A 478,196-nucleotide genomic window follows, 5' to 3' on the forward strand; every position below is an offset into this window, starting at 1 on the left:
AACAGCAAGATGTCTTTTAAGAACAAGATCAAAATCGTTTATGTTGCTGAGCTCTAAACTACCACTGAAGTAAAATGGTACAACTCCTTGGAGAGTAACTTGGCACTATCAAAATTAAAAGCTACACATCTTTTAATCCTTCCATTCTGTTTCCCAGTATTTATCCTACCTCGGTACTTGTAAACAGACTTATGGTCTCTTCGTAACGCCAAAATTTGGGGAACCACCTAAGCATCCATCAGTATTGTCTATCTACGCAATAGAATACTATGTAGCCATTAAAAAGATTGAGGCAAAGTTATACATATCATTTATGGAATAATAGCCAAGCTAAATAAAAAAAGAGCTCTATCACAGGCAGATAGAGAGCACCAAGAGCCAACTGGAGGAACAATGATGAAGTCCAAGCTGGAGTCTATTTCCTCAAACACAGAGACATCATGTATGGAGCGGGTGGTGGGGGTAATGAGAGTTGGGGACCACAAAAGTCTCTGCAGTTTCACAGAGGGAAGAGTAGCATGACAACAGGTGGGGAATTAGCAAATGGAGAAGTCACTGATGGTACCTTTAAAAGCTGCTGGTGTTTGCAAGGCCCAAACAGATCTGTACTTGTGTGGTGCCTGAGTGGTTCTGGTTTGCTTAATGGACTAGGAACAGATCAGAGCAAGGCAGTAAAGGAGCAGGTAGATAGGGCTAAGAAAATGAGCCTGAAGCAATATGGGTGGATAATCACAGCTATATAGATTTTTAATTAGCTTATCAACTGAGCTCAAAGGATACTGATTAAAAATTTTGATATCAATCAAGAGAGGGACTTCACTGTTGTCTTGTTGTTCAGTCACTAAGTCGTGTCCAGCTCTCTGTGACTCCATGGTCTGCAGCACGTCAGACCTCCCTGTCCTTCACTGTCTCCTGGAGTCCACCCAAATTCATGTCCATTGAGCTGGTGATGCCATCTCATCCTCTGCCACCCTCTTCTCCTTCTGCCTTCAGTCTTTCCCAGCATCAGGGTCGTTTCCAATGAGTTGGCTCTTTGCATCTATTCAGGGTTGATTTTCTACAGGATTGGCATGGTTTACTGTTCTTGCAGTCCAGGGGACTCTCAAGAATCTTCTCCAGCACCGCAGTTCGAAAGCATCAATTCTTTACTGCTCACCCTTTACGCTCACATCTGTACATAACTACTGGAAAAATCATAGCTTTAACTATCCAAACCTTTGTCAGCAAAGCCAGCTTTTTATAGGCTGTCTAGGTTTGTCATAGCTTTTCTTCCAAGGAGCAAGTGTCTCCTAATTTCATGGCTGCAGTCACTGTCCACAGTGATTTTGGAGCCCAAGAAAATAAAATGTCATTGCTTCCACTTTTCCCCCTTCTATTTGCCATGAAGTGACAGGACCAGCTGCCATGATCTTAGCTTTTTGGATGTTGAGTTTCAAGCCAGTTTTTCACTATCCTCTTTCACACCCCATCAAGAGTCTCTTTAGTTCCTCTTCACTTTCTGCCATTAGCGTGATATCATCTGCATATCTGAGGCTGTTAATATTTCTCCTGGCAGTCTTGATTCAAACTTGTGATTCATCCAGCCCAGCATTTTGTATGATGTACTCTGTATATATATTAAATAAACAGGGTGACAATATACAGCCATGACGTAGTCCTTTCACAATTTGGAACCAGTCAGTTGTTCCATATAAGGTTGTAACTGTTGTTGCTTAACCTGCATATAAGTTTTTCAGAGACAGGTAAGGTGGTCTGGTATTCCCATCTCTTAATCTTTCATAGATTGTTGTGATCCACAAAGTCAAATGCTTTCGCGTAGTCAATAAAGCAGATGCTTTTCTGAAATTCCCTTGCTTTGTCTATGATTTTAGCAAATGTTGGCAATTTGATCTTTGGTTCCTCTGCCTTTTCTTTATTTTTTATTTTTTTTATTTTTATTTTTTTTAGCTTTTTATTTTTTAAATTTTAATATCTTTAATTCTTACATGTGTTCCAAAACATGAACCCCCCTCCCACCTCCCTCCTCTGCCTTTTCTAAACCCAGCTTGTACATCTGGAAGTTCTCAGTTCACGTATTGCTGAAGGCTAGCTTGAAGGATTTTGAGTATAACCTTACTAGCATGTGAGATGAGCGAAGCTTGTACGTTCAGTAGTTTGTACATTCTTCAGCATTGCTCTTCTTTGGGATTGGAATGAAAACTAAGCTTTTCCAGCCCTGTGGCCACAGCTGAGTTTCCCAAATTTGCTGACATATTGAGGGCAGCACTTGAACAGCATCATCTTTTAGGATTTGAAATAGCTCAGCTGGAATTACATCACCCCCACTAGCTTTGTTTGTAGTAATGCTTCCTAAGGCCCACTTGACTTCACATTCCAGGATGCCGGGCTCCAGGTGAGTGACCACACCATCGTGGTTATCCTGGTCATTAAGACCTTTTTTGTGTGGTTCTTCTGTGTATTCTTGCCACCTCTTCTTAATCTCTTCTGCCTCTGTTAGGTCCCTACTGTTTCTGTCCTTTACTGTTCCCTTGATGTTCCAATTTTCTTGAAGACGTATCTAGTCTTTCTCATTCTACTGTTTTCCTCTTTTTCTTTGCATTGTTCATTTAAGAAGGTCTTCTTATCTATCCTTACTATTCTCAGAAACTCTGCATTCAGTGGGGTATTATCTTTTCCTTCCTCCCTTTTTACTTCTCTTCTTTCCTCAGCTATTTGTAAAGCCTCCTCAGACAACCTCTCTGCCTTCTTGAATTTCTTTTTCTTTGGGATGGTTTTGGTCACTGTTTCCTGTATAGTGTTATGAACTATCCATAGTTCTTCAGGCACTCTATCAGATCTATCCCTTGAATGGATTCATCACCTCCACTGTATAATCAGTGTCGTATCTTTTTGCATTTTCATACTGTTCATGGGGTCTCACAGCAAGAATACTGGAATGTTTTGCCATCCCCTCCTCCAGCGGATCACATTTTGTCAGAACTCTCCACTATGATCCATCAGTGTTAGGGGCCCTGCACGGCATGGCTCATAGCTTGAATTGCACAAGCCCCTTCACCAGGACAAGGCTGTGATCCATGAAGGAATCACTGGTGTATTAGATATTTTTAAAATCAGCAGCTTAGATAGTGATCTAGCTGGGAAAGATAATAGAATGGATGATAGAAGCAAGATTTATTTTTATAAATATTTATTTGGCTGCGTGGGGCCTTAGTTGTGTCATGCAGGATCTTCCTTTCATTATGCGGGATCTTTCGTGGTGATGCATGGAATGTCTAGTTGCAGGGGGCAGGTTCAGCAGTTAGAAGCGAGATTTAAAATTATCTTAGACTGATAAATATCATATGATACTACTTATATATGAAATCTGAAAAGAAATGATGCAAGTGAACTTATTTACGAAACAGAAATAGACTCACAGATATAGAAGACAAATTCATGGTTAGCAAAGGCAAAAGGTGGGGAGGGATAAATGAACAAAGTACTATATGTAAAATAGGGAAGAACAAGGACATGCACAGAGAGCTATACTCAGTATCTTGTAATAATTTATAATGGAAGAGAAATATATGTATAACTGAATTGCTGTACACCTGAAACCTTGCAAATCAACTATCCTTCAATTAAAAATGTTTTAAAATAAACTCATCCTGACAGATTAGAACAAAATGCCAAAATCAAGAAAATGAAACTTGACAAGGATAAAATAAAACTCCAGATGTAGGGGACTTCCCTGGCTGTCCAATGGGTAAGACTCTCAGCTTGCACTGCAGGAGGCATGGGTTTTATCCCTGATAAAGGAACTAAGATCCTGCATGCTGGGTGGTGCAGCCAAGAAAAATCAATTGTATAGGAAGGATTGGGGCTGCCTTGACAGCATTTTATGTGAAAAAGATTTAGGACTCACCAAACCCAATGTAGTCTCAGTTTCATGAAAAGACACAATGTCAGATCAAAAGAGAGAACAGTGTCACTGTGCTTTAAACTGACCAGTTTTGGGTACCTCATGGTTAAAAAGATATTGATGGGGGCTTCCCTTTTTTGGTCTAGCGGCTAAGACTCTGTGTTCCTAATGTAGGGGGCCCAGGTTCAGCTCCTGGTCAGGGAACTAGATCCCACATGCCACAATTAAGAGTTCAAATACCACAACTCAAGATCCTGCATGCCACAAGGAAGATCAAAGACCGCATGTGCCACAAGTACCGGGCACAGCCAAACTAAATAAATAAATGAGTGACTATTAAAAAAAAAAAGATGAATCAGTGTATGTCCAGGGAGAGATCAGGTTGAAAAAGGATCTAGTAACTTCCCAAGTAAGGAAGAATTTGATGGAGTTTAAAGATATTAGGCAATGGCACCCCACTCCAGTACTCTTGCCTGGAAAATCCCATGGACAGAGGAGCCTGGTAGGCTGCAGTCCATGGGGCTGCTAAGGGTCGGGCATGACTGAGCGACTTTACTTTCACTTTTCACTTTTATGCATGGGAGAAGGAAATGGCAACCCACTTCAGTATTCTTGCCTGGAGAATCCCAGGAACAGAGGAGCCTAGTGGGCTGCCGTCTATGGGGTCGCACAGAGTCGGACATGACTGAAGCGACTTAGCAGCAGCAGCAGCAAAGATATTAGATATTGGGAAGAGAAGAGCAAGGTAGATAAATAGTAACTGTCCTCAAATAACTGGCCTTTTTCAAGCACAGGCTAACAACATGAAATTGCCAACCATCCTACTATCTTGATTTATAAAAGCGCAACTTCATTTGTTTCAACCTAACAGAAGGCGATGTCAACTCCTTTTGCTATGCTGCAGAAGGTAAATGAGAATCAATGGTTGAACAGGGGAATCAATTACATCAGTACAGGAAGGAATTTGTCACAATCAGATGCTCAAGAATACAATGAGCCGCTTCACAAAATTCTCGGTTCTATCTCATTGAAGGAGCCCAGGCAGAGCTGTCTGTTAGGAATATTAAGCATTTCTGTATTTAGTGGGAGACTCTCCATGATCTAGCCTAAGTATCCAACCTCTCCACAGTACAGGGACTACACACGAGACCACTTTGACAGCAACCCTGGCCATCCTTGTGTTGTCTTACACTGCTGTGTCTTTGTGCACGTCAGTCCCCTTGCCTCGAATTGCTCATCTTCTTACTATGTATCCTGCAAATTCTTACTCATCTCTCCACACACTACCCAGGCATGGCCCCACCTGGACTCTAAACAATGTGTCATACTCTTATTTATTCATTTTTGGTCACGCTGGGTCTTTGCTGCTGCACTCAGGCTTTCTTTAGTTGTAGTGAGCGGGGCTACTTTTCGTTGTGCTGCGCAGGCTTCTCACTCTGGTGGCTTCTCTTGTTGTGGGGTACATGGTCTAGGAGCGTGGGCTTCACTAGTTGTGACACATGGGCTCTTATTTGCTCGAGACACGTGGAATCTTCCTGGACCAGGAATCGAACCCATGTCCTCTGCATTGGCAGGTGGATTCCTAGCCACTGTGCCACCAGGGAAGTCCCATACTCTCTTTCATACCCTGTTCCCTGTGCTTACTTCTGCAATGGGACTTAATATACTTTTGCAATGTTTTTGTGTACTTCTCTCTTTCCTACTAAATGCGAGCCGCTTGTGGACCATAAATGTCTCTTTCATTTTCCATATTCCCAGTGATCAGAGCAATATCTATGGTAACTCAATAAATATTCATGAAATGAATGAGATTAGATGTTTTGATTTTATATATAAAAAATTATCATACAAATGCAGTTTGAATCATGTTAATCAAAACTAGTGTCCTTACTACCTGTGATACACATTGATATTTTCTATTTTTTTCATTTTAAAAAATAGAATTATTCTAGTTTCCAAAATTAACTTGGGTTCTCAGCTTTACAACTGAAACACACTGAACTACAGGGTCAAGAGGCAGGGATCTGAATGGAAGATCTGAGAACTTGATAGGAGCTCTGGGCCTTCTTCCAGAAAGATGCATATATGCATTAAAGCAGCATTCAATTTCAGAGGCTCTCTGGACCCACTGAAGTCCTTCCGTGTATCACAGGTGGTGAGAAAGTTCCTTCTAATGCTTCAATCTTATTTTTGTGAGATGCATTAAGAAGTAGTCTAGGAGTATTTTAGAGTCACCCATAGGGAGAGCACAAAACTGGCAGGGAAGGACATAAAGAACAAAGAATAGAGGGAAAATTCTGAGATGGAATAGGCAAGACAGATAAAGACAGATAAATACATGTGAAAAGTTAAAGGAATGGGGATCAGAATAAATCCTGGCTAAGGGTTAGGAGGAAGGGGAAGGTAGGAGCTGCCAGGTCAGGGTTTCAGGCCTGCAGAATCTGATATTCTTTCCAGACAACGGAACTTGGGGTTCCAGCCCTGTAGCTTTCATCTTCTCTCCAGAGGGCTCACTATTCCTTCCTCCTCTTTTTTAGGCAGACCTTATGGAAACTCTGAAACTCTTTTCCTCTTTTCTTCCAGATGGGAAGCTCTGGCAGAAAGAATGTTCTGGCCTGTGTGCAACGACTCCATTCTCTCTGCCAAAGGATAAAGCGAAAATCTGCTTTCTTGGAAACCAGCTCCTGTCTTTAGGAAGCATGACCCTAGTGAAGGAGTGACTGGGACCTTTGTATAAAGGGGAGGTAAGGAAATAATCGTCAGCATCCACTAGCATGGTGGCAGAGGACAGTAATAGGTGAACACAAACGAATGATTTAAAAATGGAATCTCCTGTCTCCAAGATCTCAGCTCACACAGACAACTTACTACATTGGTCTGTGAATCTTAAATAACTCTGAAGTGTTTTCAACAGTCTGTTGAGGAGGAAACAGACATACAACTCGCATTTCCACAGGACAAACAGTGAGAGGGACATGTATGAGGTCTAGAAGCTCCTATTAAGCTCTCAGGAATCTTGGAGATTTTAAGAACTTCTGTGAGGGTCCAGAAAACCTGGAACATTACAAAAGTCCAAAAGTAACTAGACTGAGGCAAAGAGAATGGAATTTGGGGTGGGGTTAGGAGACCTGAGTTAGTCCCTATATAGAATCCTGACTCATTTTGTGATAACAGCCAGTCACTTCCTGGCTCAGTGTTCCAGTCCTCGTCCACCCTTACCCCAGCCCCTTCCCCTGCCCAAGAAAAATAAAATCACAATTTTATTCTCTCTGGAGAAAGTTGAACATGATTATTTCTGTAAAGCAATCTGGAAAATAGCCGATTTCTCAGGGTGAGATGATTTTGTTTACTTTATAACCAGTGTAACCTCCTGGGTGGTATATAAAGCCATGAGGACAGCAAACTTATTTGTTGTTCAGATCTTCAGATGGGCATGGAGTTCACAGGTGGTGCGCTTGCTTCTTCTGTTTTCTGGGATGACACTGTTGTGTTGTAAAGGCCTCTGGAGAAAGGTTTGGGAGATAACTGGGTAACACCCAACTAGGTCAGGGAATGAGTCAGGGCTCAAGGACTCGATACCAACCTCTCCCACTCCTGCCAGGAAACCTCTGGGGTGAGAGATGAGAGAGGAGCTGAGGGGCGGGCCTTACTGCTGCCTGCCCTGGGGCCTCTGGCTTGCGGTTTCACCCTGGTTTGCCCTGCAGCTGTAACGTGTCTGCTGACACGCAAGCCCTGACATGCTCACCCTCCCTCTTTCCCAAACTTCTGCTCAGTCTCAGAAACAGATGGCACATTCCACCCCAGAAGTGACTATAGGAGAGATGAGAAGGGAAGAACAGAACCAGGTGGAGAGGTGGCTCTTCAGAAAACGCAGGGCAAAATACAAAGGACTTTTTGTCAAGGAAGTGAGGAGGAAGCAGAAACTAAACTCACCTCCAAGGAAATCAAGATGAGAAAAAGGCAGAAGAGTGCTATGGCTGGGCTGATACAGAGAACAGAATAGGAACGAGGGCTGAGGCTGAGCAGGACCAAGAAGCACAAGCCTGGAAACCTGTAAGACTTAAGAGCAAAATGGCAATAATCACATTTCTTGTTTGGAGGTATACTCGGCTTTCAAAAATTCATCTTTCTTTCCTCAACACCATTCCCTGTTTGTGGCAATTCTGAGGACTCTCCGCTAGTTAAGACACAATTTTATGTACCTACTGTGTACCAGTCACAAGCTTTCATATAGGATTTCATTTAGTGTTGACTAGAGCCCTACATGGTAAATTTTGTTATTTAAAATGATAAATTTTATTATCCCTATTTCACAGATGGGTACACTGGGCCTCAGAAGAGTTAAATAATGTGCCCATAGAATTCCGAAGTAGCGGACCCAGCCAGTTGAATTCCACTATAGCAAAATGCCTTTGATTTGATGTCAAATTAAATCAAAATAATGTCAAGAGTAGAGACTTTTTAAGCCTTCCAGGAACAGTAAGAAGCAGACCAGGTAAGGAATAGTGAATGGAGATCTCTTAATCTCTGAATGTAAGTACTAAGAAAACCCTGTAACTGTTGGGTTTGCATAGGCCTCTTTGTGATCGGAGATGCCAGTGAAACCGTGGTACCCTCTAGTGGAAGTTTCCTGCATTCACACAGCTTCCACCCCAAAGAGCTGGAACTGGAGAGCATCCCCAAAGAATGGCCAGGTAGGAGATACATGTTCATATGTCAGGGTGCATAGACGGTAAAGGAAAGAACAAAGACCAGAGGGAAGGTATGTTGAGCAATTGGTTCACAAGGGTCCCTAAAGGGAGTCTTTGTCAGGCCTTTATGCATTATTAATAGGCGCTCAACCCTGGTGGCTCTCTGTCAGTAAAGAATCCGCCTGCAGTTCAGGAGACTGAGTTTGATCCCTGGGTAGGGAAGATCTCCTGGAGAAGGAAATGGCAGAACACTCTAGTATTCTTGCCTGAGAAATCCCATGGAGTGGGCTACAGTCTATGGCGTCGCAAGAGTCGGACATGACTTAGCAACTAAACCACCGCCACACATCAGTAGGGGCTGTAGGTTTTTAGGACTCTGGAGTGCTATTTTTTTTTAATGGGGAAAATTAGCAATCAGGGATATGAAGTGACTCCCAAGGCCACAAGGAAGTTAATGTCAGCAATGGTGAGACTAGAACCCATGTTTCCTGCCTCCCAAACCATTCCATTATATCACACTTTCTGTTTGTTGGGAACCCAGCCTATGAGAACAAGCTCCCAGGCTCCTGAGCCTCATGCCCACACTCTGCAGGCACTGCTGGAGCTTCTTCCGCAAGCTCCCAGTGCCAAGATGTCAGATTTATTCCTGTCTCTCTCCTCCTGCAGAGGTAATCCCTGGGAATGGAACTGGGTTAGAAACAGATTACTCTGATCCAGGGGCTTTGCTCTCTCCTCCCTGAACGTGGCGGGTAGGGAGCGGAGTGGGGAAGTCACAAATAGCCTGAAATTCCCTTTCAGGATTATCGCTTGATTTAGCCAGCTGGGGTGAAAGTGGAGCAAGAAGAGGGGAGGGATTAACTTGAGACCTCACTTGAACAGCAGGATGCATTGGCTTCTGTTCTGGCTGAGCCAGGACGAGCAGTATCTCTTCCTAAACATACCTTTAGAAACAAAGAGTCTGAGGCAGGCAGAAAAAGATAAAGGAGAAAGCCTTTGTCTTCAGCTGCAGGGATGAATGGAAGGATGGATGAGGCAGCAGAGCGAGGAGAAGCAAGTCATGCAGCACAGAAATAAGGCATCACTTTGGGGTATGGAAACAATCTACATTTTGATGGTTTTAGCTTTAACATAAGCTTTTCGCTTTTCCCTAGCAAGAGACCTAACACACATAAGGCTTCCTGAGGATTTCCAATTCATATCCAGGTTATGGGCTCTTTTGCTTTAGGGACACTGCACTGGGGTGGAATCTGGGACCACTGATACTATCTGTGTCAGCACAAGGAGCAGTTCCACTTACCAGGACCCTGCTAGGCTCCATCTATCCCTTCCACGGCTATGATGGGGCTTGGAAGCAGTTCCTCTAACTAACCAGAGCAGGACGTGTATTAACTCATTTACTAAGTTAGTAACAATTCTATGAGTTAGGCACTTAATTACTCCTTTTCTATAGTGAGGAAAAGAGGTGGAACTAAGATGTACACTCAGGCACCATTATAAAAGAGCCTTGTCAACTCTCCAAGTGACGTAAAAACTCTGCTAACGTTAGCTAAAGATCGGTTGAGACCATTTCTTAGAAAGTTAGAAGTCGTGGTTTCTATGTCACCTTACCTTGGACAATTCATTTCCTTTGCTCTTCATGCTCTCATCCAAGGGAGGGAAATACAGTATAAACACAGGGCAAGCCTACTGCTCACTTCAATCCAAGTGTCATATTGTTTACTGTAATCAATAAACATATTATAATCAGATTCTTCCAATTCTCCAGAAGTATTTTCCTTGTTCAAATCACCAGTGCTTCTCCTGGAAAGTAGGTTGGTGTTTAGTCGCCAAGTCGTGTCTGACTCTTTGTGACTCCATGAACTGCAGACTGTAGGGCTTCTCTGTCCATGGGATTTTCCTGGCCAAGAATACTAGAGTGGGTTGCCATTTCCTTCTTCAGGGAATCTTCCTGACCCGGGGATCAAACCCACGTCTCCTGCATTGGCAAGCAGATTCTCTACCCACTGAGACAGCAGGGAAGACCAGAATGTAGGTCTACCAGGCAGAATTTCAGAAGTTCCAATCTTTAACATTATCTGCCAGTGTGGTGGTCTGGGGGGGATGCAGGCACAGTGTATGTCCCACTGCTCATGGGACATCCCATCCTCTTTGGATCCATTTAGAATAAGACAATGAGTGGTCCCAGGAACTCCCTGTATTTGGGGAAACACAGAAATCAACTTTGCCTCTGCCTCATGATAGTTTCGGAGAAGGCAATGGCACCCCACTCCAGTACTCTCGCCTGGAAAATCCCATGGACGGAGGGGCCTGGTGGGCTGCAGTCCACGGGGTCGCAAAGAGTCGGACACGACTGAGTGACTTCACTTTCACTTTTCACTTTCATGCATTGGAGAAGGAAATGGCAACCCACTCTAGCGTTCTTGCCTGGAGAATCTCAATGACGGCAGAGCCTGGTGGACACGACTGAAGCGACTTAGCAGCAGCAGCATGATAGTTTATCTGGGATTCTACTGATTCACTTATTTTTTCCCATGATCCACTTAATGAATAAATATTTGAGTGTCTACTATGTGCAAGACTGTTTATTTGCAAGGCTGAGCCCCTAACCTTATTCCTTCCTCTAATTACAAAATGAGTTTCCTTTTCTTGTTCTTATCTTGATTTTTCTGTAGTGTGAACTTCTATGTTTGTGGAATTAAGAAGTATCCTTTTCATGTTAACATCCCCAGGTAGACAGCTCCCAATTTTCCATGCAGTTAATGAGACAGGAAGATAATATGAATTCTCCAAACAGCAGCTATAGAACCCACTTACAGCTGATCTCAGAATGAATTAAGAGCAATTGACTCCCCTTATTATTTCATACAGGTTGATATGAACAAGTTTGTGTTCCCTGAGAAACTGACCACAGGGAAGGCGGAGACAATCTAGGATGTGTTGGCTACCATGTGAGACAAACATAAGACTCTACAGTGAAGCAGACAATTCCAGAAAGACTGTATCAATGTTCTGCATTAATAACCACTCATCATGGAGTGGGGTTTCCTCACTTTTCAGGAAAACCAGTTAAAAAAAACCAATTCATGTTCTATAGGACTTTGTTAAGAAATAAATGTATCTCACTTAAATGCTTAATATATTCTTTAGCATATACATATAACACTGCATGTCACTGTTAATGTGTCATGCTATAGGTTCAAGGCTATGGCTAAGACTTGTGAGAAAATCCTTGGCTTTGAAGACTATATAGGTACTTTCCTGGCAGTCCAGTGGTTAAGACTGTGCTTCCACTGCAGACAGCATGAGCTCAATCCCTGGTTGGGGAACTAAGATCCCACAAGCAAAAAATGTGTGTGTGTGTGTGTACACAGTATAGTCAAAAAGTCGAGATTTAAAACATCAGAACCCCAAATCCAAAAGTAATCTCCCTTTCCTTTGACAGTTGTTAGCATTTTACTTGGACCTTTGTAGCAATTGTACAGCTCATAGATCCCAACTCATTGCAAAATACCATAGGTAAGTGTTCAATAAACATTAACTGGCAGAATGAGATAAAAACCTAAGGGTAAGTACGCAAAGTGCTTATTATTTACCTATGGTTACAGTACTGGATTTTCCAGGATGATCCCAACAACATGAATCCTTTAACCACTTAATGTTAAGAAATACAGTACAGTAGTCAGTGCATGGGTTCTGGAGTCAGACTGCTTAAACTTGAATCCCAGTTCTGCCAATTATCAGCTGTGTGACCTTAAATAAATTACGTACTTAATTTTGAGGCGGCACATCTTGTTGTTATATACAATATTACTCTTGTTTGTGATGAGGATTGAGTTAAAATATATAAAATACTCGGAAAATTGCCTAGCATCTGGTAAATGATTTCTAAGTATGTCATTTTTTGTTAACAAAACCTGTGCCTCTGTCCCTAAATGGCAAACAAATGCTTTTGTCAGTCCACGTGTTTTTTGCTTCAATAAACATAGTTGTCATTAATTGCCTTAATTCGATAGGATATTCTTCTGACGGTATAGACTGGGAAAATAAGAGCTCTGGTTAAGGTCACCCACCATATGGGATACAGACCCAGAAGCTAGCCATTTTCGTCCTTTCTAAGATCCAAGTAGGCACTGAAGAAAACACTTGTCTCAGAAGGGAAACACCTTTTCGTTCTTTACGGAATGGAAAAAAGGTCCAGCTCTGTCCCAAACCTGGAATGCAGTAGCTCCTGACCGTCAGAAACCTTGGTGCGCAGGCGCAGTTGTAGCTCCACGCTCTCCGCCGGGCGCGTGACAACCGTGCTTCCACCCTACCCACAACGCCATCGTACTGCGCTTGCGCAGCCCAACTCCACCCTCGCTCCCTCCGGAACGCGTACGTGCGCGTTCGCGCCTTTCACACTTGGCGGAGGGCGCGTGCCCTGGAAAATTCCACGCCCGAGCTAGCTCCGCCCTATGCGCCTTCTTTCCAGCCTCCGGCTCCTCACTGTTTCCTTCCCAGCTGCCTTTGCGTGAGCAAAATGGCAGCCCACTTGCAGCGGAGTTTGTCTTGCTTATCCAGGGCTGTAGGACGATGGTCTCGGCAGGTGGGTAGGGATGGGGTGGCTGGAAGTCTGGGGGCTGGAGGAGGACAGAGTAGAGGGAAATACTCATTTTACGGTTGTCCTTGGTGAACTTGGGCGATACAGATCGTGCCTAAGTAGGGAGCCTTTGAGGTAGGCGAGACACAGCTATGGCTGAGTGGAGAGAGCCTTCGTAGGGCTATCAGGGCGGGCAAGTTCTCGGGGATTAAGTTTCTCCGGTTTGCCCTGGGTCTCACTGGCGTACGGTTGTTAAATGAGAAAGAAGTAATGGTTTGGAAGGTGGTCTCGCTTCCCGTTGATTTTTTATAAGTGTACTAAATTGATTAGTAGCTGTAAAGGAGGGAGAATCGTTCCTGCCTCAACAAACTTCATGGTCAGCGAGAAAAGGGATCTGGCCTTTAAAGAGCTTATGGAGCTAGAACGACAAAATAAAGTTTACGTTGAGCCTCCCAATAGAATGAGCACAATGTAATCTGAGTAGATGTAGAGATTTCTGAGTTAAGGTAGAGCAGAAAAAAAGAGAGTACTGGGTTGGTGTTTAAGTTCCCCATCACACTGAGCGTTCTTTCATCAGTCTGATCAACCTTGCTTCCATCAACTTTCATCAACTCTGCATTCTTGAGTTGGCATAGCCCTGTAGTATGAAAAGTACTAAAAGAAAGCCTTTAGTAAAGGTTGAGTGGTATTAGTATTAGTAAAAGTTGCTTACTGGCTTTTAGTAAGAGACAGCTATAATTGTTAAGACAGAAGCATTTACCCATGTTGTGTGGCTTTATAATTGTTCCTAAGTCATTCTTTGGATGTGCCCTTTCTATCTTTGCTTACAGTTTGTATAAGATTTTTTCCCAGATTACCTAACCTTTTTCTGCTATCTCCAGCCAATCCTGATGACTCAGTCCTCAGCAGTAGTTCCAGTGAGAACTAAAAAACGTTTCACACCCCCTCCTTATCAACCCAAATACAAAACAGAAAAACAGTTCATAGACTATGCCCGGAAAGCAGGACTGGTCATTCCTCAAGAAAGTTTGGAACGTCCCATACATCTGGCCTGTACAGGTAAAGCCCTAACCCAGTCCCCTTCTGTCAAAGGTCTTCTTGAAAAGTGGAATGATTTGGACTGTGAATGATAGCATTTAATTAACCCCCAAATCAGTTCAGCTTTAATAATTTGTATACATTATATTTCATGAGGTCATCTTTGATGTTGTTTTCACAATATTCCTAGAAGACCAGGGTAAAATTTTTCTGTTTTGTACAAGAAGAAGCTAAAATTCTTTTGAAGACTAAAGATTATCTTACTCTACTTTTTCTAATCCTGCATGATTTCCTCTGCATTGAAAAGTCTGTGGATAGTCTATTTTGTATCCAGGAGCCCTCCCAATTTTTTATGACCTTAAGATGACTTTTTCTCAGTCTTGCAATGCTTTCTTAGTTTTCTCCTTCTCTCTTCACAGCTAGTATCTTTGATGCCTATGTTCCTCCTGAGGGTGATGCCCGAGTGTCATCTCTTTCTAAGGAAGGACTGGCACAGAGGACTGAGCGATTTAAGAAGAATGTGGCATCACAATTGTCGTAGGTATCTGAGACAGCTGGGAGTTAATATTAGAATAAAAATTTTTGTTGCTACTTAATCCAGAGAGGCCATCTTGGATTAATTGTGTATAACTCCTTTGATAACTTGACAGTATATTCTTTCCCTGTAATAGACTTATAATGTATGATAGTATGGGCATTCTGAATCTTAGCATCTCGGCCTTGACTTGTCGTTTTTGTCACATCATTTAGGAAGTTGACATTGAAGTTTGTAGGACACTTTTTTGATCACATATTTAACAATTGAAAGTAGTAATAAGAGAGAGCATATTTATAAGAGAAATACCTGAGATTTTAAGAGAGTAAGAAAAGCCAAAAAGGCTTAAGAAGACAACCTGTTCTAGGGAGCTAACTGTGCTTTAGTTAAGGAGCAGGAGCCAAAACTGTCTTCTTAAAGAGATTTTCAGTATCTGTCACTCTGGCTGTGATTATATCTAAATTATAGGCTCTTTAAGGTTATATATAGATTTCTATGCATAAGTGTATTGAGTTACTGTCAATTCTTCATGTGGCTACAACATTCCTCTAAATACAGATCTTATCATATCAACACCTCTGCCTCAGACTTCTTGTGGCTCCTTATTATCTGAAGAATAAAATATAGATTTCTTCAGTGGTATTCAGGGCTTTTTAAAAAATAATTCAGCTCTTACCTTTCTCTCCACCATTGTCTGTTTCATTTTTCTCATCCTAAACTTTAACATTTCCAAATTGCTAGTTCCTTGACAATTGCTGTGCTGCGTCTCTTTGCACGTCCTTTCCTTTGTCTGAAAAATGTCTTTTTTCCTCAAGCATTGTGTCTGCTGTATTTTGTTTTTTTTTTTTAAATATTTATTTTTGGCTGCAATGGCTTCTCTTATTGTGGAGCACAGCCCTATACTAGGCCCTACACCCCACACTGCATGTGGGCTTCAGTAGTTGCTGTATGTGGGCTCAATAGTTACAGCTGCTGGGCTCCACAGCACCGTAGCTGTGGCATAGGGGCCTAGTTGCCCTCAACATGTTGGATCTTCCCAGTCAGGAATTGAACTGGTGTCCCTTGCATTGCAAGGCGGATTCTTAACCACTGGACCACCAGAAAGCCCTGCTTTTTTTTTAATAATATACCCCTAGTTCTTCCCTCTCCTCTCCCCTCCCCCTTGGCAACCACAAGTCTGTTCTCTTTGTTTCTTTGTTGTTGTTCAACTGCTAAGTTGTGTCCAATTCTTTGTGTCCCCATGAACTGCAGGACACCAGGCTTCCCTGTCCTTTACTGTCTCCCAGAGTTTACTCACGTTCATTGGGTCAGAGATGCCATCCAACCATCTCATCCTCTGTCTCCCTCTTTTCCTGCTCTCAGTCTTTTTGAGCAGCAGGGTCTTTTCCAGTGAATCAGCTCTTCGCATCAGTTGGCCAAAGTATTGGACTTTCAGCTTTAGCATCAGTCCTTCCAGTGAATTTTCAGGGTTGATTTCCTTTGGAATTGACTGGTTTGATTTCCTTGCTGTCCAGGGGATTCTCAAGAGTCTTGTCCACAATCAAAAGCACCAATTCTTCAGTGCTCAACCTTCTTTATGGTCCACCTGTCACATCCATACGTGACTACTGGAAAAACCATAGCTTTGATTATGTTTGTCTTTCATAGATATGTTTCTTTCTGCCCTTTTTTTTTTTTTTGGCTGCACCACTCAGCATATGAGATCTTAGTATACTGACCAGAGGGATCAAACCTGCACTTCCTGCAGTGGAAACTCAGGGTCTTAACCACTGGACATCCCTGTGTTATATTTTAGACTGCACATATAAGTGATATTGTATGGTATATGTTTTTCTCTTTCTGACTTACTTTTTTAAGTGTGATAATCTCTAGGTCTGCTTTTAAGCCTTCCCTGGCTTTTGTTGGAGTTGCCTTTGTTATAACAGTATGCTTATTTTTACTATCTCCAATAACTCTGTATTGTGATCATCTCCTCTCGTGTATTTCTCTCCTGGCTTGTGAACTCTTTGGTGGAAGAGTTCATGATGTTGATGAACACAACACTTATTGTCTAGGGGAGGAGACCAGTTACTGATTGTACACACATAATTACAGATAGGGTGAAGTATGAGTGCCATGGAAACACAGGACGGGGAAAGATAACTTTCCCCATCTGGGAGTTCAGAGTAGGCTTCTCTAAGAAAATGACATTTAAAGCTGGGATCTAAAGGGTTGCTTGGAGTTAGCTGAGTAGAGAAATGTGGTGAGGAATAGCATTCCAGGGAAACAAAACAAGGCTTTGAGGTGAAAAGAGTGTAAAGGAGTTGATTTTGTCAGATGCTTTTTCTCTGATCATTGACATGATAATGTGATATTTGTCCTTAATTGTATTGATATGGTATATTACATTAATTGATTTTTTAGTGTTAAGCCAACCCTGCATTCCTGGGATAAATTCCTCTGAGTTATGGTGTCCCTCATCCTCTTAGTACATTTTTGGTAACACTGATTAGATCAAAATTCCCTGTTTACATTATTATAACTATGAAAATGCTGTTGACAGCTGAGTCATGCAGTACATTACTATTGCATTTCCTTTCCTGCATAATAGTTTTTTATTTTCCTGGCATTAAGTGTCTTTTTTTCTCATTTCCTTGTAGAACCCCTGGTTGTGTTAATTTTCTCAATCTCATCATAAAGCCCTTCTGGAGCCTTCTTACCTTTTTCAGTCTGGATTGGTCACCCTTCAGGCTCACTGTACATTGTAGGATCTATTTTATCATCATCCTGCTAATCCATTTGCCTTGCTCTTATATATAGTCCCTGTTTCCTGGATTTTATGTCTTTCTCCTTCATGGTACATTCAGTTATTTTGGTGGTACACGTTCCCTCGCAGCTTCCTGAGAAAGAGTGGAAGGTAAATAAATGAAATGTTGCAAGGCTAAGAAAAAGTCTTTCTTTTAGTCTCCGACTTCATTTATAATTTCCCCATAGGGCTTCCTGGTGGTCCAGTTGTTAAGACTTCACGCTTCCCCTGCAGGGGCCACAAGTTCAATCCCTGGTTGGAAAACTAAGAACCTGTCATGCTATGCAGTGTGGCCAAAAAAAATAATTTGCCCAGATATGGAATTCTGGACTGGGAGTCATTTTTTTCTCCATAAAAAATACTCCTCCATTGTCTTTCTAATCTTTCTAACTTCTGATGTTGCTAATTAGAAGCCCAATGTCTTTCTGACTCTTGAACCTCTGTATGAAACCTGTTTTTTTCTTCCTTAGTGCTTATAGGATATTTTCTTTGATGTCAAAATTCCAGAAATTCACTATGAGAAGCATTGGTTTTTCTTTAGAATAATTGATTTAACCGTAAGTTAGAAAGCTGAATTCATAGGACTTGGCACATTCAAAAAACAGTTACTGAATAAATGGACAGACATTAATGGAGGTAAAGTAAGCTATTAAGTTATGGAAATTGAATGACATCTTTAAAATGATTCTCATGCTTAATTTTACAGAATCCGGAGGATAAAAGAAAGTGACCCTAATTTTAAAGTAAAGGACTTCCCTGAAAAAGCCCAGGATATCTTCATTGAAGCTCACCTGTGTCTAAACAAGTATGTGAACTCCCCGTCTTACACCCATTATGTTCTCAGCAGCTATTATTCTAGATGGTTTTTTTTTTCCTTCAGGTAAGAATTCTAGAGTGAGAGACCTTCCTCTTTGGGAAATAATTGGAGCCTGGAGCTATCCTTGACTTCTCTCACTGCGTCTGGGAATTTTCACCATTTGGTCTGGCTCAGCTCTACTGGCAAGTGTTAGGACTCTGCTTAATGGCAGCTGTTTTCACCCCACCTGATCCCTAACTCATCTTGATCCTTTCTGTGTGTTTGTCTTTTACTCACTAAATCGTGTCCAACCCTTTGCAACCCCATGGACTCTAGCTCGCCAGGCTTCTGTGTGTTAAACTGTCTCTCAAAGTTTGGTCAGATTCATGTCCATTGGGTCAATAATGCTATCTAACCATCTCATCCTCTGTTGTCCTCTTCTCCTTTTGCCTTCAATCTTCCCCAGTATCAGGGTTGTTTCCAATGAGTTGGCTCTTATCATCAGGTGGCCAACATATTGGAGCTTCAGCATCAGACCTTCCAATGTCTGATTGATCAGACCTTCCAGTCTCTGATTACTCAAGGTTGATTTTCTGTAGAATTGACAGGTTTGGTGTCCTTGCAGTCTAGGGGACCCTCAAGAGTCTTTTCCAGCATCACAATTCAAAAGCATCAATTCTTCAGCACTCACCCTTCTTTATGGTCCAGCTCTCACATCCATGCCTGACTACTGGAGAAACTATAGCTTTGATTTCCACATACCTTTGTCAGAAAAGTGATGTCTCTGCTTTTTAATATGCTGTCTAGATTTGTCATCTTTTCTTCCAAGGAGCAAACATCTTTTAATTTCATGGCTACAGTCACTGTCTGCAGTGATTTTGGAACCCAAGAAAGTAGAATCTGTCACTGCTTCCACTTTTTCCCTTTTTGTTTACCATGAAGCTATGGGACTGGATGCCATGATCTTAGTGTTTTGGATGTTGAGTTTTCAGTCAGCTTTTTCACTCTTCTCTTTCATCCTCATCAAGAGGCTCATTAGTTCCTCTTCACTTTCGGCCATTAGAGTGGTATCATTTGCATATCTGAGGTTGCTGATATTTCTCCCAGCAGTCTTGATTCCAGCTTGTGATTCATCCAGCCCAGCATTTCGCTTGATGTACTCTGCATAGAAGTACATAAATAAGCAAGGTGACAATATACAGCCTTATTGTATTCCTTTTCTAGTTTTGAATCACTCAGTTATTTCATGTCCAGTCTGTGTCTTCTTGACCTGCACACAAGTTTCTCAGGAGACAGGTAAGGTGGTCTGCTATTCCCACCTCTGAGAATTTTCCAGTTTGTTGGGATCCACACAGTCAAAGGCTTTAGCTTAAGTCAATGAAGGAGAAGTAGATGTTTTTCTGAAATTCCCTTGCTCTGTCTATGATACAGCAAATGCTGGCAATTTGATCTCTGTTTCCTCTGCTTTTTCTAAACCCAGCTTGTACATCTGTAAGTTCTCAGTTCACATATTGCTGAAGCCTAGCTTGAAGACTTTGAGCATAACCTTACTAGCATGTGAAATGAGCACAATTGTTTGATAGCTTGAACATTCTTTGGCATTGCCCTTCTTTGGGATTGGAATGGAAACTGATCTTTTCCAGTCCTGTGGCCTCTGCTGAGTTTTCCAAATTGCTGACATATTGAGTGCAGCGCTTGAACAGCATCATCTTTTAGGATTTGAAATAGCTCAGCTGGAATTCTATCACTTCCACTAGCTTTGCAATACTGAAATCAGATTGACTATATTCTTTGTAGCTGAAGATGGAGAAGCTCAATACAGTCAGCAAAAACAAGATCTGGAGCTCACTGTGGCTCAGATAATGAGCTCCATATTGCAAAATTCAGGCTTAAATTGAAGAAAGTAGGGAAAACCACTAGGTCACTCAGGTATGACCTAAATCGATTCCTTATGAATTATACAGTGGAGGTGACAAATAGATTCAAAGGATTAGATCTGATAGACACAGTGCCTGAAGAACTATGGACGGAGATTCATAACATTGTACAGAAGGTGGTGATCAAGACCATCCCCAAGAAAAAGAAATTCAAGAAGGCAAAGTGGTTGTCTGAGGAGGCATTACAAATAGTTGAGGAAAGAAGAGGAAAGGCAAGCAAGCAAGGGAAAGATACACCCAATTGAATACAGAGTTAAAGAGAATAGCAAGGAGATAAGGCCTTTTTAAACGAACAATGCAAAGAAATAGAGGAAAGCAACAGAATGGAAAAGACTAGAGATCTCTTCAAGAAGATTGGAGATATCAAGGGAACATTTCATGCAAATATGGGGACAATAAAGAACAGAAATCATATGGACCTAACAGAAGCAAAAGAGATTAAGGACAGGTGGCAAGAATAGACAGAAGAACTATATTTTAGAAAGTTAATGATCAAGATAACCACGATAAAAAACAAAAAAAGATAACCACGATAGTGTGGTCACTCAGCTAGAGCCAGATATCCTGGAATGTGAAGTCATGTGGGCCTTAGGAAGCATTACTTCAAACAAAGCTAGTGGAGGTGATAGAATTCCAGCTGAGCTATTTAAAATCTTAAAAGATGAGGCTGTTCAAGTCCTTCACTCGATATGTGAAACAATTTGGAAAACTCAGCAGTGGCCACAGTTGAGTTGCTATTTTGTTATTGGATTGCAGGAGCTCTTTATGTGTTCTGGATAGTAATCCCATATCAGATATATGCTTTATAAATATTTTCTCCCATTTCATGTGTTTTTACTTTCTTGGTAGTGTACTTTGATAAAAGAGCATTTTAATTTTTGTTAAGTCCAAGTTACATGTTTTTTCTTTTGTTGCCTGAGTTTTTAGTGTTAAGTCTACAAATTGTTGCCAAATCCAGTGTCATGGAATTTTTCCCCAATGTTTTCTTCTAAGAGTTTTATAGATTTGGTTCTCACATTTTGGTCTTTGATCCCTTTTGAGTTAATTTTGCATATGCTGTAAAGTAAGCATCCAACTTCATTTTTTTTTTAAATAATATTACCTGTGGATTTATTTGTTTATTTTGGCTGTGTGTGCTGGATCTTTTGTTGCTGTTCTCGGATTTTCTCTAGTTGCACCAAGCCAGGGCTACTCTTTGTTGTGGTGCCTGAGCCTGTCTTTGCAGTGGCGTCTTCTGTTGCAGAGTAAGGGCACTAGGCACACCGGCTTCAGTAGCTGGGGCTTGAGGGCTGTAGAGTACGGGCTCAGTCGTGGCATACAAAGTTCATTGGTCCCAGGTGTGTGGAATCTTCTGGAACCAGGGATTGAACCAGTGTTGCCTGAATTGGCAGGCGGATTCTTAACCACTGGGCTACTAAGGAAGTCCCAGTGGTATACCTTTCTGATTCTTTTCTTTCCTTTTCTATCGATTTTTTAAAAATTATTTTCTTAACGGTTACTTTGGGGATTAGAATTAGTATCTTAACAGTCTAGTTTGGATAATAGCAAAGTTTCAATAGTGTACAAGCAGTCTGCTCCTATGTATCTCTGTCCCTTTCCCTTTGCATTGTTACTGCCACTGATTATATGTTTATATGCCCATAACATACATTTGTAACCGATGTTTTATGCATGTGCCTTTTAAATCAAATAAGAAAAAAAATGAGGAATTACAGATCAGAAGTACAGGAATACTGGCTTTTATGTTTACCTATATAGTAACCTGTACCAGTGCTGATTATTTGTTCTTATTGCTTTAAGTTACTGTCTAGTGTCTTTTCATTTAGGTCTGAAAAACTCCTTTAGTATATCTAATAGGACAGATCTCCTGGTAATAAACCCTCTCAATTTTTGTTTATCTGAAAATATCTACAATTCTCCTTCATTCTTTTTTCATTTTTTTTTTTTTTTTTTTCCTTTTGCCATACTCATGGCATGTGGAACTTCCTGGACCAGGGATTTAACTCATGTCCCCTGACATGGAAGTGCATTAACCACTGAGCCACCGAGGAAGCCCTCTCCTTCATTTTTAAAAGATAGTCTTTCTATCTATAGAATTCTTAGTTGACAGGTTTTCTTTTAGGCCTTTAAATATATCATCCCACTGCCTTTTGGCCTCCATAGTTTCTGATAAGACATCAACTGTAACCTTTTTAAGGTCTCTTGTATGTGACAAATTACTTCTCTTTTGTTGCTTTTAGGACTTTCTCTTTGTCTTTTGATTTTGACACTTGGCACTGTACTGTGTCTCAGTGTGGATTTCTTTGAGTCCATTCTTCTTGGAGTTTGTGGAGTTCCTTGAATATGAACATTCATTTCTTTTACCAGATTTGGAATGTTTTCAGCCATTCTTTCTATTCTTTCTCTTTTTGGCTACACTATGCATTATGCGGGAACTTCCCCGACCAGGGATTGAACCTGTGCCCCCTGCAGTGGAAGCACAGACTCTTAACCACTGGGCCCTTAGGGAAGTTCCTTCAGCCAGTATTTCTTCAAATGTTTTTCTGCCTCCTCTCTTCTCCTTCCGGGATCCTATGATTGTGTGTTCATGCACTTGACAGTGTCCTACAGGTACCTCAGGCTCTACTGAGGTAGAGCCTTCATTTTTTTCTTCATTTTTTTCTTCTTTTTACTCCTTAGATTGGATACTTTGAATAGTTTTATCCTCAAGTTATGTGGCTGAGCTGGTAAAGAATCCGCCTGCAATATGGGAGACCTGGGTTCGATCCCTGGGTTGGGACAATCCCCTGGATAAGGGAAAGACTGCACACTCCAGTATTCTGACCTAGAGAATTCCATGGACTGTATAGTCCATGGGGTCGCAAAGAGTGGGACACAACTGAGCAACTTTCACTTGCTCCTTAGATTGGATGCTTTCAATAGTTTTATCCTCCAGGTAACTGATCCCTTGTTTCTGCCTGCTCAGATCTGCTGTTCAACCCCTGTAGTGAATTTTTTTTTTAAGTCTTTGTTGAATTTGTTACCTTATTGCTTGCTTTTTTTTTTTTTTTTTTAATGTGTTGGGTTTTTGGCCAGGAGCTATGTGGGATCTTAGCTCCCCGACCAGGAATTGAACCTGCGCCCCCTGCACTGGAAGGTGAAATCTTAACCACTGTACTGCCAGGGAAGTCCCTAACCCCTGTAGTGAATTTTTAATTTCTTTCACTGTATTTTGCAGTTCTAGAATTTGGTTCATTTTCATAATTTTTATCTCTTTACTGATGTACTTATTTCGTAGATTGTTTTAGAATTTCCTTTAGTTCTTTTTCCCTGGTTGCCTTTGTCTCAGTGAGCACGTAGGACAGTTGATTTAATGTCTTTGGCTAATAATTCTAATGTCTGGGCTTCCTTAGGGATAGCTTCTGTCAAAAATTTTCTCCTGTAAGTGGGCCATAGTTTCATGTTTCTTTGTATACTTTGTAATTTTTTGTTGGGAATTGGACATTCTGAATAGTATTATGTGGTAGCTCTGAAAATCAGATTGCTCTGCTCCTCAGAAATTGCTGACTTCGTTGATTAGTGCCACTGCCATCCATTTGTGACTTTTCCAAACTAATACTGCTAAGTGTGTATTCTTTGTTGTGAGTAGTAGTCATTGAAGTTTCCATTCCATTATCTCTGCAGTTGGCCAGTGACCTGACAAAGATTTCCTAAATTGTCTGACTGAATAAAAACAAAATAGGTGTTCATTTCCCTTTATCCCTTTATATCTGTTGATGGGAAAAGCTGCTGCAGCCAGCAGGGCTGAAACAGTGGCATGGTTTGTGCTGATCTCTCTGCCATCCACCAGATTGACCAGAATGTGCAAACTCAAATTTTGGAGGGGAGGGTCCCTGCTGCCTGCCCAAGTACCAGCCATCCACTCCAGAACACAGAGCACTGTCCCACAGTCATGGCAGGGCTGAGGGAAAGAGGAGGGTAGGTGGTTTGTACATGTTCTTACATCCAGACTCATTGGCTTCTCCCTTCATCGGGCACTCCCCTGGTTGTTACAAGTATCCAGAGTTCTGAGATTTTGTTTTTCTTATTTATCAGTTATTTCAATGAAGGGACCCACCCCTAGTGCTTCCTGGTCTGTCGTTTTGCTTGATGTCTGTGTCTGTTGATTTTGCTAAGTTGATTCTAGGTCTGTTTTGTAGTGTTGATGATGGAGTATGTTTCTTCTGAGGGAATTCCAGACAACCTAAGTTATGAATATGCTCCCAGAGAGGTTTTCTCTGTGTGTTTCTGCCAGATCCTCTAGGGATAGCATTGGCAAGGTATTAGTTTTTATGTTAATTTCTTAGTTTAGGAATTCTTGCATCATAGAGATACTATAAATTTTGTGTCTACATCTGAGTATGTGTACTTAGGGCTTTAATTTTTCAGTTTTCATGGGGGTTTTTTGGTGGTGGTTGTTTGTTTTTTAGATTTTTTTCCCCCTCTTCAGAGCTCTAGACAGAGGGAAGCTTTGTCTCTAGGTTGGTGGACTATTTTTCTAGTTTCCTTTTCCTGCAGCTGCCAGACTCTTTTGAGGGTCATAGCTTTATACAGGGATTTCAGTTCCAACTCCCTGTCCTTCCAACATCCTGGGTTTTAGGAAAAGTCAAGCTCTAGCCATCAGATCCTATTTCTGGATCCCTAAATCATCTCTTACCTGGTTGTGGTATCAGGTTATGTTCTTTCCATTCTACTTGTAATTTCCTCTTCCTCTCTGGCACCTATGGACTTAGCTTCCTTTCTCATGTACTGCGCTAGAGATTTAAAAATGTGTGTGTGTCTGTGTTTATTATATTCTGCCCAACCTTTCTGGATGTTTACAGTGGTAGGGTAAATTTTATTGCAAACTTACTTATAGGATAAGTTCTATTACAAAATACGGAGTCAGCTCATAAAAGGAGGAATTTATTTCTACTGAAGATTTCTAGGCCGGGAGGTGGGAGGGGGGTTCAGGATTGGGAACTCATGTACACCGGTGGCTGATTCATGTCAATGTATGGCAAAACCAATACAGTATTGTAAAGCAAAATAAAGTGAAAAAAAAACAAAAACAAACAGATTTCTAGGCCAAGATAGTGATGAGGAAGAATTCATTCAGAGGTGCCAGGTGTGGTGGTTGTGGTATCTGTCACCACAACTTGGTCTAGTCTAGTCTAGAGCTACAGTGAGGGGAAATGACTCAGAGTCTTTTTTATTTGGAATAGAAGTGGAAGTGAAACAAACAGAACTAACCTATCACCCCTCTGGCATTAGAGATACAATTTTTCAAAGAGCAGGACTTTAACCACGAAGGAAGTGTTAAATTGCAGAAGACAGGAAAAAAAAAAAAAGAAAAAAAGCAACAAAAATAAATAAATTGCAGGAGAAAGTCATGATTGTGTATCTGAAAGAAACTAATCTGTGGTCTTAGGTTTACCTGAAGTTAGGAACCCTCCTAAAATCTTACATGTACAGGAGCTTGGGTTTGTTGTCTCATTTTCTTACTGAACAGAATCAGCATAACTTGGTCATTCTGGCAGCCACAAAGATGGGATGGAGGGACAGTTTGTGTGGAAAGGACCAGAAATGACAAGTGGTTATCTTTTATTTTTTCCAAACCTTAAGCTTTTTATTTTGTATTGGGGTATAGCCATTTAATGGAAGCCGTTGACTTCTCTGGTGGTTCAGACAGTAAAAGCGTCTGCCTACAATGTGGGAGACCTGGGTTGGATTCCTGGGTCAGGATGATCCACTGGAGAAGGAAATGGCAACCCGCTCCAGTACTCCTGCCTGGAAAATCCCATGGATGGAGAAGCCTGGTAGGCTAGAATCCATGGGGTTGCAAAGAGTCAGACACGACTGAGTGACTTCACTTTCTTTCTGTAGCTGTTTAACAGTGTTGTAGTGTCAGATGAACAGTGAAGGGACTCAGCCATACTGGTTATATCTTGGCTAGGTTCAAGGATGAAAGTGTAAGAAATAAAGCTAAGCAGTTTATATTGATGATGTAGCTTTTGATTGTTGTTCGTGTTGAATCTTGTTCCAGCTTAGGACAGAAATCAGTCCCCATGTCCCAGTGAGGGTCTCTTACCCATCTCAAGGATATATAGTAATTTCAGAGAAATTTCTTTCTGCTCCTGAGATTCGGACATAAATTTGCACTGCTTTTATAGCTCATGGTTTTCTGAGAAATTATGTTATTCTTTATCTTTGTGTCTCTAGGACTTAGTGTATTACCTGGCTTATAGTAGGTGTGCAGAAAATATTTGTAAAAATTAAGGGAATAGTTTTCCACATTCAGGGCCATCTTCAACGTTCATATAGAGTGTAATAAAAGCAGTAGTCAGTGATATAAATTTCTTTCCTTTTTAGCTCAGACCATGACCGACTTCATACCTTGGTAACCGAAAACTGTTTTCCGGTAGGTTCTCATCTTCCTTAGAATTGTGGGATGCCTGAGTAGACAGATTCTAGATAGCACCTCAGTTTTCTTAAGGATCAGTTTTGAGAGTACAGGAAGTTTAAGGCAAAAGGCCAAAGTTCATTATGTTTGGCTGCATATGAAGTCTGGTAAAGGCCGTGCAGTTGAAGATAGAGGAGGTCCCTGAGTAAGCAGTATTAAGACTACAGATCCTGAGGTGAGGGGATGGTCACGTTAGGCCAGCCCTGCACATGCCTGTGCTACAATAAAGGACTTAACCAGTGTGCATGAGGCTTACACTGTGGTAACAAGGGTGCTAGGTACTCTGGGAGACTCCTGACTATGAGGACTTTGTGGTTTAGTTAGAAACTCAAGAATAAGAATTTCATTTGCTCTCAGTTCTGCCTCATCTCCTCAGGCACAAGCATAGCTATCCTAGTCCAAGCAGGTTATTAACCTTTATAAAAGTCTATAATTCCTATAGAAACTGCAGAAAGGTAAGAGGAAAAAAACAAATGTGCAGCCAACAGAAATGCATGCAATAGTGAGCAGATTATGAAAGTGTGTGGGAGGGATAACATATTAGGTAAGCTGGCAGTTTGGAATGAGGTCTTCATTGATTTGGAGAAGGGTCCTCCAGATGGTAATTGGCTCTTGAGTCATGATTTAGAAAGGAAAAGAGAGTTGTTGTAAGGTGAGCTGGAGCAGTAGCTTAAGCAAAATTTAGAAAAGTGAGACAGTAAATAAGCACCAGAACGCATTTGATGGGAAACGTTGCATATTGACTGTGGCATTGCAAGAAGAGGAAGCATGGAAATAAGCACCCACTTCCGTAAGGGGGCGGGGGTGCGGGCAGGAATCCAGCTGAACTCTTCTCTGCCCTCAGGACATGGTCTGGGACATCAAATATAAGACTGTCCGCTGGAGCTTCGTAGAATCTTTAGAGCCGCCCCAGGTGGTGCAGGTTCGCTGTTCGAGTCTGATGACCCAGAGCAACGCGTATGGCCAGGTCACCGTCCGCATGCATACCCGGCAGGTAGAGGCACCACTCTGCTTTCCTCCCAGCTTTTCTTCACTCTCAGGTTGAGCACCTACCTCTGAGTCCTGTATAGCTACCCAGGACTGTGAGTTCTAAGGAAAGGCTCACCATGGTCTTCCTTGCCTTGTCACTGCACCCTTCCCACTGCTGTATGTTAGCTGCGAACCCAGGTGTGGGGATATTATTCCCTCCCCTTCCTGGGATCCCTCCTACCTCCTTCCACTCCCTCCACCCTGACCGCACTCCCCACCCAGTCAAAAACCCTCTAAGAGTAAAGTGTCAGTGGTTGATCGGTTAGTCTGGATTCAGAATTAAACAACTCTGAGTGCTAACCAACTTGATGTGCTTTCATCTTTGCAGACTCTGGCCATCTATGACCGGTTTGGCCGGTTGATGTATGGACAGGAAGATGTGCCCAGGGATGTCCTGGAGTATGTTGTCTTTGAAAAGCACCTGGCAAATCCCTATGGCAGCTGGAGAATGCATGGCAAGATCATTCCCCCATGGGCACCCCCTAAGCAGCCCATCCTTAAGGTAAAGCAGCTCACATGGTTTAAGGTGTGCTAAGTTACTTGAGTCTTAGGTCCAGCTCTTTGCTACCCCATGTACTGTAGCTCACCAGGATCCTCTGTCCATGGGATTATCCTGAGAAGAATACGGTAGTGTGTTGCCATGTCCTCCTCCAGGGGATTTTCCCCACCCAGGAATTGAACCACCCACATCTTACGTCTCCTGTATTGGCAGACGGGTTCCTTACCACTAGGGCCACCTAGTTTAAGACATGGCATCCTCAGCCACTCCTGTTGGGCACCTCCTAGTGGAGAGGGAGGGTGATGCAGCCCCGGGAAGAGGAATCCTTTAGGGATAGGCCTGGAGGCAGGTGTGAATCTCTTAGGTAAACCATGGCCTTGGATAGTAGATAACTCAGCTTCCTGCTCTTTCAGACGGTGATGATCCCTGGCCCCCAGCTGAAACCTGGGGAAGAGTATGAAGAGCTGCAAAGAGAGGCCCATAAGCCTCAGCTAGCGTGACGGCAAGGATGACTCCTGGGGTAAAGCATGGGTGATGAAGCAACTGGAAGCTGTGAAGTCTGGGTGTCTGGAAGCTGTGAAGTCAGTCACCTGTCTTTCTTCACGCTGTAGAAAGAACTGCCTTTGTTCTCTTACCCTGCTTGGGTCTTTTAAGCGGTCTTATCCTCAATAACAACTGCTGCTGGTTGGACCCTGGTGGGTTGGTTCTATGCACAGCAATGGCTCCGCTTCTTTTTTTCCATCTTATATCTAGTTTCTAACTCCAGATGAAAGACGGTGTGTTTCAGAGAACATGATACTGGCTTGCCCATAGCAAGAACTGTCAGGAGCAAACTGGCAGGACTTTCTAATTACAGGGCAGGGATCAGAGTTGGAAATAAAACACTATCAAGTATTAGACAAATTGTGGGTTCTCTACATTTCTCTTGGTTCAGGCTGGAAGTGGACAAGCCTTCAGATGGTAGAAGTGGAAGTTAACTGTGACTGATGTGACTTATAGGAAATCCAGACTTGAGAAAAATAATTAGTGTTTATAAAAGTGATGTCATTTAAGAGGGTCTCTTCTCATACACTGATTCACTAAGTCAGTATCTGTATTTCACGAATGTAAATCCAAAGAAATCATTTAGTCTTCAGCTTTTGGATTTTGTTCTTAATTATCGACTGTATCCTGATGTAATCCCAGGAGGTGTTGGTGGAGGCAGAGGCCATGGGAGTGTGGATACACTTGGGAAATTCATCAGTAAGACTTGGTTCCCTGATTTCTAGCACCTTTTGGAGATGGTGGCTATTTTTGCAGCTCAAATTTGGAGGCAAAGATTCCAGGATATGAACCTGTGGAGAGTGAAACAGCCCAGCCCCTACTTGGGCCTTAGCTCCAGCTGGAGGAGGATGTAGGACTTCACATGCTCATGTCCTGAGTCATCTGAAGTGTGACCGGAAAGTCAGTGTCCCAGCAGCAAGCTTGGCTTGTAGCACTATTACACTGATCAGCCCATGAGGTCTCCTCTTAAAAATTAGAACCTTATTTCTCATATTTATGTTTTTTTAAGTCTAGAGTTTTCTTTTAAGGAGTTTATCACTTGGCTAAGAATTAATCTGTTCTGACCTTATCTTGAGAGTAGAGTCCAAAGAAATGAATCAGGTTGAGAGTAACCTGATGACTGTCTGTAAAGCTACCATCTCAGCAAAGCAGCAAACAGACCAGGCCTCACTGGGGAAGAACTAAGGTTTTAATAACAGCTGCCAAAAGTGCAGACCACAGAAACGAGATGTGTATGCTTAGGGGAGAGGCAGCACCAGTGGGTTAATCCAAAGCAGCCACTCTCATCATGCTACTTAGTCTCAACCCTTTTGGCTTAAAAGTGTACATCAGTCTCCAGCACTGCTGCCCAAATGAGGTTTGGTCATATCCTATTTGCCTGGTCCCCGGATTAAGGCAAAATGAGAAGGGAAGTGCTTTCAGTAGGGTCCACAGCTGGGAGGGTGTGGAGTAAGAGGGAGGCAATCCTGGGTGGGACAGGGAGCAGAGAAAGCACACTTAATGACCAAACAGCATTTTGATTTCTCTGAAAATATATAAAGCTTTCAAATAAGCTATTTCACCCCCACTTCCCTAGATCTGTCTCAGGGGTCTATAGATAATCCTAAACAGCAGCTAAGCAATAGCTGCCACCAGGGAGCCAGAGGATAAGTGCAGTTTTCATTTCCCTTTGGGGTCAAATCCAGCTGAGCGGATGGCCCAGATGTACAGGATTGGCTCATAGGGCTGGGCAGAGACCATCTGCAGTGCTAGCCATGTAGCTGCACACTGGCTGAGGATTAGCCAGACTGCCCCATAGTCTCTAAGGCTGCAGTGTGGCTACCTTGGACTTTAGAGCAGGCACTGTCTTTTCCTTACGTGTCTACTATTAATGTTTAGAAATGTTGAAAAAATAAATTTACCATAACAAATAAGCTAGAAACAACTACAATGGTCAGTCAAGAAAGCATTCTTTATTTTTTCCCCATGGCTTATTTCACAGCCGTGATTACAGGGACGACTTTTCTGTTCCCAGCTAGTCCATTCTCAGTGGGATTGTTCTGAGGTGCAGAATTTGCATTGGTTCTGAAGCTATGAGGGCTTCCCAAATGGCTCAAGGGAAAAGAATTCTTGCCAATGCAGCAGACACAAGAGATGCGGGTTTGATCCCTGGGTTGGGAAGATTCTCGAGTAGGAAATGGAAACCCACTCCAGTATTCTTGCCTGGAAAATACCATGGACAGAGGACCTGGTGTACTACAGTTCATGGGGTCATGAAGAGTCGGATACAACTGAGTACACACACACACAAGCTGTGAGGCTGAGAATTCAGCCCAGAGCAAGAACACACTTTAATTACTGCTCTGGAAGCCTGGGGAAGGGCTCCTAGGTAAGAGGGAGAGCTTAGATAGGGAACAAGGATGTCTGGTCTCTGCAAGTGAGTTATTCCATGCTTTCTCCTCCTTTCTGGAAATGGAGCACTTTTGCTACTTTCTGTGAAGTCCTGTAGCTGCCTAGAATATTTTATTTACATGCAGACTTTTTTCCCCATTGGGTATTTGGTTGCCGCCTTTTGTCTTTTTTCCTCCTTGTGAATGGCATCAGTATCTGTCCAGTTAGAAGGTGGGTCCCTGCCCAGCTCTGCCGTGTTTAGTCTGCCTATTTCCACCCCTCACCTCTGCCAGATCTGGGACGTCTGTGACCAGTGTTTTTCTCCTTTATTTCCCTTTGGTAGTATCACCTATTTCCAGCACCCTTGTTATCTAGGACCGCTTGAGTAAGAGTAGCCTGAATTGGCTTGAAAGAATAGAACAAGAAAGAGCTCCCTAAGAAAGGAGGCTTTGTACTTAAGGATGCCCTTTCCGTGGCCGTTGGGCTCTAACCTGCCCCCACCACTACTGTTTCTGAGGGCAATTACGGTGCTGGCTGTAAACAGGACCTCCTTTCTTGCTCAGGCTTCTTGGGAAAGAGACTGATGTGGGCCTCTTGTTACTGAGCAGGTGAGCTGGAGTGGTTCTTGTCTCAGAAGCAGAAATTTCCCAGGCTCCCGTTGCATTTGACAACAGAGAGGAGTCTCTTTGATGACAGTACTGAAAGGCTAGGAGAATGAGGCAGAGGGGTAAACTCTGCAGACTGTCAAAAGTTGGGGCAGGAAGAAGGGAAGCCCATCTAAGAAGGCTAGCAAAAGGTATGCTTTTTCAACTGTGAGACAGTGTCTGGAAAGGAGAACTCTCCCTCGGCCTGCGTGGGCAGGACCTGGAGCCGTTGGCTTTCCCTTTACGCTCCCTGTCTCTTACGTTGCTTTGGATGCCAGGTGTTGATATGGACGTAAATGCGCTTGATTGACTCTACTTCAGCAGTCAAGCAGGGCAGGTAAGAGGATCAATAAGCAGAAACTGGAGATCCAAAGTCAAAATGACAAGATCTTTAAGGCATTACAGGGACCTCTTTTGAGCCATTTCAGTTTTCCTCCTGATTTGCCTTTGAACTTGAATTAAGTAGCTTCTAAACTTCCTGTGGTGACCTTTTATAATCTTCAGCCCCTATATTGCCAATGCCTTGAGTGGTTTAGTTTCTTCTCAAAAAATATTCTTGGGAGACTTCAGAGAAGAATGGGTCTACCTTTGTGGAAGTGTTGCCCGAGTACAGCTGACTCCCTTTTGTCATTAACAGCTTTACAAGTGATGTCATAGGTGGCTTGTGTTGAGTACTCTGGCTGGATGGGAGGATTAATTAGAAGCAGAAGGTCTGGCTCTTGTCCTCTGGAGCAGGAAGAAGAATTGGAAGTAAAGAGAGGATGGTACTTCCTTTTGGAGTCTGAGTTGCACCCTTCTTGTACAGTTTGTCTTTGGAATAAGTCGACTTCTGGCCTTCTTGGAGAGGAAAAGTGGCCAAGTTTGTTTGATTCAGTTTTTTGGAAACACCTAGAACCTGGAAAGAACCTTGACTGTTCTGAAAGCTAGCCACCCAGTGTATGACCTCACGGATGCAGTTGTTACTCCCAGTCCCAAGGATAGACAGTTGGAGGGGTGAGTTCTTCAAGTTGAGCTTCAGAAGCTACTTCTTGGTCTTCAGTTAAGGAGGAAGACTTCTGAGTCTCAGCTTCTTGGAGGGTTGGGTCTGGGGCTAAGCTGGTCCTCGGCCCAGGTTCTGAAGGGACTTGGAGTTCTCTGACACCCTCCAGAGTAAAGGTACTGGTTGGCTTGTTCACTTTGGGGCGGGGGCTTTTGCTGTCTGGAAGGAAGCTACCCGAAGGTCTCTGGACTAAAAGGCATGGTGGGTTCTCAGGGGCTGTGGGGCAGAGCATTTGCTTCTGAGTTGCTGTTAAAGCCAGGAGACCAGATTCCTCAGATGGGGCTCCAGTTCCCTCCCAGAGACATGTGTCGATGTCTGCCATGGTACCTGTTATTTTATTTCCTTCGGGATCTGTGACTTCCCATTGACACAGCTCCGCCACCTGGCTCCCCATACTGCTTTCTCCATGGGGACTGACCTTGGGTTGGTCCATGGCTGGAGCATCTGGCTGCGGAGAGAGCCCTTCTGACCTTGTGCCTTCCCAAGGGCAGATTGACTCCATCTCTCCGCTGACTTTTACTTCTTCTGAAGAGTGTTCTTCAGTCCCTCCAGATTCTGCCTTTTGCAGGAACATTTCTCCTTGCCCTTGAGATTCTCTGTCCACCTCTTGTTCACATCCCCCTTTCTCTGCTGTTTCTTGGCTCACCTCCCAAGGGCAGATTTCTGTTTTCTTATCAGGGGGAGCTTCTTGCGCTTCCCGTGGACACACTTCCGCTACCCTAGCCCCCACACTGCCTGCTGCCTTGGGACTTTCTTTGCTACTGTCAGAAGCTTGTGGGGCTGGTTCCTGCTTTCCATCTGCCCTCTCAGGCTTTTCCTGAAGGGCCACAGCTTTGTACTCTGGTTTTTCTGGGGCTCTCCCCTTCTCCTCTTGAGTTTCCTCATCTCCATCCTGTCTTGACACCCCTTCCTCAGGGGTTCTTTCGGTCAATTCCCAGGGACAGGTCTCAGCTTTGGCGCCGCTGTCAGGCTTGGGAGCGTCCGTGGCGGAAGTGTCCCACGGGCAGACCTCAGCGAGCCTGTCCCCAGCGCTGGGCAGTGTCTGAGAGCCAGCTTTAGGTTGGACAGGGCACTGACTATGTGGGTGGGAGGAGGAGTCCCTGGGGGCCGTGCTCTCCTGTAGATGGACGGGTTGCAGTTCACTGCTCGCTTTTTCCTGATCTTCAGCAGTGACTTCTGCTTTTTCTGGGGCTACGTGTTCTGGGGAGGAGTCCATTTTTGGGTCTTGTGTCAGGCCCCCTTTCTCTGCTGCCTCATCACTCATTTCCAGGGAGGGCTCCTCTACCCCTCTGCTGGACACGTCTGAGACCTCAGGGGCCTGAGCAGAGGGTGCCCTCAAGTCCTTCTCCCAGGGACACACAGCTTCCTGCTCTGGACTCAGTTGTGTTTCCCATTTCGATCTGTCTTCTCCCAGGGAGGGGAGTCTCCCCTTTTCTAGCATTTTCTCCCTCTGCCCCACTGAATCAGTTCTCATCTCTTGTTCTAATTCCTTCCCAGGGGCTCCTTCATCCACCTCCCAGGGACAGACCTTGACTTTTTCACTAGTAGGTGCTCCTTCCGCTTCCCAGGGACACACCTCCACTGGTCTGCACCCTGCATGGTCCAGCTCCTGGAGCCCAGGTTTTGGCTTGTCAGTGCCCAGAGTGTCTGAATGCCAAGAGGAGCCCCCTGGATCCATGCTCTCCCAGGGGCAAGCCCGTTCCCGCTCCTGGACCTGCCTCTCTGGAGTAGCAACAGCTCTCTCGCTAGGTCCAGAATCTGCAGAAGGCTTCCTCGTTTTGCTTGAAAATTGCCTAATGGCCTCCATTCCCAAAGGCCTTCTCTCCCCAGCTCCAGCACTCACCTCCCAGGGACAGACCTCTGCCTTCTCAGCAGGCAGGGTTTCCTCCACGTCCCAGGGACAAATCTCAGCAGTCTTGCTTTCCACACTGCCAGACACCTGGAAACTGGCGTTGGGTCTACCTGTGTCTTGAAAACCAGGCTGTGGGGTGAAGCTGCCAGGGTCCACACTCTCCCAGGGACAGACTGCTTCCTGCGTTGGCATCTGTCCCTCAGGCTTTGCCCAAGTTGGGCTAGCTGTGATGCCTGATGTTTCAAGCATCTTCTCCTTGTCCTTTTGAGATTCTCTTCCTTTTGTTGCCTGCCCTGATGTCCAGTCCTCTGTCGTTCTCTCATTCACCTCCCAGGGACAGACTTCTGCCTTGGCAGGTGTTGCTCCCTTTCCCTCTGACCTGAGATCTGGTGGGCAGACCTGCGCTGCTCTACTTCCTTTATTGCTGAGGAGTTGGCCATCAGCTTTGGATGAGGAATTGTCTAGATGTGGGCCAGAGTGCCCAGCAGCTGTGCTTTCCCATGGACACACTGACTCCTGTTGTTGGCTAAGTTTCTGCACTGCTTTCCCAGTCCATCCCCCCGTCTCTCCAAAGCTCCCTGTTCTGGAGGTTTCCCACTTTTCCTGGGGAGGTTCACCACCTGGCCCCTGACTCAGCATTTCCTTCCCCACTACCTCATCACCCAGCTCCCAGGGACAGATCTCTGCCTTGCCGATGGCAGGAGTATCTCCCGCCTCCCATGGACAGATTTCAGTGATGCTACTGCCCAAACTCCCCGAGCAACCGGGGGTTCCTGGAGCCTGAGTAGAAACCACAGAGGGGCCCCGGAAATCTGTCCTTTCCCACTGACAAAGAGACTCCAAGCCTTCACCCAGTTTCTGTTCCTTCCAGATGATTGTTTTCTTGGGGTTTTTCTGCTTTTCCTGGGGGAGTTCCTTTCCTCCCTCCTGGGATGGTTTCCCTGTCTCTCCTCCTTCACTTGCCTCCCAGGGACACATCTCTGCCGTGGTGATGTCAGATGTACAAGCTCCTGGGCCAGCGGCTTCCCACCGATGCATCTCCACCTCTCTAGGCTCCACACTGCCCACTGCCTCAGACCTGCCCCTGGCTCTGTCCGAGTCCTGAGGGGCTGACCCAGGAGACAGACCCCCAGGATCGGCACTCTCCCAAGGACAAACTGCCTCCTGACCCCTGACCAACCTCTCTGGCTTTTTCCGAGCCACAACCACCACATCTTTGGGCTCTGATTTTTCTGAGGCTTTCTCCTTCTCACCTTGGGAGGCATCTAGATATTGCCTTAGGGCCTCCTTCTCAGGGGCTCCGCCCACCTCCCAGGGGCAGATTTCAGCTTTGTTGCTACCTTCAGGCTGACCCAGTTCTGATTCGGTGACTTCCCAGGGGCATACTTCTGTCACCCTGTGGTCAGCACTGCCCAGGGGCTGGAGGCCAGCTTTGGGTAGTTCCCGCCACCCCACAGGAGCTTCTTTTACTTGCTTAGCATTTTTGTCCCCAGCTGTGCCCTGCCTGACTTGCCTCAGTGTGGCAGGGCCTGTTTTACCTGCTCCCTCAACCTTCCCCTCCCCTAGACACTGGGAAGTCCTCCTGCCTCTGTCTTCTTGTTCCCTGCTGCCGTTCCGGTGACAGACTTGGAGCATCCTGCTGGTGTGAGCGTTCTGTTGGTTCTGGAGGGACTCTTCGTCATCACAGGGGGCAAGTGCTGCCTGCTTACTCACCCCCTTAGGCCGGCCTAGCCTGGGAGATCTGGGGCATGCCCCCACACCCTCTCCAGAAGCTCGGCCCTTCTCCTCCTTCTTAGGACTCCCTTCCCCGCTTTCCTTCTCTCTGTGTGTGCTCCGAGAACGGGTCAGAGCTTTGATAGCCAGGCCCAGGCTGCGCATGGAACCCTGCTGGACAGGGGTCTTGAGGCTGTGGGATTTAGAGAAGACCTTGGGCCTGTCCTCATCCTCCTCAGTTTCCCCCTGGAGATGCCCATCCTCTGTGTCCATCCCATTCTCCCCAGGGCCCCTCTTCTCTACCGCCACAGAGAGGGCCCTCCAGAGACGGGCCCGAGCTGGGACATGAGACGGGTTGCCTTGCTCTGGCCCCGAGGGGCCTTCCTGAGCCACATTTTGTTTCTTCACTGGCAGTTCTGCATTCTCCCAGGGGCAGATGTAGGTAAGTAGGTTGGGGCTTTGTGGGGATACTGGGATGGGTGCCAGGGCAGGGGCAGGAGCTGGCATCAGAGCTGGGGCCAAAGTGGAGGTGGGAGATAGCATCCCCGGCTCCCCCAGGCCCGGCCCGGACGTGCCCATGATGGGTGTGGAGATCTGGTGCCGGATGGGCGCGTGCGGCACCCTGCTGGCGGCCTCCTCCTGCAGCCGTCCGGAGATGTGGGAGCTGTCCACGCTGCGGCTCTTGGCCGGGGAAGGTGGGGCCGACACGGGGGCCGCTCGAATTCGCTCCAGCCTCCGGGCCGAGGGCCTCCGCGCCGGGCTGGCCAAGGCGGCCTCTGCCTTCCTTCTCTCCTCCCGCTCCTTTGCCTGCCGGTAGGTCTCCTCCAGGTAGGCCTGGCTGGCCACGAGCAGGGCCTTTTCCCTGGAGCCGGCCACGACGCTCAGCGACTTGTGCAGCGAGGCGGGCCGGGCGCGGGGCAGCCGCTCGCACACCGTCAGGTTGTGGGCGCTGGCCGACCTGAAGCCCAGCGCGGGGGGCCCGGCCGCCGACTCGCGGGACTCGCGGCTGTCGGATCGCGGCCCCTTGCGGGCCAGCTTCCTCCGCAGCAGCGAGTCGACCAGAGGCGGGCTGTGGTCCCCGTGAGCGTCACAGTCCTGCTCGCAGGCGCTGCGGGACTTCCGCAGGCCGGGCGGCGCGGCGGGCTCCCGGAGGCTGGCGCTGAGCAGCCGGCGGCGGGAGGAGCCGGGCAGGCTGCCGCGGCCCGCGGAGCCCGAGTCCCGGGAGTGCTGGCGGGCCAGCGCCTCGGGGAACTCGGCCAGGTACCTCATGAAGGAGCGGCCCAGGCCCTGGCGCCAGCTGGCCCGCTTCTTGGGCAGGTGGGGGTTGTTCGCGGCCATTTCCTTGGTCTTGTGAACCTCGAGCTGGGCGTAGAGCTTCTTCAGCTCGTCCTGGGGGCCGGAGAGCGAGCCGGCGTGAGGACCATCCTCTCCATCCCCTGGCCGCGCTGCTCTGCCCCTCAGCTGGTGCTAAGACCCTTTTTTCTGGGGGAACGCTTTCCCACCAAGCCGTGTCCCTTCCTGGCTTTTAAAACACTTAGAAAATTCACCTCTCCGTTTCTGCAGGGCCAACACCAACCTAGTTCTGAGCCCGGCCCACTCAACCCTGAGGACGCAGGGCCCTGCCTTCTACCCAGCGCTGTGGTCTGGTGGGCGGTCCCAGCTTGGCGCCCAGGAAACCTGGGTTTGAGGCTGCTGACCTATGGTATGCCTCAAGGCTATTTTCTTGCCCTCTCTGAGCCTCTACTTCAATAAAGGAAGGAAATCTGACTGCCTAGTGTTGACTGCCTTAAGAGAAGTGGTGTGAGCAGTGGGTGTGAAAACGGTAAGTGACAGGATGGGGCTTTGAAAGCTGTTTCTACTTTGGCACTCTCCCCACAGTGAGCATAGGGAGAACACACCCACTGCTGACCCCCAAGCTGGAGGGTCAAGGATGGCACCCACGTGGCAATAGCCACCTGCCTCCACTTAGGCCTACCTGATAGATTGGGGTCTCAGTTCAACCTATCCCCAGGAGGCAGGACACAGGCAGAACTCAGAGGGTGAGGAGGACACGGAGGCAGTTGAGACAAGGAAGGAAGGAATTGGGGGATGTAAACAAGTCAGATGTGGAGGGGGCTTCAGGGAAGGTGGAGGGATGGACCCAGTGGCTTCCTGGGACTGTTCCCACTGTAGATTCTACAAAACAATGGGCTTTACTGCCAGTCTCTTGATTTCCTACTCTGGGAGCCTCTCATCAGGGTTGCTATCACCATTACGATGTTCTTAAGCAGAAAAATAAGGTAAGGATGTTCTCCTGATGGAAGACTCAGGAAGCACTTCCTTTCTCTAACACTGCTGAGTCCAGGGAAAGAGGACCCTGGTATGGAAATCCTTGGTGGCCATTGGCTGAATTGCCCAACCCTAAGGGCCCTAGGAGCACTAGCTGCCGGGTGTGCTGGGGGCTGAGGGGCTTCTTAGTCTGCCTCTTAAGGTGGCCCTGCTGAGCGGAGGACACAGGTGATTTGAGCTCCACTCATGGTTCTGCCTCTACCTTGCCAAGTGGGCCTCAGGATGTGAGTTTCGGTATTTGGGGGCATCTCTTCACGTGTGTGGTCTCCTTTGTGTAGAAGCAGGAGAAGCAGCTTGGGACAATGGTGGAGAAGAAAGGGAGGCTAGTCTCAGAGGAAAAGCTAGGGGGAGGACAGGGGACCTGCAGTGGCACACAGCCCAAGTGGCAGGGCATCACTGCTCGCTGTCCAGGCCCTAAGTAGCATCAAGAGGAAGTCAGGAGGCCAGCGCCTACCCGAATGTCTCCAGGGTCCAGGCTGCGCTCACTCCAGGCTGAGGCGATGCTGCTGTTGAGGTGGGAGCCTGAGCGCTGCAGGTCCAGCTCGTCCTCGTACACCTCATCCAAGATCTCCTCTCGGGGAGGAGCCCCCGGCTTCCGGAACTGGCCAGGGTGGGCACGATCAGGAAAAGACTCATGTTGGCTCCCTACCCTGTGGCATACGTGTTTGCTCCATAAATCCTCAACCCCTTCTCTGATTTGGGATTCTGGAGGTCCAAAGAGTATTGTCCCATCTCATCCTTCCTGATTTTCTCTAACTTAGAGACCAGGGGTGTCTAATACCCTGTGCCCACAGTTCCTAGCCACATCCTTCAGCCCCCTCGCCTATCTTCTGTAACTGCTTCCGAGTTGATTTTCAGTGTCTGCCAACCTTCCAATTGTGTTACGAGGACCCCCTTCAGCTCTAGCTCTTATTTCCCTTGCCCAGGGATTGGAGACAGAGCATTGTTCCCCACCTCCTACATGCATGCTAAGTCGCTTCAGTCTTGTCCAATTCTTTGCAACCCCAAGGACTGTAGCCTGCTAGGCTCCTCTGTCCATGGGATCCTCCAGGCAAGAACACTGGAGGGGATTGCCATTCCCTTCTCCAGGGGATCTTCCCCACCCAGAGATCAAACCTGGGTTCCCGCATTGCAGGGGGATTCTTTACCATCTGAGCCACCAGGGAAGCCCTTAGCCAACTCCTAAGTGGGCTCCAATTCCCTCTGGGCCCAGGTGTCATTCTCACCCTGACCTGGAGAGGGCACTGTGGACATAGCTGGTCCACAGTGCCCCTGGCCAAAGGGCCAGGGTCACCTCACTTCGAGGCCAGAGAAGACCTCACCTTAGGGATGAAGATCAGAGCCAGTGTGGCAGTGACTGTGCTGTGGGTGTGAAAGAAGAAGAGGAGGAGCGTCCAGTCCGGGTGCAGGGAGGGAACCAGCACAAACCTGGGGGCGAGGTGGTGGTGGCGGTGGGGTGATGGTTAGCTGCAGGTGGGAGCGGCCTCTTCCCTCTCACCTGTCCCAGTGGCTCTCCCCCCAACCCCAGCCCTGACCTCCTGCAGGTGCTCAGTGGAGTGAGGAGGGCACTCTTCCTTCTTCCTGCCCTCCCACCTCAGGGCTCACGTTAATCCCCACTTCCAAGAAGCCTTCCCAGACTACTCCAGCTTGCCCTCTCTGGCTGCTTATAGCACTGTTATGAACCGCCCCGTGGGTTGGTTCTGCCTTCACCACAGGGCCAGGTCCTTGTGGACACGCATAGCAGGTCTGCTGCTGAGACGGCTGAGGTGTGAGGGGAAGAAGGCAGGGAGAATGGAGCCCGTGTAGGGAGGAGAGCAGTGGGGGATGGAATGCGAGAGCACTTAGGATGTTGGGTTAGACATAGGGTACAGGAAGCATGTCTGTAGGGCAGGGAGAGAACTCTATGTGAGGACCCTCCTCACCTTGCTGCGGTGTAGCAGGCGTTGCCAGCAGGGTTGTGGGATGGGGGTACCCTCACCTGGGAGAGGTGAGGAATGGTGTTAGGGTGGAAGGTGTGGTGGGTAGGAGGGCCTGTCCTTACCTGGCTGCGTGGAAGGCAGCAGAAAGCAGCAGCTCGTTGTGCAGGGCGATGCCCATGTATCGTGGCTCATGGAAGGCTGAGGGGACAGCCCGGGTGGCGTAGCAGAGGAAGCTGCCCCAGCACAGGAGCAGCATCTCAGCTGTAGGGAAGGGAGGGAGGGACAGAGCCAGGTACCACCTCAGCAGTCACACCACCCCTTCCTCTGTAGGGGGTTCTGGGGGGAGCCTGGTCCAGGTCCAGGCGGAAGAACCCTTGGAGGTACAGGGCGGGGGACCAGAGTGAGGCTGGACTCTATGGGAGTAACTCACCCACCACCATGATGTAGTCCCAGCGGTCGTGGTGGCAGAGGTAGAAGTGGAGTCCCGTGTGTGTGTGGCCTCGTGTTACCAGTGACGTGTGCTGAATGCCTGGCTCCAGGACCCCTGCCGTCCATACAGCCAGGAAGCCCAGCACCAGCAGCAGGAGCAGCCCCAGACGCCGCAGCAGCCGCCCGCTGCTCAGGTGGGGGCCCCGCTGGGCCGTTCGAGACAGAAAGAGCTGGAGCACTCTACAAGGGTCAGGGCGTGGCTGGTAGATGCAGGGAGGGGGGACACCTCTGGCCATTGCTTCCCTCCCCTCCACACATCCCTGTTCTCCCATCCCTTCCATGGGTCACTGCCTCCTCCTACTGCCCCCCCAAAACAAGTTAGATGGTGGGGAGGGCTACAGGGACAGGAGCAGGCCTTGGGGGCCCAGGGGAGTAGAGTGGGTAGGGGGTCTGGCAGTGAAGAACTCCATCCCATAAATGAGTTGGGGGGGGCCTGGAGGGAGCCGCGTGAGAACAAGGCCCTACCCAGACCCTACCTATAAAGCTTGAGTATAATGGTGCCGTAGACAATGGCAAAGCCCAGCAGCCGGACCCAGCGGAGGGCGATGCAGCGAAAGACACTGGGCTTGAAGTACAGTATGAAGACCTGGTGGGGAGGGGGTAAAAACAATCACTCTCCATTGCATTTGCACTGGGTGCCAGGCCTATGCTAAGCAGCTTGCTGATCCTTCTAACAGCTTCCTCACAGAGACATCATCACCTCCATTCTGCAGAAGAGCAGCTTTGTTATCAGAGAGGTTAGATAACTTCTCCTAAGTTACGCAACAGGTCATAGAGCTCTTTTAAGCCTCACTAGGCCAGCCTGTCACCTGTAGGTATGAGCAGGGGGATTTTGAGGTCTCCGAATCCCCCCACAGGATACAGAGGACAGATTCTAGGGTGTGAAGGGTGCCAGGTTGGGACTGGGGGGGATCCCAGGAGGTGGGGTCAGGCTCCAGCCACAAACTCACAGGGAAGTAGAGCAGCAGGGATCCAAAAAGGATAGCTTCCAGCAGTACCACTCCAGATGCCCGGATCCTCTGTGAACCCAGGAAAGAAAGACGCATGTAACCAGGACAGCGAGAGGATAGAGCCTGGAGGGTGGTGCAGGAGGGTCTCAGGTCTGTTCGAGGGGTCACTCCATGGCCCTGAGCTAAGGCTTCCCCCTATAACTTCAGCTCTGCTTTCTTCATCCACAGGCTCTTAGCTCCACTGGTACTAAGCTTGGCTGAGGCCAAGGTTTCACATAGCCCCTGCAGCCCCATGCCCCTCCCAATCTCACCCTGGGCCTTGCTGCAGACCTGGGCTGGAATTGGAGGCTGCTGGAGCTAGAAGGGATCTCAGGCTTTCCCCCAAGCTTTGGGTCAGACAGCTTCCTTGCCTAGAAACTCCCTTCTCTGTCAATTGACCTTCAAGCTTGGCTCAAGTGTCATGTTCTCCAGAAAGTCATCCCACACCATCTCAGGCGGGATGACTGGGTCCCCTCTCTGACCTGCCACAGCAACTGACGCCTCCATCCTGGCCCCTGTCTTACTGTGTTGTCATTGCTTCTTCCACTCATCTGGGAGCTCCACAAGGGACCAGATCACTTCCCCTAGTGCCTACACAGTGTTTTGAATCAAGTCCAGTGACTTCATTGCACAGGTGAGGAAACAGGTCTGCGGTGGTGAGGTCACTTGCCTAATGTCACAGAGTGAGTTAGATTAAGGATCAAACTTGTATTTTTCAAGCTCTAGCCTTAGGTAGTCTTTGGTCTCCCCCTGATGCTAGAGATTCACAATGGGTAGGACATGTACAGAGAAGAGAGGTGTGGGGCCTTGCTTGCCTTGCTCTGGCGGCAGCGATAGGAGACCAGCATGCTCAGGAAGACGACCAGCATACAGCACGTCTGGCAGGCCAGCACCGCTGCCCTCAGTGTGGGAGCTTCCTCTGCCAGGCACGGCGTGGCATCCAGGCAGCTGGCACAGCCCTCGGCACATGGTTGGCAGCTCAGCAGCCTCCCGGGGCTGCCTTGAGGGGACCCAAATTGCCCAGGAGGCTGGGCAGCACCCTCCTCTGAGCCTATAATGAACAAGATGGGTACAGGGAGAGGGGCGTGGCTGGGACATCCTGAGACCCCAGCCTTCTCTCCTCATGGTTGGCACAGTTCTTATCCTGCCCTCTTAGGGTCTGTGGCCCCTGGGGGAAGGAATGAGGAAATGAGTACTTGCAAGGGAAGGCAGGAGAAGAGGTGATACCAGGCCAAGACTCACCATGAGGTCAGCTTGCACCAAATTGCCATGTTTTAGGCTCATTCTCAGAAGGCATAGACACCCCCAAATTAGACCCTGCCTGTGTCTCCTGCTTCTCTTGACAGTCTGCCCTGGCCCCACAAGTTTTTCTCCCAGTGTCTCACCCCAAGCTGCCTTTCTTCCGCAGATACCCACCTCCAATCAGCCCAGCCTGTAAAACACCTGCCTGTCCCTTACCATTGTTACATACCCAAGGAGTTGCTTGCCCCGTAGAAGCCAGGTCGGCAGTGGCAGAGGTAGTGGCCAAGGACAAAGCCCTGACTCTCCAGGGGGACGCACTGTGGGCCAACAAACACCATAGGTATTTATTTATACGGGGCTTTCCCGCCGGGAAGAGTTGGAGGGCCATCTACCCTCCTATCCACAGCCTCTGGGTCTACGCTGGGGAGCCCCAGTCCAGGGGAAGCCTTCCCTCCCTGCAGACCCTACCCTGACCCCACCATTGTCTCTCTTATCAAAGAGACCTCCAAACACAGAGTTTGGAGATGGATTAGCCTTTTATCCACACTAACTGTGACAGGAGCCTCATAGGTCCCATTTCCCAATCCCCAGCTGTTGCTAGAGCAAGGTGCTGGGGTGGTGGAAGCAGAGAGAACTCTGAGATCAGCCACACCTGTGTGCCTACATCCTGCTTCAAAGGGTCAACATCAGCCTCCCTCTTTGGCACACAGGTGGGTTGAAAAGGCACCCACGGGGGAGCAGCTTCCTCTATTAGGGCCATCTGCCTTTGGTGTAGGACTGCTCTCCCCAGCCCTAATGCCAGGCTAATGCCAGGCTGGTGGGATGCCAAGGCCAGCTCTTTATTCCAACTCCACCCACTGATGTTTGCCCAGCAGGAGACAGAGCAGACCTCGGAGCCAGGCAGGGAAGATAAGCACATGGATGAGGTCAGATCTACTGTAGGGAGTGGCCAGGAACAGATAGCAGTGGGGCAAAGAAAGGAAGAGTCCATATTCAGGCCCCAACTTCACCTAAAAGGTGCTTCTGAAATCGTGGCCCAACTTTCCCCTCTGCTCAGATTGCTAGTAAGCGCTCTGTTCCACAGTCTGCACCGTCAGCCAAATGCATACCCAGAGACATGAATGTGGCTGGGTTTAAAAGTGCACTGGACAATGGGAGCCTTTATGCATCCCTGGATGTATAGCTTCAGACACATGTGCCCTGAAGAGCAGCAGATGCCCAAATCCGTTCCACTTCCCAGCAGGCTGTAGGGCTCGCCTTGGCTTTGGTTCAGCTCAGGAACAAGCATGCAGTCAGTGTTACTGTGGAGTGGATTAGTTCACTGGCCTCCCAGTTTCCCAGTAGTGGGTTTGCAGGATTACCAACCATTGCTTTCCATTATCCAGATTCTCCTGCACCCACGGCTTTGATTTTGCCAGCACCTGGCCCAGGTTCCATCACCTTTACCAGTCCCAGAGCTCTTCAAGCTCCTTCTTTGGTTAGCCTCCTCTTACATGTCAACTTTTTCCTACACTCCTCCTACATCCCAATTCCACTTATTTCAACAAACACCCAACAGAGCATCCTTTGTGGGTTAGAAGGAGCCCAGAGCTCTGTTGATGTGGAGAATGTGGTTCAGGAGAAGGAAAGGGGATGATTAATAGATGCTCAGGAAGTGGTCCTGGGAAGGGATCCTGAAGCACCCAGTACCAGAAGGGAGAGCAGACAGGGAGGCACACTGAGATTCCAAGGAATGAAGCTGGCTGTCTCAGATGGGGGATGGGGCTAGGCTGTAAGTGTCCTCACTTTTAAATAGCCTGGTATCTCACTTCTATCTGTCTCATCAATAGGGACTTCCCTGAAGCCCTGAGAGGCTGGTGTGCCTTTGTCAGCTGCTCCTGATGGCATGATTGGAAAGGGGAAGGGAGGTAGGAAACCCGTACTCCACCCTCTGTATCCTTACCTGGGTGCTGTTGAGATCACACAGGTGTGTGTTAGAGTACCAGCCTGGGCCACTGGCACACTGATTGATGTCCACGCTCTGAAGGTCTACGTCCATCTGCACCTGCCCCCTAGGGCAGTGAATTGGCAGTTAGGGGTATAGTGAAGGGTGCCAAGGTGGACATGTATCCTTGGATCTCAGATCATGGTGCAATGCAAGCTTTGTGCACTTTAGCACAGTGGCTGTAGTGTGCCAGGAGACAGGGCACACGCATGCCACTTCTCCAGTGCTATTAACCCTCACTGTCTCTGCAGCAACAATCCTCCTCCCACTAGATTCTCCCCCTGCCCCACCCCCCCATCCCTCAGCTTTTCAACATCCTAGCATTTCCTGATTTCTATCAATGGGTAAAGGGAGTAGGCAAGACATATGAGAGCTGCGGTTCTGATGATCTGTCTGAAAGGGATTTTCACACTTCCCCACTGTATGTATACACACTCACACTCAAACAGGCACACAAAGCTCAGCTATTAACAACGCCCCACTCTGCCCAAACCAGGTCTGAATTGATCACAGTGAAGGAGATATGGAACTGAGGGGCCCAGATTCAAGAGCTGCCTGGCCCCAGGGCTTTCAACCCCAGCTCTGAGCCCAGTGGGGAAAGAGCTGGCAAAAAGCCAGGCTGCCTGTGGCCAGGAGAGGAACTCTGCTGGGGACAATGAATGGGGACACAGAGCTGGGAAAACAATGTCGATTGTTGAATGTCTAGCGGTATAGTATCCACCTGCTCCCTCCTTCCCATCATGGCTCCCACTCAGCTCTTTACTCCGATTGAGGGAGGAGGTCAGTTGTTTGAGGAGCATCACAGGCTCCTGGGTCAGGACTTGATGTAAGAAGACAGCCATGGGAGTGATGCTGGGACCCGGCCAACTTCTGGGCAGAAAGGGCCATGGTTCCAAGCCTCCCCCAAGGTGTTTTCCTTCACTTGCAGAAGCCTCCTTTTCCAGTTCTAGATTGCTAGGGAGTAGCGGGTTTCACTCCTGGGACACCCATCTGACTCCTCCGAGAAGCCGGTACACAGATTGTCACAGCTATCTTCTTCATTGTACCCATTACTCAGATCTGGGAACCAGGACCTATGCCCAGCTGTGCCCCCATCAGTACACACACACACACGTGTGTATACCTATATGTAAATAGATCGATCGTCCACACACCTGTATATGTTAACACATAGATTCCTAGAGTCAACTGCAAATATACACAGCTGAAGGCAAATACACACATCTGTGTCCCCCAGACACACATGTGCATACCAAGTAGCCTACGCACAGCTAGGAGCCCCACTCCCCCACCACCTCCACAGACCCACAATAGCATCAAATCCTGCACAAACCCGCTTACCTGACCTCCGGGCTGAGGTCTGGCTTGAGTCCATAGAAGGTGGCTGAGAGTGTGATAAGCCAGCCGGGACGCAGTCGACCCTCCTGGCATTCCAGGAAAGGAGGAGACAGTCTCACGTGCTGCACGTCCCCGACATATCCATCCCCCTGTGGCCACTTGGGGCTGCCAAGGCTCCTTAGGTCATTGGTCAGCACCCGCTTTTGCAGGTCAGTGGGGTGCAGGGTTCCAGTTGAGCTCTCCTCCTGCACCCTGCTCCCCGACAAGTCCTGAAGGATGGTCTCCTCCCCAATCCGGGTGGCCTGCAGGGCCAGCTGCAGGTGGCTGGCCCCCGGTGGAGGGTTAAAAGTCAGCAGAGCCCGGTATGCCCTTGGGTCCCCCTCGGCTACACTGCGGACCAGCGCCTGGTACCATTCCACATCCTCCTCCACACTGGACTCCCGGATGTCGTTGGCTTGTAGCAGCATGTTGAGGAAATTGGCGGCCTGGGTCACAGTGCCTGCTGCCCTCCATAGGACTTGGGGGAGCCCTGGTCTGGCTCCTGCCCCAGGAGCTTCATAGCGCTCACTGCAGTTAGCCCCAGACAGCCGTTGAGGATCTCCAGAGTAGAGAAAAGCCAGCGCTGCCTCAGCCCCCTCTGGGGGCACCCAAAAGGGTACAGACCCTGGCTTAACTTTGGAGGACAGTGCAGGCAGAGAGCGGAGGGTCCTTGGAACCCCCAGAGCCCAGCCAAAGAGGAAACAGCAGCCTAGCAGCCCTGCCGCCGGAGAAGGCATGGCCATTGTCCTAGTGTCCATCCTCAGGGCAGCCTGCAGGGCCCTGGGGTCCAGGCTGCCTGCGGAATTTGCTGGCTGCAGTGTTTCCACACCTCGTATCCTCGTTTCCTCTCTTCCTCTCTCTCTCTCATGCTTACGCTGTCTTGCTCGGGTGTTTTTTTTTTTTCCTAACATCATCATCTGGCTTCTGGACGTCAGCATGAGGGCTCTGCTCCCTCCCCTCTCAGTGTGGCCCCTCACTGCAAACCCTCTTAATCCTGGCACACCACTCTTCCCTCCCGCTCTTATCCAATATCCAGACTCCCTCCCCCTACTCCCCGCCGTACATCTGCTCCAGAGAGACACAGAAGGGAGGGGAGACAAGGGACCAGCAGTTCTGTCTCTTCCTCCCTCCTTCCCCCTCCCTCTGCCCTTTGCTCCATTAGGAGAGATGGGCAAATCCAGGATGGGGCGCCATAGCAACCGCAGATGAGCCTGTGCCCCTCTCTTCACTCCTCTGCTCCACTTAGCCTCCTGGCAGCAATTTCGACGGCCATGATAAAGGGCCAAGCTGCAGCTCCCCGCAATCTGCTCTAGCTGCCTGTGCCCCCCCTCACCCTGACACCGTGCTGCTAAACTGGAATTTGAGACTAGGGATAGGGAGGGGTGGGCCAAAGAGCTCAACAGAACCATAATTGGTGTGTGTACAGACTGTGGCAATGTACAGTCTTTCCCATGTGTGTTCTCTCAATGAATCTTCCTCACACCCACCTGTGCTGAATGTTCTTATCAAAATTTCACAAACAGTAAGGCTCAGAGATTCACTTAGCTGCTCCATTTGAGTTGAGACTCAAACCCAGAGCTCTGACTCCCCTACAATGTCCCACCTGGGACATTGGTTTTTCCCTTGTCTTCAGACCTGCAGTCAACTTTTCCTGAGTACTGAGCCTGCTGCTCTTTGGATGAGAACTATACCACTGGCTTTCATGGTTCTCAGGCGCTCAGACTCAGCCTTAAATTATACCATCAGCGTATTAGTCAGCTTGGGCTGCCATAGCAAAATACCATAGACTGGGTGGCTTAAACAATAGAGTATATTTCTCACAGTTCTGGAGGCTACTGAATCCAAGATCAAGGTGCTGACCAATTTGACTCCCTCCTGAGAGCTTTCTTCCTGGTTTGCAGATGTTGTTGTTGTTTGTAGAGACCACGTGTAAAGCAAGGGAAGTTTTTAGCAATCACCACCCAACCCTTCCTACCTGTACTCGGGGATCTGGGGCATCAAAGACTTCAGAAGGAGGGTGGGGCCGAGTGGGAAGGAAAGAAACTACCAGATAACACGAGCACGGGAGCCAAATCAGTGGGTGTCGGATCAGCAATGGGAAGGTGGTGGAAGAGGGGCAAAGAAGGCTGAGGCTTTGTTTTGTGGCTGACTTCAAGAATCCACACTCTTTTGGATCCAAAAACATCAACCCCGTACCATCACCCTGTTATTCATCCTTAGAGACCTCAAGAAAGTCTCACTATAGAGGAGGAAAGCAAGGACCAGAGCTGAAGCAACTTCCCTAGGATCACGCTGTTGCTTGTGATGGAGCAGATGTCCACTACCCCACCCAGGGGAGCCTTCCTTTTCCTGCATCACAGTGGTTAAGATTCTGTACTTCCACTTCAGGAAAACAGGTTTGATCTCTGGTTGGGGAACATCTAAGATCCTGCATGCCAAGCAGTGTGGCCAAAGTGAAACAAAACAACAAACAATAAACGCCTGGAGGTGGGGGAGTCCTGGTGGGGGTGGAGTCGGGTAAGAGAGTAGAGTTTTCTCTCTGCTTCTTTCACCTTCATTTTGTCCTCCTCAGCCCTGTTTTCTTTCTTTTTCGTGAAGACCGTGGCTAACCTCTCCTGCTTTTCTCAGTCTTCTTACCCACCGCATCCCTCTCCCTGTTGGACACAGTAACTGGAAAGCCCAGAGTTAGCACTGTCTGAGGCAGCCTCCTCGGATCCAGAAGGGTATGGATTCTTGAAGTCAGCCATCAAACATAACCTCAGCTGTCCTCTCATCCTTCTTCCACCACCTTCCCATTGCTGATCCGACACCCACTGATTTGGCTCCCGTGCTTGTGTTATCTGGTAGTTTCTTTCCTTCCCACTCGGCCCCACCCTCCTTCTGAAGTCTTTGATGCCCCAGATCCCCGAGTACAGGTAGGAAGGGTTGGGTGGTGTTTGCTAAAAACTTCCCTTGCTTTACACGTGGCCTCTACAAACATAATTCTGCTTTGGAACCCTCATTGGGAAAGTAAAAGGTGGAGGAAAAGATGGAGGCTAGAGAACAACCCCCCACAAAATCCCTATAATGCCTACAGCAAGTGGTCACTGCGGTCAGACCATCACACATCCATAGTTCCCTCCTTTGCCTCTCTGATTCCATGTGCTAACAGAGAGAGGGATGGCAGGGGGCAGGTGTGGTGAGCAAGTGCCCCATTCCATGTTCTTGGTATTACTGGTTACTGTTAGCCAAGAGCCAACAGGACAGTTTTGGTAAAGACATAATAGTTGTTTTTTCCTCCAAGAAGTTTTTCATAGTAACAACTAATGTTTGTATAGCACTGTAGCATTTGTTTCCCAGGTGGCGCTAGTGGTAAAGAACTGACCTGCTTGGTAGGCTCTAGTCCACAGGGTTGCAAAGAGTCTGGCACAACTGAGGTGACTTAGCACACACGCACGTAGCATTTGCATGTTAAGTTTTCATTTAATCCCTACAACAGCCCCATCATGGGGGGATTGACCTATTTTTACAAATGAAACACAGGTTCAAAGGTGTTTAATTATTTGCTCTTGGTAATATGTTCAGAAAGTGGCAGGCCTAGGACTCAACCTAGACAGCAAGCTCCAGAGGGGCAGAGACTGTGCCTGTTTCACTCGTCACTGCACTCCTGAAGCCGCTGCTGAATGAGTGAACTCAAGACCGGTTTAGATTCTGTGTTGTTCTTTGCAAACCTTTAAAACTAGGGTTCTACCACTGCAGAAACAACTTATATAGCCCTCAAGAAAAAGGTATCTATGGACACAAAATCCACCCAACACACACTCACACAAATCCAACTCACACAAAAATATACTTTCTTTACTCGGAACTTATTTTTCAATATTTTTCCCAGGAACTGGGCTACAGGCCTGGATATTAAGGGAAATGGAGAAAGGCAGCATTCCTTGCCCTGGCCTCTGTGTGTTCTCGGCTGGTGGAGATAACCCAGGGGGCAGACATGGCCGGCTTCCCTCTGGGGCCAAGAAATTAGCTGGACAGCAGAGGGTGCTGCAGAGCTTCAAGACCTTGCATTGATGGGGTCATCTGTTCCCCAGCCAGAATTTTCCAGAAATAACCCGGGTTTTCTTTGGGTAATCTTCTTAGGCCTCTGGTGTTCTATGCTGCTGCTAAGTTACTTCAGCCGTGTCCGACTCTGCGACCGCATAGACGGCAGCTCACCAGGCTCCCCCGTCCCTGGGATTCTCCAGGCAAGAACACTGGAGTGGGTTGCCATTTCCTTCTCCAATGCATGAAAGTGAAAGTGAAGTTGCTCAGTCGAGTTCGGCTCTTCACGATCCCATGGACTGCAGCCTACCAGGCTCCTCCATCCATGGGATTTTCCAGGCAAGAGTACTGGAGTGGTGTTCTATGATCCTATAGCAATTTCTCTTCTTTTCTCCAGAAATTTAAGTGACACCTAAGAGGGAGCTGAGGGAGAGAGGGTAGAAAATATAGTCTGGAATCAGAACTGGTTTTGAATTCCACTGCACCTTTTTGGACTGTGTGACCTTAGGCAAGTAACTTCAGTTTTTTTCATAGGCAAGGGAGCTTATTAATTCTGTTGTGCAGAATCAGAGATCAATTTGTATCAGGAGTCTCTCATTAAGCATGGAACAATCATTCCATGTATCAAGGGCCTACTCTGTGCCAGGCAGTCCTTGGCACTGGAGAGTCCATGATGGACAAAATGCAAACTAGACCCCTGCTCTCACGGAGCTGAAGGTTTAGTAGGGAAGACAGACTTTAATCAAATAACTCCACAGACAGATGACAAATCACACTTGTGCAATTAAGTGCAGCAAAAGAGTAGTCTTAGGACTCGGTGAGGAGGAATTACCCAGGCAAGGAGATTTCCCTGAGGTAGGAAGGAGTAAGCTTAACTTGAAGGATGAGTAGGAAGCAAAAAATGGAGGGAAAAGGCCTTTCAAGAAAAGGGAATCACGTATGCGATGGCCATAAAGTGTGTGAGCCTGACCCAGAGGGCTACTGGAACTGCAGGGCAGAGAGAACAGGGTGGAGCTTGGTGAAAGATGAGGCCAGAGAAGCAGGGGTCGGATCACACAGGACCCCATAGGCCTCCTTAAGGAGTTCTATCTTTAGCCTAAGAACAACGAAAAAACACAGAGGGTTATAATCACAGGCTACTGGTGAATATTCAGTTTTAAAAGGTCTCTCTGGCTGTAAAACTCAGAGCAGATGGCTAGACTATCTACCCCTCAATGTACCTTCAGGTAGTAAAGTTGCTAAATACTGCTAGACGATCCTTCCTCCTTATCCTTTGCATCCTCAACATCTCTTCATGGGATGACTGCAGAAACTGGTCTCCCTGCCTCCAGTCACACCTCCTCTACACAGGCTTGATTTTATTTGATCTTCACAGCATGCTTGCAGGTAAGCAAAGGAGCAATCCTTATCCTGAGTTTGCAGATGAGAAAACTGAAGTGTAGTGGTGATGTGGGACTGGCTTGTGAAAGACAACTGTTAAAATTTCAGAAATTCTGTAAGCCAGTTGTTAAATACAGCCAATTATTGAAAATTAAATCATACAAACGTATAATTAAATGTATTAAAAACAAAGGTAATAAATTCCCCAAACTCATCACTTCTTAATAATCTTACTGTTATTATTTACCTATGCTCTTGAGGCTATTTGTATTACTGTTTCACATAATATGGAACTACCACATAACAGTTTTCTCTGTATTCAGTAAAGTCAGGATGGTAGATTGAAACCAGCCTTGGGGGGAATCTTTGCACCATAGAATTGGCAAAGACTACAAAAAGGGACTTGATTTACTGTTTCTTTATCTAGATTTAAGAAAGTGGTGAAGAATAATTCAGATTTTAAATGAATGTATTATGTCTGTAGCCACTACGTTCTGGATAGACAAAGCTTGAGGAAACATTCTTTCAGTTATTTGAAAACTGTTTTCTGATCAGCGAGGAAGTTGCTCCCATAATTGACACTTAAGATGTCTCTGTTTATTCATTTTTTTTCTTACACTGACACAGAGGACATCAACCAATAACCATGTCGCAATTACATTCCCCCCCTCAACCGAAACCAGTTTGGCTACCCATATAGGAGTTTGGCAAAAATCAATGAAAGTATTTTGTGAGAATAAATTGGTTATAAAGAATTTGCAAATGTACATTATTATTTGTAAATTCTGTGCTACATATCCTTTGAGTGAGTGAGTGAGTGAGTGAAGTCGCTCAGTCGTGTCCGACTCTTTGCGACCCCGTGGAGTGCAGCCCACCAGGCTCCTCTGTCCATTGGATTCTCCAGGCAAGAATACTGGAGTGGGTTGCCATTTCCTTCTCCAGGGGATCTTCCAGACCGAGGAATTGAACCCCGGTCTCCCGCATTGCGGGCAGATGCAGGTGGACGCTTTAACCTCTGAGCCACCAGGAAGCATCAGTAGAATTTATGTACGTATATATTATATGCATACATTCCCCTTTTCAGTCGGCTGTTCAACATTTATCAGCACAGCCTGGCTCTAGAACATATTTCTCATGTGTCATTCTATAAATATTCACTGGATGCCAAGGCGGGGATACAGTCAATGAACAAATGACCCGGCCACGGTCACACATCCCAAACTGCATAGGTAGGACCAGAGCCAGAGGTATTGTCCTCCCAAGGCCAGTGGCTCTCTCCCAGGACGATACCAGGCTTTCCAGGACCATCCCATCTTACCCTCACCCGAAGGGGTGGTTTCGCCCAGAGCGCCTGGGAAGTGAAAAACCAGGGTCGGGGTTGAGGACTAAAGCCCAGGCGAGAAGCAGCTCACGACCAATAGCTGCCCAGGCTTCGCGCAACGTCACTCTCTGAAGAGGCCAGGGCGAGCAAGCCCTGGGGGACGGGGCGTGACCACCATCTCCCGGAAGTGACGCCATCTGGGGGGTGGTGCTCGGTGGCGGCGACGCGCGGCCTGGGCTCGCGCTGGGCTCCGCGCGCCCCCGGCCCCCTCTATGAGGCAGAGGCCGCGGCGGCCGTTAGCGCTGTCGCTCCGGGGGCCGCGGCGGGCGGGGCTCCGGCGGGGCCCGTAGTCCCCACCCCAGCCCGGCTCCCAGCCGCCCGCCCTCCCTCTTTCCGATGCAGGGGGCCGAGCTCCGGGATGGCGAGGCGGCGGCGGCGGCCGCTTCGTACCGCGTCCTGAGCCGCCTGCTCGGCTATGGAGAGGCGGCCCCCGAGCCAGGCCCGCCGCCGCCGCCCCCGGGCCATGGCCCCGCGCCGCCACCCTTCCTCGCGCGGCCCGGCCCGCGGGGCTCCAGGCCACCTCAGCTGATGGTGTTCCGCAACGTGGGTCGGCCGCCGGAGGAGGAGGACGCGGAGGCGGCCCAGGAGCCGGGACCCTCGGAACTGCTGTGTCCCCGGCACCGCTGTGCCCTGGACCCCAAGGCCCTGCCGCCGGGGTTGGCGCTGGAGCGGACCTGGGGCCCGGCGGCTGGACTAGAGGCGCAGTTGGCCGCTCTGGGGCTCGGGCAGCCGGCGGGGCCGGGGGTCAAGACGGTCGGCGGGGGTTGCTGCCCGTGCCCGTGTCCCCCGCAGCCGCCCCCTCCGCAGCCCCAGCCGCCTGCTGCCGCCCCGCAGGCCGGGGAGGACCCCACGGAAACAAGCGACGCGCTGCTGGTCCTGGAGGGCTTGGAGTCGGAGGCAGAGAGCCTGGAGACTAACAGCTGCTCGGAAGAGGAGCTCAGCAGCCCGGGCCGCGGAGGAGGAGGGGGCGGCCGGCTTCTACTGCAGCCCCCTGGCCCTGAGTTACCCCCGGTGCCCTTCCCGATGCAGGACTTGGTCCCTCCCGGGCGCTTGAGTCGAGGGGAGCAGCCGCAGCAGCCTCCCCCGCCGCCGCCTCCTCCTGGGCCCCTCCGGCCACTCGCCGGCCTTTCTCGGAAGGGCTCCCTCAAAATCCGCCTCAGTCGCCTCTTTCGCACGAAGAGCTGCAACGGTGGCTCTGGCGGTGGGGATGGGGCCGGCAAGAGGCCTTCTGGAGAGCTGGCTGCTTCAGCTGCGAGCCTGACAGACATGGGCGGCTCTGCGGGCCGGGAGCTGGACGCGGGGAGGTGAGACCGGCTCGGGGGCATTGGGGTTGGCTGACAAACTTACTTTTCTCGTTTCATTTCCCTTTTATTCTACTGCTAAAAAAAAGATCCTGACAGTTCTTAAGATGTGGCCTTCATCAGGAGGCAGAGACTTGGGGCTAAAGGTGGTAATATCGCCCAATAGGTCAGAGCTGTTTGTGGGAGCAGCCTTCACTCCCTCCCACCCCCACCCCGACTTCTCAGCTGGTTAGCATTTCTCTAGTTGGGCGATGATTTGAAACCACCCCGCCCCGGCCCAGCTTTTAAAGTTGTTTCAAGGTATGTGTCTACCATTACCCCTGGCAGGAAGCTTGCTGGAAAGGTGTGGCCTTTGGGGCAGAAAGTTTGAGTTTGACCACCTTGCTTATTCTTTCTGTGTACCAGCAACGCACCCCCTTCACACTCATGCATGCAAATGATGTGACAGACTTGTGTAGTTGTAGGCCAGCAGTCAACTGGGCATCTCTAGTCAAAATTTTAATGTTTTCTTGATTGGTTTCTTAGACATACTTGATATCTCAAGCCTGTGTGCTAACCACTGTGAGAATAGAAAATAGCCTTGTTCTCAAACCTGTATGAGAATTCTAAGTATGGTGTGCATGCATACTCAGTCCTGTCTGACTCTTTGCCCCCCACCAGGCTCCTCTGTTCATGGAATTCTCCAGGCAAGAATACTGGCATGGGTTGCCATTTCCTCCTCCAGGAGATCTTCCCCACCCAGGGGTCGAAACTGCATTTCTTGCATCTCCTGCATTGGCAGGCAGATTCTATACCACTGGGCCACCTGTACGTGAATTCCACCCCAGCTGATGAAAATTCCAAACTTAGGCATAGATTTTTTTTCTGCATTTCTGAAGTGCAGACAGCTCTCTGACATCCAGTGTTAGATTTTCTCTTTTGGTAACTGCCATTGTGGTTTGCACTGCTGAATGGGTTCTTAGAACGTTTGGAATTGGTTTTGGTGCAGCTCATGTGATGGATTCATGAGATGCACCAGTGGCCACAACCCAAGGCTGAAAAACAGGTAGACAAATTGAGAATTTTACTATGCACCAGAATCACGTGGGGAGCTTTGGGAAAAGATCAGATGGGCCCAAGATTTGAATTTAAAAAAAAAAAAACAAAAAACTCCCGCATATGATCTGGACTGAAAATCACTCATCCATGGACTTCTCCTTTCAAAGGAGCTTTACTCCAAGAGGAAAGTATGGGGTCACTTTTTTGTTATTCTTGTTGGCTGCATGGCCTGGGGAATCTTAGTTCCTTGACTTAGGGATGGAACCTGTGTTCCCTGCAGTGGAGTGTGGAGTCCTAATCACTGGACCTCCAGGAAATTCCTGGTCAGTTTGATTTTGTTGTCTTTTCTGAACACCTTGCCAGTGTCTCATCTTGGGATCAGATGAAACCTAAACTCCCTGAAGAAACCAGTAATTTGATGTGTGTTGTCCCTTCAGGTAAACGTATGTTTCACCATTTGCCTCCCAATAAACTCATGCTGGGAGCTCAGGTCTGAAAAAGCGTGTGGCTGCTGAAGCAGCTTTTTTCTGGTAGACTCTGCATTCGATGCTCCACTTAGCGGTGTAGATGAAATTTTCATTTGCTGGGGGCAGGGCAGGATTGAAGCTGTGGGTAATGACCTAGGATAGATTGCTAATTTTCTTGTGGTTTGTCCTGCCTTTGTTCCATATTGATCAGGACTTGGTCTAAGATCCCAGAGACACCAAATATGAGGTGTGGCGTGAAATTAGCTGCAACGTCTAATAGATTAGGAAGAGGAAAAGGCGTATAACATTATACGGTTTTTGCCTTTGGAAACAGAATTCAATGGTCATTGGCGGCTCTGTCACCAACCCTCACGCTAAGCACAATACCGATTTCTCCTGCAGAGCGAATTGGTCTGTAGCTCTGCAAAGAAGCTGAGTTCCGGGCACTGGAGAATTACATTTTTTGGTCCAAGAACTTTTTCTGATGAATTGGAGAAGAGCTAGGTATTCGAATTGGAGAAGAGCTAGGCATTCATGTATGAACGTTTGGTTGACTGCTCTTAGGAGGCAGCATGTTGTACAGAGAATGTGAACATCTGGATTCCATGTAGGACTCCGACATCACCTGTGAGATGCAGGCCAATTTTGTTTTCTTCACGCTTCCCTCCTTTTTTAATCTGTAAAATGGAAGTGATTCCTGTCTTGTTCCTGACCTTATAGGAATAGAGTGAAGGCAAGAGAAATTGAGATGGAATATATTTTTTGCCTTTGGAGGAGAGGTAGTAAAATAGAACTGGTGAAGTTTTTAAAAATGCTTAGGATTTGGTACTGTTAGATTTTCTCGTTAGCTTTTCCATAGCTTACTGTGTGCCAGTCTTGCTGGCAGTCTTGCAGCTGTGAGAAACTTGATAAGTCTGGCCAGGGTAGTTGTGATTTCTGTGGATCTACACCTCAGTAAGTCTGCCCTGTTGGGAGGAAGGATAAGTTTGAATTTTTAGCTTGTTCTCTTGTTTCGATTGGTAGGACCTGGAAGCCGTGAGAAATGTCAGACCTTTGCCAGAAGGTGTATGCCTGCCTTCTTATTGTTGGTTGGAGTTAATTATGAGTCTCTGCAGTCTTTGCTGTATAATTTGGGGCTTTTGCAGTAACCTCTAGGCATGATTCTCTTTGCTCTTCTCAGTATTTGCCTTTCCCACAGCTGTCACGAGAAAGTATCTCCAACGGGCTTTTTTTTTTTGGCTGTGCTGGGTCTCCATTGCTGTGCACCAGCCTTCTCTAGTTTCAGTGAGCGGGGGCCACTCTTCGTTGCAGTGCGCAGGCTTCTCATTGCTGTGGCCTCTCTTGTTCCGGAGCACAGCCTCTAGGCTTCAGTTGTTGTGGCTTGTGGACTCCGGAGCACTGAGTCAGCAGTCGCCTCAGGGTATATGGGATCTTCTCAGAGCAGGGATTGGACCTGTGTCCCCTGCACTGGCAGGCTGCCTCCCAACCACTGGACCACCAGGGAAGCCCTCGCGCCGTTATTTTAAATTTTGTTTATTTTTTTGGCAGTGCTGCATGGCATGTAGGATCTTAGTTCCTTGACCAGAGAAACTAACCTGCACCCCTGCGGTGGAAGCACAGAGTCTTGCTGAACCACAAGGGAAGTCCCCCGATGGTCACTTTACAAGGCTTAACAGTTTCCGTATTTTAAAAAAAATTACTTATTTATTTGGCTGCTGTCTTTAGTTGCGGGACACAAGAATCTAGTTCCTTGACCAGGGATTGAACCCAGGCCACCTGCAGTCTTAGCCACTGGACCACCAGGGAAGTCCCTCATATTTTAACATTAAGCAAGACTTTAGTTCCTTTCAGATACTTTGGAGTCTGCTAAGTTGGCCTTCCTGGATACACTGAGTCTTAGGTCCTGAGGTCTAGTATGAGTTAGCTTAGAGAACTCTTAAAGTGAAGGAATACATGGGCTCACCAGCTAATCAGGTTTCTGTTCTGGAGAACTGGGCTAGGCTGTGTAACACACATATGTTGAAATTCAGAGAGCTGGGCTTGATGCCTGTGGGCTTCGGTGTTATATAGGATTGCTATTTCAGGAAAACCAGTGAAGTTCCCTTGTCTGGTTCACATATGTTTAGCTGATTGTCTTCCTTTGTATTTGGTGAGAAATAGCATTCAACCCGACTTTTTTTGAAGCATTCCATAATACACATTTGGTTGGAAATGGGTACCTTGTTCATTTCTCAAGGTTTTTTTTTTTTTTTTTTTAATCTTACTTAACAGTTGAGGCTATTGCTGGCAGTCTTCATAGTTGTGAGGTGGAAAAATGGAGAACAGTTTTGTAGTGGTTTCCTATCTGTTTGTTTGGGGAAAAAGATACAGTTTTGGAAAGAGAGGCTGCCTTGGCATCAGTTTGGGGCCCTGCTGTCATGAATAGACCTGGCAGACATGAGAAACCCTTTTCTCTGTTTTCTTGAGTCTTTGGGTCTAAGGGAGTCTTTTTGAGAAAGAGCATGACATACTGAGAGAAAAATGATTTTATGGTGTGGTGAAGAGGGTCTGCCTTTATGTTTAGGTTTTGGGTCCATATTCTGTTGATCTTTTCAACTATTTTTCCATGAAGTGGTTGTGGTTGGCAGCTCTGTTTTGGAATGAGCAACCTGGCTTTAGAAGTCTCTGTCCATTTGAGTCTTGTGTCTTTTACTCCTTTACATTTTGCCCACTGACATCATTTCTAAGGTTTTAGACCTTCGGCTGCCCCTCTGGGCTTTTCCCTGGAAGTTCCCTCCATAGGTTCTTTAGTTGGTTTATGGTGGAGTTTTGGATCTGACCTTGTTGCACAGATGTCTGTGTATTGGAACTAAAAATGAGCACATGGTTTTTGTGCCTGTAGCACATGAACAGACACTGGCTTGTGATGTGTTGGAAATGGCACAGGCTGGCTGACTTGGCATTGTATGCTTTAACGGGGGCAGAGGTAAATTTGCGGCTGCAAAACCTGATATTTGGATCCTACTTTAAAAGTTAGCAAAGGACATGTGTAAGTCTTAGGACACTGTAGAAGGGATTTATGGACAAGAGAGAAAGAGCATTACTATGTCATTGTTTGTATTTTAGGTTTCAAGGAATTTGAAAAGTGGCCAGTAGTTATATCAATGTGTTGTCAGCCTGTCTAGTCTAATGTTTTTAACTCCTTTTATCCCACAGATCTGTTGCCATTTAATTAGTAATTTGCAGAACGGAAGTGGACAGAGACATCCTATGTCTTTGTTACTCACAGCACAAGCAGTGCATAGCTGACACAAAGGACTGCTAGCCGCAGAGAAGACCTAAGGTCTTCTGCTTGCCACCTTAGGTATAGCCCACCATGTCCTACCCGACATCACCCTTCAGGTCTTTCTGCTGCTAAGATGCAAGTGGTCTGCTGGCAGAGTTACAGTGGCTTAACTTTGTACCCTAATGCTTGTCAAGGTGATTTGGGGAGAAGAATAATATGGGAATGTCGTATAGAAGGGTTAGTTAAAAATTTTATGTGGAGCCATATCATTCTTGTTGCTTTCCAAACAACAGCATATCTAGCTTAGAATGGTTATTTTAAATGTTTCAGATATACAAAAAGAAATTTATAAAATGTATATACTATAATAATAATGAAATGTATATTTAGGTAACCATCACTAAGCTTGACAAAATGTTATCAGTATCTTTGAAGACCCCTGAGTGTGGCTTCCTGATTACAACTCCGCCCTCCCCAGTGTAACCACCATCCTCAATTTTATGTTAATCATTCCCTTGCTTTGTTTTTTATAGTTGTCTAGATTGGTCTTTTCATGGATGACTGCCATTAGAGTGCTCTCAGGATCCTTGAGACAGAAACTGCTTTGGATTTTTAGACAATATGTCCCCAAAGAGAGAAGGAAGCACTCATATTTGTTATTGGCCTGGCAGCCTCTTAGACCTTCTACCTCTCTAAGCTTCCTTATTTGTCAGAAAAAAACCATTCTGAGACCCTCAAATGGCTCTGCCTGGATTTAGAGTCGTATATATTTCTTTTTCTAGATCCTAGAAACTATGATTTTCTTCTTCACAATGGCGGGAGTGGGGAGAAGATGAGCTGGAGTGAGGAGGCCTCGGCAGGACGTGTGCACTGGGTGCTGCTGTTCTTCAGCGCTTGGCGCTGAGGAGCTTCGTCCTCAGGATGGGCAGATGGCAGAGCATTGCAGCTTCCTTTGCAAAGAGGCAAACAGCCAAACGGCTGAGGTGTGAACCCTCTGAGAGGCCAGTGCTTCAGGTTTCTGCTTGCTGAGTTTAATGTATCGGCAAGTTACCGAATAAAAATCAGCTTGGACATTCTTCAGTCTTAAAGTTAATGTCCAGTGGAATTCATTTTCCATCCCAGACCTCTGGAGTGTTGGGACTAAGCTGCAGACTGCCACAAGCAACTTTTATAAATAGAGGGACTGTGTGTGCTCCTGTCTTTTTCTGGTGCAGCCACCTCTCCTGTGTGTGCTGTGGGCGGGGCGTTCACAGTGGGCACGTCATTAGACTTCTCAAGTCTCAGCATGGAGGCGGCTACAGAGGGAGTGTGAGATGGGTCAGGAAAGGGAATCCAGCATCTCAGCTATTTCTGAGTAAGGGCTTCACAGTATGGTTTTGAAATTCTGTTTGAAGTGAGTTCTGAGAAGCACAGACATCTGTGTTAAAACATAAATGCATAAAGATCTTCCAAAGTCAAATAATTCAAAGTAGGATTTCATTTTGGATTTTCTTTGCTTTTCCCCATCTCTTGGTGCAGTTGAAGTTTTATTTAAACCTTTGGGTGAGAGTAATTTTGGAAAGTGAGCCAGCTCTAAGGTGTGGAGTCAGGCATTTAATTTGGCTGTGGATTTTTTTTAAAAAGGCTGATTTGTTGAGATACAATTTATATACCACCTAAAATTCACCTTTTTTTTGTTGCTTGATTCTGTTAATTTTGACATGTCAAAATCATAACCTCTTCCACAATCAAGATATAGCATATTTTCATCACCTCCACTTCTTTCCCTTATAGTCAGTTCAGTCATCCTGAAGTGATTAGCACATTTCTAGCCAGAAAGACTTTTATCAGTCTTTTGGATTCCTTTCATTTCATTTCTCACCCCCAAACCAGTTGAAATTGGTGCAATATGAAGTTACCTTTGGTGTGTCTTCAGAGATCTGGGTTTTCCAGCTGGTTTGGGAGCAGCATCAAGAACAGGCATGGGGTGGTGGGGAGTCTGTGACTGGCAGCTCAAGAAAGAAGAGGCCACCTTCTTTGGGTGCCAGGCAGATCATCTTAACTTAAAGAGGCTCCCTTGTAGGCCTTTGGCTTTGACTCGTGGCTTGGGGACATTTTGCAAAAATCAGAGGCCTTACTGGTTGAAGATTGCATTATATCCTGTAGTTCTATTCTCAAATCCAAAAATCTTGCCTGGTTCACTTTGGGACCTCCTGCTCCTAAGAGCAGGCCCAGAGGGAAAGCCGGTGCTCTGAAGAGGCACCTATTCAGGTCAAGAGCCTTTCTCTTGGCTTTCCTGTGAGAATCAACTCTGCATCTGAATTTCTTCCCCTAGAAATGGACTTACTAATTACCACTCAAGATGTTTTACTCTTTTAAGGTGATGAGTGTGGAAAGCTCCAAAGAGATTTCTTATTGCTTTGTAGGCTGGTGAATTCTGTAGCCAAATCTATCTAAGGAGTCGCCTTAATTATTTTTCCCTGTTTAAATTTTAGTCTTTAAAGTGTGGTTGACAGTGACTCGGGTTTGCTTTATTTTTCAGTGCATCTGGGATTGAGTGCTGCAGTGATTTGAATGCATGTATGTGCATTCTCCGCCTCATTCTCTGTGTGCTTTCTCACCCCTCAGGAAACCCAGGTTGACAAGAACTCAAAGTGCCTTTTCTCCAGTCTCCTTCAGCCCGCTCTTCACAGGTAGGTGATCTGTTTCTTTTTCTCTAACATCTAAAAGCAGGACTGTTCTGAGACGTGTCAGGAAACACTTGCAGATGCATCGCAGAGGGAGCTGCAGGCATGTCTGCAGTTATTTTCTTCATTCCGTGCCTGCTGGGTTTGGGGTGACACTATTTTTAAGGTGTGGAATGTATTCTTAACTTTGGATGCTTTATAGTTTGAGGTAGAGACTGCTTTCTGGTAATTAGGTGGCCCTGGCAGTTATGCAGGCTTTAGTTCAGGGTCATCACGTGTAAATTAAAAGTAGGAAATACAAATTTATAGGCTCATAGCACATAAAGGACTCTGGAAGTCATACAGCTCCTGTGCCTGCTTCCAAAGGGAGTTCATGGATTATCTAATAAACATGATCCACAATGAACTGGTCTATTTTTAAAGACTTTGGGCAAAGGGGAATCACATGAACTCTTGTCTTACCCATTTTGGGGGCTAACAGTTCTTGCAGCTGTTAAGCGTTCTTATTGGATCTAATTTAAGTCTCCTCATGTAGCGGGGGAACACAGTTGCTAAAGTAAGAAAGTGGTCAAATATCCTTTCACCTTCTCCTTTGAAGGGGAGCTTTTTCTGAGAGGGAAACCTTTTGTTCTGTGAGTCACGTGTGGAGTTTCTGCTTGAATGAGCTGTAGAAAAGGACATCTGAAGCACACAGCCTCAAGTTTCAAAAACTGAGTGCTCCTCACTGGGTGTGGCCGAGAATCCTTTAAACTTAATCCTAGTTTCAAACTCTTTTGGATATTGTGTCCCTTGAAAAAGATGATTACAAGAATTATGATCTGGGACTGGACATTTTCAGGAAAATGTTCAACAGTCTAGTGGAACCCCCATTACTGAGTAGACTGCTGTGAACTGTCAGAACAGGTGAGTTTGGTGCCTGTAATAGGCACCAGTGGAGAAGGAGGTCCTCTGTTCTTAGCCCAAGCAAGGAATTAAAGGATCTTACCCTGTAGCAGAATGTCTTTCTAGTTAGTAGTTGTTTCCCTTTTAAAGTAATGAAACCCACATTTGTAGTTTCAGGTCCCATGTTCTTATTTCAAAGAACCTTAGCTCTCTTGAATTATTTCCTTTAAGTGCTATACTACCTACAAGCTAGACCTCTCTGACCCTTCTGGCACCCTGGGCTCACTGCATTGCTCTGGGCAGCTAAAGCGAAAGTGAAAGTCCCTCATTCCTCTCTGACTCTTTGAGACCTCTTGGACTGTCCATGGAATTTTTTAGGCCAGAATACTGGAGTGGGTAACCTTTCCTTTCTCCAGGGGATCTTCCCTACCCAGGGATGGAACCCAAGTCTCCCACATTGCAGGCAGATTCTTTACTAGCTGAGCCACAAGGGAAGCCCTGGGCAACTAGGCCCTCAGTAATTAAGCTGTGTGATGAATTCCTAGAAGTTCCACTGATGACTTTTGGAAGAGCTTTTCTGCTTATCTTAGTGTTCAAGACCTTTGTTGGAAGGAAAAAAACAACAAAACAAAACACCACAAACTGTATTAGATTCTGAATGCCCAGTTTCTGGTCTTTTAGAGATATTTGTTACCTCATTTTCTTAACTGGGAAACATTAAGATTCTAGCTAGGGGCTAATTCAGCTTCCTACAAAAGAAAAAGGTGTTGGAAATAACACCCTAAGGGCCAAATTAGAGAAATCCCAAATTCTGACTTGTGGATAAGATCTACCAAAACAAACTGACTCTGCGACCTTCAACAGAAGGTTGATAAAATAGCCTTCATTCTCTGGTGATTCATAAGGAGAGAGGGTAGCTGTGCTGGATGGCAAGGAGTGAATATGGTAGAGAACAGAACTGCATAACGTGCTGGAAAGTAAGAGAAACCATGTGTACCTCCCCCCCTCCTCCCAGTTCCTACTGAGAAGCTTCCTCTAAGCTTACCTGACTTTTGCCTGACTGTGGAAGTAATTAATTATCAGGATTATAAATGCACTTTTCAGCCTTTGTAGCCTCAGCTGTTAGGAGTTAGTTGATATCTGAAATGGTTGGGCCTCTTAGGAGTGACTATACTGGAAAATCTCGATGTGGAAAGCCCCATTTAGGAAGAAGTTGGGGCTAACACTGGGACCTTTATCTGGATTCAGCGTAACAGTTCTTATATTTTAATGGTGCTTGCTGTCCTTGTCCATTTGGGCTTGTAAAAAGTTGCTTGCCTTGCTCCCTGAGGCAAAAATTAATACACAAATCTGTAAAAATAAATGGTGTGGGTTCCATTTGAATAAAGAAGACTTCTTAAAGGAATAATGGATTTTAAAATTGACTTCTTAGGTACCTGGACTGGGGGGATTCCAGCCGTGGGAGCGTTAGATTTTGCACTTCCTGAGAGCCATGGACCTCTGGCGTCCCTTGCTTGCTCTCTGCCTCCTTTTGTTTCCTGGCCTTGGCTTTGGGCAAGGTGCTACTGTAACACGCTTGCTCCATGAATCCTTCAGGTGAAACAGTGTCACTTGTGGACGTGGACATCTCTCAGCGGGGCCTGACCTCTCCACACCCTCCAACTCCCCCTCCTCCTCCAAGACGAAGCCTCAGCCTCCTAGGTATAGTTTCCTCCCCTCTTCCTTCTTGCCCTGTGGGAGGGTGAGCTCTATCGACCTGTTCTTTGCCAGGAACCAAACAGACTATTGGGTTTCTAATGATGACCCAGTTATTATATTTCTTGTCCCATTCTCAGCACCCCTCTCATCTCCAAAGTGGTTAAATGGGTCTCTTACCTGCATGCTGTAACATCTCCTGTCCATATATTATTTCAATCTTTATTTATTTATAAAGATTATTTATCTTGTTCTGAATCTACTGCCAGTGGGCAGCTTTGGGGATATCCTTACTTTCCTACTTTCAAGCAAAGGAAACCAGATTAAGATGATTGTGGCCCTCTGTGCAAAAAAGGCAGGGTGAAGCTCAGGCCATTTTGCCCCAGAGGGCAGCCTGATGATCCTTTTCCCTCTCCTCTGCCTTCCCTGTGCGCATTCTGTGCCCATATTTCTGAACCTCTTGCTTTTGTTCTCTCTTCTAGATGATATCAGTGGGACGCTGCCTACATCTGTCCTTGTGGCTCCGATGGGGTCTTCCCTGCAGTCTTTCCCCTTACCTCCGCCTCCTCCACCCCATGCCCCAGGTTAGCTTAGCTTAGAGGCAAGACTTGCAAGAGTGGGGAGTACAAAGTGAAACACTTTTGACGGATGGGAGAGATCTATTTATGGAAATAAAAGAACTTAGGAGAAAGCTTAAATCATATCCCCTTGGCTGGACCAGAACTCCTTGGAAATGAGGCCAAGCACTAGTTATTTTAGCCTGTTTTCTTTATGGAGGCAAATCTGATTTTTGGTAGAGATAAAAGACTGTTGGATTTTTTTTTTTTGTCTCTTTGCTACTGAAACTTGTTTGCAATCCTTGAGTCAGTATCACTTAGGAAACTGCCTTAATTTCAGTAGAGTTGAGGAGGTTTAATATGTTGCTGGTTTTCAAAGTTCTATGGTCTTTCTAAGCTTTTAGCATTTACTGCAGCCTTGTAAATAAGTACCAAGCATTCAGTAGCCCATACCTGCTTGACCAGCCCCCAGTGCCCAAGGAATAAAATGAATGAAATCAGCATTCTTTTCTACTTGCCTGACAAAATCTACTTGCTTGGCAAAATCGTTGCTCTTCCTGGGCAAGTTAAGCGAGTCACTATTTCCAAGGCTGCCTTACCGGCACTTCACTTCGAGGTGGGAGAAGTTGGAATCGCTCTAGGCTGGTGCAGGCCCTGAAGTAGTCGCCTTAGTCAGGTTAGTGAGCTGCTGCCTCCCCCTTTCCTGGGGCTAAACGCCCCCACCCACCCTTCACAGCTTACACGAGCCCACACAGCTTTCTGTCCCAGCCCATCCAGCTCTTCCCCACTGCTTTGGCTTCCACCCTTTCCAGCTTAGCTTCTAATGCCTTGCCCGTCTTCAGTTAGCATCTCTGTTTTGGGGGGAGGGAGGGTCTACTTGAGGTTGGGAACGATAAGAGTCAACATGTGACCACCGCGCTCTTGCCCTGCAGATGCATTTCCCCGGATCGCTCCCATTCGAGCAGCCGAATCTCTGCACAGCCAGCCCCCGCAGCACCTCCAGTGTCCCCTCTACCGGCCTGACTCGAGCAGCTTTGCAGCTAGCCTTCGAGAGCTGGAGAAGGTAGGTGGTGCCTGAGGACTGACAGCTTGCCTCCTTTCACATTTTCCTAATTCTAAGCCAGGCTCCCCTTTTATTTTTTTCAGAGGAAGAGTAGTTTCCTTGTTTCTGTATTTACAGTGACAAAACAATATGTTGCTATCATTAGTTCTATGAGATGTTGTAAAATTGAATCTGAAAAAGACATCTGAACCTGGTGAGAAAGGTTATGGAGAAATATTTACATAGTCTAAGCTGACCTAGGTCCCTCATCTTTTCTTTGTAGGGCTTTGGTAATGGAACTGTAAAGTTTTTCTGTTACTTTGGAGGCCTGAAAGTGTGATGAACCCGATATTCATTGCTAATGGTTGAGGCACCCCTACCAGGTTCTATCTACTGCAGTATTTTGGAAATGAGGGGTTCTTGTGGTCAGAGTAATTGTGCTGAAAACTTTGACGCTTCTGTGTTCTAACTCCTTGCCACTTCTTTGATAGTGTGGTTGGTATTGGGGGCCGATGAACTGGGAAGATGCAGAGATGAAGCTGAAAGGCAAGCCTGATGGTTCTTTCCTGGTACGAGACAGCTCCGATCCTCGTTATATCCTGAGCCTCAGTTTCCGATCACAGGGTATCACTCACCACACCAGAATGGAGCACTACCGAGGTGAGAGGTGCTGGCATTTGAAGGAAGCCGCCTTTCCCCTTTGGCTTTTTCTACCTTTGGTATCTGACTTTCTCATTGGAATGATTCACAGAAATGGAAATGTGAGTAGGTAGGAAAATCTCATCACTCAACTGAATATTGATATATGGGCACTGATTTCGATCACGAGAAATACTGGTGGAGATGGTGAGGAGCATACATGTTCCATTTAAAAGTTTTCTCAGCATCTTGTCTCCTAAATAGAGTCTGAAGAAGACTACTGAAGAACAGAATAAAGCCAGTAACACTCTTCATAGCAGGAAGAAATAACCTAGGACCATGAGACGAATTCTCCCAAGCTTTGGTCCATGATTAAACTTACCATCTAGAGATATTAGTCATGTATATAAAGCGGAGAATTTGTTGATCCTGTGACTGTTCTGTTCTGAATTTCTTTGCCTGGCAGTCACATCAATGATAGTTATGTCTTTTTCTGGTCAGCTTTGTAGTCTTACAGGAAATAGTTATCAAAACTATGAGAATTTGTGGAATCAACGTACTGTCTGTCTTCCTCTGTGGTCAGGTTGTGCTTAATATTCCAGTCGCATCGAGAAGCTGACTTGTTCAGTACTCCTGTCTGGATGGACTTTGCATCAGGATGTTTGGTATTTGATTTGGGCCCCAAACTTGTAATGGTTATTGGTGGCGGGGCTGGCTAACACATACTTTGTCAAAATACCTGCAATATGCTACAAATTTTAAAAATGTGGAGAACTCTGGGGAGTTTTATGGACTTACCCCTCCGATTCCTCTTGTTCTTCCCACTTGTGATTAATCTTAAATGAACTGTATGAGATACTGCATTTCATGTAAGGGGCTCCTTCATGCTCTTCACCAAATCAGGCACCACTGTATCTTTCCTGCTCTCAGCCGCGTTCTGCTGAATTAATTTGGTTTCCTTCTCTTGTTAGGTAGGAAGTAGCTGTTTAGGTCAGCATAGCTTTGTCCATGATTTCCTCTTCCCCCACCTCTGCTTTCAAGATGCATGAAGAGAAAGGAACTCTGGTCCAAAGACTTGAGAGAATTAGTTAGAGACTGTGGGGTAGACTGCTACTTGTTTTCTTGCTGCTCCTAAAAGCAAAAGTCAAATAAATAAAACAAAATGCATTAAATAGCATTTCAGAGTGAAGTGCTTTTATAAACCTATTGAAATTATAAATGACTAGGCCATGGAAATGAATAAATGCTTGACCTCTAGGTTCCAGATAGGCGAGATGCCTATTCGAGAGGATTTTCAAATGGTTCTCCAATTACTTTTTGTTCAAAGGAACTTTTCTTCCTTGAATAAATGGAATTTTTAATAGAAGCCCTGGGCCTTTCAGTTGCCAGTTTGCAATGCAATATTTGTCTCCATCTCTGTAAGTGATCCCGAAAGAGTAGCCAAGGTTCTCAAATCTGCAGTTCTCCTGAGTGATTAGTTCCCTTTTGTGACTCTTGGGTTTAGTGCTTTAGTTGTTGAAGTTTTTTTTTTTTTTTTTTTTTTTTTAAGTTATGGGAGTTCAGATTGCTTTTTGCCTTTGGGATTCTAAAGTTTGGGGTGGGATCTTTGTAACATGTTGGGGTGTGGGATTTTAGAAGTTACAGAAGGAAAAGACTTAGAATTTGATTTGTGTGCTTAACACATACATGAATGAGTGAGATCCACAAAACCGCTGTTCCTGTCTTTCCTATTCTCTGCATACTTGAAGATTTAAATCTTCTTGAGAGAATGTCATTTAAACTCACTTTAGCATAGCTGCCTTTTCTTTATGGTCTGTGGTTTAAAGATTAATGTTCATACTCAACAAAATCTTTTTATATCTTTTTTCTGACTCAAATTTATTATTGTTTAACAGAAACATTGTAAGACCTAATTTATATATTATTAATATCAACATCTTTCTTTCCATTAGTTGTAGAACAAGCAGGAACAGGGACCTCTGACTCAGCTTGACCACAAGCTACCTTTCCAGGAGGGAAAATCGTTAAAATGCTTGAGCCAGCTTCTCATGTCTCCCTAAAGCAAGGTTTCCATTTTTACCTCTCCTTAACTTTCCGTGGCAGGAACCTTCAGCCTGTGGTGCCATCCCAAGTTTGAGGATCGCTGCCAGTCAGTGGTGGAGTTCATTAAGAGGGCCATCATGCACTCCAAGAATGGGAAGTTTCTCTATTTCTTGAGATCCAGGGTTCCAGGTAAGGCTATCGTTAATTATTTATTTATTTAACTTACTTGGGTATGATCAAGCATAATATCCACTCCCCACCCCTCCCCTCCCTCTTCTCTCACAGTTATTCAAAGCTTTATATTAATTATTTAACTTACTTGAGTATGATCGTGCAAGATCTCTACCTCCACTCCTGCACCCAGTTCAGTTCAGTTGCTCAGTCACTCAGTCGTGTCCAACTCTTTGAGACCCCATGAATCGCAGCACGCCAGGCTTCCCTGTTCATCACCATCTCCTGGAGTTCACTCAGACTCACGTCCATCGAGTCCATGATGCCATCCAGCCATCTCATCCTTGGTCGTCCCCTTCTCCTCCTGCCCCCAATCCCTCCCACCATCAGAGTTTTTTCCAATGAGTCAACTCTTCTCATGAGGTGGCCAAAGTACTGGAGTTTCAGCTTTAGCATCATTCCTTCCAAAGAAATCCCAGGGTTGATCTCCTTCAGAATGGACTGGTTGGATCTCCTTGCAGTCCAAGGGACTCTCAAGAATCTTCTCCAACACCACAGTTCAAAAGCATCAATTCTTCGGCGCTCAGCCTTCTTCACAGTCCAACTCTCACATCCATACGTGACCACAGGAAAAACCATAGCCTTGACTAGACGGACCTTAGTCGGCAAAGTAATGTCTCTGCTTTTGAATATGCAATCTAGGTTGGTCATCACTTTTCTTCCAAGGAGTAAGCGTCTTTTAATTTCATGGCTGCAGTCACCATCTGCAGTGATTCTGGAGCCCCAAAAAATAAAGTCTGACACTGTTTCCACTCTTTCCCCATCTATTTCCCATGAAATGATGGGACCGGATGTCATGATCTTCGTTTTCTGAATGTTGAGCTTTAGGCCAACTTTTTCGCTTTCCTCTTTCACTTTCATCAAGAGGCTTTTTAGCTCCTCTTCACTTTCTGCCATAAGGGTGGTGTTATCTGCATATCTGAGGTGATTGATATTTCTCCCTGCAGTCTTGATTCCAGCTTGTGTTTCTTCCAGCCCAGCGTTTCTCATGATGTACTCTGCATAGAAGCTAAATAAGTAGGATGACAATATACAGCCTTGACGTACTCCTTTTCCTATTTGGAACCAGTCTGTTGTTCCATATCCAGTTCTAACTGTCGCTTCCTGACCTGCATACAGATTTCTCAAGAGGCAGGTCAGGTGGTCTGTATTCCCATCTCTTTCAGAATTTTCCGCAGTTTATTGTGATCCACACAGTCAGAGGCTTTGGCATAGTCAATAAAGCAGAAATAGACGTTTTTCTGGAACTCTCTTGCCTTTTCCATGATCCAGCGGATGTCGGCAATTTGATCTCTGGTTCCTCTGCCTTTTCTAAAACCAGCTTGAACGTCAGGGAGTTCATGGTTCACGTATTGCTGAAGCCTGGCTTGGAGAATTTTGAGCATTACTTTACTCTAGCATGTGAGATGAGTGCACCCACTCACCTAAAAAACCCCCAAGCCAGAAAGACTTAAAGCTTTTTTTCCTGGCTCTTTTAGCCTCCACTCTTCCTCGAGCCTAGTGGGTAATGTCCTGTCCTTATATGTTAATCCCCCAAGAGCCTGGTGGGCTATAGTCTACGAGGTTGCAAAGAGTTGGACACAGCTGACTAACACACATATTGAGAAGGAATCTTTGCTTCTCTGATCACATGAATGAGAAAACTGATCCTGCTTCTGATGTCTCGGTGTCATGTATTCACGTTTAACTTTCAGAGGTCTTTCCTTGTCCCTGATCCAGGCATCTCATGTTTACAAGCGAAACAGAGGGCTCTCGGGTCATTTTCATGGGAAACTGGGAAAGTAAAAGAGTCTTCACTAGAAATGGGAGTGTCAAGGAGGCTGAATTTAATAGCACTATTTGTACTAAAATTTCTGTCAGAGAGTACTTTGTTGTGTCCTGTATCCCTGCCAGTATTGAATTCAGAGACTAGTCTCGGTTTGGGAGCACTGGCAGTACCTATCCTGCCCACTAAATAGGGGGTATCTATATCATCTCTGTTGAAGGCTGGGGCGAAGGGATGGTTTGGAGGAATCTGCTTTTATAATGTTGGAAAAAAGTAAAATGAGGAATTTGTAAGATAGAAACAGAACTTAAAATGAGAACATCATGCTTTCCCACTGAATCAAATTAAGATTCTTAAACTGGGTGTCAAGAAATTGCTCTAAAAAGAAGTTATAGGGAAGCCTCCGGCAGAACATCAGCAACATCTGATGATATGAGGAACATCAGTTGAGCCAGGTTACAGGAATGTGTTTTATAATCTTGGTGATTTAAATAAGGCATGACAGGGTGTGAACTGTATTAATTCTCACTTCATTAACTACTTGCCTCAGTGCTGTCGACACAGTTGGGTCTCATGCAGTTGACTTGGTTAAATGGAAAAAGTTAGAATCCTTTCTTATAGGAACTGATTCTGCCTAGCCATTTTTAGAGTTTGTGGCTTTGGGGGGTGTTTATTTAATAAACAAACAGTATCAAATAAACTCAGTATCAAAAATAAGCTACTTCTGTACCTCAGAGAGGGATTCTCAGGTGGCTCAGTGGTAAAGAATCCCCCTGCCAATGTAGGAGACACAGGTTTGATTCCTGGGTTGGGAAGATCCCCTGGAAGAGGAAATGGCAACCCACTCTAGTATTGTTGCTGGGAAAATCCCATGGACAGAGGAGCCTGGCGGGCTACAGCCCATGGAGTTGCAAGAGTCTTATGCGACTGAGCACGTACACTACCCTCAGAGAGCTCTTGGCTTCAGAAAGGGGACAGGTAGGAAGAGAAGGCGAGAGCCCATGGTAAAGTCCATATAAAGCCTGGTGGTGATTGACAGGGACAGGGTGGGTAGTCATCTCTGCTTGTGGGTGGATCCTCTCAGAGGATTCTGGAGTCGGGAGCATGTATCACTTGTAGAGTACTGAGAGACTTCATGGAATCTTGGACTCCTCAGGTGTAGCTCATTTCATTCTACAAATGTGCCTTGTCTGCAGAAAAAATTTTAAGTAAGATTTTTAACGTTGCTGAAGGTTAGTACCTGCAGTGATTGCTGCTATTTGTTATGTGCCTACTTACCATGTGCCAGGTATTTTGTCAGGATCTTTATTTAAATATCTCTTAATTTCTTGCAACAGCCTCAAAGTTAGCTAATAGATTGGTCTCTTGGAAAAAAAAGTTCTTTTTTAAAATTTTGTCAATGAAGAAACTAAGGGTGTCTCAAAAGTGAAGCCACTTACTCTAAAGGTTACTCAGCTAATCAGTGCTGAAGCCAGGATTCAAACCAAGGCCCAACTGACTCCAACTCCTGTGCTTTACTTCCCACCCTCTGCTATGGGGAAAAAAAACAGCAGGAAGCAAGTTGCAGATTGAGTTTCCTGGCATTTATGGGGAGGATGTAAAGAAGTCAGAATTGTGTTTATCTGTGGATAAACACAGTGGAGAGTGGAGAGTGTCTTTCTAGGATACAAGTAGGATATCTATTTGCACTTAAAATTGTAGTCAAGTTGAGAAGGGAAAGCAAATTAGTATTTGCCCCTCGACCATAAGTGACTTCTCTTTGAAAGATTGGGACAAGAAGGCGAGGTCATTGTTCTCCTTACCACTGTGTGCTGCCTCCCTTTGCTTATCAGCGTTCTCAGCATTCTGTGAGGCTGACTTTATTAGGGGAGAGGATTCCCATGAGGAGGTGGTGGTCATTAGATTTAGGTTGAGCTCTGTCAGTTTATACCAGGGATTATAACTCAGGGGATGGTAAAAGGAGCCCTTTGTTTAGACTTTGGGATGCTGATAACTGCCTACAAGGGCCTCGTATTGTTTCATTTAACCCTTATGAGATCCCTTGAGGGAATGTTACAGTCCCTCCCTCCTTTTTATCTTTTTAAAAATACAGATTACGAAACCGATGCACAGTGAATTACAGTCAAGATGCAGAGTCAGGTTTTTCTGGCCCAGATCTAGAGCTGAATGTACTAGCAGCATATCCAGCCTGGTGTAAAAGGAGGCCAGGGATTATAGGGATTATAAAGCCAGGCCTAATGAAAGTTTTAGATGGCACCAAGTGAGGAGCAGAAAGAATTTAATCAGTAGAATAACTAGCAATTGAGGGAGGGGTCATTGGTGAAAAGGATGGCCTCTGAGCTTGGTTTGCCCCTTATCTCTTCTCATGACAGTGTTGGAACATGGTCATGATAAATCTGAAGTTGCTGATTTATCTCAGTCTGGTCCGATTCACAGTTGTAAGCTAAACACCTAACACCAAGCAGCAGTCTCCAGAAGAGAATGTGATTGGATTAGCACAAAACTTCTGATGCTGGGAGAGCTAGAACTCAACTTGAATGTGTTCTTCTTAGTTGGAAGAATCTCCATCATCTCTGAAATGCCTAAAAAGAAAATATTTTTTTGTTTTTTTAATCACACTTTGAGTCAGACACTCTAAGGAAATCAATTGCTTCCTCTTTTGCACCATCATTAAGACTGTAATTAATTGTTCAGTGATATGTTTTCCTTGTATCTCAGATTTCTCGATTCAGTCCTGTTAACAGACATTTGGGGTTGGATATTTCTGGTCTTCAGGGAATAGTTTGTTGTGGGAGAGACCTGGGTGTTTGGGTGCTCAAGACCTGAAAAACATTCTTTTTACTTTTTTTCTGAAAGAGATTCATCATGCCTGTGTGCATGGGTGCTAACTCGCGTTAGTTGTGTCTGACTCTGCAGCTCCATGAACTGTAGCCCATGAGGCTCCTCTGTCAGTGGGGTTCTTCAGGCAAGAATACTGGACTGAGTTGCCATGCCCTTCTCCAGAGGATCTTCCCAACCCAGGGATCGAACCCATGTCTCTTATGTCTCCCGCATTGGCAGCTGGTTTCTTTACAACTTGAGCTACCTGGGAAGCCCTCATGCCTAACCCTGGTCCTTTTAGGGGAAAGAGAAAAGAGCAAAGTGGCTGAAAATGGGATTTGTGCACGCTACCCTGGCATGAGGAGAGGAAAGTTCTTAATGACCACTGTTGTTTCTTGCCTTTCCCTTTCAGCTGCATTGGTGTCTTATGTTGGACTTATCTCCATTTCTGACCTCTTCTGTGAACATGCTTTGGATATCAGAGCTCCAATTGTTTGCTGTGTTTGGGGGCAAACAGTAAACAGTCAAGTTGGCACTAGGGAATATCAGACAATTAACAGGTTTCAAATTGCTGTTTGTGAACCTAAGTCTAAAAATAACACAATTAAATAGGCAAGGATATATGGTCATTAAAAGAAAACAGTCAAATAATTGTATGCTACTATTATCCTGACCTCTTTAAGTGCAAATCCTATAGTACTGTCTTTGGGAATAAATAATTAGGTACATAAATTACTTTTGTCTCTGAAACGTCATGTTGAGTTTAGCAATATTACAACCAACCTTCCAAAAGCTTTCTGTTCATCATAGTCTAATTTACTAAAGACTATATTTAAAGCATATGAGTGAAAAGGTAAAATTCAAAGAGGCATTTGAACCTAGAATCATTTTAAAACCACTTGAGTTTAAATATATGCAAGAGAGAAAGGCATGTGTGAATTTTTTTTAATGGTGTATGAGGAGAGGGCCAACCAGTGGTGGATGAGGGCTTTTGTTGTTCGGTTGCTAAGTCGTCTCCAACTCTTTGGGACCCCATGAACTACAGCACACCAGGCTTCTCTGTCCTCCACTAATCTCCTATCATTTGCTCAAATTCACGTCCATTGAATTGCTGATACGATATAACCAACTCATCCTTTGTCGTCCCCTTCTCCTGCCTTCAGTCTTTCCCAGCATCAGGGTCTTTTCCACTGAGTCATCTGTTCGCATCAGGTGGCCAGAGTATTGGAGCTTCAGCTTCAGCATGAGTCCTTCCAATGAATATTCAGGGTTGATTTCCTTTAGGATTGACTGGTTTGATCTCCTTGATATCTAAGGGACTCTCAAGAGTCTTCTCCAGCACCACAAATTGAAAGCATCAATTCTTCAGCACTCAGCCTTCTTTATGGTCCAACTCTCACATTCATACGTGACTACTGGAAAAACCATAGCTTTGAATATATATGGACCTTTGTTGTTAAAGTGATGTCTCTGCTTTTGAAAACACTGTCTAGATTTGTTATAGCTTTTCTACCAAAGAGCAAATGTCTTTTAATTTCATGGCTGCAGTCACCATCCACAGTGATTTTGGAGCCCAGGAAAATAAAATCTGTCGCTGCTTTCCCTTTTTCTCCTTTTATTTGTCATGAAGTGATGGGACTGGATACCCTGAACCTAGTTGTTCTTACGCTGAGTTTTAAGCCAGCTTTTTCACTCTCCTTTTTTGACCCTCGTCAAGAGGGTCTTTCGGAGAAGGCGATGGCACCCCCCTCCAGTACTCTTGCCTGGAAAATCTCATGGACAGAGGAGCCTGGTAGGCTGTAGTCCATGGGGTCGCAAAGAGTCAGACATGACTGAGTAACTTCACTTTCACTTTTCAGTTTCATGCACTGGAGAAGGAAATGGCAACCCACTCCAGTGTTCTTTCCTGGAGAATCCCAGGGACGAAGGGAGCCTGGTGTGCTGCCGTCTATGGGGTCACACAGAGTCAGACACGGCTGAAGCGACTTAGCAGTAGCAGTAGAAGAGGCTCTTCAGTTCTTCTTTACTTTCTACCATTAGAGTGGTATCATCTGCATATCTGAAGTTTTTGATATTTCTCCTGGAATCTTGATTCCAGCTTGTGATTCATCCAGCCCGGCATTTCACATGATGTACTCTGCATAGAAGTTAAATAAGCAGGTGATAGTATACACTCTTGTCATACTCCTTTCCCAATTTTGAACCAGTCAGTTGTTCCTCGTCCGGTCCTACCTGTTGCTTCTTGACCTGCATACAGGTTTCTTAGGAGACAGATAAAGTGGTCTGGTATTCCCATCTGTAAGAATTTTCCATAGTTTGTTGTGACACACACAGTCAATGTGTTAGCATAGTCAGTGAAGCAGAACTACATGATTTTCTGGAATTCTCTTGCTTTCTCCATGATCTAACAAATGATGACAGTTTGATCTCTGGTTCCTCTGCCTTTTTGTAAACCCAGCTTGTACATCAGGAAATTCTTGGTTCACATACTGCTGAGGCATAGCTTGAAGGATTTTGAGCCATAGCTGTGCTAGCATATGAAATGAACACTGTTGTTCGGTAGTTTGAACATTCTTTGGCATTGCGCTTCTTTGAGATTGGAATGAAAACTGACCTTTTCCAGTCCTGTGGCCACTGCTGAGTTTTCTGTAGTTGCTGGCATACTGAGGGCAGCACTTGAAGAGCATCATCTTTTAGGATTTTAAATAGCTCAGCTGGAATTCCATCACCTCCACTATCTTCATTCATAATAACACTTCCTAAAGCCCGCTTGACTTCACTCCAGGATGTCTGGCTGTAGGTGGAGTGACCACACTATTGTGGTTATCTGAGTCATTAAGATCTTTTTTATATAGTTCTTCTGTGTATTCTTGCCACCTCTTTTTAATCTTTTCTGCTTCTGTTAGGTCCTTACTGTTCCTGTCCTTTATCATCCTCATCCTTACGTGAAATGTTCCCTTGATATCTCCAATTTTTTTGGAGAGATCTCTAGTCTTTCTCATTCTGTTGTTTTCCTGTTTCTTTGCTTGTTCATTTAAGAAAGGCTTCTTACTTCTCCTTGCTATTCTCTGGAACTCTGCATTCAGCTGGGTATATCTTTCCCTTGCTCCCTTGTCTTTTGCTTTTTTCCTTTCCTCAGCTATTTGTAAAGCCTCCTCAGACAACCACTTTGCCTTGTTGCGTTTCTTTTTCTTTGGGATGGTTTTGGCCACTGCGTTCTATACCGAGTTACGAACTTCCTTCTATAGTGCTTCAGGCACTCTGCCAGATCTAATTCCTTGAATCTATTCGTCATCTCCACCATATAATTAAAAGGGATTTGATTTAGATCATACCTGAGTGGCCTAGTGATTTTCCCTACATTCTTCGATTTAAGCCTGAATTTTGAAATAAGGAGCTCATGATCTGAGCTTGTGTTTCCATCGTGTAGTGGTCAGCAGGTCAGCTTTACATGCAGAAAGCCCTGGTTTCGACCCCCAGGGGAACCAGCCCCTGAGGATGAGGGTTACAGTGCTTTAAAAATGTAAGTGCTGGATTTGAAGGGATAGGGGTGAGAAGTCAAGGACCAAGAGAGACTGGCCCTGAATCAGGAAGCTGTGACTATCTGACAGCACCCCCGTTAGGACAGCCACATGGGCAGGTGCTCCGGGAAACTCCTGGAGAGCCCTCCTTTGAGGTTCCCTGGGCTAAACTCTTCCTCAGACAGAGCAAGTGCTCAGGGAAGGCCAGCTCTGTTGGTTCTGTGCTGTGAGCAAATTCTCTAAGCTCAGTAGGCCTCAGTTTCTTCATTGTGCAGTGGTGGGTAATAGTGGTATCTATTTGGGAGCACAGCTTTGAAGACTGAGCTAAATAATTTTAAGATAAGCTTACTTATATAGCATGAAATGTATTTCAATTTTTTTTAGAAAGTCTGTTATTAACAACCATGAAAAGATTTTGGGAGACAATCTGTAAGCTTTAATTTTTTCTTTTCATGGTTTCAAACATCATTTTAAAACTGTTTGAAATTAAACTCCAAAAATAGATATTTTATTTTCCAACAAGTTGTGTCTACGGAGTTTCATTTGATTCAACAATGGTTGAGAAAAGAATTCTTTCAAAGGTTTTGCAACTCAGATTCTTTGTGAGAGCAGTTTGCTTGTTTACCTTCCATAGTCCTTTGTTTATTGAAACAAGAGTATTCTTTATGCACTTGAAGTGTTTCAGTGTCCCTGCCGTTGTGGGTGTCTCCATTCTGTGGCATTGACCCCTGGGGGTTGGAATTTCCCAGCATGGAGCCTGCTGATAACTGTGATGGAACATGAGTGTGGGGCTTCCATTGGGCCTGACTGGCTTTAGTCAGCAGGCACTTGTACACAGAACAGTACCACTTCCAGCTTGCCCAAGCTACTGTAATTGCTTTTAAAAGTATTATCCTGGGCTTCCCAGGTGGCGCAGTGGTAAAGAATCCACTTGCCAAGCAGGAGACACAAGAGATGCTGGTTTGATCCCTGGGTTGGGAAGATCTGTTGGAGAAGGAAATGGTCAACCCACTCTAGTATTGTTGCCTGGAAAATTCCATGGACAGAGGAGCCTGGTGGGGTACAGTCCAAGGGGTTGCAAGGAGTTGGACACAACTGAGCACACACAATTAAAGTGAACCTTTAAAAAAAATAATTAACCAATATGAATATTATTTGGAAGCTGTTTATCTAAAAAAGAGAAAGTATCATCATCTTTTTTTCTGTTCCTGTACCCTACCTAAATTTTCAGAAGTAAGAAGGGTGGTTGATGGGGGTGGAGGAGTAAAAGGTAGCTAAACCTGACTGTCCTAGCTTGAAGTAAGCGACCGTGTGACCGGCCTGTAAAATTTGATCCTAGCTGCTGCCTTCTGCTTACTGTCTCTCAGTTGGAATTTGGTGGGGACCCCTCTTAACAGCCTTTTTGAGTCCTCACCTTCAAGATACTCTAGATGCTAAACAAGTGTCGCCCATTCCCAACAAGGATGCCTTTGACTGTTGTCCTTGGGCCTGAGATTGGCCACTTGGCTCCAAGCAAAGTCTCTAGCTCGGCATTTTTCACTGAGCTGTTTGAAGAGCAAGACTCTCAGTTGTTAGAAGTCAGGCTGGGGAAGCCCCCTGACAGAGGGTGGGCTCCCCTGAGTATGAAATATGGTAGCAGTACTATGGAAACCAAGTTTTGTGGAAGGGCACTTTTGCACTGAAGACCTATGTGAACTGTAAAGAAGCACCGTTTCCCTTCCCTGGACTCTCTTCATAAGGAAGATTAGATACAGTTAGCTGCCTTGTCTCATCTGAATATTTCTCTCGGTTTGTTCTTGAAGGACTGCCGCCAACCCCAGTCCAGCTGCTCTATCCAGTGTCCCGCTTCAGCAACGTCAAATCCCTCCAGCACCTCTGCCGATTCCGAATCCGACAGCTCGTCCGGATTGATCACATCCCGGATCTCCCACTGCCTAAGTATGACGGGGTCTTTAGAGCCGGAGCGGGGATGGAGGGTTACTCACAGTGTCAGTGAGGCCTGCAAGTGGAGTGTACAGGCAGAGCCTGGCAATTCACAGGCATCATTTTTCACTTCTCCTGTGTCTTAGCACTTACTTAGAAATGTCACAATACAGCCAAGAAGGAGGAAGGTGTGTACGTGTGTCACTTTCCCTCTGCAGACTCTGTGAAGCATAGAGTGGAGATGGTAAGAGGGAGGGAGACAGAACTATAATGAGGGAGAAAGTGGGAATTTTCTCAAGTTGGCAGAGACTCTTTGGTGTTGTCTCAACCATATAGGGAATGAAAAGAAGGGAGGGTTGGATAAAGGTGATCTTTCTTTTTTAAGTTCTGTATAACACTTGTGTGTACCCCTCTTGTATTATTCGTAGGCCTCTGATCTCTTATATCCGAAAGTTCTACTACTATGATCCTCAGGAAGAGGTATACCTGTCTCTAAAGGAAGCGCAGCTCATTTCCAAACAGAAGCAAGAGGTGTTGGAACCTTCCACGTAGCGAGGGGCCCCCTGCTGGTCACCACCAAGGGTATGCATACTCCGCCTCACTGTCCGGCCTGGTCTCTTCCTGGGCAGTTATCCTGCACTGGGCCTTGCCCCCTTCCTCCCGCCCCATGCACATACCCCAATCCAGGCATCCGTCCAGAGTGTTGCCACATCTGATTACGGAGTCCCGGGGGGGACATACCCCAGAGGGGAGAAGAACAAATAGACGAGAGGCTTGAGTATCTGCAAAGCAACGTGCGTGCTAATCACTGGCTATATATAAAGAGGAGGACATAGAAGTGCAGCTGTTGCACAAATGACATGTAAAGCAGGAAACCAAAGGGGAAGGAAACGTCATCAAAGGGAACACAAAATGCCCTTAATTGCAATAAGCATGCACTTCAGTGAGAGTTCCCCTGTCCCCTGGCTGGGAATATGGGGATGAGGGAAAAACGGCTTGCTCTTCTGTTTAAAACTCCATCTGGGCCACTGAAAAGTAAATTGGTAAAAAGAATAAATGAATTAACTAAGGAATTCATTTATATAAGAGTGTATCCCATTGCTATACTGAGTTTTATTTATTTGTTTTCCCATAAAATACCTTGGAATACTGGTTTGTACAGATAGATTCTAATTAGTCTTGGGGATTCCCTAGTGGTCCAGTGGTTAGAGCTCTGTGCTTCCAGTGCTGAGGGCTCCAGTTCGATCCCTGGTTGGGAAACTAAGATCCCCACATGCCTCGGGGCTCAGCCAAAAAAAAAAAAGTCTTCTTAAGTTACATTTATGTGAATATTGAAAGTAGAGGTAAGTAGGGAACAGAATAGCCAGAAAGTGGTGACTTTGGTAGTAAGGGTTATGTGTAAGAGCTCACGTTGTAGAGATCTACTGCTGGGGTCAAAGACTACCCTCACCCCTCTCAGTGGGGAGTGTCCTTTCTAAGGACTGAATTCTTCTAACCTCATCTGTTTCTAATCCCATCCCCCATACAAAACAAAGGGGAAAAACCCATAGGTGTGACAGCTTTAGAGTGGAAAGGGGGCTTTAACTCTTCCCACCCTCTCAGCTCTCTTCATAATGGGAGAGAGTGACAACTGGTGTTTTTGTTCCATGGGTGTTTTTGGGCCATGGCTCAGATGACCCCAGCTGTGTGTCTCCTCTTGGCTCTGGATGTCTCTGATCCTGTGCTCTTGAGGGGAGAGCATGTGAGCCAGGACTAGCCAGGGGAAGAGTAATGAAGAGAGATCAAGAAATGGTAACTCCGGGAGGCAGTTAACTTTTAACTTAAAGGATCCTGGGCCGGATGTGCAGTTTCTGTGTCAAATCTTCAGTTAGAGGCATACCTGGGAGATGTATCATGGGTTCTGTTCCAGACCACTGGAAAAAAGCAAATATCACAATAAAGCAAGTCACATGATTCTTTTGGTTTCCCAACGCATATAAAGAGTTTTATCTACACTATACTGTGGTCTGTTAAGTGTGCACTAACATCATATCTAAAAAATCTACATACCTTAATTTAAAAATATTTTATTGCTAAAAAATGCTAACCGTCATCTGACAACGTGGAGTTGCCACAAACCTTCAACTTGTAAAAGCGCAACGAAACAAGTTAAATGAGGTGTGCCTATATTGGCAAGTTGTGTGCGCTCAGAAGTGTCTCCTAAAACATTTAAGGGCTCTGTTGTCTAGGAGGGTTTCTCTGTTTGGTGGCTTTGCAGTGATTAGGGTAGGGAACTAGGGGGACCCACCTACTCATCTGCACTGTTGAACAATAATTGGGACCGTTCAATTAGAGCATTGCTTCTGTAGGTGCTGTGCTTTAGGAGGAGCCTACACGAGCACGTGCATATTCAGAGAAAGGTTAGGGGTGGTGTGGACTGTCCACACTTCATAATGCAGGGGATAAATGATTATCACCGACCAGAGAAGTTTTAGGGTGAGAGGGGCTTGGAGGCCAAAAGAAGTGTTTGATAGATTTTCCTAAGAGTGATCAAACTTATTCTGTGTGGTTCCAGGGGGCAGGGCAGGAACACAGAGTAAGTTATAAACAGAGTTCAGTCTCCAGTTTTATTTCTGCTTTATTTTGTTTTTGGTCGCACTGCACAGCATATGGAACTTTCCTGACCAGGGACTGAACCTGTGCCCCAAGCAGCAGAAGCTCGGATTCTTAATCACTGGACTGTCGGGGAAGTCCTCAGTTTATCTTTAGAAGAACCTTTTGAACAGATCCAAGTATGGAATGGTTTTCTGCAGGAGTTAGTGAGTTCCCCATTTGTTGATTCAGCAGACCTCTATATATTAAGTAGCCAGTATGAATTGGGAAGAGAGTGCTGAACAAGATAGTCAAAGGCCCTGTTCTCACAGAGCTGCAGTTCTTAGGAAGAGATAGCAACAGTGAGTGAGTGAATAGGCTAGTTTCAGTAGACTGTACATGTTGTGAGGGAAATTAAATTGGGTGAAGTTCAGTGGTTAGTGGTAACATGTCATTCATACTTAAGTCTGAATGATCAGGGAAGGCTCTTGTGAGGAGGTGACATTTTAGCTGAGATTTGAGTATCAAGGAGTTAACTGTGAGAGGACCTGGGAGCAGGCATTCTAGGCAAGAGATCCTCTAAGTACAAAAGCCCTGATATGATCAGGCATAGGCTGGGGCTGGCCATTGATCATGAGCGTGGAGGGGCAGTCATGTGTTAGTAGAGGATTGCACCGAACTCCCGGGGTCTCTTTTTTGCTGTGACGCTGGGATTGTTGCTTATAGCAGAGAATAAGCACCCTGCTGTGCTTGCTCTGAGGACCCCTTGAAAAAACAGGGAAGTTCTCTTGGGAACACTTCCCAAGGGAAAGGCCTTTTAAGATATGAAATTTGGCCATTATGATTTCTCGTTGGTCAGACTTGTTTTAATTTCAGAGTTCTTAGTGGCTACTTGGTCTGTGCATGCTGTTTTCCTGGAGAATTTCTTGCCAGGGCGCTTGCAGTTTTGGGACAGAGTGACAGCTGGCACAGTGCCCTTCTTGAATCAGAAGGTTGACGCCGCACTGGCCTTTGTGATGATATGTCAGCCCTCTTCACTGGCCAGAAGCTGCAGGCTTGCAACTGTCTCTGGCCTGACTCGCCAGGGATTCCTCCAGGGACTCAGTTCCTTTTTCGGTCCCTAGAGCAGGTGGGCCTTAGGGGAGAAGAAGAGGGGAAAGTGAATGGAAAATAAAGGGGAAAGGGAAAGAGAGAAGGGAAGCGGTGTGAGGGGCATCTTTCTTTGTCACTTTAGGACTTTTTGGTGACCAGGCTGTAGGCTGCTCAGGTCTCCATGACAAAGGCCACACTACATCCCCAGCAACCTGCAGTGTTTGTGGAAGCGCTTGGCTTTCCAGGCTCCATTCTCCCTTTGAGCTGTACTTCTCTACCTCCAGAGGCTGTCCTTTGACTCCGTTTTGATTCCACTGTATTGAGCCACTCTCATTTTCCCCTTTTTTAACCTAGGCATTTGGTTGCCAAGCTCCAGTTTCAAAGAACCAAATGAAGCTACCATGAAAAGGAGAGTGAGGAAAACAGGAGGGAGTAGGAAGGATTGGGATCCTCTGTGCAAGAGACTGGTTCCCCTCACCACCCTGGGGCTTGGATGAAGCACACCAGCGAACTCTGAGCAGGGCTTCACCGTGTCACATCCAGCCCTGTGCTCCTGGAGCTGGATGAACTCCCCGGAAAACCGGAAGATGTCTCAACACTGTTCCTTTTTCAGAAGTTTTGTTTTGTATATTTGCATTTCTCAGTACAGAAGATTCACCCTAAAGGCAACTGGGGTTTGTGCCCATTGGATTGGAAGTGGTGCCGAAGGGTGAGCAGGTCTGGGGGAGGGAAGGAGAGGAGAGCGGGTTGCCAGTGATGGTCATTCAGCTGGTGCCAACGGCAGAATTCCAGCCTTCACATTGACCTTGAAGAAGGGGAAAGAAGGAGTCAGAGTGCAGATCAAGTTGGGAGTTTCTGATTGAGGAGAACCTACTTCTCTGTAAGCATGGGTAGCTTTAGCAGGAGCAGGAAAGAAAGGAAAGTGGAGCGTCTCAAATAGAAGATGCTGGACAAAACCTGGCACATGGCCCCACTGGGGAAGTAGTGATTCCTCATATACCTTCCTTCTAAGGTTTAGGAACCTAATTTCAGAATCACCTCGCATAGAAGCTGTATTCATTCTGTTCTACTGAATTCTATGACTTCACGTTAGCCCTGTTCCTCTCCCCTCAGCCCCTTCCCTCGAGATAACTTCATTTCACTCTGGTCATGGTAACATCATTCCTATTGCTTCTACCAGCTGTCAAGGCGGTAGTATTTCCATCACCTGAGCAGTTCAGAGCTCCAGTTGCGGGCTGCTGCCGTTAATGGAGCGTGCTTCCAGATTCTTAATGGCAAACGGTACCCATGACTTAGGAGTCAGTGTTCCTTACCTCCATATGTCTGTCAGCTAGTAAGAGGGAATGTGGAGGAAGGTGAGAAAGGGAACTATTGTGCTCTTCCTAGAGAAAGCTCCCTCATGGCTCAGCTTTAATGGGATGTTTGAGGTTAGTGAGAGGGAAGAGAGCATTACAGCTCATCTTCTTACGTTGGTCTGAAACGGGAGGTAGCAAAGGCTTCTTTATTTTCCTGAGTTCTTTCTAGCAACTCAGACATTTTCCTGAGTTAGATCTTGTTTTGCCCTCCTTTCATTGGGAAGTCTGTCAGATGCTGATTGGAGAGTTGCCTCTTTTCCAGATGGAAGTAGAGGAAGAGGGAGAAAAAATGGCAGTGCTTTTCCGAACTGGGCCATTGTCAAATCACATACCAGTATGAGTTTGCTTTTCTGTAGAGTTACTCTGGGGAGAGGTTTGTTATTAAGATGTGAAAATTGAGCTGTTTGATCTTTATTACTCTTTTGCAGTAAGTGTTCCAGTAGACTGCCTCTTTTGGTTCCCCTGTGTTTATACCTGCCTCATCTAGTGAGATAAATGATGTCAGGTTTGTGGTTTCCTGATGGTTTAGGGTGAGGCCCCAGTGTTTTGGTAATTTACAGGACTGCCTCACCTGGAAACATTGACCTTCTGCCTTACGTCCTGCGTGGAATGACCGTTCCTCCTCTTAGCTGAATAGGGTGGAAACTTGCATTGTTACCTGGCTGTCAAGAGGTAACGCACAAAATGAGTTTTGTAGCATAAACACAGCCCACCTCTGCTCTGCTGTGTGGCACCTCTTCTCTCTTTGGCTGTCGTGGTAGTGTTACCAACCAGTTAAGATAGTGATCCCAGGAATTGGCTTAACCAGTGGGTCTTAACCTCTTGAATGTGCAGATTAACTTGCCATCTTGCAGAAAGTGCCACCCACCAAAAGCCTACTGACTGGAATCTACTGAGATCCTCAAGTGGCTGTTTTGCAGCTACCTGAAATCTTTTTTTAAAAAATTACATTTTAGTGTGTATTTGCCTGGCCCTAGGCTAGCTACTGTGGAAAACACAAGAGGTGGAAGACGTATTATCTGGCCTAAGGGAGCTTTTAGGTGACGGCCACATTTGGAGAATGACTCAGCGCAGCAAAGGAGAACCAAGGGCTGGCTCTAAAGAAATTCAGAGTGGGTAAGATCATGCTAGGCCAGATGGTCTAGGAAAGCTCTGGGGCTGTGAGACTTTGGTTTTTAGGTGAGGGGAGGACACTGAGAAGTGCAGGAACAAGAGCACAGAAGCAAGCATCTGCACAGCGTGTACTGAGCCATGCACAGCCCCAAGGTAGAGCAGTGGCATCAAAGAGTCCTTTTCCTGTGCTGTGGGCTAGACCAAGACTTCCTGGTCACCAGGTAGACGTGAATGCTGAGGGGTTATGATGGCAAGGTAGAGCCCAGAGCCAGAATTCAGCCGGGGGCCCCTGCCCCTGCCCGTGGCTGGGGCTTCACTGCTCTCAGCATAGCCCCAGGGAGGGAGGCAGAGCCCTGGACTCCTTGTGGTACCAGCGGTTTCCACTGGAGAATCTGTACTCTCAGGTACAAAACCAAACCAGCTGAAGAGGCGTGACCCACCCTCAACCACCATCCTTTCTCCTGCTGGGAAGGGTGGTGTTGACTGTGTCTATGATCTGTCTGTGCGTGAGTCACAGCCCAGGCGCTACCCTACTTCTTCCTCAGTAGAGTGGCTACAGAACGGAAGTGTGCCAGAGGAGACAGGCTCCATCCAGAGGTGAGGAGGAAGGGCACCAGCCCGGTCAGAGTCAACAGGGAGAGGGAGCAGGAGCAGCTGGCTGTCGTCAGCACCTCCCCTCCACCCGCTGGCCGTACCCCCGGCCCTCTACCAGTTCTGTGTAGTGCTAATTGAAAAGCAGTCTGCAGAAGGAACTCGTTCCTGTTTGGTTGTTGTATTCTCAAGTCACAGACTGGAAAAGGCTCTCACTTCTAGGGACCCTTCATTGGTTGTGGCTAGGTGATGCCAGTACCTCGGATCTGCCCGTTTAACCTGCGCTTGTTTATGACTGATCTACTGTAACCTTCCTCAGGACAAGTGTGGACCACTGTGGTCTAGTGACAGTTACTGCTACAACTTGCTATTACTTGAATTTCGTGCGCTGTGGTCACACAGGAGTGAGGAGGTATGGGGTCTTTGGTGTGGGACTAGATAAATAGGTGACAACTAGGTCTTAGGGACAGTTGGCAATGACCTTGGCCTGGTTGCCTGCCTGTGCCTAGATACAGTGAGTGTGACACACCCTGGAAAGCCAGCCCTGGGCGGTAGCTCCCAGCCTCGTGAGGGCGGAGGTGTGGTGGGGAGCCCGCCACCAGTTTCTTCTGCTTTCATGCTTGTCCATGGGGTTGATTCCACAAGCCCGTTATTAAGGTTGGGAGTGACTTGGGGATGGCCACAGAGCCCCTACACTTCCAGCAAGAACTGGCGAGAGGCAGGGTGGTTTGGTGTTCCCAGATCCAAGGGGAGAGACTATAGCAAAGCTGGGTGCCAGCCTTGAAGCCCTCACCCTGCGACCCAGAAGAACATGGCCTGCTTGAAACCCTTGACCCTGCTAGGGAAATGGCGATTGGAGGAACTTGCCCCCTAGGTTGATTCCCAGCTGCCCTCCCACCTCTCCCTAGGGGTTGAGCCCTGAAGTTAGAGGCCTCAGCACTGGGGTGTACAGCTCTGTGGCTGCTGGAAGGAGGTCTGAAAGTCTGTGTGTGTGTGTGTGTGTGTGTGTGTGTGTGTGTGTGTATCTATCTTTATTTGCAGAAGTCTTGCCACTAATGGGGGTGTGGAGAGCATCTCCACTGAGGGGAGACCTGCTTTTGTTGTCCACTTCTAAGAGAATGACATGCCCCTGTCCCTAAGGGAGGAGCTTTTGAGTTAGACATTTTCCCTATGGGAATCCTCTTGGTTTGGTTCATGGGAAAGGGGGAAGTGGAGAAGTGATTTTTAGCTCTAATTGTCGACACAGCTGTTCTTACGCGGAATTTGTGCTATTGCATACATGGAGCCATCTTTCTTTTCACTGCAGCAGTGTTTATCAGTAGTTCAAAATGATTTATTTGCTCCTGGGGAGTAAAACCTTTTTTATTAAAAAAGAAAAAGAAAAAAAAAAAAAAAAGCGTGCCCCCCCTCCCCCATGATAGCTATAGGATTATTGGGCTACACAGCTCAAGAAGGCAAAGTCAAATCTGCCAGTCCCCGCGACCTATCCTGTTTTGACATTGAAGTCTTCATGCTCAGCACAAAATGGCAGGAGGCCTTGAGAAGATAAGAGTGAAGCCTTGGGAGGTGTGAGGTTAAGAGTTGGAGCATAGAGACAGAGGCACTGGGGACTCAGATGCTGCAGTTAGAAAAATAGAGTAAGGAACTGTATTTAAATTACCAATTCTCTATAATCTACCAGGGAAAGACCTTTCTTTACATGCAGATTCCATACTGTCTTTGTCTTTTTCATGCTTCTTGACCTTCCTGGTAGGTGCCCCTGAATTCCTGTTTCCCATCTCTGCCCCTTCTCCCATTCCTTCCCGCTCTGATCCCCCTCCCAGGAAGCCAGTCCTGCATGCTGAGTCTGTGACATGCCTCCACGCCCATTTCATCTTCTTAAGAGGGTACCTGGAATTGCTTCCTCCCCGCTTCTACCCCCTCTTTCAAAATGCTGAGAGGGCCAGGCAAACAGCAGCCAGTCAGGGCAGTGAATGTCTGCTCGCAGCTGGACTGCGATCCTAGTTGCTCCTGGAGATGGAGTGTGATTGAACTTAAGACACTTCTGGTCAGAACCCAGGAGATCACAAACCACACAGCCCCGCAACAAGCTGCATCCTAAGCCCCCTGCTCAGCTCCGGTGGAGCAGGAAGGCTGGTGTGACTACTACATCCCTGGTGCTCCCTTGAGCAGGGACCTGCCCCTCACTGTTAGGCCCAGAACCTTTTCCAAGGGACAAGCATAATCCAGGCACCGCTCTGTGGGCAGGCCTGTTGGAATGCCCAAACTGGTGCTGCCCGTGGCACAGCCACTGCTGTACATTTTTTGGTTGTTTCTAAGGAATTCAATGAAGAGGGGTGTCAATCTGGACTCGGGGTGGTTGCCAGTTCTTCACCAGAAGGGGAGCCACATCCCCCTGCAACCGCTTCCGTCCTCTTCTGCCACCCCACCCTCCTCCAAGCCAAAGCGCAGCCTGGCTTTTGTCTTCCCATTTAGTTTTTCTCCTTTCCTCAACCGTTTGTGCTTAATTTATTAAAATATTTGCTGTATAATTTATTTTCATAAACTATAAAAAATTACTAAATGGTTAAAATAGACTTGCAGGCCAATCTTAAATGGGGTGGGAGGGTCTGAGGGTGGGGTGGGGAAAGGGAAAGATGTTTTGATATAAACAAAACAAATGCACTTTGGATGTGTTTTGGTATTTTTCTGGGGATAGATGGGGGGTGTTGGGATGTCCCTGTAGGTTAGTTCCAGAATGGGGTGTCTGTATATACTGTATTAATAGGCATGTTTGACTCTTGTAAAGGGACATTAGTAGCTGCTGCAGGTCCTGTTTGGAAAACCCATGTACAATTCCCGGTTTTTTGTAAAGTGTCAGTGCGGGAGACATTTGACTCTTGTGTTTGTATCTCCTTTTTATGATTGCTGTACTGACCCATGTCTTTTTGCGGAAGGGGTGAAAAGAGATTTGAAATAAAAATGTTTAGAAATTGTTTCATGTTATTTGGGTGGTTGTTTCTCAGTCCCTCTCTCATCTCATGACTCCTCACACCATAACGATCCACTTAGGGTCAGATGGCCCACCCTGGCACTCGGGGAATCCCTATGATGTCAGCTAAACGGATCACATCCAGAAGTGGTCTTGTCAGAATTAGAGAGACTGGAAAATTCTTGAGGCTGATGGCCGTTGCTCATAACTACTTTCTCCTTCCCTAGAAAGTACAGGAGAATTCCAGAGAGCTTTCTGGGCCTTTCTGCTCTATTTTGGGAGAGTTCATATTGCATACCATACTGGTCATTCCTAGTTTATATCTAGACTGGCAGGCAAGGTTTTTCATGAGTTTAACCTGTGTCCCTCCTGTCTTTCTAGCCTACTCCCTCTTGAGTGGTCCTCTTTGGAGAGGAAAGGACTAGAAATGTTTATGATTGTGGCTACTTGGAGCCACTCAAATCTTCCCTCTTAACTTTCTCACCCAGTCTGTCTCCAGGTCCCCCACTTAGAAGGTTGGTGCACTAACCTTGGCACATTTTGGAGAGTTTTCTGCAGTTTCTCTGCATCCTCAGCATGGAAAGCACACTCAAGTGAGCTGAAACCCTGATTCTCAGCCGTGGCATTGTCTTAGGGTTGATTAGGAAGGAGTTTCAGGATCCCCGCTGGCCCCACTCAGCTCACTCCCAAGTCACAGGTCCATGTTAAGCATTTTCCTTTGTAATGTTCCTCTTGCTTCATAGTTTGGAGCATTTTTTCTTCCAAAAGGGAAGAGAATTTTCATCAGGAGTTCATGCCTTCACAGAATGGCTATTAACATCGCTAAGACATTGTTTAATCCTAATATGGACCTAATATGGAATCAGTAATTCCAGTGCTCTAATCTCCCCCATTTGGATAGTTTGTCGATCATAAAGATCTCTGCCAACACCAACAGTCAAGAGTGTTAGTGGGCATTTCTTGAAAGTGATGACATAGGTTTTCATCATTTCAAATCAACACTGTTCATATTAGTGATGATGTGTGAGGTTTGTTGGGAAAGAGGTACTAGTCCTGTCTGGCTTGAGGGATAAAGCCATAGAAGAAAAGGCATTCTTTTGCAAAGAGGGAACCCCAGATAAAATAGTCCCTTCCCTCCCTCCTCACCCCCAAAACCTGAAACCACCTCCTTCAATTCCTGTTTCCTGTCTGCTTTCAGCTTCTGCTTTCATTCCATCTCACCGCAGTTGTTTTTTACCATGCCTATTCCTAACCTACTTGAATTCAGTTATAAGCACACGACAGAAACTGCAGGAGATTTCCTCCTCCATCACATCTGTGTCCCCTGGTTGAGGGTGAGATGGGAAAAGTGAATTTTCTGTTTTGGTTCCTCTCCAGTCTCTTAGAGTGTATCTTGTGCCATACGGATTCTGAAGACCAACCGTTTTCTTCTGGTGCTCAGCCAAAGGCACGAGAGTTGACTGCAGCTCTGAAGAAGTACTAAAAACCGAGTTATCATTAATCTCTAATGGAGTCCCTTCCCCAGAGGTTCTCAGGAGGAATTTTGACTGCAGTTTTACTCTGTTCACAATGCCCACTGAAGCTACGACCTGTCATGCATCCTTCCTCTGTTGCCATGCCCTAGTTCAGGCCCTTCCCCTTTTTCACCTGGACGATTTCAGCAGCTTCCCAACTGCTCTTCCTGCTTCCTGTTTCCCCTCTCCAGTCCTTCCAGAATAAAGATGTGCTTAAGTCAGTTCCCTAAATCACTGATGACTTTTAAACTACATACGAAAACCTTAACTCCTCAACCTAATGTTCAAGGCCATTTCTGCTGCTCCCGCCACACTGGATGCACTTGGTCACAATGCATGACTTGAAGTTCCCAGATCATGGCATCTCTTCTCCTGACACTCCATCTTCCCTCATGCTGTCTTGTCTACCTGGAGGACCATTACATCTTACCCTCTTCACCCGAAGCACTGCTATCCTTCAAGGATTTCCCTCCAGTCACCTCTGGAATTTTCACCAGCCACTCTCAGCCAAACAAATGCTCCTTTCTGTGTTAAAATATTTGTTCATGTGTCTGCAGTTACTTGACTATAATCTGTTCTGTGAAGGACAGAACCTGTGTTCTATTCAGCTGTCTCCCTGCCACCGAGCTGGCATAGTGCCAAGGTGATGGTGCTTGAGGAAAGGTGAGGTCAGCCCCCCTCCCAGGAGTGCAGCCTCGTTTTCCTAGTCAGCCAGCCTTGAACCTGTATTTTCATCGTTTGCACAGGACAATTTGGTTATATGGAGTCATGGGGGTTAGGGGTTTAGACCCTCATTGTCAGGCTTCTTGAAAATTTTAAGGAAGGGATTGGACTTTTGGTGGGTGGAGTAAGAGCATGGACTAAGTGATGTAGCTGTAATGTAAGATATTTCAAGGGGGATGTGGACCGCTTCCTCATGTCAGCAGTGTCAGAGAGAATGACAAAGGTGCTGCCCTTTAGGTGGAAGATGCTGCCCATGTAGGGTCAGCAGGCTTTGTCCAGTGACCAGAGGTTGCACTGAACCACCCACTGGCCCCTACTGGATAAGAAAGCCTGCAGTTAAACAGCTCAGCTCAGACACCTCATTTTTTTAGTTTTATTCCATTTAAAAAAACTTTGACTGCAATGGGTCTCTGTGGCAGTATATGGACTCAGTAGTTATGTTGCATGGGTTTAGTGGCCCAACAGCACATGGGATCCTAGTTCCCCTTAGTCAGCCATGTCTGACCCTTTGCGACCCCATGGACTGCAACACACCAAGCTTCCCTGTCCATCACCAACTCCTGGAGCTTGCTCAAACTCATGTCCATGGAGTCGGTGATGCCATCCAACCATCTCATCCTCCGTCATCCCCTTCTCCTCCTGCCTTTGATCTTTCCCAGTATCAGGGTCTTTTTCAATGAGCCAATTGTTCACATCAGGTGGCCGAAGCATTGGAGCTTCAACTTCAGCATCCGTCCTTCCAATGAATATTCAGGACTGATTTCATTTAGGATGGACTGGTTAGATCTCCTTGCTGTCCAAGGGACCCTCAAGAATCTTGTGCAACACCACAGTTCAAAATCATCAATTCTTCAGCACTCAGCTTTCTTATGGTCCAGCTCTCACACCCATACATGACTACTGGAAAAACCATAGCCTTGACTATACAGATCTTTGTCGGTTAAGTAATGTCTCTGCTTTTTTTTGGGGGGGCGGAATATGCTTATATTTTATTTATTTATTTATTTTTTAATTATTTTTTTTATTTTTTAAATTTTAAAATCTTTAATTCTTACATGCGTTCCCAAACATGAACCCCCCTCCCACTTCCCTCCCCACAGCATCTCTCTGGGTCATCCTCATGCACCAGCCCCAAGCATGCTGCACCCTGCGTCAGACATAGACTGGCGATTCAATTCTTACATGATAGTATACATGTTAGAATGCCATTCTCCCAAATCATCCCACCCTCTCCCTCTCCCTCTGAGTCCAAAAGTCCATTATACACATCTGTGTCCTTTTTCCTGTCTTGCATACAGGGTCGTCATTGCCATCTTCCTAAATTCCATATATATGTGTTAGTATACTGTATTGGTGTTTTTCTTTCTGGCTTACTTCACTCTGTATAATTGGCTCCAGTTTCATCCATCTCATCAGAACTGATTCAAATGAATTCTTTTTAACGGCTGAGTAATACTCCATTGTGTATATGTACCACAGCTTTCTTACCCATTCATTGTCTCTGCTTTTTAATATGCTGTCTAGGTTGGTCATAGCTTTTCTTCCCAGAAGTAAGCATCTTATAATTTCATGGCTGCAGTCACCATCTGCAGTGATTTTGGAGTCCGAGAAAATAAAGTCTGTCACTGTTTCCATTGTTTCCCAATCTATCTGCCATGAAGTGATGCCAAGATCTTTGGTTTTTGAATGTTGAGTTTTAAGCCAACTTCTTCACTCTCCTCTTTCACTTTCATTAAGAGGCTCTTTAGTTCCTCTTCACTTCCTGCCATAAGGGTGGTATCATCTGCATATCTGAGGTTATGGATATTTCTCCCAGCAATCTTGATTCCAGCTCGTGCTTCATCCATTCTGGCATTTCTCATGATGTACTCTGCACATAAGTTAAATAAGCAGGGTGACAGTATACAGCATTGACACACTCCTTTCCCAATTTGGAACCAGTCTGTTGTTTCATGTCCAGTTCTAACTATTGCTTCTTGACCTGCATACAGATTTATCGGAAGGCAGGTAAGGTGGTGGTCTGGTATTCCCATCTCTTTAAGAATTTTCCAGTTGTGATCCACACAGTCAAAGGCTTTAGTGTTGTCAATGAAGCAGATGTTTTTCTGGAACTCTCTTGCTTTTTTCTATGATCCAGTGGATGTTGGCAATTTGATCTCTGGTTCCCTCTGCCTTTTCTAAATCCAGCTTGAACTTCTGAAGTTCTGGGTTCGTGTACTGTTGAAGCCTAGCTTGAAGAATTTTGAGCATTACTTTGCTAGTGTGTGAGATGAGTGCAATTGTGTGGTAGTTTGAACATTCTTTGACATTGCCTTTTTTTGGGACTGGAATGAAAACACCTTTTGCAGTCCTGTGGCCACTGCTGAGTTTTCCAAATTTGCTGGCATGTTGTGTGCAGCATTTTAACAGCATCATCTTTTAGGATTTGAAATAGCTCAACTGGAATCCCATCACCCCCACTAGCTTTGTTTGTAGTGATGCTTCCTAAGGCCTACTTGACTTCACATTCCAGGATATCTGGCTCTAGGTGAGTGCTCACACCATCGTGGTTATCTGGGTCATTAAAATCTCTTCTGTATACTTCTGTGTATTCTTGCCACCTCTTCCTAATATCTTCTGCTTCTGTTAGGTCCTTACCATTTCTGTCCTTTATTGTGCACATCTTTGCATGAAATGTTCCCTTGGTATCTCTAATTTTCTTGAAGAGATCTCTAGTCTTTCCCATCCTATTGTTTTCTTCTATTTCTTTGCATTGATCACTTAGGAAGACTTTCTTATCTCTCCTTGCTATTCTTTGGAATTCTGTATTCAGATGGGTATATCTTGCCTGGAGAATCCCTTGGACAGAGGAGACTGGTGGGCTACATACAGCCCATGGGGTCGCAAGAGTCAGACACGACTGAGCGACTGATACACACACATCTTTCCTTTTCTTCTTTGCCTTTCACTTTTTTCTTTTCTCAGCTATTTGTAAGTCTTCCTCAGACAATCATTTTGTCCTTTTGCATTTCTTTTTCTTGGGGATGGTTTTGATCACTGCCTGCTGTACAATGTCACAAACCTCCATCCATAGTTCTTCAGGCACTCTATCACATCTAATCCCTTGAAGCTATTTGTGATTTCCACTGTATAATAATAAGGGATTTGATTTAGGTCATACTTGAATGGTCTAGTGATTTTCCCTACTGTCTTCAATTTGTGTCTGTATTTTGCAATAAGGAGTTCATGATGTGAGCCACAAGCAGCTCCTGGTCTTGTTTTTGCTGACTGTATAGAGCTTCTCCATCTTCGGCTTCAAAGAATATAATCAATCTGATCTCGGTGTTGACCATCTGGTGATGTACAGAGTTGTCTCGTGTTGTTGGAAGAGGGTGTTTGCTATGACCAGTGCATTCTCTTGTCAAAACCCTGTTAGCCTTGCTTCATTTCGTACTCCAAGGCCAAACTTACCTGTTACTCCAGGTATCTCTTGACTTCCTACTTTTGCATTCCAGTCCCCTGCGATGGAAAGGACATCTTTTTTTGGTGTTAGTTCTACAAGGTCTTGTAGGTCTTCATAGAACCATTCAGCTTCAGCTTCTTCGACATTAGTGGTTGGGGCATAGACTTGTGTTACTGTGATATTGAATGGTTTGCCTTGGAAATGAACAGAGATCATTCTGTCGTTTTTGAGATTGCACCCAGTACTTCATTTCAGACTCTTTTGTTCACTATGAGGGCTACTCTGTTTCTTCTAAGGCATTCTTGTCCACAGTAGTAGATGTAATGGTCATCTGAATTAAATTCGCCCTTTCTGGTCCATTTTAGTTCTCTGATTCCAAAATGTCAATGTTCACTCTTGACATCTCCTGTTTGACCACTTCCAATTTACCTTGATTCATGGACCTAACATTTCAGAATCCTACACAATATTGTTCTTGACAGCATTGGACTTTACTTCTATCACCAGTCACATCCACAACCGGGCTTTATTTTCACTTTGGCTCAGCCTCTTCATTCTTTCTGGAGCTATTTCTGCACTCTTCTGTGGTAGCAAATTGGGCACCTACCAACCTGGCAAGTTCATCTGTCAGTGTCATAACTTTTTGGCTTTTCATATAAAAGTTCCCCTATAAGGGATCAAACCTGTGTTCTCTGCATTGGGAGGTGGATTCTTAACCACTGGACCACCAGGGAATTCCTCTGGTGCCCTTCACACAGGCTTCTCATCTCATCCCTGGCTTTCTCCCTCCCCCCTTCCGAGAAATATGGCTTTGTTTCTGGGCCTTTATCCTGTCAATCATGAGGGGTGATGGGATGAGCAGGAAAATAGGGGAGGCTTGTTAGATTTATCCTTAAAAAAGTAAGTATGAGAAGGTTCACAGCTGAGCCTGAGGGAGTTTGGAAGATGTGGAGTGGAGCAGGGGCATCGGGCAGCAGCTATCTTGTTTGAGAGACTGGCAGAGTTAAAGAAGATTTCAAGAAGTTTCACTGTGGATTGGGTGTCATCTCCTGGTGCCCCTTCCCTGTAACTGCCACCTTTTCCAATGTCCTAATGTGACGAAAACAGCAGTAGAGATGGATATCCTTATCTTCTGGATATCAGGCTATTTTTTAAATGGGACACCATACGTAGAAGTGATGGGAGGACAGCTTTAGACAAATGAAACACGTTGAAAGAGTGTTTTGTGTCTTGTTCATCGTCAACTTGTCCTCCACCCCACAACCTGGTGGTGTGCCAGCATGCTGAGGTGCCCCGTGAATGCGTGAAAACCCTGGAGCAGGCCAAAGGCAGCCAGGCTGGAAGTGGAAGCAGCAGTGGGGAAAGGCCCTCTGGGCTGGGATTACCTTTGGGCCTGAATGGGATGCAGTCACACTGCCATGTGAATGCAAGGGGAGAGTCCAGAGTGCCCTGTGGAGCCTGGAGCAGAGCCAGGGGCTGAGGGTGCCGTGGTTCTCAGCCAGGGAGGGGTTTTTGTGAGCCTGAATCACTTGTGTGAAGTTTTCAGACCTCGCACTCACCCCAAGACTAATGCACCTTCCTAGAATCTCGAGAGGTGGGGGAGGGGAGCCGGGGTGGTAAGGACACAGCTCAGATGCATCTGAGGGGTCCTTCCCCTCCTCCCCATGCCTACACCCACTAGATAACACTCCCAAGTCAGGACCCTGGGTTTGAGAGCCATCTATTTATGCTTTCTCTATCTCCTCTTGAAAAGAGAGAGAGGTTTTTGTTTGTTTGTTTGTTTGTTTGTTTTTTACTTATCTCATGTGTGAGTACATGAGATAATGCATGTGAAATGCCTGAGACCCCTTCAGCACTCAAACAATCACGGGCACTAATTATTATCATTGCTATTAGTAGCATTTCCCCTTCCCAAAGGCAAAAAGGAAGAATGAAAAGACTTCAGGGGCCCCATCATGGGAGGCAGGAGGCGCAGTGAGGGATGGGCTGGAGGGAGGAGAGGGGAGAGGAGGTTGTGGGTGGGTAGGACTCTGGGGATCGTGGTGGGAGCAGGTGGTGGGAGCAGGTGGAGCTGGCTGAGTTGTTGGGCTTTTCCTGCCACCTAGTGGCTGCTCTGGGCTAAGCCACCCAGCTGTCCCCTCGGGTCCGGGCGATGGTGGGGGGAGGTTGGGCTAAGATATCCTGAACACAGTTTCAGCAATCCTCTTCTGCTGCCCCCATTTAATATGCACTGTCCCCTTGGGGACCCTGGCCAGTGACCCATCCTCCCCATGGCCCTGGATTTCTCCAGGTGGAAGAGGGGGAAACTTTGTTCTCTTGGCTCCCAACACAGTGGGGAGCTGAGGCAGACACCCAGCGAGGTTGGGGAGGCACCCTCCCACCCCACCCCCACCCCCACTGGCTTGATGGTTGCTGATGGTACAACTGCCCCAGGGGGATGCCAAGCCCCAGGGTCTTCTGGCACTGGGGACCCAGACCTGGATCACTGTCTGCCTTGGGTTTTTCTTTAATTCTATGAACATGTACTACTTTGTGCAGGGCCTGGGTGAGATTCTCCTGGGTGAGATTCTTCCCGTCCCACATTCTCTGGAGGATTCTGCCCTTTGTCTCTAGGCAGGAAGGGGACCCTGAGACTTGCAGCCCCAGGCCTGCTGGTGAAGGGCCCAGTGGGGGCTTCCAAGTCAGCTTGGTGTCTGGGGCTCTTGTCATCTCCCGCCCCTTGTGGGCTGATGTCCTTGTTGCATCATGTCTGCCTCCTGCATTGAAGGCAGCTGTGACTCTTTGGGGCGGAGTCTGACCCTGGGTGTGGGGCTTCAGGAGGCAGCCAGGAGCCACAGGAAGGAGTCACATGTTGGGCAGGGAACCGGAGTCCAGCATCCATAGGGCCCTTGCATCTGCCCTGCTGCTCCTGCTCTCCCCCACCCCCCAACTTTTCCCTCTCAGGGCCTTGTAGCCTCAGCTGCACCAGGCCACAATTGCATCATTCTTGGCTTTGTTTGCAGAGCAGCAGGTGGAGGAGCGAGGCCCCCAGCCCCCCGCCCCCCTTCCCTCTCATCGCCTGCTCTCTCCTGGGTACTCCTCCTCCTTCCTCTCTTCTCAGGCCCCTGGCACCCGGGGATGGTCTGCCTTACCTGGTGACTCTCAGTTCCCTTTCCACTCCTTCTGCTCCCCAGGGAGCCCTGGAGGCTGCTGAGGCAAAGAGAAGGAGGCTAGGGGGCAGGGATCAGCACCAGGCTGGAAACCGCAGCTGAAGGCAGGTGCCACCTTCAAAAGGAGCGCCTGGTTATAGACAGCATTTGGCCTCCCAGAACTTGGGAACAAGGTCAAAAATTGTCACTGGCTGAACTAAGGCTAATAATAATTGACATGAGATGAATTCATTCAGCTCTTTGTAGACAGTACTTAACTTTTATTGATCATTTATGGGGCCTTCAGGGGACCGGGCATTTTATACTCCCATCTCATGTAATCTTTCATCGACCCCATGATGTGGAAACTAGAGCTCAGAGAGGCGAGATTACCTGCTCGAGATCACAGGGCTGCTGAAGAGCAGCCCCGGGACTGGAATCTCGGTCTGCTTCCCCCAAGCCTGACTTCTCAATGAGGTGGAAAGGAGGGCCCTGACCAGACTTGGACATTTTTTTTTTTACCCCCTAAAAGGAGGTTTTGGCCTAAGACACTCTTCAAGAGATAAGACTGTTCTCTTCTTAATCTTATGAAGCAGATAAAATAAGACAACCTGAGCTAGGCCCCGATCCCCATCCACTGCCCCGCCCTGAGGTACTGCTGTTGTTGAAGGTTCTGAACCATGTCCAGTGTAGAATCAGGAATCAGAGTAGGAGCTTGTCAGAGATCCAGCCTGCCAGACAAGAGGGAGGCCTGCACATGTGGACCTCGCAGGCTGGGGCAGAGACAGCTGAGCAGTATCATCCCTTCCCTTCTGTGCACTGGGATTCTCTGTTTGTGAAGCTTCCTGTAGTGCTCAGGGTGCATTGATAAAATAGCTTTGGTGTCTAGCAATCTAGACACCATGACTTTGGCCAGTAGAAGTCCACTCTTTAGGGCCAGATCAGCATCTTAGGGGACAGACAGTTCTCAACCTTGCAAAGCGCAAGCCCAGAACTTAGGCCTGGCCAAGCAACAGTTATTTCAGAGGCCAGCATGGGCTGTTGCTGCCGATGGGCCATCTCCTCCACCTCGCAGTTTTTACTTCCAGTGGCTACTTCAGCCCTGAAAGAGAACCAGAGGGCTCTGGGAAGAATGGAGCCTGCCTTCCACAGCCTAGAGCCCAGCTCCACCACAGCCTGGGAGAGGCCAGATCAGGATCCGGGCAGTATGCTTCTCTGTCTCCCATCTCTTTATCCCAAGACAGACTCCATTTGAAGGGACAAAGGGCCTCATTGACCCCATAGCCTTGTGACCTCACCAAGTCTGTCCCTCCCTTCCCCTGGCAGCCGGCAGGGCACTCACTCTGGTAGCAGACAGGGCCACGAGGCCACTGAGAGGGCATGGCTGGGAAGCCAAGAGAGTCTGCTGCCAGCTGGGTGGGGCAGACTGGGAGTGTGTGGGTAGTGCCCCCCAGAGCCCCAAAAGGAGGGGTGGCCGGGGATGAAGTTCTGCCGGGACTCCTGGCTGCAGTCCCAGGAGCAAAGCAGCAAATGCTCTGCAGGGCCAAAGCATGGGAGGGCAGGGGGAGTCCAACCCCAGCCCCAAACTGGGCTGCCCGGGGGGCTCAGGGCCTCCCCAGCCTGCATTCCTGAATTCCTCCCCCTAGCATGCCCCCTACACCCGGCCTATAAAGCCCCCTTTGTCTGGGCCCACTGAGGATCTTAACTCTCCCCATCTCAGCTTCCAGCCCTCTGCTCCCTCACCCCCTGGTGCTAACAAAGAGGCCAGGGTGCAGTGGGAAGCCTGCAATCCCCTTCATGCCTCCCGGCACTGGCCCAGGGGTGTTGGGCCACCAGCCCCTGGACACCGATGCCCCAGCCCCACTGCCCACCTCAGGGCAGATTAATTCCCACCCCTGTCCACCCGGGACTCCACACTCCTGTCCTGGGCAGCATGCCTGCCTCTCACATGCCTGCGCATGTGATAACCCCTTGGTGTGGCCCTGCCCTCACAGGGGCAGGACAGAGGGGCAGCAGGCAGTCATGAGCCACCCCTGATGGGGTAGGAGGGTCTCAGTGTGGGAAGCAGTCTTTTTGCCACCTCCTTGGCTTTCACCGGAGTTGGTGGCTCCACTGTCCACAATGCAGGTTCCCAACTGGCATCTGGAGCTTCAGATGACCCTTCTTTGGCAGTAGACAAACGGTTCAGCTCCTCCTTCTGCTTGGCACATGCCTGGGGCAGGGAACACGGTAGGCGACAGGAATTTCCATTCCTGTTCCCCACACCCACCCAAGGGCCTCAGAACACGTGTGAAGAGAGGCAATAGGGAGTGGCCTCTCCCCATCAGCTCCTGACCTCCTGGGGTCACAGGGCTCAGACCTCTGCTCATCAGGGTGGGGTCTCCCTGTGGTCCAGGCTCTATCTCTCTGGCCGGCTCTTGGGCAATCACAGTGATCTGAGCCAGGGGTCAGCTCTGTCATCAAGCTGCTTGTGACCTTGGGCCAGCCCCTCTGAGGCTTCTGTAAAATAAGGGGTGGGGCCCTTCCGACTCTGATAACCTCAGAAATGAGGAGAGGGGCTTCCGTAGGAGGAGATCTTCTCTGGACTAACAGTGCCCCCAGGACAGGCAGACCAGGAGACGCTGGCAGGGATGCGCCCCTGGATGCGTGAGGTGTGTGTGTGTGTGTGTGTGTGTGGTGTGTGTGTGTGTGTGTGCGTGTGTGGTGTGTAAGGTGTGTGTGCGCGCGCGCGGCGCCTCTCCCCGCGGGTGGGGTGTGGAGGGAGGGGCGGGCGGGGCGGGGCCTGTGGGCGGGGCCTGAGTGGCGGACTCGGGCGCTCCTCGCGCGCGGCGGTGGCCGGGTGCGGTGCTCACCACTCACTGGGCGCATGGAGGGGCCGCCGCCCACTGCGCCCCACAGGGCTGGCGCGGCGAGGACTGCATAGCTGGCAACAGCATGGAGCAGGTCAGCGGGTGCGGGGCCGGGGCTCGGGTGCGTGTCTTGGGGGGAAGGGCGGGGTGCGGGAGGACTGACTGAGGGTGGGCGCCCTGAGAAGGACACGGCGGGAGGGGTTTGGGGCTTTGGAGCTCCGGGCGGGGCCAGAGCTCTGGGGAGGGGATAGGGCTGGTGTGACATAGAGCTGGTGCGCGCGCGCACACACACACACACACACACGCACACGCACACACGAGTACTCTCCCACCACTGACACAGAGGGAGGCGCTCACCGAGGGCTCACACGCTCCCTCGCTCCCCATCCTTGCTCCAGGAGAACATTTAGAAGCTCCCCTCCCACTCGATAAGGTCCTGGCCCCTACCAGGATCCTAGCAAGCTCTGCATAATAAGGAGTGGCAGAGGTGGGGGTGGCTCTCCCAGGGCATGTAACTACCGCTGACCCTCCCGACCTTGTCCCTTCCCCACCGTGGGACCTCGCGATACAACCATCCCCTCCCCCCTTGCACATCAAGGGGCTTCTCCCTGCCAGGCTCCCCCGCCAGTCCCAGTTACAGCAGCTGCAGCAGCTGCCGCCACCATTTCATGGCAGTGAAAAGATGGGGTGGGTTGGGCAGCGTGTCCACATGCCCCCCAAATGCAGACAAGCTGCCCCAGCCAGGCCCTGGGTGGCTTCCTTTCACACAGTCTCCATCAGAGGGGTCCCAGTGATGGCCTCCTTCGGTCAGAGCACCTCACTCCCTCCACAGAGCTCAGTAAATCCTGGACAAGAGGGGCCGTCCCCTTAGGTGGGTGGGAGGGCCCCTCTATCCTGACTTGCTGTCCCCAGTTCTAAGAGGGGCAGCCTCCTGAGGTGGGCTGGAGGGAGGGGGCTGCCTTGCTCCCTTCCTGGTCACAACTCAGTGAGAGGTCTTGGGGTGGGGTCTGGAGTGGAAAGGTTTTCTGTTTCTGCGTGTGCCTTTGCATGTCCACGCTCCCAGGCTCAGCTTAAAGCTGTGTCTGGGGCCTGGGCTCTGAGACCCCTCCCCTCTGTGGCAGACGGGCTCTTGAGTTGCCTGTGACGGTGGTGAGAAGGGGCACGGAGGGGTGGAGGGTGATGAGTCAGGGGATGGGGTGATCCTCAGTTCTGGGGGTTGGAGGGAGACTCTGAGGAGTCATGAAGGGCTCTCGGCATCTTCCCTGGGCTGGGCGTTATGTGTGGGGAGGGCTGTGGGCTGGTCTAGTCTCCAGGCCTGCTGGGCATCTTGGCTGTTAATTTAAATCGCCCGTGGCAGCTCCCTGGAGCACCAGGCCTGGCAGGGATTCATCATTCTCTGCTGTTGTCATTACTGACTCTACCTTCAACTCCACTCTGAGCACAAAAAAGCAGGGGTTGGGAGGACAGGACTAAGTGCCCCTGAATTGCTCGCATTAAAATAGTTAAATTTATGTTATGTGAATTTCATCTCCATTTCTTTTTTTTAAAGAAAGGAGAGCTAAGGCTAGGGAACACCACTGCTTTCTGCCTGGAGGACCCTAAACACATCTCAATGGGCCTGTAGCTCAGTCTGAGGTGCTCCTCCATTCGCCTTTTGTACGTCTTCTGGGGGTCAGCTGCTTTCTGTTCCCAGAGGCACAGCCTGGCTCTCCTGTGCCCTGGCATTATGGAAGGGAGAACAGAACATGGAGGAGAGTCAGGACATCAAAGGGGCACTGGGAACCCTTGGATATCTGTCCTCTCTGGGCTGCTGTGAAATCCCTGCCAGCTGTGCTGAGGGGTGGCTTTCCAGTCCTTTCTAGGTGTCCTAAAACAGCCCTGTTGAGAAGCGCAGCAGGCAGCCTGTCCCCTGGACCATGACACACCCTCCCCCCGACACCCCACAAGAGGACTCTGACGATCAACACAACCATGGAGGTGCCCACACTGATGTCAGTGCCTGGAGGCAGCCACGGCCCTGCCAGCCCTGTGGGTGTTGCCAGCTTCCTGAATGTGTCAGAAGCATGAGGTGTATGGGGTGCTTCTGAAATCAGAGCTTCTTTCACCACCCCAGGGGAAGCTCCTATTTTAAGTTTCCCATGTGCGGAGCCCTCTTGTAAAGCAGAGAATCCTTTTATAGTGCAAGGACCGCCCTGATGTGTCTGTTTGGTATGTGTGGATTTTGGCATGGAGGGTTTCCTTAAAGGGGAGCATGCCTGGAATCTCTCACAGGGGCTGGAATGGCCGGGTGGAGTGAGTGCCAGGACAGAGGGGTTTGCCCCTCTGTGGTCAGTGCCCTGCCCCTCTTTTTTTCTCTATTTAATTCCCCTCACTCCTTCCCCAGGCTGGCTCGGTGCCAGACAGAAGAGAGGGAAGCAGCTGCCGGGGATTTCCAGAGCTTCCAGGGGGAGGTGGGAGCCACCCCTCCCCACCTCCTTTCGCTGCTCCCCTCTGTTCCTCTCCTCCCGCCATCTCTTCCCTGCTTCTACATTCCCCTCCTCTCTCCTCTTCTCACCACCCCTCATCCTCCCAGAAGGGCAGAGAGACTGGGAGGAGAGTGGAGCAAACCCTGCTCCATGCAGCGACGTGCACGGGCCAGGTAGTGTGAGGCAGGGTCCAGGTGGTGTGTGGCAGAAGCAGGGATGCAGGCCAGTTGCTGGCAGCAGTTAAAAGCCCTCACCCAGAACCATGAATTTAGCATCCTGGAGCTAAAAGGGACAACCTGGCCTAGCTCCTCCCAGAGGTATTGTGCTTGGTGGAAAGAGTAAGGGCTCAGCGTCAGACTTCAGCAATTTATTTACGCTCTCTGAGCCTGTTTCTTCATTATAGAGTGAAGCTAATAATACCTATCTTATAGTGTTGTCATGGGGAGTCATGTTGGTAAAGAAATAATATTTGCAAAGAGCTTTACACATAGTAGGTGCTCAACATACTTTAACTCCATTCCTCTCCATCTTGGCATTTTCAGGCCCTTGCTAGGTGATGTCACAGTCTTCATCAGTTGTCTCTTAGCCTTGCACACACACTGACACACACACAGTCCTCACCACCAGGCCAACTGCCTGGTATCACGCAGTGGAGAGCCTGTGGGGCTGAGACCCCAGCCCAGGGCCAAACTATGACATAGGTTTTCCAACATGATTCCCTGGGGGAGGTGCTGCCAGTTGAGAGTGGCAGGGGTGGGTGTCTTTTGACTACCCCCGACCTGATACTAGGGTTCACAGAATGTGGCTTGCTTGCCCTGCTGCTGGCCCAGGGAAGCAGCCACCTCTCTCTCCACCAGGGTCAGAGGTCCAGTTCTGGACCTCTGGGGCCCCAGCTGTTTGGCAGGTTGCCAGTGCCTCTCAGCCCTCGCCTGGCCAGAGGGCTGTACCTCCCTCCTCAAGGAGTTTCAGATAATGGGATCCCTCTTGTCCAGGATTCCTCAGGGACCTGGCAGCAGGGATGAGGGTGAGGACTGGCATGGACTCGAGTGGACTGAGGCCCTACCCTACACCGTTCAAGGGACTTGATGAGGTCTGAGGTCCCCTCTCCGGGATGCCTGGGGCTCTGCCAGAGCTGGGTCCCCCGCCCTTCCCCAGCTCTCAAGCCTTCAGGCCTCCTTTCCCTAAGACCTGTCTGTTACCTGTCAAGGTCTAAGCCAAGCACGACCTCACAAGGCCCCTGCCTTCTCCCCTCATTATGGAAGCCTCCCTCTGTTTTTGTCCAGTGCTGTCTGTAGCACCATCCCAGCAACCTTTGCTGTGCTTGTTGCCCTCCCTGGAAAATGAGCTCTTTGAGGACAAGCACATCACCTGGTCCATTCCCTGCTACCCCACACAGCAGTTTGCATGTAGCCGGAGCTCAGTAAATGTCTTTGAACTTGTCTGGACTGGGCCACCACCTTCTTTTTTTGTTTTTACCACCTTCTTTTTAATTAATATTTTTTATTTATTTGGCTGTGCCAGGATCTTCATTGCAGCATGCAGGGTCTTTAGTTGTGGTATGCAGACTCTTAATTTGTGGCATGAGGGATCTATTAATAGTTCCCCCATCAGCGATTGAACCTGGACCCCTTGCATTGGGAGCTCTGAGTCTTAGCCACTGGACCACCAGGGAGGTCCTATGGGCCACTACCTTGGGGATGAAAATTTAGGTGGGCATGAGTTGCTTCAAGGGAACAAGCAGAAAACCTGGGGGCTGAAAGCCAGAGGAACAGGTCAGCTCTCTCTTCAGCCCTTCCTTCTAGTCCTGCGCTCCTGCCCTTCTCCACCAGGGGGTGCTCTCTCCCCTTCCGTGGAAAGGCCGGAAGCTGTAGCCAGGTGTATGGTCATCACGCCTATAACCCCTATGACCATAACCCCTATGGTCATCACTCCTATAGTCTTCCACTCATTGCTTTGATTCTTTATCAAATGTGAGCTCTCAGTTGGAGATTGGTGGAGAAGGCCTATTGTTTTCATCTACAGAGGGTGAAACTAAGGCTCAGAGTATGTACTTTTCTTCAAAGACATTTCAGCTACTATGTGGGCAGGATGGGAACTTGAATGTGCTCTTGGTTAGGGTCTCCTTGATGACACCATAAAACCCCGCAACGGCTCCTAGGCCAGGCCTGATCCTGGCCCTGGAATGCTCTGGTCTGGGGACTCCCTGACATCCCCCGCCATGCTCCTCTCCTAGCCCTACCGGGTCTGGGGAAGGCAGGTTCTTCCCCTGGCAGGACGCTGGGTTCCTTTTCCTCTACTCCACTTATCACCCCCTCAGGCTCTCTCTCCCTTGGCTCCTGCTCCCCAACCAAAAAGCCTGCTCAGGTGCCGCCCCCCGCCCCCCGGAATTGGAGCTGTGCCTCAACCCCACTCATCTGTGCTCTCCCCTGTCCCTTCCTGCTGACTCTCTCAGTGGCCCAATTCCATTTCTTCACCCTTGATGCTCTTCCTGACTGCTCTGGCCTCCGCCCCGCCTGTCCCCTGCTCGCCAGCTCTCTCTCCTCAATCCTTCTTGCTGCCTCTTCCTTCCTGCCGGCCCTGAAAGGTGGGTGCTCCTCGGGTCCCATTCCACATCTCACCTCCTCTCTGCAGTGTCCCTGGAGAATCCGAACCTCACTCCTGATCCACGAATGACTTCCAAAGCCATGTCTCTAGCTCAGGCCTCTCTTCAGGGAGAAGGACCCAGGGTTCAAGCTGCCAATCACTACCCCACCAGCAGCACAGCCTATATGTTAAGTGTGTAGACTTGAGCCCAAATGGTGTGTGTTAATCGCCCAGTTGTGTCCAGCTCTTATGACACCATGGACTGTAGCCTACCAGGCTCCTCTGTCCATGGAATTCTCCAGGCAAGAATATTAGAGTAGGGAGCCCAAATGCCTGGCGTCAAATCCTGAGTGGCCTCGGGTAAGATGCTCAAGTTCTCTGGGCCTCAGTTTCCTTATCTGTAAATGAAGATTATATATAATACCTATTTCATAGACCCTTTATAAGGCTGAATTGGAATAATATATACCAAGGATTACTTAGCCCAGTGCCTGGCATGTCCCCTCTCCCTGAGAACACTCTAGACACCTACTATCTCATCCTCTGAGCCATAAAAGTTGGAGTTGTTCTGAAGTGTAATGAAAGTTGCTCAGTCATGTCCGACTCTTTACAGTCCATGGAATTCTCCAGGCGAGAATACTGGAGTGGGTAGCCGTTCCCTTCTCCAGGGTATCTTTCTGACCCAGGGATTGAACTCAGGTCTCCTGCATTGCAGGCAGATTCTTTATCAGCTGAGCCACAGGGGAGCCTACTGGGAGTTGTTCTAGACTCTTCCATTTCCTTTCCATAATACTTAGTTGTTTAACAAGATCCGGGGGCCTCTGATGATTGGTGCCCCCTGCCCAGGTGCAGGGCCCTCCCGTCTGATCCCTTACCTCTGGCTCCTTACTGCCGCCCCCCACCCCCACCTCTGTTCTTTCCCACATCATGCTACAGTGGCCCTAGCACATCTCTGCTTAAATCCCTGCCACAAGCTAGGCTGGAGTCTAAGTGCCTCAGGCCCAGTCACTCCACGGTGACATCCCCACCCACATTTCCTTCCTCATCCCTCCGTGCTTCCTGCCCACGAACCTTCCACTTGGCTCCAGCCACACTGCTGGAGTCTGCTTTCTCCTGCCTCCCTGCTTTTGTCCACAATCTTCTTTCTTGCCATGGCCCACCCCACCCTGTCCCATCCATGACACCCTCTAAAGATCACGGCCGCTTGCTTCTGGAAGCCTTCCTCTGCTTCTGCAGCCTTCCTCTCCTGGGATCTCACACTAGAGTCAGGATTGGTAAGACCAGGACTCCTAAAGGGAAGGAGCTAAGCCTACCTCCTGTCCCCAGGGGCCACCTCCACTCTCCTACCGCAAGGTATATTAGGACTCCCAGTAAACATTTGTGAAGGAAAGAAGCTGAGTGGGCTTAGAGAGGAATTTAGAAAGGGAGGAGTATAAAGAGGATCCTCAGTGAGGGGCACCCTCCATCCCATGTTGGACTTTATTGCCCTATTCCCCAGAGAGTGTGCCAGGAATAGAGTGGATTCCGGGGAGGATGGTGGGATGCAGGTAATGGGATACAGATGTCAGAGGGGATGGGGAACTGAGGTGAAAAGGAAAGATGAGAGAGATGCAGGAGAAGATGGATGGGGGTGCAGGTCAAGGTGCAGGAAGAGGTGGGAGGGGCAGCAGGGTGGGGGAAGAGTGCACTTTCTGGGAAGCGGAGAGGGTGGGGGAGGAGAGCGCAGTGCATTGTGGAGGGAGGAATTGCCTGCCGGCCAGTGTGAGCTCATTTCCTCTCACCACCTCCTGCAGTGTCTGAGGGCATGAGGCTCTGGAAAAAGTGAGTCAGGGGTACCCCAGGGGCCACCCTCCCCCCTTCCCCACACCCTCAGTCCAGTCTGGATCTCAGATGCCACTGCTCCCCCCCTTACACAGACAACCCATTTGTTTTGAGAGGGAAGAACCCCTGAGCCAGGCTTGGACTGTTGGAGCTTCAGGGCAGAAAGTCAGACAGAGAGGCCTGGTTGAAGACTAAGCCAGAGAATACAGGTGGTGTGATGGGTTACAGTTAGATAGCAGGAAAGCTCGGAAGTGGAGCATAATTCCGGCTTCATATGACCTTGATGAAGAGAGGTGAGGAAGGAAGAGGAGTCATTGACTGCCCCTCCACCATTACAAGAGCATCCTTTTCTACTGACTTTCAGAGAAGTTAAAATAAAACATAAAGACTTAACAAGTCAATATCTCCTTCCTCGGGCTTATAGGAGTAGGGGTGGTCTAGATGGTGTCTGGACAACACTGTCCCCCATAGGATCCGAGTCCTTTATCCTGAGGATCTAGGACTTGAGGCTGATCGGCTCTCAGGAGTCAGAGTGGTGATGGTACAGCAAATAGGTTTTATGAGGCTGCTTGCCCCAGAGGGGGTGGGACATTTCAGTAGGCAGAGTTGGCTTTCCCGCTTTCATTGCCTTCTTCATCCAAATCATATTCCTATTTATCTGTGACCTCTGCCTTCCTTTCTTCACAATCTGGGTGAAGAAATACAGGAGCCCTTTAGAACTACAAGAAGGCAAGGGAAAGAGGTACGCATAGGCTGTAAAATAAAAGGAGGTACGAAGGATGTTGTTAGACAGCAGAAGTAACTTTCCAGCAGAAGCTAAAGACTGGGAGACTGTCCCTTCCAGGATCATCAGGGGATGGGCTGCTTGGGGGCAGGGAAGTGAGAAATGGACTCAGGACCCTGGTTTGTTCATTGGGCCCAGCTCAGAATGAGGCTGGGAAAGGAGGCTGTGGGAACTTGTGACTGGAAGGCCTGGAGGGCCTCTGCTTTTATTGTCACCCACTGCAGAGTGGGTCTGTGAGCTGTCTAAAGGCGTGAGCCACAGGCTGGCTGGGTGGGGGCGTGAAGCTCTGCTTCTCTCTTATACCTTCCTCTCCCCTGCCTGCCTGAGCTGAGACTGGGAAGGGAGTCCTAGATTGAGGAACATAAAAACTGAAAGCTCCCGTTACCTTCACCCCCTTCCCCTCCTCCATCTCTGCCCTTGTCTCAAGTGCCATGCGTCTCTGAATGGAAGGCTCCCTAAGTCTTTTTTCTGTCTCTCCCTCTCTTCCGACCTGAGTCTATTCATCCTTGTCTCTGATTTTCTCTGCCTCTCTCTATCTCTGTCTGGTCTCTGCCTCTCTCCTGCTGTCTGAATCTCTCCGTCTCTGTTTCTGATCCTCTCTGTCTGGCTTTGTTTCTCTCTGCTTCCCTTTCCGTTTCTTCCTCCCTGCCTCCCTCTCTCGGTGCTAGCTAGTCCGGTGTTCTGTGCCCGCATCCTCTTTGCTTGCCTGCCTGGATCGTCTTTTCTGGGCTGGGCCAGCCCAAACTGTCTCCCTGAGACCGTTTCTCTTCTGCTGGCTCTGTCAGCTACAACCCCGAACTCAGCCCTGCGGTACGCATCTAACCCAGCAAGAGGCAGAGGGTGCGCCCCGTCTGGAGCGCAGGGGGCGGAGCGAAGACACACCCCACCCTCCGCGTTCGACCCCGCCCCTTCGGTCCCGCCCCTCCCGGGTCCCTGCCTGCGCCCCCAGCAGTGCCCTGGCCACAGAGCCTCCCCTGCCGCCCGATGAATGGAGTCGCCTTCTGCCTGGTCGGGATCCCGCCTCGCCCGGAGCCCCGGCCCCCCAAGGTGAGGGCGCTGATCTAGGAAAGGGGGCGGATCCAGGCGCTGCCGGGGAGGTGGCAGCAGGGCTGGGGTCGCGGCGTCCCCGCTCCGTGGGCACAGCCTGGGGCACACGGCGCGGGCACCGCGGGGCACGGCCGCAGAAACATCCGCTGGTGGTCGGGAAGGGGGCTGGAGCGGGAGCTGCCCTGGGCAAAGGACGGGAAGGAGGAAGGTAGTCAGGGGGTCGGGACGAGCACTGGGCTGCCAGGGCCAGGGGCAGCGACCCGGGCAGCGGTGCCAGGCCCCCGGCGGCCGGGCAGCGAGGGCAGGAGGCCCGCGCCTTTTGTCCGGGTTTTTCAGGCGGGGCGCCTGCCGCCGTTTCCTCTGCCCGAGTTTTCGTTTTCCGTTGGCGAGGCCCCGGCACAGCTGGAGGGAGAGGGAGTGGGGGAGGGGGTTCCCAGAGCGGGATGTCCTTGGCCACTGTGGCCGGACACCCCCTCCCTGGGCCACACTCCCCTCCTGCCGGGCCGGACCACCGACAAGCTGCCCTGCGCGGGTCCACCGCCCCACTGGGTCCTGAGGAAGAGAAACAGGGCCGGGACCCCCGGTCCTTCAGGCGCAGCTGCCCTCCCTTCTGCCCTCTCAGGCTGGCTGTGGGTGGGTCTGGGCACGGGGTGCCAGGGGCATTACTCAGCGCTGGGCTGCTTTGCTTGGGTTCTTTCATCTGCCAGCTGCTGAGGCTGGGGAGGGGCCAGCAGGGGCCTGCGGGCTCCATTGAGGCCAGCCCCCTCCATATACCTCTGAGCCTGACTGCCCAGTTCTGCTGGAGCACCACCCCAAAACACAGTCCCCCTCTTTCCAAGCTGAAGAGTTGAACACTGTAACGTTAGTGGTTTTCAGAGCTGGGGAAAAAAGTTCTCTGGGGGGTCCAGGTTGGGATCAAGGCCTGGGCAGAGGTCTCTTGCTCTTTTAACGCGGCTGGAAGATTTAGGGCTATTCCTCCCCAACCATCTGCTCAGTGTTGAGCTGGGGTCTGGTGCTTTGGAATCTCTGAGCATGGTGTGTACCTCAGAAGCTGGATGTGTGCACAGTTCTCCCTTAATCTGCATCTCTATCCCCGACTCCCCCTCTACCTTTCAGCCAAAAGTGTTTCCTAATTACAAACTTGAATTTCAGGATGGACAGGGGATGGAAGTGGAGGTCATTATCCTTGAGTTCCTTGGATCGCCCCCTCCACACACACTCCACCACCTACTTCATCCCCACCCCCCCAACTATCTCCACCCCAAGCCCCACCCTGTCTGCTGAAGGTGGATGGCATTTGATCTCCTGGGGTCCTCCCTCTCTGCCAGGGCAACAACCCCATTCCTCAGAGTGGCCGCTCTTACTGAGATGCACTCATTGGCATGCAGTTTGAATCTCAGTTACATAACCAGTCATCTCACCTCCAAACACAGCCCAAAGGCCCCCCCGCCCCAGGCTCTTCTACTTGCTCAGAAAGTGTTTGGGTCCACGCTAGGTTTCAATACATAAATCCTTCAATGCTGGATATGAAGGCTTCAAAAGCCAAGCCCTAGGAGCAGGTAGGGTGGATATTAGGGGCCGAGACTATACAACAATAGTGCCGGATCTTCTGATGGGAGTCACGGCACAAGATGAAACTCTGAGGAGGGGGGTAGTATTAGGAAGGTGGCTTTGGGACACCATGGAGAATGGGGCAGGCTTTTGAGGATCTCAGCTGAAGCAGAAAGGGACTGGACCCTGGGAATAGGCCCTGTGTTTAGGCAGCCTGGACGGGGACCTCTGTGCTCCCGCCTCAGGCCAGCTCTGAGCTCATGGGCCAGGGGTGCAGGAAGCCTGACTGGGCCCCCATGGGTGCAGCACTTTGAGTGGGGGATGAGGGAGGCTGCTGGTTACAGAACAGAGAGTGCAGGAGTGGGCAGAGGCATTTATTGCTTCATCCTGTATTGCAGAGATACTTAAGGACTTCATGATGTATCAGATTAAAAGAGGGTCTACAAAGGAGAATGGAATAAGTTACCAAATGAAGGACTGCAGTTAGCTCTTTGAGAGAACTTCTAGGGAGAAGTTTATAAGCTGTAGCATCCCAGGCTAGCCTGGAGCATCATGCAGGGAAGTTTCCTCTGGTGTAGTGGGCTAGGTAGATTCCTATGATGTTGGATTCCAGTGTAAAAATCTGGAGATATTCATGGGAGATGCAAATATATTCAAATGAGCATATACATTAGTGCTTGAAAAAAACGTGTCGTAAGGATGAGGAGTTGCTTTAATAGTAGAGCTGATAGCTAAGACATAGATAGCAATTTCTCTGGGCCAGGATTTATATGTTACATCTTTCAGTCCTCACAAAACCACAGTGATGTGGGTACTATTATTTTATTATCCCCACTTGTCAGTTGAAGACACTGAGGCACAGAGAACCAATAGCGTGGCCACAATCACATTACTAATGAGTGGCAGAGCCAGGACAGGAACCCAGCAGTCTGGCTCAAGTTCACGATCTCACTCCACTACCCTACGTCTCATGACCTGGCTTGTCTGCTGTTACTCCCACCCTGAATCTGGGTCTGTCTTGGACACAGGCCAAGATCAAGGTCAATCTCTTGCTGAATTGGAGCTTGGTGGCTTGTCTTTCAGCTGAGACAGAAATGGGGACAAGATGCCTCAGGATGGCCAAGCCTCAGGTGTCCATCCGTGTTTGATGGGTGGAGAATTGGCTCATTTACTCCTCCAGCCCCCCATCCCACCCCATGCCAACCCACCACACTTGGTCCGTGGCTTGGTTCATTGGTGTTTTCCTTCCAAAGGGGCATCAGCTGTGCTCTGTTGGCTGCAGGGGTTCAAAGGTGAGATATTGGCTTGGTCAGGGGTTTGGACAAAGCCTGGTTTTAATTATCCTGCTCTCTCTCCCTCCCCAGAGAGAGCCATGAATAGGGCCTGTGGGAGCTGGCTCTGCCTTTCCCCTAGCACCCTCCACCCCCTTCGAATACCCGCCTTTAGATCCAGGCCCCCCTCTTTCATGTGAAATTGTGCCAGTTTGTCAGCAGGGCAGTGCCAATCAGTACCAGGCTGATGTCTCCTCCTCACTGCCTCAGTGGGACAGCAGGCTGGGATGGACTCTGGGGCCAGTTGAAATCTCTGTCGGGGTGGAGCTTGTCACCTGTCAGAGTGGGTCAGGACCAGAGGGGCCATCTTGTCCAGCAGTGGGGAGCCTGAGGCCAGAGAGTGGTGGACGGGAACCCAGGGGTTCTGACTCCCAGGCTCCCGGCCTGTGCCTTTCCCCATACAGCTCTGTCCTGGGTGCCCCATTCCAGTGCAGGGTTCTGACACTGGGAGGGAAAAGGGAGGGCAGGGAGAAGCCGGGACAAGTGGACAATGTGTCCTGTTCATCTCTGTGTCCCTAGTGGCCAGCACAGTGCCTGGCACAGAGCTGCCAGCCCTCCATAAATGTTTGTGAAATGCAGGCCGGGGAGCAGCCCCTTCCCTGGCCCTCTAGGGTGCTCTGTGCCAGTTCTGACCAGCATCGGGATGCTTGGTCTACACATCAGTCTCCCTGCCAGACTGGAGTTATTTGAGGGCAAGAAAAATAATCATGGCCACCACTTCCAATGGGGTGCATTGTCCCCATCCCATGTGACGGATGAAGACACTGACACAAAGAATTATATGGCTTCCTGAGGTCACCCAGCTAGTAAGTGGAAGAGCTACGGAGTTGACCATGCTTATTCTAACAGCCTCAGAGGTGCTGTGTTTATCTTGGTATCCACAGAGCCTGGTATACAGCCAGAGCTCTGAGAATGTTTGTTGACTGACTGACTGACTGACTGTGCAGAAAAACCATGGAATCCTGTAGTCTAATCCTTTGGAGGTAACTGGGTTAGAGTCTTGGGAAGGTAGCCTAGAGGTGCACCATCTTATTCTCTGTGCCAGGACTGCCTGAGCCAAACCTGGAGAGGAAAGGAAAGCTCACCCTGGGGACTTACCAGGCAGTCCAGTGGTTAGGAGCTTGCCCCCCGGAACCTGGACAGGAGCTAAGATCCTTCAAGTCGTGTGGCATGGCCAAAAAAAAAGCTCGCCCACACCCTATCACACCTGCCCTCCAAGGCCACTGGGGGCCCCCAGCTTTCTGACTTCTCTCTCGCTCTCACTCCCTCCCTTCCTTCCCCAGAGTTCTAAGGGAGTGATGCAGAGCAACGGGCAGGTGGGAAAAAGATGACAAGTTGGATTAAAGATGGCTGTTCCCTTTTCATCTCTCTGGCCCTGAGATGCTAAGCCCAGATGCCCACTCCATCTTGGTGGAAGATTCCTTCCCTTTCAAGTTGGAGGGTGGATGGAGTAGCAGGTTTGGGACAGGGCCTGGCACAACTAATAATTCTCCATCTCTCACGGGAAGGGGTGTTGGATTTCCAGTCACCTCGAGTTGTAAACCTGAAGCCCAAGGCCACCTTCTCCAGCCTCCTCCAGCCTGTGTACCCCAAGGGAGGTGACTTCTTCCCCTTTGACTCCCTCTGTTCCCCATGGACTGCTTTGAATTAGCATCAAACTGCCACTATCTGCTGGCCACACTTCATCTGCTGACAAAGGCTGGTGGGAGCTAACTAAGAAAAAAGAAGTGTGGGGAGTGTGGTCTGCCTTCTAATATAGACAGGCCAGCGGGAGATGAGAGCCCCAGGTCTGGCGTGGCCTCTGTGTGCTGGGAGGCACATTGGGTGTCTGGCCTTGCCTTCAGCCTGAGGGGGTTCAAATTTCAGCTTTACCCCTTATTAACTGTATGACCTTGGCCAACTCACTTAGTTGTTTTTGGTTTCCGTTTTCTTGTCCCTGAAATAATCCCTCAAAATTGTTGAAAGGATTAAATGAGGTAATACTTTACCTGGTGGCCGACATTTGATAATTGCAACTATTAGCTGAAACTGTTATTAAACAATAATCAGTGGATAGAAATGAAAATGACACACTTTGGGCTCAATAAAGAGAACCCTTTATGGTTGGAGAAATCTGAAGAGCTGTCCTTGGAGGTAATGAGGCCCCCACCAGTGGAGGTAAGCAAGCACAGATCGGACTAGAGAGAATTCAGGCATTGCATGAGGAGTCAACACAGAAAAACCTAAGGACCCTGCTTTGGGATCAGCGCTGTGTGGTAAGAAATTAGAGGAGCAGGTGAGATGTGGTCCCTGCTGTCAGGAACTGGGGAGAAGAGTGAGAGGCTGGCTGCTGTGGTTTGGGCTGGGGGGCACCTCTGAGGAAAGGGAGTCCTGAAAGGCTGCCTGGAGGAGGCCTGGGAGGATGGGTGTGGTTCTGATGGGTGTGAGAAGCGGCCTGGGAAGGGCTTGGTGACTGAGGGGCAGTAGGTGTCTGGACCGCGGGCTCTGCAGTCAGCCCAAAGCTGCCTCCACATCCTGGCTGCCCAAAGGTACTGGGTGAATGGTGGGGGTGGGAAATGGGTAGTTCTCTGACCTCCCCACCCTCGAGACTTAGCTGGACGAGGGATCAGGACCACTCCCTGTGGCAAAGAGCCGGGGCCTGTAAGGAACAGAACTGGGGAAAGAAAGACTTCTCATGCCCAGTGCCTTTGGGGGCGTCCGGGGGTCGAGGGAACAGTGGGGCCTTTGTCCCCGGCCACCGGGAATCTGGCCCAGCAGCCAGCCCTGGGTCTGGCTGGGCCCTCGGCAGGCAGGTCCTCTTTGAAGTGACCCTTTCAAAGCTCAGCCTGAATCCCTGGGAGGAGAGAACTGGGGCGGAGCACGGGGATGACAGACCCACAGCCAAGATGGAAACAGACCCGGCGCCGGCCCCTTCGGGTGGGAGGGCTGGTGGGAGGTGTGTGGGCCGGAGGAATGTGGCCAGACTAGGGGGACATGTGGGAGCCATGTGGAAGGACAGCCGCTTCAGGGTCTTGGCCGCCAAGTGGGGGTTAATTAGGGAAGGACAGAGCTCATTTTGGCCTGGTTTCCAACAGTCCCTAGCTTGATTTCTATCTGACTGTGGGCTCCTAAGTCTGCAGCTTCTTCCTTTTCTATTTCCTCAAAGTGTGTGAGAGCTCCTTGGAGAGAATTGGGTGTAGATGCAGGACTTAGAGGCTGTGTCTGAGAGCCCCCGAAAGGCTAGAAGGGGAAGCTGCAGTGCAGACCCCTACCCGCCACTGCAGTTTCCAGCATTCTCTGAAAGAGAATGGATATGAGGCCGCCCCCACCTCTGGGCCTAGAGAAAGTCCAAGGCCGAGGAGCTAGAAGCAGAGGGGAAGGGACAGGCAAAGTGGGAGGAAGAGGAAGGCTGGATGCCAGGTGAGAAGCAGGTTCAGGCTGCTCAGTTCTGACCCAAGGGGAGTGGACAAGATCCCATGGTCTCCCCAGCTCTGACCTGCTGTGTTCCATGAAAGGGAGGAAAGGAAGGACCGAGTGTCTGTTGGTGGGTTGTTTTGGACTGAGCGGTGGACCGTGGGGCCTTCGGAGCCCAGATGAGACCCCTCCCTCACCCTGAGGCTCTTTTCTGGTTCAGGCCCCTCATCCCCATCTTCCCCTGGCACCTCGGCACTCTCTGTACTTGAGAAGACACTTCTAAATCTCCTTTTCCTCTTCCGAGGGTGTGGCCCCTGGTTGCACCAGGCCATGATGGGGGGCTGCGGGTGGTTCTGGTACTTTCCTGTATCTTGCACTGGCATCTGAAGGGCTGAGCCCTCATTAGCTCTAATGAAGCCTTGGCACTGTGCCCCCCTCTGCCCTGCAGCACCTGGTGGGGGTGAGGGGATAAGGGGGCAGCTGAGGTTGGACCCACAGCCCAGGAGGGGATGGCACGTCTCCAAGAGGGGAGAGTGGGAGTCAGGTAATGGGGGTCACTCAGCAAGGCCAAGATTGCTGGTGGGATGAGAAATGGGTCCCCCTCCCTGTCCCACTGGGATCTTTTCCTCCTCCAGTGGCTTCCAGGTGCTTAGATCCCCACAGTGCTAGGGAAAGCATTCTCTGAGACTGGGTGTGGCCCAGGGTGCTGAGGACATTCCCAGGCCTGGCTTGCATGAGAGTGTCCCTCTCCCTACTTTCAGCCTGGGGCAGGAGAGGGACCTGACGCCAAGAACTGGAGGCTCAGTGCCTGGGCAAATCAGGCAGTGGCGAGATCTTAATGCAGACCAGACCGGACTTTGTTCATTTGGTGGCCGTTTCCTGTGCACTGTCTGTGTTCCGGGCTCTCTCTATGAATGAATATGAAACAGCCCTGCCCTCAAGAGGTTCCTTATCTGCTTCCCCACCAGCCAAAAGCTCCACTAAGGTTTTATAAGGGGTTCTGAGATGTGCATGTATACTATCCACCAGTGCAGACACCCCTTGCCACCCCTCAAATAATATTACCATGAAAATTGGCCAGATCTAACCAGAGAGACAGACCTACAGAAGATTCAAATGGTGTCTTCACCACGACATCATCTCAGTGTAAATGTGGTCACAAAAGAGATGACGGGAGTTGAAAGATGGAAACAGTGCTACTGGGTAGAATTTCTGTAGGGATTGGTTAAAAACCAGTTGGTGATATGATTAATCTCCTTTCTGTCATCTCCTCTTTCCAAATCTATTGTTGAGAATTCTTTGGTGAAACCTCTTTTGATCAGTTTTCAAGTACTGTCATGAAGTGGTTGTACATTTACAGATAATAAGAACCAAGACCGTGAGAGGCTAAATTACTCCACCAAAGGTCATCCAGCATCCAAATTTAAATCTGGGTCTTTCTGAATTCTAACTAAGGCTATCGTGTGTCATGGCTGCTTTCCCAGACAAGAAAGAGCCTGGGAGCACAGTCCCCATCCTGGAAAGGTAGCCACTTTTCCTCGCCCCCAGCTGAGCCTTGAAGTCCAGGTAGGGGCTGGCATAATGAAGGAAAGATGGTCTTTGACTGGGGTCACACAGCTGGGACCTGATCTTAGGTCTCTTGGACTCCTAGCCCTTGGGGACACCTAGTCAGTCATGCCAGAATGAAAGAGGAGCCAGGCTCTGAGGTTGACTGAATCTTTTAGGGGCACACAAGGGGTTGCATTGGGCTGGGGACTGAGTGCCCTGTTCCTGGTCCAGTGTGCTCCCCACTTTGGTCATTGATGAGAAAAGGGGAGGCAGGGATGGGCTGCTGTAATTTTCCAAAAGCCCAGCTGTCAGACACGAGCTCCAAGGAGGAGAGGCTGACCTGGCCCTGAGGTGGGCAGGGAATGGTATCTCAACTGCAGAGCCTAACCAGGGCCTCGACAGAACAGGTTGAGAGGTTGCACATATCATTGCGACTCATTCAAGGGGTGACCGGAAGGACTGTTGGGGAACCATGACTGCCGGGCCACAAACAAGTGTGAGCAGGGGCCCAGCGCAATGCTCGACCGCATTCGGGACACGCTTCCGGGAGGGCAGAGACCCACCAATCAGATAAGCCAGCTGCTCTCTATTTGCATTTTATCTGCATGACCACACCTCTTCGATCCTGCCACTCAGCCTCCGCCCCCTGAGCGTGACTCCTTGGCCTCTGCCCCATTTCGGGACCTTGTGCAGGGCTGGGCTCGGGGGCTGCGGGCGTGGAGGGCCGTCCTGGGCGTCCAGCCTGACCGTCCTATTCATAGCTCAGGGGCTGGCGTAGTTCGCATACTTGGCGTTACTCACGTCTGGCTGGTCCGAGGTTGCCACCCTCTGCGCTCCTCCTTCCCTCCACTCCTCTTTCCTCCCCTTGAACTTCCTGTGTCTCCTCCACCACTTTCCATCTCTGCCTGTTTTCCTGAAGTCTGGGGGTGGCCGAAACCTCGGGAGGAAACTGAGGCCTAGAGGGGGGCGTGTCTCTCAGCCGGGCCTCAAGGGAGAAACGTAGTAATGAGGCGTGTGATGAGGTGGCTGAGAGCCTGGACTCTGCCGGCAGACAGACCTGGGCTTGAATCTGCGCTGCTATCTGCGCTGCTGCTGTCCGTGGCTCCCTGGCAAGTCCCTTAGCTTGCAGTCTGGGAAGCTATTCAGAAACAGTCAAGCTGATACCTGGAGGGTAAGGGAGAAGTTAAAGGAAGGTGGGGGAGGGAAAGACAAATGTTAAATTCCAGGGAGCGAGAGCTGTGGGTGTGGTGGGCCAGTGCTGAGTGGACAAGGGCTTGGCCAGCTGGGGTAAGGGGACAGTGGACCCTGCAAAAGAGACGAAGCAGCTTCCCTTTTCTCCTCACCCCTGCCTCTCTTCTTCCAGCAACCCCACTTTCTGAATCTGGTTCCTACTGAGGAAGGAGTTGGGTGGGGGGCAGTACAAGAAGATGGGCAAAGATCTGAAGCAGCCTCTGCCCCAGACAGACCTTTCCTCGGAATGGGGATTTGCCAACCATCTACCCTCTCTGAGGAGAAGCTCGCTCATTCCTGAACATTCAGAAACAAGTGTGCTGAGCATCCATTCTGGGCCAGGAGCTGACACGGTCCCAGCCTTCCAGAACCTGCAGCCCCGGGGGGAGATGTTGGTCAAAATAACCTCATAAATATATAGACACCATCTCAAGAGTACTGTGAGATCTGACCTGGTCCGGGGGCCAGAGGAGGTGTCTCTGGGGAGTGACTCTTTTGCTGAGAACTGCAGAGTGGGTTGGAACTAATTAGGGTGTGGGTTGATGAGGCAGGGAGGGAGCTGGGCAAGAGGGAACAGCATTCCAGAAACAGCATGTGCAAAGGGCCTGAGGCTGGAAGCATGCCTAGTCTTCAAAGGAACTGGAAGGAGGCCAGGGTAACTAGAGCGCAGAGAAAGGGGGTGTGGTGGGCATGGAACCCAGAGGCTCATTGCACAGGGCCTGGTGGTCCTTATATTTAACACAATGCATCCGGACTGTCAGGGGCCAGAGGGGTGACGGAGACTTGAACAGAGCGGTAGACATGGTGAAGTGGGTGGGCTCAGGAGACGTGTGGGAAACAGAGTCCACTCCTGGATGGTGGGATGTAGGGCCCGGGCTATAACCCCTCCCACTTATCGGTTCCCAGGATGCTTTCCCAGCAACTTTGTCAGACTGCAATACCTACCTTTGTTTTGTAACTGAAGAAATAAAACCTATGTGAACTCGAGGACACAGCCAGAAAAGGACTAGAGTCAAAACCGTTGGCAAGTGTGACCCTTTCTCCAGGTCAGCTTTCTCAAGGCTGGGCCAGAAGTCTCCTTCTCACCAGCCTTCTATCCCACGCCCTTAGGTGCCCTATGGTTTAGCTCAGCACCAGGCTGGGTGGGGGGCCCCAGAGGCCAAGGTGATGTGTGGGTGTGTGTCTTGCTTATCCTAAGAAGCTGCTCTGCTGTTAAATGAGGTAATAATGCATGTGAAGCGTGCCTGGCTTATAGCAAGGGCTCAACAAATATTAATTACTGCTGCGGCTGTCACAGTGTCCCCAATTGCAGAGCCTGGCACCTGGTGAGGGGGAGGATCTGGGGCCGAAAGCAATGCCGTCTGTCCTCTTCAGACCACAGAGCCCAGCCCAGAACCCATCCCAGCTCCCTCTTGGGCAGAAGCCAGGGGAGGTTCTTTGTCCCTGCAGAGCCACCATCCCCTCCACCCTTCCAGCTGCCTCAGGGGCAGCACGGGCTGGATTAGGGAGAGGTTCAGCTCTTAGCCGTGCGCTGTGCGCTGGGGCGTAGGATGACCTGGGCAGGTTGAGCAGGGCCTGGGCTGAGGGGGTGGGTGGTTTCAGGGGTGGAGCTGAGAACCTCTCCCTGTAGGGAGCCCCGTGTGCCCTTGGGTAGACTTTCAGAATCTGCTGAGACCTGCCCTGGGAGGGGATATGGTCTCAGCTTGACTTGGACTGAGCGCTCCCCTGAAAGAAACCAGTGGATGCACCTGTTGTCTCTGCCCAGGCGGTCAGACAACAGGAAGAACTTCTGGAGAGAGGAGTAGGGGACCACAGGAAGAGCCACGCCCAGGGTTCTCCCCCAGTCTCCTCCGGAATGAGCCTTTCAGTGTGGAGTCGAAGAACGGATATGATGACTTTGGGGAAGAGTCACTGCAGGCATCCTCTGGCCTTCAGGAATGCATGCCCCTGACACGATCTAGTCTGAGAAAGGGCTCTGGCCTCTCTCCAGGCCCACTTGACCAACCAAAGTGAGACCCTTCCTGAGGGTCCACAGTCGCTCTGTCCTTCTGCTCTTCTGTAACAGGAAGAGTCTGACCCTGGGCCCTGGTTAGGGGCCTGGACAATGCCGCGGGGAAGGGGAGTGGAGGGAATGAGGGTTCCCTGCCCAGTCTGGGCTGTGAAGGAGATAAGTGTGCCAGACCTGGGCCAGCAGGGGGCTCTGCCGCGTGTGGGACCTGCCGGCGTCTCTGCCAAGACTGCATCCTTCAGCGTGCGGGCGTGGTTTTCTTGGAGTGTGTGCCTGAGAGAGCATGGGAGAACAGGGATCTGCCTCTTCGTGCACACTCTGGTGTGTGTATACATGTTACAAGTGGTGTGTAAACATATGTACGTAGGCTTTGAGGGGAGGGTCAGACCTCAGGGGATCAGGAGCCCCATACTCAGCCTGACTTTGCTAGAAAAGCTCTTCCAAGGTCCTGGCACCTTGGAATGTGGCATTTCAAGACACTGCATCCGTCTCTCTGGCCTCTGATAGCTGGTAAGTGAAAGTGTTAGTTGCTTAGTCATGTACGACTCTTTGCGACGCTATGGACTAGCCCACCAGGCTCCTCTGTCCATGGAATTCTCTAGGCAAGAATACTAGAGTGGGTTGCCATTTCCTTCTCCAACGGATCTTCGCAACCCAGGGATTGAACCTGGCTCCCCCACATTGCAGGCAGATCCTTTACCGTCCAAGCCACCAGTGAAGCCTGATACCAATGCTAAGGATCTACTGTGTGCGAGGTTCAGACTCCCCTGGTCCTGAGACCTCCCCCTGCAGGGGAATAGTAGGGCCCCAGAGATGACAATGGGGGTTCTGAGAGGACACAATGGAAAGGGATGGGAGGGAAAGGTTCTCCCCGAATGCGGTGCCCAGCTGTCCTGGGCATCCACTGTGGGCAGGGCCTGCTCCTGGGCCCCACTGGAGGACCAGTTCATTTGTTCTATTTTCTTTCAATAATATATATATATATATTTTTAAGACTATGGTTCAGTGGCATTAAGTCCATCCACATCGTTGTGCAGCCATCACCACCACAAACCTCCAGAACCTTTTCATCTTCCCAAACTGAAACTCTGTACCCACTAAAGGATAACTTACATTCCCCTTTCCCCCAGCCCTTGGTAGCCACCATTCTATTTCCTGTCTCTGTGAATCTAGGTATCTCATAAAAGCAGAATCATACAATATTTATCTTTCTTTTTTAAAGCAGTGTTGTCTCTCTCTCTCTCTCTCTTTTTTTTTTTTTTTTTTTTTTTTTTGCTTTTTAACCATACCACGTGGCATGTCAGATCTTAGTTCCCAGAGCAAGGATCAAACCCGTGCCCCCTGCAGTGAAAGTGTGGAGCCCTAACCACTGGACCACCAGGGATGCTCCAATACTTGTCTTTTTGATCTGGCTTATTTCACGTAGCATAATGTCTTCACGGACATAATGTCTTCATGGGTCATTGTAGCTCAGATGGTAAAGAATCTGCCTACAATGCAGAAGACCCCGGTTCCATCCCTGGGTCGGGAAGACCCCCTGGAGAAGGAAGTGGCAACCCATTCCAGTATTCTTGCCTGGAGAATTCCATTGACAGAGGAGCCTGGTGGACTACAATCCGTGGGGTCACAGACACGATTGAGTGACTTTCACTTTCAATTCACAATGTCTTCACGGATTATCCATATTGTGGCATATGTCAGAGTTTAAGACAATAAAATTCCATTGTATATATATATATATCACATTTTGTTTATCCAATTCATCCGTAATGGGTTGTTTCCACCTTTCCATAAAGGGATCCTTCATGAAATATGCTGCTGTGAACATCATCGTACAGGTGTCTGAGTCCCTGCTTCCACTTCTTTTGGGCACACGGCCAGATGTGGAATTGTTGGGTCATATCGTGATTCTGTGTTTAATTTTTTTCATAACCACCATATTGTTTTCTACCATTTAAAAAATTGGAATATAATTGTTTTACAATGTTGTGTTGATTTCTGATGAACAATAACGGAGATCAGGCATAAATATACACATATCCCCTTTCTCTGGAGCCTACCTCCCACCACCTGCACCCTACCCCCTGGGTCATCTCGGAGCAGTGGGACTGGGCTCCCTGTGTTTTACAGCAGCTTCCTGCTAGCCATTGGTTTTACACGTGGTAGTGTCAACACCACTCTCTAAGTTCATCCCCTCCTCTCCTTCACCTTCTACGTCCACATGTCCAGTCTCTGAAAATGCAAATAAACCATTTTGCATTCCCACCAGCAAAGCGCAAGAGTTCGAGTTTGTCCACATTCTGACCATCGGGCAAATACTTTTTGAGAGCCTACTACAGACAAAGCACTCTAGCCGTACAAATACATTTCCGAAAATGTAGTAGCTATGATCCTTAGGAAACTCTCAGTCTAGTGGGAGAGACTCAGGCCAGGCCCTGGAGCACTCTCCAATCTGAGGGAAGGACACAGGCCTTGACTGCTGGGAAGAGACTCTGGACTAACAGGGCTGAACAACAACAAGCCTGCTATCAAAGAGAGAAAGCACAGCTTCTTCCTTCTGATGAGTCCCCAGACAGGCCCAGAGATCAGAATGGCTACCGAAAGGGCATGCCTTGAGACAGTCGAGGGGCTGCTGAGTGGAGTAAATCAGGGGTTGAGAGGGCCTGTGGTGTGCCCTAGCCCACGCCGGGGCCACGGTTGCCTGGGCAATGGCCCAGCTGTTTACTTTGTGGCTGGCTCCAGACTCACCCTGCTCTGGAAGTGCTCATTTCCCACTACGAGGAAAGACCCCTCCCTCTGGTGTCCCTGAGGAGGGCACTGGCTCTCCTGCTGGGAGGAGGCCCTGCCAGCCTGGCACCTTCGCTATGCTCCTTGTCCGCTGGGAGCAGGCTCTGTCCTGGGGTCTCATGTTGGCTGCTCCTTCCTCATTCCCAAAGGGCCTACAGACAGGTTCAGGGCCTGAAGAAGTTCTGCTACAAAAGTGTGGGGGCTCCTGATGAGCCCTCCCTGCTTATTAAGGAGAGGTGGGGCACGTAGGGGGCTGGCAGTGGAGATGATGGTGATGTCCACGTGAATAGGTTCACCTGGGTCTGTACAGACCTTCTTGAGCGTCTGTACGTGTCACTGTGTCTTTGTGTACGTGGGGCTGAGCTGTTTGTATGTCTGAACGTGAGTGTGGTTGGGTGTGTGAGTGTGAATATCCAAAAGATGCTGAAAACATCTTGCACTGACCTTGAGGGCAAATGAAATAAGTCAGAGAAAGAGAGATACTGTAAGTATGATTTCACTTATATGTGGAATCTAAAAAGAAAACCCTCCAAACAAACAAACAAAAAACCCAAACCAGGTTCATAGACTGGTGGTTGCCAGAAGTGGGGGGTGGGTGAAATGGGTGGAAGGAGTCAAAAAGTAAAGTCATGGGGATGTCATGTATAGCATGGTGACCACAGTTAATAATAGAGTATTATATGCTTGAAAGCTGCTAAGAGAGTAGATCTGAAAAGTTCTCATCACAGGAAAAAAATCTGCAGTGTGGTAACATGTTTAACTAGACTTGTAGTGATCACTTCAAAATATATGTGAATATCCAATCATGCTTTACACCTGAGACTAATATAATGTTACACGTCAGTTATACCTCAATAAAAAAGCCTTTTAAAAGAAAAAGCAACAAACAAAAGCTTGCATTTATTGAATTCCTACTCAGGACTTCCTTTAATTGACTTAATTTTCCCAGCAACCTATGAGGTGGAACTTAAGTGTCATTCCCTTTTTATTGGTGAGGAGCTGAGGCTCAAAGAGGTTAAGTAATTTGCCCAAGGTCTCACAGCCAGGAAGTAGTAGAGACAGGACACAGACCCAGAACTTCTGGACTCCAGAGGACCCTGGAGTCCACGTGCTAAGCCCAAGCCATACTGCTCCTGGAAAAACTAGGGGATTCGGTGCTGCTTGAGACTGTCGGTCCCCCCTGGATTTCTGGCATCACAAGTGCTTCCTCCTCCCTTTTCTCTCAACTTCCCCTCCCCCAGCCTTCCTGGGGCCCAGTTTCAGAGTGGGAAAAGAGTGTCACCACACCCCCACTCAGGGCAAGACTGATCCTGGATAGGGAGAGACCCTCTGAGCCAACCCCCTCAACTCCCTGCAGGTGAGACCGAGTATGGGGTCCTCAGGTTCCCAGTGACGCGGGTTATCTGCACACTGAAGAATGTTGGGGAGACCTGGGCCTGCCTGGCCGGCTTGTCAGCTTCGCCTGTTGGGGCACGTCAGGCTGCACACAAGCGGTGCTGAGAAGCAGGCATCCGAATGGGGCAGAAGAGTGGAGGAGGAGGGAGGGGGCGCCGCCCTTGAGCGGGGAGACTGGGGCAGGGGTCAGAGGCCCAGGCGTGGGCGGGCGGGCATGCCTTGGTGTCACATTGCCTGCATGCCTGGGATGGACCGGCTGGCAGAGGATTTGCTCTGTCTGTATGTGAGGTTGTGGGGTGGTTATGGTGATACCGACCAGGGTTCTTAGCCTTCCCCAATCAATAAAAATTGACTAGAAGCCAGACAGGAAATTCAGGCAAGGCTTTATTAGGGCCCCTGCTGCAGCAGAGTCTAGAGAGAACAAACAAGTTCCCTTGCTTGCTGCTACCTGAGGAAGGGGCAGGCCTGTTGCTTATATGGGGGGAGGGGAGGGGTGTGTCCACGAGTCAGGCTGGAAGGGTGTCTTAGGTATTTTGCCCACCCCTCTGGTGGTGTTGAATATAGAGGGCATTCGTAATACCCTTTTTTTTCTCCCAAACTCCTGCTTTTCTTCTGGGCTCTTCAAAAGTGGCAGTTGGGTTTTTTTGGTCTCTTTGTATCTTTAGTCCATAATTTTGCCCCAACTGTAAATGTGTACAGTTATTTTTAGTCCCATATAGTTTCTTTGCATTTTGTTGCTGGAGGAGAGCTTTGTCCAGGGGCAAGCACTGCAGCAAAGGGTCCCAGGCCCCAACGTGTGTCAGTGGGTCCCAGTTTGGTCATGTGCAGTGGGCGTATGGAACCAGTCAGACCTTTGGAAATTCCACATAATTCTCTTGGGGGTGGTTGCATTGCTTGTCTCAGGGTTTGGAGCCTATGTTCTGGGAGGAGGCACCAAGCAAGCCAGAGGAAGTAAAAGCAGGCGAATTGCCTAGAGACCCCTCTCTCTCACTTCCTGAACCACATGCCCTTCAGCAGTGTCCGTTCCCTCCTTCGCCTCTCACTTGACCCTTGGGCCCCAGGATGCTCTCCTCTCCCCAGCTCCCGCCCCTGCAGCCTTCCGCTCCACCAGCCCCATCCACCCTCTGGTTCAAAGGCTAACTTGGGAGGCCCCGAACGCCACCCTCAAACAAGCTGTCCCTTTCCAGAGAGAAGAGGCCTTGAATCCCTGACACAGGGGCTCCTTTGGTGTGTGTGTGGGGGGTCTCTGTTGGTAGGGGTGAAGGCATCTGGCTTGGGCCTGAATCTAGAACTGGAGACCCCTGAAGATTTCAGGAGCTAGGATAGCACTGTAAGTGTCCTGAGGGTGAGGTCTGCATTTGTCTTATCTTCCAAGGTGTCCCAGCCCCCAGCATAGCACCTGGCCCTCAGCAGGCACTCAGGTTCCTGAACAGATAAATAAGAGGATAATGGAAAGAGATTTGAGTCAGTTAGAATCCTAGGATGGTCCCAGCTTAGTAAAAGTCAGCCTTGAATCAGTTATTTGTCCTCTTTGAGTCTCAGTTCCTGCATCTGAAAAATGGGTATAAAAACAATTTCACATATCCAGTTCTTAGGGTAAGGATCAAATGAGATAAAGTGAAAGTGCTTTCAAACAGTAAAGGATGATCTCATCTGGAGAGAGGAAGACTGGATGCCCTCCCTTTGGGAGTGTAGTCCCCAAGTCCTCCCCAGGGACCTTCAGGAAGATAAGGTTGAATGGATTTTGCAAGCTGGTCAAACTAGAGGATGATGGGAGAGACTGCTCAGCGGGGTAATTCCTGATTTGGGGGGAGGAAGCCGGGAGGGTGTAGGGGAGGACTCACACCAGGCAGGAAGGCTTGGAATAGAATCTCAGCTACGCCTGGTATTTCCCAGCCCTTGGCCCCCTCCCTGACTGCACTCTGGGGCCCACCCCACATTCCTTTCCCAAAGGAAATGGGGGAGGTGGCTGAGAGGCTCCCCAGGCCTGGAGGATCATTTATTCAAGCTGTGTATAGGTTTCTAGGCCCTACTATATGTACCCTGCACCTGACATCCCTACCGAGGAAGCTGGGGTGGAGAGGGTGGGGTGGGGAAGGTGTCGGTTTGTGTTGGAGGAGGCTGTTATCTGCTTTTGGGGGCCGTGTTGCCCCTGCCAGGAGATGGGTGTCACAGACGGCCTGTATTTCCCAGGTCTCTGCAGCCCGGAACACAAACCTGGTGCTGCTTGTCCACCTCGCCTCTCCCCGCAGCCCTCAGAACCCTCACCCGTTTCGAGGGAGGGAGGTGGGCTCTTGATCTGGACACAAGGACATGTCAGCACCTGTTGCCCATGAGACTCCATGGGGTACGAGAGGGGAGAGTGAGCCCATTTTCTCAGAACCAGGGACCAGACTTGCAGCAAGAGGAAAGGCAATCAGGCAGCTGGAGGGACTACCTGGCTGCCTTCTGGGAAAGCAGGTCAGGCTTTGAGTCAGGATGTCCCTATGGTCATAGCCCTTCATCTGGGGTGGCAGAGTCTGAGGACATCTGGGCAGTCCAGGTGGTCTGAGGCCCTGGCTTTTGGAGGGCATGACAAAGGCAGGAGTGGTCCTGACCCAGAAGCCTTGCTTTTCTAACGATGGGGAGCTTGCTGATGGAGATGCCAGGAGTCCTGCTCCCCCTGACCATGGATGGTCCTTTCCAGCTCTGCCCCAAGCCCTCCTGACTCAGCGCTGATGGCAGCCTCCCTCTTCCCGTCTGGCTTCCGCCAGGGAGGGGGTGGGGGTCTGGCTCCTGCACTGGGGGCCCAGCTAGCAGCAAACAGGAAACAGGAGAACAAAACCGCTCCCGGCCCCACACGCCTCACCCTCACCCTTCCGCCTCCTCCCTTGCTCCTGCCCACCCGCACGGGCCTTTATTTCTCCTCCCTCTGCCCCTTGGTCTCGCGTCCTCCCTGTGCCCCTCTGTCTCTCTCCTCTGCCTCCCACATGATCCTCCATCCTGGCCTGTCCTTTCCCAGGACAGCAGGTGATGGAGATGAGGGAGGGAAGGGATGCTGGCTCTTCTGCCTGGTTCTCCCTTCTGGTGGCTTCCCCTGCAAGGGCCCAGCCCTATGCCTCTCCCTCCCTGACTCCTAGATCTGAGAGCGGAGTTTGGCTGGTCTCTTCCCTGCTGCCCTCAGCCTTCCTTCCCTGGTGTTGGCTAGAGTTTAGGGGTGAGATCAAAGTTGGAATGAAGGAGCTCTGGGCTTGGAGTCCCAGTGCCACCCTCACAGACTGGGTGCTCCTGGGTTTCTATTGGTTCCCTCTCTGAAAACGGCCAGGGCAGCGGCCCCAGACCCCAGTGAGCCACTGTGTGGGACAAGCACACGCTGAACAGTCAAGTGCATAGAAACGGCGGTGGTGACACCCGCTAGCCCAGGCCTCTGCCGACCCCACCCGGGAAGGGGCCTGGGAAGAGAGGGAGCAGGAAGGGGCGGAGGACAGGGTCTGCCGTGACTCCGGCTTCCTGTCTGACTCACGTGCTGGGGGTGAAGTGGGGGCCAGCTTGGAGCCCGCTGTCGGCTTGTGGTGTCCCCTCTGGGTCGAGCTAATGGGCAGGGGGTCCTGGGGAAGAGGGGCGGCTACACGTTCCCATGGCTGGTGGTGGGAAGTGTACAACATGACTGTGAAACAGGGTGGTATAAGAGAGAGCTGCTGCCTGTGCAGGGCAGTGCGTGTGAGAGTGTGTGTGTGTGTGTGTGTGTGTGTGTGTGTGTGTGTGTGTGAAAGAGAGAGACCTGAGGGGGCACAGCAGCAATGCATTGAGTGGATGTGCTGAGTAGTGTGTACAAGTCCTATAGGTGTGTGCCTTTGTGGGTTTTGTGAGTCTTCCTGTGGGGTGTGTGAGTGTGGGTAGGGATGGGTGGGTAGGAGGGGGCCTGGTGTGCTTTTAAGGGCACAGTGGATATGCTTGCAAATGTATCTCAGTGGGAGGTGGGGGCCATTATATCCATGGGAGGGTGTCCAAAGCGTGTGTGCATAAAGAAGGGTCTCCATGCACACCATGTGTATGAGGGGTGTAGTGTGCTTGTGTGTGTGTTTCTGTGGGGCATGTGGACATAGGGAGCATGAGTGTGCCTGTGGGGGGAGAGTGTGGGGTGCCTAGATGTGTGTGTGGCAAGGTGGATTGGGTGTATGTTTACATGTGTACCCATGCGAGTGTGTATTTTCTCTGGGGCGCAGCAAGATGCGTGAGCTTTGGACTGGAAGGAGTATAGCGGGTGCTTGCGGGTACAGAGAGTTTTCCTGTGAGTGGGATGTGCGCGTGAGTGTGTGTGTGTGTGTGTGTGTGTATGCATGCGCGCGCGCCTGCACGGGGTGTGCAGTGTGTGACTGCGGGGGCACTGCGCAGGGCCTTTCCTGTGTGGGTGTGTGTGTGTGTGTGGGATGGGGCGGCCGCGGACAGGGGCCGCCCCGGAGGGGGAGGCGTCTGCCCTGCGCGACTCGCCGGTGTGTCGGGGCTCAGGCGCGCTCGGCGGAGAGGCGTGGGAGGTGCGGAGCCGCTACAGCCGTCCTGCCGCTGTCCGCGCGGGCCGTCCGTCCCCTCGGGGCCCCAGGGCCCCGGGCCCGCGGCTCCGGGGGGCGGGCGGGGACCCCCGGGGCCCGCCCGCCGCCGCCGAGGGGACCGAGGACGCCGCCCGCCGGGCGCCGAGGAGCGGCCGCCGGCCCCCGCGCGGCGCGCCGGGCTCCGGAAGAAGGGCCCGCGGCGCGCTGGGGCCGGGGCGGCGGCCGGCCCCGGGGGCCCCCGCCAGCCGCGGCTCTCGTGGGCAGCGCGGTGTGGCGCGTGGAGCGCGCGGGGGCCGGGGGCTGGCGCTGGGAGCGCGCCGTCGGCGTGGACTGCAGCGCCCCGGAGCCGCGCTGCCTCTGGCTGCCCTGCCTCAGCCACAGCGACCGCGGCGCACCGGGGGCGCTTCCGGCCAGGGTGAGCGCCGCGGGGGCCAGCGGGGCGAGGGGCCCAGTCTTCCGGGACCCATGCCCCGGAGTGGGGAGGGAGTGAGGAGCTGGAGAGATGCAGGTGAGGGCTTCAGAGTGGTGGCTGAGACCTTTTCTGGGGGTGCTGGATGACAACCCCCAGTCTGGTGGTGGCCTGCAGTGGGCTCAAGCCTCTTGGTTTACAGGTGGGAGAAAGATGGAAAGGACCGGGGTTGTTTGAAGAGATGCCAGGGCATGGAATCCTGGAGAGTTTGGGCTGACAGTGACCCTGAGTCAGAACTCTGCCCTCTCCCTGGGAGGGGACCTGGGCACAGAGACACACAGGGTTTTCAAGCGGGCCAAGGAGGTAATGAGTGACCTCAGGGTGAGGACTGACATGGCTGGGGTGGGGGTGGGGACAGTGTTTCTGAGGTCCGAGATCGACCAGGCTGGCAGGGTGTGAGTCACAGTGGGCACCATGCCCAGCGTGAACGCTGTGCTCCCCGGAATGACCTCTTTATGCTCCTGGGGGAGGGGAGGAGCCGGACTCCTGGGTTCTAGCTCCTGGTGTTGCCAGCCCATCACATGTCCAGTTCTGTCTTATTTGTGGCCCTGGGGCCACCTGCCCTTCTCCCACCATCAGTGGGAATTTCTGGATGTCTCTCCTGACCTGAGGGTGGGAGCGTTTGGAAGTGGATCTGGACTAGGGGGCATTACTTGGCGATGTCCCTGTGTCCCCTGAGCCTGCCTCTCTCCTTCCTCTTGTCTCTGTACCTACCTCAGATAGCACAAATGGGGATGTGTGTGTGAGCTGTACCTCTTCCCAGTCTAATGATTTTCCACTGCTGGTCCCTTCTCTATTTCATCTGTCACCTCCCTCCCTGGCAAGATGAGAGCAAGACCCAGCGCTGTCCCAGATGGGAGGAGAGCAGAGGAAACATGCATGTGTACTGAGGTTACATAGCATGAAGGACTGAGGTTAAACCTAAGGAAGAACTTCCCACAGGAGGGCTGCCAAATCTGGTCATTGATGGGGGCTGCAGTGTCTCCTCTTCAGGCAGGGCTGTGGTTACTGTGGCAGGGGGATTACCACACTGACATTCTCAGGCGCCTAGTTGGCAGGGATGGGGGAAGGGGCCTTGGAAGGAAGGAAAAGAGGAAAGAGATAAGGGAGGGAGCGCCAGTGGTGCCTGGGTGAGGAGAGGACCCGAGAGAGAAAGGCATGCCCACTGCCCTTGATTACAGGCCCCTCCTCCCCGGGGAGTGGTACCCCCAGGCAGCTGGCAGCTCCAGGCAGGATGTGTGCTGGGGGAGGGGCGGGGGGCGTGCGGGGACCTGTCCCAGCCACTTCTCATCACTGGGGCAGCTGGTGGCTTAAACCTTAATCCAGGACACCAGCAAAACAATAGGCCCTGCACACAGCCTCAGCTCAGAGCCTGGTGGAGGACGTGCAGCGGAGGCGCTCCACGCTAGGCAGGAGCAGGGGTTTTGGTAGGAGAGGGCAGTGGAGGGTCCCCAGAGGCCCTCTTCTCTTCCTCATCTGTTCCTTGCCAGATCAGCAGAGATAGGAAATCCAGGGGATTTCAGATCTCAGCAGAATTCCCAGAGAATTTTCTCTTCTGGGCTCCTCAGACCCCCGTGGGTGTGTGGGGCTCAGTGGGAGTGTCCAGGCTATAGCCACAAGTGGAGGGAGCTGAGAGGGCATCATTAGACCTTCTGCCTGATGCCAGAAAAGGCGGAGGCCTCCTACGGCCTCCCTGATGGGGGTCGTCCAGCTTTCACTTAGGCCCTTGTGAGGACAGAGCGCTCACAGCCCCATGTGGGTCACTTTCCAGATGTATATATTAGAATGATCTCCCTGGCTAGGAGCTTCGCTTGGCCTTCTCAAATTTTCCACCTGGCTGTGTCTTCTGGAACTGTATGAAGCAAGCCTGTTACTTATGTGGCACTTTAATCTTCTGAGATTTGAGGATATTCCCTCCTCAAACCTCCTGCCCCATGGAGCCCAGCCCCTACCCCACACAGAAATTCCTAGCTTCGGGCTGAGCGCAGGATCCACGCCTTCTGCCAGATGTGTATCTTGGAGGGTGGCTGGCTGCAGGCAGGGGCTTCTCAGGATGAGTGCATTAGAGTTGCAGTACATTAGAGGTGGGGAATGAGGGGGATTTCGTAGTGAAATTCCTGCCGGGTGAATTCCTCACCCCGGAATCTTCTTCCGTCTGCACCCAGCTGTGCCTTTCTTCTGCAGCTGAAGGCTCCTCCTGCCTGGTGCCAAGGAAGAGCCAGGGGATGAGACTGTTGAGGGAGGGGAGGGGCTTCTCGCTCTCCGAGGGGTTTGGATTAGGGGCACCAGGTAGGTTAGGCTGCCCGAGATCAGGGGTTAGTGAACCCCTGAGGGAGCTGTCCTGGCTGTTCAGCAGGCAAACTGCCCTTCACTTTAATGCCCTCCTGTCACCCACTTTCCCTCTGTGTCTGAGCAGGGTACCTGAAGGGAACCTCCTCTCAGGCACTAACCTCCTCTGCCTCTTGCCCCAGAAACACACCCATGTGCCCCCAAACCCTCTTCAGACACCCTCTGCCCTGCCATCTTGGGGAATCCCAAGTACTCCGGTGGGGTGGCCAGAGGGCAGTGGAGTGTCTCCCCAACCCGGCTCTCCACTCAGTTCTGGTGAGCCAACCGGAACTGGGCTTGGCCCCTTCAGCGGACTGTCCCTTGTGACTCATGGTTCTTCGCGTCTTCTTGCTGCTGCTCTTGAAGGATGCGTGTGTGTGTCAGTCTGTCTGTGCCTGTGTGTGTTGTGTGCACATGTCTGTGTCTCTGTGAGCATGTGTGTGCTCATTGGTGTGTCTGCACCTTTGCACATGAGCGTTCTTGTCTGGGTGTTTGTGGTGTGTCCCGTCTACGTGAGTGCGTGTGGGTGTGTCTGTGCCCGTGTCTGCGTGCACGTGTGTGTGTGTGTGAGATTGTGCAGCGGGCACTTCCCAGGCAGGAAGGCTGTGTGTCCAGAGTCAGTGAACTTTGGCTGAACTGAACAGAACAGACACCTGACTTGCTGCACCGGCATTTCCCTGGATGCATAGGTGTCTTGAGGGGACTGAGGGAAAAAAGGAAAAGGAAACTGTTGGGCTGATGAGTGTGGGAGAGGAAGGGAGAGGGGAGCAGGGGTCTGGGCACAGCCGGGTCAGTGGGCCCCGGCCGTCCCCCCAGGTCCCCCAGGCTGCAGGAGGCTGTGCGTGGACAGGCATCTCACCCTTGCTCGCTCTGCTCCCGCAGCTGCCTCTGGGCCCGAGGGATGGGTGCTCTCCCGCGCGCTCCCTCCCCTGGCAGGGCCCACGGACGCTGCTCCTGCACAAAAACCTCCAGGATGGCTTCGGCTTCACCCTGCGCCACTTCATCGTGTACCCACCCGAGTCCGCCGTGCACTGCAGCCTGAAGGTAGGCCCGTGCCCCTGCCTGCCCTGAGGGCGCTTTCAGAGTGACTCCTCTGTGCTCTCCTCCAGGTGCTTCTGTGCCTGGGGAAGCGGGGCACTGAGAGGCAGGGACGGCCCTGGCTGGGTCGCCTGTGTGACATGACAAGCCCCCGATCTGCTCTGGGCTCAGTCTTCTAAGGAGAATGGGTGGTTGGCTTGGGGCAAGGAGCTAGAGGTGGGGGAGTCAGGATGCTCCCCTAACCCCGGGACTCGTGGCCTCTGGAAGGTGAACAGCTTCTCAGGAGATGGGCTTCCAAGGACCCCTTGCCTACTGGCCACTTCTGAGCTGGGTTAGTTGACCCTCCGCGGCCTGAGCTCTAGGGCAGTCGTCCTCACACACCTCCGGGGCCCCTCCAAGAGCGCCCCCGGCCCTTGCTGGCCTCAACTCTGGGCCTAGAAAGAGCCCTGTGCTGGGCTGGGGACCTGGGCCCCAGTGCTGGTACAGCTCCTAACTCACGGTGGATCTTGGGTAGTCTCACCCTCTCTGGGCTCCATGTCTGCTGCTGTCACCTGAGGGTATTTATCTATTTGACCCCTAGGAACCCTTCCAGGCCTAATATAAATATCAGGTTCTCTGAGTCCAGGAACTGGGGCTACTCAAACCGAGCCACGGTATGGGCTGGGGGCAGGGGGTGGTCCCTGACAGGAAGGCTTGAGGGGGGCCTAGGCAGGAACCAGGACTCCCCAGGAGGGCCCAATTCCCTTCCCCTCCTCTCTCCCAGCAGGAGGGGAGAACGATTTATTTTGGGGCCCATGAACCTGTTTCTCCCCTCCCCCAGGGCTGGGACCAGCCTGCACAGCTGTTGAGGGACAGGGAGCTTAGTCGCACCTGCCAGAGAACCAAGGCGTTGGATTTCTCTGCCTGGGTCCGTGTGCCTGCTCGTGTTTCTTTGTATGCACACGTGCATGCGTGGTATGCTCGTCATGTACACGCATCTGTGTATGTCTACACATGTGTCTATATATATGCTTCATGTGTGCAGGTCGCTGCATAGCTCTCACACCCGTGTTTGAGTCTGGGTGTGAGCCAGATCTTCTCATTGGCTGTAAGAGGGGCTGATGGTGTGTGGTAGGAGCACTGCCTCACCCCTTATGCCCAAGGACACCAGCCTCCCAGTTCCCTGGAACCTCGGGTCCTTCCTTCCCCAGAATGTCCCCCCTTTCTGGACCTTGCTCCTTCTTTCAGGGGACCTCCGGAGGGTGGCCCTGCAGATGCAGCTCAAGTGGTCTAGGCTGGGTGGTCGGCCTATGTCTCAGAGAGACCTTGCTCACGTGGAAGACCCCAGGGCAGGGCAAGCCAGGGGCGGGCTCCGTCCCTTTCCAGAACATGCCCAGGGCTGGGAGCCTGCAGGGCGCTCACCCGTCTAGATGCATCCATCTGCCGCTGCCGCCCGCTCATAGTGCTGTCAGCTCATATCAGCGGGCACGCACCCCGCTCGGGAAGGCGGGCGCCGAGGGACTGCTCTCCAGCAGAGCCCCGCGGCTTCCTGTCCTGGCTGAGGCGCCCCAGACTCCTGGGGTCCAGCACTGGCTGCTCTGTTGTCTCCGAGTGGCCCTGGACAAATCACACCCTGTCGTCTGTAAAGTGGGTGATCTGTGGAACAGATTAGACAAGATGACCCCAAAGGTCCTATCCAGTTGGAAGATGCTGCACCCCGCTGGCCTGGCCTGTCTCTCTGATTTCTTCTTGTCTTTTTCTGATTTCTCCCCAAATGCAGTGCCCTTCCCTTCTCACTCACGAGGATGAGCCCAGAGACCTCCCTCATGGGTCTCCTTGAGACCGTTTCTTAGCCCTGCACTTAGATGCTGGAAACATTTTCATATCTACTCTCCCACTCAAGAGCTTCACTGGCTCCCTCGTTCTTTCCTTCCGGACCTGAAAGCTTGAGTCTGACTCTTGTCACTTGCGGGTGTTGACTCTCTTTCTGCTTCAGCTCAGCTGACCCGAGTCCTATTTCTGCCACTGAGTGCCTGCGTACTCTGCTCACCTCACCCTAATGCCTTCTTTCAGCTGGCCTGAAACTTGCCTTAAACCGCCCCCTCCCAGAGGGACTAATCAGGCCTCTCCTCCCCATTCTCTGAGAGCTGATAGCCACTGTTTGCACTTGTCATGCCTGCTTATCTGTGTCCGCCTGGGTCCTGTCTGTGTGTCAGTGGGTATGACCCCTCCTCCACTGGGCTTCGAGCTCTCCAAGGGAAGGGGTCCTGAGTCCCCCATGGGGTTGGGGGCTTTCAGATGAGCTGATGTGGTAGGACTAGCAGGCATGAGAGAGGGCTCCTGTGACTGGGGGACATTGCCTGGGATGTGACCTCCCCGTGGACACCCTTCCCTCCCCCTCTGGCTTCTGGGCTAGTTGAAGAATGATAAGAGGGGAGGCTGATGGGTGGGGGAGCTTGAAGGGGCCCACCTCGTCGAAGCTGGGCTTCCCCCTGTGCTGCCGAGGGCCCACACCTGCCTCTGTCCCCTGCAGGAGGAAGAGAATGGAGGCCGAGGAGGAGGTAAGGAGTGGGCTGGGCTGGGCTGGGGTCCCGCTCTGTGTCTGGCCCTCACCTGCGGGTCGGCGTGGATTCTGCTGCACCCTCGCCCTTGACTGCGGCCCCTGTCTGCTCTTCCCTGTGTATCCACTTGCACATATGCTTACTCTCTGCTCCCTCTCTTTTCTCCACATTTGTCTTCCTCGGACCTGTCCATTTCACACTGGGGGTGGTGTTCTGGGGACCAGATGGGTTTCTAAGCCCTGGCCCCTGCCCTAGAGTTACTCCCAGCCTAGATGGAGGCTCAGGTGGGACCTGCAGGGCCCTGGGGGTGGGAAGGCTGATTGAGGCCTGTCCTTGGGGGCAGAGACACTAGGGTTTTCGGGGTATAAGGGCGGCCCTGAAGTCCTTCTGTTTCCAGATGTGAGACTAACTCCCCTGGCGGTCACCCTTGCTCTCCCAAACGGCTTCCTAGGGTATTCAAGGCAGAACTCCTTGAATAGGCAGGCTTCCCTGTCTGCCGCTGAGGCTTCTACTGGGCGTGTGTGGGGACTCTGTCTTTCTGAATCCCCACTGCAGAGGCCTGTGATGGGGGAGGAGCCACCCAGCCTAGTGCAGGCCTGTTTCTCTGATGGATCCAGCACTTAGCAGAGGAGTAATGCTGGGATGTAGCGTGATGTCATCAAGGAGCGAGTGCCAGTCCTGGGATTGCGGGCCTCTGCATCCCTGACCCTGGGGAAGGGAGTGGGGTGGGAGGTCAGGGTGTCTGTGAGCCTCAGGGCCTTGCTCAGCTCTCCCTGGGTCTGGATGTGGACACTCTCTGAGCGTGCGGGTGTCTCTGCCTACTGGACTTTTACGGCGCCCTTCTTTTGTCTTGTGATGTTTGTGTGTGTATGTGTGTGCATGCCTGTCTGCCTGCCCCACTAGACAATGAGCTCGGGAAGGGCAGGGGCCACGTCTGTCCTTCCTCTGAGGTCTAGTTTCTAGCATGGTGCTAGGACGCGGGAGCCAGTTAAGTAGCGACTCCGTGCGTCCATGTAACCTTCCATCCTCCCAGCAGTGTGTTTTGTCTGGTCCTGTGTGTCCGTGTCCCTGTGGATGTGCGGCTCTGTTTTGTGTCCGTGTGAGTGTGCTCATTCTCTGAGTGTGTGTCCCCTGTGTGTGTAGCTGTGTATGGGTGTGACCTTCAGTAGCCATCCCCAGCTAACCTGACTGCTGCTCAGCAGGACCCTCCCCCCGGCACCGCCTGGAGCCCATGGACACCATCTTTGTCAAGAATGTGAAGGATGATGGCCCAGCCCATAGGGCGGGCCTTCGCACAGGTGAGCTGTCTCAGTTACCTGGCTCATTGTCATCCATATGTGATGCAGGGGGTTTCAGGTGGGGCTACTGACACCCTTTGACCTGCTCACCTGTGACCCTGCCCCTGGTCCCCAGGAGACCGTCTGGTGAAGGTGAATGGGGAGAGCGTCATTGGGAAGACCTACTCCCAGGTCATAGCTCTGATCCAGAATAGGTGAGCGCCCTTGCCTCCCTTCTCCCATCAGAGCCCCCAGCCCACTCCCCGAATCCCTCCACACCCTCCCCCTCGGCCCTGGTGGTGCCCTGGCGACCAGGATCCCTGTTCTCCCAGACCCTGTTGCCTCAGCCTGGCCTGACCCCCTGCCCTGTCTCCATAGCGATGACACTCTGGAACTCTCCATCATGCCCAAGGATGAGGACATCCTCCAGCTGGTGAGTCCTCCCCGCTGTCTGAGGTGGAGGTCCCTGGGTGCAGGGCGGGATATAGCCCTTCTCCTTGGCCTCTCTCCCACGTTGGCCCCTCTAGGAGGCAGAGGAGAGAGTGTGGGGGCACCACCAGCCTGGCACTGCCCCACTGGGAATGCCAGGCCCATCCCCAGGCTGAGGCTGCTGGCTGATTCATTCAGGGCTGTGTTGTGTTGAGGGAGGAGGGCACTGGCTTTGACCAGCAGGATTCCTGCCAGGGTATCTGGAGGAAGGTGGCCCAGCAGGCCCTGCCAGACTGGCACGTTCCTGTGGCTCCTGTAAGATGTCTGTTCCCTGCCCCCTCCCCGCCTGGCCTCGTGTGAGCACGTCTCGGGTAGATACACACACACACACACACACACACACACACACACACAATACTGTTGTGTGCTCCCATTCACACGGCCTACCATGGACCACCCCATGCTCAAGCAGACATACTCTGAGCACAGCCATACCACACAGCCCGTAGCCCACCCTTCATCCAGCCTGTCCTATGTGACAACGCACCCCAGACACAACACACCACACACACAGCCCCTCAGTACGTAGGCACCCACTACCCCACACTCACGACCACAGGCATCACAGCATACCACACACTCCTCAGCATCTCGCCACCAGTGTGTCACAGCACACACTCGGGCTTCTCACTACTGCAGCACGAATATTTAGGACATCACAAACGCTTGCTGCTGTCACAACACACGTGCCCACAGACATCCCAGCCGGCTCCATCCCGGCACCGGCCTCTGTGTGCTCAGCAGCGCAACAACCACACGAACGTCCACAATCGTGAAGCGCAGTGCCGACGCCCCTTCCTTCAGCCCACTGCTCACAGGAGCAGGCACCACAGACGTGGCACACAGTGAGCCCCGCACTCACGTGTGTACCCGTTTATGCCATGCGCTCCACGCCTGATGTGTGCACACACACAGCACACACGCTGCCTCTCTGTTCCCTCCCAGCTCTGACCCAGAGCCCAGAGCAGTCCTCTCTGCCCAGTGCCCAGTTCCCTCGTCTCATGGGTGCCAGCCAGAAGCCAGCTTGCTTGCCCCCAAGGTCACTGCCCCCCGGGAGAGGGGTGCGGGCCAAGCCTGGAGGCCTTGGGAGCCGCCGTGCTGGCTTCTGCCCTGGATGTGCGCTCATAATCACTGTAATCTCAGTGCCATGCTTGGCACCATGCCCCTCTGGGAACCTCCACCCCATGACCTCGATAGTCCCCTTGCCCTTTCTGGGGAGGGGGAGGCAGGGATGGATGGGGCCCAGAGAGCTACCTCTGTCTTCCCAAGTCTCAAAGGCCCTGCCTGTGTGCACCTTTTCCAGGCAGAGGGAGGCGTGCTGTGGTGGGGTGGGGCACTGTGTGTGACTGGGCGGGACCTAGGGCGTTGCTTTCTCTTCTGGGCAGGGTGGGGCAACAGCTTTGAGCTCTGCTGCCCCAGCTCGGGTGGGCAAGCAGCCCCAGCTGTCAGCATCTGGGGGCCTCCGCCGGCCCCCCTCTCCCTGGCTAGCTGGAGGGTGGGGCCCAGGCATTCCTGTGGTTGGGAGCCAAGGCTGGAGGCCAATGGGGCTGCGGCAGCTGCTGACGCCACCGCCGACGCGGCGAGGCCCCTCCACACCCATCCTCCCCTCCCTCCTCCTCCCGCCTGCGAGAGAGTCGGTGGGGGCCGAGGGCAGCCGCCGGGAGGGCAGGCTGGGGGGCCCCAGGCCAGGGCCGGCACAGTGATCAGTGGGGGCTAGCGGGGGCCTGGAGGGTGGAGGTGGGCCAGGATGCCACCGCAGCCGCTGTGATGCAGGGAGTCCGGAGAGCCGGCAGGATGGCAGGAGGGAGAGGTACGTGAGTGTCCTGGCTGGTGTGTGGGTCCTCAGGGGGCTGAGTACGGGGTGTGGTTTACTCACCCTCGTCACGTGATGTGTGTGCCCAGGACTGGAGCTGTAGTTATTTGTGTGTGTGTGTGTGTCTCATTGTGCTTCTCTGTGTGTGTGTGTGTCTCTGGGTGTGTATTTTCCTGTGTCTCCTTGTGATGTGTGTGTGTGTGTGTTTGGTTTCGCCCTCCCTCTTTGATACTTCACCCTGAGCTAGGCCCCTGGGTAGCCCCTCAGGGGCCAGGCGAGGCCAGGGCCACAAGGCCGCTGTCCCTGGGGGCTGCCTCCTTTTTTGGCCGGGCCTGGGCGCTGGCCCTGCCACTCCTCAGCAATGCAGCGTCAGCCTCAGCTCCCAGCGCCAAATTCCAGGCCTGGGGTGGCAGAAGGTGGCGCAAGGTCCCTCAACCAGTCTGGCCTCTCCCTCAAGCCTGGTCCAGAGAAGCAGGGGGTGAGCAAGTCCCTCCCCTGCCCCCCAGTGGCCCAGGAGCCAGGCCCTCAGCTTCCCATCCAGGGGGATGGAGGGACAGCTGGGCTCTCCCAGCCCCCACCCACCCCACCCTGGACACACCCCTTAGGCGGCTCCCTCCCCTGGCATCTGCCACCTTGACTGGTCTCTGGTGGGGTTTCCCAGCTCCGCCCGAGGGTCTGTGGGCACCATGGGACACAAGGAGGCAGGGAGACGGCTGAGGCCAGCATGAGAGGAGGACCCCAGGAAACAGATGTTGGAATGTTTGTGGCTAAAGGCAGTCCTTGTCATAAGCCTTAGAAAAATCCTGGCTCTTTCTCGAGTGAATGTGTGTGTGTGTGTGTGTGTAAGACTCAAAGTCCTCTTATTTCTTTGTCCTCCCCTTGACTCTCTTTGGAGCACGCCTTCTCACCCCCGCCCTCTCAGGACCACCCCCCCACAGCTTGGTCCCCTTCCTTCAGGCCCCTTTCTGGGGGGCCTTGACCTCTAGGGGCTGCTGTAACCCTGCCCTGTGGGGCTTGTTCAGCCCTGCTTACCTGCCTTTGTGTCCCCGGGCAGGCCTACTCCCAGGACGCCTACCTGAAGGGGAACGAGCCGTATTCTGGAGAGGCCCGGAGCATCCCAGAGCCACCCCCGATCTGCTACCCCCGAAAGACCTACGCCCCGCCAGCCCGGGTCTCCACCTGGGCCACTATGGTTCCTGAGCCGCTCTCAGCACTGCCCGGTGACCCCCGGAGTCCTGCTGCCTGGAGTGACCCGGGGCCCCGCATCCCGTCTACCGCCCGCTCCCATCCGGACCACCCTTCCTTGGGGATGAGCCAGCCCCGCCCTAGCCCTGGTGCCTTCCCCCGCCACCCCTCAGAGCCCCGGACGCCTCGTGCCTTCCCGGAGCCTGGCAGCCGGGCACCCCCCAGCAGACTGGAGTGCCAGCAGGCCTTGTCACACTGGCTGTCGAACCAGGTACCCCGCAGGGCGGGGGAGAGACGGTGCCCCGCCATGCCCCCCCGGGCCCGCAGTGCCTCCCAGGACCGACTGGAGGAGGTGACTGCCCATCGCCCTTGGCCCTGCTCCACCTCCCAGGGTGCCTTGAGCCAGCTGGGCCAGGAGGGCTGGCACCGAGCACGCTCAGATGACTACCTGAGCCGGGCCACCCGCTCTGCCGAGGCGCTGGGGCCAGGAGCGCTGGTGTCACCCCGCTTCGAGCGCTGTGGCTGGGCTTCCCAGCGACCGTCTGCCCGTACCCCTGCCTGCGCACCCAGGGACCTGCCCGGGCCCCAGGCCCCAGCCCCGCCTGGCCTGCAGGGCCTGGACGACCTCGGGTACATCGGGTACCGGAGCTATAGCCCATCATTCCAGCGCCGGACTGGCCTCCTGCAGGCGCTCTCCTTCCGGGACTCCCCCTTTGGGGGGCTGCCCACCTTCAGCTTGGCCCAGTCCCCGGCACCGTTCCCACCAGAGGCCTCTGAACCACCAAGAGTTGTCCGACCAGAACCCAGCACCCGGGCCTCGGAGCCTCCCTCCGAGGATCGCCGTGATGAAGTGATCCTGAGGCAGAAGCCTCCCACGGGCCGCAAGGTCCAGCTGCCCCCTGCAAGACAGATGAACCTTGGGTTTGGTGACGAGTCCCCAGAGCCAGAGGCCAGTGGGCGAGGGGAACGCCCGGCCAGGAAGGTGGCCCCTTTGGCCACTACTGAAGACTCTCTGGCTTCCATTCCCTTCATCGGTGAGTGATGGTGCGGGTGGCTTGTCTTGGGAGACTTGCTTTTCCGTGTCCTGGTTGTACTCCACCTACCTGCCACCCGGGCAAAACTCTGGGGTGGGTGCTGATGGGATCAGCTCGTTTCTGTGGCCGTCCATCCATTCATCCATCTATCTTTCTCCCATCATCCCGTCATTCCTCCTCCACTCGACGCATCCAGTCTCTTTCCATCCACCTTTACTTCCCCTCTCCCTCCCTCGCTCCCTTCCTTCTTTCTTTCCCTCCCCCTCTCCTGCCTCCTTTGTCCTGTTCTTCCCTTCTTTCTTTTCACTCTTCCTTCCGCTCTTTATCTTTCCTTTGTTCCGTTCACTCTTTCTTCTTTCCATCCGTCCTCCATCCTTCCACGCATCCAGCACAGAGTTGTGCCAGGCACTGTGCTAGGCTCTGTCTTCTCCTGGAGCGCATGGTCCAGGGGAATATACGATCAGACGAGAACGATCCAGGGGAACGGGTGTGTGATAGGAGTCGGGGAGCTCTGAGAGACAGAGAAGGGCTGGGCTGGGGCACAGTGGCCAAGGAGAGAAAAGAGATTTTGGCTAAGATGAAAGAGTTAGTCAGGGGAAGAAAGTTCAGGGAGAGAGACGAGAATGTGCAAAGACCCCAAAGCGTGAGTCACGACGTCCTTCCAGGTCACCACATGGGTCGTGAGGGGCCTCGTTAGTTGATGAGGAGTTCGGACTTTACTTTGAGAGCAGTGGGATTACTGAAAACTCGTTAGGAATAGATGCGTAAAGGAGAGACGGGACAGTGGAAGGGTCGGTGATTCCCAGGTTTCTGGCCTTGCTGGACGGTAGAGCCTCACCTCCGTATCGGGAAAGAAAAGGAGCGAGACGGGGAAAGGTTTCAGGTTTGCTGAATAAGAGGTGCTCATGAGGGAGCAGGATGAGCTGGGCTGGGTCTGGGGGCTTGGGAAGACTGGGCTGCAAGATCGTGGAACTGGAACCCAGAGGTGGTAACCAGACCTGAGGGTGGTGAGCTCACCCAAGGGCAGCCATGGCAGGTGAGGAGGCACGACCTGCCCCCTGCACCCCAGCCCCCAAGTCCGCTGAGCCAGCCTTGTCTAACAGGGCAGACGCAGCCTCTCATCTCAGTAAGCTCCCAATCTGAAGGTAGGAGGTACTTCCAGTCTGAGGGGGTGACGTGGCACCCACTTCAAGGAGTCTCCAGTTGGTGGAGGAGATAGATGGTCCTTATCCTCAAGAAGCTGCCAGTCTGATGGGGGAGACATACACCATGGCCTCAGAGAGCCATCAGTCTGGTGGGGCAGACACAGTTCCTGCCTCTAGGAGCCAGGGGTGACTTGCCCCCACTCCTCGGTGCCCTCAGTGTGATGGAGGAGGCAGAAGTTGAGCTTGCGTGACCACAGTGGTGGATCAGTTCCCTTGGCAGTGGGCGTGTTGCCAGGAGGGCCCTGGAGGGCTTTTGGAGTCTGGGGATATGGTCCCAGCCTGGCTGTGAGGCTGGGGCCCCGGGGCGGCAGGCAGGTTCAGGCTTCTGGGACCTTCACCCCCCGCTCCCTCTGCTCTCGCAGACGAGCCCACCAGCCCCAGCATTGACCTCCAAGCCAAGCACGTCCCTGCTTCTGCTGTGGTCTCCAGCGCCATGAACTCCGCCCCTGTCCTGGGCACCAGCCCATCCTCCCCAACCTTCACCTTTGCCCTCGGCCGCCATTACTCCCAGGACTGCAGTGAGTGCTTCCCGCAACCCCAGCCCCAGCCGCTCCCTTGCTGCTTGGTCCCACTGGTCCCTGTTGGGCCCACTGCCTGATGGCTGGCCTCCCCCGACTGGCTTCTGCTCCTCCTGGGGTCCCCGGGCCCTGCCTGGATGGGAGGGCTCTGGGGAAGCCGGCTCCCCTGCCCTGCTGATCTGGGTGGCTTTGCAGGCAGCATCAAGGCCAGCCGCCGTTCTTCCTACTTGTTGGCCATCACCACCGAGCGCTCCAAGTCCTGCGACGACGGGCTCAACACCTTCCGGGACGAGGGCCGGGCTCTGCGGTGAGGACCGGGTGTGGCAGGGCTCTTGGCCCTGGGGTCTTCTACACGCGGGGGCAGTGGGCTTCCCCCTGCAGGATCTTTGAGCCTTGGGACTTGTGGGAGGTCCAAGCGGTGCCTCTCATACGCCTCATCCTTGATCCTCACCCCCTAGGCGCCTGCCGAACCGCGTGCCCAGCCTGCGGATGCTTCGAAGCTTCTTCACTGATGGGGTGAGTGGCACGTGTGAGCTGGTGAGGGTGTCGGAGGGCTGGGGTGTCCCACCCCTCAGCTCTGGAGCCTAGCCTCAGCAGCAGGGCCTGGCCTGGGACTCCTGCAATCCCAAATGGGTCACCCGGGTTCCTGTCTCCTTCCTACCTTGGCTCTCCCCACACTCACTTTGTGCCAGCCATGAGACCCACCCTCTCTGGGGGCTCTGTCATCCCCTAAAGACACCATGAGCCCCCTTCCCAAGGCCTTGGCACTGTCCTGCCAAGCCCCCACCTCTCATCTAGAAGGTCCTCCCCATGCCCACCTCCATAGCCGTAGGACTCACTTTTTCACTTTCTCTAGATTTACTTTTTTTCCTCTAGATTTTTTTTAGGCCTTCCATCAGATTTCAGCCTAGCCCTGACTTTCATGCCTCCCTCCACCACCGTGCTCTCCTCTGAGCACTTCTCCTGTTAAGCACTTTACGCACTCATCTCCTTTCTTGCCTGCCTCCCCAGCCTGAATGTAAGCTCCAGGAGGACAGGGCTTTCATTTGTCTTATTCACTGTTTGACCTTGCTGAGTGTCTAACACAGTCCCCACACTGGGAGGCACTGGGTCGGTATTTGTGTGGTGTCTTCAGGGGACAGCGAACACTCTGGAAGGGGGGGCGGGGACACAGGGTTGAGAGTGATGGAGAGGCCGAAGTTTCCAGCCTCAGGACCTTGGGAGACGCAGGATCAATTCTGAAATGGCCTTAAGTGTCTTTTTAAAAAAATATTTGTTTATTTATTCTTAGTGTGTCGATTTATTTATTTATTTTTAATATAACTTTATTTATTTTAATTGGAGGTAATATTTTATTTATTTATTTTGATTTATTTATTTATTTTGGCAGCTCTGGGGCTTTTGTTGCTGTGTGAGGGCTTTCTCTAGTTGTGCTGGGCGGGGGCTTCTCTTCACTGTGGTGAGCAGGCTTCTCATTGCAGTGGCCTCTGTTGTGATGGAGCTTGGGCTGTTGGGAACTCGGGCTTCAGTAGTTGTGGCGCACAGGTTTAATTGCCCCCCCGGCAGGTGGAATCTTCCCAGACCAGGGATTGAACCCATGTCCCCTGCATTGGCAGGCAGATTCTTTTTTTTTTTAATTTACGACGTTGCGTTGGTTTCTGCTGTACAACAAGGCAAATCAGTCGTAACTATATATATGTATATGTATTCCCTCCCTCCTGAGCCTCTCTCCCGCCACCCCTCCCACCCCCATCCCACCCCTCTAGGTTGTCAGAGCACCGGGCTGGACTCCCTGTATTATATAGGGCAGGCAGATTATCAACTACTGGACCACTAGGGAAGTCCAGGCTTAAATCTTTTTGATTATAGATGGGCTAGAAAAGGCATCTTGATTTCTGTTTTCTTCTTCTTGGCCACACCCTGTGGCTTAGTAGGATCTTAGTTGAACCTGCACCCTCAGCAAGGAAAGCGAGCAGTCCTGACCACTGAACCGCCAGGGAATTCCTGGCATCTTGATTTCATTAACACCTTGATGATTCTGTCACCTGGCTTCCTCCTTATCACTTCCTCTGCTTACTTAACCCTCCCTTAACCTGTCACTGCTATTGCTGGAGTCCTGCTGACACTGTCACTTCCTCTGTTAACTCCTTGTGGGCATGACCACCTGCCCCACTAACTCAGCCTTTGTTGATGTTCCTACTTCCCCTGTTTATGTAACTCCATGCAGACACAATCACTTCCCCTGTTTCCTTAATTCCTTCAAGTCTATAAAGTTAAATGTGCTGAGGCTGGTGGCCTGCAGGTCACATAGCCTTTCCTCCTTTCTGGCTTCCCCATCACATATGTCTCATGACAGCAACACAGATAGATCAGAGAAGGCAAGCAAGGCCTCTGAGACCACACAGCACAGAGGAGTGTAGCACACACCAGGCCCGTGGGGCTGCAAGTGGTCCATGGGGTTTCTGAGATGCTGGTATTGTGGGAGCCACCCTAAATTGCTCTCTGTTGTCTCTCTGCAGTCCTTGGATAGCTGGGGCACTTCTGAAGATGCTGACGCTCCTTCCAAGCGACACTCAACCTCTGACCTCTCAGATGCGACCTTCAGCGACATCAGGAGAGAAGGCTGGTTGTATTATAAGCAGGTCCTCACCAAGAAAGGGAAGGTAAGATGGCTGGAGGAATGAGCTGGAGGTGGACGGAAGCTGGCTCCAGCAGAACTCTCCAGTTTTTCCTACACCCACCCCACTGCCTCTGGAGCTAAGACTGCTGCATGAGGGGTAGAGGTTAGATGCCAGGAAGAACTTCCCAGGGATCCTAAAGAACTCATGAAAAAGAGTTAATCAGAGAGATGGTCTTTGCTGTGGGTGGATCTGATCAAGTTGTGCTTGGAATTCTGACAATACTATCCCATGGTTGATCCTTGGCTGGCAGATCACACCCAGAATGGCCACTGGGGCTCATGGAAAATGACAGAGCAAAGCCAGGTTGATTCTTTTAGGGGAGCTGAAGCCCCAGAAGAAAGCAGAGTGCAGCCTTTTCAAGACCATCAGAGGTGTTAGTCTTTATCCTGAAAAGTGTTAGTAGCTCAGTTGTGTCTGACTCTTTGAGATCCCATGGACTGTAGCCTGCCAGGCTCCTTTATCCATGGGATTCTCCAGGCAAGAATACTGGAGTGGGTTGCCATTCCCTTCTCCAGGGTATCTTCCCTACCCAGGGATCAAACCCAGGTCTCCTGCATTGCAAGCTGGCTCTTTACCAACTGGGCCGCCATGGAAGTCTTTATACTAAGGGCTGTAGTTCATGGGGTTGCAAAGAATCAGACATAACTTAGCGACTGAACAAGAACAACAAGGGGCAACTAAAAGCCCCTGGGGCCTCTTCCACTGGGCTTCTTGGGGAGAATGAATTAGACAGGGTCAAAGGGAGGTAAGAAGGCCAAGTAAGAGCTGCTATGGAGATTCAGGTGAGAGATGAAGGGAGCCTGGGCCTCGGCGGGGGAACAAGCAGGATCCCATGGGGCAAAGGTGGAGTCCCTGGATCTGTGGAGTATGAACCCTGGCTCCAGGCAGCACCGCGGGCTGCAGAAGCAGGAGGAGGAGCCACCCCACTGCTGTGCCTCCCAGCAGCACAGGCAGAGACGAGCAGAGCGGTTAGTGTGAACCTGGGCTTGGCTCTTAACTGTGCTGGTGAAGCTCAGGCTGCTCGCTGACCTATGACCCAGTTTCCTCGTCTGTAAGTGGAGTGAATGCTAATCCCCAGATCGTGCATCTTTGCTGAAGATTAAATGAGATGATCTAAGCAAGAGTTTACCTGGGTGCCTGGCCCTCGGGAGCTGCTCTTCTGCTTATTGCTATTGTTTGAATTTTCTATCCTGCCTTCTAGGGTGTCTTGTACTTGGTGGGAACTTAAGCTTCAAAGTCAGACACACTTGGAATTCCTGCCCAGCCACTTATCAGGCACAAGGCAGCTGGTAACCCCCTTAATGTCCGAATCTCACTTTTCTAATCTGTGAGATGGGGACAGTGTTATTCTATTCCAAAGGCTCGTGTGAAAGTGAAGTGAGAGTGTAGTCCAGGCAGGGCTGGCACTCCTCCGTACCCTTGTCTGGCATGTTCATGATGCTGGACAGCCTGCTCGGCTCCAATTCTCTGCTGAGGTTCTACAGATTCAGGGGTGAAGGAGCCAGGCCAGTCCTGCCCTGCTGGGGTTCATGCTGGGTGGAGAAAGCACAGTGCTTGACTGCTGTGATGGGGGCGCTCAGGGGAGCAGCGTGTAGCAACCTATGACCCTGACCTCAGTGGGATGGGAGGGGGTGTCTGGAAAGCTGTGAAGGGTATTTAGGGATCCATGAAGCTGGAAGGGTGTGATCTGACAGGGGAGACGCCCTCCTGGGCAGTCTGGGGGAAAGGTGGCAGGGGGTGCTGGGCGGCTGGGAGCCAGGATGAGAGATGGAAGGCAGGTGTGGAGGTGGGTGCCCGCTCGCTCACAGGCCCATCCCTTGGGGTAAGCCTTTGCAGGTGAGGGGGTGGGGTGGAGGTGGGGGCCCAGGAGGTAAGTGTTGCATCTGTGACAGGCGGAGACAAGGCCATGCTGTTGTCCAGGTGAGCGAGGGGAGCGGGGTGGAGGAGAGGGGACAATTTAGAGAGATGTGAGGGGGAAGAAAAGCTGGGCGGGCTGCAGGCTGGGAGGTGAGGGAGGGTGGAGGAGGCAGTGTTGGTTCCTGGGGTCCCAGCTTGGGCTGGAGGGTCAGTGAATGGTGGAACCCTTCCCCCAGCTGGAGGGGCAGGTCTGGGGAGAGGCAGCCAAGAGGTTCTTTGGGAGCCTATGGCATCCGAAGGCCCTGGCGCATCCCCCAGTGGAGGTGTCCTGGTGACAGAGACTCTGAGGGTGTGGTATCAGGAGGGAGATCCACCTGGGGAGGGTGCTTGTCCATCAGAGAGGACATGAGTGTCTGCAGCCACAGGCACAGGAACATTGAGGGAGAAAACAAGAAACGGCTGGGCCTCAGGAGGAAGTGGAGGATGGAGACCAAGGAGGAGTAGGCAGGTGTGGACAAATGGTCCAGCCCAAGGCTTGAGGTGATAGCTGCTGACTTCTGCCTGACAGTAGGCTGTCCCCCGCTCTGGGAGGCATCTGGCAGCCCAGCCACAGGATCTCCTGGGCAAGGAAAGGACCTGGCCCCTCCCGGGCACTTCAGTCTGTCCAGGACCCAGATTGCCAGGCAGATGTTGTCTGCTCCAGCCAAGTCCAGCCTTCCCCCGGCCCCCAGCCCTTTCAGAGGCCACTGACTATCGGTCAGAGGATGGGATGGGTGGGTGTGACATGTCCCTGGAGCCAGACCCAGCATTGGAGCTGGATGTGACCTTGGAGCTGGGTCACAGCTGGTGACCCAGCTGGGTTACCTCTTATTTTTCCGATATGGCATACTGATGCTAGGGGCAGGGGCCTGACTTGTCCAAGGTCACCTAGGTGGTTTAGTCCCAAAGGGGCTCCTTTAATCTCACCCTGACATTAAACTTCTCTTGGAGGGCCCTGCTGTTTCCTGCTTTGAACATCCCTGCCTGGGTCCAGTAGGTATGGGATGATGGGCAGGGTTCATGGCCAGACGTGGCTGTGTTCACCTGCCAGCCTTGAAGTCTCCTCCTCTGGTTTGTTCTGAGGACAGAGGCTCATGCTGGCTGAAGAGTCGTAGGTAGACCGTGAGCCAGAGGAAAGGTGCCCTCTGTCTAATGGGGGAGATGGAGCTCCAGCCCGCAGGGTGTCGTTCTGAGAACGACTAATTCATTTACTCAGTAAGTATCGACGAGCGCTTCCCCTGTGCCAGCACGGCTCTAGGCTCTGGAGTGTGGAGGCAAGAGGGCAGACGAGTTCCCTGGCTCAGGAGCTTTTCTGAGCTTTCCCGATACGGAGAAAGCTGCCCATAGCCGGTAACCTGAGGCTGCGGTGGGCATTCAGAGAAGATGAACGGGGCGGTGTGGTTGCCTTTAAGTGGGGAAGAAGGAGGAGCTGCCGTTAGGGGAGAAGTGCTTAGAGGTGGTTTCACTAAGGAGGTGATGTTGGTAACACTTGAGCTTAGACCGTAAGGGTGAAAAGGAGGCAACCACATGAAGAAGAAAGACCAGGGGCTCTGGGCAGAAGGAAAATAGCATGTGCAAAGATCTGGAGAAAGGAAAGGCTTGGCTTGTTCACTAGAAAAGGCCCCTATGGCTCGGCGTCAAGAGAAAAAAAGAGGGATGGGTTAGGAGAAGCAGGGACCTGATCACGAAAGACCTTAGATTTGATTCCAGCAGTGATGGGAAGCCATGAGAGGGCGCCAAGCAGGGGGAGCCAGGACCTCACCTACATTTGAAATGATAGCTGCAGCTGTTGCTTGCAGAGTGGGCTGCAGGAGGGAGAGTGGAGACTGGGGAGGTTTGTGCAGTGGTCCAGGCAAGAGGTGTTGATGCGGTGGCAGGAAAGATGGAGAGGGGTGATATTCTGGAAGCAGAACAATTGTGATTTCCTGATGGGTTGGAGTCAAGGTTGAGGAACAAGGAGGAGTCAAGAGCAATCCCCAGGTTTCTGGACAGACAACTAGGTGGATTTGCTGAGCTGGAAAAGATGGATGGAAGGGGAACGGTAAAAATCAAGTGCCCCATAGTGAGCAAGCGGCATCTGCAGTGCCTGTGGGACATGCAGGTGGAGACGCTGAGCAGACGGTGGGAGGCACCGGACGTGGCTCTGGGGAGATGCTGGGCCACGGGTACGTGTGGGCATCAGCACCAGCAGACAGACACAATTTTTTTAAAACGGGCATGGATGGTGTCATCGGGGAGGTGTGCAGGGGGTGGGGGCCCAGGACAACGTTCTGGAGCGCCCCGTCCTTTAGGGCAAGGACTTTCAGCTCAGCATGGTTGGGTCAGATGACTTTTTGGTGTGGGGTTGGCCTGGCATCATCCTGTTTAGCAGCATCCTCAGCCTGCCTCTGCCCACTGCGTGCCATAGCACTTCCCCAGGTGTGACAACTGAAAATGTCTCCAGACAAACATCTCCTGGTTGAGAACTGCTGGTGTAGGGTTGGTTGATGGGGGCCGGGGTGGAGGGGTAGAAAAGGAGTCAGTGAAATTAGGAGGAAAACCAGAAACCGTAGGATCCTGGATGCCAAGAGAGAGTTTGGGGAGGGAAGGAATGACTGCTGGCTGGGTCCTATACCACCAAGAGGCCAAGCAAAGGGCTGAGAAGGGCCTGGACGCTGCCACAAGCTTTGGCAATACCGGGCCCAGGTGGCCTGGTGGGCAGCTTCCCAGGAAGAGGAGACGGAGTGGAGTCTTGGGTGAGGGGCAGAGAAGCAGGGAGAGCAAGCGTGGCTGACAGCTTCTGACTAGCTTTGCCCGCAAAGGGGAGCAGAACGTGGCCCCCGAATGGCTTTAGGAGGATTTTACGGAAGGTGGGTCCTGCTTGGTGGGGGGCCTGATTGCCCTCTGGAGCCCCCTGCCGGTTCTCCGGGGGCATTGCCGATGCCACAGGAGCGTGGATGCTAGTGCTTGAAGAGAAGGGTGGGGACCCCCTGAGGGCACTGAGAACAGTGGGTAGGGGTGTCCCGGCCGCTGCGGGGCTGAGAGAGGTGGGGACTGCGGGCAGAAGGCCGCCCCAGGTGCCCGCGGGAGTGGCGCAGAGCAGGGGGCTCCCGGCGGGCAGTGGGGTGGGGTGCCCACCGCTGTCCACCGCCTGCAGCTCCTAGGGCCCCCTCGGGCTCTGGGGGCGGGGAGGGCAGGCCCAGCCTCTCACCCCGCCCCCCTCCCCTCTCTCCCCCTCCCCGTGTCTCCCTGCAGAAAGCGGGCGGCGGCCTGCGCCAGTGGAAGCGGGTGTACGCCGCGCTGCGGGCGCGCTCGCTCTCGCTGAGCAAGGAGCGGCGGGAGCCCGGGCCGGCGGCGGCGGGGGCGGCGGCGGCCGTCGCAGGTGAGGACGAGGCGGCGCCCGTCTGCATCGGCTCCTGCCTGGTGGACATCTCCTACAGCGAGACCAAGAGGAGGCACGTGTTCCGGCTGACCACCGCTGACTTCTGTGAATATCTCTTTCAGGCTGAGGACCGGGATGACATGCTGGGCTGGATCAGAGCGATCCGAGAGAACAGCAGGGCCGAGGGCGAGGTGAGGGCCCGGCCCGGCCCCAGGCGGGCCAGGGAGGGCAGGGCAGGCTCCGGGCCCCTCTCACCGGCCGGGCTCCTCCCTTCGCTGCTAGGAGCCTCAGTCCCCTCTTGCGTAAAATGGGCCAACAGGAGTATACCTGGCGACTCTGCCCGCCCAGGGTTTGATGTGAAGGGACGATGCATGGGCCAGTGGCTCACAGAGAGCCTGGCGTCCGTAGTATTCCACGACAGGCAGTAACAATAATAGCTGTCAGAGTGACAGTAATTATTATTATTATCATCGTTGTTATGACTGCCTTGGGCAGACTCTGGCACAGAGAGGTCAGGTCCAAGCCAAACCTCAGCCTCTTGGTGGAGCTTCAGGAGGCAGGGGGATCTCCTGTGAAATGTATTACAGAAAGAAGTCCCCCTGGGCCAGAGCTGTAGGGGACGCCCCTGCCAGGGCTGGCCTTTCTGCAGGGGCAAAAACACATTGACCTTGGGAGGAGGCCAAGGGGATTGGCCTTTGGCAGCAGGCAGCAGGGGCTGAGCCAAAGGCTTTGGCAGGGAATCCAGGAGAAGTTTTAAATGGCGCCCCCTCCATGGTGGTGCTGCATGCCAGGGGCTCCTGCTGGAGTATCTGCCTCCACTTACTCCAGCTGCCAGGTGGCTGCACAAAGGTGCCTCTGCACACCTGCAGTTATGTGGGGGTCCTGGGCTGAGAGCTGGGGGCTGGCCTCTGCCAAGAGGATGGTGGGCTTGGGCCCTGGTCCAGGCGTTGACCTGCTCTGACCACAGGAGGGGGTCCTAGAGTCCACTGAGGCCCACCATCTCACTGATCCAGGCTCTGCTGCCCCAGGACATTGTCTGTCCTCGCTGCAGGGAGAAAAGCACCTGAAATATGGGGCCCTTCTCTGCGGGGACTGGCTGCGCTATCCCCAACAGGGTATGAGCTGGGGGCCCCAAGTCACCTGCATTATTGCAACAGCTGCCCCTCCTGGGGCAGCTGGGCTGTGCCTTGCCAGAGCTATGATGAATGCCATATGCATAATTCTGCATCCCAACCCTGAGGTTGCCATATTATCTCTCCAAGGAGGAGACTGAGGCTCAGAGAGGTTAAGTGGATTACCCAAGGTCACATGGCTGGTGAGGGGGTGCTCGGGAGTCCGGCCCTGGTCTTTCTTGCTCCGGGGTCTGTCCCCTCCAGCTGGCAGATGGAGGAGAGGGGGAGGCAAAGCTGAGGCAGGGGCCAGGGAGAAGTCCTGGTGGGTTGGCCATGGGCGCTGATGGGGTCTGCTTTCTCTTTCCTTCCTCCAGGACCCCGGCTGTGCCAACCAAGCTCTGATCAGCAAGAAGCTTAATGATTATCGCAAAGTGAGGTAAGGCCCAGTCCTTGTCCTGGCCACGGGGTGGGGGACACCCCAGGCAGAGGTCATTCTCCTGGCCCACCTCCAGACCTGAGGGCAGCCCCTGAATCGCCCTCTCTTTGGGGCAGGGAGGGGAGAGGGGCATTGAGGCCTCCAGTCCCCAGAAGGGCCTGGGGGGAATGGGCTTGGGGATGGAGGAGAGGTCTGAAGAGATGGGAGGCCAGGGCAGGTGGCATGCTGGGCCACCCCAGTGAAGACCTCTCCCCTCTTCCTACACAGCCATAGCTCTGGGCCCAAAGCTGATTCTTCCCCCAAAGGCTCTCGTGGCCTGGGGGGACTCAAGTCTGAGTTCCTCAAACAGAGTACGGCACGTGGCTTCAGAACTCAGGACCAGCCTGCAGGGAGCAAGGGTAGGAAGGTGGCTGCTAAGGGGGTGGTGTGCATGTGGGTGTGTGCTGTGGTTATCCTCATGTAATCTGCCCATGTGTGTATGCCTGTGAGGGTCTGGGCGCTCTGAGGGTCTCAGGGGTGGAAGGGCCTGGAGCCTGATTTCCCTCCAGGACATCCCAGCTGGGTAGTTCTCCAGTCTCTGCTTGTGTCCTTTCAGGAGCAGGAGGCAGCCTTTTCCAACTTCACACACTTTTGACCATTAGAAAGTTCTTTCTTTGGTTGTACCAGAATCTATGGCGCGCACCTTGTTGTCAGTCCCTGAGCCCATACAGAAGTCCCCTTATTGCTCTGAGGCCTTCCTTCCCCAGGGTGAATACCCTCATGACTTTGGCCTTCTCTGTTTGGATAGTATAATTTCCCATAAGCCCTCAGCATCCTGGTTGCCTTTCTGAAGGAGTCCCCAGTGTGTGAATGTGATGTACAAGTGTCTGTGACCAAGTGTGGTTGCTGCCCCTCTCTGGGCCCCTAGCTCACTCTCTGCCTCCTCCAACCCCAGATGACAGTGTCTCCACCTCCAAAACCCCCTGGGGCATCAACATCATCAAGAAGAACAAGAAGGCAGCTCCCAGGGCATTTGGTGTCCGACTGGAGGAGTGCCAGCCAGCCACGGAGAACCAGGTGGGTTCCTGCCATACTCCAGGGCCAGAGGGGAGTGGGGTGACTGGGGCACAGAGGGTCAGAGCTGCCAGGGACCTTGGAACCAGCTCTCCACCTCATCTTATGGACACAGCTGGGGAAGCCGCCCAGGGAGGGAGCACAGAGCTGAGTCAGAGTCCCTGATTCCCAGCTGGTGCTCCTCCCCAGATCATGGCAAGGCTTTGGTGTGATTTCTGGCTCCCAGACTGGAGGCAGCGAGAGCCTTTAGTAACTACCTTCCATGGGGTTCTGGCCTTTCTCTGCCCCGCTGTTGGAGAATACTGTTCTTTTTTAAACTGTATTTCATTGAAGTATAGTTGTTGTACAATATTAAGAAAGTTATAGGTGAACAATGTAGTGATTCACAATTTTTTAAGGTCATGCTCCATTTATCATTACTATGGAATATTGGCTATGCTCCCTGTGTCGTACAATCTATCCTTGTAGCTTGTTTTCTACCCACTAGTTTGTACCTCGAATCCCCTACCCCTGTCTTGCCCCTGCCCGCCTCGCTCTCCCTACTGATAACCACCGCTTTGTTCTCTACATCTCTGAGTCTGCTTTTTTGCTGTTGTTCTATTCACTATTTTATGTTTTAGATTCCACATATACGTGATATACAGTATTTGCCTTTCTCTGTCTGACTTATTTCAGAGCATAATGCTTTCCAAGTCCATCCATGTTGCTGCAAATGGCAAAATTTTGTTCTTTGTTATGACTGTGTAGTATTACATTGTATACATGTAATACATCTTCGATACCCATTCATCTGTTGATGGACATTTAGGTTGCTTCCATATCTTGGAAGCTTTAAATAATGCTGCTATGAACACTGGGTGCATGTATCTTTTCAAATTAGTGTGCTTTGTTTTTTCCGGATATACATCCAGGAGCGGAATCGCTCGGTCATCAGTCAGTTCAGTTCAGTTCAGTCGCTCAGTCATCTTTGACTCTCTGCGACCCCATGGACTGCAGCACGCCAAGGCTCCCTGTCCATCACCAACTCCCAGAGTACTCAAACTCATGTCCATTGAGTCGGTGATACCATCCAACCATCTCATCCTCTGTTATCCCCTTCTCCTCCCACCTTCAATCTTTCCCAGCATCAGGGTCTTTTCCAATGAGTCAGTTCTTTGCATTAGGTGGCCAAAGTATTGGAGTTTCAGCTTCAGCATCAGTCCTTCAATGACTATTCAGGACTGATTTCCTTTAGGATGGACTGGTTGGATCTCCTTGCAGTCCAAGGGAATCTCAAGAGTCTTCTCCAACACCACAGTTCAAAAGCATCAGGTCTTCGGCGCTGGGTCGTATAGTAACTCTATTTTTAGTTTTGTGAGAAATCGCCATGCTGTTTTCCACAACGGCTGCATCAATTTACATTCCCAACAAGAGTGTACAAGGGTTCCCTTTTCTTCTCATCCTTGCCAACTTTTGTTATTTGTGGTCTTTTTGATGACAATCATTCTGACAGGTCTGAGGCGACATCTCACTGTGGTTGTGATTTGCATTTCCTTGATGGCTGGCGGTGTTGAGCATCTTTTCATGTGCCTGTTGGCCATTTGCATTTCTAGAAAAATGTCTGTTCAATTTTTCTGCCCATTTTTTAATTGGGTCATCTGTGTTGTTTTTGGCCTTGACCTGTGGCTTGCAGGATCTTAGTTCCCCAACCAGGGATCAAACCTGGGTCCCCAGCAGTGGATGCATGGAGTTCCTAACTACTGGACCACTAGGGAATTCTCAGGTGGTTTGTATTTTTGATGTTGAGTTGTATGAGCTGTTTATGTATTTTGGCTATTAATCCCTCATTGATCAGTCATATCATTTGCAAGTATCCTTTCCCGGAGAATGCTGTTCTTACCCTCCCTAACACCCCTGCCCTGCCTGTGTTTCTAGCGTGTCCCCTTGATCGTGGCTGCATGCTGTCGAATTGTGGAGGCACGGGGGCTGGAGTCCACGGGCATTTACCGAGTCCCAGGCAACAATGCAGTGGTATCCAGCCTGCAGGAACAGCTCAACCGTGGCCCCGGAGACATCAACCTGCAGGATGAGGTGAGTCTGACTCGGAGGTTGGTCCATGGGAGGGGGCCAGTGTGGTGTGTTCATTGTACCCTGTGATGTGCCCGGCACTGGGCCAAGACACCAAGATGGGCAAGATGGGACTTGCCTTTGCGGACCAGCTGCAGGGCTGGGCCTCACCCGGCAGCAGCCCAACAGGTGGATGTGGTCAGGGCCTGGGAGCCCTGAAGCAGAGGCTGGCGGGTGACAGGTTTTTGGGCCTGGAGGATGAGTAGAGTTCATGAAAGCCAGGGAAAGCCAGGAAAGGGCCCTCCTGGCAGGGAAATGGCCTGGGGAAAGGCGTGGCCCTGAAGGCTTGCTGGCAGTCACCATGCCTTCTCTGTAAAGGGCCAGGTGGCACGTGTTCCAGGCTTTGGTTATGTGGTCTGCTGTACACTCTCCTCCTCCTTGTTCTCTTCCTTCTTCAGCTTCACAATGTTTGTTACTGACTTGTTTTTGGCTATGTTGGGTTTCGTCGCTGCCCAGGCTCTTCTCCAGTTGCAGCACGTGGGGGCTGCTTTCCAGTTGCGGTGTGGGGGCTTCTTAGTGCCGTGACTTCTCTTGCTGCGTCCCACGGGCTCTAGGACTCGTGGGCTCAGTATTGCAGCTCCTGGGCTCTAGAGCATAGGCTCAGTAGTTGTGGCACACGGGTTTATTTGCACCACAGCACGTGGCATCGTCCCGGATCAGGGGTTGAACCCACGTCTCCTGCATTGGCAGCTGGATTCTTTGCCACTGAGCCACCAGGGAAGCCCTTCTTCACAACATTTTGAAAATGCAAAACTCATTCTTACCTGGAGGACCACACAAAAACAGGTCATTGGCTGGATTTGACCTACGGGCCATAGTTTGCAGACCCCTGGTTAAAAGAAAGGGCGTATATCGTGTTTGCTGGACTGGCCAGCAATGTGGGTGGCTGATGAGATGAGACAAGACTAGCTTGTGAAGGGATCTGACAACTACACTTAAGAGTTTGAAACATGTTATAACAATGGAATATAACCTTTAAAAATTGTGAATCACTATGCTATACACTGGGGGCTTCCCAGGGGGCGCTAGTGGTAAAGAACCCACCTGCCAATGCAGGAGATGTAAGAGATGCGTTTGATCCCTGGGTCGGGAAGATCCCCTGGAGGAGGGCGTGGCAACCCACTCTAGTTTTCTTGCCTGGAGAATCCCATGGACAGAGGAGCCTGGTGGGCTACAGTCCATGGGGTCACGAAGAGTTGGACACGACTGAAGCAACTTGGCACACACACGCTATACACCTGAAACTTATATAATACTGAGCATCAATTATACCTCAATTTTCACGATAAGACCTGTTTAAAGCAGGAATAAAATTACATAGAAGGACTCTGGCTCAGTTAAGATAGAGAAAGCACATTCTGACCAGTTTTTCCTAGTCATTACATCTAAAATTCCTGGACAGGGTATATAAAGTAAATGTCAAATAACTCTGAAAGGTGGGGTAGCAGCAGACTGGGGAGGAAGAGTGCAGCCTTCCAGAGGTCAAGGCCATCTTATGCAAACTCCCAAAATGTGTGTCCTGTCTAAAAATGTTTCTGTGCTTTCATTACAACTTGTCCTCATCAGCTATAGAGAGAAACGTTAATGTCTCTGTGCTCATAATCCTGTTTTGGTATTTCCTCCAGGATTCTACTCTATCATCTCCCCTTTCTCTTGTGCTGTGAGCTCAATCATGTCCTCCCAAAATTCATACATTGAAGCCCAAACTGCCAACATGACTGTATTTGGGAGTAGGGCCTATTGGGAGGTAATTATGGTGAAATAAAGTCAGGCTGCGATATGATAGGGTGAGTGTCCTTGTGGAAGGAGACACCGAAGAGCTCCTGTCTTCACCCTCTCCACCTCATGAGGACACAGCAAGAAGGTGACTGCCTGCAAACCAGGAAGACAGCCCTCACCAAAAACTGAATGGGCCAGCACCTGGATCTTAGATTTCCCAGCCTCCAGAGTTGTGAGAAAAGAAATTTCTGTTGTTTAAGCCAAAAAAAAAAAAAAAAAGAGTTTGCAGCAGGTTAAATGTCAATTATATCACAATAAAACTGGGGGAAATATCCAAATAAACATTTCCATTTGAAAAAAGAGTTTGCAGTAGGGCCAGTGTTTCCCAGAATCCTAAGGTTCCCCAGAGGTGCTGTGGGAGGCTGAGGGCAGGTCAGGACCTGCATCCCTGCCTGAACTAGAGTAACCTGCTTTGCTCTGTCTACTTTTTGTTTATTTATCTTTGGCGGTGCTGCGTCTTCGTTGCTTTGGGTGAGCTTTCTCTGGTTGCCGCCAGCAGGGGCTCCTCTTCCTGTCATGTGCAGGCTTCTCATTGCAGTGGCTTCTCTCCGTGCGGAGCAGGGACTCCCGGGAACTCAGGCTTTACTAGCATTGCTTCCGCGGTTGCAGCGCATGGGCTCAGCAGCCTTGGCACACAGGCTTCGTTGCCCCATATCATGTGGAATCCTCCTGGGCCAGGGATCAAACTTGCTCTCCCCTGAAGGGGCAGGCAGACTCTTCACCCCGGACCACCAGGGAAGTCCTTCTGTCTGTTTTTTTCGATGTCGATGTTTTTCACATTGGGTTTTCTTGGATCATTTTACTGGACAAAAGAGACTCTGCTGGAAAAGATGTTTCAGAAAACCATGAATTTGGGCAGTAAAGTCCTATGAGTCACATACTCTGAAGCTGTATGTGAAGACATAGACAGTCTTCCTGCCCTTGGGAAGGAGCTCGGGAGACAGGATGAGCACATGTGAGAGAGAGGACAAGACAAAAGGCTGGTTCTCATCAGGGACCAGACTGTGTATCCCAGAGAAGGGTCTGAGTGCCAGGACAGAGAGCGGACCCCCCTCTTCGGCTTGGCAGTGGGGAGGGTGAGGCCGAGGGCCGAGGACAGAGGGCTTTTAGTGGCTTCACTAAAGCCTTGACCTTGAGCTAATGGACAGTGGGGAGCCTTGGATGGTTCTTCAGTTGGGAAGGCATAAATGAGAGTAGGGTTTGAGAAGTAGGGCTTTAGCGTATGCCTAATGGGTGTGTGGGCTTTCCTGGTGACTCAGCTGGTAAAGCATCGGCCTGCAATGTGGGAGACCCCGGTTCAATCCCTGGGTTGGGAAGATCCCCTGGAAAAGGGAAGGGCTACCCACTCCAGTATTCTGGCCTGGAGAATTCCAATGAGAATTCCATGGACTGTATAGTCCATGGGGTCGCAAAGAGTTTGGGGTCGCAAACAGTTGGACACGACTAAGCACCTTTCACTTAACTTCAGTGGATGTAAACTAAGGAGGCCCAGAGCAGGATGTCTAGGGAAGAAATTACCCATCTTGTGGGAGAGGGGGTCAGGAGGACTCAGTGGTCCCAGGGGGATAAGGAGGATGGGAGCAGCTCTAGGACTTGGCTGCACGAGAGGGAAGAAGGAGGGGTAGGAAAGGAGCCAGAAATTTGAGCTGCAGACTGGTGGTATCTGTCCCTGGCAGACCTGGGGTGTAGGACAGGAAAGAGGATGTCATGTAGTGACCCGTTGCACTCGGGCTTGTCGATGGAAATTCAATTAACTATCAGTTAAGAAGAAAAAAGCGTTGAGCTATGGACCCATTGTAATGAGTACTATATTGCTGAGTTGTGTGTCTTTGCTGGAGGATTCTGTTGCTTTCTGAACATGCGTTATTCTGAGCAGCTCCTATCCAGGGAGGACTTTGCATTGGGTGATGGCGCCCCCTGGTGCACAGAAGGGACACTGACCCGGCTGTTGATTCTTGAGTTCAACAACCGTTTGTTTAGCCCAGTTTCTCAACCTTAACACTTTGGGCAGAATAACTTTTTTTGTGGGAGGTTGTCTTGTGCACTGGAGGAAGTTTAGCAGCATCCCAGGCTTCTGTCCACTCGATGCCAGTGGCGTGCCCCAGTTGTGGAAACCAAACAGTTCCAACATCCCTTCTTGAGAATTCGTGATTTAGACCAGCAGGAGTTGGCACCAGCAGGTCCAATGGGCAGGCTCATGTTGGGGGTGGGTTTTGCTCACTTCTGTCCCCCACAGTGCCTGCACCAGGGAAGGTATGTTCTTTCTGTGGAGGGATGAATGTCCAAGCCCACTGGGCTGGCTGGAGCAGGGGGCTCTGGGGCTAGGGGCTCAAGGGGCTTAGACCTAGCTGGGGACTCTGTTCTGCTTAGTGGGTATTCTTAGCCCAGTGACCCCTGGTCTGGGCAGAGCTGGGTATGGTATCAGCAGATCCCAGAGAAGGCCAGAACCAGGCTGGACTGGGCTCTAGGGCTGGACCAGCATGGAGGCATGGGCACCAGGGCAGGGCCTGACTGCAGCCTTTTGTCTTTGTCCCCTCCCCAGCGCTGGCAAGACCTCAACGTGATCAGCAGCCTGCTCAAGTCCTTCTTCCGAAAGCTACCTGAGCCTCTTTTCACCGATGGTGAGTTGGGGGCGGACGTGGAGGATGGAAGGGGGAGGGAATACCTGTCTATGCTGCATCCTGACTGCTTTTTAAATTGAGTGTGTGGTTTTACTTTGGGGGTTTAATACAAAAGAAACACATGCTTGTAAAAAAACTTCATCAGTACCGATATAAATAAAGTGAACACAGTCATCTTCCCATTTCCTGTCCGCAGAGGTTATCCTAACACTTTCTGGGCATTTACTGTGTGCCATGCACTACTCCCTACAAATCCATGAGTAGGTACTATTATTTCCACCCCATAGACGAGGGAGCTGCTGCACAGAGAGGTTAAGTGACTTGCCCAAGGTCACAGCGGTTGTAAGTGTCAGAGCCAGAATTCGACCCCAGGCGTCTGTCCCCAGCGTCTAGCTCCTGGCCGTTTGCTGAGCTCCTTGTTAACAGTGCAGTGTGTTTGCCTCCAGACCCTGTTACACAGGGCTTGTCTTGTGACTCAGCTGATAAAGAATCCTCCTGCAATGTGGGAGACCTGGGTTCGATCCCTGGGTTGGGAAGAGAAGGGAAAGGCTACCCACTCCAGTATTCTGGCCTGGGTCGCAAAGAGTTGGACATGGCTGAGTGACTTCCACTTTCCTTTTTCCTCTTACACGTGTGAGACGCACTTAAGACACACGTGCCTCCATAGGGCTTGCAGCTGGGTGAGTCGAGCGGCATGCTGGTGGCGGTTTTGTCTGGCTCTGAAAGGAGTAAAGCTGTGACGGTAGCACTTTCCCGTTTCTATAGTATAGAAACTCCTGCCATGGCCGGCTTCAGGATCCCAATCTGCTGTCACCCACACGAGCTGGGACAAGACAGACACAGCCAGCTGTCAGTCCTGTGAGCGAGTGGCTCCACTGCTTGAGTGGTTCTCAGCAGAAGGAGGCTCGTTAATGTTGCGATTCATTCGTGTCAGTATGAAGAGCTCGACCTTGTTTTCCTTTTAAATCAACCACATAGTGTTTCCCAGCCTGAACAGACAATGAGTTGTCAAATCTCTCCCCTTGTTGTTGTTTAGTTGCTGAGTCGTGTCTGACTGTTTGGTACCCCACGGACTGTGGCCCACCAAGCTCCTCTGTCCATGGGATTTCCTAGCCAAGGATTCTGCAGTGGGTTGCTATTTCCTTCTTCAGGGGCTCTTCCCAACCCAGGGATCGAACCCATGTCTCCTGCTTGGCAGGCAGATTCTTTACCTCTGAGCCACCTAGGAAGCTCAATCACTCCTACTGATGGATATTTAGATTGTCTTCACATTTTTGCTATTTCAGCACATGTTATAATGACTTGCCTTGATTGTGTCCCTGCATGCCTGGACCAGGGTCCAAGAGGTAGATTCCTAGACATGGACTTGCTGGGTCAGAGTCCTGGAAAGCATTTTTGAAAGCTAAAGTCAGGTTGCATGCGGGGGAGCTGACCCAAGTTCCTGCTGCCACTAGCAGTGTGAGATACTTTACTTTCCCATGTCCCCATCACACTGGATGATGTTATTAATATTTTAAAGTTTTGCTGATCAGAGAGAGGAAATGCGTCTCACTATTGTTTTCATTTTCATTTCTGTCATTACTAGGAGATTAACCTTTAATGGATTCTGTACTAAGATACATACATAAACATGAGTGTTTAGGAAGACCTTATGATTATAAAAATATTTTCTTATTTTTCCCAATACTTGAATAAGTATAATTTTTGACTCTGTAATACAATTAAGTTTGTTTGTATTACGTGAGCTAGAAATGGATTTATTTTCCCAACAAGATAGCTAATAGTCCCCGGGACATTATTGACACCACTATCCTTCCCCACTGACTTGAAGTGCTATCAGGAAGATCCCCTGGAGAAGGGAATGGCAACCCACTCTAGTGTTCTTGCCAGGAGAATCCCATGGACAGAGGAGCCTGGCGGGCTGCAGTCCAGAGGGCCGCAAAGAGTCGGACACACTTTTTCACGTAGATCCTCCTTTCAGTTGTGGCCCTTCGTCCCCTTTGCCTGTCAACGTCACGTTGCCTGAGCTGTGCGATCTTTTTAGTACATCTCAGTTTCTCACAGGGCAGGTTCCCTCATCATTCTTCCCTTGGAGAATATTCTTGGCTGTCTTTGCACATTCTCTCATCCAGGTGTATTTCAGGATGAACTTCAGTTCCCTTTTTTAAAGTTCCCCGTGGACTTCTTCTGAGGGGAGGTGGGGGAACCCTGATACAGATGGGGAGGGGTGTTTGGAGGCTGAAAGGGCCCTCCCTCTTTCTAGCTGACCTCTCTTCTAACCTCGTGGTGTCCTTGTCCTGGAGCCTGGGGCAGGGACCCCTCTCCAGGGTCAACAGGCAGCTGAGGTCTCATTTCTTCCCAAACAAGCACCCCTGGGCTACTCCAGGTCAGGCGCACCCCTGAGGGCAGCTGCGGCGGGCTCGGTCACATAAACACAGGATCCTGGAGCCCCCCTGCCACCAACTGAACAGCCTCAGCACAAGCGTGGCCTCCCTGCAGGGCCTCCTCAGCCTGGAGGCCCCCTCTCTAAAGAATCCTCACTCTTCTAGACAAATACAACGACTTCATCGAGGCCAATCGCATTGAAGACTCGAGGGAGCGCTTGAAGACGCTGCGGAAGCTGGTAAGGAGAGGGGATGCTGCTGGGCCAAGGGCAGACTGGACAGGCGAGCGCTGGGGCCCCAGGAGCCCAAGCCCAGTGCCACCAGCTTCCCCTGTGACCTTGGCAAGCCCTTCTCCACTGGGCCTCAATTTCTCCATCTATTCATGGGGGACAGTTAGAGAGTGGGCTCCACTGAGAGCCCTGAGACATGGCAGTGGAGCCCCTTTGGGGGGCGGTGGGGAGGCAGAAGCCCTCATGGTCTGGTCCCATGCCCCTGCTTTCTCCCACCCAGATTCGGGATCTCCCAGGACACTACTATGAAACACTGAAATTCCTCGTGAGTCATCTGAAGACCATTGCCGACCACTCAGAGAAAAACAAGGTGCGTCCAGCTCCAGTTTGAATTGTCGGGGAGGGAAGCCTAGTGGGGTCGCCTCAGCGTATTCTATTCAATAAGCTCCTCCGGGTCAGATAACCTCAAGCTTCACTGGGTCTGCCCTCCGACCTAGTGGGTCCTTCTGTCCCACTGCCCCCACATACTGGCCAGTACTTCTTCCTGAGCTGGCTCCTGAATTTCTGAGGGGCTTCAGAGGCGGAGAGCCTCAGACTCTGTGTCTGGTGGAATCTACCCTCTGACTGAGCTTGGGTCCCTTGCGTTGCGTTTTCGTAAGCAAACCCCTATATCTTCTAGTTCTGCAGGAGGGGAGAATGAGGGGACATACAGGACTCCTGCCAGTCCAGAACACCCTTGGGACATCCAGAGGGTCTTCACTCTGGCCTCGCCCACTGCTAGACAGTGTGGGTGTGCAGGTGGGGAACTGCCCACGAGAGCTGGGCCTGGGGTTGAGTGGGGCTGAAATCCGGCCTATTCTCTACTTACTAGGCACCTCCATGTCCAGCAAGGAGGCACATGGCCCCAGGCCAGGACCAGCTCAGGATGTGGTCGGGCTGGGGGCCAGAGGGGCCCAGGGGCCTGGAGGTCAAAGCTCACAGGGATACTAACACCGATCCTCTTCCCTCCCCTGCCCAGATGGAGCCCCGGAACTTAGCCCTGGTCTTCGGGCCGACGCTGGTAAGGACGTCTGAGGACAACATGGCAGATATGGTGACCCACATGCCTGACCGCTACAAGATTGTGGAGACGCTGATCCAGCACGTAAGCGGCCTCCCTGGGCACTGGCTTCTGCTCGCCGGGTGGGTGTGCCCAGGGAAGGATGTGGAAAATGCTCCAGGGGTGCAGGAGGCCCTTCAGAAGCAGTAGCCTGCATTTTAGGGCCAGGCAGGTGTGAATCCTGAATGCCTGTCCCCAGCGGGACAACCAGGAGGCCGCTGAGTTTCCAGGATGTGTGTGTGGGTCAGAGGGAGGAGGAAGGTCAGGGAGAGGTGCTGCTGGTTTGGAGGCAGAAGGGGTGAAAGAAGGGGGGTGCCGTCAGAAGGTGACCCACGGGAGAGGTGTCCAAGCAGAACCGGGCAGACAGGTGGGACAGCACTCTCCTTGCAGGCCCACTGAGACTTCAGGGGAAAATGGCAATTCCCTGGGGGAAGGGGAGGCAGATAGGGCAGGGCGGATGATGGGCTGGGGCAGGATCCTGGCTGCGTGGTCACCTTCCTCCTTAAGGCTGCCTGGAGGCCCCGCAAGAGCCTGTGGTTTCTAAGGAGTCTTATTATTATCCACCACAGGATGAGAACCCAGAATGGCCAGCAGAAGGCGCAGGAGGCTTTTTTTTTTTTTTTAACTTTTGTAAGCGCCAATCCCAGGGCAGCACTGCCCCCTTGTGGGCGCACTAAGATGTTTCTATGAATCATTGATTTTTCCATTTCCAAATCTTGGTGGGACCTGTGGTTTAACCCACAAAGAATGGAATCAGAACCCTCCTGCCAGGAGAAATAAGATGGGCAACTGGTCAAAAAAAAGGGTTTGCTTCCCTGGTGGCTCAGTAGTAAAGAATCCAACTGCTAATGCAGGAGATGTGGTTTCGATTCCTGGGTTAGGAAGATCCCCTGCAGTAGGAAATGGCAACCCACTCCAGTATCCTTGCCTGGAAAATCCGACGGACAGAGGAGCCTGGAAGGCTACAGTCCACGGGGCTGCAAAGAGCTGGACACAGCTGAGCACATATACATAACAAACAAGAACAGACAAGGAAAGGAACCGCAGCTCCCCCGCCTCATAGACACTTTAGGGAAGGGAATAAGCCAGGTCATGTTACTCCTGTTTTACAGATGAGGAAACTGGGGCTCAGAGGGGCAAAGTGATTTCTTTAAGATCACACAGCTATTAAGTAGCAGCCTCAGGATTTGAAGGCAGGTCTGTCTGACCAACTCCTCTGCTTTACTCCCCACCGAATTGGGGGGCTGACTCCTGGTTCCATCCTGGAGCTGGCTTTTGAGTGACTGAGGTAGTCAGAGTTAGCTGAGCGAGGCCGTAGGTAGACTTTGGTCATGCTGGCTGGCCTTGCCTGCTTCTTTCCTTCCTTGACTGTGTGTCAGAGCTCTGAGCCATAGGAGGGTATGTTGAGGCCTGTTCTCACTCTAATATTGGAACCACCAGCCCAGAGGCCCACGCCAGAGCTGCTGGGGAGGCCAAGGCTGCTGGGCAGTGTCAGGGATCCTGATGAGGCCTTGGTCTAGAGAAGCTTTCCTCCCTTGGAAAAGTTCAGCCCCCCAAACGAGGAACCCATGGAGCCCCCATGAGTGTATGCTTGGTGGGGAAGGTCGTGAGGAAGAGAGGGAGAGTGGCCCCCTGACTCCTAGCGAAGTCCAAAGAAGCCCAAAGCCTTGGTCAGCTGGAGTGTCAGGACCTTCAGGGAGATGGGAGGCCCGAAGTGTGTCCATTTCCCCTACCCTAGGGTCTCAGGGGGACATCCCCAGCCAGTGGCAGCATCTTTTCTGCGTAGGGTGGGAGAAGTAGAGTACGTTGGTCTCCTTCATAGGTGTAATCCCAGCGCTGACCCTGTGCCTGGCATAGAGTGAACCCTCAGTATTGGTTGAATGAATGAATGAATGAATGAATTGTTGCTGAGGTATGCCAGTCTGGGCATTCCCACTGAGGAAATCATTTCTGGGGAATGACCAAACATGCACCTCTCCATTTTCGGCCCCGTTGGCATTAAAGTAATCAGCCCTGGATGATTGTCAGCTGTCAAGAGAGTGAGCTGCCTGTTCATTCACACTGAGCCCAGCCACCCGAGGTGGCCAGGGTCTGTCTAGCACAGAGACTCTTGAGCCAGGGTAATCCCGCTAGAGTCCCGAGCCCAGGCAGGGCAGAGCTTGTGGCAGCAGTTGCTCTGGCTCTGAGCTCCTGGCCAGTGAGTGGGTGCTTGGTTCGTGGGTGACATGACCTCCTGTCCCACTGGGAGTTTCAGCTGTGACCACCCCTGCCTCCCTGCCTGGGGCTCCTGTGTTCCATGGAATTTTTGGACAGCAGAGCTGGAAGGGGCCTTAGGGTATGAGACCTGACCTTGCATTGTACAGAGGGTGGAAACTGAGGCTTGAAGAGGAATGGTGACTTGCTCAGGGTCCCACAACAAGATATGGCCAAGTTATAAGCAAGCCTGAGTGTTCAGCCACCCGGCAGCAAGTCACCAGCCAGCTCATACCCATGGTTACTAAGCCGGCTGAAACCGGAACAAAGACTATGCCGAGGCATTTGTTCATTCATTCACTCAGCAAACGTGGTGATTCCCACTGTCGCGCACTGGCACTTCTCAGCCCAGCGCTAGTGACCTTTGGGGCCAGATCATTATTTGTTGGGGGCTGTCCTGTGGCTGATAATATATTTCGTGGCATCTCTTGGCCAGATGCCGGAGCCTCCCTCCACTTGTGACAATTGAAAATGTCTCCAGACGTCACCAAACGCCCCCTTGGAAGGGCACAGTCACCCCAGTTGAGAAGTACTGATGCAGGGGCTCAGGATACTGCCCCTGGAGCCAGCCTGCCTGAGGCTGCACCCTGGCTCTGCCCCTTACATGCTGTGGGGCCTTGGACAAGTTAGTTACCCTTTTGGTGCCTCTGTTTCCTCCCCTGTTTGTTTCACAGTGTTATTGTGAGGGTTGCGTGAGTTATTATCTGTAAGGCACTTAAAATGCTGCCTGGCAGGTAGTAAGTATTATATAAGGGTGAGCTTATTGATCACCATTGTCCTCATCACCGTCATTATCATTGTCCCATACCAGATACAAATGCAGGTGCTGGCAACACGGAGAGGAATGGAACTCAGACCCTCCTCTGAAGGCGCGCTGCCCAGTGAAGGCAGCACTCCTCCATGCTCTGGGCTCTGTCCAGGGAAGCCGCATGGAAGGACCCAGCCCAGCCCTGGGTGCAGGGCTGCGACCAGAGTCAGGGGGTTCCTGAAAGACACTAGGGTTAGCCAGGCAGAGAAGGGAGAATGAGCATTCCAGGCAGAGGGACCAGCGTGTGCAAAGGCAGGGTGGCCTGAGCTGGTGTGAATTCTTCCAGAGAACCGCGGGCCATCCGGAAGCTTCCCATAGACTTCCAGAAGCTTCCCATAGACTTCCAGAAGCTTCCTGTGGCCTTCCAGGTTCTCAGAGCACTTTCAGGTACTCTTAAACCTGAGTTAGAGGCTGGGTTTTTAGGGCTCCTTCTGGACCGTCTGTCTCTAGGGACTGCACCTTTTAGTAATAGCTAATATTTAAGAGCTTTACATACAGTATTTCTTTTTTGCTTTTTTAAAAATTAAGATGTATTGACGTATTAGTTTCAAGTATACAAAATGATGATTCAGTATTTGTATAGATTGTGAAATGATCAGCATGATAAGTCTAGTTAACATCCAACACCATAGGTAGAAAATTTTTTCTTTGATGAAGCCTTTTAAGATCTACTCTCTTAGCATCTTTGAAATATACAATATAGTATTATTAGCTATAGTCACCATGATTACATCTTCACGACTCATTTATTCATTTTACAATTGGAAATTTGTACCTTTTGACCGCCTTTGCCCATTTCAGTCACCTCCCCATCCCTTTTCCTCTGGCAGCCAACAATCTGTTGTCTGTATCTATGAGCCTGGATTATTTTTTTTTTCAAATTCCACATGTAAGTGAGATCTTACAGTATTGGTCTTTCTCTGCCTGACTTTGAATTTCACTTAGCATAGTGCCCTCAGGGTCCATCCGTGTTGCTTCAAATGGCAAGGTTTCCTTCTTTGTTATTGTTGGATAATACTCCACTGTGGATATATACTGCATTTTCTTTATCCATCCATCCACTGATGGACACTTAGGCTGCGTCCGTGTCTTAGCTATGGTAAATAAGGCTGCAACTAACAGGGAGGTGCATATATGTTTTCATTTCCTTCAGATAAATACCCAGAAGTGGAATTTCTGGATCATATGGTATTCTGTTTTTAATTTTTTGTGAGAAGCCTCCGTACTGTTTTCCATAGTGGCTGCACCACTTTACACTCCCACCAACACCACGCAAGGGTTCCCTTTTTGCCACATCCTCGCCAACACTTATTTCTTGTCATTTTGATAATGGCCATACAGTATTTTATTTTAATCCTCAGCACAGTTCTCAAAGTAGATACTCATGTATCATGCCCACTTTAAAGATAAGTAAGTAGACTCAGAGAGGTGGTTCACCTGAGGAACTGGAGCCCGGAGTGACTGACTCCAGAGTTTGCATTTCCCCCTCGTCGTCTCTCTTTTTTCCTCTGTCTCTTCCTTGTTCCTGTTCTGCGCTGCTTATTTGAGTTAATCATATTCCTGATTATGATGAATAATAACTGAGGTTCATGACCCAAGATCATAATCAACTTTGCAAGTCTCCTTGTTTCCTCCCTTCATTCCAAAGCCCACTCTGCAGCCCCCAATAATTACCACTCTAATAGGCTAACGTGTGTCATTTCAATCCACCTTCTACATGCTAATTTTAAGTATAAATATAAATAAGACTCCGTGTGTTTTAACTTTCAGTTAGTGAGCTTAGCTCATTTACTTTTTTAAATTTCTGTACTGTTAGGACTTAGTCCTGCCATCTTAAATGGCATCTCCTGTCTAGTACATTTTCATTTTATTTGCTTTTTTGGGTCTTTCCTACCTTTGTATGGGTTGATCTTATTTTCCTGATATAAAACTTACACATTTATAAAATCCATGCTTAAGTTGAATGATACAATTGCAAAAAGCCTATAGTCATGTTTAATTTTTACTATCAATTTCTAAAGTTTATCAGTATCCACGTCTTCCTTCCACCACATCTAAGAGTCACGTACCTTACTATATTTTCACCTGTCACTGGTTCCTCCTTATGAATTTGAGGTCCACATTGTCATGGGTATACTTGGTGTCTCTTTGTATCTGTATGTGTGCAATCATTGCTTAGTTTGATAGCACTTGACTTTTCTACACTATTATCCATCCTTACTTCTTAGAACTTCCTGTTCTTTCCTGGATTTATTTCTTTATTTGCTCATGTGTTCAACTAAGAGAATCCTCATGTAGCAAACTTTCTGATGTGTTAGAATAGCTTTATTTCACACTCAAATTTAAATGAGAGTTTAGCAAGATATAAAATTCTAGATTCAAAATCTCTTAAATTTTAGTTCAGAAACACATCAAAAATATTACTTTCATGTCATCTTGTATCTGTTGCTGCCAAAAGTTCTAGTTAAGGCTGATGCCTGTTCACGTGTAAGCAATGTTTTGTTTTTCAGAAAACTTTTAGGGTGTTATCATCAAGATTCTCAAGTTTCACAAAATATATTTGAGTGGGATTTTTATTTTCTGTTCTGTGTTTTCTATTCTGTTTGGCATGTATGAGAACACCCTTGCCTGCCTGAGCCTCAGGGAACCTCCTGACACCTCACTGTAGGCGCTTGCCTTATCTGGGGTTGGGGGCACCACCCCTGTTAGTGTGGAGCCCAGCCTGGGGTGGAATACACACGGCCGCAGGGGCTGGTCTTCTCCCTGCAGCGCAACTCGCTGGCACTAGATGGCGCTGCTGCATCCCTTCTTCTGGTTTGCAATACGGTGTGGCTGTGGTGATGCCCAGGGACTGTGCGTGGTGAAAACCAGGCAGAGAGAAGCTGTCCTGAGCCGGGCATCTCTCTGTACTCGGACCCTCTCCCACTCCAGGCTGTGTTTCCTTTCCACACTGGGTCCCAACTTTTCCATCAGGTGCCTGAGTGGGTCCTCTGAACCCAGCAGTTTGGGAGCTCTTGTCTCCCTGTCTTCCCTTAGCTCCTTCCCACGCTGATTCCATCACTTCCTTTTGTCTCCCCTGCAGTCAGACTGGTTCTTCAGCGACAGCGAGGACAAGGGAGAGAGAGTGAGTGACGCAGAGGGGCCGTGGGGTGGGCTCAGGTTGGTGGTGGGCCCTCATCCCAGGTGGGTGGGGTGGGTAGCAAGTCTGAAGCGGGAGAAGGTTCCTGCCCTTGGGACATCCCAGGCTGATGGTGGAAGCATAGGCCCTCTCCTCAGGAGCCTCCAGTCTGATGGCAGATATAGTCCTCGCTTTCGTGAACCCCAAGTCTGAGGGGGATATAGAGGCCGTGCCCTAAGGAATCTGAGTCCAGGGCAAAGGCAGACCATGCCCTCCAATCTTATGGGGATAGAGGGCTTAGGAAGGTCCAGTCTGATGGAGGAGACACAGATCCTACCCTCAGCGGAGGGAGCAGCGCGGCCTTTAGGGTTCTGCCAAGGTGCTGGGGAAGGCAGGGACATGTAGGACTGTCCTGGAGTCCCTGGCTGATGAGGGGGACACTCCCTGAGCTGGGGAGCCCGTCTGATGGAGGGGACCTGCGCCCTGTCTTCAGGGTTCCCTGTTCCGAGGGGTCTGCAGTCACCCCTCTGAGGCTGTGCGGCCTGACCCTCCTCCTGTTTGCAGACCCCTGTGGATGACAAGGAGCCTCAGTCAGTGCCAAACATCGAGTACCTCCTGCCTAACATTGGCAGGACAGTGCCGCCTGGAGAGCCGGGCTCAGGTGAGAGCACGGGCCCAGGAAGGGGTGGAGAGACCGTGGGATCTGCATTCCTGGGGGCCCCAGATGCCTGGCCAGGAGCCCAGCTGCCCTGCTCCTGCCCCACGGGGCCCCTCCCTGCCCCCACCACTGGGCTGGGCTGTGGCGGGGGCTTCCGCCTCCTCGGCTGCCCTGGGCTGGGTAGGAGCTTTGTTTTCACCGGTTTCTTTCCTGAGCTTTTTGTTTCTCGAGGGCTGTGTCCTGGGCACGTGCCTCTTTTTAATTTTTCTTCCTTTTCTCCTTGCACCCCTCCCCCCTCCTCCCTCTTCTCCCTTGCTCTCCTCCCATCCCCTGGATCCCGCTCTTCTCTTCTCCTCCCTTCCCTCCTCCAGCGGACCTGTTGGAGATTTAAAGGGTACAGTGTGGCATTGCGACCTCGGTCACTAACAGTGGCGGGTGATTATAAGAAGGCTGGGCAGGCACGGGGCGCGGGGCAGGCAGAGCCATCCGGGGCATTGAGGACCTCTCCCTGACAGTCCAGGTTCCCACGCTTGTTAACAGTGTACCGGCCTCCCATCTGAAAGCCCCTTCTCAGGAGGAAGGAAGCACTTGCTAGAGCCAAATCGGGGCCCCTTGCCAGGAAGCCTGGGCACCACATGGCTGCCCCCCACATCCCCCCCTGATGTCCCCCCCCCCACTCTATGACTTTCTCTCTGTGCTGAGCTCGGCCACTTCTGATTATCTGGGTGGAGGAGGCTTGGCTGGTAGTGGGACCCAGCTTCTTCAGACATCAGTGATGCCGCCCCAGAAGCCTGTGTACATCAATAGCCCCTGCGTCAGCCGCCTCTGAAGGCTGGCTCTTCCTGTTCCCGAAACCAGAGCCCCTGGTCACTCAGCCCCTAAGTCCTGCTCCCAGGCCTCTGGCTGTCATAGTAGAGGAGTCCAGGGCCAAGAGGGTACCTTCTGGCTCTAGCCACTAACTCCTCCCACTCTGTGGGTGACCTCCCCGCTTGTGTCTCTGACAGAGGCATAGCACAGCACCCCTAGTTGCAAGAGGCAGGCTGGGGAGGGGGCCAGAGGATGTGGGGGTGGGCATGGCCGAGAGGAGCCCCCCGTCTCTTCTAATCACCTGCTGCCACTCTCCTGCCCGTGTGCGTCGCTGTGTGGTCAGCCCGTCTGCTCTTCTCACTGTGTGCGGGGGAGGGCTGGGGGGGAGGCACCTAACTTGCTTGCTGGAGAGTGTGGATTAACCGCACCTGCCCCCCTTCAGACCCTCAGAGATCCTTGGGTGGGCCTGCTCCCTCCCCAGTCCTGGGGACAGCGCTGCAAGACTTATTTCTGGGTCCTTCCCCACCCCAGTGTTAATAAGGAGTGGAACCCGCATTCCTTCGTAACTCTGATAATAAACAGGGGCTTTGAGCCTGAGGACAGCCTGATCTCTGGTCTGGAGGTAGACGCTTTTCAGGCTGTAATCACCAGCCCTGGCTACCTCCTGCCCCTCTCATTTCCTGCCTGCCCTGTACCCCATCGTTCACGTGGTCCCTCTGCCCTCTCGTGTCCCTGAAGTCGGGGGTTGAGGGTAGGTATAGAGCGCCCCTCTCTGTGCACTGTGTGGTCTCCATTTCTCCAGAGCATTTGTGATTTGCTGTGTGTTGTGGTGGTTTCTGTGAACTGCATCTGATGTTTGGCGTTTTCTCTCTAGTGCTTCAGAGTAACAGGGACAGGAGGGGAGGGGAGAGGCCAAAGAAAAGTCCGCCTTGCCCTTAACCCTGGGCAAATGCAGGTCCAGGGGCCTGATGTCACTTCCTGCCTCAAAAGGAAGTGGTGATTGACATCCTTCTCCGCTCCATCCTTATCCCCCAGGAAATGACATCAGAAGTCCACCACGCTCCCAGGACCTGGGGAGAGCTCAGGTTTCTGAACTCCCTGGTTTCTGAAGCCTTTGAGGAGAGGGAATTGTGTTCGCAAGAATCAGCCTTCTCTTGCCCAACCCAACTTTCATTTTTCTTTTGTTTCTTACCAACAGATTCCACCATCTGTAGTTCAGCCAAGTCTAAGGTGAGTGCCACGGCGATTCTGAAAGTTATGTCCCTGGACAAGCCAGCCCATTTGCTTTTTGGTCACAACAGTTGGGAGAGTTGTGATTAGAACCTTAAAGGTTGTTAGTCAGTGGGAAGGAAGGTGGGAAACACCTGAATGTCCAAGGTGAGCTGAGGTCACTCACCTTGGCAGTGCTTGGGGAGATAACTGATAAAGTAGAGGCTCTGGCTTGGGAGTTTGGTGGCCCGAGGCAGTGTTTCCTGCTGGTTAGGAGCACAGACAGTTGTGGGCCTGCGTCCTGGCTCCACCGCTTAGTAGCTTTGGGACATTAGGCTAGTTATTTAACTTCTTTAAGATCCTCAGCTTCCTCATACTATTTATGAGGATAATATCTACCCTCATAAATGGGGTTAACAACAACTATGAGTGATATAATGATTGTTTTTAAGGTCTTTGCAGAGCCCGAAGCAAATGAAGGGAAATAATAAAGATAAGAACAGAAATCAATGAAACTGAAAACAACGAAGCCTAAGCTGGTTCTCTGAACCAGGTCTCATAGGCAGCTGGTTGCCTGTTCCAGAGCCTGCCCAGTAGGGCAAGGATGCCTGCCCCAGATGAGCCCTGCCTGACTGTTAGTTTAGAGCTTGCAGGCCAGGGGTGTGTCTTAATCAGCTCTGGCTGCCATAACAAAATACTACCTACTGGGTGGCTTAAACAGAAATTTATTTTCTCATGGTTCTGGAGACTAGAAGTCCAAGATCAAGGTGTTAGCATGGTCAGTTTCTGGTGAGAACTGTCTTCCTGGCCTGTAGATGGCTGCCTTCTCACCATGTGAGAAAGAGAAAGTGAACAGGTATGTGTGTGAGACAAAGAGCAAGCTCTCTGGTTTCTCTGCTTATAAGGGCCCCACCCTCATGACCTCATATAAACCAAATTACCTCCCAAACGCCCCACGTACCATAACACTGGGGGCTTAGGGCTTCAACACATGAATTTGGTGGGGGGAACAGTTCTATCCATAGTAATCAGTGAAATCAGCTAAATGTCTGGTCAAACTGGGCTTATTTCTTTTTGGATCTCTAAGCACTGGCTGAGTCCCAGCAAAATCAGTGTGCCTGACCCCAAGCACATTATGTTATCTAGTCATTATATTCATTATATATACATATATGATATATTCGTTATTTATAATATATATTCATTAGTTCATTATATGTCAGATGAAAGCCCAGAAGGAAGGAAGGCTGCTCTAGTCTAGTGCAGAAGTCCACTGTAACCTCTCCAGAGAGCCTCTGCTTGCACACTTCTGGTGACAGGGAGCTCACTCCATCACAAGACTTCTTTGGCAGGGAGCAAATTAATTATAGTGACCTGAATTTAGTTCCTTGTCCCCTCCACCCCTTGCTCATGCCAGACCCCTGGTTTCCTGTAGCCTCTTCTGGACTGACCCCTCAACCTTTATGTGAACCTGCTGACCTCTGTATTCCCTAGAAGTGACCATTCTGACCTCATTGCTTCTGTAACTCGCCAGGATGAGAGTGTAGTTTGTTCAGATGAGCCCAGCGGTCTCTCAAGTCTCCCAGAGAGCACAGGCCAGGAAGGAAGGCCAGGGAAGAGGCCCCCATGCGCCTCACGCTGGTTGTAGCAGTGCTGCAGCTCACACAGCTTCAGGCAGTGCCTTCTAGACTCACACAATGTGGGCAGCCATGGCCCAGGAGCCGCAGGCCTGTGAATCCCGAATCCCTGGCAGACTTCGGTTTTCTCAGAGCTAACTGGTATGAGAGAGGGCTGCAGTCCTGGGAGGCAGCGCTGTGTCTCCATCCCCTACAGGCAGACCTCGTTTTCTTACACTTTCCTTTGTGCTTTACGGCTATTGTGCTTTTTAAAAAAAAAACAACAACAACAACAAATTGAACGTTTGTGGCAACACTCTGTTGAGCAAGTCTATTGACACCATTTTTCCAACAATATTTGCTCACTTTGTGTCGCTGTTCATACTTCTTGTGCTGTTTCAAACTTTTTCATGATAATTATATTCGTTATGGTGTTCTGTGATCAGTGATCTTTGATGTTACTTTTCCAAAAAGATTACGACTCCCTGAAGGCACAGGTATTGTTTAGTGTTTTTCAGCAATGGAGTATTTTTAAATTAAGGTACGTACACTTTTAGACACAGAGCTAGTGCACACTTAATAGACTGCTGTGTGAACATAACTTTCATATGCTTTGGGAAACCAAAAAATTCACGTGACTCGCTTTATTGCGGGATTTGCCTTATTGCTGTAGTCTGGAACTGAGCCTGCAGTGTCTCTGAGGTGTGCCTGTTACACTGTAGCTGCAGCAGGAGGTGGCCTGTGAGAGGGGTGGCAGGGCAGGTCATTCATTCCAGCCCAGCAGGGGACCAGTCCCAGCATCTGCTTCTACTGAGCCTCCTACGTTCATTCACCTGTTTGTTTAATCACTTAACATTTCTCGAGTGCTGTTCGGTGACAGGCACTGCACTGGGAGTTACGGATGCAAACACGAGCCATGTGACCTTGCTCTCAAAGGACTTGGGGTTTGGTACAGATGATGTGGAAACAAAGCTATTCTGATGTGAGAAAGAGCTGCTGTATGTGTATTTTCAAAGGTCTATGGAACAGGTAGAGAAGGGATTTCCCAGCTCAGCCAAAGGGAGAGCTGGGTGGGAGGCTGCTGTACAGAGGATGCTGTGTTTGCACTGCGCCCAGTAGGTGGACTTAAGAGTTCATCCCATAAATAGGGTGGGGAGGGGGGCGCGACTAAGGGCTGCCAGTGTTAAGGTGCAAGGCTTATCAAGGGAAGGGTCTGAATCGCCTGAGTGACAGCTGTGTTCAGTTGGGGTCAGGGCAGAGGGGTCTCAGGCAGGTTGTGAGGGCCCTGTGTCTGTGCTTTATCCTCATGGGGGTCTCGTCCTGCAGAGGCCGGAGGCAGTCAGATTCTTGCCTTAGAAGGACTGACTGCTCTTGAGGAGGAGGGGCTAGGATGAGGCAAGGGTGGAGGCAAGGAGTCCTATTTGGAGAGGGCAGAAAGGTCTAGAAAAGGCATAGTGAGGGTCTGAACATAGGATAATGGGGATGAACCACTTTGGGAGTCATTTCTGGAGAATCTAGAGGGAGGAGGGGAGAGGGAGGAATCAGAGTCACCTGAGGTGAGGACGTGAATCTTGGCAGTCTAAGGCAGGGGTAGGGAAGGTAATGTGGCTCCAGGTAGGTGAGTTTCAGGTGCTGGCAGACCCCTTGGTAGAGGCAGATTTGCAGTTGGAAGAGGAGTTCTGGATGGGGTCGAGAAATAAAGAATTTGGTGTTGGAGAGGGAGACCTCGCGGGCAGGATATTCCCAGGGAGAGAGAAGAAAAAAGGGGCTGAGAACAGAGCCCGGAGAACATGGCTTCTTAAGGGGTAAGAAGTGGAAAACGAGCCTCCCAGGAGACAGAGGAGAGGCCAGAAAGGCAGGATTAAAAACCAGGTGGAGGAGGCAGTGATGGGCAGCTTGGGCTCTGCTAGAGGATCATGGAAGGCCAGGACCAAAAAACACCCACGGGCTCAGCAGTGAGAACAGTGGCAGAAAGCTGCCCACGTCGCAGCTGTAGATCACAATTTGGGAGTGGCTTCAATCCAAACCATCAGGTTGTGCAAGATTCTTAAGCCACTTTTGGCAGCAGAACTGGTGGTTGGATTGATCTGGAGTCGGGGACTGTGGAGGTGGAGAGCTGGTGGAAAAAAAAAGTGAAAATGTTAGTCACTCAGTCCTGTCCGACTCTTTGCGACCCCATGGACTGTAGCCCTCTGTTCGTGGAATTCTCCAGGCAAGAATACTAGAGTGGGTGCCATTCCCTTTTCCAGGGGATCTTTCTGACCCAGGGATCCAACCTGGGTCTCCTGTGTCACAGGCAGATTCTTTACCATCTGAGCCACCAGTGGGGTGCTGGTGGGACCACAGAAATGCTTAGGGTGTTATGGGAAGGGACATGAATTTGGGTGGGTTGCCACAGAGAGGCTGTTCCTACTGAGTCAGTGGAAAGGCAGGTTTCCTGGTGAGACTGAGTGGAGAGGAAGGGAAGGAAGAGTTATGGTCAGAGAAAGGTGCAGGCTCTGGTATCATAACCCATGATAGTATAGGCGAAATGGGTTTAAACTGTCAAGTGTCATTTCGCTGTTTAGAGTCTGTTTAGTGGGCTGCCATTTCCTTCTCCAATGCATGAAAGTGAAAAGTGAAAGTGAAGTCGCTCAGTCTCAACTGACTCAGCGATCCCATGGACTGCAGCCTACCAGGTTCCTCCGTCCATGGGAGTTTCCAGGCAAGAGTACTGGAGTGGGTCGCCACTGCCTTCTCCAATTAGTAGAGCTTGAGTCTAAAAGGATTTATGTGACACTGCATGTGGAGAATGGAATGAAAATTGGGGCGAGGTGAGAAACCAGCCCCCAGGTCGCAGGAAAAAGCTGACAGTCTGGATTAAGACCAGAGGAGGCGCCAAGGAGGCTTCAGAATTGAGGGGGCGGGGGTGGTAGGCTCTAGAAAGGATCTGGTTGGGACAGCCGTCCGGGGGGGAACAGCGGACGGTGCCCGTGGGGGTGCTGGGCTTGGCTTGGCCCTGTCAAGATCAAGTGCTGTGGTGTGGGGGGTGTAGGGGCTGGAGCTTGGAGGGCGCCCCCGGCCCACTGACCTGTCTCCCGCACAGGGCTCATGGGCCCCCAAGAAGGAGCCGTACACCCGGGAGATGCTGGCGATCTCCTTCATCTCGGCGGTCAACCGCAAGCGGAAGAAGCGGCGGGAGGCGCGGGGACTGGGCAGCAGCACAGACGACGACTCGGAGCAGGAAGCGCACAAGCCTGAGGCGGGGGCGCCGGCGCCGCGGGCCCAGGACCGGCCGGAGGGGCAGCGGCCGGGAGCCGCCGCCCCCGAGGCCCCCGGACGCCTCAGCCCCCCGGCGGCGCCGGAGGAGCGGCCGGCTGCGGACACGCGCTCGATCGTCTCGGGCTACTCCACCCTGTCCACCATGGACCGCAGCGTGTGCTCGGGCGCCGGGGGCCGGCGGGCGGGCGCGGGGGACGAGGCGGACGACGAGCGCAGCGAGCTGAGCCACGTGGAGACGGACACGGAGGGCGGCGCGGGGCCCGGGGGGCGCCCGGCGCGCCGGCCCTCGTTCAGCTCGCACCACCTGATGCCCGGCGACACCCTGGCGCGGCGCCGCCTGGCCCGGAGCCGCGCGGACGGCGAGGGCGCGGGCGCGGCCGCCGGGCTGCCGGGCTCGGCCTCGTCTAGCAGCCAGGAGTCGCTGCGCCCCCCGGCGGCCGTGGCGGCGGCGGCGGCGGCGCTGGGCTCGCGGCCCTCGCGCCTCGAGGCGCTGCGGCTGCGCCTCCGCGGCACCGCCGACGACATGCTGGCCGTGCGGCTGCGGCGGCCGCTGTCCCCCGAGACGCGGCGGCGCCGGAGCAGCTGGCGCCGCCACACAGTGGTTGTGCAGAGCCCGCTCACCGACCTCAACTTCAACGAGTGGAAGGAGTTGGGAGGCGGGGGTCCCCCGGAGTCCGCGGGCCCGCGGGCGCACAGCGACAACAAGGACTCGGGCCTCAGCAGCCTGGAGTCCACCAAGGCGCGGGCCCCGTCGACCGCCGCCTCTCTGCCCCCCGCGCCCGGGGACCAGGGAGCCCCGCAGAGCCAGCCGCCGCGCCGCTCGGCCGCCTCCCGCCTCCATCAGTGTCTGTGACACCGCCCGCGCCGGTCACCCCGCCCCTGCCCCGGTTTCCCAGGAGTCGTCTTTGCCTGCACCCCTTCTCTGGTCGCCCATGGGAGCATCCGGGTGCAAGTGGGGGGCGCTGAGGCCCCGCCTCTGGTTTGTGCGCTGGAATTGGTCGGGAGAAGCCGGGGCTGGACACGGAGTGGGAGTGGAAGGCAGGGGCTCCGAGGCTGAGGAGACGGAGAAGGGTTAGGCTACTGGGGCTCTGTGCAGGGCTGCGAGGGTCTCTGTCCCCTGGATAAGTGTGCCCTTCTGGGCCCTTGTGTCTGCACTTAGGGACCCTTATCGGCCCATGGGGTGTGGATAGGGAGCCCCTAAGGCTCAGACCAAGAAGACACTGGGTGATGCTGGCTCCTCACGCCTTTCCTCTGCCCTCGCCGCGCATTAGCCCCTAGCTGCCAGCTCAGGTGGGGGTGTGTGTGTGTGTATGTTGGGGGGGAGGAGGTAGGGCGATAGTGTCCGTGGGGGGCGGGGATGTGTGTGTGCGAGTGTGTGTTCTCACTGTCCAAGTGTCTCCGTAGCCACTCCTGCCACTCCTGCCCCTTTCCTCCCCCGCCCCCATCAGGGCTCCCTGTCTTCCGAGCACACAGGGGTCCTGCTCCCCTGCTGCTTGTCAGAGCCAGAGAAGAGGGGTGGGGCCCCTCCACAGAGGCAGGACTGACACTTACCAGGGTTACTCACCAACCTTTTTCCAATCTTTACATTACGACCATGGGGAGCTGCCTGTGCCCCAGACCGTCTGGGGAGGGTCCAGAGTCCCCCCTACTAGACTTCTTGCCCCTCTTTTTGTTCTTCCAGCTGTGCCTGCTCCTTCCACAGCTAAGGCACACGGGCCCCACCTTCTTCCCTTTAAGAGGGAGGGTAGAAAACATCCTTGGTGTCTAAGTGTCTGTCTCTCACACTCTCATTCACTCACTCACTCTCACACACACACACAGATGGATGGGATCTGCGCTGGGCTGCTCCTTCAGGAAGGGCAGGACCCAGCGCCCTCTTCCCCCCACAGTTGTAAATAGATCTCAGATCACAGGCCTCTCCACCCACGTCCTCACTCATCCCAGGGAAGCCCAGGGGGTTGTGAACCCACTGCCACGTCGATCGGTCCTCTTGTTTTATGCAAAGATTTGCTGTAAAGTAGATTTCTTGATCCTCCCTCCCTCATCCTTTATTGTAAATATTGTCTCTAAATGTGTAACATATTATAAAGAATTTATAAGGATTTTTAAAGATGTTTTGCTCATTTAAAAGTGTTGTAACAGTGTTGAATAGGCCTCTGCCCGACGTCCGCATGTCTCCTCTCACTGTGTCCTTGACACACCTCTCTAGGCGACAACTAAGATTTCCTGCTTCTGAAAAGTCCTGTCTGAACAGTATAGTCTATACCTTGGAAATAAATGGCCTTCCTTGAGGCACGAGTCAGCTGTCTCACTTGTTTGGGAGGGAGGAGAGGGGCAGAGTGGGGCTGGGAGGGGTTGGAAGTGAGATACCTGGCCCACGGAGCAGGGGCAGTGGGGCTGGGCCAGGTGGTGACTTAGAAGACAAACCTCTGCTTCCTGGTAGCTTGGAGGTGTCCTGGGAGACTGGCTTGAGCAATGACTAGGGCACAGAAGATAAGATGGAAGGGTGCTGACCCTCATCACTGCAGAAGATTTTCACGCACCCGCTCTGTTTTCCTGCAGAGACCAGGAAGGGCACAGCCACCTTCCTTCTCAGGGCTGTCTGGACCTTCAGAATGGTCCAGAGGTGCTGGCCAGCAGAGAGGAGGCTTTGGGAAAGCCCAGGGCCCTCCCTTCTGGCCAGCTGTCATCACAGGCACTCCGGATCCAGACAATAAAGAGGACAGTGTGGATTTTGCCCTTTGTCTTATTCACATACATAAGCTTACAACCTGGGATGGGCTTTCTTCCACGTCATGTCTCTATAGTCGCTCCTGCCAGCTTCAGGCTGTCTCTGATGACGCTAGTAGCCATCTGTAGGAAAAACAGATGACAGTCATCAAAGAGAACCTAGGGAGGAGCCTTGGAGCTGGGAAGAGCTTAGTGGCTCACTGAAATCTGCTTCCTTCCTCTACCTCTGTCCCAGAGGTTGTTTTTGATCGGCACATGGGCTAAGAGCTTGTGTTACTGTGGGCTCACACCAGCCCCCAAGGGCTTTATATGTCCTTAATTAATCCTCCAAAACTCTTTGGAGCTATGGTCACAATATTGCTGTCTCCATTTTTATATGTGAGGAAATTTTAAGCACAGAGAGATGACATACTTGTCCAGGGTCACACAGCTAATAAGCGGTAAAGGCAGGATAAATCTAAGCCCAGAAAGACATAAGGACAGGGTTGCTGCCCACTGGGCTTCCTTCATGCTATAGTAGGCTTTGCATGAGAATAGATCAAAAACCAGGTTTCTCTGGTGGCTCAGTCTGCCAATGCAGGAGACAGCTTTGGGCACTGGGCCAGGAGGATCCCCTGGAAAAGGAAATGGCAACCCACTCCAGGATTCTTGCCTGGAAAATCCCACGAGCAGAGGAGCCTGGCAGGCTTATAGTCCATGGGGTCACAAAAGAGTCGGACACGACGTAGCAACTAAACAACGACAGATCAAAACCCTGTGCTTTCCTCCAAAACCAAACAGAAATGAAGACATCCCCAGTAATGAAAAGCAGGCAATTTGTCATCAGCAGCCCTGCCCTATAGAAAATAATGGAGTCCGGTGAGCTGAAATGAAATACACTAGATGGTAACTTGAATCCATAGGAAAACATAAAGGACACCGTTAAGAGGAACATGTAGGCATTATAAAAGACAGTATAAACATTTTTATATATTTATTTATTGGCCACATCACATGGTTTGTGGCATTTTAGTTCCCCAGCTAGGGATCGAATTTATGCCCTCTACAGCTTCCACTGGAGGACTCCGCAGAGAGTCCTAACCACCGGACTGCCAGGGAATTCCCATAAACATCTTTATTTGTAATTCTGCTATTTTTTTGTCCTTAACTCCCTGTTTTTTAAAAGTAGTTGCATAAGATAATAATTACAAAACTGTTGACAGGCTTATAATGTATAAAGATCAAATTTTTATGACAATAAGAGCATTAAGGAGTCAGGAGGGAATGGAGTTATAATGAAGCAAAGCTTTTGTATGTTATGAAAATTAAGTTAGTATTAATCTAAACTTATTGTAAGCCCCAGGGCAATCACTAAGAAAATAACTCTCTCAAAATATTATAAATGAAAAAACAGCAAATTTAAAGGTACACTAGAAAATATCTGTTTCACACAAAAAAGGGAAGGAGTCAAGGACTAGAAAAATAACAAAAACATAAGACATTGAAAAACAGCAAAATGGCAGGCATAAATCCTACCTTATCAGTAATTATATTGAATGTAAATGGAGTAAACACCCTAATCAAAAGACAGAGACTGGCAGAATTGATTAAAAAACATGTTCCAACTACATGCTGTTCACAAAACCTCTACTTTAGATTCAAAGACACAAAATAGTTGAAAGTGAAAGAATGGAAAAAGATACAAAATGATGAAAAGAGTTATGAAAGAGAGCCAGAATGGTTATACAGGTATGAGATAAAATAGGCTTTAAAGATTAAAAAAAAATCATTACTAGAGACAGGAAGGATGTTTTATAAGAGTAAAAGGGTCAGTCTACCAAGATAAAATGATTATAAATATATATGCTTCAAAAAAAGATCTTCAGAAAACGAAGATCATGGCATCTGGTCCCATCACTTCGTGGCAAGTAGATGTGATAACAATGGGAACAGTGACAGACTTTATTTTCTTGGGTTCCCAAATCACTGCAGATGGTGACTGCAGCCATGAAATTATAAGATGCATGCTCCTTGGAAGAAAAGCTATGACAAACATAGGCAGCGTATTAAAAAGCAGAGACATTACTTTGCCAACAAAGGTCTGTATAGTCAATCTATGGTTTTTCCAGTAGCATGTATGGATGTGAGAGTTGGACTGTGAAGAAAGCTGAGTGCCGAAGAATTGATGCTTTTGAACTGTGGTGTTGGAGAAGACTCTTGAGAGTCGCTTGGACTGCAAGGAGATCCAACCAGTCAGTCCTAAAGGAAATCAATCCTGAATATTCATTTGAAGGACTGATACTGAAGCTGAAGCTCCAATACTTTGGCCACCTGAGGCAAAGAGCTGACTCATTAGAAAAGACCCTGATGCTGGAAAAGATTGAAGGTGGGAGGAGAAGGGGACAACAGAGGGTGAGATGGTTGGATGGCATCACCGACTCAATGGACATGAGTTTGAGCAAGCTCTGGGAGATGGTGAAGGACAGGGAAGCCTGGGATGCTGCAGGCCCTGGGGTCACAAAGAGTCAGACATGACTGAGTGACTGAACAACAACAATATATTTTTCTAACAACAAAGCCTGAAGCAGAAACTAACAGAATTGAAAGGAAAGTAGACAATTCGAAGCAATAGTTGGAGAAAATTCCAGTGGTTAGAGCTCCATGCTTTCTCTGCCAAGGGCACAGGTTCAATCCTTGGCCCCTCAAGTTGTGTGGCGTGGCCAACAAGCAAACAAAAATCAAAACAATAGTTGGACATTGTCACTTTCAATAATGACTAGAACAACTGGACAGAAGATCAGTAAGGAAGTAGAAAGTGTGAACAATACTATGAGCCAACTAGATCTAACAATCTCCAAAGAAGCTTCCACCCAACAACAACAGAATACACATTTTCCTCAAGTGTACATGGAACATTCTTCAGGATAGACCAAAAGCTAGGCCATAAAGCATGCCCAGAACACTTACATTACAATTAAAATTTTAATAAATTTAAAAGGATTGAAATCACACAAAGTTTGTTCTCCAAACACAAGGGAATTAAGTTAGAAGTTAGCAACAGAAGGTTTTGGGAAGTTCACAAACGTGGCAATATAAAAGTACACTCTTAAATATCTAGTGAGTCAAAGAAGAAGTCACAGGGAAAATTAGAAATACTCTAAGATAAACGAAAGCAAAAGCACAGCATGTCAAAGCTTATGGGATGCAGCTACATTAGCTCTGAAAGGGAACTTTATAGCTGTAAATGTCATACTGGCAAAGAGAGATTTCAAATCAACACCATAACCTTGCATCTTAAGAAACTAGAAAAAGAAAAGCAAACTAAACCCAAAACAAGCCAAAGGATGGAAATAATAAAGAATGGAAATAAATGAAGCAGGAAATACAAAAAAATAGAGAAAACTGATAAATCTAAAAGTTGGTTCTTGGAGAAGGTCAACAAAACTGACAAATATTTAGTGTTTTTTTTGGTCAGTCTAACTAGGTATTCATCAGTTTTGTCAATCTTTTTCAATAACTAACTTTTAGTTTTATAATTTTTAATTAATTTTCTCTTTTTTTTTCTATTTTCGTCACTTAAAAAAATGCAAATCACAACCACAATGAGATACCATTTCATACTCACCAGGATAGATTAAATCAAGAAAATAGAAAATAACAAGTGTTGCTGAAGATATGGAGAAATAGGGACCCTGGAACATTGCTGGAGGCAGTGCAAAATAGTACAGCTACTATGAAAAATAGTTTGATGGTTCCTCAAAAAATTAAACATAAAACTACCATATGATCCAGCAATTTCACATCCAGCTTTATACCCAATAGAAATGAAAACATATGTCCCAGCAGAAACTGGTGCCTGAGTATTTATAGCAGCATTGTTCATCATAACCAAAAGGTGGAAATAGCCCAAATACCATAAATAGATAAACAAATCATTGTATATACATAAAATGAAATATTATTCAGCCATAGAAAGAAAGAAATCTTGCCATTTGCGACAACATGGATAGACCTTGAGGACATTAGGCTGCAGGAGACAAGTCAGATAGAAAGGACAAATACCATATGCTTTCATTACATATGGAATAAAAAAAAAATCTTACAGAGAACCAACGGTGGTTGACAGAAGTGGGGGTGGGAATGGGGTGAAATGGGAGAAGGGAGTCGAAAGGCACAAGCTTTCAGTTATACTGAAAGTCAGTTATACTGAAAGTCAGTCCTGGGGATGTAATGTACAGTGTGGCAACTATAGTTAATTATACTGTTGTACTGCACAGTTGAAAGCAAAAGAGTAAATCTTTACTAAGAGAGAAAAATCTTAAGAATTCTCATCACAAGAACAAAATTTTCTCTAACTATGGATGGTGAGAGATGTTAACTAGACTTACTGTGGTGATCATTTTAGAATATACCCAAATATTCCATCATTATGTTGTATACCTGAAAATGATATAATGTTGTGTGTCAATTGTACCTCAATAAAGAAGTCTTTATCACTCACCCCACTTATTTCTATAAGTAATGAACAATCTAAAAATGAAATTAAGGAAACCATTCTATTTATAATAGCATCAAAAATAATAAAACACATAGGAATAGATTTAATAAAAGTGCAAAACTTGTACCAAGAAAATGAAAATACCGTTGGAAGAAATTTTAAAAGATCTTAATAAATGGATATTCCATGTTTTAGAAGATCTTATGTTGTTAAGTTGGCAGACTTAACACAATCCCTATTAAAATCCCCATTTTTGGGGTCTTTTTCGGCAGAAATTGACAAACTGATCCTAAAATTCCTATGGAAATGTGAGGGACGTAGAACAATCAAAACAATCGTGAAAAAGAAAGTTCCCAATTTCAAAACTTACCACCAATCAAGACATTGTGCTACAGGCATGAGGCTAGACATATACTTCATAGGAAAACTCCAGATCTGTTTGGGCTGAACTAAAGGAATAAGGATTTTTCTCTGACATGGGCAGGTGGAAAGACTACAGTGGTGGGTCTGAGCTGAAGCAGAGAGTCTGTGGATTTGAGTGAAATTCCTGGCATGTGGCCAGGGGTATGAGGTGGAGCTTCCTGCCAGATGTCATTAAGAGTGCTGTCAACCAGTCGGCATTAGGGAATGTTGAGGGAGCCTATGTCAGCTAAAGGGCACAGTCGCCTTGGGCCCAAGGCCCTGGCACTGTAAAGGATGCTTTGCTGCCCTGTGAGTTTAGGGTCACTTAAGCCATTCAGAGATCAAAGAGGAAGAACACTCCCAGGGGACTGAGAGATGTGCAGATGCTGGGGGAGAAAACATGTGGACTTCCCAGGTTCCTATTGGTAAAGAAGCCCCCTTTCTACTAGCAGTTAGAATCTGGCTCTGAGACCAACCTGAGGTCAGTCAAATCCTTTGCTCAGTCACTCTCCCCATCAGTAGACAGGAGGTAATGATACCAATAGCCCATATGGTAAGGATTAAATGAACACTTAATACGTCTGTTTGTGTGCTCAGTTGCTTTAATCGTGTCCAACTCTTTGCAATCATGGACTGTAGCCTGCCAGGCTCCTCTGGCCATAGGATTCTCCAGGCATATATACTGGACAGGGTTGCCATGTCCATCTCCAGGGGATCTTCCTGACCCAGGGATTGAACCTGTGTCTCCTGCGTCTTCTGCATTGCAGGTGGATTCTTTACCCACTGAGCCACCTGGGAAGTCCTTAATATGTGTAATGATGAGTATTAAAAGCACCAAGAAAGCATGGCTAACAGGAGAGATGGGCCGTGGGTCTGAGTCTTAGCTCCATCACTCTGTAGCTACAAAGTCTCTAAGACTCAGTTTCTCCTCCCTCAGCCATCAGATCGTTCACTGTGAATGAGTTTGGCCGTCATCTGCACCCCACCCTCACCCTACCTCATCACACCACAGCCATAGGTAAACTCTGAAAACAGCATCAGATCATGTCACCTTCTGACTCGACCCTTCTATTGGTTCAATGGCCTGAGAAGAAATATACCTTCCTTGCTACATTTGCCCAAGACCAAGACCTCCTGCGACGCTGTGCCCCCTTGCCAATTCTCAGTCTACTTGGTTTTCAGTCATTTTCTAGAACCCACAGATAACTTCCTACCTCAGGGCCTTCTGTGGGGGACACCCAGCCACCAGCTCCCAGACAGCCCCCTTGTCGATTCTGAAGACCTTCCCTCATGTGACCTCAGGGCCTCTGGTCATACTCTCTGAGGTGGTCTTCTTTACTCAGCCACCACCTTTGCAGGCCTGCTTGCCTTCCTGGGGCATGGCTCACTGTCTGTCATGATTTTGCTCAGGAACTTCTGTTTTGGCTGGGTCTCCTCCTAGGCGCTGAGCCATAGTCCCAGTGAATCAATAAGCAGCGCCCAGCCAGGAGTAGACAGCTGGGAGGTGTTTGAAGGACGGATGAAGTGCCTGGCCTAACTCCTGCCATGCACTGATGGTCTCACTTATGACTTGATCTTGAACTGTTGGTGAATGGGGTGATTCTGGAAGATGAAGGGGTTTTGGCTACTTGCCCAGCTTGCTGGAAATAGGATGGGAGAGAGAAGGCAAGATCTGCTGCCTTTTAAAAAGGACAAAAGGGGTGTGGTCTGACTTTCAGTCAGATCTCAAGGGCTACTTGGCAGGTGGGTGACCCAGGGAGGGGGCATTCCCTGCGGACAGCAAGCACATCCTCAACCTAAGTGTGACTGGGTTCCAGCCGAGGCCTGGAAAAGGGTGGTTCTAGGCCACTGCCATCATCTCAAGGGATGGAAGGGATGGTTTTACAGGAGGAGGTAGAGGAGACCCAGTAATACCCCAGGTCTCGGCCACGCTGGAGAATGCCTAGCAGCGCAGCCTCAAGGATGATTAGAACACACCGGGACAGTGGCACAGCCCTCAGAATTCCAGGGAAACCTGAGAAACCCAAGCAGGTCAGCTGGCCCACTTGACGGCAGACCAGGCTAGACTCAGATGTGGTAGCCTGGAAGGGTTCAGGCAGCTTGCTGGCTATAGTGTCAGGGCTCAGGGCCCCACCCAAGCAGCATCTAGGGAAAATCTCCTGTCAGGGGTCTTCCAATTTCAGAGGCAACCATGGTGTAAGAGGAACCAGTAGGCCTTTGAGGAGGACGAAGCAGAAATGCAATGTGACTGGAGCTAAATCTTCAGACTAGGTTTTTGCAAACTGTGGGTTCTGACCCTTTCAAGGGTCATGAAATCCAGAGTGGGCTGTAACCAAATGTTTACAATTTAACTGAAAATCGTGGAGTTCATAGTATACAGCAGGTGCTATTTCACTAAATATGTGGGTGTTTGTGTACGTGTGGACATGTCTAAATCACTGAGATGAAAAATGGATTTCTTACTGAGATACAGCTGAAAAAAACAGTTTGAAAGCTGATGTTCTTGATAGGATGGATGGAGACCATTAAAGGGTCAGCTCACCCAAAGGGCAGGAGGCTGAGGCCCACTCCAGGGAACAGCTGGAGGTAAGCAGACTGGATTTAGTTTTTGGGGGAAGGCATTGGTTTTGGAGTCAGGCAGAGCTGGACACCAATGCTGACTGTGCATCTGACTAGCTGTGTGATAGTCGGTAAGACACCTGCCACGCCTGGCTTTGTCACTGGCAGGAGTCAGTGATGCCAGAAGCATCCTCGCTGACGGTGGAGTTGGCACCCCATGACTTAGTGGTGTTCCTCTCCAGCGTCCAGATGATGTTGGCTCTCAAGGGCCCTTGAGGGCAGCAACAGCCGCCCCCCAGGCCCTGATTCCACCTCTCCCACTTCGTGCCCTGCCTGCTAAGTCTTCTGCCCACTAAGTTGTAAGGCAGTTGGCTGCCAGGAACTCCCCCTCCCCACCACCCGCCCCAGCACCTTCCAGGGTGAAGATGAGAAATAATGAGACAGCAGCCTCTAGGAAGGAGATCCAGGAGAGGAAAAAGAAACAAGTTTTATTTAAGCCCCAAACACTCAGCTAGAAAAACCAAAAAGGAAAGTGCAGGAAAGTGGGGGAAGAAAAGGGACATTAAAAAAGAGACAGAGAAAACACAGCAACCCTTTTCCATTTAGAAGTTGTCAAGTTACACTGACAGAGGTCACAGAATACCCACAGAAGCCATCACTGCTACACCGACATGGGCCCTACAGGGGACAGGGTGGGTGTGAGCCGGGCTTGCCCTGGGGGGTCCCACCTGGGACCCCTCGCAGAGCCTCAGGCCTGAGGCTCCTGGGGAAACAGCTTATTGTGGAAGGGGTGGGAGAGAAGCCCCCCATGCGAGTAACACAGCACAGTGGGCAGGGGCTGGGGGGACCAGGTACAGGGGTCCCCCCAGACGTCTTGGTTTTCTCTTGGTCAAGCACACATTGATGGACAGAGCAGTGAGGCGCATGCAGCTGGGGGGGCTTTGACGTGCTGGGGACTTTGAGAGGGCCCAGGGGCTGGGGGCTTGAGAGGGGAGCCAGAACCAGTGGTGCAGGGATGAGGGAACACACACTCAGGCGCTTCTACACTTGGGGTCTACACACATGTGCATGCACGCACCTCCATGTACACCCCTCCATGGACACATACAGGTCTCACAGCTGCCACGTCTGCACACACATACTACACACGTTCTTACACACCAAGCTCCTCCACGCCAAGGTGCAGCCAATGCCCAGGCTGGTCACATGCACCACTGTGGGCATGCCTCCCTGCACACACGTGGGAGGTCATGTCTGTGCATGCTCATGCTTCCTTTCCTCTGCACACCGATAAATGGACTAGTGCCAGTGGATACACACACACACATACACACACACACACAGAAGTTGCGCACAACTCCTCCTATAAATGCGCTGGCACCAAAGTGAAAGGTACAAATTCCACTGGGCTCCACATTAGCAGTGGGTGGGGTGGGGCACATGACTCCCTCCATTTGCCCCCTAATGGATGGACACGCCCCTTCCCCTCCCCCACAAAGGGACATTCAACTCAGGACAATGACGGTGGGGCAAACATTCAGGGCACAGGGCTGAGGGTGGGAGGTGGGGCAAGGGAAAATTAGCAAGCAAAGAGTAATGGAGTGGAGGGAGGAGGGGGCACCACTCCCCCCTCCCCTCCCAGGTCAGGGGGTCTCTGTACAGCCGAATCAAACCAAACCATTTCACTGGACCACAGAAACCAGGCCAATGCGCCCACCCTCCAGCCCCCTCCCCCGCCAAAACAGCGGCCAGGGAGAGTGCTGTGGTTTTCTTTTTTTTTTTTCTTTTTTAAATATTTATATATATTTATATTACGTATATTATATATATATAATATGTAAATATATTTTTAAAACAATATAAAATGTTAAGACACTTCACTTAAATGTAAAGAGTTGCCTGCAATTAAAAGTAATTGCATCATTTATGAGGTCCTTTTTTTTTTTCTATTTTCCAGGGTTTTTTTTGGGGGGGGGGAGGGATTTTTTTTTCCTCTTCTTTTGTTATTTTTCAAAAAGGCTTGCTTGCCTTTGTACAAAAATGATCCAAAGCTAGAAAACAAGGATGAACCAACAAAAACAACAACAAAAAAGGAAAATGAAGTAACACAACCCAGTGTCCCCTCCCTCCCCAACCCTCAACAGCTCCCCCTGGCTCTCCTCAGGCGCTAGGCCCCAGAAGGTTCTGCTCCTTCAGTGGCTCCTTCTCTCTGTGCTTTCTGCAGGGGGTGATTAATTCCAACCCCCTCCTCCCCTGTGCTTACTCCACTTTGTGCTCCAAACAGGAATCCTGCTCCCTGGGGACCTCTCTCCATCCTCCTCCTCCCCCACCCACAGAATCTCCCTGCTGGCCCCTCACTGTGCCCTGCGGGTGGCAGGGGGGTTGCTGAGAGCCAAAACTGATCTCTCCCTCCCCTTCTCAGGACCCCCACCAAAAGCCTCACTGCCCACAGCCTCTGCAAGGTGGGTGCCCATGGGCCAGAGGTTGGGGGCACTGGCTGGCTGGTCAGGCCTCGAGGACCCTTGAGAATCTCACCAGGGTCACCAGCTCCCCATTTTAAAAACCATCTCTAACGCCTTCCCTGAAAACCCTCAAATCTCAGAGAGGATGGTTAAAGGTCAAGTCAGCCCACATGTGGGGTCAGAGCTGTCCTTGCTGCCCCCCATCAACCCCCTCTCTATTGCCCCTACTTCCCTCACAACCAGACCCTTCCCACCCTCTAGGCCTCCAAGTCTAATTTGCTAGGCCCTTCATTCTTGTCCATCCCACCCCATTAAATAAGTTAATGTCATTTAAAGTGCTAAATTAGGAAACTAAAAGTACCAGATACCCCTCCTCGGGGCTGCCCTCTCCCAAGGCAGTGTCCCCAGCATCAGGCTGTCTGCTCAACCCACCGTCCACAGCCAGCAGTCCAAAGGTGCCCCATTCCTCCCATTGGCACGGGCCAGGCAGCTCCTCACCGCAGGGAGGTGGTTCCGGGAAGCCAGCTCCTCTCCAGGGACATGCAGATTCAGTGGCGTCACACCACCCTGAGGCCCCTCTGACTCTGGCCTCCCTCTCCAGCCCACCTGTCTTGACTCCAGGCCCACCCGGGCATGAGTGGATGGGAGCAGAGAAGCAGCAGAATTCAGTCATGTCCCGAGGGTGGGCAGGTGGGGCGCCTCCAGGGCCAGAGTCTCCTTACGTCCAGTTTTCTAGCCTGGTTTTGGGGTTGGTCCAATGTCCAGGTTTTCCTCCAGGAAGGTTTCTGAGGAAGGGGAAAAGGGAGTGTCTTGCTGCTCCAAGTCTCCGTGGCTCAGAGTTTGTTTGGAGTGCTCTTGGGAAGGGTGGGAGAAAGTGAGAAGGGAGGGCAGGGGTGCAGGAACTTCAGGATGAACCCGGGAGGGAGTGCGGGGAGAGACAAGGGAAGGGGGATGACAGGAAGTGCGCCATTTTGGAACAGGAAATCAAGGGAAGGTGGTGTGTTTTGGTCTTTAGTTTTACTGGTTTGCTTTTTTTTCTTTCCTTAAGAAAAAAAACACAAAAGTGAATCATTCAAAAAACCAAAAACACCAACAGGGGATGGGCAGAGAGAGCTGAGAGGGCCAACATCCATGGCAAACCCTTCAGAGATTCTGGACAATGAGGTGGTAATGAAGGGAAACAGAGGAGAGAGAGATATGGCAGGGAAAGGGGAGGAGGGCAGGCTGGGGTGGGGTTATAAGGAAGCTTCTAGAAGGAGATGGAAGAATTCCTCGCTCCAAAGGAAGTCAATACGGGGATGGAGGTTCTGGAAGCCGAAGGCTTTTCTGAGACTGGGCTTGAGGTCTCATTCGAACCACTCATCTCTTTAGATGGTTTAGTGGCCTAGAACAAAAGCAGAGGTTGGGGTCAGAGGGAAGAAGGGGAGCCTTTGTGCTGGCCCCCAGTTAGTTTTTTTAGGTTCTCAGTTATCTGTTTTACACATAGAAAGTGAAAGAAAGTGAAGTCACTCAGTCGTGTCTGACTCTTTGCGACCCCATGGACTGTAGCCCACCAGGCTTGTCTATCCATGGAATTTTCTAGGCAAGAGTACTGGAGTGGGCTGCCATTTCCTTCTCCAGGGTTTCTTCCCGACCCAGGGATTGAACCCGGGTCCCCCGCATTGCAGGCAGATGCTTTACCATCTGAGCCACCAAGGAACCCCAATCTTTAATACATAGTAGTGTTTACATGTCAGGCCCAATCTCCCAATTTATCCTACCCTACAGTTTTAAAAAATGAAAGATCTCCACAAATCCAAGAGAAAATTAACTGCAAAAACCAGAAACCAGAGGAGCATCTGGAGAGAGTGGTCCTCTGAGACAGGGGAAGAAGGCGCCAGAGCAGGGGTAGAAAGGGGAACACAGGGTTGGAACAAAGGGCCCAGGGTGGGTGGTAAGTCCACGGTTACTGACAGGAAAGACAGAAGGCAGAAGAGAGACGGGAGAAGCACAAGGAAGGCCAGCCCAGGACCAGAAGGGGGAGTAGGACAGGGAGCAGAACCAGACCAGGTCGGGTGGGGGAGAGGGCAAGGAAGGAAGGAGAAATGAAACATTAGCTGCTGAAGGGGAGGCAGGAGGGGAGAAGCAGCCCGACCAGGGCCCCCTCCAACTTCAGCAGGAGGTCTGCTGGTGGAAGCTGAAGAGTGAACTTGTCCTCCTGGACCCTCAGGACCCCCATGCCCACCCCCACCTCCTGCCCCACAAGTGTCCCTCCAACTTTGAGCTGTGCCTTGGGGGTAATGGGGAGCCACCCCCTCATGACGTGTCTGGCGCTCACAGGTTACCTCGGAGAGTCAGAAACAGCTGTGCCCCCTCCCCACCTCCAGCAGACCCCTGGCACCTACACTGGTCCTGGAGATGTGAGAGCGTTCTAGACCCATCTGCATCTCCTAGAGGGGACGACCTCTTACAAATGCAGATTCCTGGACCCTGCCCCAGGATCCATCTGTCCTGTGAGATCAGGCATCTGGGTTTTAGGCTAGCGCACCACGTGATCCTGCCGCACAGTTAACTCTGAGATCACTTGGGTTAGGGTAACATAGACCAGGCTTTCTCCCTGTAGCTGTCTGTATCCACTGTCCCTCTCTGCCTTGCTTAGCTACTACTAGTGTGATAACCAAACTGCCCTGATTAAAGAAAAGAGGGACGAGGACTGGAAGCAGAGTGCTGTGGCACACTGCCAGAGACGTCCTGCAGGTCCCGCCTGGGCATGGCCACGCCACTTCTCCTCGACCTACATAATTATCTGGCTGCTTGGCAGCCTCTATCAGATGCCTTGCAGGGGGGTGGGGAGGTGGAGAGCAAGGTGCCCCCCGCCACCAGGAAGGGAAGTGACCGCAGGCATCTGACTGGCTGACAGTAAACAACCTGCCCTTGAGGTTGCTGATCACATTTCTTCTTCCACATGGGCACAGCGAACTATCTCTGGATTTTGCTCACCACACTGTGGTCTGCAGTCTACATTTTCCGCTTTATGAAAATCCAGGCATGAGTTCACTGTTTGGGTCTTCTAACTCCTCTCATCCTGACTGTGGCTGCTCACCCCTTTCTCAGAGGGGTTCCAGGCCCACAGCCCCCACATCCTTCGAATCATCCAGCCCTTTGTGGAACCCATGTGCCTGGCATGGCCTGTGTTGGAGGGGTCCCGGTACCCTGGCCTGGAGACGGACTCATTTAAAGACAACCAGGAGCTCTCTTACTCCCTTGTCACTTAACTGTGGGCTCCAGTCCTGCCCCTCTCCTCCCACCATTTCCCATTTAGAGTCTTTTCTCCCAAACCCAGGGGGGCAAGGGGGCATGTCCCCTTCCTCCTGAGTCTCTTCACATCCCCCTGTGTCCCAAGTCAGCTGTTGGTTCCCTCCTGTTGGTCTTCTTTGATCTCAGCTTGCCTCTCTAGTTACGAGCTTTTCCCATTCCTTCCCTTTAGCATTTGTCAAGAGCCTCACTCTGTCCCAAACTTTGGTCTCTCGAACACCTCCCTCCCAGCTTGTGCTGCCCCCTGACTCCTGCGTTCACTCAAGCGAGGTGTCCTCATTGGGAAGATGCCCCCTCCCTCCCTGTTTTCCCATAGCTGGTGCAAGGCCTTTAAGCTTCATGGAGCAGCAGCAGCCACCAGCTTACATGGACACCCCTGCTTTTCATGGACACCTCTTCTACTTGCTCTGTGAGCATGTTTTGTAACATCCTCTCAGGCCATCTTCCCTTCCAGGAGAGTGCCCACTTTTCTGAAACTGAGGGAACGTGTCCAACTGTGCCCAGTGACCCTGTCCTGTGCTGCTCAGAGTTCCCAACTGATACAGCTGCTGCCTCTGAAGGTTTTCATTGCTTCCCTGTCACCAGCCAGTCCTCCCCCATTGCTCTTAATTATGTCCAGAGAAAGAGCTTTGCCACCTTTGTGACAGGCAGAAACCTCATACACAGATGGTCAGCTTTTAGCTGGGGGAAACAGGAATCATTAGCCAGAGCCACCCAAAGGGTTGAACCCCACACCCCTCCTCTTCCTGTGGGCCAGAGTCTAGCCCTCTCCAGGCACCCTGAGTGTGCTGACCTGTCCCTCCAGGCTATGAGACACAGATTCCCATGCAAGTACAGGTTATCTTGGGGCTTCCCAGGTAGCTGAAGAGTAAAAATTCTGCCTGCCAATGCAGGAGACACAAAAGACTCAGGTTCGATCCCTGGGTTGGGAAGATCCCCCGGAGTAGGATATGGCAACCCACTCCAGTATTCTTGCCTGGAAAATTCCATGGACAGAGGAGCCTGATAGGCTACAGTCCACGGGGGCAAAGAGTCAGACATGACAGAGTACCATTACCCATGTAATAACAGCTCATCTTGATGCTGCCAACCCGGTTGGTGCCTCCCCCAGGGTCATTCCCAGGGCCACTGTCCCCAGCCCACATGCCCTTCTTCCTTATTATTTGCCTGAATCAGGCACTGGGTTGCCAGAAGAGGCAGGGCTTCCTCTAGCCCGGGGGGGAATAGAACCAATGGCCGTTCAGGCTGTTCCTTCTAGCCAGTGACTGATCTGGGGATGGGCAATAAGAAGAGAGGGGACATCAGTTGGGAGTCTCTGGGGAAGGTTCTCCTGCTTCTAAAATGATCTGTGGGGCTTCCCTGGTAGTCTGATGGTTGAGAATCTGCCTTATAATGCAGGGGACACCGGTTCAATCCCTGGTCTGGGAGGATCCCACAAGACACAGGGCAAGTAAACCCGTGGGCCACAACTACTGAAGCCTGCGTGTCTAGAGCCCGCGTTCTGCAACAAGAGAAGCTGCCACAGTGAGAAGCCCGTGTGCCGCAATTAGAGAGAAGCCCTGACTTGCTACAACCAGAGAAAGCCCTGGCAACAACCAGGACCCAGCAGTCAGAAAAATTAAATAAATCAGTTAAAGTCAAGCTTTAAAAAAGAAATGATCTGTATACTTACAGCCCTGAAATGAAGGCAGCCATACTGGGGGGCGGGTGGGAGGATGGGCCAACAGAACCAAAATAGAGAAGGAACCCAGGTCCTGATGTCCTTGACTATACGAATTCCCCAACCCTGGAGCCTCACCTGCTGCTTCTGATAAAACTTTTCCTTGCTATTTAAGCCATTGTGAATTGGAATTTCTATTATTTGTGGCTAAAACGACTCACACAGCCACAAGTGAGGCCAAAATTGCTCCCTTGATGTCCTCGTCAACAGCATCCACATCATGAGTGGCAGCTCCCCCAAGGCTTGGTGACGCCCACAAAGTTATGCTTCCCACCAAAGCAGCAGAATCCAGCATTAGGACAGCAAGATTTGCACCCGGCAACTCTGGCTTTAAGTCCCAGCTCTGCCACTTCCTAACTGTGCGACCTGTGGCAGGTATCTCCCTGGATCTTCATGTTCTCACCCTCTAAGCAAGGAATAACAGACCCTACAGCATCAGAATCAGGTTGAGATGCTGTTCACAGAGCCCAAGACCCAGTGCCTGCACTCAGGACGCAGGCAATGAATGGTAGCTGTTAGTGTATCATTAGTATATTAATATTTCAAGTCTGCATTGTCTATTTCCACTTGGATTGGGCCTGATCACTGGCAAATTCATTCATTCATCCAACCACTCATTCACCTAGCCAACAAATATTTACCGAGTGCCTGCATGTGCTGAGAACTGTTCTAGGTGCTGTAGGCATGTTGCAGGGACAAAGTGGTTAATGCCCATATGAAGATATAAAGTTGTTCTGAGCATTAAACAAGATATACATGCTTAAAATTGGTACAGAAAAGGAGTGCTATCTTCTATTTTTCCTCACATTCCCAACTGATTTCTGCTCTGAGGCCAGGTTGGTCAACCCTGCCACCCCTTGGCTGACTGGCCTCTTGTTGAGTCTGGCCAACGGAGGTTAGGACGGGGTGGGAAGAGAGAAGGGGGAACGTTTCTTCTCTACTCCCTCCCCACTTGGCGTGTGTTGCAGGCATGCTGTGCCCTCTGTAACTATAGCACCTACTGGTTAGCGCTCACAGGACTCCCTAAACTGTACACCCCAAGGTCCCTCTCCCCAGGGAGGTCCAGCTTCCAGCTCTCACTGGTCCCTGAGTGCCTCAACATCTCCCGTTGTTCACTTCATTATAGCCTCATCACTAGAGTCATCCAAGGAGATACATTAAGTATTCAGCAGATTGCTTAGCCCAAGTAGAAGAGGGGGTGTTCAGTTTTCATGCCTGCACCAAGCCCTTGATCCTCGTCCCCTGGGAATCTGGTTCTTATCCCACCCCTGAATCTGTTTTAATGTAGTTATTTGTTTATTTTAGACAGCGCTGGGTCTTTGTTGCTGCACACTAGCTTTCCCCAGTTGCAGCGAGTGAGGGCTACTCTCTAGTTGCAGTGTGTGGACTTCTCACTGAGATGGTTTCTCTTGTTGTGGAACACGGGCTCTAGAGTGCAAGATCAACAGCTGTGGAGCATGGGCTCAGCTGCCCTGAGGCATGTGGAATCTTCCCAGACCAGGGATCGAACCCATGTCCCCCGTATCAGCAGAAGATTCTTAACCACCGGACCATCAGGAAAGTCTATCCCACTTCCTTGAGCACAACATCCAAACACTTTTCCTCAGTCATTTCCCCTGATTTCTCTGTGATTCCAGGCACAGTTGTACCCCTTTCTCCACTCTTCTGCCCCAATTCCTGTGCTGGCCCTGGCGCTTCTATTCCTCTCCCTTTCATCACGGCCAAGGCCGTTTGGAGCTCCTAGTGTCAGAGCCAAGAAGTGAGGGAGAGGCCTCTGCCCAGCCCCTGGCCCTGCCAAAGGGACCATGCAGTTGAGCACAGCGGTGACTCCTTCTCTTTGGAGAGCACTCTGTGGCTTTCAAAGCTATTTCCCACACCCAGTATTACAGGAGCTCAGAAGCCTGCCCCTGGGTTCTTGTCCCCATTGTACAGATGAGAAAAGAGCCTGCAGAAGGCAGAGGACTTTGACCAGGGTCACAAACAGAGCTGGGAGGAGCAGTGCCCCAGCTGGAGGACGGAAGGCCAGGTGATGCAGGGCGGCTGGAACAAATGGAGGTGAAGCATCAGGGCAGTCAGTGAGGCAGTTTTGATTTTTTTTTTAATCCAGCTGGGGCTGCAGGGCACAGGTGGCAAGCTGGGGCAGTGATACAACCCAATCAGCGTTTAACAATAACCCTCCTCACCACGCAGGTCTGGGAGGATAGGAGAGAGGTCACAGAATTTGCAGGGAAACCTCAGGAAGGCTTGCACCGGGTACTGACGCACTGGCTGATTTGTTTCTCTGCCTCTTTATGATGTCTCTTTACTAAAACATCTCTACAAGAAACGCAATACTTCATTAGAGAAAAGATGCTTTTTCTTAAAGAGAAAGCATTTACTAGAGAAGTGAAAGGGAGAGAGATACAGCCAGACCAGTCATGTGGGAAGAGAGAACCACGGCATCCCTGAGGGAGGGGGTAGCTCAGGAGACTCAATTGGGGCATGGGTGGATGCCTGGGGCCGGTGACTTTCCCGAGGGGAGAGCAAGGGGGCAGGCTTGAGCTCAGAAGAGAGACCTGGGCCAGAAGAGATGGCAGCTGGTGCCCAAGGAGAGGAGTGTGTGGTGTGAGAAGAAGCTGAGGAGGAAGGTGGGCACAGAGGAGTGAAGAGGTGGGCACAGGAGAGTCTCCCAGAAAGGAGCCAGGAGGCGGGAGAGGGCTGACAAGGGAGGGGGATGCTAAGAGGAGGAGGGTCCCATGGCCCCCAGTGTGTGGGGGGCAGATTGCATGCTCAACACGCTGCAGAGAGGTGGGCAGACTGTGGTGTGAAGAGGCCACTGGAGACCTAGCCCAGCCCAGGCGTGAAGCTCGGAGTGGGCCCGGGCCGAGGAATGAACGCAGGAGAGGCGATGGAAGTGACTGGAGGGGCAGGAGACAGGGCAGCAGGCAGAGGAGCTGGGTGCCGGGGGAGTCGGGAGTCGAGATGGGGATCCTGATTACAGAGGAGGGAGATGCCCGCTGAAGAGACTGAGGCAGTGTGTGCCAGGGTAGAGGGGTTGGGGGGTGGAGGGTGAGAGGTGGAGTGTCAGACAGTCTGGATTTGAAACCCCCTCCACCACGTGTCAGCCGTGTGACCTTAGTTAAAGCCTCAGTTTCCTCATCTGTCAAGTGGGGATAACAAGGCCCTTCCTCAGAGTGGGGAGTGTGCTGTGGGCTAACCAACGTGTGTCTGGCAGAATGTCAGCTGCTGTTCTAGACCCTGAGGAGAGACCAGCCTGGACAGGGCAAGAGAACACGGTGGTGACATCAAGAAGAGCTGGGGTGCGTCTGCGGACCCGCGAGGAAGACAGCGGGCCAGCAGGGAGCTAGTGAGGGGCCTGGCTGGCCCGTCTCCACTGGACTCTGAGAACAAGTGGGCCTGTGTGCCCAAGGCGGCTGCAGAGCCGTGTGGTGGGAAAAGCTTTGAGATTCTGGGGTCCCAGTCCTGGCTCTGATGCCATCTTGCTGTGGGCTCTTGGGAAGTTCCCTTCCTTTTCTGAGCTGTCCCCTGGTCTGACAAGGAGGTGACTGGATTTACCCATCTCTAACCTCCTGCCTCTGAGCCTAGAACCTTCTTCAAGTCATAGCATCTGGACATTTCCTTCCCCCACTCCCACCCAGCACTTAGAATACAGGAGCTGCTTGGAAATACTGAACCACATGAGTGAACTAAAGGTCTTTCCTGACATCTAGGCCCGGGGACCACCCTGCATCTTCTGATCAGGCCACAGGTGGGCCATGGGTGAGGCTGCCACCTCTACATACCATCCTTTAATCTGAAAGAGGGTACAGCACCCTCACCACTCCTATGCACCCCGCTACAACCCAAGCACAGGACTGAAAAGGGGATGCAAAACCGGTTTCTCCCTCAGTTGGGAGGTGGCCTAAAAAACCAAGAGGGAGGCTGAGTTGAGAGGGCCAAGGAGCAGGTGGGACCTGAGCGCAGAAGGAAGGAGGCAGAGGAGGGGGAGGAGTGGCAGGAAGACCAGGAACAAAGCCCCCTCCCCCACCCCAGGGCACCGGCCTTAGAAGGGCCCAGGCATTGGGGTCCGCTCACTCTGCCTTATCCAGGAGCAGCTGGGGAGATGGTCCTCTCTGGCCCTGAGTGAGGGGCCTTCTGCATAGAGGAGTGATCAGTGATCTGGCTATGTTCTCAGAGAGGTACTGAGAGAGGAAGGAGAAAAAGGTTTGAGGGACCAGTGGGGTAGTCCTGACCGGCAGGACCTCCCTGGACAGCCACAGGATGGTGGGCACAGGAATACTGGCGGGAGACAGCCAGCGCCCAGCAGGAGTGCACAGCACGGCTGGAGGCTGGAGGTGAGGTAGGGGGTGGGGGCTGCGTGGGGCCGCGGCCCCGCCCCCGAGGCGCCCAGGCTTACCTGCTGCTGGGCCTGGATCCTCATGTACTCGGCCCTCTGCTTGCCATGCTTGCCTTTGTCGGGGCTGCCTGCCTGGCCCTGGGCCGCCTTCAGCCGAGAGGCCCCTGGAGTCACCACCTTCATGGGGGGCACGCTACCACCGCCGCTCTGCACGGAGAGGAACAGGGTCAGAGCTGGAGATGGGATCACACAGGCTTCCTAGGTACAGTAGACCCTCTGAGACCTGGAGAACCCTCCCCGGCTTCATACCCCCATCCAGGACTCAGGCCCACTCTCTGAGGTCAGGGTTAAGGCTTCCCCGCAGGGGAGAGGTCAGAACCCCAGTCAGATTCCCAGAACTCCCAAGTGAGAGCTCTTTTGTGGTTTCCTTGAGTGGCCCAGCGGCAGCTGGTGCCCTTCTGGGGGAATGGTTTTTAAAGTAAGGGTCCCTGGCATCATTCCCACTCCTGGCAAGGGGCTCCATCCTGGGCCCTGGAGAACATACCCGAAATTTGGGAGACAGGTCTTTATGAAAGTGAAAGTGAAAGTCGCCCAGTTGTGGCCGACTCTTTGCGACCCCAAGGACTATACTGTCCATGGAATTCCCCAGGCCAGAATACTGGAGTGGGTAGCCTTTCCCTTCTCTAGGGGATCTTCCCAACCCAGGGATTGAATCCAGGTCTCCTGCATTGCAGGCGGATTCTTTACCAACTGAGCCACAAGGGAAGCCTAAGAATACAGGAGTGGGTAGCCTATCCCTTGGCCAGCAGATCTTCCCGACCAAGGAATCGAACCCGGGTCTCTTGCGTTGCAGGTGGATTCTTTACCAACTGCGCTATTAGGAAAGCCCAGGGGTCTTTATAATTGCCAACAAAGTAGGATTGGTAGCCCCAGGCCCACATTTTCCTTTGAATGGGAGGATAGGGGTGAAGTCTCCCTAGAGATGGACCAGTCCAGCCCCCTTGAACAACTCCAGGGACCAGGCTCGCCCAGAAGGGCTTTGGGGATCCAGAAGCGCAGGCAGAGAAACCACAGAGACAGAGAAAGTCAGACAGGAGAGGAGGAGGGGAGTGTGGGGATAGAAAAGGGGGGAAAGAACTTTATTTGTTGGTTTACAGATACAGAGCAAAGGGGAGAGTCCCTGGTCCCCACCAGCGCTGGTTAGGCTGATCCCCGGGCAAGCCAGCTTCCCAGCCTGCCAGGGGCTCTGCTTGCAAACTCAGCCTGGCACCAGGCTCCCGGAGGGCGGCGGGGCTGAGAGAGGCTAGAAGGAGGAGGGGGACTGGCGTGGTGCTCCTGCAGCACCCAACTCCCTCCAGCTCTGAAGACAGAGAGACTGGAGCGGCAGGCAGCCACCTGGGGACCAGGGGGCAGAGGTGGGGGGCTGCCAGGGGGCCCCGTGGCAGAGGCCAGGCCCATCTGGCTCAGAGTGGCTTCCAGCTCCCGGAGTGTCTCCTGCAGGCTGTCTGTCCGCTGGGTGATGGCAGCGCGCTGAGCCTTGCACTCCCCACTGCAGGGGGGTGTGTGGCGGCCAGAGTCCTTACGGGTCTCCTCTGGGGGCATCTCCGCAGTGGAGGGTTCTTGGGTCCGCTCTGGGGCAGGTCCCAAAGGACTGGGGATCCCGGCTCCTCCCCTTTCTGGGCTGCAGTCCCCTGTCACCAGTGTCTTCAGGGCCGCCCCTTCCTTCTCTAGCATCGGGCTGTTCCAGGCCTGGGAAACCACAGCCACCATCCCTGGCGGGGCCGGTGGATTATCCCGGCCCAGGAGGCCGCTGGCCAGGGTCCGGGGCCGTGGGGTGGGGGTTGTTCTAAGCCCAGGTTCCTCAAGCCTGGTCTCTGGTGGGGAAGGAGGGTTGGGGGCACATTCCGTCAAGACGATCCGGGGGACAGAGAAGGGCCTCGGGTCTGCAACAGCCTGAAGGGAGAAGAGAGATGAGGAAGGGTGTGATTCCTGTAACCAAACACCCCCGCGTTGGGAGGGGGGTGCATGTGGGTGAGCCCAGTCCCTTCCTGTTGCAGACGGGGAAACTGAGGCAGGGGAGGGTCCCGACTGAGTTCACCCAGCAAGCTAGAGGCAACGCTGGACTAGAACTCAGGCCTCTTTTCACCACACCCTATCGTCTCCACCTCCTGGCAAAGATGCCAATTTACTTAGAAGCACAGATGCGTGCGTGCTAAGTCACTTCAGTTGTGTTCGACTCTTTACGGCCCTATGGACTGGTAGCCCGCCAGGCTCCTCTGTCTGTGAGGATTCTCCAGGCGAGAACACTGGAGTGGGTTGCCATGCCCTCCTCCCCGGGATATTCCCGACCCAGGGACTGAACCTGAGCTTCTTATGTTTCCTGCATTGGTAGGTGGGTTCTTTACCACTAGCACCACCTGGGAAGTCCCACTATATATGTTTACTTCTCAGCAGCCATGTTAAATTCTGGGAGCAGGTCTCATGGTTACTGCCAGGAGTTTGCCCATCTGTGCGATGGGGTAACAATGACACAGGGCTGGTGGAGGATGAAATGAGCTCACGTGGGCATGTGCTTGGAACAGTGCCTGGCACGGTGTAAGTGTTTGATAGATGTTAACTATTCGTTACATAGAACTGAATGTCCAAGACCCGCAGCCCCATGAGGGTGGAGACCAGGTGTTGGCCTCTGACCTCAGAGAACAGGTCTGACATCCTCATCTTAGGCCAGAGATTCCTCGTCCCCCCACCCTGCTTCTGGAGCTTTCTCTGAGGGCTTCACAGCCACAGTGGGCAGGGCTCGGCCAAGTCCTCTGCTGCTCCAGGTTGGGCAAAGCTAGAGCACCCGCCTCTGTATGAGCGTCCCTGGCTCTGGCTTTTACGGGGGCACAGAGAGAGGCCCCCAGTCACCCCTACCACAGCTGAGTGAACTCTGATCTCTGAGCGGAGTCTTATACCAGGAACTGCCACATATGCCTTCATCTTTAATCCTTTCTGTTCCCCATGAAATGGCTACTATTTTCACCACTTTACAGATGAGGAAACAGGTGTGTGAGGGGGTGTCCTGTAATTTACTCAAGGTCACTTACCCACAGCTAGCTAGTGGCAGAGCCAGGACTTGAACCCAGGAAGTCTGACTCCAAGTCCAGTGCTCTTGCCACTAAAATGAGCCATGGGGAGATTTGTGGGGGGCAGCAGGGACCCCCAGCCCCCCTCCCAAGGGAACCCACCCAACTCTGCCGCCTGCTTACCTGGATGTGGGAGGTGCAGAGTGGGAAGTCAGTGAGGGCGGCCCACGCCCACCCGGCTCCACTGCCTGCCGGCGCCGGATGCAGGGGGCAGCCAGCCCGAAGGGCCAGTGGAGGGGCTCTGCCCGCTGGGCCCCTTCAGGAGCTTCCAGGGCCAGAAAGGAGTAATGGCTGGGTGCAGCATGCCCAGGTGCTGAGGGCACAGCCGGCCCAGTGCAGCCCTGCCACACCGCTCACCCCCAGACGGCTCCTTGGACTGCTCCATGCCCATCCTCTGCCCAGCAGACAGCCTGTCTACCTGTTCACTGCCCATCTGCTCCCCCCGCCAGGGAGCCAAAGCACAACCAGGCCTCAAGCCAGGCTAGAGATCAGGTGAAAGCCAGCACTGTGGGCCCAGAGAGCCACACAAGACAGGTGACCAGGTGTGTGCTTCCCCAGACCACAGGCCCTCCTGCTCCAACCTGACTGGGCAGAAGGAGAGATGCTCAGACCACTGCCCCCCGACTCCCCCTCCCCAAGCAAGTCCCCTGGGATGCAGACAGTAGGTTACCCGCAAATTCCCAACAAGGAATAAAAAGGAAATAAGTGCAGCAGGACAGCAGCAAGGACTGAAGTTAGAGTGAAGGTAGAACTTCCCAATGCTGAAAGACAGAACCAGCAGCCAAGGAAGCGCATGGATTTCTTCCATTCCAAGCTCTCTGACCAGGTGGGGCCATGGGGTGGGGAGAGAGGCTGTAAATGAGCCTTCCTCCTGAGTGTCCTGGCCCCGGGCACAAGGCATAGATTCTAAGGGGAGAAACAGAGCCCCCGCCTGGCACAGGCAGCAGAGTGGGGAGATGGGGGCAGGTACTAGGCAAGAGTTCAAGATGAAGTCAGGTTTTGAGTTGGGCCTAAAGTCATGTAGCAAGCAAGATCCAAACTCCAAAATTGGACCCAGGCAGACCCTGGGCTTCGAGCCAGACCTAAAACTCTGGCTGTGGATCAGAATGAAATACCCAAACCACCAGGGACCAGGCTCGGAATCAAGCCTGTAAGGAAATGCAGACCCAAGGGGCCACCAGATGCCAGGCTGCTGGAGTCTCGAGAGGGAAGGAAGGGTGATGCTCCCGTCCTGGGAGCGGGGAGGGGTGGTCCGCGGGGTGAGGCTGTGGCAGTGGCGGGACTTGGGCAAGTGACACATTCTGGCGGGTTAGCGTGAGAAGTGAGGAGAGGAAGCGTGGAGGCACAGGCAGAGAGAGCGCTGTGAGAGGTGGGGGGCAGCCCGTTACCTTCCATGTGGGGCCCGGGGCTGAGCCCCTGGGGGGGCCCAGGTCCGGGGGGGACAGCAAGGTGGGGATCAGCTGGCGGCGGGGCGTGGGGGGGAGGGGAGACACTGAGCTTCTCTCAAACACCTGGGGAGCAGAAGGTGGGGGCAGGTTTGGAGGAGGGGGTACAGGAAGGAGGGGTGGCCTGGGTGGGCACGGGGACCCTAGCCTCACTCCTTGGCCCCTCATCACGGCCACTGGTTACTCTGCCCTGCGATTCACCTCTTCCCAGAGGCCCTGGTGGTCCAGGTCTCCAGCCTCTCGGGGAGGGGCGCTGAGAACACTTGAGCCTGGGGGACTCACAGCACTGAGAGGGGCTCAAGGCACATGGATGGAGATTGTTAGAGCTTCGTTCTCAGAATACTAGGGAGTGGGGTTGCAGAGCAGAGGAGGTGTCTGGGCAGTAGAGGGTCTCAGAGACTGCAATAAAAAACTCAAACATGCAGGGAGGAACTTACACCCCCTCCCCCATTGTACAGTGGAGAAGAAACTGGGGCAAGAAGGACAGAATCCAGAACCAGCCTCAGTGGGGAGCTGGGAATCCAGCCCCTCATCCTAGCCTGAGCACCCCACCCTGAGATTCACATGGTAGGGAAAGGGGGGACGCCTGGCTGATGACGTGGGGACCCCTGACCCACCTCCAGCTCTGCGATGATGCGGTCCTCATCATCCTCATCCTTGATGGCAGAGGCCATGATTGGGGGCGTGGAGGCCGGGCGGGCCACCTCGGACACAGTCCGGCGCAGCTTCACCTGGGGCTTCTGCACCTCCAGCTCCTCGGACTCGGCCTTCTGCAAGGCCCGGGTCTCATTAGGCCAGGCTCTGTCTGCCTCCAGCCAGCTCACCTCTTAGGTCCTATCCCTTCCAGACCATATCCCACCTGCCCACCTAGCTCCGCATTATCTGCCTGGCCCCTTCCCAGGGAGGAAGCACAAGCCAGCAGCAGAGTCGCCACCAGCCAGCCTCCTTTCTTCCCTTCCACTTCCTCTGAGAGAGAGGGCCACTCCAGAGGGTCTCCAGAGGTCCTCTCAGGCATCCCTCCCACTCAACCCTATGTACCTGTCCCCTAGCCAAGGTTGGGGGTGGTACCTTGATGAAGGCCGAATCCTTCTTGCTGGTGACCACGACCTCTCCAGTGCGTGTGGTGGTCAGGCCATGGGAGGAGGGGAAGCTCCGGCGGGGCGGGGGCGGTGGTGGGGACTTGGAGGGCTTCTCGGTGCGGTATCGGGGCACTGTCAGCTCATCTGCAGGCAGCCAAGGGGCTGGGGTCAGCCCTGGAGTCTGTGCACCACATCTGACTCCAAGGTTAGGGTAAACCTGGCTTCCTCCTCCAGGGAGGAGGAGAGGGCAAATCTCAGGGAAAGGACACAGGCCCTCTCCTCCTCTCCTACGTCCCCGTGCAATCCAGCCCCAAGCCCTTCACTCTTCCGCTTACAGCACTCATCCCTTCTACTCAAAGCCTGGTCCAGGGAACAACAGCACTGGCAGCACCTGGAGCTTGTTGGAAATGCAGAAGCTCAGGCCCCACCCCAAGATGCTGAGTCAGAATCCACATGCCAGCAGATCCTGGGTGATTTCACATGAACATTCAAGTTTGAGAATCACTACTCTAATCCACCACTTTCCCGCCCACCCCTCAGCTCTGCCCTGGCACAGATCTTCATCCTTCCTCCATCAAGAGAGAGTAGTTAGTACCATTGCAAGAGTCTGACCCTGCCCACCAGGCTCTCCCTGCTCCCAGTTCTTCCTTGGGGCTATTTCCTGGGCAATCTGCAGAAAAGTCACTCAAGCCTGACATTCCTCGCCCTTTGATCCCCCAGTGATTCCCCACAACCCCCAGCCTCTGTGCCTGCCAACCTTTCAGCTTTAGCTCTGCTTGCTACTCTCGGGCCTGGACCCAGCTGAGCAACACCAAACACATACCTCCAGGCATTGGTACATGATGTTTCTCCCTGGAATGCCCTCTCTCACTGGTCAGGGAAATGCAAGACTCCAGTGAAAAGCCCCCTCCCATGGGAAGGACTTCCTGCCCTCTCAGGGTCTCCTGTAGAACAGCATTTAGCAGCTGCCTCCTATTTCTGGTTTACACACTGGGTATGGCCTGGGACAGATTACTTAACCACATGGAGCCTTAGGGTCCTCATCTGTAAAATGGGAATAATTACTGTATCCACCTCCTGGACTTGTTGCAAAATTATAAACATTAATACATAGAAAGCACTTGGGGCTGTTTTTGCCACACAGTAAGTGCCTGATAAACACAGATGTTAGTATTATTCTCCTACTACATTTCAAGCTCCTTGAAAGTAGTCATCTCCTTATCCCCAGCACCTAGCCCATGTGTGCGTGCATACTAAGTCACTTCAATCGTGTCTGACTCTTTGCAACCCTACAGACGGTAGCCCGCCAAGCTCCTCTATCTGTGGGATTCTCCAGGTAAGAATACTGGCGTAGGTTGCCATGCCCTTCTCCAGGGGATCTTCTCGACCCAGGGATAGAACCTGTACCTCCTATGTCTTCTGCACTGGCAGGCAGGTTCTTTACCACTAGCGCCACCTGGAAAGCCCTAGCACACAGTGGGCACTTAACAAATATACAGGTGGCAAGAACGAATAAATGAGTGAGTGACAACTGCCGTTTCCTACTTGGGCTTCTGCTTCCCCTGTGAGCTCACAGGCTTGGGGAGCACCGGAACCCCGTCTACATCACTCAGGGCTGCACCCCATCTCAGCACAGCCTGGCTCCTGGCACACATGCTTGGACAAAACGTGCAGGGGGACGCCCCTCTGGATGAGCTTTCTCATCCTCCCAGTGTGACCCTCAGCAGTTGTGGGGAATCCCTGCATGCGGTCCAGCACTATCCCGTCCATCTCGGTCTCCCGAGTGGCCAAGGGGCAGGCCAGCACCGTCCTTCTCTAATAGCCCACCCACAAAGATTTTCACTCCCAAGCACCTCCCTCATCCACCTGAGAGTTCCTGAGGCTGGGGCTCCCCTCCTCTGGGCTCTTTGCAACCCCCTACCTGCCCCGTACCTGAACCTCTCCTCCCACTGGGCTCCGTCCGGGGGGCTGCCTTCTGGCCATGGGGGGTCTTGGGGGGTTTGTGGTCCGGGGTGGGGGCTTGGCCTGGGTGGGCCTTGCTCGCACAGTCTAGGTCAGGGATGGCCTTCAGCAGCTCCGCCTGGGTCTCCTCCAGCAGCCGGTTGATGTCCTTGGCGCTGTACTGGGTCAGGGCTGCCCGCTTCTCCTCCCAGTCCCGCTCAGCAGCCTTGAGAGGAGGGCCAACAGTCAGCACTGAAGCAGCTGCCCTGCTCCTGGACTTCTGGGGCCTCAGTCACACATGCAAGGAATGCAAAGGAAGCCTCCCATTTGATCCGAGCCTCGGGCTTCTCTTGAGTATTACATGCCTTTGCTGCGAGCCTGGAATGCCACTTCATAACCAAGTACTCTCAGGAGAAATTTAGACCTGCTTTTAGACATTCTATTCTGTTTCATTGAGCACATAATCTTTTCTTGTGCTAACCCCGTACTGCCTTGATTATCATAGGTTTATGATATGCTTTCCTGCCTAGCAGGACTGATGTCACCCTCAGTATGCTTCTCAGATTCCCCTGTCCCCCAGGAACAAGTCCCCACGTGTCGGCACTGGCCAGCGTAGGTCGGTGGTAAGAATGTGTGAGCCTAGCTCCGGCCCCCCCATCCCGGGCCCAGCACCTCAACAGACACAGCCTTGTCCACGCTTCTCTTGCCAGGAGCGTCCAGGCCTTTGGTGGGGTTGCCCGCCTTGGGGGCTGGAGGGGCCCCCTCAGTTGGCCCACTCAGCTCGTGGAGGTTCAGCGGAGGGCTAGGGGGTGGCATTTCGAAGTCTAAGCTCTTGTTGAAGTCCGTCTCGGCCGTCATCTTCTTAGGGGACTGACTCAGGAGGTTGCTGGGGGGTGGCCACACACCCTCGTCCACTTGCCTGGGGTGGGAGAGTTGGGGACAGCTGTGAGGTCAGCAGGGTCGTGGCTCCCTGGGAAGGAAGCCTGGCATGGGGGAGGCAAGGTGTGAGGGGGGCTCTGGGATCTTGCAGGACAGATGGAAGGGCCTGGGGAGGGGTGACTGCATCTGGGAAATGGGAGCGCCAAGCCTGCAACATGCAAGGGGTCACAGGTCAAAGTGCAGAGCCAGTCAGCACACCGCTGACCTCTGTGGGGAGTCGGGATAAGGGATCTGGGCCCGGTGTGTGACCCCATGGGAAATCGCAGGTCAGAGATAGGAGGTCAGGGATAGAATGACCTTCGGATCTGGGCCAGGGTGTCCGTGACCCCCCGGCACCGCTTGAGTAGCCCATCCAGGCGCTGGGGCTCCTCCTTCAGGAACTTCACCGCCTCCACCTCCACACGCAGCACTACCCGCATCTTGCTCTGCAGGCCTGGGAAGTGAGCTGAGGCGAAGGGGAGGAGTGAGCGGGAGGAGGGAGCAGCTCTGGACAGTGGGGAGGACAGGCAGTGGGGTGGGGGTGCCATGCCTGGGGTGGGGCTGGGGGTGCCCCCAGGCTCACCCTTGAGCTCGGTCAGTGTCTCCCCGAGCTGCTTCAGCACCAGCGCCTTCTCTTCCAGCTCGGGCCCAGGCACCAGTCGGTGGTTGTGGGACACATCCCTCTGGATCTTCTCCACCGACCTCTCCAGGTCACTGCAGTCACAGAAAGACCTTTTCAGCCCCTCAGGCCCCAGCCCAGCCCCTTGAAACTGAACAGCTGGAAACAAATCAGGCCGCTGGTCAGATCAAAATTAAAAGCCATCCACCAGGCCACAAGCCCAGGTAAAATCAGAAAGCCAGACCTCAGAGATGAGACTTCAGAAGCACTCCGTAACAGGTGCCCCAGGTCCTCGTGTTGAAGTTCTCATCTTTGGCAGTATCAGCCAGAATCTCCCTTCCTAGGATTCACACCCTCTGATTCTCATTAGCCAAGGACACAGCAGAGAAATTGGCAGCTTTTCAAAGAACTGGAGGCAGGTGTGTGTGCTTTTTGGGGAGGCGTCCACCTTTTCTCAAATGATCCAGACACAGCCTCTTTCCTCAATGACAAAGCTGCTTCCTATTTTCAGATGGCTTATGCTGAGCTTGTGTCATTTTAACACCCTACATCTTTCTGAAATGTAAATCAGACCAAGTCACCACCGCCTGTGTTGAACCCGAAATGGATCCCGACATTCTGAGGGTAAAATCCAAACTCTTTAAGTGCAGCCACAAAGGGCATGGGGGTAGTAGCTGAAAATTTGGGTCTGGAGTCAGACAGATCCACATTCCAACCTGCACTCTGCGTGATGCAGAAGAGATCTTGGAGAAGTTACCGACTGTCTCCAGATCTCAGCTTCCTTATCCCCCAAAAATGGGGATGGTAAGAGTTCCTCCCTCCTGGGGCCACTATGAGGATTAAATGAGCTGAAAAGCAATTAAATGAGCTAATGCATGGGGTCAGTCCCTGGGAGCTGCTCTTATTTCCTCTCTAGCCACAACCATTTCCTCCCCATCTGGTTTGCTTCTGTTTCGAACCATCCAGAATTTCTCTGAGGTCCTTGTATGTGCTGCTCTCCCTGTTGGTCATTCTTGCTGTTTGCCATGCTAGGTCTCCACTGTGGCACGCAGGCTTAGTTGCCTTGACCAAGGATCAAACCCAGGCCCCCTCCATTGGGAGCGTGGACCTTATCCACTGGACCACCAGGAAAGTCCCTCTCCCTGGACTTCTATGATGCCATTTCCTCTACCCAGAACACTCCATTACCACCACCTCCCCACCCCCCACACACACGTGTGACTAACTCCCACTCATCCTCCGGTCCCAGTGGGAAACTCTCCCCTTACACTTGGTGTTGGGGGTCTGCTTCCTGCCTGGAGCTCCTGTTTGCTGGGCTAAGCAGTTCTAGGCAGAAAATAAGATACCCTGTCTTTCTGATTCCGCTCTGATTCCCAGCACCTGGCAGGGTGCCTGGAGCAGAACAGAGGTCTGGTAAGAAATTATGGAAGGAATGAATAAGTGAAAGAAGGAATTACTGCCCAGGTAGGTCATCCCAGTCCTGCATCTGAGTCACTGATATCCCTGACCCACATGCAGGACATCACATACATTCCTGTCAAATCCCATCTGCTGGATTTCAGCTCAACACTCCAGGAAGGAACAACTTTTGAATCTCAGTTCTACCATCCAACAGATTTGCTCCCCCTCAAAGCTCTGTGTCATCAGCAAATCTTATCAGCATGCTTTATATATCTTCATCCAACTAGTGGGTGAAAAAACAGACCACACTGGAGCCAAGGCCAAAATCCTGTGTGTCAGCACTACCAGTTAAAGAGGTATCTTGTACTAAGTGCCTACAGCATGCCAGGCGCACATTCAGCCCCTCACTTTATCCTCACAACAAATCCTGGGAGTGGGAACCATTGTTACCTCCAGTTTACATACAAATAGTAGCTCAGAGTAAGAAATAGAGGAAAACAATAGAATGGGAAAGACTAGAGATCTCTTCAAGAAAACTCGAGATACCAAAGGGACATTTCATACAAAGATGGACACAATAAAAGACAGAAACAGCAAAGACCTAACAGAAGTAAAAGAGATTAACAAGAGGTGGTGAGAATACACAGAAGAATTATACATAAAAGGCTTAATGACCCAGATAACCACGATAGTGTGGGCACTCACCTAGAGCCAGATACCCTGGAGTGCAAAGTCAAGTGGGTCTTAGGAAGCATTACTATGAACAAAGCTAGTGGAACAAATAGCTCCAGCTGAACTATTTCAAATTCTAAAAGATGATGCTGTTAAAGTGCTGCAATCAATATGCCAGCAAATTTGGAAAACTCAGCAGTGGCCACAGGACTGGGAAAGGTCAGTTTTCACTCTAATTCCAAAGAAAGACAATGCCAAAGAATGTTCAAACTGCTGTATGATTGGCTTCATTTCACATGCTAGCAAAGTTATGCTCAAAATCCTTCAAGCTAGACTTCAACAGTATATGAACCGAGAACTTCCAGATAAAAGGCAGAGGAACCAGAGATCAAACTGCCAGCATCCACTGCATTATAGAAAAAGCAAAGGAATTAAAAAAAAAAAATCTACTTCTACTTCATTAACTACACTAAAGCCTTTGACTGGGTGGATCACAACAAACTGTGGAAAATTCTTAAAGAGATGGGAATACCAGACCACCTGACCTGTCTCCTGAGAAACCTGTATGCAGGCCAAGAAGCAACAGTTAGAACTGGACATGAAACAATGGATTGGTTCAACATCGGGAAAGGAGTACATCAGGCTGTATACTGTCACCCCACTTATTATTTAACTTACTTGCAGAGTATACATCATGTAAAATGCTGGGCTGGGTGAATCACAAGCTGGAATCAAGATTTCTGAGAGAAATATCAACAACCTCAGGTATGCAGATGACACCACACTAATGGCAGAAAGTCAAGAGCCTCTTGATGAGGTTAAGAGAGGACCGTGAAAGGTGAAAGTCAACTCAGTCGCGTCCGACTCTCTGCGACCCCATGGACTATACAGTCCATAGAATTCTCCAGGGCAGAATACTGGAGTGGGTAGCCTTTCCTTTCTCCAGAGTATCTTCCCAACCCAGGGACCAAATCCAGGTTTTCCACATTGAAGGTGGATTCTTTACCAGCTGAGCTATCAGGGAATCTCTTGATAGAGAGTGAAAAAGCTGGTTTAAAACTCAACATTCATAAAACTAAGATCATGGCACCTGGTCCCATCACTTCATGGCAAATAGACGGAGAAAAAGTGGAAACAGTGACAGACTTTATTTTCTTGGCTCCAAAATCACTGTGGATGGTGACTGCAGCCACAAAATTAAAAGATGCTTGCTCCTTGGAAGAAAAGCTCTGACAAACCTAGACAGCATATTTAAAAACAGAGACATTACTTTGCCAACAAAGGTCCATATACTCAAAGCTATGGTTTTTCCAGTAGTCACATATGGATGTGAGAGCTGAACCATAAAGAAGGCTAAGCATGGAAGAATTGATGCTTTTGAACTGTGGTGTTGGAGAAGACTCTTGAGAGTCCTTTAGACTGCAAGGAGATCAAACCAGTCAATCCTAAAGGAAATCAATCCTGAATATTCATTGGAAGGACTGATGCTGAAGTTGAAGCTCCAATCTTTTGGCCACCTGATGTAAAGAGCCTACTCAATGGAAGAGGCCCTGATGCTGGGGAAGATTGAGGTCAGGAGGGGAAGGGGACAACAGAGGATGAGATGGTTGGATGGCATCACTGACTCAGTGGACATGAGTTTGAGCAAACTCCAGGAGATGGTGAAAGACAGAGAAACCTGATGTACTGCATATGGGGTTACAAAGAGTCAGACACAACTTAGCAACTAAACAACAAGTAGCTTGGATACTAAACTACATTCCCCAGCCTCCTTTGCATGTAGAAGTGCCATTCAAATAAGGTCTAGCCAATGGAATATGAATGGAAGTGGTACATGCTGTTTCCAGGTCTGGCTCCCTAAAATCCTCCCATGTAGGCTCCTCCGCACTCACTTCCCCTTCCTGTTGGCTGAAAGACAGAGACCCTGTGGGTAATCTTGGAAGGCACATTGAAGACGTGCCTTATTGGAAGGCATTAGGCTGGGTCCCTGAGTGACTGCAGGGAGGAAAGCCACGAGGCCCCCCTTAGGCTCAATTAGCACCTCAGTCTTCCTATGGTACAATCTGCAAAAGTTTGGGGGCCCATAACCTGAGCAGGCTCTGCAAGAAAATCCAAATCAGAGCAAGTCTAGACATTGGGATCAGAAAGTGGTGGGGTCTTCCAGACCCAGGTTTAGTTCTGAAACACTTGAGAGGTGAGGACCAGGGCAGAACCAACTACAAAATGTGAGGTGGCCCAAAGCAAAATAAAGATTTTGCCCCTGGTATAAAAATTAAGAATTTCAAGATAATGACCGTAGAGCACTGAACCAAGTACGGACCCTCACAAGCATGGGGCCCCGTGTGAATAACAGGTCACATACATGCCTATAAAGTTGGTGCTGGGCTGGGCCATGTTACACTGCAAAGGCCAAAAGTCTCAGTCAGCGGAGGCTGCCTCTAAGGGCAACATCTAAACAACGCGCTTGGCTAGAGCTACAGGTGAATAAACCAAGCTGAGCGGAGCACAGAACCAGCTGTAACTTCCAGCAAGATGCCAGGGCAAAAGGAAGGGGTAGAGTGAAGCCAAGGAAGTGGACAGAGGCTGGTGAGCTAGGACAGGGGAAAGGATGGGCCAGCAGGCCATCCAGTGCCCGGGGAGGCTATGGAAACTAGGCAAGGAGGCCCCTCCTGGTCAAGCCAAAGCCACTGCAGCACCGGTGTGCAGCCCAGTCCAGATTCCACCCCAAAAGCCACCTTCGAAGTAGATGGAGAATCCTGCCGGAAGCAATGTATCAGCTCCCAAGCTCTCTAAAGTGAGCAGTCAGAGCGATGGGTTTGATAGCAGGGCAACCCATAGGGAGACTGTGTATTCCTGGAGAACTGAGGCCCCAGGAAGCTGAGGACCAGACACCCATATGACAAGAGCATAAATACATTCTTTCATCCTTCCTGCCTCCTCTGTACTTTTATATTTCCTTTTATTTTTCTTTAATGTCTCAGTAAAGTTCCCTTTGAAAATTCCAATCCAGTTCCTCTGTGCTGAATAAAAAAGGGGGAAAAGAGGACAGGTATGTTAGGTAAATGGAATTCCCTGGGTGAGGGGGGGGAGGTGGTGGTAGCCATCCGTCTACTTGGAGATCTGACCGGAGCTGTCACTCAGCTTTCACAGCACGGGTGATGCAGTTGACTGCCACACCAGCTTATTTCCAAGTGAGATGTCCCCTTCTTTCATTTCAACCACAAGGGGTCATGGGAATCTTGCCCTGTGCGTCACTGAAATGAACATGGACCTCCAGGCTGTATGGGCTCTAGGCTGAGGAGCAGGGACCCTTCTCAAGGAGCCCCTTGCAAGTGATACAGCCAATTATGACTTTGGTGAGGAAGCTGGGTTCCTCTGAGCAGTCTTCTTTGGGTCTGAGTCATTGACCCGTAGAAGCCAAAGCCCCCTCTGGAAAGAATTGTGAAAAGCTTAACCTTGGGCACAGGTGATGAAGCTGAAGCACAGAGAAGGGCAGAAACTGCTCTGATGGCCCAGCTGCTCAGAGCTGGAGCTGGAGCTCGGCCCCTCATGCCCTGTGCTGCCAAGAGGGAGACCAGGCGAAGGAGCAGGGCCTCTGTCTCAGACCCAGGGACTGACCAGGGAAAGCTGCAGGGGGCTGGGACTGCTCACTCAGTGGACGGACAGCGGACAGCGGAAGGCAGCCTCTCCTTGCATCGGTGCCAGACAATGGAATCTTGGCCAGACAGCTATTTACTAAATTTGGATCAGAGGACTGTCTTCTGTTAACCCTTGCATGTCTAAGTCTTTGGGGGCGGGGTGTTCTCTACTCCTGGAGCCCTGTTTCAGCGGCAGTGGGAGGAGGAGGGTTCTCCTTGGCTACATCTGGTCTAAGAGCTGGTGAGGGTGGCTACCGTGACCAAGCGGGCCCACCGGAACACTCTATTCGAGGATCAGTATGCAAGGATCACAGGCCAGAACGAAAGCAGGCAGAGGACAGAAGTGAAATCGGGCATCTGGAAACATGAGAGTAAGCCTGCAGGCCACGGGGAAGCCGGACCTTGGACCATTAGGGAGTAAGACCACAGCAAAAGCAGGCATCAAGCCAGAACAAAAGAAAATAGGACTCCTGCCAAATGGTCAAAGGTTTGTGGGTCACAGAGACATCAGACCACAGAGGAGATGAAAACCAGGCTTCAGAACAGAGCCACGTCACCTGGGAGTCAGAAAGAAGGGAGTTGCGCCTCCCCGTTATCCCAGGTTGCGGGCCAGCGAGGCGGCACTCCCAGCCCTCCCCGCAGCCGCTGCGCCCAGCCTCACTTGAGCTGCTGGGTAATGAGCTCCTCGTCGTTGAGGTAGCGCAGCCGCTCCTCCTCCACCAGGGTGCGCTGCCGCTGCAGCGGGTCCTCCTGCCGCCGCGCCGCCTCCGACACGCGCATGCTCAGCTCCGCCTCCGTGCCCTTCAACAGCGCGCGCAGAGACTCCAGGTTCTGTAGCTGCGGGACGCAGATGGGCCGGTGGATGGGGGTGTGAAAGAATGGAGGCGCGCTGCGGGGAGAGGGCTGGGAGGAGGCGGGCAGAGGACAGCCCGACCACGGGGCGAACTCCATGGACGATACTGCTGCTCGGCTGTGGCCGTGAGCAGCAGCGAAAGGGTAGGGTGGTAGGGGTTACAGGCCGAGGGTTACTTTCTGGGGAAGCATAGAGGCAGGAGGAGAATGGCTTGGGGATGGTGGAGGGAGACAGGAGTGCCAAGTTGGGCAGTGCAGAAGGTGCGGCTGCTTCGCTGTGGCAGTTAGCTGCAGCGAAGGGGTCGGGGGAAGAGGACAAGGTTTCTGGGGAAATATAGAGGCCGGAGAATGGGGTAAGGGATATTTGAGGGCAAGAGATGACCCTAACAGGGCCCTGCCCACCGTGGGACTGCATGGCTGTGGCTTCGATGAAGGACTCAAGCACTGTGGTTTGACAGAGTTTCCTTGGCTGGGACCGGAACATAACTAACACTTGAACCTAGTTCTAAGGCCGAGTTGAGGCGGGGGCGGGGGGGGGGGGCGGTAGCCGACATCTTACCCATTGCCCAGATGGCAACTCTCTGCCCCTTCTCCAACCTGTCTCTATTCATTATTCTCACCTGATGGGCCCCGGGGCACTCTCGAGGAGAGGGCACATGGATGCCAAGCTCCTGACTGGTAGGACCATCTGCCAAGCAGAGTAGGCTGGGGAGGGCTGTGTGGGCTTAGGAAGGTAGCGCTGAGGGGATCTGGGGGAAAGCCTTCCGCCCAAGGGAGGAGAAGGGGGAAAGAATGGGAGAAGGGAAGGGGCTGGGACTGCCCTGAGGGATACTGACAGGAGGAGGGGGCTCAGTGGGGTAGGCTAGGGCTCCAGGAGGGCGGGAAGGATTCAGGGTAAAGGAAAGAGGGCACGCCAAGGGGGACACGGGCCAGGGGTGGTGGCTTGGTGAGGGAATAGAGATTCAGCGAGGTGACGGGAGTTCGACGAAGGTTTCGGAGAGCAGCCCAGTAAACCGGACTCGGGACGGGGCAGACTTGGGAAGGAGTTTCGGCAAGTAGGTGGGTTCTGGTAGGGCGGGGTTTGAGGGGGCGGGGCCCCGGAGAGGCGGTGGTACCTGGAGCTTTCGCAATTGCTGAAGCTGGCTGCGCAGGTCATTCGTGCTGTTTTGCAGGCCACGCAGGTGCAGCTGCATCTGCAAACGGTTGATGGCAGTGGGCTGCCCCGCAGGGGTGCTGCTGGCCGGAGGCGGGGGAGGGCCGGACACTGGGGTGGCCCCGCTGCTCCGGCTGCCTGACCCGCAGGCTGCAGACAGGGACCACAAAGATGGGAGAAAGGGAATAAACCGTGAGCTGGGAGAGATCGGGGTAAGTTCTCTCCCACTCGTGGCCCCACACAGTAGCCAGGGAGAAGCATGGCTCTGGCTCCCTGCCCCAACCAGTGGCCAGCCTTTCTGAGGGGAGCAAAGCACCAGGTGAGACATCTTGGGCTAAGGTGACTACTCATTTACCCACTGAAGCCTGGTGACGTAGCCCCTTTACCGACTAGAAGACCAGAGAGGCTAAGAGAGGGCAAGGACCTCTGGGGGAGGGAGAAAGGGCCACTCACGTGCTGAGGGGGTGGCTGCTCCATTGGAGCCTTCAATCTTCTCACTGTGGTACAGGGAAAAGATAGCCATCACGGGGTCCAGGCTGGCCCCAGACCGTCAAAGCTGGGTAAGACTTTAACATAAACTCCTCCAGTCCCCTGGCCTCAGGATGGAGCCCCCGAGAAGGGAAGGATTCACCCCAGGCACCATGATGAGACATGGGGAGAGCTGAGCCCAGGGCTCTTGCTGCTCACTTTCCCTTCCTCTTGCCCCAACCACAGGCCTTTGGCAGCGGTGTTGGGAAAAGAACCTCACCTGGGGGTCTCAGGCTCCGAACCTCGCAGTAGGGCACTCTGCACCAGGCCTGTGAGGCTGGCAATTTGCTTCTCCATGGCCTCCATGCGCTCCCTAGGGAAGATGGTAGCCTTGATCAACCCCATCTCTGGGCATGGGGTCCCTCCTGCCCAGCCCCCCTCTCCTAAGACTGATAATTAGAGAACCACCAGCACACAGACAATTCAAAGGGCCTCAACACCTAAGGATCAAGTCCACGCCCCTCCCACACACATAACAATGGAAATGCCCTTCCCCATTTGACAGTCACCCTCTCCCTCTCCAGGCTCATCTCTCATCACTAGCTCCCTAATGGGCCCCACCCAGGCCTCTCTGGACCTCTGCACATGTATGCCTCCTGCTAGGCATGCCCTTCTCCCTACCTCTTCTCTGAAGTCATCCCAGAGTACCCAACTGCCTTAGAAGTACACCCTACCAAGGGAAGAACTATTTTTTTCTTTTACTGTGTCTCCCCCACTAGACAGGGCAGGAGCTGGGTTTGCCCAACTTGGCATAAACAGTGCCCAGTGCAGTGCCTGGCACACAGGCCACAAGAAAGCTATGTGAATGTGTCATTTCTCCTCACCTCTCAGTGGTGCTGCTTGAGGGCAGAGGGGGGCAGGTCAGTGCCATGGTTACCTCCTCCAGCCTTGCACCCTTAGCAATAAGCTGGATGATAGGCAAGAGTTCCCCAACTCAGAGGCTACTTAAAGAAATGTGCCCTTCTCATCCCCACTTCTTAAAAGCACCCCCTCCCCAGTGGACTTCAGCCGGCCTTGTGCTGGACAGCTCTCATGGCGGCACGTTTGGTGCCTGAGCAGGAAAGGCATTAAATAAAGAGTTCTTCAGCCTCAACTCGAATTGGGGAAACTAAGGCTCAGGGACCAGATGCAAATCCAGGTCTCCAGGCCCCTTGTCTGGGGCCCTCTCATCCATCCCTTGGGGCTGGCAGATGAAATGTCTGTCCTGTGCTTGCCCTGCCGCAGCCAAGATACTCTGGTGACCCCGCAAGAATACTCCGGGTCTAGGACTCCCGGGTCTCAGACACAGCCCCGTCTGCCACGGATTCTGCCGTGCCCCCTCTCCCCGCCGCGCAGCCCCGAGCCTCGCTAGCTCCCTCCCTCACCTGGTTTCTGTGTCCTTGGCTGGCGCAGGCGGCCCGAACCCAACAAGCGGGCGCTCCCCAGGCCCGGGGAAGAGCTCGGGAGGGGGCGCTCCGGCCGTCGAGGAGCCCCCGGTGCTGCGGGTCTTGCCTCCGGGGCTCTCGGCGAAGACCGACGAGGAGCCCGAGTCTTTGCGGAAGGACTGGCGCACCGGCGAGCCGCGGCTGGGCGGCCCCGAGTAGGGGCTGTGCGGCGGCGGGGGCCCACCGGGGGGCGCGGTCACGTCGGCCAGCTTCTGCGGCGACGAGGGCGGCAGGCGGAAGCCGAAGCCGTCGCCGTAGAGCGGGCCGCCGCCCGCCGCCTTGTACAGCGAGTCCTCCAGGTCGGACTGCAGCGCGGCGGCCGAGTAGGTGCTGAGCGAGCGTACCGAGCCGCGCTTGTACAGGCCACCGGCGCCCGGGTAGGCGAACGGGTCGCCGGCGGCCGCGGCCAGGCTCAGGCGGCCTTCGTGGAGCAGCCCGTAGGGGTCGGCGTAGAGGCCCTCGCCCTTCACCAGCACCATGCCGCCCGCCTTGCCCGCCAGGTCCTCGTCCGGCTTCACATCGCGCCGCTCCAGGATGGCGCTGGGGCTCGGGCTGACGCCCGGGGCGGCGGGGGCGCCTCCCAGCCGCTCAGCCGCGTGGTGCACCGGGCTGCCGGCGTAGGAGGGCGGGCGCCCCCCGGCGTACGAGAGGCGCGAGCGCGACGGCGAGCCCGAAGGCAGCCCTGATGGTAGCCCCGGCGGCGGCGAGCCTGAGGCCAGGTGTGGCGCCGGCGACAGGTTGTTGAGGCGCCGAGTGGGCGACGACTCCCGCGACGCATACACCATCTCTCTCTGTGCAGAAGACAATCCCAGAACCCCACGAGCCGGTCACAAAGGGGATCCCTTGCCTCCTGTTTAAGGAGTCAGCAGCTCCCCGCCCCAACCAGACGCTGAGGAAGTCCCTTCTGTTCTCTGCCTTCCCACCCTCCTGCTGCATCTTCGACCCCTTTCCCATCTGGGCTCCCAGGACGGAAGAAGAAGTAGAGGGCCAGGCACCAGAGAGAAGAGCAACCTCCAGCTCACCCCATGGTGGGGGATGGAAAGCAAAGAAGGAAGGGGTGGTTCCTGAGAGCTGTCTCCTAGGATATTTAGAGGCAGATTTGAGAAATCCTGATCTGACCAGAGGGAAAAGTGGCAGATGAGGCGAGGGACACCTCCAGGACTCCACAATTAACGAAGGCCATCCTCTGCCTCCACGTTCCCTTCTCCAAAGCTGTCCCTGGTCCCTGGTGACAAGTGGCTAGACTCTGCTCCTGGACCCATCTGCCCAGCCTCCCCCATGCCCTGGGCCACCCCAGCCATACCCGAAGGTCCCCGTTGGTGAGGTGTGAGCCAGGAAAAGCGGCGTAGAGTGGCTCCTTCCTGTAGATTTTGATAATACTGCGATCCTGGATGTCCCTAGGGGGAGGAAGGGGTGCAGAGGGTCACCATCCCCCAGCCCTGCGATGAGAGGGGGCACCTCCAGGCAAAAGGGAGAGGGGTGGCAAGAGGGGCCGCGAGCTCCAAACCCTTAACTCCTTACTCAGCGGATCTCAGGCTGCCTGCCATCAACACACAACCAGCATCTTCTACCCCGTTTACCTCGGCCTCACGAACTGTTTTCAGTTTAGCTCAAGCCAAGGCCAACCAGCAGGGGTGGATGAATTAAAGGGAAGGCAGTGGGGCCCGAGATGACCGAAGAAGGGGCGGGGCGGTAGGGCTCCGGGAGAAGAGGGGAAAAGGGCTGAGGCTAGGTGAGGAGGCGGCTGGGTAATGACCTGTGGCTTCGAGCCCCCATCGGAGGAGGAGTAACGGGGAGCCCACCCCATTCCCCCCGGGGCCACGCCCACCGGACGTCCTCCAGCTCGTAGAAGACGTTGCGAGCCTCATCTTTGATAAGGATGGCTGTGTTGGGCGACTTCAGCATGCCCATGGTGAGCTTCTGCGGGAACATGTGCGCGATGAGTGCGTGCAGCGTGTCCAGGCTGCTAACCTCGTGCGTGATGTGCACGCGCCGAGTCTCCTCCCCGAATTGCAGGAACAGCACCCCTGCAAAGGAGACGCCACCCTTGGTGTCGGGGCCGCCACCGCCACCACGCCGGCGGCTCGGGGAGCCTCCGGGAGTCCCGCTGGTCCCGCAGAGGCAGGGTCTGAGGCCGGACGCCGCCCCGGAGTGCAGGTGCACCCAGGCACTCCTCATGCTGCTGGCCTCTCAAGGCACCCCAGGCAGGTTGGAGTCCAGACGAGGAAATGGAATTTCGGGCCGGAGCAGTTGGGGCAGAAACTGAGAGTGAGGGGGAGAGATGAAGGAAGCGGGGAATGAAGGAAAGGGGGGCCGCTGAAGGGGGTGGGAGAGGGGAGGCTTAGAGAGGGAGAGAGGGACAGGGAAGGGGGTGCGGAGGCAGAGAGAAGTGAGGAAGAGAGGTGGAGAAGGCGGGTGAGAGAGCAGCTGAGGAGGGAGAGGCCCTGAAGGGAGGAGATTGGAGGAGGAGGGGTGGGCGGGAAGATGGGGTGGGGGAGGGGAGCCAGAGTCTTCCTAGAAAGGTGGTTGAGTAGAGACGAAGCGGTCAAGGAGAAGGGGAGGATGCCGGGATGAGCAGAGCAGAGCGAGGAGCCAGTGGCCAGGAGGGAAGATGGACAGGCAGTACCTGGTGAGCGCAGCTTGGTCTGGCTGGCTGAGCGGGAGAGGGGCAGGCTTTGTCGGAAGCGGTTCATCCTACTGAAGCCTAGGGGGAGCTCGGCCTCTGACATGGTCTCCAGTGACTCGGCTGAGGCGTACGACAGCTTGGCCGCTTGGTCGGCCAGCCCAGGCTGGGCTCCCTGAGTGTGGCGTGAGCTGCGGGTCTGCAAGGATGGGGTGGGGCGAGAGAAACCAGGCATGAGCCCCTTTTGCTCTGCCCACTGCCCCCATCCCAGCCTGGGGAGCCCCAGCCAGCCAGCGAGAAACACACACACACACACACACAGGAGGGTCTCCTGGATTTCAGACTTGTGTGGTTGCAGGAGAGTTCCCCAAACTCTTGGGGCCTTGGTCTCCCCAGGACACCCAGCAGGTAAGGACTGGGCAGAGGACTCAGGCACCCTGGGAAGCCAGACAAGAAACCATCTGAGCAGGGAGCCATGGGCACGCCTGCTATTTTAAGCTTCCAAAGAACAACAACACAAATTTGTCACCGAGGTGAGCAGCAGAATCGTTGAGCAAATTGGGGCATTAGTTCCAGACATTAATTAAGCGGCGGTTTTGTGAGTGATGAATTTATCCTTCATGGAGTTCAGAGGGGTGGGGTGGGGTGGGAAACAGGGTCCAGGAAGGAAGCAGAGAGCTAGGGACCCCAGGATCCCAGTTCTGGGAGGCATGGTGCCTCACAGAGCTGGGGACAATGTCCTGGACCTACGGTGACTGGAAGAACCACCCCAAAACCCCCCAAACCAGTTGGACCCCAGTCTCAGACTACCTGCCTAGTACATGCAGCCCACATCACAGCCCACACAAGCACATGGCCTAAGTGCCAGGCCTCAGCCCCTCCCTGCATGGAACGTGCTGCCACATGGCCAACGTGCCTGGCTAGCTGCCCAGAAAGGCCTCCTCCAGTTCATCATAGCAGCCCTTGTCCTGAAGCTATATATCTGCCTGGGGCTAGGGAAGGGTGTCACCCAATGACCATCCCCTGCCCCAGGGACAGTTCGATTACCCTCTCTTTAGGAGAGGGGACACCCTGATTTCAATTGCACTTCAAGAATCTACTTTTGGCTGAAGGGCTGGAGCTCTCATTCAGCCACAGCTCCTTCCAGTCTGCCCCAGCTCCTCCCCTCAAACCTGGTTGCTGTCAGAAACTCATTTATTTAAGGGAGAAAGATAATGAATCAGATCTACATCATTCTGTTATGCAACATTATATATATATGAGATGTATCACATATATATGTTATCAAGAAAAAGACCATGGTGCCCAGTTGTATTTTTTTAATAAAATAAATTGCCTATTTTTAACAACCACAAATCATTCAAAACCATTAACACTGGTTATCTTGGGGCTGAGACACACCTTTCTCTTTACTTTATACCTTGCCTGGCTGTGTCAACTTTATACAATTAGAATTAGAATTTTTATATTTTTTATAATGCTAGTGTCTTTTAAAAATATTTATTTATTTGGCTGCATTGGGTCTTTGCAGCATGGGGGATCTGTCACTGCAGCGCTTGGAGCTCTCTAGTTACAGCTCTTGGGCTCAGTAGTTGCGGCATGCCTGCTTACTTGCCCTACAGCAGGCGGGATCTTAGTTCCCCAACTAGGGATCAGACCTGCGTCCCCTGCAATGGAAGGTGGATTCTCAACCACTGTACCACCAGGGAAGTCCTCATTTTTATAATTAAAACAAACAAACAAACAGTAAAAGTATCTCTAAAAAGGAATTATTCTCCTCCTCAGCTCCCTCCTTCCGTAAATCCTGATTAACCCCTAATTCAGCTCCATCTTCCTATTAACTCAATTTAATGTTCCAATCGGATTAGCACTCTCAAAAGAGAAAGCATCTTCTGACGAGCAATGTGCCCAGTGGTTCCCAAAGTGGCCTCAGAGCTTGGGGATGCTGCAGGTCAGATTTGCGGACATAAGTGGGCATCCAGCTTCAAGCATAATGCTTTGATCAGTAGGTGGGCATCAAATCTGGGGAGGAGGGAGGCTGCGTAGGAACTGGGCCCACTTGGGGGATACCTGGACCCCAGACTTTGGAGCCTGCAGTTCAGTTCTAGGCTGATCACCAGGGCTAGCCTGTGCCCTTCTCTTTCCTCACAGTGTGGGGAACCAAGCCTGGTCTGGTGGTCATGAGGTTGCCAGGCAACTGGAAGGTCAGTGGTTGCCAGGCTAGTGTGGATGAGGGGCTACAGAATTCAGGGCAAGATGAGGCAGCTAGCGGGTATGAAGAGCAGGGGGTGGCCACAGCGCCTCAGGGGGACACAAATGAGTTGCCAATAAGAAGATGGAACAGGAGCCAGAATGAAGGGGAGTAGGGATCCTAGGGACTGAGAAGGCAGCCCCTTGCCCAGGGAACCCTGGGAGAAGACACACCCTCATTCGCTGCCCCACCAGTTCCAGTCTCCATCCTGGTCTTCTGGGCTCTTATTCCATTCTCACAGCCTTTGTAGAAAACCCTCTTGAGAAGAGAGACAGTGCAATAGCGCTTCTCTCCAGCCCTGAGCTGGGACAACAGTGCAGAGAAAAAGTGAGACATCCAGGAGGACTTCCTGACTACAAGGGAGATGGGAAGAGAACAAAACAGTAATTCAAACAGAGCTCCGCAAAGATAGGAAAAGGCTTCCCAAAGATGGGAAGCAGTGAGCACTGGTCCTTGGAGATGCTCCAGGGAGGAGCTGATGACTCCTAGTCAGACATCAGGCACAGGGAACCTTGAGTAGGGGTGGTCAGACTAGGATCTGAGGTTCCCAAAGGCTGTCCACAGATGGGGGCAGAATCACTTGGGATCTTTTAAAAACACACTCTCCAGGGCTCACATTCACTGAATCTGAATCTCTGGAGGTTAGAGCCTGGGGTTCAAGGTTTTTGACAGTTCCCAAGGTGATTCTGAGTGGAGAATCATGTCAGCATCCATGATGCTAACAGCTAACGAGGTAAGGCTCCCCATGAGCCAGGCACTGTATTTAGGACATGCAGTCTCTTGTCCCTTCACTTTATATTAACTCTATGACGTAGATACTGCTCCATTTTATGGAAGAGAAACCAAGGCTCAGGGAATTTATGTAACTTGCCCAGGTCACTCAGCTAGTTAGTAGCAGACTGGAATTCACCATCCGGCAGTTTGGCCCTCGGCCACACGCATTGAACCACTATGTGGTACTGCTTCCTACAAAAAGCCTATAATGTCTGACACCATGAATCTACAATTCTGTGGTTCTCTGATTCAAGAACTTCTCTTTGGGAGGATGCGTGCAAACAAGATGTTTGGAGCAAGATGGCACTGGCAGAGTGGAATGTATACCTCCCACCCCCTGTCATGATGCCCAGGATTGGAGGAACCGGGGACTCCAGGATGCAAGCAGCAGGCTAACATGGTTCAGTTCTAACTCTGGTGCCAAAGAAGATGGGGAGGTCCCAGAGTGTGCTCCCCCAGGGGTCAGCAGGATGTCCTTGGAGGGCACAGACCGATCTCCAGCTGTGCATGGTCCGAACTCTCCAGAGGAGGCAGGAGAGCACCATCCTTGAGCTCAGTCCTCCACTTGGGCAACAGGTTTGGAGGGTACCGGGCCGTGAGTCTCTTGCCTGGCATGACCAGCTCTCTCCATAGTGGAAAGTAAGAGAGGGATGAGGGACCTATTGTAGTCACGGGGCCTCCCATCTGGAGGGGCCTTCCTCCTCCAGGCGCGGAAAATGAAGTCTGAGTTCAGAGGACAAGGCCCTCAGTAAGATCATAGGATCCATTTCCCTCCCTCTGAGCCAGCTATCTCTCCAAGCAGGGGAAAATACCTCTCTCATTCCTAAATGCCCTTGTGTCTCAGGGTAAGCCTGAGCATCCCTGACCCAGATTCCCAGTAGGGATGGCCCAAACTGCCACACTGGCTCCACAAGCCCCTGGCAGGCGAACCCAGGCTCTCTCAAAGCAGCAGCCCCAGCCTGCAGCCCCAAGGCCCACCACCCACACCAGATGGTCCCCTGCAGACGCACACCCCTGTGCAAAGCATGTGCAGGGAGGGGGGAGGGCGGGGCAGCACATGCAGTTGTCACGGAAGCAGAAGCACCACCACTGACCTTGAAACTCCAGTAGTTTGGCTGCTGATGGAAATAAGAGAAGAGATGGTTATGTGGGGGCTGGGAGGGGAGAGTAGGGCCAGGGGTAAATTAGAGACCCTTGGCACTCAGCTTTCAGCCCTGGGCCCTCCACCCTCCCAGGAACAGGAAGGAAGCCATGCCTGGTACATCCCACTCTCTTTGGAGACCGGGGATGGCCCTGAGCAGGCTCCAGGCGTGCTAGTGGGGGAGGGGAGAACCATTCCAGATGTTTCTAAGTCACGCAATCTAGTCACGGTAACAGTCCTTGGAGAGTTACAGGCAGAAAAAGACGCAGATGACCATGATATGAGAACACGTGAGATGCTGGCAGGGATGAATCAGAGCTGCGGGATGAGAGAAACGGCATCTGCTTGTGCCAGCTGAGGGAAACTTCCCGAAAGAGGTGGCATTGGAGCTGGGGCTTAAACAAATGAGCAGCTGGAGGCTGGGAGGAAGGGCAAGGGCAGAGGGCCTGGGGCAGGCATGTGCTGGGTGTGTTGAGGGGACAGTCCAGTTTGGTTGGGGCAGAACCTGGGAAAGTAGCATATTAAGCTACAGAGGGGCTTGGGCTAGAGGGGCACCCTTAAATGCTGAGTGAAAGAATTTAGACTTAACTAAATGAGGTGGACAAGCAGAAAGTATTTCAGTGAACCCAGGTGGGGTGGGAAGTGGACCACAGAAAGGTTGACGGGGCAGGGAGTGGAAGAGGGAGGCAGGGAGCCAAGGCCAGGGCAAGGAGGCCTGTGTGACATGATGGACCCAGGTTTCAGAGAAAGTGGACAGATGCATAGCCCTGGGCAATGGATGGGAAGCCACAGGCAGCAAGGGATCGTCGGCGATGTCCTGTGGGCAGACAGATGAGAGAGTAGGGCTCCTTGCTCCCCCAGAATGGGTGTGTTAGGTTTCTCCTCATTCACAATAACCTAGAGTCACCCTTCTCCGGAGACCAGAAGGCCCCTCCAGATGGCTAAGGACAAGGGAGGAGTGGCCCGGAGGCTGGGCTGGTTCTTGGCAAAGCTGAGGGCACCCTGCTGACCGGTGCCAGCCTCAGCAGGGAGACAGAGGCAGCAGATGGCCTGGCCCTGGGGTGCCTGGCACCAGCAGATGAGATTCCCTAGGCCTCAGAGCTGCTGGCAGAGGAGAGGGACACCAAGGGTCCCTGATGGCAGAGGGCACCACGGTGGGGTGTCCTGTGGACCTGAATACTTTATGGCAGGGAGGAGCCAGAGAGGGATCCTGCTGGGAGGAGGCTTCAGACCTTTAGGGTGGGGATGATGCCACTAGGGCTGGGATGAAGAGGATTACTCACCAGGACCATCCCATTTGGGCCACAGCCTCCCCCCTCCCCCCAGCATTGTCTCCAAGAGATGCAAAAAAATAATCACATGCCTGGCAGAGGAAGGGGACAATGAAGTCTGTGCCCTAGCCAGTACCTAGAACCATCTATGGACACATGCCACCCATGGGGGCTGAGTGGAGGGTAGGGCGAGGGGCTGGAGTAACAGGCTCTAGCCACAACTGCCTGTGGCCTGGGGAAGGAAGGGGGAGCAGAGGGAGTGGACATGTGATCAAGATTGGGGCGGGGAGGCAGAGCCAGGCAGAGGGCAGGGGAAGGTTTATGATGAGAGTCATGTCTGCAGCCCCAGTGGTGATGGACGGCTCTGCAGAGAAGGCCGCCGTCCCTCATCCAGCTGCACGTCCCCGGTGTGCAGACCACCCACAGAGCTGCGCACAGACTCTCAGACAACCTCCCATGAGGACATCACCACAAACACACCCAGAGCAACAGACACACCCACAAAGGGACACAAACACTTGGAGAAGAGCTGGCCACGGTCAGAAACAAACAGAAACTCAGAGACAGAGATACCCATAGGTGGACCAACCCCATCCATACAAACATGCACCGCCCATTCCCACCCCCACCCCACACCAGACACTGACCCGCTCACACACACTTCTACAAGCAGAATCACAGAGGCACCCCCACCCCCCACCAGCCTTAGCCCCTAGGGAGTCACGGAAATACACAGAGACATGGATGCCCACCAACACATATGCATACGCATATACAACAACTGCAGAGACACACAAAGCAACGCATGCGCGCACACACACACACACACACACACACACACACTATGCACACACACAAAGAGAGAGTCGCATGCCTCCCTCCCTCTCCCGATTAGCCGGGTCACGGTGCCTCTGACCACCTCAGCCACTGTACCAGGCCTGTGATGTCCCAGACATCATGTGTCAGGTAGGACAATCATGTGTCCTGATTCAAAAGCAGAAAATGCCCCTCCCCCCCCCCAGCCCCCACAGTCAACATACCAGGCTCAGTATGTGACTGGTGCCCACCTCACATCTCTGGGAGAGGAAGAGGGATGGGTCCTGGCTACAGCCATGCTAGCTGTACCCCCAGCATGGGCCTGCCTCGGGCAACACTAGGCACATCCCTGGGGCACTGAGACCTGGGGAGATCACTAGCTGGGGCCACGGGAGAGGACTGGGTGGCACCAGTGCCACAGGACGAGCCAGCCAAGCCCCACAAGCGGGTAGAGGGCAGAGTTGCTGTCTTTGTGCTTGGTGAACTTGGAGTGAGGCTGGGACCAGAGTCCCGGGACTCAGGGCGCTGGCTGGTAGGACACGCAGAATGCTGCCCCTCCGTCACCTCCGGAAAGTGGGAAGGATGGTCCTCTCAGGTTGTCCCCACCAGGGTGAGACACAGTCTCCTGGCAACTCAGTGTCCTTGGAGAGGAAAACCGTGGTAGGGAGAGGGCCTTGGGGATGCCGTGCATCCCTGTCTGGCTCTTTCCAGGGTATTAGACCCCTGGGACAGCCTTGGGTGACTGAGAGGAGCAGAGGCTCCTCCTTTGCTAAGGCAGGGCTCTCCTTGTCCAGTCACCAGCACCTTTTCCTCTTCACCCTCTTCCTGGCTGTCAGCTCCTCCCGCCCTGGCCCACACGGTGCCCGGTATAAGAGGGCCTCTCGACAAATATTTGGCCACAAACCATTGCCAAGAACTCAGGACCAGCCATGGGCAGGGGGTGGGGTGGTGTATCTCTGCGTACTCTTCCCTGGCACCACTCTCCATCTCCTGGCACTTCGCACTGCTCAGCCTTCTAGGTCTTTTCCCTGGGAATTGCCCAGCACCAGAAATCCCTGGAATGAGGACAGGGGGCAGGAAGGGCCCAGAGAGATCTGGCTCCCCAACCCAAGGGTAAAGTTGTCTCCCTCCCCCCAGACTCAGAAAGGGGGTGTCTCATCTTTCCAGAGGACAGTGAGACTGTGGGGAAAAGGAAGGGTTGCATAGGAAAGCTACTTGAGGGTCATCACGTGTAGGGAAGAGTCAGAGGGGAGCAGGGGCAAAATGAGATGGCTTCTAAGAGGATAATATGGAAGGGACCAGGCTTTCAGTAATATGGGATGGGAGCTTCCTGGAGATCCAAAGAAGCAGTGCCAGGGGATCCTCAAACTCCCAGGTGAGAAGAGGAACCAACTTCTTTCCTGCGGGGGGTGGGGGTGGGGGTGGGGCTACGGAGTTAACACACTGCCTCCTCCACCCTAGGCACCCTTGGGGGGGAGTGGTTCTTCCCTCCCCCTGCAGCTGGTCCTTTCTCCCCATCTCTTGCCCTGGGAGGGTGGGGCGTGTGCCCTGGGAGCCTCAGCCCTGCCAGCTCAGGTCTCTCCCCTCCCCTGGGCAGACGTCCCCTGCAGGCTAGGTGAGTACATGACCCCTCCCTGACCTCAAGCCCCGACGACGACGCAGCCTCCGGAGAGAGATGGGACCCTATGGGTCGCACCCAAGTTCCAGTCCCTTGGATCCTCGTGCGGCGCACACACCCACCTCTCAACTCCAGTGAACACGCGTCCACGTAAACACTCGCCCCCGCCACCCTGCCCCAGGCTGAGGCTCTTTAACACCCCCCGAGGGCTCCAGCCTCTCACCGCGACGCATGTGCCCGACTCCCCTGTGAACCCGGAGGCCTCCTACCCCTTCCCCATGCAGAGTGTGGGTGGGGGGCGGGGGAGGTGGTGCTGCGGGCCCGGCGCTGAGCCGGAGGCGAGGGCGCACCCCGAAAAGGTCATGACTTTCTGAGGCTGGGGGAGGGGGCGCCAGCCGCATTTCGGGGTAGGGGCCGGTCCCCTGCGGAAAGCTGCGAACGCGATGGCGGAGGGGAGGGGGCGTTTCTCAGGGATCGGGAACCTCAGCGGCCTGCGCGCCCCCAGCCCCAGACCGCCCCTCCGAACCGGGTGGGAGGGCCTCCCGTCTCCGCGCCCCCGCCCCGCGGAACCCGAGGCGGCGACCCCGGCCCCCGCAGCCGCTCCCCCTTACCTGCGGCCACAGGTGTATATGCGGGGGCCCCCAGCCCCAGGTCGCGCGTCGGGCGAGGGGAGAGAGGGCGGCCCCCTACTCCCACCCACCCGGGCTCTCCCCTCCCCCGGCCGCCTCCGCAGCCGCCGCCGCCGGTGCCCTTTGCTGCAATGCGAGAGCCGCCGCCGCCGAGCCGGCCCGGGCCCCGGTCGCCCCGGTAACCGCGACTCCACCTGGCGCGGCACGGCGCGCCGCCGTGCACATCCTCTCTCCGGCCCCCTCCCCGGCGCGGCCCCGCCGGCGCAGCCCCGCCGAGGAACGGAGGCTGGTGGCTGCGTCGCCGCGGTCACCCGATACGCCGGCCCGCCGCCCGGGACTCGGGTTGCAGCAGGAGAGAGGGAGGTTAGACAGCTTAGTGGAAGCGGGGGAGGGGCTGCGACTTGGGAGTCTGGCCTTCGGTCCCCTCCCAGGGTCTTCTTCAGGCCTCCATCCCTAATGATCTGGCCTAGGGTGGCGGGGAGAAGAGTGGCCCCTCTCTGGACCAGCCACCCTCTGAGCTTACAGCCTCTCCCCACCAGGGTCTCCGCGGTGCACCGTGACCCTTCTAGCTCTCCAGTGATTCAATTCCCAGCCAAGCCTGGGCAACCTAGGATGCCTAAATGTCCTCGGTGACATCTGATCCTGCCCGACTGTGTGACTCTGGCATTTGCTGAACGTCTCTGGTCCTGCACTTCACAAAAAGGGGCCTCAGACACAGCCATCCGGAAAAAAGCTCGATAAGGAGTAGGTATAAAGTGATGACAAGATCCCGTTCACAGCCACTGTTCTCTGTACTTCAAAACCCTGGGGTGAAGACCCCTTCAATCTCTCCCCTTCCTTCCAAAAAAGTAGATTCCAGATGTGGACAGGCCTGGGGCCCCATAACCTGGGACATCAAGTTCACCAAATCCAGCCTCACTTCCCTCCATCACTCCAACTCAAGACATTCCATCTGCACCACTTGGGGCTCACACCTCCTCCCCATCCCTGTCCCAGTCTGACCTCCATCGCACATGTGACCACTCTAGATGAGCCCATTCCACTTGCTGTCTAGCCTTGGGGGTAGACACATCTCTGGTCCCTAAGTCCAGTCAATACTGGGCCAAGAGCTGGGAAGGGCAGTGAGCTGGGTGCCCTGTGAATGATGCCCAGCATGCCAATCTCACGCTAGACTTGAGTCACACACAGCTAAGAGTCCCTGCTCTGGAGCCGGTTCCTAGGCTGTCACACTTTTCCTTTTCCTCATTCTCATTGAAAAACTCAAGACTTCCTGCCCTTCTCTAGGGGCAGGAAGCAGGATGCACAAGGAAGAGAAATGGTTCCCTCTTGGATTCTCTGCCACAGAACCTCCTCTGCCACCCTCAAATCCAGGCCTCCTCAGGGCTGCCCCTGGCCTGTTGCAACTCTGACTCTCTGGTCCCTCCTCCCCTCTGGGGCTTCAGATGCCTGTTTGTCTCCCACAGAAATGTCCAGGCCTGAGCTGGGAGGCTGAGCCCTTAAGATACTGTCTCAGGGTGTCCCTGTCCATCTTCCCATCAGGGAAACTGAGGCTTGATGAAGAACCAGGCAATCAGTTTAGAACAAGTGGCTAGATGCCAAGGTTGTCTTCAAATTTTGAAATTAAGCATCGGACATAGCGAGAGGGGTGAGAGAGAGACATCATGAAGGGCTTCCTGCTGATGAGACATCAGGGAAAGGCTAGGTCTGCTCGGAGATGGAGGGTGGGTGGGGATAGCGAAATGAGATGGTCTGCAGTGGGGGCGGGAATCGGGCACAAGAGATTCCTGAAAACCAGTGGGGGAGGGTAGGAGAGACATACTTCTGTTTAAAAGAGAGAAGAATTAAAAAAAAAAATTTTTTTTAACCTATTCCCCCTCAAAAAAATTCCTTCCCCAGAGCCAAGCTTTGGCGCAGGTTCGGGGAGGTAATTGGAGAAGGAAATGGCAACCCACTCCAGTATTCTTGCCTGGAAAATTCCACGGACAGAGAAGCCTGGTGGGCTACAGTCCATGGGGTCGCAAAGAATCACTCACAACTGAGTGACTAACACTTTCCCTTTCCCTTTAGGGAGGGTAGGCTAGGAATTAGACTATCAGGGTAGAGTACAGGGCATTGGAGTCTTCTGAAAATGCAGGCTCCACATAAGAGAAAGGGGTACAAAATTAAAATCCTGGATCTCCCCTTTCCAAAAAAATATTCTCCCCAAAGCCCAAGTCTGCTATGGGTTTGGGGGGTGAGAGGAGGCGGGTGACTCACCTGGGCCGGCTGGCCAGCCCCGGAGGGGGCGGAGTCGCCATGGAGGTGGGAGCAGAGGGAGCTGAGGAGGCACACGGGGTCCACGGTCCAGCCGCCAACCTGTGTGTGCGAAGGGGGGGACACCCCATTAGGGGGAGCGGGCAGGAGCCGCTGGAGGACTGTGACGGGGCGGGGAGGGGAGGTCCTGGGGCAAGTTTGGCACTGAGCTCACACTGCAGAGGGACCCTGCAACGGTGGCTAGTCCCTTACCAAGTCTATGTCCCCTCCATCTGTTTCCGGGTCAGGCTGGGGGCTCTCTGAGCCCAGGTCAAAGCCTTCCCCAGCAGATACTCCTGAAGTCCTGTTGTCAATTCTTCACTGCCTCTCTGGACATTCTGCATGGGAGCTGCCCCTCACCTCTTCCCTCTTCCAGCTCTTCACTCCCTCCTGGCTGAAGCCAGACATGGGAAGGAGGGGGCCTCACCCCAGTGTACCTCTGGCCCTGCAGCACTGCTTTCCTCCCTGCCATCTCAGGGAGGCTGCTTTCCTCTCCCACACCACACCGGAGACTGGACCATCCCCACCCCCCCCACCCCACCCCCGGTTCCTCCAGGCCCTCTTTCCCCTCAGCATCCTCAAAGTCGTCCATCTCTCATTTGGTCACCCCACAAACACGTACAAAGCCCCAGCTAGGCTTAGCCTCTGCACCTTAGATACAAATGAAACGTCTGTAGGTCCTACCCACTTGCGCGCATGGCAGGGAATGAGAGTGAAGGAATAAAGGCATGAATCTGCGAGTGGCTGTGCTTCGATTGATTCACTAAGTATTTACTGAGTGCCTGCCCTGTGCCAGTGACCGTGCCAGACACATAGGAGGCCCTCAGACATGCCCACATCCTTTCTCCCAGGCCTGCTGCCCCTTGAGGCTGCCATCCAGTCTGTCTCCATGTTTTTTTTTTCTGGCCAGACCTCCCCAGACAGGTCTGCAGCCCAGGAGTCCTGTTCCCTCACCACCTCCAACCCCTGACACTAGCCGTTACATTATCCTGGCTTGAGAAAGGAGTTCTCTATACCCTATGGATCCGCAGATCCTGGATGGTCCCAGTGGCTGTTTCCAGACTTCAGAAGTGCAGAGGGCCCTCCTGCTGGGCCTTCGGGGGGGGGGGGGGGGGGGGGGCCCTTCCTCAGGGATATAGGACATTCCTGGTCCCCTCTCCCCATCCATCCTGGGCCCTCTCTCTTCTCAGACTCCATTCTGCCTTGGTGACTACACTTACCCCAGGTCCCACTTCCATTTCTGCCCACCTCGTGCTCAACCCCCTTTCTCAAGTCTTGAGTTGTATATTCAGTGCCTAGCAGACATCCCTGTGAAACACCCCTATGTCCCCTCTAACTCATCTCCCCTCTTCCAGTCCCTCACCCTCCCAAATGTTTCCCTCCCAACTATCTTATTTCCCCCGAAGCACCAACATCTCCCTGTCACCCAGGTTCTTCTGTCTTTGCCTTCTGGATCCAGACAGCAAACAAGCCTTGCTCATCTTCCTTCCACCCCACCCCCACCCCATCCCTTTCCCTTCATCCTCCCTAACACACTCTCTTCCTCCTTTCCTGCCCCTGGCTCCAGCCACTCCCCCGTCCCCTCCTATTCACCATCTAAAAACAACCATGGCCCTCCTAGTCTCTACCATCTGGCTCCCACACCTCCCACGGCCTCCCACCCTGAGCTTTCTGCATCAGCCTGTTGGACCTCTATGCCAGTCCGCAAAGCAACTCAGATCTATACTCACCTCCCATCTTCCTACCTCCTAAAACTGTTCTCTTCCTCCATGACCATTCAGACCCCTTTCATCCTTCTAAGCCTAGTTTAAGTACCTCTTCCTCCATGAAGCCCTCCCTGACCAGGGCTGTCCACCTGATCTCCCTTCCTCCAAACCCCCTTCGACTCACTGTGCTCCCTATATTTAAGTCTCACCCCATCTAGATCACAAAGGGCCTTGCCCCCTCCTCCTAAGCCAGAGCAGCAGAAGGAATCCACTGAGAGGGACCCCTGAGGGGGAGGGCCTGATGTCTTTCATCCGCAACTCTCCCTTATCCCAGTTGGAACTCTGCTCCTGGGAGGGCTCCGGAGAGGGGAAAAGGTAAGAGCTGGACAGAACTGGAGGTGATATGAGAGGCAGATAAAGTTCCAGATATGCTCCAATGTATCCTTGTTCCCTGCAGTGAAGATGGAGGTGGGCACAGTCTTCCTCCTACCCAGCCACGCCCAGCAGTACTTGGAAAGGGGGACAGAGCCAGACAACTGTGGGAGCAGGGACTGACACCCCAAGGCTTGACTGAAAGGATGCTGGCGTGCTGATGGGAACAACTCCCTTCCCCTCCACTCTTTCCCAGCTGAGTCTCAACAACCAGCATGCAGCAGCTGTCAAGGCCCCACACCGATGTGGGACTGTAAGTAGAAGGCCAAGACAAGACAGGCCTTACTTGTAGACAAGAAGGCCTTACTCAGATGCAGAGGTGCATCCAGGAACCAAGGGTCTGGGAGAGCTTTACAAAGGAAGCATCGCACCTCATGTAGAAGGAGACGAGCCCTGGACCGGGGAAGCTGGAGTCCTGACTCCCCTCTAAGGCTTGCTGAAGACAGGAGCGAAACCAGGCACAGAGTGGGGAGTCCTCTAGCTCAAACTCACACAGCAAGTCTTGGGGGGAGGAACAGGGTGAAGAATGGGGGAGGAGGGAAAGGCGCCAGGAATGCTGGGCTCTGTTGGGGCACAGCCCACCCAGCCTTCTGAAGCTCCTCCCAAGGTCTGACCTTCCCTTAGGGGCCACATCACAGAGGTGCCCACCCCAAGGTACTCCAGCGCCAGATGGACCCTCAGAACAGTCAGTCCTGGAGGCTGTCCCGTCTTCCTCCCCACCACTCTCTTGACCTCCCAGACAGCCTTCCCTCTGCTCAGCCTACCAGCCCCAGGTGGAGGCTGGGCTTTCTCTGCCCAGTCCCACGCTCCAAATTCCAAGACTGCAGGCAGAGGTCTGGGCTCTGAGCCCCCATCTCTTTCCTCCTCAGGTTCCCAAGAGCCAACTGGCAGATTTCGGCGTCCCCCCCTCTTCCCCAGAGGCGTCTCAGAATCAGGATGAGCCTGGCGGCAGGGCCGCACAAGGCAGACCCCCTCCCCAGCCCGCGGCCGGCCCCACTCACCTGCTCCCGCATCCTGTCTTGCTGACCCCGCAGGGCTAGGGCATGCTGCGGGTACTTGCTCTTCAGGTGGTCCATGAAGGCATCGCGCTTGCGGTCGGCATCGGCCTTCTGGAGCCCGCTGAGCGCCTCCAGGCTCTGGGCTGCGATCACCGTGTGCCGCCGCTCGGAGGTATGCACCAGCCCCACGTTGGAGAAGCGCCGGCCCCCGCTGCCCCCGCCGCCCCCGCCCCCCAGGGTCCGGTACTCCCGCGGGTACTCGGCATCGTCTGCAGACAGCATGGGGGGGCTGCTCCGCTCCGGATCTGCGAGAGGGGAGAGGGGGTTCGGCGGGGTCACGGTGCGTGCTCGGCCTGGGACTGCCCATCCCCCACTGGGGTCGCTGCGAGGAGGGGCTGACCTAAGGGGGGGGGGCGGCAAGAGGCACCTGGGGTGAAGCAGGGGCTGCCCGACAGGCACTAGGAACAGAAGAGGTAGAACAGGGGCTCCAAGAAGGCTAGGGGGCAAAGGCAGTGTCCAGCTTCCTGCTCTTCTGCAGGGTTTGGAGGATAATGATGCGGGTTAGGCGCTGGCCTTAGGAGCCAAGGAGGGGTTGGGAGCAGGGGTCCCAGGCACCTCTCCAGCCGCACATCCCCTTCCTCCTTCCTTAAGCTGGGGTGAACAGGGGAGGGAAGCGGGTTCCTGTTAGATGCTTCCTGCAAACTGTGGAAAGGAGCCTGCACGGTCTTTCTTTCAAGAGCATCCTCCTGGGAGTGGGGTGGAGGCTAACCTCCTCCCTCAGACTAGCATGTCTAGGACACACGTGTCTTTAGGCTGGGGCTTGGCTTGGAAAAGGGCCAGGACTAGGGAACAATGGGGGCGTGGAGGGGTGGGGAGTGAGGGCAAAAATCACCCTTCCAAGAAGATGCAGGTCCAGGGTCTGGGGCTTGGGACCCCCTTTCCCCTCTCCACCCCCCCACCCCCTGAGACAGACAGACAGACAGACAGGAGAGGCTGGGCACAGAGAAGACAGTGAGAGATGGACTGGGGACAAACTCAAAGAAAGCAGACAGAACAGCTCAAGCTTTCCCCGCTGGGACCCTCCCCCCACCCTTCCTTCAGTCTCCCTCCCAACGTACACAAGTTCAAGACCTGTAAGGGACGCACAGGGGACAAAGGACAGTACAGAAGCGAAAAAAAGAGAAGGCCGGGGGTTGAGGTCTCCATGCAGAACTCTGAAGCCCGTCCCCACTTGCCCACCAGCCCTAAGCCCTCCCCTGGCCTCCCCGGGCCCAGTTCTGCAGTCTTGCACCCTCCAGCCTCCATGCTGATTTCCCATAGCCCAGCAGGGACGGTGGTTCCAAGGTGCCACCCACACCAGGGATGGGAGGGACTGCTGGGGCTTACTTGAGCCATATTCCTGGTCATAACACGCATTTGCCCTCCCTCGTTTCCAGAAATCACCCACTTAGCAGACAAACACGGTTTTCCCGGCATACCCCCAGCCTCACAATCCACTAGTCTCAAAGGTGAAATCCTCAGGGTAGCCTCGGTCTGGAAGCATCAACGCAGGGGCTAACTCCCAGAAGCCGAAGGGGGCACAAGTGGGGGGCGCTGAGGATTCTGGGACCCGACCAGGTTCCCTCCAGTGCAACTCTCTTGGGCCCCTCCCTCCACACACCCACTGTTCCTCAGGCCCCTCCTGTCCACCACAGGAGGCAAGAGGACATTCAGCCACATTCCAGAGAAAGCCGCCCCTCGCCCAACACACACACACACTCCTCCCGGGATGTGGCCGAGGCATGAGATCTCTGGCAGCCCCAGTCGACTCAGCACCTCCCCCCCAAACCAAGGGAAGAATGGCTCCCATAGACCCAGAGCTCTGAAGTTTCCAAGGGTCTGACTGATCACTTATTATAGCCTTCAAACCTCGCTGCACCGCTGTGGGGGTATTACTGTAATCCCACTTCAGAGATGGGACAATTGAGGTCAGTGAAGTGCAGTGACATGCCCAAAGCTGCAGTAAGTGGTAGAGGCCAGAGCTGACTCCAATATTTATTAGATTCACCTCACCCCTTCTCACCACACCTTCCTGGCCAGAGGAAAACTGTTTGCTGATGGAACAATAATACCATTGGCACTCCTTGTTTACCTGCTGTCTCCCCACCCTGGCACTGGGTCTGGGGTGCCTCCCTCCCCTAGACGTCTGTCCCTTGGTTGTACTCCCCAAAGTGAGGTCCAGACACTCAAGAGATGACTATGGGAGGAGCGCTGTTTCAGAGCTTAATAGTTATACTTTTATTTTCAAGGATTAAAAAAGAAAAAACAACAAGGCCCAACTCCTGATTTCAGGGGTATCATTCCTTGGGATGGCAGTGAGCTAAGGTTTCCTTTTAAGTGAATGCATTAAGTTCAAAGTTAGTTAACAAAGAACAAATTGAGTTTGCATTAATACAGTATGAAGGTTCCCTGGTAGTGAGGAAATTCCTGAAGCTGGCACCTGCCTGAGGCTGGGAGCCCCAGGGCCATCCTGATGGGGATCCAGCCCTTGCTCTTAAGGCGCCAGTGGCAGCCATGGTGGCCAGTGAATATGGCTGAAAAGAAGTGACCTGAAAATCATCCAGAAGAAGGATGCCCGGGATGAGGGGCTGCTCTGGGTGCTGGAAAAATAGCCCCAACTGGAGTCAGGGGATTGCCTCCCATGACCCTTAAATTCTGTCTTCCACTCACCCTCACCACCAGCTGGAGGATTGCTACCTCACGAGACCAACTGAGCTGGAAGAGACCCTCCATGGCGGAGCGCCCTGGATACTTTGTTATCTTCCTTTGCCCAGTGAGGGGTGGACTCTGCCCACAGCCTCACTGCTGGAAGCCCAGCTTTCAAGCTCAGCTTGAGCCCTGCCTGAGCCAGAGGGCACCACCCCCACCCCCTGCCTGTGCCAGCCAGCCAGGCTCACTGTGCCGCCTAGGGCTCTGGATACCTAGGAGCACTGGGAAAGGTCAGTTCTCATCTGCCCTCCTGCCCTTCCACGCCCCTGGACTCAGAAGAGCTCCTCATGCCCACCTGCACCTCTGTGCCAGCTGCTGGGGAGCTGTGCCAGCGTCCTTCCCTGGCTTCTATGCCAGTGTCCTTCCCTGGCTCCTGGGGGTGGGGCAGGCGGTATGCCAGCCCTAGAGAAGCAGGGAGGGTGGGGAGGTCCAGGGTCACCCAGGCTCTCCCAGGTCGATTAAAGGGGCCGAGGTGGGGCTGGCAGGGAGGGGTCTGGGCTGCCAGAGCAGGCAGCGGAGAGGCAGAGGCTCCAGACAGTGAATGTGTGCCCACAGCCCTAGTGATGACTACAGCCCGTAAACCTCGGGAGTGGATGGCGCTGAGGGTAGGGAGGAGGCCGCTGAGCAGGCCCAGAGATGGTGGAGCAAGGACCAACTTCTCCCTGCCTCCTCCATGACAGGGCTCAGCCTCAGGTGCCCGGACACTGGCAGGTGCACGCAGGGCCATGGGTGAGGCAGGACCTGGATTCTAGGGGGTGGCAGGGAGAGAGGAAGAAGTAGGAGAGACACTGGGCTGTCTCTGAGGGGAGGTGGGGCTTTGATTTGAAATCTTTAGGCTCTTTTGAAAACTAAGAGCCTTCAAGATCCTTGGCTTTCTTTAACAAAGAAACTCAGGGAAAGAGATGAGGTACCTGCCTGACCCAGGAGTCCTAGCTCCCTGCTCTGTGCAGAGTTCTCTCCTCTCTGTGGGGCCCCAGTAGGCTGAGACAACTGGCCTGGGATTCTTGGTCGGGGCACCATCCTGTTGCCTGGGGGTAAAGAGGCCCTTGGGGGCTCGGAGGGCTCAGGCAAGAATTTATCTGAGCCAGAACACTGGGAGGACAAAAGCCCAGACCAGAGACCTCCTGGGTTTAGAGTCAGCTCTTCCTCTGACGGGTCCCAGGTTAGCCATTCTTTTAGTTCTCCACCCTAAAAGCCTCTTCTCTCTCAGAGCCTGAGGGTACTGATCTGTAAAATGGGGACAACATCTCTAAACCCCCCTCCTGGGCAGTGGGTGAGAAGCTAGCAAGACAATGAGGAGAAAGCACATTTTGAACTAAAGACATTCCTGGCATGTGGGCTGTGAGGACAGCAGGACAGCCTTCCCATTGCCCCGGGCCTGCTCCAGCCACCACCAAGGCCTCAAGTGGCCCTGACCCTCCCCAGACAGAGCAGCTCGGTGAAAAGCCAAGGAGATCAATTCCAATCCAGCAAGCAGTGGCTCTGGGTAGCAGCGGCCCTGAGCAGATCGATGCTTCTGTTCACTGGCAGAGGCTGCTGAGGGATCTATCTGGGCAGGGGTCTTGTGGGTAGGGGGACCTGGGGAGGCAGATGGGACAGGGAGGCCTGAAGGCGGTAAGCAGACTGGATTCTGCTGGGGCAGGGTGGAGAGACAGGGGATGCAGGGGAAAAGTGGGAGACCCTGGATGGAGAAGCAGAGCTGGAGTACAGCTGGAAGGGGCCTTGGGACAGACAGCCCCTGAAGCGTGGGGGTGGGAGGAGTCGGAGAGATAAGTTGGAGGTCTTGCTATCTCTCCAAGAATCCTCCGTGTGCAAGGCCAGCTATAATTTTTGAGTCAGAGGTTCAAGCTACAGGAGAGATGCCCAGGACTAGCAGAATCCAGCTCAGAATGAGGAGAAAGGGAAGGTGGAGAAGGGGGTGCTGTCGCCTCCCTTAGCTCTGCCTTCCCTGCCTGGGCAATGGGGAAGTGAACCTGTCTGGAGGCTGGGATGACCAGGGAGCAGTGGGCGCCCCCAAGTGGCCAGCTGCGGATAAAGGCGCAGGTGCTTGGGAAGAGAGCGACATTGTTATTTGCTCCACCAATCCCAAATTCCACGTTTATTTATGAGCCCAATTTATTTTTATCCTCACTGCATTCTTTCACATGAGATCACTGTAACTCATGATGAGAATTAGGATCCCAAGGTTTCAGTGACACTGTCTCATAAGCCATCCAGCCCCTCCCCACCTTGCATCTTTACCCCAGATGTCACCACCCTCTGTCCTCTGGCTGCCACTGGGCAACAGTTACACATGACATCATCTTCCGAGGAGGAGAGTGTGGAGAAGGGGAGGGGGGAGGGAGAGGGAAGAAGAAAGAGGAAGGGGAGGAAATGGAAGAACAAAGCCAAGAGCTACAAAAAAGAGAAGGGTCTCACTGGGGCCCCTGCTGGGAGGACCAGAGTTTAGGTCTCTGGGTCCTTCTCCCCAGAGATTGGGAGGGCTGGACAAGGCCCCCCCACCCCGTGGGGACCTGAGGTCTGACAGGCGTGACCTCAACTGGGGCCTGGGCACCAGCTCAGGGAGTCCAGAGGGCCTGGGGCTAGATCCCAGTGAGGTCGGCAGTCAGGGCAAGCAGTGGGGAAGGGGGTGCATGGAGATTGCCAGAAAGGTGGAGGGCCTGGCTCAGACCCCAAAGTGCCCCGTCTGCGTCCACACACACACTTGAATGCGTTCGGCACAAGTCCCACCATCTTCAGCCAAAGCAAGAGGAGCCTAAGTCACCCTGAGGAGCCCTGAGGCGACTGCCACCATCGATTGTGCCTGACAATTCCATCCTGCTGGGTGGCTGGCTGCGCAGTCAGGAAGCGCACTGTGCTGGGAGGTCAGAGGCCAGAGGACAAAGGTCAAGCTTGGCAGAGGCTTCAAGAACCTGGATGAGGCGAAGGGATCATCCCTTCCCACCCCTCCCTCGGTGAAGAAGCTGACCCCTCAGTCTCCAGGCACCTCTGGCTCTGGCTCCCTGTGTGCCCACAGTCCTCAGTCAGCTCTGCCTGTGGGTCCTTGGAGCAGAAGCCCGTCTGTGTCTGTTTTCTAAAACCATCTTTTCCGCCCCATACCACAGCAACCAAAGTCATTTTCCGGGCAATTGCCTTTCTGTAAACATTCCAGTGTAATATCCCCCCAAATTGCTAATGCCCAGCACCCTGTTGAGTCTCCCTGTCACTCCAACCAAAGCCTCAGAGGTACGGGCGGGTGGAGGGAGGAACAGGCATCAGGGGGAGAGGATTAAGGACAGGGCTTCACGTCCAGCTCCTGGCATGAACCCTCACACCTGCCCCCGCCGTGTTCCCCCATTCCCCACCAACCCAGCCCCACTCCCCTGAAGGTCAGGCCTCCTCAGGAGACTCTGCCTGGGCCAGGAGGCATGACAAAGAAGAAAGGGGAGGGGATCCTATGGCAGAGAGGCCTGGGAGGAAAGGGAGAGGGCTTGAAAGCATGTGGGCGATGGTCAGACAACAAAGGTGACTCCCTGGGACCTGGAAGCACAAGCAAGCTGTCATCGCTGGGCCCCCAGGGAAGGCAGTTCCCTTGTTCCTGAGGTGTTGGGAAGGAAGACACAGACGTGGGAAGAGGCCAGGTGGAGACCATCCCCATGATGGACCATTTCCCCAAGGCAGGGCAGTGCTGGGGGACAGGTGTAAGGCGAGAGGGTATCAGAGGCAGGATGGTCCTTGGCTGGAGACACGGATGTCCCCTCCTCACCCCCCAGCACTGATCTACAGCCACCGTAGAGAAGGGCCTGGGTTGGGTCGATTCTCCTGGCAGTACAGCAGGGAAACCGAGGACGGGGGAAGCTGAGTGAGTTAACCGTGTGGACTCCCTTCCCCGGGCTGAGGGGAGAGGAGGAAGAGGACTGTGACCCCTCTGCACTCTTCTAACTCCTTGCTCAGGGAACCTGCTCCCCGGCTCCCCAGCCCTGAGGGCATCTAGACTCTAGGGGGGGCTGGGGTGGGGAAGAGAGTCTGCCAGGGAGGGAGCCAGGAGGCAGGGGCGGGGGTAGGGCACTGTCAGTCACAGCTTCATGCAGGCAGAAAAACACGAACCAATTTGCACAGATTTAAAACCCACCGAAGGCCACTTAGTTGGTAAACGAGTCGGAATCTAATTAAAGGACCTGTCAGGCCTAGGGGAGGGAGAGCTCACCTGCCTGGGTCTCAGCTGCTCCCAGCAGGGCTTCTGGAGCTTTCCCCAGGGAGAGGGCATCTGAGAGAGGGAGGGTGTCAGGCTCCCTGGGGGTGGGGCGGGCACTGCCCCAGCCAGAGGCTTCCTGAGCCAACCCTTCCCTCCCACCCTTCCACAGGCCGACTCTGCCCTGTGACCCTGTCCACTTGCTCAGATCGGGAGCGCCGCAGGGCAGGGCTTCTTCCCTCCAATTGGGCACATCACAGGGCAGGGCCCATGCCTCCTCCCTCAGACTGAGAGCCTTTGTGTCCCCCCCTTAGACTGGGGACACCCCAGAGCAGGGCCCCTGTCTCCCCCATCAGACTAGGGGCTCGCCTAGGACAGAGCCTTGTTTCCCCTTAGACTGGGCAAGACCTGGGCCTCCTCTTTGGGGGCACTAGATAGGGCCCCCATTTACCCCTTTGGATTAGAAGCTCCCTCAGGGAAAGGCCCTTGTCTCCCCCTTAGACTGGGGCCTCCTTGAAGGCAGAGGTACCCCCTCCCCCACCCAGACTGGGTAGTCTTGCAGGACAGAATTAGGTGGGGTGAAGAGACTCACAGGCCACCCCAGGAGTGGGGTGGGGCCCAGGGACAGAAAAAGATGCCAAGCTTGACCTCAGTGCCATCTCTGCCAGTGCCCTGGCTCTGCGTGGCAGTGGAGTCCTTGTCCCCTTCGATCTGCTGCCCTCTCTCCATGACTCCCCACAACCATAGGACAGCCCTCTCCCTGGTGAGGTGACAGCTCTTCTCTCTTAGCAAAGCAGAGTGATGTCTCCAGACTGTTCAGCTAAGCCCGGCCTGCGTCTGCTTTCACTCCAGCCAAATGCCTCTCACGGGCAAGGGAACCAAGGCATGGAGAGTGAACTGGAGTCACACAGGAGCTGCAAGCAGAGCTGGGAATGGAACCTGAGTGTCCTGGCCCCTGGGGACAAGGACTGTCCCACCCCTCTCTGCCACTTCCCAGAAAGCAATTGCCGGGGGATCCCTTCTCCAGGCCCCAGACCCCAGGAGGGCAAGACTAACAAGCTCCTTAGGAGAGATCAGCAGCAAGGAGGCAAACGCCATGGCACCCTGGGCCCCAGAGAGAGATGGGCCACGAGGCACAGTCCAGCCACCCCCTCAGGTGCCCATCCCGGCCCAGCAGCTGCTCACCGCACAGAAACCAGGGTCCCCATGTGGCACCTGAATCATACTCCTCAGACAAGACCCCCTCCTGGCGAAAGAGCTGACAAGCCAGCCTCCTGCTCAGAATTTCAGATATGCAACCCTCCCCCACTGCAGGTGAAGCTATGGCATGACCAAAAATCACTCAACTAGGAGGGGAGAAAGAGCTCTGTTCAAACCCAGCTCTGCCACTGTCTGGCTGTGTACCCTTGAGAATGTTAGCAGCCTCTTGGAGCCTCAGTCATTTCATTTGTTTTTGTTTTTTTAAAAAAGCTATTAACACTCAGACGGGTGCGCAGGTTGCACACTGCACAAAGGCACCGGCTAGGGGCGTGGGTGGGGGACAGGCTCTTCCTGATCTGCCCAATCCCTTGATCTCCTTTCACTCCACAGTCATCACAACCAGGATGGTAGGGGGTTGCATTTTCAGCGACTGATGAAGGTCTGGCTAATTGGTTTCCCCAGGAAGGGCGGGGGCGGGGATGCAGAGGGGAGCACGTCACCCCTAGCCTGAAGCCCTCAAGCCCTGGCTGGAGAAGCTGGGAACAGCCCTGGCGTGTGCCCACACAGCCCGCGCTAACAAGCTAACTCCTGCCTGGCATCTCCACCACCATCACGCGCCCAGGGAAGGTGTCCTGTCAGCCCCACGTCTCCTTGGAGAGGCAGCGGAGAGGAACATAGGCAGGGAGGAAGGGAGGGAGGTAGGGGGAGGCGGGAAAGCAGACGCCTGTGCTCTAGCTCTGCCGCTGCTCTGGGGAGGCTGCCAGAGCACCTTCCATCCCCTGAGGGCGGGGGGATCTTAAGCCTCGGGGTGCTAAGGCCTGGGCAGCTGGTGTGGGCGAGGGGAACTTTACCATACCCCTGAAGCTGCCTTGGGCTGAAAGCAAGCCCAGAGGGAGGCATCCTGTTCCCAGGAAGAGGGACCCCAATCTGCTGGACGCAAGGGAGTGGAAGCCCCACCATGCACCCCAGCTCCCCATAGGGAAGTGTCGTCAACACACAGGCTTCCTCGAGGGTCTCACAAATGTTGGACAGGAGCCCCAGCTCAGCTGGATCCTTCCACATCCTCCTCTGAGACACCGCCCTTTGTGGGGTCAAGTTCTCTCGGGGAGCTTTTCCCAGCCCCACACCCCAGCACCCAGACAGCTCCCTCAGCCACCAGGACAATGGGGTCCTGGTGTCTGCAGTCTCCAACCACAGGCCACGCTTCTGCTCGTCAACGCCTGAGCCCCGTGGTGCAGGTCGACATGCCCAGCACAGGCTCACAGACCCGTGCCCAGTCACGAGGGGCTCCCCTGCACCTACCACAGGCACCCACGCACAGAAGGGCACACCTGGCCCCGCCGGGACCGGGTCACCCCAGAGCCACCACCCTGACCCACCACTGTGCCATCTTGGATGCCATGCAGACAGGCAGGGCACGGTGCCCGGACACACACTGTGTACATTTACCATGCCCTGACAGGGTCACCGCACGTGGGAGCTCCCTCGAGTATTAGTCTCAGGCACCTCCAGTTTGGACTGAGAGACACTGGGAACCCCACTGGCCATCCTGAATCCAGCCACGCCTTCTCAGAGACGCGATTTCCGTGGCCCCTCTCTTGCTTTGCCAAGTTCAGGGTCTCTGAAAGTGTTTACACTTGGTCTTGACATAAAAGCCACTCCACTCTCACCAATGTTTACCCAGCCAAGCAATGCCAAGGACCGAGAGGCCGCTTCCAGACCTGGTGCGCCCAGCCCTGTCTCCCTGTACAGGTTCTCAGCCTCCTGCAAGGAGCTGGCGGGCCTTGGACCCACTTCCACCTGCTGCCGGAGGGTGGACAGGGCTGCGAGTTTCAGCCCTCACCTCACAAGGTACTTACTCTACTGCCCTGCAAGCCCACTGAGAACAAACAGCAAGTGTGCGGCCCATCAGGTTCCCTCCCTAGGGATGCTGAGGTTAGTGCCGGGAGAGACTCTGGAGGGTGGAAGAGGCGAAGCCTGAGAAGGCAGGAGGAGACTCAGGGTTTCCTGCCTGACTGCTGGGTCCACACTGACCTGGAAGCCTGCTCAGATCCCAGGGGCCTCTTTCAGTTCTCCCTGGTGTCTAGACTGAACCGGCCCACCAGAGCAGCATCTGGGAAGGTGGCGCGTGAGCTGGAAGGCAGGGGAGAAATGCACAGTCTCGCCTTCCATCTGCAAAAGACTCGAAAACTCCAGCCTCCCATCTCAGTTAAATCCACCCATCCGTGTGGAGTGACGAGATGTGAACTCAGCACCAGGCTTGCTAGGTGCTCTGGGGGAAACGGACCAACCGTGAAAGACAGCACTCCTGATTCCCTCCCTCCCACAAGGCATACACTCAGGACGGTCCCCAAGGAGCTCTGAGAGCCACTCTTCATTCAGTTCTCAGATACACCTTGGGAGGTTCTCCCCCATTTTACAGATGAGAAAGCAGAGACTCAGGAAGGGGTGACTGCCCAAGGTCAGAGCTGGTAAGTGGAGAAGCCCTGGTCTCGACTGTGGGGTTCTCAGCCGGGATCCCTCTTCCCTCCTCGATGCCCTGCTGATTCATCCCTGAGTCTTCGTCTCAGCCCCTGGGCCAGAGCTCCTTATATCCCCTCAGTCTATCTAGCTTCCTAAGAAGGAGGAAGCTTCAAACAGCCCCCTCCCCAGTGAAGCACAGAGACCCTCAGCACCATCCTTTCTGGGGAGACCACACACCAGAAGAGCAGGGACCCTTCCCCAGGGCAGGGCTGAGAGAGGATGAGGGGCAGGGAGCAGGGCAGCCCCAGGGCCCCCGAAGCCCAGGATGGGAAGGAGGTCCCACTTTTCCACAACCCTCCCCGATACCTCAATTTGGTGCAGAGCCCCCACCCCCACCCCAGCCCCTGCCACAGGCTGTGCCTACACCAAACTGCAAGTCCTCCATAGTTCAGGAATGCCATCCAGCCGGGGCTTGGATACCTCCAGAAACAGAGAGCTCATTGTGTCTAAGGCACCAGATACCTTGTGGAATCCCTCCTTCCTTAAAGTGAGCCAGAGTCTGTGCCCACGGCCCTCAGAGGGACCTGAGGTGGGTCACGACTTCTCCCTTGGGGCCAGAATGAAGGCTCCTGAACCCAAATCTTCTCTCCCCAGCCCGACACCTCAAGTCCCTCCGTCTGTGGCCTGGCTTCAGCCCTGGGCTACCAGCACTGCCCTCTGCTGGGTCAGCCTCATGTTGTCACCTCTCCTGTTAGCTGGTGGCCTTCAGAATGGCTCCAATTGTCCAGACAAAGTCTGAGCAGCCCAGGTGACCCCACTGCGTCTGCACTCGCCAGCCCTCCTCCTGCCCCCAGGCTGTGTGCCAGGAGAAATCAATGCCAGGGCAGACTCAGCCCTGCTCTGGGACCAAGATGGACCTTCCTTGTCCCCTGCTCCTAACTTTCAGGCCTCCCCTGACCTCGGGCCTCAGGGCCAGCTTGACTCTTCCTGCCAGGGATGGATGATTCCTGAGTTCAACCTGCTGGCTCCTTCGAGGCACCTCCCTCTGCCTTCTGATGCCTGGCCTCACTAATGCGGTTCCAGGAGTCTGCTTGGGGTCTTAGCCCCTTCCTAGCAACTATGGCCCTGTCAGCCCCAGCCAGGCGTATCCCAGCTCCAAACACCAAAGCCTTTGCCCAGGAGTTTGAGTGGGCAGCCTGCTCTGCCCATAATTCTCTGGTTAGTGGCCTGAGGCCCTTGATACCCTGCCCAGCAGCCAGGCGTTGCAGGGGTGTGTCCAGCCACTCTAAGGACTGGAAAACCACAGCCCCCACGATAACAGCTGAAGCATGTTAGCCACACAGTGCTTCCTCCTTGTTAACCTACTCCCTCCTCGCCAGACTCTGCCCTACTGCCAGAGGGCCCTGGATTGGAAGGAGAGGCTCCCTCACCCCCCGCTTCTTCCAGCACTCTGCCCCGTATCTGCATGCCACGCTCGCACGGTGGCTAATTCTGGCATCTCATCAGACAGTAATTATGGGGGAATCAGCAGCACTGTCATCTCTGCAGCTCGGCACCTGTCACCACGCCACCATCCCCAGGCTGCTGGGCTGGGACCGGAAGCTGAGGGAGGAAGGGTTTACTGGGCTGAGGGGCATCTGCTCCCTCCTCGCCTCCGCAGCCCTCACTTCCTTCAACCCTACCTCCCCACAGGTGTGCAGCGCATGTCAACCAGGTGGCCAGTGGCCACTCCAGAGCTCCCTGTTAGCCAGGCCAGGTACGGAATGCACGTGCTCTGGGTCACACACAGGTGTGTCGAGGAAGGACACACAGCACGCCGAGGTTCAAATCAAAAAATGCCCCTTCCCATAAGTGTGACACTGAACAACTTGTTTTACTTCACTGGAGATCAGTGTCTCTAATGGGGAAAACAGTGCCCACCTTGAGCAGAGGGGAAGAAATAAATACATAGAGTATCTAGCCCAGTGGCTGGCACACAGATGATCATGTATTCATTAATAAACAATGCATAATAATAAATTAATAAACACACCTACCGTGTGCTGGGCAATATGAAGATGCCAAGGCAAGTGAACCGCAGTTTAGCAAAGACCACACTGGGTCTAGGCATGGGTCCTGGCCGCACTGGGGTGTAGGCATTTTGTTTGGCTGGTAGTGTTTTATTTTGTTTCTTTGATTTTTAATGCCTTTAAGGGACATAAGCACGCTTCTCTACCATCCTTATCCACTGCTTCACTCATTTCCGGCCCCTGAAAGAACTGGATTTGCTGCCCCAGGAGTGAATGTGAACTCAGAGGGGCGACACCAAACTGCAAGTCCTCCCTATTCCAGAACGCCACCCAGCCGGGACTTGGATACCTCCAGAAACAGAAAGCTCATTACATTTAAGGCACCAAACATCTTGCAGTGCTCAGAGGAGCAAGCCTGGAGGTGGTCAGGGAGGGACACTTCAGGGAGGAGCAGAAGTGGGAGGTGACAAAGGCAGGGCCTTCCTGGAAGAGGAAGCGCAGGAGCAGAGGGTCCCAGAGGGAAAGGCCAAGCCCACTCGGAGCTGATGGAGACAGAGGCATCTCAAGGGGTCTTTCCTGGTGCTGGATTTCCGCCTGGCTGCAGCGCCTCCGCTCGTTTCCCAGGTGGGTCCTGCCGGTGGAGCTATGACATACGACCACGTCCCCTCGCCCCACGAGCAGCATCTGCTGCCCCAGCCTCGTCACTGTGTCTCTTCCCTAGCCCCACGCAGCCCACCCTCACTAGAGTGGAAAAGGACTCTGGCTAGAATCGAAAGGAGGTATGCACATGAGAATTCTCTAACCTCCAATCCACTTCTGACCCCTGACTTCAGGGTCAGGAAACCCCCCCGAGACTCCCCCAGGGGTGGACCCAGGAATGCAGTAGTGGGAGGGAAGTGGATTCCCAGTGGCTTGAATCACAGGGAACCGTGCTTGCAGGGGTGCAGAGAGTGAGGCAAAGGCAGAGCCCTGTACATGCAGCATGAGGGACAGAGGCTAGACTTCAGGTGGAAGGCACAACGGCAGGAGGGGGAGCGGGGCTGAAGTTACCACGGTGACCCTGGGCATGTTACTTAACGTGTCTCGTCTGTCACCGCCTTTGTAAAACAGAGACTACAGCATGGAGCTCACATGACAGCTATGAGGATGAAACGAAGGGACAGAGGTACAGGGCTTGATCCAGCATATGGCTCATGCAGTTTTGAGCAAAATTCAGTAAATATTGGTCATTTGTATTTTTATTATCACCAGGAATACTTTCCCCCCCAAACTCAGTAATGACTGAATGAACCCCCCATACCTCTCCAGCCCGGCACTCCCTTGCTCTCGCTGAGCCACAGAGGGAGCGTGGAGGTATCTTCTAACCAGAGTCGGCAGAGAGGAGCTGACCCCACCGGGCCCACTTCCAGGGAGGCCTCTGGACCTGGATGATGCCTGCCCCACCACAAACAATCTAATAACCCTTCACAGCACATTTCAACCCCCTCCCCACATGTTATTCCACTCCTGGTGGTAAAGCCAGATAGGGGTTGCCCTGGGTCTTTAAAGATGTAGAAAGTAAGTCTTGGGAGGGACTGAGCTCGCTGTCTCTGGGAGTATTCTGGAAGAGGGTAAGTGAAAGAGGAAGACATTCAGTCTTTCCTCTTTTCCTAGTTCCTGACCCTCAGCCTTGGCCCATCTGTTTGTGTGGAGAAGTGGGGCGGCGGGGGTGGGGGGTGGCTTGTGTGACCAGGACACGGGCCGAGGGGAAAGGCAGCAATTTCAAGTCACTTCTGCCTTCTCCTGGCAGCAGCCACTGATAGGGGAGGGAGGGGAGCAGCATCGTTGCTCTTTTAGGAAAACGGTAATTTTAATTAAGAGGCAGACAAACGAGCGCTCTGCAGATTGTCTCCGAGCAAAGTTATTAAAAAGCCATCAAGGCGGCAGCAGCCACAGTGGCAAGGAGGGCTGCCTGCCCCATCTGCCCGCCCGGGGCCGAAGCATCCCTCAGAGAGTGGAGAAGGGCTGGGGGACACGGAGCCTGCAAACAGCCAAGACAGGGACTCTGCAACCCCTCTTCAAGGTGAGACTGGCGCAGCACTCAGACACTACCCGGCTGGAGCTGCCCCACCCTAGGGAGGGGCTGGGGGAGGTGCAGAAAGGGAACCACAATGGGGCAGCCCCTGCTATGGGCCAGGCTCTGGTCTGGCTGCTGCTTTTCCTATACTCTTCTCAACAAGCCTGCCATTTTATAGGCAAAGACATTGAGGCTCAGAGAGGGAAAGTGGCTTGTCCAAGGCCAGCAGCTCAAACATGGCTTAAGTGAGCATTTGAACCCAGATCAGGCTGACTCTCAAGTCCAGTGCTCTAGGCTGCTGGTCCCGGGCACAGAAGTGGGAGGTGGGCTCCCAGAGGCCCTCTGAAGTGGCCTCTGCTCTGGCCCAGCAGTGCTGCTCACAGTCCCCAGGTTGCATGGATTGGGACGTCCAGTCACTGCCTGCTTGGCGGGAACACACTAGGAGAGGAGTGCCATTGGGATGCTCAACAGAGACATGCAGTGAGGAGCAGCCGCCAGCAGGGGGAGCAGGGGCGGATGGGCATCAGTGGACAGCCGGTCACTGCCCTTTAGAGTCAGGGGGCCAGGCCACAGCCTCAGGCCCCAAAGCCAGTGTACTCTGCCAACCCCTTAACCTCTATCCCCACACCACTTGAGCAACAGAAGAACTTTCACTGTCTTCGTCACTGTTGGCCTCTGAGCCTAGCCCAGTGCCTGGCACAGAGAAGGTGTTCGATAAGTCCATATTGAATGAAGAAATGGATGGATAAACGAATAAACGATTAAATAAGTGAAATGAGATCACAGATTTACAAGTACCTATAAACGCAACAAAGCTGTACTGAGGTCGACATGGTCCCATCTTCTCCCATCCCCCTCTGCTGGCTGATGCTGGAACACGGGTTGTCCCCCATAAGAAAGGCCCCTTGCTCCTGACCCCTCTCCCCAGGGCTCCAGTTCCCTCGACAGAGGGTTCCCTCCTCCTCCCCCCTGCCCAGCCCCCACTGCACGGAGCTTTGCAGCGAGCACACACATATACGTGCACACGTGTTTTTTCGCACATACTAACTCACATGCACACACGTGCACACACAGACACATTCTCTGCCAGGCAAGGTGCCCTCCCCAGAGTCAAGTCTCTGCTGCCCTCTCCCCAAGCAAAGGCCTGGGCCCACCAGGGATAGCCCCCTCCCCCATTTCGCTGGGGAGCAGTGGGAGGCAGGATGGTAGGGAGAGGCCCCCCTCCTGGCTTACCAACCTGGAGACTTTAAACAGAGGGAGCAGAGTCCTGGAGCCTTCCCTCCCGCTGCACGCTGGAGCCCTGGGCGAGGGACAGGAAAGGAGGAAAGTGTGAACGAAGGCCCAGAGCCGGAGGACAGGAGTTGGAGAAAGGATGGGGCCGGGGTGGGGGCAGGGGCGGGGCTCCCACATCAGGATGGGCCGGCTGGACAGGGGCCTTGGCCGTGGGGCAGGAGGGGACAGGGACAGAGCAAGGCAGAGCCTTCAGAGCTGCCCCTTTGGGGGTCCCTGAGGGCTGGGGGGCAGGCAGGACAGAGATGGGGTGCTGGGTCAAGAGCTGGGGCTGAAGGGACAGAAACATTGGTGGGAGACAGACAGGAGACAGACAGCAGGACAACACAAAAAACATGGGGTTCCTCAGAGTGGGGTCCCCAGGACAGACAGCCAACAAGCCAGGCCTGGTTCTCCTCCCAGAAACGGGCACAGCCTCTTTACTGGGGGCCCACACAAGACCCCAGATGAGAGCACCTTGGAGGGCCCATCTACCTCCCCCAGCCAAGGCCACCCCATTCAGGAAGGTTGGTGGGTTCAGAGTCTGAGGGCCTCCCTTCACTGCTCTGCTGAAACCCCCTCCCAGCCCAAGAGACCCCCATCGGCTCCACTCACCAACTAACCTTGAGGAAGGCCCCCTCCTCTGTCTGTAACAGAGGAAGCAGAGGTTCTTCACACCCGACAAGCGCGCGCATGCTCGCTGTGATGGGGACCGTGCCGGAAAATGGCACCCCTGCCCATACGGCCCAAAGCCCTGTGCCCAGCCCCTGCTTCCACGCTCGCCCAATCCTCAGCCTGCCAGAGCAGGGTCCCTCTCAGCTGTGCATCCCGCTGCCTCCCTCTCACTCGCTGGAAGTCCTTCTAACTGCACTGCCTCCCCCCCGCCCCGACCCGGGCCGTGCTGCCCATCTTCTGCCTTGCATCTGGGGGTGCGCAGCACTACGACCTGCCTGCCTGGAGACACTGTGGCCTGGGCTTCCTCTTGGGCCCAGCTCTCAGTGGGCTGGTTCAGACCCATCCACGCCCACATCACGTCTGGCTGCAAGCATCCTCAGAGCCCCCTGCCAATCTCATGGTTCCAATTTTCCCACTGATTACCCAAGATGCAGGCACCCTGGGGAGAAGCAACTGTTGTACCCAGATGTTGGGACCTTGGATGGGTGAAGAAATCAAAAATGTTCACTAACATATCTAACCCCAGAGGGTTTCCTGGACAGGCAGTGGGGTTAGGGGTGGGGCACAGAGGGGCACCAGCTGGGGCACGAAGGCTCAAGAGCCCTAGCTCCCTCCTTACCGCTAGCCTTAAGTGGCAGCTCCAGGGGCCCAGCCCAAACAGGCTGAGGTGAGAATCTGGGTTTTAAGGAAGACTAGAGACTTTCTCATATATGCCCCTTATATGTTCCTGGGGGAACAGCCACCCATTTTTCACTCTCAGTTGGACAGTAGGAGGAGGATAAGAACAAAGATTACTATTTACTGAAAGTTCACAATGTGCCAGGAACTCCGCCTAAATTACCTCATTTAATCCTGGTCCACCCTGTGAGGAAACCACCGTGATCAGCCCCAATTTACAGATGAGGAAAGTGAACTTCAGAGAGGTGAGGTGACTTGCCCCAAGACACACAGTGAGTGTCAGGGCTGGAATGCCAGCCCAGATCTGTCTGAATCCAGAGCCTGAGCTCTTGACTGTAGATCTGAACTGCTTCCCATCCATCCTCCCCCAGGATTTGTCTGTCTCCCATTCAGTGCCATCTGGGAAGTCCTGCCTAGTCTAACTTCCTTCCATCCCATGCTCCAACATAAACTATCTTTCATGGATGGTAGGAGAAGAGAAGGCTTTGCTTCTGTGCCTTTCTGCCTCATCCTAGGAATGGGAGGCAGATAACTCTAACCTTCGGCTGCAGATGGACCAGGGATCAGGGGAAGAGGATGAGCTGTTGGGTTCAGAAGTGGGTTCAGGATCTCCCAAGCTTCATCATTAAATGACTTCTGGCTTTCCAGGAGCCCTTTCCTACTTTCCAGGAGCCCTTTCCTACTTCCCAGGAGCCCTTTCCTACTTTCCAGTCGCCATGATGGAAGAAGCTCCAGGAAGCCCCTCAAAGGTCTCTTCTCATTTTAACATCCAGAAATCCTCCTGAGCACCCAGACTAGGGAGTGTCTATAAAGTCAGGGGCAGCAAAGCGAGAATCACTGTCAGTCCTAGTAGCCCTGGCTTTTCCTCAGAGTTCCAGTTTTCAACTTAGAAGGAGGCTGAGGCAAGAATGGGGACTCATTCAGGCCAGCCTGACCATGGGGAGGGGCTGGACTGGCATGGGGACAGCCCAGGAGAGGAGGCAGAGAGGCCCGGATGTATCTGCAAGGGCTTCAGTGAGCTGTGGCATGCCTTCCCAGTGAACTAGGATCGTTAATTCTTCCCCAATGAGGCAGATGCTGGGCCTGGGGTGATGCCACAGATGCCTGCTGTGCCTGCAATTATCAGTTGCCCTGGGGTGGAAGAAGGCAGGACAAACACCTTCTCTGCCTCCTAGGCTTTGCACAAACATCTCCAGCTAGGGCTGCTACATGGGGGTCTCTGGCTCTGGGCCCCCCGCCCCCGATGTGGGCCCCTGGGTCTGAGGTCTCCAGCACACTCTGTGACTAGGGTGGAAAAGAGGCCAGGGTGCTGGGATAATGATGTTTGCCAAGGTGTGGCAGGCAGGCACGTGAAAAACCCAGCTCCTTCCCAGTCTTAATGCCACTCCACTCCGGGATATGCAAGCAACTGGGCCAGGTGGCTGAGGCTACCAGGAACCAGGAAAAGGTTGTGGGGGAGATGAGCCACCAGCTGGAAGTGCCTCCGCAGAAGAAAATATGGACTGGATTATAGTCTCTGGTTGGAATGGAGTGCAGCAAAGCCTTTCTGGGGTGGGAGGAAAATGGACGTAGCTGAATGCTATAGCCTCTCCCTTACCCATCCTCTGGGCCCAATGGACAGATTTAGACAAGGTGTGCCTTTGGAGCAGGAAGGATTGTTTGTAAGACATGTGCAGGCACACAAAAGCACCAGTATTCTCTTGGGCCAAATCTCCATTTTTCCTGGTTTTTCTGGAGCTGGGAAGTATTATTCCCACTCTCCGTATGGCAAGGCCTGTATTATCTCAGGAGAGAGGAGATGGGTAGAACCTGTGACAGCTTGAAGGGACCTTGGATTTTCTAGTTCCATCCTCTTTCTCACACCAGGGACACTGAAGACCAGAGCAGGCAACTAACTTGCCCGATGTCACACAGCAGTAGGGAGGCAGGCAACCTGGCACCATGCAATGCATGTTCTTCACCGTGCACTTGACCTCTCTGCCCTGGGGGGTCAAAGCCGGATTTCCCTGTCCCTTCTCCTCCCCAGCAGCTCTGAGCCCCCCTCCATCATGGCCCCCTGCAGTCTGCCAGCCGCCACGGCCACACGAGATTGAACTGGACCTACCAAGCTCCTGTCAAAAGCCCAAAGGTCACCTCAGAGGTCATATTAACCAGTCCCCTGCACCTGGGTACAACACTAGCCTACTTGCGTTCATATATTCCTATCATTGAGGGAAAGATGCACACACAGCACCTTAGAGCACCCACCCTTCATGCACCGGGAGATTTCCTTCCCATCTAACCTCGATTCCTCCTGCTGCAGCGTGGGCCTGTTTCTTCTCAAGCTGTCCTGAGCAAAGACAGGGGGAGGGGAAGAAGAACAGGATTCCCAGCCTCCAAACCCTCTGTCTGCCCACCTACAGCAGAGAGGATGAGGGCAGAGTGTCCCAGGGTGGCTGGGCCCTGAGCCCAGTGCGCTGTGTGAGGGGCAGGAGGGCTGCGGCGGCAGCTTGAATGTGGGAGAAACAGCTCTTCTTGGAATTGTCCTTCCAGCTTCTCATTCCCTGCAAACTCCTGCATCTTGCGTTAGGGGAGGGTCTCCACTGCGTTCAGAGACGGCCATCCCCTCCCCATACCATTCGTTGTTTCTTACATGACAGGGACTGTGCTGGACATTTTCATCCGTTGTTTCACTTAAGCTTCACAACAATTCTGTAGTCAGAAACTAATTTGCCTGCTGGGCCAGTTCCTCCCTGAGACTAAATCTAACCTGGATCCCTCTTGCTGCATTTCCTCTGGTCTGTCCTCCATGGCGGTGGAGAGGTGATTTTTGCTCCTGTCTTCAGAAATCCCATCTTACTCAGTGGCCCACCTTATCTTGCCCAGGCTGCCAACCTTTACCCCAGTATTGCCCCGTGTGATGGGCATTATGAGGGGATGGGTGAAAGAAACTGAGGCAGGTTGAGGGTTGAGAAGCAGGACACTGGCCTGTACCAAACACAGCACTTAGCACGTGGCAGGGGAGGAGGCCCGTGAGGTCAGGCAGTGTGCTGACTGGGCAGCGCCCGACATGCAATGATCCTGGTCTCAGTGACCATCTCTCAGGTCCAAGTTCCTACCCACATATACCTAGAGCCCAGGTGCCTGAGCAGAAGTGAGTAGGGGCATAAGATGGCAGGACCTGTCCTGGGCTGCGGGAGGCAGCTGAAGCCAGAAAGAGGTACTGTTACACCTAGCTAAGCTCCTGGCATGTAGAGGGTACTTAGGCCCTGAGAACAGAGGACGGAGACCTCCAAGCCCCTCTGCCCATCTCACTGGGGTTTCATACAACTAGTGGTAGCCACAAGCAACTGCAGTGAATTCACACCACTTGGCTTTCCTGTTGGACTTCTCGGAGCAGGACTGACAAGGGCAGGGGTCCCCTCCACTAGGGCTACCCCCTTATTCTGCCTCTAGCAGGGCTGGAACACAGGAGCCACCTCCCTAGGGAATTCTCAGACCCCAGCTTCCATCCCTCTGGGAGATTCCCGCAGTGACAGCCTGGGCCAATGGGCAAGGGGAGTCTGAGTGGTGGGTTGGGCTCTGGTCCCTGTGGGCGGCACCCTCCCCTTTCAAGCAGGCACCATTAATGTATGCAAAGCATATGCAAATCACCCAGAAGAGAGACACAACATCGGTGGAATGACAGAAGAGACCTTGGAGAGGAGCCAGCCCGCCCCCTTTTTTCACAGGTGAGGAGAGGCCCTTGCCAGGAAGGGACTTGCTCAAGGTCACGCGGACATTTGGGCGCTAACGAATGAAGGATCCTAAGAAGGTCTCTTTACTCAGCCCGGTGCTCTTTCCATGACAGTCTTGTTTTCCACATGGGGGGCTTACAGGATGGTGCAGGGGTCTCAGGGTCTGTACAGGGTTCCCTTGGCCACCTCCCTTCCCCATCTGAGCCTGGGTAGTGGGTGTGGGGGAACCGTGGGCCAGGGCGGCAATGATGCCTGGGGCAGTGGGTGACCAGAGGGGTGACAGGGCCAGAGGCCGAGGCTCTGGTTTCCCGTCAGCCAGACAGCAGTAGGTGGCAGGAGAAGTTGAGTGTCTAAAGCCCAATGTCAGGGCAAGGTGCCCGCTGTGTGCGGGGAGGGGGACAGCGCCCTCACCACACACACATCTCTAAGTGCTCTGCAGCCCCCTTCCGCCTGGCCTCTGGTAACTATGACACCTGACAGACCATAATAGTCCATTCAAGCCCATCCCTTCTGTGGCTGCAGCTCCCCTTCCCCACCCCTCCCCACCAACTTGGCTTCTCAGCCTTCCAGTCGGTCCTAGAAAGCAGGACAGATGCTATGGAAAGAAGACAGACAGATCGGAGGGGGCAGATGGGGAGAAAAGGGGAGACTCGGGAGTCGAGTGAGGGAGACAAAGAGGAGAGAGCGCAGGAAGGGCAGAGCGGAGAGATGGAGGGGCGGAGGGGACGGGGGAAGAAAGCGGAGAGTCTGAGAAGCAGAGCTGTTCCTGAATGTAGGAACGGTGGAGCTGAGGGGGCCCCCAGTCTCCAGACCTGATGGGCAAGGCTGGAGCCCGGCTGAGGGTCATGGGAGCCCCATCGAGGCCCGAGGGAGTCCGGGACCATGTCCCTGCCCCTCTGCCCATCTCCCCAGCAAATCCCCCGGCTGCCAGGAAATCGGTCCTCCCTTCTCTGCCTCCATCCGCTCTCCTCCCCTCCCTCCCTCGGGGCAGGCAAGCGCAGCTTCCCAGCCAAATCCAAAGCCTTCATCTCCGCTTTTCAGAGCTGGGAATGAAAGAAGGGGAAGCAAATGCAGCCCTCAAACCCGCTGACGGCCAGATTTTTATTATCTTTGCTCGAATGGGCCCTAGGAAGCCAACAAGGGACTCTTCAAAGAGCATCTGAGTGGCTCATTGAAGCCTGCACCTGCACCAGCCCACCCACGACAGGCAGCCAGGGCCTAGGGGGGCACAACCTGTCCCCCACCTCCCACCAAACCCAGAGGCCAGTGGGAGGCTGCCAGGAGCCTCACCCTCAGCTCCCTGTGCCTAGTCAGGGGCTGTTCGGTCAGACTGCCAGGCTCAGAGGCCAGATGCCGGCCCACTGGGCCTCGGAGGCAGTCTCTGTCCCTCTCTGGACCTCGAAGACACAGACGAAGGAAGAAATCGGATCCCTTGCCAGGGGTTGGAGGAGATAAGTGCTTGGGATTCCTCGAAAGCAAAGCTTTCATGGCAAGCTCCAGATCCATCCCTGAACTCTCTGCCTGCCCCCTCAAGGGCCTACTGTCTCCCTTCCAACGGAGCAGCCCCTCCCTTCTAGAGCCTGGCCCCACTACTCGGGATGATTCTCGGACTAAACACAGCTCCCTCAGGTCAAAACCCCGTCTCCTTTCCTTCCCCAAGACCTAACCTGGAGTAGAGACAGGACTAAAACAGATGTGATACCTCCAAGAGCCCAGCCCCCTCCCTGTTCGAACTGGGCAGCCGTGCCACCATTAGCCCCAGCTCTGACCACACCGGTGAGATCGATGCCCACAGCCAAAGAAGGAATCAATGGTTCTAATTAAACCTTTTTTCCAGGGTGGGTCCCTGGCCAGAGAGAGAAAAAGAGAGATCACCTGAGGCTTTGCATCACAGCACCCAACTCTGTACCCTGTATATATTTAAGAGACCTGGAACCCTGGATTCCCAGCAGGAATCAGGCCATGAAGACCCCAGACACCATCCCCTCCTCATTAGGCAAGGAGAAAAGGAGGCAAGCAGAAAGAATGGAGCGGGGACAAGCCTCCCAATTCCCAGGGACTTTCCCCTAGGAGGGCTCCCGGTCTCCATTCAGCACTGCCTGAAGACCACAGCTGCTGCTTCCAGATCTCCAGAGCACACTTGCAGCTCCATCCCAGCCCTGAGGGTCATCACAGAGACCTGGCCATCGTGGTAAGGGCGGAAGGAGCAGGGCTGGGGTGGGGGGCGGCACTGGACAAAGACCCTCTTGTCCCCAAGGCACGGTGGCAGGAAGCCAGGGCAAAGCCTTTGCACTCGCTGCCAACGGTGCCTGGGTGCCAGGCAGTCTGGGTGGAGGGGGAATCTTATTCTCGGAACACCCTCCCCTTATGCCTTATCTCTTGCTTCTACACTAGGCCACCAGTTAAGTCTCTGCCTCAACAACTCCCAGCTTGCCCAGAGCCTTCCTTCCTGTATGAATGCAGGACCCTGACACTTGCCCACAGTGGCCCCAGCCAGCAGAAGACCTCACACATAAACCACAACTGCCCCCCACATTCGTACACATGCACAGCCATGCCAGAAACCACCACCACCACAGCTGCCACCAGTGACGACGGAGCCCCACATTTTCACAGTGACAGTCTCCATCAAATGCCTCATCAGTTCTTTAAGACAGCAAGAGGGATAGGGAAGGGAATATGAGAAACTGAGGCACGGAGTTAGACAGCAAAGCAGTTGGCTCAAGGTCACCCAAACCAAGATATTCAGAGTTGGAAAGAAGGCATCCTATCCCCGCCCCAAAGTGCTCAAACTCAGCACCAATGAATATTCAGACTCACAAGCCTGGAAGTCTGATTACCTATCCCCTCTCCCAGCCCTCATCTGTTTTTCCCTTCCCAAAACAACAGGAGTTCGAACATCTTCTGTAAGGCTCCAGCCAGGAACCCACTTCCCTTCAAGCTGGGGGCTACAAGACCTGCTGGTTCCCTAGTGTTGGAGAAAAGGGACTGCCAGTCCGGGATGTCCTCGCACATTCCCTGTTCTTGCTCACCTGGCTCCCCTCGGCCCCCGGGGTCCCTCGGTCCGGCCTCCTCCCTGGGAGATCGGGCTCTGCCCTCCGCTGTCCTCTCCCACCAGGCCAGGGCAAAGCGCCGGAGGCACTGCCAGGGCTGCATGGGGAGGGGTGGGGCGGGGGGGCTTGCACCAGCAGCCGCACACGCCCCGCCGGGCCCTGCCAGCCGAGCTGCGGAGGCACCCGGCCGGCCCCCTCTGCTTCCACCAGCATCCTGCTGCCCCCACCGACAGGACTCGGAGCTGGCCCAGGAGCTTCTGACGTAGCAAGGGGGTGCGTGGGAGGGGAGGGGGGAGCTTAACGCGGCCCCTCCCCAGCCCCGCCCTCTGCCGCTCAGCTTCCCTCAGTCCCTACCTCCTCATTCACCCTAGACGCTCTCCCCAGCTGGGGGCGCCCTCTCCCACCCTCTGGCCTCTTCACCTCGACTTAAGATCACACGGCCCCTCCCCCAGCCCTTCCCTCTCGGGGCCCCTCCCTGCCCGCCAGTCGAGATGGGAGCGGGTCCCCAGTTTCTGCAACTGCTACCTTGCTACCCAGGCTCCCAGGTCTCCAGGGCTAGGGCCTCGAGGTGACGGGAGGGTGGGGAGGTGTTGGGGGGAAGGAAAGGGGAAGGGGGCGGGAACACAGGCTGGTATCCTGGCAACACAGCCAATCCCAGAATACATTCATCCCCTTCCTTCCCTGGGGGGCTGGCGCAAAGCGCCTACCACCACCATCCAAGGGCGTGCACCCCATTCTAGGACCTGGGGGGAAAGAGAGGCCCTTGATGCTCCCACCACCTCTCCATCCCCTTCGCCTCTCGGCATCCTCCTCTTCATCCACCTCGGATGGACCACTCCCTCCCCCACTCCCTTCACCATCCATCCCCCTTTCTCTTCTCTCCTTCCTTCCCTGCCCCGCGCAAACCTCTTTAAAATTGAACCCCCCACCTCTCCGGGGCTCCCTTCCCCGGGCCTCACGAGGCCCTCCCCACCCGGTCTCCAGCCTCGCCAATGCCGGACCCCTTCTCTGGACCCAGCACTCTTCTCGCCCGGTCCTTCTCCGGAGCCCGGCACGCCGCGGTCCTCTGCCCCCCAACACACCTGCGACCCGAGCACCCCTTGCCCCGCCGGCCGCCGCCTCCCCGGCCCGGTCGCCGCCCCCGCCCCCGGCCGAGGGGAAAACACACAAAGAAAACAGAAATACCTTCCACTTAAGCATGGAGGCACATTAGGAAGGAGAGAGACAGGGACATGCCTTGGGACGGAGCGTTCCCCATCGGGCGGGGGCGCGGGGGGCGGGGGCCCCGGGCCGGCCTGCCTGGCGCTTGCCCTCTCGCCGCCTCGCGGGCTCCTCGCTGGGCCCCAGCCCCGGGGCGCGGTGCCAGGCGGGCGGGCCGGGGGCGCGGGCCCCGCCGGGGTGGACCAGCTGGGAGGGCGCCGGCGGCCGGGCGTGTGGGTACGCGCGCGCGCGCGCGGGCGTGTCACCGAGTGTGCGAGAGCGAGTGTGTATGTGTGTGTGTGTGCGCGCGCGCGGGGGCTGGTGCGGGTGTGTCACTGCGGGCGGGAGCGCGCGCGGCGCGAGCACGCGCGTGTGGCTGGAACGTACAAAGGGCCTCTGGGGTGGCAGGGAGCTGGGAGGGGAGGGGGCCGGCGCCTCCAGCCCTCCAGTTGTGCGGCTGGATCCCGCGGCTCGCGGCCTGGCCGCGGATGCGGGGCGCGCTCAGGCCTCCCCCCCGCTGCACCTGCTTCTCATACCCTGAGCAGTCCTCAAGCCATGATAGAGACAATTGCCTAAAGCCGGGAGCCGGCCTCGAAGGAGGGGGGTGCATCTCGAGGGTGTGGGAACTTGTTCTCCAAGCCCTGGCGCGCCGTGGGATGAAGAAACATTGGGGGAGGTACGGGGCAGGGAGGGACCAGGGGTTACTCTTCAGCCAAGGTGACCTCCGAAAGCCACAGCTCCCTATGCAGAGAGAGTCTGGATCTTCCTTTGCCGGGACGCTCCCCTTGTCCCCTCCTTAGACCTGGCTCGGCCAAGGGGACCCAGTCCCCCGGCGCCCCCTGCTGGGCTGTCTCCTCCCCCCTCCCCCCAGCTCGGGTTGCGGCCCCTCCTACAGGCGTCTGCTGAAACTGCAGGGGCCAGCGCTGTGAGTGAGGGGAGTCTCTGCCCATCTGCCAAGTAGGACCCCAAAAGAGGGCGCTCCAGCTCCTGCCCCTCTCACACCTCCCTTGGCGACGTCGTAGTCACCTCCAGGAAACCTGCAAAGCGCCAGCTCTACCCCACCCCTGCCGTACTCCCACCCCCTCCCTGTCCCACCATAGCCTACCTGTTGGTTCCACAGACTTCTCCAGGTGACTCTGTCCCCTCCTCCCGTCCTGGTTGCTTGCTACCTCTCTCTCTCTGATTCTCTGTCCTGTCCCCTCTCTTCCAAACTTCTCTTGGGGAGGGGAAAGTGGGCCAAGACCCCTGCCCCTTTTGCTTCCTCCTGGCATTCCCAAAGCCAGCTTAGATGAGCAAGGAAGGGGCACAGTGCCTCTCTTCGCTGCAGGCCACCAGGCAGAGTGGCAGGCAGGCCGGCCGAGAGACAGAAGAGGAGACCCCACCCCAAGTGGCCCGAATGACAAACCGGTTTCCCCACTTCCTGGTCTACCCAGTTGCAGCCTTAATCCAGACTCTCTCTTCCACTTTCCTTCCCGCCCCCAGGCCTGCCCTGAGCCAAGCACACTGCCTGGCTCAGGGCAACTCTGATGCCCCTTAGAAATTTCTCTCCAGCTACAGTAACTTAGGTGGCCGGGCCAGGGTAGGAAGAGGAGGGGCTCCAGACAGACAGCTCAGGAGGGCAGCCAAGCGCGTCCTGGACACACCATCGGGGCACACGACCCCAGCAGTCGGCTCCCTGACTTCTCCCCTCTTGGGCCAGCTGCCTCTCCCTCTGCCAACTGGACGGTGCCCATCTTTTTGCCTTTGAGCATGCTGTGGGCACTCATCCAGCTCTCGGGTTGGCTGCCTGCCCAGGATGGGCATGGGAGGCAGCAGGCCCTGTGTAGAGGCAGGGTCGGCAACGGGAGGGATGGCTTCCCTTCAGCTGCATGGACACCACCTCCCAAGCCTCTCAGAGCCCAGAGGCTAGGGACTGATGCTGCTGCTCCTTCTCCTCCATCCAGGCCCCCAACTCAACCACACAGGATGCTGCCCCTCCCTTCCCCCTCAGGTTACCCACCCCCCCCCCCACCACCATGAGACAAGGTCTCTCCTCCATATTGTGCCCACCTAATATGCGTGCATGCTAAGTCAATTCAGTCTTGTCCAACTCTTTGCAACTCCGTGGACTGTGGCCTGCCAGGTTCCTCTGTCCATGGGATACTCCAGGCAAGAATACTGGAGTGGGTTGCCATGCTCTCCTCCAGGACATCTTCCTGACCCAAGGATCAAACCTATGTCTTCTGTGGCTCCTGCATTGCAGGGGGATTCTTTACCTGTTGAGTCAAAGGGGAAGCACCCCTCTCCCCGTGCCACCTAATATGCTTTATTCATGTTCTCTAATTTAAGCATCTCAACAACCCTGCAAAAGTGGCTGTTTTCAGCCCCATTTCAGAGAGAAAGGAGTTGAGGATCAGAGAGGCATAACCGCTTGCCTAATCTAAGAGTAGCAAAGGTGAAATTCAAATCCAGACATGCCTGACTCCAAAGCTCCCAGCCTCCTTTTATATCACCTCCACCATCTCCTTAGCCGGTGGGCTGCCTGAAGGTGAGGCCTAACATCTGACACATTCTCATGACCTTAAAGGAAAGGAAGAGAACTGGGCGTAGGAACATGACTGAAGCTTAAAACTAGTTATTTATGTCAGAGTTGAGGAACTGGGCATTATCTCCTGGATGAAGACTGGAAAGATGCTTGTCCTGTCACATGGAGGATTTTCTGGCCTTTACACTAGATTGCAATAAGCCACGGGCTTGGGGACTTGGGGAGGGGGACTCTGTGAATTAGCCCCCAGAAATTGGGAATAATTTCAAGCGTGTTAGCAGGACAATGCATCCATCAGTCATTACCCTAAGGTGACCTCCCACATGAAAGCCACTCCATAGTGAGGGGCTTAAATCAGATTCAGGTATCATTTTTTGTGTGGCTCACTTGTTACAGACAGATCCTAAACATTTCTGATCATCTTCATAGCTGTGAGCTCATTTGAACCCCTCCTTCTCTCAATCCAGGATTTCCTCCACTTAATCCAGGACTCCATGGGTCCTGTTGAGAGGTGAGAAGGAATACAGCTGTGAATGGAAATACAGACCCTTGAGGCCCGAGTTGAGCCGGAGAGCAGATGGCCTGACACCAGCCACCCTCATTGACCCCACCCAATCCTCTAATATCACCGACTCACTGGACAGGACTTTGAGCAAACTGCTGGGAGATGGTGAAGGACTGGGAAGCCTGGTGTGCTGCAGTCCAAGGGGTCACAGAGTCAGACATGACTTAGCAACTGAACAATAGCAGCAACAAATTCTCCGTCCCCACCCCCCAGGGAAGATAGGTGCCTGCTCCCCTTCCTATCCAATCTCAAAAGCCAAGGCTCCTTCTCCTAGGGAGAAGTCTGGAGGAAGCCATTGCCTTTGATCAGAGCGAGAGAAACACAGCTATTATTTCTCCAGCTGAGAAACCAGAATTGCTCCTGGAAGCTGGCGTGGTGCCCAGGCACAAGAAATGTGCCAGCTGCCTCCACCTGAGATGCTTCAGGTGCCACCCCACCCCCACCCTCATTCCTCAACAGGTAACTTCTCTCTGGCCTTCCTCCCCTGCATCTCTGACTACCTCTTGGTTGAAAGGGGGCTGCTGGCTTGTTTGAGATGTTGGAACAGCAGATCAGCAGATCAGCAGCAGATCGTTAACCACCTACGTGGCCCTTCTCACTCCACCCAGACCAAGGGAGCAAAGTTAAGAGGGAGCACCCTAGAAGTGAAAATTCTCAGCATCACTTCTCCTTCCCCAAGGGTGTTCAGAGCCAGGGTTGCACCTGGACAAACATCTGGGCAGGAAGAGGGAGAAGGGGCCTGGTGTGGGCTAAGGGGCACACAGGCCTCTAGGGAAAGCCACAAGGGAAAAGGTGATGTGAAAAATGATAGTGGGAAACCCCAAACTGCTCATTCAGCCACCTTGGAGGCCCCCAGCTCAGATCCCTGAGAAAGCCCCCTGCCAGGAGGGTGACTGTCTGGCTAGGGCACATCATAAGCCCCATTTGGATCATCCAGACTCCACCAGGGTGACCCAAAGGCAGTGAGGGAGCTGTGAAGAGCCCTCTTCCCAGGAAAGAATGACCAGGGCAGTGAGCTGCCTCTGGTTTGGGTTGGGGAGCCGAGGAGGTGGAGGCTGCTGACTTCTGACCACAGCCAAGTCTCCAGGAACCCCAAGCCTCTCTTCCAGTGTGCCTCGCTCTCCCATCCCCCCTCCCACCTCAAGGAAAGGAGTAAACGGCAGGAAGTTTTAAAAGACCCTCCTCTGTTCCCTGCGGTCCCCTCTCCCTTGCTTGTTATTGTAATGAATGCTAATGAAGCTCAATAATTGATGTCCTCATTAGCACATCAAACCCGCTTTCTGAAGAATGGAGAGAAAAAGTGGAAGAGAGGGGGTTTCTCTGGGGTCCTAACTGTAGCCAACTCCCTCCAAAGAAACTCATGGTGGTGCTTCCAGCAGGGAGGGACCCCACTAGAGGGACTTGCAGTGAGAAACCTAGATGTCCTCTTCTGATTGAGAATTTTCTGAGCACAAGACTCTGTCTTCCCTGTCAGATGGTCAGTGAGTGTCCTGTCTCTCCCATCAGACTGGGAGCATTGAGTCCCTCTCTGTTAACTAGGACTCTCTCTCAGGGCAGGGCAGCAGTTCTTAAATCAAAGCAAGAATAAGAATCACCTGGAGGACTTGTGACAAAGTTCCTGACTCAGTAAGTCTGAGGAGGGGCCTGAGAATTTGCATTTTGACAAAGTTCTCTAGTGTGGCTACTGCTGATGCTACTGCTGCTGCGGGGGAACCACACTTTGAGAACCAGTGGGGTCGAGACCACCTTCTTGCTTGCCCAGTTTCAGGCTTTGCCTGCTAGTGGAGCTCACCTGGCAAGCCACCGCAGGGCCTGGTGCACAGGGAATGTCCAGGAGAACTCTGTAACACAGATTAATGTACCTCCCCCTCCTTTCCTTAAACCAACACCAAAGCCAACCCCAGCCTCCATAAGTGCCCCTGGTGACTCCTTCCTCCCCCAACCTTGACCTTTGAGGGCTGGAGATGGCCAGAGCTGGATCTCCTGCTCCCCAGCTGCATGCGCCATGCTGGTGCTGCAGAAGCCAGTGGGTCCCCTCTCGTGGGAGGAGGAGGGAATAAAGGTGAGGGAGAGGGCTCCCAGCACCCCATCTCACTTTGGGATGACCTCCTTGGGCCTAAGTAGACAGAAGGGCTTGTGGATGGAGTCCATGAACATGCATGTAGCATCCCATCTCCTTCCTTCCTACTCAGCTGTCTAGACACAGAAAGCAAAGAGAGAAGAAAGATGCGAAGACCAGGTTAGAGCAGGGAGAAAGAAGGCACTCTGCATCTCTCCTTAAGAGGACATATTGTGAGCCACTGGGGCCCAGGCGGACCACAAGCCCAACTCCTGCAGGGCCATACCCAGCTGGCTTTTAGGCTCTAGACTTCACCACCTGATCTACCTGCTTTGGGAAAGAAAGGAAAGACAGCCTTCCAACTCTAGCCAGCATCCTTCCCAGACTTGCTAACCAGCCTTATAAGCCTATGGTGGGCACAGGATCCATCCTCACTTATTTTATCCATGGTAGCACCTGGAAACCCTCTCCACCTTCCAGGGTCACAGAATTACCTATTTAATAATGAAACTCATCTATTGCTGGTGGGAATATAAAATGGTTCAGTAGCTATAGGAAACTGTTTGGCAATTCCTGAAAAAGATAAACATATAATTACTATATGACCCAACAGCCCAAATGTCCTTCAATGGATGAATAAACAATTTGTGATGTATCCATAGAATGGAGTACTATTCTTTCATAAAAAGGAATAAAGTATTAATACACGATTCAATGTGGATGACCCTCAACATTGTGCTAAGTGAAAGAAGCCAGATGCAAAAGGTCAGGTATTGTATGATTCCATTTATAGGAAATATTCAGAATAGGTAAATCCATAGAGATTTGTCTGGAGAAGGAAGAAATGGGGTGCAATTGCCTAATGGATATGGGGTTTCCTTTTGGGAAAATGTTTTGGAGCCAGGTGGAGGTGGTGGTTGCTCAACACGGTGAATGCACTAAACGCCACTGAGTCGCTCATTTTATAATGGTGAATTTCATGTTATGTGAATTTCACCTCAAAAAAAAATGTAGTAGGCATTTTTCAGGGAGTTCATTAAGTAGACCCATCTGCAGATTTCAGAGTCTACTTTTTTTGGAAACAGAAGCTCGTGCCCACGTGAGTTACAGCCACTCCCCAGGGTTTGGGGCACCAGGCATCCACTCTGAACACTTGGAAGATGCTCACAGGACCCCAAGTTGCAGTTCTTTTGGACCCAGACTGCATCTTGACAGCCTCCTGCTCTGCCTGGCTCCCATCCCAAGGGAGCCTCCCTTTCAGGTTCCTGCTTCCCAGGCAGGCAGCAGATGCCTGATCAAGTGTTGAGGAGCTCAGCTTCCCATCTTCAGCTAACATCGTGCCATCTGCCCTCGAGGCTGGCCCACCGCTCCCTGATCATCTTGCTCCAAGCATAGCTTGAAAAAGTCCTCCAGTTTTCTTTCCCACAGATTATTTTAATTACGCCCTAAATGGGCCCCTTGTTCTCTGGCATCTTTTGCTCCCCCCCCAAATCCTTTTCCCTTGAGCTTGGCCCGGGCTAGCCTCTCTGGGTATGGGCAGGGAAGGAAGGGGTCTCAGGCTGAATCAGGCACATTTTCTGCTCTAAAGCCTCACTAGATCGTTCTGCTCAAAGACCTTCAGTGACCACTCCCTAGAGCAGAGGGTTGTGTCCTTTGGAGATCTTGAAACTTTTGAGGTCCTGACAAGAGTTTTGCCCCCTTCCCTAAACAAATGAATATACATGACCAGCTGCAAGAAATCTGTGGGCCTCCCTGACCTCTGCAGCCCATCCTAGGACCCCTAGGGCAGCGCTTCTCAAAGTGTGGTCCTCAAGATGAGTACAGAAATGAAGGCTCATCTTTGAGAAAACTTTATCATGACTTGACGTTGCCACACAACCTAGGGCATGATCATTTTTGCGATGTTTTATAAAAAACAACCTGAGTTCACAGCTGGAAATGTTTTGCTCTAGCCCCATTCTTTGCAGCCTCATCTCTGGCTACCTCCAGCAATAATACTCACTTACACGCACGTCCTGTGTCTTCCCTTTACACTCCATGCCCTTGTCCATACTGTTCCCCACCTTGGGGTTGTCCTTTCCTTCCTTTGCACCTGTGGACACCTGACATCCACTTCCAGGCCCAGCTCAAGTTCCACGTCTTCAATAAAGCCTTCCCAATTCCAGCCCTGCCCTCCTCACACACAGGCACACGGACACAAACACATTCTAGCTGACAGTCCCTGTCCCCTGGGTTTTCTTAACACTCACTTAGCTTTATTTGTGACCATCTGGTTTGCTTCTCTGGGGGCAGAGCTTTCGTCCTCTTGGTCCCCCTGTCTTCTCCACCCTCCAGAGCTTCTGTGCTTGTGGATTCAGGGCAAACTGCTGCCCTGATTCTCTGGGGTCCTCCTGTGGCTGTGCCTCCATGTGCCCCTCCTTCCATGCTGGGGGAGCTTTGGGCATCTTCCCAAGATAGGACCCAGGCCCGTATACCACTCCCTGCACCATCCATCCCTGACTTCACTCTCCTTATTAGAGGTCAGACTTTCTCAGTAAAAACCACTGGTATATGACTGGGGCCAAATATTAATACATACAAGACTTTAAGGGCTGGGAAAATGTATTTGACTGGTTTTCTTGTTTTGTTTTGTATGGGTTCTTGTTGCCCTGGGTCTTCACTGCTGTGCACGGGCTTCTCACTGCGGTGGCTTCTCTTGTTAGGGAGCACAGGCTCTAGGTACACAGGCTCAGTAGTTGCGAGGCACAGGCTTAGTTGCCCCGCGGCACATGGAATCTTCCCAGACCAGGGATGGAACCTGTGTCCCCTGCATTGGCAGGCAGATTCTTATCCAGTATACCACCATGGAAGTCCTTGATTTGTTGTTTAATAGGAAATTCTATTTGTATGTGATGCAAAATTCAAAAGGTGCAAAAGGAAAAGTCAATTTCCCTGTCACTGCCTCTGTTCCCAGTCACCCAGCTCCAGGCCCAGAAACAAACATCATTCCCAGCTTCTTTGGTCTTTCAGGGCTTGCCTATATGTTCACAGGCATTTCTTTTGTGTTGTTTTATCCAAATGGCAGCGGACAATACACACTCAACAACATAAACTAGAGATTGTTCTGCACAAGCACATATGAAGGTGCCCTGTTGACAGATGTTTAGGCTGTGGTGCAAGAGATACCCTGCTAGTTACTTTATTTTACACAATGTGAGTTTATATGTACAATAAATTCCTAGACGCAGAATAGCTGGATAAGGGGTATGTTTTCCCCTGACTAATGGCACATGTGAAGTGGTTCAGTCATGTCCGACTCTTTGCGACCCCATAGACTGTAGCCTACCAGGCAGGCTCTTCCATCCATGGGATTTTCCAGGCAAGAATACTGAAGTGGGTTGCCATTTCCTTCTCCAGGAGATCTTCCCAACCCAGGGACTGAACCCGGGTCAGGGAAGTGGCCCCATAGCAACCAGTTTTTCCCAATTTGGCCACTTATTTCTCTTGTGGTGTGTGAGCTGGAAAAACTGAGGCAGAGATGCAAACAACCTCCCCACCCCGCTCCTGGGAGAATCCAAAGTTGTGCAAGGAATCTGTAAGCAGGAAGACATTCAGCTTCTCAGAGTCAGAAAAATGCCCCAAGGATCCTGCCTATCTTGAGACACAGGGAAAAAAGGGATGTAAGAAAATGGCAACCCACTCCAGTATTCTTGCCTGGAGAATCCCATGGATGGAGGAGCCTGGCAGGCTACAGTCCATTGGGTAGCAAAGAGTCGGACATGACTGAGCGGCTTCACTTTCACTTTCTAGCCTCAAAAGAGAAAACCTAAAATAATGATCACCTCGTACATGAAGGAGACAAGCCGGAGGACATCCAAAGGGTTCCATGTCAGCAAGAGAGACTGAAGTCAGCTCCCATTGTGAACTTCTTGTCCAAGGCACAGTCCTGGCACTAGGCAGGGACAGTGGGTGACTCCCTACTCAGGGATCATTAAGCCAGGATTAAGGGTGGAGGCCTTGCCAGGCCTGCTGGGAGGCCGAAGGCTGGAACTGGTGACCCCTTAAACCACTATGTCGGGGCACAGCCTAGCCAAGGTGGAAAGGCGGAGAAGTGGATTAGTTAAGGCAGGGCCCTTAACAGTCTTCAAAGCAACCCCATACTCAAGGGTTCAAGGAGGGAAAGCAAGGGTTGAGTAGCTCATTTTGCTGATGAGAAAAGCAAAGCCCAGAGAAGTTAAGAAAATTGCCTGAGTCTTCACATGTGAACCAGGACTAGAACCCAAGCCTTCAGCCCCCAAGTCCAATGAGATGGCCTCCACTGTCCTACCTCCGAGGCTGGAAGCTTCCCAAGAGAGGACCCAGGCCTTGGTTCCTCCACCCTCCTCCCCAGGCCCACTGCAGCCTCACTCCTCCAAGCCTGCCTCCCCACCACACCCCAACCACACGGCCCCAGAATGAGGCTGAGATGGCTGGAAAAGGTTGCAAACCCCTCTCCTGTCTAACAACTGAGCCAAGAGAGGAAGGAGGTGGGAACAGGTCCCAAGCTCCCATCTCACTCATCCTCGCCCGTCTCCGTCTCAGACTCTCGTGATAGGAAAGTAGGCCAGTTTGGAATATGTCACGGATATTTTCAACATCCCCATCTGTACTACACAGCTTCGCACTCAGCCAAGTGGGGTGGAGTCGGAGCCTTCCTGCCGGATGAAAGGTACACCTGCTACCTCTGGGGCTCAGAGCCCACATGGGGGGTGAGGACAAACACAGGGGACCATGCAGGGCTCTGTGCCAGTGTTCAGCTGCCTGGACGGGGTAAGGGTGAAGGGGAATGGACAGGAGGCCAGTCGTACCTGTCCTCCTCCCAGAGAAGCCAGAGCTGAGCAGCTGTCACCCTGGACTCCATCCCGCTGCCCTTGTGAACAGTGTGGATGGCCAGCCCGGAGGTTGAGCAATTTCCTACAGGGAAATGGGTCTGAAAAGCATTATTAGAGACAGAATTGATACTGGAGGTGGGCCTTGAAAGGAGAGCAGGACTTTACTGGGTGGAGAAGATGGAGGAGGGTGTTCTCAGCCAAGGGGCATGCTTGAAGTGGGAGATGAGGGGTCTAGAAGGCTGAGCAGGAATGGCAGCAAGAGAGACTGGATGGGGGTAGGTTAGCATTGGAGAAGGGGCTGTTAACGGTAAATGCCCAGATAAGAAGCTTGGGGTGCACCCTGCATATGCCCATGTGGCTTTTAAGTGCCACGATTCAGAAAGAACCCATAGCAGTGGACAGGGAGGAGTTGCCCAAGGAGGGGCTGGGGGGCAGGGAGTGAGTGAGCAAGTGGGCATTCTCTTCTAACTGCCAGCCACCTAGAGCATGTCCTCTTCCAGTTGGCTGGCTGGGGGAGCAAACAAGATTGGGCAAGGGGAGACCAAAGCGAGAAATGAACTCTTTATAGAGCTGTTAGAGACTTGCCAGGTTAAAGGAGACAAGGTCAGGACAGAGGCTGCATTGGAGAGATTCTTCTGGAAGGTTGGTAGAGGGGACACCTGGACACTGTGTTTATTAATCACCTACTATGGGCACTCGCAAGATGGCCTCATTTAATCCTCACAATAAACCCAAGAGGCTTTCCCCCATTTTACTGATGTGGAAACTGAATTTAAATTTCAATAGGAAAGTAAAAAGAAGTATAAGTCCCTTCCCTAAGGTCCCACAACGTGTGCATGGGATAAGAATTCAGGTCTGTCCATTCCCCAAACCCATCTCCTTTACCTTTCACCACCTCCCAGGAAAGAAGCAAGGCTCCCTCCCAAAGAAATGACTCAAGCCCCAGTCTTCAGCCCTCTCTGTCTCCACCCTGAGCCAGGACTCTCGGGCCCCACACCAATCCCATGAGATGAGCCACTTTCAGATGAGAAAACCAAGGCTCAGAGAAGTGAAGTGACTTGCCCAAGGACACAAAGCTAATTAGTGGCAGAGGCAGGATTTAAACCCAGATCTTTTCTCACACCTACTCACCTTTCCAAGCACTTAGCTTCTTTGTTCCCCGGTTTCCTCATCTGTAAAATGAGGGAAGATTAGAGAGAGAGCACGCAGATATAAGCCATTTGGTACAGTGCCCAACAGTCCTTCAGTGACCGAGAAATGTTTTCAGAGCATCTACGAGAAGCAGGACCCCTCTTCTAGACATTGGGAGGTAAGAGGAAAAGAAGCCAGCCTCTTCTGTCTCGAGGTGGATACGAAGGCAAGGATTGAGAGGGGAGTGAGCCGTAGGCACAGAGGCCAGGCTCCATAACTGCTCCCACTGAGTTCTTGGGCAATTCTCTCTGGACTTCTGTGCCTGTGGATCTAGAAAACAGGAGGATCGCAGAGAGGAGGCGCTTCACACAGAGTAACCAGCCCTGAACTCTGTCATTGCCAGTCCCCTAGGAGAGCAGCCCTCCTCCACCGGCTGCGAGACCAGCAAAGCGCCTTCCTCACCCACCACACCGGCCTAGACTGCCCCTGTGGCCTGGATGGTCACTTTGCTTCCTGGTTCCTCTCCTCACAGGACGTGCAGCCCTCGCTCCTGGTCCTGCGGTGGATTCCATCCAGGTCCAGCCCAAAATCTGATGCTAGTATCTTAGAGGTTGTGACAGCTGGTGGTTCAGGGATGACCTTCAAGGCTCAGAAGCAGCCCTGAGGAATGGGCCCCAGCTTTTTACTGTCAAGAGGTGAGGTGGATTCAGCCTGAGTCAGGGGTGGATGGGCTTCTGGTCAAAATCAGGGAGCTCTTTGTAGGGAAACAGGGAAATTAGAGTCTAACCTAAGGAATATAACATAATCATAGTTGGGGCCATTCCTAAGCACTTAGGACACTTTTATTTAATCCTCTGTGTATAAAATCCTATTTATTAACAACAGTTTTTTGTTTTGTTTTTTTTCATTTTTGGCCACAGCACATGGCTCATGAGATCTTAATTCCCCACCCTGTGGGGCCCTAAATGGGAAACCTTGAAAAAAGAAGGGCTAGCTTTGCGGTTTAGAGCTGAGATGGCGCCTGGCGGAACAGATGAGGGCGAGGCCTAAGTTGTTTGTTAAAACTTTTGATTGGCTCTCTTGATTTCCAGGCACGTGGACAGCACGTGATCACCATAGACCCGTTACAATGAAGCACATGACAACTTGACCCTTAACGTGATTGGTGCAACTATGGCATATTAAGATTTGACCTTTAATGTGATTGGCACAACTATAGAAAGTCCCTCGTAAAACCCCCTTGCTTGCCTATATAAACCAAGAGTTTGTGACAATAAAGCGGAACTGCTTAGACGAAACCCCTGTTGCATCTGATTGTGTCTTGCTCGCCATAGGGGCTGGGTTGGGGGACAGCAGGCTCCCTTCTCCTCGGGACCCCTTGGCTTTGCTGAGGAAGTTCCACTGCCTCTTTCTGCGGAGCGCCCCCCCCCCAGCAGAAACTGGCGCCCAACGTTGTAAAACATTAAAAATGGCTTTGAGCATGTTTTGCTTTTTCTCCTGTGTGGGCAGTAGCCCAACAGGCATGCCAGTAAGTGTCAATAGACACAAACACATACTTACGTTTTCCAAAAGGAGAATAATGGGTCACATCAGTTTGCCATAGCACATTGGGTTTTAGCCCTCGAGGGTTTACTCCTGGGGGCTGTAAAGGCGGTACTTGTAAATAAGGAAGACAGGATTTATAAGTATGTATAATTTTCTTTAATTCTCTAATAGGGATCTGTGGAAACCTTTTATGTAGCCCTCTCCAATTTATATGAGTAAGATCATGAAGATCATAGGCATCTTGTAAGTTATAAGCTTGGATTGTAAGGGAGCCCGCTCTATCTGCCAGGGAATTTCCCATTGAAAGCAATCCAGGTAAATTTTGACCCCTAAGATAACCCCATAAATGGGGTTAACCCGTTCAAGTAACAGGGTACGGGCTTGTATCATAAGGGGAGTAATAGGATTGTTATCTAGCCGTATGTGAGAATTTAGCAATCCTGGAAGCAAGTTTACTACATAAAGACTGTCAGAAAACAGATTCATGGGTTCATGGACTTTTGTGAGCCCCATGACAACAGCAAATAATTCTTCAAACTTTGCGGACCCCTCACAAGGCCCAAAATATTTTCGTATATGTTGATCTGGCTGTTGTGATTGCTGCGGTGGCTGGAACACGACGACTGCTGCACCATGCTTTCCTCCATCAGAAAAAACATTGAGGGCATCTGGCATAGGCTTAAAGAGAAATAGCTGGGGCGCCCTCCAATCTAGGCGACCAAAAAAAGTAACCCATTTGTGTGGCCCATAATGACAGTCAAGGATGCCTAGGTACCCCTCCAGGGCTAAAGCTCTTCTCCCATTGTTTCTTTGAATCCAGTCAAAATCTGATAGTCTATGTGGGATAACAATCTTATCGGGTTCATGCGCATAGCATTGGACTGCGATATCTCTTCCCTTCTGTACTAAGTCAGCCATTTGATCTATACAGGTATAGACTCGGGGAGTTCCCCCCAAAGAGATGTGAACCCACTGTAGAGGCTTTCCCCCCTGGACCAAGGGTGCCATAAGTAAGGAAAGACTAGGCAGGACCCACAATTGTAGACTCTCTTCAGGAGTATACCTGGCAAGCTGGGCCCCATCAAGGGCCCTTTGAATGTCTTGAAAGATCTTTTTGTGGGAAGGTAGAAGGGTTATCTCATCATTGGGCTGTCTATCTTTTAATAGATCAAAGAGGGGCAAGAGTTGACCTGTTGAAACAGGGATCCAGGGACGTAGCCAATTGAGTTCTCCCAAGACCCGTTGTAGGCCAGTCAGGGAGTAGGAATCTTGGATGTACAGCTGGGGTTTTAGGGGGCTCAAACCTTCTAGGGACAGCTGAGATCCCAGAATCTTAAAAGGCGGGACAACCTGGACTTTGTCAGAGGATATATGGAGTCTCCCTTTTGATAGACACTTTCGTAAAATTTTATACGCTTCTGTCAGCTGTTCAGCAGTAGGGGCACCCAAGATGATATCATCCATATAAACATACAATTTAATATATGTCAGACCTCTAACTGGCTGGAGATCTTTTACATAATTTTGACAATAGGCAGGGCTGTTTGCCATTCCCTGTGGTAAAACTGTTCATTCAAAACGCTCATCAGGCCCCTCAAAGTTAGTGGAGGGTACCGAAAAGGCAAACTTTTCACAATCTTGGGATTGTAGAGGTATAGAAAAGAAATAGTCTTTAATATCTTTTACCATAAGACATAGATTACTAGGAATAGCTGGTATCCAGGGTAACCCCTTAGGGGTGTCCCCTGGATGATCATTCTCTCATTGATCTAAGATCTTGTAACATCCTCCATTTTCCCGAGGATGTGTTAATTACAAATATCGGGGTATTCCAAGGGCTAGTAGAAGGGCGGATATGTCCCAAATTTAGTTGTTCAGAGACGATTTCTCTAAGGGCTTGTAGCTTAGTGGATGGAAGGGGCCACTGCTCCATCCATATTGGGGATCCAGGTTTCCATTGTATAGGAGGGACCTGGGGGCAGTGGCCCTTAGGATTGAGGGGGGCACCTTCCATTGGGTTAGAGGCTCTCCCTTGTGAAGTTTATCAAATTCAGGATCTCCCCTATAGTTTGGTATTGGAGAATGTTTATAATGTTGATATTTTTCCTCATTGAGATCATAAAGGCCCTTATAATTGGCCCAAAATATCCTGGCCAAGCAGATTTGCATTCAATCCAGAAGCTATCAGGGGCCGAACCTCTCCTGTAGAGCCATCAACATCTTTCCAGGGGAGCCACTCAGCAGTCTCCTTAGATTGAGTGTTCCCCTCAGCGCCCAATATTTGAGGCCCAGGGACCAATTTCCAACTAGGTGGGACCTCCTCTGCCCTGAGGATGGTCTGATCAGCTCCTGTGTCGATCAGACATCGAAATCTCTTTCCTCCTATGGTAATATCCATTTTAGGCCTTAATCCAGGCACAACAGGCACAGTCCAATTGGCTCTGGGGGGCTCTTTGGCCTTAGTGATCCCCGTTAGCCTTGTAGGGGGTCGGAGCGAGCCGCATCCAGGGAAGGGTTTTTTAAGAAACTTTTCAATTTGGTCTGGTGAGAAATGAGGTCCCCCTTTGGGTGACGGGGCTGGGGGTTGCCCCTCATCTAGTTTAAAGGCTTGCCATTGTTATCAAACGTAGATTTGCACTCTGCCCTCCAGTGATATCCCTTCCTACATCGCGGGCATGGAGTAGTGGGGGGTCGCCAACCAGTAGGTCTTCCCCCGCCTTGAGGGCACTCCTTCTTAAAGTGTCCCTTTTGTCCACAGCCAAAGCATCGACTGAATTTTGGGGGGACTAGGGGTCCCTTAGATGCGGTCCCCCCAGAGGCCATCATAGCAGAGAGGGCTTTGGTCATCGCCTCGGTAAGAGCTTCAGTCTGAGCCTGAAGGGCAGTCGAAATAGAGCGGGTCTGATGGCTCTGTGTCCCCACGTCTTTGGTGGCTACAACCCATCGCTCCATAGAGCGGTCTTTCTGTCCTGCGCAAGCCAATTTATGGTCTGAGTTCATCCCTTCCCAGACTAATAGCCTAACAAATTGATCTCTCAGGGGCCCCGGAGGGAATTGTCTCTGTATACTCTTTTCCACCTGATCTATGAAGGTGGAGAGGTCTTCATTATTTTTTTGAGTGATTGATGCCCGATATAGGGGGCTCACTGGGGCCCTCCGCAAGCTTTTTCCAGGTGGCCAAACATATGGACTGCACCTGATCTGTATAAGGAGCAGAAATGGTGGCCTGTTGAGGTCCCGTACCCCATTGATCTGCCGTTGCCTGACAACATCCCAAAAGTCACCGGGATAGCAGGGTTGGCAGCTTTATTTCTTTCTGCCTGAGCATGACACTCTTCCTTGAGAAAGGCACACCATTTGAGATAGGTGTTACTGGGGACCACTGCCTTACATAGCATCTTCCAGTCTTGGGTTGTACAAGGTTGATGAGCCAGGCCCTGGAGAATAGTTTCTGCCCACTGGGAGTTTGAGCCATCCTCTGCCACTGCCTTTTTAAGCTCTTTTAAATCATTGGCCTCCCAGGGGTACCAGGCTGCCGGCCTATTCCCCCCCGGGTTAATGTTTACAGGAAAGGCTTGAGTCTGGCCAATAAAGGGCAGCGAGGATCCCCAAGGGTCCCCGGGATAGGTTCTCCTTTTCCAAGGTGACCTCATTGTCCTTCCCACCCAAGGTACTCCTAAAACTTCCTCAAATGGGGGAGGCAGGGAGGGGCACAGGTCTCTCCCCTGGGCTCCCGGTCTCAGGGCATCAGAGGGGTCTCTGTTCTCTTCTGCCCTTTTATCATCCCCAAAAGGCTCCCATGGCCCATTCCCCCTTTTTGTTTTTGTAATTGAGCCTTTAAATTTTGATGGTGGCGCTCAATTATGGCTTGTCCCTGGGGGTTATGTGGGATTCCGGTGTTATGACGAAGGTGCCATTGTTGGAAGAATTTCTGTAAGCTCTCACCAGCAACTTGGAATGGCACTCTTTAAACATTTCAAATTTTTCAAAAAATGAACCGATACCATGTTTTCAAAAACATTGGTCTAACCAAGAAATTAAACCTGAAATACAAGTGAGATGGAAAGACCCCATCACTGGCCAGTGGAAGGGGCCCAATCCACTCCCTACAATGGGAAGAGGATTCGGATGCATATTCCCCATTGGGGACCCCAGCCCTATATGGGTGCCAGCAAGGAATCTTAAATTTACACCACAAGAAAGAGGTCAAATCTCAAAATGTGACACATTAAAGAGACACTCACATATTGAGCCCAAGAACAAAAAGTTCTTGAGGCGATCTTTTCTTTCCTTTCAGATCACCGATGTGGTTACCCTGGTGGACACTGCTCCTGGCGATCGTCGGATTACCTATCCTCTCCTTGCTGACCTTCATCATTGCCACGGCTGTGCTACAGTTTTTAGAATCTTTGAAGCCTGGGTTTAACGACATACAAGGCCATCAACCATGAGGGTACAACAGTGTCAGCATCCGTGCTGAGAGTTCAACAAGCTCAGCCCATCGAGGTTATAAACAACATATCCACTGTCTCTGCTCAAGGATTTCAAACCAGCCCCAACACCTGAGATCCGCCATAATGGGACTCCAACAACAGCCTGATCTCCACGCCAGAGCGATCGAGATGTTGAGTGTTTTGGCGCGCATAGACTGCGATGTGAGATACCCCAGCTTTTGTCTGACAGCTTTTCCAGTGTTAAATGAGACTCTAACAGGTGAAAAAGGGAACAACGGATCTATGGGACTGGGTACAAAGTCCTTTCACTTGGTTTAAAAATGCCTTCTATTTGCTTGTTTTTGTTATTCTGCTTGTAACGTTAAACGTAAAAAAATCTCACAGCCCGCAATAGGCGCTTAACAGCAAAATAGTTATGCTTGCCCAGGTCATGGAAAAGGAGCCCCACGTTGGGCACCCACAAAACCCCTGGATTAATTTAGCCCTTCAAGAGATTAACCGAGACAGCTAAAGAGTTCCAGATGCCCATCATCTAGAGAGATTCCGCCTAGCCCCCAAGAGGTGGCTGGATAGCCAATGACGGGTAAGACCCTCAGAGGAGGGCAACTTAAGACAGGCACAGCCACCAGAGGGGCTGGCGAGGCTGGAGGTTGGCCGCCTACAGCTTTACGTCTTGCTCTACAGAACATCAATACAAATGTCTCCAGGGCTTAAATAAAATAAAAAAGGGGGAGATGTGGGGCCCTAAATGGGAAACCTTGAAAAAAGAAGGGCTAGCTTTGCGGTTTAGAGCTGAGATAGCGCCTGGCGGAAGAGATGAGGGTGAGGCCTAAGTTGTCTGTTAAAACTTTTGATTGGCTCTCTTGATTTCCGTGCACGTGGACAGCGCGTGATCACCATAGACTCCTGTTACAATGAAGTGCATGATGACTTGACCTTTAACGTGATTGGTGCAACTATAGAAAGTCCCTGTAAACCCCTCTTGCTTGCCTATATAAACCAAGAGTTTGTGGCAATAAAGCGGAACTGCTTAGGCAGAACCCGTGTTGCGTCTGATTGTCTCTCGATCGCCGTAGGGGCTGGGTTGGTGGACAGCAGGCTCACCTCTCCTCGGGATCCCTTGGCTTTGTTGAGGGAAGTTCCACTGCCTCTCTCTTTCTGCGGAGCACCCCCCTCCCCCCGCCCCGCACCACCCAGGGATTGAACCCTGCCCTCTGCAATGGAAGGGTGGAGTCCCAACCGCTGGACTGCCAAGGAGTTCCCTAAAACCTTTCTATTTTAGAGCTGATAAAACTGAGGTTCAGGAAAGTGAAGTGAGCCCCTGAGGGAAACAAAAGAGCCTGCTCTTCTCTGCTTTTAGCTGCTGGCCAGCTGAGCTCAGCCCTGCTTTTCCTGGGCTCTGAGTCAGGGCTGGACTCTAATCTTCAAGTGTAACCAAAGGCAGGGGAGCTGGGACCCAAGAAGTGGGAAAAAAGTCTTGCAACCTCCCTAGGTATTGCTGGTCCTGTCACCCACTCTTGGGGCAGCCATCCACTCAATCTCATCCCCAACCTCGGGGTCAGAAAGTAGGGCCAGGGTTGGAAGGTGAGGTCAGGTCCTTCCTGGCTCCCCATTGCTGCTTCCATCACTCTGTCACTTTCTGTAAAAGCCCTGTGCCACCCTCTACCCTTTCACTGGTGCTGTCTACTGACCTTGCCTTTTCAGTTTATTGAAGTATTTTGGCATTGCACCCCCTAGTGCATCCTGGGTAACTCTAAAGTCCCAGCCTCTGCATTCTACAACCCTCACATGTCTAATCACTTTCTCCTCTGCCTACACCCTTGTTCACATCCTGGACATTTTCACCAACCTGTAAGTGCTCACATTTTCTTCTCTGACCTCATTTCTGCTCCTTTTGTTCACTTATTCTTTGGACAACTGTTCTTCAACCCCCTGACAATTGACCCGGAGATGTTTTCCCCATCCATCAGCTCCCTTCTGTCTTCATTCTCTTCCTTTTTCAGCCCAAAGTCTCTATTTTATAAGATCATCTAACTCTCTACCTTCAGTCTTTTGTGTTTACATTTGCCTGACAAAGCCCTGGACTTCTGATTCAGGAAGGCTAGGTATGTTTACCACACCATCTTCAAAAATCTGTTTGAAAATGATGGAGAAAAAATATACTGGAGTTTTAAAGCACATTGCATTGTACTAATAGGAAGACTCAACAGAGAAGAGGAATCCAAGACCCCATAGAGGGAGCTACCCAAAGTGTGAATTTTCCTAACAGGACCTCAGATTTCTTGCTAACATCAAGAACAAAGCAAAGATGTTATTCCCATTATCATAATTCAGTGTTCTGGAGGTTCTAGCCAGTGTGCTAAGGCAAGGGGGAAAAGCATCTAGAATTGAAAGGAAGACTTAAAACTGTCTTTATGTGAAGACAGTGTGAATGTCCATGTACAAAATCTGATGGAACCTAAAAAAAATAGATACTAGAACTAATAGATGAGTTTAGCAAGACCGAGATGGGGCTTCCCAGGAGGCGCTAGTGGTAAAGAACCCACCTGTCAATGCAGGGGACATAAGAGACTTGGGTTCTATCCCTGGGTCAGGAAGAGCCCCTGGAGGAGGGCATGGCAACCCACTCCAGTATTCTTGCCTGGAGAATCCCCATGGACAGAGGAGCCTTGGGGGCTATAGTTCATAGGGTCTCAGAGAGTTGGACATAACTCAAGCGACTTAACACACATGCATGTGAGATGTAAGACCAGTCTACAAAATCAATAGTCTAGCAATGAACATGTGGAAATTGCAATTAAAAAAAAAAACCAAACCCAGGACTTCCCTGGTGGTTCAGTGGTTAAGACTTCATGCTTTCACTGCACGGGGTGTGGGTTCAATCCCTGGTGGGGGACCTAACATCCTGAATGCCATGTGATGCAGCCAAAAAAATAATAATAAAAATTTTTTTATTAAAAAACTATGTACAGTTCAGTTCAGTCGCTCAGTCATGTCCAACTCTTTGCAACCCCATGAATCACAGCACGCCAGGCCTCCCTGTCCATCACCATCTCCCAGAGTTCACTCAGACTCACCTCCATCGAGTCAGTGATGCCATCCAGCCATCTCATCCTAGGTCGTCCCCTTCTCCTACTGCCCCCAATCCCTCCCAGCATCAAAGTCTTTTCCAATGCGTCAACTCTTTGCATGAGGTGGCCAAAGTACTGGAGTTTCAGCTTCAGCATCATTCCCTCCAAAGAACACCCAGGGCTGATCTCCTTTAGAATGGACTGGTTGGATCTCCTTGCAGTCCAAGGGACTCGCAAGAGTCTTCTCCACGCCACAGTTCAAAAGCATCAATTCTTCGGCACTCAGCCTTCTTCACAGTCCAACTCTCACATCCATACATGACCACAGGAAAAACCATAGCCTTGACTAGACGGACCTTAGTCGGCAAAGTAATGTCCCTGCTTTTGAATATGCTATCTAGGTTGGTCATAACTTTTCTTCCAAGGAGTAAGCGTCTTTTAATTTCATGGCTGCAGTCACCATCTGCAGTGATTTTGGAGCCCCCAGAAATAAAGTCTGACACTGTTTCCACTGTTTCCCATCTATTTCCCATGAAGTGATGGGACCAGATGCCATGATCTTTGCTTTCTGAATGTTGAGCTTTAAGCCAACTTTTTCACTCTCCTCTTTCACTTTCATCAAGAGGCTTTCTAGTTCTTCTTTACTTTCTGTCATAAGGGTGGTGTCATCTGCATATCTGAGGTTATTGATATTTCTCCCAGCAATCTTGATTCCAGCTTGTGCTTCTTCCAGCCCAGCATTTCTCGTGATGTACTCTGCATATAAGTTAAATAAGCAGGGTGACAATATACAGCCTTGCCGTACTCCTTTTCCTATTTGGAACCAGTCTGTTGTTCCATGTCCAGTTCTAACTGTTGCTTCCTGACCTGCATATAGGTTTCTCAAAAGGCAGATCAGGTGGTCTGGTATTCCCATCTCTTGAAGAATTTTCCACAGTTTATTGTGATCCACACAGTCAAAGGCTTTGGCATAGTCAATAAAGCAGATATAGATGTTTCTCTGGAACTCTCTTGCTTTTCCATGATCCAGCGGATGTTGGCAATTTGATCTCTGGTTCCTCTGCCTTTTCTAAAACCAGCTTGAACATCTGGAATTTAGCATCAAAAAATATGAACTACTTAGAGATAAGTTTTATAAAGAATACAGAAGATCTGTACACTGAAAAAACTACAAAACACTGCTTAGAAAAATCAAGAGACTCAATAAGATGGAGATATACTATGCTCATGGATCAGAAGACTTGATATTGTTAAAATATCAATTTCCCCCCAATTAGCCTATAAATTCAATAAAACCCCAGTCAAATTCCCAGCAGGATTTTTTTTTTAGAAACTGGAAAGCTGATTCTAAAATTCTTAGGGAAACACAAGGGACTTAGAATAGACAAAACAGCCTCAAAAAGGAAGGAGGAGGGGAACATTGGAGAGCCCTTCCCTATGGTTGGCAGCAAGGAATCCACAGTGCCTGGAGTTACTGTAAAAGACGTGAACCAGCGGGAGTTCATCAGGACTTTGGCAGCCTTTCTCCAGGAAGCTGAAAGCCCTTGGATGGGCAGACACCATCAAGATGGCCAAGCATAAAGACCTTACTAACTACAGCGAGAGCTGTGGAATGGCTTCCACGGTGGTGCACCTCTGTCTCTGGAGATGTGCAAGATAGGTTCCATGACCAAGATCTATGGGGACATCAGAGCAGCCACCTCACATCCAGCAACTTCACTGGGGCTCCAAGAGTGTGGTCTGCCAATTCCTCCAAGCCCTGGAAGGGCTGAAAATGGTGGACAAGGAGCAAATGGGGGTCACAAGCTGGCACCTCAAAGATAGAGAGATATGGACAGAATGCCAGACAGGGCAGCTGCCAATGAGAAGCATTAGAACAAATGCCTGGGGGCTTCCCTGGTGGCTCAGTGGCAGAGAATCCACCTGCCAATGCAGGAGACAGGGGTTCCATCCCTAATCAGGGAAGATCCCACATGCCTAAGAGCAACCAAGCCCATGGGCCGTAACTGTTGATCCTGTGGTCTAGAGCCCGGGAGCCACAACTAGTGAAGCCCATGTGCCCTAGAGCCCTTGCTTTACAACAAGAGAAGCCACTTCGGTGAGAAGCCTGCACATCGTAACTAGAGAGTTCCCCCCACTCACTGCAACTAGAGCAAAACCCAAGAAGCAATGAAGCCCCAGGACAGCCAAAAATAAATAAAATTTAAAAAAACATTTCCAGAACAAATGCTGGGTTAATAAACTGCCTCACTTAAAAAGAAAACAAGTTGGGACTTCCTTGGTAGTCCAGTGGTTAAGAATCTGCCTTTTGGTGCAAGGGACGCGGGTTTGATGCCCTACAAAAGAACAAAGATCCCACATGCTGCAGGGCTACTGAGGCCACGTACCTCAACTGGAGCTGAAACTAAGACCTGATGCAGCCAAATAAATAAATAAAAAAGAAAACAAGTTGGAAGACTTACACTACGTAAACTCAAGGTTATCAGGAAGCTATTGCATGTTGGCCTCAAGAGAGAGAAACAGACCAAAGAAAGAGAGTAGAAAGTCTATAAGTAGACTCACACACGTATGATTAATTGATTTTTAATAAAGATGCAAAGGCAGTCTAAGGGGTAGAAGGATAATCTTTTCAACAAATGGTTCTGGGAGAAGTAGATATCCATATTCAAAACAAAATACCTCACATCAAATATAAAAATTAATTCAAAGTTCATCCAAGACCTAAACATAAGCCCAAAAGTATACAATTTCTAGAAAACATAGGAGAAAATCTTTGCCACCTTCTGTTAGGCAAGGATTTCTCAGATAAAACATTTTAAAAGAAAAAGTTGAAAAATTGGACTTTATAAAAATTGAAGCTGTCTGCTATCTGAAAGACACTGTTATAGGAATAAAAAGACAGGTCTCAGACTAGGAGAGTATTTGAAAAGTATGTATGTGATAAAGGAGTTTCATTCAGAATATAAAAAGAACGCTAAAACTTCATTAGAAAACAAATAACTGAATTTTTTTTAAAGGGCAGAAGATTTGAACCAACACTTCGACCATGAAGATATACAGATGGCAAATAAGCATATGGAAGGATGTTCATTATCAGTCATTAGGGAAATGCACATGAAAACTACAGTGATATATCAATACTGGAATAGCTTTAAATATTTTTTTTAATGACAGTACCAAGTGTTGGTTAGAATGTGGAGCAAATGGAACTCTCATACACTGCTGGCGAAAATGTAAAGTGGTACAACCACTGTGGAAACCAGTTTGCCAGTGTCTTAAAACGTTAAACAGATACCTACCCTATGACCAGCAATTCCACTCACAAGTTATCAACCCAAGAGAAATGAAAGCATATAACCACACAAAGACTTCTATGGAAACATTCACAGCAGCTTTGTTTGTAATAGCCAACACTGGAAACCCAAATGCCCATCAACAAGTGAATGAATAAACAAATTATAATATCCATACCATGGAATACTGCTCAGCAACAAGAAGCAATGGACTGTTGATACACACAACAACATAGATGAATCTCAAAATGATTATGCTACGTGAAAGAAGCCAGGCAACAAACAGTATGTCCTGTATGATTCCATGAATTAATAACATCTGGAAAATGCAAACTAATCTATAGGGACAGATAACACATCTGTGGTTACCTACAGATGCGAGGAAAAGGTAGAGGACAGTAAGAGCAAGAGATTAAAAGGGGAAACAAGGAATCTTCTTGGGGCAATGGATATGCTCATTATCTTGACTTGGTGATAGCTTTACAGGTGGTGCTGCTATTTAGTCTCTTAGTTATATCTGACTCTCTGTGACCCCCATGGACAGTAGCCAGCCAGTCTCCTCTGTCCTTGGGATTCCCCAGGCAAGAATACCGGAGTGGTTTGCTATTTCCTTCTCCAGGGGATCTTCCAGACCCAGGGATCGAACACGAGACTTCTGCATTGGCAGGTGGATTCTTTACCACTAAGACATCAGAGAAGCCCCTTCACAGGTATAGTCATATATGAAAACTTATCAAAGTGTACATTTTAAATACAAGTAGTTCCTTGTATTATCAATTATTCATCAATAAAGCTATACAAAGGTCAATAAAAAGAAATAATCAAAACAAAAGAGTTAATCTGAAAAAAGAAATGAGATATAGATATTGGAAAAAGAGTAAAATAATCACTACAAGCTGATTATATTATCATCTACTTGGAAAAGTCAGTGATTCAACTGAAGCCTTGTAGATCTAATCAGCAAGTTCAATAAAATGGCCAGTTAAGAGAAAAATATAGAAAAATCAATAGCTTTCTTTTTTACTGACCAAAACCAATTTTAAAATGTTAGAAAAATGATTTTCTTCATAACAGCAATTAAAGCTGAAATACAGAGGAATAAATTTTACTGAGGACATACAAGAAGACCTGAATAAATGGAGAGATGTATGCCACTTTCTTACAATGGAAGAAAACTTTGGTAAAGCTGTCAATTCTCTCCAAATTACTCTATAAATCCAGTGCACTTCAGATTAAAATTCCAATTCCTTTGATGAAAACTAGAAAGATAACTCTAAAATTCATCTGGAAGAATAAATGAGTACCAAGAGGAAAAAAATGTTTTTTAAAAATGTGGATAATGGGCTGGGTGCAGATTGCTTGCATTACCACTAATCGAAATGTACCATCAAACAGTTGCTATTACCGTAAGAACAAGATTTATCTTCATCTGTAGTAGATCCAAACATTTGTAGAATTGACACCGACCAGGGGTCTTAGCCTTCCTCAATCAATAGAAATTTATTAGAGGCCAGACAAGAAATTCAGGCAAGGCTTTATTGGGGCCCCTGCTCTAGCAGCGGGAAGCAAAAACAAGAGAAAATTTCCCTTGCTCGCTCCCCAAGGAGGGGGGCAGCCTGGTTCCCTATATGGGGAGGGGGTTGGGGTGTGTCTAGGGGTTGGTGCAGAGGGGTTACTTGGGTGGTTTGCCCACCCCTTGGGTGGTGTTGAGAGCAAGGGGCATTCACAGTACTCTGCTTTTGTTCCTAGCTCTTCAGAAGTGGTGGTTGGGTTGGTTTTTTGGTTTTTTTTTTTAGCTTTTTGTATCTTGTTATCCAGAATTTGCCCCATCTGCGCATGCATGCAGTTATTTTTAGTCCCTTATAATTTCTTTGTGTTTTGTTGCTCAAGGAGACGTTTGTCCAGGCGCAAGTACTGTAGCTCTGCAGCAAAAGGGCTCAGGTCCCAGCCTGTCTCAGAATGACCAAGTACCTGAATAGGCAAATAGGTCAACAGAAAGATCCAGAAGCAGTCTGTGTATGGTGAATATTGTATAATAAGATAAACCTCTATTATGTTTTTCTATTAAAACGTCCTTCATGTCCACGAACGCTTCAAGGTAACGTGCCCCCAACTGACCTAAACACCTGACTCCCTTTCCCTATCATGTTCCTCTCCCTGCCTCACAGTTTCACACCTTTGCCCTGTGCTCACCCTGTACCCACCTCTCCCCCTCACTCTCATTCAGTGTATCTTCTGAGTTGTCCCTCAGTCTCCCCCTCCCACCACATGGGAATTTAGCACAGGATAAAAACAGCATTTCAAACCAACAAGGAAAGGAGACTGTGCTAGAACAAGTGGCTATCTATCTATGGAAAAAAAAGAGAAATCCATACATAAAAATGAATTCCAGATGGATTAAATATCCAAGTATGAAGAGTCAAACTATAAAAGCACCAAAAAATATATAGAAGGATTTTTTTTTATAATTTGGGGATGGGAAGGACTTCTATGAGACATAAAATTCATAAACCATAAGGAAAAATATAACAGATTTGATTATAGTGAGAAGCCCCACAAAGTTAAAAACTGAATGCTAAGCTGGGAGTGTTGGCAACATTTAAGACATAGATAAGGTTAATTACCACCCTTAATATACAACAAGCTCCTGTAAGTCAGTAAGAAAAAGTTAGAAAACCCAATTGAAAAGAAGGGCAAAAGTAATAAGACAATTTATAGACTAAATACAAAAGGCTAATAAACATAAGAAAAGTTGCTCATATTCACTAGGGTCAGGGAAATGCAAATTAAGACAATAATGAACTACCATTTTTGTCCATTAAATTGGCAAAAAATTAATGCAGCTGATAATGTTCAGTGCTCACATGAATAAGGATAAAAAAAGAATACATACATTGCTGTTGGTGGGAATATGAACTGGTACAACACTTTTGGAGGCAATTTTTTAATACTCATCAAAATGTGAAATAAATCCTTTGAGAAAAACAACTCCACTTTTAATGGAAATCTGTTGTTTCAGCTTTCTGGCTCTTGTTTCCCTTCCTGCTAGAAACAGCCCCCCTCCACCCAACATTCTCTGGAGAACCCCTCCTCTCCTATTCACAGACCCCTTAGGTGGGGCCGGCTCCATCTCCCAGTCCCAGGCATGCAACTTCAGCTTCATCAATCAGTGTAGTCATCCTCCTTCAAGCAAATTGAATGGTTTAGGGGAGGGCATGTGATCAGAATGAGGATCAAATTAGAGAACACCCTGTGACTTTTCCAGTCTTCCAGAAAGAAGAGCCAGTGGAGTGCGTCTGGAACGCCAATGGCCATCTTGACTTCACATAGAACAGTTGATCCAAGAAGCCAAACAAAGGAACTCATGAACTGGTGAAAAATTCATGAAGACAATGTTTGGGCAGCTGGACCCAATTGGGCCTAAAGTCAGCTGTCCATAAGAATTTAGTATGTGAATAAATAAAGCCTTTCCGCCCATGTTTTTTTCTGCTGAAGCCAATTTAGATTACATTTCTGTCCTTTGCAAACCAAACGATTCCAATATTGAATCTATCCTTTAAAACATTTACTCAGGGACTTCCCTGGTGGCACAGTGGATAAGAATCCCCTGCATTGGCAGGAGACACAAGCTCGATCCCTGGTCCGGGATGATTCCACATGCCTTGAAACAACGGAGCCCATGTTCTAGAGCCCTCAAGTCGCAATGACTGAAACCTGCATACTCTAGGGTCTGCGAGCCACAGCTAATGAGCCACTGTACTGCAACTACTGAAGTCCATGCGACCGCAAGGACAAGCCTGTGCACTGTACCTAGAGAGTAGCCCCTGCTCTCTGCAACTAGCGAAAGCCCACGGGCAGCAACAAAGACCCAGCGCAACCAAATAAATGAAATAAGTAAATAAAGCAATGCATGCATGTAAAAAACAAAAAAAATATATTTACTCAGTTTTTTTGAAGAAGGGGTTTCAGAAAACTATAAAATTCTGTTTTTAATTTTTAAATATATGTCTATGCATATAAAAAGGTTTGGAAGGACACATACACCACACAATTTGTAATCCCTAAGAAAGCGGCGCCTGCGCTCAGTGCTGTAAAGAGCAATATTGCATAGGAACCTGGAATGTCAGGTCCATGAATCAAGGCAAATTGGAAGTGGTCAAACAAGATATGGCAAGGGTGAACGTCAACATTCTAGGAATCAGCGAACTAAAATGGACCGGAATGGGTGAATTTAACTCAGATGACCATTATATCTACTACTGCGGGCAGGAATCTCTCAGAAGAAATGGGGTAGCCATCATGGTCAACAAAAGAGTCCAAGATGCAGTACTTGGATGCAATCTCAAAAACGACAGAATGATCTCTGTTCGTCTCCAAGGCAAACCATTCAATATCACAGTTATCCAAGTCTATGCCCCAACCAGTAATGCTAAAGAAGCTGAAGTTGAACGGTTTTATGAAGACCTACAAGACCTTTTAGAACTAACACCCAAAAAAGATGTCCTTTTCATTATAGGGGACTGGAATGCAAAAGTAGGAAGTCAAGAAACACCTGGAGTAACAGGCAAATTTGGCCTTGGAATGCGCAATGAAGCAGGGCAAAGACTAATAGAGTTTTGCCAAGAAAACGCACTGGTCATAGCAAACACCCTCTTCCGACAACACAAGAGAAGACTCTACACATGGACATCATCAGATGGTCAACACCGAAATCAGATTGATTATATTCTCTGCAGCCAAAGATGGAGAAGCTCTATACAGTCAACAAAAACAAGACCAGGAGCTGACTGTGGCTCAGATCATGAACCTCTTATTACCAAATTCAGACTGAAATTGAAGAAAGTAGGGAAAACCGCTAGACCATTCAGGTATGACCTAAATCAAATCCCTTATGATTATACAGTGGAAGTGAGAAATAGATTTAAGGACCTAGATCTGATAGATAGAGTGCCTGATGAACTATGGAATGAGGTTCGTGACATTGTACAGGAGACAGGGATCAAGACCATCCCCATGGAAAAGAAATGCAAAAAAGCAAAATGGCTGTCTGGGGAGGCCTTACAAATATCTGTGAAAAGGAGCGAGGCAAAAAGCAAAGGAGAAAAGGAAAGATAGAAGCATCTGAATGCAGAGTTCCAAAGAATAGCAAGAAGAGATAAGAAAGCCTTCTTCAGCGATCAATGCAAAGAAATAGAGGAAAACAATAGAATGGGAAAGACTAGAGATCTCTTCAAGAAAATTAGAGATACCAAGGGAACATTTCATGCAAAGATGGGCTCGATAAAGGACAGGAATGGTATGGACCTAACAGAAGCAGAAGATATTAAGAAGAGGTGGCAAGAATACACGGAAGAACTGTACAAAAAGATCTTCACGACCCAGATAATCATGATGATGTGATCACTCATCTAGAACCAGACATCTTGGAATGTGAAGTCAAGTGGGCCTTAGAAAGCATCACTACAAACAAACTAGTGGAGATGATGGAATTCCAGTTGAGCTATTTCAAATCCTGAAAGATGATGCTGTGAAAGTGCTGCACTCAATATGCCAACAAATTTGGAAAACTCAGCAGTGGCCACAGGACTGGAAAAGGTCAGTTTTCATTCCAATCCCAAAGAAAGGCAATGCAAAAGAATGCTCAAACTACCGCACAATGGCACTCATCTCACATGCTAGTAAAGTAATGCTCAAAATTCTCCAAGCCAGGCTTCAGCAATACGTGAACCGCGAACTCCCTGATGTTCAAGCTGGTTCTAGAAAAGGCAGAGAAACCAGAGATCAAATTGCCAACATCCGCTGGATCATGGAAAAGCAAGAGAGTTCCAGAGAAACATCTATTTCTGCTTTATTGACTATGCCAAAGCCTTTGACTGTGTGGATCACAATAAACTGTGGAAAATTCTTCAAGAGATGGGAATACCAGACCACCTAACCTGCCTCTTGAGAAATCTGTATGCAGGTCAGGAAGCAACAGTTAGAACTGGACATGGAACAACAGACTGGTTCCAAATAGGAAAAGGAGTACATCAAGGCTGTATATTGTCACCCTGCTTATTTAACTTATATGCAGAGTACATCACGAGAAATGCTGGGCTGGAAGAAGCACAAGCTGGAATCAAGATTGCTGGGAGAAATATCAATAACCTCAGATATGCAGATGACACCACCCTTATGACAGAAAGTGAAGAGGAGCTCAAAAGCCTCTTGATGAAAGTGAAAGAGGAGAGTGAAAAAGTTGGCTTAAAGCTCAACATTCAGAAAGCAAAGATCATGGCATCTGGTCCCATCACTTCATGGGAAATAGATGGGGAAACAGTGGAAACAGTGTCAGACTTTATATTTTGGGGCTCTAAAATCACCACAGATGGTGACTGCAGCCATGAAATTAAAAGACGCTTACTCCTTGGAAGAAAAGTTATGACCAACCTAGATAGCATATTCAAAAGCAGGGACATTACTTTGCCGACTAAGGTCCGTCTAGTCAAGGCTATGGTTTTTCCTGTGGTCATATATGGATGTGAGAGTTGGACTGTGAAGAAGGCTGAGTGCCGAAGAATTGATGCTTTTGAACTGTGGTATTGGAGAAGACTCTTGCGAGTCCCTTGGACTGCAAGGAGATCCAACCAGTCCATTCTGAAGGAGATCAGCCCTGGGATTTCTTTGGAGGGAATGATGCTAAAGCTGAAACTCCAGTACTTTGGCCACCTCATGAAAAGAGCTGACTCATTGGAAAAGACTCTGATGCTGGGAGGGATTGGGGGCAGAAGGAGAAGGGGACGACCTAGGATGAGATGGCTGGATGGCATCACGGACTCGATGGACATGAGTCTGAGTGAACTCCGGGAGATAGTGATGGACAGGGAGGCCTGGCGTGCTGCAATTCATGGGGTCGCAAAGAGTCGGACACGACTGAGCGACTGAACTGACCTGAACTGAAGAAAGTGGCAATGAGAGGGAATCCACTTTTAACCCTTAAGTACCTTTACTGACCAATCATTGTTCTAGGCTTGGGGCATAAAATTAAACAAACAAAACCCCCACTTTCTTAGTAGGTGGCTGCTAAGTCACTTCAGTCGGGTTCGACTCTGTGCAACCCCAAGATGGCAGCCCAACAGGCTCCCCCGTCCCTGGGATTCTCCAGGCAAGAACACTGGAGTGGGTTGCCATTTCCTTCTCCAATGTATGAAAGTGAAAAGTGAAAGTGTAGTCCCTCAGTCGTGTCTGACCCTCAGCGACCCCATGGACTGCAGCCTCCAGGCTCCTCCATCCATGGGATTTTCCAGGCAAGAGTATTGGAGTGGAGTGCCATTGCCTTCTCCGATAGTAGGTGGAGGCATCGTTAAAAAAAAAGGTATCAAAAAAATGAATGAATCCAACTCTCTGCTTTCACTATGCCTGCATCCAAGCACCTGAGTGTTAGTAGACAAAAACTCACAGCTGAAAAGACAGGGACCAAAGGAAAGGACGGTTCTTGATGTTACATGGAGCCTGAACATGGTTTGACAATCTTCCTATGTTTGATGGTCTCTTGATCTCTAAAGCACTTTCCATGTCTCCCACTTCTTATACTTTTAGAAGACTGATTGCAGTTGTCACGAGGACAGTGTCTCTTTTTTCCTGGCACATGGTAAGATTCCACTGCACTAGTCTTTGAAGTTAGGGATCGCCATGTCACCTGCCTTGGCCAATGAAAGGTGGATGGAAGTTACATGTGTTACTCCCAAGTGGATTCTTTGGGCTTCCCTGGTGGCTCAGTGGTAAAGAATCTACCTGAAATTCAGGAAACCTGGGTTTGATCCCTGAGTTAGGATGATACCCTGGAGAAGAGAATGGCTACCTACTCCAGCATTCTTGCCTGGAGAATTCTATGGACAGAGGAGATTGGCAGGCTACAGGCAGTCCATGGGTCGCAAAGAGTGGACACAACTGAGCAACTAACACTTTGCAGGTGGATGCTTTTAAGAACTAATGCACAATTTGCCATGTTCCATTCCCCCTGCCAGAGTGAACATCAGTAATCTAGATGACGGAGGCTCCATCCAACCAGGGTTGATGTGAGAATGCTGTGAATCAGAGCCTCGTGTCAACCCATGATGGCCATGAAGCCCAAGCAGGAAACAAGCCAAGATGCTGTGATAGAGTCTCTAAAAAGCAGAATTCTTGACAGGGTTAGATGTGTAAGACATTTATCTGGGCAAATGCCTGTGAAGGAGAAAGGGTTAGGAGCCACAGTAGGCGTGGAGGGTCATCAGACCACAGGGAAAATCTGACACGTCGAGAGGCAAGAAGGATTGGGCAGAAAGAGAAGCTTTCAGAAATCTGATGGAGGGATTACCCATTAGAAGAGTCCCAAACCCCACAGGAATCGGCCAGCACTAGTACCCCAGTGACTGAGAAGCAGAGGGGAAACACGATCTAAATACAAAGCAAAGGATTCATAGGGGTGGCAGCTGGGGCTATCCATCAACTATGCTCCACATGGCAGGTTTACCTGAAGGAAATCTGAGCAGCACTGTGATCCTCAGAGTTCTTTCGGAGAAGGCGAAAGTGGCACCCCACTCCAGTACTCTTGCCTGGAAAATCCCATGGACGGAGGAGCCTGGTAGGCTGCAGTCCATGGGGTCACTAAGAGTCAGAGCCGACTGAATGACTTCACTTTCACTTTTCGCTTTCATGCATTGGAGAAGGAAATGGCAAGCCACTCCAGTGTTCTTGCCTGGAGAGTCCCAGGGACGGGGGAGCCTGTTTGGCTGCTGTCTATGGGGTCTCACAGAGTTGGACATGACTGAAGTGACTCAGCAGCAGCAGCAGCAGCAGGGTTCTTTAATCCAGGGGTCAGCAAACTACAGCCCGCAGGCCAAGTCCACCCTGCCGCCGTTTTCCCTAAACACAGGTTTGCTGGGACATAGCCACACCCTTTTGCTAGCACTTTGGCTACTCTTACATTACGATGGCCAAGTTGAGAAGTTGTGACAGAGATCATAGTCTCTGTAGCCTGTGATAATAGTTGCAGCTTGCAGATCTTAAAATATTTACTAGGTGACCCTTGGCAGGAAAAGTTGCCAGTTTCTGCTTTAACCTACTGTAATTTGAGGGTTGTTTCTTGCCATAGTAAATCCTAGCCTATTCTGACTGTTCCGACTGGTGTAGTGATCTCAATGTATCTTCTTGCCTCACCTCCCCTTCCACCACCTACTCCAGCCTTGTGCCACACCTCCCCTTCCCCTCGACTCCAATCAAACTACTCTTTCTAATGCTGTAGAATATCTGTTTTAGTCATTTTTGTTTGTTTTTTTTTTTTTTACTGTGCCCTGCAGTATACAGGATCTTAGTTCCCCTAAGTAGGGATCAAACCTATGCTCCCTGCACTGGAATTTCAGAGTCCTAACTACTGAACCACCAGGGAATTCCCCATTGTTCTGGTTCCTATCTAATTTGAACTCTCAGCAGCATACAGCAATTACCTATTGCCCAGTTATATTTTTCTTTACCTTATGGCTGCGCCCTGAGGCCTGTGGGATCTTAGTTCCCTGACCAGGGATCGAACCGTGCCCCCTGCACTGGAAGGCGAATTCCCAACCACTGGATTGCCAGGGAAGTCCGTATTGTGCTCTTCCTAAAACATACTCTCATCCTAGCCTCCTGTACACTATACTTTCTTGGTTCTCCTTTTATTATCTCTTTGACCACTTTTTCTTAGTTTCCTTGGCTCAACTCAAATATTAGATGTTCCTCAAGTTTTTGTTCCAAGTTCCTGCTTCTATCCTCATTCCCTAACATTCTGTGGCTTTAATTACCACATAGTCTAGTAAGTAAAGTCACTCAGTCGTGTCCGACTCTTTGCGACCCCGTGGATTGCAGCCCACCAGACTCCTCAGTCCATGGGATTCTCCAGGCAAGAATAGTGGAGTGGGTTGCCATTTCCTTCTCCAGGGGATCTTTCCGACCCAGGGATCGAAGCCGGGTCTCCCGCATTGGAGGCAGACGCTTTAACCTCTGAGCCACCAGGGAAGCCCACCACATAGTCTCGTAGTTCCCAATTTAATATCTCCAGCTCCAGGACTTCCCTGGTGGCTAAGACTCCGCATTCCCAATGAAGGGGGCCTAGGTCCCAGATGCTGCAGCTGAAAGATCCACATGCCACAACTAAGACTCTGTGCAGCCAAATAAATAACTATTTTAAACATATCTCCAACTCAGATGTTACCTCCAGTCCTACATGAAAGTGAAAATGTTAGTCACTCAGTCGCGACTCACTCTTTGTAACCCCATGGACTGTACCCACCAGGCCCCTCCATGGAATTCTCCAGGCAAGAATACTAGAGTGGGTTGCCATTCCCTTCTCCAGGGGATCTTCCTGACCCAGGGATCGAACCCAGATCTCCTCCAGTGCAGGTAGATTCTTTGCCATCTAAGCTACCAGGGAAGCCCATATTCAACTGCATACCAGGCCTCTCTTAAAACCAATCTCATCATCTTTTCCCTTAATCCTCTCTCTCCTCCTGAATCTTTAAATTAAATGGTAGTTATCATCTGCCAAGCTGCTTATACCAGAAATCTAAGAGTCTTCTTTGATTCTTATTCTCTTTCACCCCACACCTAAATCCAGTCACTAAGTTCTGTATTTCTTACCTGTAAAAACTAATCTGTCAAAAAAAAAAAAAAAAACTAATTTGTCCACATCTCTTCTAACCTTATTGCCATGAATCTAATCCAAGCTGCCCTTTTTATTCACCCAAACAACTGCTACAATCTCTTAACTGGTATTCCTGTTTCTGTTCAAGTGTTTCTCCAATCAAATCCTCACACTTCAATCTGTGACCTTTGCCAGTGGGAATATAGGACCAAGTAGGAGACAAATAGATTATGATAGATTTAACCTCACTATATTAGTACTTGGGTTTCCCAGGTGGTGCAGAATCCATCTGTCAATGCAGGAGACACTAGAGACTCGGGTTTGATCCCTGGGTTGGGAAGAGCCCCTGCAGTAGGAAATGGCAACCCACTCCAGTATTCTTGCCTGGGAAATCCAGGGAGAGAGGAGCCTGGCAGGCTACAGTCCATGGAATTACAAAGAACTGAACATGACTGAGCAACACACACACACATATTAGTACTTATGTGAAATGTAAGTGGGCTAAATACTCCAGTTAAAAGAGACAGATGTGAAACTATAACAAGTAATCCAATTATATGCTATTTACAAGCGACATATCTTAAATACAAAAATACAGAAAGGTTAAAGGATGAAAAGAGCTACAGTGCAAGCACCAACCAAAATAAAGTTGGTGTTTATTCTGATTAAGATATTTTTATATATCAGACAAAGTAGATTTTATGACTAGTCCAGTTCAGCTCAGTCGCTCAGTCGTGTCCGACTCTTTGCGACTCCATGAATTGCAGCACGCCAGGCCTCCCCGCCCATCACCACGTAGCACTACTAAAACAAACGTACATTTTATGATGATAAAAGGGTTAATCCAACAGAAATATCTGACAGTCCTAAATTTATATGCACCTAACAATGTAATTTCAAAATACGTAAAGCAAAATCTGACAGAATTAAAGGAGAAATGGCTAACCCTTCAATTTTAGTTTATATTTTTAACATCTTTCTCTCTGCAACTGATAGAACAAATAGATGTTTTTAATTGGTAGAGAAATGGATGATTTGAACAACATAATTAATGTATTTCCCTGACATTTATAGACTACTATTAAAAAAAGATAGATGGGGAAACAGGGGAAACAGTGGGTGACTTTATTTTTCTGGGCTCCAAAACCGCTGGAGATGGTGATTCCAGCCATGAAATTAAAAGACGCTTACTCCTTGGAAGGAAAGTTATGACCAACCTAGACAGCATATTAAAAAGCAGAGACATTACTTTGTCAACAAAGGTCCGTCTAGTCAAGGCTGTGGTTTTTCCAGTGGTCATGTATGGATGTGAGAGTCAGTTTCTTTTCAAAAGAAGGCTGAGCGCAGAAGAATTTTGAACTGTGGTGTTGGAGAAGACTCTTGAGAGTCCCTGGGACTGCAAGGAGATCCAACCAGTCCATTCTAAGGAGATCAGTCCTGGGTGTTCTTTGCAAGGAATGATGCTAAAGCTGAAACTCCAATACTTTGGCCACCTGAGTCAGCGAAGAGCTGACTCATTGGAAAAAGACCCTGATGCTGGGAAAGATTGAGGGTAGGAGGAGAAGGGGATGACAGAGGATGAGATGGTAGGATGGCATCACCAGCTCAATGCACATAGGTTTGGGTAGACTCCGGGAGTTGGTGATGGACAGGGAAGCCTGGCGTGCTGCGGTTCATGGGGTCACAAAGAGTCGGACATGACTGAGTGACTGAACTGAACTGAGCTGATTAAAAAACGAGGAAGCTATAGTAAAGCATCTGCCTACAATGCAGGAGACCTGGGTTCAATCCCTGGGTGGGGAAGATCCCCTGGAGAAGGAAATGGCAACCCACTTCAGTATTCTTGCCTGGAGAATTCCAAGGACCGAGGAGCCTGGTAGGCTACAGTCCATGGGGTCGCAAAGAGTCGGACATGACTGAGCAACTTCACTCACTCACTCACCAACTACAGAAGGCTCATTCTTCTCAAATATCAACTTTCACACTTAACGAAATTGCCTATATTCTGGGCCATAAAACAAGTCTTAACAAATTTCAAGTTATGTAGTGTATTCTTTGAACTCAGTGAAATTGAAATTAGTAACTGAAAGATAACTAGAAACCTCCCTCTACCAAAGTTTAGAAACTAATTAATAAGCCTCTAAATAACCAATGGAGCCAAAGAAGAAACCACAATGAAAATTATAAAATATTTTTAAATGAATCATAATGGGATACAGCTAAAACCATGCTTAAAGAGAAATGTATAGACTTAAATTTATATATTGGAAAAGCATAAAAGATAAAAATAAATGACAAGCTTCTATTTAAAAAACCTTTAGGAAAAAAAACAAACAAACCAGCAATTAACCACCCTTCCAGAAAACAGCAGAAGAAAGAAAATGGTAAAGACAAGAGTAGAAATCAACAAAATGGAAAAAAAAATGCAATAAAAAAGTCAACAAAAGTCAAATATTTGGTTCTCTGAAAAGACCACTAAAACTGATTAAAAAAAAAAAACTAGCAAGAAAAATAACTGTGGTGGGGGAGTATCACAAATAGGTAATATTAGGAATAAAAATGAAAATATTATTATGGACCCTACAGATGTTTAAAAATAATATAAGGATATTAAAAACAACCTCATGTCAACATTTGAACATTTTAGTAACATGGGAAAATTCCTCCAAAAGAAAAAGCCACAACTTACCAAAACTGTCACAGGAATATCCAAAAATATCAAAAGAATACTCTGAATTTTGAGGTTACAAGAGGCCTACATCTAGTAAAGAAACTGAATTCTTCATTTAAACTCTTCCCACAGAGATAACTCCAGGGCCAGATGGCTTTTCTGGAGAATTCTTCCAAGCATTTAAGCAAGACATACACCACCTTACCCAAACTCAGAAAATAGAGAAAAAAGGAACATTTCTCATCTCATATTCTGAGACTTGAATAACCTTGGTACCAAAATCTGATAAGCTTCTTACAAGGCAGGCAAGTTATGGCCAATATCTCTAATAAACGGAGACACAAAAATCCTACACAAAAATACCAAATCAAATTTGTTTTTATTTATTATCATTATTCATAGTAATGACCAAATGCAGTTTTGTCCAGCAATGAAAGTTGGTTTGTTATTCCAAAATCAACCTATGTAACTCATCATATTAACGAAATAAAGTAGAAAAACTACCTGACCATTTTTGATAGACTCAGAAAAAGCACTTGACAAAATATCATACCCATTCATGAACTTTAAAACTCCTAGATAACTGAAATAAAAGGAAATTTCCTCAATTTGACAACCATTGTTTCAAGAAAACCCCTATAGTTGAGATCATATTAAATAGCGCAATAATGAGTGCTTTTTCCCTAGTATTTGGAAGAAATGAAGAGATCTCCTTTTATTTCTTCTATCTCAACATTATCCTAGCTAGCTCAATAAAGAAGGAAAACAACTTGAAGAAGTGATTGGAGAGGAAATAAATCTGGACTTGTATACATCATGATTGTGTACATACAAAATCCTAAGGCATCTACAAAAACTATTAGAGCTGATGAGTGAACTTAGCAACAACATTGTCAACATACAAAAATCAGTTGTCTTTCTATAAGCTGACAGCAGGAAAATTAAAATTTAAAAATACCATTGACAATATAAAAAAAACATAAAATACTAACAAATTTCATGGAAAATGTGTGAGATCTCTACACCAAAAATACAAAATATTACTTAAAGAAATAAAAGACAAATAAAGAGACACCTCATGTTCATAGACTGGAAGATACATTGTTAAGGTGTCATGATTCCTATGTTGAGCGATAGATTCAGTGCCATCATAAACAAAATCTTGGCAGATTTTTTAAAATAGAAATTGACAAACTGATTCTATCATGTGTAGGGAAATGCAAAGGACCTAAAATAATCAAAACAATTTCGAAGAACAAACTTAGAAAACTTACACTATCAGATTTTAAGACTTACTACAAAGATATAACAATTAAGATAGTGTAGTAGTAGTGTAGGATAGACAGATAGATCAGTGGAACAGCATGTTCATAGACATATGATGAAAATCAGTTTTTTGACAAGCCATAAAGGGAATTCAATGGGAAAATGAATGTTCTGATGCTGAAACAATGAGCCCCAGCCCTCACCTCACACCATGCACGAAGATTAATTCAAAATAGGTCATAAACCAAAATAGCAAAAGCTAAAACTATAAAGCTTCTACAGAAAGACATAGAAAAATATTTTTGAAGCCTCAGAGTAGGACAAATTTTCTTAGGACAAAAAGTCCTAACCATAAAAGAGAAAAAAAAATGATAAAATGGATTTCATTAAAATTTCTGGGACTTCCTTGGTGGTCCAGTGGCTAAGACTGCACACTCCCAATGCATTGAGCCTGGGTTCCATCCCTGGTCAGGGAACTGGACCCCACATGCCGCAACTAAGAGTTCGCCTACCACAACTAAAGATCCCGCATTCCACAACCAAGATCGAAGATTCTGTGTGCCACATTAAGACCTGGCACAGCCAAATAAAAAAATAGTCTTAAAAAATTTTAATTTCTGTTCACCAAATGAGGATATCATCCAAATAAAAACTAAGCCACTGAGTGATGATACGATTATGAAAATAATCATAACATATATCTGATCTAAAATTTACATACTGAATAAGTAAATAAGTTGCATAACTCAGTAATAGAAAGACAAACAATCCATTTTTCAAATAGGCAAAAGAAGAAGCACTTCATGAAAGATACTGGAATTGCTAATAAGCAAATGAAAAAATGTTCAAGGTGCTCAGTCACCAGTGAAATTCAAACTAAAAGCACAACAGTATGCATATCAAAATAACTAAAATTAAAGTCTGAAAATACCACATATTGAGAAGATGCAAATGATTAGAACTCTCCTACATGTAAAATAGTACAACCAGTTTGGAAAATAGTTGGGGAAATAAACATATGTCAGCTCTATAACCCAGCATGTCTAGGTCTTATCCAAGAGGACTGAAAACATATGTCGACACAAAGACTTGTACAAGAATGTTCATAGCACCTGTATTCAGAATAGCCCCAAAGTGGAATCAGCTCAAGGTTCATCAACAGGTAAGTGAATAAACTGTGAGAAATTCATAAGATGTAAAAGTACTCATCAATAAAAAGGAATTAATTACTGTTGCATGCAAGAATATGATCAATTTCTAAATATTATGATTAGTAAAAAGGCCGGACACAGAAAGTACATATTGAATGATTCCATTTATATGAGGTTCTAAAATAGGCAAGTTTCAACCTGTGGGGAGAAGGATAAGAACAGCAGTTTCTTTAGAACATTTTTTAGTTCTTTTTATTGTTTTATTTCATTTACTTATTTATTTGGGGGTCTTTGTTGCTGCATGCAGGCTTTCTCCAGTTGCGGTGAGCAGGGACTACTCTCCAGCCACAGTTTGCGGATTTCTCTTGTTGCAGAGCACAGGGTCTAGGGTGCACAGGCTTCAGTAGTTGTCGCACACTGGCCCCCTACTTGCCCCGCAGCATGTGGGAAATTTCCTGACCAGGGATTGAACTGGTGTCCCCTGTATTACAAGGTAGATTCTTAACCACTGGATCACCAGCAAAGTCCTCCCCTGGAGATTAACTGAAAATGGGGCATAAGGGAACTTACTAGGGTGATGGAAATGTTCTACTTTTTAATTGGAGGTAGTGATATACATATGAGAGATATATACTTTTGTCAAAACTATATACTTGAAAATCTGTGCATTTTATTGCAAATTAGACTTCAATAAAAGTTTAATCATATATATATAAGTAGCATGTCAATTATGTACAAATTGTTTTAGGATACGATAGCTCATTTGTTAAAGAATCCACCTGCAATGCAGGAGACCTGGGTTTGGTTCCTGGGTTGGGAAGATGCCCTGGAGAAGGGATAGGCTGCCCACTGCAGTATTCTTAGGTTTCCCTGGTGGCTCAGCTGGTAAAGGATCTGCCTGCAATGTGGGAGACCTGGGTTCGATCCCTGGGTTGGGAAGATCCCCTGGAGAAGGAAAATGCTACTCACTCCAGTACTCTGGCCTGGAGAATTCCGTGGACTGAATAGTCAATGAGGTCACAAAGAGTCGGACACGACTGAGCAACTTCCACTCACTCAAGGAGCTTAAAACCATTGGTTAAAAAAATTACAGTTAGCTTCATACTTAATGAAAAATATTGAAACTTCTTCTCTTAATTTAAGAACAAGGCATTTATTCCACATGACATTGGATTTTAGCCAGTGCAATTAGGCAAGGAAAGGATATGAAGGAATGAAAAAAGCAAAACTGTAATTAATAGATGATATAACTTTGTATGTAGAAAATCTAACCAAACCTGTAGATAAACTATTAGAACTGATAAGTAGAACTAATAAGATCAATATCCAATCAATTAATTTTCTATATACTAACAATAAATAATTAGAAAATAGAGTTTAACAGAAAGTACAACATAAAAATCAAATATGTAGGAATAAACATAACAAAAGATGTGCAAAATACTGATGAAAAGTAGTTACTGGTCTGAGAAATGAAAGAAGACCTAACTAGCAATACCATGTTAACAATCAGGAGATTCAATATTGTAAAGATGTCAATTATTCTCTTAATTTTGAGTAAATTGAATGAAATACCAATCAAAATCCTGAAAGGACTTCCTCTTGAAGATATTGACCAATTGATTCTAAAATTTACATGGAAATGCAAAGGCACTAGATTAACCAAGGAAATCTTGAAGTGCAAAGTTGAAAGACTTACAGGATCGGGTAGCAGCACTTATAATAAGTGATAAAGACGACTTCCCTGGTGGTCCTCTGCCTAAGAATCCGCCTGCCCATACAGGGGGCACAGCTTCCACCCCTGGTCTGGGAAGATGTCACATGCTGCGGGCAACTGAAGCCGGTGTGCCACAACTGCTGAGCCTGTGCGCTAGGGCCCGAGAGTCACAGCTGCTGAAGCCCAAGTGCCAAGTGCCGCCAGACTCTGCAACAAGAGAAGCCACCGCAATGGGGAGCCTGTGCACCCCAGCAAAGAGTCCCGCTCACCGAAACTAGAGAAAGCCTGTGCACCCCAGCGAAGAGGAGTCCCGCTCACCGAAACTAGAGAAAGCCTGTGCACGGACAGCGAAGACCCAGCACGACCAAAATTTAATTTAAAAAAAAGATAGATGATAGATAAATCTACAGTAATATATTAGCACAAGGGTAGGCAAATAGACCATTGGTACAGAATATAGCCCAGAAACAGACCAACACATATACCATTATCTAATACAGCAAAGGCACAGCTGCAAGTCAGTGGGAGAAAAGATGGTACTTTTCAATAAATTGTGCTAGTGTAATAGAATATCCACATATCCACATTTTGGCTCCTACCTCTAGCATATCCAAAATTTTACTTGAGATGGATCATAGATATACACGCAGAAGAGAAAACAAATAAAGCTTCTGAAAAAACAAAAAGATTTTAGAAAGGAATTTACATGGCTTTGGGGAAGGCAAATATTTCTTAATCAAGGCACAATAAACACTAGAGATCAAATGAAGCAATGATATGTTTGACTTCACTAAAATTAAAAACCTCAGGAATTCTCTGATGGTCCAGCAGTTAAGATACCACATTTCCAGTGCAGGATGCGTGGGTTCAATCCTTAGTCAACGACCTTAGGATCCTATGTGCTGCATGGTGCAGCCAAAAAAAAGTTAATAAAAATAAATTTTTAACTCTGTGCATCAAAAGATATCATAGGATTTCCCCAGTGGTCCAGTGGTTAAGAATCCACCTGCTAAAAAAAAAAAAAAAAGAATCCACCTGCTAATGTAGAAGACACGGGTTCGATCCCTGCTCCAGGAAGATCCTACATGCCACAGAGCGACTAAATCCGTGAACTACAACTACTGAGCCAGCACGCTGGAGCCCACGACCCACAACAACTGAAGCCTGTGTGCCTAGGGCCCATGCTCCACAACGAAAGAAGTCATCTTAATGAGGAGCCTGTGCACCTCACCTAGAGAGTAGCCCCCACTCACTGCAGTTAGAGAAAGCCCTTAAGCAGCTATGAAGGCCCAGTGTAGTCATAAATAAATAAATACATTTGAAAAATAAAAAGAAAGCTGACAACGCAAACCCCAGAACACATGAACAATTCTTCCTAATTACTTTTAAAAATTACTTTTAAAAATCAAGCAAGCCAATTAAAAAAAAAAACACCTGAATACATTTTAAAAGAAGAATATTCAAATATCAACAGATACATATGGAAAAGTGCTCAAATCACTAGGCATCAGAAAAATGCAAGTTACTACCACACTGAAATACCAATGCACATTTGCAAGTATGGCTAAAATTTTTAAAACTTAGAATTTATGATGGGAGTGTGAATTGACATAATCACTCTGGAAATCTACTTGACAACTTTCGTGAAAGATAAACATAGCTTACCCTATGATATAGCAACTCCACTTCTAGATACATGAGAAATATGAATGTATATTTCTAGTAAAAAAATGTAGAGCCAAAAACTGGGGAAAAAAAAGACAGGTGTCCATCAACAGTAGAATGGATAAATGTATAACACTCATGCAATGAAATGTTATACAACAATGAAAATGAATGAAATTTTGCTGCATATAATAAAAAGGGTGAATCTCACAAACATAATGGTAAGTGAAAGAAACTAGACTCAAAAGAATATGGACCAACCCTCATTTACTATTGGTGAGAATGTAAATTGGTGCAACCACTGTGGAAAATAAAATGGAGGTTTCTCAAAAAAACTAAAAATAGAACTAATATATGACTCAGCAATTTCACTCCTGGGCATATTTCCAGAAAATACAAAAACACTAATTTGAAAAGATATACATACTTCAGTGTTCATAGCACCATTATTTACAACTGTCAAGATATGGAAGCTACGAAAGTGTCCATCAACAGATGAATAAATAAAAAAGCTGTGGGATATATATACAATGGATTACTACTCAGCCATTAGAAAAGAATGAAATTTTGCCATTTGCAGCAAGATGGATGGACTTGGAGGGTGTTATGTTAAATGAAATGTCAGACAAAGAAAGACAAATACTGTATGGTATCATCAATATGTGGAATCTAAATAATAAATGCACTGGTCAGAGCAAACACCCTCTTCCAACAACACAAGAGAAGACTCTACACAGGGACATCACCAGATGGTCAACACCAAAGTTCGACTGATTATACTCTTTGCAGCCGAAGATGGAGAAGCTCTATACAGTCAGCAAAAACAAGACCGGGAGCTGTCTGTGGCTCAGATCATGAATTCCTTATTGCCAAATTCAGACTTAAATTGGAGAAAGTAGGGAAAACCACTAGACCATTCAGGTATGACCTCAATCAAATCCCTTACAATTATTCAATGAAAGTGAGAAATAGATTCAAGGGATTAGATCTGATAGACAGAGTGCCTGTAAAACTATGGATGAAGGTTCGTGACATTGTACAGGAGGCAATGATCAAGACCATTCCCAAGAAAAAGAAATGCAAAAAGGCAAAATGGTTGTCTGACAAGGCCTTACAAACAGCTGAGAAAAGAAGGGAAGCTAAAGGCAAAGGAGAAAAGGAAAGATACCCATTTAAATGTAGAGTTCCAAAGAACAGCAAGGAGAGATAAGAAAGCCTTCCTCAGTAATCACTGCAAAGAAATAGAGGAAAACAACAGAATGGGAAAGACTAGAGATCTCTTCAGGAAAAATGAGAGATACCAAGGGAACATTTCATGCAAAGATGAGCACAATAAAGGACAGAAATGGTAGGGACCTAACAGAAACAGAAGATATTAAGAGGTGGCAAGAATACACAGAAGAACTGTACAAAAGAGATCTTCATGACCCAGATAACCATAATGGTTTGATCACTCATCTAGAGACAGACATCCTGGAATGCAAAGTCAAGTGGGCCTTAGGAAGCATCACTACAAACAAAGCTAGTGGAGGTGATGGAATTCCAGCTGAGCTATTTCAAATCCTAAATGATGATGCTGTGAAAGTGCTGCACTCAATATGCCAGAAAATCTGGAAAACTCAGCAGTGGCCACAGGACTGGAAAAGGTCAGTTTTCATTCCAATCCCAAAGAAAGGCAATGCCAAAGGATGTTCAAACTACTGCACAATTGCACTCATCTCACACGCTAGTAAAGTAATGCTCAAAATTCTTCAAGCCAGGCTTCAACAGTGCATGAACCATGAAATTCCAGATGTTCAAGCTAGATTTAGAAAAGGCAGAGGAACCAGAGATCAAATGGTCAACATCCGCTGGATCATTGAAAATGCAAGAGAGTTCCAGAAAAACATTTTGCTTTATTGACTACACCAAAGCCTTTGACTGTGTGGATCACAACAAACTGTGGAAAATTCTTCAAGAGATGGGAATACCAAACTACCTGACCTGCTTCCTGAGAAATTTGTGTGCAGGTCAAGAAGCAACAGTTAGAACTAGACATAGAACAACAGACTGGTTCCAAATTGGGAAAGGAGTATGTCAAGGCTGTATACTGTCACCCTGCTTATTTAACTTCTATGCAGAGTACATCATGAGAAATGCTGGGCTGGATGAAGCGCAAGCTGTAATCAAGATTGCCGGGAGAAATATCAATAACCTCAGACGTGCAGATGACACCACCCTTATGGCAGAAAGTTAAGAAGAACTAAAGAGCCTCTTGATGAAACTGAAAGAGGAGAGTGAAAAAGTTGGCTTAAAACTCAACATTCAGAAAACCAAGATCATGGCATCCAGGCCCATCTCTTCATGGCAAATATGGGGAAACAATGGAAACTGTGAGATACTTTATTTTGGGGGGCTCCAAAATCACTGCAGATGGTGATTGCAGCCATGAAATTAAAAGACACTTGCTCCTTGAAAGAAAAGCTATGACCAACCCAGACAGCATATTTAAAACCAGAGATATTACTTTACCAGCAAAGGTCCATCTGGTCAAAGCTATGGTTTTTCCAGCAGTCATGTATGGATGCGAGAGTTGGACTATAAAGAAAGCTGAGCACAGAAGAACTGATGCTTTTGAACTGTGGTGTTGAAGACTCTTGAGAGTCCCTTGGACTGCAAGGAGATCCAGCTAGTCCATCCTAAAGAAAATCAGTCCTGACTATTCGTTGGAAGGACTGATGCTAATGAAACTCCAATACTTTGGCCACCTAACGCGAAGAACTGACTCATTGGAAAAGACCCTGATGCTGGGAAAGATTGAAGGCGGGAGGAGAAAGGGACAACAGAGGATGAGATGGTTGGATGGCATCACCGACTTGATGTACATGAGTTTGAGCATGCTCCAAGAGCTGGTGATGGACAGGGAAGCCTGGTGTGCTGCAGTCCATGGGATCACAAAGAGTCAATCATGACTGAGCAACTGAACTGAACTGAACTGAAATAATAAAATGAACTAGTGGATATAACAAAAAAGAAGGAAATCCCCAGGTTATCCAGTGATTAGGACATCATCCTCTCACTGCAGAGGGCCCAGGTTCAATCCCTGGTCAGGGAACTAAAATCTCACACACTGCGCAGCATGTGGCCAAAAAATAAATAAATAAATTTAAGAGTTCTACATCTTTATCTGGGAGTAATTACACCATATACCAAGGGAAAAGATCATCAAGCTGTAAGATGTGTCCACTTTGCATGTTGTGCCTCCACTAAAAAGTTTTAAAAAGATAATGAGGATGTTATTAATTACTATATGACTAAATTTGTAATTTTGGAAAAAATGAGAAAATTCTTTAAAAAGCACAACTTACCTAAACTGAAACAAGAATAAATTTAAAATTCTGCCTAGTTCCATATCCATGAAGGAAATTGAATCAGTAATTGAAAGCCTAGTCACAAAGAAAACCCCAGGCCCAGATGGCTTCACTAGTAAATTCTTCCAAATATTTAAAGGAGAGATATAAAACTTATTCAAGAAACTCTTCCAAAATGAGAAAGAAAAGAGGCGGTTCCCAATCCATTATATAAGGCTATTATAACCTTGATATTGAAACATGATAAAGATATTACAAAGAAAAGAAAAATACAAATCAGTCTCTCTGTTGAACAGAAATGGAAAAAATTTAAACCAAATATTAGCATAGCCAATATAATAATACATAAAAGAATAATACATACCTACCAAATTGGGTTTATTCCAGGAGTACAAGACTTATTTAATATTAGAAAATCAAATAGTTACTTATCTCTTTATCAGAATAAAGTACAAAACCCATCTGATTATCTCAGTAGATGCAGAAGAACTTGAAAAAATTCTACATGATCTTTAAAAAAAAAAAAACTCTTAGCAAGTAGGAAGAGAAGAAAATTTCCTTAATCTGATAAATGCCAAACTATCAAAAGCCTACTTCTGAGATAAGAAACACGACAAGGATGTCTCTATCACCACTACTTAATATTGTACTGGAAATTCTAGTCAACGAAATAACCCAAGAAAATTATATAACAGGTATAAGGATTAAAAAGGAAGAAATAATCATTTCCACAGATAACATAACAGTGCACACGCTGTTGCTTTTCAGGGGCTCAGTCATGTCCAGCTCTTTGTGACCCCATGGACTGCAGCACACCATGTCTCCCTGCCTTCACCATCTCTTGGAGCTTACTCAAATTCATGTCCACTGAGTCAGTGATGCCATCCAACCATCTCATCCTTTGTCGTCCCCTTCTCCTCCTGCCTTCAATCTTTCCCAGCATCAGGGTCTTTTCTAATGAGTCAGCTCTTCACGTCAGGTGGCCAAAGTACTGGCGCTTCAGCTTCAGCATCAGTCCTTCCAATGATTCAGGATTGATTTCCTGTAGAATTGATTGGTTTGATCTCCTTGTAGCCTAAAGGACTCTCAAGAATCTCCTCCAACACCACAGTTCAAAAGCATCAATTCTTCAGCGCTCAGCTTTCTTTATGGTCCAATTCTCACATTCATATATGATTACCGGAAAAATCATAGCTTTAACTATATGGACCTTTGTTGGCAAAGTAATGTCTCTGCTTTTTAATGTCCTGTCTAGTTAGTTTGTCATAGCTTTTCTTCCAAGGAGCAAGCGTCTTTTAATACTCATATAGAAAACTATATAATATAAATATGAAGAAAGTGGTAGTCACTTAGTGGTGTCCAACTCTTTGTGACCACATGTTCTATAGCCAGCCAGGCTCCTCTGTCCATGGAATTCTCTAGGCAAGAATACTGGAGTGGGTTGTCATTTCCTTCTCCAGGGGATCTTCCCAATTTAAGGACTGAACCCAGGTCTCCTGCACTGCAGAAAAATTCTTTACCAACTGAGCCACCCAGGAAGCCCAAGCATAATATAAATATGTATTATGTATATATGTCAAATTAGTTAACAGTACTGGTCAAACCTTCTATATTCTTACTGATTTTCTCTCATTTCATCACTTGTTGAGAGAAGAATGTTTAAATCTCTGACTGTACTTATAAATGTCTATTTCTATCAGTATTTGTTTTATGTATTTTGAAGCTTTGCAAATAAACCTTTAGAATTATGTCCTCTTCGGAAGACCTAAGTAGACATTTCTCCAAAGAAGGCATACAGATGGCTAACAGGCATATGTAAATATGCGCCACATCACTAATTATTAGAGAAATGAAAATCAAAACTACAATGAGGTATCACCTAACACCAGTCAGGATCATCATCAAAAAGTCTACAAATAAAAAATGCTGGAGAGAGTGTGAGGAAAAGGGAACCCTCCTAAACTACTTGTGGGAAAGTAAGTTGGTGTAGCCACTATGGAAAGCAGTATGGAGGTTCCTTTCAAAACTAAAAATAGAATTACCGTATGATCCAGCAATCCCACTCCTGGGCATATATCCAGAAAAGATGAAAACTCTAATTTAAAAAGATACATATACCTCAGGGATATCCCCCGTGGTTCAGTGGTTCAGAATCCACCTCCCAAGGGACTCAGGTCCCATCCCTGGTTGGGGAACTAAGATCCCACATGCCATGGGACAACTAAGCCTGCCTGCCGCCAACCACAGAGGCCACGCGCTCGGGAGCCTGTGTGCCACAACTAGACAGAAGTCCACTCTCCTCAGTGAAGATACCGTGTACTGCAATCAAGACCCAGCGCAGTCAAGGAGAAATGAATAAATATTTTTTTAAAAGATACATATACCCCAATGTTCATAGCAGCACTGCTTACAACAGCCCAGACATGGAAGCAATCTAAATGTCCATAAACGGGTGAACTGATAAAGAAGATGGAGTGGGTACATACACAATGGAATATTGCCCAGCCATTAAAGAGGATGAAACATTGCCGTTTGTAGCAACTAAACAGACCTTGAGATGGTCAAACAGAGAAGGACAGATATTGTGTGATATCACTGATATGTAGAATCTGAAAAAGTAATACAAATCAACTTAGTTACAAAACAGAAACAAACTCACAAATACAGAAAACAAACTTATGGTTACCAAGGGGAAAGAGGAGGCAGAGAGATAAGTTAGGAATGAGGGATTAATAGGTACACACCACTACACGTAAAATAAACAGCAAGGATTCACTGTATAAACAATATTTAATATCTTGTAAAAATCTATAATGGAAAAGAACCTGAAGTCGAACACCCGAAACTAACATAATATTGTAAATCAACTATAGTTAAATTAAAAAATTATCTGCTTACGATGCAGGAAACTTGGCTTCGATTCCTGGGTCTGGAAGATCTGCTGGAGAAGAGAATGGCGACCTACTCCAGTATTCTTGCCTGGAGAATCTCATGGAGAGAGGAGCCTGGTGGGCTACAGCCCATGGAGTCATGCAGAGTCGGACACAACTGAGCAACTAACACGTCCTCTCATTGAAATGACCCTATTATCATTATGAAATGGCCCTCTTAATCCTTTGTGATGATCTTTGTTCTGAAATTTATTTTATCAGACGTTAATATAGCCCTTTTGATTAGTGTTGGCATGACATATCCTATATTAATATAGCCATTTCAGCATTCTTTTGATTAGTGTTAGCATGGTATATCTTCTTACTTTTTATCTGCTTGTGTCTTTAACTGGGCTTCCTATAGACAGCATATAGTTGAGTCTTTCCTTTTATCTGCTGTTGTTTAGTCACGAAGTTGTGTCCTACTCTTTTGCAACTCCATGGGCCTTAACCAGCCAAGCTCCTCTATCCATGGCATTTCCCAGGCGAGAATACTGTCATGGGTTGCCATTTCCTTCTCCAGGGGATCTTCCCAACCCAGGGATAGAACCATGTCTCTGATACTGGCAGGCAGATTCTTGACCACGGAGCCACCAGGGAAGCCCTGGACCGTGTATGCTGGTTGCAATTATTGAAATGGTTGAGTTTAAACCTGCCATCTCAGGTACACAGCTGTATAAATTTACTAAAATTTAACTCTACTTGAGTTACCCTTCCCTGTCCTGTGGCCTGGAAACTCACTCCAGGCAGTAGGCGGGGACAACTGCAGAGCTTATAGCTTCCTCTTCTCTCAGGGATCTTTGCCCTGTGCTGCCTGATTTCTAACATCTGAACTTTATTGTCTCACATGTCTTGCCTGGCTTTTCAGGTGTTACAGACGGGAGAGTACACCTATTCCCTGTTGCTCCATCTTGGGCCAACGCAGAAGTTCAGATCATTTATTTCAGACATTCATGTCCCTCAAGTCTGTGAAATTTTCTTGTATTAACTTTTTGTCTATTTCCTTCCCTCTTCATTTCGGCCTTCTTTTTCTGAAACCCCTATCAGTCGAACATTGAACCTACTGGACTGGTCCACCCAAGTATTCTGTACCTTCTTCCTCACCTGTTTCTCTTTTTGGGAGTCTCTCAAGTGCAAGCCCTTTGGATTCTGTCTGCTGTTTATCATCAGAGACTAGAACATAGCAGCGCTCAATGAATCTCATCTCTGTCTTTTTGTTCTGCTACTCTCCAAGTGATTTTTGTTTATTTTACTTCTCCAACCATTCTCTCGCTCTCTCCCTCGTTCTTTATAGCTCTTTTTCACTGCATTTTATTCTTTTTAGAATAATTATTCAGTTCAGTTCAGTTCAGTCGCTCAGTTGTGTCCGACTCTTTGTGACCCCATGAATCACAGCACTCCAGGCCTCCCTGTCCATCACCAACTCCCGGAGTTCACTCAGACTCACGTCCATCGAGTCAGTGATGCCATCCAGCCATCTCATCCTCGGTCGTCCCCTTCTCCTCCTGCCCCCAATCCCTCCCAGCATCAGAGTCTTTTCCAATGAGTCAACTCTTTGCATGAGGTGGTCAAAGTACTGGAGTTTCAGCTTTAGCATCATTCCCTCCAAAGAAATCCCAGGGCTGATCTCCTTCAGAATGGACTGGTTGGATCTCCTTGCAGTCCAAGGGACTCTCAAGAATCTTCTCCAACACCACAGTTCAGAAGCATCAATTCTTCGGTGCTCAGCTTTCTTCACCATCCAACTCTCACATCCATACATGACCACTGGAAAAACCATAGCCTTGACTAAATGGACCTTTGTTGGCAAAGTAATGTCTCTGCTTTTCAATATGCTATCTAGGTTGGTCATAACTTTTCTTCCAGGGAGTAAGCGTCTTTTAATTTCATGGCTGCAGTCACCATCTGCAGTGATATTGGAGCCCAAAAAAAAGTCTGACACTGTTTCTCCATCTATTTGCCATGAAGAGGATACTAATTATCGGGAGGGGTGTGTTTAAGTTGGCTTGTTTTTTTTTCCCTATTTCCTCAGCTTTTCCTTTTTTGTCTTTCTCTTTCATGCTGGGATTGTAGCAGCCATGGAAATGCACCACTCAGATCTCACTTCAAGAAAGCCATCCTTGACAAAGGCTGTCAGCTGACAAACGTCAGCTTCCATGATTTCTGAATCAACTGTAGTGTTTGAACTGAGGACATACTCTCCTCAGGCAACTCCAGCCAATTACCCAGCACAGTGGGGTTTTACCACCCGGACATTTCAGCCCAGCAGGGTCTCCCCTAGTGGGCCCAGCAGGGTCTCCCCTAGTGGGCAATTGTCACTCTGAAGCTCTGGCTGAGACTCTGCTTCCCACCACAGACTGAAACACACCCTCCCCAGTCCTCTCTCCTTCCTCCACTTCTTTCTCACATGTCGGTCCTGCATCACACTCTGAAGATTTTCCACCAGCATTACCCACAATAAATTTCGTGCACTTCTAACTCCACTTGATGTCTTTCCTAGGACACAGGAGTTTTCTTTATTCGTCAGGTGATCTTTGCTCAACCATTTCTATTTAATGAAAAGCTTTAAAAAGCAGAGTGGAAGTTCCACAGGCAGGGGTAAGGGGTTTTTTTTTACTGGTGGATTTTGGTTTTTAGTGATTGGGCAAAGAGCCAACTGTTTCACTGGAAACCCTCCAAATATTCCTCTATGGAATTTTTCTTCAGAGCCTTTCAGTTTCTCCAGGTGAGAAAATTCTAATCCTCTGCCTTTCTGTGCAGAGCAGTTGTGTAGAAGGTCAACTTTGTCCACCCCATGACTCACTTCTGCACCTCTGCCTACACTGATACTTCTGAATCCCCTTACCCCTTATTATCATCTGTCTTCCTCTGTCCTCATCACTAAATCTATGATTATTCCTCAGTCCACTTCTAATCTTCCAAAATCCTTTATCTGCTGAGATACCGTTTTCTCTGTCCTTATGGATTTATACCTTTCCTTCTTTGCTACCATCTTCGTGGGATCTGAAAAGGGAAAGGAGATGCAGTTCATCATCGTTAACTAGAGCCCCCACATGGGAGTGCCACTGCCGCACAGTCATCCTGCTGCTTTGTGGAGAACGGATTGTAGAGGGGCATGAGTAGTAGCAAGAAAGTCAATCAGCATATCCACACTGCTATATTTAAAATGGATAGCCAACAAGGACTTACTGTCTATCACTGGGAACTCTGCTCAATGTTATGTGGCAGCATGAGTGAGAGGGGAGTTTGAGGGAGAATGGATACGTGTATATGTGTGGCTGAGTTGCTCTGCTGTGCCTTAAAACTATCACGACATTGTTCATCGGCTATACTCCAATATAAAATTAAAAGTTTTTAAATATTTTTCAAAAAAAAGTCAGTCTGGAGGCCACTGCCATAGCAGAGGTGAGTGATGAGGGTGATTAAGACTGGAATGGTGGCGGCAGAGTAGATAATTCAGGATACACTTCAGTTCAGTTCAGTTGCTCAGTCGTGTCCGACTCTTTGCGACCCCATGAATCGCAGCACGCCAGGCCTCCCTGTTCATCACCATCTCCCGGAGTTCACTCAGACTCATGTCCATCGAGTCTGTGATGCCACCCAGCCATCCCATCCTCGGTCGTCCCCTTCTCCTCCTGCCCCCAATCCCTCCCAGCATCAGAGTTTTTTCCAATGAGTCAACTCTTCCCATGAGGTGGTCAAAGTACTGGAGTTTCAGTTTTAGCATCATTCCTTCCAAAGAAATCCCAGGGCTGATCTCCTTCAGAATGGACTGGTTGGATCTCCTTGCAGTCCAAGGGACTCTCAAGAGTCTTCTCCAACACCACAGTTCAAAAGCATCAATTCTTCAGCGCTCAGCTTTCTTCACAGTCCAACTCTCATATCCATACATGACCACAGGAAAAACCATAGCCTTGACTAGACGGAACTTAGTCGGCAAAGTAATGTCTCTGCTTTTGAATATGCTATCTAGGTTGGTCATAACTTTTCTTCCAAGGAGTAAGCGTCTTTTAATTTCATGGCTGCAGTCACCATCTGCAGTGATTCTGGAGCCCCCCAAAACAAAGGCTGACACTGTTTCCACTGTTTCCCCATCTATTTCCCATGAAGTGATGGGACCAGAGGCCATGATCTTTGTTTTCTGAATGTTGAGCTTTAAGCCAACTTTTCGCTCTCCTCTTTCACTTTCATCAAGAGGCTTTTGAGCTCCTCTTCACTTTCTGTCACAAGGGTGGTGTCATCTGCATATCTGAGGTTATTGATATTTCTCCCAGCAATCTTGATTCCAGCTTGTGTTTCTTCCAGTCCAGCGTTTCTCATGATGTACTCTGCATAGCAGTTAAATAAGCAGGGTGACAATATACAGCCTTGACATACTCTTTTTCCTATTTGGAACCAGTCTGTTGTTCCATGTCCAGTTCTAACTGTTGCTTCCTGACCTGCATACAGATTTCTCAAGAGGCAGGTCAGGTGGTCTGCTATTCCCATCTCTTTCAGAATTCTCCACAGTTTATTGTGATCCACACAGTCAAAGGCTTTGGCATAGTCAAGAAAGCAGAAATAGATGTTTTTCTGGAACTCTCTTGCTTTTTCCATGATCCAGCAGATGTTGGCAATTTGATCTCTGGTTCCTCTGCCTTTTCCAAAACCAGCTTGAACATCAGGGAGTTCACGGTTCACGTATTGCTGAAGCCTGGCTTGGAGAATTTTGAGCAGTACTTTACTAGCATGTGAGATGAGTGCAATTGTGCAGTAGTTTGAACATTCTTTGGCATTGCCTTTCTTTGGGATTGGAATGAAAACTGACCTTTTCCAGTCCTGTGGCCACTGCTGAGTTTTCCAAATTTGTTGGCATACTGAGTGCAGCACTTTCACAGCATCATCTTTCAGGATTTGAAACAGCTCAACTGGAATTCCATCACCTCCACTAGCTTTGTTCGTAGTGAGGCTTTCTAAGGCCCACTTGACTTCACATTCCAAGATGTCTGGTTCTAGATTAGTGATCACATCATCATGACTATCTGGGTCATGAAGATCTTTTTGTACAGTTCTTCCATGTATTCTTGCCACCTCTTCTTAATATCTTCTGTTTCTATTAGGTCCATACCATTTCTGTCCTTTATCGAGCCCATCTTTGCATGAAATGTTCCCTTGGTACCTCTAATTTTCTTGAAGAGATCTCTAGTCTTTCCCAATCTGTTGTTTTCCTCTATTTCTTTGCATTGATCGCTGAAGAAGGCTTTCTTATCTCTTCTTGCTATTCTTTGGAACTCTGCATTTAGATGCCTATATCTTTCCAGGATACACTTAGGTAGAGTTTTAAAATATGCCCATGAATTCTTTGACATGCCTTCCTTCAAGAAACAGAACTTAATTCTCCTCCACTTGAATGCGAGCTGGACTTAGTGACTCATATCTAATGAATAGAACATGACAGAACTTAACAGTGTGAGACTTTCAAGACAAGATCAGAGAAGGGACTGCATCTTGCTCTCTGCTCCCTCTTAGATCACTTGTTCTGAGAAAGTCAGCCACTATGGTATGAGGACACTCAAGCACCTCTGTGATGTCCGCATGGCAAGGAATGTAAGCTTCCTGCCAACAATCAGCATCAACTTAACAGGCATGTGAGTGAGTCCCTTTGGAAGCAGATCCTCCAGCCCAGGCAAGCCTTTTAATGACTGCATCCTGAACGACATCTTTTTAAATTTTATTTATTATTGATTTGCTTTTCTTTGCGTCAGTTTCCGTTGCCGTGTGAGGGCTTTCTCTAGTTGCCGCGTGCCGATTTCTCACTGTGGTGGCTTCTCTTATTGCAGAGCATGGGCTCCAGAGCACACAGGCTTCAGCAGTTGCAGTGCACAGGCTTAGCTGCTCCATGGCATGTGAAATCTTCTCGGAAGTGAAGGGAAGGGAAAGTTGCTCAGCTGTGTCCAGCTTTTTGCAACCCCATGGACCGTACAGTCCATGGAATTCTCCAGGCCTGAATACTGTAGTGGGTAGCCATTCCCTACTCCAGGGGATCTTCCCAACCCAGGGATTGAGCCCAGGTCTTCCGAATTGCAGGCATATTCTTTACCAGCTGAGTCACAAGGGAAGCCCAAGAATACTGAAGTGGGTAGCCTATCCCTTCTCCAGCAGATCTTCCCAACCCAAGAATTGAACTGGGGTCTCCTCTATTGCAGGTGGATTCTTTACCAACTGAGCTAAATCCATGTCCCTTGCATTGGCAGACAGACTCTCAACCTCTGGACCACCAGGGAAGTCCCCTTCACTAACACCTTGAGTGCAACATCATGAGAGACCCTGAACCCAGCTAAGTTATTTCTGGATTCCTGACTCACAGAAGCATGTATTATTTGAGATAGCAAATGCTTATTACTTTAAGCCACTAAATTTGGGAATAATGTGTTCCATAGCAAGAGATAACTAAAACAGGGGATGAGGGAGAAAGAAATCAAAGACTTATTCTGGGCTTCTGGGCTTGAGCAACTGGGGAGATGACAGTATCATTTTCCTAAGTAGGGATGCCTGAGAAAGGAAAAGGATTAGAAATCACAATGTTGATTTTAAGATGCCTTTCAGACATCAAGTGGAGATGCCGTGTAGGTGTGGATTATAAGTCTCCAGGCTGGAAAAATAATTGAGAGTTCCTGCCATGGAGTCAGTGCTTGAAGCCAGGGACACCCAGGGAGAAAAGGTGAGGGGCCCTAGGACCCTCCAAACCTTAGAGGTAGACAGGGAAGAAGGACTCAGAATAAGAAAGAGTGGCCAGCAAGGTGGGAGGAAATCCAGAATACAAAGCCAAGAGCAAGGAGAGTTTCAAAAAGGAAAAAGATATCAGCTAAGGGACCAGCCGCAGAGCAAGAAGTTCAGAAAAGCAACTTCTCCTGGTGACAGCTGCTTCAAAGCACCCAGGTTTAATAGTAAGGACAACAGTCACAATTTCTTGCGTGCCTACCAGATGCTTGGCACTTTAATAATAGATTCTCTCATTGAATCATCCTATTAACTCCATCATTATTCCCATTTCACAGATGAGGGAATTGAGGGGCCGAGATTAAATAATTTGCTCAAAATCATGCAGTTTGTGGAGCAGCAGAGGCTGAGTTGAAACTCAAACATGTGGGACACCAAAGGCCAGAATCTGGACCACAAGAAATGGGCAAAATGCAAAGGGTCTGCTGGTTTTCTTCCTTTTTTTTTTGCACCTCACCATGAATGGGTTTCCTAAGATTTTTGTGCCAGGCCCTGGGGAATCTAAGCAAATATGGACCCAACAGGTGAATGTTTCCCCAGAGAGTGAGCAAAAAAGAGTGGAGGGACAGAGGTGGAAAAGGCAGTCCCAGGCCAAATCTGTGCCTTTTGACTTTAAAGGAGCAGCATGTAAATTATATTCAAAGAAATATGCAGATGATATGTAAATTGCATTACGAATGAGCATCTGCTCTTTTTGAGTCAACAGCTCAGGCACTTTTGGGTGAGCCCTTCCCAGCTTTCTCCCAGGGTTGCCCAGGGTCAAGATCCTTTGCAAGATCTATTAACTAAAGTGAAGAAATAGCATATGCCTTTTCCAAGGCAAACTGGGCTCTGGATAGGAAGAAGAGGACTGCTCACCATGTCCAGGAAGGTCATTTATTCACACATTCACCTAATAAATACTTGTAAAGCACCTACTATGCCTGGGGCTTCCTGGTAGCTCAGCTGGTAAAGAATCCGCCTGCAGTACATGAGACCCCAGTTCAATTCCTGGGTCAGGAAGATTCCCCTGAGGAAAGGATAGGCTACCCACTCCAGTATTCTTGGGCTTCCCTGGTGGCTCAGATGGTAAAGAATCCACCTGCAGTGCGGGAGACCTGGGTTCAATCCCTGAGTTGGGAAGATCCCCTAGAGGAAGGCGCGGCAACCCACTCTAGTATTCTTGCCTGGAGAATCCCCATGGACAGAGGACCCTGGTGGGCTACAGTCCATAGGGTCGCAAAGAGTCAGACACAACTGAGCAACTAAGCACAGCACAACACACCTTCTCTGCATAAAGTCCAGAGGCAGATGCTCTCGACAAATAGAAGGCATTATTTCCAGCTTCTGGGAACATAGTCTGGTGGGGGGATAAATAGATACAGTAAAGACTCTGGTATCATCTTGAGTCTAGACCAAGGTTTCTATGTGCTGGGCAATTCTTTATTGAGGGGGACTGTCCTATGCATCATAGGATGTTTAGCAGCATCCCTGGTTTCTCTCTATCCCTTAGATGCCAGTAGTACTCTCTTCCCAGTTGTGAAAACCAAAGCCGTCCCCAGACAGTGTCAAATTTCTCCTGGGTTGGGGGTGGGGGACCCAAATTACCCCAGCTGAGAACCAGTGTCATGAGCTCTTTGAATGAGTTAACATACTCACTGAGCTCAGGACTCACCTTCAAGGATCCACATTGTTCCATATTTTTATATTTTAACCATTGTGGAGAGCAATTTCTCAAATTTCTCATCTAATTCCTTTCCACCAAACGTGCAGGCTCCCAGATGTACCAGGCCCCTACTGTGAGCATAAGTCCAGGCCCCAGAGATTCTTGAGGAGCAATCAAGATCGCCCCAAAACTAAATGGCCCCAGCCTTGAGCCCTTCAGGCTTTGCATGTCTGCTTTTTAGCATTATTCTGCCTCGTTTTCCTTTGTCATCAAGTTGTCACCTGTGGGACTGTCACACACACTCCTATCTCTGCCGGCCCCCATTCCCTTTGATTGGCAGCTTCCAAGAGTTAAGAAACTAGATTTGCAGATCAGTGTTTTTCTAACTGCACTCTGCCAAGTGCTGGGAGTCCTGCAGGGCCTCTCAGGAGCCCCTAGGGGATGGTGGGAGCAGTTGGAAAGGTTTCCAAGGAGCAGGGCAGGCAGGTCTCCCTGGCCCTCCACCCCTGACTTCTGCCACAGCAGCTGTACTTTTCTCGGTTTAGTTTCTCTCTGCTTTTATTCGATATCCTTTGGACCAAAAATCCAAGGTAAAAGGCGTTTGCAAACTGGTGATGGAGATAGGGAACATTGCAGAAGTGGAGGGCTCCCTAACATGTACGATGCCTGTGTTCTGGTGTGCAGCTCGGTGCTGTCCTTCATGGGTGTCTGAGCTCCTTATTAGTGAATGGATGCTGGAGATGCTCACTGGAGGCTATCACTTTACACGGAGGCCAAGCCCTCTAGGTATGCAGGTATGGACCGGAGAAGCAGACCAGGCCTTCAGGCTTCCCTGTTAAATCATGATGCCTCTTCCTGGGTAGAGGAGGCAGAATAAACCTCAGGAAATGATGGCTCTAATCCCCTCAGAGAGCAAAATAGAGAGTAATTGCTCTGAAGTGGCAGTGCAAAGAACTGAGGCAAGACACCAGGAAGAACTTTCCCATGTAGCCCCTGGGGGTGGAACAGCCAGCTCTGGGGCAGAGGGGTGTCCCAGCTGCAGGCTGAGGGATAATCACACACACCCTCTCACACACACTGAGCCCTGCCCCCAACCAGGGCTGAGTCCGGCACAGACAAACCTCAAGGCCCGGAAACTTGGCAAGGGGTCGGGGAGCAGGGCCTGGGACCACGCCCCATCCTCCTTCTCTGAGAAGCCCTGTCTTGCCAGACTGTAGCAGAAAGAGAGGGGATCTTGTTCCCCAGAGGCTTAGGGGATGGAGCAGGCTCTCCTTTCCCTGCCCCCCGCCTCCCGACCTCCAGGCCTCCCTGAACCCTCAGGACACAGGCACAATCAGGCATTTCATGCCTGTAAGGGTCAGAATGAAAGCCCTGTGTCTGTCTGCTCTCCCCTCCCCCTCTTCCATCTTCAGATTTTTCCATCTGCCCTAGGGCCAGAGCCTCATCTTTCTCCCTGCTCTCCCCCTCCTGCCAGCTAAATTCTTCACAAATATCTGGGAACAGAAGGGATCGCTGTCAATATTCTGCACTGCTTGCTACTAACTCAGATCTCCAACATGCCAGGGAGGGAAGATGCTGATGATTGGTCCCTGTCACTCACAGAAACCAGCTAGCTCAATGACACCTCAAGGTCACACAGCACCAGCCAGACCTGCCATTCTCCTGCCGGCTCCTCCCTCCCACTCTGTCGTCCTCTGTCCTCCATGGTTTACCCTGGGTCTGGGGGAAGCCAGATAAGAGGATGAGTTTTTTGCAGCTTCCCCATGGAGTAAGGGCTTCTCTCCTCTGGAAAATCCCCAGACACTGAAATTGACCAAGACCTGGAGGAGTCACTGAACCTAAACAGCAAGCTCACATCAGAGGTCGATGGCTCTGCCCCAGGAAGGGGGCTCTCTGTGCAGGCTGGAGCTGCTGATCTCTGATGTGTTCTCCCCACCCCCACCTTAATACTGACGTCTAGACCGGCAGCCAAGAACTGGCGTCACCATTCTCCTGTCCCCCAGACGCTCGTCCCACCGCCACCACCCGTGAGCAACCATTCCGGGGCCTGACATTCTGTCGGCTTCACACCAGCTCCCAGGGCCCCAGCCAGGAGCGCTTCCTGGATAAAATATTAAAGATGCAAATCTGAGACAGTGCCTTAACGAGCGACAGACTGCACGACCACAGCCTGGCAAAGGAGACGCACGCCGTCCGGGGGTGGGGGGGTGAGAAGTATATATAGATATAGACTTTGGATCTATCCGTGCAACGTGTGTATAAGGCAGAGAACAGCAGGGATGGAAAACTACAGCAGCAGCCTCCAGCTCGGGTGGCCTGAGGTCGGCAGGAGGCTGGTGGGGAGGGAGGGTCAGGAGTATCCCCAAAGCCCAGCTCAGAGAAGGATGACAAAAGCCCTCTGTGCTTGGGTTCTGTGCAGAGGAGGCCAGAGACTCAGGACAGAGGAAAGAGCATTTGGTTTTGAAGAAGGATGTTGGTTAGAGATGCGGTCTCAAGGAGGAAGTAAAGAAAGGTGAGAGATGGCGGAAACAGAGGCCTGGGGGACCACAGGGAGAACACCTTAACTCCCATGTGGCACGGGGGCTCTTTAATACGGCACCCACATTGGCCCGGGGGGGTCACGGAGCTCACATAGCGTGGGGTCAGTGTGCTTCCACTTTGATCCGGATTGACATGAACCTGACGACGGTGCTGCTCAAACTTTAATGTGCATATGCATCAAAGGTCTTGTTAACAGTGCAGGTTCTGATTCAGATGGTCTGCGTGGGGCCTGAGATTCTGCATTTTCAGCAAGTCTTAGGTGATGCCAGTGCTAATGGCCAAACTGCACAACCATGATCTGCAAGGAAGGACACGGAGCTCACTTTGGCTCAATGGACAAAGAACCCACAGTAGTCCTGAGAGGCCTAGGGTGCTGATAAAGATGGTGCATATCCATGGTGTCCAGTGGATCAAGGAATTAGAATAATATGGCACCTGCCTGGGCCCAAGTAACATTGAACTCCTAGTCCAGAACCTCAAGGAGCCCACAGCAGTCCACACTAAGGCACCCATGGGACCTGGAGTGACATGGAGCTTGTGGGGGGGGGCGGGCAGTAAGCATTGATGGGGGGTGGTCTTGAACTAACTAATACAAGGCTATGTTTTTTCAGAATATCATGAAGCCCACAAGGAAGTAGATCCAAGTGGAGCCTGCTTCGGCCCAGAGTGAGATGGAGCCTACAGTAGTCACAGGGGTCTGCACTGACTTGGAACCATAAAGGACGAAGGTGATGCCACACTGGCGCCCAAGTTGACACGGAGCTCACAAGGGTTGGCATGGCCTTGGAAACAAAGCCCCAGCTCTAAAGAGACCTGAAGTGGAGCCCTGACAGAGCAGGGGGCTCTTCACAGCCCCTCCAAGATGCAGAAGGGAGGAGGGAGGGGCTGGAGGAGCCTACAGAGGGGAGGGGCAGGAGCCAAGGAACGTGCCAGCTCTGGGGCTGCTGTGTGCCTGCTTGCCGTGGGCTGGGTGGTACTTGGCTGGGCCCCGGGTTGGAAGGTGTTGAGAGAGAAGTTGCTGCTGCTGCTGCAACAGCTCAGATGGAGGAGGAAGTGGGAAGCTGGAGGCAGGGCAGGCACGGGGCCTTGACACGGGTGAGCACATCCTCCTAGAAACGCTTGGCATTTAAAGGGCCCACTGACCTCTCCAGGGCCCTGGTATTCACACTCCCTGATCCCATTATACACAAGGATGTGGGGAGTCATGGGCTTAGGGATCCCAGATCAAGGGGTGTCTAGCACTATGGGAGCCAACAAAAGAGCATCTCCCTTGGTTGGGGCGGGGGACTCAGGTCCCAGAAGAGTAAAGATTCTCCCTCCCTGGGGTAAGAGACCTTTCCCATGCAACCAGGCCCCGGGCAGGGTGCCCTACACTATTGTGCCCTTCCCCAGGGGAAAAAAATGGAACTTCACCTCCCCAGGTCCCCAAAGACCCCACCAACAATATCTGGAGGCAGATGCTGACCATCTTTTTCTTAATCAAATCTAACCCTCACTCTCCCACTGATCAGACGACCCTCAGCCCCTTTCTCCAGCCAGGTGAGGGGCTACTCCGGGTCCACCTGCAGCTTCTCTTTATGCCCAGGGGGAGGCAGAGGAGGAAGGGATGGAGGGAGGTGTGTTGCTCTGGGTTCTTGCTACAGCAGTCCTGGTGGTGTCAGGCAGGAGGAACACCAGGGAAAAAGACATTTTTCTTAACCAAAGCCCCAGACAGCTGGCTATGCCATGCAACATCTGCACCCTCCCCCGAATCCCACCAGCCCCAGGCCAAGAGACGCTCAACATCTCTGCCTCTGGGCCTGCCTCCCAACCCCGAGTCCTGGTCCCTGGGTGGTTAGGTTCTCCAAGGCTTACACTCCCTTCTTTGGTGCCCTCCCCCAAGGGCAGGTGTTCCAAAGAGGCTAGGAGGCTCCCAGGTTCCAAGGGTACCTTTCTCTGCCCTCTCCCCTTCCTCCACCCTGCCCTCTTTCCCCACTCAGCCTGTTACTACTGGAGAATCGATTCCTAGTTCCACTTCGCCGCACACTGACCTAGTTTCTGCCTCAGTGCAGAAGGGACACGTTCTTACACGTAGAGCCGTGCTTGGCCGAGAAATGCATGCTCCATGCGTTCAGGATAGCCTGACGCAGGAACTTACGTTGTTCCTTGAAACACGCCGAGATTCAATGAGTACCCGTGCGCGCCTCCAGAGACACCTCCGCAACTCAGGAACTTGTGAGGGACCCGCTCACAGACACACACAGGACCAACAGACCTGCGGACAGGCATACAGGTCCCCATAAGCCATAGGTAATTCCCCACGGGGGCACCAAGGGGCCTCCCCGCAGCCCCTACTGTCTCCAGAGCCTGCTTCTGAGTCCCCATCCTCTTAGCCAAAATAACACCAAAGAGGCTCAGGGCTTCTCAGGCCATGAGATCCAATCACTCCCAACCTGGGAATGTATCCTCCTCTCTCCAGTCTCCCCTCTTCTCTCCAGGGTGCCCACCTTTTAGAACTGTAGGCAGTAATACCTTATTTTCCTGCAACAAGACCCTGTACCTCCATGGGAAGAACCAAAGGTGGCGGACACTTCCCATCTGTTTTCATAGCAATGGACAAGGTCCTGTGACCTGGGTCTGTGGCGATCACAGGAAGCGGGGTGAGGCAGCTGCACTGTGGGGCCTTTAGAATCTTAATCCCTCTCAGCTGTTCCTCTGTTAAATGCCAAACTGCGCAGGTAGGAAAATGAAAGCCTCTGTAAATGGTTAGGCTCCATGACACAAATGCGAGAAGTCACTGTTTATTCTGCCTGCTGATGTGATGTCTGAGTGGTGGGCCAAGGGAAGGCTCAGGCCATCAGCCGCCTTGCCCATATCCCTCAAGTTTCAAAGACTCTGGCTCTTAATTCCCAGAATGCCTCTCCAATTCAAGTCCTGCTGTCATCCTGGGCAGCCGTGGGGTTCCTGCAGAACCCCAAAAGTAGTCAGCCTCCTCTGGCCACCCTCCCCTCCTTCCGGCCCTCAGCTTCCCTGCTTCCTCTATAGCTGCCCTGTGCCCTCTGGGTACCCTCACCCTCTCACACTTCTCCATTTCCCACTGAGATCTTGCCCCTACTTGGCCTTCAACCTTGTCCTGTCCATCCCTGAAGGCATTGCTTCTGGTCCTGCACTTCCTCTGCACTGGGTCCACCACCTGCTGGCTGCAATCCTGGACCCCAGCCCCAGAGCCCAAGCTCAGCTGGAGAAAAAGCACCCTTATCTGGGAAGTTCAGTGTCTCCACCAATTCCCAGTTTCCAACTGTCTCTGCATTGTAAGCAGGTCCCTTCTCTCAACTTTACTTCTTCTGATCCCTTCAATCCTCCACCCAGCCCTTCCCCGCCCCACACTGTACTCCTTAACTTAGTCCTGCTTCTCAGAGAAAATGGAAGCTCTCCAGAAAGTACTCCCTCCCTCTCCCACAGCTGCCAACATGCCTTGAATGTACACGTGTATGTGCGTGTACACACACACACACACATGCACGTGTTTGAGAACCCACATTTCCTGCCCTGTCACCAAGTTCTGGGTCCCAGCTCCTCCCCATCAGCAGAGGCCCCACTCCCTCACTCATCGTTTTTCCAGCATCTTTAACCCTACCCTCTCCCCCAGCTCCACTGTAATCTTGCTTGATCCTGAGTCCCCTTTTAGATCCTTCCCCATCTCTTTCCTTCACATCCAGCTTCCTCCAAAGAGATGTCTAAACTTGGTCAATCTACTTCTTTACTGCCTATTTCATCCATCCATCCATCCCCCAGCCCGCCCCCCAGGGCTGCACTGGAAGGGGCCACTAGAGTCATCAGTCACTTCCTGGTTGCCAAAGCTGGTGGATGCTCTTCATCCATTATTTTAGCTGATCCTGGTGAGGCTTCCCCTGTGGCTCAGCAGTGAAGAATCTGCCTGCAATGCAGGAGCCACAGGAGGTGCAAGCTCACTCCTGGAGGAGGACATGGCAACCCACTCCATTATTCTTTTCTGGAGAACCCCATGGACAGAGGAACTTTGCAGGCTAGTCACAAAGTGGCGAACGCAGAGCTGGACACGACTGAAGCAATGGAGCGCGCACACACAGGCAGCACTCAGCATGGTTTCCCACTTTCTCGTTCTTGATGCGCTTTCCGCTTGGTTCGCTTGTTAGATAGGATAAGTTATATTGTATTCGCTAGGCTTTCTATTTTTTCTGTTGTACTAGTCAGATTGAAAAGTGAGAAAAAAAAAAAAGTGAAAACATTAGTCGTTCAGTGGTGTCTGACTCTTTGCAACTCCGTGGACTGTAGCCCATCAGGCTCCTCTGTCCATGGAAGTCTCCAGACAAGAATACTGGAGTGGGTAGCCATTCCCTTCTCTAGGGGGCATTCCTGAGCTAGGGATCGAACTGGGGTCTCCTGCGTTGGCAGGCGGATTCTTTACTGGCTGAGCCACCAGAGAAAGAAAGAAACCTTACATTCTTTGAGCTGCTGTCTTATTTGGGTCTCTCTGTTATAGGAGTTTAGCCTAACTAATACAACTTAAATAGGCTAATACAATTTCGCCTAACTCAGCTACTGTAACTGGTTAGCCTAATAGAAATTGTCAGGCTCGCTCACAGTCTGAGTGAATATGCCCGGTCAGTGAGGAGCTCCCCTCACACAGTCACTTGGAGACCCAGGTTCTTCCTGTGGTGTTGCTGCACTGCCCCCTAGGGCTTACCAGTGACTCAAGGCCAAAGCTGGGTGACTGCCCTGTGGGGCTCCAGCCTCAGGAAGAAGAAAGCGAATGTAGGGAGGATATACCTAGAGTCTTACAGCCCAGGCAGAGAAGGGCTCACGCTGCCTCCCTTGGCCTCCCACTGGTCGGTGAAATCACACAGCCAGGCTTGGCAGGGGGGAACTGGGAAGCAAGTCCACCTGGGCAGCCTCCGGGCGCAGACTTCGGTGGATGACCAGCAGGGGTCGCCAAAGCTTCCGCGGCGCCCCTCCCCATCCTTTCTGTCATCTTAGTTAAGGCCCCTCAGGGTTCTATTCTTGGATCTTTCCACTGGACACACATTTCCTGATCATTCCTGTTCAGTCATACACTGATGACTCCAAACACTTCTATCCCCAGCCCAAACCTCTCTCTTGAACAGCAGACCCACCTGGGCACCAGGGCCAAAAGTTGAGATTCAAGCTAGACTCCTCCCGCCTTCACCCCACACTTCACCCATCACCAAGGCCTACAGTTCTGCTTTATAAAGGCCTCTCCTCTCCTTCTCCCCGCAAACTCCCTCGTTTTCTCTCACAGGCTCCAAACTCATCTCCCTGCCTCTGCCCACTTCACAGCACTCTTCAGTACCACGTGAGGCTCCCAGTCCTGAGCCCTCTTCTCTCCCACTTATTAGTCTTTCTCGGAGCCCCCATCCAGCCTCCCAGCCTCCATTCCCAAGGACACCCAAGTGACTCACATGAGTGCATCTCTGGCCCTGCCCGCTTCTCTGACCGCAGACCCACCTAGCCATTTGTATGGCTCAAAGGCACCTTGGACTCTACATGCCCAAACCTGAGCTCAGGAGGTTTCCCTCCGCTCTCACCCAGCACAGCGTTTCCTGTCTCACTGTCAACCCAGCATCTAAAGCCACAGTCCCAGGATTTGCTCTTGTCACCTCCCTCTCCCTCATCCCCCGGGTCTAACCCTCACTACATCCAGTCAGTTGTACCTGCACCCACTTCACTCCACATCTACATCCCCCCACATCCGTCCTCCCAAGGCTGGCCACCATTATCTCTTGTCTGGACTCTGACAGTGGCCTCCTCACCAGCCTTCCTACAACTGCCTTTGTCCCCCTTTGTCCCCACCAACGCCACAGTGATCCTCTCCAAACACCATAAATCTGATTGTCACAGCCCTACTTAAAACCCATCTCTATCTTCCTGGTGTTGGCAGAACAGCCCAGGATCCTTACCTTGGCCTCCAAGACCATACCCGCCTCTGCCCAGCCTCTCCCCTGACTCGGCCCTGGCTATACCTGGCTCTTTGATGACCCTTGCTCCCCGCTCCAGCCCCAGGACAATTATCCATTCTGTTCCCTCTGCCTGGAACACCCTTCCTTCTCCTTGTTGTTAACCTCTAGCCATCATTCCAACCTCATCTCAAGCTTCATTTCCCCCAGAGAAGCCTCTTCTGCCTCCCTGACCAGGGCAAGCCCTCCTGACACGGCCTCTTATACTAGTCTCCTTCACACTTGTCTCAGCTGCATGATTATTCATGATTGGTCTCTTTCACACACACATACACACACACAACACACACATGAACAAGAAGGTCAGGATCCTACCATTCTGCTCACCACTGCCCTCATTGCTTGTCACATGAGCCCTGTGTTCCAGGCAATATGATCTGTTCAAGAGGCCCACTCACTCAAGCCATGAGTTCCTCCTACCCTTCATGCCTCCACTCACATAACCTCCTCCTCTGGCAAGTCCTCCTTGACTTGCTCATTGTCCCCGCAGCCACATGGGTCTCCATCTCCATGCTGGTCATGCTGTCCTATGTTTGCACACTCATCTCTCTCCCTTCCTAAGCTGTGAGCTTTGGGGAGAAAAATATGGGAGTTTTGTCATTTCTTATCTCTAGTTCATAGCCCATTGTCCAGGACAGTTAATGCCTGAGTAAATGTTAGCTCTCTTCACTGTCTCTCCCAATTCATTTAAAACAGTGCTGCACAGCTTGATGCATGAAGCTAAAAACTGGAAATGACCCAAACATCTATCAACAGAATATATCAATTGTAGAATATTCATACAATGAAACCCTGCTGCAAGGCAATGAAAAGAATAAGCCACTGCTACACACAACAGCATGATGAAGCTCACATGCATAAGGCTGAACAAAAGAAGCCAGACCCAGAAAGTACCTTCCATTTCTATGGAGGCCAAAAACAGGCAAAATAAATCTCTGGTTAATAGAGGCAGCATGGTGATTATCTCCAGTGATTACTGACTGGCAGCGCTTCCTAGAGGGCTGGAAAATGTCGCTCACCTACACCTGGGTGGTGATCATACAGGTATATCCATGTGTAAATATCAATCAAGCTGGATTGTTTATGCACTTTGAAGTAGATACCTTGGGGACTTCCCTGGAGGGGCAGTGGTTAAGAATCCGCTTGCCAGTGCAGGGGAAATGGGTTCGATCCCTGGTTCAGGAAGATCGTACCTGTGCAGCCCATGCGCCACAGCTAGTGAAGCGCGCATGCGCTAGAGCGACTAGAGAGCAGCAGTGAAGACCCCGCAATGAAGACCCAACACAGCCAGAAAATGTTTAAAAATTTAAAAGGTAGATACCTTTACCTCTATTTTTTAAGTATTATCATTTTGCAAAAAAAAATAAAAATAAAAATAACAGCCCTCTTGTGTCTGACAGTCACTTCCTGCTACAGTTTCTTCTGATTCTCACTGAAGCCCAGAGAGTGTAATCCACTCAGGGAGAGACGCCCAGCACGTCTGTGGAGAGCCCACATCCTAAAGAGGGGACTATGTGTCCTGCTTTTCCCGTGCAACTAAAAGCTCCATGGGGTAGGCTCTGTGTCTTTGTGTTTCCGGCACAGAGCTCAACGGTCTCCAAATGGTGGGGGACTACCCTGAGTCTGTAACTGGTTGCTACTGGGGTGTTGAAACATGGCAACAGGGTGGTCATTAAGAGCGCCAACTCTAGGGACTTCCATGGTAGTCCAGTGGCTAAGACACCCTGCTCCCAATGCAGGGGGACCAGGTTCGATCCCTGGTTGGGGAACTAGATCCCACATGCCTCAACTAAAGCGTTCACATGCCACAGCTAAAGAGATTTCACATTCTCGAGATCCTGCATGCCTCAAGGAAGACTGAAGATCCCATGTGCTGCAGCCAAAACCTGGCACAGCCAAATAAATAAATACATTTTAAAAAGAGCACAAACTCTAAGGGCACAATTCTGTAGCTGTGTGGCTTAATCTCTCTGCACCTCAGTTTCTTCATCTGCAAAATGGGGACTATCATAGTACCTACCTCATTGTGTTCTGAGGATTAGATGAGTGACTAAGTATAAAACCCTTAGAACAGTACCTGGCTCAAGCCATGTACATCTTTGCTATGATAACCTCTATTCAGAAAAACCCAAGCAGACAGTTCAGAGTGAAACTCTGCTTCTGTACTCCTGTGCCAGCTCAGGCAAGTTGATTAATCTTCCTGAGCCTCCATTTCCTTATCTATTAATCAGAGATAATAATATCTATCTACTGTTATAAAAGCAAAATAATGCCTGCAAATCCCCTGGCCAAGTTACTGTGTGCAGACGCCAAGTCTTCCGCATCTCTCTCCCCAAGCCCCAGCAAGGGAAGGTGTTCGATTGCTCGGAAGAATTAGCCCTTCCCCACCCAGCCTTCGCCTGCGTCCGTCCTCCTTCTCACGCTAGCAGACAGCAGCATCTAGTGGACATTTCTGGAACTGCAGGCTTCCCAACTTCCACTGGCCAAGCTGGGTGCAGTCCCTTTGACAACCCTTTTGTAATACGCACTTTGCATTGGACAATAATGCGTTAGGTGCCTGCCGTGTACAGGACCTAAATAAAATGAAGCAAGATACACAGGATAACTGTAGAGGGTGCAAGAAAAATCACAATTAGAACCTTATCAATACCTTAATTTTCTATCTTAAAATTCGTAGGGGGATTTGGCATACAGAAGTGTCTTGTTGGGAAGTTTTTACTCGCAGGAGTGGTTTCCAAGTGGCCGCCATTTCATGTCAATGACTCTCAGTGAAGGTCAAAGCAATGAAATGAAAGGTGATTCCCTTAGAGTAGCCCGACTAGCTTCCCGCTCTCTGCGGAGAGGAAAAGCGGGAGTGTTTGGCTCTAAAGCCCATGTTCTTCCACCACACTTTACAACCTCTCCCCAGACACAAAAGAATGAAGAAGGTCTAGCAGTGGCACAGATCACATCCAGCTAGAGGAATCAAGGAAGACTGCATGGAGGAGATGGCATCGAACATGGGAAATGAAAACAGAGAAAGAGTGGGTGGCTGGGGAAGGAAGGGCATTCTGGTGTGATGGACCACACGGTGTGTAAAGTAAAGTAACAGGAATAAGCTGGACAGGAGAGTTAGAGCCAAATCAGACAGAATAGACAGACCAAGGAGGCTGCATTTAATAAAATCAGAGGAGCCACTGAGTAAGAAGGTAACATGATCCAAGGGTATCAGAGAAGAACCAGAGATTCAGAAACTAGTTAGGTGGGCAAGAGTCCAGACCAGACTCGTGGGAGCTGCACCATGAGGGAGAGAATAAGAGATACACATCCTAAGGAGGGGACTATGTGTCCTGCTTTTCCTGTGCAACTAAAAGCTCCTTTTGATAGGCTCTGTCGCACGGCTAGAAGCAGGAGGAGGCTTGGAAATTTATAAAAGTGGGTCAAATGGGAGAAGTCAGGGGAGAATTCACAGTGCTGAGATGATAAGGAGAGCTGTAACCAGAAAGTGGACTTGACCAGGGGACTAATGTGAGCAGGGAGTGGAGACAATGAGCTTCGTGAGTGAGAGTTGCCAGCGTCCATGCGCAGACATGGCACCAAAGTTCAGGAGAGGGCTGGACTGCAGGGAAGGGGCAGGTACAGTCATTGGGAGTCACTTACTTATGCCTGTGCCAGCGGAAGACTTGGGAGAAGACAAAAAAAATCATATGGGGAGACATGGGGACAGAGGGCAGATATCACAGGTCTGCCTCCTATTAAAGCTTCCTGGGGACAGAGGAAGATGAGGCGGCCGGGAAGACAGAAGGAACACTGGAGAAAGTCAGGAGACCCTGGCGCACGTCCAGCAGCGTCACAGGTCATGGAGTGATTCAGGGGCCAGGGCGGCTGAGAGGCAACCATTGGCTGTGTGATTGGGGGTTGTCATGGGTGACCCTGCAAAGAGCAGTTTCGGGGGCAGGAATCAAGCTGCAAAGATTTAAGAGGCAAGAGGCAGAGAGTGTGGGGCAGCGGGAGGCTCTCAGGAGGAGGGAGGTGATGATGAGCAGAGCTGGATTAAAGGGAAGGCAGGCAAGGTGCCTTGGAAAGAAAATTGAAAGAAGCGCCCCCTCTCAGGGTCGTGCAGGTGGCCCAGGGGCAGGCACCGGGTCCCAGGGCTGTTGAGAGGTAGAGACCCTCTAGGACTAAAGGACCTGAGATAACCCAGGAAGGGAACTTAGAGACCCAGGCAGAAGTCAAGATCCTTCAACCTCCACATCCAGGCAAAAACAAGGGTGGCCGGTGGTAGAGTGGGGGGAGGGGAGGGGCGGAAAGAGGGGAGGGAGCGGGGGCTGGAGACATTGAGAGAGACCCGGAGTGAGAGTGGAGGAAATCAGGGGGGAGGGAGAGCTTCCTCGGGGCCTTCCTGGGCACAGTCCGCCCACCCCGCCTCTGTTAGGAGAAGGGAGAGTCCCGGCATCCTCGATTCAAACTGAGGAAAGCAAGGGCTCCCGTTCTACCTGTCCTCAGGCTGCTCCAGTTCAGGGAGGCTTGTGGCCCCAGCTCTAGTGGGGCTGTGCCCCACACCAACCCAGCACACGCTGCCTTTACCCGGAAAGTCTGAGCAAGTTTCTCCATCCTGGGACTTAAGTTTCTGTAGTGGGCTGAATGGTGGCGCTGAGAAAGGTAAGTCCCTGACGGAACTCCACAGCCCCCAGAATCTGTGAGTGTGACCTTATTTGGAGAAAGGGTCTGTGCAGAGGTAATTAAGGTTGTCAAGAAGAGATCATCTGGATTATCCAGGTGGGCCCTAAATCCCACGACAAGTGTTCTTACAAGAGTCAGAAGAGGGGAAGGCCGTGTGAAGACGGAAGCAGAGACTGGAGGCAGGCAGCCACAACCCAAGGAACGCCTGGATCCTGGAGCCACCCAAAGCTGGAGGAGGCCAAGGGTTCTCCCCTAGAGCCTCCGAACAGAGCACAGCCCACAGTCGCCTTGATTTCAAACTTATAGCCCCCGAAACTGTGAGAGAATACAGTTCTGCTGTTTCAAGCCCCCCAAGGTTTTGGCAGTTTGTTGCCACAGCCCAAGGAAAGTAAAATAGTTCCCTACTCTCTAAACTGACTGGAAAGATTCTAGGGGTACTCCTGAGAGTCTCCATTCTGCAAAGAGTTCCAGGTCTGGACAAAGGTGTGTTTTTTAACTCACTGCCCAGCCCCCTTCCAGGATGAAGATTAATATTTTGACTTGGAGGAGGAGGAAAACCAAAGGAACAGCATCCTTGCCCACTCCTCAGAGAAGAAGGAAGAGTCCCCAAGAGCATTTCATGACCCACCGCTCCTCTCCTTCGCCCAGAGCTCACGCATCCCACCCAGGCTGGTTGAAAGGGCCAAAACTGACCCGAAAAGCAAGGAGCTGTTTAAAAACTGGAGTCTGCCTTTCTCAATTTCTCCTTGCAAACCTTGTGCGCACCCCCCACCCCGCTTCACAGCGACTCTTTCCCCACCCCTCACATCTGCCTTCTTCCTCGGCCTTCCCCATTCTTGGGGGGCAAGATAAGATGGATACCCCTGAAGCACAGGCATGGAAGGCACTCCCCCACCCTCCTCCCTCCTCCCCACAACACAGCTGGAGGGGGAGGGGAGGTCAGCAGGGTTCATAAAGGCCAGATGTTGAGGAGAAAGAGAGCACTGCCCAACCCACACCCACCCACCCCACCCCCACTCCCACCCCCAGCAAAAGAAAAATTAAAAGAGACGGCTTTTAAAACAAACAAAACTTTTGTCGTCCAAAACAGTGTTTTGTTTTGTTTTTCAAGAATCTGCTCTATGCAAACATTAACAACTTTTTACAAGGCATTTTCACAGAAAAGGAGACAAGTCCTTCCCCAGTATCATATATGGGAATTGTTCCTCCCTCCTCCCTTCTTGGGGGAAAAGGGGTAAAAAACAATATTCACTAGTGTGGGCAGAAGGGTCACTGGGTCCCTCACTACTGGGCAGATCGGCAACCCCCAGGTTCCCCTCAAACCTAAACTTGGAATTTCCCTAAGAGCTAAACTCCCCAGACCTCACCTGGGTGGAGAAAGTAAGTCCACTCCCTTCTGACTCCCTCCCCTCCCCCAGGAAAACAGAACTTCTGACCTCAAAACTAATCCCTGGCCCTGCCTCTTTCGGATCCATCAGGTCCCTGACAACTCCCGAAATGCCTGAAGTTGGGTGGGGGGAGAATGCTAAAGGTTCCTCAGCCCAGTTCCCATCCAGACTCAAACTGAGCCCCTTCAAACACCCCACTGGACCTTGTGGTTAGGCCAAGAGCCCTTTCATCTACCCCCTCCACAAAGAGCAGCTTGTCTTGTTTCTAGCCTTGAAGGAGGCTGAGTTTGGGTGTCCAAAGAATGGCCCTAGGCGTGCCCTCTACCTCCACGCCCTCCATCCTTAACCGGTGGAGAGGACCTGGAAGGAAGGGCAACTTGTTTGGTCTGATTTTATTGATTTCTTCCACCTTCCATTACTTTCCCTGGGATGGTCTCTGTCTCCTTCCCCAGGCAGTTTGTACTTCTGAAGGGCAGGAGGTTCCTCAGCCTTGCTCCTCCTAATACCAGGATTAAACCAGAGTGGCAGACTCATGGCAGGGGTGGGGGTGGGTGGGGTGGGGGGTGTGGGGGTGTCCTCTTTTACCCATCAGATCTTATAACCTGAAAGCAAATGGAATACTGAAGGAAACTCCAAAACTGGACAAAGGGGAAAGACTGGTGGCTGAGAATGAAGACCTCGGTAACTAGGGGTCACTTGACTGGGGGGACCCTAGGATAAGAACCGGGAGAGGGTGATCTTACCCTTGCCTAAGCTGCTCCGGTCCCCATGAAGGCTACAGTGGTGCTTGGAGGCTAGGGAAGGCCTGAGGGGAGTGAAGGGTTAAAGGCCTGGATGGTGGGGGTTGAGGATGCCCCCAGGGAGCTGCCAATCACCTCCCCACCCCCACTACAGCCCCCACCCATCCCCAGGCTCGCCCACAGAAACAACCGGTTTGTCCATCACCAAGGTCTCTCTCCCTCTTTTTTTTTTCCTCCTCTTTTGAGTTGTAGCCTTCTCGACTCCCCCTGGGGTGAAGGCCCTGCCCCCAGAGATCCGAGATGGAAGAGGGGAGGGATTGGAATCTACGTCTTTAAGCCTTTTTCGGTTAAGCCTTCTCCCGACTCCAGGCCTTGGTTCTTCTCCAAAGGATGAGGGGGAGGGGGTGTCACTGCAACCAGTTAGGTGCTTGAAGATCACTGTCATTTGAGGTCCTTCTGACCACAGCCCATAAAACCTAAAGAGGACAGGCAAAGGTGAGAAATGAGGCTCTATTCTCGAGCCCGCAGTCTGGCTGTGGCCCCCCCTTTTTCCTCCTTGGCAGAACAGGTCTCACGCTCAGGGCTGCTCCAAGTTGATTCCCCAGAATTTGAGGCCGGGGGGCTCAGGGACAGCGGGACCCCCTATCTGCCACCTCCACAGGGGGTGGGCAGGCGGGGGCTTAGCGTCTCCGTGAAGGCGAAGCGAGGATGCCGGCCCTAAGTCTCCGTCCTCCCCCACCACCAGGGCCGGGGGGCAGGGGAAGCAGTCGAGGAGACTGAAGGTGCTCGTGGTGGGGAGCGTCGGGGTAGGTCGGCGGGGCTGCGCGCTGCGTTGAGGGGGCGCCGGCCGCCGACGTTTCTTGGCGGCTCCTCGGGCGGGCCCTTTAGCTGGGGGCCGCTCGGGCCCCCGGCGCAAACTCGGAGTGTCTAGGGCGAAACCCTTCGCGTAACACCACAGTTTCGAGCGGCGGATCAGACGATTGAAATGTTCCTGGCGGAGATCGCCGGGCGCGGCCGGAGCTTCGCTGGCCGTCGAGGGGCTGGAGGCCGGTGCCTCGGGGGCGACCTTCGGAGGGTTTCCATCGACTGCGGCTGTCTGGTTCGGCGGGGGCGGTTCCGGCGCGGCCCCAGGCCCCATGGGCTCAGAGGAGAGGCCCGCAGGTGGCGGCGGAGGCCGAGAACCTGGCTCCTGATGCGGGCTAGCGGCGGGGCCAGGCTGAGAGTCGAGAGCCAGGGCTGGCCTAGGCGGAGCCGAGACGGAGCTGGTCGGAGATTCCCGAGGGCGCCGGGGCGCCGGGCAGTGGCCGGGAGGTACGCCGGAGCGAGCGCTGAAGTGCGGGAAACTGCCTCCGCCCTCTTCCTCCTCGCCGCGGCCCCGGCACACTGCGGCGTCGGCATCCTGGCGGGCCGGGGAGTTGGGATCGCTGGACCGCCCGGCCTGTCCCGCGAGGTGCTTCAGGCCATCCGGGGCCCTGCCGCCGGCGCACAGCGGGGCGCAAGGGCCCAGCAGCACCGGAGCCCGCGGCGCCAGCTCCCCAGGCCCCAGGCCCAGAGAGGACGCCCGGGGTTTGGCAAGGGCGCAGAAGGCAAGGGCACGCAGGCACAGAGGAGAGAACTCCTGGGTCCCCCGACGCGGCTTCCGGGGTGTGGGGGAGCAGGGTGACCCTCGCGGGGACCCCGGCACTGCGAGGCGGGGAGCGGGGCACAGAGTCTCCATGGAACTTTCCGGGGGGTTGCCCACTGAGGGGGCCCTGGTCCCAGCGGCGGGATGCCCTGACTGCCCGAAGAGCCCACGGGCGAGGGGAACATCGCCCCCCCTCGACGGGGAGGTCTCTGCTCGCGAGCGCCCCCGGCCCGCACCCGTGGGCCACAGAGCTCCGGGTCCCTCTTCGATCTCGTCACGCGGCCCTCTCGGCGGCCGGACTCCTGGGTCCCTGTGAGTCCCGGCGCGGTCGGCCGCCCTTCCTGCCGCCGCGAGCCCTGTGCAGCCTCGGCGGGAGCCCCTCTTGAGTTGCCCGGAGCGCAGAGGCTGGGGAAACAAAGCGGCCGGCGGCCGCAGGAGGCGGGAAGGACCCCGGGCCCGGCACCCGGTGCCGGGGCCCAGGCGGCGGGGAGGGCGCCTTCCGCCCGCTCGGCTTCTTTCTTCCCCGCTGGCTCCCGGAGACCGCGTTATAGAGAACTGCCCCCTCGCTGCCCCAATACCAGCGCCGGGGCCGCGAGCCCGCCGCTGATTGGGCGGCACTGCTTGTGACGTTGGCCGGGACCCCACCCCTCCCGCGGCACCGCCCCCATCCCCATTCCGCACACAGACACACACACGTGGACCCGGCGCGGCGGCGGCTGGGAGGGAGCAGAGGAGGGTGCGTGCGCGGGTGGGATATGGATGGGCTAAATGCGCCGCTGCACGTGGCGCAGTGGCGTCCCAGTGTTTAGTAGCCGCAAAGCACTTCATTTTTTTCCTCAGCAGTCATGGTTTTCGCATCCGTGAAATGGGAACGTTCACATCTACCCCTTTGGGGCTGCATGAGTCAAACAGAGGTGAATCTCAAAGCGAAGTTGAAAGGAAAGATGAAAAGAGGTTGTTTAGCAGCTTTGTACAGCAAGGACTCCTGCGGGCAGAGAATGTTCCCTATCTCTCTGTTTCGGTCGCCTAGAACAGTGCCTGGTACACAGAGGGCTCAAAAAAGTTGTATGAATAGTTAGGAATTCAGTGAGTGTGTGTGCAAGATGAAAAAAAGGAAGAATTAAATTTGGAGAGGAGAAGTATCATTACACCCACGAAAGATGATAGACTTTCTCAGTACCTGTTTCCATTTCTCACTTAACTTATAACCGGCCCCTTGAGCAAATTCTGAGTGAGGGGCTGGCTCTGCCATACCCCTTCAAATCCCAAGATTATGCCCTGTGAGGCTTGAACTGCCAAAATGGGTTGAGGAGACCAGAGGAGGAGATACATAGACCCTCACTCTTATCTCCCCTAGGGAGAGTAAAGCAAAGAAAGTGAATTCCATTAAAAACCCGGATAAGGGAGGACCATGTACCTGCAGCTCATTCCATCCTCTTACCCTTGTTTCGTTTCTGTAGAGCTCACTAATATATGAAAATCTGTGAATGTACTTCTCTTTATCGTCTGTCTCTCCCATTAGTCTGGAAATGAGCTGATGAGAAGTTTGTCTTGATCACTTCTGCAACCTCAGTGCTTTGAACAGTGCCCAGACTTAATAGGTGCTCAATAAATATTTGTAAGTGAATGAATGAATCCCTGGAATATTCTTCTCTTGATAAAAATAGGGTCATTGGACTGCTTCCCATCCCCAGAAATATTGAGACTGATACGATGACATGGAATAAGGGTATGTTTGTGTAGGGGTGATGGGTGGTCAGAGAGAGAAATATCTTACTCCCGGGCAGGGGTAAGAGAGGGTTTCTGTAAGAAAACAAATAATGCAGCTTGTATCCTGGTCCTTCTGGTGATGACAACAGAAGTACTGTTTCCCTGACATGTCATCCCGTAACATTCGGGCAGAAAGGGATCAGGAAGCTCTGCCTCCCTTACAACCCTTTTGCAGAAGCTGGAGGTGAAGACCCCAAGATAAGGCAAGCATTTGAGGAACAAGGGGCCCGTGATGTTCCTTTGCTTGAAGCACTCACCCCTTAGCATCTTCTACAGAAGAAATCTGCAGGGAAGCTGCCATGGGGGAGGATCCTGGGATCCTGACAGGTTTGGAGGAAAGTTCTGGAAGGATGATGATCTTCACAGTTGTCTCTTTTGGTGGACAGTGCTGAAAACTTTTACCTTGGAGACTACAATACCGGACTTCTGTTGCTTATTGGAGGAGGGGACATGTGCTTCAATCTGACCCTCCTCCATACTCTGCAGCTAAGATGCCAGGGGAGTGGGCTTGGGTCCCACCAGTGGGCTTGAGTTTCCCACCTCTGGGAAGGCTTGAACCAGGGGTGCCAGCTGTGTGACCCTGGGCAGGTTACCTGGGCACTCTGAGTCTCAACGTGTCCCTATCAGTGAAAAGACACAACAGTAACTTCCTCACAAACCTTATCGGGAGTGGAAATGATGTGTGGGCTGACCCAGCTGTTGCAATTCCTGTTGCCTACGGTAGAGGACACTCGACCCCGTCCTCAGCCTGGATGAGGAGACCGGTTTCTTCAGAAACCTGTCCTTCCCAGAGGCTGGATACAGGACCCCATTTGACTCCTTAGGAATAAGGGATAGGAAGGACCCCTCAAGACCTGGATGCCAGGCTTCCCTTTCTGTGGCTCATCTGAGTCTCGTCCAAAGGGCTGTGTTCAAGGATTTGGGAGCGGGGGACCTGCCCACTTTCCCCAGAGGAAGGTACAGTGGGGAATAGTAATTTCTATAGTACTGATGTCATTCCAATCTCTGTCCTAAGATCTTTGTTAATCCCCATAATAATTCTATGAGGTACTGAAGTTCCAATACTTTGGCCACCTGATGTGAAGAGTTGACTCATTGGAAAAGACCCTGATGCTGGGAAAGACTGAGGGCAGGAGGAGATGGATGCAACAGAGGATGAGATGGTTGCATGGTATCACTGACTCAATGGACATGAGTTTGAGCAAACTCTGGGAGATAGTGAAGGACAGGGAAGCCTGGCGTGCTGCAGTTTATGTGGTTGGAAAGAGTCAGACATGACTTATCAACTAAACAACAACTTTTTTCATTGAGTAATAGCTGATGTACAATGTTGTGTTAGTTTCTGCTGCTGCTACTGCTGCTAAGTCGCTTCAGTCGTGTCTGACTCTGTGCGACCCCATAGACGGCAGCCCACCAGGCTCCCTCATCCCTGGGATTCTCCAGGCAAGAACACTGGAGTGGGTTGCCATTTCCTTCTCCAATGCATGAAAGTGAAAAGTGAAAGTGAAGTCGCTCAGTCGTGTTCAACTCTTAGCGACCCCATGGACTGCGGCCCACCAGGCTCCTCCATCCGTGGGATTTTCCAGGCAAGAGTACCGGAGTGGGGTGCCATTGCCTTCTCCGGTGTTAGTTTCTAGTGTACAGCAAAGTGATTCAGTTATACATACATGTACATATCTTTTTCATTATGGTTTGTTACAGGATATTGAATATATTTCCCTGTGCTATACTGTAGGACCTTGTTGTTTCTCTACTTTATATATAGTAGTTTGTATCTGCTGATCCCATACCCCTAATTTATCCCTCCCCACCTCCTTTCCCCTTTGGTAACCATAAGTTTGTTTTCTCTGTCTAAAATCTGTTTCTGTTTTGTAAATGAGTTCATTTGTGACATATTTTGGATTCCGCATGTCTGTGATATCATATGGTATTTCTCTTTCTCTTTCTGACTTGCTTCAATGTGTATGGTGATTTCTAGGTCCATCCATGTTGCTGCAAACGGCATCATTTCATTCCTTTTTATGGCTGAGTAGTATTCCATTGTGTATATATACCACATCTTTCTTTATCCATTCATCTGCTGATGGACATTTAAGTTGCTTCCATGTTCTGGCTATTGTAAATAGTGCTGCTATGAACACTGGAGTGCATGTATCTTTCTAAATTATAGTTTTCTCTGGATATATGCCCAGGAATGGGATTGCTGAACCATATGGCAATGCTATTTTTAGTGTTTAAGGAATCTCCCTACTTTTTTCCATAGTGCCTGCACCAGTTTACATTTTCACCAGCAGTGTAGGAGAGTTCCCTTTGCTCCACGCCCCTTCCAGCATTTGTTATTTGTAGACTTTTTAATGATGGCCATTCTGACTGGTGTGAGATAGTACACATGAGGTAGATGCTTTTAATTTTAAAAAATTTACATACTATCCAGAACCCACTTTAAGTGTCTAAGTCAATGATTTTCAGTAAATTTACAGTTATACAACCATCACAACAATTCAACTTTACATTCCCTAATTTCAAAAATAATATATGTGAATATGTATAACTGAATCACAAAAAAGAAAGAATTCTACTTTTTTGAAATTTAGTAATGTTTATCTTTTTCCAGCTTTTCTAAATGTCCTATGGAAATCTAATAACAATGTATGAGATGCAAGAGTTTAAATATTATTAATAAAATTAATATAAATATAAATCTATTACATTTAAATTATTAATGACATCATTCAAGATGCTCCTTCTTTTCTGCACTTGGTAAAATTTTCTCAGAAAAATGTTAATGTCTCACTATGATTTTATATTTTTTTATTTTCCCTTATAAAAAAGTTTACATTTCCTAAGAGATCCCTCATCCACTCTTGCAGTACCTCCCTGTTCCCACCCCAGGGAACTACTTTCTGTCTCTGTAGATCTGCATTTTCTGGACATTTTATAGAAATACAAAGGCCCTAAGTGGTCTTTTGCATCTGACTTCTTTTACAAAAAATACTGTTGTGAGGTTAATATATGTTGTAGCATATATTAGTAGTCTGTTCCTATATATTGCTGAAGTATCCTTTTTATTGCTGAAGTATGGATATACCCCATTTTGTTGATCCAAACACATTTGGCTTGTTTATACTTTATTATTGTAAATAATTTTATGAATTTTGGCATACAAGTCTTTTTTTCAAATATTTATTATTTATTTGTCTGCGCCAGATCTTAGTTGCGGTTCGCCGACTCTCTCTTGTGGCACGTGTGATTGAGTTCCTTGACCAGCGCTCGAACCCAGGCCCCTGCACTGGGAGTGTGAAAGTCCCTGGTGTACACGTCTTTGTGCAGACATGTTTTCACGTCTCTTGTAGATAATAAAGAGTAGGATTGCAAGGTCCTAGGGTAAATTTATGTTTAACTTTATTTTCATTTTATTTTTTATTTTTTTTAATTGTTTAGTTTTTATTTCATAATCATAAATTTAACTTTGCAATCCAGCTAAACTTGGAGGGGGATAAGGAAAATATGGAACCCAAAGAACTGTAGCGAGAGCACAAAGATTATAGGATATTTCGAGCAGATGGGGTGAAGGGGTGCTCTCCTGGGCTACAGAAGGAATGGTCTGGTGGTTAAGTAAAACGTAAGTCAAATTTATTAGATTTGTCCACAGTCAGCAATGGTGATCTTCTTGCTGGTCTTGCTGTTTCTGGACCCAAAGCGCTCCATGGCTTCCACAATATTCATGCCCTCTTTCACTTTGCCAAAGACCACATGCTTGCCATCCAACCACTCAGTCTTGGCAGTGCAAATGAAAAACTGGGAACCGTTTATGTTGGGGCCAGCATTTGCCATGGACAAGATGCCAGGACCTGTATGCTTCAGAAAGAAATTCTCATCATCAAATTTCTCGCCATAGATGGACTTGCCACCAGTACCATTATGGCGTGTGAAGTCACCACCCCGGCACATAAATCCCGGAATTATTCTGTGAAAGCAGGAACCTTTATAACCAAATCCTTTCTCTCCAGTGCTCAGAGCACGAAAGTTTTCTGCTGTCTTCGGGACTTTGTCTGCAAACAGCTCAAAAGAGACGCGGCCCAAGGGCTCGCCGTCGACAGCGATGTCGAAGAACACGGTGGGGTTGACCATGGCTAGACAGCGATGGAGGCTCCGGGGTGGCGGCGTCTGCAAGGCTATGTTTAACTTTTAAAGAAATTGTCAAAATGTCTATTAATAAGGGACAGAGATTTTAAGTGACTTGCCCAAGTTCAGGCTGCCGAGTAATGTCAGAGTCAGCTGGGTCCCAAGTGGATGCTGACAACAGTCCGTCTGCCTCAAGGTGATGAATGTAAGAGGGAAGCCATTTCTCATCCCATTACTGAACAGCCACCACCATTTTTGCCCATCTTGCTTCTAGAATTCCCTAAGTCAGACTGTGCCAACCAAGAGGGTTGTACCATCCCTTAGACAACATCTACACTTCGCTCTGGAAACACTGAGGTTAATAGCTCAAGTTCCGAAGTCAAATGTGTCTCTTCGTATTCCAGACTCCTCATTTTACCAGTGGTGTGACTGGGGGCAAGTTACTTAGCCTCTGTTTGTATTTTATTTATTGATTTGGCTGCACCAGGTCTTAGTTGTGGCATGTGGGAACTAGTTCCCTGACCAGGGATCAAACCTGAGCCCCCTGCACTAAAAGTGTGGAGGCTTAGCCACTGGACCACCAGGGAAGTCTCAGCTTCTGCTTTAGTTCTTCGGATGTAAAATAGAAATGCATATGTGCTAAGTTGCTTCATTTGTGTCCAACTCTTGCAACACTATGGACTGTAGCCCACCAGGCTCCTCTGTCTATGGGATTCTCCAGGCAACAATACTGGAGTGGGTTGCCATTCCCTTTTCCAGGGGATCTTCCTGACCCAGGGATTGAACCCCCATCTCCTGAGGCTCTGGCATTGCAGGCAAATTCTTTACCACTGAGCCACTAGGGAAGCCCAAAATAGCATCTTCCTTTATGCAATTTACGAAATGACTTATTGTGGAAACTTTCAAACTCATACAAAAGTTACAGAGGAATATAGTGAACCTCCAGGTACCCAACACTCAACTTCAAAACTAATCAACTGATAGCCAGTCTTGTTTCATCCTTATCCTCATCCGTTTCCGTCTCTTCTCCCATTTTTTAAAAGCCAACTTCACTGAGGTACAATTTACATATAATAAAATTCACATTTTAGGTGTATAGTTTGAATGAATAGTTTTCACAAATGAATATACCCATAAGCACCACAAGACAGAGAATATAATTCTATATTATCTTGATGCAAATTCCAGATAGCATATGATTTCATTCCAAAATATTTCAGTACGTATTGTTATAAGAAGAGGACTCTTGAAAATAAAAACCCCAATGCTATTATCAAACCTAAAAAGAATTAAGTCATCCTTTAACTTCATCAAATAGCCAGTGTTTAAATTTCTAATTATTAATATCTTAAAATATTTTTCTCTACAATTTACTTAGTTTATTTGAACTAAGATCCAAGGAAGGGTGTCACGTGTTTGATATGTCTCTTAATTCTCTTTTAATCTATAAATTCCTCCTTTCTCTCTTTTAATATTCTCCCTGAAACTTACCCATTCGACGAAGATACCCTACTGTCATCTAGATTTCCCACTGTCTGGAATTTACTGATTGCATCCCCATGGTGTCATTTAATCCAGCAATATTTATTAAGCATCTACTAGCATCTACTATGTACAGGACTGCCAAATTTAGCACACACACAAAAATACAAAACACATTCTAACAAAATTATTTCTCTGTAATTCAGTTTTTGTATATGTGCTACTGAAGTAAGTGCTATTCTCTGTAATTCAAATTTAACTGAATATCCTATGTTTCATCTGACACCTGATCTATGTGCCTTTGTTGGAGGCACAGTGGTGAGCAAGACAGACAAACTCCACTCCACCTCGAGGATATATTCTAGTTAACTAGGAGGAGCCAGGTAACGTGGCAGCAGACAACATTCCTTCTGGGGATATTGTGAGGATTAAAAGAGAAACCTATATATTTAGTGCATGGTCCATAAGAGCCGTTGATAAACGCAAGGGCTCTTGGCAGTAGCTTAGCCTTGTCCCCTCTCCTGTTTCTTCCGTTTTCCATCCCTGCTCCACATCCTTCCCCCTCCACGTCATTACTCTGGGCTTGCCCTCCTCCTGTTAGACTTCCTCTGCATGTCTGCATGTAGTTAGTTCATTATCTATTCACCTCCACATTCCTTGAGGACCCCCTTTGTAGCAAGCCCCTTACTAGACCCTAGGAACTAAACTAGGAACTAGGCAATAAAGACAGGGTCTGGTGGGAGAGATGGACCTTCTAGGCTAATCTGGGAAGCAGTGATCGGAGGACAGCCGTGGTCCTTGGCCTGATAGAGGCAAGGTGATGGTAGAAGAGGGAAGTCTTTTCACAGAAGATAGTAATGTACCACTTAGGCTCTTAAAAGATGGACAGACGTACTCAAAGGAGGCACGGGAGAATTCCAGCTGAGGAAGCGCTGAGGGCAAGGACCAGAGGCAAGCGAGTGTCTGCCCATGTGCTGCCAACTACCAGCCATCAACATCTTCCCTCCTGCTAAACTGAAGGGGGACTGTCATTGGTCCAGTGCCAAATGCCCTCTGAGAGGCACCCCTTATTATTTTTCTCACCAACTCCAACAACATGTCTCTCCCACTAGGGAGCTAAATCTCCCCCTTGACCCCACAGTCCCTGCCCCATCCATCTCTCCACCTCCTCACAGTCCAACTTCCCCCAGGAGCTGTCTTGCACAGTCTTCCTTTTTGCACTTCCCACTTCCTTCTCAACCCGCTTCCATCTGCTTCCACTCCCACCGGCCACCAAAATAGCTCTTGCTGAGGTTCCAGTGGCCTCCATCTCATCAAAACTGGCAGGCTCTCCTCAGCCGTCCCGTCTTGACCTCCCACAGGATTGGCCACTTCCTCTTTCCAGGAATTTTCTAGTCCCTCACCTTCTGGGCACCGGTCTTGCCTGGTGTCCTCCTGCCTCACCAGCTGCTCCCTCTTGTCCGGTCTTCAGCGTAGGCTCCCTCTCCCCTCCTGGGCCCAAGCAAACAGCAGGGTTCCTGAAGACTTGTCCAGAACGTTCCTCTTCTCTCTCTGTGTCCGCTGCGCAGGTTCCATCCAGCCTTACGCCATGCCCTCTTGGCCTCCACCTCAGGCATTTCAAAAGCCCCATAGACCCAACCTGTCGCAAACCTGTTTCAGGGTATGGCTCCTCCCTCCACCCCCTCCCACAGTCAGAAACCCAGGTGGCACCTGGGCACCTGGCGTCAGGTGATCACTACACTCCAGGTCTGCTTATCCCCACCTCCATTCTGGCATACGCTGGCAGCACCCCCACATCCTGCCATATCCTGTATATAGCCACCCAACTGGATTGTGTTAACCCCCTGCTCAAAACCCGCTGATGGCTTCCCATTGCTTTGGGGATGAAGAATGAAACCATTAACTTGGCTCACAGGTAGGGTACAGCAGTAACTGACAACCCTCGCACAGGTCCTCCTGGCGGGCAGGGGGCAAGGGGACCGGTTCCCTTACCTTCTAGCTCCCCTGTGCTGTCCACTCTCCTTTCAGCCACTCAGACCCCTCCCCCTTTAGCGCCCAAGTAACCGGCTCCCTCAGCTCTCTTAGCACATGGGATTCCCTCTGACCATACACTTTACCCTCCTCCTTTCTCCTGTGCCTGGCCTGCACCTGCTTCTATTCAGAGCTCCACTGATTCATTCACTCCCTCCTGGGAGGAAGCTGCTCCCCACCACTCCAGACCTTGACCAGGTCAGTTTTCATCATCATTTCCCTCTCAAGACCTGTATACCTTTCCTTCAAAGCTTGTCATCTATTCATTTATTAGTACTATTCTCCTCTCCCTTGAAATGTAAATGTATCACACTTTGTTTTAAGAGCCACATTAGATTTTGCCTTAGCTCAGTGACTACCATGTAACTGGCACTCAAATATATTTTAAAAAATCTTTATTATGCATAGTTCAACCTAAAGAGAAGTAGAGCATAGTGAAACAAACTCCTATATACCCTTTACCTAGATGACGACTTATGTTAGTAATTAACCTTTTTAGTTGAAGTATGGCTAATTTACAATGCTGTGTTAGTTTCAAGTGTACAGTAAAGTGATTCAGTTACGTTTCTATAATATAAATGTAATATATATAACATATTCCTCTTCCAGACTCTTTTCTGGTTATTATTCTTTTCTATTATAGGCTATTACAAGATATTGAGTATAGTTCCCCATGCTATACAGTAGGTCTTTGTGATTTACCTGTTTTATATATAGCAGTGTTTATCTGGGCTTCCCTGGTAGCTCAGCTGGTAAAGAATCCATCTGCAATGCAGGAGACCTTGGTTCAATTCCTGGGTTGGGAAGATCCCCTGGGGAAGGGATAGGCTACCCACTTCAGCGTTCTTGGGCTTCCCTGGTGGTTCAGGCAGTAAAGAATCCATCCACAATGCAGGAGACCTGGGTTCAATCTCTGGGTTGGGAAGATCCCCTGGAGGAGGGCATGGCAACCCACTCTAGTACTCTGGCCTGGAGAATCCCCATGGACAGAGGAGCCTGGCGGGCTACACTCCATGGAGTCACGAAGAGTCGGACATGACCGAGCAACTAAGCACAACACAGAACAGTGTGCATATGTTAATCCCAAACTCCTAATTTATCTCTCCCTCTTCCCCATGCTGTCCCCTTTGGTAACTGGAAGTTTGTTTTTTGTCTGTGAGTCTATTTCTGCTTTGTAAATAAGTTCATTTGTATCATTTTTTTAGATTCCATATATAAGTGATGTGTTTAGTCTCTCAGTCATGTCTGACTCTTTGCAAGAATAGTAGAGTGGGTTGTCATGCCCTCCTCCAAGGGAATCCTCCCAACCCAGGGATTGAACCCATATCTTCCACACTGCAGGTGGATTCTTTACCATCTGAGCCACCATATGGTATTTATCTTTCTCTAACTTACCTCACTAACCTTAACCCTAGCATGGTAATCTCTAGATCCATCCATATTGCTGCAAGTAGCATCATTTTGTTCTTTTTTTTGATGGCTGAGTAATATTTTATGCTACATCTTTGTCCATTCATCTGTCGATGGACACTTAGATTGCTTCCATGCCCTGGCTATTGTAAACTGTGCTGCTATGTACATAGAGGTGCGTGTATCTTTGCAAATTGGAGTTTTCTCCAGATAGATGCCTAGGAGTGGGATTGCAGAATCATATAACTCTATTTTTGCTGTTCTCCATAGTGGCTGGCTGCTGTAATTATTAACATATTTATCGTATTTGCCAAAATATTTTAAAATGATTTCAAGTTTCCATGACAGTTTACCCCTAAATACTTTAGGAAGTTTTCTTAGCACAATATGATAATCACCCCTTAGAAAATTAATAATAATTCCATGTATCATCTAATACCCAGCCCATATTCAGTTTTCCCTAATTGTCCCGCCAAAATGCTTTTTGGTTTGTTCCAACTAGGATCTGAAAAAGGTCTACATAACCAAATGCATGTTGCATTTGATTATGTCTCTTCTATCTCATTTAATTCTAGAATAATCTTTTTCCCCCTTATGCCGTTGAGTTGTTGAATTGCTAAAGCATTTCAGGTAAATCACAGATATCATGTCCCACCGTCTAGATTTCTCTGATAGCTTCCTTGAGGTGGTGTTTACCCTGTATGTCCTGTAAACTGGAAATTAGACTTACAGGCTCCATTAGATTCAAGTTGACTACATGGGCAAAAACACTTCCTGGGCCATGAGCACCACTTTGCGGTGTCCTCAGTGCCTGAGCTCTGCTCTTAGTGATAGAATGCTGCTGATGGGTAGGACTTACTGGAGACAGTCCATCTCTCTGGGAGAAATTGCATTTTCTTCCTTTAAAGCCAGCAAGTAAACTGTGGGACAACACTTTAGAATGATTGTGCTTTTAATAAATGAAGCAGATCAGTGTGGCTGAACAGAGGTGAGAACAGGAACCAGAATTCAAAGGGCTTAAGGCTTTGATAAGAAATTTGGACCTTATCCTGTAGGATGGGGAATTGCGGACCACTTTCAAGCAAAGGAAATCACATGATCAGCAGGAGGGATGGGGAGGCATGAGGGGAACAGGGAACTAGTATTTCCTGAATGCTCAGCTTGAACTGACCCTATGCCAGGTGCATACTTGATCTAAGTGAAACCTTTTGTGTGTGCTGAGTCATTTAGTCATGTCTGACTCTTTGTGACCCTATGGACTATAGCCCGCCAGGCTCCTCTGTGCATGGGATTCTCCAGGCAAGAACACTGGAATGGATTGCCATGCCCTCCTCCAGGGGGGATCTTCCCAAGGCAGGGATGGAACCTGTATCTCCAGCACCGTAGTCAGATTCTTTACCATCTGAGCCACCAGGGAAACCCATAAGTGAAACCTGCCCTGTGTTTAAAAGAAAAAATCTATTTTACAGATGAAAGAAAATGGAGGACTCATTTAGTCACTCACCCAAGGTCACAGTAAGAGCTAGTAAAGACCAATAGGAAGGCAGTAACCATGAGCATGGACAGGTATTGAAAGAGAATCAGCAGCACTGGTAACCAATTGGCTGTAGGGAAGAGAGGAACTGGGAGCCCCAGCTCTAAGCTGGAATGCAGGAGGGGATGGAGCAGGTTGGAGGGGAAGATGAGGAGCCCAGGCTCCAGCTGCCCAGATGTCTCCAAGCCGCTCTCTTGAGAAATGGTGTTTATAACGTGACAATGTCTGTAATTTGGCTTCTGGCACGACTTGATAATTAGCTTAACTTATCCCTCACTGGTGTTTCATTCAAGGCAAGGACAATCTTCCATTCCTTCTGCCAAGGCCTGTTTTCCCTGAGTGTTCCAGGGTGAGTGTGAACAAAGAGCTGGGCTGTCTCTTTTGCTCAGCCCAAATGGGCCAGAGACTGATGTCAGGGTGTGTGGACTGTCTGCTGTCTCTCAGCTAGAGTCTATTTGTCTCCAGAGCCTGGGGGTGTGGACTTCCCTTCGGACGTGTAGCTGCCTGAGGGTGGGGTCCTGGAACCTGCAGGGCAGGAGTGTGGTCCCCAGGCGGCTTCCAGGAACCACGAGGAGGGTACAGTGATGAGCAAGATGGTCTGAGAGGCCAGTGGGGAGGCAGCTGCTGAGGTTGGATATAGGAAGGGGCTGATCTGAAAAAGGGCTGTGTTGAGGGGAAACAGGGAAATTTTTCAATTTAAGAGGTGTAGACAAGGTAAATTTTATGGGACTTGGGGCTGACTCAGAGGAAAAGGAAGAGAAACATTTGAGAAGCACCTTCGGGGTTTTGTCTCAGGAGAGAAGGTCGAAGCTGTTGACTAAGAAGGGACCTACAAGAGGAAGGGTGGGTGAAGGGATGGGGAGAGGTCAAGTTCAGTTTGGGTCTGAACCAGGAGCCAAATCTAAGTGGGCATGGTCTAAAGAGACTTGGAAAAGGCCAGGGGTGCTGGAGGGCTATCAGGACGGTCACAAGCCCATGGGCCAAGGGAGAAACTCCTGGCAGGAGTGAGCATTTCCAGAGGAGGGTCCTGTGGATCCAGAAGAAGACCCCCCACCCCACCTCAGGACAGAAAGGGGAAAGGACCCCTGCAAAGGTGGCTGAGAAACCCAAAAAAGTGAGACATGCAGGGCAGCCATGGGGAGCAAATGTCATGGAGAGGTTTCACAGGACAGTAAGGGAAGAGGTACTGGCCTTTGTGACTCTGAGATGAATCAATCAGGGGTCTGGGAAACTGACTTCAGCTTCTTAGCAAAAACAGAGAAGTGGAAGGGATCACCTGGAGGTGGAGCCTGAGAAGCAAAAAGCAGAGCTGTTACTCCGTGGGAATGGACACAGGACATGTCACCCACTGGGCACCAGGAGCAAAGCCATCAAGAGGGGACTACCCCCTGCCCCCCAGCAGCCTTTGTCCTGGTCACTCGCTCCTCAGAGTGGAGCATGAAGGCCTCAGACCAGCAGGGCTGGATAACGTGCTTGCATCTCAGTGTCCAGGGCACCAAGACAGAGGCTCAGCATCCCTTCCTTCAGTTCCTGCAGTAAACATTTTGCCAGACACAGCTCTAGGCCCCTGGAAACAGCAGTGAAATCCACAAAGATCCTTGTCTTTGTGGCGTGGAGATCAGAGAAGAAAGACTGACAACAAACAATGGATATAACTATGTGAGTAATATAGGAGATTAAGGACAAAAACAAAGGGGGTAAGGAAGATTGGGAGAGGCAGGGAAGGGTACAGATTGATGTCAAGGGCCTGTGGACTGTCTGCTATCTCTTGGCTAGAGTCTATCTGTCTCCAGAGCCTGGGGGTGTGGACTCCCCCTCGGATGTGTAGCTGCCTGAGGGTGGGGTCCTGGAACCTGCAGGGCAGGAGCGTGGTCCCCAGGCAGCTTCCAGGAACCAGGGGCATGGAGAGTCAAATTGAGGAGGCAGGATGTACATGGTGTGCACAGGACACAAGGAAGTGACGTGGCCACAGCACGAGCACGAAGGGAAGAGTGGAGATGAGGCCAGAGGGACGGGGCAGCAGACCGTTCAGAACACTGTCAGCCCTGTAAGGACCTGGCCCTTCCTCTGAGCACAGTGGGAACTCCTGGAGAACTTGGAGCCCAGGAGTGACCCAGTACACAGTTTAAGGGGATCATTCTGGCCACTGTGTAGGGACTAGATGGTGGGGGCAAGGATGGAGGCAGGGAGACTGGTTAGGAAGCTACCAGGCTAGTCCCGGGGAAATAATAATGGTGAGCCGGGGGGGAAGTCATTGAATTCTGTGTATATGGTGAAGGCAGAGCGGCAAGATCTGCTGACAGGGTGGACGTGGGAGACCCCACAGCACTGATCCCAGGCTGTGGGCTTGAACAGCTGTATAATTCAAGTGGCCATCAACTGAGATGGAGAAGGCGGGCGGTAAAGCAGTTGGCCTAGGTGGGGTATACAGAGAGATCTAGGGTCACCCCCTGAAATAGACAGGGGGACACTGGGCAGCCATAACCTCCAGAAAATATCCAAGACTGGTGGTAACTGGTGACCTTTGGCAGAGCAACTTCGGCAGAGGAGAGGGGGAGCCAGAGAGTCACTGTGAGTTGTGTGCATGGAGATGAAGTTCTTGGTCCAGCTTTCTGATTTACAAAGCAGAGTGGGGATGGGAGACAGAAGGGACAGACAGACAAGGCAAAGGGGGTGGCCTTTTGCATGGAGGTGGCCTGAGCTCATTTGGAGGCTGAGGGGAAATAGGCAGGTGAGGGAGAGCTTGCAGGTAGGGATAAAGAATCTCCACAAGAGGGCAAGCAAAGGGATTTCCCTGGTGGTCCAGTGGCTAAGACTCCATTCTCCCAGTGCAGGGGGTTGAGGTTTGATTCCTGCTCACAGAAGTAGATCCCAGTGTGATCTACTTCATACTGTGAAGACCCAGTGTGATGCAATGGAGACCCAGAGCAGTCAAATAAATACATGGACAACTTTTTTTAAAAAAAAAAGAGGGCAAGCAGAGGTTCAACCTCAAGGGTCCAAGGGCCTGGACCAGGGTCAGGAAACAGTTCCACTAAAGAGGTGGTCGGCCAACAGCCGGTGTGGTGATGACAGGCATGACTCTGGGATTTTGAATCCCAACTCCCACCGTCCTATCTTGAGTCCAGGAGACAGGATTCATCTTCACCCCAGCCCAGTCCCCAGGTCTCACCCTACCCCTGCTATGACCAAGGTCTGCTGCACCCCAGAGTCTTAGTACCCTGAGCGTAGCCTCATATCTGAACCTAAATCCATGTGGCTGCTTTCCTCAACTCTGCTACAACTGGGGGACACTGCCCACTTGCTGTCCCCCGACTCTTCCATCCCCCCACCCCAAGGGGCTCCTCTTCTGCTCTCTACCTGAGCCCCCAGCTCAGCAATGGCTTTGTTTCCTGCTTCAGAAAGAAAATGCAGAGTTGATTAAGAGAAGCTGAACACAGAAGAATCTAAGATTCCACTTTAATGAAGTTCTAGAGCCAGCAAGGGCTTCCTAGGTGGCTCAGTGGTAAAGAATCCGCCTATCAATGCAGAAAATGCAGAAGACACGGGTTCCATCCCTGGGTCGGGAAGATCCCCGGGAGTAGGAAATGGCAAGCGACTCCAGTATTCTTGCCTGGAAAACTCCATGGACAGAGAAGCCTGGTGGGCTACAGTCCATGGGGTCTCAAAGAGTTGGCCACCACACTGAGCACGCATGTACAAAGAGCCAGCCAAATGAATCTACCAAGGTCTATTAGTGATAGAAACTGGATTCGTGTTGCCTGGAGCTGGGGGGATGACTGCTGTGGGATAAAAAGGAACTTTCTGGGGAGATGGAAATGTTCTATATTTTTATGGGGGTGATGGTTACATGGCTCTGTACATTTGCCAAAGGTCATCACTTATACACATAAAATGCATGCATTTTACTATATGTAAATAAAATGTTGATTAAAAAATAGAAAACTAAAACAAATTTTCAGGAAAAAATACATGCTATGAAGCAGAAAAAGCCTACACATTCACAAGACAGACACACACTCATCTGTTCCCATCCTTCATGTCCTCCCTTCCCTGGGAGAAGCAGCATGCCCCCTCTGGCCCACCTGAGCCCTTGTACTAGAGACTGCCCAGGAGACGGCAGGCCATGTCTCCCTGACCTTGCGTCCTCCTCCCCGCTGTCCTCTCTTCCTATCTCTCCCATCCCAGCCCCTAGGAAGGATGTCTACACTCACACTCTCTCTCCCTTCTCACCCAATCTTCTGATACCTCTCCCACCATGCTGGATCAGTTGTCCCCTCTCTGACACCCCTGCCCTGTGGACCACTCCCTCCCTCTTCTCTCCTCCCTGGTTTCCATGACACCACTCTTTCTGGAGGTCCCGCTCCATCTCTGGAGTTTCCTTCTCATGCTCCTTGAGGTTCCTCCCCTACCCTCCTTTTAAATGCCAGCATTCCCTGAGCCTCTGGCCTTGGCTTTCTGCTCTCTGCACCTGCACAGCTTTCCAGCTTGATCTTACCCTCGCCAGGACTTTAGTTACTATTCACCGCTGACAATGCTCAAAGATATCTCTGAATAGTTTTCAGAGTATCAAGGATATGGCAGAAGAGGTAGGCAAAATATTACATATGCTTCAAAAGCATTTTATAGTTTTTAAAGTGATACACAAATCCAATCCTCTTTTGGGATGGTCCACTAAGCCTCCAATGCAGCAATCCCAACCTGAATCTATCAACTCTCTCCCAATTCTGCGCCCCCTCCCTTCTTCAGGAGTCCAGTTGTTTGAGACAGAAACCTGGGTGTCACCCTCCCACTCCATGACTGCCAACTGTCAACAATCAGCTTCTCTCAGTTTCACCCCCTACACATTCTCTCTCTCCATCCCCATCAACACTCCAGTCCAGGACCTCTTCCTCACTCCCAGAAACATTTAAGCACGCATCCATTTATCCATTCATTCATTCATCAAGTATTAACTGAGCACCCACTATGTGCCCAACACTGATCCAGGTGTTTCAGTTACATCAGTAAACATAGCAGGTAAAAATCACTGCCCTATAGAACTAAATAGACATTTCTCCAAAGAAGGCACACAGATATGCCAACAGGAATGTGACAAACTGCTCAGTACCGCTAACTGTTAGAGAAATGCAAATCAAAACGACAATGAGGGGCTTCTCTGGTGGCTCAGGGGTAAAGACTTCACCTGCCAGTGCAACAGACATCAGTTCAATCCCTGATCTGAGAAGATCCCACATTCCATGGGGCAACTAAGCCTGTGCACCATACCTATTAAGCCTGTGCTCTAGAGCCCAGGAGCCAGAACTACTGAAGCCCATGCTCCTGGAGGCCGTGATCCACAACAAGAAAAGCCACCTCAATGATAAGTTCCTGTACTGCAACAAAGAGGAGCCCCTGCTTGCTGCAACTAGAGGATAGTGCACGCAGCAATGAAATAATAAATAAAAACAGCCAAAAATAAAGATATTTTTTCATTATTAAAAAAACAAAGACCACAATGAGGTATCATCTCACACCTGTCAGAAAGACTATCATCGAAAAGTCTACAAATAATAAATGCTGGAGAGGGTGTGGATTCTGTCCACGGGATTCTCCAGGTAAGAACACTGGAGTGGGTTGCCATGCCCTCCTCCAGGGGAATCTTCCCAACCCAGGGATTGAACCCATGTCTCTTACATTTCCTGCGTTGGCAGGTGGGTTCTTACCACTAGTGCCACCTGGGAAGACAAATATTATGACATCACTTGTAAGTTGAGTATAAAATATGACACATATAAACTTATTGACAAAACAGACACAGACTCACAGACATAGAAAACAAACTTATAATTACCAAATGGGAAAGGAGTGGGGAGGGATAAATTAGGAGCATGGGATCAACAAACTACTGTACATAAAATATGTAATCAACAGGGCTTTACTATATAACACAGGCAACTATATTCATTATCTTGTAATAAGGGACAAACTAATATGAAAAAAATATATTTTTCACTTTGCTGTATACCTGAAAGTAACACAAGGTTGGAAATCAACTTACTTCAACAGAAGAAAATCACTGCACTGTGGAACTTACATTCTAGAACTTGCGATAATTTCAGAATTATTGTTTTCCACCTTTACTTCTCTGAGCACCAACTGTGTTGTGGCTACTGAACTTTGCAACATGTACATCTGCTCAGCATCTTCCATGGGACCTCATGTTCCTGGGGTCAAATCTGAACCACAGGTAAAGTGTCTTGACGCCTTCCCTCCCACCCCACTTTCCACTCCTCTTTCTTGAAACACTTGTACCCCCAGGACACAGCAGCATATGTACATCCACTTATCCTCGGCCTGTGATGTTCTCCCTCTCCTGGCTATCCAGAAACCTTCTTGTCACCTTCAAGTCATAGCTCAGCCTGCCTCCTCCAAGGAGCCTTGCCTGACTTCCTCAGACAGAAACTGGAAGCTCTTCTCCTGGGCTCCCTCTGTAAAAGGTCCATTCCCCCTCATAACACATATTGCACCGCACCGTGATGTTCGCCTGCCTACTAGCCAGCCTTCTCCCTCCACCCTGGGCACCTGCAGGGCTGCAACCTGCCTTGATCCCTTCTACATCACCAGTGCCTGGTCCATTACCTGGCACATAGTGAAAGTGAAAAGAAAGTGAAGTCGCTCAGTCATGTCCGACTCTTCGCGACCCCATGGACCGCAGCCCACCGGGCTCCTCCGTCCATGGGATTTTCCAGGCAAGAGTAATGGAGTAGATTGCCTTTAGGGGTCAACAATGGTAGTGGATTAAAGAAGTGATTTAGTAGGAGATGACAGGGAGAGGTTTGGGGAGAAGGGGCTAGCTAGTCCCCAGAGCAGCCCCCTTATTGATAATTTGAACCGACCTCATGGTTAAAGGCAGTGTTCAAATCCTGCTTCTGCACCTTCTGGCTGTGCACGCTGAGCTTGTTTCCTTCCGTATAAAATGAGAACAGGAATGAGATCTATCTCAGTGTCATTGCAAGAAGATTGTTAGATGCTTAGCACAGCGCCTGGCACACTGGCTCTCGTCAAAAGTGAGCTGCTGTTACCATGGCTATTGTCGTCATCACCATCTCTACCACCACAGCTGTCCACTCTTGCCTCCTGACCAGCCCCTCCCCCTAGCACTGTTATCCACTATTTCCTCCTTCTCACCCCTCAATCTATGTTTGATCCACTGTGGTCAGCCTCCACCCTAGCTAGTGCCTGGAATTTTCCAGGCGGAAGTCATCAAGGAGGCACCCCCTCCTCTCCGCCTCAAAGAACCCTTTCCTCCCTTGACCTCTCAGTGGCATGTGACCTGGCATCACTTCCTCTTTCTTAACGTTCCTCTCTGACTTCCATGATGTGAACTCCCTGCTTCTCAGGATAGCCTTCTGGCCCTCTCACTCTGGGTCTCTGCAACCCAGGCTGCAGATCCAAACCCAAACAATTGACTGCCTGCTAAGCATCACCACCCCAGGTGTCACAGACACCCAATGTCAGCAGGCCCAGAGCAGTTCCTTGTCAGCTCCACCACCCCACCCCCACTCCTGAATTCTACAGTGAGTACGGAGAGCTCCAACCAGCAAGTTCTCTCCATCGCACCTCTGGGAGTCATCCTCCCGGTCTTGCCTTGCCAAACAGTTCCTGTCACAGTCTTAACATTCTACTTCTTTACATCCTCATCTGCTGCCCTTTGCTCATCCCCTCTGCTTCTGCTGGAGTCAAATCCTCATCTCTCAACTGGATCTTTTGAGGTCTCCTACCAGTTGCTATTCAACTGTGCTCTCTGGAGTAGCACCGCTTGGGAGTTTGCTAAAAATATTGGGTCTCAACCTCCACCTCACACCTACTGAGTCATACTCTGCATTTTAACAAGACCCCCAGGGGAATCACATGCACTCAAGGTTGAGAATTGCTATCCTAATCCATCTAACCTCCCCACAACCCTAACCAATCCCAGACTTGACAACCAGTGTGCAAATAAGGCTAAGCATCTTTTACTTAAAAGCCCTTACTGGCTCCCCACTGCTCTCAGGATTAAATCCAAACTCCTTAGCAAAATGTCCTGGGTCCCCTTAATCTCTGGTTTTTGGCCATCCCACTAACCCTCCCTCCTGCTCTCCTACTACACATACCACCATGGGGTGTCCATAATGTACAATTCCAATGTCCTGGTTCCCACCTTTGCTAGTTCCCACCTCTGAGCCTTTAAACATGCTGTTCCCCCTGCCTGGAAAGTTCTTCTGTCCCTTATTTGCCTGCAAACCCTCCCTCCCTCACTTGGTCCTAGCTCAGGCTTTCCCTAACCCCATAAATAGTTACTTCCTTCCTGCCAGTGTTAATACTGTTCTTAGAACTATCATAGCCATTGTCATCTTGAACTGAAGTTGTTTGTCTTTATCTGTCATTCCCACCATCCCAGGTACTATCTGTGTATCTCCTATGGGCAGCCCATGATGATTCAATGAAGAGTTTGCTGAAAGACAGAATAATACAACTTTTTCCACTTCTGTCCTGATGGCAACTGTAACAGGAGGAAAGATTAGATTTCAGGAGGAACTGGTGAAAAAAGAACACAGGAGGGCAAATGTGCTATTAATTTGTCACCCCTCAGCCTGGAAATTTCCCCAAGAGCAAAATCATCAACCACAGAATGTTAATTCCAAGGGGATTTTCAAGATCCAGTCACCCAACCAAATGATAGAGAGGGCAACTGCTTTGCCCAAGGTCACCTAGCTGGTTAGGGGCAGGGCTAGACTAGATTCCAAGTACCTCTGGAAAGTTTGGGCAGATGGCTACTTTATTCCATAAACCTCTTCCCTTCCTACCCATTTTAACTTCCTAAAGCAAGTCCCCTGTGTCCTAACATGACCAAAGGAACTTCCGGGGCTCAAAGCTCTTAAAACACCTGCTGGGACCTTGGCTGGCTGGAGTTGTCAAAGCCCTGCAGTTTGGAGGAGGGGATCAAATTATCCCCATTTTCCAGATTGGCAAATAGAGGCAGTGACAATCTGTGTTACACTGCTAGCTAATGGCAGCGGTAGGATTTGGCACTAAGCACTGTGCTTTTCCCGTAGAAAGAGCTGAAAAGCCAAAAATTCCACCAGGGTAGAGTCACTATTTATTACAATAATCATGACGACTGGCCGCCTAATGGTTGGGGGAATCCCCTCACTCCCACCAGTTCCTCTTTAAATCGAGCCTCTATTCCTCTTGCACAGGATGTCTGACTTAGGAAAGAACCTGTTCACCCACTCTCGAACCCCAACCAAGCTTACTGTAGAGATTGCGGCAGTCATAACCCTTGACGGGGAAATCACCCTTCCCTATGCCAGGCACTTACAATGTCACTGCTCACATCAACACTGAGCTTGGTACTGTGTCCCCATTCTGAGACGGGGAAATTGAGGGTCCCAGATAAGCCATTACTAATCTATGGTCAAAATCAGTAAACGACTAACCTGGATACCAAACCAAGGTCTTTCCGACTCTAGGGTCCCATCTTTTTATATGGCCATGCCAGGCTCTCCCAGACCACAGGAAAACACCTGAAGCCTCTTATTGTCTGGGTTATCTCGGAAAAGTAACCTAACCTCTCTGAACGCCCCCAAGGTCAGAAGCTTTGCTTTCGGGGGATAAAATGATAAGCAAACGGGACGCAAATAAAATGCAAACCCGCGGGCGCCAGCGCAATCCTTTCCCGGAGCCTGGGGCTTTCTAGTGCGGAGGGCGCGCCCCCGGGACCGGCGAAACCAAGCGCCCGGCCAGCTAGGAGAAGCGAAACCTCAACACTCTTCAGCCTCCCCCGCTAGGTTCCGGGAACAAGCGAACAAGGCTTCGTGGAAATGAGATCGGCAGCAGCCGCCTCGGATCCCAGGACCACCCCGACCACAGCCCGCAGTCCCGGGCCGGGAGGTGCGGGGGCCGGCGCGGTCGGGCCCGAGCAGCAGCGCGATGCGCGCTTCCGCCCCGCTCCGCTCCGGCAGCGGCCGCGGCAGCCCCACAATCCCCTTCTGGCTCCGGGGACGGGCGGGGCGGGGCGGGGCGGGGCGGGCCGAGCGGGCGGAAATAATTTTCTGTTTGGTCCTCTCTGCCCCAGTCCCTCAGCCGCGGGACGCGCTAGGCGGGCGAGCGTGCTGGAGGCGGGAAGCCAGAGCGGGAACGCGCTGCCCTGGAACCCTTAGAGGGGTGGAGAGGGGAAGAGCAGGGACTGAGCGCCTACTGTGTGCCCTAGCGCTTTACAAAAGGATTTTCGTTAGATCTTCACTGCAGCCCTTGCCAGAGGGGGTTAACGCCCCTTTTAAGAGGGATAAGTTGAGCCTCTGAAAGGTGAAGTCACACGCCAAAAACTGCACAGCCAGGATCAGCCTGACGTCCCAGATCAGTGCTCCATGAAGCCAAGGAGAGCGCAATGAACTTGAACAACTTGTTGACCGAGTACTGTTCTTGCTCGTTTTTTCGTGAATCGGCACATAGTAGGTGCTCTGGAAGATGTTGGAAGATGGAGAATGAGCTTGACAGCTCAGCCCTGGGATTACTCCCTGCGAATCCCGCCCAGCCCACAGGGCACCGGGTTTCCCCAGACCTCAGACGGGAACAGTTATGATGGGCGGACATCCCAGTTCGACACTGGCATTCGGCGAACACATGGTGGTGGAGCCCCAGTTCTAGCGGAGAACAGACTGGGTTCAAATCCCCGCTCTGCCGCTTTCAGACAATGTGACTTTGGGCAAGTCACTTCATTTGTGACGAACCTCAGTTACTCCATCAGTAAAATGGAGGGTATTAACTTAACACCCCAAAGGGTTGTGAGTGACTTAAACGAAACCATGTTCCTAGTACTCTAAACCAAACGTACAACCCGTCCATCCCGCAAGCTTCAGGCGGTGCATCCGCAAGCGGTAAGGACCCGAACAAAGGTTCCTTGTCCCCAGTCCCCAAGTCGACCATCCCTAGACGCAGGGACCGACGGTTCTTCTAGTGACCCTCGTCCAGCGAAACCCGAAACTACGGTCGGCCACCTCGGTTTTGGCCACCTCGGCCAAAATCGGTTCCGAAAGCAATTACTCAAATATTCCAAAAACTGGCGCATGGGTTGGGCTGATATTTTTGCATTTAATTTCCTTGATGTTTTACTCTTGTCAGAAAAGGCAATTCGTCAGAAACTCCTAAGTGAGACTTCTCGTCTGTGTCTTGTTTTAACTTTTCGTATGAGCGAAGTTCACAAGGCAGATGAAGATACCGGCGCATAGCAGTCCTCGCGGGGATCGCGACCCCCGGACCGGTCCCCAATAATACCCTGATTCTTGGCCCCGTCCCCCAGACACGGAAGCTGCAGAGACAGGCCTCCCCCAACCCCCTCCCCGCCCATTTAGACAGAGCCTCTACGTCCTGGCAGCCCTCCGGATTCCCATGTCCCTGCAGGAGCAAGGGGAGGTGGGGACTGCAGCCTAGAACTCAGCTTCCCCGACCTCCCCAAACTCAGCCTCGTCCGGATTAAGGGACTAAATCCCTGACGCCACAGACCAGGTCAAGGACAAGTTCTCCCCCGCCCTACTCCCCACTCCTGGGCGAGGATTCACCCCCCTTCCCGGATGAAAAGTACTAAATAGACGCGAAGGGAGGGGTGATGGCGGGCCCCGGCCCCTTGATGTTCCGGTTGAACAGGTGCTGGTGAAAAGGAGGCGGTCCCAGCGGAAGAGTCGGCCAGGGGGCCTGCGCTGAAGCGGGGGCAGCCTCCTCCACCCTTAGTCCTCCTGCCGGTTTCCCCCTCTCCTCTCCGTCTGCCCCTCCCCCGCAGGAAGCGTTCTCGGCCCCGACGTCTTTGAAGTGTCGCTGAAGCCACCAGGACTGCCTTTTCCCCTCCGCCACCCCATCTCTCGCTGCGGGAGTGTGACCTTTGGTCTCTGCGGGCGTCCACTCACCCCCCTTTAGGAAGTAGGGGGGGGGGCAAGTTTCCTCCCCCTTGCCCACAGCGGTCTCGCGGATGAAGCCTTCGGACTGACTCCCCCTCACTTCTTTCCCAGACCCAATTCCTGGGACTTTAATCCTTTGGGGGCGTTGTGCGTTAATTTATGTTGTGTGTTTGGTACGTGCATCGAGTTCAAGTGTAACTGGGTTGTTCGCGAGCACTTCCGCAGCAGTGGCTCCCTAACTCGCTTGGGTCTCTAAGCGAGCCTGAGGGGCTGGACCTGGGGTCTGTGCCCCTCTGGAAAGGTAGGGTAGTGTGGCTGTATGAGGCTGAGTGAGTGTGTGTATTTGTGGGTGCCTCGCTGTGCTTCCGAGGGCCCTGAGTCCCTGTGCGAGCGTGTATATCTGTGGGCTGAACCGGAAGCTCCTCGAGGGCAGGCATGCCCGTTTGTTCATTGCTCTATCCCAACGATTGCACATAGTAGGCATTCAATAAATATTTGAAGAATGAAATGAAGAAATGTCTGCGTGTGTCTGTTCTCCAGACAGGCTTCCGAGAAAACAGCCATTGAACGACCATCCCCAAAGCCCCCCCACCCCGGACACCAAGGGGTGAGGAGCCCACGTAGCTCGCGCTCCTTCTAGCGCCCCTTCCCCTGATCTCCATCTCCAAGTTTCCTTGGGGTTGAACAGTCGCAGAGAGGAAGACCTGGGCAGAAGGGGCTGGCGAATCGGAGACCCGGGGCCGAGACCGAAGGACCGGCAGATGGAGGGCTCTGGAGCGCCAACCGAGAGCCAGAGGAAGAAGAAAGAGGGAAAATGAGCGCGGAGCAAGCGAGCGAAAAGCTCCCTACCAAGCCAGGCTTTGTTCCCTGAACCTAAGACTTTACCCGGCGGCGGGCGGCGGGCGGGCCGGGAGCGAGCGAGCGGAGGCGCGCGGCCATGGCTGCCGCGGCCGGGCAGGGGGGCCGGGGGGGCGGCGCGTGAGCGGGCGGCGCGGGGCGGGCGAGCGCCCGCGATGTGCCACTCGGCGCCTCCCCCGCCGGGCCCGGGCTGCGCGGAGGCCGGGCGGCCCTGGTAGCTGGGCGCGCGGTGCGGAGGGGGCGAGCCCGGCGCGCGGGTCTCATTGTTGCGGGGGGGGGGGGCCCGTCGGGGCATGAGGGCGAGAGCACGGCGGGGGGGGCGGCCAGACAGAGCGAGCGAGGAGGAGGAGGAGGAGGACGCCGAGGAGGAGGAAGGAGGAGGCAAAGAAAAGAAGCGGCGGCGGCGGAGGAGGAGGAGGAGGGAGCGAGGAGGCGCGCGGCCCCCCGCTCCCTCCCTCCCCCCCTGACCCCCGACCCCCGCCGGCCGGGCCCCCACCCCAGCCCCGGAGGGAGCTCATGGGAGTATGAAGGAGATGGTAGGAGGCTGCTGCGTATGTTCGGACGAGAGGGGCTGGGCCGAGAACCCGCTGGTCTACTGTGATGGGCACGCGTGCAGCGTGGCTGTCCACCAAGGTACGGGGGTGGCCGTGGGGGGCGGCGGGACTCTGGGGGCGGCGTGCGCAGGGCGCCCCCGGCCGCGCCCTCTCGAGACCTCCTGGAGCTCGGGCGCCCCTCCCCCACCCCACCTGAAGAGAAGGGAGGCGTCGGGGGGCTCCCCCCGCCCGGTCCTGGAGGACCGGGTCAGGCATTGTTTTCTTGCCTATTGTTCCAGCCCCGCGCCCCCCACCCCAAGTTGAGGGAGTTTGGGGACAGTCTAGAGGGTAATGAGTGCACTCTCCGCGCCCCACACCGCCGGTGTCGGGGCTGCTAGGAGAATGTTTACCTGCGAGGTGTCCCCTCCCGCCCGGTTATTTTGGTCCCGGCTCTGGGAGGGAGAGGTCAAGGGGGGGTCATCCTCCCCTCTTGCTTCCGGATACTGGGAGGAGCGGAATTGAGAAGGGAAGAGAAGGGTCCCAGGGGAGAGGGGACTCCTAAAATCCTCCCGGGAAGAGCTACGGATAGAGAGAGGTTGCGCAGGGGGCCGGAATCGAGTAGAGGGAGGTTTGGAGTTTCCCCCAGCAGCACATGGTTCGGAGTTAACTCCTTGAGGAATCTTGCCGAGGGCGCAGGCTGGCATCTCCCGCCTGTCTGGCACAGCCAGCTGGGCCCCCCCTTCCTGGGACAGCCCTGAATCCTGTCGCTGTCGGCTCTTCCCGCCACTCTATTGGTTACCTGCAGTGCACCTGCCCTCGGCCTTGACTTTTGACCTGTCCTATTACAATTAGAAGCAGAAGATGAGGTCCCTTAGACCCTCGACTTACCCGCCTCTTCCATTACTGGCCCTTTAAGAAATGCCCCCCCCCCCATAACAACAAAACGTGTTTGACTATCCTAAATGTTGTTCCTCTAATATTCTCCGTTACTGAGGATGAGGACTGGTCCTGGCAAGAGCTGGGAACCAGAAAGCTGGGTACAGAAAGGGCATTGGGGCAGGGTGGGATCTTCTAGAAGTTTAAAGTCAAGGTCTCAGACTTCCCACCTCTGCGTGGAGTGCTTGGTTATGTGGTTGAAAGCTGAGCGTGTGCTGTTGGGCATTCCTTGCGGTCCTGCTGTCTTGTGAGTGACCCCCAGACAGGGAGCAGCCCCCCAGGGAGCTGGAACTGGCTCTGGTTTGTTAGAGTCACCCCCTACCCTAGTTACTCTGGGAAAAGCCACTGGTGACAGATTTGCTTGGTGATTCTCCTCCCTCACCCCCAGCTTGCTATGGCATCGTCCAGGTGCCAACAGGACCCTGGTTCTGCCGGAAATGTGAATCTCAGGAGCGAGCAGCCAGGGTGGTGAGTTTGAAACTTCCCTCTCCTCTCAGAAACACCTGAGCATCCCCTCCCTCCCCAGTGAGCTACGGGGCTCTGAGGCTGAGGCTGGGGTGGGAGTGTCACACAGGACTTCCTGTTTCCTGCACACCTCTATCACCAACCCCATCTCTCCTTCTGCTTAGCCCTCACTCTGCCCCCCACAGGCAACTGGGCCTTCTGTTTTTGTTTTCTTGTTTGTTTGAGCTTTTTATCATGGAAAGTTTCCAACCTATACAAAAGTAGAGGGAATAGGATAACTCTTCTGTTGATGAGGCTCCCCCATCTTCGACAACTGTCACTCATGGTCAACCTGTTTTCTCTGTATCCCCACCAGTTCCCCCTTAGACATCTAATCATTACATCCTGGGGCCCTCTGAATGTATTCAGGGAGGGCTCAGCTCAGTAGACCCCCCCCTTTTGGAAAAGCCCATCCCGCAAATCCCTGTGCCCCCTTGTATTGGCAGAGGTGTGAGCTGTGCCCACACAAAGACGGGGCATTGAAGAGGACCGACAATGGAGGTGAGGGGGCTGCTGAGCCCTATGGCTCACCTGTTGAGGTCAGATAGACCCCCTGAGCAGGGTCTGGGAAGGCAGGAGCAGTCCGTGGGCAGGGGTGGAATGCAGAGGCTGGTTTCCCTTCCCTTCCCTGGCTGGCAGTGGAGTCTCATGGGAAGGCCATGGAGGAGGGGACCGTCCGCAGTATGGGGTTGTGAGGGGTCAGGGTCTCTGGCTGGCCATCGCAGCTGAGGCTGGCCCCACACCGCCCCAGGCTGGGCCCACGTGGTGTGTGCCCTCTACATCCCTGAGGTGCAGTTTGCTAACGTGCTCACCATGGAACCCATCGTGCTGCAGTACGTGCCTCATGATCGCTTCAACAAGGTCAGCGGCCCCTGCTGTGCCCCATGCCAGTCCCCTTCCTGCCCAACCATTCTTGGGTCCTTCTCCAGCCTTCTCTCCAACCTATACTTTCAGGGAACTCAGGAGGTGAGTGGGCACCTCCCACTGACAGACTCATGCCCATGCTCAAGTGAAATAGCAGGCTCCTTTGCAGTCCTGCCTGAGGGTAGATCTTAGGGAGCAGTTCACTTATTCATTTACTGAGCACATTTTACTGAGGGTCTACTATGTGTAAGAACCGGGGCAAGATGCTGGACACACAGTGTCTAGTACTGATCAAGACAGATGTGTTCCCTGCCCCCACTCCTGTGTGCGACGACTATAGATATCAGTAAACAGGCAAAGTACATGCAGTGTGTGGTAAGTGCGGTGAAGAAAACAATAAGATACTAAAATAAAGAATGCCAGGCACGAGGGCAGCAGGGGCTAGGGGGAGAGTTTATTTTAGATAAAGCAGTCAAGGAAAGACATTTTGGTTGAGGCCTGGGGGATGAGAAGGAGCCAGCCTTGAGAAGTGGGGAGAGTGCCAGGTTCTAGGTGGAAGGAACAGTATGTGCAGAGGCCCAGAGGTGGGGCTGAGCTCGCTGGGGAGGAAGGCAGACACAGTCTCTGGTCTCAGCGGACTCACCATCCAAGGACTGCACTGTCCAGTGTAGCAACTACTTGCCACATATGGCTATGTAAGTTAGTTAAATACAATTTAAAATTCAGTTCCTCAGTCACACTAGCCACTTTTCCAGGGCTCAATAACCCATGTAGTTCATGGGTCCTGTATCGGACCATGCAGTCTAGAACATTTCCATCATCACAGAAAGTGCTATTGGATAGTCTGATGTAGGATCGTGGGGAGAGGATGGAATTGAGCAGGGAGGCCAAAGGATCCCTCAAGTAGAAGAGAGGAGGGGACGATTGCCCTGTGTCCTGCAGACATGTTACATCTGTGAGGAGCAGGGCCGGGAGAGCAAGGCGGCTTCAGGAGCCTGCATGACCTGTAACCGCCATGGATGTCGACAAGCTTTCCATGTCACCTGGTGAGACCCCTGCTGTCCCTGCATCCACTCCTTAGGGTTCTCTGGGATCCCTGGCCAGCTGTCCCAACCTTCTCCTGAGATTTGCCATGGATGGCTGCCAAATGGGTTCATCCTAGCTGCTGTCTCTTTGGAGATGATGGCAGTACTTCCCTTGGGTGGTGCTGGCTTTGCCCCAGCAGGGGTCTTGGAGGGTGCAGGGGAAGTGGCTGGTCTGGTTTGGGACCACATCCTTCTCAGGCTGACCTCTCTTGATTAGTGCCCAAATGGCAGGCCTGCTGTGTGAGGAAGAAGTACTGGAGGTTGACAATGTCAAGTACTGTGGCTATTGCAAATACCACTTCAGCAAGATGGTGAGTTTCATCTGGGCGTGAGTGGGTTGGTCAGCCATGGTTTAGAGGGTGTGGACTCTAGGGTGCCTGGAGCTGGGAGGACAGACAGGGGAGGAAGGCACTATGTCCCTGCCCTGGAGGAACTCACCATTGGATGAGGAATAATTTTAAGTACAGCCTGAGGGGTGCGAATCAGAGTTGAGCCAAGCAGTCCATCCTAGAAGACAGAGCTCAGACCCTGCCTATCAGAGTCCAGGAGGCTTCAAGAAAGAGGCAGCATTTAAGCTGAGCCAACAATTAGAGCCAACATTTGTGGGGCTTACCGTGCCCCAGCCTCTGAACTAATCTCTTTACGTGTGTGTGTTTGTGCATGTGTGCGTGTGCACATGGGTATGCGTGCTCTTGCAGTCCTCCCTAAGAACTAGGTGTACTGTATTTACCCATTTTACGGATGAGTAAGCTAAGACCCACTAAGGTTATGTGACTTATCTCACAGTTGGTATGTGGGATTTAGAAAAAAAAAAAAAAAAAACAGTCTGAAGGTCCTCAGGAGCCTACCAAGAAAGACGGAATCTCAGGCAGAGGGATTGGCATGGATAAAGCACCAAGATAAGAAAGACCATTCATAAGCAACAGAACAGGATGTGTGGTAGGGACAAGGCAAGAGATGAGGTGAAAAAGCTCAGGCAGGGCCAGAGCTGGACTTGCTTCTGCCTCAGGTTCAGGGGCCCACGGAGAGGTGGGAAAAGGGGTGCTAACCCATGTTGGTGGAGAGACCTGCATGTTTCAGAAGCGGTGGAGTGTCCTGGCTAGGTATGCTGTGGCCTGACTGGGAAAGCAGCTTGGACCTCACCCCCAGGCCACAGGCTTGTGAGGCTGCTTGTAAGCAAGAGGGTAACATGATCAGATTTGTTTTTTAGGAAGATTACCCTGGCAGCCACTGTGAAGCTAGATCCAAAGGGCTGAGGCTGGCGACTGGGAGACAGCTGCAAGAGAGGGTGGGATGGAGGGATGAGGCTGGATTCTAGAATTATTTCTAGACAGACTTGCCTACATGTGGGGGTGGCTGAGAAGGAGGAGTTTAGGGTGGCACATAGGATCCTGGCTCTTGATGCTGCATAGATGGGGCTTGAGCTCCTCAGGCAGTGGAGTGGACTTCCAGCATACATCCTGGTCTGCCCCAGAGAGTCCCAGTTTGTGCCTGTTGCCTTGGTGTAATTATTAATAGCTCCTCCTTTCATTTTCAAAAGTGTCCTGGTTTGGATACGTCATAAGGTCACCTTGGTTCAGGGTTTGATATCAACTTGGGGGCTTCCCTTGTGGCTCAGGTGGTAAAGAATCCAGTTGCAATGCAGGAGATCCAGGTTCGGTCCCTGGGTCAAGAAGATCCCCTGGAGAAGGGAACGGCAACCCACTCCAGTATTCTTGCCTAGAGAATTCCATGGACAGAGGAGCCTGGCGGGCTACAGTCCATGGGGTCTCAAAGAGTCGGACACGACTGGACGACTAACACAACACTAAGACAAGGTAGGGAGCTTGGTTTGGAATATAGCAGGTGTCAAGTGGAGGTGTTTAGATTTGGTGGCTGTGTTCAGATTTCAGGCCCCCATAGGTGTGGCAGCCCCAGGTGTATAAGGCTAGGGGTTGGGGGCTCAGGTATGAAGAGAACCATGAAATGGGGAGTTTAGAGCTTAGCAGAGTAGGAATGATGCCCACTGCTGGGGAGCCACTGGGTCAGATGAGGCCTGAAACTAGTCCTTGAATTTGACAGTTGGGAGTTTGTGGGTGATCTTAGAAAGAACAGCTCTAAGTCTAGAACTGGTGAAGCCATCAGACTAGGCACTGGGGAGTCCAAAGCACTGGCTGGGAGGAATGGTAGCACAGGGGTTTTTTAGGTGCTGCTTATGGATATTTCCTTGCCCTGTTCTTAAGGGCAGCAGATCCTTTGGGACAAAAGGAACTGCAGTTTGGTGGAGGGCCAGGAAAAGAAGAGAAGGGGTGATGGCTGGAGCATAGTGTCTGGAGGGAAGGATGGGGTATAGTGAGCAGGGGCTCCCATGAGAGCCACACTGCACATCCTCCACCCCATGGAAGGAGGTTGAGGTGGGCCAAGGTCGATCACCTGAGAGGGGCCAAGAGGGCACCATGGAAAGAGGTGGTGGAGAGAGAGACACAGGCCGAGGCCCACCTCCATCCATGCCTGGTATCTGGCTGGGGTGGAGATTCCCCACCTCTTCAGGGCCTCAGTTGCTGAATCTGTGCCCTGGATAAGCCAGCTGGGCAGACTGTAGGATTTCAGGCCCAGGGAATGCACTCTGTTGAGCAGAGTATCATTAAGGACACAGGGTCCCCTTGTGACAGGCAGGGTGGGGTGGGGGGTGCTGACCCCCAGGATCACCTGATCTTCAAGAACCTTTCTCTAAGCTACGGAGGGTGTGGCAGTTCCTCTCAATTCTCTCCGCAGAAGACATCCCGGCACTCCAGCGGGGGCGGGGGCGGCAGCGGAGGAGCAGGAGGAGGAGGGGGTAGCGCAGGGGGCGGCAGCAGCGGCTTTATTGCTGGCCGGAGGAGCAGGTCGGCCTCCCCATCTGCCCAGCAGGAGAAGCACCCTTCCCACCATGAGAGGGGCCAGAAGAAGGTAAGAGTCTTCTTCCCTGCCCTTCCTGCCCACATTCACAAACACCTGCTTCTTGCACGAAGACACCATGGGTATCCCAGAGGCGATAGTGCCTGCCCCCTTCCTTCCTCTGAGGCCACTGAGGACCAAGGGGGTGCTGAGGAAGTGACCTGTGAGGGTCACAGAGGGTAAGCTGAAGGCCTGGCTTCCCTGGGGCTGTTTGTATCTGTGTGGTTCCTCTGTGTTGTTCCTATGACATGACAGTCTCCCCAGAGACCCCAACACACAGCCCTGTACATGTGCACATGTCTAGCCATGTGTCAGTTTGGGGTGCACATGCCTGCGTCCCCAGCGGCTGAACGTCACAGTGTGCCTGGCTCCTGTCCCCCTGCACAGCTCCGTGTCCCAAGTGGACACCCTTACAGGTGTGTGCCTCCATGTGAGGCGTTCTGTGTCACTGGCATGATAATGGGATAGGTTATTTTTAGCAGGCAGTGAGGATGGGCTTCCCTGGTGGCTTAGATGGTAAAAAATCTGCATGCAACGGGGGAGACCTGGGTTCGATCGCTGGGTTGGGAAGATCCCTTGGAGGAGGGCATGGCAACCCACTCCAGTATTCTGGCCTGGAGAATCCCCATGGACAGAGGAGCCTGGCAGGCTACAGTCCATGGGGTCACAAAGAGTCAGACACCACTCGAGCTTAGCACAGCACAACATACCGGAGGATGGGGGGGAGGGGCTGTTGGCTCAGAGGAGCCTGCTGGGGCCACTCCTGTCCAGCCAAAGTCCCCCAGTCCTTCCTCAGGGGGCGATGGCACCCACAGAGCCTTGCGCCTGAGAGACCCCACTCCCCACATGCATGTGCCACGTTTATCCTCACCAAGACTGTTTCCCAGCATCAGTGTCTGGTCCCTTCTTCCTCCCCAGAGCCGAAAGGACAAAGAACGCCTTAAACAGAAGCACAAGAAGCGGCCTGAGTCACCCAGCATCCTCACCCCACCTGTGGTCCCCACTGCTGACAAGGTACCACTGCTTACACCCAGGAGGGGCAGCCAGGGCAGTGGGAGGGAGGCACAGAGTGAAGGGTTGGGGCGTGCAGCCCTGGGAACCCTTGCAATTTCACGTTCATATGACTGCTCCACACCCCACACTACTCCTGTTCTAGACCAGGAGGAGCCTCTGCTCCTCAGCCCCACTAGTCACTGACTAACCAGGAGGGGTGGGGGTTGGGGGGCACCACCCTTCCTGCAGGCTGCCAGATGTTCACATCTGCCACTGCCCAGACAGAGGGCCTCAGCACTGGGTTCCTGTCTGCAGATACAGTACTCATGGTGGTTCTCCGAGTCTCTGGGGCCCATTTCTCCAGAGAGAGGCAGAGGACCCCCCTCACTCTCCAGCCCGCCACACACATACCAGGAGGCTACTCAGAGCCTGGTCTCCTAACCGAAAGCCCACGGAGGGACTGAAAGTGTGGCCCATGGTGGCTTGCAGGGCAGACCCACTGACCATACCCTGAGATCCCTAGTCATCCCACTTTCCCAGTAGGGGCATGGCATGACAGGCCTGACTCTAGAAATGGGCACCATCTGGATAAACAACCGGCAGGCCCTACCCAAGGCCAGGGAGTTGCTAATCCAAGCCAGAGCAGCCCTCCCTGCCCCTCCTTCCAGCCAGTTCTCCCCTCACCCCCGGAAGGAGAACAGGGGCCTGGAGACACGGCTTCCTCCTGTCGCCATGATTGCCCGTTCACCTCCACCAGCCTCAGGAGGTTGCCAAGGCTCTGGGCATCTTAGCAGGAGACTCAGGTATCAGGTTTCCAGGGTGATGTTGCTGTGGCAACTGTCCCAGTAACCCTCTCCCTTCCCTGCTGCCCAGGGCTCACCTGGAAAAGCTTGTCCTTGCCCTCTGATCTCTCCCTGGGGTCTGCAGGCAGGCAGAAGTAGTGGGCCAGAGATCTCGGAGTGACCCCAGTGGTTGGACTTCCCTTTGGACATGTTGGAGCCTTCTGCCCATCCCCCTCCACCCACCCCAGCATTTCAGCCACCCCTCCCCCTGGGCCCTCTCCTCCTTTGCTCTCAGAACCACATCTGGCTCCCTTCAGAACTCCAGCTGTGGAAAAGAACAAAGAAAAAGACAGAGCTGAGGGCTCCGCCCAGGAAGGGGCAGCGCAGGGTGGCTCATCCTCCTCTCTGACCTCCCTCTGGCATTTGTTCATGTACTGGATACCTGGTCTCCACCAGGAGGAGAAGCCATCCCTGACTGTTACTACAAAGTCCTGACTCACCACATGCCAGGCTCCCTTCTGGAACAGGGGGATGGTGGGCATGTGTGGGGATGTGCTCATTTAATCCTCAAAATAATCCAATGAAGTAGGCATTTTATTAACCCCATTTAATAAATGAAGACACTGAGGCACAGAGAAGTTAAATAATTTGCCTAAAATATACTGTTAGGGAATGGTGGAGTCAAGATTCACACTCAGGCAGTCTGGCTTGAAGGCCTGTTCTCAGCCACTGCAGGACACTCTCTGCAGTGTATTGCTAGCAGCCGCGCCATCAGAACCATCATCATCAACCCCATACTATGTATCTGCCACTATGTTCCTCATAACTCTCCAAATAGGGATAATTAGCCCCAGAAGAACCCTGAAGCTCGGTGAGGTGGAGACCACACAACATACACAGTTGTAGACCCTAGGTTCACAGAGCCCCTACTCTTCCAGCCACTGCTGCCGCCCCCAGACATGGGGGACAGTCTCTCAATACAATGTGGCAACTATTGACATGGCTGATGTGGGTGGGTACAGGGCACCCAGGAAATAGAGGACAGAATGATTTGTTCCACCACGGGTAGCTATCGGGTGACTTCACGGAAGAGGGGGCTTTTGAGCCGGATTTTGAAGGAAGAGATGCTTCCCAGGAAGAGGGAGGCTGGGCTGTCTGGGCAGAGGGCTTGGCATGGAGGCTCAGGTTGTTTGGAAAGGGCGTGGAGTAGCCAGGGAGGGGAGTGTCAGCCAGGTGGCTGCAGCTGGGGGGTGAGCAGGGAAGAAGTGGCAGGGACTGGAGAGTCCAAGAATGGGGCCAGGGTGGCCCATTCTTCCTGGAGTCCCTCTTCCCTGCACGCACCACTTCCCAGCACAAGTCCAGCCCTCTTAGGCCTAAGTGTTTCTAAACTGAATGACTGAGCAGATACATACTTTTGAACAGACTCTGGGACCGTTTTCATCTCTCCCTTGCATGAGGCAAAGGACAGACAGCTTCTTGGGCTCAGAGCTCCCAACTCTTCACCCCTAGAAGTTACAGAGCTGCCTCTCCGTCTCCCTGGTCTAGGAGCTCCCACCACCATCTCCTTGCCCCATAGTCCTTCCTGAAGCTAACTCTGAGGTCTCCCAGTAGAGCCCTAGGTCCCCTGTCCTCGGGGCTCCACCCCCAAGTCAGGGTGAGCCCAGACCCCCAGAGCTGGCTCCAGCCTTCTTCTCTCCTTCCTCCCTCAGGTCTCCTCCTCGGCTTCCTCCTCCTCCCACCACGAGGCCAGCACTCAAGAGACTTCTGAAGGCAGCAGGGACTCCAAGGGGAAAAAGTCTTCCAGCCATAGCCTGAGTCACAAGGGGAAGAAGCTGAGCAGTGGGAAAAGTGTGAGCTGCTTCACCTCCGCCTCCTCTTCTTCTTCCTCTTCCTCTTCCTCCTCATCTGGGGGACCCTTCCAGCCTACAGGTGAGCATGGGCACCCCAGGATGTGGGAGCTGGGGAGGAGGTGGGAATGGGACAGTCTTTGGCCGTGAGCTTTTCTAGCAAGGCCCTTTGCATACTGGTTTGCATCTCATTTGCTTCTTAAATTGCCTGGTAGGGTGGGAATCCCCAGCCAGTGACTCCTCAATACTCCCTCCTCTCTCAGGGTGGAACTCCCCTCCCATCTCCCTCGGGGCCCACCTCTCCAACCCCCATAATGTATTCATTATTCCCTGCGCTGATGCTGTCGAGTACCATTTTTAAAGCACTGGCACTAATCTCCTGTAATCTCTGTAGTCATCCAGTGAGGTCAGTAGGGTGGGAGCTATTCTTCTACTTTGTCACAGGTGGGAAAAGCTGGAGGGTGGGGATACACTGGTCCCAGGACACAGAGACAGTGGCAGAGCTGGGACAGGAAACCCAGACCAGACCAGAGCTCTTTCCACTAGTACACACTGGGAGCAGGAGGGAGGCAGGGGCTCTGGGGTCCAGCTGTAATTCCGTATCCCTCTCTGCAGTTTCGTCCCTGCAGAGCTCCCCTGACTTCTCCACATTCCCCAAGCTGGAGCAGCCAGAAGAAGACAAGTACTCCAAGCCCACTGCACCCCCGCCTTCAGCCCCTCCCTCTCCCTCAGCTCCTGAGCCCCCCAAGGCTGACCTCTTTGAACAGAAGGTGGTCTTCTCTGGCTTCGGGCCCATCATGCGCTTCTCCACCACCACTTCCAGCTCAGGCCGGGCCCGGGCCCCATCCCCTGGGGAGTATAAGTCTCCCCATGTCTCAGGGTCCGGGGGCTCTGGAGGCACCCACAAGCGGATGCCCACACTGAGTGCCACCCCTGTGCCCGCTGAGGAGACCCCTGAGACAGGCCTGAAGGAGAAGAAGCACAAAGCCAGCAAAAGGAGCCGACACGGGCCAGGCCGTCCCAAGGGCAGCCGCAACAAGGAGGGCCCTGGGGGCCCAGCCCTTCCCTCCCTGCCGGGTGCCCAGCTGGCTGGCTTCACCGCCACTGCTGCCTCACCCTTCTCCGGAGGTTCCCTTGTCAGCTCTGGTCTGGGTGGTCTGGCTTCCCGTACCTTTGGGCCTTCGGGGAGCCTGCCCAGCCTGAGCCTGGAGTCCCCCCTGCTGGGGGCAGGTTAGTGACCCTTGGGGACCAAGGGTGTCTTAGGGCCCAGCCAGTCTAGTGAGGGGACAGAGGCATAAACATGCAGTTAGAAGGAAGTGTGCCAGAAACTCCTCCAGAAGACAAAGGATGGTGACAGTCACCTTTGAGACATTCCCCCATACCCATCTCCTGCATGGTTGTGGTGGGAGAGATTGCCAGCAGGACTTCACCAAGTTTGGGTTGGGGAATTAGAAAAACTGGGAATTCTTCACGCTTGAGCAGGGTAGTAGAATAAGCAGGCTTGGCAAGTAGATGTCACTAGGGCAAGAAGTGACATCTTTGCAGCTGGAGGGTGAGACTGGTGTGTGGCAAGATCCAGGGGAGTGTTGGCCTTGGGGAGTGGCTGCTCCAGCCACCTGACTGAGGAGGGGACAGAGGAGAGGTGACTAAGCTTCCCTCTGTGTCCTTCTTGTGCCTGTAGGCATCTACACCAGTAATAAGGACCCCATCTCTCACGGTGGTGGAATGCTGCGGGCTGTCTGCAGCACCCCCCTCTCCTCCAGCCTCCTGGGGCCCCCAGGGACCTCGGCCCTGCCCCGCCTCAGCCGCTCCCCATTCACCAGCACCCTCCCTTCCTCCTCTGCTTCTATCTCCACCACTCAGGTGAGGCCTTGCTCCTGGGCGCCTCCACCCCTGGGCAGGTGGGGGACAGCCTGCCGAGGACCCCAGCTTCCCATGGGAATTTGAGAGATTGGGCTTGATCACCACCAGAACGCCTCCCTCTTTCTGGTCCTCTCTCCTCCCCAGCACACCTGGTCCCCTCCACCCCGGTGCCCACAGTTGTGCTCTAGGTCCAGGAATAACCACCAGGCTGGACTCTACCTCCTTTCCCTCAGGTGTTTTCTCTGGCTGGCTCTACCTTTAGCCTCCCTTCTACCCACATCTTTGGAACCCCCATGGGTGCCGTTAACCCCCTCCTCACCCAAGCCGAGAGCAGCCACACAGGTACGTGAGTCTCTGACCCTGTTCCCCTTTCTTCACAAAGGGGCACCCTGTCACCTGCTTGTCACCCCAGAAAGGACTGGAGGGCTTTCTGGCTATCCCCCACCCTCTGGCCATTGCTGACCCTGCAAAAAACATTCCACGTGTAACAAACCAGGGTACATTCTTTCACATCGAAACCCCTTGAGGCGGTGGGGCATGACCAGGAAGAATTACTGCTACATCTCACAAAAGCCAAAGGCAAGAGAGATGAATGGCTTGCTCAAGGCTGCTGAAGTAGGCAAAGGTGGAGCAGCAGCTGAAATTCTGGCTCCTTGGCTACAAGACTAGTTCTCCTACCACTGAAGCAAAGCTCCCTGCTGGCCTCTTAGTGAGTTCTTGGGATTGGCGATTATAGAGATCCCACTAGTTGGGCAGCCGGCTCTCTGGGTATTCAGGAGTTAAGGGGGCGGATCCCCAGCACGCCTCCCTCCAAGTACAGTGAACACAGCCCTAGAGAGCTGATTGGTGCAGAGGTACCACCTGGCTGGTTGAGGGGCAGGGCTTGCCATTTCAGGTAAGCCTTAAAGGGGCGAATCTGACTCCAAAACCAACCCTACAGAGTAGATGACTATTTTCCAAAACCCAAATTGGAATTTTGTGGCTCAACATAGGGTTTTGCGGTCTAATTGTGAGTGTATTAATATAAAAGTCATATAAAATTATAATAGCTACAGTAATTAAAGGCTTGCTACATGGCAGCTAAACTGTTCATGGCAGCTAAACTGTTCAGCTTAACACTTCACATTTATTACCTTATTCATAACAATCAGTTCGGAGAGGTTAGTTTTAAGCCCCGCGGTCACATAGCAAGTATCCAAGTTCAACTCAGGACTGTCTAGGCCCCAAGTCTCTATGACTATGAGGTTATAAATTTTCCAGGAAAAAAAAAAGTTGGGAGGAGAAGCTGAAAGTGGCAAGGAGGCAGGGGCCTTTCTGCCTAGAGGAGGAGGAAGAAATTTCATGATTTTGCCTCTCCAGGGGCTGGGTTTTCAAACCAGGGCTCCCAAGAACTAGACCTGCCTGTCTGGGGGTTGGGAGATCCTGGGGAAGGAGGTCGGCGGTAAGGTCCCAGATTCTGTACCCACTTCCCAGGCGGGGACTTTGGGGCCGACTGTACCTCTTCCTCACTGATCCCTGCCTCCCTTCTCCTTCCAAGAGCCAGACCTGGAGGACTGCAGCTTCCGATGTCGGGGGACCTCACCCCAGGAGAGTCTGTCTTCCATGTGAGGGAGAGGGAGGCGGCTTGGGGGGCAGAGCGGGAGCTCGGCGGAGGGATTGTAGAAGGTGGGGGGCGGTGCGGTGCGGAAAGGCAGGCGCGCGGAGAGGGTTGGAATCCAGAGCAGATAACTGAAACTCGCGAGGCAGGGAGGCTGGAGTTGGGGAGTGAGGTGAGTCTGAGCCGGTTTTCCGTTGTGACTGCAGGTCCCCAATCAGCAGCCTCCCGGCACTCTTCGACCAGACGGCGTCCGCACCCTGCGGGGGCGGCCAGTTAGATCCAGCGGCCCCGGGGACAACTAACATGGAGCAGCTGCTGGAGAAGCAGGGAGACGGCGAGGCCGGCGTCAACAGTGAGAAGGGGTGACATGGGGCTGGGTGGCTGTCTTAGGACCCCCTGACTCGGACACCTTTCTCTCCGAGGTCTCCAAAGGTCTTTTAAGGTTCCTCCTGCGGCCCCGCCCCTGCCTTAACGGTGGCCCACCCCAGGCCTAGCCTGTAACCCTCGCTGGGACCTGATCCAGGCCCCGCCCCCTCTAAGCCCCGCTTTTGGCCCTCACGACCTCGTGGCCCTGATCTAACTAAGCCCCAACTTCCGACCGCCCCTTCCCTCCAAGCACTGGGCTTCCACCCCGAGCCTTAGGCCCCACCTGTGGTCCTCACACCTCTGGCTCCCCAGGACTCACCTGAGTCCCTGGCTAACCGGAGCCTTCTCTGCTAGGTCTCAGTCCGGTTTCCTTTGCCAGGCCCCGCCCCTGGTCACCTGGCCCCGCCCCAGCCTTCGCCCCGCCTTCCCAGGCCGCGGGGCTCAGGCGCTCTGGCCCTCTGTTTGCAGTCGTGGAGATGCTGAAGGCGCTGCACGCGCTGCAGAAGGAAAACCAGCGGCTTCAGGAGCAGATCCTGAGCCTTACGGCCAAGAAGGAGCGACTGCAGATTCTCAACGTGCAACTCTCTGTGCCGTTCGCCGCCCTGCCTGCTGCTCTGCCTGCCACCAATGGCCCTGTCCCTGGGCCCTATGGCCTGCCTCCCCAAGGTAAGGGGCCCCCACCCAGGCCGGGAATGGGGGCCTCCGCTCTGCGGTCGGAACTGGCCCGGACTCCAGCTGCTGAGCTCCTTCCCTGATCCCCCTTCCTCAGCCGGCAGCAGCGATTCCTTGAGCACCAGCAAAAGCCCTCCGGGGAAGAACAGTCTGGGCCTGGACAACTCGCTGTCCACGTCTTCCGAGGTGGGCACCATGGGGAGGGGCACGGGGCGGGGGAGGGCTGGAGCGGGGAGGTTCAAGGGCCTCCTAGTCGCATTTCCACCTTGCTGGGCTGTTGGAGGCTGGGCAGTGAAGTGATTGAGTAATTTGGTCTACGACCCATTCATTCCTTTACTAAATAAGTGATAATTAGGAGGTGCCTATTTAAGTCCAGTCACTGACTAAGCAAGCAGTGAGCAAATCGGACACTCTTGGAGACAGGCTCAATTCAAGAAAATCAATAATTACAAGTAGAGAAAAGTGCTAAGATGGAAATCATTTGAGGGGTATGAGAAAGAATGGAGGGTGGGTGGATGTACGTCCACCTTTCTCTGGATGTAAGGTGGTTAGGGAAGGCAACTCTGAAAAGTGTTTGTGAAGAGTTCATTACAATTTATTTTAGCCACACAGAAAACAATCCTGTGTAATTGGTGGTGGTTTGTTGCCATTATTATGCTGTGGTTATTATTGAAATTAAACAAAGTGGGTTCTTGTTCTCCCTACCACTTACTGTGTGACTTGGGCAATAATAATAATAATAATACAATCATTAATTGCATCCTTGCCCTTTGTCATGTCCTGGCCTGAGACTTTTCAAGCGTTGGTGTGTTTAGTCCTCACAAGGAGTTTTTGGACTAGGTTCTCCTATTACCCCCGTGTTATGAATGTCGAAACTGAAACAGAAGAGCCACCAGAGCCGTTAAATTGTGGGCATGGGATTTGAGCCCGTCTTTCAGTTCAACTGCCTGCAGAGTTACTGAGCCTGTCTCAGACCCAGTGGTTTCACCCATAAACAGCAGTAGCAAGTTAGTACAGGTCAAGCACTGAACCTTGGGTCTGATTCACTGGTCACTATACCACCTTCACTCTTCAGTGTTAAACGGGCATCATGGTGGGTGCTGGGGCCCCAGGAAGTGATTTGTGAAGACTGTTTGGATTCTTAGCCTTTATCCCTGGGCATTGCTTCTTCCTCCTGGGTGGCTTTGCTTGGGAGTAAAGTCGGGGTGACCATGTGAAAATGCTGGTGGGTGCTGGGCCGGGGGCCAGAAAGGTCACGCTGGCCCCCTGCCCCTCTGACCCCTCCCTTCCCCCTCCCTCCCCAGGACCCACACTCAGGCTGCCCGAGCCGCAGCAGCTCGTCGCTGTCCTTCCACAGCACGCCCCCACCGCTGCCCCTGCTCCAGCAGAGCCCTGCTACTCTGCCCCTGGCCCTGCCTGGGGGCCCTGCCCCGCTCCCGCCTCAGCCACAGAATGGGCTGGGCCGGGCACCCGGGGCAGCGGGGCTGGGGGCTATGCCCATGGCTGAGGGGCTGTTGGGGGGGCTGGCGGGCAGTGGGGCCCTGCCCCTCAATGGGCTTCTGGGGGGGTTGAATGGGGCTGCCGCCCCCAACCCTGCAGGCTTGAGCCAGGCTGGCGGGGCCCCCACGCTGCAGCTGCCAGGTTGTCTCAACAGGTGAGGGAGAGCTCAGCCTGGGGAAGGGGATGGGGAGGCTGGCTCTGGGAGGGACTCCCCCTACAAACACCCACGTCCCTCAGAAGGGAAGCTCTCCTCCTGTCTTACGGGGTCTAGAATCCAGTTGCCTCTTGGCCCCAGCTTCTCCTTAGATGTAGACCTGAGAGCCCTCTGGAAGGTAGCTCTTCAGGGACAAAAGTCGTCTGTTTATTCCTTGTGCCCTAGCTGAGGTCTCCCTCTGGGGAAGTTTTCCCATCTCATGTGTCTCCTCCCACCATCCTCTCGGAGCTCAGTCTGTTTCTCTCTCCACCTGGGCCTGAGGGAGAGTGGGAACTTAGGGGGGCAGGGAGGAGTGTTTCCCTGTCCCTTCCCATGGTCTGTGTTTTGTCCCCCTGCTTCAGCCTCACCGAGCAGCAGCGACACCTCCTGCAGCAGCAGGAACAGCAGCTGCAGCAGCTCCAGCAGCTCCTGGCCTCACCACAGCTGACCCCGGTAATGCCCCTCCCCCTAGCTCTGCCAGAAAGGTCTCAGAGGGTCTGGGCCGGAGGGTCTGGGCCGGCCCAGGGAGGACTGCCACAGGCTGGGAAGGGAGCCCCCAGGCTGGGAAGGTGAGACTGCCCCTGTGGGAATGGGGCCTGCCCCTATGGATCATGTGAGGACAAAGGGCATAAGGGTTCCTCTTGGGGGTCCCTGGGTGCTGGGGAAGGAATGCTACAGTGGCCCTAGATCACATCCCAGCAAGAGGATCTGGAGGGAGGTGAGCCCTCAGTTACTGAGCATTTCCAGTCCCAGCCCCAAGGCTCTTCAGTGGGGAACCTTGAGGTCTGCATGGAGAGGTGGCTGAGCAGGTGACAGACACGTCCTCAACCAGAGCAGCCCTTTTAGGTCTTTCTTGTGTGTTGAGTTCTACTAAGAGTTCCTGGGAGAAAAGGAATTCTTCCTTCTAGAAAGGAGAGAGTTGTTGGGACTTCGCTGGTGGTCCAGTGGTTAAGACTCTCTGCTGCCAGTGCAGAAGGCACAGGTTCAATTCCTGGTCAGGGAACTAAAATCCCACATGACATGCGATGCAGCCAAAAGATAAAAACAAAAGTAAAAAGGAGAGAGTTGAAAAAAATAGAAAAGCACTCATTTTTATATAAAGAAACATGAGAAAGATATACAGTAAACTAGCTCAACTGGTTACCTACAGAGACCAGATGGTAGCAGGAATAAGATAGCAAGATTTCTTAAGCCTTGAAAAATTGTTTTGGGTTTTGGAACACTTGAGAATGCTTTGTCTATTCAAAGCAAAAGTAAATGAATCTTAAGTGAAAAAAAAATAGAGAAGTTGAAAACTATTAACCTCATTCAGTGTTCCTCAACTTGGGGTCATGCCACCCTTGGGGACATCTGTGTTTGTCATAACGACTGAGGAGTTGATTTAGTGGGGGTGGGGGAGGGATGTTAAACCTCCTGCACTTGACTGGTGGTACCCCATCTGACAAACACTGATGGTGTGCAACCACTTTCTTGTCCAGATGGGGAGGCTGAGCCCCAGAGTGGGGAGTTAGAGATGGAACCTTGACTGTCTCCCAGGTCTCTTGCCTCATGGTACTAGTGAGATGGGATGGGGCCCAGGCCAATCAGGGTAAGATGACCCTGGGGACCACTGGCCAGTAAGCCATCTGGCCCCCTTGCAGGAACACCAGACTGTTGTCTACCAGATGATCCAGCAGATCCAGCAGAAGCGGGAGCTGCAGCGGCTGCAGATGGCCGGGGGCTCCCAGCTGCCCATGGCCAGCCTGCTGGCCGGAAGCTCCACCCCGCTGTTGTCCGCGGGCACCCCTGGCCTGCTGCCCACAGCATCTGCCCCACCTCTGCTGCCCGCCGGAGCCCTGGTGGCGCCCTCGCTCAGCAACAACACAAGTCTCATGGCCGCAGCAGCTGCAGCCGCAGCAGTAGCAGCAGCAGGCGGGCCTCCAGTCCTCACTGCCCAGACTAACCCTTTCCTCAGCCTGTCAGGGGCGGACGGCAGTGCCAGTGGCCCTAAAGGAGGGGTGAGTAAGAGGTCTGGCTTAGGGAAGGGGCTGGGAATGGGGCAGAGGGACCGTTCTGTCTCCCTTCTCCTGGAGAGACCCATTAGAGAAGGCTGTCTCCTCTTTGATTGGACCATTTAGAAAAAGATGATGCTCTGGGTGAGCCATTTCAAGAAAGGCATCCCTCCTTCTGAGGGCAAAGAGCCAGAGCCCGGGGGGCCCCTGGCCGGCACATGCCTGCTTAACTAGGCGCCCTATGCAGGGCAACTCTCCCAACAGACACACACATACACGGAAGTTGACCCTGTTGCACAGCCGTCAAAGCCCAGGCCCTTATTGCACCCATCATCAGCTTTCTTGACCCAGGAAGCTATTCTCAACTGGGTGATCGGACCAGATACCTCCCCAATCCCCAGTCTCCCTTCCTCTTTTTCCAGACTGCTGACAAAGGAGCCTCAGCCAACCAGGAAAAAGGCTAAATCCACCCACGCTCCTTTAGACCCCACAAGCTGAGGGGCAGATCCTGGTCTGAGGGTCCCAGCCTGCAGCGGGCATCTGCACCCCAACACTGGAGAGCCCTGGAGCACGTGCTGAGGCCTGGGGAGTTGGGGTTGCTCCCGGTGCCGCGGACTGAGACCCAGAGGGGAGCCCTTTCCATCTGCCCCCTGCCCCCACCTCTGCACTGGCCCCTTAATGAGGGGCTCGGAAGGAGGACAGGCTCCAAGCCCGCCTAGGAGCCTCCACTCTCAGTGAATGTTTCAGGGTTCCCTAGAGAGCAAAGTGGGCCATGGCATAAGTGGGGGGTTGGTTAAACCCCCGCATAAAATGGATCAGCACTTGAGTGGGAGAAGTGGGGACTAGGCCCTGGGCCTGCCCCTCTGTGGAAGTCTTCTATGGAAGAAGGGGTGACCCTACTTGACCATTTTCTACCCAACTTGGGCAGATGGTAAGAGGGCTCCTTTGGACTGTTTCTTGCTGGGCTCCTTCCCCTGCCCCCAATAAGGGTCACAAGCTGTGCTTGTAAAAGCCCACAAACTAGGGGGCCGACGAAGGGGCAGGATGGCATCAAATTTGGCCCAGGCCTCCCTACCTCCCGGGGGGTGGGACCCAGTGATGGGCTGGGGGAGGGCAGGGGTGGGTGGCCCAGCCCCCTTGGTACCCTGCCCCTTGTTTGCACTATTGGATTTAGGAGTGCCGAGGGTGGGGAGATAGAGCTGCCTGACTCAGAGAGCGTGTGTGGGTATGCCTGTGCACTGTGTGTGTGTGTGTTTGTCTGTGTGTTTCTGTCTGTCTCCCCCTGGTCCCCAGGCAGCCGAGGGCAGGGACAGGAGCAGTGCTCTGATGAGGCAGTACCAGAGGGGCGCTCCTAGCTCTTGTCTGCACCCTCTCACCTCACCAACTTTGGTCCCTTTCTGGGGCCCAAATGGTTAACAAAAACCAGAACTGTACTCCAGTATTGGAGAGTAACTGGGGGCTGGGGGCTTCAAATCAGGGTGATATCCTGCCTTTCCTCCCCCAGACTCCACATGGTCTCAGTGCCCCTGTAGCGCTCCCCTTCCACCACTGATAGCTGGTCCTGCCTCCCTGGCACAGGGGGTGCCCCAGGGATCAGAGGACAAGGCGAGGGGGGTAAAGTACCACTTCTAGTGAAAACCGTCTCCCAGAATCAGCCAGCCTGGCCCCGCTGCATCCTACCCCTCCTCACCCCCACCAGCCAGGGGAGACTTAAGCTTAAATTGACCTAACAACTGTCCCTTCACCCACCAGCTATTTCCCCAGGGTGCAGTGGGCAAGTCTCACCTTAGAGTCCCCACCTGCCCAGAGCCTTTGGTGGCCAAGGCTAAGGGCTGCCGGGGCAGCCAGGAGAGGGGCGAGGCTGGAGCAAGTGTGTGTCGGTGCACTGGGGTGGGAGCCGGGCGGAGCGTGGCCAGCTTCCTGATGCCCACGTTTAGTCAGTCTCTTTGCATGTGTGGACTCGTGTGCGTGTGTGTGTTTCTGTTTGGGTTTCTGTTGTTGTTGGGTTTGTTTCATTTTTTTTTTTTTAATAAAGAAAAGATGTGTATATTTTTGGCAATGACAGAAACGTAGTGCAGATATATTTTTGCCTGTGCTGCTCAACTGGTTTTTTTCTGATACTGAAAATAATATTAATATTCCTGTTGATAAGACTTTGTAAGATGTTAGGGAGCTGATAATGGAGGGGGTGGGCGGGAATCCTTCAGAGGCAACTTCTTAGGCACTTGCAAGGGCTTGGGGGGAGGGGGGAGGCAGTTGTGATGACCTCAGAAATACTCACTTTTTATTAATGCTAAATATCAGTTAGAAAGGAATGATAGAAGTCAGCATTTTATTCATCTTCATCTATTAAGCTATCTCCCTGCCCCCAAACCACTGAAAAGAAAAATAACCTTCAGAGATTCTTAGAAGAGTTGCTCATTCACACCCACGCTCTTGCCCAAGGCCGACCCACTTAGAACCAAAGTCAGCTTCTGTTCTGGACAGTGAAGGAAGTTGATTTACCCCAAGGCTGCCGTGGCAGAGAGTGAGAGGTCCTGGAACAAGACGTCCCCTTCCCTCCAGCACCCTAAAGTCTGGGGTTCTCATCTCCAAGAGTCTGTTTTCTGATTTTCCCCAGGCTGGGGTGCAGTGGTGGGTAGGCAGGTTAGATTTGAAGAAGGGCCCCAGGCTGCATATGGATTGGTGCTGTCCTTCAGTTTGGGGCAGGGGGACATGAGAGAGGTGGTGCGTTTCCTCTTTCGGGGTGGGTGGCAGGCTTTATAATAAGAAAGGTCTAGAGGGCTTCTGGACAGAGCAGGGTCCCAGTGCAAAGGGCATGGCTCTTGAGCCCCAACCATCTGCTCCTAGCCTCAGTCCCTTTTTCTAGGATGAATTTGAACGGGGAGTAGGAAAGGATGCAGATTTATAGGTGGCTCTGTCTAGGGGAAAGGAAGGATGTGGTTTGCAGGGCGGAAGTGGAGTTTGAAACTGCAGAGTGGAGCTCAGTAAGTCATCCCTTTCAGTGTGGAGGTGTGAGTGTGGTGTGCCTGCAGAGCCGCTGTCTGGCTTCACGAGTGCATGAATGTCAGAGCTGGAAGGGACCTGTCTTTAGGATCCTGCGAGCCAGCTCCTTGCCCCACAGGTGATAGCTCCAAGCCTAGGAGGCGGGGGCAGGGGCTCAGGGGCAGAGCCGCGACCAGTCCTCAGGACCCTGGCCTCCTGGTCCTGGCTCTCCTGCCCCACTGCACTGCCTCCGTGTGGCTGTCCGTCTGTCCCTGTGTGTGTGGTGTGCGGTGTGAGTGCAGGGCTGTGCCCAGGGTGGGGGGTATCTGTGAAGCACTGACGGTCTTAGCTCAGAGCTGAAGGATCCTCTCCAGAGACAATGACACTTTAAAGGTTGCCTTTTCTTGTCTAGTTTTTCCGATGTATGTGTGTTTTCCCTTCAGATTCCTAGGTCTATTGCTGCCTCCAGGTGCCCTTACCTTGAGGCTGATGAGAGCACACCTGCCCATTCCTGTCCTGAGTTCTAGGGAAGTACTCCTAGGAAGGGCCTCGACAGTGAGGGGAGCCAGAGTCTGGGAAAGAGAGAGAGCCAGCTCTGAGAAAGGGTGATCTCCACGCTGCCTTTTCCCAAACTGGAAATGTAGACACGGGCTCTGCCTGCCAGCATCTTCCTTGGTGTGTGGTCAGCAGAGTTAAGGGTAGGCAGCTTGCTCCCAGTTCTCCTTTAACCCAGTTTCCTGGGGAGAGGTGCCTGGCAGGGCTTTCGGTCACTTCAATTGGGAAACTGTAGGAAAATGGGGCACAGTACCCTGGCTTCCTCCAATCACATTAGTCCAGATTAAAAGTGTGTCTGGCTCCCAGTCCCTTTGACTTGATCTACTGAAAAGCTGGTGACTGAGGGGTGCCTTCATCACCCTTTGTTCACGTCCTTCAGCCCAACTTGGGACTTCGGTGGCGGGACTGAAGACCCAAACCCTGGCTCCCAGCCTGTCCCCCTCTTTGCACCCCAGCCTTTCTCAATGTAGCAGACCCTTCCTAGGGGAGCAGGGAGGGGAAGCCACAGTTTGCAAACCCAGGAGCTCCTTTTACATTCTTTGTAAAGCCTCCTTTATATCCTCAACCCAAAAGGCAATGCCCCTCCCTGCCACCTCCAAGCCTGGAATTGTGCATAACCCGGATCTTGTATCTTTGTATAACGGATGTTATTTGTACGAAGGGCAGTTCGTAAACAGCACTTGTTCTTTTAATAAAAGAATGTTTTACAAAAAAAAAAAAGAGAGACTGGTTTGTCTGGCTTTACTGAAGGGAAAGAGAGGTGGAGGGCCAACTGTGGGAGCCTTGGGAGGGGATGGAGGTGGGGGTGGGCAGATGGTCTACTAACATTTCCTTAAGTATTTGGAATAGTACTTCACAGACCAAAATGCACAAAATACCCAGGTTGCGTATTGAAAATCAGATACCTTTGCTCCACTTATAAGAACGTAATGTGTAGGTCTGGGCCAGGCGGAATCTGATTTTTAAAAAAACCAAAACTCCATAAGTGATGAGATATATCCACACCGCACTTCTAGAAGCACTGTCTTAAGGCTCGGCAAGAGAAAACGGCCTCGGCCCCCCCAGCAAGTCCCTGCCCACAAGGCGGGAGGGGGTCGCCGGGAGGCGCAGGCAAGGAAACGAGCGGCGATGCTCCGCGCAGGTCCTTCGCAGACACGCGGGTACCAAAGGGGGCGCCGGAGAGCCCGCCACACCCTGGGGGCTCCGAGGGGGTTGCTGGGCCCGCTCCTTGGCCCGACTTCCGGCAGCTGGGGCTGGACGGCCCGCGCAGGCCCGCGGCCCGCACCGCGCTAACCCCGCGGCGTCTTCCGGGCCGAGGCGGGGCTGGGCCGGAGGGAGGCGGGGAAGCGGGAAGGTGACCGGGGCGCGAGGCGGAGCCGGCCCGGCGCGGTGGTGGCAGCGGGGCTGCCATGGGCTCCGTGCGCGGCGTGGGGACGCTAGTGCGGCCGGCGGCCTGGGTGAGCACCCGCGCGGCCGGGCCCCCTCCCCTGCCCTCCGCTCCACCATCCTCCGCTCATCGCCCCGCCTCTCCGACCCTGTCCCTAGGCTGAGCTTCCCCCAAACCCCTGCGTCGCCTGGTGCTTTGCAGCCGTCCCTGAGCGCCCGTTGGGTGCCAGCACCTCCCCCAGCAACTCCCGTTCCTCTCTCGGAAGCCCCTATTACCTTCGTATTTCTAACGCGCGCCTAAGCCCTGCGGTTTCTTCCCTCCCTTTGGAAGTCTTCCGCTTTCCATTGAGTTTATTTTTCTGTTTCCAAATCACCGCCCCGCGGATGCCTGCTTGCCTTGCAGACGCTGAACCAGAGACGGGACATCACCTCCTGGCTGGTAAGCCGTACCCCCCAACTCCGCCCTGTTTCCCCTTCCCTCCACCCGAGTCCCCCAGGCCCAGAGAGACCACCGAGGTAGAGACCAGAGGAGGAAACCAGAATGGGTCAGCCCTGCTTTGTAAACTCCAGCCTGAGACTCTTGTCTGTGGCCACCTCGCCCTGGCTCAGGGGAGATGGGGTGACCTGAGGGCAGAGGACGAGGAGCAGGCTTCTGCATGAGGGACCCCGGTACCTGATAAACCGAGTCCCAGGTGCCATTGGCTCCCCAAGGCTGGCAGGATCCTGGCCCTCCACCCCTGGCACCAGGGTGAGAGCCAGGGCTTGAAGGGAAAGCCTGGACCCTGAAACGTATGTGGTTTTGTGGCCTTGAAATCTCTTCTCTATCCTGAGCTTGGGGGGCCTCATGGTTTTGAGGGGGTGGGTGGTCCTTGCAGGGTGGAGTCAGATCAGCCTCATGCAGAAAAAGCCTGTCACCAGCCAGGGCCCTGCGAAAGCTGGACATGGCCACAGGCAAGAAAGTGCTTCCAGGGCATAAGCTGACCTTTCATCTTCCCTGCCACAGGCCCGATGGTTCCCCAAAACCCCAGCCAAGTCCGTGGTGGCCCTAAAAACACCCATCAAGGTGAAGCTGGTGGCTGGGAAAACCTACAGGTGGTGTGTGTGTGGCCGCAGCACAAAGCAGGTGAGAGACCTGTATCCCCCTCCCCGTTGACATGTCACACCTGTGGTTTGGGGACACTATGTATGGCCCAGGAACTCCCCTTCAAGACATTCCTTTTTCCCACCTATACCCGAGGGATCACAAGGGTAGGGGTGGGGATATTCTCCAGCCAGCCCTGAGCTCCCAGTTCTCTGCATCTACCCTTCAAGATGGAGACAAAGAGATAGAAACTGAGTCCTAGGGCCAGGCGGGTGGGGCCAGAGTTCTGTCCTCTTCTGTACTCTTCAGAGGCTCCAGGCTCTGCCCAGAAAGGCTTGCCTGCCTCTCTCTCTCCCCTCTTTCCTTCCTCCTGGGAAGCTTCTGGGTTCCCAGGCCTCAGACCCCAACATCAGGAAGACTCTGAGCAGCCGCTCTGTCCCGAGTGTGCCCCTTCCTGGCGTCTGCTCCTGAAAATGCTCCCTTTTTCAGTTTCTGTGACTTCCCTGGTCTCCTGTTGTCTTGTCATCCTGGCTGCTTGCTCCCCTCTCTCCTGTCCCAGGAGCCTTCCATCCCTTAGGAACCTGCCCCACATTCTTAGCCTCTGGGCCCCTTTCCTTCCTGAGCTGGCTCAGAACTGTGTTCCTCCAGACCGCATGATGTGGTGTCAGCAGCCCAGGGCCCGAAGTCCTGCTTTGCCACCGATTTGCTGTGAACTTTGAGCAGGTCCTCATGGGCATGGTGCTCTGCTGCCTGCCAGTGAGCCCTGGCACCGGCAGGCCCTTTGTGTCTCTCTGCCTCTTGCCCTCTGGGACCAGTTTGCTGACTTTTATCTGCACACTTCTCCCATCCACCCTCCTACCCCACCCTCACTCAAGGGCAAGAGGCCTTGGCTCCAGCTCTGCCACTCAGTAGCAAACCACCTGTCTGGGCCTGTTTCCATTACCCAGGCTGTGTAGGAACACCTTGTAGGGTGAAAGGGCATAGATGCTCACAGCAGGCAGCCAGTTTGCTATCGGACCTCACCTTCTCCCCTTCCTTCCACCCCACTCCCCGCAACATCCACTCCCCCCGAACATGCCCAGTTGTTTGTTGGAGCCAAACAAAATTGATACCCCAGTCTTAAAGGCCACTCAGAGAAGTTTGTACCTTAAGAACATGGGAAACGAAATGAATGTCATGAACCAATGGAGACTCAGAGCCATTAAAAAAAAAACCAAAAAAACATTATCAGTATAAAAGTTGCTGACACCTAAGGTATCATTTCGAAATGATACCATTTCGGTTTGAAAATTCTCTTCTTGGGTCCCCCAGAAACTATTCCTGTGAGGACACAATTACTGAACACTTTCTACTGGCAGAGTGCATGATAAACCTTTATGCATTTTATTTTCTTGAGATTACTCTGATCACTGTCACTTTACAGATGACAAAAGTCAGTCAGTGTCACTCAGCTACCTGTGTCCCTCCCAGCGCTGCCCTGCCCCAGCAGGTAGGGTTGGGTCTCTCTGACTTCTTTCTTTTCCTCACTAGCCCTTCTGTGATGGCTCCCACTTCTTCAAACGCACTGGCCTATCCCCACTGAAGTTCAAGGCCCAGGAGACCCGCACGGTGGCGCTCTGTACCTGCAAGGCAACCCAGAAGCCCCCATACTGCGATGGTACCCACAAGAGTGAACAGGTGCAGAGGGCAGAACTGGGCTCCCCACTCTGAGGGGTGGCTCACCCCAGGGATCCCAGCACCTATAGCCGGTTTGTGAAGGGCTTGCTCCGATAACCCAAGGTCTCCAATCTGGCGCAGCTGGGAACAGGCCCTGGCTTTGATGCCTGCTGGTGAAGATGGTATTAAAGAGACATGCTAGCCTAGAGTGGTGTTCTTGTGGTCACAGGTGTGAGGGACAAGACCTATCCCCCTTCAGGATCTTAACCTGGGCTGGGGACACCAGACTGGCTGCAGGGAGGGGACAATTCAGATTCATTCTATACGGGGTCTCCCAAAGCAGGATGACCCACTCCAGTACTCTTGCCTGGAAAATCCCATGGACGGAGGAGCCTGGTGGGGTCGTGAAGAGTTGGGCATGACTGAGCGACTTCACTTTCACTTTTCACTTTCATGCATTGGAGAAGGAAATGGCAACCCACTCATGTTCTTGCCTGGAGAATCCCAGGGATGGAGGAGCCTGGTGGGCTGCCGTCTATGGGGTTGCACAGAGTCGGACACGACTGAAGTGACTTAGCAGCAGCAGCAGCAACAAAGCAGGATGAGCCCAGAGACTAGAGGAGGCCAGAGGACCCCGACCACCCTTCCGGTCCCTTCTGTCCCAAAGAACTACAGGCTCCGGAGAGTATGCAGCATTTATTAAAGCCAGAGATACAAACATCCCAGGGCAGAAGGGCACAGCCACAGCACCTCAGACACAGGACAAGGTGCGAACACAGACAAACCCACTGGGGGATGCCCGGCCCCAAACATGTAGTTGTGATAGAGTGCTGCCTCCTCCCCTCCCCAATCCGATCTTTGTACGTGGGAGGATAAACAGGTGGGCAGGGGTCTCCTGGGATCTATCCCTCGGGGGTGGACCACTGGACTCCTCAGGATGGAGCTGAGGTCAGACCTTACAGGCTCTGTCTCGTGCTTTTAGATATATCTCTGTTGCTCTTTCCTGACTTGGCCTCAGCTGCGGGTGGGGAGGGGACTGGAGAACTGCTTGCCTTTGGCCAAATCTGGGGTCTGTGCTTATCTGAGGTCACCCTGCCTCCACTTCTCCACTCCAGCCCCCAAAGAGACTGCCCCAGCAGCCTTGCTAGTGCGGGCTTCTGGGTGGCGGCGGGGGAGAAGGAATGAAGCAGTTCACGATGTTAACACCACAGGGGAAGTTCAAGGGCTGAGGCCTCCTGTGGCCTGAATCTTCTTTTTCCCAAGATATATGATGCAAAGGCCACACACATGGGGGCGTTGGGGGCAAGGGGAGGGGGGAGGCAAAACTATCTATTCTTTATACAAAGTTCCCACTGCACGAGGAGGAGGTAAGGGAGATGCCCTCTCCACTGCCCACTTGCTCCTCAAAACCAGGCGATAGGCTGCATTTGTAAAAGGCACTGTCTTTGCAATTCTCTGAACATTCAACAATGGTGGGGGGAGGGCACTGATCAGGGTAAGGGTAGGACAGCAGCCAAGAGGGGGAAAGAAACAGAGTGGACCCCATACACAGCCAATTAGAGTTGTGCCTAAAGTTTTGGGGGTTGGTGGGGGCCCCTCAGCACCCCATATGTCTTGGGAAACAGGAGGAGGATGGGCAGAGTGATACTGGGCCTCAAGTGGCCCCTCCAATTCCACCTCTAGGCACTCCCAAAAAGAACAGAGAGAATTCCACAAGACCCCCTAACAATGAACACCCCACCCCCCACACATACACACACACATAAAGTTTGTTTCCTGTGGCATTTAAATTAATCTGGTTGGTCCATAAAAAATAAGTATGTATAATTTGGTTTTTCCTATGTACATATATATATAGATTTATTTATAAAACCCATCCCCCACCCCTAAGGTGGGAGGAGCTGGGGAAAATAGAAGAGGTGGAAAAACGGGGCCCAGAAAAAGTGGAGGGGTGGAGAGGCATGGCTGGAAAAGGAGGGAGAGGGTCCCTTTCCTCAAGTTAAGGGGGGCACAGGAGCTCCGTTGACAGTCATCTTGCGCCCCCTGCTGGTGGAGGATGGTGTCTGCAGGCAGTTTGAGGCGCCCCCGTTGGCAGCGGCACTGGCCCCACCGGCTGTCACAGGGGGAGTGGGGGAGGTGGGGTGGGGGGCCGAGGGGCCATGAGAGCTGGGAGAGCCATGGGAGGGGGTGGCTGGGCTGGGTAGGGAAGAGGAGGTGGCTGGCAGGGTGGCAGGGCTGGGAGCCTTGTCACTGACTGACTCACACTCGGATGCCCCGCTGGTATTGGTGCCCTCGGAGGGGGTGGGTGCTGTGGGCAAGGTGAGTCGCTTGCAGGCTGGCTGGACGCGATACTTGAGGGGGAGAGGGCCATTCTGCAGGGAGAAGGGGAGGGGAGGGTGTCAGGAGAAAGAGGCTAATGGGGCAGCCACCCACCTTCACCCATAGCACCCAAACAGGGAGAAAGGGAGGACGAGACACACAGGTGGGACTAAGCAAGGCGGGAGAGGAAGAGAGCATGGGTAAGACCAGAGACAGAGAAAAAAGGCAGAGGGAGGCCAGAGAGCAGAAGGCAAAGTTTACTCCTCTGCGGCCACCCAAATTTGCACGTGGTCTGCCCAAGGATCCTTTTTTCCTCCTGAGTATGGAAGGCCATCAGTGAGAGATGGTCTGGAAGGCCACCCTGGACATGCCCAGCCCATGAGACGAGGGATGAACTGTCTCTGATTAGAGCAGGGTGGCCCACGTAATGGCTCAGAGTCCCTCCAGCCCTGCCCCATCTCATACCACCCCACCCACTCACCCGCCGCCAGGGGTAGATGTAGGCGATGTCCATGAGGGTATAGTATTCCTTCAGCGGCTCGTCCTCATAGAGAACCTCGACCTGGAGGAGACAAGGGCAGATGGCTCAAGGAGCCAGCTGTTCGGCAAAGAGGCTCTGGGCAGGTGATCCCTCATCCCTCTGAGGTCGCCCGGTGCATCTGACTTCCTCTCAGAGTTGTCTCAACATAACTCCTGACCTGTATATTGTCACCCTGCTTATTTAACTTCTATGCAGAGTACATCATGAGAAACGCTGGGCTGGAAGAAGCACAAGTTGGAATCAAGATTGCCGGGAGAAATATCAATAACCTCAGATATGCAGATGACACCACCCTTATGACAGAAAGTGAAGAACTAAAGAGCCTCTTGATGAAAGTGAAAGAGGAAAGTGAAAAAGTTGGCTTAAAGCTCAACATTCAGAAAACAAAGATCATGGCATCTAGTCCCATCACTTCATGGGAAATAGATGGGGAAACAGTGTCAGACTTTATTTTGGGGGGCTCCAAAATCACTGCAGATGGTGATTGCAGCCATGAAATTAAAAGACGCTTACTCCTTGGAAGGAAAGTTATGACCAACCTAGATAGCATATTGAAAAGCAGAGACATTACTTTGCTAACAAAGGTCTGTCTAGTCAAGGCTATGGTTTTTCCAGTGGTCGTGTATGGATGTGAAAGTTGGACTGTGAAGAAAGCTGAGCGCCAAAGAATTGATGCTTTTGAACTGTGGTGTTGGAGAAGACTCTTGAGAGTCCCTTGGACTGCAAGGAGATCCAACCAGTCCATTCTAAAGGAGATCAGTCCTGGGTGTTCTTTGGAAGGAATGATGCTAAAGCTGAAACTCCAATACTTTGGCCACCTCATGGGAAGAGTTGACTCGTTGGAAAAGACTCTGATGCTGGGAGGGATTGGGGGCAGGAGAATGGGACGACAGAGGATGAGATGGCTGGATGGCATTACCGACTCGATGGATATGAGTTTAGGTGAACTGTGGGAGTTGGTGATGGACAGGGAGGCCTGGCGTGCTGCAATTCATGGGGTCACAGAGTCAGACATGACTGAGCGACTAAACTGAACTGAACTGAACTCCTGACCAGCAGGTGGGAAGGGATCCAGAGATGCCCACATCATCAAGCCACCCCCGGCCATCCACACAGTGCTCTGGGTCCCTTTCTATTTCTGGCATGTTCTCCAGAGGAGCCAACAGGCACAGAAGGGCCCCAGGGAGAATGCACAAGGTGGAATCACACCAGCACCTGGATCCCACTCCAGAGATTGTTTTAACTGCTAAGACGTGAATCGAGTTTTAATCTTGAGAAGTTACTCCTCACGTGATTCTGACATGTGGCAAAGTTTGGGATCTACTGTCCTAGAGCCTCAACAGTCCATTGACCAGCAGCACCAGAAGCACTTGGGAGCTTTCTAGAAATACAGTGTCTACTCAGTCAGAATTACATTTTAACAAGACCTCTAGGGGATCATACATATGTTCAGATTTGAAAAGCTATATCCTAAAGCTCCTTGGGAATTTCAGACTAGCCAGCTGGCCCTAGATATGGCCCTAAGCTTTTACATACACAGCTCTGCTGTAGTTCTAAGCATGCAAACATGCGCACACACACACTATCTTGGTCCCATGCACCTCTGCACACTGGTTTCAGCAGAAGCAGACTGCCCCACCTGAATTGTGTTTTCAGTTACTGTTCTACACAGGCTGTTACACAACATGCAAGCCCTTGGTGACACCAAACCAGCCATGAACCACGACTAGGATGCACAGATTGTCAGACACCCCCACAAACAAGACTCACGTTACAAAAGGGGCCAGGGACTCACCTTGTACTTGCTGGGCACGTCCATCTTGTTGCGGAGAAACTTGGCAAGATGCATGACAGTCATGGCTGCTGGGCACCGCAGGAAGCGCACACCTGTCTGCTGGGGAAGAGGCGCCCAAGGGCTGGGGTCCACCCCACGCACTCTCCCCCAGCCCATACTCCGCTCCGGGCAGGCCCGAGCACTCACCTTCTCCTTGTCACCATCCCCATTTTCCAAGGGGCCCTTCTTCTCTTCCCGGTCTCTGCAGAAGGAGAAGGAATGAAACAAGGGAAAACCTGGAGCAGGCAGGACCTAACTGCACACAAACATCTGGAAGGCCCTCCCGGAAGTGCCCTTTCCTCCCAGGGAATGGGGACGGCATGGGAGAAGAGACCTGCCTAGGACCCTGAAAGGGCTAGGTGTGGGCCAGACTTGCCTGACACCTTCGTAGAACTCGATGGAGAGGCTGACGATCTCGTCGTCGCTCAGAGCTCCCTTCTCCTGCTCCAGAACCTCACCACGGTCCTCGTTGGAGCCGTTGGGGACTGCAGAAGGAGCGAGCTGAGAAGGCTCAGCTTAGGAGCAGGGACAGGAACCCCAGCATCAACCCAGGGATCTCAGAGCTCAGTGCAGTGAGCCCAGCCCTCCCCCCAGCCCCGGGCTGGGAGGCAGCACAGTGGTGCCCACTGGCCTTCCACGCCTCTGGCCCTAGTGCCAGGGGGAGGGCCGCGTGTGCACACATGTGAACACACCTTCTGTCAGGGGGTAGGCTGCATAGAAATCCCGCCGCCGTTTCATCTCATCTGGAAGAGAGGGAGCAGGCTCAGGGGAAGCAACAGGCTGGGCAGTGAGAGCTGGTGGCAGGGGGACAAAGGGTGCAGGTACCTTTAAAAAGCCCAGGGACCAATTTGTAGACAATGTCTTGAAGGGTTTTGTCAGATCTGAAAAAACACATAGGAGCCAGTCGGCAACCATCTCACCCTGACTCTCCAGCCTAGGGCCCCTCTTCCCACCTCTCTTTCTGAGAGCCAGGGCCCAGGCATGAGGGTCCTTGTAGGCCCCGTCTCTACCTCTCTAGAATTTCTCAGCTGGATACATCAACCCCAAGGGACGGTCCATGCCCGATGCTCCTCCCCCACCTGCCACCCTGGCTTCAGGAAGCAAGGAGGGAGGAGACAGAGGGCAGCTGCCCCAGAGGATGGGCGGGAGCAGGAGGAAGTGCCGGGCCCACCTGATGCTCAGCAGCGGCCGGGTTTTATGGACCTGCACATCGCACATGGGGCAGTACTTGTTGGTCTCCAGGTAGCGCACGATGCAGGTTTTGCAGACTTGGGGGGTGTGGAGAGACGAGGAAGAGTCAGAGTCCCCTCTGTAACCCAGGATCAGCCCCCACACTCCCTGCCCAGGCCCAGGTATCCCCTCCTCTCCACCATGTTCCCGCAACTCAGGCCCTTTCAAAGACCCAACGCAGCCCTGTTCTCCAGATGGCAACTGCCCCTTATCCATCCTTGGGGCAGGACAGATGTGTGTGTGTGCGTGAAGCCAGTGTCTAGTACCATGAAGGTGAGTCCCAAGTTCCAAACCCCCTTGCAGAACAAATCAACAGCCAACCGACTAGATACCTCCCAGTTCCCTGACTCCTAGTTACAAGACCGTGGTGCACACCAGGGCACCTTGTATTCACGGGGTGCAGCGTTATCCACAGAGACTCAAGGAGGGAACGGAGATTCAGGTAAAAGTCCCCCAAATGAACTCCTGGGCTGAACCCTGCAGTCTCCTCCCAGGCAGTCTCCCTTTGACCTGGGACCCTCACCAGACACCTGGACACCTTTGCTCCTCAAGGCAGAGGCCACCTACCCCAGGAGCAGCCCTCGACCCCAACTCACAGGAATGCAAGCACTCCACGATGGTAGTGGCATCTATGAAGTACCCCCCACAGAGGGCGCACATGAGGTGAGGGTTCAGCTCGGTAATTTTGATCCGTGTGGTCCGATGCATGATGCTGGGGTGGGGGGTGTCACCCTGGGAAATAAAACATGGAATCAGGAACCCCGGGATCCAAGAGCTCCTCCCACACTGTACTCAACCTGTTCCACAGGCAACATCTCTCCCTGGGCCCATGGCCCCCCCTCCTCCCTCCAAAGCCAGACTGAGGTGGTTCTTTCTGACCCTCTCTGAGTGTTCACTGAGGGCTCTGGAGATTCCTGTGACCTTGAGCAACAAGCTCAGGTTCTATCTCAGGAGCAGCAGAAAGACTGCAGTTAGACCACAGGAAGTACCACTCAACTCTCCAGATGATGTGGGGAGGCGGGAAAATGGAAGAGACCAGAGTTTTTAAAAATCTCCCCCATCTCAATTTATATACATACAAGTGAACTCCTTGGGAGCTATGAGGAAACTCAGCCTTCTGATTGAGTCTTTCTACTCCATCTTACCTTCCTTCCTCCCATCACTGCTCCAGGAAGCCTCCTTCCGTGGAAATACTGGGGAAATGAACACCCTAAGTCTGAAGAGGGCATCCCACCAACTGCCCCTGGGCTCTGGCCCGGCCCCGGAGCAGCTCCTTGGAAACACACCACATGCTGACCGCACAGGTTCTAGGCCTGGAGCTCAAGCAGGAAATACTGAGGATGGTCCTTAGGCCCCCAAAGCTGGGAACACACAGCTCCAGCCTGACCCCTGGCCCAGTCCCAGACTCTGCAGGTAACTGCAGAGGGTCTGGGTAAAGCGACTGCTACTGTGGCTTCCATAGGGAGGCCACCACATGCCCCGATGGAGGCCTGCTGCATGGCGCCCCTCCCAGGCACACTCGGGAATCTCCGAATGTGGACACCGCCACCCACCCATCTTCTCCCATCCACGACCTGGCCACAAGCTGCCCAGTGACAGGCTATAGGCTGTCAGGGAGGCCTGCCGAAGCCGGGCAGAAAGTTCTGTACACAGCCCACCAAGCGCCTAGCCAGGCCCTGGCTGGGTCCAGGGAGGACAGGCAAAGCCCAGGTCTGGACTAGCTGATGTGCTTACTTCTTAGTTCAGAAATCCAACCTGTAGCCAGCAGCCACGGTACCTCCCTTCTCTTTCCCAGAGGAAAAGCCCATGGGGTGGGGCCTGGGAGGGCAGCCAAGCCCCCAGAGTTCTTTTACAACATACATCCTTCTCTCCTTTCCAGAAAGATTTCTAAAGCCAACACATTGGGTTTTCTAGGACCCGAAATTCACAGCTGGGAATCAGCAGTTACTATAGAGACCCCAGGATGAGTTTGGCCAGGACCCAAACAGCCAACAGAGGCTGTCCAGAGACCAAGAGAGAGGGAGAGACACAAAGACCACATGTGGGAGAGACACCAAGCTGCAGGGCAGACAGAGGGGAACACGCAAGCCCAGAGCCAGAATGCATGCAGCAGCCCAGACCTGCCTGAGGAAGGAAAGGGATCTCCGCCCCCTCAGCCAGCCCTCCCTGCATGGGTCCCCTCTTCATAATTATGTAGAAACCTTGCTGGCTACTATACAGTTTGGTTGTTCCCATAGTAACCCCTGGCAAGATGCCCAAATATTATTACAACCATCCAGAGGACAGACTCCAAGTGGCTAACTCGCTGAGTGTGTATAATATCCATGTGGTGCGTAGATGCTGCTGGGCCTCCAAAGGTACTTCGTGTGACTACCTGTCATGTATGTGTGTGTGTGTGCGTGTATGTACACAGCCAGGAAGAAAACTTCAGGGATTTGCTAATGCTGAGGGTCCAGATCAGATTGTGTATACTTAGTCGCTCAGTTGTGTCTGACTCTTTGTGACCCCATGGACTGTAGCCCACCAGGCTCCTCTGTCCATGGGGATTCTCCAGTCAAGAATACTGGAGTGGATTGCCATGCCCTCCTCCAGGGGATCTTCCCAACCCAGGAATTAAACCCAGGTCTTCCGCATTGCAGGCGGATTCTTTACCATCTGAGCCACCAGGGAAGCCCAAGGGTCTAGACTGCAACTGGAAAATCTCATGCCCTCTTCTCTCTCCCTCTCTCACACACACACATGTGGGCGCTTCACACTGCCTTAGCCACCTCATTCACATATTCACTGTGTTTCCAAAACAGACACTTGGCTCTTAAGAACTCCCTTCCAGGGACTTCCCTGGTGGGCCAGTGGTTAAGACCACACTTCTGCTGCAGGGGGCGTGAGCTCCATCTCTGATGGGGGAACTACTCGCATGCTGCAAGGCACAGCCAAAACAAAAAGAGTTCCCATCCTCCCATTCATCCAGGTCCTGCCAGGCCAACTGTGGCCTCAACATGCAGGAGCTCGGTGACGCTCACCCTCTTATTTCTGCAAGCACTTGTGAGAATTCAGACAGACTACCCCTCGAGCTCTGTTCTGGATGCATGGGTGAAGGCAAGAGCTGTGGTGCTTACTGAGTGAAATGTTCCTCCCTCTCACTTCAAGAAATGAGCCCCCTTGCCACACTCCCTGCTCTCCTCTCCCATCTCCAGGGGCCTCAGACTGTTACCTCTGGGGCTGGGGGTGGGGAGAAGCACTGATTGGCTCCTCACCTGATTGCCATGGTTACCTGCAGGGCCCTGCCAGCAGGTGCCAAGAACAACTGTAAACAGGAGCTCAGTTCCCTCATCCTCCTTGTCTTTCTCCTTGAGCCCCCTCAACCCCACCCCGTGAGGCCTCAGGGCCCCACACCTGACACCTAGCTCCTCCCCAGCTACAACTGGCTGGACCTCCAGCTCCAAACACCTTAGGGCAGAGCCTAAGAGAGAAAGGAAGAGACAAGTCCCAAGAAGCAGAAAAGGGAGACCGTGCCATTTGGAAGCTCTGAGCAGCTTTGGGGGCCAGTTCTAACCACATCCCCACAGCGAACCTGAGCACTGTCTCCCACCCTCAACTGGGGGCCAAGCCCTTCAATCTCATCTGGCCCCATGATGATGGAACAGTCCTTGCTCCTGGCCCCCAGGTTTCAGCCACAGTGGCAGGAAAGGAGCTTGATCACCCAGGACTCAACCCCAACTCCTCTGTGTCATCCAAGTCTGGCATGAGTCTTTACCCTTTCTCAAAGCCTCCTACTCACTGAACCAACCCCCCATATCTCCATTCTAACCAGGCTTATTCTAGAAGCTCCCCTCTAATTCAGACTTCTTTGTCAGTTTGTGTTTTCTTTTTTTCCCTGAGAAATAGCCAATCTTTGATAACCCAGAGATGACTTTCTGCTCCTTCAGATTCTCAGCTATAGGATTCTTTGCTCTGCTTTCCCCCAACATGAAGTTCACCCAACTCCCTTACTAGAAAATCTCCAAGTCTTGGGAAGAGTCACTCGGGGTCACATCCAGACATCTAAAATTACAGAAGTGGAAGGGATCTTAGAAAGCATCTTGTCCAGTCCTTTCACTTTACAGATGAAGAAGCTCAGAAACGGGTGACTTGTCTTAGGTCAAGCAGCCACCCAGTGGCGGTCCTAGGACTAGACAGAGCCTGACTCCTATTCCAGTGCTCTTTACAGACTGGCACCCATGCTAGGCTTCCCACTCATTTAAGGAATCAATAAGCCTGGTCTGACTCCATCCACGCAGGCAGAAGGACTCCAGGTTCCATCAGAAGACCATTCAGTGAGCCGTCGGGGTCAAAACATAACCATGAGGACACAGTCTCTCTTTGAAGTAGGAAGAGCGGGCAGAGGCTGATGGCCTTACCCAACTTCCCTAATACAGGTAGGGAAGCAGGCTCTGTGGAAGGCTCCAGAATGTACTGGATCCCAGAAGTCCAGCCCTCTCCCAGCTGTGTGGGTTCAGCTGTGGAAGCCTGCGGATTTGCGTCTGTGCAGAGAGAGCCGGAGGTGGAGGTCTGCCTGGGTCCCTCAAACTCTCAGTGTCCCCTGATCCCTGACCCTGAGGGCTCCTCCTGCCAGAAGCATCGAAAGAGTCCTCTAGTCTCCTGAAGCCGGGCTCACTCTACCCTCCCTCCCCTTCCCACCTCTCAGCGTCCTAAGATCAAACAAAGACAAATATCCAAAATATACACAGTTACACACTGCCAGATACACACACACACATATGCACACACAGCCAGACACACCCCCTCCATTTTCCTCTCCCACTCACAACACACACGGCCAGACGCTTGGCCAGACGCACACACAGACACACCCCATCACACACAGAGCCAGACCAGAGCCAGGCCCACGCTTGCCAGATGTACAAACCACTCCCACCCACCCCAAGAAGCACACAGTCTGACATCCCTGCCTGAAACCAGAGCTGCAAACACACACTAACCTTTTGTGCATCCCTGGTCTACCCAGGGTAAATTATAACAGAACTCTTCCGGCAACAAAGGCAGTACGGCTCGTAACCTCCACTCTGGGGGCCAGAGGCTGGAGGAGTGGGGTGGGCATCCAACCTGCACAAAGATGTCACCTCTTCGTGTTCAGGCTCTCTCCATTCCCATGGCAACAGCTCCATCAACCAAGATCTTCCAGGGAAGACCAGGAGCAGCAGAGAGCACCCCCTCAAAAGACTTCAACTTGAACCCCACCCAGCTACGCGCTCTCTGGATCCCAAGTCCTGAGTCTTACCTCGGGCCTGTTTCCTGCATTATTCCAAAGACAGCTCTAAGACCTCAACCCCCAACTCCAAACCAAGAAACCCCTGGGAAAACCTCCCCACCAGAAAGCTGTAACAGAGCTTTCTTTATGTTCCTTCTCCAAGTACTAACACCTTGGAACAGAGTAGAGAGGGGGGAGGAAGAAGAGAAATGAGAGTTTCAGGAACAAACTGCAAGAGGCCCAGAGAAGGAGGCGTAAGAACGGAGTGAAAGACAACCAGGAGACCACCTCCCCACCCCACCCCAGCCTCAGGGAGCCCTGGAGACTAAGGCAGGGCGGCGGGAGATGCGGGGGGGTCTCTGAGAGACAAAGACCAGGGGGAAGCGCGGGGCAACGCCTCCACAATATTTACAGAAAAATTCGCCATCCCCAGGCCTCCTCCCCTACCTCAAGCCATCCGGAGCAATTCTGGGCAGATGGGGGCAGTGGGGGAGGGAGAGAGGCATGCTGGGCCCCCCGTGGAGACAGGGGAGCAGGGCTGTCTGCTAGTTGAGGGGTCCCACCCCCTTAGCACTAGAAGCAAGAGGATCTAGGGAGGGAGGGGCAGTCGGGCTACCCAGTGCAAGTGGGGCCAGGCGGCCAAACCCCTCCTGCCTCTGCGGGCGCTAGGAAATATTGCGATAAATCTTCCCCATCTTCCTTCTACCCCCCTCCAACCCCGGCTTCCCCAGGAGCCTGGGTCAGACGATCAGAGGCCCCAGTTACCGGGTGGCCGCTCCTACCTTCCCTAGAGCCAAACTTTCGGCGGGGCCCCAAGGAGGGGTGTTCCGGAGAAAGAGGCTCCGCTGAGGTGGTTCGGGGAGGGGGCGGGGCGCCCAGTCCCGGGATTGGGGGGAAAAGGGAGCGACTGGGGGAGGTGCTCGAGAGGACGGGGCCCGGCAGGGAAGAGCGCCCTCCTCCGGCCCCGCAGCGATCGAAAAGCTCGTCCCCCTCCTCCCGGCTTCGAGTCCTCGCGCGTCCACGACGCCTAAGTGCCCACGGATGAAAGCGAGAGCGACCCCTCCCCAGACCGAAAGGAGTACTGGGGGAGAGCCAGGGGCTGCTCTAGCTCGTGGGGAGGGCCAGGGGGACAGAGATCCGCCCCAGCGCGGAGCCCCAAAGCCCCGCGGTTGCCTCGGACCCTCCCCCTCGCTACCTCGGGAGCAGGGTCTAGGGGGGCTGCAGCACAAAGAGGTGGTGGTCGAGGAGACGCCAAATCGTTAAAAGGGGGAACCCACTTCGGCCATCTTGGAAGGGAGGAAAAGGAAAAGGGGAGAGAAAAAAGGGAGAAAGAAAGGCGGACGGGGCGAGCTAGGAGAGGGGCCGGCGGGGGTGGGGCGGAGACGCGAGACCAGGCCGGGCTCAGAGCCTCCCCGGGCAGGGGTTTGTAAAGAAGGATGTGCCGGCCCGCGTCCCAGTCCCCAGATGGTTACAGGGTCGGAGAAGGAGAGGAGAGGGGAGACTGCGTCCGCTTACCTGGGTTCGGGGTCCGGTGGGTCTCGGGGAGGGGGGGATGGGAGGGAGGGAGGGAAGGGAGGGGAGGGGGGCCGCAGCCGTGTCGCTCGCTCGGGCGGCGGGAGGGGAGAAACCTATGGTAAGAAAGGAGTTTGTGAAAGCGGTTTGGGGTGGGAGGGAGAGAGGGGAGGGGAGGGGACCGAGGGGGGAGGGGAGGGACCGGGACTCGGAGGGGGGGGACAAAATGGCTTTTTTCCTCCAGACAAGAGTAGGTCCCGCCCACTACTCACCCACGTGACCTCATTCCTTCAGGGTGTTTGCGGAGCGAGGAAGAGGAGGTGGGGGAGAGGCTAACGCGCTGCGCCCCCAACGCGGTGCCGGGCCCCCCAAAACTAGACTACGACCTCACTCTTTTCAACAGCCCCTGACCCTGGAGGATGAATTCTCTTCTCTGTTATCCTCCTCAACTAACCTCTGTCCCCAAAATATGTGGGCGCACCCCTTTCCCCCAGACCCTGCGGTCCTCGCCCCTAGCTGGGGCGCCTGGAAACTGGTGAGATGAGGACTCGGCTGAAATGTGACTCTCTACAGTCCTCCACGTCTCGGCTTCGACCAAAGGGCGCTGTGCTCGGGCTGGGACGCGACGCCTCTGGCCACGCGTCCGGGTTATTTTCATTCACTCTAAGTGACACTCCCTTGAAATTAATAACTGCATGAGTGAGAACGAGCGACTCCTTCCCACCCCCTGACCCCCTCGGCCGCCCGATCACCAGCTCTAAAACGCTGCGTCCGGGACCCAACCCGGCCTGTTCAGGGGCGCCAACTGCCGGGAGGACGGAGGCAGAGGCCTGGGGGCCCATCTCGCGGCCGGGGCTCGTTTGCCGTGGTGGAGTCTGGCGCCTAGGTGTGTTTGGGCGAAGAACGGGACGCAACCTGGGTCGGGAGGCAAGCTGAGGACGGCAGCTCAGGCTCCGGGCCCGGGACACAATAATCTGGCCGAAGGCGAGAGACCCGAATGCATTCGAAAACGGGGCGCCGGGGCTCGGAAGTGGGCCCGCGCTTTTTCTCTGCGGGGCACTGATTCCCGCATTTTTCGCCCGCACGCCGATCGCGCTCTGAGCTCTGCACTGTTGGTGCGCCTCGCTCGCCCCGGCGAGCGCAAAGGCCGCTGGTGCCCGCCAACTCCGACCGTGGTTCCGGGCTTCGGTCTCCAGTGGCTCCTGCCGGGAGGAGAGAACTAGCAGGGAGCTTGGAAGAGCTAGGAGCAGCAGCTGAGGCCGGAGCCGGGGAAGCCGATCGATATTACATTATGGAGACTACGGTGGGCCCGCCTCATTAGGACGGTCGATTTGCGTATTCGTTATTCAGGATTTATTAGGGATGGTCATTATGTCAGTCGCTCCAAAGAGCTCGATTACTCGGCCAGAAGCGCCATTAAGCGCACTGGCGGTGGGTGGCTCAAGTTAGGAAATTAGGAAACGAAATCTTCAGCAAGGATCGGACCCGCCTGCCTCTTCCTCCTTCTCTCCTCTTTGGCAGTCCAGGCAGATCGGAAGCTGAGGCCCCCGGACTGAATGCTTTCACCCTTTGGCTAGTGACCGGGAGACCTGTGAACACTGGCCTCCAAGTGACCCCAGCTTTAGCCTTTGGCCCACACCCACCGAGTGGGGGCGGGGGCGGGGGGAAGAAGAAGGGCTGGAGAGATTTCCGCCCAGGGTGGGTGGTCTGAGAACCCTTGGGAGTAGGGCCAGGGGAGGATTCGATCACCTGCTGTCCTCTCCCTCCTTGTGCTGGGAGAAGGAGAGTTCCCGCCTTTCACTGAAAGGGGGCTCTTGGCGTGGACACGCCCACTGTCCCTGGGGCAGGTGTGTTGCGGGCATCGTGGACTCTGCCCGGGAAGACTCGGGAATCCTCTTCAGTCACCCTGCCAGAGGGGAGAGCAGCTGGGACTCCTGATCTGCGACTCCTTTCAAGCTAGAAGATCCCGGGCGAGAGAAACCTGTAGGGGTTACGCAAAGGTCTCCGTCTCACCCATCATCCACAGGGGGCACTCAGGGGCTGCCTGGATGAGGGTGGGAGGCTATCAGCTAAGGGGAAGTAGGCTGATGTCCCTCTGAGTCCCCACTGCGGTCCTTTAATCCTGGAGTGCTGCCCGAGGGTGCCACTGTGCTCATTGGGAATCCGTTCACTGGTTCCTCAGATAGTTATTAAGCATCAGTCACAAACCACAAGACAGAAGGAGCATGCTGAAGCCCCCACTACTACTGCAACTTCGTCTTAATCACTTCAGCCACCTTCCAGTCCCCACATCCCTGGCCTCTCTGGCTTATCAGGGGAACCTTCTGACCAAACCTTCTCAATTCTGAAGTTCTTTGGTTTCCCAACCAAAAATCACCTGTCATGTGCCACTGTCAAATATTGCACTAAGCAGAGGACGTAAAGCTGATGAGCCCGGCTTATGCCCACAGGGCACTCACAGAGCACTGGCGGCAAGCTGGAGGGTTACATAGCCTGTCCCGTTAGCTTCTATGGGCTCTGTGTATCCCTTGGGTTTGCTGCTACCACCTACCACTGCCATTCCTTCCCTCCCCCTGTAAGGGTGGATGAGCACTGAAGGTTTTCAAAAGAGGCCTCCTCTGAGCCCAACCTTGAGGAGAAACCAAATGTGGAAGGGAACTGCTTGAGACAGCGCCTCCTAAAAGCAAGCCGAGTCTGCCACTCCCAGCCCAGGGATGCATCTCTGGCAGACATGAGGTGCCAAAGCTTCCCCTGGATTGTGTTAGTTGTAATATCTCAGGAGGTCACCTAGCTGACAGACTCTTCACCAGAAGAGTCGCTGTCTTAGACCAAAAGCTTCTGGAGGGCAGGAACTCGGGAATCTAGGTAATTATTTCCAGCACATATACTAAGAGATACTGTGGTGATAAGATCTGGAAGAGGATGACAATGTTAGGAGAGAGCAGCTCCTCTAGACATTTTATGACTATCTTTACTGTGCTCTTTAACTCCTCTCTCCCCAAAACAATGTCCCTAGATTCTGCTTCTATTTCCCCATCTTCTTCCCCACCTCTCTGTATTTCTAGAAAAAGAAACTGTTTTGTTGTTGTCCAACTCCTTTTTCTCATGCTTCTCATATTGAGTCTTTTCCCTTTCTCCATTTCCCCCAGGTCTTCCTTCCACTACGCCTATTTGTCATGTCTCCTCTTTCTCTCTGCGTGTATCACAGCTGTGTCCTCCCTTTCTCACCTTTCTCTTCATCCCTCAGTTTGTCACTGCCTTTGTCTCTAGCGCTATTTTCTTCCTTTCCAAATGTAACATTTCAAGATTGTAACATCAATAGAGGCAGACAGTGGAAAACTGACCGATCTCCACTGCAAATTTATTCTTAATCTTGACGAAAAATGCAACCTGAAACGTATTGCACGGTGAGACAAAAACCTGTCTTTGCTTTTCCAGCAATCCAGTTTGGGGGCGGGGTTGGAGGTAGGTGGAGGAGGGAAGTGCTGTAGAAATCCTGTCATTAACTGAACAACGAATTTTCAATCACAATGACCCTCTGATTTCCTATAGAAAAAGCGTTGTCTCTGCTATTTCAATACAAAATTTGGCTTTACAGCGGTTAAGTGAATAATGCCTTTAGATTTTCCTTTTTTGTGGTGGGAAAAAGGAGACGTCCCTGGGTGGGCTCGAACCACCAACCTTTCGGTTAACAGCCGAACGCGCTAACCGATTGCGCCACAGAGACTGTGATAACTACTGCAGTGGCGGTGAGCCGAGTCAATGGGCGTGAGCCTGCGACAGCGGAAGACTCTAAACAAATTCCATAACAGGACGAGAGAAGTCAGACCCAAGGGAGAAAGGGAAGGATCTCGATCTAGGGATGGGAGCAGGCGGGACGTTCAGCCTCCCCTACATTGGCTCGAGGGTGGCTGGGGCTGGCGAAATTGTCGCCTGCTTCGTCTAGATCTTAGACTTGGGGAAGTCCGGAACGTTCTTCTTTAGGGTGATCTGATAATGAGGCTACGTGAAGTCGACCTGCAGCTTCCAAATGCCCCCTTTGCAGCCCAACCCCTGCAGCCGCAGAATATCTGCGACACCCTCCCAGCGCCCCTCTCCCTCTTAACAGTAAATAGGCACTTTACGGGTGCCTCCCAAAGACCGGACGCTGTTCTAGTTCAGTGCATGTCCAGAGCCTAGCATGGTGCCTGGCATACAACAGATCTAAGGATTTCTGGAATGAATAAATGAAACAAGCTTCATGAGTAGTATCCCCGACCGCACAGCGTGCCCTTAACCAACCCGGTAGCCCTTTACTGGAGCCAAAGCCCTTTATTTCGGGTTTCACCAGCCCACGTGGACAGAGGTTCCGGCCGGCGTCTCTGGCTTCCAGAGACTGGGTCCACCGCTATCCCAGCTTGCACCGCGATGCCGAGCTCTTCCGCACTCACAGTGACTTTTCACTTTGCGCTTTCCTTACCTAGGTTTTGGCTTCTCAACCAAACTCCTGTACTGATGACTGACAAAGACGCACAGCCAATAGAAAATTAAAATGTTCCGGAAGGGTCGGCCTCTCAGCCAATAGCGAGAAAGCAGCGAGGGTGGTTGCGTAGTGAGGCCCTTAGCAGGTTTGCTGGAGTTGTGGCGATTGGAGGTCCTAACACACCGCAATCATGGTGAGACAGGGAGCAAAGAAAAGGGACTTGGGGTAGGATTAGAGGAATGGGGAGGGGAGGTCATGGGAAGTTTGGGAGGTCGAGAGGCCTGGTGGTCGATTGAAGGAAGCCACTTCAGTTTGAAGGGGGAGCGAACCTTGGTGAGGACCGCGGCGGGGAATGGGGCTCCTCGCAGCCTCACAGCGCTAACCTCAGAGCTGGAGTTCAGGGTATCCAGGCGCCTCCAGAGTGGAGGACGGTGCGTAGAGAAGCCTGCGAATCAGGGGCTGCGCCGGGTGCTATGGCCTTGTTTGCCCCTCGAGCTGAGCCCCTCCGCTCTGTTTGCTTCAGTCTATTATGTCCTATAACGGAGGGGCCGTCATGGCCATGAAGGGGAAGAACTGTGTGGCCATCGCTGCTGACAGACGCTTCGGGATCCAGGCCCAGATGGTGACCACGGACTTCCAGAAGATCTTTCCCATGGGCGACCGACTGTACATCGGCCTGGCGGGTCTTGCCACCGACGTCCAGACAGTGTAAGTGTCGGGGGTTCCCACCCACACCCACGCTTCTTGGACTAGCCTTGCCTAGCGGGATGAGTGGCCTGGGTGTCAGTCTTCTACTGAACACCACCAGTGAATCTGAGACTGTCAAACATTGTAAACGATAGAGTGGATCCTAACCAGGTTAGCATTTACTCTGAGCCAGATACTGTGGAAAGCACCTTATCTTCATGGACTTTAATCCTCTTAAGAACATACATCACCATGTTGCTCTCCCATTTTGCAGATGAGGAAACGAAGTATCAGAGAGTCTTACTGCTCAAGGTGTAAGCTAATGCATGACTCCCAGGATCCCAATTTCTGAGGCTAAGGCTCATGCTCAGTCCCTAAAGAACTACAGGTGGTCTAGTTGGGAGACAAGGCAGGCATATTGAAAGATAACTAATCCATAATGAGCTGGTGCATCTTAACTGCTAGAGTAGCTGTTTAGTTGACAGTGATTTTGTGAGAAAAGGGAGAATTGGGGAGATGAAATAAGTGATTCTGTGAGGTGTGAGGGTTGTGGTCATAATGGGGTGGTGTGGTAGGAAAGGAAGAGAAGGCATTTCTGAGAGTTGTTGCTGACTTACCTCAGTGGCTACTTGGATATTGTGAGGCCAAAGAGTTGTGCATTGAGGTTGGGGTTCATGTCTTTTTTATCTGTGAAGTGTTTGGTTTAGTACTTGACATGTAGGCAATCCAGAAATGTTTCAAAGATGATTTTTGTTTTGAGCATGTTGACTGAAATTGAGAAGACTAGTTTTAGGGGAAAGGTGATGACTTTGATTTTGATACCAGTTTTGAAGTGACAAGCCAAGCCAAGCCGAAACATTCTGTGAGCAGTTGAGGTCTTGAGATTATAGCTCAGGGCTGGATAGGCATTGGTGATCTGTTAAATCTATGGGAACAGATTACAGAGAGACAAAATGTATAGAGGGAAAAAATAAGTGACAACTCGAGAGCTGAACTGTATATTCAGTAGTGGGGTAAGAAGAGAGACAAGAGGAAAAGAGTCAGGGTCAAAGTTTCAAGAGGGAAGATGGGGTTACAGGTGGCCTAAGAAGCAGCACTTCTTGGACATAGTTCTTAGAAGATTGATAGTTCCTGATGTGATATTTTTGAATTGCGGTGCTAGAGAAGACTCTTTAGAGTCCCTTGGACTTCAAGGAGATCAAACCAGTTGATCCTAAAGGAAATCAACCCTGAATATTCATTAGAAGGACTGATACTAAAGCTGAAGCTCCAATACTTTGGCCACCTGATGCGAAGGGCTGACTCATTAGAAAATATCCCTGATGCTGGGAAAGATTGAAGGCAAAAGGAGAAGAGGGCAGCAGAGGATGAGATGGTTAGTTAGCGTCACTGACTCTGTGGACATGAGTTTGAGCAAATTCCAGGGGATAGTGAAGGACAGGGAAGCCTGGCGTGCTGCAGGTCATGGGGTCACAAAGAGTTGGACACAACTTAGCGACTGAACAACAACAAATGTGGATGGGAGCTTGTCAGGACTTTTTCCCTCTCATTTCCTTTAAATCTTCCTAAAGTCTCAAGAATATATGTAACTTGGATATTCTTCCTGAGATCTGAACCAACCAGCCCTTTTATCCCGGTGCTGGTGGAACTGGAGAGTGATGGCTTAGTGTTCCTGTCGCTGTGAAGGCCCCCATTAGTCTTCCTGTCTCTAATCACAGCTGTTCGCCTCACACTATCTTCTTTTCTTCAGGAGGCTTCTCTCACCAAGTTTGCATGTTTGTGGGCAGTCATCGCTAATTTTGCTGGGCCTCATTTTCCTCACTGTATGATGAAGCTTAGGCTTGTGTCTTTCTTCTGGCGTCCTGTGACCCAGTGCTCCGCTTCCAGCAGTCTTCTCACTGGTCTGCTCCCTGCAGGGCCTATCCCTGGGCTCTGAGATGGCACTGGAGGAGGCGTGGCCTATTTTCCTAGGCGTCTTTCAGTCCATGAGTGCAGCTGCTGCTGTTTATTAACACTCATACATTATCTCACTGCCAAATGACTTACTTTGTCCCCACCTTAGGAATGGAAAAATTAAGTGGGAAGAGGAAGACTTAGCCCAGGTCAGCTCTCTCAGTTTACTGCTCTTTCTACTGTAAGCTGCCGCACTATGTCTGCATTCAGGCTCCTGGCCAGAGTGTGCTGTATGAACTATTCCTCAGAAAAGTGTGTTGGGGGGGTGGGGTGCGGTGGGAACCCACTTCTTTACTCCCCTTTTCTCACCTCAGAAAAAGTATGAGGCAAAAGGTTAGCAGAGTGGCATGTTTACAGGTAGAAGTGTTGGACAAAACCTCAAAGTGGGCATGAGGCTGGACTTCTGGTAAAATCACTGGGAGATGGGGAGGAGTCTCTAGGCAGGTTTGGGCTTGTGTGTCTCCTTAGGCACCTCCTTGACCTCCATGAGGTGGACACCAGGGGACATTCAGCAATTACTTGCTAACACACTTTCTCTTTCTGCCACAGTGCCCAGCGCCTCAAGTTCCGGCTGAACCTGTATGAGCTGAAGGAAGGCCGGCAGATCAAACCTTACACCCTCATGAGCATGGTGGCCAACCTCTTATACGAGAAACGGTGAGTAGAACTGTAGCCTGGGACTTGGGGAACATACCTAGGAAGGAGATTCCCCCTGGCTGACTCATGTCTTATTTGTAGGACAGTATCCTTATTTTGGGGGGTATGTTTTCTCTGGGCCTAACAATCAAATAAGAAAGAAAAAGGGCTACTTCAGAAGAAGGCAGGGAATGCAAACAGCAAATAAACTTACTCCCAGGCAACAAAATTAATGCTACCAATGTGTGCCCAGGAGTCTCCCAGCCAGGAGCCACCCTTACCCCAGAGTTCATTCTGTCATGATCATTCGATTCTCTGGAATACATGGAATCTAGGAATTGGGTATGTTAATTTTTGACATTTGAGAACTTTATGAGACAAGAAGGAGCCCCTAATACTGCCAATAAAAAGTAAACACTAACCTTCAGGTGGTACCTTGGCATCAACATGACTGGAAGTATAAGCACAGGCCCTGAGTTGTGTTGTCGTATTTAGTTTTAAGGTTGTTACCCAGATAATACAGGACATTCTTATTTAACTTTATTTTCAGTTTATTGAGAGGAAAATACAAAATTAATTTCTTAGAGAAATTTGATATCTCGGGATCTGTTGGAGAAATACCAGATCAAAGTGCACTACTCTGACCTCTTCCTCTACCTAACAATTATTATTTTTTATTTAGAATTATTTTTTACAAAGTTGTACCTTAAGATCATGCCTATTGATATTACTGAGAACTGATATAAGACATGAATAATGTCTGTTTACTTACTGTTTCTGTTGAGGATAGTGGCCATTACTTTTTGAGTATTTCCTATATAAAGATCCCCATGATGACCCAGGACCCTATGACATCCTGATGTCAGAGCAGTCATCACCCCTTTCCCCAGTGACCTGAGTCCTCATGGCTTGAGATGGGGCTAGATAATCAGTCACAAACAGGGTGTTAAGGGGCCAAAGATTTGACCCATAAATAAAAAGAGTGGGGATTGTGGAACCCTGTACCAAGGTCTCTGGTCTCTGGAACTGACTAAGCCCCATAACAGCTGTTGCCTTGAGACCCCTGACCTAAACCAGCCAACTCCCTGACTCCGTATTAGGTAAGATACCCACTCTATAGCACCCTAACCAATCACCTAATGCCACCCTTCCAACAGGAAGTTTGTCTTTGAGACTATAGAAATTGGCTACTAGCCCACAAAACAGGTCAGCTCTCCCTTGAGCTGGCCCAGTGTTCTAACAGTGTCTCCTGCCTAATCAACTGTATTTACCTCTCAAAATAAATAAATAAATGAAGATCTCTTAAGATAGATTCTTCTCAGATCTCAAGGTCTAGAACAAGTTTCTGATGAGCTGTTATTTCCTGATGGTAGACAATGAAAATAATCCACCTCACTGAGTATTTTTTTTTGCTTTGCCTGCTGGGAGACTCAGAACAAAACTTTGTGTTTAGTTTGAGTGTCTTGTATTCTGTTCGGAGGGTTTTTTTTCGCTGGTGGTGGTGCATAGGAAGATGTTTTTTTAATGAACTGATTTACAATGTTTTGTTAGTTTCTAGTAGCACAGAGTGATTTAGTTTTATATATATGTGCATATTCTTTCCCATTATGGTTTTTTTTCAAGGGCTTCCCTGATGGCTCAGTTGGTAAAGAATCCATCTGCAGTGCAGGAGAACCCGGTTTGATTCCTGGGTTGGAAAGATCTGCTGGAGAAGGGATAGGCTACCCACTCCAGTGTTCTTGGGCTTCCCTTGTGGCTCAGCTGGTAAAGAATCCCCCTGCAATGCAGGAGACCTGGGTTCGATCCCTGGGTTGGGAAAATCCCCTGGATGAAGGGAAAGGCTACCCACTCCAGTATCCTGGCCTGGAGAATTCCATGGACTGTGTAGTCCATGGGGTCTCAAAGAGTCTGACATGACTGAGCAACTTTCACTTCACTTCATGTGTTTTTGTTTTTGTTTTTTTTACAGGATATTGAATAACCATTATATTGATAAGATATTGAACATAATGCTGTAGAGTGGGACAGTGTTTAACTATTTCATACATAGTAGTTTGTATCTGCTAATCCCAAACCCTTAATTTATCCCTCCCCACTCCCTTTCCCCTTTGGTAACTGTAAGTTTTCTATGTCTGAGTCTGTTTCTGTTTCCCAAATAAGCGTGTGCCATGTTTCAGGTTCCACATAAGTGACACCATGTAATATTTCTTACTTTACTTAGTGTGATCATCTCTGGGCCCATCCATGTTATTGCAAATGGCTTGTGTTTTAGTGGCTCAGTTTTATTTTCAGTGTTTTTCTACCAACTGCTTGAAATCTTTTTTTGAAAGGAGTAAAGGTATAGGTGTATAAATAGAAGACTGAATGGTGATAGGACCTGGATGAGGATAGGGAAGAGTAGGTTAAAAACAAAACAGAATTCCCAAAGAAAGAAAGAGGAAGAGAGGGTCAGTGGTGAGGGAATATGCAGGGAAGAGTCAGAGAAAAGAAGAAGTCTTAGAGCATTTATAGATGCCAGGAGAGGAGGGGAAGGGGGATTTGGATCTGGGCCAGGGCCTTGTCTGGATAGACTAAACAGGAAAGGAAATGTCCTTGAGTGCCATTTTCTCTCTCTGCTCCTGGTCCCACAGGTTTGGGCCCTACTACACGGAGCCGGTCATTGCCGGATTGGACCCGAAGACCTTTAAGCCTTTCATTTGCTCTCTAGACCTTATTGGCTGCCCCATGGTGACCGATGACTTTGTAGTCAGTGGTACCTGCACTGAACAAATGTACGGGATGTGCGAGTCTCTCTGGGAGCCCAACATGGTGAGTTGTCGGCGTGGGGTGGGGCTGAGTTCTGAGGTGCCCACTCCTTGACCATCAGGGGAAAATGTGTTTACCTGACTGGTAATGAGGAGAATCCCTGGAGAAGGAAATGGTAACCCACCCCAGTATTCTTGCCTTTGAAATTGCGTGGACAGATCAGCCTGACAGGCTACAGTCCATGGGGTTGCAAAAGAGTAACAACAATGGGGAGAATGTGTGGGCAAGAGAGAAAGCCACAGCCGTTGAGCCTTGGAAGGGTGTCCAGAAACTTCATCTGCCAGAGCCTTGGGTCCTAGAGAGCACCTTCTGTGAGGAGACCTCAGTCAGATATTTGCTACAGTGACAAATAATTCCTCATGTGGGGTTTATGGGGTTCTCACATCCATTCATTGAATAAAGATTTAACAGGGTGCAGGATTATTTAGAGGCAGCTCAGCAGAATGGGCTGTGGAGCCAGGTTGTCTGGGTTGGGAACCCAGATCCACCTACCATCTAAATTAGTTATGTTCTTGGGTAAGTCACTTCTCTATGCCTCCACTTCCTCAGCTGTAAAGCAGGCATAATAGTAGAACCTGTCTACGAGTGGTGGTGTGAGGAAATGGCCTGGAAAGATGGGAACAGAGCCTGACAGGGAGGGTTATCTGGTGTGCCAGTTCTGCCAGGCTCCAGGGAAACCAGGAAGTCCATCCTCAGGGCCCATTGCAGCCAGTGAAGCCAGACAGACACCCAGTTATCTGTTAAAATGAAGCTGACTGGGAAGAGGAGGAAAGGACCTGGTTGGCAGAAGGAACAGCCTGTGCAAAGGTCAGAGGTTCAGGAGGGGCGTGGGGAGTTGAGTGACTGGAGAGAGCTTGCTGTGGTTGCTGGAGTGTGGGCAGAATGTGGGCTAGAGAAAGGCGGAGCCTGAGGTCAGAATGAGACTTGCAGATGCCTTGGATGGCATGCCAAGGAATTGGCACTTTTTTCTTCTGACATGGTGTCTAAGGTAGTAAGAGACCCTAGGAGCCGGAGGCCTGCAGGTTGGTGCAGTGGGCTGTTGGCACCTGCAGGAGGTGCTGAGGTCCTGAGCAAAGAAGGTGGCATTGGGGGAGCAGGGCAGCCAGAGTCTAGAGGACTTGGTCCCTTAAAACAGAAGTGAGAATGGTGGAGATGCTGAGGACACTTGAGTTTTCTAGCTAAGCCAACCAAGATAGAGGATATAGAGGATGGGAGAGGCTTGGCAGGAAATGGTTCCATGGTTGGACAGGCTAGGTTCTGTGGCACTTCTGAGCCACAGAGATCATTAGACAGCTGGTGAGGCACAGAGGAGCGGTGGGGACTGTTCTCCCCATTTTACAGAAGAGGGATTGAAGCTTTGTGGAGGGACACTGACTTGCTCAGGGTCACACTGCTGGTTAATGGAGGAGGTTCAGGGCCTCAACTTTATCTTCCGTAACCCTGCTTCCTTCTGAGAAGGGGCTGAGGGCGTTTCTCGTACCCAGGGAACTATCCCTTGAGACACAGGAGGTGCCAGAGCTGGGCACCTTGAGCCTAGAGAAAAGAGAATTAAGGAGCCAGACCAAGTGAAGGTCTGAGGTTCTGGGGATTGAAAGGCTGCTACTCTGTTGGCAGGATCCAGAGCACCTGTTTGAAACCATCTCACAAGCCATGCTGAATGCTGTGGACAGGGATGCGGTGTCAGGCATGGGAGTCATTGTCCACATCATGTGAGTATGCGTTGGGAGGTCTGGGAGCCTTGCAGACATGTGCCTCTCCCCTCCTGCACAAATAGCCCATCTTCCCAGCCCCCGAGTCAGGTGTGAAATAAGAAGGGTTCTTGTAGCAGGCACCAGATAGCAGAAATCTGTGCTTCCTGAGGGTGGTAGCTGGGAGCCTACCTGGATTCCCCCAACCTCTGTCCAGTGAGGCTCCCTGGCCCCAAGTTGCCTCCTCCTGCTCACAGTAGACATTTCTTTCCTTCCTGAACAATGTTCCCAAAATCTCAGGAACCTGTGCAGAGCTCCTACAGATTGATCAGATTAAATCCTGGGTCCCTCCTTTCCTCTCCCAGGTCGCACCAGCATGGAAGCCACACCTGTGTGGTGTACCAAGCTCAGTGACCACCTTCTAACCCCCTGGCCAGAGTCCTAACTGGCACCCTTTCCCTCTTGTTTGGGGCTGTCACCAGGAATCTGACTAGCTGAAGTGAAAGGTACCCTCCCGACAGCTTTCCTTGGAAACTGTCCCAGAATAAGGGTCCCATTTGGACCCTTGTGTTATGGGATGACCTGCTTAATTACCGTGAAAAGCAGATTAGGGCTGATACTGAGAATCTGTAGTCACTGAAGTGAAACACCTCATACCTCCTTCCTCAATTCCTTGTTCCCTAGGCCTGGGGAGCTCTCGCCCTGCTCTGGAGTGCTTCACACTCCAGCCTTGAGTCATCCTAGCTCTTGATGGCTTCACCTACAGAAATGTCTCTTTTCCCCTTCCTCACCACAGGCCAGGGCAACAAGCTGATGTTAGTGTAGCATGGGCAAAACAGTTGACCCGAGTTATGACAGCTGCTTGTTGCAGTCTGTCCTGCAGTCCCATGGATTTAGATGTTCTGTGACTTTCTCCCCCTGCAGTGAGAAGGACAAAATCACCACAAGGACACTGAAGGCCCGCATGGACTAACTGTTTTCAGAGCCCACTTTTTTTTTTTTAATAAAAGATTTTCTTTCACTCCTGCTTCTTTGAGTGTTTTACCACAGATCTCTGTCCCTAGCTGGGCAGTTACAAATAGCTACTTGGGGTGCAGCTTAGCCCTCAGCTTTTCTTGACTTGCAGCGTGCTCTCTGGTCCATCAGTGGGAATGGTCTCTACAGATCACTGTAGGGCACCTGCTGTCCTGGAACCTGCACAAGGTGCTTTGTATGATCTAGAATTTAATCATCAAATTGATTCAAGGTAATGCATGTTTTTTCCCTTGTTTAATGACAGTTAAGTAACCTGTCCAAGGCCACTTTGTGGTAGAGCAAAGGTGTAAGCCCATGTTCCATTTGACTCCAAAGCCTAGAATCCTTTATACTCAACTCTTGGAAAACCCTTAAATATTTTTTGTTTCAGGTAGAAATTTGGCCACATATCCATAAGTAATATCCTTACACAGTAGTGTTTCTTAATCTTGGCTACATTTTAGTCACCTAGGGTGCTTCCAAAACACAGGTATTTTGATCCCTGATTTATTTGGCCTTTTAAAGGGGCCTGGACACCTGTTTTTCCCAAAAGTTCCCCAAATGATTCCAGCTTGCAACCTGTTGCAGGTCCCCTAATAAGCAAGTACTCCCTAAACTCTAGCCTCCATTATAATCATGAGGAGGGCTTGATAAAGCAGTTTCTAGTCCCGAGCTGCAGAGGACCCTGAGGATTTGTAAGTTCCTAGGTGTGGTCCTGGACCACAGTCTTGAGAACCACTGGATTTAAAGTCGAGCTGGAGAAGTGGAGGCAAGTAGAAGTGACTTGTTCAAAGTCAACAACATAGCTGGTCAAGGGAGAGTGGGACAGAGGCGTGGCTCCACCAAGTGCTGCTTCTGTGCACTGGGGAAGTGCGGGCAGTTTGTCCACTCCTCTGAGAGGGCAGGGTGAGGGGAAAGGTGGTTGACAGGTGGACCCTCTGGGGTCTGTGCCCCTGCAGGTATACATGCTAAGTCGCTTCAGTCATGTCTGACTCTTTGTGACCCTATGGACTGTAGCCCGCCTGGAAGCTCTGTCTATGGGCTTCTCCAGGCAAGGATACTGAAGTGGTTGCCGTTGCCACTTCCAGGGATCTTCCAAACCCACCGACTGAACCCACGTCTCTTAAGCACCACCTTAGTCACTGCTTATTAACGGCCTCTGAAAATGAGTGATCAGAGGTCCTGACTCTTACTCAAACTCAAGCCCAGATTTAGCCCAAGCAAGTCCCTGAAACAGACCCAAACCTTCTAATTAGGAAAAAGATAAAAGGATTATTTCCAAAGGACTCACATATAACAGGTGTGTACACAAAGCTTTTTTGAGTTTTATTTTTTTCCTCGGGTTGGAGATTCATCTTCTAACATGCATGCATCTTAAAACAGTAACAGGGTCTCGAATTGTTCCGAGCAGACATTAGACAAGCACAGGGGTTTGAAAATTCCTATTAAAAAAAATGGAAATTGCAATGGGAAATTGAGAAGTCACACACATGTGGTAGGGTGGTAGTTTATCCTGCTCCCCCAAAAGCTGAACCTAAACTTCACAATTTTTTTTACTACAATGACCTGACCTGATGCTTGGGTGTGCTGAGTGGCACCAGGCCTTACCCCCAAAGGCTGTTGGTTCCCATTTCCTCCCAAAATGGCTCTGAGCAAGGAGAAGGGACTCTGGAAGTTTCCTCCCCCAGCCTCCAAAGGATCGCCAGGGACAGCCAAGTCTCCTTTTCCCTTTGGAGACACCTCCTAAGTGTCTCATTTCAGAAGGCCATGGCTGTGTCACAGAGCCCCTGCACATGGCTGGTAGATTTGGGGGCAGTTTGAATGTGTTTTCCCTTTGATTCCTGTGCTCAGGTTGGAGCCCCCTCCCCACATTTCTGCCAGAAAGAAGTGGGGTCCCTGGAACTGGGGGAGCCACAGGTCTAAGGTCAGAGCCTTTTAAGGGTGGTTTTAAACACACTGTCCCTTCTGGCCCCTAACATCTGAGTAGCTCAAATGCTGGGGATTGCTGAAATTTTCTCTTCAACTTGATAAAAAGACAATTAGAGGAGGGTGGGATTGGCTACTGAGAAAAGTCCTGGGTCTTTGGTCCACCCCTCTGGGCAGACCCTGGCAGACTGTGAAGGGGAGAAAGCAGGGCAGGAGCATGTAGTCCCAAGCCCTGAGCACTACAGGAACCTGTGCGAGGCCTAAACACAGGCAAGAGGAACACAAGGAGGAAGAGGGGGCAGGGAGGATAAGCTGCCTGTAGTGGGGACCGAGGGAGTGCCACTCAGCCACAGGGGCGACTTGTAGCACGTGCCACAGACCAGTAACCCCTGAGCTAAATAAGGAGACATCGAGCACTGCCTCGGGCTGTGCCCCTGGAACTGCTGGCTTCCTAGCCTGCCCCGTAGCCTCCACGCTGGAAGGCACAGGGACGGAGCTCGTACTGGGGGATGAAGACTCAGTGGTTCATTAACAGGAACAAGGGCCAGAGGCCGCCTTCTAGTGGTTGAGGTGGAGATTTAAGGGGAACTCTTCGCTTTGGTGAGGAGACCTGGGAGATGAGAGTTTTCTCAGCAGACTTTCAGAAGAAGAGGGGCAGGATGGGAAGAGCTGTGACTGGTTAAGTGGTAGAGGGAGAGAATGGAGAATAATCCTCCCTTATCCCCAACCAGGCCTCATCCAGGCAGCCGTGTCCTATTATGCCTTTGTTCTTGGGAGACCCCAAATTATTCTGGGATGCCGTAAAACCATTCAGCTTTTCTTCTTGGCTCCAGAGTGATGGTGAGGGTAGTAACTTGCCCCTGGATGCCTTCTACTGCCCAGACAAGGCATGGGAGGACTGGGAAAAAAGCAGGGACAGACAAAAATTTGGGGATCACTTCACTTTCTCTACATTCAAACTGCAAACCAAATTTAACATCATCCTTACAAAAAGAAGAGAAAAACCTTGTATAAACCAAGATAAATAGCTTTCAAATATTTGAATGCCAAAGGAATTAAAGGACCAAACCCAAGGTTTTGAAGATAGCACAGAGAATGACCTTTTAAAAAAATTTAAAATCCACCAAACCACAGCTTAAATGTTTTGACCCGGTCAACAATACTGTCAGAAAAACAAAAAGAGCATTTAAAACAGAATGCTACCTCTCAAAATGTAAACAATATACAAAAAAAAAAAAAAAAACACCCCACAAAAACTCAATGTTAAAGAAGTCAGATATCTGGTAGCTCACCTTTAACTGGGAACAACTGGTTACACTTTTCATACACATTATGAGGGACATGATCAGCAGACCAAATGGCAGGAAGCTGGAGAGAGCCCAGGGCTGTGGAGGCCCCGAGGACAGCCTGCCAAGATCGGGAGTTGCTGGTCCCGACCAGGAGCAGATTCAAATTTTCATTCTTGATTAGAAGATAGGGAAATCAAGTCCAAACATTATTCCTACTACCCCCTCCCTAAGTGAAATCTGTTTTCTCCATGAGACACGTGGTACAAGTTCTTCCCCAAGTCACTTCGCGGTCTTGCTGCTGACATCCAGAGATACCTGCAGCCCCTTTCGGGGGCCAGGGCAGCTGTCCGGCCCGTTTGCCTCTCCGCAAGGGTTCTGACAGCTCAGCAGAGTCCAAGAACATGGTTTCCATTACACCTGACCTAAATGCTGTGCATCGGGCACAGAGATGTTGCCGGCTCCTGCTTCAGAAGCTGAGCTTGACCAGGTTGAACAAAGCCAAAGAAACCAATCCATTCATTCAAAATGGTTCCACAAAATTTCTTTCCATTTGCAGAGTTATCTACAAGTTTCACCACATCTCATCCCAAGTCCCCAGTTCCTGGGGAGGAGATGAGAAGACGCAGGGATGTACCTCCCCCAGCACAGGGTTGTTTTCTCTCCTGACCAGGCCAGACTGCTCTGATGGCCCCACAAAAGGACGCAGTTCTGAGGCCTCAGTAGCAGGCTCAGAAGGTGGTAGAGATCCTGAAGGAACCAGCCAGATGCCACTCCTGAGGAGGCCTGTGGTAGCAGAGATGCAAAAAGTCTATGCATCAAGGAAACACAGCTCCAAGGTTGGGCCACGTTGAATTGCACATCAGGCCTCCAAATTGTATTTCCCAGGTCAGATCCTCAAGTGACTCAGAAGCAACCTCAGGCTTGGGTGGCACACTCCAAAGGGGAGGGCGGGGTACACCATTCCTGCTGGCCACAACCATCCAGGTGGCACATTACTGCATGGAAGCCTCGGGGCTTGAAGAGGTATCTCTGTAAGGAGCGCCCCAGGCCCCAGCTAAAAGCTCACCTACAAATGAGAATGCCTGGGAGAAGATCTGAAGGAAGTAAATGGATGGAGGGCACAAGACCTCATTCGATACTCATCAGCTTTTCTGGAGTTTTCTCAAGGGGAAATGACCATGTAAGCATGAGGGTCCTGTTATATCCAGAGGTGCTTTCTAGTTCCTCTTGACTCAGTGGGAGACAGGCTTCATTCACAGAGATGATGTCTGCACTCCAGGGGCCGCAAAGAGCCTGGGGCTTGGGTGATGATCATGGGGTTCTCTGAGAACCAGCAGTCCCCCACCCCTGACCATCCCGTGAGAATGAACTCATTCCCCTCTGATATCTTTGATTCTGTTCCAAGATGCCTGATGTTGACCTGGAGCATGCCTTTGGGAGGGACAGCATTTAGATGGAGGAACTATGTAACATTTCACTTGGAGCCGAGGCCAAAAAGGTAGAGGAAGCTGTGCACAATACTCCATGAAATTAAGTTAACTAGACGAGCAAATGCAGCAGGGCCGAGGCGTCTAACCTCTTCTCCTCCGGCACCAGAGCATTTCGCTCTGAGAGGCCCCTTCACTGGGTCTGTGCGTGCTTCTTTAATTGAGGGAATGGAGAGCAGAGCAGGGATGGAGATGGTGGATAGGGTGATGACATAAATCATTATAAATAGCAAATCTGGAGCAATGAAATTTCAGAAACAAAACCCAAATAAACCCAGAAAATCATCTCTAGCCCCAAGGTATCTTACAACGTTACAAGGTAACAAAAAGGAAACACCTTTTTAACCTAGGTCAAAGGGGGGGAATCAAGGGTAAGCAGATGAGGCTACATCCTGTGAGCACACGCACACATGGCACATCCCTTCCCCTCCTGCTAGAGTCTCTCTCAGTGTCACAGGCTGAAGTCACGTTGCTAAAGCCCTCCCCGACCCCCACTCTGCTCCCCGCCCTCCCATCTAGCCCAGATAACACCTTCTCTCTCTTCCAATCCCCGACCCTACATCCAGCACTCTGGCTCTGGCTGAAGGTAGAAGATAACTACGTCAGGATGTTGGACATGAACTCGTTGAAGCGCTTGGAGTACTGCTCAGGGTTCACAGTAGAGATCTCGGCCCCCGCCTGTAATACACAGAGGCCTGAATCAGGAGGTGGCACTGCCCCGCCCCCAGCTAGGCGGGCCACCTGGAGAAATCATTCCCATGTCTCAGAAGTGCCTTGGCCCTGCTTCGCTGATTCACAATCCCAGGGCTGCACCCACTGAAGTAGGAACAAGGCAGTGGGGAGACGGCAGAGAGGCTCCAGAGCTCTGTGGGGGCCCGTTTGGAGAACAGTAGCTTGAAGCCCATGGGGAAACAGGCCTCTGGGAAGCAGCATGGCATGTAAACAAAGCTATTACTGGCAGTCAACAAGATGCATGACATGCCCAGCAGCCGGGGGGAAAGGAGCCAGAGAACTGGGGGAAAAACAAGTTGGGTGTTTCAGCCAGCTGCAGCATGGGGACGGGGTGTAGACGGCAAAGAGAGGACACAAGGCAACTGGGCAGCGACAAGGGCCAGGAGAGTGTCTCTGAGCAGGAGCCCCCCGGGGCCTGAGGGCCCACCACCCGGGCCTAGATGGAGACAGGGAGAACTCACCCCATGTTTCACTGTTTTGGCAGCGTGTGCAGCTTTCTTCTTAGCGTCATATGGCGTGAGGATGTCAATGATGGCCATGAAGTACACCTCCTTCTTGGGGGCACCTGAAGGGGGAGAGGAAACAGGAAAGGAGGAAAAGGCAGGGACAAGGGCAGAAAGCATCTGTGTCCTTCACCCTTCAGATACAACATCCAGATTCATCCCTGTCACTTTGAATCTGAGAAAAGAAATGACCCATGGAGTCCTTCTTAGAAGCTTTCATAGCTCTCATCTTATTTGATCTTCACAGCTACTCTGTGGGGTTGACATGACACTATTTAGGAGGTTCTGTCCCTCCCATGAACCTGAGCTAAACCAGGCCTTAGCTATCCAGGACACACAAAGAGGTGAAAGAAGGCCTGACAGAGAAGGACTCAGGGCCCCAGAAGACAGAGTTACTGGTGGTAACCCTGGATGGCAGCCGAAAGCAAAAAGAGGCCAGAGTCAGCAGTTAATAAGGTGGAGGCCCAGGCACCCACAGGGCATCTAAGCAACAGGCCTGAAGCAGGGGGTGGGATGAGGGCTGGAGGGGCCTGGCAGGCACAGGCTCCTACTTACTTTCATGGCTCTTCATGGCATAGACGTCAACAGAGGGGTCAAATTCCCCAGGTCCAAAGAACCGGGGAAAGCTGAGGAGGTTCCCCGGGCTGTCTGGAGGCGTGCCGTAGGAGCAGAGCAGGCTGCCGCCCATCCCGTCGTTCTCACACTCCTCGTCCTCGGCCCGCTCCTCCACCTCCATCTCCTCCTGCTCTGCCCGGTCCACATCGTGGATGCCCACCAGCAGGCTGTAGTCCATGATCTTCAGCTGGGCCAGGAACTAGGGAGGTGGGGGAAGGAAAGGCGGAAGGCAGAGGTTAACATGGGACATCTGACATGGCAGACTGGCATCTGGAAAGGGGAGAAAAGGCACTCCTTCAACTTAATTCTCCAACTCTGAGACACAGCAGAGCACAAGACATCAGAGTCTCTGCCCTGGACAAGTTTGATGTCTAATGGTGAAGACAGTCACTCCTCCAGGGCGAGGAGCTGTGTGAGTCCAGCAGTGGGAAGAGGGCCTCCCTGAGGAAGGGAGTCGAGGCTGATCCTAGTGAAGGAAGACAAGGCAGGCAGGTAGAGGCTGCGGGAGTGGAAGCAGAAGGAGCCCTGCACGGAGAGGGAAGAGTCAATTCCATCTGGGACTGAGCGGCCACGGTGAGCTGGAGGAAAGAATGGAATGCTGCACCGTGCATCCCTCCTCCCTGCAAGCGCTGGGAGCAGCACTGTGCTTGAGTCTCCCGAGCTAGGACTCCATAACCTGGAGAAGAACGAAGAGCGTGGGATGACGAGGACGGAACAGTCAGCCGGCATTCCAGTTTAACTAGTGTGAGGCCAGTCACTGCTCCAAATCCTCTGTGCACTAGCCAGCGGCCACCGTCAGCCATGTGCCCGGCCTTCTGCTGTGGTCACACAGCGGCAAACTGTCCAAATGACCTAGAGAACTAGATGGAGAGTCACAGCAGCACCAGAGTGGCTCTCTCTAGAGGCCCACGAAGTAACTAAGAGCACAAGCAGCCCCGACGGTAGGTCACAGAGTCCTCTGAGAAAGGTGAAGCGCACCACTGCAAGGACTTCCGGACAAAGCCCTCTCAAGGCCAAGGGAGAAGCGGCCAGGGTCCCAGGAGAGAGACTGTGTGAGCCGCACCCTCTCCTATCCGCCTGCAAACGTTTACAAAGCAACAAGCCAGCGAAGACAAATGAAGGTGTCAACTGTCTTAAATCCTCTTTGCAGGCAGAGCAGGGAGGAAAGTAGGAAAAGGAGGAGAAAGACTCTAGACAAACATCAGAATAAAGGTACAAACACAGTAGGGGGTGGTTAAGATAAAGCCTCCTAACAAAAAGAAGTTTGTAAAACCCATGTTCACAGCAGCATTACTCACAATGATGAGTGAAGGTTAATTTTATGTGTCAACTTGACTACACTACTGGGTGCCCAGAATTGTGGTCAAACACTATTCTGGGTGTGTCTGGGATGGTGCTCATGGAGGAGATTAACACCTGAATTGGTAAACTGATAAAGCAGATTGCTCTCTCTAAAGTAGGTGGGCCTCAGTCAGTCAGTTGAAGGGCAAAAAGAATAGAAAGGCTGACTCCTATGAGTAAAAGGAAACTCCTCCTGCCTAACTGCCTCTGAGATAGGCCATCAGTCTTCTTCCTGCCTTCAGACACAGACTGAAGAAGCATCAGTTCTTCCTGCGTCTCGAGCCTGTTGGCCTCTGGACTAAAACTACACCATCAGCTCTCTTGGGTCTCCAGGTGGCCAACTGCAGACAGATTTGGGGACTTTTCTCAGCCTCCATAATCCTGTGAACCAGTTTCTTATAGTAAATACCTATGTATCTACATCTTCCTCTGCTTCTCTGGAGATGTCTAACTAGATTAACTAGTTAATCTTAACTAGAGACCAAGTGTCCATCAATGGATGAACGGGTAAACAAAATGTGGTACATACATTCAACAGAATGTCATTCAGCCTCAGGAAAGAGGAAGGACGTTCTGACAAAAGGCACAGAATGGATGATCTCTGAAGACATTATGACAAGTGAAATAAGCCAGACACAAAGGACAAACACTGTATGATCCACTTATAAGAGATTCCTAGAGCAGTCGGCTTCATAAACACAAAGCAGAATGCGGCTGCCAGGGGCAAGAAGAGGGAATGGGTACCGAATTTTCACTTGGGAAGATGAAAACGTTCTGGCGATGGATGGTGGCGATGGTTGCACAACCATGTGAATGTACTGAATGCCTCTCAAAACCAGTTTAAGAGAGTAGATTTTATGTTATGCATATTTTACCACAATTTAAAAAAAACATTTTCTAAAGTTTATACAGTTTTGTTGCAATAAACAGGCTCCCGAGTTATTGAAAATAGGAGGCACCAAGTTATCAAGTGGTGTAGATATCACGTTAATTATTTAGCACATGTCCTCTCCAAAGAACTTCTCCACAGGAAGTCCCCTGCCAACCAGAAAGTTGCAAGGCAAGTGGAGAATCTGAGCCAGAGAAAGGCGCGGTTGGTGGGTCTTAATGGTTGGTTTCCTGTCACTCTGACACCTAGATGCCTCCTCCACTATGGGTAACACAGAAAGGAAGCTTGAAGTGGAGTTTGAAAATGAGGTGATAACAGACGAGAGAAGAAATGAGGGGAAGCACTTCTAACTGAGTCACACAGGTGCGGCTAGCACAAACTGTGTCCCCCCAAATGGAACGCATACTTGCGTGAGCTTTAGATGCAAGCAACTACCCACATGGCTCAAATCACCGCCTTCCTCTTGTCCACACTTCTGGAAGTAGTGAATTCAACTTTCCTTAAGGTGAAGGAGGCTTCTGTTCTGGGGACAAGAGCTCAACCAAAGCAAAATCATGGGTAAGTACTTACCTCTACGTCCCGTTTCAGTTTTTCCAGGAAGTTCTTTTTACTCTCTTCTCCTACATGCAGCTTCTGCCCTTCGTTGAGGAAGTCATTGTCTTTGAAGGTTGGCAAGTCCTTGGCCTGAGAGAGCAATAGCAGTGTTAGGCTGGCGGCCTGCTTTGTGCACCTCCAAGGCTGTGGGTAGTGATACAGGAGAGGAAAGGGTCTTTGGCACAAAGACAGCCAACCTGCTGATAAACAGCTCTGTCCAGGAGTCTACAGTCCCAGCTTCAGACAGGCAGAGATGGCAAGTATGTGGCAGGAGTCAGACAATGAGGACTGATCAAAGGATTTCCTTCTGGGCCTGGACTACCAGGCTTGAGCTACCTTGAGCTCAGGGCTCAAGCAGCCACTCACTGATTCAGGCTGGGCTGAGGTGGAAGCTGCCAGCCCTCTAGGACTACGAAGAGCCCAGCAAGGGCAAAGGTGAAAGGCTGGTGACCAAGGCCTAGGCCAAGGATGAGGACAGGCAGGAGCTTAGTGACATAGTACTTCACATCCACAGACTGCATGTCTAAGAACTAGGCTGGACGGCAGCGGAGGAAGGGACCGCAGGGGTGGGAGAAGGTGTTTCTGACTCCAAGTGACCCATTCCACAAGTGACGAGCACAGGCCCCAGCATACCTTCTCCTTGTCACTCGCTTCTCTGGCAACAGTAGAACCCTGGAAGGATAAGAGCTGTCAGGAGAAATCTGAGCTGAGGCAAATTCCGCTGAGAGAAAGAAACATGGACCGGTCTTTAGGGCGCGGCAGCGGTAAACTCAAGTAGACTGGTTAGACTCCTAGAGGGGCCAGGAGGCAGCAACTTGTTCACTTCCTCTGTCACAGACTGGGTACAGGGCTCTGACTATAACCAGACCCGTGCTCGGGAAACAGGGCTGAACTGAGAGACTCAGTCCCTGCCCTTAAGGAGCTCTCCTTCTAACAGGGGAGACAGGCAGTAAGCAGGAGTTACACAGTTAATTAATCCATTAATTACAATAGTGCAAAGTGGTACAGGTGAGAAGGCAGAACTCTCCAAGAGCATGCAGTACAGGACCACGGTCTAGACTAGACAGAGGTATGGCCAAAGCCTGCCTCCTGGAATTAGTGATATTTGAGCTGAGCTTGAAAGGCTAAGTAGGAAGTGATTAGATGGGGGAAGGTGGAGGTGGAGAAGAGGGCAGGGAGGGAAACAATGGCAGGCAGCCTCTGTGAGGTGCTGGGGGTGTGGAGAGCATGGGCACCGTGGGAGCAGAAAGGAGGCCAGTGCAGGTAGCAGAGAGAGGGAGATCGGTCTGAGGGACCTGGGTCAGGAAGCCAGGTTCGGGAACAGCGGAGCACTGCGGTTCACAGGCACAAGTGTGTTTTTCACTGTGTCTAGAAATGTGCCTGTGCACAGTCCACGAGGCCTGGGCAGCTGCCAGGGTGTGTGTGCAGCACAGCCTGACCCGCCCTGCTGCCTTCGGGGTGCACATCCCCCGACGGGAATTGAACACCACTCATTGCACATAAACAGGGGACATTTGCGGCTTGAATAACCTGTCACTGTCACCTGGACATGAGATAGCCTTTGGCTCAAGTGAGTTAGGAGTATCAACTCTAGAGCCACTTGTCCACACCCAAACCTATGCCCCGGCTTTCCCAACATGTGGAAGCTGGAGGTGCAGCCCCTCCAAGCCTCAGGGAGAGAGGGCCACAGAGCTGGGAAACACAGAGCTCTTACCTTGAGGTCGTACTTGCGATGTACAGTGAGCCGATGGCTGAAAACGTTCCTGGTGACCACCATGTAGGTTTCCACACCATCCACAGTCAGTCGGTACATGCCCAGGAACTGTGGCAAAAGGGTATTGCCGTGACACTCCACTATGAACTAGAAAGGAAGGGAGGAAGGAACAGGTGAAGGCGCCGGGACAGACAGGGCTCTTCCCAGGCTCACACGCCCCCTGGGATTCTAGCCTCTAGACTGGTGGCGGTTTAGTAGCTCAGTCGTGTCCGACTCTTGCGACCCCATGGACTGCAGCCTACCAGGCTCCTCTGTCCATGGGATTCTCCAGGCAAGAATACTGTAGTGGGTTGCCATTTCCTTCTCCAGGGAATCTTCCCAATCCAGGAATCAAACCCAGGTCTCCTGCATCACAGGCAGATTCTTTACCGACTGAGCTACAAGGGAAGTCCCATCTCTAGACTAGCAGCTTCCAAATCAGATTCTGTGAAGTCATGGGGCTCCTCAGACCTGCAAAAGGCAAGGCCACCCCTGCCCCCAATTAGCAAGGCAGACTGAGAGGCTGAGCAGGCCGTGCAGAGCCTCTTTGGTTTCATACGGTTGGGATTCTGCAGGAAAATCACTGATCCTGGCCTTGCATCCTCTCTGCCAGCCTGATATGGGAAGCCAGCGGGGAGAGAGAGGGAGCAGAGGCAGGGCTGTGATGAGGCGTCTGAGAGACAGAATGGCTTCACACTCACCACTCTCACTGGGTTTTCTGCTCTAACTCCCCAAACGCCAGAGGGCCCCTGCACCACCTCTCAGGTGCCCACAGAGAAGCCAGTTTTCCCTGAAGACCCAGGCAAGCTTCAGACAGGCACCCCCTGCTTTTCCCATGGACAGGTTCCAGAAGAGAGGCGAGAGGGAACGGGAAAAGCAGCGGCCCTGCTGAGCCGACAGGACCTCTCTCAGAAGAAATGAGGCAGGTGCCAGAGTGTGAAAACTCCCCACCTCTGACGAGAAACAGCTGGTCAACTGGCACTGCGTCCATAACACACCTTCATTTCTTTTTTTCTTTTTCTCAAGGAGGCATTTTACCTCACAGAAACACAGCCCCAGGGGAGGCAAGTACCTGGTTATCAGGAAGCACCCATTATCAGAGAGGACCCAGCCCCGCCCCGGAAGCTCTACCGGAGGCTCCTCTCCCTCTTCCAACCCATCCTCTGCTGCTGAGGCTCACGACTCACCATACCTGGTGGTACTTCTTTAAGATGTTGTGCATTTCAGCCACATCCTCGCTTGAGACAGTCTTGATCACAAAGCGCCGGTCGTAGGTAGTGAGGAAACGCGTGCCACACCGGCCCTGGCTGTCACTGTTGATGGGAGCGCTGCGTGTCACTGAATTCTGATGGACCAAGACAAAAGCTGGTCTTGGAAGGGGAAACAAGGACTCTGACTTTTACTCTGAGTCTTCTCTTATGGACCAGACTGCTCTGAAGCCAACAGCACTGCGGTAGATGAGACCTTACCTGCCCCCTTTCTCTTGGGAAATTCACCTCTCCCCCAAGTCTTCCTTAAGAGAAACCTGAGTTGTTCCTCACCACCTGCTCCTAATCCTTGCCTGTGATGAGAAGAGGACCGACTGAAATATTTCGTTTCATTCTGATCTTAGAGAGCTGCTCTAGAACCTAAAACTCGGCCTCGGAGGTTAGGGGCCTGGGCTCTAATCCTGACGCTCACATGCAGCGTGACCGTGGGTGAGCCACTGCACTTCTCTACTCCGGAGTTTCCTCATCTGGAACACCAGGAAGCGGACTGAGATGGTTTTCCCAGTCTCTCGGGGGTGATGAAGACAAAGCTTAGGCAATATTCAAGAAGTCAAGCATAAAGAAGGAGTGGATAGAGTTGTCTTTATTTCCTGTTATGCACCCTCATGCTGGAAATCTCTTCCTAAGGCAGGAAGCTGGTCCTCACTGCTCTGCCCAACACCTTGCCCCTCGCCTCAAACTCCTGCTTGTCTGTGCAGAGCTGGGAGGCAGATCTGGGGAGGCTTTCTGGCTTTGTCCCTGCTCCCTCCAGGGCCCCGCTCCTATCAGAATCCGAAGCAGGAGAACCCTCAAGCAGGGAGGGAGTAGGGGAAGGTGTGAGTCAACCAAAGGAATGTGTTCACCAACCAGATGCCTGGAAAAGACCTCTGGCGGGTCAGAAGACAGAGGATGGACAAGAGCAGCTCCACCCCTGCCTCATTTCCAGGGGGCATCTCCTGCCTCTCTCAGCCACTGGTAGTCTCAGTGAAGAGTCCCCTCCCTGAACACCATCCTCCCTGCCCCTCTTCCAGTCTTGAGCACAATTATTTGCCTACAAGACTATTAGAGAAATAAAGAGGATGCGGTTAGATGGCCAAAGGGAAGGGAAAGAGCCACCGTGGAAGGAGATACCTCAACAACCTAGGGTTGCACTAACGGCAAGAAGTTTTCAGAAAACCTCGTGCTCTGGTCAGGGCATGAGAGTTCAGGGTTTGGACCCAACGGGAGGGGCTGGAGGGCGGCCCACCACCTCTTGGACATGACTGTTCCTGACTGCTCAAGGCCCTGGCATCCCTCCTCCTCAGGAGGCCCCCTGGAGCTGGTGGAGAGGGGAGGAGACTGCTTCTTGTGGTCTACTCTGTGGAAGACTTCCCAGGAGTGGGGTGGGAGGAATGACAGTATTGTCCAAGATGCGGGCATCCATTTTATATTGCACTAGGCTGTACATTCCTCTTTCCCCCCGACAGACAACTGAAAATCAGCTATATTTTTTACTGCTACGCAAGTGAAGTGGAAAATTCTCCCACCATCATCACCAGGCTGTCTGCCAGGGGAAGAAGTCCAAGGAAGGTGCTAGGTGGAGAAGTGACAGAAGCCACAGATGGTGAGTCACACTAGAATGTCCCTGATATTGGGACTGACTCCTCCCAATAGGTCAAAGGCCTCTGTGACACGATCACCCCCTAAAAGGGGCAGCTTCCAGCATGTCTAGCCCCCTCCCAAAGTCAGGACAGGGGACAAGTTTAGGAGATGGCACTCATACCTGGCAAGAAGTTACACTACCCTTGAAGTCTTCCTTTTCTAATCTGTCTTATCTGCTCTAAGAGGCCTCATCTGCTGCTGGCAACAATTCTCTCTCTTTTAAGTCAAACTATGGAGAAGGGTTCTGCAGCCTAGACTGGGAATGTCAGACTAAAATGTAGCAGCTTCCACAGACCCCTCTCCCTCCCCCTGCGCTCCCTCTGAGGGAGAGGAGCCTGAACCTAGGAGGCACCATCAGAAGTACTTCTAAGGCCCTCATTCCTCCAAGAGCCCACCAGCACTGGACAAAGAGTACCAGGGTGGAGTGAGATCTGACAGGAAGACACAGCACAAGAATAGTAGACACATTTTTTTCTTCTACTTGTCCTGTGGCTTCCTGACCACCCCCCTGCCGCCTTGCCCCACTCCCTAACCCTCCTGATTTTGCAAAGACACTCCATACCTGGTAATCCTGATCATCAATCCCAAACCTCTCCCGGAGATTTCGGAACACCATGGGGCAGTACTCCTTAAACTTGAAGCGGCTGGGGAGGTTCTCTCTGGGGAAAAGCAGAGACATGTTTCTGTGAACTCCTTGCTCCTCTAATTCATACATCAGGGCTTCTCAAGCTGTGGTCCACACGTCACCTGGATCGGAATAATCTGCAGTGCTTAAAATGTAGCCCTCAGCATTCTGGAGGTAAGTCTGGAAAGCTGCATTTTTAACACACACTCCAGGTGATTCTGAGCATGTGAAAGTTTAAAAACTTCACATTCCTTGGGCACATTCCTTAATTCCTTGTAAAAAATTAATCCAGCTGTATATTTATGACGTGTGCTTTTTCTGAGTATACGCTATCTTTCCATAAAACTTACACTGAAGCAGAAAAAAAACCGTACCTGCAGAGAAGTGAGACCGAGTGTGTGCCCTCCTTCCTAAGTGCTGAACTTGCTACAGAAAGGTGGCTGCATGTGAACAGCTGCTGTGAGGTAAATGTCAGTTTGACAGCTAAAGGAAAAGGCTTTTCTCATCAAAGGACCCCGCTCCTCTGGGGAGGCTCTTATCAACACATCCTGAAAACGGTTACACCCAGGAGGTCCTGCCCTTGGCTTCCACTGGGATGGAAGGGGTGGGTGCTTTCCTAAGTCGACTGACTGGGATCCTATCTTTTTATGAAGCCTTGTTTGCTGGCTGCTGGCACCAATCTACGTCCTCCCCACTCCTCAATCAATCCACAGACTTTCAGGAGGGAAGAGAATTACCTGAAGTGATGCCTCCTCCAAACCCTCCATCTTGACAATAGCCACTGTGCTTGGGAACAACCTTTCAGAAATGTGTCCCTCTATTCTCATCACAAGGAAAAAAATTTTTTTTCTTTTTCTTTAATTCTATACATATATGAGATGATGGATATTCACTAAATTTATTGTGACAATCACTTCATGAATTATATAAGTCAAATTATCATGCTGGACACCTCAAACTTAAGACCGTGCTGTATATCAAATATATCTCAATAAAACTGAGGTGGGGAAAAAAAAAAGAAATCAAAGTCCCTCTGATTACTCCAGGATAGGAGACTTCAAGGAAATAAAAAGTAGTGGCTTCTCATGAAGGCGGGTCCTTGTCTCATAGTAAACAGCACTGCAGTCTAATAACCAGCACATAACAGTTGTTGAAAAGACAAAAGGAATCAGTGAAAAGAAACAAAACAAAGAAAAAAACAAAGACATTGGAAGTTCACTTTCGGCCAAAATGTCAATGCGGTGGTGGACACCACGGACCCCTGGTACAATGTGGTACACGGTTGACACCTGAGCCCTGACCTCTGGCATAGAACAACTCCTTTTCCTGCCTCAGAGGTTAGGGCTGCCTTTCCTTCCTTAAGTGGTGTGACATTGAATATAATAACAAATACATATTTAGTCTTTGTCCCTGTTTCTGGCACAGAGTTCATACAATCTTTGGAATTTGCTAAGTGGTAAGCAATAAAGGTGTATTTTGTTCTTTGTAACAAGCCCCCTTCAATCACGCCTGAATTTAAGTTGATGAGATGACTTCTGTTACACCTCTAAGGATGGGTGCTCATAGCCAGGGGACCAACCAGGACTAGAGGATTGGAACTTTCCCAGGCCCCTGCCTTCTAGGAAGGGGAGAGGCGCTGCAGGCAGAACCAACTGCCAATGGCCAATGACTTCCTCAATTATGCTGTTATAAAAATCCAAAAGGACAGGGTTGGGGAGCTTCCAGGTTGGTGAACACATCGAGGTGTGGGGCAGGTGGTGCGCCTGGAGAGGGCCTGGAAGCTCCCTGCCCCTTCCCACATACCTTGCCCCATGCCTCTCTTCCCCCGACTGTTCCAGAGTTGCATCCTTTTATAATACGCCAGTAACCTAGCATGTAAACTGTTTTCTCGAGTTCTGTGAGCCACTCAAGCAAAGTAATCCAACCCAATGGGGAGGGTCGTGGGAACTTCCAACCTATACAGCAAATAGGTCACAGCACAAGCGACAACCTGGACTTGAGACTGGCATCTGAAGGGGGGTTGGGGCGTAGTTTGCAGGACTCAGTCCTTAACCTTTGAGGCCTGATGCTCACTTCAGGTCGCTAAGAGTCAGAACTGAACTGAACTGCAGGACACCTTGCTAGTGTCCTACAGAACTGCTTGATGTAGGGGGAAACCCACATATCTGGTGTTAGAAATGAGCAGTTGTGTGCAAACAGAGGAGAAACATAGTTTTTTCTTCTACACAGGTGGCCACTTAGCAAGTAACAGCTATGAAGACAGACAGCTTCCAGAATATGATGTTATTACTTACTATGGCAGAGAGAGGCCACTAATAGATGTTTTCAAATCAAGCTTCTCCTCCGGGCTAACAGTCTGGGAATGGTGGGGTGACAGAATTCAGCTGGTGAGGTGGTGGGGACTGTGGGACAATGGAGAGTGGAACCAAGATTCAAATGCAGAAAGGAAGAGAGTGTGAACACCACATATTTCTTGGGTGACCCACAGAAGGATGAAAGAACCTCTACAAGGCTTAGAGGAGGTCCCAAACTGTGCCAAGGGAAATGGCTGCTCCATCAAAGTCTGAGACACCAGTTTTAATCCAAGAAGCCACAATGAGCAACATTGGGAAAAACGATTTTAGATAGCAACCCTGAGCACCAGGCTCAGCCTGTTGTTCACACACTAGCTGGCTGCATCCCAGGTCAGGAACATGCCTGGCAGGTCTTGCCTCAGACTAAGATCAAGATAGGGCCATTGCTGTCCGCCTCGTACTAGACACCTCAGCTCCTGGGAAGCTCACTGTTACCTAAACTGGCCCTAGATGAATCACCCTGCGCTGAGCCACAGTCCTGAGGGACACAGAAGGTAGGCTGATGGAAGACCGAGATGACAGGACAGCACAAGGGGGAGAGGCAAATGAACACGTTTTCCCAGCCAGTTTTCCAGCTCTGTGATCCAGGTGTTGCTTTCACACCATGCTAGGGGTTTGCCTGCCCCATGACGGTTGAGGTTTTGGGAGGATCACTGCCTTGAGGGAAAGAACGGCCTACAAGACCCACTCAGCAGGCCACTTACTTATTGAAGAGATGATTGTCCACCTTGATCTTGCTGTAGGCTTTGAAGTCATCTGGCATTAGCATGACAGGGACAGGGACATTGCTCAGCTCATTGATCTGCAAAGCAAGGGGAAAATGAGGTTCTCAGCCAGGCCACCTGCCTCAGAGAGATAACATGCTACACCATGGATGCCACCATCTCACCAAAGACATTTCCGCGGATTCCCTTCTTGTCTTTATTTCTGTTCTTCTCTTTGAATATTTAATATGTTCCCAACTTCATCTCTACCTATTCTAACTCTCCCCACCTGATAAGGCCCACCTCCTCCAGGAACCTTTTCATGATTCTCCAGACTATAAATGTTCTTTCCCATCTCGGAATTCCTAAAGCTTTGTTTGTATCCCTCTTCTGGCCATCTCACAGCCTCCCTCACACTGTATTTAATGCTCATAAACCTCACAAGCCTGCTTGACTGTAAGTAGGCAAGATCGTATCACTGACCCTTTTAAGCAAAGATCATCCACCTGACTCTTGGAGGCTCCACACAAGCTACTTGATACCATGATTTGCATACAGTGGAGACTATGTACGTGTATTTATCAAATGCAAAAATAAATGGATCAGTGAATAAATATCACCCAATATACGTTGAGTATTCACTGAGGCCTTTGAACATCTTCATACAAATTAAAGATCACTCCAGAAAGCAGCCTGGGGCAAGAAAAAAGCTGGGTGGGTTTATGTGGGTGTATAATTCTTACCTCCAGAGTAAAGAATTAAATTTAAAGTGAGCAGAAGAGGTAGACATCTGGCTACTGGCTCACTCTCACTCTGATTAACTGCTTTCATCAGGCCAGTTCCTAAAGCCACGTCCTGCCTTGGGCTGAACTGGGGGAGAGTGGGAGGGGTGCCTTGCCCCCACTGCAAACAAACCTTCTCATTGTCTTTCATCCCCTTCAGGGAGCTGGAGGCTGCACAGGGAACTGGCCTCCCACTGATGCAGAGCTGAGAAGGCAGCTCCTGCCCTTCCCCATCCCAGTTTAGCCAATTAGTGGCCTAATTAGCCACAGATGTCCTCTTCCATCACAGCAGAGTATTTGACATTTGACCCTCAACCCAGTTGCCACTAATGCATTCAGGATTTAGAGAGGAAACCTTAGTCCTGACTTAATGGATAGGGGGCAGGGGGAGTACAGTCTTGGGTCTCTCGGATACTTTCCTTGCAAATCCTATTATCTCAATGAGGCCCCATGCGGCAGTGAGGGAATAACCTAGTCATTAGGACTCCTCCAGGAGCATAAATGGGGGGAAATACCATTTAATTTGCTGCCCCTTTCATGTTCCAAAGCTTTTTTATTTAGAAATGTCAGAGGATGGAGGAAGTTCATATTAATGCAGTAACTGGGCGGGGGAAACCATTCCTTCCTAGAGCTGGTGAAAAACCCAATTTACTCCTGGGGAAACAAAGGATATGTGTACGGGGAGGGGCCGTAGGGTAGTAGTGTTAAGTTGGCAGTGGTGCAAGAGCCTCAATAAACTGCTGGCAAAACTGACTGGCACAGATATAAAAGTACATCTTTTATGATTCCATTTATATGGAATTCTAGAATCTATAGTGAGGGAGTCCAGTGAGACATAGCCTGGGTTGGGCAGTCGTGTGGTTGACTGTAAAGGGACATATGAGGTGCAAATTCTAGGGTGTTAGAAATGTTCTATGTGTTGTTTAGGGTGATGATTCCATGGGTATATAAATTTGTCAAAATTGATCAAACTGTATGCTTAAAATCCCCAGCATCCAGGTCTGAGATGTCCACCACTGGCTAAACCACCACAGACATACACAAAACCACCCCACAGTTATCTTTCCAGGGAGTGCTCACAAGACAACCTGATTGTTAAGAGTGTGCCTACAGAGGAAACCACTCTACTTCTTGTCTCCCTGCCAACAGAAACAATTCATGGCAGCTGTGCCACACCCTTTTTCCTGGCATATTAAGTCTGGCTCCGAGATTTAAAGAAGTTCATGGCTCTTTATGCAATTCGTCCTTTTCTAGCTTATACCTCCATCCTAGAAAGAACTTACCACTGACCCAAAGAGTATTTTATACTAAAAGGTTCAGTATCTGCTACTGATTAAATCTGAGTTAGGCTAAAATCAAGACTCTATGCCATGGTCAGGGCTTACTAGGAGAACTCCCAGGAGTTACTGGGAGAACTAAGAAAGACTAGAACACCCAATTGAGAGGGGTCAACTGCCTCTTAGCCAGGATGAATTATTCTAACAAGAGCTGTTCATTATTAATTTTCTGTGTAACTCAAAAGTGTGGCATAGTTTGGAACAGTTGTAAGCTGGTCAGTTTTTAGTTCTCAATTCATTCTATTCTCAACTATACAACCCAACAGAAGGAAATTTCTAACAGATAATATACTGCTGAATAATCCATACAGCTGAACTATGTAGACTCACCCTCATTTCCATGGGGCCACATGTAGATGATTCACTCTAGGGATTAGCTGTACTATTTTTTTTTTAGTTGTGCTAAATTTTATATCCCCAGAGAGTTCTATTCAATTTCAGTTGAACAAGCACTTGCTGAAATACCTACTACATGCTTCATTTCATGTTAGGGAGAAGAGTGTGCAGCAAGGGAGCGCTGTGTGCACTCTGCACAGGAAAGTGGGAGGCTTATCCTCTTACTGGGGAGATGAGACAAACCCATGATGCAGTAAAACTTGAAGTCAAGGGGCCTTTAAGTAAGTCAGAACACAGGGGCGGCAAACAGAACAGCAGATTCAGAGCAGGGTGAAAATACGGCCAGTCCCAGTGCTCACACATCAGGCTAGAACGGAACCTAACGCCCTGCCTGGGATCGCCAAGAGCACTTGACACTGGAAGAACCTACAACAAGGTCACATTACACCCTGCTTAAAAACCTTCCATGGCTGCTCACCAGCCTCAGGGTAAAGTTTTGACTCCTTGGCCTGGCATCTAAAGTCCTTCCAGATCTGAGACTCGGCTAAACTTGCATTCAGTTTACGGCTCTCAATGTAGCCTTACTGCGTGCCATTACTGTCCCAGAAGCTGTAGACACAAAAACGGAAAGACACGGTCTCTGTTTAGCAGGGAAGACAGACGACAGATAACAAATAAAGTGTGATGAGCGCTATAGAGTCATGAATGAAGGGAGACGAAACAGCAGACAGAAAAGACTGATCTGGGAGTTCCCTGGTGGCCTAGTGGTTGGAATTCCAGGCTTTCACTGCCATGGCCCAGGTTCCATTCCAGGCCAGGGAACTGAGATCCTGAAAGCAGTGCAGCATGGCCAATAAATGAACAAAATTTTTAAAAAAGATGACTGCGTCTGCCTGGGAGTGGGAGAGCTGGTTGCTAAAAGAAGCTATAGAGAAATACAAGTGAGAAAGGCCTAAGAGGTAGTTTGTGGGAAAAAAAAAAAAGAACAAAACACAAAACCCAAGGAAGGGAATCCCAGCTGTGGGAACTATAAGCCTCAGAGGTAAAAAGTATACTGCCCATTTTTGGTCGGGGGGAAGGGTGAGAGGAAGAGTAGCAGGATAGAACAGAGGCACTAAGAAGTGGAGGGAAACAGTACAGGAATGACAGGTGAACAGCCCTGGACATTATCACTATTAGCAAATAACAGTTGCTCCTACTCATGGCATGTCTATAAGCGGTCAGTTCTCCATATTATTATGTATCTTATATCTCACATATATATTTTTTATTCTGTATTTCTAATACTTAATAGTCACATGAAATATCTGATTTTGCCTTTTGCAAAAGATTCAAGGTACCTCGCTCAAGGTCACACAGATAATATGTGCAGAGTCAGGATTTGCTCCTAGGTCTGCTGGTGCCAAAACCTGGGCTGTTGACACTGCTGTGCAGTCCTTTCTATGGGCGGCTACCTGGACTAAGGTAGTGTTTTCCATTCCTTCCCTCTGTCCTAATAATCTTCAAGGTAAGTGTTATGCTCATTTTATAGAGAAGGAAAATGAGGCTCAGAGAGAAAATTACTACTCCAAAGCTATACTAAGGTACACAGCCTGAATCTGAACTTAATTTGTCCACTATATAATAACTTGAACTTAACTGTGTAGGCAGTGAAGACTTCTCAGGTTTAAGTCCAGGAATTCACATGATCAGATGGGTGATATAGAAAGGTAATTCTGGAATCAAGTAAGGCTTGGAAAAGGCAAAGATAAGAGATAGCAGGACCATTTATAAGGCTATTAGAATAGTTCCCAGGTGGCGCTAGTGAATCTGCCTGCAAACGCAGGAAACACAAGAGACACAGCTTTGATCCCTGGGAAGAGAAGATCCCCTGGAACAGGAAATGGCAACCCATTCCAGTAATCTTGCCTGGAAAATCCCATGGACAGAGGAGCCTGGTGGGCTACAATCCATAGGGTTGCAGATGTGGACATGACTGAACACATATATACACACACATAGGTAATATATGTGTATATGTTCAGGTAATAGGCTACAGCAGCAAAAAGAGAAGGAATAAAACTAAGGGAATCATCCAAGATATGGCTAAATAACACTTCTGTGAAAGCTTCCCTGTCTTTCCCAGGCTGAACTGCTCACTTGTTCCTCTGTTCATCTTTATATCCTAACTATCACACTTGCTTGGGTAATTACTTGTTTACACGTTTGATTTCTCCACTAGACTCTGAGCCCTGAGAAAAAAGAGACTATTTTACCCATTTTTATGTCCCTAGCACAATGGCTGGTACATAGCAGTTACACAATAAATGCTGGATGGAAGGGCAGATGGTTAGAAAAAAGGGGACTGAAAGATGACTAACACTAGGAAAAAGAGATGGCAAAGCTGGTGTGACCATGCCAAAGATTCACAGTCTGGAGGATGGAAAAGAAGATTAAGGTTAGCTACTGAGGCTATGACCAGAATGTAATGAGTCTTAAAAGCCCAGGAGAGAAGAATAAACTTGGTAGACAAAAGAGAATGACAAAAAGCTTTGGAGTGTGAAAGGCTATGACTAAAGCAATGTTTCAGGAAGATCTGCCTTTCTTTACTATCTAGCACACTTCTGGGCCAACCTCCTTCACCTTCAGCAGAAGTGCGCTTGTGGAATGCAGCTCGTTGGAGTAGTATGATACAGAACATATTAGGGTGGTAAGTCTGTTGTATCTCACACCATGTAAGTGGTTCTGGGATTATCCACATGATCAACTCTATGAGCCATCAGCATAAATAATGAGGACGCTAAAACAAGCTGTATGAGAACTTAGGAGCAGTGAGTTCACTCTATGCTGATCTGATTGGACATGAAAATTCAGTCGCTAGTTCTAATCTGGTGAACTTCTGATTCCAGGGAACTCCAACTTCCCTGTGTGACCTTCATAGGAACTGCTACCCAGGAAGCTTCCCGACACGTGCCAGGGTTGTGTCGGTGGCTCAGCCATGGGCTGGCCACCTGGCAATCATTTGTTACCTGCCACCATCAGAAAACCTGACAAGTTGGGAAACCCATTCCCGAGACCAAGGAAGTCCGAGTGAGACTGAAACTCCAGGAAAAAAAGAGAAGAACAGAGAGCCACAAGGGCCAACAAATCCACCCCTGGGTTTATTCCTCTTTTTACACCTTGGTTTTTCTGCTCCTGGTTTTGAGTCTCAGTGTTCTCTGTGAGGTGAGAAGGTGTGCTGGAGGACAAATTCATCCAAAGGCTTCATAGAGCAGAAATATTTACCGAAGATTTTTAAAGCAGCAGGAGAAAAGGAAAAGGCAAGGAAAGGAGGTTCTGGGTCTGCATTAAGCAAAGAAAGTGTGTGGACAGAATGGGGGAAGAATGTGGGGGAGAACTGAGCAGACTGAAGAATAAATCTGTTCCTCACACCATTCACAAAAAATTAAAATGGATTAGAGATCTAAATGTAAGAGTTAGATCTAAAAGAGTTTTTCTTAGAAGACTCTGAGTTTTTCTCAGAAAAAAAATATAGGAGTAAATGTTCATGATCTTGGGTTAGGCAAAGCATTCTTAGATATGACACCAAAAGTACAAGTAATCAAAGAAAAATAAATTGGACTTCATCAAAACCAAAGAAAAATAGATAAATTGGACTTCATCAAAATTAAAAACTTGAGCTTCAAAAGATACCATCAAGAAAGTAAAAAAGATAACCCAAAGCATGGGATAAAACACTTGCAAATCATGTATCTGATAAGGGACCTGAATCTATAATATATAAAGAACTCTTACAAGTTAATTATAAAAAAATGAATAGCCCAATTTTAAATGAGCAAAAAAGTAATTGGCAAGGGATCTTAATATGTCTCCAGTGAAAATATACAACTGGCCAATAAACTCATAAAAAGATATTCAGCATCATTAACTATCTAGGAAAGGAAAACAAAATCACAATGAGATGCCACTTCAAATCTACTAAGGTGGCTGAAATAAAAAAGACAATAACAAGGGTTGACAGGATTTGGAGAAATTAGAACCCACATACACTACTGGCAGAAATGTAAAATGGTACAGTCACTTTGAAGAATCAGTCTGGCAGCTTCCCAAGTGGTTAAACATAATTACCATCAACCTCTCCTATTCCTCTGATCACTGGGGTGAGGCTTCATACATACCCAGTTCCTAAAATGGCCAATAAGTTATCAAGCCATGTCTGCCTCCTCTGATCTCTACATACTTCTCCCAGGCCATCTCGTCCCTAACTCCAGGCCCCCCGAATTGTACTTCATCCACTAAAACACTAGTTTCTCTCTCTTTACTAGTTCTCCTCTAACAAATCCAAAGTCTTCTGATCTTGTCTTCCTTTTTCCTCCATAAAGTCTAGGGGCTGCATCTCTTGTCCATGACAGGAGGTCCTGTTTCAATACTGAGTTCAAAGGTCTCTTTTTCCACCCAGAAGTAAATCACCCACCTCATGGGAGAATATGTAACTGACCTGTGCTATAGATAAAGATGTATCCATCCTTCATCTACCATACACCATCAGCCAGAGACCATCAATGTCTAAATGCTTAAATGGGTGAGAAACTAAAGAAACAAACAAAAGGTGATTTTTTTTTTTTTCTAAAAACTTAGGTTTCAAAAAGTTGCAGCAGTGGGCTCTGAAGGAAGACAACCTCCAAGAAAGGCTATCAATCCACCAAAACAAATTGGTCCTGACTCCCTTGAGAACTGCAAGATTTTATAGTCTTCTGGGGAGATGCTCCATTTCACACGGGGACCCACAAAATCCTAGACCTTATTGCAAGTCAAAAGGAAGCAATAAAACTCTTGACTAACCGATCGTCAAAGCTGGACCTGTCAAGGACAGCGGTGCCCAGTACATTTCCCCTGAGGAGCTTGCTCAGTATATCCAGAGGCTTGGGTCTTGCTTAAAGTCAATGTCTTCTCAGATAGCTCTCAAATAAACTTTCTTAAAAATTAGCAAAGAAAGAGGGTGACTGCCTAGTCAAAGAGAATCTTGGATACCTCTTCATTAGCAGAGTTTCACTGCCTGCCTATGGGAAACCAAGTACCACACACACCAAGGGAACTGGCAGGCACAGGCAGACACACCTGAGCATACATTCAGGTTCTCTAGGTGATGGACAGGGAGGCCTGGCATGCTGCAATTCATGGGGTCGCAAAGAGTCGGACACGACTGAGCGACTGAACTGAACTGAACTGAACTGAACAAGACCATAATTCCCATCTGTCCTGGAACTTGGCTGAGAGGCAGGACAAGGAACAGGAGGCAAATAAAACAAGACCTCTCATTCAAGCACATCTTCAGCCAATACAGCCCATGGTGTGGACAATGAGCTGCATTTTTTGCTCTGCAAAAGACCACAGGTGAACTAATTCTCCACTCAGGGCTCTCATTTCTTCATGTATAAAATAAGGGTCTCAAAGTCCCTTCCAACTAGCAGTAATATTCCTGACTTTCAGACCACTACCAGTTCTCCACAGAGACAGGATGCCTTCTAGTGAGAAGCAAGCTCCACAACAAATTCAAGGATTGATTTCCAGGCAAGGACATAGGGTTCACATATTTAATGACCCAGTTTCCCTTGCAATATTGTCAGATGACCCCTGAGGCAGCAGGAAGCAGACAGAACAAACTCTGCTGGACTACTGGATCAAAGCAGCTCCCAGAGAAGATCAAATAGGTCAATTCTAAAGGAAATCAACCTTGAATATTCATTGGAAGGACTGACGCTGAAGCTGAAGCTCCATGTGAAGAGTTGACTCATTGGAAAAGACCCTAATTCTAGGAAAGGTTGAAGGCAAAAGGAGAAGGGGGCAGCAGAGGATAAGGTGATAAAATAGCATCACTGACTCAATGGACATGAATTTGAGCAAACTCTGGGAGATAGTGGAGGACAGAGGAGCCTGGCGGGCTACAGTCTGTGAGATCACAAAGTTGGACACCACTTAGCGACTGAACAATAGCTCCCAGAGGTCTAGGCGTAAAGCTAGACCACAGAGAACCAGTGGTTCTCCCCACCCTAGCCAGGACCTTCACCTCAGTGAAGTCTCTGAAAACAGTAACTCAGCCAAGACCAGGAAAACTTGGTTGTCTTCATTAGACCTCACCATACTCATGCATTTCCATATTAGAGGTAAAACCCTGGCTGGGACTGTGGGTCATCAATCTCCAACCAGAGGCTCTTCCAGTAAAGCAAAGCAAAAAGTCCTGCTAGCCTGCATCCCTTTGTCATCTCTTGGTCTTGTGGGCAATTTCAAGTGCTCCGAGAAGTCAGGGAGCCTACAGAACGGATTGATATCCACAGAAAACTCAAGCCATTAGCTTCATTTTCCTCATTCCCAACTTTTAGCTGGTGAAGTGGCATTTCAAGTCTTCATACTTCCTCTCCTCATTTCTGGTGCAGGAACCCAGTGAAATGGTCAGAATGCAAGGAGCAAGTAGTTGGAAGAGAAAGAAGACCCCAAACAAACAGGACACAAAGTCCTCCAGCTCAAACACTGTGCTGGGTTCCAACTTCCTAACAAAAACTACTGGACAATCCCAAAGTTATCCAAGGATCCAGGGAACCTCTTATCCTAATCATCGTTACATACAATAGAAAGCACAACATCTGAGAAGTCAACATCTTTGACATGAACCCCACAGAATTCAGGTCCTCTACTATGAATGGTCCTCATGAGCAGGCCTCACCTCCTCTCAGATGGTTACACTCTCCCTTCCCCCTAACCCAGGAAGACCCCATGGGTCCTTCCATGGTCCACGGAACCCCGTGCTTCTCCAGTGGATACATCTTCCAAGAAGAAAAACAGGAAACCCAGGGAAGATTTCCAGTCGGTGGTAAGGAGGTCTGTAGGATGGGGAAACTCTGAGCAGCCACATCAACCAAACGACCACAGAGGACTACTCAGGGAGACTAATGCCACTTGCCTCTCAACTGGACAGCGAGCTAGGCAGCCCATTACAAGGAACAAGGAGGAAAACAAATGCAACTAACGGGAACGAGGTGAGAAGAGAGGAAGAGGGGATAAAAGCCCTTTCGTCCCACCCAGGCCTTCTCTCTGCGCTCCGGGGGCTGCCCGAAGCCAGACGCATGAAGCTTGAGGGGCTGGAGGGAAGGAGAGGACGCGACGGCACGCCACCGTCGGTGACACCAGGCCTCGCGTGGCGCGCGGGGAGGCACACCCGGCTGGGACAGCGTGCAAGGGTGGGGTGGGCGTGCAACTGGCTCGGCTAGGGGTTGCAGGCGTCACTGGCTGGGCCTGCCGAGCGAGGGCCCTGGGGCTGCGGGGGGCGTGAGCACGCGCGGGGCCGCGCTCGGAGGGGCTGGTTACCGTGTGGTTCACCCCCCACATCAGGACGCTGAGGATCGGCTCGCTGGCCCGGAATAGCTTCACTTTCTGGCACACGAAATGCTTCTTCTTGGTCTTGGTCTTGCTGGCGCTGAGTGGCGCCACCGCCACCGCCGTGGTGCTGGTGCAGTTGGACGACATGCCCGGGGCGGCGGCGGCGGCGGCAGCGAAAGGGGGGGGCGGCCGAGACGGCGCACGAGCCAGCGGTCCCAGGCCTCCCCCGGACCGATCCCCACCCCCCGCTCCCTCACCGCGCCATGGTCGCGCCCGTCCCGTTACCTCCCCACCCCGCCCCGGTGGTTCCGTCCGCCCCACGCTCCGCCCTTCCCGCCCCGCCCCGCCCCGCCCCAGGGAGCTGGCCGGCCCGCTCCGCACCCCGCCCCGGGCAGTGCCGCAGCCCCGCCGTCACCAGGCCCTGTCCTCCCTGCCTGGGTGGTACCGCCCGTCCCGGGGAGGTAGCGGGCCGCCCAGCCTGCTCCTCCTCCCCGGGCCCGACAGGAGTCAAGCCGGCCTCCGCGCGCCTCAGAGCGCCGCGCCCTAGCAGGGAGGGGAGGAGGGCTGGGTAGGTCTCGCAGACGACTGCGGGAGCATCTCCCTGACCGGGCCCCCCAAAGCTAGGGTTCGGGTCTTTCCTCAACCTGACGTGCCAAGATGGCGGCGGCACCACGGGTCCGGAGGGGAGGAGGGGCGGGAATGCGAGGAGGGTGGGACGTACCATCCCCACCCCGGGGGAGAGAGGAGGAACACTGCGAGGGCAAAAGGAAGTCCTGCCGGGAAAAGCAAGAAACGCCCCCTCGCTCCACCCATGCGTGGATCTTTCCCACTCCCCTGGGACCGGGGCCGCGCTCCACCCGCGGGACACGCCCTCTCCCCCCAGGGCCAATGAGAGGAGCCAGCTGGAAGTCTCGGGTTTTATGAATGAGTCCAGCTCTCACCCACCGGTGGCCGGCCTCCCGCCAAAGCGTCCAGTTCAGGGGCAGGCCGGCACCTTAAGACACCTATCATACGGCAGGGAATTATAATCGTTTTACTCTCTGGTTCACTCGGTGAAATCTTTCAGTAAACTGCCCACGCTTTCTTCATAATTCCTCTCGGAATTATGTTTTATGTTGGACACAAATCGTGGATCAACATTGTTCTGTATGGGAATTCAATACTCAACACAGGTGGCTCTTTACACAGTTACAAAAATAAATGTAGTTTTTATTACCAAGTAATAAAATAAAAGACATAATTAACCCTAGTATAGGGAAGCAGGATAAGGTGTTAAATTGAATAACAAGTGTATGTTACTTTCTCTCTGGGGAAAGACTGGGTTTTAAGCATAACAGTATGGCAGCATAAGTGCTCAAAAAATATAAATCCAAATTCGTTTAAGAATTAGGAATTAGCAGAACAAGGAACTAGCCCAGCTAATGTGTGGATCAAGAGTGCCTAGGACTCCTGAGTCAAATGAGAACTTCTGGTAGGAGACAGGAAAGGGATGAAGACAGGAGATTGATCCTATGAGTTTGGCTTTTTTTTTTTAATAGCTGACTAAAAAATAATACCAAACAACTCCTGAAAACCTAGACTCATAATAAGATTACTACATGATAAAAGGGAAGGCATGAAATAAACAGCTTCCACTATACTTTTAAGAGCCAGGGTACATACTGAGTTCGGTCCTGACTCCTAAAATGATTTGACTTCATTTCTGCACTGCCCACACATCAGAGACTATAAGCTGTATAAAAAGGACAGATACCCTAGATCCTATCAATAAACCCTGGGCCCCTCCAAAATCTGCCAGATTTGCAGAGGAAAGAAAAGCTGACCTGCCTTGCTGTGTTACTGGATAACAAGATACAATGAGGTTCTATTACATAGTAAAGTCACTTACCAAACAAGATATTCTCACAAAGCTAACTTTTTTTCCAAAAGCATGTAAAAATTATAATTTATACATATACACACACTATATTTTACAGTTTGATCGTTCAAATAGTTAAACAGTTCATTTAGGGGGTTTTTGTGGGGGTTTTTTGCATTGTTTTCCCTTCCAGATTCTTTGTCACTGCCTTGGCTCTGCCCTAATCTGACATCATTCTGTCACATCTACTAAATCAAGTTAAGTATTCATTTACCTTGGTAAGAACAATCTTTCTGGGTGATTCAGAGGGGAGAGGTTTCTGAAAGGTCCAGTCTATTCTGAGGTGGTAGAGTTAGTTAAGTCTGTTCACACAGGTGGAGGGAAGAGGCATAGGGAGGCTCCCTCCAGAGCAAGATGAGTGCTCACACCTAGATGTTCCAGTGCCTACTGACTGAAAAAACCACTCTGCACCCAGCAAAAGTTACCGAGGGTCCCATAGAGCAAGTCACACTGGTTCTCAAAAGAACTGAGCTGTTTCTGGAATCCATGAAGGAAAGTCACTTTGAACAGTGGTGGTTTGACATCTGTGAAAGAAGCCATTTGAACTCTTATAAAGAGAATTTTTAAGGGATCAGCAGCCTCCCTGGAAATTTCAGGAAAACCAGCAAGACAGGGGATGGCTTTCATCTTTTCATAAAGTTCTTCTCCAGAGCTACTGAGGTTCTCTGGAGAGAGTAAATATTCCGCTTCACCCGATCTTCCAGAGAGGAGGTAGATGCGCTCTCTAGCTTCATGCGGCTGGAAAGAGAAGACAGGGGAAAATTAAGTAACAACATTTGTCAACTGGTCAACCACCTGGCAGAATTAGAAGAAACATGTTGTTACCCATAAAGCGGCTGTAGAAACACAAGCTCTCTTTAAGTCCACATAGATAAGTTTTGAGTAACTCCATCTGGAACTCAATTTTTTACAAATTTGTAAGGGAAAATTTATCTGTTCTGGAAAATAAGTCAAAGCCTCATTTGAAAAAGGCTTCCTGAGCCATGAATTCTTAGAAGGACAAGAAGATTCAGTAAAATACCAATTCATTTCTCCTCCCCTCAAATCAAAAACATCCCCCTGTCTGGCCAGAAGTTGAGAAGAGCAACAGAGGTATCTGGGGGCTGAGCTCCGCACGGACACAGAAACACTGGGAACACAGTGAATGAACCAGTTTTTCTGACTGCCTCTCTGGGACCACTGCCATGAACGCTGTTAGGCAGGGAAAAGATGCACTCACTGGATAAACTTCCCATCCCGGGAGTCTAGCTTCTCCAGCCTCTGCTCCCGCTCGTCATCCTTGGCATGCCTCTTGAGGATGTTCAGCCTCTCTTCCTCCCGCCACTTGGCGTTTTCCATCATCTCTTGCCTTTTTCGCTCCAGCTCCTCTGATGAGAGCTTTCTGTTGAACACAAAAATTACCCTAAGGCCTACTTCTCTCCCAGCCAAAAAATAGAAATACCCCAGGAAGAGAAACCAGGTAGGACCCAGATTCTCCAGCCCATAGCTCTCTTCCCTTGGAGATGCCCAGCCCAGTGCCACACTCAGCAAGAGTTTCCTTCCTTCCTAACAACTTGATCAGGTGGTTTCACTCAAATTTCACGACTTTTAGTGAAGGAATCCATACTCTCATTCAATAATCTCTAAAGTAATTATTCTGAAACAATACATAATAAGAACTAATCAGGAACCTCCATCTATGGCAATTATTCCAGTTGTTTGTTTAACAACTTATAGAAGAACAGGGAACCAAGTTTATCCATGTGATGGTTGATATCTACCACCTACCCACTGGAGATGCTTAGAAGTTCATGGACATAGCTCATGAGTATACCATTCAGGACTAAGCTAGAAGCAAGCTGCCTAAAGAATTTAACTTAGTCTCAGTAGATAGGTCTTCTTTCCTAGCACTCACTGCAAATGAAGAGCAAGAAGAGGAGATGAACCAGCTCGATCACTACCAACGTAAGACATCCAAATCCATTGTTTCTCAAATTGGTGTGATATACAGATCCCCCTTTAAAAGGAAAAATAATTATCGGAGTCCCATAGGGAGTGGGAGCCCAATTTTGAGAAATAAACTTAAGATACTAAAAATCTGACAGTTATCTATAGCGAAGTGAAGACTCCCCTTCAAAACCCCACTAACTAAAAAGAAAATGGAAGAGGAAATAACTCTAGATAAGACATATGTGAACAAACTGTCAGAAGACACAAGAAGATGAAGGAGTGGTAACCACTTTAACAGATTACAGGACACGGAATCCTAAGTGCCTGATACTGATCAGAAGCAATTCACACTGTAAAATCCAGGAGAGCTTCAGGTACTGTAGGCTCTAATACTTTGGAGTGTGGTCCACAAGGATGAAAACAAAGGGACTAATTTTAAGTCTATATAAGGAACAATTAAGACAACCTGGGATCCTCATGCCTGACTCGGGGGAAGTCAGTGACTGCTCTCTCAAGCATCTATAGGAGACCCTCTAGAGGGTAGACTCTGGTAGTTTCTAGAGAAATTGAACCACACAGGAGAACCACACCAGACAGCTACATGTAAAAGAATACAATCAGAACATTTTCTCACAGCACATACAAAAAAAAAACTCACAATGGATTAAAGACCCAAATATAAAACCAGAAACCATAAAACTCCTACAAGAAAACAGGCATAAGTTTGACATAAGTCATAGCAATTTTTTTTTTTTAATCTATCTGCTATAGGCAAAGGAAACAGGAGCAAAAATAAACAAATGGGACCAGATTAAACTCGAAAGCTTTTGAACAGCAAAAGAAATTATCAACAAAACAAAAACCACTGAATGGGAAAAAATATATTTGCAAATAACATGACTGACAGAGTTAATATTCAAATTATATAAACAGCTCAAACAACTCAGCAGAACACACAACCCAACTAAAAAATGAGTAGAAGACCTGAAGAGACATTTTTCCAAAGAAGATATACAGATGGTTAACATGCACATGAAAAGATGCTCAAGACTGCTACACATCAGAGAAAAACAGATCAAAACCACAACGTGGTATCACTTCACACCTGAAGAATGGCTAGCATCAAAAAGACCACAAATAACACGTTGGTGACGATGTGGAGAAACGGGAGAAGCTTCATCTTTTCAATTGACAAGAAAGGTGTTTCAGATCACTAATTAAAACATTCAAAAGAGAACTCAAAAAAACTTTTAAATTCTTGCAGAACTCTCAGACCCTTGAGGAAATAGCCAGTGACTCTCAATCTGAGAAACAATATAAACAGTGCTAAGAAAGGTTTTAAGGCCGTAATCTTTCTTTCTTTTTTCAGTACCCTAATCTTGGTTACATCTTTAGTGTTCAACTACCTGGAACACCAAACCAAAGCAAAGAGATCACAAAACCCATCCTTTCCAGTTTCTGTGTTTCCATTCTTGGAAGACTGAGATCTTGAGGGCTCTAACTCACTTAAAAAAAAAAAAATTTATTGAAATATTGGTCTATTGGTCCTACACAGTAGGAACCTGTTTATTCTAACTCTTTCTAAATCATAAAATTCAACAACAATTCTAACAGCACTAAGAAAAGGTTGACAAAGTGAGACAAATTCAAGTGATGGCAGATGGCAAAAGAGACAGAAAAACAAAGCAGGATCTGAAAAAGCAGGCCTTGCACTGACCAAGAGTCTTAAAATATATTAAAAAAAAAAAAACATATAGTCATGAGCATCCACCCCTAAGAAGAGCATGGATTACAGCACAGCTGAAGAACTGACCCAGCGACACCAACAGGAGATTAAATAACATGCAGTACACCCTCCCCCTCTGGAAGGCAGGGAAATATGTAATATTTTGGAAAGTTGCCAATCAAAATTAAACCTTAAACTTAGGGAATCAGGCAATTAAGAGTTAAAAGGGACCTTAGGGTCTGCATCTCTTCTAATGCCATAGTGACTGAAAGAGGTTATTATGAACTCAGTGATTTTTCAGTGCTGGTTGTGTACTGGAATTACTGAGGTTATTCATGTCCATTGAGTTGCTGATCCTAGCTACCCATCTCACCCTCCCAGAAATTATGTCATAGGAGCCGCCAGGGAATGGGATTTTGGGTTTTCTTTAAGTTTTCAGGTGATTCTAATATGCAGCCAACTGGGGAGGCAGTTAAAGAAGTACACAAAAGTTGCCCAGCTCTTTTTTTTTTGCCAAATCTTAGTTCCTCCACCAGGAATTGAACCCAAGCCCTCAGCATGGAAAGTGTGGAATCCTAACCACTGGACCACTAGGGAATTCCTTCATCTAATAACTTCTAAGAGCAATTGAGACCCTTTGGGACAGCCTCTCAAGGGCACAGCCAACTCCACTCAGATCCCAAGACTGTACGTCTATGTTCTGTCAGACCCAAGCCATACCTAACTCAAATGCAGAGTTGATCTTAGGGCGTTTGCCCTCAAAGAGACCACCCTGCTTCCCTTTCAGCTGATGCCTCAAGAAAGGAGCACTCTTAAGAAAAGCTTCCTGTGGAAATCTCTGTGAGAATAACCGCGGTTTACAGATGTTGACAAAGAGTCACTTACTGAATTGGTCATTAGTTCAATAGTTCAAAACTATTTACTTTGTCCTTTCAATGTGATTCACATGCATTGGGGGGGGGGGGGGTAGGGTGGATGGTTAAAAGTTAACAAGTGGAATAAGAAAGGGGTAAACAAAAAGGGTGATACAGATTATCCTCTTGCCCTGGTCTGAGCCACTCCTAGACTCATGCCTGGGAGTCTGAAGTGAACCTCCTGGGCTCTGGACTCACCTGGTGTACCCAGGAGCATACCGCCTTTGGTAAACCTCCTTTTTAGGAGACGGGCTCTTACTTCGGCCTCTGTCTTTCCTGTTTACCTTAGAGTTGTGCCTGTAACAGATACAGAAGGCAGAGAGGAGAAAAGCTTTTTCAATATAGGGGCTTCTATCATGTCCTTCAAAAGATGGAAGAAAAGCTAACAGCTTCAGAATCATAACCCAAATTGAAGAAAACAGAGGGAAGAACTGGAAGAAAATAAAGGTATAAGGATACATAAGATTTGATATTACTCTCACTCCAGAGATTCCACACATACAAATATGTAGTTCTAGAAATTTGGGCTTTACATTAAAAAAAAAAAAAGTAACAATAATAACAAAGCAAAGCCATTTGGAAGAGTTGATGAACAGATATGGCCAACAGCAAAGCCCAGCTGTGACCAGGCCCCCACACCCACAGGTCATTGCCCACTGAATTCCCACACTCACGGCTTGCTTGGCCTTGGGGACCGAGACCTTCTGCCAGGGGATCGGGACCTCCTATCCCGGGACCCTGCTTCCTTGGTGCTCTTCTTGCTGGTACGTCTGGGAGGTGAGGAAGAGGAGCTTCTGGACCTGGAATAATTTTTCAACCCATGCGCTCCCTTTCGTTCAGCCATCAGAGAGCCCTGCAGTCCCTGGCTATGGTCGGAGTTCCTGACCTGTATCATCAAGGAAAGGAAGGAAAGCTGTATGCAGGAAGATCCAGCAGCTCAGAAGATGCAGTGAAACAAGAAAATGAATAAACACTGAGGTCCTATACGGGGCCAACTGGGTATTCCAATCCCATCATACGGTTATCACTGAGAGCTACATACACTAAGGAAAGTTATCCTCTGCTGCTGCTGATGCTGCTAAGTCGCTTCAGCCGTGTCCAACTCTTCGCGACCCCATGGACTGCAGCCTACCAGGCTCCTCCGTCCATGGGATTTTCCAGGCAAGAGTACTGGAGTGGGGTGCCATCGCCTTCTCCGAAAGTCATCCTCAGAATGCCCTAAAAGGATATATCACCCAAGCACTTAAATTGGCCTGGCTCTTCTCTACAGCCTGAGGGGGAGTAGGAGGCAAAACATGGAGGAAAGGACCTGAGGGGAAAAAGGAGTCCAGAGGGATGTACATTTATTAAAGTAATCAACCCAGACACTTAAAATGTATGCATTTCATGTAAATTACCTACAGAGGGAAGGGGGGGATGCCTAAATGCCCATCATGGTTTAGCCCCTCTACTCAGAGGGACTACAGCTTAGTGAGAGGCTCAGGAGTAAGGAAGGGGCCTGTTCCCCAGCAATCCCAGCCTCTGCTGCCCAAACTCCCTTCTTTCTGTGTGTATGACTGGCTGCTAAAAATGCTCTATGTCCATGCAGCAACATGGATGGACTCAGAGACTGTCATACTGAGGGAAATAAAAGTCAGACAAAGAAGGAGAAATATCGTATGACATCCCTGATATGCAGAATCTAAAAATGATAGAAATGAAACTGTTTACAAAATAGAAAAAGACTCACAGACTTAGAGAACGAACTTATGGTTGCCAGGGGGAAAGATTGGGGGAAGGAATAGTTAGGGAGTTTGGAATGGACAGGTACACACTGCTATATTTAAAATGGATAACCAATAAGGGTCTACTGTATATAGCACTGGGAACTCTGCTCAATGTTATGTGGCAGCTTGGATGGGAGGGGAGTTTGGAGGAGAGTGGATACATGTATATATATGGCTGAGTCCCTCTGCTGTACACCTGAAACTATCATAACATCAGCTATACTCCAAAATAAAATTAAAAGTTTAAAAAAAAAATGCTCTATATCCAAAAAGGCTGCCAGGTTGGCACGTTCCATGGCCCCACGGTCACTCCCTTTGAGAAGCCATATCCTTACCTGTAAGCCATATCCAGGGACTTTGGACAAAACAGAGGGAGAATTTGCCATCCTCTTTTGAGATCTAAGAGATTAAACACATAGTCATTGAAAAAGAAGACGCCTAAAGGTCCAGTTTACAGCTCTGTGCCGAAATGTGCTTCCTGTTTCAAACGTGACCTCTCCCACCTCCTGGCTCTCACGTGGGAGTGTGTTTCTCTATCTCTGCTGGAAGATGCATCAGCACAGTCATGTTTTTCCTGCGAAAAACCGTGGGCCTCACTTTTCAGCTCCAGCGCCCGAGCACATTCTCCTCTCACCTCGTGCTGCTATTCTAGGGACTCTGAGTCAGCAGCGACAGCGCTGGCGGCTCCCGCAGAGAAGACACAGAACAAGCCCAGATGGGCCCATTAATGCATTAAAAAAAAGAAAAAGCCTTCATAAAACCCACTCCAGTCTTGGTGGAATCAAGAGCTGAAATGAGGGACTGCCCTGGCAGTCCAGCGGTTAAGATTCTGAGCTTAAAATACACGAAGCGCAGGTCCCATCCCTCATCGAGGAACTAAGATCCCACATGTCATGCAGTGTGGCCAAAAAGTACATAAATAAATAAAATAAAAAAGAGCTGAAAGTCGCATCCAGGACGTCTGATTTAGGACTGACACAGTGGCAGCCAGCCCTGCTGGGGATCTTGCCAGCACCTCTAGGAACTCTAATGCTAGCTGGCAACTCCACGGGCAGAGAGCCAGAGGGTGCCAGTGCCCTCCACTGAGCCCCCAGAACCTAGCGGTTCTCGGTCCAGAGCAGGCGCTCGTCCACTTCTGTGGAATGAATGAGAGTGAGTGAATCAATGGTGCAGGAGGCCGCTCAGCTCTCTCACCTCCCGCGGCTGCGCTCATCCTCGCTGCTGCAACGATCGCTGCCTGGGCTTCTGTGCTTATGTTTCTTGTGCTTCTTTTTCTTCTCCTTCTTTTTCTTCTTCTCCTTTTTTTCCAGACTCATTTGCAACTAGAAAATACCCAGAACATAAGCATGTAAGATTATCCAGACCTGTCAGCCTCTCTGAGGGTCATGTGGAAACTGCCTGACTTCAGGTCTCTGGGTCTACAGGGGCTTGGGGACATGATCAATCAGCCACCCCGTGCTGACAACAGTGGAGGGTCCTGACCCTGGTTATGCAGAAACACCCGCTAGACTACTGAATGGACTTTCTGGTGGGTGGGGCTGGGAATCTGTGTTTTGAAACAGTCCCCAGAACCACTGCCTAGGAATTTCTATTCTGTCAAAAGAATCCAACTCCACTGAAAGTAATTAGGGACTGCAAGATCAATTTTTAAACTTTTCTTAACCAACTGATCCAAGAAACATGTACATAAAGGGAGTTTAGGGGAGAATGGATACATACGTATGTAAAGCTGAGTCCTCTGCGGTCACCCTGACACTGTCACAACAATCGGCTACACTCCAAACATAAAATAAAAAGTTAAAAAAAAAAAAGAAACAGCCACATAATATGTGGATGATGAATGGGCCCTAATGATGAATGGGATACCACCTGATCTCCTGAACACAGTGTACAATCATGCTTTCCAAAGGCATATCCCAATACCCGTCTTTTTCTGGAAGAATGACATCACATGCTGCATTTCCAACCAAAAGACATAAAAGAGAAAATCAAGCATAACTAAGCTTGATATAAGATTGCATAAAATCACCAGGAGACAGTCTCTAAAAGACAAAGACATTTAAAGCCATTCTGTTTTCCCTCTCATAATAAATGGAGAGAAGGAAAGAAAAGAATAAATGGAGAGGAGTTCTCATGTTAAGTAGCTCTTAATGCTTACATAATGCACTACTTACCAATTCTTTGATTTTCTTCATTTTCACAGGATTATTCAATACTTCTCTTTTCTTCTCCTCCTCTTTCTTCCTAAAGAAAGAGAAGTTATAAAAATTATGATTATTTCTTCAGAAAGGGAATTAAGTCATTCATTCTACTCTCCATAACTCTATGCAGCAATCTTTTTTCTAAATGCAGGCAGACAAGCCCTATGCTGCAATCTGCATGATGGTGTGAAAGTCAGAAATCTTCCCCAAGTCTGCATGAGGGATTGCATATTGCGGGTCAAGTCCACACCGGCTCCCTGTTGTGCAAGAAAGTGAGTTTGGTCTGTTGCTTGTTAAGCTTCATGCTCAGGGCTTCCCAACTGGTCAAGTAAATGTATGTCATCTTGTGTATCAAACATATGCAGCATTTCAATACTACCTCCACTGTTTAGCATCATAACTCATTGAAAAGTAAAGAGAATGGATTCCTCTTTAAAGAAGCCTTATTCTCATATATTCATAGGAAGATAAACAGGTCAATTTTCCTGGAGAACAATTTGGCAACATTTATCACAGCCTGTACATACTCATAAAGTCTTCAGACTTATAAATGCTTCCTCAAGAATTTATTATTGAAGGGATATAATCAAGGAAGGTCACTAAAAAGTTGTTCATATTAGAATGACGTAAGCCTGGAAACAAGTTAGGGATTCAATAGGAGAATATTAATAAAATAAATTATGGTATATCCGTACAATATAGATATTAAAAATGATGTTATAAAAGCGTGGTCAGCAATAAAAAAAGATGCCCCATATATATGATTAGGTGGAAAAAATGAGTTTATTAATATGCATACTTATACACCGATGTTCATAGCAGTATTATTCATAATAGCTAAAAGGAGGAAATAATCCAAATGGGCATGAGAGATGAATGGATTAAAAAATGTGGTATAAACATGCAACTGACTATCATTCAGCCTTAGAAAAGAAGGAAATCCTGATACAACCTCAGTGAACCTTGAAGACATTATACGAAGTGAAATAAGCCACAAAAAAGCAAATACTGAACAATTTCACTTGTATGAGGCTCAGAATAGTCCAACAATAGGAATGGAAAATACAATAGTGGGCCCCAGGGACTGCGGGGGAAGGGAAATGGAGCGTTGTTTAATGGGTATAGATTTTCAGTTTTGTAAAATGAGGACTTTCCTGGTGGCCTAGAGGTTAGAATTCCGGGCTTTCACTTTGGTGGCCTGGGCTCAACTCCTGGTTGGGGAAGATCCAGTAAGCCTCACACACACACAAAAAAAAACAAACAAAGAGATGAAAAACTTCTGGAGATTGACTGCACAATAATCCAAACGCCCTACTACTGAACTGTATACATAAAATGGTTTAAATGGGAAATTGTACATCATGTGCATTTTACCACAATTTTTAAAACAGAAATTCTGACACATGCTATATAATATGGATAAACCTTGATGACATAATGCGAATGAAATAGGCCAGTCACAAAAAAAAATAAATACCATATGATTCCACTTATATGAGTAATTAGAGTATACTCATAGAAACAGAAAGTAGAAGTGGTTGCCAGGAACTGGGAAGAGGAGGGAATGGGGACTTATTGTTTAAGGAGTATAAGGTTTCAGCTGCAAAGATGAAAAAGCTCTGGAGAAGGACGGGTGGGGGTGATGGTTCCACAACAGTGTGAATGTGCCTACTGCCACTGAGCTGTACAGTTTAGAACAGTTAACATGGTAAATTTTATGTTATGCATATTTTACTACAAAATGGGAGAAAATATGTACATATAAAGATATATAAATAAGAAATAAACATTTTTCAATGTTCTATCTTACATCCTTGAAATAAAATTATGCAAATTAAAACACACACACACACACACACACACACGACATGATTTTATTTAACACCCAAAATGCAGCTTTACTTTGATCTGTTCTAAGATTTCAAGTAAGATTCTAAAGTTTCTTTTTAAAGGGTTCTGCTATGAAAACAAACAAACAAAGGGAGGGAGAGAGGGGAGGGGAAAAGAACTCTATCAGTTCAGTAGCTCAGTCACGTCCGACTCTTTGCGATCCCATGAATCGCAGCAGCCAGGCCTCCCTGTCCATCACCAACTCCCAGAGTTCACTCAAACTCATGTCCATCGAGTTGGTGATGCCATCCAGCCATCTCATCCTCTGTCGTCCCATTCTGCTCCTGCCCCCAATCCCTCCCAGCATCAGAGTCTTTTCCAATGAGTCAACTCTTCGCATGAGGTGGCCAAAGTACTGGAGTTTCAGCTTCAACATCAGTCCCTCCAATGAACACCCAGGACTGATCTCCTTTAGAATAGACTGGTTGGATCTCCTTGCAGTCCAAGGGACTCTCAAGAGTCTTCTCCAACACCACAGTTCAAAAGCATCAATTCTTCGGCACTCAGCTTTCTTCACAGTCCAACTTTCACATCCATACGTGACCACTGGAAAAACCATAGCCTTGACTAGACGGACCTTAGTCGGCAAAGTAATGTCTCTGCTTTTGAATACGCTGTCTAGGTTGGTCATAACTTTTCTTCTAAGCAGTAAGCGTCTTTTAATTTCATGGCTGCAGTCACCATCTACAGTGATTTTGGAGCCCAAAAAAATAAAGTGTGACACTGTTTCCACTGTTTCCCCATCTATTTCCCATGAAGTCATGGGACCAGATGCCATGATCTTAGTTTTCTGAATGCTGAGCTTTAAGCCAACTTTTTCACTCTCCTCTTTCACTTTTATCAAGAGGCTCTTAGTTCTTCTTCACTTTCTGCCATAAGAGTGGTGTCATCTGCATATCTGAGGTTACTGATATTTCTCCCGGCAATCTTGATTCCAGCTTGTGCTTCTTCCAGCCCAGCGTTTCTCATGATGTACTCTGCATATAAGTTAAATAAGCAGGGTGACAATATACAGCCTTTGACGTACTCCTTTTCCTATTTGGAACCAGTCTGTTGTTCCATGTCCAGTTCTAACTGTTGCTTCCTGACCTGCATATAGGTTTCTCAAGAGGCAGGTCATACATATCTCCAAATTTCTAAGAAGCTGCCAGTCTTTCTCACCTCGCCTACCTCTTGTTATTTAACGGCTAAGGGTAAATGGATAAATCTGATCTGGTCTGGTACATTTACCAGTCTCTTCCCAACTGTAAAGCAAGAGGCGAGATAACATCTCGGCTGAGCATCTCTAACAAAACCCCCTTCCCAGACCCTGATCAGTACCTGATGATGAAAAGCGGGTCCTCTCGGATTTTGCTGGCCATGTCCAGAAGGGAATTGGCACCTGACGGGGCAAAGATAGAGCCTGGGAGGAGTCCTGTCTCCGAAGAACAGCCTGCCTCCTTCTCCTCCATCTTTTCAAAAACGTATTTGTCAATAGGACGCCCCAGCAAGTACTCATCACGGTTCACCATCCCTCCAGGACCCTGGTACATCCAGTCCAATTTTTCCTCCTTTTTCCTAGTTCGAGGGGAAAAAAAAAGAAATAGTCAAAGAAAATGTAGACTCCTGCAAACCTAAACACAAAACCTGAACACAAGCGATAGATAATAAGCACAGCTAGGGGAATTCCCTGGCGGTCCAGCGGTTAGGACTCCATGCTCTTACTGTCAAGGCTGTGGGTTCAATCCCTAGTCAGGGAATTAGGATCCCATAGGTTGCAAGGCACGGCCAAACATTAAAGAAAAAAAAAGTGTGGCTGATCAGACTAGGACTCATGCTACAGGCTCTTTAGCAAAGGCTAAATACCACACTCCATGAGGCACTTGGGAAGAAATGGTACTTGCTGTCATGGAGTTTACATTTTAGCAGAGAGATTATTTCCACACAACTAAAGCAACTTGTGAGGAAAGAATGTTCCTCAGCCTGGGGCGTGGATCTTTGCTCAGGGCTTCTCAAGTCTCCTTTACAAAGTCTTTGTGTTGTGCCTTCATGTCGAGGATAATCTGAAACAGCTAATGTGCACATTTTGGATCAGCTCATCACCAAGAACAATTCCAGTGACCACATATGCAGTGGTATTTATCACGTGTTTTGGAAATTACTGGCATATTGGCACCAGGGGTAATACCACATTCAAAGGGATAATGAGAAAAGATCAGCCATAACAAGTTATGTTTTCAAGCCAAAAGAGGGAAGCCAAATTATGTCACAGTATCATGCCAAATATTTCGCTGTGGTTCTAAGAGAAAAAGTGGTGAGAAAATTGGGTCTCCAGGCAACAAACAATAAAGCTGCGCTGAACTCGTAAGAGTATGTGTTGGGGCAATCAATATCACATTCACATTGCAAGCAGCAAAGCAGTTTCATCAAAAGAGTACTATCTATAACATTAGTTTCAATGATTTTTGAATATGACATTTTTTGTATATTGATTTTTAAGATTACATAACAACTATGAGCATAAATAATATCTTTTTAGTTATATCTTTGCACATTAAAAAAAATGTTTTGAATATTTATTTTTATTTATTTTGCTGTGCCAGGTCTTAGTCGCCACACGTGGGATCTAGTTCACTGACCAGGGAATGAACCTGGGTCTGCTGCATCGAGAGTTTGGAATCTTAGCCACTGAACCACCAGGGAAGCCCCATGTTTGCACATTTTAATAAAAATAATTTAAACCAATAAGAGGGTCTAAATCCTTTAGATACCTCTTTTCTTATTAAAACGATTGGTTTGATGGACTTCCCTGGTGGTCCAGGTGTTAAGAGTCCCCCCCATGCCATGCCGGGGGGACGCAGATTTGATCCCTGGTCAGGGAACTAAGATCCCACATCCTCAGAGCAACGAAGCCCTTGCGCCACAACTACTGAGCCCGTGAGCTCTGGAGCGCCTTGCAGCATGACTAGAGAGAAGCCTGCATACCAGCAGCAAAAGATCCCACGTGCCACAGCTGAGACCTGATGCAACCAAATGAAACAAATAAACATGTCTTAAAATAAATGAATGAAAGGACATGTCAAAGGTGAGTCAAAGGATCATGCCTATACATGCCTGACATGAACATGGACTGGGAAGCGGGGACTAAAGATTCATCTGTATTCATTTGTAAACACTGACTCAGCATTCTTCCTGTGTGCCAGGCAGAGAGGAGTAACGTTGGAAAGATGACAAAGATTCAGGCAGCTGAGCTCCTCACAGGCTACCAGATAAGGCACAGAGGTCAACAAATTACCAAACAGTGCTGCTGAGAGCTAAGAATGCGAGGGGCACTTGAAGCAGGAACACCTGAATATGCAGATACACGTGGGAGTCATCAGCATGAAGCTGACACTGGTACCAGAGGAATGAAGGCACTCTTTAAAAAAAAAAAAAATTATTTTATGTGTTTATTTATTGGCTGTGCTGAGTCTTCATTGTGGCTTGAAGGCTTCTCTACCTGTGGCGCCACGGGCATGTGTGATCTTAGTTCCCTGACCAGGGCTCGAACCCACATCCCCCACAGTGGAAGGCAGGTTCTCCACCACTGGACCACCAGGAAAGTCCCTGAAGGCACCCTTAGAGAATAAAGGGAGAAGAGCAGTGAGCCTTGGGGAGCAGGAGCAGTTACGAGATGAGGGAAAAGAAACTAAGCGAAAGAAAGAGAAGAGATGATATGAAAAGGTAGGAGGGCTGGGAACCTGAAGGCACAACAGCAAAACCTGTCCAGAAGAAAGAAGGAAAAATGAAGACAGATACTTCTATGAAGTAGTATCTTCAGGGCTCCAGCTTGTCTTCAATAGACTCAACCAGGGCTTCCCTGGTTGGCTCAGTGGTAAAGGGTCCGCCTGCCAATGCAGGAGGCATAGGTTCAATCCCTGATCTGGGAAGATTCCACATGCCATGGAGCCACTGAGCCCATGTGCCACAGCTGCTGAATCTGTGCTCTAGAGCCAGGGAGCGGTAATTACTGAGGCCTGGCACTGCAACTACTGAAGCCTGAGCTCTAGAGACTGTGCTCAGCAACGAGAAGCCCAAGCACCACAACCAGAGAGTGGCCCCCGCTCCCCACAACTAAAGGAAAGTCCACGGAGCAACAGCGACCCAGCCCAGCCAACAATCAATCAGTTAGTTCATTAAATTTTTTTTTTTTTTAAAGGACTCAACTGATATGAGTCCTCCTCAGGCCCTCTGGTAAGAAACCACATTGTAATCACAGAGATCCAGTGCCACGGGACTTGGCCTGGTTCCACCACTAACCAGCCCAGGAACCATGCAAGTTATTTCTTCACACTTCCACATCCTCACGTCTAAAATGGAACTAGCTTCCCAATACAGGGGACAGGAGTTAGATCCCTCGTCCAGACACTGAGACCCCACACGTCACGGGGCAACTAGCCCGTGTACCACTACTACTGAGCCCACAGGCCTAGAGCCTGTGCTCCCCAACAAGAGAAGCCATTGCAATGGGAAGCCCACCCACGGCAATGACAGGAAGCCCTTGGGCAGCAAAGAAGACCTAACCAAAAATAAACAGATAAATAAAATTTTTAAATAAAATGGAGCTGGTAACTGCCAGCTCGCATTGCTTTTAAATGAGATGCTCTGAGTTGTTTTTTTTTAATATTTATTTATTTATTTGGCTACACCAGGTCTTAATTGCAGCATGTGAGATCTTCAGTCTTCATCGCAGCATACAGGATTTTTTAGTTGCGGCATGTGGGATCTAGTTCCCTGACCAGGGATTGAACAGGGGCCCTCTGCATTATGAGTGCAGAGTCTTAGCCACTGGACCACCAGGGAAGTCCCTCTCTCTGAGTTTTTAAATGAGAAAAGATACAGGGTAGAAGTCATATAAAAATGAAATAATCTACAGTTTTTGCTGTTGCTATCACTAAGGATATAGAACAGGTTCTTGAGGCTGCCCACGAGGCTCACCCAGGGAGGTTTTTGTTTTTGCCACGCAAGTGGCTTGTGAGATTTTAGTTCCCTAACCAGGATCCCAGGGACGGGGGAGCCTGGCGGGCTGCTGTCTATGGGGTCGCACAGAGTCGGACACGACTGAAGCAACTTAGCAGCAGCAGCAGCAACCAGAGACCAAACCCGAGCCCTCGGCAGTGAAAGCCGAGAAGTGAGAGGTCTCCTACCCACTGGGTGGCCAGGGAATTCCGAGGGAGCTCTTAAAATCTACAGATGCCCTTGCCCCAGACAACCCCTGCTATTCTTAGGAAGCTGGCCTGAGTGGGAATCACTCCCATCTTCATCTGTCTAATCTCCCAAGGACACACTGAAGTACAAGGGTTGAGAAATGCTGGTGTAGACCCATGCATGGAAAACACAATTTTCTAATAAAGAGAATACCAAGCAACACTCCACTGCAAAGAGGAATTTGGATGAAGCTCAAGGATAATGTAGATATTAAGGTTTTTTCTTTGTTCTAGGAGAGAAGCATAATAAACATAGAAAAGATCATCTGAACCATAGAAGTGAGCTGTTAAACAGCACAGGGTTTCTACTGCATACATGAAAAGCACGACACTGTGCAAGGAACTACCCAAGCCAGTCCGCTGGACAAGCAGATCGTCTAACTACATCTGCAAGTAAAAACCGAGAAAAGGGGCCTACTTGTTGACCTTGGAGTTTCACGATGTTGGAGGACATGGGTGAGGGGGCTGGGGCAAAAAAAAAAAAATCAAAAGAATATAAAATCACCTTCCTCCCATTCACAGCAGACAAGAGGGCCTGAGGGTCAGCAACATGGTAAACACTGGACTCCCAGCTCTGAAGCTGCTCATCTATACTCTGACCTCATTGGACTCTGCAAAGTCCAAAATTTCTGACATATCAGGTGCATAATCTGTAACATTTGCCTGAATAAAAATTTGAAAATAATTTTTTACTTTTGGTTAGTTGGGAAGTAAACTCTTCTGACTAACAGATATTCTGTCTAAAGTTGACATTTGTTTTAAAATCAAGGGTTCACATATAAGAATGTCTTATACGCTGCCCAGGAATTAGTCCAAATGTGTGAAACTGATTTACTTTAAATGTAAAGGATATAATTTATACAAAGTATGAAAAGTAAAATAATTTAATGTGTGCCTATGGTTAAAAAAAAAGTACAGAATTTAATTCTCTTAGCTCATTTTATATATTAATGCCCTAAATCTATTGTGTTGTACTTTAAAAATTCCAAAACTCCTTTTATTTTAAAATATTCCGAATATTTTAAACTCATACTTAAGTCAGAATGGCGTTCTCCCAATCCATTTTCCTGAAAGAATGTAACTGTTCCTGCCTAAATTCCGTAATACCATTTCCATGAACTGAAACTAAGTCTCTCTCTTGGTCTGTGTCTCTTCTCTCACACACACACTCACACACACAAATGTCACTAATCCTCCTGTGATGAAATTACTAAGGAAAAGCCCTATATATCCAATACAGGGGAAAGTATGTCACATGTCACCCTGGAGACTTGTCCACGAGGATACGCACAAGGAACAGTACAGACTACTCAATTTTAGTCTAGAGTTTTTACTCAATTCTGATTTAGGAATGCACTGCATATTTTATGCTTTTTATTTTTCTCAGAACACATTTACTCCTATCCCCTTTTATGGAGGCTGGTAGGGTATATCATCTGTGACTTCTATCCGATATCATACAAGAGGAAACTGAATGGGACTGTCCACAATCACAAAGCTTTCACTGACAGACACAACATCTATCTCCTTCCATGGGACCTCAATGCCTCCCTAAAATGAGCCTGCACTACATACATTAACAAAAGCAGGAATGTGGCCTCGACACAGTAAGAGCAGGGCAGAGGCAGTCATCCTCAGTCACAGTTACTTGTCAATTGTCTACCGTGAACTTGGCCTACACTGAGGCCTTTACGTGTCATCTCATCTGATCCTCTAAAAGCCTTAGGAGTTGGGTACTCTCACCCCGACCCTGGTTCTACTGAGGTCACTGAGGCTCCCAAACTTGCTCCCAGTTACAAAGCTGGGCTAGTTCATACAAAGTCAGCCTTAGAACCCAGTCCAGACTGACTCCAAACTCATTCTCTTATCCAGCTATTATGCAACAACTGGACGATGCACGCACAGGCCTGCACTTCCCCACACACCAAGACAGCCCCAGCCCAAATGGCCCCAGCGCCTTGCTTACTTGACAGCCCCGACATCCTCCGCGTAGCGCTGCATCTCCTCCCGGGCCCTCTCCTCCCGCAGCTCACGCTGAAGCTCCTCAATCTTCTTCCGCTCAGCCTCATGCTTCTGCTCAGCCTTCCACACTTTCTCCACATTGCGGAGGGTCTGCGGGTGCCAGCTCTTCTTCAGATTCTGTGGCAAATGAAACGAGGGAGAAAACAAGGCAGGGAGCAGGTGTGTGGTGAGTATAACTGGCCCTGCCGCACCCCACCCCATTCACGCCAAGGCAGCCATGTAAGGGCAAGACGACTCTAACAATGGCGAGGCTGGCACCCAACAATCTCTCACACGTTGGGGGCAGAGGAGAGGTTGTTCAAGTACATAAAATTTCAGAATGGAACAGGCCCCCCCCCCCGAAATTCCCCTCAACTACTTCTATCCTGAAATGTATGAGCCTAACTTCCACGGGCCATGCCTGAAGTGAGGGCTGGTGATGACAATACAGGAAATGAGGCAGAGAAGTGGGAAGGTATAGACTCTGAAAGGTGAAAGAACTCAAGTGCCTTTGGCATTGGACACGTTCTTAAGAATACAACCTTCTTTTCCTTGAGTCCACTGAACTTGCCTTGAACTTGCATGGTTTACAACCACACCTGATACCTCTACCTCCTTCAACCTTCCTTCCCAAGAATCTTCCCCCGATTCTGATCTTCCCTTTCACCCTCAAGGAGTGCTTCACTTCTCCCTTTCTCCCCATGAGTCACTGCATTGGTTCAGTTTCCCAACCAGGGAAGGTTTTCTGGAGGAAGTGACATCTAAGGACAATTATAAATTATCCCAGTGATGTAGGAAGCAGGGACGAGTGGAGTAGATTTCCAAAGACAGGTAACAGCACACACAGCTGCACGCCCAGTGGTGAGAAAGAACAGAATACAAATAATTCAGCATGGCTGGAGATAGGACAGCAACCTGATGGGAAGGGGACTCAAGATGAAGCCAATAAAGAAAGCAACAGGTTAAGTGCCTTATAGGCCATGTTAAGGGACTGAATTATCCTGTTGGCAGTAGAAAATATTAAACATTCATATGCAGCTGAAATGCATGACCAGCTTAGCATGTAAAGAATGAATTGGAGAGGATCAGAATTGGAAAGGCCTGGTGAAATTCCCTCAATCTTGAGGTATCTCTCTTATCTGATTAAAAGCTTTCTAACAGACATAAAACACCTTGCTAAAAACTAGCAAGGGGACAATCTGTCCCCTTCAGATGTCTATGTCAGAAGCTTTCCCTATCTCTGTTATACTTTAATAAAACTTTGGTACACAAAAAGCTCCAAGTACTCAAGCCTCATCTCTGACCCCAGTTCGAAATCCTCTCCTCCAGAGGTCATGAATTCCGGCGTAACACATGGCTCACAGCAGCAACCTTTCACTTTCCCCTCATCAGGTTATTCAACCATTCCTCCCCGACCCTCCACCTTGTCCTAATGGTCCTTCTCGCTTGCCTTCAATACAGGTGATTTTGCGTCTCAGGGAACACTTGGGAATGTCTGTAGACACTGTTGGCTGTCACAACTCGGGGAGAAAGGTGCTACTAGCCAGGGGCCAGCTATGTTGCTAAACATCCTACATGCACAGGACTACACACACAACAAAGAATTATCCAGCCCAAAATGTCAATAGTGGTGAGGCTGAGAAACTTCGGATTCGAGCTTGCTGCTGCTGCTGCTAAGTCGCCTCAGTCATGTCCGACTCTGTGTGACCCCAGAGACGGCAACCCACCAGGCTCCCCTGTCCCTGGGATTCTCCAGGCAAGAGCACTGGAGTGGGTTGCCATTTCCTTCTCCAATGCATGACAGTGAAAAGTGAAGTCGCTCAGTTGTGTCCGACTCTTCACAGCCCCATGGATTGCAGCCTACCAGGCTCCTCCGTCCATGGGATTTTCTAGGCAAGAGTACTGGAGTGGGGTGCCATTTCCTGTCCCTAAATGCAGCTACTTGAAGACACTAAATCAGACTAACTTTGATGGTATCTTGAAAGTCATTCTAGTTGATAACATCTGACAAACTCTAATATAGCTACTAGACAAATGGCTAAATTAATCTATTTGCTGATTCGATTAGCTACACTTTCAGGAGATTAGCATTTTTCTGATCTTGCACTACATTCTTATGGGTACATTTTCCCATTTGGTGGCTATACAGGTTATGAGAACTAGCCACAAAACTTATAATCACTGCGGACAGTGACTGCAGCCATGAAATTAAACGACACTTGCCCTTTGGAAGAAAAGCCATGACAAACTGAGACAGCATATTAAAAAGCAGAGACATCACTTGCTGTCAAAGGTCCATATAGTCAAAGCTATGGTTTTTCCAGTAGTCATGTATGGATGTGAGAGTTGAACTATAAAGAACTGATGTTTTCAAACTGTAGTGTTGGAGAAGACTCTTGAGAGTCACTTGGACTGCAAAGAGATCAAACCAGTCAATCCTAAAGGAAATCAATCCTGAATATTCTTTGGAAGGACTGATGTTGAAGCTGAAGCTCCAATACTTTGGCCACCTGATGCAAAGAGCCAACTCACTGGGAAAGACCCTGACGCTGGGAAAGGATGAAGGCAGGAGAAGAGGATTACAGAGGATGAGATGGTTGGATGGCATCACTGACTCAATGGACATGAGTTTGAGCAAACTCCGGGAGACAGTGAAGGACAGCAAACCTGGTGTGCTGCAGTCCATGGGGTCACAAAGAATTGGACACGACTGAGTGACTGAACATCAATGAATTCAGAAGAAAGCTCTGCCACTACAGATCAGAATGCTGCACTAAAGGAGTGAAAGTCACAAAGGCGAACATGAGGAAGATCTTCTGTGATCCCAGAACACGGCTCAGGGATGAGGAGAATGGGGCACAAGTCACCACAATTACAGCGCAGGACAAGACTGAATTCCTAGTTGAGGAAAGGCGAGGTACCCCAAGACAAAATATACAAAACAAAATCTGCGTGACACGTCCTCCATACCTGCCTCCTTCCCTAGCCACGGTTCCAACCGTCCCCAAGCTCCCCAGAATTTCCAGCCAGAAGGGTTTCCTGCCAACAAACACCACCTGCCATCCTTGGCGACCCACCTCACGCGCCTTTCCAAGTCTCCGCCCCGTCCCTCCATGGCCGCAGTGATCCGCCCCCTGTCCAGCGCTACAGCTCCCTCTCCCCGAAAGCACAGCTGCGATAATAAGAATACTCACTGCCACACCCGTCCCCAGCCCCAGTTGGTCTCGGGCCTCAGTCCTCCCCAAGCCCTGGGCTCCCTCACTTACCAGGTCTCCGCCTCCCATGATGGTGGAGACGTTTCCTCACTCCCCGGAGCTAGAAGACGCAGGAAGGATCGGAGAGAAACTTGGAGAAATAGTTTAACAACGACCTCCCGAGACCTGGTCCCGGGAGCAGCCGGCTACCACTTCCACTGCCCGATCTAGAGCCCACTTCCGGGAGGGCGTCCTATTACAGAGACAGCGTCGCAGGACAGTGACGTTTAATACTTGCTGTCGCGTTGCGTGGCATAGCTTCGCGAGCAGTCTCACGGAGTATGGCCCATGATATCGCGGGATTTGTGGTTTCCTTTCGGTCACCTCGAGTTGGCTCTTCCCCCTGGCTTTCCAAACGTTGTGGTAATAAGCTGAAGATCTGTGGGGTTGTGCTTCCAAGGTGGCGCTAGTGGTAAAGAACCCAACTGGCCAGTGAAGGAAACGTGGAGACGCGGATTCCATCTGAGTCGGGAAGATTCCCCTGGAAGAGTGCATGGCAACCCACTCCAGTGTTCTTTGCTCTAGAATTCCATAGGCAGAGGAGCCCCGGCTACTGAAGCGACTTAGCACGCACGCGCTGTTTGGGGGTTGTGATTGAGCCTGGGCCTCCCCTGGCGGTTCTGTTGCCATGGTAGTGCACTGTGGCGTCCTTGGGGGCTCCCCTCCGGATATCACTCCCGAGCCCCGGCGGGAGCCACCCAGAGTTCGTAAAACGGCTTTTCAAATCAGCACGCTCCTCAAACTTCGGCTCACAGCCACCTCCCTTTCCCCAGGCTTATTTTACGGAGTTAAACAGAAACCAGCCAACCGAAATTCCATCAGCTTCCCTGCATCAAACCTTTAGAATCCGCCAGCTTCTCCCTTTCCTTTCCCTTCGTTTATGGTGAAAGAGGCATCCCTCCTACTCTAAGGCATGGAGGGTCATCAGTTGGGATCCCACCCCTCACATCTGGTATTGATAAAGTAGTTGATAGTTAATGCCACTAGGGGATTGTAAGTAGAAAAAATGTGGGAGACCCTTCTAAGTGAATGATTAATGAAGGAAGCAGGCTTCCCTTGTGACTCAGCGGGTAAAGAATCCGCCTGAATGCGGGAGACCTGGGTTCGATCCCTGGGTTGGGAAGAATCCCTGGAGACGGGAAAGGCTACCCACTCCAATATTCTGGCCTGGAGAATTCCATGGAGTGTATAGTCGATGGGGTCGCAAAGAGTCGGAGAGGACTGAGCGGCTTGAAGAAAGCAGGCTTGCTTAGCAATAAACCACGCAACAGAAGCAGGAGACATGCCCCCAAAACATAAAACAATGAATGGTGGCATGGGATCCACATCCTGCCCAGTGAGCTGAATAAGCTAATGATCGCTAGGTCACGACTCTCTGCTCACGTAAAAAACAATAATTTGTGGACCTAGCTTGATCGTATAGGAACAAGAAAACTCACCTGCCCACCCTGGAGTAGGAACTGATGGTAGAAGCATGATGTCTACTGAAGAAAGACAAAGAAGGTCTTCTCCCCCTCCCCACTTTTCCTTTGATTATAAAACTGTAGCCTGGACACAGCACCACCTTGCCCTCTTGCTGCTCATAAGCCTCACAAGCATCCTATTCTAATAAATCACTTCTTGTGTATCGGTTTGCCTCTGGCTGAATTCTTTCTGTGCTGAGACATAAAGGACTATGATTATGAGTTCTTTGGAGCCCCTGGAAGCAACACCAAACAGTAGTATTACTCAATTTCTCCCTCTCCTCTAACTACCTAAGTATTGGCTTATTATCATCATTATTTTAGATATACTTAGTTGATCCTTTAAAAAGAAAATAGTTCATGTCTTTCCCTCAGCTGCTGCAATCTCCTCTCTGTCTTTAGCAAACTCAAAACAAGTTGCCTCCACTGTGGAGGCAAGATGCTTCCGCTTCAACTTTGGCTTAACCTGAACTCTCCACTCAATTATTCTTCCCATGACCTTCAATAATACGCCCCTCCTCATATTTAAATTGAAAATCACACTTCACCCTCATCTGGACTACCTCTAACCTTTGGTATTCAGGATTACTTTCTCCTTACTGAAATACTTTTTACTTAATTTCTTCCCATCACTGTCCAAATTTTCATTCTCTAGATCCTGCTCAGGGGACATTTTTTTTTTTCTTCCTCATTCTTCCTCTTAGGTTCTGCCTAGGTTCTTAGGCCTTTTCACAGTGTTCTCCTTTTGTGATCTCATCTACTCACAGAGCTTCAGTTACTATCTATTAAAATATGCTAATGATCCCAAATTCATTATCTTGAGTCATAGCTCCCTTTCAAGCTCCAGAGTTTTAAGCCTGGCTATTCAGTTCAGTCGCTCAGTCATGTCCAACTCTTTGCAACCCCATGAATCGCAGCATGCCAGGTCTCCCTGTCCATCACCAACTCCAGATTTCACTCAAACTCACATCCATTGAGTCGGTGATGCCATCCAGCCATCTCCTCCTGCCCCCAATCCCTCCCAGCATCAGAGTCTTTTCCAATGAGTCAACTCTTCCAATGAGTCAGCTCTTCTCATGAGGTGGCCAAAGTATTGGAGTTTCAGCTTTAGCATCATTCCTTCCAAAGAACACCCAGGGCTGATCTCCTTTACAATGGGCTGGTTGGATCTCCTTGCAGTCCAAGAGACTCTCAAGAGTCTTCTCCAACACCTATTAGGAATTGCCAACTGGACTAGTCAAGATTTAGAGATATGTTGCTATCTATGTGGATCAGGCTGTGTCTCTCTAAAACACATATGATTTTATCAACCCACTGCTTTGAAAAGTTTCACAGTTCCCCATTATTCATACTATAACAGCCACATTTTTAAAATGTCAAGTCCTGGGAATTCCCTGGTTGTCTGGTGGTTAGGACTCCACACTTTCACTGCGGAGAGCCTAGGTTCAGTCCCTGGTTGGGGAACTAAGATCTCACAAGCTACAACGCGCAGTTCTTTCTTGATTTGACTCTTCTGACTCCTCCAGCCTCACAAGACTTCCTACCTCTCACTCACTACGCTACAGCTAAACTTTTCTTTCCCTAGCCAAATACTCTTAACAAAAACATTTTTTAATGGGTAATACATTGTATATATTTTTTTTTCTTAGATTTATTTATTTACTTACTTTTGGCTGTGCTGGGTCTTCGTTGCTGTGTGGGCTACTCTCTAATTGTGGTGTGTGGATTTTTCATTACAATAGCTTCTCTTGTTGTGGAGCGTGGGCTCCAAAGTGTATGGGCTTCAATAGTCGTGGCACATAGGCTCAGTAGTTTCGACTCCAGGCTCTAGAGCAGAGTACTTGTAGCCCATGGGCTTAGTTGCTCCAAGGCGTGTGGGATCTTCTTGGCCCAGGGATCGAACCCATGTATGTGTCCTGCAGTGGTCAGAAGAGTCTTTACCACTGAGCCACCAAGGAGGCCCTGTAAATATGTTTTAAAAGATATAAAATCCACATGGTACAGACTTCCCTGGTGGTCCAGTGGCTAAGAATCTGTGCTCCCACTCCAGGGACATGGGTTCCATCCCTTGTGAGAAAACTAGGATACCACATACCATATGGTGCTGCCAAAAAAAAAAAGAAGAAAATCAATGGAATAAAAGTCTCCCACCATTCTTTTATCCTTCTCAATCAGCATTTCATTTATCTCAAGTTTATGTATCATTATAGTTTTTTATTAAATGTTTTAGTCTTTGACCCATTTGGAATTTTTTTAATTGTCTTTCTGGTTGGCTACACATTCACCTCAACATCTCTACAGAATAATCTTATATTTTCTCCACTGGTGTGAAATACATGCATATACACATATACTATATTCCCATTTGTATCTGAGTCTGTTTCTGAATTCTCTATTCCACTCCATTAATCCATCTATTCAGGTGCTCTTATCAAACTGCCCTGATAGCTTTGTTTTAATGATATAGACCCACTGCACCCTTGCTACTCTTCTTTCCCTAGAGTTTCATGGTTCCTCTTACAATTTTATTTTTCTAAATGAACTTTCAGATCAACTTGTCCAGTTCCAGAAATGATGTTTTTAATGTTATTATTGAGAAATGTTAAATTTATAGATCAATTACTCTGTATTAAAATTGTCTATATATATGTCTGTATCCATGCAAGTTTCATAATACTAAAGACCTTCACCTTTGTATCCCTTATGCATGACACACTTTCTGGCACATAGTAGTTGCATGTGTGTGTGTATGTGTGTGTGTGTGTGTGTGTGTGTGTGTGTATGTGTATGTGTGCATGCCCAGTCGTGTTCAACTCTTTCCACGTCCCTGGCCTGTAGCCCACCAGCCTCCTCTGTCCATGGAATTTCCCAGGCAAGAATAATGAAGTGGGTTGCCATTTCCTGCTCCAGGGGGTCATCTCAACTCAGGGACTGAACCCAAGTCTCTTGCATCTTCTGCAATGGCAGGCAGATTCTTTAGACTGCACCACCGGGGAAGTCCTGTTTAATATTGTTAAATGAATACATGAATGGACGGATGATCCTTAAAGGCCTTGTGTTCAGAAATCACAATAGACTAAGGTGTTTTGCATAGGGAATGAATTCATAGAAATAATTGTTAATATTAACAATTTCACGTAATAATAAGGGAGTTATATGCTTTAAAAGTTAAAAAATAATGGGGTTATATGTTTACCTCCCTCCTGAGAAACCTGTATGCAGGTCAAGAAGCGACAACTAGAACTGGACATGGAACAACAGACTGGTTCCAAATTGAGAAAAGAGTATATCTAGGCTGTATATTGTCACCCTGCTTATTTTACTTATATGCAGAGTACATCATAGGAAATGCTGGGCTGGATGGGTGCGGAGAAAAATTAATAACCTCAGATATGCAGATGACACCACACTAATGGCAGAAAGCAAAGAAAAGCTAAAGAGCCTCTTGATGAAAGTGAAAGAAGAGAATGAAAAAACTGCCTTAAAACTCAACATTTAAAAAACTAAGATCGTGGCATCCAGTCCCATCACTTCATGGCAAACAGATGGGGAAACAGTGGAAACAGTGACAGACTTTATTTTCTTGGGCTTCAAAATCACTGTGGACAGTGACTGTAGCCATTTAAAAGACTGCATTTAAATGACTGCAGCTCCTTGGAAGAAAAGCTGTGATCAACCTAGACAGCATATTAAAAAGCAGAGACATTACTTTGCCAACAAAATTCTGTCTAGTCAAAGCTATGGTTTTTCCATAGTCATGTATAGATGTGAGAGTTGGACCATAAAGAAGGCTGAGTGCGGAAGAATTGATGCTTTTGAACTGTGGTGTTGGAGAAGACTCTTGAGAGTCCCTTGGGCTGCAAGGAGATCAAACTAGTCAATCCTGAATATTCATTGGAAGTGCTGATGCTGAAACTGAAGCTCCAACACTTCGGCCACCTGATGCGAAGAGCTGACTCATTGGAAAAGACCCTGATGCTGGGAAAGATAGAAGGCAGGAGAAGGGTATGACAGAGGATGAGATGGTCGGATGGCATCACTGACTCAATGGACATGAGTTTGAGCAAACTCAGGAGTTGGTGAAGAACAGGGAAGCCTGGTGTGCTGCATGGGGTTGCCAAGAATTGGACATGACAGAGCAACTGAACAAGAACATGCTTTAAAAAGCTATGCCTTTGACTTGAATTTCAATCTCAAGTCTGTCAGGTATGTTACATAACCGTGGACAAGTTATACAACCTCTCTGAGGATTTTTCCTCATCTATAAAATAAGAGCGATATCACCTACCCTGCAAAGTTGTAAGAATTAGAAGCAATAAAATTTGTAAGATATTTTACATGGTATCTGTTAGGCAGTAGGTGTTTAATAAATAACAATTCTACCAACAACGTTACCAATATCCATAGTAACTTATCTTCTAGGGGGCTTATCTTCTAGGGCTGATTGATAGCAAATGTTAGCAAGAAGAAAATGATTCTAAAAGACAACAGTGCCGCAGTTTTGCAGTGGAAAGTACTTGAAAACAAGACAGGGCTACTTCTGAGGCAGAAATAACTGAAATTCCAGAAACTACATGAGCCAATTTCTTTTCACCAGTGTTTCTCAAAGTGTGACCTGAGATTATCTATAATAGAATACATAGAAGGTCTTCTTAAACATGACAGATTCCTGGACTTTACACTTGAACCACCGAATCAGACTGTTCAGGGGTGAGATCCTCAGATTCTAGAAAGTTCTTCATGTGATTCATGTGCACACTAGAGTTATAAAACCACTGCTTTAGAATAAAGTTATTTTTCAAAGATAAAGAAATAAATGAAGTGGTCTTGTCTTTTTTTTTTTTTTGAAGTGGTCTTGTCTTAAGCCAAGAAACATAAATGTTATGTACAAATGCTGTAATACAGCTGTTTTCTCAGTGAACAGAGGGGAGATATCAGAGGCGAATTAAGAAATTAATTGCCATGACTGATCTGTGTTGCCTTACATCTAGCTACTCATTATTTATGAATTCATTCATTTTTCTGTGCAGTGGATGTCCGACACTGGACAAAGTGCACTATAGCCATAGTCTGCAAACTGATAAATGCTCTTCCCAAGGTAGAGTCAGATCTTTGCTACTCCTCAGCTACTCCAGAGATGAATGCCCAAATGATGCTCCTTTGGATCTTGTCCCAGTCAGTCCTACAGTCGAATAACCACAAATAGCCCCACAGCTACTAAATCAGGTTAACAAGTATAGGCCCTGATCAAATGGTCTGCTTAGACATGAATTCTGGCAGAAAGTGGTGGAAGGGGGATCTACTGAGGTGGGATTAAGTTTAAAAGCTTCATTCAAATTAGCAAACATTCCTTTCTTCCTTTCTTCCTTCCTCCATTCAGCAACTTAAGGGAAGATTATTATGGGCTAGTTCAGTTCAGTTCAGTTACTTAGTCATGTCCGACTCTTTGCAACCCCATGGACTGCAGCACGCCAGGCTTCCCTGTCCATCACCAACTCCTGGAGCCTACTCAAATTCATGTCCATCGAGTTGGTGATGCCCTCCAACCATCTCATCCTCTGTTATCCCCTTCTCCTCCCACCTTCGATCTTTCCCAGCATCAGAGTCTTTTCCAATGAAGGTTCTTCACATCAGGTGGCCAAAGTATTGGAGTTTCACCTTCAACATCAGTCCTTCCAATGAATATTCAGGACTGATCTCCTTTAGGATGGACTGGTTGGATCTCCTTGCAGTCCAAGGGACTCTCAAGAGTCTTCTCTGGCACCACAGTTCATCAGCATCAATTCTTTGGCACTCAGCTTTCTTTATAGTCCAACTCTCACATCCATACGTGACTACTGGAAAAACCATAGCCTTGACTAGATGGACCTTTGTTGGCAAAGTAATGTCTATGATTTTGAATATGCTGTCTAGTTTGATTACAGCTTTTCTTCCAAGGAGCAAGTGTCTTTTAATTTCATGGCTGTAGTCACCATCTACAGTGATTTCGAAGCCCAAGAAAATGAAGTCTGTCACTGTTGCCATTGTTTCCCCATCTATTTGCCATGCAGTGATGGAATCAAATGCCATGATCTTAGTTTTCTGAATGCTGAGTTTTAAGTCAACTCTTTCACTCTCCTCTTTCACTTTCATCAAGAGGCTCTTTAGTTTTTCTTTGCTTTCTGCCATTACTGTGGTGTCTTCTGTATATCTGAAGTTATTGATATTTTTCCCCACAGTCTTGATTTCAGCTTATGCTTCATCCAGCCTGGCATTTCTCTTGATGTATTCTGCATATAAGTTAAGTAAGCAGGGTGACAATATACAGCCTTGATGTACTCCTTTCCCAATTTGGAAACAACCTGTTGTTCCATGTCCAGTTCTAACTGTTGCTTCTTGATCTGTATACAGGTTTCTCAGGAGGCAGGTCAGGTGGTCTGGTATTCCCATCTCTTTAAGAATTTTCCACAGTTTGTTGTGATCCACGCATTGATTATTAATAAATTTATTTACATTTGGCTGCACTGGGTCTTCGTTGCTGCACTCTAGCTGCGGGACTTTCTAGGGCTTTCTCTAGTTGTGGTAAGTGGGGTCTACTCTTTAGCTGTGATGTGCAGGCTGCTCACTGCAGCGGCTTCTCATTGCAGAGCACAGGCTATCAGGCACACCAGCTTCAGTAGTTATGGTGCTCAGTCTTAGGTACCCCATAGCATGTGGAATCTTCCTGGAGCAGGGATTCAGTCTGTGTCCCCTGCACTGGCAGGTAGATTCTTAACCACTGGACCCCTAGAGAAGTCCTGAATTTTGTTTTTTAGCAGGAATCACAGAGCATAAAGGCCTTCATTGATGGCTCAGCAGGTAAAGAATCTGCCGGTGATGCAGGAGACACAGAAGATGTGGATTCTTTTTATGAGTTGGGAAGATCCCCTGGAGTAGGAAATGGCAACCTGGTCCAGTATTCTTGCCTGGAAAATTCCATCCCATGGATGGAGGAGCCTGATAGGCTACAGTCCAAAGGGTCGCAAAGAGCTGGACACAACCAAGCGACTAAGCAGCAGCAGCGCACAGAACATAACAATAGTCTCCAGTTCACCAATCTGCAGTTTCTGTGGTGGGCCATTAGCCCATAGCATTTGGCTGGTCCTGTGGTTATTAAGGAGTCTTCCTGTACTCTAGAGAGACTTGACTAGCACACACTACCGGATGTCACTGAAATCATAGTCAACTCTAGGCTTGACTAGCTCACATCTCTCCATTTTGGGTCTACCCTAGGTAGTAATGAGCCATCTCTGGAATTTATTTTTGTGTATGGTAAGAGATTCATCTTCTTCCATATGGATATCCAGTTATTCTGGCACCTATTTGTGAAAAGACTTTTTCTCCCCATTGCATTATTTTGGTGTCTTGGTAAAAATCAAATGATCAAATAAGTGGGATCTATTTCTAGGCTCTCGATTCTCCACCACTGATCTATTTGTCAGTCCTTATGCCAGTACCATCTGTCTTGATGACCATGCTTTTTATAGAGTATGGGAAGCAGGCCATGGTAAGTCATTCCATTTTGCTCCTTTCTTTGAAGATAGCTTTGGCTATTCTAGGACTTTTATGTTTCCTTATAAATTTTAGAATCAGCTTGAGAACTTAAAAGTGCTGTGATTTGAGTGAGATTGTGCTGAATCTATGGATTTGGAGAACTGACATCCCCTATCACTACTGAGTCTTCAATATGTGAACATGGTATATTCTTTGTTGTTTTTTTAACATGGAATATTCTTTTATTTATTTGAGTGTTCTTTAATTTCAGCAGTACTTTGTAATTTTCAGAATAGAGATCTTACATATCTTTTGTTAAATTTATTCCTAAGTTTTTATTTTTTGTGATGCTATTTTACATTTTTATTTTTTGGTTGCCTGGGATGTTTTTATTTCACTTATATTCTCTTTTTTTAGAAAAAAAATATTAAAAGAATAATGAAGGAATTTCCAGGAGCCCAGAGGTTAAACTTGACATGGCTGGACAAACAAAAAAGAAGAATCCCTTTTATCTGAATGTATAATATGAACATGAAATTTCTCATTTTACTGCCTCAAATGTGAGGTGTGAGAGCTATGAGAATCCACCTGCTAATGCAGGGGACGTGGGTTCAGTCCCTGGTCCAGGAGGATTCCAAGTGCCTTGGAGCAACTGGGCCCAGGTGCCGCACCTATTGAGCCCACACACTGCAAACACTGAAGCTCATGCACCCTGGAACCTGTGCTCCGATACAAGAAAAGCCACCACAGTGAGAAGTCCATACATCACAACTAGAGAGTGGTCCTGCTCTCTGCAACTAGAGAAAGCCCAGCACAGCAACGAAGACCCAGTGCAACCAGAAAAAGTAACGATTTATTAAAAAAAAAAAAAAGAATAGTGGGAGACTTACAGATATTGAAAACAGACTTATGGTTACCAAAGGAGAAACATGGGGAGAGGGGAGGGATAAATCAGGAGCTTGGGAGGAACACACACGCACTACCATATCTAAGACAGACAACCAGCTCTATAGCACAGGGAACTCTCCTCAGTATTCTGATAGTCTATATTGAGAAAAGAATCTAAAAAAGAATGAATATATGTATATGTCTGAGTCATTTTGCTGTACACCTGAAATCAACACAACATTGAAAATCAACTATACTGCCTAAACTCCCACAAATATTTTTATGAAAACATAGTGGAAATGATTCATTTGTCCATTAATAGAATGGGTAAATAAACTGTGACACAGTCAGACAATAAAAAATGACCAAAAAAAAAAAAAATACTGATGGAGACAACGACTTGACTATATCTCATAGATGTGATAATGAGTAAACGAACCAGAACGTATGTACTGCTCATGTGCTGTCTATTCTCATGCTGTATAAAGTTCATAAACATGCAAAACAAATCTATAGTGTTTGTGTCAGAACACTAGTAAGCATTAGCAGCAGAGGGACCACAAGGGTAGCTGGGGAGGAACGCTGCATGCTAGCTACCCAGGTGTGCTCAGGGTGGGATGTTCATTGAGCTGCACACTTTTAATATGTGCTCTCTTCTCTACATGTGCTTCCGTGAAAGTCACACAGAAAGGAATCATCACAATATCCACTCAGTGGGGGCAAGATGTCCCTGGTAAGTGCTGGAAAAGCAGGTTTGGGGCTGTAGGTCCAAGCATGCTTCCCAAACCTGGCAAAGAACTTGAATGAGCACATTCCCGCTGCTGTCGCTGAGTTGTCAGCGACAATGAAGTTGTCAGCTTGGGGACGCCTCTGCCTGGGTTATGCCCTGTATCATGACCTGATATTGGATTATTTATCCATTTATTTATGTTCTGTCTTCCCAACTTAGGTGTGATCTCACTGCTGGCACATAGTATATTTACAACAAATATTTATAGGATGTATTTACCTCTGTATCCTTCATTAACTGAGCAGAATTTGCCTTTCTCCTGAATGCATTTTTTCACCTTTATTTTTTTTTGCCAACATCTATCCTCTGATATAGAAGCAAAATAAAAGAAAGAGGAAAATTTTCCCTGTGATGCGAACTCTAAGGATTTACTCTCCTAAGAAGTTTCATATGTAACATCTGACAGTGTTAATTATATTAATCATGTTAAACTACCATCAGTTACACTCATTTCACACGCTAGCAAGATTATGCTCAAAATTCTTCAAGCTAGGTTTCAACAATATGTGAACCCAGAACTTCCAGATGTACAAGCTAAGTTTAGAAAAGGCAGAGAAACCAGAGATCAAGTTGCTGACATTCGTTGGATCATGGAAAAAGCAAAGGAATTCCAGAAAAATATCTACTTCTGTTTCATTTACTATGGTAAAGCCTTCATGTGGATCACAACAAATTGTAGAAAATTCTTAAAGAGATGGGAGTATCAGACCACCTTACCTGTCTCCTGAGAATCTGTATGCCAATCAAGAAGCAATGGTTAAAAATGGACAAGGAAAAACTCATGGTTCAAAACTTGGTAAGAAGTATAACAAGGCTGTATATTGTCACCCTGCTTGTTTAACTTATATGCAGAATGTGTGTGTGTGTTAGTCACTCAGTCATGCCTGATTCTTTACAACCCCATAGACTGTAATTCGCCAGGCTTCTCTGTCTATGGAATTCTCCAGGCAAGAATACTGGAGTGGGTTGCCACTCTCTTCTCCAGGGGATCGTTGCAACCCAGGGATCGAGCCCAGGTCTCTGGCATTGCAGGCAGATTCTTTACCATCTGAACCAGCAGGGAAGCCCTATATGCAGAATACATCATGCAAAATGCTGGGCTGGATGAATCACAGGCTGGAATCAAGATTGTGGGGAGAAATATCAACAACTTCAAATACACAGCTGATACCACTCTAATGGCAGAAAGTGAAGAGGAACCAAAGAGCTTCTTGATGAAGGTGAAAGAGGAGAGTGAAAAAGCTGGCTTGAAACTCAGTGTTAAAAAAACGAAGATCATGGCATCCAGTCCCATCACATTATGGCAAATAGAAGAGGAGTAAGTGGAATCAGGGACAGATTTTATTTTCTTGGGCTCCACAATCACTGCAGATGGTGACTACAGCCATAAAATTAAAAGATGCTGCTCCTGGGAAGGAAAGCTATGGCAAAACTAGACAGCATATTAAAAAGTAGAAACATCACTTTGCTGACAAAGGTGAAGTTTACTCAGTTATGTCCAACTCTTTGCAACCCATGAACTGTAGCCCACCAGGCTCCCCTGTCCATTCTCCAGACAAGAATGCTGGAGTGGGCAGCCATCCCTTTTCCTGGGGATCTTCCCGACCCAAGGATCAAACTCCTGCATTGCAGGCAGATTCTTGACCATCTGAGCCACCAGGGAAGTTGATAAAGGTGCATATAGTCAAAGCTAAGATTTTCCCAGTAGTCATGTATGGATGTAAGAGTTGGACCATAAAGAAGGCTGAGCACCAAAGAATTGATGCTTTTGAATTGTGGTGCTGGAGAAGACTCTTGAGAATCCCATGGATGGCAAGACGATCAAACTAGCTAGTTCTAAAGGAAATCAGCCCTGAATATTTATTGGATGGACTGATGCTGAGGCTGAAACTCCAGTACACTGGCCACTTGATGCAAAGAGCCAACCCACTGGAAAAGAACCCTGATGCTGGGAAAGACTGAAGGGAAAGGAGAGTGGGGCAGTAGAGGATGAGATGTTTAGATGGCATCACCGACTCAATGGACATGAATCTGAGAAAACTCCTGGCGATGGGGAAGGACAGAAGAGCCTCGTGTGCTGCAGTCCATGGGGTTGGAAAGAGTCGGACATGACTAAGCGATTGAACAACCACGTTACATCCACATTACATTCCAGTTATTTTATAACTAGAAGTTCATACCTTTTGACTACCTTCATCCAGTTCCCCAACCCTACCCACCACAGGCTACCTTCAGTAACCACAAGTGTGATCTCTTTTTTACTAGTCTGTTTATTTGTTTGTTTTTTAAGTATAATTGACCTGTAACACTATTTAAGTTGCTGGTGCACAACAGAGTGATTCAGTGGGTGGGTGTGTGCTAAGTCGCTGCAGAAAAACTTCCCTGGTGGCTCAGACGCTTAAAGCGTCTGCCTATACAATGTGGTAGACCCGGGTTCGATCCCTGGGTCGGGAAGATCCTCTGGAGAAGGAAATGGCACTCCACTCCAGTACTCTTGCCTGGAAAATCCCATGGGCGGAGGAGCCTGGTAGGCTACTTGGACTGTAGCCCGCCAGGCTCCTCTTTCCAGGGGATTCTCCAGGCAAGAACACTGGAGTAGGTTGCCGTGCCCTCCTTCAGGGCATCTTCCTGACCCAGAGATAAAACCCTTGTCTCCTACCACTAACCTGCATTGGCAGGCAAGTTCTTTACCACTAGCGCCACCTGGGAAGCCCAATATTGGTATACTTTTGTGCAGGGCAGGGTGAAGATGGTGAAGGGCAGGGAAGCCTGGAGCGCTGCAGTCCACAGATGGGGTCACAAAGAGTCGGACAAGACTGAGCGACTGAACAACAACAAAATTGTGATACTGTGATGAAATAAGAAATACAAATATTTGGTATTCATCCCTTGGCAGGAGCTCTTAATCCACTTCTAATTGCCTAAGGGATAAGAGCAATAAAGATGGAAGGGGTGTCTTTGGTTATTCATAACAAGCTTCTTCCAACCCGCCTATTACTACAGGATAGCTGGTTGCCAGGGGAAACGACCTTGAGACTAGAGGGTTGGATATTTGAGCCCCACCTGCTGACTGCATGGGAGAGGAAAAAGGCTAGAGTTCGAGTTAATCAGCAGTGGACAGACCTATATGATGACGTGTCCATTTAAAATACACTCTTAACTGAAAAGATTCCAGAGCTCCCTGGTTGGTGAACGCGTGGAGATGCTGGGAAGGCAGCCCATCCAGCAAGGTCATGGAAGCCTAGCATACCTTCCTTATGCTTCTCTTCCATTTGGCTATTTCTCAGTTGTGTCCCTTTATGTGCTTAGTCGCCAGTCATGTCTGACTCTTTGTGACACAATGGGCTGTAGTCCGCCGGGCTCCTCTGTCCGTGGGGATTCTCCAGGCAAGAATACTGGAGTGGGTTGCCATGCCTTCCTCCAGGGTATCTTCCCAACCTAGGAATTGAACCCAGGTCTCCCACATTGCAGGTGTAATCTTTACCATCTGAGCCAAGAATAAACTGATAATTTAGTAAGTAAGAGGCTCCCCCACTGGTTTAGATGGTAAAAAATCTGCCTGCAATGCAAGAGATCCTGGTTCAGTCCCTTGGTCGGGAAGATCCCCTGGCGAAAGGAATGGTTACCCACTCCAGTATTCTTGCCTGGAGAATCCCATGGACAGAGGGGCCTGATGGGCTACAGTCCATGGGGTCGCAAGGAACTGGACATAAGTAAGCGACTAATACTTAGTAAGTAAACTGTTTTCCTGGGTTCCGTGAGCTGTTCTAGCAAACTGTGGTACTGAAGAGGAAGTATGGGAGCCAGTGATATATAGCTGGTTGGTCCGAAGTACAGGTGACAACCGGGACTTGCATTTGGTATCTGAAGTTTCGGGGGTGGGGGAACACTGACGAGACTGAGTCCTTCGTCCTGTGGATTGCATGCTAACTCTGGGCAGAAAGTATCAGAACTGAATTAGAGCGAATGTCGGGGACTTCCCTGGTGGTCCAGTGGTTAAGACTCCATGCTTCCAATGCAGGGGATGCGGGTTCGATCCCTGGCTACAAAACTAAGGTCCCACATGCTGTGTGGTGCAATCAAAACATAAAATAAAATAATACAGGGAGAAACCATGTCAGTCCCACTAGAATGGTTACAGTAAAAAAAAAAAAAAGGAAAAAAAATTGAATGTTGGACACCCAGTTGATATCCGCAGAGAACCGGAGAGTTACTTGATGTGAGAAAAACTCTCACACATTTGGTGGTTCGAACTGAGTCTGTGAGTAGGATAAATTTTTTTTTCATATATAAAAACGTAATGTTTGTATATTAACCTTGTATTTTACAACCTTGCTAAATTCACTTATTAGTTCTCATAGCTGTAAAGGAAAATCAACCCTTTGGAAAACAGTCTAGCGGTTACTCAAAAGGTTAAACATAGTTACCAAATGACACAGCATTCCACTCTTCAATATATATACATAGGTTAAATGAAAACATATATCCATACAAAAAGTTATATATGAATATTCATAGCACTGAAATAAAACTCATATTTTATAACAAGACAAGAAAAATTTGGGGACTTCTGTGGCAGTCTACTGGTTAAGACTCTGCTTCTACTGCCGGAGGTACAGTTGATCCTTAGCTGGGGAGCTAAGATCCCACATATATATGCTGCACGCAGCGTAGCCAACAAACAATAAAACAAGACAAGAAAAATTAAAACCTAAACATTGTCTTTGTCCATTTGGTCCTCCTCCCTCCCCTTTAGTGGGTATTGTGTATCTGCATTAACTAGACCTCCTCAGAGATAACACTCCTTAATCTCATCAAGGGTCATAACTCCTCAGGAGATAACCTTCCTTCTTAATCCTATGGCTCGTGACTCCCCCACTGCTTGCATTGCACCTGTAGATCTGGATTGTGTAAACTGTCAGTGTTACATTCCTCAGTCTCAAAACCATATATAACTGTGCTTTGACCTCTAATGGGCAGAAGAGCCTGGAGGAGGGCATGTCAACACACTCCAGCATTCTTGCCTGGAGAATCCCATGGGCAGACGAGCCTGGTGGGCTACAGTCCGTGGTGGTGGTTGTTTAGTCGCTGTGTCTGACTCTTGCAGCCCCATGGACAGTCCATAGGGTCGCAAAGTTAGTCGGCCACGACTGAAGCAACTTAGCACGCATGGAGACAAAAAGTGGAGCTGTGGTTATCTGCAGATGGATAGATTGGAGGAAACGGGGAGTGATTGCTAATGGATACGGGGTTTCTTTGGGGGATGAGAAAAGGTTCTACAGTTGGTTGTGGTGAGGGTTGCACAACCCTGTGAATATACTAAAACCATTGAATTGTGTATGTTTGAAAGGTACATTGTATCATATATGAATTATATCAATAAGGCTGTCATTAAAAAAAAGAAAATCAGTATCATTTGCAATAAACAGAATGAAAAGCCAAATGCAAGATTATTAAACACTAGCTAGATAT

General features: G+C 50.4%; 13 protein-coding genes, 2 long non-coding RNA genes, 2 other non-coding genes and 1 pseudogene across 58 annotated transcripts; 7 read left to right on the forward strand and 11 right to left on the reverse strand.

The window, feature by feature from the left end:
• Nucleotides 1-2,586: 2,586 nt before the first annotated feature.
• LOC105610170 (uncharacterized) lies at nt 2,587-12,923 on the reverse strand. Its single transcript, XR_009595577.1, has 2 exons — nt 7,835-12,923; nt 2,587-7,403 (listed from the first exon to the last, which is right to left on the reverse strand). It is a non-coding gene; the product is annotated as an uncharacterized LOC105610170 (long non-coding RNA).
• A 160-nt stretch (nt 12,924-13,083) lies between these two features.
• On the forward strand, nt 13,084-30,717 carry MRPL45 (mitochondrial ribosomal protein L45). Its single transcript, XM_004012821.5, has 8 exons — nt 13,084-13,177; nt 14,053-14,230; nt 14,629-14,746; nt 18,236-18,334; nt 26,632-26,680; nt 27,567-27,716; nt 28,080-28,253; nt 28,664-30,717. Exons 1-8 carry the CDS (start codon nt 13,112-13,114, stop codon nt 28,748-28,750), a joined length of 921 nt encoding a protein of 306 aa, XP_004012870.1. The 5' UTR covers nt 13,084-13,111; the 3' UTR covers nt 28,751-30,717.
• Nucleotides 30,718-30,725: 8 nt separating this feature from the next.
• Nucleotides 30,726-47,735, reverse strand: GPR179 (G protein-coupled receptor 179). The gene is made up of 11 exons (XM_015098746.4): nt 46,704-47,735; nt 45,321-45,429; nt 43,608-43,695; nt 42,952-43,187; nt 42,098-42,166; nt 41,624-41,733; nt 41,089-41,327; nt 40,781-40,919; nt 40,062-40,167; nt 39,194-39,340; nt 30,726-37,800 (listed from the first exon to the last, which is right to left on the reverse strand). The coding sequence occupies exons 1-11, from the start codon at nt 47,675-47,677 to the stop codon at nt 32,767-32,769; spliced, it is 7,251 nt and encodes a 2,416-aa protein (XP_014954232.3). The 5' UTR covers nt 47,678-47,735; the 3' UTR covers nt 30,726-32,766.
• Nucleotides 47,736-50,555: 2,820 nt separating this feature from the next.
• On the reverse strand, nt 50,556-53,502 carry LOC121820611 (uncharacterized). The gene is made up of 2 exons (XR_006061210.2): nt 53,461-53,502; nt 50,556-51,185 (listed from the first exon to the last, which is right to left on the reverse strand). It is a non-coding gene; the product is annotated as an uncharacterized LOC121820611 (long non-coding RNA).
• Nucleotides 53,503-53,658: 156 nt separating this feature from the next.
• On the forward strand, nt 53,659-89,075 carry SOCS7 (suppressor of cytokine signaling 7). 3 transcript variants are annotated; one of them, XM_004013369.5, is made up of 10 exons: nt 53,659-54,827; nt 62,202-62,266; nt 64,739-64,843; nt 65,320-65,421; nt 66,327-66,457; nt 66,928-67,096; nt 69,179-69,307; nt 79,258-79,393; nt 79,807-79,960; nt 83,396-89,075. In XM_004013369.5, the coding sequence occupies exons 1-9, from the start codon at nt 53,860-53,862 to the stop codon at nt 79,928-79,930; spliced, it is 1,929 nt and encodes a 642-aa protein (XP_004013418.4). In that variant the 5' UTR covers nt 53,659-53,859; the 3' UTR covers nt 79,931-79,960; nt 83,396-89,075. The 3 variants fall into 3 exon arrangements, with proteins under 3 accessions (XP_004013418.4, XP_042111830.1, XP_042111831.1); XM_042255896.1 differs by lacking the exon at nt 65,320-65,421; XM_042255897.1 differs by lacking the exons at nt 64,739-64,843; nt 65,320-65,421.
• Nucleotides 89,076-100,688: 11,613 nt separating this feature from the next.
• Nucleotides 100,689-179,874, forward strand: ARHGAP23 (Rho GTPase activating protein 23). Of its 8 annotated transcripts, XM_060394863.1 has the most exons (25): nt 129,320-129,614; nt 132,879-133,040; nt 133,615-133,687; nt 135,547-135,574; nt 136,777-136,872; nt 136,988-137,066; nt 137,230-137,284; nt 140,208-141,372; nt 142,940-143,095; nt 143,291-143,402; nt 143,554-143,611; nt 145,615-145,758; nt 150,907-151,224; nt 152,520-152,581; nt 152,849-152,979; nt 153,516-153,637; nt 155,549-155,704; nt 160,062-160,140; nt 162,690-162,763; nt 163,035-163,124; nt 163,773-163,898; nt 169,997-170,038; nt 170,597-170,693; nt 172,696-172,727; nt 177,408-179,874. In XM_060394863.1, the coding sequence occupies exons 5-25, from the start codon at nt 136,806-136,808 to the stop codon at nt 178,434-178,436; spliced, it is 4,194 nt and encodes a 1,397-aa protein (XP_060250846.1). In that variant the 5' UTR covers nt 129,320-129,614; nt 132,879-133,040; nt 133,615-133,687; nt 135,547-135,574; nt 136,777-136,805; the 3' UTR covers nt 178,437-179,874. The 8 variants fall into 8 exon arrangements, with proteins under 8 accessions (XP_042111832.1, XP_027830426.2, XP_042111833.1 ...); XM_042255898.1 differs by lacking the exons at nt 129,320-129,614; nt 133,615-133,687 and adding an exon at nt 100,689-100,821 and having other exon boundaries at nt 136,774-136,872; XM_027974625.2 differs by lacking the exons at nt 129,320-129,614; nt 133,615-133,687 and adding an exon at nt 109,343-109,427 and having other exon boundaries at nt 136,774-136,872.
• A 1-nt stretch (nt 179,875) lies between these two features.
• Nucleotides 179,876-261,489, reverse strand: SRCIN1 (SRC kinase signaling inhibitor 1). Of its 6 annotated transcripts, XM_060394866.1 has the most exons (21): nt 261,253-261,489; nt 234,913-235,214; nt 231,738-231,836; nt 225,101-225,124; nt 220,985-221,180; nt 220,187-220,385; nt 219,662-219,755; nt 218,299-219,149; nt 217,155-217,247; nt 216,860-216,903; nt 216,369-216,556; nt 215,063-215,238; nt 208,655-208,785; nt 208,390-208,537; nt 207,826-208,072; nt 207,145-207,379; nt 205,202-205,356; nt 204,751-204,903; nt 204,077-204,199; nt 199,624-199,770; nt 179,876-180,436 (listed from the first exon to the last, which is right to left on the reverse strand). In XM_060394866.1, exons 1-21 carry the CDS (start codon nt 261,416-261,418, stop codon nt 180,377-180,379), a joined length of 3,831 nt encoding a protein of 1,276 aa, XP_060250849.1. In that variant the 5' UTR covers nt 261,419-261,489; the 3' UTR covers nt 179,876-180,376. The 6 variants fall into 6 exon arrangements, with proteins under 6 accessions (XP_060250849.1, XP_027830432.1, XP_042111839.1 ...); XM_027974631.3 differs by lacking the exons at nt 179,876-180,436; nt 204,077-204,199 and adding an exon at nt 188,214-191,597; XM_060394865.1 differs by lacking the exons at nt 179,876-180,436; nt 199,624-199,770; nt 261,253-261,489 and adding exons at nt 200,650-201,516; nt 260,133-260,339.
• Nucleotides 261,490-281,783: 20,294 nt separating this feature from the next.
• Nucleotides 281,784-282,221, forward strand: LOC114117004 (small ribosomal subunit protein eS19-like; annotated as a pseudogene).
• A 49,461-nt stretch (nt 282,222-331,682) lies between these two features.
• EPOP (elongin BC and polycomb repressive complex 2 associated protein) lies at nt 331,683-334,937 on the reverse strand. Its single transcript, XM_027974624.2, has one exon. It carries the CDS (start codon nt 334,471-334,473, stop codon nt 333,334-333,336), a length of 1,140 nt encoding a protein of 379 aa, XP_027830425.1. The 5' UTR covers nt 334,474-334,937; the 3' UTR covers nt 331,683-333,333.
• A 4,593-nt stretch (nt 334,938-339,530) lies between these two features.
• On the reverse strand, nt 339,531-340,326 carry LOC101119655 (peptidyl-prolyl cis-trans isomerase A-like). The gene has a single exon (XM_042255906.2). It carries the CDS (start codon nt 340,279-340,281, stop codon nt 339,787-339,789), a length of 495 nt encoding a protein of 164 aa, XP_042111840.1. The 5' UTR covers nt 340,282-340,326; the 3' UTR covers nt 339,531-339,786.
• A 19,225-nt stretch (nt 340,327-359,551) lies between these two features.
• Nucleotides 359,552-382,407, forward strand: MLLT6 (MLLT6, PHD finger containing). Of its 7 annotated transcripts, none has more exons than XM_027974621.3 (20): nt 359,552-360,138; nt 361,363-361,442; nt 361,925-361,979; nt 362,230-362,339; nt 363,285-363,388; nt 363,645-363,738; nt 366,182-366,355; nt 367,262-367,357; nt 369,828-370,047; nt 370,581-371,195; nt 371,647-371,828; nt 372,062-372,170; nt 373,366-373,432; nt 373,632-373,777; nt 374,260-374,457; nt 374,561-374,649; nt 375,768-376,117; nt 376,519-376,609; nt 377,797-378,153; nt 378,549-382,407. In XM_027974621.3, exons 1-20 carry the CDS (start codon nt 360,030-360,032, stop codon nt 378,609-378,611), a joined length of 3,309 nt encoding a protein of 1,102 aa, XP_027830422.1. In that variant the 5' UTR covers nt 359,552-360,029; the 3' UTR covers nt 378,612-382,407. The 7 variants fall into 7 exon arrangements, 5 of the variants coding, with proteins under 5 accessions (XP_027830422.1, XP_027830423.1, XP_060250850.1 ...); XM_027974622.3 differs by having other exon boundaries at nt 378,570-382,407; XR_003590653.3 differs by lacking the exon at nt 375,768-376,117.
• A 640-nt stretch (nt 382,408-383,047) lies between these two features.
• Nucleotides 383,048-386,016, forward strand: CISD3 (CDGSH iron sulfur domain 3). Its single transcript, XM_004012823.5, has 4 exons — nt 383,048-383,144; nt 383,477-383,512; nt 384,077-384,196; nt 385,685-386,016. Exons 1-4 carry the CDS (start codon nt 383,097-383,099, stop codon nt 385,862-385,864), a joined length of 384 nt encoding a protein of 127 aa, XP_004012872.1. The 5' UTR covers nt 383,048-383,096; the 3' UTR covers nt 385,865-386,016.
• Nucleotides 386,017-386,491: 475 nt separating this feature from the next.
• PCGF2 (polycomb group ring finger 2) lies at nt 386,492-398,643 on the reverse strand. 15 transcript variants are annotated; one of them, XM_042255912.1, is made up of 12 exons: nt 398,498-398,643; nt 396,714-396,837; nt 392,880-392,927; nt 392,331-392,466; nt 391,676-391,772; nt 391,330-391,385; nt 391,197-391,247; nt 390,881-391,019; nt 390,652-390,706; nt 390,466-390,564; nt 388,611-388,691; nt 386,492-388,182 (listed from the first exon to the last, which is right to left on the reverse strand). In XM_042255912.1, exons 3-12 carry the CDS (start codon nt 392,892-392,894, stop codon nt 387,805-387,807), a joined length of 1,107 nt encoding a protein of 368 aa, XP_042111846.1. In that variant the 5' UTR covers nt 392,895-392,927; nt 396,714-396,837; nt 398,498-398,643; the 3' UTR covers nt 386,492-387,804. The 15 variants fall into 15 exon arrangements, with proteins under 15 accessions (XP_042111846.1, XP_060250858.1, XP_042111844.1 ...); XM_060394875.1 differs by having other exon boundaries at nt 398,178-398,522; XM_042255910.2 differs by lacking the exon at nt 398,498-398,643 and adding an exon at nt 397,765-397,834.
• Nucleotides 398,644-402,147: 3,504 nt separating this feature from the next.
• TRNAN-GUU (transfer RNA asparagine (anticodon GUU)) lies at nt 402,148-402,221 on the reverse strand. The gene has a single exon. It is a non-coding gene; the product is annotated as a tRNA-Asn (tRNA).
• Nucleotides 402,222-403,082: 861 nt separating this feature from the next.
• Nucleotides 403,083-411,746, forward strand: PSMB3 (proteasome 20S subunit beta 3). Its single transcript, XM_004012825.5, has 6 exons — nt 403,083-403,149; nt 403,480-403,664; nt 406,146-406,253; nt 408,863-409,040; nt 410,652-410,746; nt 411,650-411,746. The coding sequence occupies exons 1-6, from the start codon at nt 403,147-403,149 to the stop codon at nt 411,696-411,698; spliced, it is 618 nt and encodes a 205-aa protein (XP_004012874.1). The 5' UTR covers nt 403,083-403,146; the 3' UTR covers nt 411,699-411,746.
• A 1,298-nt stretch (nt 411,747-413,044) lies between these two features.
• On the reverse strand, nt 413,045-440,034 carry PIP4K2B (phosphatidylinositol-5-phosphate 4-kinase type 2 beta). 8 transcript variants are annotated; one of them, XM_042255907.2, is made up of 11 exons: nt 439,236-439,303; nt 436,372-436,463; nt 429,440-429,537; nt 426,319-426,415; nt 424,061-424,213; nt 422,830-422,976; nt 421,749-421,787; nt 421,092-421,205; nt 418,232-418,490; nt 417,635-417,738; nt 413,045-417,119 (listed from the first exon to the last, which is right to left on the reverse strand). In XM_042255907.2, exons 2-11 carry the CDS (start codon nt 436,396-436,398, stop codon nt 417,039-417,041), a joined length of 1,119 nt encoding a protein of 372 aa, XP_042111841.1. In that variant the 5' UTR covers nt 436,399-436,463; nt 439,236-439,303; the 3' UTR covers nt 413,045-417,038. The 8 variants fall into 8 exon arrangements, with proteins under 8 accessions (XP_042111841.1, XP_060250856.1, XP_004012875.1 ...); XM_060394873.1 differs by lacking the exons at nt 436,372-436,463; nt 439,236-439,303 and adding an exon at nt 439,969-440,034; XM_004012826.5 differs by lacking the exon at nt 436,372-436,463 and having other exon boundaries at nt 439,236-439,530.
• Nucleotides 440,035-440,426: 392 nt separating this feature from the next.
• CWC25 (CWC25 spliceosome associated protein homolog) lies at nt 440,427-462,240 on the reverse strand. The gene is made up of 10 exons (XM_004012827.6): nt 462,084-462,240; nt 458,783-458,955; nt 452,912-453,148; nt 449,675-449,744; nt 448,695-448,822; nt 447,836-447,899; nt 446,409-446,620; nt 445,933-446,031; nt 442,385-442,546; nt 440,427-441,903 (listed from the first exon to the last, which is right to left on the reverse strand). The coding sequence occupies exons 1-10, from the start codon at nt 462,099-462,101 to the stop codon at nt 441,789-441,791; spliced, it is 1,278 nt and encodes a 425-aa protein (XP_004012876.1). The 5' UTR covers nt 462,102-462,240; the 3' UTR covers nt 440,427-441,788.
• Nucleotides 456,340-456,412, reverse strand: TRNAM-CAU (transfer RNA methionine (anticodon CAU)). Its single transcript has one exon. It is a non-coding gene; the product is annotated as a tRNA-Met (tRNA).
• Nucleotides 462,241-478,196: the final 15,956 nt, after the last annotated feature.

The sequence above is a fragment of the Ovis aries genome, chromosome 11, assembly GCF_016772045.2.
Source record: "Ovis aries strain OAR_USU_Benz2616 breed Rambouillet chromosome 11, ARS-UI_Ramb_v3.0, whole genome shotgun sequence".
Taxonomy (NCBI): domain Eukaryota; kingdom Metazoa; phylum Chordata; class Mammalia; order Artiodactyla; family Bovidae; genus Ovis; species Ovis aries.

Bases quoted from the DNA above. Each gene is read 5' to 3' on its own strand.
- CWC25 (XM_004012827.6), bottom strand. The intron at 446,032-446,408 runs GTGAGTGTGGGA...TATCTGTTACAG, and splicing joins TCCCCAAGGCCAAGCAAGCC to GCACAACTCTAAGGTAAACA. The intron at 441,904-442,384 runs GTGAGTGCATCT...TTCTCTTTCCAG, and splicing joins CGGGATGGGAAGTTTATCCA to CCGCATGAAGCTAGAGAGCG.
- SOCS7 (XM_004013369.5), top strand. From the start codon at position 53,860: ATGCAGGGGGCCGAGCTCCGGGATGGCGAGGCGGCGGCGGCGGCCGCT. The intron at 64,844-65,319 runs GTATAGTTTCCT...TCTCTCTTCTAG, and splicing joins ACGAAGCCTCAGCCTCCTAG to ATGATATCAGTGGGACGCTG. The intron at 69,308-79,257 runs GTAAGGCTATCG...TTGTTCTTGAAG, and splicing joins CTTGAGATCCAGGGTTCCAG to GACTGCCGCCAACCCCAGTC.
- SRCIN1 (XM_060394865.1), bottom strand. From the start codon at position 235,191: ATGCTGTCTGCAGACGATGCCGAGTACCCGCGGGAGTACCGGACCCTG. The intron at 231,837-234,912 runs GTGAGTGGGGCC...TCGCACACACAG, and splicing joins AAGACAGGATGCGGGAGCAG to GTTGGCGGCTGGACCGTGGA. The intron at 205,357-207,144 runs GTACGGGGCAGG...GGCTGCCTGCAG, and splicing joins CAGTGGGAGGAGAGGTTCAG to ATGAGCTGACAGTGCCCCGA.
- GPR179 (XM_015098746.4), bottom strand. From the start codon at position 47,677: ATGCTGACGTCCAGAAGCCAGATGATGATGTTAGGAAAAAAAAAAAAC. The intron at 43,188-43,607 runs GTATGTAACAAT...TGTTCATTATAG, and splicing joins CGGGGCAAGCAACTCCTTGG to GCTCAGAGGAGGGTGCTGCC. The intron at 40,168-40,780 runs GTAAGGACAGGC...CCTCGCCCCCAG, and splicing joins GCTGCCTTCCACGCAGCCAG to GTTTGTGCTGGTTCCCTCCC.
- EPOP (XM_027974624.2), bottom strand. From the start codon at position 334,473: ATGGAGACTCTGTGCCCCGCTCCCCGCCTCGCAGTGCCGGGGTCCCCG.
- PCGF2 (XM_027974616.3), bottom strand. From the start codon at position 392,963: ATGCCCTCTTCAGACTTAGGGTGTTCATTTCCCCAGTATTTCCACGGA. The intron at 392,467-392,879 runs GTAAGATGGAGT...TTTATTTCCCAG, and splicing joins CAGTGATGGGAGGAAGGAAG to GGTGACACCCCCCACCCCAG. The intron at 391,248-391,329 runs GTACCTGCACCC...CCTCTCTTCCAG, and splicing joins GGTCCCTGGGCTTTTTAAAG to ATGAGATGAAACGGCGGCGG.
- CISD3 (XM_004012823.5), top strand. From the start codon at position 383,097: ATGGGCTCCGTGCGCGGCGTGGGGACGCTAGTGCGGCCGGCGGCCTGG. The intron at 383,145-383,476 runs GTGAGCACCCGC...CTTGCCTTGCAG, and splicing joins TAGTGCGGCCGGCGGCCTGG to ACGCTGAACCAGAGACGGGA. The intron at 383,513-384,076 runs GTAAGCCGTACC...TCCCTGCCACAG, and splicing joins GGGACATCACCTCCTGGCTG to GCCCGATGGTTCCCCAAAAC.
- MLLT6 (XM_060394867.1), top strand. From the start codon at position 360,030: ATGAAGGAGATGGTAGGAGGCTGCTGCGTATGTTCGGACGAGAGGGGC. The intron at 361,443-361,924 runs GTGAGTTTGAAA...TTGTATTGGCAG, and splicing joins AGGAGCGAGCAGCCAGGGTG to AGGTGTGAGCTGTGCCCACA. The intron at 376,118-376,518 runs GTGAGGGAGAGC...CCCCTGCTTCAG, and splicing joins CTGCCAGGTTGTCTCAACAG to CCTCACCGAGCAGCAGCGAC.
- PIP4K2B (XM_060394870.1), bottom strand. From the start codon at position 439,394: ATGTCGTCCAACTGCACCAGCACCACGGCGGTGGCGGTGGCGCCACTC. The intron at 422,977-424,060 runs GTATGGTGAGTC...CTTCCTTTCTAG, and splicing joins TCTTAAAGAAGTACCACCAG to TTCATAGTGGAGTGTCACGG. The intron at 421,788-422,829 runs GTAAGAGCTCTG...TTATCCTTCCAG, and splicing joins ATCGCAAGTACGACCTCAAG to GGTTCTACTGTTGCCAGAGA.
- LOC101119655 (XM_042255906.2), bottom strand. From the start codon at position 340,281: ATGGTCAACCCCACCGTGTTCTTCGACATCGCTGTCGACGGCGAGCCC.
- MRPL45 (XM_004012821.5), top strand. From the start codon at position 13,112: ATGGCAGCCCACTTGCAGCGGAGTTTGTCTTGCTTATCCAGGGCTGTA. The intron at 26,681-27,566 runs GTAGGTTCTCAT...CTCTGCCCTCAG, and splicing joins TAACCGAAAACTGTTTTCCG to GACATGGTCTGGGACATCAA. The intron at 27,717-28,079 runs GTAGAGGCACCA...TCATCTTTGCAG, and splicing joins TCCGCATGCATACCCGGCAG to ACTCTGGCCATCTATGACCG.
- ARHGAP23 (XM_027974625.2), top strand. From the start codon at position 109,365: ATGAATGGAGTCGCCTTCTGCCTGGTCGGGATCCCGCCTCGCCCGGAG. The intron at 136,873-136,987 runs GTGAGCTGTCTC...CCTGGTCCCCAG, and splicing joins TAGGGCGGGCCTTCGCACAG to GAGACCGTCTGGTGAAGGTG. The intron at 163,899-169,996 runs GTAAGCGGCCTC...TCTCCCCTGCAG, and splicing joins TGGAGACGCTGATCCAGCAC to TCAGACTGGTTCTTCAGCGA.
- PSMB3 (XM_004012825.5), top strand. The intron at 403,665-406,145 runs GTAAGTGTCGGG...TTTCTGCCACAG, and splicing joins GCCACCGACGTCCAGACAGT to TGCCCAGCGCCTCAAGTTCC. The intron at 406,254-408,862 runs GTGAGTAGAACT...CTGGTCCCACAG, and splicing joins AACCTCTTATACGAGAAACG to GTTTGGGCCCTACTACACGG.